At 41.0% G+C, this 576,716-nt stretch overlaps 3 protein-coding genes across 7 annotated transcripts in view; all 3 read right to left on the bottom strand.

The window, feature by feature from the left end:
• Nucleotides 1-1,702, bottom strand: part of SLC16A9 (solute carrier family 16 member 9) — a 39,405-nt gene extending 37,703 nt beyond the window's left edge. For 2 of the 3 annotated variants that reach the window (XM_030571036.1, XM_030571039.1), the window contains exon 1: nt 1,605-1,702. The gene's annotated coding sequence lies outside the window, so the exon portion shown is untranslated. Of the gene's footprint in view, nt 1-1,039; nt 1,309-1,604 lie in introns of those variants that run through there. The other variant, XM_030571037.1, reaches the window with a different exon arrangement.
• Nucleotides 1,703-61,636: 59,934 nt separating this feature from the next.
• Nucleotides 61,637-137,712, bottom strand: CCDC6 (coiled-coil domain containing 6). Of its 2 annotated transcripts, XM_030568733.1 has the most exons (10): nt 137,431-137,518; nt 136,041-136,245; nt 112,974-113,123; nt 94,556-94,684; nt 86,485-86,588; nt 84,235-84,395; nt 75,016-75,172; nt 72,288-72,388; nt 67,904-68,028; nt 61,637-63,025 (listed from the first exon to the last, which is right to left on the bottom strand). In XM_030568733.1, exons 2-10 carry the CDS (start codon nt 136,134-136,136, stop codon nt 62,834-62,836), a joined length of 1,215 nt encoding a protein of 404 aa, XP_030424593.1. In that variant the 5' UTR covers nt 136,137-136,245; nt 137,431-137,518; the 3' UTR covers nt 61,637-62,833. The 2 variants fall into 2 exon arrangements, with proteins under 2 accessions (XP_030424593.1, XP_030424591.1); XM_030568731.1 differs by lacking the exon at nt 136,041-136,245 and having other exon boundaries at nt 137,431-137,712.
• Nucleotides 137,713-170,094: 32,382 nt separating this feature from the next.
• On the bottom strand, nt 170,095-465,592 carry ANK3 (ankyrin 3). 2 transcript variants are annotated; one of them, XM_030568802.1, is made up of 44 exons: nt 465,083-465,592; nt 388,129-388,230; nt 387,581-387,679; nt 387,070-387,168; nt 378,325-378,423; nt 367,026-367,211; nt 365,147-365,245; nt 338,913-339,011; nt 325,570-325,668; nt 319,590-319,787; nt 317,332-317,430; nt 312,125-312,223; nt 310,505-310,603; nt 308,384-308,581; nt 307,426-307,524; nt 306,612-306,710; nt 301,280-301,477; nt 297,114-297,212; nt 282,905-283,003; nt 282,713-282,811; nt 281,791-281,886; nt 272,431-272,503; nt 272,172-272,234; nt 259,184-259,313; nt 256,112-256,217; nt 247,234-247,340; nt 240,216-240,440; nt 236,851-237,005; nt 228,050-228,261; nt 225,786-225,993; nt 225,037-225,133; nt 223,120-223,348; nt 221,521-221,646; nt 219,976-220,098; nt 219,489-219,515; nt 217,633-217,714; nt 205,422-213,152; nt 204,731-204,805; nt 203,599-203,730; nt 201,840-201,983; nt 198,626-198,716; nt 195,024-195,399; nt 175,503-175,588; nt 170,095-171,485 (listed from the first exon to the last, which is right to left on the bottom strand). In XM_030568802.1, exons 1-43 carry the CDS (start codon nt 465,194-465,196, stop codon nt 175,520-175,522), a joined length of 13,059 nt encoding a protein of 4,352 aa, XP_030424662.1. In that variant the 5' UTR covers nt 465,197-465,592; the 3' UTR covers nt 170,095-171,485; nt 175,503-175,519. The 2 variants fall into 2 exon arrangements, with proteins under 2 accessions (XP_030424662.1, XP_030424663.1); XM_030568803.1 differs by lacking the exons at nt 205,422-213,152; nt 219,489-219,515 and having other exon boundaries at nt 198,626-199,310; nt 465,083-465,505.
• Nucleotides 465,593-576,716: the final 111,124 nt, after the last annotated feature.

Here is a 576,716-nt window from a genome sequence, read left to right as displayed (position 1 = left end):
CCTCCCCCAATACAAATCTTCCTCCTTGCTGGTACAGAGAACAAAATTACATAACCTACCCCAAAACCAATTTTGGATGATAAATGTTTACATAAAGAGGCATACACCTAGAGATCATTAAAGCAAGTCTCCCCTCAGATTGCTTAGTTCTCAGATTCTTCTTGTCTACCTGTTCGGGATGTTACATCCCCAGTGTGACATCTTGGAAGAAAATTCTGTTGTTCAGTTCAGTCTGTCCCATACAAGGATAAACAGAAACTAGACACTCCAGGTGCTCTTGGTTCCCCTACACAGGGTGTTGAAAGATATTGAAATGAACTGGATTTTTTGCTGCACAAGTTTTGTTAAACATAATGCTTCCAATTTTCAGCTATCACTCTCCAAGCAGAAGCAACTGTGAAATTGCTAAACACATTATTACTCCAAATCTAACACCAGTGCAAATTCTTTATCACACTGATTTACAGCAGTAACATGTCAGTGTACAGTAAAAATACCATACTATTACTGTACTAATGTGTTACCTAGAAAAAAGAAAATATATAAAAATAGTCTACACTTTTGTAGCTTCTTACATTAGAATGCTTAACAATGCTTCAGAAACTTTAATGAAGCCTCATAATGGCCCATGCAAGGGAGGAATTAAACCTACTTTTATTACAAGTTATGGAAAATCTCTATTGCAGTAGGGCCTGGACTAGGCTGGCCTTTATGCACTATATGCAAGACACTATAAAAACATATCAGAAACGTCAGTCCTATAAGTGGGATAAACTGAGGCACTGCGCTAGGAAATGCTTTACCCAAAGTCAAACAGCAAGCTGGGGGCAGAACCAGCAACAGAATTCAGGAGTCCTGAGTCTAAGTTCCTTCTTCCAACTACTAGGGACTACTACTTTCCCTGTTTAGGGCGCACTTTTACTGCACAAAAGCCCCTCCGATTATACTAGTAAAAGCCAATGGAAGAGAAGTTTAAATCCAATCAACTGCGCAAAGACAGACTCCTTGTGTCTGCATGTAACTCAACCCAGAACTCTACCTCAACAAGCGCTGTAATCGCCTCATTTCAGTCCCCCAAACGCGGGGGGAACCGGAGTTTCGGCTCTTTCTCTTGTCGGCCACCCAGCAGCACTGCGGCTAGTGCCCGTCCGGCTCTGACACTCACATGCTACCCGGGACGAACCGAGCTTGGGGCAGCCGCCTTCAGCCAGCCCTTGCCCTGTAAACGTTGGCAGTACAAGGAGGCGTCACCCAGCAGGGCTCGCCTGGGAAGCGCCCCGGACGCTGGGGCAGACAGGAGAAGTGAGTGCGGCTGGGCTGGGGCATCTCTGTGCCCGCCTGGGCGATCGGGTCTGCAGCTGGTCCCGGCTGGCTCCGAGGCGGGCGTGGGCGCGCGCTCGGCCAGGGGTTGCGGCCCCGACCCGGGACGTGCTGCAGGGACTCGCGGAGCGGACCCGTTACCCGCTCCAGGGGCTGCCCGGGAGCGCAGCGAGGCTCCCGGCGCGCGGCCCGCAGCGAGGCGCTGCAAGCCCCGGGCACTAGGGCAGGGGCGATGCCGCCGTCGCTGCTCCCCCGCCCCCGGGCATCAGCCCCGCCTGCGTTACCTGCGGCTCCGCTGGGTGCAGCCAGCAGCTCATCGGGGACGCGGCGCAGCCCGGCACCAGCTGTGACAGCGGGGCCGCCGCCGCCGCCTATTTATGGCCTTGGGCGAGCAGCTGCCGGTTGGCGCATTCCGGGCGGGGGCCGCTGCTCCGCGCGGGGCAGGGCACTGGGCCGGTCCGAACCGGTTGGAACTAAGGAGGAAGGCAGAGGCGGACGGTAGGGGCGCTGCAGCCGCCGCCGCCGCCCGCCCCGGGGCACGGAGAGCGGCCGGCGGGAGAGCCCTGTGCGGGGCTGAGCTCTCCGGCGAGGTGCGCCCTCCCTGGGCGCGCCTCAGCTGCCCCCTGGCTCCTAGTGCCACTTAGCCCCCACCTGGTGTCCGTCTGCCCCCCCCCGTGTCACTTAGCCCCCGCCTGATGTCCGTCTGCCCCCCCCGTGTCACTTAGGCCCCGCCTGGTGTCCGTCTGCCCCCCCCTGTCACTTAGCCCCCGCCCGGTGTCCGTCTGCCCCCCCGTGTCACTTAGCCCCCGCCTGGTGTCCGTCTGCCCCCCCCCGTGTCACTTAGCCCCCGCCTGGTGTCCGTCTGCCCCCCCGTGTCACTTAGCCCCCGCCTGGGGTCCGTCTGCCCCCCCCGTGTCACTTAGCCCCCGCCTGGTGTCCGTCTGCCCCCCCGTGTCACTTAGCCCCCGCCTGGTGTCCGTCTGCCCCCCACGTGTCACTTAGCCCCCGCCTGATGTCAGTCTGCCCCCCGTGTCACTTATCCCCCGCCTGGTGTCCGTCTGCCCCCCCGTGTCACTTAGCCCCCGCCTGGTGTCCGTCTGCCCCCCCGTGTCACTTAGGCCCCGCCTGGTGTCCGTCTGCCCCCCCCCCGTGTCACTTAGCCCCCGCCTGGTGTCTCGTCTGCCCCCCCGTGTCACTTAGCCCCCGCCTGGTGTCCGTCTGCCCCCCCGTGTCACTTAGCCCCCGCCTGATGTCAGTCTGCCCCCCGTGTCACTTAGCCCCCGCCTGGTGTCGTCTGCCCCCCCGTGTCACTTAGGCCCCGCCTGGTGTCCGTCTGCCCCCCCGTGTCACTTAGCCCCCGCCTGGTGTCCGTCTGCCCCCCCCGTGTCACTTAGCCCCCGCCTGGTGTCAGTCTGCCCCCCGTGTCACTTAGCCCCCGCCTGGTGTCCGTCTGCCCCCCCCGTGTCACTTAGGCCCCGCCTGGTGTCCGTCTGCCCCCCCCGTGTCACTGAGCCCCCGCCTGGTGTCCGTCTGCCCCCCCCGTGTCACTTAGCCCCCGCCTGATGTCAGTCTGCCCCCCGTGTCACTTAGCCCCCGCCTGTGTCCGTCTGCTCCCCCGTGTCACTTAGGCCCCGCCTGGTGTCCGTCTGCCCCCCCGTGTCACTTAGCCCCCGCCTGGTGTCCGTCTGCCCCCCCCCCGTGTCACTTAGCCCCCGCCTGATGTCAGTCTGCCCCCCGTGTCACTTAGCCCCCGCCTGGTGTCCGTCTGCCCCCCCGTGTCACTTAGCCCCCGCCTGGTGTCCGTCTGCCCCCCCGTGTCACTTAGCCCCCGCCTGGTGTCCGTCTGCCCCCCGTGTCACTTAGCCCCCGCCTGGTGTCCGTCTGCTCCCCCGTGTCACTTAGGCCCCGCCTGGTGTCCGTCTGCCCCCCCCGTGTCACTTAGCCCCCGCCTGGTGTCAGTCTGCCCCCCGTGTCACTTAGCCCCGCCTGATGTCAGTCTGCCCCCCCGTGTCACTTAGCCCCCGCCTGGTGTCCGTCTGCCCCCCCCGTGTCACTTAGCCCCGCCTGGTGTCCGTCTGCCCCCCCGTGTCACTTAGGCCCCGCCTGGTGTCCGTCTGCCCCCCCGTGTCACTTAGCCCCCGCCTGATGCCAGTCTGCCCCCATGTCACTTAGCCCCCGCCTGGTGTCCGTCTGCCCCCCCCGTGTCACTTAGCCCCCGCCTGGTGTCCATCACCCGCCCCCCCGTGTCCATCGCCCGCCCTCCCGTGGTCACTTAGCCCCGCCTGGTGTCCGTCTGCCCCCCCATGTCACTTAGCCCCCGCCTGGTGTCAGTCTGCCCCCCCATGTCACTGAGCCCCGCCTGGTGTCCGTCTGCCCCCCATGTCCATCGCCCGCCCCCTGTGTCACTTAGCCCCCACCTGGTGTCTGTCTGCCCCACCTATGTCACTTAGCCCCCGCCTGGTGTCCGTCTGCCCCCCGTGTCCATCGCCTGCCCCCCCGTGTCACTGAGCCCCCGACTGGTATCCGTCTGCCCCCTCCGTGTCACTTAGCCCCCGCCTAGTGTCCGTCTGCTCCCCCCCGTGTCACTGAGCCCCCGCCTGGTGTCCGTCTGCCCCCCCGTGTCACTGAGCCCCTGCCTGGTGTCCGTCTGCCCCCCGTGTCCATCGCCCCCCCCCCGTGTCACTTAGCCCTTCCCTAGTGTCCGTCTCCCCCCCGCAGCGCTAACCACTGCCAAACCCCAGGCAACCGCTCGCTTGGCTGAGGCCGAGGGACGCGCTTCGGGGAGATGCTACTGGATGACTCGGACCCGCTCACCGGGTATTGCTCTTCTTCCCACCCCCGACCCCCACTTACAGGTGGGAAATGACCTCTGAAGAACTCTCCCAGCTGTGAAGCTTCAGGCATTATGAAATTCCTGAATTGTTTCTAACACAACTACAAACACGGAACCCCTGCTTCTCAGGGGGCTGTAGGCTTCTGGGAGGATGACCTGATCTCCACCTATTATCAGGACCACCCCCCACTCTTATCAGCCCTCTCTTATTTATGCAATTAACCCCCCCCCAAAAAAGTCCCTATTTTTCACACTTGGTGTCTGGTTACCCTCGCTCTTAGAACCCCTTACAGCTCACTCCTGCAACAAGAAAAAGATAGTTACTTACCTCTCCTAACTGTTGTTCTTTGAGATATGTTGCTCATCTCCATTCCAATTAGGCTGCGCACCTCGCTTGCACAGACATCAGAAAGTTTTCCTCTTAGCAGCTCCCATCGAGATGGCAGAGGAGCCCTCTAGCGTGGCACCCTTATGGTGCTGTATATAGTACCCTGTTGGCCCCACCCCTCTTCGATTCCTTCTTGCCGTTGACTCCAACAGAGGGGAAGAGGGGCAGGTACTGTAGTGGATGTGAACAACACATCTCGAAGAACAACAGTTAGTTACGAGAGGTAAGTAACCATCTTTTCTTCTTCAAGTGGTTGTTCATGTCCATTCCACTTCCAAGCTGACCGTCAGAAGTGGATAGGAGTCAAGGAATGATTGATTGGAGGACAGCCCTGCCGACCACTGCATCATCTCTGGCCTATTGGTTGATGGCACAGTGGGCTGTGAACGTATGCACTGAAGACCAGGTAGCTGCTTTTCAGATTTCGTGGATGGGTACCTGCACCAGAAAGGCGGTCGAAGACGCTTCCGCTCTCATTGAATGGGCTGTGATTGGTGGAGCTGGGACCTTAGCCGACTCATAGCATGTGTGAATGCAGTCTGTGATCCAGGACGAGATGCTCTGAGAACATACTGGAAAGTCCTTCATTCTATTGACTATGGCCACAAACAGTCAGATTGATTTGCAGAAAGGTCTTGTGCGCTCTATGTAGAATGCTAGGGCTCTTTGAACATCTAGCATGTTCAAGCTCTGCTACTGCAGGCTTGTGTGAGGCTTTGGAAAAAACACAGGCAGACAAATGTCCGGTCCCACGTGGAACTGGGAGACTACCTTGGGAAGGAATCTAGGGTGCAATCTAAGTTGCACCTTGTCCTTATGAAACACCATATAAGGGGGTTTGGAGGTGAGAGCGTTTAGTTCAGACGCTGTCCTCGCAGATGTAATGGCCATCAAGAACATTACCTTCCATGAAAGGTAGAGGAGGGAAAAAGTGTCCAGGGGCTCGAACAGTGGGCTCATGAGTTTGGAGAGGACCAGGTTCAGATTCCAGGTTGGTAGTGATGGTCGAGAGTAAGGGTATACCCTCTCCAATTCCTTGAGGAAATGCACCACCATGGGATTTGAGAACACTCAGAGCCCAGATTCTCCTGGATGGAAAGCTGAGATAGCCATCAGGTGTACTCTGATGGATGAAAGTGATAGACCTTGTTACTTGAGGTGAAGCATGTAGTCCAGAATAACTGGGATAGATACCTGGAGCAGTAACAGACATCTGGGTTCACAACAGCAGGAGAACCTTTTCCACTTGGCTAAGTAAGTTCACCCAATGGAAGGTTTCCTGCTGCTAAGAAGTATTTGGCTCACTGGTTGAGAGCACTGGTTCTCCATCGAGTTTAGCCATGGAACTTCCAAGCCATGAGGTGCAGGGATTGTAGATTCGGGTGGAGGATGTCCTGAGTGATCAAGTCCTGATACAGGGGTAGGGCTATAGGGGCCTCTACTGATAGTTTGAGGAGTGTTGTGTACCAGTGCTGACATGGCCAGGACGGGGCAAACAGGATCACCACTGCTCTGTCCCTGCATATCTTGAGCAGGACCTGGTGGATCAGTGGGATTGGAGGGAAGGCATACTTCAGACCATCATCCCCACTGCATTAAGAACATGTTGGAGATGGAGCCTGGGCTGTGGTTTTGAAATGAGCAGAATCGAGGGAACTGTTTGTGGTCTTTGGTGGTGAATAGATCGACTTGGGGATAACCCTACTTTTGGAAAACTGACTGCAAGACATCTGGTCGGACTAACCACTCATGAGCTTGGTAGGACCTGCTGAGGCCATTGGCCAGCTTGTTCCTCACCCCAGGGAGGTAGGATGCTTCCAGCTGTATGGACTGGGCTATACAGAAGACCCAGAGGAGAAGAGCCTCGCGGAAGAGGGATGAGGAGCAAGTTTGTTTATGTAGAAAATGGTGGTGGATTTGTCTGTCAAGACTGTCATGCTGTGACGTTGCAAAGTGGCGTGAAAGGTTTGACAGGCCAGACAAACTGCTCTGAGCTCTTTCAGGTTTATATGGAGGGGTATCTCATCCTGTGACCTTGTGTTCTCAGATCCCCTAGATGTGCACCCCAATTCAGATCCAATGTGTCTGTTACTAGCGTCAGTGACGATTGGGCTGTGGTGAAGGGGACTCCCGCACAGACTACTGGTTGGTCCAACTACCAACACAGAGACTCTCGGACTTGCCGGGTACCGTTACTATCACATCTAGGCTGTCTTGTGGCAGGCAGTAACATGATGCAAGCCACGTTTGTAGGGGCCTGAGCCTCAGTCTGGCATGCTTGACTATTTAAGTACAGGCTGCCATGTGTCCTATTAACTTCAGGCAACCCCTGACAGTTGTGGTGGGGTATACAATATCGTCCTGACAATTTGTTTTATGGCCTGAAACCTGGGTTCTCGGAGGCTTGCCTTTGCCTGTACTGAGTCCAGGACTGGCCCTATGAATTCTATCCTTTGAGTCAGTATGAGCGACGACTTGCTTATGTAAAAAAGGAGCCTCTGACCAGTGTAACATGGGACTGCACCTGTTCTTTGGAGCATGCTGTCAGCAGCCAATCCTCGAGGTACAGGTACACTCAAACACGTCTTTTGCGCAAAAAAGCTACCGCCACCGCCATGCACTTGGTGGACACACAATGGTGGTAAGGGGGGAGTGCTGTAGAAAGGCCAAATGAGAGCACCATGAACTGGTAATGCTCCCAGTTTATCACAAACCTTAGGAAGCATCTGTGTGCCAGATGGATGGCAATGTGGAAAAAGGTGTCCTTCATGTCAAGGGCAGCAGACCAAACTCCTGTATCCAATGTCGGGATGATAGTGCTTAGGGAGACCATGCGGAACCTGAGCTTGACTATAAATTTGTTGAGTCTGTGAAAGTCTGGAATGGGTTGTAGACCTCCCTTTGCCTTGGGGATTAGGAAATAACAGAAGTAAAATCCCTTTCCCCTTAGCTCCTGGAGAACTTTCTCCACTGCTTCTATAGCAATAGTACCTCCTGTATAAGGAGTTGTTCATGAGAGGGGTCCCTGAAGAGGGATGGAAGGGAGGAGAACTGGAGGGAGTATCCCACCTGTACCATGCGTAGGACCCAGCGGTCCAATATTATATGGGACCATGCACAGTAGAAGTGGGATAGCTGGTTTTAAAACTGTGGGGAGGGATCCTGGGACTGGATTGGTGGGCTGCCCTTATGCATGCTGTAGCAAGGTGGTCACTCCGCTCCTGCCCTGAAGGGCTTAAAACAGCCCTGGGAGAGGGCTGTGGTAGGGAAAAGCTAGGCTGATGGGGAAGGAGTCACAGCTGGGGCCACGCCCCAATCAGGCCACAGCTGGCCCTATAAAAGGGCTGTGAGCCAAGAGCTCAAAAGAGACACTCTCTCTAGTTTCATTGAGAGAGAAGGACCTGGCTGCCTGGGAAGCTGAGAAGGGTACTTGAAATGGAGCAGTGCTAGGGAAGGGTCAGAGGGAGCTGGGGATCTCCAGCCTAGCTAAGCCCCAGGCTGCAGGCTGAGTGGAGGGCCTGCAAAAAGGGTACTAGGGCTGCAGAGAGGCAACTCAGATATAGGCAGAGGCAGCTGGTCCAACCTCTCCTTGCCCATGATGTGTGGTTTATAGGCTGCAGTCTGCCCCAGGGAGCGGGAGCTAGATGGGGACCTTCAGTAGCCACCGAGGCAAGGGGAGGATAGGCCATTTGGAGTTCCCCTGGGAGAGGAGACCAAGAGACAAAGGGGTTACTGCTGGGGGCAGAACCCTGGTATACAAGGGCACTGGGGTGTGGGAGAGACATGGGGGCCAACAGCAGCCGAGGCATCAGCCGGCAGAGGGCACTCCAAAGCTGAAAAAGAGCTAATTCTCTGGACAACCAGCAGGAGGGGCCATGCCAGTGAGTCATTGCCCTGCCACAATGCCTTCAAAACCTTTGCTTGTTTCCTGGCTGGGGCTAATTTGGGCCTTGGTTAGATGAATTGTTCGACAGTCAGCATCTATTATTTCTGCCTCGCCTGTGGTAGGAATCTTGTCTAGGGCGAGGTTGGTATTGCCTCTGCTGTGGAGGTTGAGGCCTGAAGGGCTTCCTCTGGGTTGCTAGTGTATGCATCCCCAGAGATTTCATTGTAGCCCTGGAATCCTTGAGGCTATGCAGCCTGGAGTCCATTTGCTCCTGAAAGAGGCTGGAACCTTCTATGGGGAGGTCTTGAAAAGTGTTTTGGACCTCGAGAGGAAGGTCTGATACCTGTAGCCATGCTGAATGCCTCATAACCACTCCTGATGATATGGTTCTGGCCACAGAGTCAGCCGAACCAAGGGAGACTTGCAGAGAGGTTTTGGCTACTGCTTTTCCTTCCTCAATTAGCACAGAAATCTCTGCATGCGAATCCTGTTGCAGGCGATCCTTAAACTTGGACATAGCATTCCAAGAGTTGAAGTTCTCTGTTAAGAACAGCCTGTTGGTTGGCTATCCTGAGTTGCAGGCCTCCCAACGAGTAGACCTTCCTGCCAAAGAGGTCCAGTCATTTGGCTTCTTTGGATTTTGGTGCCAAGGTCCAATGGCAGTCTTGGCAGTCTGCTCCCAAGAACCTATGCCTAAATCTAGAGCAGGGGTCGGCAATCTTTCAGAAGTGGTGTGCCGAGTCTTCATTTATTCATTCTAATTTAAGGTTTTGCATGCCAGTAATACATTTTAATGGTTTTAGAAGGTCTCTTTCAATAAGTCTATAATATATAACTAAATTATTGTTGTATGTAAAGTAAATAAGGTTTTTAAAATGTTTAAGAAGCTTCATTTAAATTTAAATTAAAATGCAGAGCCCCCGGACTGGTGGCCAGGACCCAGGCAGTGTGAGTGCCACTAAAAATCAACTTGCGTTCCGAAGGCGGCACGTATGCCGTAGGTTGCCTACCCCTGGTCTAGAGCATCTGCATCACAAGGAGAGGCACATAACTGAGCCAATTGTGTTAAGTCCATGCTATTAGCAGAGGGATACATTTGCCAAACACAAGCTAGCCATGCAAAGGCTCTGTCATGGTTCAGTGACTCCAGTCTCTCAGCAATAGCCTTGGCTTGCCGAGGAGTCCACCTTACTACGTTCGTGACCTGCTCTGTTGTGAGAAGATCAGCTCCTGCAACTATGCCTTTAACCTCCCTTGTAGAAACAGGGGCAACATTATACATGTGTGGCCAATTGGGGTTAAATGGATTTTGGGGGACAGCATCAGGGGGTATCTTTATTTTCCCAGGGGGCTCCAAATCACAATCCTCTCTTAGCCTTACACCTGCTACCACCCCCTATGGGCACTAAGTTGGGCACGCAATTTACTAATCTTTGCCTCACACTCCTGATGGTCTGCTGCTGCCTTTGGTACCCTGTTCTGTTCTGCCAAGAAGCGAGTTGCTGCTCTTGCTTCTTCTAACAGAACTTTTGTGTGTGTTAACTCTTTTCTATACTGTTCTGCATTCCTGCTTGCCTTGTCTCCCTCCTCTTGTATATCTCTAAGTATGGTCACCATTCTGAGCTTTTCCTATCAATTCACACCCATCTGTGTCACATTTGTTCAAACGCTGTTGTAACAGGTTTTTCTCAAGCACCAGTTCCTGCCTTCTCTTTACCATTTCAACCATGTCCAGACATGCATAAAATAACGTGGCTTAAAGGTTGTGCAATATTGTTCAAAGCTCAAACTAGCTTCAGTCAAGGGATTCTCACCCTTAAAACACCCCCTTTCCTCTTCTTCATTATCCAGCTCTCTAACCTGTTGGTTTTCTCCTGTCTCAAGTGAACAGCAAAAAGATCTTTTTCAGCCATCTCTTTTTCCTTATTTCACTAATGATCCCCACCAACAGCTCTTTCTAAAACCTTTATTTTTTTTAAAGGCACTACTCTACTTCTTATGCCACAGTTCTACAGGTATTCTAAACACAATTCTTAACAGAAGATTACCAAATAATCTATGAGAGAGAGAAAGACCTTGCTAAAGAAGCATGGTCTGAAAAAGGAAAAGAAAGCTTACTCAGATCCGTGCCTCAGTTTCCCTACTCCACAGCACCTACTCAACAATTACTACATGATTAGGGTCACATACTGCCTGCATCTCTCCACCAATTTGTTACGAGTTTTGCCCGTTACTTTGGGGTATGCTCATTTATTTGTGTTACTCTTCGGGGAAGTGGGGAGGTTCTGTAATTCTATCAATGTACTGCTTGTGTCATGCATGTTTTCATAGGGAGCTCTACTTCTCCCTTCTGCAAGTCCCCTCCCAATGGAACTATCCTGAGGGACCTCGGTTTCCTAGGGCTGGGTTCCTTCAGCCCCAGAACTGGATGAACACACACATACACACATTAACAGAACAAGTCTGAGTGGACTGGGTCAATCAGCACTTTCAAGCTGCCCCGCTTATGTGCCCCTGGGCTCAATGGACTGGGTCAAGCAGCACTTTCAAGCTGCCACCCTTGTGTGTCCCAGATTCAGCATGTCCCTATCCCCACTCTTACATCACAATTGTACTGGTAGTAACCTACTTGATGAGCAAATCCCACAGTATTTTGGGTGCTGCAGGGATCTTTCGCTTAGGTAAAAGAAATCTTGCTGCAGAGTAAATGAGGGAATCTAAAAATACAAAAGAGTAAAGATCAGTAAGAGAGAGAGAAGCAACCAGTTTAACCATAAAAGTTATTTATTGACTAATAGTGATAACTACACAAGGAGGGCTAAACCAACGTTACATACATTATTATAGGTTAATACCTGAGGTAGAAAGGAAAACAGAGTGAGGGCAGGGATCTCACCCACTCCATGAGGCTTGAACTGGTCAGGGTTCCCAGGTGATGGTGGTAACTCAGTGTCCTGAGTGCTGGAGACAGGCAGAGCCCCAGCATGATCAGTCAGGAGAAGATGGAGTCCCAGTGGAACTGATGCATAATTTGGATCTAAGCATCAGAACACTTAGGTGGGCATAGGTAGGGGTTTTTATAGAGGAAAATACAATGGTTCAAGAGAGAACACTAGATTTGTTTATGGGTAAACTCATGACTCAAGAGTTTTCTTTGGGCTAGACAATAGGAGCTGATCACTCTTGGCTATGGGTGGTTTTTTCTTCCAGGGAGCTCACAGTGCAACTAGGCTGCTTCGGTATTTTGGATATCAATCAAGGATTCATTACTAGAATTGGTCTGATAACTGCTGAGCTGGGTGTGGGCAGGCATAGGTTGATTAACATCTGGAGCAGAGATTGCCATGATACAGTGCTTCCCTTCTTCTCTAGTCCCAGAGTTCAGTGCCATTCTCTAGTCTTCATTCTGTATGCTAATCCCTGTCCCATCTTTCATGCAAATGAGGCCAGGGGAGTTGTCTGCTCTCTATTCTGTATTCAAATTGAGATGTCTTAATCTTGTCACCCTTGTCAGGTCTAGGTGTCCCAACGCCCCTCACTGCTCTCTGCAAGCCTTTTCTCTATCCGTCTAGAGACTGGCAGGGAGGAGTGTCCCTCATGAGGGAGACATGCCAGACACTGCACCCTGGTTTCCCCAAAAACACTGAAGTGACTGGTATCAGAGCCTAAATGCAGATTGACAGCTAGTAACCTCCTCCTTTTAATCACCATGTCAATTAGAGCAAGATTGCATCCTTAAAGTACAAGTGGCAAACAATGGTCCATCAGCTGGATGAGTTAAACCTATGTTGGCAAAGATATAAGTACATTTTTTAGAAAACTTCCCTAATATAGCACTGGTGTGTTGTGACCACTGCTCATCATGGTGACTAGTATTGTTTCATTATTTCTCATGCTCATTCATTCATTTGTTCTAGCCACTTGTTGTGTATAGTCTTAGACTGTAAACTCTTCAGGGCAAGGGCCATCTCTTTGTGATATGTTTGTACAGCGGTAGTAGAATGGGGGAAGAGGGAAGTGCAATGGAAGTTTGCACCTCCCTCAATGAAAATAGTGTGGATGCTGATGTGTGTTTCCACCACCATGCATGGTTCTTTAGTGAGTTGTTTCACATGTCAGGCTAGCCCAGTGGTTCCCAAACTGGGGTTTGTGAAGTTCAAGGGGTTCACAAAATGTAACGGGGTTCTCAGGAAAAAAATCCCTAATGGCAGACAGAGCTGTCCACAGGGACTCCGGGCAGCACGGGGCCAGCAGCCTGGAGCCTTGGGAACTTCCAAGAGCTAAGCAGATCCTGTAGATAGCAGCCACAGGCTGCATCCCCTCCAACCTCTCAGTCTACTTTCCTGGGCCACTTCCCCAGGCCATGTCCCCACAGCCCCAGTAGCTTCTCCGCCTTTATCTCCAGGCCTCAGCATGCCAGTCTTAGCAGTCAGCCAGGAGCTCACTCTCATGCCCCAATCCTGTCCAGCACAGCTCTGTCCATGGTGCTGGCTTTCTTCCTCCTGTAAGGCAGGCAACCAGGCCTCTCTCCTCAAGCTCCAGGGAGCAACTGAAGCTGCTCTGCTCTGCAGCCATTCTTATATGGGCCTGTGGGGCCCTGACTGGCTGCTACTCGCAGCCCATCTCTAATTGGTTGCCTTCTGCACAGCCTTCCTAGGGTCCTCTCTAATTGTCTGCTTCCTGCACAGCCCCTCTAGGACTCTATTAACCCATTATGGGCCAGTGTGGGACAGACACCTCATCACAAGCAGGAAATGATAAGGTCCACTGCCATAGACTGTTTTATTGTTTCTTTGCTCAATCTATAGATTGGAGCACAAGAAACCTAACTGAAACTCCTAGTGTGCATACATGAATAATTTCAAAACTACTGATGATGTTGGGTTTTTTTTTAACTTGTTTTGTTTCCCGGATTTCAATAGTTCTACAAAAACAGCCAATTATGAACCAAATTGGTTAAGTCATTGTTGAGTTTTATATATACAAAATTTCTGATTGCAGTTTATTTTTTAAAAAAGGGTTTGCTTTTTGAATTTTGCTGAAGCTTAAAAATAAACCTTCTGAGATAAGACTACACATGAGAAATTTCAGCCTCAAGGAAACTAATAAAGTTATGAGTATCTGAAAAGGGTGAGTTAGAATGGAAGTTGCTCCTGCCTGCATCCCCATGTATAGTTGCCCCACTGATATGAACATGGCAATGTGTAAAGTTCATAAATAGTTCAGGTAAATCTATATCTTCTGAAGAAGATTTATGTAAAAAAGCAGCACAAGAAAGGGAGCTGAAACCAATGTAGTTTTCCCCTCTGTCCCACTTTGATCCCACATCACCAATAATCCAAATCTCTTGGTAGTTCCTCCTCTGCTCCTAGGCTTCTGTTCAGTTCACTAGCATTTTGGCAGCATCAAATTAGCCGCTCTTCCCTCAAATCATTGAGAGCGTCCCCTTCATAAACATATCTCAAGTAGAGGGGTAAATGGTGGGAAGCTAGCATCAGGTAACTATCACAGGAACTGCTTTAGGGGCTCATCTTCACTGCTTAAAAAGGGCCCATTGTCAACTTCAGGATAACTAAGACCTGTGAGCTATCCAAAGGAGAAAAAAACACAGTGAAAATAAGGCACTTTAGTTCTACTGTGAGGTAAACTCTCTGAGGCCAACCTTATATACCCACCTGGGGTTGACCTAGGCAAGTTTACCTCACAGTAAAACTAAAGTGCCTTATCTTCACTGTGGTTTTACCTCAGGATATACCATATGCATTAGTTACCTCAAGATAAAATGCAGCTTTTTAGGAAGTAAAGGCAAACCTTCTTTCTGCCCCATCTGCCATCATCAGAACACCAAGCCCTTGTTGCAAAACAGGAAATGAAGGCAGAGGTGGAAAATTATCCATAAAAATTACAGTTGTTAAAAAACAACCACCCTCAACTGGAATTTCTTCCCAGGAACCTATGTAGTCATGTAGATTGTCACCAAGGACAAAAGTGGTATGACCAGCATTCACCTTGCTTTTGGTGTGGTTATGTGGCTAGGCTTTTGATTCCTGATAACTTACAGTTAAATTAGTGTACAACTGATTTAGGAGTGTTGCTTGTGTTATTTTTTACTCCCACAGAGTATGGGGTGGCAGAAGATCATAGAACTACAACAGTTAATATGAGGAGTGATATAACAATGTCTAGCTACAGGACAGAGCCCCAATTAGAGTGGATCCCCCACACCTATGACACCTGATCATATGTTGGAGACTACGGACTCTCTGAGAAGCAACCCTCACTGTGACGAAAGTGATGCTCTAAAATAGGACACAGTCTGCAGTGGGAAACTCAAGAAGCAGATCTTTGGAGCAACTATCCCCTAATGACCTATCTGATCAGACTAGAGTTAAATATTATCAAAAGATGGCTGCAACCTTTTGCACCTTAAGTTCATGTTCAGGATGTGTATGAGGAAGGATTCTGGAATGAAAATGAGAAGCTAACATGTTCAAAGTTCACTGATTTTCCAGGTGGCATGTTAACTTTCTGGTGAAAACATTCATTAATGATTGGGCAGATAGAAATGATAAAAGCAGTCACTAGATTGGCTAGGATTTTGTTATGTGTTATATCTATGCATGTAGAGTCTAAAGGGCACTGAAACTTCAATCTTATAAGCAGTATTTTAGTAGTTACAATTCAATGCCTCATATGAAATAAAAAGACTGAATCTTGGCAAGTGCTGTTTCATCATAGATGATAATTAAGCAACATTATTGTACATTCTTTCAAATTAATGAGAGGAGATGCCAAATTAGGACACTTACTGTCATAGAGTACCTAGTGCATAGCTACCAGAGCTGATCACTTGCTGTAAGAGATAAAGAGAATATTATGCAAATTATGGGATTATATTATATGTATGTGCTATGGAAACAAATCCAGGAATACAGATAAATAGCCTTGTTACTTTGATAATGCACTCAGCAAAAAGCAGTTAAAATAGCATAGAGAAAAAGCAAGAAACTTCTTCGTACAATAAGACAGGAGATGTGATTAATTGTATCCCAAATTCCAACAACCCTCTGACAAATAGCTAGCCTGTGTTATGCCCAATGTAGATTTATCAATTAGTCTTTTATTATAGTACATTTATGCTGCTATTCGTAAAGCCGTCAGTATTTTTCATTATAACATCTCAGCTGTAACACATTGCTGTTACATGAAACTTGGCATGGAATTCTAACCCCCAATTGAAAGTATTTTTATGCATTTTCAAATAAATCAGTTTGTATATTTTAAATTACATGTGGGTAAAAACAAATATTTAAAGATGCCAAAAAACTTTGTAATGCTTATAAGATAAAAGAGGTTTGGTTGTCATTTTTTTAATTTGAGACATGAGATTTATATTGGCTTTTGTGGTTTAAACATTGACCATATATAGTAGTTAATGTTTGTCAGTTTCTTATGTGATTTGATCACACAAACTCACTGTACATGGTCAGTAGATTGATTAAATGCAAAACATTAATGTGTTGGCAAGTTCCCTGTTTTTTAAAAAAATATATCTGACAAGTAAACTTAAGGGAAGAGAAACTCCTTCCCTGCCACTCTCCCCCACCATTATAGCCAATAGTACAGTGGTTAGAGCTCTCACTGGGGGTATGGGAGACCTAACTTCTGATCCCTGCTCTGCCTGATTTGGAGCGGTGACTTGAACCCTGGCCTCCTGGGTGACAACCCTAAAAATTGGCTTAATAGGGTATTCTGGCATGAGTCTCAATCTCTCTTGTTGGAGCTGTTCAACTTTGTATAAATAATTAAATATTCATTAGACCAGAGAAAGAGCACTGTGGCTGGGCACTTATCTGAGAGGTGGGAGAGTCAGGTTAAAGTCCCTACTCTAAATCAGGCAGAGAAGAGAGTTGAACCTACCTCTCCTACCTCTCAGGTGAGGGCCCTAACTACTGAGCTATTGAGTATACTAGGAACAAGAGCATACACATGCATGCATCCCCAAAATCAAGAATTTCCAACTTGCTCACTCCCAGCTTTCTTTTCTACGGGGCCCATTCAGTACATATGTGGGATCAGGGCCAACTGGTGAGCTAGGTGGGAGAAGGTCTGATCTGAGAATCCTACTGGGGCTTCAGCTTGAATAAGGGCAGCTTGAGCAGCTCGTTAACTATAGGGAGGTGTTAAGGCTTAGCGCATGTTTACACTACCAATGTAGTGCATCTGGTGAAGATGCATTATATTGACAGGAGAGCACTCTCCCGTCAGCAGAATTACTTCACCTTCATGAGAGGCAGAAGCTATGTCGTCGGGAGAGCATCTCCCACCAACATAGCATGGTGTGGACAATGCTTTAAGACTATGTAATTTACATCAATTTAAGCGGTAGTGTAGGCCAGTCCTCAAGTTTCCATTGCAGGGCATATGCAAAGTCACCTAAGTGCCTATGGGTATTTAGACACTTTACATGGTTAGGCAGCAGCTGAACAGTGATTTTGAAAATGTCAGTGATACCTAAATGTTGGAATCTGCCCCTAAGTGACTTTGATTCACTTCATTACACTGAAACAAAACTCACTAGCACAAGTCAACAGCCCATGTTATTTTCTGCATCACTTTTAGGAAATGTAGTCTTTATCACTAAGATAAATGTGATTTACATACTATATGATAGTTACTGGGAAGCACACTAGCTTTACAGGTTAAAGAACCCATAATATGTGGTGTCTTGATGTTTACTTTGGTACTCTCAGAAAAGCAGCAAAAGTTTAATATATTATAAAGGACTGATTTTTCAGCTAAATTTCATATGAACCATCAAAGAAAATTCTGTTACCAAGATATCTTTGTTGTCTCATACTTGACCTGAGACTATGGCCTCAGGCAAAAATTCACCGGTAACTGAGTCAATAATTTCCATGTGAAATAACTGCAATTGTGCATGCAAATGGTGTATTTGTGTATGGAAATGGATAGTTAAAGGCTTAATATGCCATTTTGTTTGAACAAATCTCTGATTTGCATATGTGATTGAGGATTAGGCATGCAGATTAGGCTCACAATTATACTGAGAAATTTTAGTTCTAAGCTAGACAACCAACCTTTGGAAAAATCAGACCAATTATGTTTCTGTGAAAGTTTAAAAGTTTTTGAAGTGTTTATGCCGGGCTAAATATTAGGGATAGATCTCACGTCTCCTCACAGAGGCTGAAAGTAGGCATGCTCATTGTCTGTGAACTTTTCCCATAACACGGGGACCCTTAGCAATCATGCTTCAAGACTTTACAAGGTCCCCAGGAATAAAAACAGTTAAATTAGTAAATTCAGATGATAGTCATGACTTATTTTAACATGACAGATTTTGAGACTTCACTACCCACGATTCATAACACCAGTTAAAAATCTTTTCTGTGGATATAAAATTAAATTTCACAAAAGTGCTTGCTAAAATTAATTAGAAATTTCTTTAGCTTGGCTAAGGGTTGTCTACAGGGGGAAAAAAACTTTAGCCCACCTATGGGCATTTTAGCCACATAAATGAATAATTTTGGAAACAAAGAACTCTGAAGCTCATGAGTATTACTGAGTGTCCTCGAAGGGCCTTCTTTAAAGGTGTATGTATAAATTGTGGTGTTTAAATATTTATTTACTTTTGGTACAAAAGAAAGAACAACCCAATCAGACAATGCAGTTAAGTATTATAACTGAGAGCAGGGCTCATACCAGATAGCTGAAGTCCTGATTTGCGTCAAAATGAAATTCGGGCGTAATCACTTTGTTTGGGCAGAGAGAGACTGACCTGTAAAATTTTGATCTGGATCCAAACTGCACAAAAATTGAAGGTGCTGGGAGTCAACCTGAATGTTCTGGCTGGGGGCCATTTTTACATATAAGCAAGCATACCTGAAGTTTGATGACACTATATTTACCCCCACACCATGATATATTACAGAACTACAGTACAATCTATGGTGTCCCACCAGAAAGGGAGAATGATACATATTGCAACAGGGAAGGATAAGTCTGGGAGGAATTTAAGTAATTTTAAGTGAACAAGATTAAGAGAGGATGAAGAGACAGTGATGGAAAGGTGACCAAAAGACATCCACTCACTCCAAACAAAGCCCACTGGACATAACTCTCCCTGCAGGCAAGACTATGAAATCTAAGATAATTATGTGGGCAGGGAATGTAGTCCGAAATGCAGTATATTTGAGACAGAGCATTTTTTTAAATGTTGCAATATATGCCACTCAAGAATTACCCTCCTTGATAGTAGGTGACGAAGTCTCTCTCCAACATTTGCCAGTCAAGTGCATGACACAGAGAAGACTGTTACTACCCAGATTAGATGCTTCTTAAATTCATGTTACTACCAGATTAGATGCTTCTTAAATCCATGGTATGACTAAAACCATATGCTATGGCGCATTCAGATGTTTTGAGAATGTTCAGTTCCAGTGTATCTAACAGGGTTGAACTCCTTCCTTTGTAAAATGTGTTTAGACGTCTTGTGGGTGAGAATTGTCTTGTGTCCGGAAGGGTAATTAGGCATCCACAGCATATCAGAGGCTAAATATTTCTGTGGGTACAGCCAGCCAGTATATCGTCAGTGATGGAGAAGTTGCCATCTGCTTCTTTCCCGCTGAGCAATTTCTTGTCAGTAGGGATTATTGAATTTTAACAGTGCACATTTGTCAGTGAAAGGCAGGAGAGGAAAGCATTGCTTTCCTGGAGATCTCTGTAGAGTGAGAATACATTTTTCATCTTACTAGACTACCAAGGATTAACAGTTAGCTTTCCTCTCTCTTATTTAACTAAATTATATAGTGAGGAGTGGTGTTGGTTTGTTTATTTTCTGATGATAAAGTGAGGAACTAATGGCAATAGCATTAATCCGATAGCGAGCCAAATTCATCCTTAGAGTAACTACACTTACTTTAGCGCAGATGTTGTCCAGTTTTCTCCATATATTATAGAATTGCAATACAGATCTAGCCTCACCTCTAGTCATAGTTCTCTCTCCAGCATGTTTTCCAGAAGGGTTAACTTCCACTTTCCCAGCCATCGTACACAAGCAGAATGGGCTTTGATACAGAGTGTTAACCACAGAATGATGCCTCTCACAATGACACAGTATTTCTAGCAGTGCTGTAGCATCTTGTTCCAACATAGTAAGGTCAGCATTTTATATCATTCCAAGTCTTAGTGAAGTATGTGATATGTGAACTGATAACACTGGTCTACAATTTTTGAGAAGTCGTCTGCTTCAGAGATAAAATGTGATATTTATTATGTATTTTGATGTGCTGAATTCAAATATGACAATTAAAACAACTGATTGGCTACTGTTTCTAAGATATTTAAATTTTTACATTTTATGTCTATGTATATTGTGTAGATAGTAGAGTTTTAATCATAAATTGTAAACCTAGTTCTTTTCATGTGTTTATGGTTGCTTTACATGATAATATTTCACCTGTCCTGTTTATGTAACACTTTAAAAATCAGCAAAAGGGTTCTATAAATAAAATTTATTATGAAACAAAAGGCAAAAAACTATTATGTACATAGTTTAGTCCTAGTCAGTGTCTACTCGGCACTTCTTGGCTTGTCTCTTGTATTCATTAAATGGAGCATCTCTTGTCACTGTCCAGCAATAGTCTGCAAGCATTGATGAGCTCCATTTGCCCTGATAGCCTGCCAGGAAATTCCACTGCTGTAGTCTGGAGCCCAACAGCTCTGCCTTACTCTTGGGTAGTTCCAAATCCCTGACAAGGTCATTCAGTTCACCTTGTGTTATGAGGTGTGGTTCAGAGGAGGAGGATGGGAGAAAATGTGGGTCCTGTGACATTGATGGTTCAGGACCAGAAGTTTCATCCTCTTCCTCTTCCTCGTCTGACTCAAGTGAGAATGATTCTGGTGCATCAGGAACCGGCAGTCCTTCTCTGTGGAGTACTGGGCGTATAGCTGATGGAATGTTTGGATAATGCACAGTCCACTTTTTCTTCTTTGACACACCTTTCCCAACTGGAGGCACCATGCAGAAGTAACAATTGCTGGTATGATCTGTTGGCTCTCTCCAAATCATTGGCACTGCAAAAGGCATAGATTTCCTTTTCCTGTTCAACCACTGGCCAAGATTTGTTGCACAAGTGTTGCAGCATATGTGTGGGGCCCACCTCTTGTCCTGATCTCCAATTTTGCAGCCAAAATAAAGGTGATAGGCTTTCTTAACCATAGTGGTTATACTGCGCTTTTGTGATGCAAAAGTCACTTCACCACAAACATAGCAGAAGTTATCTGCACTGTTCACACAAGTACGAGGCATCTCTGCTCACTTTGGCTAAACAGAAATGTGTCCCTTTGCAAAATCAAACACTGACAAATAAGAGAGCACGACACTGTATGATTTCTAGAGCTGACATAGGGCAATTTGTTCAGCAGAGTGATGTAAGCTTCATTATGATTGCATCATCCATGACTTCTAGGAATAACATGATGCAATTCATATCATGTATGATGCAATACCAGCTTCAGATTGCATCATTCATTGTTTTGCCTCAAAAGCAAGTACTGTCCAAACCCAGTCATAGATTTATTCATAGATCCAGTCAAAGATGAATTTTAGTCATTTCTGGTTTAAATTGAGATCCCTTCCCTTTATAACTAACGTATCCTCCACCATTCCCAAGTCAAGGGTCGTATATACTGACCCAATAGCATATCTTGAAAACTAGAGCCAATCAACAATTTTAAGCATCATTTTCGTTCTCTGTGACCCAGAATTAGTAAAGTTGGACTACATTTATTTCAGAAGCATTTTGGCTGTAGAGCAGTTTAATCTTTTGACCTGGAGATGTGAATGCTCCCCGTTAAATTATGAGAGCACATATTTTTGGTGATATGCCGCTACCTCGATATAACGCTGTCTTTGGGAGCCAACAAATCTTACCATGTTATAGGTGAAACCGTGTTATATTGAACTTGCTTTGATACACTGGAGTGTGCAGCCACGCCCCCCACCCCGCCCGGAGCACAGCTTTACCGCATTATATCCAAATTCGTGTTGTATCGGGTAGTGTTAATATCGAGGTAGCAGTGTAGCACTTTGCAAAAGATTAAATGCAATTTTTACTGCAGGTTATAATTCACCTGATGGGATTAAGAAGTGGTTACAATTACAAAAATACAATGTAACAGGTGAAACATTTCAGCTGATGCATGTACTGTAAGTAGTGGAGAAGTGATTGGCAGAAATCAGGAGAACATGGGATTAAAATGTACTTACTGTACTCTTGTTCCTGAAAGCAAACCTAGTAGCTCCTTGTTTCGCCAGCGCAGATAGGAATTCAGATGTGGCATGTCTATGGAACAATTTGACACTCATTTGAAATTCTGTCAACACAAAGCCCTTGGACATTTATCCATGGATTAAATGATTAATTGCTTGCTGTTCTGGTTTGTGGCTACCATTTGGTAGAGGCACTCCAGCAATGCCCCTCACAGATAATACACATTATCCAAACAGGCAAGGAGGGACCTCATCTTAAGAGAGAAGTTGTCTTGTGGTCAGCCTCCCTTACCACTCACAATCATATAGCATCCCCGTGGCAACAGCAGCAATTGCTTACATGGAAAAGTCATAGCAGGAAAGCATTAATTAGCCTATCTGAGTGCTATTTACCAGCTGGAATCAGGCAGGAGAGCCAGCACCATGCAAAAGACCCTCTCTCCACATGTCATTGAGTGCTCCCTGAACCATGTGACCACAGTGTAGAAACTTAGTTAAGCCATTTCCTTAAAGGATGGGTAGAAACTTAAATAGTAAGGACACTCCAAATAACTTTTGCAAGAATCAGTCTCAGAATATTTGTAGAGGTCTCCAGAAGATATTGTTACGGTGTAGCTAGGGCCTGCGCTTTCTCAAGGAGAGGTTATTAGCGGACAGAAGTTGCTAGCAGCTGCTGCTTCTAACCGGTTAGAACTGCCTTGTGTGGGAAGTCCCGGTGTTTTGGAGAACTGCAGAAAGTCCCTGGCCCAAGGCCAGGGGAGGCGGCCATTGCTGATGGAAGTCCCCCATTGCATATGTAAAGGCTGCTTTGCATGCTATTAGCATGATGCTATAATTGCTAAGGGTTAGAGCTTGCACGCTGAACTTCGCACCTGACCGAGCTGTTCGGACGTTGGACTCCCCAAGCCAGTGGCAGCAACGCGTGGAGTTCCCGTTGCCAGTGTGTCACTTAACCTTCATTAAAGCCAATTAATTCACCTGTGTGTGTGGGCCTCGTCCTTGCAGAGCATCCAGGCATGCAACAATATTATTTCAAGGTTGTTTGTTTACCAGATAAATACAAATGACTGGCATAAGGCAATTAAAAAACCCATACACTTGATGCTAGAGGAACAAAAACAAGAATTCATCTGAAGTTGCAACAAGAGACTCCTATGAAAGGGACAGAGAGCAGTTTAATCCTTTCCTGGGGGAAAAGAGCTGTCACACACCCTCACGCTACAAATCTATGCCAGCTTGAGAAGGGCAATTTTGAGGCTAAACTCTTCCTGTTCTTTGTGTGATAACCATTCACTGATTAAACAGGATATCCTGGAGGTGTGAATTGAAATGGGTTTTTTGAAAGTTGTGTTGTGCCAAGACCACATATTGCACTATCTTCTCAGAAAGTGAAAGTACTTGCTCAGTCTCCCAAACAGTTCTGGCTGTGACTGCTTACCTTAAATTAATTTAAGGAACACTTTCTTTTTCATTATTGTAATGTTCCCCAAAATAAAAATATAGAGGAGTTTATTCAAATCTTGTTTGTCATTCTGTGAACTACTTTAACTGAGCATTTTAAGACTGTGTCTTTGCTTTAAACTTTTGAACACTGCATTTTATAAGAACCTACTGCAGTACTCCTAGTCACTCCTCATTTCCTCTTCTCCTTGGCCTTCCACATTCTGGTTAAGCTTCTGATCTTCTCCACCAAGATATTGAACAACTTTGCCCCCATTTTCTGCTCTACTCCAATTTCTTCCTTCTCCGCTTTTTGTTCTACCCAAACTCCCCTCCTTGCTAGTACCTTTGTGTTCAATTCTTTAGACAAGTGTTCAGTCTCAAACACACACACACACACACACTTTCAAATGGATACTACTTAGGTTAAGAAGGCAAATAAACACACTACTCACAAGCTGGTTGTGATCTCCATATACTAAGGAGGATTATTGTTTATTAACTTTTTACACTAAAATTATCCGTGATTTTCTACACCAATAACCAGTTAGATAAGATGCATTTTGTCATTTTCAGTGCAGGAATTAAGTGTAGAGCCAACCCTATAATCACACATTGACCCAGGCATATATTTATCAAAAACTCTCCCCAAAAGAGTATACAATACTAAGTAAACCATACACAAATATCAGTGAAACAAACATTTCTAATTTCCTACTCTCAGCATTTATTACCACTTTGTTGCCAGAGGTCACACGCAAAATCTTTACCTCTCTCCAGAACTCTTTCATTGTAACACTGCTCTCAGTGTATAAGAACTTTGAACTCAAGTTAACATATTGAGCTGTATTTACATACAACTTGCTGTTAACACACATTATCAGAAAATCCAAAATTTATACTTAGTTAAAATGTTTTATGGACAAATAGTAATTTAGCAATTCACAATCAGCTAATTTATGATGTAATGTGTCTTCCATTACATAGAGCCTAAATTATTCAGTCTTATTAGACTAAATGACATTACTTTTAGCCCTATTTGGCATTTAAACAGCAATTTGATCTGGCATGTTACTTTCTATTTAAAATTATCATAATTCCCATCCCATTTGAAACCCAGCAAAAGTAAAGGTTCCATACCTAGAACTTTACATTTTAGCTCTTCTCTTAGAATAAAACTGATACATTAAAAAACTCATCTGGGTGGAATATGCACTGGATGATAAAAATGTGAAGTAGAATCTGTAAAACTAGAGAACAGCCATAGATTAAGATATAGAGATGCATATTTTAGTAGGGATATATTAGTGACCACCTAACCAGGATGGTTGATAGTGACTGTGAAATGCTCAGGGGGATTAGAGAGGCTATAAAAATAGAAAAACTCCTAATAATGATGGATTTCAACTATCCCTATATTGACTGGGTACATGTTACCTCAGGACAGGATGCAGAGATGAAGTTTCTTGATACCTTAAATGACTGCTTCTTGGAGCAGCTAGTCCTGGAACCCATAAGAGGAGAAGCAGTTCTTGATTTAGTCTTAAGTGGAGCTCAAGATCTGGTCCAAGAGGTGAATATAGCTAGACTGCTTGGTAATAGTGACCATAATATAACTTAAATTTAACATCCCTGTGGTGGGGAAAACACCACAGTGACCCAACACTGAAGCATTTAATTTCAGAAGGGGGAGTACACTAAAATTATAAAGTTAGTTAAACACAAATTAAAAGGTACAGTGCCAAAAGTGAAATCCTTGCAAACTGCATGTCAACTTTTTAAAGACACATAGTAGAGGCCAACTTAAAAGTATACCCCAAATTAACAACAAAATAAAAGAAGCAGTGAGAGTCAAAAAGGCATCCTTTAAAAGTGAAGTTAAATCCCAGTGAGGAAAACAGGAGCATAAACTCTGGCAAATGAAGTGTAAAAATATAAGTAGGAAGGTCAAAAAAGAATTTGAGGAACAGCTAGCCAAAGACTCAAAAAATAATAGCAATTTTTTTAAAGTATATCAGAAGAAGGAAGCCTGCTAAACAACCAGTGAGGCCATTGGATGATCTAGATGCTAAAGGAGCACTCAAGGACTGTAAGCGAGACTCGCCAGGGCTCAACCCTCCTGGACGAGGAGGGGAGCCACACCGGCATTGACTTGTCCTCTGCGGGTCTCGGTTCTAGGGACTGTCGCCCACCGTGCGGGTAGTCAGTCCCTGTGGATAGGACCGGGCAGCGGCAAAGTCAAAGGGGGCCCAGCCCTTGGTTCGGGCAGGGCACCAAACACAGTTCTAACAGCTCTGGCCTTTGGAGCAGGACAAAGCAGTGGCAAAGTCAAAGGGGGCCCAGCCCTTGGTTCGGGCGGGGCACCAAACACAGTTCTAACAGCTCTGGCCTTTGGAGCAGGGCAGAGCAGTGGCAAAGTCAAAGGGGGAGTCTGCCACCTGGTTACAGGTGGCAGGGGGAACGCAGGCCCTCCCACTCCACTGCGTTCCAGCCCGGGGCCCTAATAGCGGCTGACGCTGCTAGTAGCGGTCAGTGGGGAAGGGAGTCTTGACCGAAACACACTGACATCGGCAAGGTTTGCTCTACAGCCTGGCTGGCGTCAGGCTTCCCCGGGCTACTTCCTGTATCCCCCTCCTAGCCTACCTAGCTTGTGGGATCACCTTCAGGAACGTCTCACCACATCGGCTCCTCACGGCCAGGGCTGGGCGGCAGGTCCGGCAGCTCTTCTGGGAAGTCCAGCCAGGCATGTTCCAGGGGTTCCTCGGGGCCGCAAGAGGGCCGGGGCAGCTCCGGCAGCTCCTCGTCGTAGCAGGCGCGGGGAGGTTCTGGCCAGTCCGGACACCGGCCTGCCGCCTCAGCGGCTTCCCAGTCAGGAGCTCCGGCAGACAGGTCTGCTCCTGACGGTGGCTGGGCTCCAACTGAGGGATGAGAACCGGCTTTTATTCTTCTGGGTCGCCGCTTGACTCTCGGGGGGGCGGGACTTCCGCTTATCATCCTCTGGATGATTGGCGGGGCTCGACCCTCCGGACGAGGAGGGGAGCCACACCGCCTCGTTACACACCACTCCCCTCAAGTCCAGCGCCCGCTCGTCAGTGCTGGACAGTTCCATCTCCTCGAGGCAGGATAGGAAGTCCGCGTTGGCATGATCCTTGCCAGCCCGATGCTGGATGGTGAATGCATAGGGCTGCAAGGCCAAATAGCAGCGCATGATGCGGGCGTTATTGTCCTTCATGCGCATGAGGCATTGAAGAGGGGCATGGTCTGTGATGAGAGTGAAAGGGGCCCTCAGGAGGAAGAACCGAAGGGCCTCGCAGGCCCACTTTACTGCGAGGGCCTCCTTTTCCACCATGGAGTAGTTCCACTCTTGTGGGAACAGCTTTCGGCTCAGGTACAGTACGAGGTGGTCTCCTCCGTCCCCTTCCTGAGACAAGACCGCTCCTAGGCCGACATCAGATGCATCCGTCTGGAGGATAAATGGTTTATCAAAACCCGAACTATACAAGACGGGTTCCTGGCACAAGCAGCTTCGGAGCATTTGAAAGGCCGCCTCACACTCGGAGGTCCATTGTACCTGTCACGGGCTATTCTTAGTCAGCAGCCCAGTCAAGGGGGCAGCAATGGATGCAAATTGCGGGATGAACAGCCAGTAATACCCCACGAGTCCCAGGAAGCGTCATACCTGTCGTTTGGTTGTCGGGGGGGCACTCTGTGAAGGCTTGGACTTTTCCCACTAGGGGTTTGACTTGCCCCTGCTCGACAGTATAGCCAAGGTAGGTGGTCTCCTGCCAGGCTATCCGACATTTCTTGGGGTTCGCCGTTAGCCCCGCCTCCTGCAGGGTTCTGAGGACCGCCATGACCCAGTTTAGATGGTCCTCCCAGCGGCGGCCGTAGACCACGACATCATCTAGGTATGCGGCCGCATACTCTTGATGCGGCTGCAAGAGGTGGTCCATGAGCCGCTGAAAGGTCGCGGGGGCCCCATGGAGGCCAAACGGCATCCGTGTGAATTGATAGAGCCCCGACGGGGTGGCAAAGGCAGTCTTCTCCTTGGAGGTCTCCTCAAGCGGGATTTGCCAGTAGCCCTTGCTAAGGTCCAGCGTGGTGATGAATCGGGCCTCCCCGAGGCGGCCCAGCTGCTCGTCGACCCGGGGCATCGGGTAGGCATCGAAGAGTGATATGGCGTTGACCTTCCGGAAGTCTATGCAGAACCGACGGGAGCCATCTGGCTTGGGCACCAAGACCACCGGACTGCACCACTCGCTTCGAGATGGCTCGACGATCCCCAGAGCCAACATGGCCTGGACCTCCTCTTCAACTTTCTGCCGCATGCGATACGGCACTGGCCGGGTGGTTTCTTGGATGACCTTCCTGGGCTCGGTTTGGATCATGTGGCAGGTTAACGTCGTATAGCCCAGTAGCGCCGTGAAGGTTTGCCGAAATGCTCGCAGGAGGCACTGCGCCTGTTTACGTTGCTCGTCTGTCAGGGAACACCCCAACGGGGGCTCCGTCAGGTCCCTCATTTGGACCACCTCTGGGCCTAGCTCCAAGTCCGGCGGGCGTGGATCGATCAAGAGGCCCTCCCGATCACGCCATGGCTTCAGCAGGTTGACGTGGTATATCTGTTTCTTCTTCCGGCAGCCTGGTTGGTAAATCTCATAATTAACGGGGCCCACCTTTCGAGTTACCTCATAAGGGCCCTGCCAACGGGCCAATAATTTCGATTCTTTGGAGGGTAGGAGCAGCAGAACCCGGTCTCCAGGGGCAAACTCGCATACCTGCGCTTCTTGATTGTAACTCTGCTCCTGCTTCTCTTGGGCTACCTTTAGGTTTTCCCGCGCCAGGGTCCCCGCCTGAGTAAGCTGTTCCCGCAGCCAGAGGACGTACTGAAGGAGGCCCTGGGTTGGGGAGGCCGACTGCTCCCACGTCTCCTTCATTAAATCCAGGAGACCCTGTGGCCTCTGCCCGTACAAGAGCTTGAAGGGGGAAAACTTGGTCGACACCTGCGGAACTTCTCGGATGGCTAGTAGCAGGGGTGGTAGGAGTTGGTCCCAGTGGCATAGCTCGTCCAGTGGGAACCGTTTTAGCATATCCTTAAGGGTCCGATTGAACCGTTCCACCAATCCGTCCATCTGGGGGTGATAGACAGAAGTGTGTAGTTGTTTCACCCCCAGGAGTCGGCAGACCTGTTTCAGTAACCGGGAGGTGAAGTTAGTGCCCTGGTCGATCAGGATTTCTTTAGGCAATCCTACACGGGAAAATACCTTCACCAGCTCGCCGGCAATGGTCCAGGCTGTGATGCTCCTCAGGGGAATAGCCTCCGGGAACCGGGAGGCATAGTCGACCAGGACCAGGATATACTGAAAACCAGCCGCACTTCGGGGCAGTGGGCCTACCAGGTCCATGGCAACGCGTTCGAATGGCATTTCAACCAACGGCATGGGGACCAAGAGGGCCTTGGGCACTCAGGGCGGGACGGCCAACTGACACCCCGGGCAGGAAGTACAGTACTGGTTTACGTCCCCATCAAGCCCCGGCCAGTAGAACCACGTCCGGATTCGGGCCAGGGTCTTCTCGTGCCCCAGTTGTCCCGCGGCCAGCACGTCGTGGGCGAGGCTCATCACAGCGCGTTGGTGGCAGCAGGGCACGAGAAGTTGCATCCCGGGCTCCCGTGTGTGGGGGTCCCGCTCGACTCGATAAAGTCTGTCTCGCCGGAGCTCAAAGTGCAGTCACTGCGTGGCATGGTGAGGGTCGACAACGGATCCATCGACTGCCTCCAGTTGCTCGTAGGCCCGGCTGAGTGTGGGGTTGGCCCGTTGGTCTTGACAGAAGTCCGTGTCAAAGTGAGGTCTGGTGGAGGGAGGTTCCTCCCCCTAGCCTTTGGCCTCCACGTTTCCTGCCCCAACCTTCTCGGCGTCCCCCTCTGTCTCCACCGGGGGCTCCTGGGGCTCGGCCTCAAAGGCCGGTATGGACCGGAGGAGCCCCTCAAAGGCAGGCAGTCGCGTCCCAGGATCACGGGGTAGGCTAGTCGGGGGGCCAAGCCGACTATCAACGACCACGTGAGGCCATTGACCATCAAACAGGCCCGGGCACTCGGGTAGGGTCGGACATCCCCGTGGATGCACTGTAAACGGATGGGCCCCAAACCAGGGTCAACCGGCGGTCCCAGAGCCTGCTGGACCAGCGTTTGCCCGCAGCCCGAGTCCACTAGGGCCGTTGTGGCACGGTCCCCTACAGCCACCAGGACCATGAGTTTGGGGGGTTGGGGCTGTTGGGCTCGGCCTTCCCCTGCACAGACCTGCCCTAACTCACACTCCATCTTGGGACAGTCCCGTTGTAAGTGCCCGGTCTTCCCACATCCGAAGCAGGGTCCAATTTCTGGGCGTCCGCCCCGGGGGCCGGCGGCTTGAGGGCTTCAGGGAGGGCTTCGGCGGGGCCCCGACAGACCTGCGGGAGAAGCTCGCGGGGCCGAGCGCGGGGCAGGACCCGAGCGTGGGGCCCGGAAGGCCGTCACGGGGTCCGGCCTGCGGTTCAGGCACCGCGGTCCGGACGAGGCGGATGCCCTCGTCTCCCCCCGGAGTTGGTCAGGCCCCAGGGTGGGTGGCTGAACGGCAGACTCCATAGAAGCCTCTGCAGTCAGGAAGTCCTCCATCAGGGAGACCGCCGCCTGCAGCGTGGCTGGCCGGTGGCGGAGTACCCAAGCCCTCCCCCGGACAGGTAGAATTTGCACAAATTGTTCTAAGACTACCTGCTCGGTCACCTCCTCTGCCATACGGGTCTCAGGTTGGAGCCAGCGGCGGCAGGCCTCCTTCAAGCCTTGGGCAATCAGCCCGGGCTGGGCGCCTGTCGGGTAGGTCTGGCCCCAAAACCGTTGCCTGAAGGTCTCGGGGCTGACATCCAAGGCGTCCAGGACCGCCGCCTTCACCCGATCATAGTCCTTGGCCTCTTCCGTCGCCAGCCCACGATAGGCAAGCTGGGCTGGTCCGGTTAGGTATGGGGCCAAAAGAGTGGCCCATTGGTCGCGGGCCCACCCTGCGACAAGGGCCACGCACTCGAACGTAACCAAGAAGGCCTCCGGGTCATCCCCCGGGCCTATCTTGGTCAGGCGCAGGGGAACCGGCGGGCGGAAGCCCCCGGCGTCTTCTCCCGTGGCTCCATCGATGGGGCGGGACGCAGGCCCGAGGAGCAGTGGCAGTTGGCCTCCCAGTTGCTGTATCAGCTGCTGCTGGTGCTCCAGCTGAGCGGCATGCTGCTGTTGTTGCTGCTGGAGGTGCATGGCATCTCGCTGCTGCTGCTGTTCGAGATGGGCGGCCTGCAGCTGTTGCTGCTGCAGGAGTTGCGCCGCCTGCTGGCGCTCCTGGCTCTCTGCCAGCAGCTGGAACAGCCGTTCGACATCCATGTCTCTGGCTATGGAGGGTTGGTCGCGCTACCGACCTCCTACCAGCCCCTTCTCACAGGGGCTCGGGTTCAAGCAGTCCCTGGTCAGGTGCCAGTTGTAAGCGAGACTCGCCGGGGCTCGACCCTCCCGGACGAGGAGGAGAGCCACACCAGCCTCAACTTGTCCTCTGTGGGTCTGGGTTCTCGGGACTGTCGCCCACCGCGCGGGTAGTCGGTCCCTGTGGATAGGACCGGGCAATGGCAAAGTCAAAGGGGGCCCAGCTCTTGGTTCAGGCGGGGCACCAAACACAGTTCTAACAGCTCTGGCCTTTGGAGCAGGGCAGAGCAATGGCAAAATCAAAGGGGGCCCAGCCCTTGGTTGGGGCGGGGCACCAAACACAGTTCTAACAGCTCTGGCCTTTGGAGCAGGGCAGAGCAATGGCAAAGTCAAAGGGGGCCCAGCCCTTGGTTCGGGCAGGGCACCAAACACAGTTCTAACAGCTCTGGCCTTTGGAGCAGGGCAGAGCAGTGGCAAAGTCAAAGGGGGAGTCTGCCACCTGGTTACGGGTGGCAGGGAGAACACAGGCCCACCCTCTCCTCTGCGTTCCAGCCCGGGGCCCTAATAGCGGCTGACGCCGCTAGTAGCGGTCAGTGGGGAAGGGAGTCCTGACCGAAACACACTGACATCGGCAAGGTTTGCTCTACAGCCTGGCTGGTGTCAGGCTTCCCCGGGCTACATCCTGTATCCCCCTCCGAGCCTACCTGGCTTGTGGGATCACCTTCAGGGATGTCCCACCACATCGGCTCCTCACAGCCAGGGCTGGGTGGCAGGTCCGGCAGCTCTTCTGGGAAGTCCGGCCAGGCCTGTTCCGGGGGGGTCCTCGGGGCCGCAAGAGGGCCGGGGAGGCTCCGGCCACTCCTCGTCGTAGCAGGCGCGGGGCAGCTCTGGCAGTTCCTCGTCGAAGCAGGTTCAGGGCAGCTCCGGCAGCTCCTCGTCGTAGCAGGCGCGAGGAGGTTCTGGCCAGTTCGGACACCGGCCTGCGGCCTCAGCGGCTTCCCAGTCAGGAACTCCTGCAGACAGGTCTGCTCCTGACAGTGGCTGGGCTCCAACTGAGGGATGAGGGCCGGCTTTTATTCTTCTGGGTCGCCGCTTGACCCTCTGGGGGGCGGGACTTCTGCTTAGAGGCCCCGCCCCTCTGGATGATTGATGGGGCTCGACCCTCCTGGACGAGGAGGGAAGCCACACCACCTCGTTACAGACAATTAGGCCACTGCAGAGAAACTAAATGATTTCTTTGCATTACTTTTCATGGCTGAGGATGTGAGGGAGACTCCCAAACTTGAGCCATTCTTTTTAGGGGACAAATCTGAGGAACTGTCCCAGAGTGAGGTGTCAGAGTAAGTTTTGGAACAAATTGATAAATTAAACAGTAATACGTAACCAGGATTACATGGTGTTCACCCAAGAGTTCTGAAGGAACTCAAATGTGAAATTGCAGAACTAACCACTGTAGTTTGTAACCTATCGTTTAAATCAGCTTCTGTACCAAATGACTAGAGGATAGCCAATTTTAAAAAAGGGTTCCAGAAGTGATCCCAACAATTACAGGCTAGTAAGCCTGACTTCAGTAGCAGGCAAACTGGTTGAAACTATAGTAAAGAACAAAATTGTCAAACAGATAGATGAACTTGATTTGTTCGGGAAGAGTCAACAAGGTTTTTGTAAAGGGAAATCATGCCTCACCAATCTATTAGAATTCTTTGAGGGGGTTGTCATAAACAGATAGCTAAGGGTTAATGTCTCTTTCACCTGAAGCACCTGACCAGAGGACCAATCAGGAAACCGGATTTTTTCAACTTTGGGTGGAGGGAATTTTGTGTCTGAGGTCTTTGTCTATCTGCCTGCTTTCTCTGAGCTTTGGAGAAGTAGTTTCTGCTTTCTAATCTTCTGTTTCTAAGTGTAAGGACAAAGAGATCAGATAGTAAGTTATATGGTTTCTTTTCTTTGGTATTTGCATGAATGTAAGTGCTGGAGTGTTTTGATTTGTATTCTTTTTGAATAAGGCTGTTTATTCATATTTCTTTTAAGCAATTAACCCTGTATTTGTCACCTTTATACAGAGAGACCATTTGTATTTGTATGTATTTTTCTTTCTTTTTTATATAAAGCTTTCTTTTTAAAACCTGTTTAAGTTTTCTTTACTGGGAAATTTCAGGGAAATTGAGTCTGTACTCACCAGGGAATTGGTGGGAGGAAGAAATCAGGGGGAGATCTGTGTGTGTTGGATTTGCTAGCCTGATTTTGCATTCCCTCTGGGTGAAGAGGAAAGTGCTTTTGTTTCCAGGACTGGGAACGGAGAGGGGGAGTCATTCTGTTTGGATTCACAGAGCTTGTGTCTGTGTATCTCTCCAGGAGCACCTGGAGGGGGGAAGGGAAAAAGGATTATTTCCCTTTGTTGTGAGACTCAAGGGATTTGGGTCTTGGGGTCCCCAGGGAAGGTTTTTCAGGGGTACCAAAGTGCCCCAAAACACTCTAATTTTTTGGGTGGTGGCAGCAAGTACCAGGTCCAAGCTGGTAACTAAGCTTGGAGGTTTTCATGCTAACCCCCATATTTTGGACGCTAAGGTCCAAATCTGGGACTAGAGTTATGATAGGGGTCAACAAGCATATGGACAAGGGGGAATCCAGTGGATATACTTAGATTTTAAAAAAGCCTTTGACAAGGTCCCTCACCAAAGGTTCTTAAGCAAAGTAAGCTGTCATGGGATAAGATGGATTGGTAACTGGCTAAAAGATAGGAAACAAAGAGTAGGAATAAATGGTAAATTTTCAGAATGGAGAGAGGTAAATAGTGCTGTCTCCCAGGGGTCTGTAGCGGAAAAAGGGGTAAACAGTGAGGTGGAAAAATTTGCAGATGATACAAAACTACTCAAGATAATTAAGTCCCAAGCAGACTGAGAAGAACTGCAAAAGGATCTCTCAAAACTGGGTGACTGGGCAACAAAATGGCAGATGAAATTCAATGTTGATAAATGCAAAATAATGCACACTGGAAAACATAACCCCAACTATATTAGCTGATACCACTCAAGAAAGAGATCTTGGAGCCATTTTGGATAGTTCTCTGAAAACATCCACTAAATGTGCGGTGGCAGTCAAAAAGGCAAAGAGAATGTTGGGAATCATTAAGAAAGGGATAGATAATAATCCATAGTATATCCACATAGAATCAAAGAACTGGAAGGGACCTCAAGAGGTCATCTAGTCCAGTCTCCTGCACTTACGGCAGGACTAACTATCTACACCATTCCTGACAGGTGTTTGTTTAACTTGCTCTTAAAGTCTCCAGTTATGGAGATTCCACAACCTCTCTAGGCAATTTATTTCAGGGCTTAACCACCCTGATAGTTAGGAAGATTTTTCTAATGTCCAACCTAAACCGCCCTTGCTGCAATTTAAGCACGTTGCTTCTTGTCCTACCCTCAGAGGTTAAGAAAAACAATTTTTCTCCCTCCTCCTTGTGACAACCTTTTACATACTTGAAAACTGTTATGTTCCCTCTCAGTCTTCTCTTTTCCAGACTAAACCCAGTTTTTTCAATCTTCCCTCACAGCTCATGTTTTCTAGACCATTAATCATTTTTGTTGCTTTTCTCTGGACTCTCTCCAATATGTCCACATCCTTCCTGAAATGTGGCGTCCAGAACAGGACACAATACTCCAGTTGAGGCCTAATCAGAACAGAGAGGAAGAATTACTTCTCGTGTCTTGCTTACAACACTCCTGCTAATACATCCCAGAATAATGTTTGCTTTTTTTGCAACAGTGTTACACTGTTGACTCATACTTAGCTTGTGGACCACATCTTGACTGCTGCGTGCAGATGTGGTCGCCCCATCTCAAAAAAGATATATTGGAACTAGAAAAGGTTCAGAAAAGAGCAACAAAAATGAGTAGGAGTATGGAACAGCTTCCATAGCAGGACAGATTAATAAGACTGGGACTTTTCAGGTTAGAAAAGAGATGACTGAGGGGGGTACAATAGAGGTCTATAAAATCATGACTGGTGTGGAGAAAGTAAATAAAGTGTTATTTACTCCTCATAACACAAGAACTAGGGGTCACCAAATGAAATAATAGGCAGCAAGTTTAAAACAAACAAAAGGAAGTCTTTTTTCACACAACACAGTCAACCTGTGGAACTCCTTGCCAGAGGATGTTGTGAAGGCCAAGACTATAACAGGGTTCAAAAAAGAACTAGATAAATTCATGGAGGATAGGTCCATTAATGGCTATTAGCCAGTATAGGCAGGGATGGTGTCCCTAGCCTCTATTTGCCAGAGGCTGGGAATAGGTGATGGGATGGATCACTCGATGATTATCTATTCTGTTCATTCCCTCTGGGGCACTTGGCATTGGTCACTGTCAGGAAACAGTATGTTGGGCTGGATGGGCCTTTGGTCTCACCCAGTATGGCCGTTCTTATGAAATTAGGAACTATGCAGATTCAGAGAAAGGTAACATTGGAAGGGTGGTGGTTTGAACTTTGCACTGTCTTAGTGATTAGGTCTTAGTATTGCAAAATCAAAAACAGGAGTGATTCAAATACAAGACCCATTTCATCCAAAGATCAAGGTGTGGATGAGGAAGGGCGCAGTTGCACGAATGACTGATTTTGTGCTATGGAACACAAGAAAGTCCTAGCAGGATGAATAATAGACTCGCTAAGTGAGATTCATCCCTGACATAAACCCACAAAACTGAATGGGGATTAATTTGGCCAATTAAGAAGTGGTATAATTATGTAGGAGTCAATGATGAACTAACACATATACTATGACAAAAGGCCATAATCCCTTTTTGGTCTGCGACAAACTAAATAAACAAAAATCATTATGTGATCTACCATAGTCAACAATCCTTTGAAGTCAATGCTGGCACTATCCTTTAGTTTGTCCTCTTCTACGTCTTAGGTACAAGTCTTACACTCAAACTAAGAATTTACTTACTGGGAGACTTAATAAAACAAATGAAATATTCATATAAAAATGGGCAGCATTGCTGGTGAAAGATTAATATTCAGAAACTCGAAGTTGACAAACACAAATATTGCTGAAACTTGTGTCTAAAATGATCAGCCAAATTAAAAAAGGTTACATAACCAAATAAATTGTAATAATTACATTTCTGTGTGCATGTATTTGGAGTTAATTTTCTGTACAGATTTAGCTCATTTGTTTCTGTACAGTTTACACTTATATTTGAATTGATCTATGCATACCTATTTATTTCTTAACATAGAAATTATACAAAATAATCTACTCTGCTGATCAATTGATCTAGCCTTCCAAAACTTTGTACATAATTCTGATTCAATGCCCTAAGCCTGATCTATACTACAAAGTTAGGTCAATGTAAGTCACTTTGCGTCAACCTATTTATGAATGTGTCTCCAGTCAGTAGAAACATCCCATTATGGCGATACAGTAAAACTACCTCCACAAACAGTATAGACCCCTGTTCATCCTACTTTGGTGAACATAGTGCAAGTGTGCACATTCTGTGTCAACCCTAATAGTCCTCCAACAACTGTCCCACAATACCTTGTTCCCCTCTCTGTTCACAATTTTAAATGCCACTGCCCGGGGGGGGGGTCACAGAAACTAGAAGGCCACCCACTTTGAAGACCCCATGTTTTTTGGCAATGTCCTTCCCTAGTTGCCCACCTTGGCAAGTTTACCTTTGTTGTTTGTGTCCAACCGACCATGGTTCTACATGCACAGCTACTTGACATGCTTCTGCCCAGAGTAGAGAGGAGGTATTGGATATCCTGGGCCTGCAGTGAGAACAGGCTATGCAAGCACAGCTACAGACCAGCTGTAGGAGCAATGACATTATCAGCAGATTGCATGGGGATGTAGGCAAAGGGGTACAGCAGGGATCAGCAGCAGTGCTGTGTGAAAGTGACAGACCTTCACCAGGAATACCAGAAGGCAAGGAACTGCATGCCATACTTAGCAATGACCCTATAAACACCCCACAGACCATTACGAATACCTCAGAAAAGACCAAGTTGGACACCCTTGCTTTGAAAAGCAAGAAGGAGCAGGAATGGGGTGAAGAAGAGATGTGTGGCAGGGGACTCCAGCCATGCCATGAACCAGGACCTGTTTGAAACTCAGCAAGAGTCTAGCCAGTCCCTCTAGGTGAGTGCAGATGGGCCCATTGATGAAGGGGATAGGAGCTTGGGTAAGTGAGTGAATGGATTTTTCCTTACAATGTTTTATTTTTGCTTTTCTTTCCTCTCTCCTCCCCTGCCCCCATTTAAAATTGGTGCCTGGATCATCCCCAAGTGAATATAGCAATAAGTATTGACTTTTCATTGATTTGCTAGTATATTGTGAGAAAATAAAAAGTTAGGAAGTAAATTTAAAATAAATTCTTAAACAGTACTGTGGCCGTTCAGTTACATGGTCCACATTGATTTGGTGTCCTGTGTGGGGGAAGAGGCTGAACAAACAGTGGTAGAGTCGGCATCTGTTTTTCATTTCCCTGTTGGGGTGGGAGTGGGGCATGTGGAGCACTTTGTTTATGCATGTAGGGATGTCTCTTTTGTCCTCCTGAGAGATCTCAATGAAACTTTCATGGAGATCCTCTGCAATCCTCTCCCGAAGTTCTCTAGAGATGGCAGTCTGATTTCTTCCTCCATGATAGGACACTTTCCCTTGCCACTGTGATGGGTTTGGCTGGCACCATTGCAGCAAACAGGCTAGTGGCATATGGGCCTGGGCAGCTCCAGGACATCAGTAGCAGCTATGTTCTCTGTGCCTTTGTGACTCTCAGGAGTAAGATAGGCAGTGATGCTTTGGACTGGTATGAAAAAGATTGCCAGTATTCACTGCCACTGGCCTATACTTGTACCTATGGAATGGGAGCCAGAATTTTAGAGCTTCATGCAACACAGCCAGGTTCAGATTCCCCTTGAGACATAATGAGTAAGGCTGTAGTGCGCACTCAACCCGACTGAAGTCGGTGGGGCTACTTGGGGAGGAAGATGTTACCCAGCCTGACTAACAACCTAGGGCTGGATTCTGAGACAAATAGTATTTTGTTTGTTTTCATTTATATTATTGATGGAAAAAGAACAAGTACAACACAAGGTAGAATTATACACTAAGCTGAATTTTTCACCTCTCACTTCATATTTAAACAATGCAAATAAATGTCATTTTACATTTCCCCTAGTTTGTTTCTGGTCATCGTTCTGGTACATTCCAACCATTTTAGTTAATTATTCATAAAAACAAAACAATTTCTTGAATTATTTAAGCCAAATTGCTATATAAATGTGGTTTTTGAACATGAAGGGAGAAACTTTAAATCCACTGTCTTCTCCTACTTTGGCTTTGGGGACAATAATCACAATTATGAACTTCAAAGTTCAGAAGGTTAAATGCTGCGGCAGTTTATGCATGTTCTTGCCTGGGCCTACTTGATCTCTTCTAACACTGGAGACATCAAAAGAGATCCATACTCCCTTCTTGTTTTCATTTTGTTTTGCTCTGTACTCCCCACTCCCCGCCCCAAACAAAGGTAGAAGCAAGTCAAAATCAGTTTGCATATTAAATGTGCCTGCTGAGAGCAGCAACCTATATCAGGCTTGTATACCTACAAAGCTGACATTGGGCCACTGCTGAGTTAGAGCTGAGCTGAGCTCACTTTCAAATATACAAGTGCTCGGCCGTCTTTTTCTGAGCCTTTAAAATTGGGTGCAGTGCAGTGGGAGTTTTGCCATTGACTTCAGTAGGCCAGGGTTTCACCTTCAGGTGTCCATGGAACAGGCAATGGCAATAAAGACTGCATGACCTCAACCTGCAATCTTTAGTCACGCAATTTTTCATTATTCATGTATTATCCCCTCAGAAATGAATTTGCAGGATTGAGCCTTTAGCTATCAATCCTGCTCTCACTCACATCAAAGGCAAAACTCCCACTGATTTCAGCAAGAGCAGGGTTCAGTGCATAGTTTGGAAAACAATATAGGTTATATAAAGCTAACGCACACCTTGGAAGAGTAAACAGAGCACTTTCTAAAAGGAAATTTAAAGAGAAGTGTTTAAAAGCAAATATTCATGTCTTTTCCAAATATGAAACAACATGAAAATCCTTAATTGTCTTTAGGAGCTAACACCATTCAAATAGCCCATGATTAAACATTCAGGACAACAGTTGTAATAATCTTTGAGTTGCTTAATAGTTTGAGGAATGCAGTAAGTTTTAACAGATTTAATTCTTTAATATGTTGTCATGGCTAACACTTGTTTTGGAAAGAAAAAGAAAAAATCATTTAAATAAAACTGGTATGACAGTTCTAGCTCATTAAAATCTGCTGGAAAAAAATCTCTGCACAAAACATAAGTGAATGGATGGTTTTAAAATTACACAGGAATGTGTTCTGACAAGTAACATGAAAATATACTCACTAAGAAGTTTGAAAACCTTGGTAATTCTAACTACCTGTCCAAGAAAGCTTGGAGTTCTAATTTAGGTCAAAGAATACTTCTCACTTATGTAATAATTTCCATCTGAGGATTTAAACGCACCACACACATTATGAACATTTTAATTATGGAAGCATCTCTCTGGCTCCTGAGTTAAGGTTGTGTTGAGTTTAAATACCCATAGAAGGTTTAAATTAATATATGAAGCTTCAGAATATCTCTATGAGGTAGGTATTATCCTTATCTTATAGATGGGGGACCTGAGGCATAGAATTATTTGCCCAAGGATGTAGAAATAAATATGTAGGACACTCAAGCATAAAAGAAGTTATGCACATTGTGCAGTAACTGGAGTTCTTGAGAACTGTGTACTTATGGGTGCTCCACTTCCAAGGTGCATGAGTGCCTTTGATCGTAGATTTTTGGTACCAGTGCCTGTTTGGCCCACACATGCGCTTCAGATATCCTTGGGCCCCACCCAGAGGATATAGAGAGCTGAACAGGCAAACTGCCTTTAGTTCCTTCCCTACTGCAAAGTCCCATGAAACTCTGAAACCAAAGGGAAGGTGGATGGGTAGTGGAACACCCAGTTCAAGCATGCAGAGGGGGACACATCTCAAAGAAATCCAGTTACTGCACAAGTTGAGACTGACTGGAATTCTGAGATAGCAGATGAGAAATGCTCAGAAGCTACAATGCCGAACAGGAATGAAGATGAATCAGGTAAGGGTACTAGACTTGCCTTGGCCAACTTGGTGCAATTAGAATGACACAGGCTTTGGTCTTGTTTGATCTTGTTCAATACCCTCAGTCAATGGTGTCAGGGTATATACACAGAAACCCCCCCTCCTCCAAGAAATGAGAAAGGCCAGTCTCCCAAGGATTGATAATTCAGACCATCGCTCAAACAGAATTTCTTGCACTCTCTGTTGGTGGCAATCAAAGATGTCCACTTTCAGAAACCCTCAGGTCAGCAAAATCTGTTTGAGGATTCAAGGGTCCAACTCCCAAAATCCAGGGAGAAATGTCTATTCACATTGTCGGCCCTGGTGCTCTTCCTGCCTGGAATATTAGAGACTAAAATGTGAATGGCTATATACCAGTTCCATAGCTTTATTACTTCAGCACCAAGAAAGGGGGATTTCACCCATCCCAGATGATTTATGTAGAATATGTAGGCCATATTGTCTGTCATGACTTTGATAGAGTGGCCCTTGATTAAGGAAAGGAAGTGGATACAGGTGTAATTTTAGGAGGCTGATATGTAGGAGAGACTCTTAACACAACCATTTGCTTTGGATGGTGTATGTCCCAAGGTGAGCTCCAAATCTCATGAGTGATGTGTACAAGGTTACAGAAATGGTAGATGAAGTTTGGGTGAAACGAACTCCTACATGGACTTTGGATGGGTCCTTCCACCAACTGAGTGAGTCTAGCAGCCAATAAAGGACAGACATCAATTTGTCTAAACCATGCTTATTTTGGATATATACAGTTCTGAACCAACCCTGGAAGCAGCACAGATATAGCTTAGAGTGTTGTGTTACTAAACTACAAGGTATCATATGACCAAGCAGGTGGAGGCAATTTCTTGTCATCTAGGGGGTTATTTGAACCTTGTCAATAAGGCTTATCAGTGTTATAAATCAGTCAACAGGGAAGTAAGCTCTGAATGTTATGGAATCCAGAGAAGCTCCTATAAAGTCCATCTGTTGAACTAGAGTTAGAATGGACTTTTTGATATTACATTCCAATCCTAAGTTGCAGGATAGGGCATGGCTGTCTGTACTGCAGAGAGGACTTAGATGCATGACCTGCCCTTGAATAGCCAGTCATTGAGGCAAGGGAAGATGACTATTCCCCACAGATGAAGGTGAGTGGCTACTATGGCCAGGGCTTTGGAAAATACTCTCGGTGCAGACAAGAGGCCAAAGGGGAGCACTTGATACTGGAAGTGATCCTGGCCATCTGTGAAATGAAGAAACCTCTTGTGAGAGGGGTGAATTGTGCAACACGAAAATGTGTCCTGAAGTTTGAGGGCCATGACCCAATCTCTCCCATCTAATGATGGAATTATAGTTGCAAGAATTACCATCCTGAGTTTCTGTGACTTTATTAAGGTATTTAGAAGTCTGAGCATTAATATTGGTCTCTATTCCCCATTCTTTTTTGGAACTAGAAAACACTTGGAATAAAATCCTTTTCCTGTGCTGGACTGGAACTTGTTCTATGGCTCCTAAGCATAGAAGAGAGATGGTCTCCTGTCTCAGTAAACATTTGTGAGAAGAGTCCCTCAGGAAGGATGAGAAAGAGGGATAGTGGAGTACAGAGGTGAAATGGACGGAATAACCCCATGTTATAACCTCCAAAATCCATTTGTTGGATATAATTTGCTCCCATGAAGGTCAAAAATAGGAAAGGCAGTCTCCACAGGGAGGAGAGGACGTTGGCTGAAGACTCCCAAAGTGGGAATATTATTGATTCTCAAACAGACCATAAAAATTGATGCTTTGTTGATGAGGAAGGTGGTAAGAGTTGCAGCAGAAGGCCTCTTCTGATATCTTGACCTTTTCTTGTGTGGATTGGCTGATCTACAAAAGCCAGAGAATTGGACGAGGCAGGACCTCTGTGCCGTTTCGTTCTACTAAAATTTCTTTTGTTTGCAGGGGTATGTATATGCACACCAGGAGATCTGAAAGTGGCCCTTGAATCCTTTCAGGTGTCCAAGGATTCATCAATGGATTCCCTAAAATGTTCTAGTCCATGAAAAGGAATGTCTTCTATGGTATTTTGGACCTTGGTAGGAAATCCCAACAGCTGCAGTAAAGGTGCTTGATGCATAATGACTGTAATAGAGACTGAATGAGCTGCACTGTTGGTTGCATCTAGGGAAGCTTGCAATGAGGTTCTTGCTAAGAGCTAACCCTTGGTTCTGATGGCTTGAAACTGTTCCCAATGCTGCAGGGGAAGGTGTTTAATTTGCGGAAGCTGGTGTGATCATACTTTGCAATCAGAGCGCGATAATTTGCTTTTCTAAACTGCAGCATTGCCGAAGAGTAGCTTTTATTACCAAAGAGGTTGAGGCAAACCTGGACTTTATTGTATGGCATACATTAAGTATAGTGTTGTCTACCATGCTCATTAATGGCCTCCATAGCTGTAGAGTTAGAATGAGACTGGAAATAAAAACTCAGATTTTTTTGCAGGAATGTAGACTTTTTTTTCTTTTTTAATTGGCTCATTTACAGGTAAGTGGTGCAGTTGCATCTGCCAGATGGTTTTGGCAGCATCAGGTAAAGCCTTATTAGAAAGGCTACTCAACGAGAGGATGTCATGTGGAGTATATCCAAGAGCTTATGTTCTGACTCTTGGACCTCCTTCAATGAAACTGATTTCTGACTTGTTTCAGATTCATCAGGTTCTGAAACTGTTTAAAGTCAGCGGCAAAAGAGAAGGGAGGAGGCATCACAGCCTCATCTGGTCCACACTTGCCTCTTGCTCTTCAAAGGACTCCTCATGAAGTTGGGATTGTTGAATTAATTGATCTTTGACTACTACCAGTAAATATGCCCAATGGCTTGTGACTGGATGTTAAATGGGGTGGGATCTGAGTTACTACAGAGAATTCTTTCCTGGGTGCTGGCTGGTGAGTCTTGCCCACATGCTCAGGGTTTAGCTGATCGCCATGTTTGGAGTTGGGAAGGAATTTTCCTCCAGGGCAGATTGGCAGAGGCCCTGGGGCGTTTTCGCCTTCCTCTGCAGCGTGGGGCATAGGTAACTTGCTGGAAGATTCTCTGCACTTTGAAGTCTTTAAACTATGATGTGGGGACTTCAATAGCTCAGACATAGGTTAGGGGGTTGATACAGGAGTGGGTGGGTGAGATTCTATGGCCTGCATTGTGCAGGAGGTCAGACTAGATGATCATAATGGTCCCTTCTGACCTTAAAAGTCTATGAGGAGGGAGAGATGGAGCAGAAGAGTGCCTTTCACAATGACCCACACAGGAATAACTAGGAACCTCGAATATTGCTGATGGCAGGCTGCCCATGTCATTGTGGAAGACCATATGGCAGATGGGAAGGCATCCAGTGCTGCTTTAAACCAGTGAGAAGGAGCATGAAATTGTTTTGCCCTTGGAGCTTCTCTCTCAGTTAAGGTGCCTGGGAAGATGTCTCTCCATTGGTATGTAGGAGATCCTGGTACAGAGATTTGGAAATCTGAAGAAGGTTGTCAGCATAGTCTAGTGGAAGAGCAGACATTGGAGGCAACGATGGTTGTCTGCCTGGTGCCAACAGTACTGGAGAACCATAGGATACCACAGAAAGATAAGGCCTCAGACTTTGCTGATCTCTGTACTGACAGCCATTTGGTGTATCTATTAATATTGGAGACTCTGGCTCATCAAACACCAACAGGTCCTTGGAAAATTTAAACTCCTATGGTACTGGGTGACTCTGCACCTATATTACGTGGGACTCCAGAGTAACCCATGTTGATAGGTGTTGATAGGTGATACTTCTCTAGCTGATGGTGTTGGTACCAAAGTTGCTAGTCAGAGGTACCAGGATTGCAGTCTGGGTCACCTGTTTGGGTACCAAGGTTGGTAATGAAAAGTCTGATAATGTTACAGACTTTTCTGAGGCAGAATGTTTAGGATCGCTGCTGGAGCAGTCATGTTTGGATGGTACTGCAGACTATTTTGATACTGAGGTATGCACAGTACCATAGACCTCTGAGAGGCTCAAGGTCTTTGACAAGCTTCTAGTAGAGGAGATGCCTGGAGCCCCAGTGGTACCCTTCTTGGGACATAAGGTCTCAGAAATGGTTGACCTGGATGGTGACTGAAGCTATTTTGAAGTATGCTGTCTCTGAGGAGATCCAGAATCCTCTTCCTAGAAGCTTCTAACAGGTAGGGATAGCTCAGTGGTTTGAGCATTGACCTGCTAAACCCAGGGTTGAGAGTTCCATCTTTGAGGGGGCCATTTAGGGATCTAAGGCAAAAATCTGTCTGGGGACTGGTCCTGCTTTGAGCAAAGGATTGGACTAGATGACCTCCTGAGGTCTCTTCCAACCTTGACATTCTGTGATCTTATCTTATGAAGACCTAGATACAAAGGTTGATGGTGGTACTGTACTCACTCAGATGCTGATGTCCAGGGGGTATTTAAGGTTGGTTGGAGAGAGGAATCCATCATGAGGAGCCTAAATTTAATCTCCCAGTTTTTACAAAATTAGCATTGCAAATTTTACACTTAGCTGGGATATGGTGTCGCCCAGATAGCATATACACTGGGAATATTCATCATTAACCAGAAAAGCTTCTCAGCAGGTAAAGACAGCACTTGAATCCTGGGTACCAAGTTGAGAATGACCCCCAGAAGGGGTCAGAACAGAGGGGAAAGAATGGGGGAGTGGATGGAAAACCTAAATGGAACCCTCTGACATATAAATAAAGTAGAATTTTCAAAGAACCAAATAAGCCAAGCTAAAACTATAATTAAAACTTGAGGTTAAGCTAACCAAAGCTGAAGATAGCATGCTGGATGTTCCATCTCAAGTCATCGGGTGGTTGAGAAGGAACTGAGGGTGGTTTCCCCATGCAGCTCTATATCTTCTCGGTGTGCAGGATATCTGCAATTCATCCATGGGCTGAACAGGCATTGCGATTGAAGGTCTCTGATCAAAGGCACATGCACACCTGAAGTGGAGCACCCATAGGGACACCACTCAAAGAATAATCAAAACCTTTTTATGGCCATTCCTGTGCTTAATTCACAAAACAATACTTCCCCCTTTATTTGCATAAGGGTAAATTAAGCTAACTGTAAAAATTTTGTTTATCCTTCCTATTGCCTTTCCTTTATCACTTTCACTATCTGTATACATCTTAAGTTTAGGCCAGATACAGTAGCCATTCAAGTTGATGGTAGCTTTTCTATTGACTTCAATAGGTGTTAGATTGAGTTCTTGGATTATGAACTTTTGTAGGAAGGGAGTAGGGGTGAGATTGTATTCACCCATTAGGGAGTGTCTTCACTCAAATCTAGGTGTGATTGTATCTTGGCAAGGCATACCCATGCTAGTTTTAATCTAGCTGGTATGGTAACAAAAGCAGTGAAGACCTGGCTGCAAGGGCTTCAGCACAGGCTAGCAACCCAAGTACAAATCTACTGGGGACTCTGTATATTATACTTGGGTTGCTAGCCCATGCTAACCCACCATGTGTTCAAGACTACTGTTACTCTTGCTAGCTAGATTAAAGCGAGATAAATATGCCTGCCTGTGATGCAATCACACCTTCTCTTGAAGGGAAGACATTATCAGAGGTACAGCACAGAACTTGCAGCCCATGGGGATGAAGTACTAAGGTGGCTTTAAGGTCCCCAGTGTAATTAAGACAGCTGTGGGAAGAGCCATCCCAGAGCTGCCCTATGGGCCACAGTGATCGCCAGAATGTCTGCAGCACTGCATGCTGCTGACCCTCCTCATCTGAGCATGTCCTATGTGCCCCATTCCTGCCCCTAAGCCAGGGTTTGTTAGGGAATCTTCTGAACGCAGCTTTACATGCTGTCTCCCATGGTGCCTGTGCTGGGAAAATCCTCCCACAACTAGATATGGGGCTTTTAGGGTCCCCTTTATGCTACTCTGGCCCTTTCAACTGGTATCAAGGGACCAGAGTAGGGAGAAGTTCTCCTAGAAAAGACATCTCACATCTCTATCTGTAAAGAGAATAATATAGCTGAATTGCTATTTAAGCAGTAAAGTTATCTCTAGACAATTTGATTTCCATTTAGGATTCTTAAAATGACTATCCAAAAGCACTGACTGCTATAAAGTGGTCAATAAAGATAACAGTAAGAGTAACAGATTACTGGGAAATCTTTATAACCACAGGCTTTGTCTACACTGGGTTTTTAGGTACTGTTGTACCTGCCTGAATGCAAACTCTACCACTGCACCAATGTCAATCACGAAATGTCAACTTATCCCAGTTTCAAACCATAGCTCAGCAAGTACACAATGTTGTTTAGACATTTCACATAAACTTTTTACTGTTTGACCAAAATTATACGTATTAGCAGACATAGGAACATCACACCAACCTAGCACAAATGAGATAAACTCATAAATAACTTATTCTTTAGGCCCCTTTTATGCAGAAGCAATCAGTTCACTTATCCTGGACAACTTTCAGTCTATACAACACAATATGCTTTTGTTTAGTGTCCTTCTCATTCCAAAAGACAGTGAACTGGGTTAAAGTCTTACCTGAGCTGGTACACCAGTTTTTATTAATACTTGATAGTTCTTATGTCTTCCAGAAATTAAAGCTTTTAAAGCTGTTAAGTACCATGAGTTCAGTGAAAAATCAACCAGGAATAAGAAAGATTTTTATTGGGAACAGAAAAAGTTACTAGTCACAATATTTTTTGTTGCAAGTCTCCATCTTCTGGCAGGAGGATAGAATATCCACTATTCACCACTGTTTTGCTGATAGCCAAGAGTGAGGATTCTTGAGCTTCTGAGAGCTCTTAAACTCTCACTAATTGATCATGAAGTAACAGCCAGAGTTGCATCTGATCTGAAATTCCATCTCAATATCACAAAAGGCCACAGTTGTGGTTTTAGCACAGAAATTAGGTTGAGGGCAGAGGACTGAGGACTAATTCATAGCATTGATGTGGGAGAAAAACCAAATTTGGGAGTAAAGAGAAAAGGTGGTACACTGCAAAGCTCTGTCCTCAAAAGTAAGTTCTGCCATGTAAGCTGCCAATATAGGATAGCACTCAGTAGTATGTGCAGGTGTTCAAAATATGAATATCATCTCTGAGCTCCACTAGGTCTTTGAGCATGGCGTGCCATTGGTGGGGCTTGACTATGCCCATAGGCTCTATCAGGCACCTTCCTAAGAGAAAAATGTGGTGGCATCTTCCAAGTGCCTCCTATTGGTGGCACCAAAGTGAAACATCATTCACAGTAAGTTGTGCAGATCTGCGATATCCTTCTCCTTTCTTATGTGAGAAATTAAATAGTTCAGAATGGAAATATTTAAATCATCACCATCGGGCCTCTGAGAAAACCCCTCACTAAAGTGAATGGAGCACTTTGTTCATGCTTTGCAGAGCTACTGTTCCAGGCTCTCTGCATACTCAATTCTGCATTGCTTACAGTTAGTTCACATTATTGAGGTTTTCTTCAAAACCATAGCCAGACACATTTTGTTAAAAAGCTTTAAAAGGGTACAGGTAGGCTGTACCAGTACATACTTGCTCAATTCAAGCCCTTGAGAAAATACCACAGGAAATACTGTTTTTGTGGTGTTTCCCTTCACACTAGGCAATTAAGCCCCAGCCTTAGGTTTCAGGCCCCTGAGTATTATCCACAAATGGCTTTTCTTCCTCTTTGCTTCACACAGGAGATGAGGCAGGGAATAGATACATATCCTCACACTGCCTTTAAAAAAACTGGGGGAAGTCATCTCCCTAGTTCAACTCATTGCCCATGTCAGGGGAGAGAAGAGTGGTAGTCAGTGCATGGGAAGATGAGGAGCAATGCAGTTTGAGAGGGCAGCAGGCAGCAGTGCTGAAAAAAATTCCTGCCAAGGGACCCCATTACTCTCATTTCATTCCCAGCCTTGTTTCTTCCCCGCCCCATTACTTATTTTAGCATCTTCTGCACAAAGGTGAATTAGTGGCCTTAATACATAACCCCAAGCTCTCATTGGAGAACATGGGGCTTACCTGTACAATTTCTTGGTTACTTTGGGAGTGTCTGTTCACTCCCCCCATCTTCTGTCTTGGGAGGAGTGGAAGTGGCTTCAAGGTATGGGGTCACATCCCCAGTGCTCAGCTGAATTCCTTATCTTGCCTACACATGGCACAGATTCTAAATAAACAAAGTGAGTTGGGTTCTGCTTTTATAGACCCTTCTGCTGGTGAGGGCAGAGACTACCTATCAAAAGGTGGAGCAGAGCCTGGATCAGACTCATTAGGAGTCTCTGCTCCCCACACCACTACTCTTCCTCTTCTCCTCAGTGGTTTACTGCATACTTTCCTACCTGAATTTCAGTAATGCTGGAAGAGTGTTTATTGCATGGTTTCCTATGTAGGATGTATAACAGCAGAAGCAGGGTCAGACCCATTTAAAGGGGAGAAAGTGATTAGCTCAATAAAGCTGACTCAATTCGTTTGGATCACTGTAGCGAGGGGGCCCCACTCCCCCGCGATCCTGAGGGACATAGGCCAGAGAAGGTGCGGCCACGGGTGGAGGCCCCGCCACCTGTCCCCGCCCCCTGGAAGTCAGGGGGCGGGACCGGAAGTACAAAAGCCCGGGCCCAGCACTCAGTTAGGAGGAGGCTGCCAGAGAAGGCAGACGCTAGAGCCCGAGCTCCTGCTGGGCCCGGCCTACCCTGTGCCTGGTACCCGGAGGGGTACTGGCCTGACCTCCCCTGGGGCCAGTACTCAGAGGAGCCGACTGAGCAGTCCGACGCTCGGCCTGTGGAGGAGCTGTCTGGACCTCCCGACGCCCGGTACCCCAAGGAGTGGACCAGATCTCTCGATACCCCGATGAGTGGACTGGACCTCCGGACACCCTGAGGAACCCATGATCTGGGACCCCCTGGACTACGTTGGCAGAGAGCAGGTACCCAGTGAGGGGGAGGTTGGAAGTGGCCTGGGGGCAGCTGACCCCAGTCAGGCTGCAGGCTCACCTGAGCCGATGGCAGTGTGTTTCGGTCAGGATCCCCCACTGACCGCTAGCGGTGTTGACCGCTGCTAGGGCCCCGGGCTGGAACGCAGTGGAGTGGGAGGGCCTGTGTTCCCCCTGCCACCCCCCAAGGGTGGCAGACTCCCCCTCGTGTAGACTTATGGGTTATTGTGTTTGCTCAGCCTGCTGACAGGCCTGAGCCTCAACTGCTACTGCCCTGCCCTGCCTAAGGGCCTGAGCTTATATATATATATATATATACTGTTACCTTGTCGCTCAGCCCCGCTGAAAGGCCTGCGCGTAGACTGTGTGGGTTGCCCCGCCCTGCCTAAGGGCCTGGGCTTATATATACTGTTACCTTGTCGCTCAGCCCCGCTGAAGGGCCTGAGCGTAGACTGTGTGGGTTGCCCCGCCCTGCCTAAGGGCTTGGGCCACTTGCTAACTGTTGTGGGTTCACTCCGCCCCGCAGCAAGGGATAAGCCCCGAGTCGACGGAGCACTGTGGGCCGGTGTGGCTCCCCTCCGCCCGCAAGGAGGGTTGAGCCCTGGTGCTGCTGTACTACAATCACATAATGTCATCTTTCCCATATGCCCCTTCCTCCATATTTGTTGCTTTCCTGCAAACATTCAGGACCAGGTTTTGTTCAGACAAATGTCAGAGCAAATATGTGTGTGAGCAAACATTTGCACCAGAACGTCTCATTCACCTATCATATAGATGCATTGGCTATGTTTCAGGCTGAGGGTGTTAAGTAGGAGAGAACAGGACAAAAGAGCTATCTGATCACTCACCATGAAGAGTAGAAGGAAATAAGAAGTCCAGGTACTTGAAGATATCTTACTTAGAGAAATTTTGCACATGTTCCAGGACCACAACATGGGCAAGTCATCTGGAGTGTAGACAGGAAGCAATGAGAATAAACATCACAGGGGGACACCAGCTCAGTGGAACAGCCTCTACATACAGCAGAGGACCAGTCTATGGTCCTGTTGTCAGATAATCTGCAGCCACCACAGTGTATTAGGGTTACAAAAGAGGAGCCGACTGAGCAGTCCGACGCTCAGCCTGTGGAGGAGCTGTCTGGACCTCCTGACGCCCGGTACCCCAAGGAGTGGACCAGACCTCCCGACACCCAATACCCCGATGAGTGGACTGAGGGGGAGGCATTCAGTTTAAAAGGGTACATACATATGAATAAACAGCAGAGCCAGTCAGGGGCAGAGATCACAGGTGCAACATCTGAAGCAACAGTTGTAAGGTAGGTTTGGAAAACACTCTGGTCACTACTGCATTGACCATAAGATGGCATACATCAGGAATGAAATTCACAGTTGGGCAACTACTCTTACTGACTGTAACCACATGCTGGCTAGGACAGGGCAAGTACTTGCAGAAAAATGACGGAGAATGACAAGATGGAGCCCAGCGGAGTCAATCAATATACTTGACAGATACATGGAATATGGGCATACATGAGACATGCCAGTAACCGTGTTCATTGACCACCCAGGCCTGAGAGTTGGCACAAATACAGCAAGACACAGTGAATGCTACTTTCAAAGAATACTGACCATACAGATGCGATTAAGGACTGCACTGAATAGCAGATAAACCACATGAAATAAACTGGAGACTAAAGGATTGATTTCAATGCAGCGTTAGGCATTCCAGTGCTTTTGAAAATCCCACTAGACATCTGCATGCATAAATACCTTTAAAAAGTTGGTCTGAAATCCAATATATGAAACTCTACATTGTATATATGCAATAGAAAGGCCCAGGGAAGCAGAGCAGTCAATGGGAGCAGAGGGAAACCTTCCCATAGTTGGGACCCTCCTTCCAGATGATGCTGGGGTTGCCTCTCGCACTGAGGTTACCTCTCTGGGGGGAGGGAACTCCAGTTGCTAGGAAAAGGCAGGTGTTAGTAATGGGAGATTCGATCATTAGAAACGTAGATAGCTGGATTTGTGATGATCGGGAGAACCCGTATGGTGACTTGTCTGCCTGGTGCAAAGGTTGCGGATCTCTCGAGGCATCTAGACAGACTTATGTGTAGTGCTGGCGAGGAGCTGGTGGTCGTGGTACATGTAAGTACCAATGACATAGGAAAGGGTAGGAGAGATGTCCTGGAAGCCAAATTTAAGCTGCTAGGGAAGAGACTGAAATCCAGGACCTCTATGGTGGCATTCTCAGAAATGCTACCAGTTCCACGCACAGGGCCAGGTAGGCAGGCAGAGCTTCAGAGTCTCAATGCATGGATGAGACAATGGTGTAGAGAGGAGGGGTTTACGTTCATTAGGAACTGGGGAAACTTTTGGGATGTGGGGAGCCTGTACAGGAGAGATGGGCTCCACCTAAACCAAAGTGGAACCAGGCTGCTAGCACTAAACATTAAAAAGGTTGTAGAGCAGTTTTTAAACTAGGAGATGGGGGAAAGCCGACTGCTGCAGAGGAGCATGTGGATCAGACACAGACTTCTCTTAGGGGAGAGTCTGATGATAGAGAATCTCCAGGTTATAGTCAGGAACAAAGGATGGAAAAGGATAATGTAAGGGCCAGATCAGATGATAAACAGTCACATAAAAAAGAATCTGGCACATCAGAAAAGGGCAGACAAATAAACAAGGACAAGTTTTTAAAGTGCTTGTACACAAATGCTAGAAGTCTAAATAATAAGATGGGTGAACTAGAGTGCCTTGTGATAAGGGAGGATATTGATATAATAGGCATCACAGAACCCAATGGATTGAGAGCAATCAATGGGACACAATCATTCCGGGGTACAAAATATATCGGAAGGACAGAACAGGTCCTGCAGGGGGAGGAATGGCACTATATGTGAAAGAAAATGTAAATTCAAATGAAGTAAAAATCTTAAGCGAATCCACATGTTCCATAGAATCGCTATGGATAGAAATTTCATGCTCTAATAAAAATATAACATTAGGGATCTATTATCGACCACCTGACCAGGACAGTAATAGTGATGTTGAAATGCTAAGGGAAATTAGAGAGGCTATCAAAATTAAGAACCCAATAAGAGTGGGGGATTTCAATTATCCCCATATTGACTGGGAACATTTCACTTTAGGACGAAATGCAGAGATGAAATTTCTCAATACTTTAAATGACTGCTTCATGGAGCAGCTAGTATGGGAATCCACAAGGGGAGAGGCAACTCTAGATTTAATCCTGAGTGGAGCGCAGGAGCTGGTCCAAGAGGTAACTATAGCAGGACCGCTTGGAAATAGTGACCATAATACAATAACATTCAACATCCCTGTGGTGGGAAGAAAACCTCAACAGCCCAACACTGTGGCATTTAATTTCAAAAGGGGGAACTATACAAAAGTGAGGGGGTTAGTTAAACAAAAGTTAAAAGGTACAGTGACTAAAGTGAAATCCCTGCAAGTTCATGGGCCCTTTTTAAAGACACCATAATAGAGGCCCAACTTCAATGTATACCCCAAATTAAGAAACATAGTAAAAGAACTAAAAAAAAGCCACCGTGGCTTAACAACTATGTAAAAGAAGCAGTGAGAGATAAAAAGACTTCCTTTAAAAAGTGGAAGTCAAATCCTAGTGAGGCAAATAGAAAGGAGCACAAACACTGCCAGCTTAAGTGCAAGAGTGTAATAAGAAAAGCCAAAAAGGAGTTGCAGAACGGCTAGCCAAAAACTTCAAAGGTAATAAAAAAAAATTTTGTAAGTACATCAGAAGCAGGAAGCCTGCTCAACAACCAGTGGGGCCCCTTGACAATTGAAATACAAAAGGTGCGCTTAAAGACGATAAAGTCCTTGTGGAGAAACTAAATGGATTCTTTGCTTCAGTCTTCACGGCTGAGGATGTTAGGGAGATTCCCAAACCTGAACTGGCTTCTGTAGGTGACAAATATGAGGAACTGTCACAGATTGAAGTGTCACTAGAGGAGGTTTTGGAATTAATTGATAAACTCAACATTAACAAGTCACCGGGACCAGAAGGCATTCACTCAAGAGTTCTGAAAGAACTCAAATATGAAGTTGAGGAACTATTAACTAAGGTTTGTAACCTGTCCTTTAAATCGGCTTAGGTACCCAATGACTGGAAGTTAGTTATGTAACGCCAATATTTAAAAAGGGCTCTAGAGGTGATCCCGGCAATTACAGACCAGTAAGTCTAACGTCGGTACCAGGCAAATTAGTCGAAACAATAGTTAAGAATAAAATTGTCAGACACATAGAAAAACATAAACTGTTGAGCAATAGTCAACATGGTTTCTGTAAAGGGAAATTGTGTCTTACTAATCTATTAGAGTTCTTTGAAGGGGTCAACAAACATATGGACAAGGGGGATCCAGTGGACATACTGTACTTAGATTTCCAGAAAGCCTTTGACAAGGTCCCTTACCAAAGGCTCTTATGTAAATTAAGCTGTCATGGGATAAAAGGGAAGGTCCTTTCATGGATTGAGAACTGGCTAAAAGACAGGGAACAAAGGGTAGGAATTAATGGTAAATTCTCAGAATGGAGAGGGGTAACTAATGGTGTTCCCCAAGGGTCAGTTCTAGGACCAATCTTATTCAATTTATTCATAAATGATCTGGAGAAAGGGATAAACAGTGAGGTGGCAAAGTTTGCAGATGATACTAAACTACTCAAGATCGTTAAGACCAAAGCAGATTGTGAAGAACTTCAAAAAGATCTCACAAAACTAAGTGATTGGGCAACAAAACGGCAAATGAAATTTAATGTGGATAAATGTAAAGTAATGCACATTGGAAAAAATAACCCCAACTATACATACAATATGATAGGGGCTAATTTAGCTACAGCGAGTCAGGAAAAAGATCTTGGAGTCATCGAGGATAGTTCTCTGAAGATGTCCATGCAGTGTGCAGAGGCAGTCAAAAAAGCAAACAAGATGTTAGGAATCATTAAAAAGGGGATAAAGAATAAGACTGAGAATATATTATTGCCCTTATATAAATCCATGGTACGCCCACATCTTGAATACTGTGTACAGATGTGGTCTCCTCACCTCGAAAAAGATATTCTAGCACTAGAAAAGGTTTAGAAAAGAGCAACTAAAATGATTAGAGGTTTGGAGAGGGTCCCATATGAGGAAAGATTAAAGAGGCTAGGCCTCTTCAGCTTGGAAAAGAGGAGACTAAGGGGGGATATGATAGAGGTATATAAAATCATGAGTGATGTAGAGAAAGTGGATAAGGAAAAGTTATTTACTTATTCCCATAATACAAGAACTAGGGGTCACCAAATGAAATGAATAGGTAGCAGGTTTAAAACAAATAAAAGGAAGTTCTTCTTCACACAGCGCACAGTCAACTTGTGGAACTCCTTACCTGAGGAGGTTGTGAAGGCTGCGACTATAACAATGTTTAAAAGGGAACTGGATAAATTCATGGTGGCTAAGTCCATAAATGGTTATTAGCCAGGAAGGGTAAAGAAGGGTGTCCCTAGCCTCTGTTCATCAGAGGATGGAGATGGATGGCAAGAGAGATCTGGTAGACAGATACTGGGCTAGATGGACCTTTGGTCTGATCTGGTACGGCTGTTCTTATGTTAATAGACTATAGATCAGTCTTCCAAAAATTCGTAGCCAGCGGTTTTGCACTCAGACAACTAATGAGCCAGAAAAGTATCTTCTGATAGCACAGACAGCTATGATCATACATTGTGTGAATGAGACCAGAGAAAAACAAAGCATAGAGCAAGTAAAGCTATCTTATTCTCCCTACATAAGAAACGCTATTTTAAAACTAGCACTCCACATATGTAGCCACACAGAATGCCATCTTGTGCAAGAGTAGACAGGAAAAGATTTACAATACCATAACATTTCTGACACTGCTCATTTCCTCCCATCTCCTGATCCTGCTCCTCTACTGAGACACTTCTTCAGATGCCAGTTCCTGTTATAAAAAAAACTTAGGCCATTTAGTAAGAAACAGAAATAATGCCATGTGATTTAGGTAACCAATCACTGCAGTCTGAATATTCCAAGGAGAACACTACTGCAAGCAAAAAACCTCAGTTTCACATATATGCTCGATATATATGATTTGATAAATAAAGAATAAACTCAAATTGGTAAAAGTCATGTTGCAGAACTGTCCAATAGAAAGTGAGACACAAAGTGGGTGAGGTCATCTCTTTTATTAGACCAACTTCTGTTGGTGCGAGAAAAACTTTTGAGCTACTCAGAGTTCCTCTTCAGGTCTGGGAAAGGTACTCAGTGTCACAGCTAAATACAAATTCGAACAGACAGTTTAGCATAAGTAGTTAGTACATATTCTAAGGGACCATTCAGAGTGAAGTGGAATACATGGAATATGGTTGTGAAAAAGGGCTCAATTTGACAAAAATAGTTTACAATCAAGTAGCTCTAGTTAGAATGTTGTTGTATTGCACTTCATGCTTGATTGCGAGAAAGGATTTGAAAGGTGGATAATGGCCAGATACCAGAACCTTTGATGCTACAAAGAAGACAAGGAAACTGCCAATTTTGAACTGCAGAAAGTGTTGTGACCACTTAAGTAACCATCCAAGCAGTATCTGGAAAATGGCTAAAGAAGCCTGGGCAAAAATTTGCCATATGAGGACCTTTTTCATACTGCCTTCTTGTCCTCCAGAATGTAAGCTTTCGTTATTTAAAAGTAAGGCTCCAGCTCTTATGGTTTATGTGAGTACACCCCATTCATTTCAATGAGTTTTAAATCAGATGACAACGAAAGTACTTTAAATGTCAACATGTTAGAAACGAGAAAGTGAGTAGTGTCATGAAGATCTTACTCCTGAAGGCATTCTGTGCCAAAAAATTCAAAATTCGGCATACGGTATTTTAAAATTCTGCAAATTTTATTTGTCAAATAAGTGTGGCAGCACGAACATTGCATTGGGGAGCACAGGCCACTGGCTGCAGAGGTGGGAGATCACTGTGCAGTTCCCCTTGGACACAGACTCAGCAATGAGGCTGCATGAACCCTGACACAGTGCAAGGACTGGGCCTGCTCCAGAAACACCCCAAGGCCCTGCCCCTCCATGCCAGGTGCACCAGGTGTGGGGCAGGCAGGCCCAGCCCAGCAGGATCCAAGTGTGGAGGGGCTTAGTGTGGGGTGATCCAGGTGTGGGTTTAGAAGGTTCTGCATGGGGCAATCTGAGTGTGGGCAGCTGAGTGGGGGATTGAGGTGTGGGGGGATATGGATGCACAGGGGTTTGTTGGTGGTGGGGTGTCTGGGTGCAACAGTAATGTGACTCTGCAGGGGGCGGATCCAGCTGAAGATGTCTGGAGCTCAGCAGGAGATCTGGATCTGGGGTGGCTAGAGTTCAGCAGGGTGGGTCTGAGTGGAGGAGGGAATAGAGCTCAGAATGGGGGGACTGAGTGTGGGGGGCTAGATGCTAAGGGTATAGGGCTCAGTGAAGTTGGGGATCCAAGTGCAGCTGGTTGGGGCTCAGTGAAGACCCAGGTGACTCATGGGGATGGTCCAGATGCAGGGGGAGTGGGGCTTGGAAGGGGGGATTCTGGGTGTGTGGGAGCTCAGCCAGAGGATCTGGGTATGTGGGGGTCTGGCAGATAGGGAAGCAGCTCCCCATACAGTGATGCCCTCCCCCTGCAGCTGAGGAGCAAGGGGTCAGGGTGGGAGGCAGGAGGAGTTTGCAGAGCTTCCTGCAGCTTGGAGAGAAATCTGGGCACAGTGGATCTGACTCAGCACTGGATGCTGTACAGGTGAAGAGGAAGTCCTGTCCTCCCCAGCCCAGCCAGACTAGCAGCTGAGCCTGGCGCAGGCTAGTAGCCACCAACTGGATCTCCTCCAGTCCCACTCCCTACCCCCCAGTGATTTATGTCTCTGCCAGCTGCCATGGGTACCCAAAACATACTGCTGGGGAGGGTTACAGGACTGCTTTTGTGGCTTCCCTTTGCTTCCCTGTCAGAAAATCATTTTTTTACAAGGAGGCAAAGAAATCTGTGGGAAACATGAATTCTGCACATGCATAGAATTCCCTCAGGAGTAAGATCTGCACAGACTACTGTGAATGACCACGTATCACCACAAGCGAGTAAGGCTTGAGAGAGAATCACTATTTGCCCCCACCCCTAAACAGAAGTCAGCTCAAAAGGGTTCCCACACACCTCTGGAACGTAGTTGAACCCTACACAGGGATGGGGATGGCGGAGCCAACCCTAAAGTGTCCACAGAGCATATATGATAAAATTTTCAGCATCTGCATAAAGTACTGAAAGTGGCATCTCATGTGTACACAATTTATTTGTTGATAGAAGTTTGATTACCACTACCACCCTCCAAATCTGACTTCTGGGTGGAAATATCAGATCAGCCCCCACTGGAACTATAAACAGCAAGATGGACAACATGGTAAGCTAGGGCACTCTCCCTCTCTTGGTTTTCTAATTCTTATCTTCCCTTCCCCACTCCCGCATGGACAACGGCCAAAAAGAGTAAAAGGTTGAGAGGACATTTCCAATAGCAGGAGGCACACAAAAAAAAGGAGTGTTTATTGCAAGTCTGAATGAAGGCACAGATGAGTTTGACTATACACATTACAACCCACCCCTTCCCCTGAGAATAAAGACACAAATCAATAGTGCAGCTAATAATATGGGAAGATAAAGTAAACTACTAAAGCAGGGGTAGGCAACCTGCGGCATGCAAGCTGATTTTCAGTGGCATTCACACTGCCTAGGTCCTGGCCACTGGTTGGGGGCGGGGAGGCTCTGCATTTTATTTAACTTTAAATGAAGCTTCTTAAACATTTTAAAAACCTTTTTTACTTTACATACAACAAAAGTTTAGTTATATATTATAGACTTATCAAAAGACCTTCTAAGAACATTGAAATGTATTACTGGCACGCAAAACCTTAAATTAGAGCAAATGAATGAAGACTCGGCAAACCACTTCTGAAAGGTTGCCGCCTACTGCACTAAAGCCTTCCCCAAAGTATATGAGATCTTGTACCTTTCCATTAATGACTGGTAAGCTCCAATCCATGTCAGGAAAAATAGTACTCAGTCATTGCGCCTTGGTTTTTATCCAGCAAATCTGCACTTAGTTTAACAAACCTTCATCTATCTTGGGACTTCTAAGCAGGCTAGCCCACAAACAGCCTCCCTCAGCTGGGGTTAGGAAAACACTGGGGTAATTCAATGAAGGGATCCCAGATACCATGTGGCCTGGAAGCTCCATGTGGAGATGTCTATCTCTTCCAATACAATGGCCAAATCATTCAAGAACTTGACATTAGAACACTGAGGTGCAGAAAGGTTCATTGAGGTCTGTTCCAATTCTGTCTGGGAATTCAGGGAACCTGTGATATTTCTGCAGGGAGGATATGGCTCTAAATCTGCCTGGTGATATTTTCTTCCTCATCAGGAAGCTTGGATTCCATTCTCTGTGGAATGGTTACCATACTGAAGATAGACAGTCACAGACTTGTAGCCTGGATAGTTGAGGTTCCAGTACTAGCATATATACTTGTCTGTTTAAATAAATATTTATATGGCAAGAAAGCTTGCTCACTGCTAGATAGGACAGTTTCCAAAGCTGATATGGAAAGGCTGGTTAAAAAAAAAAAAAAAAAAAAAAAAAACAGGGAGGGGGGTCACAGGGCAGCTTCTTTTGTTATCAAAGATCCCAACGTCAGAAACATGAGTTTAAATCTGTCATGTATATGTAAAAAAAATACATGAATCCAAACAGTTTCTGAGAGAAAAGCTGAAGGGGCAGATCTTTGCTTTCTTTAATAGGTATGGAAATATCTTCCAGGTTATTTCATGCTTTACTGGCAGACAGCTTCTGAAGAAGACTGCTGTAACTTACGTATGAAATCAAAATACAGATTTGCTGCTGACAACAGGGTGATTCAAGCCCAAAAGAGCTGGCTGTGATTTTCATCCTTCTAACAGACCAGTCTTCCTTGGGTATCTTGGACACTACTTCTGTGCTGCTAGCCATGGGTGAAGCAGTGGCTGAACACCACCTTGATTTCCATGAACGAATCCAGATATTTCTTTTTTGTCCTCAGGAATGTACTGGGGACAAAGAGGCAAAAAAGCAAAAACTCTTGGAAATGTACAGGTAGCCTGATAATTGGCAGCTGCAAAACTCACAGCAGAGGGGCATAAAGTCATTTGAACTGCCCAGGGGTCAATTACATTTCCACCTCCATATATCTTATTTGGAAAAATACTAGAAAAATAATTTGAAGACCTTGTATAAGAAACTGGGTTTCCCTGTGACTGAAATAAGAGTCAGAGTGGATTCAGACCTCTTTAGGGAGCTAAAACATTCTTACTTAAGAATTATTCTCTCACTCGTGGAGCTCTATGTCAAAAAGCATGTGCAGCTTTCTGGACAAAGCTGCCAAGAGAATCACACACCACAGTTGTTCCTCTGCCCACCAAGTCTTGCAAGACCATAATGTCACTCAGAAGGAGAGGAAGCAGTCAACACAACCCTATCTAAGGATGAGGTGAAGGAGATGCCTCTGAGAACTGTCTCACCTCCTCCTCCCAAGAGACTGGTTTTATATAATTAAGAACTACTGATCCTATAAACTCAGAGCCAAAAATACCTCCACAGAATAAATCCCAGGTGAGATGAACTCTAGAACTCTCCAAAGGAATATCAGAGACTACTAAGATTTAGCTGCCAAAGAACGGAATGACACTTGCTAATTGGGAGGGGGAAGGGGGGGGAATAAAAAGGAGAGGATGGTTTGGTGACCATTTCTGCCATGGAAAGAGAGCAATTGGTGGATAGTTGAAGGAAAAGGGCTTTTTATACCCTTAACTGCTGAGCTTGAGGGAATTGTGCACACATCCTAAACACCAATTACTACTGAAAAGTGCTTCTGTGGCCTTCTGGTTAGGCATGAGTCCTATGGCAGGGTACTGTCCAAGGAATGTTATGACTAAGAGCTTGTCTACACTGCAACTTTCTTGCTCAGAGGTGTGAAACAACACCCGAGTGCTGGAAGTTTTAGCGCTGTAAAGTGCCAATGTAGACAGTGCACCATCGCCAGGAGCTGCACTCCTAGTGCAGGCAGCTATTCCCCTCATGAAGGTGTTTTTTTAATAGTGCTGGGAGAGCTCTCTCCCAGAGCTATGCTGCGACTACACATTGCTTTAACATTGCTAGTGAATGTGTGCCCTTAGAACAATGCATTTCCTTCAAACATGGTAGCATCTTGGGTTGTCTATTTCACCATGCTACTCAACTAGTGGCCATGCAATGTGTGACTGGCAAATATTACCACTGATGAAGACAGAAGCCCACCTGAATGTATATTGGATAAAATAAGAAACCAAACATGTAAGACTCATGTCAAGTTGGCTCTTATTTTTAAGTGAATTTCTTTAGTCCACAGAAGATTCTGTACTAGCCTGGTAAATCCAGAGCTGCAGAATCATGGAAGACTATAATTCACAAACAAAACTGAAAATCCATTGATGTTTATTAGAAGGATGTACACAATTCCTTATCTTATTCAAAAAATCTACAAATAAAATCTAACGTTTCTGCCTTCAAGAGAATGTTTGTTCAACCTTATTAGCTAGGTAAGGCCACTTCAGTGCCTTGTTACATTTTCAGCGTTTAGTATACATTTGTCAGTTCTTTGCTTTCAACTGGTAACAAATCACACACTAATAAGGGGGAGTTCACTGTGTGATATCTTTTAACAATGCTCAAACCTTGCATTACAGAATTTCAATTTCAGACCAAGCTTCAAATTTAAATTATGCTAGGTTATTTTCACTTTTTTGAAGATATTAAAGCAACACTACCACACACCTCTTATTCTTTAGCCAGCTTTGCTAAAGTACTAGTTTGCACTTATATAGCCCCTTTTGTCCAAGAGTCTCAAAGCACTTTAGAAAGGTGGGCACTGTGTTTTAAATAGTCAGTGATATACATGAGCAGGAATCTTATTTGTAGGAATATATATTTTTTCTATTTGTTATATTTACAAAAACCACAAACAGTGTGAAATCTACATATTGACCCTATTGTGCCACTAGTCCCATCAAGACTATAACTTTTGACTTTCTGTAATTTTTCCAATACAATCCTGCAACTGCTTCAGAAGTTTCACTTAATAAAATGCTCACAACTGAGACTTAGAACAGTGAGCATCTTCTATGTCAGACAATTTGTATACAAGCAGTTTACTGACCGACCTTCATGACTGGAAGGGAGAAGATGGGTTGAAAAGGTGGTTAGAAAAAGAAACAAAGTTGAAAATTTAAAGATGGGCGCATAGGTCAGTTTTTAGGCCTGTCACAACCTTGACAGTGCCATTTTATCAGAAAGTTGCAACCTAACTAGTGGAATTTAATAATGCACTTAATGTCATGTTGGCTTAACAACTGTAACATACTATATATACACACACATTTTTCTAAACTCTTTTTAAGATCTGAAACTACATAGCTATATTGATGAAATTCCACTTTTGCTTTGACCTTAATTGAACATTTTAAAACACTATTTTAACTTGATATTTTGATTGCTATCATTACCATTTTCAGCCTGTAATTCTTACATAGTTGTTGAATTGTACATACATTTTCATATTTGCCAGTGTTAGTAAATATCCAAATTTCTACTTTTTCTTAAGAACATGCTCAATGAAATGTTAGGTGTGCCAAAAAGCTTTTGTAAGCAAATAAGGCACGTAATGTTCTGTTCTCATTAGAACCAAATACATATTCTCAAATACATTTTCTAATTATTTTTTCCATGGCCCATGTATGCTAGTATATGAGGTAAACCACTTAAAAATATCAATATTATATAAACCTAGCCAATAGGAACTTAAAAATAAAACTAGGCACGATGCTAGTATCAAAGAAAAAAGTGACACTTTGTTCCACTGCAAAGTGAAACCAAACAATTTATTTGTGCTAAATGAATTGAAAGAATGTATTCAGAATACATTTCTTTATACATTGTACCGGCTTAGGCTGCTAAATAAGCATTCATTAGTGCCATGTTGTGCTACTTTCTCTGTACTCTGTTCTGTTTCTACCAAGCAATACAACATTTTTGGCTGTTATGCCAATATATTCCTATAATATTCATCTTATACCATATTCTTTAATAGTCTTTTGAACATTTAAAATAGTTGTTCAAACTTTGTTTTAGGGGAAATCACAATTAACATATTTCAACAAGAAAAAAAATCAGCTGTTCTCTACAATCACATTGCCTTCTGCAGCAGAAATCAAAGAGCACACTTTAATCAGCCACCAGTAACTTGTTGGCAGGACCACACTTATAGAAGTTCATTGTGACAGAACACACAGTATGGACAGCTTACAAGTTAACGTAAATGATAAATTAGACAATCAAATCTTAAGGTCGTGACTTGTACATTCCATATACTTTGACAAGTTAAATTCTCCACATTTAACTTCAGACTGCACCATACAATTGAGGCTTTGTTTTTTTGTTTTTTTTTTAAACAGGTATGAATGTGTCATGTGTGCTGAATACTGAACCTGTATTAAGCGTATTTATTAGGTGATACAATAAGAATATAGTCTTGGGCACTGATTAACGTGTCTGACTTTCACTTTTGCACTAAAAGCTGTATCTTCAGATTACTGAAATGTAGTGCTGATTTACCATATGCTTAGTAAACACTGTTAATATTTAGGACTTTATAATATAGCCCATCATGCCTGTAATTTTATGCAAATTGTCATGAAAAGAATATAAAAAGATATCCCTTTAATTTTACAAACCTAAAAGCCAGGAAAATGAAGCTTTGGAGCCAAGCAAAACGACATAATGCCGTATTACCAAAGAGAGTAGCAATGTTCCAGCCAGAGAATGGACATACATGTAGTTCAAGTAAACACTGATGGAAAATTTTGTTAAATTAGTGTTGTAGACCCACAACACTGGCTGCATTTTTAGACAAATGTTTACAACACAATTAACAATGAAGCGTATATAACCTCAGTGCAAGTAAGTCAAATCCAAATATGCCAGGTAAGCCTTTGGCTTTTAGTAAACTGCTCCATGTTATGAGTCCAACTCTGAATACAGACTGCTGAGCACATGCACTAAGGCTGAGAGGAGGGATGCACTGAATGTTGAAAAGTGGCTGACTGCGATGCCGTTGACTGGACTGTAGGCTGCACAGGTGGTGGTGGAGGTGGAGGAGGTGGCTGGACTGGGGTCTGCGTGTTTGGAGAAGGAGGAGGAGTGGGACGTTTAAATTTGTCAGGGCTGTTACTTCTTCGTGGTGAAGGCCTCTGCAGAACAAATATTGAAATCATGTTGAACATGTATACATTTTTAAGACACTTTAGCTGATATCAAGAAGCCCTCTTACAGACTCATCATTAACACATTGTTTAAAGGCAAAATTCTAAATACCACATTAAACTGAAGAATCAAGTTCAAAATATTAAAAAGGATAATACAGATTTAGGTAAATAGTTATCAAGACAAATTCTGAATTTGACCTAACTTTGAAATGCACTAGCATAGCACACTAACCATTTTTGAGATCAAGAAGGTGCCTGCCCACTCCTCTAAGTGAGTAGGGGAGAAATAAAATAGAAATGCAGGATGGGAAGGGATCGCAATGCGTCACCTAATCCAGTCCCCTGCACTGAGGCAGGACCAAGCATTATCCAGATCATTCCTGTCCCGTGTCTGTGTAACCTGTTCTTAAAAAGACTCTGATGATGGATTTGTTCCAGTGTTTAACTATCCTGAACACTAGGAAGTTTCTCCCAATGTCCAACCTAAGCCTCCCTTGCTGCAATTTAAGCCCATTGTTTTTTGTCCTGGCCTCAGTGATTAAGAATAATGTATCACCCTCTACTTTATAACAACATTTTATAACAACTGAAGACTCTTATGTTCCCCCTCAGTCTTCTCCTCTCCAGACTAAACAAATCCATTTTTTTCCCTCTTTCCTCATAGGTCATATTTTCTAGACCTTTAATCATTTTTGTTGCTCTCCTCTGGACTTTCTCCAACTTCTTCACATCTTTTCTGAAGTGTGGTTCCCAGAACTGGGCATAATTCTTCAGTTGAAGCCTGAGTGCCGAGTAGAGGGGAAGAATTACTTGCTTACAACACTTTTGCTAATACATCCCAGAATGATGTTCGCTTTTTTTGCAACAGCATTACACTGTTGGCCCATGTTTAGCTTGTGATCCACTATAAACCCCCGATCCTTGTCTGCACTACTCCTGCCAAGGCAATCTTTTCTCATATTGTATTTGTGTAATTGATTATTCCTTCCTAAGCATAGCCCTGGAAACACTTAATGGCAAACAGATATCTAGAAAAAAGAATAGAGGAAGAAGCACAGCTATAATAACTATCTATGCTTGAACAAAGCATAGCAGCAGGTGCTAATAAGCACAACTTAACATTATCAGCATGTGGAGTTAAAAAGTGATAGTGCATACCTAAACTGGTATAGGAAAATTCCAAATGACTAAAAAGATCATATCTGAAAATGAAGTCATATGGCAGCACAAATCAAGCTGTTCTTCAGGAGGCAAGCATTATAAAAATGGTAAGTACATCCCTTTGGGCTGTTGCAAATAAACAGTGGCTAACAGAACTGTCTCCAAAGAAACTGCAGATTTGTAATAGTTTTCAGCATGCCCTTTCTCAAGTACAAGAAGACGTGAAAATATTCTTCAAGCAAGAAGATCTGACGTCTACTATACTGATATTTTTTTTCAGAGTGGAGGAAGCACTATCGTAAAATTAGCAATACAAAAATGTAAGACAAACCAAAATGTCTTCAAAATTGCAGCAGCTATGACCCAAATAACAAAAATAACAATTGTATATTAAGTCAAATCCTTAAGAACTCCAAAACACCCCTACCCCTGACATAACCAAGCAAGACAAGACAGCCACCCTTTGGGAAAGAAACCTGGAAACAACTCTACAACAGATACACAGCTTAACAATTTGATTGTTTATTAAGGAGGTTCCTTTTCCAACTGAAATGCCTTCCCACATAGGCATAAAATTCTCCAAATTAGAATTCGGCCAGGACACCAAGGGCACCTACTCTGCAGTATAAATGTATACAACAGATTAGACTGACACTGTGTGAAAAAGGCCATAGGATATCTGACCACTAATTGATCTGGACTTCTACTCTGAAAGCACGTCCAGCGTGAGTGAATTTCTAATACCATGGTGGAGCCTTGGTTCAGTACATGTTGAAGGCAGAGAACTATGTGCCTATTAATCAACACCATTTCCTGCAGCATCCAGCGTTTTGTCTAGGAAGTCTTCCCTCCAAGTACTGACAGCTTGGTCCTGATTAGCTTATGGTATAAAAATTTAATACCTTTTTAAAAATCAGTCTCTCTCAAAGTGGGCAGACATTATTATTCCCCATTTTTCAGAGCCTAAAGAGGTTATGCAACTAGCTCACAGTCAGCTGCAGAGCTAGGAACAGAACCCAATTTGACTCCTACTCTGATACCCTATCCACTGGACCATGCTGCCTCCCCCTACGAGATCAGAGCTCCGTGTGGTATGGCTGTAGGCCTTAACGATTGGGGAGTTAATATTAACAGTTAACCTATGAAAGTCCACATATTAGCATATTCTACTGTAATCAGACTCCAGCTAGATTTATGTCATGAAACTTTTTTTTATTAAAGATTTGACAAATCTATTTGTGCCTTTCTATAAAAATCTACTGAAACAAGATTTTGTATCAGAGGACACTGGCATAAAGAAACTTTGCAGGAGATTGTTTGTATACTGTTATACTTATTCAGAATATATTGAATAGCGCTTCCTGTTTGATACATCAGCCACAAGGTATCTTGCCAAAGTGCTAAAGTTTCAGCTTTGTTTGCTTTATAAACTCAATGAGTATTTGGAAAAAAACTAGGGCTGTTAAACGACTAAAATAATTAATCACGATTAATTGCGCAATTTAAAAAAGTAATTGTGATTTATCACAGTTAAACAATGGTATACCATTTATTTAAATATTTTTGGAAGTTTTCTACATTTTCAAATATACTGATTTCAACAACAACACAGAATACAATGTGTACAGTACTCCCTAAATATTTTTTGATTACAAGTATTTGCACTGTTAAAAAAAAGTATTTTTCTACTCACTAATATGAGTACTGTAGTGCAATCTCTATCAAGAAAGTTGAATTTATAAATGTAGAATTATGTATAAAAAACCTGCATTCAAAAATAAAACTGTAAAATTTTAGAGCCTGCAAGTCCACTAAGTCCTACTTCTTGTTTAGCCATTCACTCAGACAAAAGTTTGTTTACAATTGCAGAAGATAATGCTACCCATTTCTTGTTTACAATGTCACCTGAACATGAGAACAGGAATTTGCGTGGCACTTTTGTAGCCGGCACTGCAAGGTATTTACGTGCCAGATGAGCTAAATATTCACATGTCCCTTCATGCTTCAACCACCATTTTAGAATACCTGCATCCATGCTGATGATGGGTTCTGCTCGATAACAATCCAAAGCAGTGCGGACCAAAGCATTTCATTTTCATTATCAGATGGCATCAGCAAAAACCTGATTTTCTTTTTTGATGGTTCGAGTTCTGTAGTTTCCGCATCAGAGTGTTGCTCTTCTAAGACTTCTGAAAGAAAGCTCCACACATCATCCCTCTCAGATTTTGGAAGGCACTTCAGATTCTTAAACCTTGGGTCAAGTGCTGTAGCTATCTTTCGAAATCTCACATTGGTACCTTCTTTGCGTTTTGTGAAATCTGCAGTGAAAATGTTCTTAAAATGAACAACATGTGCTGGGTCATCATACGAGATTGTTATAACAGGAAATATATGGCAGAATGTGGGTAAAAACGGAGCAAGGGACATACAATTCTCCCCCAAGGTGTTCAGTCATAAATTTAATTAATGCTTATATTAACGCATCAGCATGGAAGCATGTCCTCTAGAATGGTGGCCGAAACATGAAGGGACACATGACTGTTTAGCATATCTGGCACGTAAATACGATGCAATGCCTTTGTACATACAAAAGTGCCATGCAAATGCCTGGTGTCACTTTCTGGTGACATTGTAAATAAGAAGAGGGCAGCATTATCTCCTGTAAATATAAACAAACTTGTTTGTCTTAGGGATTGGCTGAACAAGAAGTAGGACCAAGTGGATTTGTAGGCTCTGAAGTTTTACATTGTTTTGTTTTTGAGTGCAGTCATGTACTCCCTCCCGCCAAAACCCCCCCCTACATTTGTAAGTTGCACTTTCATGAAAGAGAGACTGTACTATAGTATGTCTCATACTATAGTACTACTATAGTATTGTATGAGGTGAATTGAAAAATACCATTTCTTTTATCATTTTTACAGTGCAAATATTTGTAAGCAAAAATAATATACATTTTGATTTCAATTACAACACAGAATACAATATATATGAAAAGGTAGAAAACATTCAAAATATTTAATAAATTTCAATTGGTATTCTATTAAACAGTGCAATTAAAACTGCAATAAACTGATTAATTTTTTTAACAGCGATTAATTTTTTTCAGTTAATTGCATGAGTTAACTGTGATTAATCGGCAGCCCTAGGAAAAACCTGAGTAAGTTAAGTACATTAAATTCAATAGAAAAAAAAATGATTCCAGTTGAAAGATGTTGAGTAGTGTCCTAACAAATGTTTAATATATTGCCACTCTCACTGGAAAACAAAACAAAAAATTAAATAATAATTAGCTGCCTGTTACAGTGACACGGTGGTAGCATTATCTTGAAGAAAACCTGAGCTTGGAGCAACCTCAGATGACTCATCCGTCAGATGTGGTGGAGACTAGGAGAAAAATGAAAGTAATGTATTTACTTCCTGTGACACGGGATAGGTTAGAACATCACGTCTCACACCTTGCCTGCAGATCCACAGGGCGATACCTATTACTGTCTTTAAGGGGACAACATGTTCCACTCTTTCAGAAGAAAAGATTTTCCACTAAATCAATTTCTCAAGGTACAGAGGTAATTAGGACTGAAGAAGGCAAACGACCTTTTAGGGCAAGGAAACAAAATCAAACATTTGCATTTTAAAAAATGGGTTAAGACAAATAACTAACATTTTAATTCAAAAGAAAATTTACTAGTTTTTAATACTCACTGAAATTCCATGGGATGGTCCCATATGTTGCACATGAAGGCCTGGGGAGTTGTAATAAGACATTCCGGCTCTAGTCAGTGAAGTTGGTGGTGTAAAACCAACTGTGTGACTTGCATATGATAGACCTACAATTATTAAAGCCAAAGGAACATTAACATTCCTACTGCAAATAATATTGAGTCCTGCAAATAATAGTAAGTACAAAGTTTATTTTAAAACAAAGACAGGGTTAAGAAACTGATAACTGTATAGTTAAGTCAGGAACCCAGAAAAAATATCCACTGCTTTGAAAAAAGAATGTCATTACTTTTAATATTTTCCCTAAGGGTTTGTCTAGATTAGGAAAATATCTTGTGTTTGAAAACATCTAGTAACTCCTTGGTTAACACTGTTTCGTTGCTGATCTATTAGGGAACAAGCTCGTTTAAAGTTGCGCAATGCTCCCTTATAACGTCGTTTAGCAGCTGCCTGCTTTGTCCACTGTTTGCAGGATTCTCTGGAAGAGAAGCCCTTCCTTGTGAGGATTAGAGCCGGGAGGGGTGGGGAGTGGTAACAATCAGCTCCCCTAAATTTCCTGTAAGGTACGTGGCTCCACAGATGTCCAGCAGCAGTTCAGCTGTCCCTCCCCACACAGCCATGCTGCTCCTGCCCTGCACTCTGCTTTGGAGCTGCTCCTTGGAGCCTACTGCTTGCTGGGGGAGGGGGGTGCTCATATCAGGATGGCCCCCTGCTCCCTCCTCCCCCCCCCAGTTCTGTACCCCCTCTCCACAAAGCAGAGGAGGGGGACAGGGCTCAGGGACAGAAAGGAGGGAGCTTGCTGGAGCTGTTGCTTCCTGTCAGAATTGGCAGATCTCCTTAAAAGGGCAATGTACTTGAAGCGGAGTCAGCATACTTAAAGGGGCAATGCAAGTCTCTCTCTCTTTCTCTCACTCTGCACGCACTTGTGAAGCCATGCATGTGTGGTCAGGAGGAGGGAGTGGTGTGCTCCAGCTGGATAGTGTTGGCTCATCATCATGTTCAGTTTTTGCAGGGAAGTGTTTGCAGCTACTGCCCTGCATCTACTGTGTTTCCTCCCTCCTGCCTCAGTCCATGCTGCTTTGTAGAGTGCGAGGCTACATTAACAACTGCGTATTACCCTTGAAGGCTCAACTGAGTGCTAGTTCATCATTTAGCAGCAAAGGCATTCCCTGGGAAATATTTCACCTCTTACTCCACCACCTCGACCAACCCTCACAATCATTCATTGCTGTACACAATATTAAACTGTTTAAAACTGTTTACAAAACTTACACTGTATATGTATATAATGTCTTTTGTCTGGTGAAAAAAATTTCCTGGAACCTAACCACGCCATCTACATTAATTCTTATGGGGAAACTGGATTTGCTTAACATCGTTTCACATAAAGTCGCATTTTTCAGGAACAAAACTACAAAGTTAAGTGAGAAGTTACCATATTAAGTAACATGATTTAAAACATGACTTTTCACCTAGTACAGATCAGGTAAGTCATGTTAAAGTGATTATATTATGGTTGACTGACTGCTAATGTACTTTTAAACATGACTTGCCATGCATACACTAAGTGTCAGTTAAAATACGTTGTTTAAGACATTTCCCAAAGGTCTTGTTTTCCAAGTTTAAATAACCCCCAAGAAAATGGCTTTAAAGAAATATTTAGCTAGTAGTGAAATTAAGTGTCTGATTTTCAGAAGTGCTTTGCACCTATACTAATTGAATTAATAGGAACTGCAGTTGCTCAGTGCTTCTGAAGTTCAGACCTTAAACCTAATGAAAACCGCACTTCTCAAAACAGAGATCTCCTGAAATCTTTAACTCACCCTATTGCTTCCGGACAGATATATCTGTTGGATATGCAACAACTGCTCTCCTCTGTTTAGTATTAGAAGCTAACCACATTTTTTTCCAATGGGCATCTGACAAAAGCTTCCGACTGTCCATTACATTTGTATAACAGCATAAAGAATTTACTCAAACTGAAACAATTATGTCTGTCTGAATTTAACAGGCTCCACACATTTTTGCCTCTATCAACAGAATCCAGCACTAGTGAGTATTACAGACCAGCATATGGGTTTGTCCGTAGCTGATGGTTTACTTTTGTACTAGTGTTTGATAAGAAAATTTGAAGGAAAAAAAAAATCATTCAAGCTTTAGGTAACCAGTACAGCTGCACAGGGAAACCAGCACTATAATTACCATGGCTGTCTTAACTAAGAGTAATTCTGATCTCTCACCAGTCACACATCAGTGGCAACTCCAATAACTTCAGTGGAATTTCTCCTGATTAGATTAGTTTAAGTGATTTACAAGTAACAGCTGATTAAACTGTTTATATTTCCTGCTTAATATTCCATTTACTGATTTGACAGAATAAATCATTTGCACCTAATTTTTTTTTTTTTTTTAAATTATTCTTGTTGAGTACTAGCACAGTTCAGCTCCATTCTAAAACCAGTCTCCCCGGGTGACATTTCAGGCTGTATGTCCAAGAGGTGAAGTCAGAAGGATGAGGGGCAGAGATGGCTTTAAATCAGCTGTGTGTCCTCTTGATTTTGGACTGCTTTGGGGACCAAATTTAAATTGCAGCACTGTGTCCCGCAACCCTGACGCACCTCAGCTTGCAAAGACATTCTTAGAAGTCGGTCTGTGGCTACTTCCTTAGGTCCTGCACCAGAGAAATTCTCTCTTAGCTGGAGCTGGGGATTTTCAAACTTCTGTACATCATTCTGGCCTTATTACCCAGCATACTCACTCAGTAAGTGTAAGGGACTAAGGTGCAAATCCATGAATTTACGGCATTAGATAGTTTCAAACTACTTTTCCGCAAATTCAATTACATTGGTTTCTAAAGGAAACACTCCAAGACATACAGATGTTTTATATCTCCAGATATATTTTGAGTTGGATACACTTGGTTTTGTGTCTTATTACAGTGCCTGTAACATGAAGTTCTCTCAACTGTTTGCTTCATCTCCCATTATATTTTAATGTATTTCACACACACTGAGTTGATTATGTCAGATTTCCCACCTCGTTAGTCCATTAAAAAAAAATGTTGCAAATATTTTTCAGATTTGAAGCTTCAGAATATCAGAGTATTTTGGAATATTAGTTTAATTTACAAGATGAGAAGAACACCAGGACAAGTGAATTATCAAAATGATAGTCTGGAGTATTTGTACATAAAACATACTTTATTAAACCAGGTAGCTCCACTGGAACTAAACACCAGTTAAGGATTTTAGTTTTGTTTTATAGTTAACTTTACCATTGTTTTGCAACATTCCCTGCTGCTGGGACACTTCCTGGTGGGACAGTTAATAGAGTTATCAGTAGTGTCACAGTTCAGATGTGAATGATACACCAGGAAAGCAAATCTGCTCCATCACTTTAAGAACCCAGCTTAGGTGAGAGAATAGCCACAGACCTACCGCTGGTGAGAGAGTCTATGACAAGTCTGTCAGGTGCAGCAGGTGCTGCTATAGCCAATATGACTATGGTAGAGCAGTGGAGTTAAGCTACTGGAGCAAGGGGGTTTTGCTGCCAGGCTATGACAGGTCTTCAGAACAGTATCAAAAGGGACAGGTCAGAATAAGGGAATTTTTGGTATGAGTAGCCTGGCCACTAGCATTCCCTGCTGGCAGTAACACTAGAGTCCTACCCATCCACAGTCCTTGGGTAGGAACAACACATGACTGTGTCATGTGCAAGAAACATGTCTGATGCCGAGTGCTACACATAAGAAAGTCCTCTGTTCCCACCCCTAAAACTCAGCCACTACAGAAGATCATAACTACATTCCACAATGAAAGACATTAGATTATCATGAATGTGTGCACTTGTATGAGTGTGTGAAGCTGGTTGTTCCAGCATAATTATGCTTCTGTAATTGATTTAAAAAATCATAATATATATCAAATTATACATCAAGAAGTGAAACACCTGCAATTTTCCTGGTAATGTGTTTGAAACCACAGAGATGCAAGAAATCTGGACCATTAAGAATCAGAAAACAAGCCCAAAATCACATTGCATAAGAGAATTTGTATACTCACACATTTAGAAAAATACAACTTCAGATGCTAACCACTTACTAACTGACCTTTAATGGACAATTATGGTGTAGTCTGAACATTCTTAAAAACATGTTGCATTAGATCAAAATTTTCTCTAATCAAAATATGTAAAAATATTCAAGTACTTGAAAAGTTTTAAGGCAAAATTACTCTTTCATTTGATTTACTTTTTTTCCAGGTAAGCTTTAATAGGCTATTTAAGCAAATATAATACTATGGCACATTTTTATGTGATGCATACAAAAGTTTACCAGAAACTGGTTTATATATGGTTACATATTTACCAGGTGATATAGGTCTGCTTGAACTTGGTGAAGGTGTATACGGGATTGGACTGGACACAGTTCGAGGTCTTAATCCTTGTGCAGACATCTCATTAAAATATCTAACAGAAGAAGGTAAAGAACAATTAGATTAATTTTTTCAAATCCGGATATGTTTTAAGTGATTTTCTGCAGCATTAATCTCACATTCTAAAATATATAGATTAGGTTAGCATTCAACCAGGCACTTTTGAATAGTTTGGAACTGCCTGGGTTAACATTCACTTTTTACTTCTGAAGAGCTGAGTTCAAATATTGGCTTAATCTGCAACTGAAAATGGCATCCTAGTCAGCAACCTTGTCTTGTCTATGCAGTATCATCAATGGTGCAAAAAGTGTTTTACAGGAGAATGTAAATTTAGTCAACATTTTTGCATGTATCCTTTTCAGATTTTTGATACTATTAGTGCTAAAATTAGTGAGCACTTACTTAAGCAAAAGTTTAATTTTGAAATATTACATGCTTTTTGACCAAACATTGGACAAAGAACTGTTAATATAAATTTGGATTTTGACCAACTAGAAGTGCTACAGTATTTAATCTTTTCCATATAAAATAGTATTTACTCTTTTCCATATAAAAATCACATCTAAGATGAAACCGCATGCCACATTTCTATTTAAACTGAGATATTAACCCATAAAACAGGGATAACAGAAAAGTAGATGCAAACAATTACACACATTACTAGACCATGTGTTTAATTTAGGTTATCTTTTAGAAAAAAGCTCATTGAATCACAATGGTGATACACTTCGTGCTACTGCTAGATGTTGCTTGCTGAATCCGTCTGAAAAAAAATGCAAATATTGCCTTTAATCTTCTAATCTAGTCTTTGAAACAAATATCTAATGTTTTGTTTTATTGTAAGTTATGTGAATGTCATTCAGGTTAGTTATTTTTAATACCAGAATATACAAACTCCCTAAGAAGAACTTCTTTGAGGCTTAGTAGAATTCCAATTTATAATGACCCTGTTTCAGGTGCCCTCATACAGCTAGTATAATGTGAAATAGTGCAATAAAACTATACCAATACAGGAACTCCTCACTTAGAGTTGTCCCAGTTAACATTGCTATGTTAAGTTGCTGATCAATTAGGTAACATGCTCGTTTAAAGTTGTGAAATGCTCCCTTCTAACGGTCGTTTCGCAGCTGCCTGTTTTGTCCGCTGCTTGCAGGAAGGGCAGCCCATTGCAGCTAACTGGTGGTTGGTTGGAACCAGGGTGGACTGGCAGCCCCATCAGCTCCCCACTTCCCTAAGTTCCCTGTGCAGCAGCTGTTCCCCTCCCCCCCCCCCCCACTGCCATGTGCTGCTCCCAGGGACTCCTGCTTGCTATATTGGGTGAGGAGGGAAGAAGGGGGCTAATTTCAAGGCATCTCCCCCTCCCTCGTGCTCCTGCACCCTGCTTACCCCATCTTCCATAGAGCTGGGGGACACACAATGGAGGGAGGGAGCTTCTAGGCAGTAGCTGCGGGCTCATCAGCACAGCAGTGTACTTAAGCCTAGGGTCAGCTACTTAAAGGGGAAATGCGCATTTTTTCCTCTTACACACAGGGTGTCTCTCTCTGTCTGCTCTCCCTCCTTTCCCGCTGCCTTGTAGAGTGTTGTCAGAGTTAACCCTTGAGGGCCCAGTCAATTGCTAATTCATTTAGCAGTAAGGTATTCCCTGGGAAATATCTCACCCTCTGACTCCTCAAACTCAACCAAGCTTCACAATCATCATCACTGTGTACCAGTATTAAATTGTTTGTTTAAAACTTATACTGCACGTGTGTGTATATATAGTCTTTTGTCTGGTGAAAAAAATTTCCCTGGAACCTAACCCTTTCATTTACATTAATTCTTATGGGGAAACTGCGTTCGCTTAACATCGTCTTGCTTAAAGTCACACTTTTCAGGAACATAACTACAACGTTAAGTGAGGAGTTCCTGTAGTGGCATATGGTTGAGCCCAGTAAGAAACTGAAGTATTAGCCTTGGAAGAAAAGACATTTTAGGGCAAGCTTTAATGTTCTGCCATGATATTATTATGCAAGATTGTAGTAAGATATCAACTATTTCTATTTAAGACACAAAACCCAGCCATCTGTAATGTCCGTGCAAGTGATGTAACTTTTTCTTTTAAATAGGAAAAAACCCAAGATCTTATAATTCTGATACCACATATGTACAGCAATAACATCTCAATTAAGAGTTCTCAGGGTGGCTAATCCCTTTTTTGGTATCTAATGTTGCATATATGGTCCTTTGGGGACTGGCAGAACACTAGAACTTTCAACATTATACATCTTACAATTTGCATAGGTTAAGGGTGCTGTAGGCTGTTCAATTCAGGCAAGACCTTGCTTTTGTGAATTTATGTCCAGAACAAAGTTACCATGTAATTAGTCTGTCTCTCAAGTTTACATATTTATATTATTTAAATCTATATGCATATGTTGGTTGTAAATGCCCTCCCTAATCTTCAAGTATAACTATTCTCTGCTCACGGTAAACGTAAACCAGCACTGCAAGAATTAAATCAGACTCCTACAAAGGATATGCTTAGAATATATTCTTTTGAAATTCTTTGCATTATTGTATATGAGCTCATTTTCAGAGTTGATATGTAGAAATATCAATATAAGAGATTGGGCGGTATTTATTTAGTAGAGGACAGAGATCTTAACGTTTGAGAACACAAACCTTTCGTCATCCATTTCTAAGCTGGATTCACTTTCTGACAGTTGTCTGCACAGAGCTTCCCTTCGCTCCATTTCCCTCTGCAGTTTTCTTTGGAGCCTTAAATTCTCTTCTCTCATATGACGTTCCTCCTCTAAATATTGCGCCATCTTCTCTGAATCTGAAATTCCAAATTTGATAGCTCTTAACCAACTCAGTTTAATGTATATGCAAGTATTTTGAATTTTACTTCCTGTGTCCAAACATTTCAAATGCTGAAAGAGAGCATGGCTCAGGGAATTGTTAATTCAATAGCCTTTCATCTCTAAATCACTACTTCAAAGCCTGTTTTTAAGATGGTAGTGATCAAAAGTAGTTACTAACTGATCACTACTTGGTGAACTATGAAATTAAGCTTGCTTGGTCCTTCTTCCCCCCACCCCCATTTTTCTCCTCTTAACTGAGGTGATTTGAAAAATACTGCAAGCTTAAAAAAATAATAAATAAAATCAGACTTGTAGAAGAAACAGAAATTTGCCCTACTGTAAAGTTGAAATTTCATATTTCATATGGACTTACATTCTGCAAATGGAAGGACCTAAAATTTTAGAGCAAGACTTATTTTCTTTTCAAATATTTAATCAATTTTTAAGATTTACTATATTCATTTTAATGTTTAGTTTAATATGAGGATATTCAAAATTTGAACACATATTTTTTTAAAACAGTTTACACTGATCAAATATGATGACAGAAGTAAGTGAAAGGGTTTACTTCTCTAAAAATCACTGTAAATTACTACTCCCCAGGAAGTCTTTCCTTAAAATTATAGAGCAGGTGGAAGGGAAAGATCAGTACACAGCCATACTCTGGAAAAAAACAAACATTTGAACAACTTTCATTAAACTGCTATTTTATGACATTTCCCAGCATGCTTTCAATTAAAGAGATTTTATCCTGGAGATTAACTGGCAGGATGTCTGTCAATATTAAAAGTCACCAAGTGAGTTAGTCTTTACTTCAAATAGCTGCATTTAAGTCAGTGGGCATTTAAGTTTATGTTTTTAAAACTAAGTCAGCTAATGTTAGTGAGGTGTGCTAGCATCACTGAGTATCTTAAATGATTGAATACAAATGATCAAAGCTAAGTGTAAGATAGATTATAAAAATATTTTTGGATGCTCTATTTTAGTAAGAAGGAACATATGACGAAGCCTTCCACTTTGTGGGTATGATATATCATATTTTTCATTACCCTCTAATTTTAAGAGGTGTTCATGTTTATGGGGCACATCTTGATTCTTAAAATATCTGGATTTTTCAGCATTCATAACGATTACTTACGTTTAAGGCTCCTGAGCAGCTTGGGCAGCTTCTGGGCCAGGAGTATCCCAGCAGCAGGAGTTTGGGTGTGAGGGCCTTCAGGGCTAGGGATTGCTGGGGGGAGGGGCGGCGGTCGCCCTCCCTGGAAGGGCGACAGGAACTCCCCTCCCTCAGCTCCTAGATCCACATGCTGTCTTTGCTCACAGGCACTGCCCCCACAGCTCCCATTGGCCGCGATTCACAAACAATGGGAGCTGCAGAACTAGGCTTGGGGTGGAGCAGAGGCAGCAAATGGAGCTAGGACAGAGGTGGACAAACTACGGCCCGCGGGATCTCCTGCCCAGCTCCTGCTCTGGGGGCTAGCACCCGGCTGCACCCCTGCTGTTCCCCCTCCCCCCGTGGCCTCAGCTCTCTCCGTCATCGGCACAATGCTCTGGACTGCAGGGCTGCCAGCTCCTGGGGCAGTGCATCTGCAGAGCTGGGGCCTGACACAGTGCTCTGTACTGCGCAGTGGCGTGGCTGGCACAGCACCCAGCCACCAGTGCACCAGGCAGCGTGGTAAGGGGGCGGGGGGAGGGTTTAGATAGAGGGCAGAGGAGTTCGGGGTGGCAGTCAGGGGGCGGGCATGTGGATAGGGGTTGGGTCAGTCAGAGGGAAGGGAATAAGGAGGTTGAATTGGGCAGGGAACGGGGGGGCTGCCAGGGGAAAGGAGCAGGGGGGCAGAGGGCGGACAGGGGGTGGGGCCGGGCCACACCTGTCTTTTTGGGGAGGCACAGCCTCCACTAACTGGCTCTCCATACAATTTTGGAAACCCAATGCGGCTCTCAGGTCAAAAAGTTTGCCCGCCCCTGAGCTAGGAGCTGAGGTTGCGGCTTCCCAGAAGCCCAGTAGGGAGCCTCACCAACCCCTGCTTTCCCCAGGCCGTGACTTGGCCCCCTCCCCCTGCACACCCACAGCAGTGCACCCCCAGGCCATACCTATCATAACCTAGTCCCAGATTTGGACCTTAGCGTCCAGAATATGGGGGTTAGCATGAAAACCTCCAAGCTTAGTTACCAGCTTGGACCTGGTAAAGCTGCCACCACCCAAAAAGTTAGAGTGTTTTGGGGCACTTTGGTCCCCCAAAAAACCTTCCCTGGGGACCCCAAGACCCAAATTTCTTGAGTCTTACAACAAAGGGGAATAAACCATTTTCCTTCCCTTCTCCCTTCCAGGTATTCCCTCCCTGGGTTCCTGGAGAGATAAACAGAAGCAAACTCTGTGAATTTAAACAGAGGGATTTCACCCTCCCCGTTTCCAGCCTTGGAAAACAGAAGTACCGAGAGCTAATTTCTCTTCCTTCCTCACCCAGAGGGAATGCAAAGTCAGGCTAGTAAATCTAACACACACAGATTTCCCCCTGACTTCTTTCTCCCACCAATTCCCTGGTGAGCACAGACTCAATTCCCTGGAGTTCCCCACTAAAGAAAAACTTCAACAGGTCTTAAAAAGTAAGCTTTATGTAAAAAGAAAGAAAAATACATAAAAATGGTTTCTTTGTATTAAGGTGACAAATACAGGGTCAATTGCTTAAAAGAAATATGAATAAACAGCCTTATTCAAAAAGAATACAATTCAAAACACTCCAGCCACTACACACATGTAAAATACAAAAAAAACATATAAATCACTATCTAATCTTTTGTACTTACAGCTGGGAAACAGAAGATTAGAAAGCAGGAACTAGAGAAATCCTTCCCATAGCTGAGAGGGAGATAGGCAGAAGACAAAGAACCAGACACAAACTTCCCTCCACCGAGACCTGAAAAAGTCTGGTTTCCTGATTGGTCCTCTGGTCAGGTGTTTCAAATTACTTCTTTCCAGGTGAAAGAGACGTTAACCCTTAGCTATCTGTTTATGACACGCCCCCCAAATTGCAGACAATGGGGAAGCTCACTGGCGGCAATTTCTTTCTAGAACTTTAAACTAAACAGATTAATACAACACATGCACTGTTACATATACCACTAAATATATAACTAACAGACTTGTACAGTTTAAGAACAACCTTCTTTCCGCCCACTCTCAAATTTTCACTTCGCTCCAAGGGTATTTGAGAGGCATCTGGGCCTGGAGATCTTTTGGGTGATGGTGGTGTAATGAACTGCACTCGGATGGTGTTCTTTGGACAGTGGGCCTTGATATGTCCCAGTTCATTACACTTTAAGCATCTTCCATCTGATGGGTCACTGGGTCGAGGTGAGTTACTGGAGACTGGTGAGGTGGAAGAATAGTGTGTCTGTGGCTTTACTTGGGTTGTAGGTGGGGTTTTTGGCTGCCCTCGGTTGTAGGGTTTATGGTCGGTGTGCCCTCTAGGGTATTCATTCCCCTTGACAGTAGCTTTTTTGCTTTTTGCCACTTTCATCCATCTGGCTCCAATTTCCCCCGCCTCAGCAAGATTTTTGGGTTTTCCATCTTGTATGTACCGTGTTATGTCCTCAGGAACACCATCCAAGAACTGCTCCATTTGTATGAGGAGGTGCATTTCTTCCAAGGATTTAACATTGTGTCCTGATATCCAGGCCTCATAATTTTTCCCAACGTAGTAGGCGTGTTTGGGAAATGATACATTTGGTTTCCACTTCTGGGTTTTGAAACGCCGACGGGCATGATTCGGGGTTATTTCCATTCTGTATCTGGCCTTGGTTTGAAAAAGTTTATAGTCGTTTATGTTTTCCTTAGGCATTTCATCTGCCACCTTTGCTAAAAGTTCACTGAGCTGTGGCCTCAATTTTACCATGTACTGGTTTTCAGGGATGCTGTACCCAAGACTGGCTTTTTCAAAATTTTTCAAGAAGGCCTCGGTGTTATCACCTGCCTTGTAGGTGGGAAATTTCCTGTGCTGTGGAACCATAATTGGCGAAGGGTTGTTAGGATTGGCTGAAGCCTGTTGCTTAGCCTTTTCTAATTCCAGGGTCTGGCAGTGTGCCTCCCTCTGGAGTTCTATCTGTCTTTTGTGGGCTGCATCTTCTTCTCCTTGTTTCCTTCTGTGTGCCACCTCTTCTTCTTCTAGTTTTCTTTTGTGGGCTGCCTCTTTGGCTGCTTGTTCTCTTTTGTAGGCTGCCAGTTTGATGCTTTCTTCTTTTTCTTTCAGCTCCACCTCTTTTTGTCTCTTTTCCAGTTGTCGCCTGTGTTCAGCTTCTTTGATTTGTTCTTCTGCCTCCCTTTTTTCCTTGGAAGTCATGGTTCCTGTTTTCTTGTGTTGGGGTGCCCTCCGGTGTTTATCTTCTGAACTGCAGGTTCTCTGTTGCCTCCTGGGGTCTGCCTAGCAACAGTGCCTTTTTCCCTTTCTTCCTCTAGCTAAGCTTTTCAATGTAAAGTAAACCAGAAAAACCACTTTATTTGCATGTGTATAGTGCTGGTATTTGACTCCTTATGGGAGTGCTATTGGTGACAAAAGACCCGTAATAGTTATTTAATGGTTGCTTGCTTAATATGCAAGCCAGAAACTGCAAGAGAGAGCAGAGGAAAAAAAAATTCTCTCTGGTTCCTTTTAAAACCAAACTGTTTCTCTCTGCTTAAAAGCCCCTAGCAGAGAAAAGAAAAATATAATATTCCTACTGGCTTCTGGATTCTATCTTTCCCACAAACGCTGCACACCATATCATAACCTTGTCCCAGATTTGGACCTTAGCGTCCAAAATATGGGGGTTAGCATGAAAACCTCCAAGCTTAGTTACCAGCTTGGACCTGGTAAAGCTGCCACCACCCAAAAAATTAGAGTGTTTTGGGGCACTCTGGTCCCCCAAAAAACCTTCCCTGGGGACCCCAAGACCCAAATTTCTTGAGTCTCACAACAAAGGGGAATAAACCATTTTCCTTCCCTTCTCCCTTCCAGGTATTCCCTCCCTGGGTTCCTGGAAAGATAAACAGAAGCAAACTCCGTGAATTTAAACAGAGGGATTCCATCCTCCCCGTTTTCAGCCTTGGAAAACAGAAGTACCAAGAGCTAATTTCTCTTCCCCCTCACCCAGAGGGAATGCAAAGTCAGGCTAGTAAATCTAACACACACAGATTTCCCCCTGACTTCTTCCTCCCACCAATTCCCTGGTGAGCACGGACTCAATTCCCTGGAGTTCCCCACTAAAGAAAAACTCCAACAGGTCTTACAAAGAAAGCTTTATGTAAAAAGAAAGAAAAATACATAAAAATGGTTTCTTTGTATTAAGGTGACAAATACAGGGTCAATTGCTTAAAAGAAATATGAATAAACAGCCTTATTCAAAAAGAATACAATTCAAAACACTCCAGCCACTACACACATGTAAAATACAAAAAACATATAAATCACTATCTGATCTTTTGTACTTACAACTGGGAAACAGAAGATTAGAAAGTAGGAACTAGAGAAATCCTTCCCATAGCCGAGAGGGAGATAGGCAGAAGACAAAGAACTCAGACACAAACTTCTCTCCACCCAGACCTGAAAAAGTCTGGTTTCCTGATTGGTCCTCTGGTCAGGTGTTTCAAATTACTTCTTTCCACGTGAAAGAAACGTTAACCCTTAGCTATCTGTTTATAACAACACCCCCCTCCCCAGCACCCATGGCATCCCCCTGGGCCACACACCCCCACGGCCTCTCCAGCATCCACAGCCGGAGGAGGACTGCAACAAGCGCCTCCTATTATTCCTGCCCCGTCTCTTGGACGACTCCCAACTCAGGGGCCTGGAGTAGAAGTAGGACAGGGGCTGAGGCTTGAATGGCTTTCTCTGAGGTGCAGGAGTGTGGATCCTCAAAGACCTCAGATTCACCCGTGAGTTTTTAAGACTGTGCAAGTAGGAGGCTGTATTTTCAGCAAACAAGCCCGCATAGTGAAAGGGCGGGTCCTGAATGGTGTTCTGGACCTCCGCCGGTATCCCCGACACCTGCAGCCACATGCTATGTCTCATTGTAATGGCAGTGGCCATAGTTCGAGCCGCTGAGCCTAACGCAGGCTAGAGGGAGTTTCTTCACACCACCCTGCTCTCCTCTAGAAGTGAAAGTCAGCCGGGAGCAACTCCTGAAACTTTACCAACATGCTCCAGTAACTGAAAGCACAGTGGCTGAGTACCGCTTGCTGGCTGGCAACTCAAAGCTGGAGCCCTCCCGGGTCGAGTAGACCTTCTGGCCGAAAAGGTCCAGCTTCTTAGTGTCCCATGACTTGTGTGGGACCCAGCTGTCCCTGCCTCGTTTTATGATTTGTTGCATCAAGACTAGAATCTCCGGCTGGAGGTGGGTGAATAGGTATTCATACCCCGTCTGCAGGACAAAGTACCTCGTCTCCATCCCTTTAGCGATGAGTGGTATCGAGGCCAGGGTCTGCCAGAGTACCTTAGTGGTGTTCTGGATAGTTCTCATCAGGGGACAGGCCACCTGAGATGGACCCTCCAGGGCAAGAATGTCCACCATTGGGTCTGAGTCCTCTGTGACTTCCTGCACATGGAGGTTTAGGTTTTGGGCCACCCTCCTAAGAAGATTCTGGCGTGCCCTGGTGTCTGTCACCAAGAAGGTGGTGGTGGTATCTGCCATTGCTTTGTCTGGCAAGGAGGAGGAGGCCCGTGAGACCAAGTCTTCCTGACCCTCTGGCTCCCTACATGCTGGGTCAGGTGGGTCAGTTTGCCCCGGGACTAGAAGTGGCTCCAGCTGCACTGGTGGTGCTGGCTCAGATGCTGCGCCCGGGTATGAAGTCCCAGGATCCTTGTCCCATGGGGGGTCCTCCAGAGCCCTGTGACATCAATGTCGCTGAGGAGGGAGCCTGGGTGAGGATGCCACTGATGTGGCCCTGCAGCCCTGTCCCTGAGCCTGATGACAGGCCCAAGAAGTCCAAAGAGGGCCACTGTACTGGCTGCATCAGGAGACAGAAGACTTGGCCTCCTCTTCGGAAGAGTACTCTGAGCCCGGCCATGGGGGGAGCGGAGTCTGACAGTGCCGGGGAGTGGTACTGGAGTGATGGGAATAGCGCCGTAACATCATGGGCTTGCCTAAGTGGTGAACGGGGGGTGGTGCTGCCATCGGTGCCACAAATAGTGCTGGGGATGGTGTCACATGCTGCGCCGCCACTGGAACTTAAGCCGACATCTGGTTTGGGGCTGGGGACTGTGCAGTCATGGCAATAAGGTCCCACGTTGCCTCAAAAGTATCTGGCATGGAGGGGAGATCAAGGTCTTCTTCCAATTCCTCCTGAATCAGAGAGTCCACCAGCACCAGATTTGACGGACCTTTGGTCGGGGCCAGAGTCAATGGTGGTAGGCTGTAGGTGTCCCGATGTGGGACGCACCCCGTGGGAATCCCCTCACGGCTTCTTGATGGGTGAATGACCCCTGTCTGCCACCTTCTTCCTCCTCTTCTTACACGGCAGTGGGGACTGCTGCCTGCTAGAATTGGCCTTACGAGCTGGGGAGTGGTGCCAATGTTCCTTGGAGGAGTTCTTTCTTGGTACCAGGGCATCCCTTACCGGAGCGCTGTGCACTGATGCTGCCGGTGCCGTTTCCAGTACCAGCTGAGGGCAGAGGCCAACTCCATTAGGAGGAGTTTCAAAGGATAGTCCTGCTCCCTCTCAATCCTGGGTCTAAAGCTCCTTGTCTGTATGATGACCTTCTCCCAGATACTTAAGACAAATAGCATGCGGATCGCCTCTGGGCATAGGTTTCTCACACCTCTTGCATGACAAACCCCTGCGACTGAGGCATGCTCCAGTATCTGGGGAAAACTAGCATGGAGGACCCCCCCCCCCCAAAATAAGCTTAGCTTACTATGAGACTACAAACTACTGTAACTACAACTCTATGAAACTATTTACAACTAAGAAAGGGGGGACCACTAGGTAGGCATTTGTGAATGCAAGAGACTGAGCTGCTCCAACGACCATCACTGGCGGTCAGAAAGAATTGAGCAAGCGGTGGATCGGCAGGGACCTTTATACACTGCCATGAAGGTACAAATTCAGGGGGCTCCACAGCCAACCGAAAAACCTTCAGACGATCATGCACGTGGCACACGCACACCAATTGGAATACACATGAACAATCACTTAAGAAAAATGTAGGTGTTTTTGAACATTTTACTGTAAATCAAAGATACAATAAGGAAAGAAACAGCAAAAATGAAGAGTGCTTCAAGTTTAATTAATCACTCAAATATTTGCACATGAAGTACTCAGTAGTAAAAGCCTTGTTTTCATTGTCAAGTTTGGTAAGTGAAGGCTATATTGGAGAGTTTGGCAAGACTAACGCTCCTTATCTTCTTTATGTGGCATTCAATACTAATATCCCAAACCTGTACACAAAGCCTCTGTCCAAGAGCACCCATCTGTCTGTAAAGAAGACCATTATCTCTGCAAAACGTTATTGCTCCAAAAACAGGACAGCAATATTCCAGTTAGTCTGCCAAGACTAGCACACGGTGGGAGGCAGATGACCGTCAATCCAATTACCAAAAGAAATTATATACCAACAGAGACTGTATGCCTTACTCTAGCTAGTAGAGTCAACATCTTATACAGAGGTACAGGTAACACTTTCCCACTCAGAGTTTATGCCCCAGCATGGTGTTGGAGCAGCTGTGTTGCTGGAATTCCTATCTTTCAAATGAAATGCAAAGTATAGGACTGACTATTCATTGTAAAAAAATCAAATAACATTTTTCACACAGTAAAGGATTTAATCACAATGGCCTAGTTAAACTTCAATCTGAATATTAAGTTTTGTCATCTACCTTTAAATTTTAAATGGATGAGAACAGTAAGTGAAGAGTATCTTCACTGCTCTCACGGTTGGTGCAGTTTAAACAGCAAATAAATTCCAGCACCAACTAAACTAAAAATATGTAGGAATTCCTTTAGGTGCACTTTAGTAAACTGTTAGCTACAAACTCCATTTATAGCCAAAGAGAGTTTACTTACGTTGCAACTGTGCAGCTCTTAGTTGTTTCTTTAACCTCTCTACTTCATTCTTTAAAAATCTGATATGTCGCATCATATTTTCTGGAGAATCTATTTCCATTGATATGTCTCGGGGTGATGGTGGAGCAGAGACTGGTTGGTCTAACTTCTCCTGCAAAATTCTGTATTAAAAATAATTTAGATGTTATCGTATTTCTGAACGTTAGAAGCACATACTTTGAAATAGTAAAATTTTAATAGGTATACATTGCTCCAATTATGTTTTAATAGTATGCTTAAGTTTTATTAATGAAGGTAAAGTTTATTTTGTCAAATGCCACCTGTTAGATCTTTTAAAATTTAAGTGTTCAGATGCTCATACTGTCAAAGTGCTTCTAATAGTAAATGCACACCATTTTGAAAATGTATAGTTTTTGTACACCTCAGTGAAATAACTTTATGAAAGCCTCAACTGTACCCACTATATGCCCAAATTTCAAGAAGTATTTCATTTAAATAACTGTCAAAATAGAGTTAAAAGGGAAACTGAATTTACAGGGGCAGAAACAAGCTATAAACAAGCTATATTTATAGCCTTGTTCCATTATTCATTTAACTACTGTGGATTTATATTAATCCTCTCCTAATTCTCTTAAGTAACTTCTCAGCAAATTCAAGTCCAACTCTTGTGGTACATTTATATTTGTGCTATTGGATAAAGAACTCGTTCCTCAAAGAGGTCAGAGCAGAGCAACATTCATAAAGTGCACATTAACACTTTTTTCCTGCACTACTGATCTATGAATATATACATTCATTGTGTTGTTGAATAAAAGCAAACTAGACACAGCTTCCAAAATAGATATTCTATTTAGTATTTCTGCACAGAAAAGTATTTCATATCATATTTCTATAGCTAGGGTTTCAAATTACAGCAAGCCTAAATTTAAATATCTGGAATCTGTCTTAATTATTAGGGTTTCAGGCACAATTTGCTTTTCGTATAAAGTGAGCTCTGCAATAGAATGATGTGCTACATAAAGGTTCTTGAAGTCAAGGGAGGGAGGAATCTACTAGCATGAAAATATGAAATAGTTCTCTGTTAGACACATACTGGGCAAAGTCAAACAGGAAACTGTGCAGCTGAAGATGAATACAGGTACAAGACAGCATAAGCCCTAAGTAGGGGTCCATTCTTCATGGAGTTTTTGACACTGATATGAGAGAGATGTTTTTTTAGAGCACCACTTCATTTCCCATTAAGTAGGCTACCATTCAACACAGAACTATAAAGACAAATGTAAACTACTTTTAATGGTATTTTTTAAACTCTGGGCTTATTCATTATTACTTGTATTGCAGAACTTCCCAGAGGCCCAACCAGGAATTAAAGGCCTCTTTCAGATGGATGCTATACAGCTGTATAACAGAAGAGTCCCTGTATGCTTAAGTATGCTTAAGTTTTATTAATGAAGGTAAAGTTTATAATCAGAGCTTATAAACTTATGTCCTTTTTTTCTCTTCTGTGATGTACTGAGGGTCTAAAAGATTTTTTGAATTTTTTTTTTTAATCATGAAAATATCAGGAATGTCAAACCTGAGTGTCCCTAGTTTTGCAGAACCACCTCTTGGAGGTTTCAAGGACATTTAATGTGAGCTGTTTAATACCCTTACAGCAGGGAAAGATTGTACAACATTATTTTAAAATAGCCTTTGGTTAAAGATTTGTCACTGAAATTAAAAAGCTGTTAAAAGACAAAAACAAAGTTTAAAAAAATATGATGAAAGATATCTTCTTCCAAATTGCTCAGTTCTCTCTTCATTCTTGTGATGCCACAATTTCACTATCCTTAAGCCAGTCTTCCAGGCTACAAAGGATCTGACTTTCTTATGGGATAAAAAAGCAGAAAAGAAAAAGCAAAACACACTTTCAAAACACACTTTATCACTATGCACGACAAAGCAGGAAAGAAAGGGTACAAGCCCAATTGTTTTCTTTGCAGGTCACCTTTTAACACAGCGTTAAAACCACCCTGTCAGCAAATATTAAGAGAGTAAGTTTGCAAGTTTCTCCCTGGTTTCCCAGTTCCCTGGTTTCTTGTACTACTTTGTTTTAGCAAATTTAAGCAGCCAAGTATGTGATACATTGTAAAACAAGTAACTTTTTAAATGTTGTAACTTCTGCACCTTTGGCAGATCAAACAAGCCTCTTGCAATGAATGAAGTATTAAATAGTGTAATCTTTAATAATGAAAACATGATAAGACAAACCGTTTCTCTGCTTCAAGTTTATCCATCCTCTTCCAGAGCCGATTCACTAGTGCTTCTTGTTCTTGTTCCAATGTATTTTCAAGGTCAATCTTCTCTCGTCTTAGCTGAGGAAAAAAATTGTTTGGTGAAAGAGATGAGAATTGACTTTTCTGTTTAAGATTTTTATTCTGGAAAGTTTAATATTCAGCCTATTGCTAAATTTTGGGAGGAAACTGTAGATTCATTAAAACAAATAGTGGAATAGTATCAAAGTAAATGGAGATCATGGAACCACATCAATACAGGTACGTAAGCTGCCTTTGGTGTACGTTGCCTTTTCTCCCTACATAGATCCTTTCTACACAGAACCTCTCATTCCCAGGTTTGGGTTGCTCTGTCTTTTTCCATACCTGGTCACGGAGCTGCAGTGCGGCCAACAAGTGAAAGGATAGGTCCTAGCAGACAGACACCATCCATTGCATGTGTCATAGTAACTTAAAGTGACAATGTATTCACAAGCTTACACATCTACTGTATATACAATTATTCTTATAGGTAATTAAAAAAAATTAAAGTGGAAAATTAAACAATGAACGTTGACACTACAGAGGTTTATGTTTACTTGACATGAGAGGCAAGTTGTGTGCATCACAGGTAAATACAGCAAGCAATGAAGAAAAGTGGTGTCTCTATTTTTAGATAACTGTTATGGAACCAAATTCTAAAGCCAGCAGAAACAAGGGTTCATAGAGCTTCCAGTTTTCCAATGGCTGTTAAAAGACTAGTAACCATTATTGATTCAAGTATGAGCTACCAGAAAATAGGAAAAATCCTGCACATCAGAATATCCCCAAAGAAGCTGGACAGTAGTCAGTTCTGGATGAGAATGCACTGCAAGTTCAACAAGTACAATTGTAACTGTGAAGACATCAAAGTACAGTAGCTCTGAAGAGAAAAGTAACAATAATGAAATGTACCTAAGCTAAAAGGGTTTAATACTTCGGCCTTCTACACCACTTTCCATCTGTCTATTTCAAACCAACCAGATACTAATACCACACCTGATGGGGAATTAAATGTTCTCATTTTACAAATGGGAAAACTGAGGAACAGAGATTACGATTTGCTCACAGCCATTCTGCTTATTTATGGCTGAGTCAGACACTGAATCCAGATCTCTAGAATCTCAGACCTGTGCTTAGCCCTTACATACAGTGGACCCTTCCTCTAAGACAAGTGAATTGTGATTATTAATAAATTAATCCAGATACCAAAGCAAAATTAGATATTGAATTGGTTCATGAAACAGTTTACCTTCCAAATACAAGTTTTTGGTACATGTACAAGTTTTTTCATCCAAGCTGAGAAAAAATTAGTTACTGCAAATAAAACGACTACTGCACTCAAATCATGACTTTTTTAAAATGACAAATCTCTCTATCAGTTAAAGTAAAAAACTGAAGAACTAATAAGACTTTCCTTTGCATTTGTGTGACAGACTCTTTAATCCAGACAGTTATTTTTTTAATTTTAAAAAGTGCTTTTGAATTGAGATTCTAGATTAATAGTCAAGGAAATGTATACTTAATACAACCAAAAGTCAAGTCCAGAAGCAGTATGTTGCAGTAATCACTCAAGGCATTAGAATGTGGATCCTGACTCTAGCAGAAGCTAGAGAGATATAAAGATAAAGTATTTAGCACGTTGCTCTTTAGTCAATTCATCTCACCAGTGCTTGGAAGAATACAGGATATTCTGAGAATTCACTCCTCCCTACCCCCATACACATTTTTACTACATCATGAAGGTACGTAGAGGGAAGTTTAGATTGGACATTAGGAAAAACTTCCTGTCAGTGTGGTTAAGCACTGGAATAAATTGCCTAGGGAGATTGTTGAATCTCCATCATTGGAGATTTTTAAGATCAGGTTAGACAAACACGTGTCAGGGATGGTCTAGATAATACTTAGTTCTGCCATGAGTACAGGGGAGTGGACCAGATGACCTTTCGAGGTCCCTTCCAATCCTATGATCACCTGATGATAGGGGATGACTACAGATCAGCTGTTGTAGTACAGCGGTCTCTGCATCATTTAATTCATACAATTCAGATTACATTAATCACGTTTGAACTCTTCTTTTAATCACTTTTACATTTCAGGTACAATCTAGCACAACTCAAAAAAGTTTACATGATAAAAACAAAGTAATATAAATTTTCTTCAGTCAATCAACAATTGCCAACAAACTCAGATTCCACCAGACACTAAAAATAAATGAGCCTTTCATCATGCCCTGAAGATCAAGAAACAGGCTCTAATGGACTCCCAAGGAGTGAACTCCAGAAGCAAGGGTCCTCAATCATGGAAGTCCCACTGCCACTACTGCACCTGCAGCAGCACGAAGTGTTCAAATATAGGCACAGAATGCAAATATCTCCTTATTATGTCACTTAAATATGTTGCTTAAATATGTCACTTATTCCTAGCTTCTGGCAAACAGAGGCTAGGGACACCATCCCTGCCCATCCTGGCTAATAGCCATTGATGGACCTATTCTCCACGAACTTATCTAGTTCTCTTTTGGACCCTCTTATAGTCTTGGCCTTCACAACATCCTCACACAAGGAATAACAGATTGACTATGCGTACTGTGAAAAAAATACTTCCTTTTGTTTTAAACCTGCTGCCTACTAATTTCCTTTGGTGACCTGTAGTTCTTGTGTTATGAGGAGGAGTAAACAATACTTCCTTATTTACTTTCTCCACACCAGTCATGATTTTATAGACCTCTATCAAATCCTCCCTTAGTCGTCTCCTTTCCAAGCTGAAAAGTCCCAGTCTTATTAATAACTCCTCGGATGGAAGCCATTTCATACCCCTACTCATTGTTGTTGCCCTTTTCTGAACCTTTTTCAATTCCAATATATATTTTTTTAAATGGAGCAAACACATCTGCACACAGTACTCAAGATGTGGGCATACCATGGATTTATATAGAGGCAATATGATATGTTCTACCTTATTATCTATCCCTTTATTAGTGATTCCCAACATTCTCTTCGCCTTTTTGACTGCCATTGCACATTGAGTGGATGTTTTCAGAGAACTATTTCAGAGAACAATGACTCCAAGATCTCTTTCTTGAGAGGTAACAGCCAATTTAGACCCCATCATTTTATACTATAATTGGGATTATGTTTTCCAATATGCATTACTTTGCATTTATCAACATTGAATTTCATCTGCCATTTTGTTGCCCAGTCACCTAGTTTTGAGAGATCCTTTTGTAGCTCTTTGCAGGCAGCTGTGTTCTGCACTAAGGAGCTTCCAAATGGATTTCAAGCACAGACTAAAGTCAGTGTCTAGACAATGAGTTTGACAGGGACCAGTTACATTTTAAACTAAGGGCAAGAGGCTGTGGCTACACGGTTCAGATCGAACACCACCCTCAGATTAACAGGAACATTCCCACTGATGTCAGTGGAAATTTGCATAGACACAGGTATGGTCCTTCGGTTCTCACCAAACTTAGTTATATTCAGCATTCTATAATGGAAAAATGGTATTTTTAGGACCACAATAATTTATGCACTTTGTTTTTCTTCACCCTCCTTTCTTTGGTTTTCTACTTATATCCCCTTCAAAACTCCATATTTTATGCATATTGCTCTTTCTTCTCCATGCTTTTCCTTTGCCTCAGGACTTGAACTTACTGTTCCCCCAGCATCCCAACTCTACCTCTAGGCTTCATCCATCCCTTTTCCCCTTCACACCATAATATATTGCTGGGCCCAAAGAGTAACCTTCCTTCTTAAGCATCAAAACCTGTTCTCTTTTCTTTCAAGAACTACAGGCTAAAGGGGTGGTTGTAGCACCAGATTCTACTGTTAGCTAAAGTCCTACTTATCTCACCAACTGCATCTCTTCTAGCTGCCCTCTGCTTTGCTCATTAGGGAAGCAGCTGAAAGAAGAAACAGTAAGAGGCCACAACTAGCACTGCAATCACAACAGCAGACAATAGCACTTGAATGGCAAACTGTAACAGCCACCTCATCCTGTATCACTGCATCAACAATGGAGAAGCACATTCAGTTCATTTTAGCTAAAATATCCAGCTAATGAAATTGCCAGAGTTTCAAACTTCGCTGCTATGCTTCAGGGTGTGATGTCTGAACCAGAGTTAAAATCTCTCAGATCTATTGTTTCCAGCTATCTGCCCTCAGACAAAGAACCACATCAGGTAAAATTCAGAAACACAAGGAAAAACAAAAATGAGCTGCAGAAACAGAATTGTCAGAGTAGATTACCCCTGGAGTGGGTTGCCCTGGCCTACTGGCTTTGACACCTCTGCCACAAACCGAGCACACTATAGTACTCAAATCGGGAAGCAATGAAGGCACTGCAAGTTCTGCACTAGAGAGAGTGAACTTAGTCACATGCAATATACGATACCGTGGATCACCGATACTACCTGAGAATCTATGACAGTGTTGGATCCCACAGAACCCCAACACTGCAAGCAATGTAGCCTCCGATGTTAACACATATTGTCTCTCCACAATAGTTGAAACCATTCCTTAAAATTATCCTTCCTCCTCCTCAAGCATAACATCAACATCAAGACAGTCTTATTCAAATATTCAGTCTGCCACACCTATGTAACTGGGGAAATCATTCTCTCTCTCTGCCTTAAAATCCCCACCTGTATAATATTTCCCGTTTCTTGCCTTTTGACTGTTTCTTACTATTTCTTACCACATGCATATACAGGTTGTTGCACAATGAGGTTACAATCTCTATTTGGGTCTCTAGGGCATTAACATAATAGTAACAGATGAGTTAAGTATTATTTCAATAAATCTCAACTTGAAAAAAAAAGAGGGAAGAAAGGGGGTTTAAAGGAACTTGGGATTTATTTTACCATACTAAAAAGAAAAAATTATACAAACAAAACTTTAACACACCAAACTCATAGGAGCAAGGAAATTCAAAGAAAAGATTGGCCACCTATCTTTGACTCAAAACTTTGCACAGACATAAATTTAGTGCATTATGCCAGGTACCTAAGTACACGGAAACCGGAGGACAGCACAGTAAGAACACAGCCCTTTTATCTTTTAACCAAGCTGTCTGCCCAAGATACACAGAAACATCACAAATGCTAATGAATTTACAGAGACAGGATGAGTGAAGTAATGCCTTTTACTGAACCAATGTCTGTTGGCATGAGAGACTAGCTTTTAGGTTTACAAAGAGTTCTGTTTCAGGACCTGAGGAAGAGTTCTGTGTAAGCTTCAAAGCTTGTCTCTCAGCAACAAAAGTTAGCCCAATACTACACATTACCTCACCCACCTTGTCTCTCCAATGATCCTGGGACCAACACAGCTCCAACACACAAGAAATTTACAGACAACTATTTGCACTGATATTTCAAAGGTTGTAAAACAGCATAATATTTCAGTTCAGTTTGCCTGCACTTTAGTTCTAAGTGGCCACCACCACCACCTTGTGGCTAAGAGAGTTATTTCAGTTTAAAGTTTGTTTCCAGATTTTGATTGTCGTGATTTTGTCAGGTACTACATCCGTCTAATTTTCTATTTCTCAGATCCTTCAATAAATCCACATTTAAGCACCAGGCAGAAAAACAGAATATTTAGCATATATAGTATTGACATGTTCAAAGTGCAAAATAAACTAAAGGGGATAAAATCATGGTTAAAATAATTAAAATCAATGTTTAAATTAAAAAATATTTTTTCTTTAAATCTGATTTTTTAATATGAGAATTCTTTACTTTCATCCCATTTTATAATGTTCTGTTTCTAAAGTGGATGTGGGATACTTTCATTAGTTTCCTAGTTACCAGCAGGAAAAAACCCATCTATGTAAAATCTAGAATTCTACTAGTCTCGCATCTGAAATGCTCTTCTATGCTGAAAAAGCCAAGTCTAGGGCCTTGTATTTGCAACCAACATTTCCTTCCAATATGCTCAATTTCCATAATTCAAGAAAGCTGAAATCCTCTGGCCAGGCTAGGCTTCATCAGGGTTTGCCATCTGAAGTCCATGGGACGTGTGCTCATAAGTCACTAGGTGCTTTTGAAAATCCCACAATTAGGTGCCTAAATATGGGGTGGAAAAGTCTGGCCTATCTTTTATAAAAAGTTCACAGTAATTTTGTTAATATACTGAAAGTAGAAATAACTTTTCAGTGTGAAGCTTTTGGTTTTGAAGTGACAGCTTTATGCCACAAGAACAGTTTTAGCTCTCTAATGATGCAATGGTCCATGCTTAATTTTAAACATAGTAGTCCCACTGAAGTACAGTAAATGTGAATCAAGTACACCTGCTTAAGTTTTTGCAAGATCAGGACTTCCATTTGCCGTATTTTGATTTTTGCCTCTAGCAATGTTGTAAAATTCAAAAGATATCCTATCCATAAAAATATTTTTAAAAAAAGTTTATAATTTAATTCATTAAAGTTTTCATCTAAAATTGCGACAGCACACATTTTCCAGTTAGTTTTACAGAGCCTCAATTTAAATAAATTACAAAAAAATCAAATGATTTAAAAATCACTCCATCCCAACATTACAGAGACAACTCCCAACTCATTTGAAATCTTTTCAATCGTATATAACAAAATGCCATAAATTGGATTACTAAAAATCAAAGTGATAATTCTCTATTTACAGTCTATTTATGTTTTGTATTTTGGGTATAATTTCTCCCACTTTGCCAGTTTCGTTATTTAGTATCATGCATGAGGATAATGATATGCCTGCCGTTGCTCTGGAAGTCCTCATGTAGAGTCTTTCCAAGCCACTTTGGGAGTGTACAACTTTTCAGTCTGACTACTTCCCTGAATCCTTGCACAAAGCCAGGATGAAGCAGGAGTTTTCTCCTGCTATACTGCACTATTCCCTGTGTGAAGCAGAGACCCCATTTTCCCTATCCACAGAGCAGGGGTGGGCCATCATGTGTCAGGTGGGGATAGCATATGCACTGTAAGAGATGGTGTCTAATACATGGTGAAGAGCAGCAGCTCATACCAGTCCCATTACCAGCCTGCTTATGAGCCCAGAGGCTAAGTGCTAGACACAGTATTAGCACCTTTAGGTGTGAGTGCTGGCAGAAAGAAGATGATTTTATTGTCATTTATATAGTCTATATTTCAATTGTTATTGCTGTTTTTCTGTTCTTTAAGTTACTTTTTCTAATGTTTCCCTCTAGGATACAGAGATAGGACCATCCAGGTCTGAAGGGAAGACACTCCTCCATTCCAAAGTATTTCAATGTGGCCCTTCAGGTGTGTATCACTCCTACAGGATGGGAAATAAGCAGGGTCATAAAGTGGATGCTGGAGCATTATGTTGTGGTAAATGGATGTGGAAATATGGGGGGTAACTTTCAACAAATTATTTTTTTTCTACGTGGTCTTTCAGTTGCATTGTGTGCAGGAAATACTGCTGAGGTAGTGGACAGACTGATGAGCAAACTTCTCCAGTATAAGAACATACACTGAGAGGAGAGATGTGGTGTTTGAAATGTGGCTGCTGAACAAACATACATCTGTTTTTAAGGTTAAACTATGTGGGACTAAGCTATGTTTTATTCAATTGTCATTTTATCATTTTGTGCTCTTCCTTGCTTCATTGTAAAACACCTGTGTACCGTTTCAAGGACTTGTATGTGGATACAAATGTGTACAGGTGAGCTAATATGCTGTAATGATGGTGGCAACACCAGTATTTCTCAATGTACAAAAGGCCTTGTAACAGCCCTGTGAAACACTATTATACAAACAGGCAGTCTGAAGCATAACATTAAGTAATTTACTATAACCATCACAAAATAAACCTACCATATATTTCCTTTGAATATTCCTGATAACATTTTCCCCCATCTCAAAACAGTAAAAAACTGAACAATGACATCCAGCTAAATTATAGATTAAGAAATGGGTCAAATTTGGAGCCTAGAACATTTATGTATTTTTAAATTACTTTCCCCCCCCGTGAAACAAATCTGAACAGAAGTTGTTCTCTAGGATAAACACTTTATTTCAAAGAATGGGAAATAGATGTTTACCTGCTCTAAAGTGAGCTGCTTAGAAATGGTATCGTTTTCCAGTTTTTTAATTTTCTTCATCAGCTTGTTCACTTGAAACTCCTGTTCCTGCTCTAAATGCTGCTCCAGTTCAGCCTTCTCATGCTGTAGCTAAAAATTCAAGATACATATGAAAATATTTCAATGCATAATTATAAAAGACTACAAAGCAGATTACACAGGACTATAAGTAACACCACATTTTTTCTTTCTGGATATTAAAGTCTTCTCTACTGGCTGTATTCAACTATTAGAAGATCTGAAAATATACAGTACACTTAAGATCAACATTTTAAATTATGTTAAATTTAAAAATATTTAGCAAAGACAAAAATCTTCTCTCTTGCATTAATCTCATCAAATGGAGTCAGTTCTTAGAGTCCTCTCCATCTAAAGTGCTCTGTTCAGTGCCAGTCCTCTACCTCACCACATCTTTCTTTATGACATCCCACAACTTCTTGAGTCAGTCTCTTTTTCCTTCAATCTTCATCTCTTGAACTCTTACCCACACAGTTGTCAGGACGGTACTTGACATGACCAAACCATTTGGCCCTGCACTCCATTTTTTTGTTTATGGATGTTACTGGTACTTTGAACATGTCTAACACACACATTCCTTCGGGGGTCTTTCTTGCTTATCTCATTCATCCACCTCAACATTCACATTTGTCTGGAACAGATCAATCAGTTATGTCTCTTTGTTGCCCACATTAAGCATCATATACTAAAGTTGGATGGACTATTCTTTTATAAACTCTCTCAATTTTACTGGTATCTTCTTGTCACATACCATACGACTTCTCTCTTTCCATTTGAGCCACACATTTATTATCCTAGCTCTAATTTCGTCCTACATTTCCCCAGATTCTGGAAAGCAGATACTTGAAACTTTGCCTTTTTGATACTGTCTGCCCATCTAATTTCAAGGATAAGTCTTCATTGGTCACATTATTAAAATTACATACCGCCTACTCTTTTTCCTATACTTATTTTGAGGCCATGTCTGTCCAACACATCTCCCCTTTTTCCAGATCCTTTTCTAGAGCATCTTTCTCCTCACTGCACAGAACAATATCATCATCTGCAAACATCATGCACCAAGATGCCTCTTTCATTACGTTCCTTGTGAGGGTATCCAGATGAGGATAAACAAGAAAAGGCTAAATGCTGATCCCTGAGGTACTCAAACCTTTACCAATAGTTGCCTTGTTTCACTACTAAAAGTCCTATTGACATCACACCTACATACATGGCTTGAAGAAGCAGCACAAACATTTAATACAATTTTCTTCCTCATTCACCACCAGATCTCTCTTAAAATGCATGCAATTCAAATATTACAAGTTGTATGAAAATTGAGAAATGCTGTTATGTAGCATAACATTGTTAAATCAGAGGTAACTTTCTAAGAAAAAAAACCAATTTGTAATTTCAATATCAAAAGTATACTATTCCCAAGTCTTATACCTTCGTAGACCAAAATTTAAATCCTGCCTCTGATGGTCACATCTTCATGCTCACCTTAAATACCCACCGTACACCACTCCCCAAAATATGGTATGACTAGAATTTTCAGGAGAGAATTAAGACTAACATGAGGGACCCAAGCAATAACAGACATGCACATAAACCTTGCACAGCAGTGCCTCGCTCAAGATAATGCAAGTTTTTCACTTTCATCAATTTAAAATTTGCTCTATTTTTTTTTAAATGGACCCATTCTCTCACGAAAATTAATACCAAAGCCAGCTGCTGATAATCAGGTTAACTTTTAGTTAGTGAATTAATAACTGTACGAAGAGGTACATGACCAAAGTCTTAGGCCAGGTCTACAATGAAATGTTATATTGGCATAATTACTTTATTCAGGATGAGAAAATAAACCCACATCCTTGACCAATGTAGCACTGCTGACAAGCCTGCATCTGCACCATTTGTTATGTCAATGGAAGAGGGCTTCCATGAATATAGCTAACTTCATTTGAGGAGGTGATGTTCCTACACCAACAGAAAATCCTTCTGTTGATATAAAGTGAGTCTACACTATACTGCTGCTTAATGTCAAGTGTGTGATTATGGACTGTTAACATCAGCAGCGAATCAGACAAATAAAACCATAAAGGTTATTCAAAAACTAACTTAATAAATAACATGAACCAGAAACATTTATTATTTAATCAAGTTTAGCTGCAGCTGCATAATCTGGCTCATCACGTCATGGTTGCTAATACTTGGATGTGGAATCTGCATCAGAGGAAATGATGAGGCTCACTCACTTATGCTGTACCTATTGTAGGACCCATTAAATCTGATCTTAGCAGTGCGAGCACACTGCAGCCAAAGCACAAGGTTGTGCTGATCAGAACTCCAGTGGTTCCATCTGATTTTCGGCAAAGCCAAGAGTGCTCCAGCCATAGCAATGCTTTCTTTTCTACTTGACTCAAATGTATGAAGCACATCAGAAAGCTGAGTACCTGAGGAGCACAGAGAAAGCACTGCCCATGTGAGAAAAAATGATAAGGACCTGCCATGCTGGGTTCTGCAGGATTCTGACCCCTTTGGTGGGCTCCAAAACAACTTCCTGGGGCTCTTCTCCTCTTTGTTCTTTTGATTCCACAAGACAAAGTATGGCAGAAAACTAGTGGTGGTACTCTCCTAGACACCAAACTCTCATGACAAAGTGAGATGTCACCCCCAGATTGTGCAGATCATCCCTCTCCTTTCTTACTTGCTTTGATCAGCAGTTAATAATGCTGACATTTCAATCTTTCTTTCCCCCAATAACAGCTGCAGGCTGGCATAGCTAAATCTCTCAGTGACATAAAGAAAACATCCACTTAAGTAAACAGTACATTAAGGGATGGTGGAGTATTTTTCAGACAGACGTGCTTTTAACTATATGTGCAGCGCTTAGGTATCAGTGACAGTTGCTTATAAATACATAGACAGCCGTGATTTGAAGAGAAGGGTAAAAAATATGCACTTGGTAACTGGAAATGTCAGCTACATAACATTGTCTCAAAGATGAAAATACTAAGTGGCGTATGAAATGGGCATTTTAAAAAGGCCACAAGGTAAAAAGATGGGCAGATTTGGGATAAATTTAAGACTGCAAGCAATTTATATGGCCAGACTGCTTAAAAAGAAAGCTGTGCAGTGATAGAAAGCATCAGAAATGCTCCCAAAAGACAGTAGCAAATACAAAATTGATATATGTGTAAATAAAAAGTAGTCGACTGGCAACGCCTTTGGTTTGTGTATTACACTTGGCTGACGATTCAGGGCAAAATTAAGTGAATAAAACTAATTTTTACCCTTTACTGTGATACATTTGACTCCTGTGGAAAAAAATTAGTCTTATTTCCTACTGATGCAGTTCCAAATAAACTGAATAAAATCTAGATTTTTGTAGTCTGTCTAGTGTCTTCAACTACAGATATAATCTATTTGGATTTTAAAAAGATATTTCTGAAACTGAGAAGCTACACAGGCTTTGTTCCCAGATGCCATCAGGTAAATGATACCCATCCATATGCAATGAATCATTTCATTTGCATCTTGGAGTTAACATGACATTTGAATGGGGTCAGCAGCTTGTTTTTACAAGATATATTATTTTCAAAAGGACTGTCAAGAAGAAGAGTCAGATATCAAATCTATTTTTATTGCCCACTTAGTTTACCCGAATACACAAATTATGCCTATTCACTTGATGGTGCCCCCTTTAACATTAACCACAAGTCATAATGTGAGAGATGCACCAAACTTAGAACAAATTGCAAATAGTACAATATTGGTAAAGGATACTGACAAAGCAGAATCTCACTAATTTTTAAATGTAGAGAGTCAAAAGGATAAATGAGTTTGTAAGTTAAAAAAACCCTCAATTATCCCTTTGGGCAGCCTGTTACATGCAAGCTTAATTTTCAAAATATATTCCATGAAATCTCAAAAGGTGTGACAAGTGCATGCAAGGAAAAACTTCCAATAAAAAATCCTATACCAAGCACATCTAATGGAGTTATGCAAAAAAAAAAGTTACCATTAGTCTGTTAATTTTAACAGAGTCCCTGAACCCTATGTTTCCAAACTTTTCAAAGACTTGGCTTGTCAGCAGAATCCGATCAAATAGAAGTCATAAATACAAGACATTTAATTAAAAACAAGGGCTGTAAAAATAGTTATTAGTGAGGTGGCTGTGTCACTAAAAGCTTTTTTTCAGATAATGAAGGATGTACCGTATATACTCCATCATAAACCAGTTCGTTTATAAGTCAACCTCCCAAGAGGGATAAGTAAAAATGGAAAATTTTTATGACCCATTCATAAGCTGACCCTATAATTCAGGGGATGGCAAACTTTGGCTCCTGGGCCATCAGGATAAGCCGTTGGAAGGCTGAGCATCTGCCTCGAGCGTCTGCAGGCACAGAAGTAAAACTTAAGTAAACAACGTGTCTCGGCGCGTTAGCTGCTTACCCTGACGGGCCAGGACAGCAATTAGTGGGGACATTTTTTTGAGGGGGAGAAAAAGGGGAGGGGTGGAAGACGCTGGGGGTCAGGGGAGTAACCCCTGTTACCACCCCCCACATGACCCTATCCCTACCCCAGGACCCCCACACACTCTGGGCAGCCGCAATCTGCCAGCCCCAGAGCTGTAGCTGCTTCAGAGGCTGGGGGGAGTAGTGTGGTCAGAAGTGGAGAGACTCTGGCCACGCCTCTTCCCTTCAGGCTCTGCTGGTTGTGCTGCCTCTCCTTGCTCCCTCTGTTGGGGGGAGGGGCTGTGTCCCACCTCTCCCTCTCTATACCCGTTCATAAGCTGCCGACCTCTGATGTTTCCCTTTTTTACTAAAAAAATTCAGCTTATGAACGAGTATATACGGTGCCTCATTCCAAGATGTCTGATGAGGTGGTATTTTATCTCATTGTGCATATGGAGCATTTCGCCAGCATAACCAAACGCTGTGCTGCATAAAGCTAACTGAAAACAGCGCTTCTGCAAGCCCAATAAATAAGCATACAAGTTTTACTAAAAGCTAATATCAATCATTTTAAAACATACATTAGAAAACCGTGCTATGCCATACTACAGCAGAAAGCACAGTCTAAGGAGGATAGGCATCCTGGGTAAGTTATCTGCTTCTCTTATTGTAAGTGCAAGTGTGTATATATTTACAATCAAGCGAGCAAGTAATAAAAATGTTTCAAAATCAATTTTATAACAGTTGAAAAACTAATGCAATTTTATTGTGTTTTACAACTGCAATGAAAAACAGAATGCTGAACTGGGAAATTCTTACGAAACTACTAATGAGAGAGCTGTAGTTTGTGCTTTGGTAGTCAGCTGTCACATTTAAAACGTAGTAGAAACATTCTAGGAGCTCTTTCCAGATGCCACTCAATGCAGTGTGTAAGTCCCTTCCAACGTGAAAAACAAAGATTAAGCAATGCAACAGTTCAAGTAACATGAAAAAAAACCTACTCTGCCAACTATTCGGCAATTGCATAATGTGGCAGCAATTTTATCTTGGCAGCAGAATGGTGATAGCTTGAAAAAATAAAAGGCCAAGACTTTTACCTGGGTTAGCAGACTATATCACAAGGCCTCCCTGTGACGTCTAAAATTCTTTCGCATACATCAGTTTATCTTAAATTTCTCAATTAACCAAAACTGCTTGGGAACACATTAGCTTTAATTTGAGAAAGTTTCGCTCCAGGTCAGCTCAATGTTGCGATCAGAGAGAACGTTTTTGAGTTTTAACACTCCTATCATTTCAGATTAGGATGGGCACCCAAATTCAGGTGTTTATTCCCAAACAGAGAAAGGAGATACTCTTTTTATGGACTTAATCGGAAGTCTGACAGCCTCCAATGGAAGTCCCATCCAAAATAGGATCATTGTCTGAGACAGGAAGGATTCTGTCTGAAGCACAGAAACCTCATATGGAAGAAGAAAGATGCCAGTTCCCTATTTTTATATCTTCTCATGACAATACCTCTCAGCCACATGTGTGCAGTATCCCTGAACAATTACACGTGACCTTTGTTCCCTTACCTCGCTCTGGAGGTTGCAACAAGCCAAGCCTATTACACTTCATGTAGTGAGAAACTTAAAGCTGCTCTCAAACCAGAGATAGTGCAGTGTAGCTTAAAATAACATGTCTTATTTTTAAGTGTAATGAGCAATGAAGTCAATGACAGCTGGAAACCTGCCTATCAAAATTAACTAAACAAAATTCACTGTTTGTGAACATAATTGTATTAATTTTTCTTATACAGAAAATAGCTTTTTGGCTTCAGGGAGAGTTGCTTGCTGCCCACCACTTTTGAATATCAGACACCAAGGAACCTAATTATGAACACTGTAGGTTCCTATTTTTTTGAAAATCTTGGGCTATGGCAATGCAACATTATGGTTGCACAATTCAAATAAAGATAGAAGTTACTTACCGTAAAACTGGAGGTTCTTCGAGATGTGCAGTCCCTATCTGCATTTCACACATGGGATACACATGTGCATCATGCTCCTACATCTGGAGTGATTTGTAAGCAATGTCCATTGGTCCATACATGCATGTAGCTCTCCTTGTACTCCAAACTGAGGGCATAAAAGGTCTCTCCAGTTTCCCATTCTTAGTGCAATTCAAACAATTCACAGCTGAAGGGACAGAGGATGGGTAGTGGCATACAGATGAGGACGACATGTCTTGAAGAACCTCCAGTTACAGCTAAGTAACCTCCATTTCCTCTGAGTGATTATCGTTATGTGTATTCAACATGTGGGAGATTCACAAGCAATAATCAGACAGGAGGTGGGTGCACAGATACAGAAGTGATAGCTGACTGTAGTACTGCTGTCCTCAGAGCTGTATCCACAGTTGATGACAAGACGAGAGGGTAATGTCTCAATAAGGTATGCAAAAAGCTCCAAGTACTGTGCTACATATCACTAGGAGTGCTATGTCTCTCATCAGTGTAGCTGCAGTAACTTGCCCGCTGGTGTAATGAGCCCTCTCTCTCTCCAGAGTGGGAATATGAGCTAATTGGTAACAAAGGGCAATATAACCTGAGATCCATTCTGCATCAATGTAGCTTGACCCCTCATGATCGCTCTGCTATGGAAACATATAGTTAAGGAGTCTTTCTAACATCCTTCAGTCCTTATAGATAAAAAGCCAAAGCCCTTTGCATGATTTGAGAATGCAACCATCTCTGTTCATCTGAAGCATGTGGTTTTGGAAAAATACTGTTAAGGGGATTTTCTGACTCATACAAAACTTGGAAACTACTTTAGGAACAAATCTAAGATAAGTTTGTACAGACGCTCCTCAGGTTACGCAAAACCCGACTTACACAAATTCAACCTTATGCAAAAAGTTCCATAAGGCATAAATAAAATTTCTGAGTTGTGGAAAATATTGCATAGCATATGAAAATGCAAAGTACTGTAGAGCGGTATGCGGAGGAATACAGCAGTAGCATCTCCTGCAAGGGAAGGCTTTGCGCTCTCACAGCCTCTCAGTCTCATGTTATTTCAGTGATACTGTATTTCTGTTATTTCACTCTATTATTTCATTCAAATCATGCCTGGAAAGTGACCAAGTGATAGCAGGAGTTCATGACCCATTCGTAAGTGAAAGAAGACTGATTTAGAGCAGAAAAAGAAAATAGTGAAAAAGTATGAAGGAGGACAAAGCTTGTCGTCAATTGCTTGTGAACTTGATTTGGCTACCTCAATAGTGAAAAGTATTTTGAATGATAGTGCAGGCATAAAAGAGCATGTGAAATACTCTGCTCCTTTATAATCACAATTCTTGAAAGTGAATAGAGGCATGGCCGAAATGTTGGCCTGTTACAGACAGATATATGAAAAGAAGAAAAAGGCCTCATCTCCACAGCCTTCCACCTCCAAAGCCCCCTCTGATGACCTTGATGATGTAATGCCTGTCTCCTCCTCTCCTTCCTCATTTACAAATTAAGCCCATTGGCATCCACCACCAAAATGCAGCCTTCAGTGTGCCAGGATAACAATAGGATTAAGGTAAATGCAATATTTTGTTGCAATTGTTTTTTATGCCTGCACAAATATACATTTCTGACTTATGTAAAATTAGGGTTATGCAAGGCTTTCTGGAATGGAATGATTGTGTAAGTCGGGGAGCATCTGTAAAGGGACTTTTTCTTTATAGAAGGCAGTATATGGTAGGTCTGCCATGAGTGCTCCAAGCTCACTAACTCTACTGGCTATTATGACTACCAGAAAGGCCACCATTATGGACCGATGGGCCACAGAGCATGTGGTCAGATGTTCAAAGGTGAGTGACGATAAAACAAAAACTGAGGTACTACTTAGATTCAAACTTCCCCATTGATGGAAAGGACTGAGAATCCCGTTCAGAAATCTAGTGGTGACAGGATGACTGAATATAGTACTGTTATTCACCGGAGGATAGAAAGCACTGATTGGTGCTAACTGAAGTCACAGAAAACTGAGTGAGAGACCCAAAGGGTAAGTATATACTCTAAGACAGAAGGGATCCTGGCTGATTCTAGAGACAACTCACACTGTTGAGCCCAAGAGGAGAAACACTTCCATTTTGCTAACTGCTTTTTGTAGTATTTTCTGCTTTGGTTAAGGATGGATTGTACCCTTTCAGAATGTGAACACTCTACTTCTGATGCCCAAATACTAGGCTTTGAGTTGAAGGAGTCCCAGACTGTGCTTGAACCCATGCTTGTGCTGTATTAGAAGCTCCAGTAAAGTGAGGATGTTCATGGGAAACGAGAGAATCAGAAGATCCATAAACATGAACTATCTTTGCCAGTTGGGTGCAATCAGGATGAATAAAGTTCTTTCTTGGTGGATCTTCTGCAGAACTTGTGGCATCAATGGGATGGGAGAAAAGGCATATAACAGGCAACCATTCCACAACACTGAGAGGGCACCTCCCATAAAGCCTTTAACCAGGACTGCTCTGGAGCAGTACCAAGAAAGTTTCCTGTTCTCCCACAAGTTGAAAAGGTCCCAAGCTGTTGTTCCCCATTTGGTCAAGATGTCATTGAGAACCAAACTTTAGATCTCCCATTCATTATTGGCAAAAAAAGGTCCACTTGGGCAGTCAGCTAGGGAGTTTTGTCAACTAGGGAATCCTGCTATACATACTGCTGATAGTTATGCAATGGCTGATGCACCAGTCCCAGGAGGTGACTGCCTCTAGGCACAAAGAGGGAGAGACCCCTCCCCCCCGAGCTTGTTCATAGAAAATATCATTGTCATGTGATTATTTGGACATGTCTGGATCAGAAAAATGGGGGGAGGGAGGTGCTGAAGACATGACATAAACCGCAGGGTGTTCTAGTGAATTGACATGTATTGCGGACTCGCATAGGGTCCAGATGCCTTGTGCTATATGATCACCCATATGAACAACCTAACCCAAGAGAGGTGTCAGGAACCATGCTTGCTTCAGGAGTTGGTGTGAGGAAAGGGATCCCCACACCAATCTTCTCTTATTTTGTACGGCAAATGAGAGAGTTAAACTTTGGCCAGAACTGTCATCTTTCTGTGTACCCATCAGAGAAGGGCAACAAAACAGCGAGATGTCAGGCTCATAGGCTATAAAGATTATGTCTGGGAAACAGCACAATGTGTGCATGAAGCCATGTGGCCAAGGAAAAAGCAAGTTGTGACTGACAACCAGGGTCCTATACTGACCTGATATATGAGAACACTCATGGCCTGAAATCTCTTTAGAGGTAAAAGCAGCAAAGAGTCCTGTGGCACCTTATAGACTAACAGACGTTCTGGAGCATGAGCTTTCGTGGATGAATACCCACTTTGTCGGATGCATGTAGTGGAAATTTCCAGGGGCAGGTATATATAAGCAAGCAAGAAGCAGGCTAGAGATAACGAGGTGAGCTCAATCAGGGAGGATGAGGCCCTCTTCCAGTAGCTGAGGTGTGAAAACCAAGGGACGAGAAACTGGTTTTGTAGCTGGCAAGCCATTCACAGTCTTTGTTTAATCCTGAGCTGATGGTGTTAAATTTGCAGATGAACGGAAGCTCAGCAGTTTCTCTTTGAAGTCTGGTCCTGAAGTTTTTTTGCTGCAGGATGGCCACCTTAAGATCTGCTATTGTGTGTCCAGGGAGGCTGAAGTGTTCTCCTACAGGTTTTTGTATATTGCCATTCCTAATATCTGATTTGTGTCCATTTATCCTTTTCCTTAGAGACTGTCCAGTTTGGCCGATGTACATAGCAGAGGGGCACTGTTGGCATATGGTGGCATATATTACATTGGTGGACGTGCAGGTGAATGAACTGATGATGGTGTGGCTGATCTAGTTAGGTCCTGTGACGGTTTCGCTAGTAGATATGTGGGCAGAGTTGGCATCGAGGTTTGTTGCATGGATTGGTTCCTGAGCTAGAGTTACTATGGTGCGGTGTGCAGTTACTGGTGAGAATATGCTTCAGGTTGTCTGTGGGTGAGGACTGGTCTGCCACTCAAGGCCTGTGAAAGTGTGGGATCATTGTCCAGGATGGGTTGTAGATCCCTGATGATGCGTTGGAGGGGTTTTAGTGGGGACTGTATGTGATGGCCAGTGGAGTCCTGTTGGTTTCTTTCTTGGGTTTGTCTTGCAGTAGGAGGCTTCTGGGTACATGTCTGGCTCTGTTGATCTGTATCCTTACTTCCTTGTGCGGGTATTGTAGTTTTGAGAAGGCTTGGTGGAGATTTTGTAGGTATTGGTCTCGGTCTCTGTCTGACGGGTTAGAGCAGATGTGGTTGTACCTCAGTGCTTGGCTGTGGACAATGGATCATGTGGCGTGCCCAGGATGGAAGCTGGAGGCATGAAGGTAGGCATAGCGGTCGGCAGGTTTTCGGTATAGGGCGGTATTAATGTGATCATCACTTATTTGCACCGTGGGGTCTAGGAAGCGGATCTCTCATGTAGATTGGTCCAGGCTGAGGTTGATGGTGGGGTGAAAGCTGTTGAAATCGTGGTGGAATTTTTCCAGAGTCTCCTGCCCATGGGTCCAGATGATGAAGATGTCATCAATGTAGCATAGGTAGAGAAGGGGCGTGAGTGGACAAGAGCTGAGGAAGCGTTGTTCCAGGTCAACCATAAAAATGTTGGCATATTGTTGGGCCATGTGGGTGCCCACAGCGGTGCCACTGATCTGGAGGTATATATTGTCATCAAATTTGAAATAGTTGTGTGTGAGGATAAAGGCACAGAGCTCAGCAACCAGTTGTGCTGTGGCATCATCAAGGATACTGTTCCTGACAGCTTGTATTCCATCTGTGTGTGGGATGTTTGTGTAGAGAGCCTCTACATTCGTGGCGGCTAGGATGGTGTTTTCTGGAAGGTTACCAATGCATTGTAGTTTCCTCAGGAAATCAGTGGTGTCACGGAGATAGCTGGGAGTGCTGGTGGCACAGGGTCTGAGTAGAGTCCACATATCCAGACAGTCCTTCAGTGAGAGTGCCAATGCCCAAGATGATGGGGCATCCAGGATTTCCAGGTTTGTGGATCTTGGGTAGTAGATAGAATAACCCTGGTTGGAGCTCTAAGGGTATGTTGATTTGTTCCAGTGTTAGTGTAGAGAGTGTCCTGAGTAGATGGTGTAGTTTCTTAGTGTATTCCTCAGTGGGATCTGAGGAAAGTGGCCTGTAGAATTTGGTATTGGAGAGTCGCCTGGCGGCCTCCTTTTGGTAGTCAGACCTGTTCATGATGACAACAGCACCTCCTTTATCAGCCTCTTTGATTATAATGTCAGAGTGGTTTCTGAGGCTGTGGATGGTATTGCGTTCTGCACGACTGAGGTTATGAAGCAAGCAATGTTGTTTTTCCACAATTTCTGCCTGTGCACGTCGGCGGAGGCATTCTATGTATAGGTCCAGACTGTTGTTTCGACCCTCAGGGGAAGTCCATGTGGAGTTTTTCTTCTTGTGCTGTTGGTGGGAGGGTAACTGTATCAGTGGGCTGTTCAGTGTTACCCTGGAAGCATTCTTTGAGTCGGAGACAGCAAAAGTAGGCTTCCAGATCGCCGCAGTAGTGTATCATGTTAGTGGGGGTGGGCAGGGCAGAAAGAGTCCCTGAGACAGGACAAAGTGTATCTGCCTCTTCAGAGGTAGATACACTCTTGCTATAGTTGAGCCCACTATCACACCTATAAAATTTAGGAATCTTGTGGGAAGCAATGTGGACTTTTCATGAATGATGCAGACATCCATGGAAGGCAGAAGGCTGAGCAGGGTACTGGCTGCCCACTGGACTTCTCTGTAGGAACTGCCCGTCAGAAGCCAGTTGCTGAGGTAAAGGAAGACTAAATCCCTGTCTTCTCATCCAAGCTGCCACTACTGAAAAAACCTTCGTGTAAGACCCTGGGTGCTACAGCTAGGCCAAAGGAAAAGACTCTGAAATGGTAATGCTCATAATCAAAGAGGAACCTAAGGAAACTGCTGTGGGCTGGGTGGATATCTGTTAAAATATGCATCTTTCATACTGAGAGCCATAAATCATGTGTCTTCCTCTAACGAGGGAATTATTGATACCAAGGATATCATGTGGAATTTTACTTTTTGAATGAACCCGTTCAGCTGTCTCAGCTCAAGAACTGGCTTTCACCTCCCATTCTTCTTGGGAATCAAGAAGTAAGGGGAATAGAATCCCTTCACTTCTCCGTGGCTTCCCTTAGGAGATCTTGCTGTAGAATTGCCTCATGAAAGTGGTCCCTGAAAAACAACTGGGAAAGGGGGGATTTGTGGAGAGGAGGTACCAGAAACTCATTCAGATAACTGCCATGAATAATCTCCAATATCCATTTGTCTATAGTTAGGACACTCCAGTTTTTGGCAAATAGGATACGTGGGCTCCCAGTGTCAGAGGAGGGGAATAAAGGGACATCAACAAAGGATACAGGTCTCAACAGTCCCATAAAGAGAAACTCTTCATCTGAGAGTTACAGTATGATGTGCCGGTGGACATTGCAGAGGTTGGGTTCCTAGGTCTATAAGCCCTCTGTCTCTTGCACAGTAACTACTGAGGATGGTGGTGGTAAAACCGCTAAGGAGGGCCCTTTACCCCACCTATGGTGTTTTCTCTTAGGAAGAGAAGTATAAATATCCAGCGAGCTAAGCGCTGTACTTGAGACTTTGAGGGAGCGCAGAGACTCATCTGCCTTCTTGTGGAATAGGTTAACAGTATCAAAGGGAAGATCTTGGATGGTACTCTCCCACCTCACTAGGAAATCCTGAGGATTGTGACAACAAGTCTCTCCTTATAACAATGACTATAGCCATCCTCCTTGCCACGTGCACTATCTACTACATCCACCGCAGCTGGGAAGGAAGTTTTGACCACCAATCTGCCCTCGTCCACTAAGGCCTCAAAGTGGCCCCTTCCTCCTCTGGGAGCTTGTCTTTACATTAAAAAAAATTATAACTAGTAACATCATATTTGGTCAAGAGGGCCTGATAATTTGAATCAGAATTCAAACTGGAGGGAGGTGGATAAAAAGACCTCTCTCCTGAAAAGGTCAAGTTGCTTCTGTCCCTTATCAGAGGGAGTTGCCTTTGGGTGTTGTTGCCTGGACCTCTCTGTAGCTGCCTGCACCTCCAAAGAGTAGGGAACAGAGTGTGGATGGAACAAAATAGTGCGTCTCAGCCCTCTTAGGGTTGGGAGCACAAGAATAAGCATGCCAACCCATCTTTGCTGGATCCACGATGGCCTTGTTGATGGGGAGGGCCACTCAACTGGGACTGGAAGGCTGCAGAATGTCTAGTAAACTGTGCTCAGGTTCCTGGACTTCCTCAAGCTGAAGTTGTAGCTCTGCAGCCACCCTGTGCATTAGCTCTTGATATTGTTTAAAGTCGTCTGGTGAAAATTGAGAAGACGGGGTAACCACCATATCCAGTGAAGATGATGCAATCACTCAGGGATCCAACTCACCTTCCCCTTCTGAATATTTCAACAGGTCCAATTGTGAGTGCCTGGGCAATGTCAAACAGGACTCCTACACTGATCCTGGGTGTCTAGGGTTGGGTTTCCATGGTCCCCAATATTGCCAGTAGGATGGATTAATTGGTAGAGGAGGATCCCATGGCACAGGGTACCATCTTTTGACCAACTTTATTTGGTTGGAGGCTGGAACTCTGATCTTCTGGAGGTCCTGTCTCATGCCACCTCTGTACCTCTGTCCGATGCTGCAAAGGCTCCGGGGGGGGGGGGGGGGGGGGCGAAGCCTCAGACTCATTTGAAAAGAAAACCGGATCCCTTATTACCAGTGGAACTGACAGTACCAACGGTTGTGCCCCAAGGTTGGCAGGTGGGATGGGAGAACAACTCTGACACGCTGGGATAGCCTCAGCCATCCCGGAATAAAGACCGACTAAATAGGAGGGATGAATACTGATGAGACGAGCAAATATGTTCTCCGAGATGTTCTAGGAGATTCCAACTCAGACCATGTGGTGGCATGAAAGAACTGCAGAGAACTTTTATGCCTTTGGTTTGCTTTGAAGCACATGTGGGCCAAGAGACAACAGATTGCTTTTATAGCAGCTTAACTTTTGCAATTCTTGGTTCTTCAAGTGATGGTCCCTGTGGGAATACCACGTGGGGTAGGTATGCGTGCCATGTGCCTGTGTCCAGAATATTTTGTAAGCATTAACTTGACCATATTACAGACATTCACTTCTATTCCCATTTCTTCTATTAAATGGAGAATTTGCTTTACAGTACCATAATTTTCTCTTCTCAGAAACAGTCATTCATACATATGAATGCAAACATCCCTTTTCATAAATAGAGGTAGATCAGAGTCATCAGTAACTGACATGCTATTAGCCAAATAATGATCGGCAAACCTCATCAACTTTAAAATTAACTTCAATTCATAACTACCTAAGAAAATTATATACAATTAGTGTATATTTTAGTACTAACTGCCCAAATCCAAGATCACCCTAGAAAAAGGGCAGGGCAAGATATTTCAAAAGAGGAGAACTTTATAATTCTGTAGCATAAGCTCTTCAGGACAGGGACCATTTTCATGTTGTGCCTTATATACTGTTCAGCATAATAATAGTGGTTGGGGAAATGTGCTCCCACACCTTTGTTTTCTCATTCCAGCGTATGACTGGTAGTTCAAATTATATCTGGGATATAATCAAGCCATGACCTGTTCTGGTGAACAGGTTTGTACTAGACGTACAACTAGACATATGAAGTTTTTTGTTTTTTTTTAGGTTAAGCATTATTGCTTTAAAACAGCAAAGAAGTTTCCAAAAAATATTGCGGGAGAACAAAAAGTACAAAATACAATCCTTTGTGAAAGTATAGAGGGAAGAACAAACGACTACTTCACATACTTCCTCTACTGAAGCATGTGCTTTTTCAGCATGAAGAATGCAGTGCATCCAGACTTATGTACCATAATACTTATGGCTGGGTAAGTTTTCTGTGATACAGATAGATCTACATCTTGCATTATACCATGAAAAAGATTATTTTTTCCTCTTTACATTGTGGTTGGTTGGCCAGAAACAATAAATGGGACATCTGGTGGTATTTGTTCTTCATAGGCACAATTTTATCACCATCAACAACAAGGGTAGAATAGATTCTCTCTTTCAGGTCAACTGAGTTGGTAGTAGGAAGGGGAGGATAACACCCTGACTTTGACTGAAATATTCCTGGGAGCTTTAGGACACAGAATCATAGGACTGGAAGGGACCACGAGAGGCCATCCAGTCCAGTCTCCTGCACTCACGGCAGTACTATTATCTAGTCATTAATCTTTTTGGAAAACTACGGTACAATTTTCAGCGAATAAGACAGTAAGCACTAAAATCTTCTGAGCTGACATTATGGTCAATCAGGAATTAATCTAGATTGTCAAAAACTAGAGTGAAACTAATCTCACTGGACTGAACGGGAGTTGGGGCGTGAGGTGTCTGCAAACTAAAATTCAGACTTGAGGCTGAGTACTGGTAAATACAGTGTAGTCTGATTTTTACCTTTTTGGATCTACTTTCTATTACCAAATTAGTTTCCAAAGGGGGCACATGGTGTCAGGGTTCTGTCTGTTTGTTTTTGCTTTTGGTTTTCTTTTTTAAACAATATTGCCCACCATTTGATTTCAGGGAGCTCCGTCCAGAGAGCATTCCCAACACTTTGGCTAGCAGAAAGGCACCGTAGGCACGGTCTATATCAGCTCTATTCCCTGTTATGACTGACCTATTGGGGGAATCCCTAGCTAAGGTTTAGCTAGTTTCTAGTTACACTAGCCACCAGAGCAGCACAAAGAAACAAGAGAACTTAGTCCTAAGCATTCTAGCTTAGGTGGTGAAGTTTACATTTGGTTCACCTTTGAAAGGTTAATCACTGCAGTTTTGTTTTACTGACTCTGCTAGCGATTTTAGCTGCTCCAGCTAGCTCTTCCTTTTGATAAGCAGCAGCAGAAGGAAATTTACAAGAATATTGGTTTCCCTCTGAAGCTGCTAGTTAAAACTATAAGTAACAGTCCGCGCAGTGGAGCAGTTTCCTTTATCTCTGGGTAGTCTGTTAGTCCTCTGACTCAGATGTCCAACACATTTTTCAATATCTGCAGGAGAACATCAGTCCCAAAGGACTCTGACTAAAAATACTGAGGGTATATCTTTAATGGTTTGCTTCTTTTGAATTAAGTTCCTCATTTTGCTAAACTTCTCTTTGGGACAGAATCTTTTTCCCCATGCCAGTGTCTTTCAGGATTCCCAGATGAAAGAAACTGAAAGTGCATGACCGCTCTTTTTGTAGCATATTACCAAATCATGGTTTGCTAGAACACTAACTGTATGTAGTTAACTCTTCTGACTTTCTGGAACATGTAAATATGTTCAGTTTGTGACAGTTGTAGACAGGAAGTTTATTTTAATTTCTGTAATATGCACCTAATGTCACAATGGTTAAGTCTATACAACCTATACACTTTTAAAACAGTCCCTGTCCTTCCTGACAGAGGGATTGAAACACCAATAGAGCAGCTGAACTCTAAGAAACAGAAAGACAAAATTTTTACTTACAAATAAAACAGAGCTATAAATTACATTTGGTACAGTAATTTGGTTGCTAAGGAAATTGTGGAGTCCCATGTGCATCAAGAGATTACATAGGTTTGAAGTCATTTCAGCCAATTAAATCAAGTTATATTTTTCACTTAAGCTATTTTGTATTTCACTTAAGCTATTTTGTATGAGGTTTTATTTTGCTGTAGATGGTGGTGGGTTTGGTTCAAAGCATCTCGGTTTTATATTAGAAATTTAAGTACTCTACTGAGTGAAATAAATGCACTAGCCCTTCATGCTGTTTTCCAGAGCTACTGCACTAAAGATGTTCCAGTGTGTTTAAGGAAAACTACATATTACTTTGACAAGAGGAGAATACTTAATGCCTCTCCTTCCATGCACACTAAAAATGCTACTATATTGTTCATAGAAAAGGATAATTCTGAAAGCTTATATTTGTGAATTAGACTAAATTACTATAAAACAGTGGGAAGAAATAGTATGCCCACAAAATATAGAAAACCTTAACTCCTAACATTTATGTTAATGAATGAGGTAGGGACAACCAATAAGTGGCAGTCACTCATTAATTAGCTCATCTCTCAATACTGAAGGTGCCAGAGGAGATTAGCCATAATATAGTTTACAACAATATATTTCTCACTATCCTATAGAATTAAATATGCCTTAAGGTTATAGTTATAGAATGTTAAAAATGCTTAGAATGTGCAGAAATAAGTTTTGTTAATATACTATTAAATTTCATTTGCAAGTTGCGTTAATGAAATACTAATAAATTACGTATTATAAGTGTTACTAGAAGAAGAGGCCATAAATCACTAAAAATATCAAACATACATATTTTAAAAAATGTGGATAACATTTCCTAGCCAAGACTCCAGTGCTGCTATCCATCTTAACAAAGCATTCTATCTGGGTCACATATGCACAGTTAATTTAAAATCAAGTACTGTAAATAAGATTATTCACCTGCCTTACTAACAAAAGCTTGGAGTATTAGAACTCAAAGATTTTTTAAAATCCAGTTTACTTTTCTATCTCAGTACGGACAATGAAAATCAACATAATTGCTTCACTTTCAATCCAGTTCTCAGTCTACAAAACCTGAGTTGCAAATTGTTTACAAAAAAAAAACAACCCACCTTTCTATTGAGATTTTAAAAAAAGAAAGGAGATTTGTTTTTTCCTCTACAAAGTGTTAGTTTTGAGCTATAGGTAAGCTAGCCACATCCCTTTTACTGAAAATATGGTAACAAGAACAAAGTTTAAACTCGCCTCTTTAAGCTTGTCCTTTGGGGTCTGTGAGGAGAAATACAAGCTGAGAAACCAATTACCTGCATCAGTTTCCTTGAGAGTTCATTAGTGAGAAATTCTTCTTCCTTTTCATAGTTTACTGCAAGTGTCTCTTTCTCCTTCTGCAAAGCTTGAATCTTCTTAAACAGAGTATTACTGATGAACTCCTCTTCCTGTTCTGCCCTTGCTTGCTGTGAAAAAAGACATTGCAAAAAATTGGAAGTTTCCATATTGAAAGCTACAACTATTTCTCTTTGCTCTTAGAATACTGTAAAAAAATTTTAAAAAAATTAGGGTAATCCTTTTCATCTGTCACCCAGACCTCAAAAGTACTGTATATAGCTTACTAAACCGCATTACCTTCACTGAAACTGTGCCGGCATAGTGCCATATGTTCCTTTCTTTGTTTCCTTTGTACCAAGTTTGGAAGCCACGTTATTTTGGATCCAAGCATTTTTTTCTTGGATCACATTAAGAAATGCCCAGCCTACAACAGGCAACAATTAAACTTAAAAAAAACACACACACTATTGGTTGCGGGTGACTATCACCCCAACCTTTCAGCTTCTCTTTCACTTTTTCAACCTTTACTACAAGACAAACAAGATGGGTTTTTTAAAGAGTAATCAAATCATCCAGCAGCACCCCTTCTCCACAGAGTTCCAGAGGACAGAGGTTGGCTGCCACTTATTCCTCCATTCGATGAGCTCGCTCTCTTCAGGAGAGCATCCTTAAATTTATCAGAAGGAAAATGAAGCAGCATTCACGCTCAATCTCTCCCTGGAGGTTAGGTACTGTTCCACTGGAGATCAGCCCCTCATACCCTCCATCTCCTGGGTCCTTTCTGCAGAGTTTAGATCCTCCTAACTCTTCTTTTGTATCTTAGAAGTTCTGCAGAAACATTACAAACCTGCTTGATGCATACTTCTGAAGCCCACATAGGCCACACAGACTATAACACGCATGCAAACTAAAGCTCATAGCTAAATAATGTAACAGCCAAGCTCACACCTCCAAAAATAGATCACACCTAACTAAAACCAACAGAATAAAACAAATTTAGAATTATAGGCCAATGGGTTTTTGTTGTTTTTTTAGGAAATGAGACAATACAGTGTTAAAAAGTTATCAAAAAGTTTAAAATCCTATTTTTTTAGCTAATATCCTTGTCCATTTTGCCCTAACTTATAAACAAACAAAAATCTACCCTGGACTAACATGCAGCATGTAAAGATTTAGGCAGATCAGTTTCAGTTTGGCAGGGGTGAAAAGAGACTGTTAAAAATCCAAGAACCAGAATTATAACAAGGTGTTAGCCTAAAACTTAACTGCACCTCTGTAACAAAAATTCTTCAGGCAAAACCTAATAGTGCACAGCATATATTTTAAGATCAGTAAACGTGCCACAGAAAGCTTCTCAGAACACTTAATACAATAATATGTCATTCCGATCTATATGAAGGAAAGCCATATTCCCCAAAGCAACTATTTTATTAGGAAACAGCTGCTATAGTTACAATCTGCAGTGAAAGTTGTTCAGAGAATCCCCAAACTTCTTTCAAATGCACAGGACTTTCACCATATAAAACATAACAACTTGGCAAAGCAGTCTGGGACAACTGAAATACTCATGTTTCATCTGCAGTGTCACAGATGTGCTATATTCAAACAAGGTCCGGAGCACTTATTAGTAATAACGTAAGGATGTGTCTGAGTGTCACATCAGGAAATTATAAACTCAATGTATAAAGGTCAGCAAGCTCTTGGACAAATGCTACATTAAGTTGTTAGCTTTCATCCAGAAAACGTCTAACATCAGAGACCTAACTGATATTTGAATAAAATAATACTACTACTGACTGTCAAAAGAATCTTTACAAGGGAATTTAAATAGGGCGGGTATTCACAGCCTCAAATCTATAAGCGGGACACAATGAAGTTCAGGATAGAGAACAAATACATACGTTAAAGTCAAACAGTTAGTCTCTATCATCTTTGAGTCCTTCACAGCACAAGCTAGTTCTTAAACCCATTCCCTCCACTCCCAGTGACACACCATTACTGTTGGGGTTTGCTTTTCAATGCCGAAAAGACATTAAAAAGGCTATCCTATATTGTCTGCCTTTAAAAGGTCTAAAATCAAACAAAACCTAGTACTTTGTTCTGAATAAGAGATCAGATAATTAAGTGACTGACACACTTAAGTAAAAGTACTAACAGTAAAAGTTTAACTGATATAATAGTTAATCTTGACACAAGGGAATAAAGATCTTTGTTACTTGAGAATCTGAGTTTAACACATGCCAACTATGAAAACAGGTAAATATGATCTTGTTACTAGAACATGCTATGAGAGGATGCCAGCCCCCCTGCCATACTTTCTAACCTCATGCACTCTTTCTTATAGAAAGCCTCTCTTTTGTCTGTAGACCTGGTCCAAAGTAATACCTGATTTACTTAGTTGTTTTAAAGTATTCATTTATCAGATGTTGATTTCCATTAATTGCTTTAATGTTGACTAAAATACTGGATGAAATCCTAAATGCTATTGTATTTTCACCACCAGCACTCAAACTTAAATACTCATTCCATAATCAAGTTTCTCTTACAGACTGCAGTAACAAGTCTTAATACTTTGTCCACTGGGCCTCAGGTCTAAGCCCAGTCTTTTTGCAGTGTGGACACAGGTCACGCCTGAGTCCCCAGATTCATGTTTGGATATTCTGCCAACACTGTGAAGAACTTCAAAAAGATCTCACAAATAAGTGATTGGGCAACAAAATGGCAAATGAAATTTAATAAATGTAAAGTAATGCACATTGGAAGAAATAACCCCAACTATACATACCATATGATGGGGGGCTAATTTAGCTACAACTAATTAGGAAAGAGATCTTGGAGTCATCATGGATACTTCTCTGAAGACGCAGTGTGCAGTGGTAGTCAAAAAAGCAAACAGGATATTAGGAATCATTAGAAAGGGATAGCAAATAAGATGGAGAATATCTTATCGCCCTTATATAAATCCATGGTACGCCCACATCTTGAACACTGTGTACACATGTGGTCTCCTCATCTCAAAAAAAGATATATTGGCATTAGAAAAGGTTCAGAAAAGGGCAACTAAAATGATTAGGGGTTTGGAATGGGTCCCATAGGAGGAGAGATTAAAGAGGCTAGGACTTTTCAGCATGGAAAAGAGGAGAATATGGGGGATACGATAGAGGTATATAAAATTATGAGAGGTGAGAAGTGAATAAGGAAAAGTTATTTACTTGTTCCCATAAGAACTAGGGGCCACCAAATGAAATTAATGGGCAGCAGGTTTAAAACAAATAAAAGGAAATTGTTCACACTTCACACAGCACACAGCACACAGTCATGGGGGGGGGGGGGGCACAGAATAGTTCAGTGGTTTGAGCATTGGCCTGCTAAACCCAGAGTTGTGAGTTCAATCCTTGAGGGGGTCACTTAGGGATCTGCAGCAAAAATCAGTACTTGATCCTGCTAGTGAAGGCAGGGGGTTGGACTCAATGACCTTTCAAGGTCTCTTCCAGTTCTAGGAGATTGGTGTATCTGCATTTTATTTTTAACCTGTGGAACTCTTTGCCTGAGGAGGTTGTGAAGGCTAGGACTATAACAAGGTTTAAAAGAGAACTAGATAAATTCATGGAGGCTAAGTCCATTAATGGTTATTAGCCACGATGGGTAAGGAATTGTGTGTCTAGCCTCTGTTTGTCAGAGGATGGAGATGGATGGCAGGAGAGAGATCACTTGATCATTACCTGTTAGGTTCACTCTCTCTGGGGCACCTGGCATTGGCCACTGTTGGTAGACAGGATACTGTGCTGGATGGACCTTTGGTCTGACCCAGTATGGCCAGTCTTATGTTCTTACTATCCCACAATCCCCATGAGCCAATGTTTCTCAGCCATTCTATCCCCAAAGTACTCACTCGATTCCTAGGAACTGGAAACAATGTCCTTCCTTCCCACGCTTACTGCTAGATTGGAAACACAGTTAAGCAGTTTCTGTATTACACAAAGCCCTACTCCCAGCACGCTGCCAGCTGACCACAGGAACAGTCATTCTCCCTCTAGATTAATTTTGTATAGGTGTAGGTTTTCTGATCCAGGTTATCTGGTAGGATAGAAACACCTTAAAATTCTTTAAGCTGACATTAAAAAAATGGATATGGAGACTAATGAAGCAACAACAGCTCTCTCTGGCTGATGAAACTAGTAATTGGCCAAAATTACCATTGCTGCCTCTCTCCTGATCTTTTGTAGCATTCTGGTGTGTATAGGAAAAGCGAGGGAAGGCATACGAGTCCCTTTGTACATCTTTGCAACAAGACATCTGTTGCCTTAGCTGTGTGATTCCTTCAGCAAGAGAATAAGACTGAAACCTTGTGATTCAGGTAGGAGGCAAACAGATGATGTCTGAGAGACTAAATTTCTTTACCAGGAGATGAAACACCTCCAGGTGTAGGTCCCATTCTGAATGATCTACTTTTTGCCTAATTTTGAGCCAGTCAACCATACGATTTAGTTTTCCATCATTTTTTTTAATGGATCTGCTGAGATATTTGATGCTGAGATGTACTTTGTAGCCTTCTGTCCCTTCACTTCCCACCCCACCCCACCGAGCATCTGAACAATACAGAATAAGGCCTTGTTTCCTCTGAAGAGAGACAGCTTCAATTGCTCTCATCTGCAGGAGATCTAGGATGACTGTATGCCTGCCCTGATTCCTCCTCTTCATCAAGCAGGAGCCCTTAGGCTATGAGATTTTTTTTTAAAAATAGGTTGAGAGAATCTATACTTGCAATACTGTCCCACCCAATTGGGCACAGTTTGTGGAAACGTGGGAGATGCTTATGGTGTCAGATGACAGTTTTCTTTTGTTTATTTATTCTTGTTGGCCTGATGCTCCCAATAGTTTTTCTGCCCAAAGGAGGAAGCTAAAATTATGCCTGCCTAGACTTGGCTGTCTGTGTAGGGCCTATAGTGGAATGTCTCTCTTTCAGACAAAAGTTTTCCCCAATTAGAAACATGTCCTTTACCACCAGGGAAAAAGGCACACTTATTTTTGGTAGTGACACCACCATAAATTCTGATTGGTGCACACCAAGGAACTCTGGAGGCTAGGGGACATGTAGTACGCAAAGAAAGAAATTGTGGGCCAAGAAGCCACACACTGCCAGCCAGTTCTTCCACATCTGGACTGCTGTCCCAGTCCCTTTTATTACTCCATAGCCATCTAGGGGAAGGTGGTAGAAGTGGTAGTGAGGCATGGCAACATGTAACAGAAGCTGAGAACAATAACCAGGACATTAGGACCTGGAGACTCACAGGTGGGAATGACAGCCCAATAGTTAAGACATGGCCCGGTACTTTCCCAGTCTTTTAGGTGTGGCACAAAAATCTCTCTCCTTCTAGTACACACTCACAGGATGCATGAGAAGGGATATATAGCTATAGCTTGTTTAAGGGATCTGGAATCTTCCATAGCTCTAGTCCACAACATGCAGTATACATCTCCTGAATATTTATTCTCTGAGGTTTGTTTTTGTTTGCCTGTTGTTGGCCTCCCTCCCCCGAACAAGAAATGTCTTTGGGGGATTCTGTGTATGAATGCCTACAGCATGGTCTTTTCTACACTGATTTGCCATGCTGCACTCTGTGAGGGTGAGCACGGAAAGTACTGATAGATTATTCATCATGCTGCATTTCATGAAGGTGGGCAGGGAAAAGCTGCTGCTAACTTGACACCAAAGAGTACCACTGCCAGATGTTCAATGCCAGATGAATTAGCATTTTAATTTTGGCTTTTAATTCAGACATGATTTTAGCAGCTGACATTTATGCTTTATGCTATTTGAAAGCAGGGTGTCAATCTTCAGAATGTCTATGCTTACAGTATTAGTCTCTAACTCCAATGGGTCTCACGATGAGTGTTGGTATCAGGTTTGGAAAAGTCTTATGTGATGTAACGTGCCAAAACTGAAGTTCCGAAGGAACTGCAACAGATGAAGGAAAAGACACGGCAATGTGAAAAGGTATTAAAAACTAGGCAATGGACCCAAACAAAGCGGACTGTAATAAAAAGGTTGACCAATAAACATAAATAAAATGACAAATTTAGATTATGTATGTAATCAGGGATTAATATTACTGCAGGAATATTTTTAAAAAGAGTTTACATTGTACTTTGCATTTGTTTGCATAGACTATGAGCTCTCTCGGGCAGGCCCTATTTCCATCACTTGTATGTACACAATACCTAGCATAGTGGTGCCCTGATCCCCATGAAGAAATAAAAGCTAGAACGATGATAGTTATGAATGCTTTAAGAGTTCAAGAGGTACCAGTATGAGCAACTGGCTTCATATGAAGTGATGATTTTGTTTGTTTTAAGTTAAAATTACTAGCCCACATCAGATCACAAAATTTCACATGGTGTGATAAATTAGCTTCAGTTACAAAAAAAAGTCTTAAGTTCAGAGAAATTCTGTTTTCCCTAAGACAAACATGCTAACTTTAAAAAGTGGTATGACTGTCTGTCTGACACTGGAGACCTTTCCAAGGGCTTGGCTACACTGGAGAGTTGCAGCGCTGGTGAGGGGGTTACAGTGCTGCAACTTAGGATGTGGCCACACTTGCAAAGCACGGCCAGCGCTGCAACTCCCTGGTTGCAGCGCTGGCTGTACACCCGGTCGAGCCTTGGGTATAGGGGATCCAGCGCAGGTCAGCAAGTGTGGACACCCACCAGCGCTTTTATTGACCTCCGTGGTATAAGGAGGTATCCCAGCATACCTTAGAAGCCTCTCTGGTAATCATGCACACTCCACTGCCCTGGGGTCAGCTGACCCCTCCTTTAAATGCCCCAGGAATTTTAAAAATCCCCTTCCTGTTTGCTCAGCCAGGTGTGGAGTGCAATCAATCATTCAATCAATCAGCGACCATGCCTCCACGCCCCAAACGAGCCCCAGCATGGAACAATTCACAGCTGCAGGACCTCATCAGTGTTTGGGGTGAGGAGGCTGTGCAAGCACAGCTGCGCTCCAGAAGGAGAAATTATGATACCTATGGGCAGATATCACAGTCCTTGCTGAGAAGGGGCCATGAACGGGATGCATTGCAGTGCAGGGTCAAAATAAAAGAGCTGAGGAGTGCTTACTGCAAAGCCCGTGAGGGAAATTGCCGCTCAGGAGCTGCCCCCACAACCTGCCGTTTTTACAAGGAGCTGGATGCCATACTTGGGTGTGACCCCACTGCCAATCCGAGGACCACGATGGAGAGTTCAGAGCAGGGAGAAGTGGGGGAGGGTGTAGAGGAAGCCGACAGTGAGGCTACTGGCGTGGAGGGAGACACCCCGGAGTCCCAGGAGGCATGCAGCCAGGAGCTCTTCTCAAGCCAGGAGGAGGCTAGCCAGTCGCAGCAGCAGGAAGTTGCTGGTGAGGAAGAAACTGAGGAGCGTGCTCGGGGTAAGCAGATTTTTATGTTTTGGGAGAGGAGGGTCTGGGTTATGGCTGCCTGCGTGCATGCCTAAACGTGGAGTAGCCTATTGATTTGCTCTATCACGTCTCTGTAATCTGCCTCGGTAATCTCTTGAAAAGTTGCGGCCAGAGCGTGGGCAACTTGCTTTCTCAAGTTTATCGGGAGAGCCACCGTGGTCCTTGTCCCGGTCAGGCTAACTCGTCCGATCCACTGTGCAGCGAGGGGTGGGGGGACCATGGCTGCACACAGGCAAGCTGCATAGGGGCCAGGGCGGAATCCACATTGCTGTAGAAGACCCTCCCTCTCTTCCCAGGTAACACGCAGCAGTGATATATCTGGCAGTAGGAAACCCTGTTGAGAATTTAGGGACACTTGAGTGCAGGGCACCAGGTTCGCGGTCTCCCCCCCCCCCTTCCCAGCACATAGCTAGCCCCGCAGTGCCCTCCGGTCTCCCCTCCCCCTTCCCAGCAGGCATCCAGTCCCACGGTGCGCTCCGGTCTCCCCCCCCCCCCAGCACTTAGCTAGCCCCGCGGTGCGCTCCGGTCTCCCCTCCCCCTTCCCAGCAGGCATCCAGCCCCGCGGTGCGCTCTGGTGTTCCCCCACCCCCCTCCCAGCAGGGATCCAGCCCCGCGGTGCGCTCCGGTGTTCCCCCACCCCCCTCCCAGCAGGGATCCAGCCCCGCGGTGCGCTCCAGTGTTCCCCCACCCTTCCCAGCAGGCAGCCAGCACAGCTGTGCGTTCCCCCCCCTCACCAGCAGGCCGGCATTAACGCGGACCTCCCCCCCCACCAGCAGCTCGCCACCTTCCTGTTCACTACTGTCCCCTGTGCAGGACACCAGCTACCTCCTGTACCCAGTGCTGATAAACCCCAGTGACCCATTGGTCAATTCCCCCTCCCAGGTGCAGTCGGGGCAGAAACACTCACCCCATTACTCGCCATGCCTTCGCTTCCCTGGCCTCTCTGTGTTATGTGAGGTATGTGGGAAGGATGCTACAAAAAGTCTAAAAACTCCTTCACTGTGTGATAATAAACAATGTAGCCTCTGTGTATTACATGTTTCTATCTATGTTTTTTTCAGTGACCTTGAGTAATGCAGCCGGATCACCGGTCTCACGTCGTTTGCAGAACTTGAGAAAAAAAACCCGAAAATCAAAAGAAGAATTGATCAAATCAGTTATGAATCACTACAACAGAGAAAGTAGGAAGACGCAGGAATGGAGAGAGAAAATGTATGAATCCAGAGAGAAAATGAATGAGCGGAGGAAAACAGAAAGCAGGAAAAAGGAAATGACTCTCAAAAAAACCACAAAGCAGATGATAAGCCTCCTGGCTCGCCAAACTGAGTCTTTCGAGTCTATGGTAGCCATGCAGGCAGATCTGTACCGTGGTAACCCACACCCCTCCCAAAGCTCTCTTTCTTGTTCCCCAGTGTTTGCACCAAACACCTTTCTCCAGCAGCCAGTTCCTTATTACACCCAGCTGCCCCCAACACCTGTACGATCACCTACCAGCCCTGATAACTATAATTCTTACCCTGTGCACTCCACTCCAATTACCCTGCAGCATAGTAATCCTGAAGTGCAGCAGACATTGAACAGTAATCAAAACAGAACATATTCAAACCTCTGAATGTACAGTCCACCACCCTAACCCACCTTGCCTTTTATGTACTGTACTTTGAATAAAGGATTTTATGGCTTTTACAGTATATTTTATTATTGCAGGAAGTGGTAAATACTGTACCCCAAGGTAGAACATAGCACAGCAATGGCACCAAACATTACTGTTGGCTCTCAGCATCAAATTGCTCCCTTAAAGCATCCCTAATCCTTGAAGCCCTTTCCTGGGCCTCCCTATTAGCCCTGCTCTCTGGCTGTGCAAATTCAACCTCTAGGCGTCGAACCTCGGAGGTCCATTCCCCACTGAATCTTTCACCCTTCCCTTCACAAATATTATGGAGGGTACAGCACGCGGATATAACAGCGGAGATGCTGCTTTCCCCCAAATCTAGCTTCCCATAAAGACACCTCCAGCGGGCTTTCAAACGGCCAAACGCACACTCCAGTCATTCTGCACCGGCTCAGCCTGTAGTTGAACCGGTCCTTGCTCCTGTCAAGCTTCCCTGTATACGGTTTCATGAGCCATGGCATTAAGGGGTACGCGGGGTCTCCAAGGATCACAGTGGGCATTTCGATGTCCCCTACTGTGATCTTGCGGTCTGGGAAAAAAGTCCTGGCCCTCAGCCTCCTGAACAGAGAACTGTTCTGAAAGATGCGCGCATCGTGCACCTTTCCAGGCCATCCTGAGTAAATGTCAGTGAAACGCCCACGGTGATCCACAAGCGCTTGCAGAACCACGGAGAAATACCCCTTGCGATTAACATACTCTGATGCCAGGTGGGGTGGTGACAGAATAGGAATATGCGTCCCATCTATTTCCCCTCCACAGTTAGGGAAACCCATTTCTGCAAAGCCATCCACAATGTCCTGCACGTTCCCCAGAGTCACAGTTCTTCTTAACAGGGTGCGATTAATGGCTGTGCAAACTTGCATCAGCACCATTCCAACGGTGGACTTTCCCACTCCAAACTGGTTCGCCACCGATCGGTAGCTGTCTGGAGTTGCCAGCTTCCAGATTGCAATAGCCACCCGCTTCTCCACTGGCAGGGCAGCTCTCAATCTCGTGTCCCTGCACCGCAGGGTAGGGGAGAGCTCAGCACACAGTGACATGAAAGTGGCTTTTCTCATCCGAAAGTTCTGCAGCCACTGCTCGTCATCCCAGGCTTGCAGGACGATGTGATCCCAGCACTGAGTGCTGGTTTCCCGAGCCCAAAGGCGCCGTTCCACGGTGCTGAGCACGTCTGTTACTGCCACAAGCAATTGAGTGTCTTCAGCGTCAGGCGTTTCAATATCGTCTGACTCCTCACTGTCACTTTGCAGCTGAAGGAATAGCTCCACTGCCATGCGTGATGTGCTGGCAACATTCATCAGCAAGGTCCTCAGCAGCTCAGGCTCCATTTGTAAGAGAAATCTCAGAAATCACGCTGCAGACTCACAATGCCGCCAAACTGCTCGGAATGTGTAGCAAAGCACCACAGGGCGTTGGGACAGGAAGCGGAAAGACCCGCACACTTCCTTCCCCTTCCCACAAGCCACAGCGCCAAAATGGGACGAGGTGCTCTGTGGGATAGCTGCCCACAATGCACCACTCCCAACAGCGCTGCAAGTGCTGTAAATGTGGCCACACTGCAACGCTGGTAGCTGTCAGTGTGGCCACACTGCAGCGCTGGCCCTACACAGCTGTAACTACCAGCGCTGCAAAACTGTAAGTGTAGATAAGCCCCAAGGGTATAGCACTGATAAATTCTGAGTAGCTCAGAACTAAAGTGAATCTACCTTCTTAGGATTTCTATGAATACTTACAGGTTAGATCCTTTCTAGACAATTACTGAAGGAGAAATTCCATCTATTACTACGGTTTGCAGGGGGGTTCGGGGAACGCGCGAGCAAACTGCGGCGAAGCTGGTCTCCTTCCCCGGTTTGCTCTCGCGTTCCCCGAACCCCCCTTGAAGCCGCCCAACGGCGCTGCAGTGTGGCCACATCTAACACCACTTGCAGCGCTGGTTGCTGTAAGTGTGGCCACTCTGCAGCGCTGGCCCTATACAGCTGTACTAATACAGCTGTAACAACCAGCGCTGCAAAATTGTAGATGTAGACATACCCTAAGTAACTAAAAGTAAAGGGTCAATACTAGCTACATTAGAGTGGGTTTGGTCACTCCCTCCAGTGTTCACCACTCCTATTCTCCACCCATTGTATTGATGTATTAACATTCAAAATGCTGTGTGTGTAGGAGGAGAGGTGACAAGAAAAATCATAGGAGAAAAGAAGAAATTGGAGGTGGGAGGAGTAATACAGAGAAAAGTAGCAGAAGTCTAACTGAAAAAATAATTTTTATAAAAATTAAGTGTACTCTTTGATTATTCTTCAAATTTCAGATAGCAATCCTGGTGACCAATAAGTCACTATATTCACTCACAGTTCATAACACAAAAATTCTTGACTAGAAATACAGCCATTCGACTCAGTCCATCAGAACAGCCTATCTGGCTATTGTAGTTAGATTCAGAAAGACAATTTGTCAACAGAATCCTTCTCCCTTCAGTAATCATCAAACACCTAACTTGGCTATTTCCCCACCCTGTCACCTTTCTGGTTTTGCAGTTTGATATTGCTTAGGCTGACTACGAAGCAATAAAACTCATATCCAATGAGCATTTTCAGAATCCGGTAACAAATTTACTGTAAAGCAGGTTCTTCACCACACGAGTGAAGGAACATTAGCTGCAGAAAAAAATTCAAGGAGCCCACATTCTGAAGTTTTTTGTTGGGCTCTTCTCTATCTAATAGGCCTATTATTAGTTATGTCGGCCACTTTTTTAATGACAGCTCAAAGAATTTCAAGGTATTTCTATCCTACCAGATAACCTGGATCAGAAAACCTGTACCTATACAAAATTAATCTAGAGCAGGGGTTGGCATCCTTTCAGAAGTGGTGTCCCAAGTCTTCATTTATTCACTCTAATTTAAGGTTTTGCGTGCCAGTAATACATTTTAACATTTTTAGAAGGTCTCTTTCTATAAGTCTATAATATATAACTAAAGTATCATCGTATGTAAAGTAAATATGGTTTTTAAAATGTTTAAGAAGGCTCTTTTAAAATTAAATTAAAATGCAGAGCCCCCCCAACCGGTGGCCAGGACCCGGGCAGTGCGAGTGCCACTGAAAAATGAGCTTGCGTGCTGCCTTCGGCACGCGTGCCATAGGTTGCCTACCCCTGATCTAGAGGGAGAATGTCTACGTGGTTTCCTGTACAGTTGCAGGTAAGAACAAGATGACTGCTGCTCATTTGCATGAGTTTCCAATTTACTCTCAGCTTCACAGTTTTCATATGCAAAACTACTGAAGGTATTTGTTTTAAGGCCTGGTCTACACTACAGTTAGGTCGACGTAAGGCAGCTTACTTCGACCTAACCATGTCAGTGTCTACACTACAATGGTGCTCCCACCGATGTAAGTTGCCCACTACATCAACTTAACTCCACCTCTGCAAAAGGTGTAGCACTTAGGTCTATGTAGTTAGGGTGACTAAGTGTCTGTTCAGACACTGCATTACTTACATCCCCTGTTGGCTGACAGCCTGCCAGGGGGCTGACAACCTGGTGGTCCACTGCCGCTTCCCAGTGAGAGATTGCAGGGTAAGGGAGAGAGCCCAAGCCTGGCTGTCACCTGGGCTCAGGCTCTCCTCCCACCCCAGTAATCGATCACCAGGAGGCAGCAACAGGGCTCCAAACTGTCCTTCCTCATAAACCCTCACCGGGAGGCAGCGGCAGAGCTCTGGGCTGCCAGCTTGTCAGCACTCCAGGCTGTCAGCCCCAGCAGCAAGGTTCTCAGCAGTAGCCCCTATTCCTCCCGCCCCACGGATCACAGCCGGAGCATAGGCCAGGGTTCAATTTCATAGGCCAGGGAGCCTACCAGCATTGAAATTGACAGCTGATATAATATCACATTTGGTCTCCAGGCTCCAACCATCACCCCCAGAGCCAGGAAGTTCCAGCCGTTGGGGGGTGGGGATGGTGTGAATCCAGCTGTGAGCCCCATGCAGGCTTACAGCCAGAGCTGGAAAGAAAATGTGAAATAATAGCAGCTGTGAAACTGACAAGAATGTCAGTTTCACTGCTGGTAGGCTCCCTGCTGTGAAACTGAGCCCAGTGCCTGGCTCACAGTTGGGGCCATTAGCCCTGGGTGGGCTCCAACTGTGATCCATGCACAGATGACAGTGCCCACAATGCCCCATTTCAGTCAGCACAATCGCTCCTGGTGAGGACACACACCACCAACAGAAGGAGAGTAGTGTGGCCACCACCAGCCAATTTAAATACTGAGGTGGCTGTAGGTCCACTTAACTTAAGTCAACTAATTTTGTTGTGTAGACAAGCCCTTAGTAAATAAACTTTCAGAGCAAGTTTATCTTCTGGCTGAACGAGTTAACGTTTTAGAGAAAACATACAATATTTTGGAACCTGTAACACTCAGAAGGATGCAGTAAGCTTTCGCTAAATGCAAAGCTCACTTGCTGTTAGGTATTGCACATCTTTATAAGTTTCATATATGACAATAGAATAAGCCTTGATATTTTAAGCAGATGTACTCTAAATTGCATGGTAACCACACACTTACATTTATTACATCTTGTACAAGAAGTTAATTACCATATAGACTCATTCATAAGCCAAATTATTTTAATAAAAAAGGGAAGCATCAGAGAAGGGGTTCGGCTTATGAACGGGTATAGAGAGGGAGAGGTGGGACACAGGCCCTCTCCCCAACAGAAGGGGCAAGGAGAGGCAGCACAACCAGCAGAGCAGGAGGGAAGAGGCAGGGCGAGAGTCTCTCCGCTTCTGACCATGCTGCTCTCCCCACAGCCTCCGAAGCAGCTACAGCTCCGGGGCTGGCAGGCTGCGGCCACGCTGTCCAACCTGCCAGAGCAGCTGCAGCCAGGCCAGAGACATCCTCCACTGGTCCGCTCCAGCTAAGGTGGGAAGGGATGGGATGGGGAGAGGGTGGGGATTCGGGGCTAGCGGAGGGGTCATGTGGGGGGTGGTCACAGGGGTTACTCCCCTAACCCCCAGCTTCTCCCCCACTCCAAAAAAAAAAGAAAAGAAAAGACAAAGAAAAAAAATGAATTTCCCCACCAGTTACCCCAGTCCATTAGGGTAAGAAACTGGTGGGCCATGACAGTTTGTTTACTTAGGTTCACCTCCGTGCCTGCAGACGCTCGAGGTAAACAAACCGTCTCAGCCCACCAGTGGCTTATCCTGATGGCCCAGGAGCCAAAGTTTGCCAATCCCTGAATTATAGGGTCAGCTTATGAATGATCATACGAATTTTCCATTTTTACTTATCCATCTTGCAGGGGTCGGCTTACAAATCAACCAGCTTATAATTGAGTATATATGCATTTAAACACAAATGGTTCCCAAGTATCACCAAGAGAATCCCCAACACTGAACTAGGCTAGGATGCATTTCTGTCAGTTATAAAGACAGAATTGTTGGACTAGAGGGATCCAGAGGGTACACAACAAGGTTACACATTAACTGATTTCTACTGTTCAGACAAGCAGGAGTAAATTGGAGCAGCTTCAAAGAGCTGCAATTATAATGAGAAGATTTGGGTCTGAGTACCCCACTGTGCATTATCAAAGGAAAAAGTACTCGTGTGCCATAAGGTTCCAGTCTACATCATTTTAGTACAGAATTGCGTAGACTATGTCAGCGGCAGGGACACTTGTGATGGGTATTGTCAGTAGTGAGGTGGGATATGACAGCGGTCTGTGGATATAATGATGGGTAGGGAAAAAACATAGGTTTAAGTGGTAACTACGTGCAAGTGTGAAGGGGCTGTTAATTTCACAAGTGTGGTAGGCTCAGTGTTGAGAGTGGGGAAAATGCAGGGAGCCCCAGTCCATTACAGCAAACAGGGAGAATGGGAGCGTGTATGTGTTACGGGCATATTAAGACATCACTCAAAAAGGGAAGATTTAAGGTTACATGGGCATCTACGTTAACTCTGTTTCCTCGTTTTCAGAAGTTGGAGTCACTTTAACAACCCAGCTCCTCAGAACGATGAGACATACAGGTGGCCAAACCAAGATAGGTCTGTTGCATTCACATGGTTGGGAAACCAAACGAACTGCAGCCCAGAGATCCAGTCAAAACAGTAGGGCTGTGTGGTTCGCCCAAAGTGGCAGAAATGAAACCAGGTCTGTCAACTATGTGATATGCTTGAGAGAGACTAAAACAGTTCTAAGGCTCAATTTGCCCTGTAACCTTGACACCAAATATTAGAAACCACAGAAGAACACAGTAATAGAAAAATTTAATGTAACTGAATCCCAAAGTTTTTGAATGATATGAAACTCCAAAACATCTGCATTTAAGTCCCACTGCATACAACATGTTTTCCCTAACCCAAACAAAAGAAATCCCCCTCTATTCAATTCAATTTGGATATAGCAATGCAAAGTACCATACTGATAATACCACCAAGATTGAAGATGTACAGTTTTTTGATTTGTAATCATTTGAATTAAATTCTATATACAACAGAATTTTTTCAAAGTTATATCTGATGAAGTTATTTTCACTGTAAGTCAATAAATATGCTAGGGAGGAAATAATGGCAAAATATTTTCTACCAGTCTATTTCTTATAAATATCTAGTATACTAACTGTCAAAATTCTAAAAGAAACACTGTTACAGTTCTTGAAGTCACCAGGCTTTTCTATTTTATTTCTATAACATAGTCAAACAGTAAAGTGTTATCACAACATCTTGAAAGTATCTTCCTCTGGAAACTTAATGCACTAAAGGCTAGTCAGCACTACTAAATGTAAACAGACAATGCATGCACCCTTTTCTGCCATCTGTGAAAGTTGGCCAACCATGCAAGTAACAATATTACTCTTACCACAACAACCTAAATGCCAAAAAGTTGACAGAGTTCACTATTAAGTTGCCTTTTTCCTCTGGATACTTCTACCTAGGATTCAAGTTCTGTAGACACTTCTTAAACAGAGGCAATTGTAAAAAAAAGAACAAATGAAACCTCTCTCGCATATTTATCCATTTTTTCTGAAAGATCTGATGGACTAGCCAGTTATAGCATGACTGATAATTTACTGCTCAATGATACACAAAGTCTGATATCTGACTCTCAAAAGTGGGTATTAAAAAAATGGGCATTTTCCTAAAATGAACAGATTTTGCTGATTACTTGTGCTAAAGTTTTGCTTCAGCTTTTGCACTCTCTTAGTAATTTCACACCTCAAGTTTCCCCAAATATATTTTTCACCAATTCACCCCACTCTGCAAATATATTCAAGACTTTGTCATGTCTCTAGACACATTACCATTTGAGCCACACTGCAGACAGATAATAAAAAAATTTCAAAAAAAGACTGACTACCGAGCCCTAATGATTGGAACTGTGAACTGTCTATTCTACAGCCAGCAGGAGCCAAACAGAACAAAACCATATGAAAATATTTGGGCTTATGGGTACATTTCAGACTTCTTTAATTTTGTATGTGTAACCTTCATTTTGAAATGAAAATTCAACGAACAGCTTAAGCCTGGGACATAGGGCTCCAAATACTATCCATTTAAAAAAAAAAAAAAAAAAAAGATTAGCCGGTCTCTAAATTGTTTCCCACTTTAGGCTTCATTCTCCACTTGTCCACCTCCAGACACTGACGACTGGTTTCCTTCCTTTTTACCTTCCCCCATCCCCCCCCACATACACTCTACTCACCACTCCTTAAATACCTCCTTTTGATTCTTCCTACCTAGTTCTTCCTTCCCTCCCAAATCTTCATGCACTTAAGGTGTACTGCAAAGGTTTTTTGTTGTTGTTGTTTTTAAACCCTAATGTTTTAAGAGACTCTAGAAGAGAAAAAAAAGTATATTAACTGCATATTTTGCACTGTATTTATAGTAAATTGAAATATTAATTAACTTTGCTAACTTTAACTGTTAGGGCTGAAAGTTTATTTGCCAGGTAACTGTCTTCGATTACATATAAAGTTTCAGTAAGAACTGTTTGAGCATGAGGTTGGAAGAAAATGAGTTGTTTTGCTGATGCCAACTGTTCTGTTGAGAAACTGTAGTATCTCTGTAGTGCCTTTTGCTTTACCCATGAAAATCCATCCAAATTTGCCTAACTTATGAGCCACTGAAAATTTGAACACACTCAGCAGAGGTTTGTTATAGAGGCCAACAGCAAATTTCTCCAAACTGTGTGTCTACTGAGCACCTTCCATCCCAGGGCTGAGCAGCGAGTTTTCCTTCAACAGCTCCTCCCAGCTGCTGGAAGCAACAGTGGCACTGGGCCCTAGAACTGAGAACAAGGAAACTCAATCACCTCCATGCTCCCCCTGTTGGCATCCAGACAACAGAGGAAGCAGCCAAACTCAAATACAGAGGTACGAAGAGCAGAGAAATAACAGGGTAGGAAGGTAAAGAAAGAGAGAAAAAAGAGTCGAACCACCAAAACACATGTCACTCCAGAACCTGAAATAGAATCCAGGATTCCTGAGTCCCAACACTCCACTGTCAGCAAATACCTGTAAAACCCACTGGCAAAGAATGTATCTCATCCCCTTCAAATGACAGGCCACTCAGTATAACTGCCTACTACGAGTTACTCCATTAGCTCATGCAGCAGAGGTCTGTGCTGTGGATCTGACTGTTCCAAACCCATTACTGAAATGTTTGGGCTTTTTCATTTTACCTTTTTTTAAACAAGATGGGAAGTGACATTTATACAATCTATGTCAAAATAAGGTTAAGGTCAAGCACTCAAAAGTTAAGAAATGCCAGAATTAAAATTGCCTATAAGGTATCTTATCTAACAAATTTTAAAAAATTATTATAGTAAAAAAAAAAAAAAGTGAAAAACACAATCCTAATGCTGCAAACACTTAAGCAGGTACATAATTTTACTCACATGAATCGCCCCACTGAAGTCAATGAGACTACTAGTCATACTTAAAGTTAAGCAAGTGCATAAATAGTTGCGGAATCAGGAACTAAAATTATTTTTATCATCATCATTCTGGCATGCAGTCTGTGTCACTATAAAACAAAATTACTGCAGTGTTAATGAAAAGTTTAGGCTTTCAATACATTAACAAAGTTACTGTAAACTTTTCATAGCCAGCCCAAAATTTTCAAAAACAGAAGTCCATATTAGGCACTTAAGGGTAGGAATTTCAAAAGCACTTAACTGACTTAGGAGCACGAGTCCCATTAACTTTACAAGGCAAACCCTGACTGGAAATGCTTTCACATGGCTACTTGCCCCCGCTTTCTTGCTTTACAGAAGTTCAAGCTACAGAAGGTGATGCTGACTGCAAATATAGCACAATTATTTGCTTATCACTTTTTTAGTTGGTGTTGGTCTCACAGTAAGGAAGTTAATGAGGCGCTTGGCATGTCTTTTTAAGTTTAAAACCTCTAGTAGAAAAAAGTTATGTAAAACTGTGCCAATTAGAAAACTAAAAAAAAGTTACAATACAATCATTTAAAAAATGTAACACTATAAAATGTAAAAACACAATCTGATTTAATTTTTTAAAAAGTTTAAATAAAAAAATCAAGATCTAAATTTTTTTAAAAAACCACAGATTTTTAAAGGAGTTATTTTTATCTACCCTGGTACCAGGCACCCAACTTACTGAATGAGGCAAGGATCTTGTGGAAAAAATGGTATGTATTGATGTAATAAAAGACTATCACAATGCATATGCACAAGGGAGTGAAATTAAGGTTAAGCAACTTACTTCTGAAATTTCTTAGTGATTGACTTTGTAACACTGTAACCGTAACATTCTCCTAATGTAAAGTTTTTGTATGTAATCTGATAATACTTCACATCTGTATGGTGCTTTGTTTTTAAAGCACAGCACAAACTTCAGTCATCCCAACAACAGCCTTCAATGTGGTTACACAAGAGTGAGGGCATAATTTCAAGATGAGGCAGTTGCACAAGTACAAGTTATTCTCTATTTGGCGTGCAATCATTGGTGTCAATAAGGAAGAAAATATTTTGTGCCCAAACTTAATTTGCAGGTCTGACAGTCAAAGAAATCTTTGTATTTACATATTTCACCAAATTTGATATGGAATCACTAAACATGCAAACATGAAATCTTGATGCCTTTTTCCCCCAGACTGACTATTCCACGTAGAAACACACTTAAATACAGGCTTTCTGCACAAAATATCCATTTTCAAATTCACCCCTCTGCCACTAAGAAGTTCATACACACACAAACAAAAAAAGGCGAGAGAGTGCACGCCTTTGCTATGCTGCAGCAAGCTTTTAAACAATTCCAAAAGCTGTTCACATTCATGCTGAATTCAGTGATAATGGGGCACATACACAAAGACTAATAAAAGCCAGCCTTATCAGTGGGGGGGAAATAAAGGTTTGTCAAAAAGAAAACAAAAGGAGAAAGTTGTCAACATTTAAAGATGAAACAGCACAGAGAACTAAGTAACTGCAATACAATTTTCAAGTGTCTGCAGTGCTAACAGTGGAGTACAAATCAGTGCGTATTCCAAGGGTCCTTGATAAGAAACCACATGATGGGAAGACTCATATTCATCTATATACTTATGTGTTCATTTAAAACAATTTCATCTTGGTACTTTATTTGTACACAAATGGGCATTCTCCTCCTCAGCTCATCTTTGCCCTGTGACGAAATCAAAGCTGATTTGTAACATCACAGTCATTTCTATAATAGGAAATAAACATGTTACATACATTTACAACTTCTCTACAAGACCAACAAAGAACTTGAGTTGAGTTGTGAGGGGGTAAATACAAAAAGCTATATAGTATTAGTAAAAGGTAGAGTAACTGACAAGCAAAGTAGAACTGTTTTCCCCTACACACCTCCCCAACTAAACATTTATTTACACTTGCTCTCTATCAGATCTCACTTAAACCTTTTCAAAGGCAGAGAAAAGTGGTCTCCAACCATTTTTTATATTGGAGTAATTGGACAATATTTGGAATACAAATGTGTTTATATTAATGATGGTTTAAAGTCCTGACAAGTTATAAATAGAGCCCTACCAAATTCAAGGTCCATTTTGGCCAATTTCATGGTCACGGGATTTTAAAAATAGCAAATTTAATTATTTCTGATATTTAAATCTGAAATTTCACAGTGTTGTAAGTGAAGGGGTCCTAACTCAAAAGGGAGTTGTGGGAGGGTTGCAGGGTTATTGTAGAAGGGGTCACAGTATTGCTACCATTACTTCTGTGCTGCCTTCAGAGATGGGAGCCTTGGCCAGCAGTCACCACTCTCTGGCTGCCTAGCTCTGAAGGCAGAAGCGCAGAAGAAAGGGTGGCATAGAAGGGTATTGCCATCCTTACTTCTGACTACTGCTGGTGAGGTGCTGCCTTCAGAGCCGGGTGCCTTGCCAGCAGCTGCTGCTCTCCGGCCAGCCAGCTCTTAAGGCAGTGCAGAAGTAAGGATGGCAATATCATGACCTCACCCCTACAATAATCAAGCAACACCACCTCCTGCAGCCCCCTTTTGGATCAGGACCTCAGTGTGAGAAATGCTGGTCTCCCCCATGAAAGCTGTGTAGTACAGGGTAAAAATACAAAAGACCAGATTTCATAGGGGAAACCAGGTTTCATGGTCCGTGACACATTTTTCATGGCTATGAATTTAGTAGGGCCCTAGTTATAAAGTTATGTTTTCTGTTGATCCAAGACACTGATTTTATTATTCTATTTAAAAAATACATATACATATTAACTGATCTCTTGCATGTCACCTTTAATACTGATAGGCTAAAAATGTAAAAAGAGCAAGAAGTTGACTTTAGAAAGGGTAAATGACCTATAATTCTAGTTCTGTCGCACTGCCATAAGTTACAAATATATACTCTATATGACAGAGAAATAGTGAACAGTTCTCCAGGGCCACCACTCTCTATTTGCTGATTTTATTTTCCTAATCATCTCTTTTTTCTGTACAAGTAACTGCACTCTAGTTCTCCCCTTTGTGCTCATCAATATGTCACCTAATTCTATTTTCAGAATTCTAAACTACCCGTGCATTACTGACTGAACCATTTATAAGAGCTAACTGTACAGAGATCCTTCTGAAGATGTTAGATTTCCTGGTGTGCCCACAGGTTGCCATAGATATGTTGTACTTCTTTTCTTTATTCTTCTAAGATATTTTAAAATAAATTGCACTACTGGATTTTAGATTTGAACAAAAATAGCACCCGTTTATACATTAACCTCTGATTAATAGTGAATGTATTCAGTCTCCAAAGAAAACCCCAGAGTATAAGTTTTGGAAATGAGTTCAAAAATCTAATGGTTCTCTCTAGAAATTACACACAAACAAGTATATTTTTGAAACCATGCTGAGTATATCATCTCACTGTAAATGGCAAAAAGAAAATCTCTGATAAGATCCCTCACCCTTCATTTCTGGGCCAGAAGATATACTATGCTATTTAATTTAATAAAAATATGGCATATGCCTCTTCTAAAGTAATAACAGAACCGTGCATTTCCCTGATTAGTCAAGGATGACAAATATAGCACCAAAATACTACTGTATTATATTTCATGCACTTTTCCAGCAGACATCCTGCTGGACATTCAAATGGCTATTAGGAGAGAGGTTTCTCTTGATGAGTTCCAGATTTCTTTTCTTAGCCACCAAATCTAACAATCTATATACTCATACCACCAATAGTAAGAAGTAAAATGGGTAGCCAAGTTATTGGTAATATATTTGCAATAAAACTGAGAATTTGCTAGGTCTGAGACACATAAAAGATCAGAAAGGACAGTTACGAGCATTTGCACTCTAAGAGACTCATCCTGCATATCAATGTGTCTAGACCAAATTTCAAGGCACACAAGCATGTAAGGTTATTTATAATGCCACAGAATGTTGCTCATGATTATAAAACAATATGCTTGCATATTAGTTTTCATAATGAAATTCTAACTACCATCATAACCACTATTCACCTAAAAGCACCTGAACACTAAAACAATGGAAAACTAGAACAGCTACATGTTAATCGTATTTACATATTTATTTTACTCAGGATTACCTAATCCCATAATTCATGATGCAGATAGAATTCTAATTATCCTCGTAAGTGTTCATAAATCAATTGCCCTTCCTCACCTAAGCTAAGGCAATGTGTTTCTCTCAGTTTTAAAATGACAAAAAATTTACAATAACTGTGTCCTTCTATCTAGGGCAGAGGTCAGCAACCTTTCAGAAATGGGGTGCTGAGTCTTCATTTACTCACTCTAATTTAAGGTTTTGCATGCCAGTAATACATTTTAACGTTTTCAGAAGGTCTCTTTCTATAAGTCTATAATATATAACTAAACTATTGTTGAATGTAAAGTAAATAAGGTTTTAAAATGTTTAAGAAGCTTCATTTAAAATTAAATTAAAATGCAAAGTCCCCCGGACCGGTGGCCAGGACCCAGGCAGTGTGAGTGACACTGAAAATCGGTTCAACATGCCACCTTTGGCACGTGTGCCATAGGTTGCCTACCCATGATCTAGGGCAATTAAGTTTTACACTTTTTAATACTGTTTCTACATCTGCAACAATGACACTAAACAGTCTTATTTTAAAGACTAGTTTTACAAATCAACTTTTCAAAACTAATTTAAATGAATTTCCATCCAATCTATTCATGTAAAATGGGGCTTGTGCTAAATATATGACTAAAATACTGTTATGGTAACCTGCATATTTTCTTATCACTTGTCTTCTCAGATGAGGAGTGTGAATTGAACGTGCACTGAGTGTATCCATAAATTATATATCCTTAAATGAACTGTCCTCCACCCCACTCAACACCATTCTTTACTCTGAGTGACTTTATGGAATGACTTTATTCTTTCTACACAAATCCCAATACCCTTACTTCTATTTCAATAAACTTGCATTTTAATTATCAATTACCAAATAAAGCCATATAGAGTAGAACCCATCTGTTAGTACAGAAGTAAGCAACAGTGCTTCATTAGCCATGGTGAGGAAATCGGCACGTTTTCTCATCAGGTTGCAAATTTTAGGCCCCCTCCAGAGGACTCTTACACCGGCAGATCCAATGGCAGGATCAGGGCCGTAACCAAGTGCAGTAAGTATTTACAATACTTCAGAAGCACTGTAAAACAAAAGCCAGAAAGTATAGAATCTTAAAGAAGTCTGATTATAGCTCATTCTCATTTTCTACTCTAGTTTCCATACAGTAAGGAATATTAAAAGAAAAATATTTGAAATAAATTAACTCATATGGCACCTGTTCTGAAAGACTTAGCCTGAGCTAATTTTTTCTGCAAGCATTTGAGAAAGAGAGAAAGACGAAAAATGTTCCATTTATGCAAGAACACATTAAGACTTAGCTCTGAATGTGATATGCTTAGATTCATTTTACTTGAAGGGTTTGGCAGAAGAAAACTTGTTTGAGTTGCAACAGCAACAAACCCTACTATTAAAACCCAGTATTTAAACCCAGTTTTGTGCCAACAGACTCAGGTATTGTGGTAGTTCCCTGAGGCCTTTATCAGCATACAGGATGATAAAACTTTACTAAACTATTTCCAATTAAGCCAGACATCTAAGGACCCAACCCAAACAAACTGCAGCACCTCCAACCCTTTTAGACCAGCTGCCAGACAAGGTGCTCTAAATGTTTACTCCTAGGTGAGCCCCTTCTCCCCCTTAGCCACCTTTCCATAAGGAGGTAGCAAACTGCAGCGAAAGCCTGTCAGGGAAGCGCCTGACCCCACTCCTCAGAGTGGGGTGCAGAAACAGTGCCCGCCACCGCCAGGCTCGTGGGCAGAGCCCTTCCTAGTGCAAAGCGCTGGGGGTTTCCGAGGTCACTGGGTCCTCCCCCAACCACTTCCCACCCCAGCGCCTGTGTCGCTTTCCCGTCACCAGCTTACGAACTGCTCCAGCACCTTCTTTCTAGTAATTACACCCCCACCGCCACGGCGGAGAGCGCCTCGGGACCCCGCGCCATGGGCATGCCGGGCAAGGCCACCCACCGAAGGAGGGGATGCCCAGGGCTCGCCACCCGTACCCCAAGGCAAAGCTCCGGGGGAGCCCCACAACCTCACCGCAAGCCGCCCAGAAGCAGGGACCTCCCCCCCACCCCACCCCAGCGGGCAGGTCCCCCCTTCAAAGCGACGCGGGAAACCCGCCCAGCCCAGCGCCGCCTGGAAGCCGGGCACCTCCCTCCCGGGCTGGCGCGGGCAGGCACGGCCCTTCCCACCCCGCCGCGCCGCGCCGCGGCCCCCTCTCCGCACCGGGCTGCCCGGCAGCCCCGCCCCGCTGCCCTGGCACTCACGATGGTGACGCTGGCCTTGCGCAGGTCGCGGTTCTCCTCCTGCAGCGCTTTGCACTTCAGCTTGTAGGTCTCCAGCTCGATCTTCAGCACCTTGTTCTCCTGCTGCAGCGAGGCCAGCCGGTTCGTCAGCTCCTCCAGCCGGAACGGCGAGATCACGATGCCGCCCGCCTTGCCGCCCCCCGCGCCCGGCCCCGCCGCGGAGCCCGCCGGCGCCACGCCGCTGCCCCCCGCGCCGTCTGTGTCGCTCTCGCTGGCGCTGTCCGCCATCGCCGCGGCCGCCGCCTCCCACCCAGCCGCTGCCCGCCTGCCTGCGGAGGGAAGAGGGGAGGGGGCGGGGTCAGCCGAGACGCACCGCCTGGGCCGGGCAGCAGGGCGCAGGCTCCGAGCCGAGCTCGCCCGCCAAGCGGGGAGCTGCCCGCTGCACTGCCAGCCCACAGCGACACCGCCCGCGGCTCGGCGCTACTGCAGCCGCCCCCGAGTGCGGCGCTGCGCGGCAAGGGCGGCGGCGAGCACATCTCGCTCCCTCCTCTGTGCATGCGGCCAGTCCCCGCAACCAGCTACCACCGCCCAGAAACCCCCGCAGCTGCCCAGCCACCCCTCGCTCTGCGACTTCTCTGTCCCGCCACTCTACTCCTGTAACCCTCCTCCAGCTTCGCCCTAGCCCCCCCGCCCCAGTGTCCCACGGTGGCGGCTAGCTCGGGGATCCACACGTCATTAGCGGAAAGGGGGCTACTAACAAAGAATCCTGCGGGGTACCCCAGAGCACGCGTGGCTAGGACAGTGACTCCCTGAGACTGTTTTAGCCAACACAACTCAGCCAGTCAGATACCCCTCCAGGGAGAGCAGCCGTGGGCGCGCTGCAAACATTACCTCATTTTAAAACTCCCACGGAGAGTGGAGGAAAGTGCATTTGCATTATTCCGCCCTCGACTTCCCAACCCCGTTGCCTGTAATTTGCCGCACACCTATGGCGTTCCATGAATAGTACCCTTCCCGACACCGTGGCGTGCTGTGTTGTCAAGCTTGTTTGACCCTGCTAATACTTAAAATCTGAGATCTGGTATTGCTATCATTATTATTACGTCTAATAAACACCATGTCTGTTTACGGAGCTGTATAAAAGGTAACACCAATATATAGAAAATACTGATCCGGGGATTTTCCCATGGTAAGAGAAAGATTTAACTTTTGTGTCCATTAATTATCATAAATTTCTCATCTGATGGCAGGTTGTTGTATAGTTTGTGACAATTTCTGCTCTTTCCTCTCTGGCAGCATTATGTAGTTTTTCTTATTGATAATAACACTGTTTATGTCAAACTTTAGGGTTTTTGAAAACGTTATAAACATTTTTCAGAACATTAATATTTTAATATAAGTAGCAAAATAAGCAATGTAGAGTTTCTCTCCCTTGTTCTTGATGTGAAATGCTTTATTTATGATAATCTGAGGACATTTTTTCTTGTACCTTTCTTGTTTTCCCTATTAGTAGGTAGTAAAGGTTGAGTTTAATAGGAAGTGAGTTGCAATATCTTTGCTCACCTTGGTTATAGCATTTCTCTCTGGAGTCTGATCCTGCATTAAGAAACCTGCAACCACACGACTCACCGACTTCATTGAGGCTCTGCATAGGTGTAAGGATTCCACCCACATGGTTCTCAGTACAGGATAGGGGCTGCAGTTTTTAATGTGTGTGTCACACTTTAAACATCTGGGACACAGGAAATCAGTGGGGCTCCACACAGCTCAGTGGTCCATCCAAGTTGAAAGACCATGGCCTATGTGTAACATTTGTTTGTAGAACTTTAGGTGATGAGTTTCATTCCTACCAGTGTAGTTAGTAGTTACAGTCAAGCTCCAGCCTTCATTTCCTTTAGTGGAATGAATGGTGGAACTGTACTGCTAATTTTAACAGTAGTTTAGTGGTGTATTGTATTTATCCAGTAGGTTTTTTTTTAAAAAAAGGCCCAAAGATTTTTTCTTGTAAACCACTCTGAAATTCCTTGATAGTCCCTTGATGAGATCCATCCATGTATGATGAAGTAGACACAGAGCTAAAATGGAGCAATAACAGAACAATTAAAAAAAATTTAAACAAAACACGTTCCCTTGCTCCCATCCTTTTCAGTAGCAAAATTCCTAACAAATTGAATGTGTGCTTTGGTTTGTTAATTTTTGCATTTATACACCAGCATTCTAGACTGAGCGTCCTGGTATTAGGGCCTGAGGCTGCTAGGGAAGCAACCTGGTATTAAGAACTGGGTTTACAAAAGACTAAGCCCAAAATTTACAAACTTGAGTATACTTAAATTTTAGCACCCCTATTTCTGTTGAGGTACCAGAATAAGAGTGACTTCATTTTTAGAGGTTTTAAGTACTCCAGCTCCTCTTGACTCCTCACATGTGTAAGTACTACTCAATGTGAAGAACAGTGTCCAAATCAGATTCTGAATAAGGATAGGACCCACTGTTGTTCATGATACTGGCAGTGAGTGGGTGGGAGGGGCGGGGAGCATTTTAATAGAGTGAAAAAAAGTCTTCATCCTGCCTTACACTGGTTTAATAATCTCTCAGTGAATGGTAATGCTTTTAAAGTGAGCACTCTGACATACTTAAAAAATATGTAATCAAACAGCTTATGCCCAAACTTTAGGTTTTGTGTAAAATAGAGAAAAAATTACTAACCATGGCTTCAATCCTGCATTGTGGTGGGCACAGGATGAGTGCTGTGCCCACACAGAGCATCCAGCTTCATGCAGGAGTAGCAGTCATCCTGTGCACAATCACAATGAAGGACTGGAGAAGCCCTAATGTTTTACAAAACATTAATATTTACATGCAGTTGAAGCAAGCAGTGATTTGTGTGTGTGTATTCCTCTGCAGTGCTATGAATCGAAATGCAACAGAACTGTTACTGCATGAAAACCAGAAAATGATACAATGAAAAAAAATACAGTGAAACTTAGTGTAATTTGACTGTTCACAAAACCTAAACAAACATGATAGATAGTGAAAATGAGATTTTTACAGTTTCTTTCAGTTATAATAATTTAAGGTAGTAACAAGAATAAGAATCTGATGCGCTTCTATGTTGCATCAATTCTATGCCAAAGTAGCTCCATTGCTTTCACTTGAATAAGACCAGTGTAAAGCTGCTTTAGCAGAATGGAGAATCAGGCCTATTATTTTCATTTTGACTGTCTCATTAAATGATTGTATTATTGTTAAAGCAAAATGAAACCTTGTTCACACAGCCTCACATGGGGTTTCCCATGCTGCCAGTGAACAAAAATGATGTAACTTTTCAGCAAGCTGGCTGCTTCCTATAGGCTGCTCAGAAATATGAACTGCAATTTAGAAACATTTTATCAAATAAATTTCTGCATGGTGAGAAGTGCTTGTAACCTATGAATTTTCAAGCTACTACAAGTCTCAAAATGGGTAAACTTTCCATTTAAAGCATCTGAATAATTATATGGCAAATTATAGGAAATATTGATTTTCTTAAGCTAAGCGCATCTGTAATATCTTTCTTGTCCAGTGTAAATTCTTATCTGGATCAGATAGCAATAGCCAAGCATCTCATTACATTGCATAGGGATTCTGGAAAACCAGTCGTCTAAGTGATGGGAAAGAGTAGGCTAACTAGAAATAAAACCATGTGGAAACAGATATAACAGCATTCCTTCCACTTTATTCATCACTATGCTACAGAGGATCTGGCTTGCCTATATATACATTTACACTGCCCCTTATCACATTATATCTGATGGTTTCCACACACTGCTTTACTGCAGCATGGACATTCTTTCATGGCAGAGCATGAAGCAAGTTGGCTTACTCTTGCTGGCTGTCACTAACTGCCTTGAAAGGGAGCCTCGCTGCAGAGTTAGCATTTTTCCAGTTGCCTGACTCCCTTAAAGGGGCCTGCAAGGCTTCTGGAGAATAAATGTTCATCAGGAATTAGGAAAAAATAGGTGTGCTGATAAGTTGTACCAATATTGAACCTTGCAGTGCATATGTTTGAAGTTTGGAAAGATGCTCACATCATCTTCTTTGCTGATGCAAATGAGATCAAATTTGCAGGTTTTTTTCTACTGTTTTTTATTGTTGTTTCAAAGAAAGTGTGTCTAATTTTCAGCTTCATGTAAAAATGATTTGAGTGAAACCAAACATTGTTGACAACAGGGCTCTGAATATGAATTTAGATTACCGAAATAGAAACCCATTATAAAATCTACAGTATTATAAAAGTACTTATAATTTATTATTTGCTAAAATTTGACAGTATACTCAGCCCTTTACAAGACCTGCCTTGAGGTGGTGCTTACTGTCACATCAGGGCAACTGCACCTGTATTCCGCCTATAGTCAACCCAGAGCACCACTCTCAGGCTTCTGGCTGCCCAGCCATCACATCTCCTGGGAGGAAACATGTCTCTCTCGCTCCTGAGCAGGATATTTCGAGGCTGCAGTTTCCTGCCTGCACCGTGAATTCCCCAGCATCACTCATAGACTCAGACTTTAAGGCCAGAAGGGACCATCATGATCACCTATATGACCTCCTGCATGTTGCAGGCCACAGAACCTCATCCACCCACACCTGTAATAGACCCATAACCACTGACTGAGTTACTGAAGTTCTCAAATCAGGATTTAAAAACTCCAAGTTACAGAGAAATCACCATTTACACTAGTTTAAACCTGCAAGTGACCAGTACCCCTGGCTACACAGGAAGGTGACCTCCCATCCCCAGTCTCTGCCAATCTGACCTTGGGGAACATTCCTTTCCAACCCCAAATATGGCGATCAGTTAGACGCAGAGCATGTGGGCAAAACCCACCAGCCAGACATCTGGGAAAGAATTCTCTGTAATAATTCAGAGCCCTCCCTGTCTAACATCTCATCGCTGGCCATCAGAGATATTTGCTGCTAGCAATTACAGATGGGCTACATCAGGGATGGGCAAACTATCCAGCCAGTCAGGGCTTTGGATCCAGCCCTTGGGATTGCCACTCCCGTGGCGCCATGGGCCCCATGTTGCTCCCAGAAGCGGCCAGCACCATGTCCTTGCAGCCCCCGGGGGGAACAGAGGGCTCCACACGCTGCCCTCGCCTGAAGAAACTGACCCCACAGCTCCCATTGGCCAGGAATGGGGAACCATGGCCAATGGGAGCTTTGGGGGAGGTACCAACAGGTGAGGGCAGTGCACACAGCCCTCTGCCCTCCCCCAGGGGCTGCAGCCTGCCCTGGCCCCGGTGCACACCGTTGCCATCCTGGAGCTGCTCCAGATATGTGGCGCTGGGCCGGAGCCCGCACCCCAACCCCTTGCCCTGAGCCCCCTGCTGCACCCCTCCTGCACCTCAACCCACTGCCCTGAGCCCCCTGCTGCACCCCACACCCCTCCTGCACCCCAACACCCTGCTCTGAGCTCCCTCCCACACCCAAACGCCCTGCCCAACCCTATATTCATGCCCCTGCATGCAATTTCCGCACCCAGATATGGTCCTCGGGCCAAAAAGTTTACCCACCCCTGGGCTACATGCTGTTGTAGACAGTCTCATCATACCATCCTCTCCATAAATTTATCAAACTCAGCTTTAAAGCCAGTTAGGTTTTTTACCTCCACAGCTCCCCTTGGAAGGCTGTTCCAGAACTTCAGTCCATCGATGGTTAGAAACCTTGATCTAATTTCAAGCCTAAACTTGTTGATGGCCAGTTTATATCCATTTGATCTTGTGTCCACATTGGTGCTTAACGTAAATAACTCCTCTCCCTTCCTGGTATTTATCCCTCTGATGTGTTTATAGAGATCATCATATCTCCCTTCAGCCTTCTTCTTCAAGCCAACCTCTTTCAGTCTCATCTCATAAAGTTGTCTTTCCATTCCTCTGATTATACAGGTAGCCCTTCTCTGCATCTGTTCTAGTTTGAATTCATCTTTGTTAAACATGGGAGACCAGAATTGCACATAGCACAAAACAGTTTGTTTTGCCTTCTCCTCAGAGATTATAAATAATGTTGTTGCCACAGTTAAGTTACCACACAGCCATTTCTAAGCAAACATATTTATTCATAAAGTGAAAACATTACAGGGAAAACAATAAAAGAACCTACATGCGTGCTAATAAGCTTACCACTGCTCACCCCAACTCCAAGTGCTCTGGCGAGTGGACAGTCCACCCAACCCCACTGGAGTTTTTTTCTGTAGTCATAAGTTCATAACAGCTGTTAGCTCAAAACAAACCCGCACATGAACATATGATTCATTCTTTTATCCACTTTTGTGTCTTCAATCTACAGAGATCATGAATAAGTAATCAGCTGGACAATGGCTTTCTCCTCAAGGCCTAGCTTCCAAAGGATGGGTCCGTCCTGAGGTAGGTAATTTGCATTCCTGCCCTCCCATGTATTTTCTAGGAAACCCACACAACTAAACATTCAGTCTTGTCTGACCCACTGTTTTAAAAGAGTCCTTTGAAGCTTATAACTCTTCCCAGAGCTTACATTAGTCCTTTTTCCCCCTTAAAGAAGTTATGTACAATCCACAATAACATATAAACGTTTGCATTTTTAATATGGTACTGCCTAAAATACTTAAACTTTATTCAGTAAGGTTTAACATAATACAGTAAGGTTTGTCCAGGATATTGCAGGAAATTGCCATATCTGTCATGCTTACAAATATCACTCATTTGGTGTGAAATACATTTGCCCCATCATCACAGTTTTACTCAGTAGGACACAAGTAGATATCTGAGTCTTCCCTGTAGTTCCTACTCTGGTCAACAGCGCTTGCTGAGTTCCTTCTGCTTCCAGTCATTCTGAATAGAGAACCAGGGGCTCCAGGCTCCTCCTCTTTTGCTCCAGGTCTCTTCTCACCAGCTCTTCCTGGTGGATCTCTTGCTTATGCTGTGCTTCTTAGTACAATACAACACAGCCAGTCTAGGGGAAAGGGAAAGGTGGCTGATAGGGGCCAGCTTTCTCCCCTCGTAACCCTGCTCTCATCAGCTGTCTGAGTTCAATCATGGGGTATAGTTGAGAATCCAGGATAATATATGTGAGGGTTCAGTACTACAGGTTAGTACTTATATTCAAATGTATTCACGATTTCCAATTCTTCTCCAGAGAGTACCTTAGTGGGCATCACTGCAGCATATATATTGGATTCCCACGGTCATTTGCACCATTCTAGCATCCAATGTTAGTGCTCATATTAGCTGGAACTGGATATATTCTGTATAATGTGTTATATATTGCAGAAATAAACCTCCTCTCAGGAGTTAGCTCAGAATATTTTATTCCACTTTGTTATTGATCTTATATTTTGGATCATGACCTCAGAGTTTTTTCCATTTGTCTGCTTTATTGTGAAGCTGGGATTTATATACTGCAGAGTAGCACACTTAACATTTGAAGGAGCTCAAAAAGAGTCAGCAGTGAAGTCTCTTCAGGAATAGAAAAAGATCCCAATCATATCAGATTCCTGCCCAGCTATTTGGCTGACCTACAAGCATTACCAGTCATTTTCTTTGTCTAGATCATATAGTTCACAGTGTCTGAGAAGAGACAAGATAATTCCATACTGCAACAGCTGATTTATATGGATAATTACTCTCTTAATCTATGGAAAGTTGTACTATTTCACTTAAATGCACCTTATGTACATCAGAGAGCATCTCCTCATGGTAGTTAGTAGTCTGATATTAGATATCCTGTTCATTGCGAGCCAGTTAGAATCAGCATTGCAGAGCATGCCACAGCTTGCCCAAGCAATTTTAATAATACAAACCAAAACCGCAGAAAATCCACCCAGGGCCAGTTTGGATTGCAGAGACATTGGATGTCAGTAGCAAGAGGTATCTAATGCAACAGTTACTGTAGCCCTGCCCATGAAGAAACAGTGCCAAAACAGCCTATGAGTCAGAGTGGAGACGGAGAAAAATTAACTTCGCTGTGATCATGTTTTTATGTCTCTTTCACTTGCATCTTTAAAGAGCCTAACTGCATTTTCCAGTTGGAACTGAATTTGTATGCATGCTCTGTTTTCCCAATTGGTTCTGCTCTATTTCCTCATCAAGATGCTCTGTACCTCTTCAATATCAGGTCAGGTCTGTGGAGAATCCATTAGCCTTTTGTGGAACTAGCATACCTTTTGGGAAAGAGATTATGCATCTCACATAAGCTGGAATCAGGGCTGTACTCTAAAACTGACTCTCTGTTGGTTTTTCATGTTACAAATAAATGTGACTTGTATTACATGCATTAGACCAAGGCTGGTGCTATAATGGAAGCAGCTTTACACATTCATAGTCAAAAATCTTTATTTAAAAAGATTTAAGGATGAAAGTGTGTTTCACTGAAGTCCAGCTTCTGTCCAAAACCAATATTAAAACTTTCTTTTCTCAGATATGTTACACTCATAAACACTCCTCCTCCCCACCAGAAATGAACAGTTAAAGGGTTCAGCCAGTTAACCACAATGTGAAAGGTGTGCAGCACTCCCCATAGCCAAGCATGGCTTTGCAGAGGCCAGCCTCAGTTTCCAGCCTGAGGGGCTATCATCCTGCCCAGCACTTCTTGGCCTTCTCTATCTTCTCCGCAGGCCTTTGGAGTCAAGATTCGACATAAAGTTTAATAGATCAAAAGGCCATCAGGCTGAGTTTCAGGTCCCTTCTCCTAAAGTTCAGTGAGGGCAATTAGTGCAAATTCCCAAAGACAAATTACCTGAATAGATTGGAGGTGCTTGTTAACTTCTGTGTCAGAAGGTCATCCATCTGGGGGATTACTGCACCTGGAAGAAATCAACAGTATCTGCCTTGCTCCTGGCAGCAATACCACATAATCAATAACCTATGTTGAAAAAAGGTACAGATTATCACAAATGGCCACTTGACGTTTGGTGGCTTGTCTGCTATTTGTTAAGTAAGCGGGTCATCTGGACTTGGACCTGTTTGTTACAAGATAGAACAATAAATATATAAAGTTTTTCTGTGAGCGGGCAGATAGGCGAAATGCGTATCATGTGCCTTTTCTCTCACACTGGGGAAATGGGTGCCATTAAGTCTCTCTCTCATACTCAGGGTGCAGATGAATGGGCAGGAGAAAGCTAGAGTAATTCTGGTTGCAGTAATGTGGGCAAAACAGACCTGATTTTTAGAGCTAGTCAGAAAGTGTGCCCTCCAACCCCCAGGAAACAAACTTTTCATTCAGTGAAAAATTGAAAACCAAAATACTTCAGCCAAAACTTGAAATAGTTTGATTTGGAAATGCTGTCATGGTGCCTTATGGGAGTTGTGTTTTGGGTGCTTAGAGCTCCATTCTCCTCTCTAGGCCAGCAGACCCAGTTGGACTGCATCTCTCAGGATGCACCATGATTTCCCTTCCTGGTGAGTAGAGGGAGTGCATAACAGAAGAGGTAGCTCCCTCTTCCTTCACTTTGAAACATGAGTCAGTCTTAGGGTTGCCAAGTGTCTGGTTTTCAACTGAAATGCCCAGTTGAAAAGGGACCCTGGCGGCTCTGGACGGCAGTGTGACTGGGCTGTTAAAAGTCCGGTCAGAGGCACATCAGGGGCCCAATGGTAGGGCAGGCTCCTAGGCCTGCCTGCCCTAGGTCTGCGTGGCTCCCAGAAGCATCTGCCAGGTCCTTGCAGCCCCTAGGTGCATGGGCAGCCAGGGAGGCTCTGCCTGCTGCCCCCATCCCTAGTCCCAGTTCTGCAGCTCCCATAGTCCGGGAACAGCAACCAATGGGAGCTGTGGGGGCAGTACCTAAGGGCTGCAGGGACCTGGCAGCTGCTTCCTAGGAGCCACGGTAAGTGTCGCCGGGACCCCAACCCCTCCTCTTACACCCTCAACCCCTGCCAGAGCCTGAAGGCCCCTCCCGCACCCAAACTCCCAGAGCCCATGCCCCCCCAAACACCGAGCCCTGAGCCCCCCTCCTGCATCCCAAACTCCTCATCCCCGGCCCCACTCCAGAGCCCACATCCCCAGCCCTCCTCCAACCCCCTGCCCTCGCCCAGAGCCCTCTCCGGCACTCCAAACCCTGCATCCATACCCCTGCCTCCTCCCCAGAGCCTGCATCCCTAGCCAAAGCCCTCACCCTTCCCGCACTCCAACCCCCTGCCCCAACCTGGGGGAGTGAGTGACAGAGGAAGAGGAGTGGAGTTAGTGGGGGCAGGGCCTTAAAGAAGGGGCGGGCAGGGGCAAGGTGTTCAGTTTTGTGCGATTAGAAAGTTGGTGACCCTCAGTCTCAGTCTGTTCTCTGCTCCCCATCCCCCCTGGAACACCAGGCCTGGGAAGGGAGTGAAGATCTTCTTGCCCCTGCCTTTCTACCCTAGCCCTGGAAAGGAAATGATTCTGCTATAGTGGTCCCCTCTCCTGCCCCAAAAGAGAGGGCGAAGAATCCCTGGAGCTGTAGGAAGAGCAGAGATGGAACTTGTGGGTTGCTAGATGGGCAGATGTGGGAGGCAAACTTGATATAGGGGTTAGGGGAGTACATAATTAATTGCTGAAGTGGGAGGACTTGCCGCTATGGGCTGAATTAATCAGTGAGAAACTTTTGGTTTGGGGAGAAACTGGAAACCTTGCACCATCAGACAGCTAGTGTAACCTTGGGGGCCAGAAGCACCTTACTTTGTACATTTGGGAGAGCTGGCAACACTAGGTCACATGAACCTTGATTGTGGGCAGGGGAAGTTAAAAAAATGCAGAAATAGACCAAAATACATGATATAATTTTGTTTTTAAAAAATCCCATGATTTTTTGAAGTCTGACATGTTTTTCAAACTTAAAATACCAAGCGTGGCAGGTAATGCAGCCATAGAACAAGAGCTACTGCAGTAAGTAGCCCTTTTAAAATTTCTTTTCTCTTGTTACTGTTTAAGAGAGATATTCACAAGAATGTATGTTCAACTTTTGTTCTGTGAAAAGAAAAATAAAGTGTTTCCTCAGGGGAAATGTGTAAGTGTCTAAGGCATAGAAACTGGATGAATTTTTTATTTTATTCAGCTTTAATTGTTCTATTTAAGCTGTATTAATGCACATATCTCATTTTGGCTATGATATTTCATTATAACTGTATACATTAACGTTATATTGTCTTAAGGTTGCAGTTGAAAAAAGGCAGTGGGTTTGAGTGAAATTAAAATGGTTTGTATACTATACTGTTAAATATATGGAATAATGTCATCAACATTATTTCTGAATAAACCATGCGCAAAGCCCGTGTAATTGGTATTCAATTATTTATGAAGTGGGTTTTAGTCTTTTAACAAAGTCATTTGTACGTTGGCAACCTTGTTTTGAGTTAATTAAATCCTTAATATCTCTTAATGTAATACTTTTTTGTTCTCTTCCACATTGAATTTCAGATTTTATTCTTATTTAATGGGTTATAATATAGAAAGGAATTGTATCTGCTGTAATGTATTTATTCTCTTTGTCCTTGTGGGGCTAGAAATGTAATTATTTCATCTTTGGTTTATGAATCACAAGCAATGGCAGTAAGGTGTGTTCCCTCCATTTCAGAGAACAAGTAATGTGATTTTCTTAGAAAGATTAACTGAAGTTGACCTTAAATTTGGTAGCACAACAGAAGAGCTTCATTTGCCATGTGAACAGGGCTCAAGTTGCAGGGGAAATGGTCATACTCTCCCTACCTCCAGCCAGAGACTAAGACTAAAATTAGATGCCACTCACAGTAAATTGTGCAGTTGTCCAAAATATGTTAATGCAGATTCTATTGGGCTTCTCGGGCATAATTTCTTCACAGTGAGTTTTCACAGACTTGTAGATTTTAGGGCCAGAAAGAACCATTAGATCAGCTTGTCTAACCTGTATAAAACAAGCCATAGAACTTCATCCAGTTACCCCTGTACTGAGCCCAATAACCTGTGTTTGATTAAAACATTTCCTTTAGAAAGGCATCCAGCCTTCATCTGAAGACAACAGGAGATGGAACAATTATAAGAAAGAGTTCATAAGGCCCTCAACTCAGGACCCTGGTTCAGAACTCCCAATTTCTAGTCCATAAACTCTGGTGAGGCTGATGTATTAGAGCCTAAAAGAAAAATAACCACCACCTGCTGCAGCCTGCATGACTTCTACTTTCCTCTCCCTTGCCCAGTTTCCTGTTTAAATAGCCCAGCCGTGGGAACAGGCAGGACCTCCTTGATTACACCCCAGGCTGTCCCTTGTAGGATAGTACACTGCTTCACACTTTTCAGAGTAGCAGCCGTGTTAGTCTATATCCGCAAAAAGAACAGGAGTACTTGTGGCACCTTAGAGACTAACAAATTTATTTCAGCATGAGCTTTTGTGAGCTATAGCTCACTTCTTTGGATGCATAGAATGGAACACACAGACAGGAGATGTTTATGCATACAGAGAACATGAAAAGGTGGAAATATGCATATTTCCCTATGTTAAGTTCTCCTCACACCTTCTATGGGTCATCTTAATTATCACTTCAAAAAATTTTTTTCTTCTGCTGACGACAGCTCATCTCAATTGATTAGACTCTTCCTGTTGGTATGCATACTTCCACCTTTTCATGTTCTCTGTATGTATAAATATCTCCTGTCTGTGTGTTCCATTCTATGCATCCAAAGAAGTGAACTATAGCTCACGAAAGCTCATGCTGAAATAAATTTGTTAGTCTCTGAGGTGCCACAAGTACTCCTGCTTCACACTTGTGTTTTTAAATAAGGACTCAGAGACCATATTTTTCTCCTGCATGATCATACAGTGAACTCACTACTTTAGAACCACTATTCACTATCAGCTGCTGTACCAGTTCCTTGGGGATGCTGGCAGCTTCCTTAAGTTAGAGCAGGGCAGGTTATACTCTGGCAAGGTTCATGAGCTGGTAAGCATAAAGGTGACTTAAAGCCACTTTTGTATCCCTTTCCCTGGATAGTGTGGTGCATTTCCTCAACCTTACCTGAGAATCTGGGCCATAATACTGATCTCATGCCATCTGCATTGGAATCATAGAATCATAGAATATCAGGGTTGGAAGGGACCTCAGGAGGTCATCTAGTCCAACCCCCTGCTCAAAGCAGGACCAATCCCCAACTAAATCATCCCAGCCAGGGCTTTGTCAAGCCTGACCTTAAAAACCTCTAAAGAAGGAGATTCCACCACCTCCCTAGGTAAAGTGCTTCACCACCCTCCTAGTGAAAAAGTGTTTCCTAATATCCAACCTAAACTTCCCCCACTGCAACTTGAGACCATTACTCCTTGTTCTGTCATCTGCTACCACTGAGAAGAGTCTAGATCCATCCTCTTTGGAACCCCCTTTCAGGTAGTTGAAAGCAGCTATCAGATCCCCCCTCATTCTTCTCTTCTGCAGACTAAACAATCCCAGTTCCCTCAGTCTCTCCTCATAAGTCATGTGCTCCAGCCCCCTAATCATTTTTGTTGCCCTCCGCTGGACTCTTTCCAGTTTTTCCACATCCTTCTTGTAGTGTGGGGCTCAAAACTGGACACAGCACTCCAGATGAGGCCTAGCCAATGTCGAATAGAGGGGAATGATCACGTCCCTCGATCTGCTGGCAATGCCCCTACTTATACAGCCCAAAATGCCATTAGCCTTCTTGGCAACAAGGGCACACTGTTGACTCATGTCCAGCTTCTCATCCACTGTAACCCGTAGGTCCTTTTCTGCAGAACTGCTGCCTAGCCACTCAGTCCCTAGTCTGTAACAGTGAATGGGATTCTTCAGTCCTAAGTGCAGGACTCTGCACGTGTCCTTGTTGAACCTCATCAGGTTTCTTTTGGCCCAGTCCTCTAATTTGTCTAGGTCCCTCTGTATCCTATCCATACCCTCCAGCATATCTATCACTCCTCCCAGTTTAGTGTCATCTGCAAACTTGCTGAGAGTGCAGTCCACGCCATCCTCCAGATCATTAATGAAGATATTGAAAAAAACTGACTCCAGGACCAACCCTTGGGGCACTCTGCTTGAAACCGGCTGCCAACTAGACATGGAGTCATTGATCACTACCCATTGAACCTGACGATCTAGCCAGCTTTCTATCCACCTTATAGTCCATTCATCCAGCCCATACTTCTTTAACTTGCTGGCAAGAATACTGTGGGACTTTAGCAGAAGCGTTGCTAAAGTCAAGGAATAACACGTCCACTGCTTTCCCCTCATCCACAGACCCAGTTATCTCCTCATAGAAGGCAATTAGGTTAGTTAGGCATGTCTTTCCCATGGTAAATCCATGCTGACTGTTCCTGATCACTTTCCTCTCCTCTTAATGCTTCAGAATTGATTCCTTGAGGACCTGCTCCATGATTTTTCCAGGGACTGAGGTGAAGCTGACTGACCTGTAGTTCCCCAGATCCTCCTCCTTCCCTTTTTTAAAGATGGGCACTACATTAGCCTTTTTCCAGTCATCTGGGACCTCCCCCGTTCGCCATAAGTTTTCAAAGATAATGGCCAATGGCTCTGCAATCACATCCGCCAACTCCTTTAGCACCCTCGGATGCAGCGCATCCGGCCCCATGGACTTGTGCTCGTCCAGTTTGTCTATTTGAATAGAATAGTTTATTTAAATTGGAATAGATTGATGTAATAAAAAGAGACTTATAGCTCTGACCCTGCAACCTTCATACACACTAAACTCCCATTGAAATATGAAGATTGAAGCACTGGAACCTTTGTGAGACTGTATTATAATCTTTCTGAACTACATGGAGGCTAGTTAACAGGGCAAGATTTAGGGGCAGGCGACCCAGGCGACTGCCTGGAGTGCTGGGCCTGGGGGGCACCAGGCTCAGGGTATTGTAAGGTATTCAAAAGTTTAACAAATGGAGGGAAGGAGGCAGTGCCAACGACACTCCTTTCCTAGGGTGCCATTTGGTCTAGGGTTGGCCCTGATGGTTAACTAAAGTCCATGAACAACCTAGTGAGATCGCTTCTGCATTACACTAAATGTCAAAACGGATTTTCTATTGTACAATATGCTGAATAAATCAACCAAGTTTTCAGTAATTAGGGGCCATTGTTCATTTAGTGGCAAGTTTCTCTAACCTTCCAGGTTAACGCTGTCCTATATCTATGTTTTAAGGGTATACTTTTGGTATTAAAATGATGCCCAGAAAAACAGTTACTATATGAGCCTATCTGCTTTCCTCTAAAAATGGATCTTATCATTAACCCTTATCATTTTTATTGCTCTATAGCACATATAACAGAAACTGAAGCTGTGACCTGAGAAAGGGAATTTGCTTCAACAAAATCATGCCTGACTTGTTTTTAGAGTCAAAATATTTAGGAATCAATAGTTTTGATGAGTTATTGCGGTATAATGTAAAACTCTTAAAATGCAAACTACCCTATGAAATAATTTGAATATCTCCCTTGACATAATACTGGACAGAAATTGAATCCTTTCCTGAATAGTTAATAACGGTTCAATAGAAAATATCTGCTTTAATTTGAGGAGTTAGTGTGTTCTTTGAGTTGAAAACAGACATTATATTGTAAAGATGTGTTATCTTCATGTGAAAATTGTTTTGTCCTTCCTAAAAGAACAAGAGATTTCATTTTGATCATTATCTCTAGCAGAGTTGTTGCCACAGAGAAGACAGAATATGAAATATTTCTGGGAATCTGGAAGATATCAGTCCTTGACATGATAGCTCATTAGCTCATTCTTTTCCTTCCAGAGGAAACTTATTTCTTCAAAATGTAATTTGCAGATTAAATCAGTGTTCTCTCTTCATAAAGCTCTATGTGTTAGATTCAACTGGTATTTCAGTGGGTTTCAGTAGGACTACTCATGTGCCTAAGTTCCTTGCTGGCTCACATGCACTTAAACCCTGATTCAGCAAAGCATGTAAATAACTGCTTAAATCTGTCCCTATTCAATAAACCATGTAGTGTGCTTAACTTTAAATTGTGCTTATATCACATTGACTTCAACATTAAGCATGGTCTTAAGTGCTTTGCTGAATTGGGGGCCATAGTCTGCAAGGGAAATGGCAGAAGCCCCTATATCACTTGGGACTTTAAAGCTAGACTGGACAACACACTAGGAAATGTACCGTAGGGAACAGTCCTGCATTGGCAGAAAGCATCAGGAACAGATTACATAATAGGTCTTTCCTTCTCTACTCTCTGTGATCAGAATTAGAGGCAGTCAGGGTCACCTCTAGATTGCATTTCAAATATTTTACCAGTTGCTTCTTTACTCAATTTAAAAGAATAAGTGAATACCAGAAATTTGGGCGATGCCCTATCCTTTGGCCTTGCTCTACTTTTCTGGGAAGCCCAGTTCACAAACCCCCACTCATTCTTTGTGATGAGGACTGTGTCTTTGTATATTTGTACAGTGCTTCTGCACAACAGAATCTCAACTGTGCCTGGGGCATGCTGTAGTAATATTAATATTAAAATAATTATAACAACAGCAACAAAATAATAGCAATAATTTGATGAGATACTCTCTGCAGATGGAAAATGAATTGTAGCACATTATTGTAACTGAGAGCTGTGTTAAAACTAGAAGAGACTGTCTTTCAAAATTATGCTGATAGCAGTAGAAATACAGTAGAACCTCAGCATTATGAACACCAAAGTTATGAACTGACCAGTCGACCACATACCTCATTTGGAACCAGAAGTACACAATCAAGCAGCAGCAGAGACAAAAAAAGCAAATGCAGGACAGTACGTTGTTAAACATAAACTACTAAAAGGAGGGGGGAAAGCAGCATTTTTCTTCTTCATAGTAAAGTTTAGAAGCTGTGTTAAGTCAATGTTCAGTTGTCAACTTTTGAAAGAACAGCCAGGACATTTTGTTCAGAGTTACGAACATTTCAGAGTGACGAACCACCTCCATTCCCGATGTGTTCATAATGCTAAGATTCTACTGTAGTCAAAAGAAGTTTCACCAAATGGTATTTTTCAACTAAATAAAAGTTGAAACTGAAATGTTTTGGGGAAACACGTAGGTTTTGATGGACATTGAGTTGGAAAGTTCTCATGGCGAGGATGGACTTTCCAGTCAGGGATATCTACCCCAGAATAGTCAATACCAACTGGAGAGTACAGGTCTGTCTCATCTTACGCTGGGGTTACGTTCTGCTGTCAGCGCGTAAAGCGAAAACCGCGTGTAGTCAAAATTACATGGAGTTGAATGGCAGGTAGAATCGCCTGCACTACAGGAACAGTATTTAAATTGTTATTTTTCTCTTTTTTTGTGGTTTTTGCCAACCACTTAAAGCTGAATTCGCACATGTTAAATGCGTGTAAGATGCGACAGACCTGTATGTGAAAATCTGAAACTGAGGCCTTCCTACCCTTCCAAAAAGCTCTACCGCCTTGGCCTATGAGCCTCAGCCTTTAAGTGAGTTGCTTCTACCATCCTCTCCCAGCAGCCCATGCCTCCCCTATCCACTCCTTACCTTGCCCCTCCCTGCAGAAGAGCCTTGACCCCAGGTAACGGGTCCGTCCTACTTTCTGGCCAGTGCCCGGAGCTGAAGGGAGCTACTGTGATTTTAGCAACTGGCATGTGAGGGTGCAGCATGCTGCACATAGAGGCTGCTCTAGCTACAGTGGCACAGTGACCTGGTGCACCAGGCCACAATGACACTCACTCAGATTTGTTCGAGCCGTCCTCCTGCCATCATATTGTTTCACTGGCCCTCTCTCAAATTGTCCCTTTGTCATCCCCTCCAACCTCTGGGGGCCAGGCTGGGGTGTGGGTAGGGACAGTCCCAATATTTGGAGCTTTTTCTTATATAGGCTCTTATTACCCCACACCCTCTGTCCTGATTTTTCACACTTGCTGTCTGGTTACCCTAGGTGTAGAAGGCCCATGTTCAAGTCTCCCCTCTGAATCACGCAGAGTAGGGTCTTCAGGATGATCTCCCACATTCCAGGTGAGTGCCCTAACCACCCAGCTACTGACTATTCAGGAGCAAGTCTCTCTCTCTCTGATGTTTTTTCACAAAAAACTTCATTCTGCTGTGAAATTAAAAAAAAATTCTAAACCTTGATTTTTTTTTTCCAAAACAGAATTCTTATTTTCCCACCAGCCCTAATCACCAAGCCCTTTCCCATTGATGTTAGGAAACCATCCTGGGTTTACGGATCATCTATGGATGTTCTAATTTATTATGGGAACAAATAATTTTTAGTTTCCTTTCATTACTTTCTCTCACCCTCTTTATTTTCTTCTCTCGCCTTCTCTGGTCAAAACATTTCTACATTTTGTTAAAAAAAGGAGAAAAACTATTCCTCCACCCCCATTTATTTAACCTGCTTCACAATCTATTAATCCTTGCAGTGCAGCTTTTTTCCTCATACATTATATATAGTATAAGAGGCACACATATAGACGTGCACAAACATGCATGAATAGAGACACACATATACAGTGGTGTGGCATGGTATAAAGATTTGCTTGGACTCGTGTGCTGGCCACATCGCACATACATGGTACAGCTTTACATTTATTTAGCATGTGCATAGCCGTCTAGCCAAGCAATGGCATCTGCAGTGGTATGATGCAGTTCTTCTAGGCTACCGCTGTACCAGGCATTCAGTGACAATGTGCATCATTGGCTGTATTGCGCCACAGCTGCACAAAGGGTTGTCACGAAGGCCCCAGCGATACTTGTTGGCTATAAATGAGCTATAAATGAGTTAGGCCTTTAGCCTAAATAAGTGCCTTTAGTGGTCCCTCACAGTCAGGCTTGGAAGGAGGCCACTCTGCCTTACTGAGTAAGAGAGCAAACAACAGCCAATTGGCAGTCTAGAGGCTCTGGCCATCTGGGCAGGGCCAAGCAACACACAGCCTATAGCCCAAAAGCTTCCTGGCTCGGGAAGACAGCAACTCAGTCTATAGCTTTGGCCCTCTGAGCAGGGCAGAGCAGCAAGCAGTCTTTAGCTCTAGCCTTCAGTCTGGAGCAGACAGTAATCACAGACTAGGGGCCCACAACAAGGCTGAGGCAGGCCACACCAAGGAAGAGAACTTCAGGCCTAGGATGAGTAGGCTTCCACCCCAGGGGTGAGGTTGGTAATGGGGGGTAAGAGGACCCAGGCCCATCTTACTCTACCGGGTCTAACAGTGGCAGGTGGTCCCAACACTGAGTCAGTGGAGATTCCACTGAAATACACTGACTTGCTTTCCAGCAGCACAGCCAGACTAATGTCTGGTTTCCCAGGCTACTTCCTACTGCAGTTAGGGTTGCCAGGTGTCAGCACTGCTGACCGGGCCATTAAAAGTCCAGTCAGCGGTGCTGCGGCTTTAAGGCAGACTAGTCCCTACCTGTCCTGGCACCACGCTGCACCCTGGAAGTAGCCAGCAGGCTTGGGTTCTAGGCAGGTGGTGGGGGATGGGCATGGGGCTCCGTGTGCTGCCCCTGTCCTGAGCATCAGCTCCGCACTCCCATTGGCCCCCGCCGCCTAGGAGCCAGACCTGATGGCCGCTTCTGAGTCGCAGCACAGCGCTAGGACAGGCAGGGAACCTGCACCACTGACCGGGAGCCGCCCAAGGTAAGCCTGTGCCCCCAAGCCCCATCTCTCTGCTCCAGCCCTGATCCCCCCCAACCCAGAGCCCCCTCCACACCCCAAACCCCTCATTCCTGGTCCCCATTCCAGAACTTGCACCCCTAGCCCAGAGACCATACTCCCTCCCACACGCCAACCCCCCTGCTTCAACCCACAGCCCCCTCCCACATTCCAAATCCCTTAGCCCCCACCCCTTAGTCTGGAACCCTCTTGTTCACCCCAAACCCCTCATTCCCACCACGCCCCAGAGCCCGCACCCCCAGCTGGTGCCCTCACCCCTCTCCTGCACCCCAACTCCCTGCTTCAGCCTAGAGCTCTCCTGCATTCTGAACCCCTTATTTCTGGCCACATCCCAAAGCCTGCACCCACAGTTAGAGCCCTTATCCCCTCCCGCACTCCAACCCCCTCACCCAGCTCAGTGAAAGTAGTGAGGGTGGGGAGAGCGCACCACTGAGGGAGGGGGAACGTAGTGAGTGGGGACGGCGGCACCTTGGGGAAGAGGCAGGCCTCAGGGAAGGGAGTGGGGCTAGGGTGTTCGATTTTTGTGAGATTACAAAGTTGGCAGCCCTAATTGCCATCCATTGGCACAGTTCCATTTGTCCTTAGCAGCTTCTGGGTTGATGGCCGATGGTAGTCCCAAGAATGCCTCTTTGTCCTTGGTTACCTCTGGTGGCAGGGCATGGATGGCTAGGGGTCTGGTCCAGAGTCCCACAGAGGGCTTGAGCCATCTGTCTCCTTCCTGGCTCAGCCCCAACTGAGCTGTAAGGCCCTCTCTTTATACTTCCTGTCCTGCCCCGGCACTTCTGGCACTAAGCCTACCAGGGAGAGCGTAGTGGTCAGTCAGGACCAGGCTTAGAGGGATGAGTAGGCTTCTACTGCCTCACTTCAATGCCAATAAAATCTTGCTATATCATCACTCCATCTCATAGAATTGGATTTATCATATATTTTCCAAAAGATACCCCAAACCCTATTTTAGAAATGTTTGACAGGGTATTAACATTTGTATTGGTGCTGTGTTTTTATATCCATTTGTGTGTCAAGTCAGATTGACTAATTACCCTGTGTCTAACTGTAAGGCCTCAGAGGGAGCTAAAAATTATAACTGGGATGTCAAAGGAGCCTAGATGAGCTAGGCGCTGAATTCCTGTTGAAATTGAATAGGAGTTGGCACCTACCTCTCTTAAGCTCCTTTGAAAATCCCAGCCCATATCAAATAGCTTTCAGAAAATGTATGTGTAGGAAACTGGCTGAAAATAGCCGTTCTATAAATCAAATGCTGTGATTTTAAGGTCTGATACCTCCAGAATTGCCTGTGCTTGAAACTAGTGCTGTACCCCTTTGCAAAGGAGGATTCCTATGTTCCCCATTTACATGTTTTGGAGGGGAAGGACATGGAGTGAAGGAAACATTTTCTGATGGTGCAATGGCAGCTATTTGATGCTACCTAGAGACTTGGAATGTTAGAAACAGTCCAGACAATGTGGGTAAGTTAATATCTGTTACTGGACCAACTTCTGCTGGCGAAAGAGACAAGCTGTCAGGCTTACAAGAAAGCTCTTCTTCAGGTAGCCCAGGCTGAGATAGATTAGTGGGTAGAGTGCAGGTGATATAGCCAAAGGGATGAGCTAAATGCAATTTATCCATATATGTATTGCCACAATGTATGTGGTATAAATGACAGCTAGATTAGACAGACTAAGGTCCCAGTCATGCAATTGAATCTGTGGAGGTGAACCATTTTGCTTGTGTGGAGCTCTGTTGAAATCAATGGGGTCCCATGAAGGTGTGAGGTCTAGTCGTGGAAATTTGATAGCAAGATTGGCATCTTAACTGTTGAAATGATAGGTATTTCAGAAATGCCTTAGCAGCTAGGTAGAATCTCTGCAGAATAGGCTATTGTACTGTAGGTACAAAGGAAAAGTAATATGGAAGTGATGTAAGAATTTTCCCACCAAGTCCAGCTCTGTTACTTTATCGCCTTCTCCCATGGTTGGAGCTGCATCATATGCACTGTCCTCAGTCTTTTTTCCTGTGTGCATAATAATGAATGATAACTTGGCATGTCTATAACACCTCCAAGGTCCAAGCTGTGCTGCAACATTATGTAATTAATCCTCACTACTGCCCTGTGAAGCAAGAGAGTATTAGCCTCACTTTACATTTCAGATAAGGTGATATAGCTTGCCCCGTGACATAGCATGAGTCAGGTGAAAGGCAGGATTAACCCTTAGGGGTGCCTGATGCTTGGGCTTGAGACCACACGCTCTCCCTCTACACAGTAAATTGGAAAATAATGTACATAAATTTAATTACAATTTATATCTGAATATTCCAAATAAAGACATTGTGAGAGAAAATGCTATGCTAATTAGTACTGAAGACAATGAAATGTCGTGTTTGGCACATCAGTGAAATATTAACCAGATCAATGAAAAAGTACAAGTATGTGATAAAAGTATAATTAACAAAACTCCTTTTTAAAGACATGAGCCAGCTGCAGAACAAAAATGTCTTCAAGTAGTGAATTTAAATACTCTGCTATCCTACACCTTTTTATCTGCCTGTGAAGCTGAGGGGTAGTAAAAGAAGAGAGTATATGCTATCTTATGTTGCAGGAGGTGGAGGGCAGCATAATCATGAAAAAACTGTGGAAACTGTGTCATGGAACTGCACAGAAGGGAAAGATGGCTGCACAGTATCATTCCCCTTGATCTGTAGGTGTCATGAGCCCCTCTGCAGGAGTTACTACTCTAAACTACAGAAACTTGGTAAGCTACATAGGTGCAAAACACAACGTAGAGAGCTAAACTGGCCACTTGTGGCAGTAAATGGGGCCAAATCCCTGCGTAGACAAGGCCTAATTTACTCCAAAAATGTATAGTGGCAACTAGGATAAGCCTGAATCCATTCACACTCAACTGAATGTGTGCCATCATGGGTGCAGCTGCAGTTGGTGCACTGTCAACTCTGACACCTGTCATTTGTCATCTTTGGCTTTCAGAGCCAACATTTTGCTCCCATCAATGAACATTCTGAGTTTGCCAGCTGAGAGTCCCCTCTTTCCTCCCTCTTGCCCCCGTCACATCTCTGCCAGCAATACCTCCCCAGAAATGCCCACCTGCCCATGGCCAGCAGCATACAGTGCAGCCCTGGAAGGCATCTGTGCAAATATGACTGTAAGTCATCTTTGTGTTTCCCTGTGCTAGGGTGGGTGTGCACTGGTCCAGTTTCCTAGCATATCAGAACTACCTGCAATGGCAACATGTGCTTGGGGCTGTTGAACTTCGGCAGTATAGTGCAAAGAGGCCTGACCACAGTGCAGAACCTGCCCCTGAATTTCATAGCGCCTATGGAACAGGTATCATTATATCCATTTTACAGATGGGTAAACGGAGGCATCAAAATTACGGCTGTGTTCAACATCACACACACACTAGTCATTTGCAGAGCTGGCAAGACAATCCAGGAGTCCTGTGTTTCTGACTTGTGCTTGAGCCACGAGATCCGTGGTTCTCAACCTATTTACCATTGTGGGCCGCATATGCAGCTCTCTCTGTGTTATGTGGGACACATCCACACAATATATGTACTAGCTGTATGGTCCTGAGATGTCACATGGGCCGTAGATGTGTGCTGACTGGGCCACAGCTGTGTGCTGATTGGGTCACAAGTGGCCCGCAAGCCGCAGGTTGAGAACCACTGCACTAGATAAAATACGTATGTGAGTAAAAGAGAGACAGGGTTGCGTATATATTAGTAACAACTAAAAACCAAACAAATGGGCGTATTTTCTTTGTACTTACAGTTTTTCAAATTGTGCTCCCAGGATTTGGGAAAATAGGGCCAGCTCTCTCTCAGCCCTCCAAAAGAACTTGCTTCTACTGTGTTAAGAGAAGTGTTCTTAGAGGAGAAAAAGGTTTGTTCATAATGAGCAACTCCACCATTTAATTTTGATCTGCATGAATACTAACCAAAACATAAACATATGATCAGCTGCACAATTAGCTTAAATATTTTGTTTGGCTAGCCTGCAAAGGCTTTTAAATATCTTCTCTCAGCATCAGGAGATACAAAAGACATAGTACCATCTTTTAAAAAAATGTTTAGTATAACAATATATACAAAAGCGTTCCTATCCAATCAAAGAATCTTAAAATGTCATCCAATACTATGTAATGATAGAGCACAAGTTCATATAAAAAAGGAAGCAATAAAAAGGAATGTATTTCTTGACAGCAACTATCATTACAGGAGATCATGGGCAATTAGAACACAGTTTCATCAATTCACATAATTGATAGCAATATTTTTATAAAACATATTGCTAGTTATTGTGGTTAGAATAGGTATGCTTGAGGGTTTAATAAAATCTTTAATATAATACAGAGGGCCATTAGTCATTTGTAAGAACTAGCATATCATTACAATTATATTAGCATATTTAAATTGTTGAAAGGGAAGAGGAGAGCTGAAGCCAAGGAAAATTCTGTATCCTATTCTGAGACAAAAAAAAAAAAAAAAGAAAACAAGAAAAAAAAAGAAAACATACAAAGGCATATTAAAATCCAATTAATGGAAAAAAATCTTATTTGAGAAATGAACAAACAACATTTAAAAGAAATGTGAGCCAAATGGAATTACCTCACAATAAAGCATTACAATGGGAATATCTATAGCATATATAGATCTTTCTACCGTTAGGGTAATAGCTACTACCTGGGCAAAAGTTTCATTTGAAAAACAGTACTAAGAACAGAGGGAAACCAGTTCAGTAGTATTAGGTGCAAAATTTAGGGCCTAATCCTGCTGCCATTGAATCAACAACTAAAGGTCCATTGCCTTCAGTAATGCAGGATACAATACTTCAGAAAATGAAGCTATGGGCCTATGATAAAACCAGGTGAGAAATACAGAGTTTCTTTCTTACCACCAATCCTAGCAGAGGATTATATAAATAAATAGAAATATCTGTGGAGGACAGTATAATTAATTATGATGTTGTGTTATGGAGCAATAAATGTACACCCTATGTCTTGTTTTTTTCTTTCTTTGTAATTTCCCTACAGAATTTTTTCATTATTTGTAGTAGGTTTGCTTTGTTGTGCTATAATAATATACAGCTTCTGGAAGCTTTCCAAGGAGTGCTGTGCATTTCTGTTTTATAGGTCAAATGGCTTCTCAATAATTCAACATTAGCATGATGGGAAAAGTACCAGTAAACTTTATTATACATTTTTACCTGGCTCCTGGATTTAGGATCAAATAAATAAAGCCATGTACAATTAGCATGCTGTTTGCAGTGCCAGCAATTAGGAAAAGTGTGACATGTACATTTTTCTGAACAACCCACTTTGGCCCCCCCATTACTCATTCCTTTTGCATGCAATAATAGATGACCCTTTATGCAAGGCCCTGTGTACTGTGCAGCAGGCTGGACCTACATTCTATATCCCTCCATCTATGCCAATTTCTGCAGCACTCTGGTATGACAGACTGGAAATTGTACAACAGTTTCCTTTAAATTTAAAATTAGAGATTTGTTCTGAACAAAATATCAACTTGAATAATACATCAGTACAATAAATTCACTGTTATTTATAGCAATATTAAATAGAGTTCATTTTTAGCAGTCAAGGCATAGAATGCATCTTGGTATTGTGGGATATGCATATTAACTGGATGATCTGCTAAAATGATCAACTGTGTAAAAACTGACAATGTTGACATTCAGATTGTCAGCTTTGAGTTTCAGAGTCAGTGATCCATTGACATTAATGGGAAAAGTAGTTATGAAGGTTGTGTATGTCCCCATCTGCCCTCATATTCAGCAAAACAATACTGGTTTACATTTGGTGCATGTTTTTAAGGTTTTCTTTGCAAACATACAAGCTGTGAACAATTTTTTTTTTTTAAAGATGAAAACTCTGAGTCTGGAGAACAAATCTGTCAAGGGGTGGATCTGCAGCAAATTCTGTGGCCTATGTGAGCCTCTGTCTGGCTGGCCTGCAAAACTGAATGTATGGTTCAAATGAAGTACTTGATCCTGTGAGGCGCTGAGTTCCTCCTGGGGATGCTGAGTGTCCTTACCCCTCAGCAATTTTACAGAATTATGTCCTAAGAGAGATTAATGTGTGGTTGCAAATATCTGAGGTATTAGGATGAAAAGAAAATGCTTATTTTGTTCATTCTATTTTGCAGGGTCTCTCCATTGAAGTGAATGGCATTTTTTGGTAAGTATCTGTGCAGTCTCTTTTCATTAGATTGTTTCTTTTTCATGGAGTTGTGTGGCCAAATCTCTGTTGGTGTATCTCCACTGAACTCAATGGAGTTACAGCAGCAGAGAATTTGACACTTTAAAAAAAGAGAGACAATTTATAAGCCCAATTACCATCCATACAGTCCAAAACAAATGAGAACACATTAAATACAAAAACATTGAAGATATTGAATAGAGAGCTGAATATTCCAATACTCCACTGCCAGTTAAAATCATTACCACTCCACTGCATAAATGCACAAATTGGGTCCTGTGTACTTGTCCTTTATTTAATCGGAGAGCCACTGCTGCCAATCATGTGTCCATGGCCAATCCATCATAAAAAAGTCTAAGTACTAAATCTCAGCATAGACTGAGTTACTTAATAATGTCTTTGTATAATTGTACTTGTTCTAAATAGTTGTAATTCATCATTTTTCCTTTTAAGCACTAATGGCAAGAATTCTGGGAATTTTTTATTTATTTTTAATTTTCCACAGTATATTTCCATGTAATTACCTTAAAATGATTGTCTAGAATGACTTTCTATTTCCTGTGAAGCAGTATTGCACAAAAGCACCCCAGCCAGATGCAGGTGTTAGACCTCCAGGAAACCTCTTCAGTTAGCACTAATAAGGATTGTGGTGCAGAACTGCAAACAACTGTAGTTTATCTCACTAATATATCTTCTACTTCAGAGACTATAGTAATTTCTGACATCCAATTACAAATGAAATATAATATGGATTTTTGCAGAAATTGAACAACTAATGTAGAATATTACACAAACAGCCCAAACCGCATTAAACACACACAACCAAAGAATACAGCAATTTGCAATACCATTAATTTGAACAGGAGCATATTCACATGACTTTCAATCTTGCCTGTAAGGCTACTGTTGCACTGGAGAAAAAGTGGGGAAAAAAGAGAAAATTATACTAAAAGAAAATGATCAGGCCAGGGCTGTTTGCATTTCCTTTGCTGTTACTTGAGAAATTTGTGTTTCACTAGGATTTAGCAAATTTCCAGCCCATATTCTCCTTCTGTTTGATGCTAAATAAAAGCATGTCTTAATCTGGCTATCCCCATGCACTCTGAGCTACTGCTTTGCTTGAATATATTCAATGCAAACAACTGTGTCCACACAATAGTTAATTTGCTTGCAGTTTTAAACTCAGGAATTTTAGAATTAAGATTCCCCTGTGAATCTTAATTCTGTCCCCTTGCACAAATATATTATAGGCTAAATTCTGGAAAGCTGCATGCTAGGGATTTTGGAGGTGGCTTGGAGGAAGGAATCAGGCTTCACTATGGCATTATAAGTGCCTCTGCAGCCGCTGCTACAGCCTCATAGGTCAATTGCCTATGCAGCACCACCAGCCTGCCCTGCTCCTCGAACGCTCTTTGCATTCTTGGGAAGTAGGATCCTCTGTGGGCACATAACCTTTAGCATGTTCTGAAGTCAGGCCCTCCCTCTTTCTGCCCCAGAACTGTACTGGTTCCACGCCCTCTGTGGAGGGGCAGGCTAGGGGTGTGCACTAAGAGTATGTCTTTATACCATCACAGATCACCAGGCACTAAGACATGGTAAATGATTTTTCTGTGTGGCAGTACAGATTTCAGACCCCAGCTCTTCTTTCCCAGGTGCACCCTCACAGGAGCAGTGCAGGATTCCTACATAGTGCTCAGGAGAATGCTAGCAGGTCCACAGCCTGCCGAGAGTGCGGTCTCTTGCCTATGGATATGATCGTGCCTTCAGCTAGAAGCACATCCTACCCGGAGACACACATTGCTCCTCTTTGCACCTGGCAGATCATCTACTTTACCCAGCAGAATGGCTCTAGTGCCTAACAGAGATGGTACTAGTTATTACCATCCCTCCCATTCCCACAACACAGTTCATCTCCTCAGGGCAGGGTTTTGTCCACAAAAGCATATTTGCCTTTATCAGAAGGTTCCTATTATTTGTCATTAGGAAATAACACCCTCTGTGCACTGTTAAAACGTATACCCCTGCACACAGTGAGATCAATACCAGTGCATCACACACTAAGGATTGAATAGAAACAGCATTGTAAAGTTTACTGTTAATGTTCAATTTTTACCAGAAAATGTGACAGTTTATCAGCATTTAAGTGGTGGTGTTACTTAATAAAGCCACACATTTTGGTAGAACCAGTCAGAGTATGTCCTCCCCTTCCATATGTTAGTTATCCCAGAGTGTGTAATAAATATTTAGGATGAATTCCTAGATTCATTAAAGTCAGAAGTTTTGTCATTGACTTCACTAAGGCCAGCATTTCACCTTTGGTGTCTAGAACAGATCAGCACCCAGTTTTAACTAATCATGAAATGCAATACCCAGCTAACTTGGGCCTGTCACGTCAGCCCTTCTCTGTGTGATGCTCTCATTCAGGTCACTAGGAGCTCTCCAGGACTTACCATAATGCATGTGTGCAAGTGGGGTTAGAATTAAGACTGTTATGAGAATTTAAACACTGAATTTTCTCTCTTTTCAGGGTTTAAAATCAGGGTGAAATCTTAGCATCATTGAAGTAAATAGCAAAACTTGTATTGACTTTGGGGCGGGGGACGGGAGGGGCAGGATTTTACCCTTGAAACAAAAAGCTGCTTGAATAATGAATGGATTTTAGCATGAGGAAAGACCATAGTGGTTTCTCCTGAAAAATACAAAAGATCTCCTAGTCTCTAACCTGTTAACAACTGTGAAAGAAAAATCCCATTTGCACTCTCTAATATTGCACTTCATGACTCTAGAGAAGGGGCGGCCAATTGCATGCAGCTCTTTTAAATGTAAAGTGCGTCTTGTGGAGCCCCCCCACGCTCCTCCCCGACTCTCCACCAACCAGACTGGGGGAGGAGGTGGGAGCTTGGGACTTCAGCTCTACAGTGGGGTGGTGGGGTGTGCCTTCCAGATTTTGAGGCTTCTTCTCCGCCCTGAGCCCCAGCAGGCATGCCCAGCTCTCAAACTTTTGAAGATTATCGTATGCAGCTCGCAGGGTCAGTAAGTTTGGTCACCACTGCTCTAAAGGTATATTTCACTATATCACAGTCGTGTCCCTTGGACAGAGCAGATTGAATATATTATTCATTTTTTGCAAATTCAGGGGGCAAATGAATTGTTTTGGAACAACATTCAGGGCCAAATCTTGAATCCCTAGGTATAGTTGAAATGACGGGTCTTGCAGGAGATAGCTGTCCATGAAGTAGGGAGGGGAACAGAATCCTTCCCAGCCTCAGGGGCATACAATCATACAAGTGTAGGACTGGAAGGGACCTCAAAAGATCATCTAGTTCAGTCCCCACACTAAAGGCAGGACTAAATAATAACTAGATCATTCCTGGCATCACAGAGCATCAGCAAAGCTGCAATTGCAGCTCAGAAGGTGCTGCATTATCTTAAAAGGCAGTTTTGGCGGTTGAATCTATGTAGTCAGGAATCAACAGCCGGAGCTGTGTTTTCTTTGGCCTATCTCAAATTGGTTGAAAACATTGGGATAGAACATTTTTCGCTGAGATGGTTCAATTTCACCGAAGTTCTGAGATAAACTTGTCTGGTTTCCTGCCGGTTTTCCTTCCGGTGGACCTTCCTGACAGTAGGGACCCATGGGCTTCCAGCTGCAATACTCCATTCCCTTTCCACAAAGAATTTGAAAATATTTGGGTTTTGGTCCAAATTGGAATAAAACCAAATTTCAAAATATCCAAATCCTTTGCAAAAGCGGAATGAGCATTTTTCTGCTCTGCTATAGCATTTATAGAATGTTTTATCTGAGGAAGGACAATCCTGTTTGGTTAAAATAAGAACCTTTCAGCTACAGAGGGGTTTTTGTTTTTGTTTTTTAAGTTTCAGGATAGTTTTGTTAAGGTTCCTCCGTCTCTTTTCTCTAGTGATAGGTAAACTTCACTAGGTTCAGGTAAGCATTGAGATGGTTAGGTACTAATTCAAAGTGTATACCAAATGCCCACAGCGCCTTCCCTACTTGGATCTGATTCTTGTGCCTTCCTAGCTTTGTTCTTCAAAGGAGAAACCCTCCTCCCCTATTCAGGTAGCTCCCCTTCAACAGAGTTGTCCCTGCGCCCTCAAAGAAGATATGGTCCAGCTAAACTTAAAACAACAAAGCTCCAATTTATTGCTTTTCTTTCCACAACTCCACCCTTCGGCCCCCCTCAATTATACGCTGATTTATCTATGGTGATAAATTGAAGTTTGCTGTTCACATAATCTCTAAATTTAGAGTATAAAGATCAAACACTATAAGGGTTGTTTTCATGTAGAACTGTGGATCACTTCCTGATTGGCTGTACTGCATTTTAATACAGTTGAACAGTATATTTCTTTGTGAATGAGCTGATAAGATGACAGGTCAGGTCAGCCTGTTCTCTCATTGTAGAGACCCAGATTAGAGAATGGAACTGGCTTGAAAGGCATGTGAGCCAACAGATGCTAGCGACGCCTAAGAGTTGGCAGGTTGACAGTTCTCTTCTAAATTCTTCTCATTGCATTTGTGTGTCTGCGTGCACGTGCACGCACACACACACACAAAATATTTCCTTTCTGCATGCATATACAGCTCAGAAACCTACTGAACCTGTGACGATTTCCCCAAGTTGCTGTCCCAAAATGGAGCTCTGATTTTCCACAGTCTTGCATCTTTTGTAGACATCAGAATGGCAGCGTTTTCCATTCACTGTGCCCTGGTGTAAATGATTGCACAAGGTGGAGGACAACAGGGAAACAGGGCTGAGGGCTCTGATAAACTCCTGCTCCAGTTCTAACCTTCTTGTAAATCTGTCTTCTTCTTAACTTTGATGTTGTTTCCAGCTTCTCTGTTGTTGGTTTGAGGCCCAGCTAGTTTCACATGTATATTTTCATGTAATTATCTGTCTCAGGAAACAGAACTTCTGTCCACCAAATATAACTAAAGCCCATCAAATAGGAACTCTGAAAGGGCCTCTGCAGAGAAGAATGGATGAAACACAATCCTGATTGCCATTAGTTCTCTTAGCTATCCTAAGAGAGAGAAAGAGGAACTCAAGACTGTAGTACAGTGGTTCTCAGACTCATGATTGCTGGTGATTAGCATGGCTGTCATGTGCTGGCTCTCTTCTTGGTTTCCATCTTGTAAATTTCATTAAAAGATAGCTAGAATGCATACAATACATATTATTTTTCCAAGTAAACAATGATTGTAGTTGTTTCAGGGATGTCACACAATCCTGGATGGGAGGGCAAGTGGTCTGCATGATTCTGAAAGGGAGTGGGAGTGTCTACAAGACAATCTCTTTACAAGGCAGATACGGTTTAAGCTATGATCTATCTACATTATGAACGGGTCTGAGAATCCTTGCTCTAGTGGGTAGATTGCTACTGACTAGTGAAGATGCTATTGGAATAGCACAGAGTCACACAGGACTTGGACCTCAATAATAACTACTTGTGCTTCAACAGATTAAGTGATGGTGGTGATAGTTACCCTTCAAATTCACTGGGGTGATAAGCAGAGGCATTTGAATATTGCAGCAGTAAATGTCATGATCAGGGGCAGCTCCAGGCACCAGTGCAGCAAGTGCGTGCCTGGGGCGGCAAGCCACGGGGTGCGGCATGCTGGTCACCGTGAGGGCGGCAGTCAGGCAGCCTTCGGTGGTATGCCTGCGGGAGGTCCGCCGGTCCCATGGCCTTGGTGGCAATCCTTCGGCGGGTACGCCAAAGGCACGGGACTGGCAGATCACCTGCAGAACCGCCACCGAATCTGCGGGACCAGTGGACGTCCCGCAGGCGTGCCGCCGAAGGCCACCTGACTGCTATGCTTGGGGCGGCAAAAAACATAAGAACCGCCACTAGTCATGATTGGGGTAAAATATGTACCGCAATGTCACACAATGTCTAAGAATTATAAAGAACATTTCATTTATTGCTACAGCTTCTAAAATTTCCAGCCATAACCTTAAAATACTGACAAAGATAATATTTAATGTTAGCACATCAACTTATAAACACGTAAGAACAGATCCTTAGCTGGTGTAAACTGGCAGAACTCCACTGAAGCCAATGGAACTATCCTAATTTATTCCAAGTCAGGCTCTTGCCCAGAATTTGGAAGGATGAAGAAAATGGTGTAATGCATGAAACACCAGTAATGCAAGTTAGTGACAAATATATCTCATTTTTAATACTGCTACACCAGGTAAAAGGGAGTATGTGAATATTGTAAATAGGTCAGTTATTTATGGTAAAATAATTAAGAATGTCACAAACAATAGAGTCAATTGATTGATGGCATGTAACACAGTGTCCAAAAGGATGCACCCAGTATTGAGCAGTGATTGTAGATTCATGGTGGTTTATGCCATCATGCTGGCACTATTATGGTGATCCATAATATATAATGTCCAGGAGGTGTGCGTATGATCTACAGAGGATCAGTGTGATTATGAATGTGTTGAGAATTAAACTGGTTTGTTGGTAGTATTTTTATTGGGAAATGTGAACTAGAGTAAAAGAGGGTACCAGAGTTATGTATGAGAGGAGATTGTCTTTAATTTGTGACATTGGTCAAGTAACACTGGTTTTAACACAGTCCTTTCCTTAGTGTTATTTGTGTTTTATAAATGGAATAATACAACAGGTGTGGGTAGCACGGCTTTGCCTAATTTAGTTGAGGATGTGATGCATGATACATTGTCCCTCTGTGGCCCACTTGGGCAAAGAATGCCAAGTGATGGCCGGGCTCACTGGTGTCATACAAAGCAAACTGAGTGAGACAGAATGAAAAGGGCTGGGATAATTAATGATTGGTATTCTGAAGACATGATTTTAAAAGGTATAATAATACTGCAAAATACACATTATTGAAGAGTTTTAACACAATTTATTTTATGCTTAAATAATCAGCTAGATCATCCAGTGTATGTTGTTTTCATACATATGTAATTAGAGCTATTATCAATGAATGTTGTTGTCATATGAATATAATCAACAAATTAAAGTATTTCACCAAAATCCAAATAAAAATGCCCTTTAAAACACAGCAGCCTTAACAAACTATTATTACACTGCTAGAATGATTACAGATGATTGGCTTACTGAAAGATTCTACATCTTATAGCCAGTACACAATACAGTAATAATTTTACAGCGTGCTGCCAGTCTATTAGCTAATAATTTCCCTTCGGTTCATTTTAAAATATCCCAAACTTGTGCTTTATAAGAGCACCAACCCAATTCTAAAGTTGCAAGCATTACCCCCATTATAAAGCAAGAACAGATAGCAACCCCTCCCCATAATGCAACTACTGTATATGGTATGTTTGTTAGGTCATTTCATTGAAAAATTGGCAACAGCAACAATATTAGATGAAGGGCCTTGTGTTTACAGATAAAATCCTATTTATCATGTTGCAGTATAGTGTTTGCAAAACTGGAAAAGATTTAATCAAAATAAGGTGAAACACATGCATCAAAATATTAGTACTCTGAAGAAAAGTTTTCACAGAACTACAGAATTCCTCATTTTGGGAATCATTTAAATTTGCAGCAGATTTTAAAGATTTTTTTAAAATCAAGCTAGCATTTTTGCATATACAAACATTATAATTGCTAATATACAAGAATCTGTGAAGATACACCCAGAATATCCTTGTAGGTGTAGCCATTTGAGACACCTATTCTGTTCGATGCATTTGCAATATTCTGTTTTTGATCTAAGAGGCAGTGCCTTATCAACATTTATTCTATTTTCTGTTAGAATTTATACAGTGTTATTTATTTACAGCAAAACTATTGATGTTTAAAAAAGAAAGAAATAGTGTTTTATACCCTGACAGTTTGGGTCCAAGAAAAATAAGGCGAGCTGTTGTGGATTTAGTAATTTTAGTGTCTTTCCATGTTTTAGCCATTTCATCTTCTTATGTCCCCTCTGACCACAGGAATTTATTTGTTTTATGATGACATCAAACTGCTTGAAATAAAGCTGTTAACAGCATGGCAATCTTGTCTATACACTGCATTGTTAATTGCACACTCTCCAATCCTGTGAATGAAAGTGAATTTCCATGCTCTGTAAATTGGCTCATGCTAAATTAAATTTTTATTTTATTTATTTATTTTTTTGCATAAAAACCATGCGGTTAATGTGTGGAAGCAGCAAACACACGCACACTTGTATCAGTGAATGTTTAATTCCTGTTGATTTTTCTTCCATAGTGTCTGTCTAGAATACTGGCAGTAAAAGCACACAATCCTGTGAAAAAAAGACAGCACAAAATGGTTTCAGAATATCTCTTCAGAATCGTGTTCATACACTTTTGCCATACAAAAAAAGTCTAATGAATCTTATGATATGCTGTAAAAAAAGGTTAAATAAGGCAGTTTTTGATGAAGTTAGTTGAATTTCCGGGATGAAGGTATAAGTCTGTCAACATATGGTATGCTCCTGATGAAGTGGGTTACAAAATGTTTGGAACACATTACATTTAATTACAAAGAAGAAGTTAACAGCTTCTCAAAAATGTCTGAGAACTATATGCTAGCAGAGATAGCAACATTTCCAGAATGACAGTGCAACTCCAATATCATCACTTTTCTGTGTGTGGCAATCGTCCACATTATGGCCCAGATCCTGAACTCATTGCACATTCAGAACTCCCACTGACTAGGAGAACAAGGCACGCAGAATCAGACTTTATGAGGCTACATGCAATGGAAGTGTGTTTAGACTAGGAATATAATGGACATATCACCTTGTGGCTTAATTTGGTGGATAAGAATCGTATATAGATATGAAGGAAATGCAATTCATGTTCTCTTGCCTATTTGAAAATCGTCATAAAATTCTGCATATATCATCTACCTAAGAAGTTTGTTAAATCTGTCATACAAGAGCAATGGAAGTGCATCACAGCTGATGACAGTGCTGTAATCCCATATTAATGACAGATAAAAATGCAATAAAAACATGCTAACACATCATGAACTGAAAGAAGCCAACCGTTCTTCCTAGCAACTGAATGTAGAAAAGCTTGTTTGTCTTTCTAAGCGCTGTTTAAACACTGACTGTGGGATTCAGAGACTAGCATGTACATGCCTGTTTATTAAATCAGGTCACAGGTCCATGCACATTCCAAAGCAGAGCACTCTCTTTGTCCTTTTATGGTAAAACAATGTGTCCCTACCCATGTATGTTGTCTATATAAATCTACCCCTGGCTCTGAAAGCCCAAGATCTCTGTCTTGCTGGTACAAGCAGATCTCAGTGAAAGTCACAATTTTAATTTCACAGAATTTCACATGAAAGTTTTCAGCATTTAATGTCTATGCATAATTCAAATTTTGCTTTATTTTCAATGTTGAAAAAGCCATTTTTGCCTCAAAAACTTGCAAACAATATACATTTTTGCATATTTTCAGTGTGAAAGCCATCTTTGCTCAAAACCAGTCCCTTTCTTCATCTGTTTTTGCTCAAAGACAGATCCAAATTCCTTGATAACGTACCATCTGTGAAAATGAACCTAGTTTGAGTTCATAATAAAATATTTAAATGTTTGAATTTTCAAGTCTTAACGTTTTATTTTGCTTAATCTGTACTCCTCTTGTTGCAAGCTCTTCATTATGGAACATCAACACAGGGCACAGATCACATCTATAATTCACCTCTGTGTAGAGACCCATTTTCATTTTTTTCTGAATTAGTGGCCAGGTTCTAGCTAGGAACAACTACATACTGGAAATCATGTGGGAAAGCTATAACAGTTCTCAGTAAATGTGAGTGGATTTGTTTTCTGAAGATCTCACTAAGCAGGTCAGGATGGATTAGGCAAGAGTTGCTTTATAGGGTAATACTTTATTTAAAATTGAATACCCGCACCATGCTATGTATTCATCCTATGGCAATGGCATTGCATCACTTACACGCTAATGGGTTCTTGCTGCATCCCATACCACTTAAGGAATATTGGGCGTGATCCTGCACTCCTTCTAAACCTGATATTCCCACTGGTTTCAACAGGGGCAAGGGCATGGTTTTTTAGGTGTATAAGGACAAATGTCATGCAGATCTAATCTGCCTGTTGACAGGGACGATAGATACAGGAAAATCCTAGATCCTAGATAGATATATAGGAGCAGACCTTTCAGCTGGGGCACATTTTCCTACAATCAAGTCCTTCTCTTTGGCTTGCCTTCTACAGAGTTGTAAGTAAGCCAAAACTCCACAAGTGAGAAAGGGTTTCATTAAGAACATTCATTTTCTTTGTACCTAAATATTGTATGAATATGTTCTGCAGACACACTGTGAAGTGGTATTAGTTCTGTTACCATAATTTGGATGTTTCAAAATAAACACGTCAATTCAGAAATGGTGTTAGGCTGACCTGGGGGGCTGGCAGCTGGTTATTAGGCTGCCAAGAAAAAGTGAGTACAGTAGAACCTCAGCGTTATGAACTGGCCAGTCAACTACACACCTCATTTGGACCTGGAAGTACAAAATCAGACAGCAGCAAACACTCCCCACCCCCTCCAAAAAGCAAATACAGTACAGTACTGTGTTAAACATAAACTACACCTCTACCCCGCTATAACGTGACCCGATATAACAGGGGTTTGGATATAGCGCAGTAGCAGCGAGGCTCGGGCAGGGCTTTAAAGGGTCCGGGGCTCCAGCTGCTGTGGGGAGCCCCGAGCCCTTTAAATCACCGCTGGAGCCCTGCTGCTGCTACCCCGGGGCTGCGGCAGTGGGGCTTGGGCCTCGCTTTAAAGGGTCCAGGGCTCCGGCTGCTGCGGGGAGCCCCAGGCTCTTTAAATCACCACTGCAGCCCTGCCACCACTACCCCGATATAATGCAGTTTCACATATAACACGGTAGGGATTTTTAGCTCCCCACAACTGCGTTATACCGGGGTAGAGGTGTACTAAAAAAATAAAGGGAAAGCTGCATTTTTCTTCTTCATAGTAAAGTTTCAAAGATGTATTAAGTCAATGTTCAGTTGTAAACTTTTGAAAGAACAACCATAACGTTCTGTTCAGAGTTACAAATAACCTCCACTCCCGAGGTGTTCGTAACTCTGAGGTTCTACTGCAGTCAGGTTTGAGATGCTTGCTCTTCAGAGGCTGGATCCTGTGAAGTCCTGAGTGCTCTGGCCCTGATCCAGCACTTAAATATGTGATGAACTTTAAGTATGTGTATAGCCCAGTTGAAATCAATGAAACTATTCACATTCTTAAAAATTCAGCACGTGCCCTTCTGAACTGAAGCCAGATTGTCCAGGACCTCACAGGAACAAGGCCCAGAGCTAGTGAACCTCGGGTCGGGTACATTTATAATCATTGCAGAGAACCACTGGCCATGTGGAGATGACTTCATTCTTCCTCTAATTTATCTTCAGAATGACATTGGGATTAGTTTTACAGATGCTATTTATTCTATTCTGTATCTCTACAGTCAATCCTGTATCAGGCTGTGTAGGGAAAGAGACTGCTTGTGGGATGTAGGTTTAAGGATTAAAAATACCCTAAACAAAGCTAAGGAAAATTCAGGGATAAAAATACCCTCATACTGTATATGCATAAAATGGAGGTCTGATTGAATAAAGCTGTGACTAACATCAGCCATTTGATGCAAAACAAAGCACCATACAGAATGTCCTTTTCTTCATTTATAATCAAGTTTGCTACATTTCTAGATAAAATAATCCTGCTGATTTCATAATTAGCAAAGTAATACAGAGGAATTGCAATAATGACCATTTAAATTTGGCATAGGTTTTATTTCAGCAGCATCTACAAATCGTCAGCTGTTTTGTTATAATTGTAAAGGGCGGATCCATAAAATTCATAGGAAACATTTGGTAAGGATTATTTGTTGATGTATGTTTAGACTTTTACTGAATTTTACAAGGACATTGGCTTTCATAACACTCAGATCATGTGTCTGACTGAAAGAAGTGCTTCACTCAAGATATACTATTTACATTTACTTGTATGCAAGTCAGTTACTTCTCACATTCAAATCTGATTTTATTAACAGAAATTTTGTTAATTGTGAACTGTATGTGTCCTAGAACTCAACTCCTACAGATCGTTTTTAAAAATAACATCCACGTATTTTGTTCATATTTGCAGTTGGGGGCCTGATATTGGACTTCGCAGCTTAAAACAGATGCAGAGGTAGAAGAGAGTTCATCGTTTATACAATGTGCTAACTGGTGCACTAGTACTGTATTTGTTCTAGGCCTAAACAATGGAATGATATTTATCAAACTGACCGTTCAGTGTTCTGCTGTTATGAATAACTCTTCTTCTCCACATGTCTGACTTCTCTCTTTGTCTTAACCTTATAACCTTCTCCCTGCTTTAAAGAAAAGGTACACACATTAACACGTATGCAGAAGGCATCTGGAATTATAAAACTTTTCCAAACAGGTCCCATGTAGCTATAATAGGATAAGTAAAAAGCAGTTAAATCACATCAACACTTCATTTCAAAGTTACACACAATTCAGAGTTAACCACTCTGCTGAGCTGCAAAAACAGGCTGGAAATATCATCTAAAAATAGAAATCACAGGTTTAAATTTTCAAAAATAGACACTAATTTTGGATGCCTCCGTTGTTGGTACCAAACTTGAAATACCTAGTGTTGAGCTTCCCATTGACTTTTGTTAGATTTGGGGGTGCTCAGCATCTCCGGAAAAATCAGACCCATAGGCATCCTAGCTGGGCACTCAAAATTAGTGTCCACTTTTGAAAATTTTAACCATAGTTGTTATGATGTCTCATAACAACTGTGCTTTAAAGTGAATAGGTTAGTAAAGGAAGAAAAATAGCCAACAAAAAATCCACCAAAGCAGAGCAGCAGAAAAAGCCAAGGAAACTGACAAGCAGTGCATGTGTCATAAATAAGGCTATGATTTTGTCAAGGGTGTTTTTATTAAAAGTCACGGATAGGACATGGGCAATAGACAATTAATCACGGAAATATATACACAGCAATGCAGTTTTCACTGCATAGGTAGAGAAGCTTTTAAATTGGCTAATAAACTCGAGCTGAAGCCAGAGCCCCACCGCACAGGGCTGAAGCCAAAGCCAGAGCCCCGCTTAGGGTGACCAGACATCCCAATATTAAGGGCTTTGTCTTATATATGCAACTATATCCTCCCACCCTGTGAAAAAAAAAAGTGTCCTGATTTTTTACACTTGCTATCTGGACCCTGCCACCGGGGCCTGAAGCCCAAGCCTGAGCCCACTGCCCAGGGCCCAAGCCCAAGCCCAAGAGGGACTGAAGATTAAGCCAAAGAACTCGCAGACATCTCTTGAAATCACAGAACTGTAGTGTTAGTCACAGATTCTTGCCTTTTAAAACAGCAGACTATTAGCCAATGTCATATATATTTCCAAAAGGCATTGTGTTTAGGTTAAGTTGTAGAACCATGAGCAGAATTCTTTGTACCTATGTTAAGCTTTATTGTGGAAATCTACTAATAGTTACACTGTTCCAGCCTTTGTTCTTTGTATGTGCAGATTCTGTCAGAAGTATGATATATGTTCTGTTAAGGAATGTTATATACGAATTCTGTGTTGGGTGCCATTAGCAGAAAACAGGTCATGACTCTATGGTCTAGCCAGAATATTGACATCCAGAATGTTATTGTGTGCTGGATACAATATGTTAGAGAGGATTTGGACTGATGTCTTTGTAACCTGAAAAACAGGTATGAAGTTAGATAAGAAAAGGGGAATTAAGGTGTGAATCTTCTACTTGCTGTACACAAGGAGACTATATTAAGTCAAATTAAGTTCATACTTTAGGATAGACAGATGAAATGAAGCTGTGATCATTGCAAGCCTGTTCCCCAGAGCTGGTATCTCTGTTTGGGTTGATTTATCTATGTTTAATAAACTGAGTGAGCCAAGTTTTCTGATGTTCTAAACAGTAATGTTTTCTGGTAAGACTAAAAGACTGAAGAGTTTCATCTGGGGAGGAGGGCATGGCTATTATATGTCTTAACTCGGTTCTATTTTCATTTGCTTCTGTTTTACTGTCAGAAGGGAGAAAATAGCAGTGACTCTTATGCCATCTGAGCCAAATCCTAAGTTCTGATTCTGTTGTTATTCAGAGAAAAGCTCCATTAACTTCAATGAGTTTTTCCTGAGTAAAGACTTAGTTCAAGCTGAGGGCTCAATAGCACCTTTAAGGAACAGTCCTGCATTAGGGCTGCATTAAAACAGCCACATTGTCCTGTGCTATTTCTCTTCAGGGATGCAATATACTGCCTTCAGCGCATCCATCCAGCTCTGCTGACCAAGAGAGAGAGAGAGAGAGAGATGGAGAGAATAGGCTTCCCTCCTCCTCATCTCCCCTAGTCACTTTGTGATGACTTGCACCCTACAGGTTACACAGGAAGAGCTGTTCTTATGGTTCAGGGCATACAAGAAGTGAAATTGGAACTGGCTCCTGCATGGGGCTGTAAGGCCAGACAGAAGCTACTTGCACCCCTCTTTTCCTTCTATTCTCCAGAGAGGCTGGCCCTGAGTAAGGATTTCGGGATTTGGCCTGATGTTCTCTTCTCCACACTACCAAAATCCAAACATGTTCATGGCAGGCTGAATCCTGAAATCACTTAGTCACATGAACTGTGCCACTGAAGGATTATTCAGATTAGCATGGGGTTGCAGCATCAGGTCTCCTGTTCACTACAGATAAATCTTTTTTCTGTTTGTGAAGAAATGATACAAAACATATATCAGGTCCAGGATAAAAGTGCTAAAAGACAACGAAAATACACATATGAAACTACTTATTTGGGGGGGGGCAAAGATGAGAATTCAGACACAGTCCTAAATGTAAAACCAAAACCACTGATTGTTTTATACAAACAAACCCCGGTATCTTTGGGCTGGTCTACACTAGTCGGGGAAATCGATCTAAGATACGCAACTTCAGCTACGTGAATAGCGTAGCTAAAGTCGAAGTATCTTAGATAGAGTTACCTACCGTCCTCACGGCACGGGATCGACGTCTGCGGCTCCCCGTCGACTCCGCTACCGCCGTTCACGTTGGTGGAGTTCCGGAGTCGACAGGAGCTTGTTCAGGGATCGATATATTGCATCTAGATGAGACACGATATATCGATCTGCGAGAAATCGTTTGCTACCCGCCGATATGGCCGGTAGTGAAGACGTAGCCTTAGTGTGAAAAAGATTTTTGCTGCTAGCACAATGAACATAGACCTTTCTGACCCTATCAGTAAATATTACAATGGTAAAACCTTGCCCTTCATCCAGATGCACAGCTTGTCAACAATTCAAGCACTTCTCTTTGCCAAGACTTGATGTTAAATTGCAAACCTCCAGCCCTTTAGTAGTGCTTTATAGATAGTCAGCACAACCCTCCTCAACTGTTATTTCTCTGTTGCCCCCTCCATTACCATTTCACCAACTTTTCTCTCATGTGGGATAACAACACGTCTTATTACTTTCCGGGTCACCTGTAGGAAGCAACACATGAAAAGTATCGATTTTCTTTCCTGATTCTAAAAGGAGAAAGCATGGTAAGAGTAGTTACTTGAATACAAAGACTCCAGAACAGTGCAACTGCAATTCATGATTACTTTTCTTGTGATGATGTTGCCTTCTTCATCAGTAAACTGTTCTTCTGTTACTGATTCGCCAGGAATGTTTTTTGCTTCCTCACCCTAAAGAATGTGTTATATGATTAGCAATAGAACCTATATTTCTGCAATGCCCACATATTTGTTTTCACAGCACTCCAAGCAACACACACATGCTAGGTTGGATTTTAAGTAACAAAGTATGTTCAAATGGGTTTATCTCACATGGATAAGGTGAAAGGCTTTCTTATAAATGCTAATAGCTGTATTTTAGTACATGAAAGGTGTCCTTAAAGCATTTACTGAGTTTCTAACTTGTTTCTTTTAAGCACTAAATCATGCATCAAACTCCTTGAGCAACAAGTAATTTTTCTGTAACGTTAGAGCGCTGTTGTCTGATTCATGTTCAATGGAAGCAGGAGTTCACAATGGTATAGTCTCTAAACAGACATCCATTAAGCTACAAATGCCAACCACTTAGGTACAGGAATTCTAAAATCCAAGTACGGAGTGTAAAATTTGAGATTTTAGAAGAAAAAGGCACCTAGCTCACCCAATCAAACAGCCTAAAAGTTCACATGAGAAGAAACATTTCTCACTATTTATAGAATGTACAGAAGTATTTGAAATGAAATCTTGTTGAAATGGAAGCATCTGCCAGCTTGTTGACAAGTGACATACACCTGGTTCATAGTCACTGAAGTCAATGGAACTCCTTCCATTGACTTTATTGGACTTTTGGTGAAGCACATTGCTTGTGAAACCAGCAATACAGAAGACCAATGTAAGTGACTGTTAAAAACAGTTTTCGGTCCTGTTTTAACACTAGCTTAACATCACTGCAAGAAGTATAGGTAAATTTTTCAGTAGCACCTAAGTGACTCAGCAGCCTAAGTCTCTGACTTTTAATGGGACTTAGACATCCACATTAGAAAATTTTGCCTTTCAGGATAACATTTTCAAAAGTGCCTAAGTACCCACACTTGAGTTCCTGAAATAAATAAATATGCATTTTACTTACACAAAATGGGTAAGTGAGCATAAAAATGGTACTCAAGTGCACAGTGTATCTATACAATTTACATTTCTAACATGCAGCAACTCCTAACTCCTGGTCCAATATGAACAATGACTAAAAACAAACAAACTCTGCCTGAAAATACAGCCTGCACTAAAATTAGTACCAACATTCTCCCACAAGCCAGCCCCATGGGACCAAGAACTTTTTCCTTCCTCTCACACATACTCCTCAGAAGGCTAGGGGAAAAACATAAACCTTGAGTAATGCTCTGAAGGTCAGCAAAGTTGGACAAGGGGCACACGTGTGTTCCAAAGCAAAGGCTACTCGCCCTTTCACACTAGCCTTTTCTCACTGATTAAAACTGATGGGCTGTTAACTCTAGCACCTCAGCTGATCTCAACTGCTACAGTATCTTCACACAGAGAAGAGCCATCTCTAAAGTGTGCAGGACACAAACCATTTAGGGATTTATAGGGCCAAATCAACATCTTGAATTGCATGTGGACATGAACTAGAAGTTAGTGCAGGTGTCAGAACCTAATACAATATACTCCCTACACAAAGCTTGGCTAAATAACTAAGCAGTCATTTTCTGCACTGGCAGAAATTTTCAGATGGGCTGCTGGTGGAGCTCCATGCAGAGTGCACTGCAGTAATCCAGTCTCAATGTGACTGTGGTGAAGCTCTAATGAGAAAGAAGAAATCAAAAAACTGGCTTAGGCATAGATTACAAACTGCACATTGAAGTGAGGAATGACAAAATGGGCTCCCTGTGGCATTCTCAAGATGGCAAGTACCCACCTTGGTGGGTCTTTCATTTGCTTTGGTTATCTTTCTTCCCCTGCCCTTCTCAAAGGCAAGATAACTTTTTAGGCAGGATATGCCCATAGCAAGTAACTGTTGCCTGCTGTGTTGGTGGCCATGGGTCTGGGAGGTAGCAAATGGTTTTACAAATACTCTATGAACTGAAATTTGTGGTGTGTTTTCCAACTACTGTGTGAAATATAGGGACAACAATACCCTTAAGTTTCAGAGATGAAGCTGGCTGGGAACTGATGGTAGGATCTATTATGCTGGGCACTTCTGCAACTGTCATTTAGACCAACACATTTTATTTTTTAAATCCATGCCGTCCGTTCCAATGCAAAGTAACTAAAATCCATAACAAAAAGCAATGTGGTCCAGTTACAGGGAAGTAGAGACTTAGGAGACCTAAGATGTATTCTCAACTCTAGTTGTCACTTGCAGGGGCACCACTGGAGGTGGGGGAAAAGGGAAGGTCTCTAGCCCCCCCCCCCCCGAGTTTCCTAGGTGAGGTCCACTCATCCTAGCCCCAGAAGGAGCTCTTAACTGCTACAGCTTGACTGTGATATGTGATGAGTTCTAAAGGTGGGAGCAGCACAGCCTTTGGGGCAGGGAGTTTGTTTATAAACAGAGGCAGGGTGATTAGGATAACAAAAGGCTTATCGTTAAAGTAAATTAAGGATCATTAGACATGGAAACAAAAGGGTAGGAATAAAAGGTGAGAATGGAGAGAGGTTAATAGTGGTGTCCCTCAGGTGTCTGTACTGGGACCAGTCCTATTCAACATATTCAGAAATGATCTGGAAAAAGGGGTACACAGTGAGGTGATAAAATTTGCAGATGATACAAAATTACTCAAGATAGTTAAATCCAAAGCAGACTGTGAAGAGTTACAAAGGGATCTCACAAAACTGGGTGACTGGGCATCACAATGGCAGAAGAAACTCAGGGCTTGTCTACATCACAAAGTTGCAGCGCTGGTGAGGGAGTTACAGCGCTGCAACTTAGGAGGTGTACACATCTGCAGGGCATCACCAGCGCTGCAACTCCCTGTTTGCAGCGCTGGCCGTACTCCCGTTTTGTCTCGGGTGTAGAGGATCCAGCGCTGGTGATCCAGTGCTGGTAATCAAGTGTAGACACTTACCAGCGCTTTTCTTGACCTCCGTGGAATAAGCAGGTATCCCAGCATACCTGAGGAAGCCTCTGGTAATCAAGCAGGTCTCCTTCCCCGGTTTGCTCTCGCGTTCCCCGAACCCCCGAGCAAGCAGGTCTCCTTCCCTGCGGTTTGCTCTCGCGTTCCCCGAACCCCCGTGCAAGCAGGTCTCCTTCCCTGCGGTTTGCAGGGGGGTTCGGGGAACGCGAGAGCAAACCACAGCGAAGCTGGTCTCCTTCCCCGGTGTGCTCTCGCGTTTCCCGAAGCCCCCTTGAAGCCGCCCAACAGCGCTGCAGTGTGGCCACATCTAACACCACTTGCAGCGCTGGTTGCTGTAAGTGTGGCCACTCTGCAGCGCTGGCCCTATACAGCTGTACTAATACAGCTGTAACAACCAGCGCTGCAAAATTGTAGATGTAGACATACCCTGAGTGTTGATAAATGCAAAGTAATGCACTTGGCAAAATATAATCCCAACTATACATACTAAATTAGCTGAGCCTGTCAATAAAGAGAGCTTGGAGTCATTGTGAATAGTTCTCTGAAAACATATGCTCAATGTGCAGTGGCAATTTAAAAAGTTAACAGAAAATTGGGAATCATTAGGAAAGGAATAGATAATAAGAGAAAAATACTGCCTCATATTGCCTCTATATAAATCCACAGTACGCCAACATATTGAATAGAGTGTGCAGATTTGGTCACCCCATCTCAAAAAAGATATACTGGATTTGAAAAAGTTACAGAGAAGGGCAACAAAAATGATATGGGATATAGAGCATGAGGAGGACTTTTCAGCTTGGAAAAGAGATGACTAAGGGGGGATATGACAGAGTATAAAATCATGATTGGTGTGGAAAAACTGAAACAGGAATTGTTATTTATTCCTTCACATAACACAAGAACTAGGGGTCACCAAATGAAATTAATAGGCAGCAGATTTAAAACAAAACAAAAAAAGTATTTCTTCACAGTCAACATGTGGAACTCTTTGCCAGGGGATGTTGTGAAGGCCAAAACTATAACAGGGTTCCAGTAAGAACTAGATAAGCTCATGGAGGATAGGTCCAGCAATGGCTATTAGCCAGGGTGGGCAGGGATCCAACACCATGTTCTGCCTGTCCGTTGCCTCTGTTCGCCAGAAGCTGGGAGTGGGCAACAGGGCAACTTGATGATTGCCTGTTCTGTTCATTCCCTCTGAAGCACCTGGCATTGGCCACTGTTGAAAGACAGGATACTGGGCTAGATGGACCATTGGGGGCCATTCTGATGTTCTTATATAGAACCCAGATGTATCTGCTCCTCACTATAACCCACTAGACCCCGCTTTCCTCCCAGAGCTAGGATAGAACCCAGAAGTCCTGACGGGGTCTTTCTCTCTATGGAGTTAGTAATAAAGTAAGACTATACATTAAAATTTTAAACCTAATCAGTATCCCTTAAGTGACTTGCCACAAGATGTCACAACATGTTGTTATTAGAGCTGAGTGGGTCTAAAATTTATTTAATTTTCTTTCCTTTAAAAAGGAATTAGATACAGGGCTCCTGTCAAAAAACTAGAGTTTTTAAATGCCTAAGTAGCCCCAGGAATCACGGTTAAAGACCATCCCCTCCCCCAAATCTGAAATGGCACTCCAAGTCACTTGCCATATGACCTTGGGCAAGTCACTTCACTTCTCTGACCCTCTATTTTCTCCCCTTCCCCCATGCTTTGTCTGCTCTATTTAGACTGTATGCAGTGTTAATGTAGCTGTGTTAGTCCCAGCATACTAGCAACACAAAGGGGGTGAGGTAATATCTTTTATTGGACCATTGGTGAGAAAGATGAGCTTACACAGAGCTCTCATCTGAAGAAGAAAGCTGGTCTCTGTCATCAACTGAACTTGGTCCAATAAAAGATACTACCTCACCCACCTTGTCTCTCTAGTTAGACTGTAAGCATTTTGCTGCTGGGGGCTGTGTGTGTGTGTGTACAATGCTGAGTTCAATGGGGTCCTGATCTCAGCTAGGGCCTTTAGGCAGTACTGTAATACAAATAACTAATAATAACATCACCATAACTGCCACCATAAAAGTAGGGCTCATAGGAAAGGTAGCTAGCACATGATGCCATGCACATGCCCAGCTGCTCTCAGTCTGCTTTTATATGTGTTTCCCTTTTTACTGCAGAAACAGGTGGGGATTTTGTCTGTATGTTTAGATATTTTTAAATAAATGAGTGACACCTACTGTGATCAACTTTGAAACACAACATATCAGTAAATGGGTAGACATTTACTACAAGATGATTCAGCTTCAAAGGTATCTTGGGCTCTTAATTAGTTACGTGCTCCTTTAAGCACAATTTAATGATAAATGCAGTGAATACTGAGCAAGTCAGTGTTGATGAAATCCAACTCACAGATTTTTCTTGCTTGTGGGTAGTTAAAATAAATTACAGTAGAGTTCACAGTAGGTAGGGAGATAGATCGGATTGCACTGAATTTTCTAACCCGATGTAGTTATTAAGAAGGACATTTACTAGAGAAACTTGCCCACTGGCAGTTTTACTTGCTGTTGTCATGAACATAAAGCAGTGTTGGGTTAGAAAAGCACATTTGATAATCCCACCACAATTGCTGCTTTTTGCCTTGAAAATACAGAACTGGTGCATCCACAGCAGAAGTGAAGAGTAGATTCTTTCTGCTGCAACATGTTTGTATAAAGCTTTGTTTTACCCATGACCATTTTAAATCACTGTCACAACATGAAGAGCTTTAAAAAAGCAGAAAAAAAAACTTCATATAGTACATTCATGATTAATAGAAGCTCAGTTATATCCTGGGGAATTGTATTGAACAAAGCTGTGATCCACGTGCCCCAACTTCAGAGTACAATGAAGGGAATGCTAGCTGGCTTTGCAAACCAGATCTTTGTTTCCATACTAGCGGAGGGCAGTCCCTCCAAAGCCAGCCGACATCCTCTTTGCTGCTCTCCAGGGTAGGAGAACCAGGGAGCAGCATTTTGTTTTCTTTTTAAGTCTTCCAACCAGTCCTAATGATTTTCTGAACTTTTATTTACAGATTGTGTGTGTTCTCAGGGACCTCCAACTAAACGGGGTTATACAGTCAATACTGCAGTAATGTGCCTAAGCTTACTCTTGGTTCTGGAGAGCTCTGATTCTTTTATGTTTGCTTTGTTGTTAGAAGGATAATGGTTCATTTTGTTTTGTTTCTTATTTTATCTGTTGTTTTTAATGGCAGGGAAGAAGGGTGTAGCTGAATCTCTGTGACCCACAAGAGTAAAACGGAGGATAAAAGCAGAAGGAAACAGACGAAGTAAAAAGATCCTTCAAATATTAAATTTTTGCAAAAGGCTGGGGCAGATGACTCAATAGCAGCAGCAGCAGCTCTAAGATGCCTTGAGTCCTGTTCTCCCACTAACCAAACCCATCATCAACACCTAATCCTGCCAGTCTCAAGATTAAGAACATAAGAACAGCCATACTAGGTCCAGGGCCAGCTCTGGCTTTTTTGCCGCCCCAAGCAAAAAAAAAGGAGCAGGGCCCCTGGAGCGGCAAACCTGGGGGAGGGAAACGGGACAAAACAAAAAAACAGCGCAGCTGGAGCGGCAAAGCGGTGGGGGGACAGGACGCAGCTGGAGCGGCAAAGCGGTGGGGGGACAGGGCGTGGCTGGAGAAGCAAAGCGGGGGAACAACACCACAAAAACGGTGTGGCTGGAGCAGCCAAGCGAGGGAACAACACCACAAAAACGAGCAGCAAGTGGGGGGGGGGACAACACAAAAACGGTGCAGCTGAAGCAGCAAAAAGGGGGGAGAAACAACGTCACGGGCGGCAAAACAGGAGAAAATCAAAACAAAAAAACCTACAGGGCAGCAGGAGTGAGGGAGAAGGGGGACTCCCTGTGCTGCAGAGTGCATGCTCGGTCTAGTGTGGGGGAGAAGGGAGCCGGGGGGAGAGAAGTGAGGAGGCTGGCGCTTCAGCAGGGCACTTGCTACGTGGCCTCGACTGCCGTGCCGCCTGCTGGGAGGGCTCTGTGCCACTCCGGTCAGCGGGGAGGGAAGGATGCGGGCTGCCCTGTCGAGTTTGCTGTAGGGTGCTCCCCTCCTCCGCCCCCTACAGGGCGACCAGAGCAGCGAACCAAAAAAAAAAAAAAGCACGGCTGTGCCACCTAGGATTGTGCAGAAGCTGCCCAGTAGAATCTGCCACCCCAAGCACGAGCTTGCTCAGCTGGTGCCTGGCGCCGGCCCTGACTGGGTCAGACCAAAGGTCCATCTAGCCCAGTATCTTGTCTTCCGACAGTGGCCAGTGCCAGGTGCCCCAGAGGGAATGAACAGAGCAGGTAATGAGCAAGTGATCCATCCCGTTGCCCATTTCCAGCTTCTGGCAAACAGAGGCTAGGGACACCATCTCTGTCCATCCTGGCTAATAGCCATTGATGGACCTGTCCTCTATGAACTTAACTAGTTCTTTTTTGAAGGTTCACATTCTTGCAGTTCTTAAGCAGCAGCTGTATCTTGTGATCTCAAGTTTATGCAGCTGTATTGCAAAAAACAAATACCTCATTAAGGTCATTTTCATTGGTGGGTTCTGCCTACTTGGGGAAGCTTCTTTAATCAGATTCTGCAAGTCTGTCACCTATGCTGACTCTTACAATTGCTCACAGATGTACTGCTAAAGCTATAGGAAAGTGACCTGGTAAACTTAAGTGCAGAGCTGAAAAGAAGAAATGCCTCTGTTGGGGGCAGCAAAGTGATTTGAGATTGAGAACTTGATGATGCAGAAAAAGCTCTATCTACCTACAATGTGATTATAATGATAATAAGCAATTTGACCTAACTGTTATGATTTTACTTTTATGTTCTGACTTGTTAAAATAAACCTGTAACTTCAATAGTTTCCAAAACACTGACATTGTCACATCATGGATGAGGCTGGGGTGGGGGAAATTTAGAGCACATAGTTACTTTCTTATTCATATTGGGTGAAAGTCACCCCACTAGAGAGAGCCCTCTCATGGCTGAATGCATAATGTAAGCCCCTGATGCACGGGTTGATGTGGAGCACAGGGCCATGTGCGCTGGGTGAAATTCACCTGTAATTCTTGCCACCTTTAGGTTGGTTATATTTTTACTTTCCATAAATAAATCTCCCCTGAGTGATAAGATCACAAAAGCTGCTGGTTTTAGCTTTGTAATAAGCTGCTGCTCAGATCCTTCTGCCCTGCTGCATTACTGAAGACTAAGACAAACACCCCTTAGAACCAACTACTTGTTTTCTCACTTCACTATCAAGAACAACGGAAGAAAACACAGAACATCCACAACAGTGTCAAGAAGTAAAGGAAATAAAACTTGCAAAATGATGTGAAATTTGAATATCTTGTACAGAAATTAGGGTTTTTTTCATTAAAAAATGGTTGTGAAGTGAAATGCAGATCTTTCACACAACTTTCTGCAAGAAACTGATTCAATAATTTTGTTTCTTTAGAATTGTTAAAAAGCATAAAAATGAGTCACTAATTATTAAATTCATTGGGGTTTGGATCTGCCTTTAAATTTTACATATTACATTATAAATGTTATATATTTTATGGCTAAAGCTTCTATTTTCACCTTGTGTGTTAATTGCCCATACTCCTGCACCTCTTTTGTGAGTCCTAGTCACCAAATGATAAACAGAGAAAGGGAAAGGAAAAAAATTCTCTACAATTTTGAGATTAGTCCATGATCTGGTAATATGGGGAGATGTGTCTTACATATTTTGTCTAAATGTATGGTCAAATCCTGTAAAGTACTACGTACGGGAGTTGAGTTTGAGAATACTCAGCACTTCACAAGATTGTGCCCTTCAATCGTACTATCCTTAGGACAGGGAAATGACTTTCTCCATGTTTTGAACAGAGCACAGAACAATAACTCTACATAGCAAATAATAAGTAATGGCAATAACAACAACATATAAAGGAACAAAACAGAAATAAAGAAATGAGAAAGTCAATAAAGTAATTTAGTCCTAACGTTACCTGTGGAATCATCCAGTGAATTCTTTTTCCACAAGATTGAATTTATCCTTAGTCCAGGGGTGATCAAATTTCACCCCGTGGGATACATAGGAACCTCTATTGCTTTTTATGTAGCAACGAGACAGTAATCAATATAAACTACAATAAAAAATGTCACATGTGCAACCCTCTGCAGCAGCTATTCCATCATGGAGCAGCCAAGCCTGTAATCATCTGCTTTCGTTTGCTATTACTGATATGGATAAATAGGACTGAATCAAGATATGGTCCCAACAATAAGAGCCAAATCCTGAAATCCTTACCCAGTTCTGACTCAAGAAAAACTCCTAATGACTTCAGTGGAGTAAAAAGTAAACAAGCATGTCCAGGGTGTCCCTATTTGAAGATAATGCACTACTTGCTCCAAACAATAATATATCGGATCAGTAGTACAATGGGCCAGGCAAGTAGTCTGAGGCAGCATGATGTAATTGGAAAAGAGAACATTGGCCCCAGTCTCCTATTTCTACCTATGGCCTCTAAAACAGCTAACCAGTGAGAAGTACTGAACAGAACACAAAGCGAGGGAGGGAGGGAGGGGAGGAATTCTTTTCTGTACAATAGCCTTTCAAGCTACTGCAGCAGCGTAAAAGAGCCATTAAGAGCTCAGGATCTGGCCAGGGTAGAATCTTTGTGCAATGCAGCTTACACTGCCCTATGATGCCCTCACAACAACAGACCAGTGTGAAAACAGGAACAACATTCTTATTCCTCTCTGGCTGCATCGAATACTTCAGATTATAATTACTACTGTATCGTAGGGATGTACTGAACAGCTTGGAGATTTTGAAAGACAGCAACAGGCTTCTGTCATAAAGATGACAGAAAGATTTTACTCCCATTGGGCTATATCCAGCCACGCCCCCTGCAAGCCTCCATTGGATTTTAAAGAAGGGAGCATGACTGATAAATTGAAGAAGTGCATAATGTATGTTATTAAAAATACCACTCTGCACTCTCCTCAAGGGCATGCATCTTGGAGAGATCAATACCTCTGGAAAGCAGTGTGTTTGCATATCATAGAGAGGAGGTAGAACTGACCAGTATTAAGAAGACACATACATTCCTCTTTTCCATAAACATACAAATATTAATCTAAAAAGGCAGATTTGAAGTGCCATAAATAGCTGGAATTTATGCTACTAAAGTAACTATTATATCAGGTAAATTCCATCACTGTAGCATAGGTGCTACATAAGCATGACAGCAGCGCTGTCTTTCTGGTTTCATCACTGTTTTTCAATAAAAACTTGTAAGAAAATCCTATAAATAACTGAGTACTAAAATTCATGTTTTAGATACAGAATGTTTTGGTTATGTCTACATTACAAGCTAGGGATGTGATACCCCTACACGCATACAAATACTGGTGCTTGCTCTCATCAAGCTAGCACAAGTATAAATAACAGTGTAGTCGTGGTAACATAGGTAGCAGCAGCAGAAGTATGGCTTAGCCGTGCCAAATACATATCTGTATTTGTATGCCAGCATGGGAATCACAGCCCTAGCTCATAGTGTTGACATAACCTTTGACTATGTATATGTTCGAGGGTAGTGGTTTTCAACCTTTTTTCATTTGCAGACCCCTACAGAATTTGAAATGGAGGTACACACCCCCTTGGAAAGCTTAGACATAGTTTGCAGACCTCCAGGGGTCTGTGGACTATAGGTTGAAAACCACTGTTCTATAGTAACGATAACCTTTTGTGGACCCCTTACACATGGTCTACTGACACCTAGGAGTCCATGGACCACAGGCTGAACACCACTATTCTAGGGCAAGTAACAGCAAGCTATTTGAGTGTATAAGAAAATATACACAACAAATGTATTTATTTACATGACACCCATTATTAATTATTATTATATCTGTGAATACACTCCATCAACATATTATTGTAAAAACATCAAACCAGGATTAATCCAAAACCCACTCAAGACTCTCATTGACTTCAATATATTTTGGATTAGGCCCAAATATCGTCAGGGGAAGGATATTCAAAAGCACCTAAGGAATTTAAGAGCACAAGTCCCATGGAACATCAATATGTCTTATGTTTCTAAATCCTACTGTAAGGAGTTAAAGAATGTGTTTTACTTGTGATTTAGGCAACTGAAAGAAAGATAAACCAAAATACTTTATATCACACATGCCTTGTGTGCATACATTCTGTTCCATACCAGACAGACTTTTAAAGTGGTTATCAACCCTGTAGAGTTTCATTATATCAACCTATGTCCATATACCATTATATCTCACTATACATAGTAACTGTGTTAATGATGCCATGCAGAGCACAATGGCATTAAAAGAGACAAAAATGCAACGCTGTGTGGTTGTTTTCCACCAGAAGACAACCATAAGCCTAGGGATTATGCAAAGAAAGACTACCTAATATTTTAGTTGTAAATACATACCAGAAATGGAAAGCACATTACAAGAGAGTGTCTGATATGACCAACACTGAACATTAGCACAGCAGTCAAGACCAAATCCATGCCAGTGGTACCTCTAGAACTAAAATCACAGGATACCTTCAGAATCACACGCCGGCGATAAACTCTTGTAGTGATTCTCTGTTCCTCATCTGAGCTCGACTCACTCTGAATCTCAATGTCACTGTCACTAAATTCCTGATAAAGGCAGTTTTAGTATATTTTAACAGCACATTTAAAAGACAAAACATTCTGAGCAGGAACACCCAGGAGAAAGAAAAGGTTATCATAGATGTTTATTCATCCTGTATGTACCATGTATGTGGTGTCTGCAATCTTGCCCATTAGTTTATTGTGGGGTCTTTTTTGCTCTTTGTTGTGCTGTAGTTTGATAAATATTCCATTTATGAAGTATCTTAAATGCTTTTAAAGCTTTTTTTATATATGGGACAAATAATGAGATCCCAAAATGCATCTGAACAAATGAATCTCAAGCATCTTACCTTTACAAAATATGGATGTGAGAAAAAAAACAAACAAGCCACAAGTTACAACTTTCTGCAAAATTATGCTCAAGAATTAGCAATTTCAACAAAACCAGTGTTAGAAATCTTGGCCCATAATGTTCTGTTAGAGATTGTTCTATTTCCTGCCTGAGGAAACAAAGCAGTTCATGGTTTCTGAACTACGAGCATGACCAATGCCCACTGATACCTTTCCATTGACTTCTATGAGCACTGGGTAAGGCCCTAAATAGGAAATGGAATTTTAGAAATGAGAGGGGGTGGGGAGAAAGGGATGAAACTGTACTGGATCCATGAGTGTAACAAGTCAGTTACCTCCTGAATGATTAAACAATAAACACCAGTCAAGATCCAGGGAGGAGATAAATAGGTATTTTCCTCTTGTAGAATTTTATTGAGTAAATGGCTTTCCCACTCAAAATTTATCTGTACAAACAGTCTGTATTTATTTTAAAAAACCAATAAAGTAATTTAGAAAGATTAAATTGTGACATTGTCTTGGTACAGTATGATGAGTATTCAGACCCCAATGCCCACTTGCGATCTGAGCATGTGCGCATCTGCCTGTTCTTTGCATACACTAGGATTCATACACTGCCTGTTCTCTGCATACACTAAAGTGTGCACTTCCACAAACCACGACCAATTTTTTAGTGTGCATACAGGTGGCTGTGGCAGTAAAATGAGTGCACATGCTACAGGCACAATGCAGTGGTAGAGACCAGTCTGAAAACTTGGCCAGGTATCAGCCACATTTTTTATGAATCTAGAAATATGGTAATTATCTCTACAATTACTCAGTACGACTAACGTTGAGAGAGAAAAGGAACATTACTTATTAAAATTCTGCTAACTAAATATATTAAACCTCTTCCTTTTTGTCTATCCAGCCCAGCATGTAAAACAAAAGAGTATTTCTCAGAAATGATCTATAAAGCAAAGAAAGCAAGCATGAGAGAGACAGAGAGAGAGAAACAGAAAAGGAATATTCAGAGGAAAGGACTGCAGATAGGTGAACATCTCAAGACAATACAAACCAACTGTAATGTGCCAACCACACTACTGCTGCTATCCAAATAAACAAATCAAATTAGTTTAATTTAATTACGATAATAAAAAGTGATAGGAAACAAAAATGGATTCCCAAAAATCACAACGATGTTGGAGAAAGAGTGCCATTAATTAAAGAGTTAAAGTATCTTCTTTTAGTTATGATGGAATTTAGCCACCATTGTATTTGGAGCGGCCATGATAATGTTACAGCACTCCAACAAGAATAATGTTTAATAGTTCTGCCCCTTTTATTTAAGATAAAATTCATGTGAACCTGATGCTTGTGAAAGGTGCAGCTAGAGCATCTATTCTTTGAACATGGTACAGCTGGGGCAGTGGCAGAAGAGAATTCCCTCACCATGCCAGTAGGTCTCAAAACCATTTTTTGGTGGGTTTTCTGAAGAATCTTTGCCAGTTATAAAGGTGAGAGTTAATGAAACTGTAGTGATGGTTTCTGTAATGTGGAACCTGTTCACGAGGAACTAGGCCATCAACTCATTTCACACAGGCCAGCAAACAGATACCCAACAGTAATGGTTTGATTTACATCCATGAATATTTTGGACCAAAATTTGAAATGGTGGCCATTGCTAACTCCCGAGCGCCTTCTTAATGTCCCTTTCCATCTTCAATGCCAAATGGCTTGTTTTGTGAAGTAACTGAAATTGTGCAGTAATTTTTTCCTGAAGTCCACCTATTTTCCCACTCAGACTATGATTTTTTTTTATTTATAGATCACGTCTGAAGAATACCTCCCAGATATATTATAGTGGAAATTCTCCTTGTCTTTTCAAGTGAGTATATGTGATAGCTCACTTAACTATTGATTACAAATCATTCAGATCAAAGAGATTAGAAAAACCAGAAGAACCCATGTCTTCACTGGTGTATCATAACAGTAGAGTCACTAGTCAATTCTAGCAAACTGTCTGGTAGTCTTACAAGGCTTGAGAGAGACTCAGAAATCACATAACTCTGCAGTATCCAGCTTATTCAAAGGTTCTCCTGGATGCTGCAAGAGAAGTGCTGAAAGCAGTCTTGAAAATATGCACACATTTATTTTTCCCACACTCCAGCACAGAATTTTCAAAACTGAACAGTCTGAGAAAAAAAAGTGGCCAACTGTCTGTTTTCTGACACTTGGGTAACCACCTGGTGGAAACACAAGTAGAATTGAGGGTTTTTACAATATTTCTGTTTAAATTTTTTTAAATATAAGGAGAGGCATTTGGGTCTAGTGCACTAAAAATGAATCTGGGAGTCAACACTCCTGAATTCTGGTGCCTGTTATGCCACTGATTTGATTTGTGGCCTTAGTTAAGTCACTTATGCTGCCTGTCTCAGTATTCCCATTTTTTTAAAATGAGGACAACAACACATTCATAAGTTCTGATGCGAAGTCCACTGAAGTAAGTAGGAATTACCCCATTGATTCAACTAGCTTTGGATCAGGTCTTTACAGGGATGTTGAGAGAATTAATTAGTTAATACCTGTAAAGGACTTTACAGCTTAGATGTGTCACAAACTAATAAATAAGAATAAAATACAATAGTACAACACATAATTGCTAAGAATGATGATGTTACCAGGTATAAAGGGACGCGGGGTGAAACAATTAGGGAGCACTTTAAAATGAACTACATTTAAACTAAGGACTTGGCTACACTCAAAACTTCAAAGCGCTGCCGCGGGAGCGCTGCCACAGCAGCGCTTTGAAGTGTGAGTGTGGTCCCAGCACTAGCACTGGAAGAGAGCTCTCCCAGCACTGCACGTACTCCACCTCCTCATGGGGATTAGCTTGCGGCGCTGGGAGCCGTGCTCCCAGCACTGCGGCACTGTTTACACTGGCGCTTTATAGCGCTGTATCTTGCAGCGCTCGGGGGGGTGTTTTTTTCACACCCCTGAGCGAGAAAGTTGCAGCGCTGTAAAGCGCCAGTGTAGCCAAGGCCTAATTTACTGTATCATGTTATGAAAAAATTTAGTACATACTACAAACAAAAAAGTTACATTGCAAACAAATTCCAAGATATATTTAAATAGATCACTTAATATTTATAATTCCTTAATCTATTGCCCTCAGTAAAATAGAATCCTTGTATAGATGACAAAGGGAGATGGAAGGAACTCCAACGCATCTGCCCTGAGATTTTTCTTAGCTATTTTATAGATCATTAGCTCCCTGGTGGTCTTATTGTTTATCAAATGGCAACCTTCCAGCTGCTGGGCTTCATAGAACAGAATTGTTGTGTTGTAAACAATTATTTGAACAAACTTAATTAGGCTGCAGGAAGGAAATCAGCTGTTGAGAGTTGCACTAAAATTCCATCTTGAGCAGACAACTGGCTGGAAAGATGCTGTGGGTGGAACACCCGCATGCCCAGTAAGTACTTAGTGACATGCAAAGTAGGTAATGTAAGACTGAAGGGGAGGCAGTAGACCACACCTATCACTGGATGGAAGAGCATGTCCTCTCTTAGAGAAGTGCTTTGTACACTGGTAATTCTCTATAGACCTGTGCAAGAACATACAGCTTGGCCTTATGCATTTGCAGTGTGAATGAGTGTGTCAGGGGAACAAAGCACAAATAGGTTAAATTTCAGCAGCTAGATAAGGTATTTTCCTGAAAATGAATGTAGTGAAAAAACAGGCAGGGAAGATTCTCTGCCCTACTCTGCTCGTTTTGATGGCTCAAAGAACAGAAACCATCTGCATCTCTCTTGTAGAAATAGAACCACGGAAGCTAGCTCCTGGCACCACCCTTGACACAGCTACCAGCATAGCAAGCATGTCAGGGATGGGAAGGAGACATGGTCCATGGTGACTGTTGCTAGCTGATGCAGCTCAGAGCAGCCAAGAAGGCAAGGCTGGGTACCAGGCAGAGAATTACAGAGCCATAATTGTCTCCTTGATGCCCCCCAACACTATTTCACCCTTGCCATTTATATGTAAAAACTCGGTGGTTGAACCATTATTTTCCATTATTGTAATTTAGTAAATTAATCATATCAAACTGATGTTAAAAGGTAGAAAAATGAGTTAACAAAACAAATTTCACTATAAGTTTACAAAACTTTATGTCGATTAATATACATTCAACTACATTAATAATTGCAGAACCATACCTTTTGTTCAGACGTTGCTGCTCCCGCCTCTTCCTGGATGTTTGCTCTTGGCTTACTATCTTCAGGCGTTTTCCAGCTCATCTTCTTCATGCTGACAGGCACAGAGGTTTTAGGCTCTTCTGCTGTTGGCTTGCTGGTCTCTTCTAAAGATTTCTGATATGATGTTAATAATGTTTGCTCTTCAGTATGGACAGAGCTTCGTGTTTTTGGCTTCAGAGTTTCCTTGTCACTCTGTTTTCCCACTTTATTCATGGACTCTTGAACATAAGATTTAGTCTTAACTTCTGTTGTTGTTTCTGTGCGGCTTCCATTGGCTTCAACTTTTCCAGTTTCTCCTTTTAGATATGAGGTAATAGAATCCCTACATTGGTCCGGGCTACAAAAGATAAACAACAGACAATCACACAATGTTCAAATCGCTTTCAGAAATGCTAAACAATTATCTTGGTGTTAAGATGCCTGTATTCTCAGTTTGTACTTTTTAAAAACAAAGAAGTAAAGATTTAAATGTAGTATGTGAACATCAAGCTATTGAATATTCCTGTATTGGGTACAGTAGTTTCTGCCTGGGCAGTCTCACTTGCAAAGGCACTGAGAATTTATAGTTCCTACTGAACACTGAAAATCAGGTCACATGTTTTTATTCTAAGCCTTTTCCAATTAGGGGGAAAAAAGGAAAAAAAAAACGAGGAACAAATGAGGTACACCAACATGGCCTTATGAACATATGAGATATATACTCACCTGACACTACTGGTTGATTGCTACTTACTACCCTGAAGTTTCTGCCTGAATTTAGCTGTATACCTCTATATATCACTGATGCTCAAATAATTAGCTCTTTTCTGAGAAAACTACAAAGTTGGTAAAGAAACCGTATCAAGTTGCTAATGAAACAGAATAAACATCCCGCTAACAAGACATAATTACACATTTAAGTATTCTGTCTGTAATTCATTTAATTAGGTACAATATCTCCTGAATTAGGTATATTTCTCAATTAATCCAAATTATCTCTGGATAAATCATACCAATATTAAATCATTCACATTGCCGTATTGAATTTCTCATCACTTAAATCCTACACCCACTGAAGTCAATGGCAAAACTCCCAATGAATTCAATGAGAGGATCTAGCCCTTAATAAGTATTTCAAAATGTTTTAAGACAGATCCTCAGATGGTGTAAATTGGTGTTGCTCCACTGAAGGCAATGGAGCTCTGCTGATTTATACCAGCTGTGGATTTTGTCCCTTAAACTGATATCAGTCATGAAAGGTGCAAATCAAGAACCAAGGATCCATCCTAAATATCAAGTTGAGGGGCTTAGTAGATACAATGGGCAACAGCTACAGTAGCTCTTTCCACCCCACCACCACATATGAACTATCAGACATGGGACTACAAAATCTTTCAAGAAATAGACTATGAATGCCCTTGGTTCAGCAAAGCAATTGATCCTTGGAAAGCAGACAGACAATCTCTTGTGCCCCACTTTTAAAAAGGTGTGGTAGGCTGATGTGACAGAAGTTATTTCATATAAGCATCTTATTTATAAGATTAATTACAATCCTGAAGAATTTGGGATATGGCAAAAATTAACCCCTTGTGGAAAAACAAAGATATACAAGCAAGAGGAATAGAGATTTAGGGAGTAGTGTGGGAATGGAAGTGGAGCAGTGCAGGACTCTGCTTTTACAAAGTGTTTGTTTATTGTTTGTCCATAGTTCATATTATTATTCTGCATAAATCTGTTTAATTGATTTTAAATAAAAATACATTTACTTTTAAAAAAATCAAAATGAAATATCATCAACAACACTGGAAACACCTACCTCTGAAACAGACATATTAACTACCAATCCCAATATATTATTTCAGAGACACTTAAGAGTCAAATCTACTTATTACTTTTGTTGTTATTATTATTATTATTATTATATTTATTCATATTCTGGTAGTATCCACAATGCGGTAAGCGCTGTCCCTGCCCCGAAGAGCTTACTATCTAAGACTTTTTGTGAAGGGGAATTGTTTAAAACGGGATGCAGCATAGCCACGTTCCTACAAATTATGACAATGCAGCAAAGAAAATGACAAACAGGAAGTGAAGACTGGTTGAAGGGAAACTCCAGTAAGTGCACTTGTTGCATGATAGCCAGTGAGCTGTACACTGTTGTTCAGGAAATGAACTACAGATTATCATTTAAGTACTAGAGTAGTTCATACACATGGTAGAATGAATATATTTTACTGGGATTGTGCTCTGAAGTATATTATTGCAGCCTTTATTATTATTTGTGCTTGAGTCTTTCTGTATGGGAGTGGAAATGTCATGAATGTGGTGTTTTCTTCTACGATATTTCTGCATAAATGGCAGGGGGGTTGCCCTCCCATTCCTCAAAATCTGCTGGTCTTTGGAGATCTGAAGCAGGCAGAAGACATTCACATAGAGGCTCCTTTCCTTTGTACAGCTACCCTGGGATACTAACACTGTTGGCCCTAGTTCCACATTATGGAGAGGAAAACAGCACAACTTACTTCTGGCTTAATTGGGTTATAGAAAAGAACCCATGAGAGCAGGGCACAGACACCAATTCATTTGTGGATGTGGAAGAGAATACTGGGTAGGGGCATTAATAAATAAACAATAAGCTAACCATACTTAAGAGTATGTCTACACTGGAGCTGGAGGTCTAATTTCCAGTGTGGGTATACACAGCTGTGTTAGCTGTGATCAAGCCAGTGTGCTAAAATAGCAGTGGAGTGGGTTAACCAGCCAAGTATGATCCTGACTGAAACACAGGTACATACCAGGGCGGTTAACCTATCCTGCTACTTGTGCTACCATGTCACACGGGCATTTTTAGTATCCTAGCTTGATCAGTGCTAGCACAAGTACGTCTACCCAAACTGGGAATTACACCTCCAGCTCCCACATAGACAGAACCTCTGTTAATTACTTTTTTCAGTGTTGTGGTGACATAGACATAGCATTTAAAAGACAATCTATTCTTAAACAGCATAGTTTAGTGAATATTGATTTTTAACTTTTTATTTTCACTGTCTTTTAAATAACTAATGAAGTTCTTGCTTGCTGTGAGGATGGCTAAGCCTGTTGTATACCATCATTTAAGACAGCTATTATATTTTACAAATTATTTGAATGTTGGCTTTAGATATTTAGTTGTCAGAAATTTTTTTTTAAGTTATCCTAATTCTAAAGCTGTCAGTGGAAGAGAAGTATAGTTGCAAGATATGTATTAAGGGTCTAATCAGTTGACCTAAATGACTTTTGGATTGTTTCCACTGGCTTCAATGGGCTTTGGATCAGACCTTTATAGAAAACGTAATCTACATCTAACAGAAGATAAAGCATAGTTATCTGATCCAAATGATGATAGGTATTTAAAAATATATATATATTTTCTTGGACCTTGCTGATAGTGTTCCAGACTTGTGTAAGAAATGCAAATACATTAAAATCAAGCTATGAACTTGAATAACTTCAGAAGGCTTTTTTTAGAAATCTTACATCTGGAAGTGAAAATGACATTGAAAATGATTTGTTTGAAGACAAACATCTATATTCCAGATCCTTACCTATCATCTAGCCGATCTAGTAGTTCACCACTTATTCTGCGCCCAGGCGTTGGTGGTTCAACATGGACACTTGATGCCTCACTCTGCCAACCTGTAATTGAAGACATTTCCTGTTCTGCTTGCTGAACATCTTTTAGAATAGACCACACTTTTTCTTCCGTCATCTCCTCAGACTCAACTCCTTCTTCAAGATGAATGTCCTCAAACAGATATTTAAGCTTTTCTTCTGTCATCTCCTCATCAGTACCAGACTTTTCTCTCTCATGCTGTTCAGTTTTCACTCCTGTTTCACTAGTCTCTTCACTCTGTATTTGTTTTGAGTACTTAGCATCTTTTGATATCCCACCATAACTACCAAGATACCGAGGATAATCATTCAGGTCCACTTCCTCCAAATGGCTCTGGCCTACAGACATATCTTTAGGTGCTCTTTCTTTAGGTACTGAGAAATCAGGTTTGCTGTCTTCCAGTGAAGTATCTTCTTCAATCACCACTGGAGGTCCTGCTTCTGTACCGTCTAGATTTCCCTGTGAAGTCACTAATGCATCACTCAGTCTACTAGGAGTTCTAAGGGGTGACTCTATACTAGAGGTATCACTAAAGAAATCATCTTGATGGAAAGGGGTGGGTGGCACAAAGCGCAACCCAGTGGGAGTTTCCAGTTCCACTTGAATGGTGGGATAACCTAAGGAAGACAGTACATTTGGACTGACTGGAATGAAGTATGGAGCAATACATAAGTATCATGTAAAATGATTGATAAATTACAGAAAATATTAAAATATTAAAATGAGATGTTGTAGCCATTTAAATGTGAATGTAAATTAGATAGATTTATTGGTTTACCCTAAATGGATGCAACACAAATTAGAGTAGCTAAAATGGCTAGTTGCTAAAATCGTGGCAGCTACTGCTCCTGACTTCTTCAGAAATCAACACTCTGTAAAGGTTCTAATGAATGGTTTTGCAGCCACCTTAACATTTTTATAGCTATAGCACACTGACTCATAAGCAAGCAAATGGAATAAATATGGATAGAGTTGGTCGTCCTTTATATCTAACATTGTATTTTGTGGCCAAATTATGTAACACTCTCTCTCTTTGTTTTGATTCATGCAAACTTGATGAATATAATCTAAAGGAAGAATCTGATCATAATGCTGGACAGCCAGGTTGTGTTGTGTGGCATGTATGTGTGTGGGGTGAGTGGGTGGGGGTATTTTTGTTGTTGTTGCAAATATCTATGTCTAAAACAGGTCCACATTTTTAATATCCTAGTTTTAAAAATTACACAATACTTACAATACTATGCACTAGTATATTCCAATTTAATCATTGTGCTACAAAAATATAATTGTTAAGGAACAAAGAATAGAAATGAATCTCAGTGTGGCTAGGAAAGAAGAGCAGATTTTAAAATACAGCAGAATAAAATCTAAAAATAAAAAAGTGTCAGCAAAAGGATTACATAACACAAACACCACAGGGGAAGAATCTATATAAAAATTTCTGGTACAGTAAAATTATATAGATGAGAGGACTGTAGTGAGTAAGGAGATCTTGGTGATCTTGGAGACTGAGGAGATCTTGGTGACATGGGTACAATCAGAAACACTGATCAAATAAAGAGAGAAAAGAAAAGATAAGTAATGAAAACATGGGAAAAATCATTCGCAAGGATTAGACTGAATACACACAAATGAATGACAACGAAATGTAAAATTTACACTCCAGTAAACAAATATTAGGCTGAATATCCTAGGAAAGGAAGACATGTTTGGGGGTTAAGTTGACATCGTGGTGCCTGTTGAAGGAGGTGTATCAACAGGATTTTTTCTGAATCAGCTGAGATAAAGGTAAAGAGCAGTCTGGTCTTGGTGAGGAAAGGAAATTCGAGGAAGGTGAGGAGAAGAGAAGAGGAGAGACAAAAGTAACTGTGGAGAAGCACATTTTCTTTATAATAAACACTGCTGCTATGATTAAAAGGTGCAAGCAACATTTCAAAAGGAACTTTCTTAAAATGTCAACAGAAAATTATTTCTGCAATGCAATGATTCAATGACCAAAGCTGCTGCTTAATAATGGAGCATATTAAATTTATATAGTCTAATAATCAGAAAATCCCAGTATAATGCAGGAAGAAGATTAAGTCATCAATACACATTTGAAGAAAATATATGCAAAAGAAGATGTTTTGTACATAAGACTTGAATTGTATATAAGATTTTAATTGGCAGGGTTTTAAATCAGAGCTGAGGTGACCAGTGCCATCAGTATATTTTAAAGATAATTTCAAAAAAGAAATAGCAGTAATTAGTGGCTCCACAGGACCAATACAAAGTATATGTTTGCTTATTTGCCATTCTCTTGTATAATCAGAACCCCATTTGTCCTGCAATTCTTGACTTACAATATCTGGCTCAAAATTAACCCAAATTACTCTATAATTATCTTGTATAGTTGTAGGGTGAAAACTATTACAAGTTTCCACTTATGTAAAATTGATATTTTCTCATTCAAAAATTAAACACTTGGGTTTATATTGCCATTTTATATTTGGAAAATTATGGTTTAATTTCTGAAAGGTTTCAAGTATAAATTATGAATACATTCATTTTTCTCAAAGCTGTATATTAGTAAATTGCAAATTCTTTTAGTGTACATGTCATTACTAAACACTCATTTCTTTTTAAGAGAAGATTTCCTACTACCTAGTATATGGAGATGAGACTGAAGGATTTTTTTTTTTCCTGGTAATGTGGGGCACAGTATATCACCATCTACATTACAAATACTTTTTAATGCATGAGCAACTAAGTGTATGATTTTTCATTTGACAATTGAAATTGAAAAACACAAAAGTGCCTGATCAATCTACACTGAAATTAGTGGGAACAACTTTATTCATGTGTATATTTTCAGGACTGGACCCTTACCTTTGGAGACACAAGCTGATATAAAATGTAAGTTGAAAATACTATACAAATGTGTATTAGAGTTTTGCATTTCATATTGCATTCATGAACTTTAAAAAAACATAGAGCAATTCTAAGTACCATAATTGTGATTTTGAAGAGAGAAAAAAACTTTAAAATGAAAAGAAATTAATTAGTCCTTCACAATTTACTGTCTTTTGAGAAAAGGTCTGTTTATAATATTTTTCTGTATTATTGGACATATTATTGAAATAATTATGTGCACAGAATTCAATTACCATCAATGGGATCATGAAAAACGTTATTTTCATCTGCAAAACTTCTAGTGCCTGAAATGTTTCCATAATCAAATATTGGTCCTTCCAACAGCGTCACAATATCTATTCGGTTAATTTTTGTCAATACAGAGATTAAGGCATCAGCTGGAAAATATAATAAGGAACATGTTAGAAAAAATTCAGTCATCTTTGAGTTATGTAATTGTTTCCCTCAATCTCAATCATACTGCATTAATTAGAAGATGCTGAGACATGTGTTTCACCTCAATGCTTCTGTTTGGTTCTGGAAAGTTATATTTACTAGCTTGTCTAAAAATCAATCTGTGGTATACTTATATGAGGCATACAATGTCTAGTAAGAGTCTCCTTCACAATGTAATTACATTGTTTTTCATGCCATCATTAGAAGCAACATGACTGAGACTAGAGGGTTCCTAAAGAATATATTTCCTTGCTACTAGAAGAAAATATCCTTCCACTAAGGATGTCATTGTAGACTTTGGAACAACAGGTGACTGCACATGGGCTAATGATCAATAAATGTGATGTGCAGTTTTGTTGTAGCTATGTCAGTCCCAGGGTATTAGAGAGACAAGTTGGGTGAGGTAATCATATCTTTTATTTAGACCAACGTCTGTTGGTCAGAGAGAGGAGCTTTTGGGTAGCTTGAAAGCTTGTCTCTCTCACCAACAGAAGTTGGTCCAGTAAAATATGTTACCTCACCCACCCTGTCTCTCTAATAAAAGTGATGGTATTTAGATGTGGAGAAATCTTGTTGGGCAGATGGTATTTCTGCAAATGACCCTAAGGATGGATCCCTTTCACATTCACCCTTACATTTCAGACTTTTATTTTTGTTACATTATAAGGCCTGTCCCCTAAAGATCTAAAGACAGAAAGGGTCCTCCCCTCATCCCATGACAGAGAAGGATCTGAACAAAGTGAAATCAGGGCAGCTCAGCTGAAACAGGGATAGAGCTGGTGGGGAAGTCCATATAGATCATCTGCAGCTTTTGCAGGGAGCTAGGGGGTGGCTGGTGGAATCACAACTCTCCAGACTCACTGACCAAACCCAAACATCATGGGGGATGGGGAGGGCTCAGCGTGTATAATGGCTGCAATAATGGCAACAGGATGGTTCAGCATCTACTCTGCAATCTCTTATAGGGGATTCTGTCCCACTGACACATGTGGCCCATCCCAGGGTACAACTTGAGTACTTATGAACAGTATACATTCTTCAGTGGTTTTACTGACAAAACTAGTGAAAAAGGACACTCAAAAACTTGAAGAAAAATTATCCTCATTCTTTTTCATATGCCTGGAGAATAATAGGCATTCAGAAGATGGATCAGGCCAGTGACACACATTGGAGCTGATCGGGACAGCTGATCGGAGGTTTAACTCAGCTAAAGCAGGATTGTATGGGTTGGAAGATGGTAGAAGACGCTACTGTCCCATTATGAAGGCCAAGAACTGAAGGTTTAGCATCTCTCTTCCAGTATGCAACAATTCAAATGAAGTAACTACATAAATAGATATGGTAATTACCAAGTGAATACATATTATAATTTCTTGAACTTTGGTAAAAATAGCTAGAGCAGGAAATGTTATTTCATGAGTGCTACTTAGAAAAGCTTTATTATGTTTTCATATTCATTTCCAAATAATCAAGATGATGGGAGCTACACTATTTAGAATATGGCAATATATGAAGTTGTGTATAATTTATAATCAACAATAACAGCTCTGAACTTACTTGTAGCATTTTTCCCATCCCTGGTAACCCATTTTTTTAACAACATGAAACTCTGAGCAATCAGAGAATTGGGGTTTTCTACACGGATTTGATTAATTTCATCCACAGAAAAATTTAGTTCTCTTGCCAGTTCTATAAAGCAAGAAAAAATATACCATTATCATCATGTCAGTCTTATCTTGTCAATTCTGTAAAAGTAACAGCTTTATTAGGTCACGCAGATGAATTAATGTAAACAAATATCTGACACATAGTTTATAATTAATTTACGAGATAATGACAGGAGTATTAAAACTTCCCAGAAAGACATCATGCCAGATCTTGTAATCATATCCCTGGTAGGTATTATCATACCTACATCAAGTACACACCCTGCTCTAAGGTTAAAATTGTGAAAAAAAACCTCCGTAGAGGTTACCTTATTGCTGTTGATTTTTAAAATCTTGTATGCTGTAATACATGATATCCAGATTACTACATCTCTCTCTTCATCTACACTATAATCACTGATACATGGTGACACAGTACAATGAACTGAGTTTATTGGAGGAGTTGATTTGCATTGCTGTACAGTATAGAACTGCAGGACTACTACAATTACTGTTATGGGGCTCATTCTCAGAGGTGGTGAACACCCGTAACTGTTGCTGAAGACATTGGGAGCTTGTGGTGCTCAATGCTTTGAAAAATCAGGACAGTGGAAAATGGGAAAAGCCATACGACCCCAGATAAGTGTCCAGCCAGCAGGTTCCCAACTCTCTCAATCCATTTGTGCCAACTATTCCCAGAACAGGACTTAAGGAGAATAAAATTCTTTCACCATTTTAAATAAAAGTGTTTATTTACTGATCAATGGCAAGACAATTCTGCCATTAGCATTTCCTTGGAGGTTTCTTCTTTTAACTGAAAATCTATTGAAATGTTTAATAGTTTACAACAAACCGATATGGACTCCACTTTTATGAGATGGACAACATTACTGACAATGTGCACAGAACCCTCAATTCTGAGTGACTCCTATGGGAACTGGATATGGTCAAGTCCATAAAGAACTTGTAGTACCTTACTATAAAAGATGATCTGCAAAAATAATTGCTAAATTCCATTTCAGTCTGACAGCATAAAAACATACCTGTCCAGCTAAGTCCCAGATGATCAGCTACAATTGCCATCCTTATGTCTGTTCGTTCACATGGGCTCTGTGGACCTGTGGTTTACAATATCTTGATTAAAAAGATTTTGTAAAGAAACCTGAAATACTGGACAATAGTTTTTAATATTTTAATTTCACCAAGTTGCTGGTGTTCAGATTGTATACTAAAATGATTGTGTCTTAATAACCTACAAAATAATTTCTTTGTCACAGCTTTTATATTTTCACCTGTCTAAAGCTAAATGTCAAAATACATGATGTTGTAGTATAATGAGACCAAACATGCTGACATTCTAGCTACTGGACTATACACAAATTGTTCTATTATTGGTGAAAAACACCAGGGTGGGATTAACATCTATTTTTTCTATTTTGACAGAATGAAATTTGCTGTTACAAAATAAATCTTTAAAAGTCCTGAGTTACATCAATGTCTTCAGCATGCTTCACTAGCTATCTACAATACAGAATTTGTATAAAGGAAGAAAGAAGAGTATAAGACAGCACATACAGATGACAATGACAGAATGAGAACTACAGTAAGTCACTCCACAGGCAATCACAACAGTTCATGCACTAGGATCAACAAGTTGAAAGTTTTACAAACTAGGCTTGATCTCCACGAGGTGAGCCATGACAGCTCCAGAAACCTGACTGCCTTCATTCTCACCAGTCCTTTTACTTCTCCTCCTCTCACTGTCGACCTTTTCAATCTTTGATTTTAAGGATGCTGCCTCTGTTCTCATATCTCTAGCAGACTTCGATGTAATGGAAGGCTGGTAAACTTGAGTAGCTTCTGATAATGATGTATTTCTTGATGAACTGTCTTCTTCATCATCAGACACCTCTGACTGCATCTTTTTCTCTTCATCAGATAGACGATCCACAAGCTTTAATGTCTCACCACTAATTCCCTTAAAATATTCAATAGAATGTTTACATACCTCCCTAAGCTGATTTTTCCTTACTTTAACTGTTGTCATTGTGATAGAGGTAGACCTTACCTTTACTGGTAATTTGGAAGGAAGCTGTTTGATTTTTCCTTTCTCTAACTGCTCTTGCTTTTGCATTATTGGTGTTTTTCTAGATATAGCTAGATTTTTCCTGGGTACATTTTTTACTGGAATCTTAGATCTTACTTCTAGACATGGAGAAGAATTATTTTGTTTTATTTTGTTGGGTTTACTAGCCTGTCTCACTTTACTCGCTATTCTTTTCTGGATATTATTTGGTGGAACGACTTCTTTTACTGAACTGGCCTTTATGGGAAGTTTTGATTTTGCTCTACTCCCTACCAACTCTCTTGACCTTTGCTGCTGTCCTTGTACTTTCGGCTTATCTGTTATTCTGTGTCCTTGTGTTGCCCCTGCCCCTCTTCCTGAAGTGCTTTTCATTTGGTTAGCATTCTGTATGGAACACTTGGGTTCACAATGTTCTTTTAGCTCTACATTACAGGTAATATTATTTGTATGGCTACCAGATGAATCCAAATTATTGTTGTTATTAAAATTATCTTTTTGAAAATCAAGTTTTTCTTTTTGGCTACAGCTTGTCTGGCTAGTAGTTGAACTTGTAATCACTGCTACAGTTTCATTTTCTAATCCCTGACCACTGGGCATCACAGCTTCTATCTTATCTGTCACTTCTCCAGGGCCATCTTTCTTCAGAGTCATCGTGGAAGCAGAAATTCCCATTTTAATAGGTGTGCGCAATTTGGGATCAACTTTAGAAGTGTTAACAGTTGTTGATGATTTCTCCAGAGAATTACTACCAAGTGTGGCTTCCATACAATCTCCATTGGCCTGGATGATAGGCTTATGTTCAACTGCTGCTGTTTCTACTTGTCTCTCTAAGTTTGTTTCTACAATGCTGTCCCCTGACTGTGGCTGTATGATGGCAGTGACTGTACTTTTATCCCCTTTCCCCTTGTCCCCTGACTTCCCTTCAGAAGTATGCTCACCAATCTGAAAAAATTGGAGTCTTTCTTCAACAAAATCCCTCTTGCTCATGTCAATTGCACCACTGCGAGTCATCTCAAACATCTTCCCTTCATGAAATGGGAAGGGGTTGGGCTCACTAGTTGGAGTACTTTCATCTGTTGGAGTTCTGGCTGGAGTTGTATCAGGTGTCGTTGCTTGCGATCTGTCTTCTACTGCCAGACCAAATGGCTTAGCTTCATCATCCCTTGATTTAGTTTCAAACACTTCATCATCTCCTCGATTATTGGACCATGGATCAAAATCCAGACTTTTGGTAGCTACTGTTTTAAAAGGTGTTGCAAATTCTTCATCTACTTTGTAACTGAAATACGAATCAGGAAACACAGTTCTGTCGGGGTGTCTGCCTTCCAAGGTGAAAAATTGTGCACCTGACTTCTGCTCGGTCTTTTCAGAACGTGGACCTTTTGAAAGTGGCTTGTCTTCTTCAGCGCCTACCTTTCCTTCCTCCTCAATAACTTCCAGCTTACTTTGGCTAAAGCAACGATCAGTCTGTTTTAAAATGCCCTCTGTAGTCCATATATCCTTTCTGGTTTCTTCTGCTGGACCTGCAAGTTTAGAATCGCTTTCAGTGAAACCATCGTCTTCATCTTGTAAATCATAACCATCAAGAGAGTCAATTTCAGTTGCATCTGTATCATGAGAGAATTCTGCAGTGGTTGCTATGGAACACTCGGTGATAGACTGGTCATTAGTCCCATTTTGTGCTATGTCATTCTGGGGTGACTCAAGACCAATGTCAAACTCATTAGGTTTTCCAGAACTGGGATACCCTAACTCTTTCTGGTTCGGACTCTTGTCAGAAACTTTGGGTTTTGAGGCTCCTTTCTGGTCATCTTCAACTTCTTTTAATTTAAAAGTATACTTTTTTAATGGAACTGGTTGATAGAGTGATTCATCATCACTAGAGTCACTGACATCTGCTCCCGGTGGCACGGGGGAAGGTGGCTGTACTCTTATGACTGGTTCAGCCAGCTGACATTTGTCTTGTTCATCTTGCAGATTTACTTCTATCATCTCCATTTCACTCTCAGGGGAATAACGATGATTCTTTTCTGACTCAGCTTGATCTGTATCTAATGGTGGAGGAGGTGGGAATTCAATGTAGGCAACTCTGTTACTTTTGGGTCTTTTGTTAGAGTCTTTGTTTATATTATTAGGCAATATTTTGTCAATTTTCAGTGCTTCCACTGCTGTGTGTTTTACAGAGGTTGCCTTAGCCTCTGCTTCCTCTTCTGATTCCTCAGAAACCTCAGGTATGGGACTGGGCTTGCCTGGTATATAAGCTATTAGTGAGTCGGGTGTTTTAGAGGTAAACTCATAACTCACTTCCTCTGAGCTGGGTGTTTCTGGTGTTAAAGGGCTTTTCCCAGAGCTATCTATAAAGGATACTTGTTCTAGTGTGTCATCTTCTGGACTACCTTGTGGAGAAGGTGGTTGTTTTTGCTGTCTAGTTGTATAAAATGTCCCCCTAGTCTCTTGTACTGTCTTACTTTCCTGACTTACAATTTTTTTTACATTTCCTTGTTGCACCTCCTTTTCATACTGCTTTCCTACTTGAACAAAACTGACATAAACTGGCAAAGTCTTTATCTCTTTCACTCCCTCACTATTTACTAAAGGTGCAACTTTATCCAAGTAATCAATGGGACTAGGGTCAAATACCTCACTTGAAGGAGATTCCTTTCCAGGACTAAAGTCTAAAGAATCAGGTGATTTGCTAGGGGATATTTCAGTTTCCTCCACTGGAGGACTTAACACTATGGAACCTTGTTGCTTGGTAACTTTAGTGACTTTTGAATGTTTTATTTTTTCATCTTCTACATAATCAAATTCTCTCTGAACTTGTTCCTTAATCATAGTTGACTGGGACACTCTAGCTGACAGTTCATATGCTGATTTTTTTGACTGATCATAAACACTATCAAGAATGGTAGGAGATGACATTCTTTTCTCCTCAGAAATTCTGACAGGAATGTGGGACACAGTCGATTCATTTCTTTTTGAAGTTTTATCTGTCATTTCATTGGTGTGTTCCTCTTCTCTGACAACAAATTCTCTGTACAGAACCTTTTTTGATGGAGATTTTACAGTCATTTCCTTCACCTCTCTTGAATGAGATCCATGTGTTGGCAATTTGTGTTCACTCTCTGTCACAGTGATAAATTCACTCTTTTTGTTAGTTTTCGTCTCAGCATGGTCAACATGGTTTTCTTTCACCATATCTTGAACAAGTACATGGGAAAGTTTTTCTTTTGGTGTTTTATGGTTAGAAGCTCCAGGACTTTCCCATGTTCGATAGATTTTTTTGTCCCAATGTCCTTTAGCCGGTAAGTCTGAGCTATATGCCAAGTCTTTAGCTTGCTGTTCAGAAGTATATTCTAGCAGACTTTTACTTGATATTTCAGTGCTCTGTTTCTGTACTTCTGAAGCACAAATGTCTTCTATAACTTTACCTTTACCTTGGACATTATCTTCTTTCAGTTTCATAGTAGTATATTCTTTTTGCAGTGATGCATTTCCTTCTGTCAGATCTATTTGCTTTGGGTGCTTTTCTCTTGCATAAAACTGATACACTGGTAGTTTGCTTTCTTGTAATTTCTTTACTGGAATTTTGGATTGACTATCTTGCTTTTTTTCTTCTTGAGCTAGATCTTTAGTCCTTGGACTTATACTTTGTTCAAATTTAAGTCTAATGGAATTAAGCTTGGATTGTTTTAGCTGAAATCCAGTCTGTGAAGCTTCAGTTGTTTTACTCTGCTGAGCATTTCCTTTGTGTTCCACAGTTTGTTTACAGTCCCCCATTTGTTGAGCAAGAATCTTTCTTTCAGGACTGCTGGGCAAACTTGCTGCTTTTCTTTCATCGGCTGTTGGAGAACACTTCCCATCATGCCCATACTGCCGCACTTTACTCCAGTCATCGCTCAATGTCACTATTTCACTGAGCAGTACTTTTTCAGGGCTGCTGCTGGCAGAGCTATGACTAGAATGCATTTCTTTGCCATTTTTTTTATGTTGCTTTTTCTCTGGAGATTGTAGCTCATCATTCAACTTTTCTGTTTTGTCCCGAAAAAACTGTGATACTTCAGTCAGTTTTTCTTCTGCCTCCTTAACAGTCCTGTCCACCCTGTCTTCATATATCATCTTTTCTCTACCTCTGTCTAATCTGTCCTCAGTAAAGCGCATCCACATGGCATGTTTTGGACTACTAACATCTCCAGTATAGTGTAACACTGTCACTTTATCATAATGATCATCTTTAGACATTTTACCTACACCATTTTCAGACACATTTTTATAGATTTTGGAGAGAATTTCTTTTTTGGGGGCAGTGGCTACTTTTTCTCTGCATCGTTTATCAGACCCCTGTAACTCTGAACTAAGGGGTAGAGCATGGTCAGTAACTGACTCCTCAGTATCAGAATGAGACACATCTAGCTTTTCTGAAAGAAGCATTTTCTCAGCAAACCTGTAAGACTCCCCTCTTAATTCTGACAACTCATCATCATGGTATTCTATTGAGTGTTGACTCAAAAGCTTCAGCGTTTTGTAAGAGTCATCAGACATGAGTTGAGCAGAACTAGGGCGACTGTCTTCTTCCTGGGACACAGGAGTGTTTACTCTAGAAGATTCCAGATAAGAAGGAAGTGACTCTTCAGCTGTTAGCTCTTCTTCTTCTTGCTGACCTTGTTCATCAGAACAAGGAAAAGTATCATGTTTTTCCAAACCTTTTATGTTAATATCTCCCCGAGGTAAGTCTTTCTGATATACATACATTTCTTTTTCTGGATGCTTTTTTGTTTCTCTAATAATGACTTCAGTAGGTTCAGCTTGATTACCTTTTTCAATATGGACCTCTATTATACGCTCCAGTTTGGGTTTCATTTTGCTGTCCTTCTCTGCATGTTGTGGTGAAGTTTCAGCAGACTTGCTAACATCTGACGTTACTGATGATTTATGTTCAAACAGACCTGCCAGTTCTTTGGAGGGGTCACGTCCTGATTGAAAAGCTTTCATTATGTCATGAACGGACATTGTTTCCTCAATTCTTTCTGAGGTACTTTCAGTGCATGGAGGTTTATGATAAACCATTCTAGTTGTAGTAGTGATGTGAGTTTCTTCTTTCACCCGGACACCTTTGCTAAGAACACACTTGTGGTCATCTTCTTCACTGTTGCTGGTTTTCATTTGAAATGCTTTAACCTTTTCTTTAATAGACCCAGTGGGTTTTTGTTCCAACTCCATTAAAGTAAGTGCAGGTTTCAATGAAGGTTGCTCCTCTGTTTGCTGCTCTGGAATCTCTTCTGATGATGGTTCATAACTGCGGATAACATGAACTACTTCAGTTCTTGTTTCTGTAATAACAGGAGGGATGGGTGCATCGTGGAAAAGTGGTTTTGGCCCTGTGCTTTCAGCACTTTGTGGGGCTGAAGGTGTTTTTTCACTTCTTGTTTCAAAGCCACTGTCAGACAAAGGACTTTTATCTTGGTCATGTTGAGAAAAATCATCTGGAGATTCTAAAATAGTATCTGTTCCAAAAAAGGGATCTGCAATTTTACATAATTCTTTTTCTGAAGTAGAAGGCCTCATGGAGGCTGGAGGCATTTTGAGTTTATGTTCCTGTAAAGCAATCACTGGTTTTAAAATGCGTTTTTGTCTCTCTTCATCTTTTTTCCCCTCTTCAAACTTGTACTTTATGGTTGCCAGTGAAGTACTACCAATATCATTTGTTAAATAATCAATTACTTTTGTCAAATTGTAATCCTTTTCAGATGCAGCTTTAGCTTTAATTTGCACTTTTTCTGGAACAGGATGGCATGTTATAGCCTGCTGTCTTGCTTCATCAATCTCCTCTGGACTGAACTCTACCCATTCATCTTCAGATAAATGTCCTTTATCGCTTTTTGACACTCTGGTTGACCCTTTATTTTCCAAACACACATCTTTTTTCAGTATCTCACTAACTTTAACCAAGTCTTCTTTTACTTTCTCAACAATTTTAAAGGGCTCTTCATCATCAATTCTACCCTCTTTTGTTAGTTCAGGCTGGAATGGCTTGTCCTCCGTTACATCTGTCTGCAATATTGCAGTCATCCTGATTAGGTCCTCTTTCATTTCAGCAACATCTTTCAATATCTCCTGGCTGGAGGATAAAGAAGATGGAGTAGACAATTTAAGAGCAGAGGGTGCTAAAAACAAGGATGATTTTGTAGAAGACGAAGTTCGAGTAAAGTGAGGCTGTGTACGAGTCTCTGTAGTCAATGTTTTACTAGGTGATAGTAATGCAGCTGCTGATTTTGTAAGTGAAGACTCTGGAAGCTTCTTTAATGCTGGTTCAGATAAAACATTGACTAGAGAATATACTGGAACTGTTATTGTTGATGAAGTTACTGATGAGGTAGTTGCAGATATTGACCCAAAAGATGTATATAGTGCACCTGCAGAAGGAGTTCTTATTGACTGAAAAGCAGATGGTGTTGAAGACACAAATGCCCTGAGTGGAGAAAATGGCATTGTAGTAGTGGTCGGAAACACTTTCTCAACTGTATCAGGGGCTGCATTAGTAGCACAACTTGCAGAACTTGTAGTTGCAGAGATCTTGTCTTGAAACATAGCTGCAGGTTTGGATCCAGTTATTACATTGGCAGAGGATGGATATTTCAGAGGTGACATGGATCCATTAACCAATGCTACATCTGTAGGTCCAGGTATGTGTTTCACAGGTGATGAGAAAGATGAAGTCATCATGACTTTAGATGATGAAACAGCATCAACTTCTAACTTAGCAGGAGATATCACTGACTTTAAAGGTGAAGTTAAAAGTGGTGATGCTGATGTGATGATAGACTTAAATGGTAAACTTGAAGAATACATGTTAATGTTCGATTTGGGGGATGCTGGAGGTGTCATGGTGATGGATGATCTCTCCAAAAGAGACCCTGCTGTAGTCACTGGAGATGTCCGAGAAGGAAATGTTGAAGTGGATGCCATCCCTTTTAAATTAGTGGCTTCTGTTACTGCAGGAGCTCTGATGAAAGAACCAGAAGAAACTTGGATATTATATGGAGGCTGTGATACAACGGTTTTTATTGGTGAAGAGATTGTCCGAAATGATCTAATTGGAGATGCTACGTCATTAACAGATTTAATTGAAGAGGTAGTAGAAGCTCCTAACGTAGATTTGATTGGAGAAGCAGAAGAAACAGACCATATTGATTTTAATGGGGAAGCTGTAGGCGTATTGGAGGAAGAGCTTGATAGGGAAGTGAAGCCTGATTTGGTTTGCCCAGGAACTGTAATTGGAGCTGTTGTCCATGACTGATATGGTCTTGTTGAAAAGAATGGCTTGTATGAATAAGTAGCAGGTAGGGATCTTGTTGCTCCTGCACTCCGTTCAACTGTTTCTTAAAGTTTTAAATCAAAATCAAATGTAAAATCAACAAAAATGATTGAAAAACAGAGAGACCAGAGAAGAAAATTGGTCAGTAAACGTTGTAATATTACAAAGAGTAAGTACATTTTTTTTGTATGAATCAGAATGAAATAGGCAAAAAGAACAATTAAAAAGGAAAAAAAGAGGGATGAGTCATATAATTATGACTGATCCAAAATAAAAAGCAACATAAATTGAAAGACACTAAGCACATTGCAACCAAGTCGCAAACAATGGAAAACAGAAAACACAAAAGGAGGAATCCATAATGGTAAAAATAATAACCACAACCAAAATTCTTCTCTTACTTCCTTATTGACTTTCTGATGTGCTAGTTTTGAAATATTAATCTCAGTTCCATTTTGCCTGTATAGGTACGTCTTAGCTTTGTCTTAGCTATTACAATTATCTTTTTAGTAATTTCTATTGTTCTATTCTGAGCAGTATCATTAAACAACATATATTGTACCTATATAAAACAATATAATCTTGGGTAGAATGACATTAAATAGCTAAAATCCTTTTTGAAAACCACTCAAAACTATTTCATGCAGAACCCAAAATACCTTTAAGTGACAGGCAATTGATGTGCAAACTGTGAAGCAACTGGAATAAATTCAAATCTTTATCTATCCATGCACAATTCGTATATGCTTCACGCTCACAAAGCCAATAAGAGCAAGAACTTTTCTGAGTCAAGAGTTAAAAAAAAATAGAAAAATAAAAAGGAACCTTTTGCATTTTTTTCATGCGCTATTCCTTTTGTTTGGTCAAACTAAAGAAAAACTTGAAATGATTTTAAGTAGCATTTGTCATACATGAAAAATGGAAAATATGATTTATGATAAACGTGAGCAAGCAAAGCAACTCAAACACTTTACTCATGCATAGTATACCATGTCAAAACAAGCAAATGAAGTAATACATTTTATATGCTGTATTATGCACAACATGTAAATAAATATCTTCATAAGAGGCATTAAAAAGAAGAGTACACTTTTTCTACAAGATGTAGTGTTTTGCTCCTTTTGAGGAGATTTCTTGCATCAGCTCAAAGAAAGACCTGTTCAACTTTACATTTCTCAAAATGTAACATTAGATAAGTACTTGAAGAACAATATAGTAAGTAGAGATGATCTGGCCAAGACAAATCTGTTAACTATGAGCATCCCCCAAAAGGCCCAATATATTCACAGGCATCGCAAACCAAATCAGTCAGATTTTGAAGTCACTGGCTGCAGGTACCAATCCAGAAGGCAGTATTTCTGGGAATGACAGTACAGCTTCCATATCCTCTGATACAGCAATGACATTCAGAGAGTTCGTTCACAAATAAATAAAATAACTTTTAGGCACCATTTCTTTACTTGGTGTTAGTAATGGAGCTAAAATATTCCAACTACCTATTCCGCACACCTTTGTCTGAAATTATACTGACAATTTATCAAAGCTGTTTGATCTGTCTTATAGCTAGACAATAATTCACCGTGAAAGAAACACAATAAGACTCGCATTAAGTTACTAAAGTTATCTCACACAAGCTTAGCTAAAAAAGATGTTCAGCATACCATAGGCCCATATCCCAGAATAAGAAACTGTGATGGGCCTACAAATACCCAGCAAAGATGTATAGATGCTTTGACTAGGTAATGCTATTGCAGTATTAGAATATTTAGGTTGTAGAGAGCTTGAATACTGGGCATACTGGCACAGTCTATTCCAGAAGACAGCCATTGAAAGCAAACTAAAGTCTGACCACTCCTTACACTATCATTTCCCCTCTCTGAAAAACTTCATTAAATAAATTCTACCACAGTGATTTATTAGGAGTAGCTGCCAAGATTAAAAAGCAATCACAAATCCAAAAAATAATAAGCCAACACAATAGTGAAGGGCAGTAATGAAATAAAACTAATTTGCTCTACACTTAAATTATCTGTAAATGCCACTAGACTCTTAGTATGTTGTATCACGACAGTATTACCACTACAATTTAGTGAGATAATAAATCCAATAGCAGTCTCTCCTAAATGCAAATATTCTTTTCTCCATTACATCATGTATTTAGATATTTTAAAAATGCCTTGTCTATCCTTCATATTACACTGGAGAAAAAGGACTGGGCCAAGGAAGCAACCTCATTGACAAAGTTAACGGCACATGCAGTTATGAGATAACGGTGTGGTCTAGAAAAAATATGGCTTTATTACTGATTTTTAAAAAATAAAAAACTCAATTTTGTCATTTTCTAAGTGGAATAGCATATTTCAGAGAGAGCAGTTGTTTTACATACCTGCACGTCCTGGGTACTGAATGAATTTGGCCCTTAGTCTCACACTCCACTACGCACAGGACGTGGATACCTCTTACCTAATGTATATCCTATAGTGTGTTATTCCCACTTTCTCACTTGCTACAGGTGAATGGAAATGGTGACTGAGCATATGTAAGACTGCTCAACAGAATGATGCTCTATTCACAATTTACTTGAAGCATATAGCCAGGCTAGAGACCAGATTCTAGTTCACAGGAGTGCTCCCTATTCTGCCTGAAACATCTGTATACGGCAGAGCAGAGTCCCTTAGATCAGTAAGATCAGTACTCTTCTTCCTCCCTGCTTTAAATATTAGTAGAACACCTCAGCAGTGAAATACCATTGTCCCTATCACACAGACTGTGGCAGCAGGGCGGGTAAGAAAAAAAGTCCACTGAAATCAGTGGGAGTTCTGCTGTCAGCTTCATTGAAAGTAGGTGCAGGTCCAGACTGAGTATCTTCTCTTTTTTCAGCAGTCAGAGAGAGGTGAGGAAAGGAGAAACTGGTGCTGCTCGTATCTGACCAGATGTGGGGAGGAGTAAAAGAGAGGGAGAAGGTCCCAAAGACAATATGAAAATGATCCACCCAAGTCCAATGACAACATTTTGGTGGGACGCCACTTTAAACACCCTCTACCAGCTAAGATGGATGGTGGCAAGGTTTAGTGTGCTGGGCCTATCACCAGTTTGTTTTCCTTGGTGCCCTCTGAGACTTCTTAATCTTAAATCAGCTTCTAGCTAGTACGTTTTGTCTCCTCTGGTTATGTGACCTTATGGATTTCTGTCCACTGAGCAGCCTTGATTTTTGAGTTAAGACATTCTTTGGAGGTGAAAATGAAAAAGTGAAGAAATCAAAATAAAAATAACTTTTTTCTTTCCAAACTTCTGGGAAAACATACTTGAGTTAAAAGTCTAGAGTAGATCATCTACCATTCTACAAATCAATAGGAAATTGAATATTAAAAGAACGAAGAGAGACTTTTATAGCTTGATTAAACCCTTCTTCCATTCTTGGATTACAACTTCATTTAAGGTTTTTTTCCCCACCTCTTTTTGCAACTGTGACTTTACTTTTGGTAAATCAATATAAGATTTCTTTTAATTTTGCATGGGGAGCCAGCTGAAAAAGACATATACAAGCTCCAAACTTATTCCAGATACCATAGCCAAACCTTTCCCTCTGTCTCTCTTAATTCCTAACAAATCTTTGATGATATTTTAGAGTCCACTATGAGGTCTCAGCTAGTCTGGTAGTCTCATAAGGCCAGGTGCTGTCATCAGATCTTATATACTTCAGGTCTTCTCAAGTGTCGGAGAAGCACAATGCATTCTGGAGCACCTCAAAACCCCACAAAGCTCACAAGATCTTTAAATAGCAGCTACAGCAGGAATTACCAGACTTGATGAGATTTGTAAATGGATCTTATGAAATTATATCGAAGGGCCATTGGAGTTCAGGGAATGAAGTTTGACTGGCTGCTGCAGGAGAAGAGAAAAACACAAGAATGACCACATTCTGACTTGGGAGGAAAGCAAAGTTTGTCAGAGACATTATTGTACTTAAAGAGAGAAAAGGAAGCAGGGCGATGGGTCAGGTCAAGGAGATGGGGGTAGAAGAGAAAGCTCTGACTGAGTAGGAGAAAAGGCTCTATGGAATATGGGAGAAAATGGGGGGAGAGAGGAAGAAGATATAAAATAGGAAGAAGCTCAAATAAACTGAATAAAAAGTCAAACATTTTATCTGAAAGGAACCTTCCAACCCCACTGAGTTTTGCCCATTCCTATATCTAATGAAATCTAGCTGTATCACAGTGATGTATTAATTAATGTTTTGAAGGGAGGAGGCACAGACTGTCTTTTAGAAAATACTTTTCAATTCAGTTGCCCTTGCTCCAGCCAATAAATTATGTGGCTTTTTTATGATTATTTTTTATTTACTTTAACTGGAGCATGCTGCTTGCCAGTAAGGATTCTCCAAGCTCTCACAATGCAGAGGTCCACAGACCATCCAAAAGTTTAGCTATAGAAAATTTTTCTATTTTTTTTCAAATGACACTAAATGCAACATTTATAGAAAAAATGTCTCTTCTTATTAAAGTAGGTATATACGGCATTAGTAGGTTTGTTATGGAACTCACTCATTCCAGGCTCAGTCAGATAGCTGTAGCGCTTACGTAAAGCAAGAGAGACGAAGCTTTGACGTCGGTCTGTTTTCTCCGTCTGCAACAAAACACATTTCCACTTGGTACCTTTCAAATATTGTGAACAGCTTTATTATGATATCTCAGTATAGTAGGCTAGATCATACTTGGACTAGACACTCACACAAGGGTATAAGAATCCACTCTTACAGCTTGATGAGAGCGCACAGGAGGAAGCAGGGCTATATGGTTGCATTTCCCCCTACATAGCAGATGGTAGGCAATGGGCAAATGCTTGGCTCCATTCCTGCTTGCTGGCTAATGCAGCTAAGCCATTTTTGGGGAGAAAGCTAATAATTAGCTGGAATTATAAACCAGCAGTAAATTACTAATCCTCTGGAGGAGGCAGGGAAGAAATTGTAACTCAGAGGGCTATGTCATCTCCCAGGTATACTTCTGAGGTGGTGCTGTGAACACAGTACATTTAGTTCAGGGCACTGTCTACAGTCACAGTCTAGTCCCATATTACCTAAATACTGTAAAATCCCATTATCTTTTAGTAATCTATTCCATACTACTTAAAATGGCATGATTTATTTTTCTGTATTTTGGCTAGAAACAGAAGAATCAACATAAAAGATTACAGATACAGACATAAAACATTAATAAGAGTATAATTTAGGCAGATCATATACCTCTCCCAACATTAATCTGTCTAGAAAGCACAGAAACCACAATGTACGCTTGCTTTAAAGTGAGTACATTAAGGACAAAAAAGGCATGAAAGGGTATTTTTTTTAATATGCACAGAACACAGAGATGTATATTAGAAAGCAGAATACAATTGCTAACTAGTAAGTTGCATCATAAGTTACTGTGTCTAATGGCATAGCAGTTACTGTGGTATTTTTGCAACTCTATTTATTATTATTAAAAGTTATTCACAGAAACCAGTTAATTTGATTATGTCTCCAAAAATATAGTTTGTTTGGAAAGAAAACTATTGAGATACCTATAAAATAACTCACCAGGCACAAGTCAAATGAAAACCAAATGACATGGTTATCTTTTTGATATATTGACTCTTATTTGATTTTAGCCAGCAGGTGACTAATGTTATTTATTAGCAGTCAGAAACAGGGGGCTACACACAAAGAACTCTTCTTCTGATAAATGGATATGTATCTGATGTTTCTGTACTAGCTTTTCTATTTCTAGTGTCTTAAAACGCACTGTATCCCTTAGTGCATAAAATAAGTTTCATCTCCTGAGACAACTTCATTAAGATTAATAAAGAGAGATATATTCTGTTAAAACCTGTGACAAGGTGTGGATTTTTAAGCTTTGGAGATCTGAAGTTTATTTCAAAATAGATACACTAAAACACTTTGAAATTACTCCTGGTTATTCTACTTTTTAAAAAAAAATAGGGGTTATTTTCAGGAATGAAAATACAATAGGCCAATGTTTAAAGGGTTTACAAAAAATACAGTTTAGGGAAATACTGAATGTTTAGTAACATAAGAGGCCTAATTCACCCTGATGTAGTGTAATTACACTGACTTCAGCTATATGAAGGATGAATTTAGCTTGTAGGCTATAAATTACATAATTTACACTCTAAGCATAAAGTGAGCTGAAGTTCAAAATATTAGCATATACTGCATTTAAATTTATAACATATGATCTTATTTCATCACTTTTATTTCTTGACAACAGAACACAGATGTGTAGTATCTATTGTTAATATTCACTGCTAAAATTAAAAGATACTGTAAGACTTTTCTAGAACATATTTATCTTTCTGCACTAATTCTGAAGAAAATAAAAACAGAAGAGAGTGTTTATATTACCTCATCATCTTGATCTGACTCTGTTTCCTTTTGGTTCCAAGGTGCATTGCAGAGACAAGGAATATTATAATGGACAGCAGGGAAAAGAATATCAGGATATGAAAAGGACCAAGTTGGGAGCACAAAATGCAAGCTGATTTATAAGCCAAAGCAAACCCAAAATGTCAACATAAAAGAAAAAAAATCTTACATCAAGTGCAAATCAACACAACATTACTGAATGCATAAAATCTATGAACTGTAAGCTGAAGCATGAGCTGTAAACAGAGGACCCAATCATAAAAATAACAGGAACTTGACACCACAGTAACAAGAGACTTTAAAATCTTTCTATATACAAAAAACTAATACAACATAAATTTATAACAGCCTTAATCATATTACAAAACATTCCCATTACTAGCATTTCACAGGATTTCTTTATTACTAGCAAAAAGAGTTAAGCTAAAAGTTAAAACAAAACAAAACAGAGTGCTGGCAGAAATACCTTTTTGTGTGCTGGAAGAGTAATATTTAAGTTGCAAACAGCTGTTTGTGGCAGTCCTTTTGTAGTCTTTGGTTCTTTCAAAAATGATAAACGACCACAAGGCTCTTGGCTGGTGTCTCTAATCTAGAAAAATTCATCATACAGTAGTTTGACTTAATTGTTTGAAATTAGGGTGACCAGACAGCAAGTGTGAAAAATCGAGATGGGTGGGGAGTAACAGGCAGGGGTGGCTCCAGACCCCAGCATGCCAAGCGCGTGCTTGGGGTGGCATGCCGTGTGGAGTGCTCCGCCAGTTGCCGGGAGGGCGGCAGACAGGGTGCCTTCAGCAGCATGTCTGCGGAGGGTCCGCTGGTCTCGCGGCTTCAGTGGACCTCCCGCAGGCGTGCCTGCAGAGGGTCCGCTGGTCCCGCAGCTCCACCGAAGCCGTGGGACCAGTGGACCCTCGGGACCGGCAAGCGGCAGAGAGCCCCCTGCGGCATGACGCCGTGCTTGGAGCGGCAAAATGTCTAGAGCCGCCCCTGGTAACAGGAGCCTATGTAAGAAAAAGCCCCAAATATTGGGACTGTCTCTATAAAATTGGGACATCTGGTCACCCTATTTGAAATGTATGTTTTTGCATTACATTTAACATGGTCTGTTTCCCCCACAAAGAACATGTGAGAAGTCAAAGTCCCCGAGGGGACGACTTCTTGCAAAAGGAGTGTTGAGTGTTACTCCCACTGGAGACCATCAGAATTAGTTTGGACAGCTAGAGAAAGCTGTTGGCAGAGTAACAGGTGGTGTTCCCTTCCATCAGAAGCTATCTAGTAACCACATCAACTGAAGACCAAAGGAACGCAGCCAGAAACCAACTTGCAGCTTTTCATGGGAAAGAAAGTTGTAACTACAATTAGACTATTGGGCCAGCCTCGGGTTTTTGTTCCACTGCAAACAAGTTTCCAAAATTGTTTCCAGCACCAGTGCAAGGCACTGTGCTGAGTGGCATCACTCCAGGAGAAATACTCCCGCAGGTAAATTGGATTGAGTTTTCAACCCACCTGCATTTCTCTCTGCCCAGTTTTGTATATGCAATGACTTGCACTCACAAAAGTGTCCATAACTTTCATTTGCACCCACAAAATAGGTGATTACATATGTATGTGCACTCACTTTTGGCAAGCACTATAAACTGCACATGAAAAAACAAGAAGCTAGAGCTGAAAATCTGGATCATGTATTATCTGACTCCTGTCATTTGGGCAGATGATTTACCCCTTGAAATAATGTACCTTGTAGCTAGAAGGCCTAAGAGAACATGTCTAGTCTGAGGCATGGTTCTGGTAAAGGACTGTGAATCAGAATAGCATGTATTCTGATCCCAGTCCTGACAGTGATTCCTTCTATGGTTTCATGAAATCACTTATAAACTCTGTTCCAAATTACCTACCTGCTAAATTATAATAATACTTACTTCTCAGGGGCGGACTATTCATATTAGACAGAACCAATATTACTACATGAGGAAAACATTTCCTCAACTAAGAAATCTATGGGGTTTATTTTTACCTTAATAGAGAATGGCAGTCTATTTTCCTTGAAAGCATAAAAATTAAAAACAAGCTGTTGTCCTCCTTTTGTCAAAGGGGCCAGATTTCCATAGCAATCAACATAAATGGGTTTTCCTTCCAGAACCTATCAAAGAAAAAGACAGAAATTGAAAATGAGTAAAATCTATTTTAATGGTATATGAGCATCGACTTAATACATGTTCAACACTGATCTAATTCAACAGTACTGTGGTACTTATAATATGACACTAAGTGCAGCTGATTAATTAAAACTATTTTTTAAACATTCTAGTTGCTAAAGTTATTTTTTAAAAATATAGCTCCAATTCAATACATATGGATATCTTTATAATTAGCTACAGCATAGGATTCTCTGAGGGAAAAGTGTATATTACATGATTTTTCACAAGAAACACCCTTTGCCTCAAAAATCCCAAACAAATCAGCCTGAGTAACTCAGTTGTGTGCTGGAGATCTCTATGTGGACAAGGAGGGGGGAATTCTAACCCACCAAGCTATGAAGCAGGAATGCAGTTGCCATAGGAACTAGGGGTGCAGGTGAGGGGACGGCATGCTGCAACACCCCCTGACTTGAAGTAGTTTCTATTATATATAGTGTTTACAGTTTAGTTCAATGGCTCTCAGCATCCCTGCTATAAAAATTGTTCCAGCACTCCCGGCAGCTGCTCTACAGCAGCTACTCCAGAGTCCTTTGCATTACCTCCCCACTCCCAATAGGCAGAAGGACTGGAGGACCCACGTAAAGATGGTTTCTCAAGTCCTGTCCCTTTATCCTGCTTCCAAAGAGTTTCTTCACATAATCTTACTGACAGAGGTGAAAAGAAGCTGGTCCGGGCCAGTACGGCATACCAGCAAGAGCTGGTACAGAGCCGACCATAACTGCAGGGGGCAGCTTCCTCAAGCAGGCAATTGAAAAGGGCCCTGGGTCCCGGCAGCAGCTGGAGCCCTGGGCCCTTTAAATCACCACCAGAGCCCTGGGGCTCCCAGTTGCCACAGCAGCTACAGCTACCATGGGGCTCCAGCAGCGATTTTCAAGGTCCTGGGGCTCCCGGCTGCCACTACTGCAGCCCCGGGCCCTTTAAATTGCCATCAGAGCCTCTGGGTAGTGGCAGCAGCTGGAAGTCCCGGGCTCTTTAAATCGCTGCCAGAGCCCTGCTGCTGAAGCACCATGGTAGTGGTAGCTACGGCAGCGGCCGGGAGCCCCAGCCACAGCTACGGCTACCATGGGGCTCCAGCGGTGATTTAAAGGGCCTGGGTCTCCCAGCAATTGCTACCACAGCTGGAGCCCAGGGACCTTTAAATCTCTGGTTTAAAGGGCCTGGGGATTTAAAGGCCCCGCCCCTTCCACCCAAGGGACCCCCTGCTGCCTGCTCAGGACCCCGGCCCTGCGATAAATCCCTTAATTACTTTCACCTCTGCTCGCTGTGAGCCTTCATATAGATGGCTTATAGTGGTTGTGGACCTCTTTTGTGAGATCCTGGCACCCCGCCTGCTCTTGTAGAGTGAACTAGAGCATAGATTCTCTACACCACTGGAGGAAGGGAATAATCTGAGCTGCTGTTAATATGAAATATACCTCGATATCTTTACTTCTTGCAACTTCTTCAAAATTCTCTTGTTGCTCCAAAGTTTTGTCCACTTTATCATCAGTCATGCAGAAGCAACGCAAGTTAGATTCCACGGGGTCATTCATTTTGGCAAATATCACAAACTTGGCCATATAAGGAACACATATTAATTCCCTATAAAGTTGTGTGGCGAGGCCGACAGTTTCTAGTACCTGATGGCAGTCTGCAAGCCAAAATCTGAAAGAGAAACGACAACAGGAGCTTGTCTCACGAAACACTGGCCAAAACTTTATAAAGAAACTCTGTTGCATCAGCAAAGAACAACTGTGGTCTCAGCTAATGGTGACGAGGCAGAATAGAGATTACTTTTCAAGGAAGGCAAAGAGAAATCATTGTGTTCATTGGCTTCCATGATTCCCCAGCCATTCTGGATGAATACAGTTTCTGCAAATTTCCCATTGGCAAAGGCAGAGCTTTCCTATCAGTGCTTTAGATGAGTAAAAGTGAGGTGGTCTGGATTGGTGGAATCTGCATCTTTGGGTGATCCTTTGTTGGTGTCTCCTGGAACTGCTCATTCTGAGTACCCAAACCTGGGTAGATGGTGTGATTTTTGTGGCTAAGTGCCATCTAAATTGTATCTTGCATTGTACTTCTGTGAGGTCCACCAGTACCCATATCTAATCTTCATTAAAATAAACTATCAGCCGTACTCAGAGTGAGATGGGAGGCCATACTGAATAATGTACAGCCAAATCCATGGTCTGCGGTATAGAAAACTCATGGTACATAAATTGCATATGCAAGAAAGGAGGCTTGCTACAGGACAGATATTATATTGCCTCCTTCTCTGATTAAGTTTTGGAGCATGGTGACAATTAGTACACCCACAAGTTAGGGATGTTAGGGGGGCAGAGGAAGACATTCTTCCACAGTATAAAAGAGCTTGTTACGTATGTAACAATCCCTCAAATGAAACACTTTTATATAAACTTGGTTTGCAGTCTTTGGTTTGTATTTGCTGTTTGCTGGCCATCCAAAGGTTGATTGCAGCTCAGCAGTCCGGGAACTTGTGAACCACTGTCACATAAATGTTCAAAATCGGTACAGAGAAAGAGGGATTATTTTCCTTTCCTGACAGATGATTTGTGTGGGAAATTTCCCAGGGTATAGTTCATGCTGTCCCAGAGAGCAAGAAAGGATGTGCAGAAACATTATTTATTATAAGAAGTGTGGCAGTGACTGCTATAGTGAGGATGCATAAGAGTTTCCAGTTCTCCTGAGTTCAGTTGCTCATAATTTTCAAAACCATTCACATTTTGGCCAAAGTTTTCCAGACGTGGTTTCTGGGTGTAGCTAAACATAGCAGTATAATGAGAAATGTACTAAAGGTATGAAGGAGTGTTTGGGAGAGCAGCCATGTACTTTGTAAATGTTATACAAAAAGCCTGTATGGTATTGTATTGTAATTTTAGAGAAACAGTATGTGAGAACTGCCATTAAAGACTGTTTCATAATGCATACGAAGGAGCAGAGCTAAAGTTTCACATGCAGTCTGAACCATGGTGTCCTAAATATGGAATGCTTAGCTGTGCAACATTAATGTCCTATCAAAACAGCTTTTCTTTTCTGAAAAATTATGTACGAACTCCAACAGTTTGCTAAGCCTGTGAACTACCAATAAAAAACAGTGATATGAAGCTATTTTTGCTATTAAAAATAGTACAGCAAGTTATTGGGCCAAATCATCAGCTGGTATAAATCAATACAGTCAATAGAGCTACTCCAATTTTCACCAGCTAAGGATCAGACCTTTTATTTCTTTATAAATCTTATTTAAGAATCATGGAAAGCTGTGGGGAAAACCCTATTTTTCCTATGTAAGGAAACAAATAATTGGGTCTGTTTGGTATTTTGCATTCCCATACCTGGCTGAAACATTGGTTGTGAAAGAAACACAGTCATTTACAAACGTCAATGGAGTGGTTCCTGTGATATCTTCCCACTGAGCAGGTGAAGTCCCCCCTGTGAAAATAAGTCACATGTAAATCATAAATAATTTTATTTTAAAAACCAAACATGTACCATGAATTTTCAAGCTTTTTTTTTTGAACGGATTGCAGAAGAACACTTCCACACTGAGTTCTTTTGCTTCACATGCAAACAGATGTTACTATTGCTCTCATACATCTGAATAGTAATAAATTACATACATATCTGAAACTGATTCTAATGTAGAAAGATACACATTCTGGGTAACATCCTGACCCAAGTGAACTTAGTGGCTAGACTCTCACTGCAATCAATAGGATCCAGACTGCATCCATATTGGATTTTTATCTATATGTATGCAGTTGTCAATGGAAAGATTCTTCATACTGAACACTTAATAAAATGTCATAAAATGTTTGCAAACTTTGTTGCTGTAAAGTTTCCTCTAACGTGGATAATGACACAAGGCCAAAGTCAAGGTCCACTGACTCAGTGGCCGTCTTTCCAATGACTTCCATGGGCTTTACATCAGGCACTTGAGTACTATTTTTAATCCTACTGGTTTCAATACTTGGAACTATCAATGGCTTTCCTCACTGGAAAGCTACATTTGAAATGTATAACAAATGAATGTGAATGTATTATTGTCACAGTAACCTTTGCAAAGAGTAGATTCTTGCCTAACCTGTAATGCTACATAAAAGTCGAAGGCTAGGTGTGGTGTCTCCTTTGTATCCATTGGTCACACCTTCTCCTGAAGGGGGTGGCACAGGAATTGTCATTGTTATAGGTTTATGAAATTTTCTTCTTCTTGGTTCCACAGTGACAATGGGGCTGAAAGTTGCTTTGTTTCCGAGGATTTTTTTGACAATCTCATCTGGAACTGGTTGAGCCTGTCAACATAGAGAAGGAATTTCATATCTTGAGATAAAAATCTGTGTTAGCCCAGCAGAATCCTTCCAAAATGAGAACTCAATTCTTTTTATTTTCTGTTTGTCCCGTTTTACTTATTTCTTGGCCTTCTTAAAATGTGCCTTTCCTGGGGCTCTATCTACACAGTAATCATTAATGCACCAAATTACAGTGAGAAAAGCAACACAAATCTTGCATCACTTCTGAACTAAAGTTCAACCAAAAAGTAGCAGAAATCTCATAAGAAATCTGTTCTTACTCAATTTCAAGTCTAATTTCTAGAACAAATAAGTCAGGATAAATTTTGAATCAGATATTTTGGATGCTTTTATGAATCAAATTGTTTCATTACTTTTCCCGACAGTTTCTCACTGGACAACAAGGCACTGATTTGTCACCCGTTCCATTATCCAACTGCACTATATGGTGATCTGCAAAGATGATGGTTAAAATGTTTCACCAGCACAAGTTCTGAGCAAAGCAATCTAAAACTAAGCTCTTATTTAATGAACCCACCAAATCAACTGGACAAATAATTTTGTTGTGAAAAATGCCAACACCCCCCAATAAATGATAATTAGCAGAAACCAGCATGAAGGAAGGTTTCTCTAGATTCTCTGCTCCACTTTTAAGGAAGCTTTAAATTACCTCTGCAGACTCCCTACAGATGCATATGGGATGCTCTGCAGCCCAGAGCAGATATAGTCTTAAGCACTACAGCCTCTCCCATTCCCAAGCATAGCCCTGTGCTATAGGGGACGGCATAGTGCTATTATACTAGCCATAGGTTGATCTTCTGCCACAGAAATTCTCTCTGGGCCCACTGCAGCTTCCTTACAACTTACATGCAGAGCTCCTGGCTGGGGTGGAGAGTTGGTGATACAAGGATTTAGATTAATAGATTCCAAGGCCAGAAGGGACCATTTTGATCATCTAGTCTGACTTCCTGTATAACACAGGCCATAGAACTGACCGAAAATAATTCCTAGAGCAGATCTTTTAGAAAAACATTTACTCTTGATTTTAAAATTGTCAGTGATGGAGAATCCACCACAATGCTTGGTAAACTGTTCCACTAGTTAATTATGCTCACTGCTGAAAATTTACACCTTATTTCTAGTTTGAATTTGTCTTTCTCTGTTAGAGTGAAAAGCCCGTGATTAAATATTGATTCCCCATGTAGATACTTATAGACTGTGATCAAGTCACTCCTTAACCTTTTCTGTTCACCTAATTAGACTGAGCTCCCTGAATCTATTACTATAAGGCAGGTTTTCTAATCCCTTAATCATTCTCGTGGCTCTTCTCCGAAGGCTCTCCAATTTGTCAACATCCTCCTTGAACTGTGGGCATCAGAATTGGACACAGTATTTTAGAAGTGGTTGCACCAATGCCAAATATAGAGGTAAAATAACCTTTCTACTCTTACTTGAGATTCCTCTTTATGCATCCAAGGATCACTTTAGTCCTGTTGGCCACAGCATTGCACTGGAAGCTCATGTTCAGTGAATATTCATGAACACCCCCAAATCTTTTTCAGAGTCATTGCTTTCAGGACAGAATCCCTCATCATGTAAATATGGCCTACATTCGTTGTTCCTAGATGTATACATGTACATTTAGCTGTATTAACACACAAAAGGGTAGGAAGGATGGATGCTGGTACTACTGGCATTGGGGTATGTGGCTGGTGCTACAAAGACAGATAAACAGCACATGGGAAAAACTTCCTCTGCCACAATGCTGAGCAGTGTGTGGGTGGTGGAGCAGCTCCCAGACTAGGTGGTGAGATACAAGCAGGGCAGGTAGCAGCCCCAGCCCCAGTCCCAGTAGGAGGTGGGGTGCAGGAGCCCTGGGTGGTGGGTTTAGGAGCCCTGTGTCCTACTCACCACAGGCTTTACCAGCTCTCAGTCAGTGATGTCACCTACTAGACATATCCTTGTGACTCATTTTTGAGTTGCACCCCACAGATTAAAAATTGCAGCTCTAGATTTTGCATATCATATTAAAATAACTATTGTAGGTGTGGTTTATTACCTGGAGGCCAACTCGAATTCTTTTGGTTAGAGCACCCTCTGGGAAGGATGCTTGGACACGAGGCACAGTTGTACTGCTCAAAACACCTCCCTCAGGACCAATTTGGTTACTTTCCTGCTTAATTCGTGAAACCACTGCAAAGTACTGAGGAAAATCCTTTGTGATGATTCTACAGATACGCTTCTTCTCTAGTTCCTCAGCGCTATCCAGCTCTGTGGGGAAAAATATATTAAAATATTCACATATAATATATTTGCAAATACTGTACATACATATTTAAGAGTGCACAGCTTTATTCTGTATTGTGGAAAAGCTGAATTCCACACCAGACTCAAAAGTCCAAGAAGGCTTTTTAAAATAGAAAGAACAAATGGATTTTGTTTTATTTTTAACATTTGTGCAAGTTTGATGTTCCTGACAATGAGATCACAAAACTCTTTTTCACTTGTCACTCAGGTGAAGGAAGGCTCAGGGTCTTTCCGGCCAGGCCATCAAAATGCATCCCCTTGCCCTGATATCATAGGCGTGCCCCAACATCAAAAATGCAAAAAGTCATGGTCAGTCCATAACATTGGCCTAATTTCCAATTGTCTAACTTCCAATTCCTCCCCAAACAGCTCTAGAGAGTGACTAGCTATGTAATTTGAGACAGTAACCACCTGGGATAGTCTCCCGGTTGTCATAGCAGCCAATAAATCCTGAGCTGATTCTAACACTTGTTATCCACATAGGCACTGAAGTCACTCTGCACTGACTGCCAGTCTAAGGCCTTGTCTATGCTAAAGGGAAAAGTTGATCTAAACTACGCAATTTGAGTTACATGAATAGCATAACTCAGATCGATGTAGCTTAGATCTACTTACCACGGGGTCCACACTATACGATGTCGACAGGCGATGTTCTCCCATCAACTCCCCTTACTCTTTTTGATACAGTGGAGTACAGGAATCAAGGGAAGAGTGATCAGTGGTTCATTTAGCGGGTCTTCACTAGACCCGCTAAATCGCCTGCTGATGTATCAATTGCCAGAGTGTCAATCCTCCGGTTAGTGGAGCCCTTAGTGCCTCCAGTGACAAGATGAGGAACTTTATCAGCTCATGCAGAGACTTTGCAGTGCTATGGAGTGATTGCCACATTAGAACTAGTCCCAACTAAACGCAAATTCAACACTCACACATTTTAACATAACGTGGGAGAGCACGTTACGCAACATAAGGGAGGAAAAGGAGAAGGGTTCCTGCACTGGTCATCTAACAAATGAGTAGTAAACTTATGAACTTAGAAGGGTTCCTGCACTGGTCATCTAACAAATGAGTAGTAAACTTATGAACTTAGAAATAAGTGTAATTTAAATCACATTGTCAATAGTATACATATATGCTGCAAGATGCATGTGTCTGGGCACTCTCTGGCCAGGCTCTCAACATGCTCTGATGCTGGGAAGAGAATCAGTAGAATCACTTACTGGTCACTTTGGTCAATTTTAAGGCTGCATTGTATTGCTGGAGTAGTGCAAAGCAGCCTCATCGGGAAAAGGATTTGGCCTATAATACCTATCATGTGTGCTGGTGAAATCTCTGTGGTAAGTTGCAGAGTCATGTGCTAAAAGATGCCTGATAAATACAGTTTACCATGTTACCTGCACTCTGCCCATTAATCAATCAGAACAGTTATATTTCAAAAGAAAAACAAGTTACCATATACAGTATTTCTTGCTTTCCCCCAAAATGTAGAATTTCCACCAAAAATTTACTTTGATCTTAGTGGCAGGACAGAAATTATTCAGTCCTGAACCAATGGCAGGTTTAAGGTGCAATAAAAGCCTTACACCACCAGTAGGGGGCTTTTATAGGGTAGTTTATAAGGAGCTATGTTCCTTTTTTGTACCTATAAGAGTGACTATAATTCCAAAATAATTAAAATCTAAATGCTAAAAATGATGTTATTCCTTTTCAAAGATGTATGTGATAATCTGGATAAACTGCACTTTGCATTGCTCTAGAGTATGCCAGGCTAACAGGCAAGGATAACTTTTGTTCCCACTATGCCAGCTTCCATTAATTCTGACTCAGAGATTATATCTGGAGTCCTCTAATGAAACAAGCTTTCTGCCTGCAGCTTCTGGGAATAAAGGCTTGAGTAGGGTGGAGGGACAACCCTAAGCCACTTCTGACTCTCATAAACCAATCACATAAAAATGCAAATCTGGCAAAAGAGATCTAATGAAGTAGGGGAAATCAGTCCTCGAAGAGGTCACATTTCCTAAACACACCTTGATCATGAATTTTGTATGTTAAGATCACCATCACATTAGTTCTGCACATCTAGAAATAGTACCATTTTCCTTAATTAATTAATTTAATTTCTTTTCACTTATGTAATACCCTTCATTCAAAGATCTCAAAACACTTTACTAAAAAGGAAAGTATTATCCCCATTTTACAGAAGAGAAGGGACGTGAAGCAAAACATAGATTTAAGTAATTTTCCTTTGATCACACAGCAAGTCAGTGGTAGAACTGGGAACAGAACCCAGGGGTTCTTGACTCCCAAACTTTTCCATTAACCACTACACCTAAGTATCTCCTATTGCTGTCAATCTTTCTTAAGATACAGACGTGACTAAATCTGTGTACCTTCTTTCGTACAAATTTTCTAAATATAGCACATACCTATTGCAGTTATCTGTCTGCCTTGCTCTGGGAAAAGCAGATAGGAACAAATAATATTGACTCAGAGATACATTTTGACATATCGACTTTAAGTATTCTCCATTTGATCTCTGAATCATAAGCCTGCTCTAAACACAGGTGACCCGTTTCCATCATTTTTCCATTGGCAAACTGCTTTGCCTTTACAACGTATGCTTTTCTATACAGAAAGGTTCTAGGGTAGGTCAGCAGCACTGAAAACTAGGTCAACCTCTCTTTCCTCATCACAGTCATTATTAGGTTATGCTAAGAACAGAGCCTATAAAGCAATTTTTTTCAGAGAAGTCTCTTATCACTCTTCTCTCATTGTCACATGGCATCATTGCACTCATCCACCAGAGTGCTCTGTCTAGTAATGCACTTTTCTCTGTGATCAGTGTTTGTCTCCCTGCTATAGGAGTGGGGTGGGGGTGGGGGATGAGATATGCTGGGAGGGGGAGGCAGGAATTGGGGATCAGCACTGGCCACAGTGGAAATGAGAAACCATTAGTAGCGTTCCTAGAGTATTAGAAGGGGTACTAACAGCGCAAGCCTTTTGGGCCCCAAGCTCTGTGAGGGAAGATTGTCACTCCTGCTGTCAAGGGGACTGGGGAGTTTCTTCCCACTCTGGTTCCAGTGCAAGTGAAAGAGATAGGCTCAGCCTACAGAGCATGCTTGGAATGCAAGGCCCCAAGCAGGAGGTTGATTTCAGTGGGCTAAAGGGGCAGCCCTGAGTACTAAATGTTGCATTTTTTTAAAAAAAAATCTACATGAGGAAGAAACGGCCAAGTGTGAGGAAGGGAAGAAGGGAGAAAAAGAAGAGATAAGAAAAAGGAAACATTAGGGGAAATGGAGTGAGAGAGTCATGGCAATAGCTAAATACAAAAGTGGGGAGAGGATGATGGGAGTGAGAAACAAGACGAAGATGGAGGGGAAAAAGGATGCAAAACCTCCCAGGAAAGCCCTCCCAGAATCAGGGCTGCTACTGGAGTATTACGTGATCGGGAAGGCCCAAATCACCTCTCCCAAGGTAGAAAAAGAGCTCAGATTGACTGGTTCAGAGCCAGGGAGGGAGATTATATCTGGTTTTGCACATGTGAATAACAGCGCTAAGATAGTGTGGATCAAATTAATCCTTGGTCTAACTCCTTTATTTATGTTTACATGGGTTTCCTCTAACTAAAATTAGGATCAGAGAAAAGAAAGCATCATCCTAATGGTTATTGTCCCCAGCTTCAAGGGCTTTTTATGTGTTCCAGTACCCGATTTCCCTCCCCACTGCCCAATGTCATGCATTAATGGGATTTGTACTGCAGCTGTCCATTCATAAATAGAACAGCTTTCAGGTTTTGCATCTCTATTTGTCCAATATAGAGGACCAGCAAATGTGTAGGTTATGGCAAAAGCCATCATGGTGGAAATACAGGGGAGTCAAAGATGAGAAACTACTGACCACCGCTCCTTATTTCAACCATTTACACATTGTGAACCACTCAAAGTGATACAAGTAACTGGGAAATGTCATCTTGAAAATCAACAGGTTTTGTTATGGTTTTGTTGTTTATGTGTATGCAGAATGTCTTTCATTATCAAGCGCAAAAAGAATTTGACAGAAACTATATTATATTTAGATGTTTTCATTTGATTTCCAGGAAACAATGGAAAAATCACTGCAACATGAGCCGTGGTGGTATTTTAAACCTCAGGTAAGGAACTGGATTCACATTGGTTTGATCAGTAGTTTAATAAACCTACATATGAAACACAAAACAAAACAAACAAAAAACCCCAGCAATAAACCAGCCTCCCTTTTCAAAGTATAGTTTAAATTTGCAATTACATTGTAAGCACAAGTATTAACATTTGTGTGCTCATACAAGTGCACGTCAGTTAATTAGCTACCCAAACAAGATTAGTTGTGCCCACAATTTGTTTAGAGACACAAAAATTTTGTAAGTGCAACAAATGTGGGTACAATTTGCACCTGTAAAAAATAGCCCAGCTGAAAAAATTAGCTATCACAACTTCAGCATAGAAATTAAGAGAAAGTAACACTTGTGGCATAAAGGTGAAATCTGACCCATTTCCATTAAGTGTCTTTGTCCACGCGCGAAACCAAAAGCAATATGCTGATTATTATTCAAGTATATGTTTAATATCTCCAAGTATTATCTACTGGTTTTAAATTATTTTGAGCCTGATAGCTAGGTTCCCCAGTAGATGGTGCTATTTCCAGTAAATAATTGAGCACATTTCCATTCACAGCATTAGCAATGGCTAGATAATGACGGAAGATTTCTATCAATCCTGACTAGGTTAACAGCAAAAAGATAAATAGACCATATCTTTAAAAAGACAGTATATTATGGAGTTAGGCATATAATGTGACTTTTCAGTCTTTATTACACAGGTCAGAAGGAACAAGTGAATGGGGGACAACACATACTATCCAGTTACATGATTAACAGAAACATGAACAATTCCAGAGAGTATCTGTCTTTTGAGATGGTTGCAAAACTTCTTTGTAAAGATGATACTGACCTTCTGGAAGTGACAGATCACTTCACTGACACTAATTTCTTTATCATTTACTTTCCATTTTGATTAGAAATGGGCTCTAGCCTCAGAGTTCATACCTGGATCCAAACATCCTCCAAGGGCAGGGGTGTTGAGATTCAGGGGTTTGTTTCAGACAGATCTCTAATTCGGAGGTGTGTTTTTGTTATTAACCAGTAAATTGTTAATATAAATGAAATTATCACTTTTCATACCACTTAGGAGCTTTTATATCACAGATGAGGTACCATTTAACTGTAACAAACCCAGTGTTAACTTCTGAATCGAGAAGAATTAAGCTAGCATGAACAAAACAGCAACAACAAATCAAGGCTCTGGGGGAATGTCTTCAGTATTTTTTTCCCCCTATCTCAGAACTTGATTTTTAAATGTCTTCATTTTTTCTGTGGCTTGGGATTTGAGGTGGCAAAAGATTTTCACTCCAAAGGAATAACACTGCATTTCATTGTACGCTCTGTAATGCCATGCATATGTGTGTGACCCTCTAGTGGCTGAACCTCAGAAAGGGAAAGAGTACTGCAATCACTTACAGTTAAGAAAGATTCTTCCTTGGTTCCAACTGTAGGAGCTTATGTTTTTCTAGCTAAGGAATTAGGGCTGTACTCCCAGATCCCCATAATTTATGCAGAAATTCTCTCTATACTCTGCAACACATCAATTTGTAACATCATGCACTTTCAGGAGAATTTCTATAAATACTATATATGGTGCAATTTGGAGTATTATAGATGCATTTTGCATCCAATTTTACTTTTCCCCTACACTCCAAATGAAGTCAGTGGGAATGTGGGAAGAGCAAAGAATGCAGAATTAAGCTGCTGATCAGTACATTTTCTCTGGACTTCCTACCTATTAAGACCAGAGAAGCACAATGCAAAGGAGTACAACAGAGCTTCTGCTAAATAGTGAATCATTATATACCACATAACATCTCAGGGAGGGGGAGGGAGTTATTGCACTGGGTTCTGCCTTCATTCAATCCCAGTGCATTTCGTACACGTGCTGTATAGTGCTGGGACTGCCTTCATTATTTTTTCAGCTTCACTGAGTTTAAGTACCTTTATATTATGAAATAGGTTACATTTTTGAATTCCAAACCTATTGGCACAGTATTTGCAGTGTGTTTGCCACAATGCCTCAGAAATTCTGATACATTTATTTAAAAATAAACAGTCACAGAAATTGTCTGCATAACACATGGCTCTTTGTTGTGCACTTGGAAAGCAGAAACTCATTTGGCTATTCCTCATCCCCAGTATCCAGGAAACCAGTCAAATTACGCATCCAAAAATCCAGGAAACCAACCACAACACTGTCACATTTTTCTCCTTAATTTCTGCTTTCTTTGTTACTCAAGTTCACCTATTCAACAAAGAAAAGCCTTTACTGAAGCAGAGGCTTCATACAGGTTCATTTGCTGCTGCCCTCTACAGTCTGCTACTACAGTCTCTACAATTATTGTACAATCTGCTACTAATGACTTTAAGCTTTCACCTAACTACAACTGTGCCCAAATAGACTGTGACTTTCTATAAAAAAATTTAAGCGAAAAATTATACACAGAATCATAGGATACTTTACGCATGTTCAGATATGAAAAGCTGTAGCAGCGCAATATCAGCAAAAGATATATAAAAGATTTGATAATATGAAAAGTATAGTTAAAAACCTTACTATGCCCCAGGAAATAATTGAAAATGATTTAAGAAACTTCCTCCTATGGCAAAATTGAGATTGACAAATATTTGGATGTTAAACAGCAATTTCTATCACAGTTAGAGATATTAGCATTAGCACTGCCTGAAAAACTCATGCTTTTTGGTGAAATGTATGAAAAGAAAATTTGTTGAAAGCATTTTCCATCTCTATTGCCATGGAGCCATTCTGTGCTCTTCCCACAAACTCCTGAATGCAGGAAGTTTTAATGTATTTATTTTAGATGCTTTTAAGGAAACAATAACCTAGTCAAGGGACACCCTTCAGCAATAGTTTCTGCATAATCTCAAGAGAATCTTGGACATGTGGATATATCATTTAAGTCTTATGCATACATATGGTGTCACATAGAATATAGTGTTATGAGGGGAAATAATTAAAAACAAAGTACAGCAGTACGTGATAACATACTGAACTACAGACATTTCATTTCTATGTAGATCTGGGTGAATAATTTGTAGTAAATAATTTAGTCACCAAATATAGTGTTTTCCTGTTAACATTTCTGTTAAAATTCTGTCCATCAGTTTAAGATTTTCACTAACTTTTCACTTTTCAGAAGTTATTTACTGAAGACTTCCAGCGAATAATTCTTGGGTCTGTAGATTAGTTGTGAGTAATTCTTTGAAAGTATTCAAGCCCTGAAAGCAGGGGGAGAAGCTGGGTAAGGATATCTTCCTACAGAAACCAGGAAGTCCAGCCACAGATCAACCTCGGGTAACCCAGTGGCACACCCTTATGGGGCCAGGAGGAAATGGGTTACTAAGTTTAAAACCTAATCAATTTTGAGGTTTCAGGCCTTGTGGGTTCCAGCTGTGTAAATACCTGCACATATTGAAAGGACATTGCATAGATACACGGCTGGATTAAGGCACAGACATAACAGGCAAATACCCGAGCCCTGCTCTTGGTGTCACATGATAACTTAAGTATCTGAGCTTTCCTTTTTTAAAAGGTGTGTTTCTAGTCCTCATGATTGTGAGGAGCACCTGACACGGGTGATCTCTGCTTGAAGCTGCAAACATTTGAAATGAGTGTTCTGCGAGGTATGAACTACCTTTTTTCTTTCAATAGGTTTACTCTGCTACCAGCTTCTCAAGAGCCCCCCACCATAACCACGCCAGCTGGCAACTCTGGGTGAGTGGGTCCTCATTGCCAGCACCCCATCATGGCTGTGCTGGAATTGTGTTAGCAGGAGGCCCTTCAAACAGAGTCCTCTGCTGAATTAGGTGCAGGCTGAATAGAGAGTGAGCAATGTCTTGACAGAGCAGGAGGCCCTAGTCTTCCTAAGGAGGTGTGGTGATGCTCAGAAGAGAGTCTGTGTGGGTGCCTCCTGCCAGTGCCATAACAAGTAAAGTTGAGGCCATGGGCACAGGAGTAGGGCCACAGCCAGGGGCAATGCCAGGTACAGTCCCAATTTCGGGTGAGCCTATGCCCTGGATTGCCTTAATTTGACTCTTCTTAATAATGGGACTATTCCTCAATGCAGTCACTATGTTCTTCTGAAGTGTTGTGTTATAGGTAAGTATGTTATTTTATTTTTAAAGTCACAAGGAAGCATGTAAACCTGCAGTGACTTCGTAGAAAAGCTTATTGTTCTGCATTGTGAGGAACCGGGGTCTGGGTGACTGGAGATGAGGGGGTGGGAGTGAGTTAAGGCCAATGCTACAGAATTCCTCCCTACGCTCATTTCATTATTTTATTTTGTAATGCCATGTGTTCTCCAGAAGTGAAATAGCAGAGATTTACATTTTCATATTAGCCCTGCTTTCTGCCTGTTGACGTTAACCCAGTTAAAGCTTTGATGAAATATATTTACCTTCATCCATTCCATTGAGAATTTCATTTAAGTCTTCATGTTTGCTGTCATACTGGTGTTCCTTCCATGTTTCACCATTTTCACTGCGAAGGACAATCAGTTCTCTTTCTTTTCCTCGCATTGATCCAAAATGTGGGATTTCCACTATAACAGGGCTAGACAAAAAAGGAATCCATATTACTTTTTATCACATATGTTTTCCCCATTGATCTTGATTTTCCTGTACATATTAAATCCTTACTAAAACTATGTTCATTTGACAATAATAAGTATCATTATGGTAAAAATAATTTTAAAACTGCCAAAGCTGCAGAATCCTTTGCTACAAAACTGTAAAGTATTATTAATATATAGCTTATGAATCAGATCACATACCATTATGAACATAGGTTTCAAAATAGTTGTTTATATGACAAAAATGGACAGAAACTAAGGTAAAAATGATTTTCTGTATTTATTTATTCTACCATATAGGTGGCATAACTTGGTCCTCAGATATGCACACACAACTCCATGAACTTTAGTGGGAGCTGGGTGGGTATATTTGACTGAGTGTTTAAAGGGACACAGTCAGGCTCAAACACAATTCTGCTGTCATGGTATACACATATACCTGCTGTTGACTAAGACTGAAGTTGTGTGTGTATATGGGCATTAAGACAAACAAATGACAAAACAACTTCATAGTCCTATAATTAATAAAATCTGAAAATTTTAAAAATCCAGTTTTTCATCAATTACTTAGTGCTCTTCGTTCACTCAGATTAGTAATCCTAGATGGATTGTTTCTAGTCTGTTTCACTTTCTGGTTCTCATGTATTAGCCCAAAGTTGCAATGCCGGTGCTGCAAACACTACAGGAGATTGCTTAAATTCTTCCAAAATCACTTTCTTTGGGTTAAATAAAATGAAAAATATATTGGTATTAGCTACCATGAAACGACTTTTTTAAACACTATACCTGCATTACCCTGACAGCGTGCCTTACACGCAGGACTTCAAGTGTGTAATTAAATGATTACTGTGAATAATCAACAGAAACTGCTATTCATTTCATGTGCCATTCTTTAACAAGATAGACATTTTAGCTAAACATTTTATAGACAAGATAAGCATTTTAAAATATGTTAAAATAAACTGACTGCAATCATACAATAGGTGAACCACTATGGATTATGCAGCTTTAAGACATTTAAATAGACAGTATCATTATCTTCCTACAGAGATTGTAAACAACCTCACCTTCTCATAATAACTCCATTAAAAGTAACATTAGAAGATGGGAAAAAATAATACTTGGCACTTAGATAGCACTTTATATCTTCAAAGCGCTGTGCAAACATTAACAAATCAATAAATAATCTGGAAATCATAGATACAGCTGATATTAATAAAAATATAAAATAGTTTTAAGTCTGTCTCTTTACATTAAATATCTAAGGAGTAGGAATTAGACAATAGCAATTTTAATAAAAATAGGAAAAAAGGCAGATTATTTAATAAGCTCTTAGATGCTTTTAAAAATACCCAAAGTCTGTTATTCTGATCTTACGCCTTTGATTGCTGATAGAAATGCAAAGGTTTATCCCACCACCTACAGTAGATGAATGCCAAAAATTCAATTACATTGTTTCTCAAGGTATTTATTTTCCTAAGATACTGTTTACACAAGCTTCTCAAGTTAAAAAGAACTAACCAACTTTTTAATACAATCTTTGCAGGTTAATATATCAGATACTGTCTCTGTAAATATTTAGGAACCACACAATTGTGTGCATGAAGTTTAACAAGAATACTCAGTGAGAAGGTATTAAACAGGTATTCTAAGCAATATATTCTAAGCAATATTTTAAAAACATAATACAATAAATTTCACAATAACGTTCTAATGCAAACAATGAGGCTATTTTCTAACTTTTTTAGAATAAACATTGTAACTTGTTTGACTATTGTACTTGTTTTCCCAAAATGTACCAAAATTCATATTTATTTTTTTCAACCTGATGCCTACTTCAGTTTTAAAAGGTTATCATTTCTTGCCTTATTAAATGAAATCATTTATTCAATTATATTTTTTCCGTACATGCTCATATTTTACAAATAAGTACAACATATGTATCCACATTTGACAGAGTTATTCCTGAAATAGACTGACTCAAACCCTGTAAATACCTTCTCTACCACAAGGTTGAAATTAAAGGGCTGTCGTGTATTAAAATGTATTTGATGAAGTTGAAACAGTTCAAATTTTAAAAAATTACAAAAGCACAGCAAGTTATGAAAGCAGAATGCTTGCAGTGAATTTCACATGCCTAAAGCACAAGATAGTTACAGTAGCAGAGCTATAATAAATCAAGCCACTATGATTTTCTTTCAGTGACGTAAGTCAACTGAAAGCTTTAGAAACTAGAAAAAAATATGGGAATGACAAAAAATTGGAAACAAAAACAAAACAAAAGAAAAGAAAAAAATTGTAGACATTCTGTAATTTTTCTATAAGCATCCTACCCAATAAATTTTGTTCCTTGAGGCCCAAGCTGCAGGATTCGGCTAACCATGCTCTCACCCTCATTTAGAGGGGGAGGATTGGTAGGAAGATGCAGTTTACTGAATAACATCCATGCAGCAGGAAGAGAAACAAGAAGGGGAAATTAGGAACAAACTGTCATTCCCGACAGAACCAGCAGTTTTCACCAGGATGCCACTTATGGTAATGAACAAAATTGATAATTAAAAAAAAACCACATCATAGTGGATTGTTTCTCCTAATTTTAGCTTTGAAAAATGTTAGTTACTAGCATTTGCACTAAATGATGCTCTATATTAAGTTATCTGGAATCATGCACAATGGTCCTTTCCCTACTGGATGTAGGTGTGCAGCTCCCATTAATGTCGGAGGGGGCTATGCACACATGCTGAGTAGAAGATAATGCTCTACATTTGGAAAATGGTACATAATTATACTGAACCTTCTTATGAAAGTCATATTATTCTACTCATTCTACTCTACTGGTATTCTACTCATCACACAGAATGAAAGCTAAATTCTGTGCTTGGATACATATACACGACTCTGACTGACTTCAGAGGGAGTTACGTATGAGTAGTTGAGTGCAGAATTAGGCCTTTTCATAGCTTTATTTACTTTTTGCACAACCTGCAGTTTTTAAACAGGCAAAACTCCCTTTAAATCAGAGATTTTTTTCCTGGGTAAGAATGTCAGAATTTAGTCTGTATACAGTACAGAGGCCTACCTTAAATGTTCAGATTAAGTAGTTTCTACATTTAATTACTTACATCCACAAGATGAAGGAAATGAAAGATGCAATATGGAATGTTAACAGTGGGATTCATAGAACAACTCACCCTAAAAACTGTGCACCTGCAGGCCCCATTTCTACCAGTCTACTGGCTAGTCCTTCTCCTTCAACCATTGGTGGTGGGGTGGCCAGTTTATGCCTCTTTACCAAACGGCAGGTGATGCGAGTGGGTGCTGTACATTTGCGTGGTGGAATAATAATTCTCATTCCATGATGGCGACTGCCCCTCATTGAGCCCCCACGTGCATCAACCATAAAACTAACCAGAAAACTGTAGAGAAAGGGAGAACATGTCATTAAAAGGGTCGGAAATCAAACAAGGAAAACTTCATGTAAATCAGGAAAAGTCTAATAAAATAAAATATTACAATGAAAGCATCAGCGAACATGTTAAGAAACAAACACCTCATATGCCATAACTGTAAGCAGGATTCTTTAAATTTATAATTAAATTTAAACAATAATCAGCAAAACACACATTTCTAATGGTCTAGTAGCATAATGATGGAAGATCCAAGTACTACTAAATATTTAGGAAAAATAAACTAGGATTAGAGAGAGTATGTATACAGCTACTTAAATTATTAGTGTATTATTAGTGCATTAAAATAGTTCTTTATTACTAAATGTTCTGCTACACTCTGTAATTCAAAGTAGTGAGTCCCACATGCACAAGACAACCTGTCAGTAGAGGCTAAGGACAACAGAAATCCATGTTTTTATATTTTGATCTCAGTCTTTCAAAAGTCTTTGGGTAAACCCATTTAAAAGCACACTTTCCTACTTTGCCATGTGAAAACTGACACTGGGGTTGTGATGAACAAGGTTATTAAATGGTTCTGGTGAATATGTATGAATCAGAACATTAAGCATAAAAAATGTTCTATACATTTATACCACTCTAAAATCAATTATTCCACCACTCTTCATATTGACATGGATGTCTGTTGTAAACAGGTTAAGCTAGAGGGAATATTGTGCTTTGTTTCTCTAAACTCTTGTCTCTTCTGTGTTTTTTTCCAGGTTTCTGTAGCTTTGTAAATAATTAAAAGGAAATCAGTTATGTATATCAAAAAATGCAACATAATTTTTTTTAAATGGGAGATATTAAAAGACAATTTATTTTAACATTAAACACAAATGCTAAATGTATTATTTATTTCATTTTATAAAATATTAAATTTATTAATCCTAAATCTCTAAATGCCCTTGACACAAATGGCAAAAACACAAGAAGTAGAAGCTAGTCCCAGAGCAGACAGCAGACCCTGACCTCCTACTAAGCTCCATAAGTAGGTTTTTCAAAGTCAGCTAAGCGATTTTGTTTTTATTATTGTTGTTCAAGACTCCAATTATTTTATTTATAAAGCACCCCATATCTGCATATTATAATTATTATTGGCTATCCATGTTCAATTAGAAATTAATAGAAATTGGGAGTCAAAATCCCTTCTGTGGCTCTGCAATACCATCCCTTCTCTCCAAATATAATACAATGTAATTTCTTGATTACAACTCTATCTTTAAACAGAACTTGCAGTAGTGGATCTACATCTCTGGTGCATGGTTTATAAACTAACTTTCCATACAAATAACGTTTTGTTTTTTTCCTTGTGTGCGATATGCAAACCCTGAAGCAGTAGTTAATTTCATTTAATGATTCCAGCTTTCTCCATGTTGTTGCTAATGCTTCCTGCACTTAAGGATTAAACCTTAAAATAATTAACAGATGAATCCATTCAGCTTTGTATTTCTGGCAATTTAGCTTTCCTCTAGTGAGAACAAGAGCTATAAATTTATTCCACAGAAGGGTAAGAGCCTCTTGAAGCCATGGAGACGGTTGTTCACTAGGAAAGGTCACACAGAGCACTGGGAACTACAGATGATACTGATAATTTCCTTTTGATTACAGACAAAATATCAAAAGTAACAGCAAAACTGTACAGCCCAATCCTGAAAATACTCCATACTCAGAATTCTTAGTGATTTCAGTGGGAGAAGTCTGCACAAAATGGGTGAACGATCAGGCCCTTGTATTTCTTGTTTTATAGAACTTAAATTGACAGGCAAGGAAGAAGCAAATATGTGGAGTAGAAAAACAAAACCGTCATGTGTTATAGGTAAATCAATCACCTTGTTTTCTTCATGCTGAAGAAAAGCGGATTACGTAGGATGGGAAGGTGATGAACTTTCCATAGGTTCATACTACCATTTTACTTATTGTTTCATGAGGTTTGAGGACTTTAATATAGAAGCAAAGTGTGGAATACTGATTCACTATATTTTACATGCTTGTCATATAAGTAGATATAGGCTCAAATCTCCATATCAGATCAGAACCCTGTAACTATGTGGGACTTGAAGTCTGGATCAGAAATTTGCAAGTGGGCTTATCCCTACATACTGTAAAAGCAGTCTACGTTTGTTTGCATGGATTGGGAGATAAAATATATCTGAGAGGGAAAAGTCTTCATAAAATAGCTGATCAAACATTTTCTATAGATTTTAGATCTGCATGTCAATAAAAGTACTTTAGAATTTTAAAATATCTGATATGTAATTTGCAATAATCCTTAATATTGAATATTTAAATTCATTTCCCATTTTTATAATGTTTTGGGTGAAAAACTCTCTTTATAACAAAACCTGCATACTTAAATACACTAAAGTATGTTCCAATGGATCCACCTATTAATCAGTTCTATTTGTGATTCCAATATACAATTATAACAAACATGTTTTATCTTTAGATCCTATATTTTCTCTCTACAATATTTCTTTATCTATTTTTTCTTTACCTACTGTTTTTGACAGTATCAACTAAGTAATGAAAAATTACAATGAAATTAGACTTTTGGGTCAGTGAGTTAACTATTCATCTATTGGCTTTAAACTTACTTGACTTTGTGAGGTTGAAGTCAATAGCAGAATACTATGTATGCTAACATCAGGCTCTAACCAACAAGCTCTGAAGGTGCTAGAGGCTTGCCTTTGGTCATAGAACACTTATATTTTCCACTGTGATTTATCATAAATATCCCATGTCCTGCCCTACATGTTCATGTTGCTTTTGCTTCTTAAGATTGCTCTATTTGGTACAGGGGTTGGCAACCTTTCAGAAGTGGTGTGCCGAGTCTTCATTTATTCACTCTAATTTAAGGTTTCGCATGCCAGTAATACATTTTAACATTTTTAGGTCTCTTTCTATAAATTTATAATATATAACTAAACAATTGTTGTACGTAAAATAAATAAGGTTTTAAAAATGTTTAAGAAGCTTCATTTAAAATTAAATTAAAATGCATAGCCCCCCAGACCGGTGGCCAGGACCCGGGCACTGTGAGTGCCACTGAAAATCAGCTTGCGTGCCATAGGCTGCCTACCCCTGATCTGGTAGATGGCCAACACTACTGATATCAGTAGGATTTCACAGGGCACACTCAGAGAAATGTCCATGGCATGATCTAATGGGCAGTAAGCCAGCTGCTGACAAGCTGCAAAAAGATTTCAGGGAGTATTGCCATTAAAATTTACAACACAAAGTAAAATATTAAGCAAGGGCACATGGACCTTTGTTACAGAGAGGGAAATATTAAGTGGACTCTTTTACGGTTTTGCTTTGTTTGCCTTTTTAGTTTTCCCCGATTTTTGCCAGCCAAAAATGTAGGGCTAATTCAGATTAAATATGTGTACACAGGAAAAAGAGGCAGCCAAGTGGAACACAACCGTTGTCGCTGTTCACCCATAACCTGAGAGACGTACACTTTGTGAATATTCCACTGAGGGAGCTGCTGAAGGACATACTGCAACAGGGATGGACTTTCAAGGGTATTTGCCTGTGAGTTTTGGCAAGGGTGGTCCCTGGCCTGGCTGCTTCATATCTCATACAGGTTATTCCTGCCCTAGTATGTTGCCCCACAGATAGGATAACTGTCCATCGTGTATGCAGATACTTGCATATTTTAGCCCAATTCTTAATTAATAGAACAAAAGATATTCATGTAATCAAACAATCACATATAAAAGGAAAGATTAAGGCAATGTTATTCACCTGGTTAATATGCTACACTTGACAGTGCATTAGTGGCAAACCCAAGCAGGATCAGAAAGAGTACAAGCTACAAGCAGTTACCAAAATACTAAGCCTAAACAGTCCAATCTTTACACATTCCCGGCTATATGGAAAATGGATTTATTGCCAATAACATTTTACTCATTAAATTTTCAAAGTGGTGATTTTCTCTTTTAAAAACATAATTCTCGTGAAAAATATTTTCAAATAATACTTCATGCACTGTTTCTATCGAAAGGATTAGCAGCTGATGTTTATCTCATTTAAGGCCTGTCTAATAAAGTCAGCTAAAGTATGAACTCTGAAATACAAAGCTAAAAGCTAAAGAGTGAACATTTCTACTTTAAAATAAACAAAAGACAGAGGATATAAGAGGATGCACTACAAACATCTATGCACACTTCAACTGTGGACAGAGAGCTGACATAAATAAAACTAAATGAGGATTCACAGAAAGGACATAGTTATCACCTTGAATCATACTGGGGAAGTGGAGAGGAACAGCTGCAAAATAATTTAGAAAGCAAATGGGAAAAATTAATATAAGATAATTAGAAGCAAGCAACAGAAAATGTCAATAATTAGCCAAAGAAAAGCAACCATCAGAAAAATAATGAAAGCAATGCATTTGAGAGCCAACTTTAAAAATGATTTGGCTTCCATTTTATATATACTGTATCACGTTTTGTAATACATAATATGCTGTACGCTGAAAAAAATCTTTTCTAAATGTAGCATTAATTTAAGGGTCATGTCTCCTCTCAGTATTGGCCTATAACTTCTATTAGCATTTCTCGGAGTTGCATGAGTGCTTGGACAACTGAAAAGACTCCGTAAGCTTTTGTGCCTATCAGAGATCAACACAGAATTCAATGTGACATGGGTTCTTTGAATTTATGTCATACTCACAAGTATGCTTCACTGTGTATCTTGGAAAATCAACCATTGTGCTTGCATACAGCAGTTTATTTTCCAAAGTACAGTATAAGAAGATATATATCTGTAAACTTTCAAAAATTCAATTTGAAGAGAAATTTAATGAATGGCTTATGGGAGTTATTTCTCTTCAAATTGAATTTTTGAAAGTTTATAGATATGGGAATGTACTGTGCTTAATCTAACGTATAGTATATTTACAGCCTAGGATCCAAGTCTTCTGTATTTCTTATTAAAATAATGTTAGTGTACTAATTCTTTCACTGAGCCAAGGAAACCAAGGTTTTAAAAGATGCAACATGCAGACATGGGGAAAAGTGAGTATACAGGGTTACACCTGAAAAATTTAGGTCATAAGAACCTATGTTTGTTCCAGCAAATCTGTGCTTAACCCATCTGTAGGTTGAAGGTTTCTTAGCAGATTTCGGAGCAGTGTAATGCTTATTAAGAGAAAGATGCAAAGCACAGACTGGTAGAAAGACTTACCTAAACTCAAAGAACAATATAAAAAAAATACCTTGGCTTAAAATGAGAAAAGCCAGAAGATTATAAATTAATGCCATAATTCCTTCCTTTGCGAATGTTCGGTGATTTGGGGCTAGATCTTCCATTCCTTGCACACCAAAATCTCCACCCCTTTTTTTATGGTGAAATAAGAACATGGGACAAATTTTAGATTGTTTCTTCTGAATATGTGTACATGGGGAAAAGGGATAGGCAAGCAGGAGACGATTGTGCCTTGCTCTCCCTAATCTGGGAACACAAACTTGGCAAGTGCTCTGCAGATGGAGTTTTAGAGGGACATTCTAAGATATGCCTGGGAATTTTAGATATGCAAGGAATGCAGGATAAAGCCCATGCAAAATTGTCCATGATTGTTAGGGTCTGTGCAGGAGGGCAATTTCAGCTAAAATAACAATACTAATAGGTAAATTTTTAATCTTAGAGCTGAATCTCCTTGAAACTCTGACTTCAATGTTAAGCACATGCTTAGGTACTTTGCTGGATCGGGACCTAAAATTCTACCTGTTAGTCCTCATCTTTTATATTGGTACTCTGCTTAGCTACATTCTTAAGTGCTTGGCTGACCTGGGACCTTACCCTTAACTCTGACTCTCTTGGAGCTTGTTGGTTTAAAATGCACTCTTTACATTATAATAAGTGAAGCTAGTCATAAAATGTGTGTGTGTGAGGAGGGAGGGGGCAGAAATCAGTGAAAAGGAATACATAATTTTGTTTCCTGTTCTCGTTGAAAATTTTACTTCAAATATTGATATTAGGTAAGCTCATGTGTGACACAGAATTCCCTTTGGTTATTTATACTTTTTAACTGGAAAATTCTACAATATGCATTTCAAACATCACCCATATCTCAATTACTTGTGGTACCACTGAGAAACACTGCAATAATACTGATGCTTTATTGGTAGTGAATTGTGTAATTAATGTCAAAAGAAAATTTTTGTTGGGGTGGGAAAAGGGAAAGTTTGGTGCAAATAAAAGAAAATTAAATTACGAGCTCTCATTTTTTATGGAAAAGTGAACAGCAAGTGAAGCATTGTATCTCTAATTTCATATTTAGAACAATTTAATACAACATAACTAAAATCATCCTAAGACATTTAAAAGCAAAGCATAAGCAACAGAAAAGGCAAAACAAGCTTATTACAGGAAGTTCCCTGTGGGATTTCAGCTTTTCCTTGCGCCTAGGAAATTAAGCATGAAGGAAAAATTTCATGATGAGATGCAAGACTTGAGCTCACCACTCCTAATAACACTATTGAGAGGCCTTTGATTAAGGCACTGCCTGTCTCAGAAATTCATGCCGACATCTCAGATGAAACCTTCTGGAAGGCTGAAATACAAGTTCTTTCTTTCTATGTAATTCATGATTATCTTTAGACCTGACCCTGTTCTCATTGAAGTCAACAAGAGTTTTGCCATTGGCTTTTTTAACTGGTGTAGGACTGGAACCATTACCAGCAATTTCAGTAGGTTATAATGTCCACATAACAGTACATTTTCACACTTAAAGGAAATCTGTTAAATGACCTACCCAGAATGGATGGGACTTGAGACAAGGTTAACATTGTCCAAGGTGTCTGCAGCCCAGCTATAATGTCTCAGAGAATCAGAATCAAATTCTCTTGGAAATGTCAGGTGCTTCAAAAAGATAAACAAATAGATATTTAAAATCAACACGAAAAAGTCAAACTTTTCTGCCCAGCACATCTCAACTCTGTCATTTTACAGTTAGAATTACTTCCTCTGCACACACTCCTACTGACATTTCTCCGCTCTAGCAGCTGCAAATTACTGACCTAGGAAACACAGAATTCTCAAAGCAGGTGAAATGAATGCTACAGCACGTTAAATTTCCTCTTTTTCTGCTTTTGTTGCATCCCTAATTACAGTTCTCTCTCCCGCACTTTTGTCCAATTTGTATATAAATACAAGGTCAAGAAAAAGCTATGGAAAATTGTTTGCTTGTGCAGAAAACTCCTAGGAAATCCATCTAGGGTTAAGTCTTGTAACCAGGGACAACCCTATGGGGGTGCAGGCCCCAGAACATAGGAGCTGAGTTTCTAAGGCCCAGGCACCATTCCTACTCCACCCCTTCCCCCCAGGTCCCACTGCCACCCTGCCTCTTCCCACCCCCGCCCCTTCCCCGCCCAGTTCTGCCTTCTTCCCTGGGTTCCTCTCCCCCCTCAGCGCCTCCTGAAGCCACAAAACATCTGAGCCGCGGCGGACAGTAGGAGCTGGGGAGTGGGAGGTGCTGACTGGCAGGGCCACTGGTAGGCAGGAGGCACTGGGGGGGAGGAGGTGGTGGTTCTGGGGGCTCCTCCTCTCCCTCCCCTGCCAGCCTGCTTCTCGCTTCCCTGTTTGCCTCCTCAGCCCACTCGCCCGCCTGCCTCCTCACAATTCTATCGAAGCACGGGGCCCCCCAAAGCACAGGGCCCGGAGCGGTCACCCCGATTTGCTTTACCCAACGGACGGCTCTGCTTCTAATCCTTACTTGCGCAAAGTTCCTGTTGACTTAATTGGATGTTTAGCTTGCGCTGGAACTGCAGAATCAGGCTGCCAGTGTGCCAATGTATGGTGGGATGTGGTATTTTTATGGAAGGCTGTTCCCCCTACTCACACACTTAAACACTGTTTAACTCTGCACAGTATTGGCCTCCTATTGTCATAATTAAGGCTATGTTTTAGTCACGAGTGTGCCAACGTATGGCGGGATGTGGTATGTGCCAACGTATGGCGGGATGTGGTATTTTTATGGAAGGCTGTTCCCCCTACTCACACACTTAAACACTGTTTAACTCTGCACAGTATTGGCCTCCTATTGTCATAATTAAGGCTATGTTTTAGTCACGAGTATTTTTAATAAAAATCACGGATAGGTCATGGGCACTAAACAAAAATTCATGGCCCCTGACCTGTCCATGACCTTTACTACACCTCTACCCCGATATAATGTGACCCAATATAACATGAATTCAGGTATAATGCATAAAGCAGTGCTCCGGGGGCAGGGCTGCGCACTCCGGTGGATCAAAGCAAGTTCGATATAACTCAGTTTCATCTATAACGCGGTAAGATTTTTTGGCTCCCGAGGATAGCATTATATCGGGTAGAGGTGTATATACCTCTGACTAAAACTGGGGGGTCATGCTTGGGGGGGAATGGCCTGAGGGGCACCGTGGGTGCTCGGGGAGATGGCTGGGGGGGCACAGATGTTTGGTGAGGACGCGGCCCAGGGGGGCCGCAGGTGCTCAGGGTGTGTGTGTGGGTGCTCGGGGGAGGAGGGGGCGCGCTGCAAGTGCTGGGGGGTATGGCCCGGTGGGTGCCGCAGGTGCTCGAAGGGGGGCGCAGTCTGGGAGCACTGCGGGAAGGGTTGGCAGGGCTGGGGCAAGCTCCCTACCAGACTCCTGAGCTCCACATGATGCCTCCCTAATTGATGTCATGATGCCTCAGACTCCTGAGCTCCACATGATGCCTCCATTCTGCCCCGAGCCCTGGCTCTGCAGCCTCATTGGCTGAGAACTGCGGCCAATGGGAGCTGCAGGGGCGGTGCCTGTGGGCAGAGGCAGCACGTGGCACTAGGAGCTGAAGGAGGGGAGTTCCTGTCACTCTTTCGGGGAGTCCCGCACCCCAACCCCCAGCCCTGAGCCCCGTCCCCCCAAACTCCTGCTGATGGGGGGTGGGGAGAGACTGCCCCAGCAGCAGCCAGTACAACTGGCCCAGGGGCTGCCAAAGCTGCTCAGGTGGCTCCCGGGCCAGTTGCACCAGCTGCTACAGAAGTCATGGAAACCATGACTTCCATGACAAACACAAAGCCCTAGTCATAACTGAATTTCAAATATTGATAAGTCAATCACACTAGAATAACGCTGTCAGACTTTCAGCTGGGTCCCTAAAGTGTTACTGCATCACAGGAGTGAAATTGTTCTTTTTGCAGGAATTAAGTAGAACTCAAAAGAACTTGTTCTTCAGGGCATTAACTCAGTTTTCACCATCCCATATAGAGGCATTTTGGGGACAATGCCATGTTGTGGTTCCATACATTCTTTCGGATTGTGTTGGTGAAGTGCATCATGGCTGAACTTTTTTTTTTAAACCAGTTATACTATTTAAATCATCAAATACTGCATGGGCATATTTTCTGAGAGGAATGCAAGTGACATGAATGCAACTAAAACATGCAGGAAGCACTGTCAGACATCACTCCAAGAAAACAATGTGCTTGTCACTCAGTACCAAAAGCCTGTCTAATGGTTGGGTAGATCACTCTGCTCAAAATTTTAGTGCTTCTCGTAAATAAGATATTTTTGGTTGTACCCAAAACATGAATAAAGATAGCAAGTACTCTCTGACCTTTTATCTTACATTTTTTAGACCTGAATCTCATGAACTGCTTTGAACACAAATTACTCAAATCAAAAATGAGATGGTAAACATTTCTGCATTGGGAATAATGTATTGGTTCCATCTTTATATACTGGTAAATTAAAGGTAATTTAAAAACAAATCCTTTTAAATGGGAATATCAGTTCTAGTCATAAATCCAACAAATACCAGCACAGACATATGAAAGTCCTCCACTGAGAAGGTTTCATAGTTTGTTTTAGGCTAGAACCTGCATCCCTCATTTTACTCATTTTCAATGTTTTTTTCTTTAAATGTTTCTTGAATTTTGGCTTTGTTTTCAAGAAAGTCAATATCCTCACAGCATGTCTAAAAATCTTCAGGGTTCAACTTTGCTCTGTCATCTGTCCAGCTGTACATCAGACATAGTTTTTGATTTTCTCTTCTTTCAGTTAGCTCTTTTATTAGGGTCTGTTTCTTCTGTAAAACACTTACTTCAGACAATCAGGTGCAATGATTCCAGTAAGCAGACAACAATAATTATGGGCATGTAGCATGCTAAAGTAAGGCAAGTGTTGAATACCTACAATATGCTAGCCAGGCCATTATACAAGAATGACAAATTAATTTTTAACGCAGGCAGTTTCTCTAATCCTTTTCAACATGGCATTAGCAATTCTTCCATATTCCACGAAGAGGATAAATTTTCATCAGGATGCCTTAACTTTCAAGTTCATGTGGAAATGCCAATCCCATCAATTTCTATTACCCTGGATTTATGTGACTTCAAAAAAAAATCACATGATGATTTATCATATGGTAGTACAGGTATAAAAGCTAAATTAAGGTAAATCCCAAAAGGTTCATGGTCTGGTTTGAGGTTTAGTTACAAAATTTAGCTAACTCCAATCTGACAGATTATTATTTCAAAATTATGCGAACTGCCAACATTTGTGTATTTAACGTAATGTGTGGGAGGCAACAGGATCAAGGATTTTTTCCACTGTTTTGGGGGAAATGGTGTGAAATTACTGCCCCATCCCAATGGGGAAAAAAATCACTGACCAACTTCCACTGGTGAAAAATAGCAGTCCAAAATTAGGGAGAAAGCGAAGATTTGATGACAAATGCATCAAAAAAGGGGCAGTTAGCAATTTTCCCATTGTTGGCTTAAATACTTGCAGGCACTCAGGGGACCAGTGTCATGGAGCTCTATCCTCCATTACAGCATATATCTTGGAAGATAGGTCCGGCATAAACATTTGTCATAGTAAACTAGCAGATGAGAAAACGCCACAATTCCATCATACTTGTGAAGAAGGGAGCTACACTCACTGCCACTTCTTTTCCCATTACCCTATGCCCTAAGTAAAATCTGCCCCCCAAAATAGCACATTGCCCTGGATGGAGATGCAAGCCTGCCCATCAGAGCTGCTGTAAGACTGCTTGCAAATATATTTAGTGTTTTCTAGTGCTTTGTCCAGTAATCAGCATAGTCTCCAAATAACAAACTCCAGGGAAAGGATCTCTATTGTTTGGTCCATTATTTTCTGAAAAACTGCAGATACCTACAGTAGTTAATCTGTTTCACTCAAAACAGATCTCTTGGAAGTATTTACAGCCACCAATATTTTACATCCTGTGGCCAGGTCTGCCTGCAGATAACTTTGAGAGAGGATCAGGTTGGTATGCTGTCCCTTCTGTTAGTTGGACACAAGGTCTTAGGCAGCAAGCATCTGTTGATCAAACTCTGGTGGGTCATCAAAAATTTGAAATGTCCACAAAGGCAAACAGAACTCTCTGCACCATGGACACAAAATAGTGAACAATACAGATGATGTTACTTCATCTGCAATGTCTGCAATTCACCCAGCTGGTACTAGACTTGCACTCTATACCCTTTTGCAGTTGTAACCTGTCTCTTACCCTTTTCAGTTGACCCTTCCCTGATACAAAGAACAATCACATGCCTTTAACCCCTAAAAAAATCTTTTCCCATTCCCCACATTCAGACAAAGATCTTCATCTCGCCAGGCAATCCCTTCCTCAAAATGCTAGGTTTCTAGCCTCAGGAATAAAGGAGTACATCTCACTCGTCATGGAACTGCACTGACACCATAAAGTCCCCTTAGCCACAATCTCTTATCTGGGAAGACGTTAGTGGAGCTAACAGGCTTCCTGTCTGCAGTTTAAATAGTGTTGGTTCCAATACTGACATATGTTGTTAACCACCACTGGTCATCATCTTGCCATCGAGTGAAATCTGTCTGGATTGCCTGCCTACCTGGGCTCTAGAGTCCTTTTCTAAGTATCTTTGCTTCCCACAATTCTGACAAACTGTACGTACAGCATCCCTAGGAGCTTCATGGCTCACTACACTGGAAACATGTTAGTGTCCATAACCATTTGTGTTTTGCTGTAATCCTGTCTCCAGCACTATTCAGAATTTTTGCTTCTCTTCATCTTGTATTGGGTGGCCTTATCAGCAGCAGGGTTTCAAGAGTGCATTGCCAAAATTTCACTGATTTCTCCTAAAGGCAATAATACTGCTAGTTGCATGACTGCATGGCCTTGTGTGATACGAGAGGTGCAGCAAACTGTGATCCTTTCTCCCAGGAGAGCTTACCCAAACAGGAGAGATTCAGCAACCAACTGTGATATCCTACATAGTGGATAGACTGGTTAATTTAGGCTGTCTACTCCAAAGGCTGATTTGAGTGCCTGCCATTGTGAAGTAAATAATTCTGAAGAGAAAATCATTCAGATTCTAATCGACTTGTCTACATCTGTGGTAGCAAAACAGGACCCTAAAGGAAGAGAGACCTGAACTCTCTCCTTGTATTAGGCTGGCGTTGCACATGGTGCTTTGGACCCATGTCTTTCCTAGTCGATGAAGACTAACAGGGAAGTATTGGGTCCAATATTGGTGGAGATTGTCAAGGCCACCATTGAGAAGGTCCAACTGGTCTTAGAGGGCTTCAGAAACGTCTCTCAAGAAACTAGCACTCAATGCTGAAAATCAGGGCTGCTACATACTGATTTTTAAACTTCCATATCTGGGATGGCTCTTGATTTTCATCTGCTCCCCGATGATCTTAGGAAGAACTCACTATGGTGGCTTTTCTCCATTTGCATCCATCCAAGAGGCCGTGCCCCTCTCTGTCAAGTGCAGACCTTGTTGCAGTAATTCATGCCTTTTTCACTGCACTGCAAAATTATAATATGGTAATGAGCTCTGCATAGGACTACCCTTTACATGCACTCAAACAGAAAGATGCTGCAGAAGAATGTGGCTTTTTGCTAAGTGCTGTATCTCAGCATATGCACATAGCATGAATACTTCAGAATCTGCACTGCCTTTCTGTTGGTTTCCAGGTGGAGCTGAAGTGTAAGTTTGGACCTATAAAACTCTTTGTAGCTTGTATTCCTAAGACACAAAACTTTTGTTCTGCTGCAGCAGAGATTATCTGGAACTCCTTTGGTATATGCCAACTGTTAGTAGGATGTTCTTTTTGTGGGCCCCTTGCCCTCAGAGTAACTTCCTTCCACTGCAGTTAAAATAGCTCAAATACGTTGACTTAAGCCCACTGATTTGGGCAGATGTTGAGGTGGGGCGAGGTTTGAGGGGAGTCAGGTGAAGGTGAGGATTTGTATTTCAGGACTAGAGTTTTGCAGGAACCATGATGGGAAATTCTGATTTTGTTGGAATGACTTCTTTTATACAGATGTTGGTTTGTTACTGCTCTTTTCACCATGACAGGATCATGCTTTTAATCATCTGTCAATGGTGCAAAGAACCTGGAATAGACATTCTTTTTATGTTGTAATTGAAATAGATAGATGTGCAGTTGGAATCAAATGTCTGGTTATCATCAAAGTGATTCACATCCTTCCCAAACTTACAATAATAATCACACTCTGGATCCTTTCCTGATCATAACAAAAGTCCTAAGAGCAATTAAATTTAAATTAAAATAACATTCCATATTTGATTTTCAGGAAGACTCCAGCCTGGCCTCTGTCTTAGAGGGCACAAAATTCTACTTGCAGTGAATTGTATTCGCTATTACAAAATTGAAATCATAAAAATGAAGGTTAGATATGAAAAAGAGCCTTTAGAGCAGTGGCCACCAACTGGTTGCTCACAATCGACTGGTCAATCCTAGATGATCTCCCAGTCGATTATGACCTCCAGTGGTGCAGTGGGGCTGCCACTAAGGCAGACTCCCTGCCTGTCCCAGCCCCATGCCGCTTCCGGAACCGGCCAGCTCCTGCCTCCAAACTCCCTCGCAGAGCCCGCACTCCTCTTGCACCCCAACACTCTGGCTCAGCCCGGAGCTTCCTCCTGCACCCAAACTCCCTCCCAGCGCTTGCACCCCTCACCTCTCCTGCACCCCAACCCTCTGCCCCAGGATCAGCCCAGAGCCCTCTCCCGCACTGCGAACCCCTCGCCCTCAGCCCAGAGCCTGCACCCCCTCCCGAACCCCTACCCCAGCCCAGTGCAAGTGAGTGAGGGTAGGGGACAGTGAGCGATGGAGGGGGGAGGATGGAGTGAGCAGGGCAAGGCTTTGGGGAAGATGCAGGGCCTCAGGGAAGGGGCGAGGTAGATCCTGGGTTGCCCTGAAAATCAAAAAGTGATCTTGGGTGTAAAAAGGTTGGAGATCAATGCTTTACTGTATTGTTCAGTATCAGCATTAATGAGAGCTCCAGATTTGCTGTTGTTTAATCCAAGAACTAAGTCTTGTTGAGATACTCTAAAGCAGGGCTTCTCAAACTGGGCGTCGGGTCTCCTCAGGGGGCCGTGAGGTTATTACCTGGGGGGTTGCAAGCTGTCAGCCTCCATCCCAAACCCTGCTTTGCCTCCAGCATTTATAAAGGTGTTAAATATATAAAAAAGTGTTTTTAATTTATCAAGGGCGGGTCGCACTATGTTGCTATGTGAAATGGATCACCAATACAAAAGTTTGAGAACCACTGCTCTAGAGGAAGTAGAGTCTGTGACAGCATATGCAGAATAGAGTTTGCCTCAAAAGTACAGTTACCCAATATTCTTCACAACAGATCTAAGACACAATTACTGATAAATTATGCTTCATTTTCCAGTTCTCCTTTGTAATACACAGTAGGTTTATGGAGCACAACAACCTTCTTTAATACTTGTTTAACAATCAAAAGTGGGACTTAAGTGGTATATGCTAGTCTTCTGAACAGGGGTCAATTTCACCCTAAGTGCATGAATAAAAATCTACTGGATCAGACCTCACATATTATGAAGATAATTCACAATACAGCTATGCTATCCTTTTACCCCAAAACTGACATGAAATTTTTTATTCAATTTCTGAACAAATCTATAGCTTTTCTGTTAATTTACTAGAATAAATCAGTCAGATTTTAAATTTTTAAAAAGTCTGTCTAGCAAATTCTGAGAACTCATAAAACAAAGCAAACAGCATCTATTTATAACCACTATTAACTTTTATAAGTTCTTTCCCACACTGTAAGCAGCTCTAGATTCAACTTTTGTTGAATTAATCATTATACAAACTTTTAAACTAGGTTAGAAGTTAGTGAAAATAGCTTCATCATAACCACAAGGCCAAATTCTTCCCTTTGGATGCATATGAGGGACATCAAGGGCATCCCACAAGTGCACAAATGAGCACACCTTAGTCCATGGCTTTTATTACTGCATAAAAGGGCTGCAATAACACATGTGAACATAGGGATTAATCCTGCAAGCTGCTGAGTACTTTGGCCCTAATCCTACAAAACATTTAAGGGCATGCCTAACTACACAAGTAGTTTCATTGACTTCAGTGGGACTACTCACATGATTACCATTAATTATGTGCTTACATGCTTTGCTGGATCAGGACCAGAGTGCTCTGCTTCTTGCAAGATCAAGCCCACAATGGAGCAAATCCTTCAGTCCTTATTTCAACCCCTTTCTTCCCCCATTCAGGCTAATGGACATGGTAAGTGGTCTCAGTAAGCAATGTAAAAAGACTGAAGAACATGGCCTTACATAGATAAAACATAAATACTAGCCAGGTGGTACAACATACCGGATCCTTTGATGGTACCAGCAATTCTTCAATCATCATGCTGTCTCGTGCATAGGAACTTCTGTTCAGAGTGTAGGACCTATCCGAACTGAAGGAGCGGAGGCTGCTGTATTTACAATTTACCATAGAACAGGTAGATGACAATGGGATGAACAAAAAAAAAATTAATACATGCAACTTCCAGGGAAATGCAAAAGATGATAAAATATACATAATCGCTGAAGTAGAATAAATGAGACACTAAAAAAATCGAATATTAAATTTTTATAATGTTATTTTCTTTTTGATCATACTCATAACCAATAGTCCCAAGGAATGCTTGCTTATTGCTTTGGTGTTCAGACTGAGATTAAATCTATGCAAAAATATATTCAGATATTTATCCTAGCTCTGAAAAAAGTCCAAAACACTTTTAGGCCCTAATCCTGCAATTGAATCCATGCGGGTGGATCCTGACCTCACGGGGTTCTGTGTATGTGCAGGCTCTGCCCACTCACATCAAACTGCAGGATCAGGGTCTTAAACTGGTTCTATTTCAGAGTTTGTCTCAGCTCTTTGGGGCTGAGCTACTTTTAACTTTATTATGAAAACCCTATTTATTCATTTTCCCCTAAATCAAAATCATAGTAATTTGTAAAAAAGGTTCCTTGTTCACAAGGAAGAGTAAGGAAAGACATTAGTTTTTGGTGTTATTTTGCCGATGTTATACACTTTGGAAATTAAGAATGACAAATCTGAATATGCTGTGACTAAAGAAAATAAATATGGGTGCATATTACATTTGGCCCTGGAAGATACATATAGTATGTGTTAGAAAACATGCTACAAGTTCAGACATGCTTGCTAAGTGACTAAAAAAGAAATTCAAACAAAAAAACAGCATTTAGAAAGATGAATATGATTTTAAACAAGTATCTTTTTTCAATTTAAAGCTCTACAATTTACTACATGCACCTTGTTCTTGTTACTAGAACTTTTCTAAGTTCCTCAAAATATTCATTAAATTTCTCATTACACTACACCCTGCTAATTTTAATGGAATCAGAATTGGAACTTTTATTATTATAAGCATACATTAATCAAACTTTTTAAATTATAAAGGCTGTAAAGAAATCATGTCATATTTGTTATGTCACCATAAAAATAATATTTTCTAATATTAAACACAAAAAGGCATGCCACTGCACAATGCTGAGTAAAATGAAAATGAGCAATGGCAAAGCAGAGAAAAGTCATGAGGGTGTCATGCCTTCTTACCTGACTTTAGGACTATTTAAAGAAATTTATAGGGAAAAGAAACAGGAGAAATAGAAAGCGAGGAATCAGACAGGAAAAAGCAAAATGCTATGGCTGGATGACATATTTAATGTATTTTTTCTTAATGTTACACTCAGAATCAATAATAGGATAAAGTCACAATGTGCTTTTTGCTAAATGTAATAAATTACATGAAAGGCACATAATATTTGTCTCTTCTGAGCATAACATATACGTATGCAGATGTAAGAATGAGTTACACAGAAACAAAGAATAATGGTGCTGTTAAAATCAGAAGTATGAAAGCCTTAGAATTCTCTCAAGCGAAAAAAAAGGAGGTAGAATTCCATTCTTAGATATAGATGATAGATCTCAGCTTGGATATTCTGCTTTCCCACTCGCCTGCATGGAAATTACACAGCTGAGCAGAGCAGAGTAACAGGTGACGTTTATCATGGAGATCTCTGAGCAGAATTTTGTGCATTACCTGCATTCTCTTCGCCTCCACTTCCCCATCTATGTACTTGAACATTTACCACATACTGAAACTACAGCATATTGATGGGCTTTGTCCATAATATAACTTATATTTTAAAATTAAGATTGTTAACTATGTTATTTAACCATATAAAACTATTAGATTTTCCTGTAAAAGTAATTTTGCTTATCTTCTAACTAACACATACACTATTTTTAAGAGTACTTTAAGATCCCTTCTAGATGTATTATAATATAAACATTTATTACATTACCTGAGGATTATAAGCAAAACAAAAGAATACAGAGCATTACTAAATGAGCAAAGTCAAAGTGCATGCTTCAATATCTAATGCAGCCACAACAAACAAGAGTGAAAAATAAACATCAAGCTTTTACCTTATGGGAGATGCCATTCACTGTTAGACAATGAAATAACTTTTTACAACAGATCATTAAACTATAGGAAAAAGTCCTCAGGGCTCTGGTTTGTGAAGTTTAATTATTAGCTTCAAAATAATTCAACTATCAGTAAACACCCTGCTAGTCCACAACTGTGGAAGTAATCTCTGCACATATAGCTTTGTTTGTTTCAAGCAAATTGTACAATGCAATAAGTTTTAGTAAAAATTTTCAACAATCCAAACATCTGTGCTAGAAATACAAGGGTTGAAATCAACAGTGTTCTGTAATATCTGTTTTGAAATATTGACCTATTTTCCTTAAAGAGAAATCTGTTTATTCCCTAGCAAATGAAATAGGGTAATGGATTTAGGTTAACAATAAAAGTGTAAAAAATTAATTTGTTTTTGGAATATTTTTATATTGAATGTTTCTATTTTATTCTTAATTTGCACCTTTAAAGAAACAAATGTATTGATATAGCCAAATGAATCTCATTCATTTTTTCCAGTTTCAGTCTATGATGTTTACATTCCTCTGATAAAGCAGGCACAGTAGGGAATATATAAACATGTGCTAATGACTGAAAGAAGCTTGTTTTTGCTAGATGGTCTGTATTAGCTTTTAGACAGATGTTCTATGTAGGTTACCAGCTGTTTGAAAATAATCACTTTTTATATTTCTAGAGCATGAGTGGATACCAGAAAAAATGAACAATTAATTTTCTGCATCATTGCCACAAGCCAACATGAATTAACAATACAAAACCAAACAGCAATGAATGTATATTTTAAACATAAGTGATTATCAGATTGCTGAAACATGCAACCACCATTTTTTATTTAAAATTGATTTTGGTAACGTGTGAAAAAATGCACTGGATTTGAAACAGAGTGTATTTGTGATGAAGTATGAAAATTTAAAAACATTAAATACAATACCTGGCAGAGCGGGGCTCCCAGACTAAAACCCATGTATCCTTCAGCAGGCAGAGAATCATCTCCCAACTCTTTTAGATCCTGCGGCCCAAGATATTTGTCTGTATCGCCTGTCATTGCATCCTCACCTGCCAGTATAAAAGCAAACTGAAATCAGAAGTTATATGTATCATAAATGTTCATGTGTTTAGTAATTCATAATATACTTGTTGGAAAGCAGTGGAAGGAATCAGTCACATCACATCCCCAGAGGTTTTTTTCCATAGTAGAATGTCAATTATCTACCATCTGCGTAGGTTTGAAAAAAATTCTATACAAGTGGTTAGTATAAGGGACCAAAGTTCTTGATTCTAGAAATCCACTGATTTAAGAGTTATACTGGGAATGAAGTTAGCCAATTATTCTTGCAACCTAAGCCTCTCTCTATGGGTTAAACACCACTTAATGTCTTTGTCCCTTCCTTACAAAAAAAGACATGAAGATGAATGAACGGCAGGTCATTCTATAATATTTAATAGCAGCTTTTAGTCATTATCTGTTTGCAGACTAGCATTGAAGAGTGAAGCATGTTTGAATGGACACTGAATGGAAGGCCAAGACCACCACCTCTTTTGACTTTCTCCCAAACGTTTTACAAACTTGAATTAGTATTAGATTTTTCTTAATACTTTTTACATTAATATATGCTGAGGTTCCTAGCAGTACGATCATTTTATTAAGATAAAGTAAATCATTTGTCAAGAATCTTCATTACTGTATATGATGGGGGAGTGACATCATGACTAATACTAGCATAGATTAGAGCAAAACACATATCTAAATTATTCTTGAATTACTAAGAATCTGAAGTTAAAAATTCACCCCAGTGACTGTGCTAATTTCAACAATGCTAGATATATATGAACTAACAGCTGTCTAGATATTAACTGTGAAGCAAAATCGGTAAATTGAAAAAAGCAAAAAGGAAACTGAAAGTAATAAAAGCTGCTCTTTAAAAAGAACACAGACCCTTTGAAAGGGTTAACTAACTAACTTACTTTCATTAAGTGCATCCGAACACCATTACATCATACTGAAAACTACATTCCAGCAGTGACAGAGCAGGTCTAAAATATGCCCCTTGTCGTTTTAGGATTTTCTTTTCTGTCCTCTGTATAATACAGAGTACAGAGCACTGCAACTAAATTTATTACATTTATAAATTTAAACTCTATCCCTTTTCTTGTTGAACACGTTTTTGAGTACATAAAAGTTGCACAAAAGAGAAAAGAATTCACATGTTGCATTCACAGAGGTGACTGATTCATAAAACTCAGCTATATTTTTCCAATTCCTTCATTCAGTAGAGTTCAGACTTTCCATTCACTTAACTCAGGAAACCACAGACTGAGCTCTGTTTTTAAACTACCAATCAATTCTAAAAATACCATTTCGGCTTCTGTTTGAAAACGACAAAATAAACAGATCAACTTTCTACTGCAGCGCAGCAACAGAGATTATTTTAAGTAACAATTTAAAGGCTAAAATGTTTGTAATATATTATAGAGCATAAAATTCTGAAAAAAAAACATTGAATACTAAATTTAACTTTAAAAGTCTTACTGTTTTGGAAAGCCATTTTCACCAGTCTGGTCTATAAGATTTTTTTTTCCTGCTGTTTCCAAGAATTCCTATTAGTCCTATTAGTCTTTAAGCAGTGATTAGGAGTTAATCTCCAAACCAGCACAAGCAAACTAATCCCTGTGGGTCATATTCACTTTCCACACAACTGAGATCTTCTTAACACCTTGATCTCTTCGTACGTATTTTAAGAAATGTGCATCTTTGTCCTCTCAACTCAGATAAAAAAATCTTTGCAAATATGAAACAAAGTGAAAAATAATGACAACTTATTTGAAGTTAAGATCCTTTTTAATCACTCTACAGACTTCCTTTTAAAGCTTCTTCTGATTGGATTAAAACTTCTTTGGCAAGCCTCTTGAATGGCGACATAAGTGCAAGCACTTGAGTTATTTGTATGTAAATAGGGGTACTGCTAGGGTGTAGCTTTTCTGTAACTTGACACCAAGGGAAGGCTCAGAGGCTAAACATGTAACAGTACTGACTGGGGCTGCCTAAAATCAAGGAAAACGGAGCTAGGCACAGTACTCCGTTGGCCGGGGATTCCAGCTAAACTAGTATTAATGCGACATTACAGACACAGGGCTAAGAGACAAAGGTACATACACTAAAGTGTTGGTTGGACCAGGGAGTGCCACTGAGCTGACAGTGATTTTTCAGATCTCGGCTAAGCAGGCAATGGATACGACAGACGCTTCTTAACAGCTATTCTCAGGTGAAGGGCCGGAAGGGGTTGCCTTTGAGCTCTGTAGCGGACTCGAGGGCTTGGAAGAAAATCTGGCTTCAGCCCTAACCAGAACCTTACAATGCAATCTTTCAGCCCCTGTCAGAGAGCAACAAGACAAGTAGCCAGCGATGGCCGAGATCCTGGCTGGCCTGTCTGCAACACAGAGACCTCTCGTCTCTGGTGGGCGGTGAGAAAGGAGAGGGAATGTCATTCTGCCACCACGAGAGAGCCGCAGGAAACAGGAGATGAGTGGGTGGCTGGGAGTGGAATCTCTGGGTCAGCTGGAAAACTCTCCCCCTTTCTCTTCCCCTCCACCCATTCCACTGTGTGCGTTGTGCTGCTTTGCTGCACCACTCGGGGTGCCTGTGCAGCGGGGTGAAAGGGAGCAACATGGTGATCTCCAAAGGCCTCTGTGTGGGCGCTTTAATCTCTTTCTCTGCGCTGCGAGCATACCCGGAGAAAAGGAGCACAGCGCAGCAGCCTGAGTGGGGGCGAGCCAACATGGGGGGGGGGGGGGGGCTCTGACCCTCCCCCGCTGCAGCCGCAGTCTTGCTGGCAGCAGAATGGCGGAGAACGAGACAGGCGCATTGCAGGCGAAAATCAAACATGAAGAGTTAGATCCCGAAGGCTCCACTCTTATCAAAATGAGAAGCCTTGAAGTGCTAGTTACAGAGCCTCCAAAGGGCTTCATGAGTTGTGGCTAATCCTCAGCGTATAACCACATAGCTACAAGCACTTCCCCAGACCCCAGCCACAGCAAAGCCAATCCGACTGTCAAGCAGTAAAAAGTCTCCCGTGGCCACGTGCTCATGTATAAGCTCACTTACTGAGAAGAGAGATGGCCCCAAGCAAAGGAGTTCGAATCTGGATCCCGATCGGGTACTAAACTTTCCTACACTGATGGGGGATTTGGAACCCATAGTTTGGTTCAACTGCACTATAGAGATAGGTAGGGATAGCCACAAAGTTTGGATCCAGATCTGAATTCTTCCCAAATTCAAAGGTGCTCAGATCCAGAGCTCCATTTCCATATCAGAAGGATTCAGCTGAGAATGATCATAGAGAAAACTGAAATACACACCAGGGGAAAAAAATAGCTGACTGTGAGGAGAAGCAGAGCTGTTACAAGGAATTTTTGTGCAGAGGCAAGGGTCGGCTCCAGGCGCTTTGGCGGCAGGTCCCTGAGTCCCTCTCAGAGAGAAGGACCCACCGCCAAATTGCCACTGCCACTTCACTCATTCTTCGGCGGCAATTTGGCGGTGGGTCCTTCTCTCTGAGAGGGACTCTGGGACCCGCCACTGAAGAATGAATGAAGTGGTGGCGGCAATTCAGCGGCAGGTCCTTCCCTCTGAGACGGACTCAGGGACCCGCTGTCAATTGCTGCCGAAGAAGTGGCAGCGGCACAGCTGCCGTTGAAGGGCCACCAATCACGGTAGAGCTGCGCTCCTCCATTTTGTGCACCAGAGACAAGTGCCTCACTCACCTCACCCTTGTTACGGCACTGAGGAGAAGGTAGTAGGCGAGAGAGGCAGCTCTGAATAATAAGGGGTCAGAGTTGGTTCAAGGAGGTGGCTGATTGCTGGGAGAGTGGAGAGAGCTGGCCACCAGGAAAATGGGAAGGCCCTTACTTGGGGTGACCATATTCCCTATGCTGAGTATGGGACATCTAGTAAAATGACTGATATTCAAGCGAGTTCAATGACAATCAACCAAAACTCTGCAGAACAAACATTCATATGATCAAATTGACTGAGCCCCTGTTAAAAAGAAATACCGCCTTGTTGGATTCTTTTATTACCTTTTAATCTTGAAGGGTTAGGGATTACACGGGGAGGGATGACACATACCCCCCCCACACACACACACAGGGAGAGGTGACGCACACGTACACCTCTCTCACACAGCAGGGTTGACCGACCGACCGAACTCTCCTTGCCATGGTGTTCTTCACCCTCCAAGACTGGCTGGGTCTCTGGGACGGACCTGCCTCTCCTGGTACCTGGCACCACATCTTCTTGAAGCAAGATGTGGCAGGGAGGGGGGGAGAGGGGCACGCAGAGTCACGTCCCCCCCCCAACCCCAGATTTCTGTCAGGGTTCACATCGGAATGTGATCAGCAGCAGCCTTTCAGCACCCTTGGAGGGAAGGGACAAGAGCTGCTTGAACAGCAGGAGGAGAAGGATGACCTGGTCCATGTCTTTGCAGATCTTATCTCTTCTCTTCTCTCCTCTCCCCACCCCTACCCCACCTCACCTGGAAGCAGCTTGTCCCTTCCTGCCCATACTAGCACAGGCAGGAAGGGGTTAAGCCCTAAGGATTAATTGTGCACCAGGGCCCAGGGAACCTGACTGCAGGGGCTTTAGTGAATCCTGCCAAAGAGGTGGCTCAGCACGGAGGGGTGCCTAGGGGATAAAGCAGCCCTGCACTCCCTGCGGGCAGGACGCAGAGGGGGTGAGGGGAGGGAGTGAAAAGGGTGCTAAGCCCCTGCCCTGGGGGCTGCTGTGGAGCCTGCAGGTTCAGAGTGTGAACAGGCTGGAAATTGCTTCCCCCCACACCGCCACTCCAAGAGCTTAGCTGAGGGGTGGAGTGGCTTCCTCCTGTCACCGCTATGCACTGCTTTGGCACATGCAGGGCTTGGCGGGGTCTTGGGCTTTCCCAGGGCACCAGCCTAGCCAGAGTAGGTCAGGGAAGGAAGGAGCCTGTCAGCCAGACTGTTGGTGACCTGAGAGCTCCAACCAGGGACTGGTTCTCCACACCGCACTGGGAGCAGGTCGCTCCACACTGAGGGGATATGGAGGAACAGTGGAGTGGGAGAGGGGGGTGAAGGGTCAACGCAGGGAGAGGACAGCAAGAGGGGAGCTTGTAAAGGGCTGATGGGTGGGCAGCAGAGGTGACATGTAATCACCACCTGGCACCTGCCCACACACACCAGCTACTGCAGCTCACAGTGTGCAGCCAGCACCAGCCAGAAACAGGACAGGGGCTCTGCTGGCTGAGAGCTGGCATGCAGCAGGGGCTGTGCTGACAGACCGGCAGGGGGAACGGATGGCTGTGCGCTGCATCTTTGCCCCACCACCAGCCTTGCACATCCACCCCCGTCATCAGCCACTGGACCTCCCCCCTGCACTCACTGCTGGTGGGCAGGGATCCGCCCAGCAGCAAGACCCACTGGTACTGATGGAGGCGGAGGAAGACAGAAAATATGGGACAATTTGCCCATTTTTAAGAAAAAGTTAGGAAGCCTGCAGGAAGGCTTAAATATGAGAGTGTCCCTTTAAAAACAGGACGACTAGTCACCCTACCCTTACTCTCTAGTTTATAAGCAGAACTTTATTTCTGCTTTGTTATTAGGAAGGTCTATATTTATAAAATTGATTATTTGTAGGGAAAAAAAAAGCCAACATCTATAATCTGCAACTCACACACACAGAGTCTTGATCATAGTCTGATCACATTATACTGTAAAAAAACAGCACCACAAAGTGAACAAATAAGCTCATTTCATTACTGTGGTCCTCAGAATCATCAGAACCATTTCAGGAAAAATCAGCCGCCATCCAAACACACTTCTCGTCACTGGAGAATCTAAAAGTAAGGCAGTGGTGGATTAGAGTTAGTGAGGCCTTGTGCTCAGCTTCATTTTTTGGTCCCCTCCTTAGGACCCAGTCAAGAAAAAGAACATTCTCTCTTATCTCCCTCCTGCCCTCATTTTTTCATTCTTTTTTTTCTTCATCCTCCTCCTATAAGTAATAGAAAGTAAATGAAAATAAAGGGAGGTACCTTGATTGTTTTTGTAGTCTAACTTATTTTTCACAGAGCACTTGAAAAATCGCTGAGGGTCTCGGCGGACCACTTAATGATCTTTCCAAATATTGTTTGTACCATTAGCTACCTATGTAAAGTGCTTTGGATAAGAGCACTTATTTAAAAAAATGTAAAAAATATTGGGGTGTGGGGTCTGGCCAGGACTTAGGGTGCTGGAGGAGGCTCAGGGCTGGGAAGTACAGGGTTTGGGAGGAAGTTATGGTGCAGGAGCAGGCTGGGGGTTGGGGCATAGGCGCAGACTTCTAATGGCGCCAGTGGGTATATATGCCTTTCAGAAAAGAAGAGAAGAGAAGCACCCTGCCACTTCAACAGATGGACAAGAATGTCGAGAGTCAAGACACCATTTGCAGGAGTTGCATGTTAATGGCAAGGGGATTTACAGCTGGGAATGTTGAAATGGCTCTTCTGGCTGAGCTGCAGAAACTGTACTTCAGAGATTATCCTGTATCATTGCTAATCTAATTGTGAGCTGGATTACCTTGATAGAATACTTCCATCAGGCTGTACAGCCATTTTTACATCCAGCAGAATAAAAAAAATATTACATGTTGGACATGGTCATTCCAAAGAATTTTACACACTTCCTTTTAATTCTCTGAGACTCAAGTAAAATGGCTGAAATAAACTCCATGCGGCTGTGTATAATAAAACTAGGTTGAGATGCTGAAACCTAATCTTTTCTGGCTCAGATGACAAGAATACTGTGTTTGAAAGGAATATGAACTCAGAAGAAATACTGAGGATAAAATACATTTTCAGACAAAGTTATATTAGGTGAAGTAACACTAAGAGATGAAGTATCTAATGAAAACTAGTCTGAAGACTGAATCCCTCTGTGCTGTGTTACAACTTGGTATCCTTCATCTCTTCTTTCCTACTACACTACAGATTGAAACTGTGTTTTATGAAGGAAGAAAATGTCATCTTTATTATCCCTGGATAAACACAGATACAAATATTATTTAGCGGTCATTTGATACTACAGATAGCCAGTTTGTTGTATATTTTTTCCCATCATAATCAGTCCAGCTCCATAGGAAAAAGGACAGGTGACAAAGGACAGAGGAGCATATTCTTTTCTATTCAAAGACCTGGCTTCACACAGGTATAAATAAATACGAATATCAAACTCCTTAAACTTTACCCAGCTGTAAAACTATATTGCGTATGGAGCTTGACACCTTCCTTGAGTTCTTAACATTTAAAAACAAAAAACCCCATCGACAACAGACTTTCAGGAATGGCAATGTTTTGGTTTTTCCTTGTTGCATCCTGTTATCCTCCAGATCCTTCCATGTGCCCCAGGGGCCCAACAATATACTCTGATGAACTAGGACGGTGTCTGTCTAGTGCACGAGTGGGCAAACTATGCCCCTTAGGTCACATCTGGCCCACCAGCTGTTTTAATCAGTCCCTTGAGATCCTGCTGGGGAGTGAGGTCTGGGGCTTGCCCCGTTCCAGCACTCCAGATGGTCAGGGTCAGGGGCCGCTACGTGCGGCTCCTGGAAGCAGCAGCATGTCCCCCCCTGGCTCCTATGCATAGGGGCAGCCAGGGGGCTCCGCTCCGCACACTGCCTCCGCCCCAATTACCATCCCTGAAGCTGGAGCAGGGACATGCCTCTGCTTCCGGGAGCCACCTGAGGTAAAACGCCACATGGAGCATGCACCCCTGAGCCACCCACAATGCCTCAACCTCCCGCCCCAGCCCTGATTCCCTTCACACCCTCCAAAGCCCTTGGTCCCAGCCTGTAGCACCCTCCTGTACCCCAAACCCCTCATCCTCAGCCCCACCCAGAGCCTGCAACCCCCACCCCATATGCCTTGTCTCAGCCTGGAGCCCACACCCTGAACTCCTCATTTCTGGAACCTGCATGCCCAGCCCAGAGCCTATACCTCCTCCCACACCCCAACCTCAATTCTGTGAGCATTCATGGCCGGCCATACAATTTCTATACCCAGATGTGACCCTTGGGCCAAAAAGTTTGCCCACTCCTGGTCTAGTGTATGATGGGCTGATCTGTGTGACATCTAGTCACATCAAGATAGGAATCTTCATCATATAGGTTAGATCATCTTTTTGACAGCTTAATTGTTGTTTAAATTGAAAAGTTGTCTTCAACCTACCGAAGTTGTCATAAACGATAGTAAAGGGTTAACAAGTCCGTAAACCTGGCTAACACCTGACCAGAGGACCAATCAGGAGACAAGATACTTTCAAATCTCAGTGGAGGGAAGTCTTTGTTTTGTGCTGTTTCTTTTGTTCTCTGTTCTCTCAGGAATCTAAGAGGGACCAGACAGGTATACAGACTCTCCAATCTTCTGTTCAATTTAGTAAGTACCAGTTAGAAAGGTGGTTTAGTCTTTTTTTTGTTTGTTTTCTTTATTTGCAAATGTGTATTTTGCTGGAAGGATTGTATCTCTGTTGCAACTTGTATTTGTGCTGGGGGGAGGATTCTCCCTGGTATCTATAAGCTGAAAGACCCTGTAACATTTTCCATCTTGATTTTACAGAGACAATTTTTATTTTTTCTTTCTTTTATTAAAAGCTTTTCTTTTAAAAAACCTGACTGATTTCCCCCACCCTTGTTAAGGCTCAAGGGAATTGAGTCTAAACTCACCAGGGAGTGGTGGGCGGAAAGGAGGCAGGGGGGAGGTAAATTAACCTTTGTTTTAGAGTCACAGAGCTTGAATCTGTCTATCTCTCAGGATAGCCCAGGGAGGGAAAGCCTGGGAGAGGACACGGTGGGGGGAAGGGTTTATTTTTCCTTGTGTTGAGATTCAAGGAATTTGGATCTTGTTTTACCAGTGAGTTGGTGAAGCCTCTCCAGATGACCCAGGGAGGGAAAGTCTAAGAAGGAAGGGGGACAGTCAGTTTCTCCTTGTTTTAAGATCCAGAAGGTCTGGGTCTTGGCGTCCCCTGGGAAGGTTTTGGGGGGACCAGAGTGTACCAGGCACTGCAAGTCCTGGTTGGTGGCAGCGCTACAAGATCTAAGCTGGTAATTGAGCTTAGAGGAATTCATGCTGGTACCCCATCTTTTGGACGCTAAGGTTCAGAGTGGGGGTGCATACATGACAGAAGTCCAAAAAGAAAATGAAACTCCAAGGGCCAACATAAAGAAAGAGCTTCATGCAAGTACTGATACTGCATCTCAGTATACCCTCCACTTGCTCCCTCCTCCCTGCTGCAGCTTTAGCTCACTTCCCTTGCATCAACTTTCCTTGCCTGCTGTCAGTTAGCCTTGATATGTCAGCAGCAGCGGGGCTTCTAGTTTACTCCACAAGGTTAAAATCCTGACATGTGCCATGCAGGATGCATTCAATCTGTTGGATGTGGCTGCTCGGGCAGGAGTTACCTAGAGCCCTGAGGCAGACAACAGGTTGTCCTTCAACATCAGTGACTGCCTGGGAATTTGGGTCAAGTCCATCCTGACCTCTGCCAGCTACAGGATCCTAGCCTAGTTCTCCAAGCAACTTCATGGAGCTTGAAACACAAGCCTACATATGGAGATGACAGAAAGCCTTCACAGAAGCAATAATAGCACCAGGGAAAAATCTAGTTCTTATACATTCAGTTTCACTTGTACAGTATCTGAAATTTCTTTAAAAGTAACATTAAAGTTGAGTTTTCACTTGGAATAGAATCTCCTACATTTAAGTAAAATATTTACTTAATGTCCTGCCCCCATAAGACATCTGGAAAGCAACTTAGTGTAATTTTTCCATTAAGACATACCCAGGCGTCTATGACTATGGTCGCTTCTTTTTTTTATAACAAAGCTGTTTACAAGCATTTAATCCATGTTGGGTACAGTTTCTAAAGTAAGCATGTATGACTCAGGCTTGGAACATTTTCAGCTTTGGAAGAAAAAAAAAGAAGAGCGAGAACCTTCCTTGTGATCTGGGTTGCTCCTAAACCAATCTGCCCTCAGTGGAGAAAATGAATTACATGTTTGCCATGTAAATATTAAATTACTGGAAACAAGACATAATTTGGGCAAACAAAGTGACAGTTTCCCCACACATTTGTCAATGCACTTTAGTCCTGCCCCCATAAGACATGCCTAGTGTATCCAAGACTTTTGTCTCTCTAACGTGAAGACTACAAGTTAGGAAGATGGGTGTTGCAATGTGGGTATTTGCACCTTGTGCTCTAGGAGTAAGAGATTCCAAAACTCATTATCATCTGTAGTTAAATATGCGTCTGAGTTGCATCTTGGTTCATGACCCAACTTTAATTAAGTTAGGGATTGTATGGATCTGCAGTATTATTTTGTGCTACTCTCTGCTTTAATTTATTCAATTTGAAACCAGCTCCCAGGAGGTGAGGCTAGTGCACTTCTCAACTGTGGCCCTAGAGCCATTATTTACCTGGGCATTCCAAGTTCTTCGTAGCCGTTTATCTTTGTTACCCTGTATGTATTGATTCTCATGATTTTAAATGGGTGTTTTGCATCTACATCCTTGGCCAGCACTGAAGATTTATAGGGGGAGGGCATCAGAACCCATTATTTATTATTTATTTGTTAACCACCAAAATGTGCTTGATGCTGAACAAGACACAAAATAAAGACAGCTCCTCTCCTGAAGAGTCTGCAATCTAAAAGAAAAAAAGTTGTCTAGAATCCATCATAATCTCTCTCTCTCTCTCACACACACACACTCTCTCTCTCTCTCTCGCACCTTTGAATGCATCATCATGGGTTAATAAAATACCTATTTATTAATCTGAAATCTTATTCACAGAGATAAAGTCTGAAAACTATATGTCTTGAATTCATTATATATCAAACTGATTGCTTCCCCTATCTAAATTGCTTCATAATCTATTTACTATTAGGAGGCATTCATAATATAATTTATATTTTTTAATTGCCTTTTAAAAATAATTAGTAAACTTTTCAGCTTTCCACAGACCTCAAGGCCATTACTCTGAGTCTGTTCAAACTTTGCATCTTGTCTTTGTAGATGCTGCAACACATTAATAAAAGCAACATTTTCCGTCAAATTCTGAGACTATAATTTCATATTTGAACATTTCTCAAATACTGCATCAGTCTTTATTCTAGCAGTGTAATACAGCAAAATATTATTTCTTTCTTAAGTAATACTGATCTTAGGTCAGCTACAATAATTTTGCATTGGAATGTGAAGGAGTACAAATATAAATGATAGTCTAAAGCTTTTATTTTAACCACAAATGGATAACAATGTTGTTATCCACTTGGAGTTATAATAATGAGAACATCTTGGTAGAAATTTAAAAAAAAAAAGCTCCTCAGCACATAAATTAACATTATTTCAACATAGTGACTGGCTAAAATTTTCTATTTCTAAAGTTTAAAGTACTATAAAAGAAGTAAATTATACACATATCACAACACATGGAATCAGAAAAGTCTAAATAAAGAGTCTAAGAGGAAAATTGAGACCACTGCTATAGTAGCTACTATACACTGGAAGAAGTTATAGCTATCCGATGCAAGCTAATGGGAAGCATACAAAATACTGTCATTTCTTTCTTCATAATTTCAGAAACTCTGTTTGATTTTTGATTATGGTCTCTCTGGGGTGCTATGGTATTTGCAGCTTGATGGAAAAATTCATCCAAGCACAAAGAGCAAGAACTCTCTGCACCTATTAACTCTGTGGCGTACAGCTGAGTGAGAAAGCAGGTGAAGAAGCCTCCAGGTGGGCTTCTGAACAGAGGAGAATATTCTTTATTTCTATTCAAAATCTGGCTTCACACAAGTGTGAATAATCAAACTCCTGAACCTTCACCCAGCTGTAAAACTACATGGCTCATGGAGCTAGACAGCTGTCTTCAGTCGGAACATTTAAAAACCAAAAACCCCATCAACAACAGACTTTCAGGAATGGCATGTTTTGGTCCCTCCTGGTTGCATTCTAATGAACACCCTAGAAAATAATCTGGGTACTGTGAATGAACATGAACTGGGTACTGTGAATGAACATGACCATGAACAGGCCCAGAATAGAGGGGGTGATTGGGACCACAAACCACTGGAATGGTTCAGTGGCTCAAAATCCCCACATAGATGGGTTGAAGACCAATGAGCTCCATTCCAGCCCCTATAGAGTTTGATTAATTAGGCCTTCTCTGAGCCACAGTACCTTCTCAGGGCTCTTAGGGTGGCACAGCTATGTGTCTGAGTCTAGCACTGTATTGGCAGTAATGCCCACCATTCTCAATTACTGCCTTGCTGTGGTCCTATCAAAATGAGAGTCGTCTTCTTTTAAGTACAATACAGTACCTTATTCTGTGCAAATGGAACTTTCACTTATGTGACATTACACTAAATGATGAGTGAGATTTTTTACTCTGAATCTCCTTTGATCAGGGTAGGTCTTCACTATCAAATGAATAATCCAGAATTCACTTTATAGTGGAGGGTAGACACTAGAAATGTAAAGGATTATACCCTATCCTTTCAGAAGTTATTTCCTATTGTCAGTTGTTTCTTCCCCAAGAATGTGTATATTTATCTCTTGGCAATGTTTAGTTTTTAAAATAAAATACTAAAACAACTCTCTATTTATGAAGCAGCAGTAGCAGAAAGAATATTCCAGGAAATTAGTGGCAATTTGATTTTAAAATAGTGAAGCAAAAGATCTGAGCAAAATTAGCATGTTAGCAGTAAATCAAACAATTTTCTGATATACTCTGGTCTAACATACTGATTCCTGCTAGTAGGGTAATAAGAAAAGTTAATGAAAAAGAGATTATTTCTAAAGTTAGAAATAAAATGAAAATGTAGAAGTTAAATATCACTGCAATACAAAAATGTACAAATACCTTCTTCAACATCTGACATATATTCACCATCACTGAGAATTTCAGGGGTGTAGGCTTTACGAACTGCATGATTTAAGTAAACAATATAAATATCAATGTTCTACATATTTATGTCAACAAAACAATGTAATGTCATAACTAATAATTTTTTTTTACAACAATGATTATCCAATGGGGCAGGGGGAAGAATTTAACAAACAAACAATCTATGATACAACAAATAGAATTTTAAAAGTAAATAAATTCCTTTTTTGCATACCTTCATCATCAGACATATCAAGAACTTCATTCATAGTTTCTGGTACATTCATTTTATGCTTTTCAGTGACAGTCTGTTAAACATAATAAGATCATTTTAAAGTCCAGACATTTTCATCAGAAAAACACTAATTATTGTTACATTTATAAGTTAAAATACGTGACAGGCCAGATTTATGATCTAAAATTAGCAGAATAAGCCTTTATTTTATTTTCTGCAGTTTCAACATGTAGCTGCATATAATTATGAAGTACAGTAGATTCAAATAATAAAATTACCTAATATTATATCATATATGTAACTATATACAAGCTCATACTGCAGATAGGATGCTCTGAGGACCCAAAAGATGATCGTATCACCTAAAAGAAACAAGTACACTGAAAGAATTTAAGACCAAGATTTTTAAAAAATAGGAGCCTAAAGTAGTACCTTACTCTGTCTACAGTCCCATTTTCTTTAATGGGAGCAAGAGTAGCACAATCTAGCCCTAAACTCTTAAGTCCCTTTCTGCTGAGTGAAGTTTCCTTCTTCCTGCATCGGAAGTATTTTGTGACTTTGGAACTCATTTTCTCTGCAATATTTTTAAATACATACCTTATCTTGAACTGCCTATATCTTCCATAGTGACAACTATAATATTATGGTTATCTATGATACGCATCAGAAAATTTTGCACAGAATGCATTCAGATGGTTGATTTTTACTTCTGTCATTTATTCTCATTCAGGTTCAGGGAACAGTATAAGACGACTTAGATTTGGGGAAAACTGAGTTTGCATGCCTGAAATCTTCATTTAAAGTAGCTATATATGACAAGATACCACAGAGCGGAGCTGCTGGTTTAATAAAAAAAAAGGGGATATTGAAACCCAAAAGGAACCACAAACTTTGAAATAAGAGAGCAGTCAAGCACTAATGATGTTTTGGATCCTACAGAAAAATCTTTACGGGTTTGGTATCGCTATATCCAAACCAGGATGCTCAGTGGAATTCAAATATATGCCCACGTTTGTGTTTCCTCTTATTCTACCACTGTTATTTCCCAGTCATCAGACACAAAGTTTAAAAATGATTAACAAAGTTTTAGGAGGAAAAATGACGGAAAAGATTCTGGTTGTGGTCTTTGATCCAAACTTTTAAGCTTGTCATTCTACTTCTACCTTTATATACTTTATTTTTGTCTGGCTTCATAAATAATTCTGTGGCAAGTTTGTGTCTCTTTGGCTCCTGTCCTCATTTGATATAATGGAACATTTCTTCATGAGCATGGCAGCGTAGAACTTATTAACGACCTTACACTCATTTTGTTCGCGGGGAGAATTATTTAAGAAATTCTAGCACTTTTTAGTTAAACTACCAGCTTTAGAAGGTTCTGTCAATGCACGTTCAAAGATTTTACCTCAGCCATGTCTATATAACTGAATTGAATAGACCAAAATCACACACAGAATTTGTTCAGATCATTATTAGAGTTTTAGTACAGTAGGTAAAATCCAATACAGTAACACATTTGTACTACCTTAAATTGAATATCAGACAGAATAGATTTGGCCAAATATCCTCAAAAGATCTTTAAATTATATGACTACTTGACATGAGACTATAACGCTCTCAGTAATTCAGATTCCATCTCCAAAGTGCCAGAGTCTAAAATGCACCATACAATGTTGGTGACTGATTACCAACATCTTGATTTTAATTAAAACTATTTTCTCAGCTTCTGCAACTAGAGGTGTGTCTTACCTAGAAGGCATTTGGGCTGTACAGTCCTTTTTGTACCTCACATTTCTTGTAGTCTAATTCACAATATGATGTAATGCAACTTTTCTCTACTTATAGCACATATTAAATAATATGCCTTCCTACCTAAGTGACATGAACCCAACTAGTTCATTAGTTGTACAGGCTAAGAATGAGCTTTCTGTATTTGAAGTTCTCAGTGTGCAAACAGTGAATATAGTTGACCTACAATTATCTAAATCTCTACAAGCCTGAGCTTGGGGATAACAAGTTCCTGTTTTTTTGATGGTGTCAGCTGTTCAATAAGCCTGGTTCCTGTTGTGGAAAAATATTCAGAATCTCCCCTAGAGATAAGTAACTTTTAGAGGAAGGTGTGAAGAGAGGTGCCAAAAAGATCTAGAAGCAGTGGTGATTGGTGCTTATTATCCAGCCTAACTAACTGTATTTCTTTGTTTTGAAGTTTATCTTGTTAGCACATTTTAAGACAGAGCAATATAGATTTTATATAAGCTAATGAATTATAGAACACAGCTACGGAAGTGACAAGAGGGAAAGCACATATGAAGTAACAAAGATAAAAGCCAGCTTTTGATCCTGAATGTCTTCTATATATCAACCAGCTGCCTTGCTAACAGGCCACTCACAAGTAAGTTGATGATACCACAATTCTGAGAGGTGAAAGTTAACAGTTTTCTGTCTGCAGTGTGCTCAGAAAACAAGGAGGATGTTTGTTTCCTACTTTGTTTTGCTTTAAAAAAATCAAGAAAAGAATTAGCCAGGTTTTGGAACCAATATTCACTTGCTTTAAATGGTTTTTCTTTGGTGCAGATTGTACCCAGCTAGCATGGTGGCTTACTGGCTCCCCATGTCATGAATAGCAGCATGGGTGTGATCTGCACAAGCCACTACATTCTCCTCCCTGTGAGAGAGAGAGAGGTGGGGTTAGCCAGAACAGAGTGGGGACTCAGCAAAGTTTTGGCTCCCCACATGCTGGACACAAATCAGACATTAGGAATGGCAATATACAAAAACCTGTAGAGAGCACTTCAACTCCCGGGCCACACTATAGCAACCTTAAGGTGGCCATCCTGCAGCAAAAAAAACTTCAAGACCAGACTTCAAAGAGAAACTGCTGAGCTTCAGTTCATCTGCAAATTTGACACCATCAGCTCAGGACTGAACAAAGACTGTGAATGGCTTGCCAATTACAGAACCAGTTTCTCCTCTCTTGGTTTTCACACCTCAACGGCTAGAAACAGGGCCTCATCCGCCCTGATTGAACTGACCTCGTTATCTCTAGCTTGCTTGCTAGCACACATATATATACCTGCCTCTGGATATTTCCATTACATGCATCTGAGGAAGTGGGTATTCACCCACGAAAGCTCATGCTCCAAAACGTCTGTTAGTCTATAAGGTGCCACAGGATTCTTTGCTGCTTTTACAGATCCAGACTAACACGGCTACCCTCTGATACTTGACACCATGCAAGGCACTGCATTTAGCCGTATGGAATGGAAATCCATCAACCTCATGAAGAAACTTGCACAAATACAGACAGATATCATCTTCCTTTCCAAATGCAAACGGATGGACATCATACCAAATGGACTAAAGGTAAAAAATCCACTGCTATCTACAGACTACACAGACCAGAGTGAGAGATTATGTCATACTCTATCAAAAAAACTCAGGAACCACCTGATCAGCATCCTATACAGCAAACAGGAAAACATCAAAAAAGAGCTCTCCAACCTGGAGACTCTCATTAATAACTAAACTTCTATACAAACAGACTTCACTAGAATAAGACAGGAGATCTACATTACTCACTTCACCGCTCTTCAAAGGAAAAAGGACTGTAAGCTGTCTAAACTCCTACCTGCCACATGGGGCCACAACAGTGGTACCCCTAACCCACCCAGCAATGTCGTCAATCTATCCAACTACACACTCAGCCCAGAAGAAAAGTCTGTCCTATCTCGGGGACTCTCTTTCTGCCCTGCCACCCCCACCACATGATACAGTTCTGTGGCGATCTGGAAGCCTACTTTCGCCGTCTCCGACTCAAAGAATACTTCCAGGACAACACTGAACAGTGCACTGATACACGGGTGCCCTCCCACCAACAGCACAAGAAAAAGAACTCCACATGGACTCCTCCTGAGGGTCGAAATGACAGCCTGGACCTATATATTGAATGCTTCCGCGGCGTGCACAGGCAGAAATCGTGGAACAACAACATTGCTTGCCTCACAACCTAAGTCGTGCAGAACGCAATGCCATCCACAGCCTCAGAAACCACCCTGACATTATCATCAAAGAGGCTGATAAAGGAGGTGCCGTTGTCATCATGAACAGGTCTGACTATCAAAAGGAGGCAGCCAGACAACTCTCCAATACCAAATTCTACAGGCCACTTCCCTCAGATCCCACTGAGGAATACACTAAGAAACTACAGCATCTACTCAGGACACTCCCTACACTAACACCAGAAGAAATCAACATACCCCTAGAGCCCCGACCAGGGTTATTCTATCTACTACCCAAGATCCACAAACCCGGAAACCCTGGACGCCCCATCATCTCAGGAATTGGCACTCTCACTGAAGGACTGTCTGGATATATGGACTGTCTACTCAGACCCTATGCCACCAGCACCCCCAGCTATCTCCGCGACACCACTGATTTCCTGAGGAAACTACAATGCATTGGTCACCTCCCAGAAAACACCATCCTAGCCACCATGGATGTAGAGGCTCTCTACACAAACATCCCACACACAGATGGAATACAAGCTGTCAGGAACACTATCCCTGATGATGCCACAGCACAACTGGCTGCTGAGCTCTGTGCCTTTATACTTACACACAACTATTTCAAATTTGATGACAATATATCTCCAGATCAGTGGCACTGCTATGGGCACCCGCATGGCCCCACAATATGCCAATATCTTCATGGCCGACCTGGAACAACGCTTCCTCAGCTCTCGTCCACTCACACCCCTTCTCTATCTACGCTACATTGATGACATCTTCATCATCTGGACCCATGGGAAGGAGACTCTGGAAAAAATTCCACCATGATTTCAACAGCTTCGACCCCCACCATCAACCTCAGCCTGGACCAATCTACACGGGAGGTCCACTTTCTTGACACCACGGTGCAAATAAGTGATGGTCACATTAACACCACCTTATATCGAAAACCCACCGACCGCTATGCCTACCTTCATGCCTCCAGCTTCCATCCCGGGCACATCACACGATCCATTGTCTACAGCCAAGCACTGAGGTACAACCGCATCTGCTCTAACCCCTCAGACAGAGACCAACACCTACAAATCTCCACCAAGCATTCTCAAAACTACAATACCCGCATGAGGAATAAGGAAACAGATCAACAGAGTCAGACGTGTACCCAGAAGGCCTCCTACTGCAAGACAAACCCAAGAGAGAAACCAACAGGACTCCACTGGCCATCACATACAGCCCCCAGCTAAAACCCCTCCAATGCATCATCAAGGATTTACAACCCATCCTGGACAATGATCCCACACTTTCACAGGCCTTGGGTGGCAGGCCAATCCTTGCCCACAGACAACCTGCCAACCTGAAACATATTCTCACCAGTAACTGCACACCACACCATAATAACTCTAGCTCAGGAACCAATCCATGCAACAAACCTCGATGCCAACTCTGCCCACATATCTACACCAGCGACACCATCACAGGACCTAACCAGATCAGCCATACCATCACTGGTTCATTCACCTGCACATCCACCAATGTAATATACGCCATCATATGCCTGCAATGCCCCTCTGCTTTGTACATCGGCCAAACTGGACAGTCTCTACGGAAAAGGATAAATGGACACAAATCAGACATTAGGAATGGCAATATACAAAAAACCTGTAGGAGAGCACTTCAACCTCCCTGGCCACACTATAGCAGACCTTAAGGTGGCCATCCTGCAGCAAAAAAACTTCAGGACCAGACTTCAAAGAGAAACTGCTGAGCTTCAGTTCATCTGCAAATTTGACACCATCAGCTCAGGATTGAACAAAGACTGTGAATGGCTTGCCAATTACAGAACCAGTTTCTCCTCTCTTGGTTTTCACACCTCAACTGCTAGAACAGGGCCTCATCCTCCCTGATTGAACTGACCTCGTTATCTCTAGCTTGCTTGCTAGCACACATATATATACCTGCCTCTGGATATTTCCATTACATGCATCTGAGAAAGTGGGTATTCACCCACGAAAGCTCATGCTCCAAAACGTCTGTTAGTCTATAAGGTGCCACAGGATTCTTTGCTGCTTTTACAGATCCAGACTAACACGGCTACCCTCTGATACTGTGCCAGGTTAAGTTCCTAGAGCAGTTTACTCACTCTCTGGTTGAGCAGAGTCACAATCTACCTTCTGGGCTTCAGAGACAGCACAGCTACACACTTCCACTTACCAAGGCAGATCGTTATCTCATTATCTGACCCTTTGTAGCTACGAAGAAGATTTATGTGATAATTCAAAATATCTTGTGCTGCTTGTGTTTCAACAAATATCTGCACAAGATGTCTCAGTAGCTCTTCTTTTGATAACTTTGTTCAGCAGCCATCAGTAAAGAAAAAACTATGGGAACAATTATCCACTTCCTTTACTAAGACAAAAATAGGAGGGACAAATGAATGTTGGTGTTTATCGTCTCAGCAATATCAATTTATGTAGGTACAGATCCATAGCCAAAAGACAATAAGAGAAGATTGGTTCACAAGGGTCAGTGACTTCGTAAGACAGTGGTCTCCAACCTTTTTATGCCCAAGATAACGTTTTGAATTTAACGGCAACCCATGATCTACCCTGCCCCTTCCCCAAAGCCCCACTCACTCCATCTTCCCCTCTCTCCATTGCTCGCTTTCCCCCACCCTCACTCACTTTCTCTGGGTTGGGGAAGAGGGTTGGGGTTCGGGAGGGGGTGCAGGCTCTGGACTGGAACCAAGGGGTTTGCAGTGTGGTAGGCTCTGGGCTGAGCCTGGGGCAGGGGTTGAGGTGTAGGAGGGGGTGAGGGATGCAAGCTTTAGGAGGGTGTTTGGGTGCAGGAGGGGGCTCTGGGCTGGAGCAGAGTGTTGGGTGCAGGAGGGGGTGCAGGGTGCTGGCTCTGGGAGGGAGGTCAGGACTGGGGAGGGGGGTCAAGGCTGGGGCAGGGACTTGGGGTGCAGAAGGGGGGTCGGGGTGCAGGAGGCGGTATAGAGTGCTGGCTCTTGGAGGGGGCTCAGGGCTGGGATGTGGCCTCCTGCCAGGTGGCACTTACCCCCCAGAAGAGGTCAACGCGGCTCTGCGGCCCCTGGGAGGGGGTCAGGGGGCACGTGGCTCTGCACGCTGCCCCTCTCTTCACGCACCACTCCCAAAGCTCCCATTGGCCACAGTTCCCTGTTCCCGGCCAATGGGAGCTGTGGGGTGGTGCTTGCAGGCAGGAGCAGCACGTGGAGGCCCCTCCCCTCTGGGGCCACAGGAGCATGCTGGTTGCTTCTGGGAGCAGCATGGGGCCACAGCAGGCAAGGAGCGTGCCTTAGCAGCAGCCCCACTACACCATCGGAGATCACAGTCGACTGGGAGAGTCCCCAGGATCGACCAGTCAATTGCGATCAATGGTTTGGTAACCAGTGTCGTAAGATATTGTCATCACACCATTAAGCAGTGCACAATATCAGGAGAACATGCCTGTGACCCAGGAACCTCTTAGTGACAACTGGAAAGGAGCAAAGAGGGAGTGCACAGAGGGTACAGGAATCTCCTGTGTCTAGTGCATGCATTCAAGTTCATCAAAGAATGTCATGTGAGCTCTCAAACAAGACATTGGTCATCATTATTATTGCAGAATGTATGTATGGATGTAGTGCAAGGATTTATGTACATACACTCTAAATTATAAGGTCTGGGTCTAGGAACTGGTCACCAGCAAAAGTGAAAAACGGGTTTCCTGTCAGACAAAATATATTTGAGGCATTAGCATTATTTCTAATGGATTCACCTTACTGATACTGTCAAATTTAGAGATCTCCTCCTTTTGAGGCTGGTGTGCGTAAGCATTTTAAAAATATTCCTTACATATAAGTAAATTCCAGCTTCCCTTAATTTACAACATGAATTTAACAACTATTTGTAGTCAGTGCTAAATTTGGAAAGTTGTAAATTTAACTGGATTAAAGTTGTCAAACAAGTGATCACCTGTTGCTGAGTCAAAAGTGTTTCTAAATTCAAAGGCATTCAAACTGGCTTAATCCGAAATGGCTTACTTGAGAGAATGTCGCATGTGATAATAAATCAGACAATGGCACCACTAGGCCTGTTCATAGAGTGAGCCTTAAGTATCTATTTCAAACATTTTGTGGTTTGTTATAAAATTAATATGTCAGGGCTTTGACTCTGCAAACACTTGTCTATGTGTGTAACTTCACTCATGTGACTATATCCATTTACTTCAGTAGGAATACTGACATGAGTAAAGTTATGCAGATGCATGTTTGCAGGACCAGGGCCTAGATGTCTTCTTTTTAAAAGGACACCATCAACCTGAAATATAGTCAGTTTCAAAATATGAGCTCAATGAGATTTTTATGCCTGCCTCTGAATCCCTTGCCAATTTTTATGCTTTTACAATCAAACTTTCCTCTTATTAAAAATATTTGTCTCTCTCCCTGTTGCTGTACAAAAGACCCACACAAACAACAGGAGAAACTAACTGACTAAAAGAGAAACAGAGAGCCCGATTAAAGATGAAGTGCTGTCAAATGTAACTAAGCTGAAAACAGCTGAGCAATATGTTTCACTCTAATCTTTTTCAGTTATGGTCACTGGCACTGTTACCTGAAACAACAGTAAGATGCTTTCAAACAGAAATAAGATTTTTAAATTGATGGTGTCCCTTTAACATCTAACAGATAATACTGGGACTTAATCTTGTAATTGCCTTCAAGAAGCAGCCCACAATTACAGTACAAACACATCTAGGGGTGTTCCAGCCATTTCTGTCAGTTTGGAAGAACTGCTTTTAAATTAAATACAGTCATGACATTTGCAAGCAGTTATAACAGTATATTTTGTGTGCTACTACTTGAAGGTACTAGTGGGTGAGAGAGCACTGAATGAAGCATTGCAGGTATTCAGAACTGGGTCTCTTAAGAAGAGAGGAGATCTATGTTGCTTTCTACTCCTTTACAAAGTCGTATGAGGAAAGTTACCTCACCGAGGCCCCAAGCTTGCAATTAGATCACCACAGGAAGGATACTTCGCCCACGCAGATCTAGCTGAAGGATTGGGACCCTGGTTATTTATACTGTGTAATTTCAGTTTGGTTTTTGCAATACATTTTGGTGATATTTATTACCTGAATTTTAACACTTTTTTCATAAATTTGCTGTAAATATGATATTCTTTTTTTATATTTGACTGCATATGGATGTCATTTTGCTAACAGTATGTCTAGTCACCTTTACCAATCAGATTGCAGTCTCAGCAGGTATCTATCAACAAAGCTAAATATCATGTTTGTAGAACTTTGTAGAATAGGAAAGAGTCTGACGCTCATTATTGAAATATATTATACTTACAATTGTAGTCATGGTCTCTTCTGTCACAATCTTCAATGTGTCAACAACTGATATGTAGCCAAGTCGTTTAGCAATGGCCAGGGCAGTGTTCCCATTCTGATAATTGAAATATTTATAAAAATGGATATTCATTAACAATGCGTAACTATAAGAACAAGTAATAAATTCAATAAAAATTTACTTCAGAAAATGTTTATAAGTCAACGCAATAAAAAGTTCTGGCAGCAGGACATGTAACAAAAGGCATTTAACTGTTTACATAAATGGCAAGGAGAGAAATAACCAGTATGAGGGAAGGATTAAATTTTTATCAGTAAATGTTGGAAAACATCTATTTCACCACACAGACACAAACAGATGAAAAAAATGTCCATCAATAATAATGAAATCTAAAGAGAGGCAAAGTAAGAAAAATGTCGCCTGAGGACTTCGTAGACTTCAGTTTAAGGATATTTACTTTGTATATTTTGACATGTGATGTTGACAATTTGTATTTTAATGGTTATAAAGCTTTAACATTTTGAATCTCAACATTTACTGTCATTAAATAATTTTCATGGCTGCGACCCCTCTAATTTCTTGTCAAAGTTTAAATTGATTAAAATAGGGAAAAATGCTCAATAATAAAACATCTATATCATCTGCTGAAATAAAAATTGAATTCTGACAAGCCTCACTATATTCTCTTATGAATGCATTTTAAAGTCATTGCTGTTTCAGGAAAAATAGAGCACTAAGGTGGCTATGTCTTATAGCTGAGATAACAGGCTGGCTGTGCTGTTTGATTCACACTCTCCCCCACTCCCCATTCTTCTCCATTTCCATTGTTGAGATGTAGTGGCACAGCACTTTTTACTGTAGGGAAAGCATTGACATGCTAGAAAAAAGGCCACCCACAATATGTTTTTCTGTTGTCCCTTACCACAGTGAGTTCATTGGGCGATGCGCCATTCTGGAGCAAGACGTTAATGATATGGGTGTGTCCCTGCTGAGCAGCCTGGTGTAGAGGGGTGTACCCATTCTGCCAAGGATGGAAAAACAGAAGAGTTTGAGGGGTTCTGAGGAGAGTTTTTTTAAATAAAATAAACCAAGTGAAGGGAAAAGAAAACCTCACCTTTGTTTTAGCATTAACTTTTGCAAAGTGTTGCAGAAGGAAATTAACAATCTTTATGTTTCCATAGTGGCAGCCAACATGCAATGGAGTGTATCCCATCTGGAACATTTTTTAAAAAGAAGAAATATATGAACATAAGCAATTACCATATGTGAACAACTCTATGCATTTACTGACAATGAACTGAACATAAAACTGCAAATCCCCATTATTTATTTATTTATTTGTTTGTTTGTTTGTTTTGGGGGGGGGGACATGTGGAAAAACATCCTGAAAAAAATCTCTTGACAGGTATGTGCTCCCTCCTCCTCTTATCCCTCCCTCCCCACAGAACACACATTTTTCCTTCCCTATTCAAAATGAACCTATAAAGGGAAGCTGAAAGCTGCCTTGCATTTCTTGTGAAGTTGAGCATATTTATTGCTGATTTCACAGAGTTTTCTCATATGCTTAGATTGCAAGATCTTTGGAGCAGGCACTATCCTTTTATTGTGTATGTGTATGTGTACGGCGTCTAGCACAGTGGTGCCTTGATTCCTGACTGGGTCCTGTAGGCACTACTGCAATACAAACAAACAATAAAAATGGATGGAATATACTGCCAACTCCATCCTGACCAGAAGAGCCAAAGTGCAGCCTAGGATCTGAGTGGACTCCAGCAGCACAAAATAGTCCTATGAGAGGCAGAATGCCTGCTGGTGAATGTGAAGTTCTCAGGCATGAAGTCTAGTTTTTTAAGAGCCTACACTGCAATAAAACACCCATGGCTGGCTCATGTCAACTGATTTGAGCTTGCTGAGCTTGGGCTGCGGGGCTATAAAGTTGCAGGGAGGAGAATCCCAGAGTCCGGGCCCAAATGGCTATACCACAATTTTATCGCCTTGTAGCCTGCAGTTGTCGGCAGGCAGGATCCAACCAAGGACCTCTGGAGCTTAGTGCATGAGCCTGTACCTCATGAGCTAAAAGCCAACTGGCTGCAGAGCAGACTCATTTTATCTCTCTCTTTAAGTGGTCTCGGTGCCACTAGATGGGACAGAAGATCACACCCATAAGGTGTGTGGGTTACAGCTGGGTCAGCTGACGGGTGTTTTGTTGCAATGTAGATGTACCCAATGTGCTCTGGGCCTTATGTTTCAGAGACCAGTGGAAGCTGGTGTTTTGTTAGCAGAACACCCTGGCAAACTTTCGCTCTGATGAATATATGGATTTTTCTCCTTGTTATTTTCCTACCTGACTTTCATTATTAATATACAGTTCAGAAATGCCCACCAGAGCTGCAGCAAAATCCAGGAGCTGTCAGGGCATGAGATGCTTAAACAAATAAGGGAAATCAGACTCATGTCCAAAACCTCTTATAAAATTGAACATAGCTAAGCATGTACATTTTTTGGCATGAGTTGTAATTAAGAATTAAAACGTAAGCCTGTCTCTATAAATATACTGCTCAGAAAGAGAATCCTAAATACTACTTAAAAACCTCACTTAAATGTAGCAACAGGGAATCAGAGTGTTCAGTCTGTTTGCTGCTCACCTTAAAAACCATTCAAATTTTAAATAATTTAAATGACGTGTTGAAACATGTAAAGAATCGTAACAAATACTTTCATAAATAGTGAAGTTATATGATAAAATGCAATAAATCAGAGAGAACCAAAGCTGCTGCCCCCCGCCCCATCGCTTCACTCTTTTTCTGTCTTTTACTATAATGAGAATATTGTTAGTTGATCTAAAAGAGCTTGGGATTCTTACAAAGTGATAGAAATGATCAGATTACACCTCCTAAAGCAATTATCTCCTCCTTTCTTATCTGTCTGCATCAAGACATTATCTCTTTTTCCTTAATAAATACGCTTACTTCATTATAATCAGACTGGGGCTGCAATGGACAGTTCAGAAGAGGGGGCAACTAAGAAGAACACTTTTTCAAAGTATCAGGGGGTAGCCGTGTTAGTCTGGATCTGTAAAAAGCAACAAAGAGTCCTGTGGCACCTTACAGACTAACAGACGTATTGGAGCATAAGCTTTCGTGGGTGAATACCCACTTCATCAAACACATGTAAAGTACTTTTTCGAAGTATTTTACAAAGATTAACCCAGTTGACTGTTGGATAGGTGAGGATTATTCTCTCTATTTTACAAAGGAGGAAACTGAGGCACAGAGGTTCAGTGACTTGCCCAGATGCACTGGGAAGGGAATGCCAAAGTCAGGATTGGAATTCAGGAGCTCCTGCTCCCTATCTTATGTTCAGACCACTGAGCCATGACTCTTAAGAAAAAGGAAAATACAGATGTGAATGGCTCTGAATGGTTTACACTGAAAGTATGTTTCAGTAGTTGCTGCATTTAGATTCAGAATTTTCTTCATATAAATTTAAATTAGACTCCAACATGTCCATTTTAAACAAAAGGTGCCCAATGGCCCTATCTTAAAACATCCTGAGGGAAAGTTAGATCTGCCAATTACTGTAAAATACGGTGTATGTATTTACATGCCTTTACTTCAGTGAATCATAAATCAGGTAACATGTAAAGAAACTACTAAGTCTAACTACAAAGTAGACTATTTAATTAAGTACTGCTTTAAAATTACCCACTGCAAGTGGTAAATGTCAAGATTTTAATGGCACCTACTATTGTACCCCCATAAGCTGCTAGGAGAACAATTACCTACACTACTACTTTCTCGCTGGCTTTTCTCACTGCTAACTAGCTAGCAATTTGAATCAGAGACCAGGTACAGGGCTAACTCTGGAAGATTTTCTTTTTGTCCCTTTTGAAGTGTGTGAGGTAAGGGAGAGAACAGAGGGAAGTTTTTGAACTCCGAATGCCCTCTATCCCATTTATTTCCTTTCTACTATTTTCCCCTTGGAGGCCTCAAAGCACAGCTATCTTGTGTCCCAGAAATGACGGCCAAGTACAGCTCTAACTAAAGCCATAAATGTTGCTTTTCCTATCAAGCATAGGGAAGGGAGGTGGGTTCGCTGCAGAGTGACATGAGGCACTCCCTCCCCTCTGGGGTTCAGCATGCTGCCTTGGTGGCAATTTCAGCACCTGCCAGCCTGGGAGGAAAACACTGAACTCTGAATCTGAACTCTGATCCCTATGTGGCAACATATTGTGCCACCACTAGACCACTGGGCTACCCTGGAAGATTTTCTCTTAAGTTTCCAGTACCTTGTGGTCATATTGTGTCATGTCTTATCATGCTCCATGTGCAATACAACGTAGTGCTGCCATCAGCAAAGATAGGATGATGTGACAAGACAACATGGAACATAAATGAATACATTGGACATTTTAGAATGAAGTTTCTTTCCATTAGCAAGCAGCTTTCATAGCAATAGGCAACAATGTCCACAACAACCATGTTGGGTCAAAACACAAAATTAAAACTAATTACCGAGATGCCTACTTAAACCTGAGACCCAACGGGAATATCCTCTGTTTCCCAGTGACAGTATGGACTCCAATACCAAATGGCTTTCAGTTTGGCAGGCATCTAAATTTATATTTATTTCTTGACTTCTTCATTGCAGATGGATATCCTGTTCAGATTTCTGAATCATGCCAACTGGCAGATTCTGTGCTTACACAGCCAAACAAGGAGAGAGAGCAAGAAAACAATTCTCACTGCTACCTGGATTCCCCATTCTGGGTTCTCAGAACATTGTAGATGAGGCTAAACATGTTTGTTTTGTTAACAATTTTTAAACTACAGACACATCATATGCAGATGTGTCTTGATTTTACAGTTAAACCAATATTTACTGGCATAAGCTTCCTGGAACTTAGCAGACTTACCAGTAAATAATATTTTATTCCAGAAAATCAGGATTTTTTTAACGCAGCTCCTAATTTTGTCACCTCATGGTAATCAATTGATTACATTGCTTCTAGTCAGCTTAAGAATGGACAGCAACATGGGGGCTAACAGATGGGGAGTGCTTCTCAAAAGCAGCAAGAATACATGCCAAAAATTAACCCAGAAATATTGGACTTTCAATTCTATATTATGGTATTGAAACATACATCTATTCCTCCTCCTTTTTGGGAGGAGAAAAGTATCAAAAGCCCCACGTACTGGGTATCTTTTCAATATCCTTCATTTGCCCTGGTAGTAACCATAAATCCTAACAGCTTGAATTATTGCATCTCTCTCTTCATGCTGACTCTCAAGCTGCTCTGTTTTTTTCTGCTGCTGCTGTCAGACACTGAAGATAGAGTGAGAGCTAAGAAATGAACAGAGAACGATTGAATAGAGTTTCACTGATGTCTTTGATTAGGCTGAAAACTCCTCTAGATCCAGACACCACAAATCCAATAAGACCTTCATTCAGCAAAGCACACAATCACATCTTTAAGTTTAAGCATGCTTAAGTGCTTTACTAAATCAAGTTTTAACTGCATAAAGCATCTTGCAAAGGCCCACTATTAATGTTATTGGAGGGTTGCAGAGGGAGGGGGAGTTGGGTTGGAAATTTCTAGTGCAATGGTCACTAGACAGTTTAACATGCATCTAAAAACTGTGGCAGTAATTGATAATATGATAGATAATATGCAACAAAGATACATTTAAATAACCGCGATATTTCAAGCACTCTTTCCAACATCCCACTATTTCTCTGTTCCCTTTTCCTTCTAATACTAAAATTGCTTATTATTTTAATTAAAAATAAAATTGTGATTTTTTTTCTTTGTGCTTGTGAAAGGTACTGTAGTGAGGCAGTGTGGCTCCCCTCTGCCCCGAAGAGGGCGGAGCTAGGGAGCTCGGAGCCCGCCCCCAGAGGGTCAGGTGGTGACCCAGAAGTATAAAGGTTAGCCCTCAGAGCTCATTCAGGAGCCAGCCGCCAGGCAGGCCAGACGTCTCCCGCCTAGCCCATGACTGGGAAACCCCTCGCAGCCCAAGGTACACGCCAGGACTGGCCTGACTCGTCCTGCGCCCTCTACCGGACCTGCCCTCCGCCCACTACCCGGAGCAGTTGCTGGGCCTGCTGCTTGCCCACTACCCTGAGGAACCCATGGTCCTGGCCCCCCCCGGAGGACAACACCCTGACCCAGGTACTACCCGAGGGGGAGTCTGGAAGTAGCCTGGGGGCAGCCGACCCTAGTCTGGCTCCAGCACACCCAGAGCCCATGTCAGTGTGTTGTGGCCAGGATCCCCACTGACTAAGCAGCAGGTCTCCTGCCGCTGCTAGGGTCCCGGGCTGGGACGCAGTGGAGTGGGAGGGTCTGCGTCCCCCCTGCCATCCAACTCGTGGGTGGCAGTCTCCTCCTCTCCCAGGCCTTGGAGGCTTGGGCCTGTTGTTAGTGCTCAGCCCTGCCTGAGCCCTTGACTCCGTATTGCCCTGCCCTGACCCAGGGCCTGGGCTTACGGTGTTTATTCCAGTTACCGCAAGGGCCGCCAGGAAAGACTCTGGCGGCCGACTAATTCCCCAAACCTCAGCAGTGTGCAGTGAGCCAGTGTGGTTCCCCTCCGCCCCGGAGAGGGTTGAGCCCCGGCCAGCACCTCTACAGGTACTGAACACTTTTAGTTACCAACAAAAGAGGTATATCGGCAGTACAACTTTCCCCACACTGTCCTGCCTCAGCCCTGACTGGAAGGTCCAATTCAGGGAGTAAGAGAGTAGTTGATCACCACCATTTCTTAATCCTTGATAAGAATACTACCAAGTGTACAATAACTGCTACTTTAGTGTTGGCTTTATTATCCGGATACTTTCCATTCAGGAACTGGACTGAGACAATCAATTTTTGTCACATGGGCCCAACAGCCAGCACACAATAACAATTTTCAATAACTAATGATCTGTGCTTGCGTCAACCAAGCAACACTGAGAGGAAAGCTCCAAATCCCATTACCAATCCCTTGGGCAATCCAGTATCTAGTTTATTTTCTCAGGCTAGCTCTCTAAATTATACATGAAAATAACACTAGCCACTGTGCAACAGCCAATTAATAATGAACTTCACTCTCTTGTCAGTGTTCAGCATTATGGCTGTACTAGGAAAACAAGATTGTATATATATATAAAATCAACACAGTTATTATATATATGGAAATGTAAGTACTGAAGGAAGAACTGTCAAGGCTTAAATCTAGATTTAAGGTCCTAATCCAGCAAGGTTCGTAGGCATGTACCTAACTATAAGCAGGAGTGGTTCAATTGACTTCAGTGGTTACTAAAGTCAGGCACAGGTTCCTTACTGATTCAGGGCCTATATTCCCAGCAATTCAAACACAGAAAAGAAAAGCTGCTGGGGCTGGAAATGAAAAAAATTCTGCTTTTGCTGTGGGATTCCAAAGTTGTCCTCTGTGAATGGTGAGTTGCATCTGAAAGCTCTAACTGTGGCAGGGTCTGGAGCAGATGACATGACGAGTGAGAGAGAGAGAGAGAGAGAGAGTGAGTGTGGGGGGGTGGGGGGGGGGAGGGGGACTGGATCTGCTGGGACTCGTTTTACTCCACTGCCTTCTAAAGAATCACTCCTGATGTACACTGGTGGCTGTGAACTATACAGATCCAAGGTTTTGAAGAAGTTTTGGGTATGTCTACATCTGGAGCTGTTATCTGCAGCTCATACAGACATACCTGTGCTAGCTTTGATTGAACCTAAAAACATAAGTGCAGAAACAGTAGTGCGAGCAGCAGGAGTGGCTAAACACTTGAATATGTACCGAGGGTTTCATGTAGGATTGTACCCATGGTGGCTAGCCTCTCTCACTATTTGCACTGCTGCACCTACACTTCTAATTTTAGCACTAGTGTAGCAGGTATGTCTATTCAAGCTACAAATCTCCATCCAACTCCAGTGTAGGCATATTTTGATGCAGAAAGAAGGGTGAAGAAAAACAAGACAAAGGCGATGGGTGAAAATAGTCTAAACAAGCACATTTTGTTTTTATATATACTATAAAAGGAACCTCATGTTCTGAAGGGTATTTTGAAATGTGTGCTTTACCCGTATTCCATTTTTACATTGCATTACCTTTTAAAGAACAGAATAACAAAAGAATGGCCGTAATGGGTCAGACCAGTGGTCTGTATAACCCAGTATCCTGTCTTCTGACAGTGGCCAATGCCAGAGACTTCAGAGGGAACGAACAGAACAGGGCAATTACTGAGTGATTGATCCCCCGACATCCACTCCCAGCTTCTGGACATTAGAAGCTTAGCACACCCAGGATATGGGCTTGCATCCCTGGCCAACCTGACTAATAGCCATTGCGGGATCTAACCCCCATGAACTTATCTAATTCTTTTGTGAATCCATTGGAGTTTTGGCCACAACATCATCTCCTGGCAATGAGCCCTGCAGGTTGACTGTGTGCTGTGTAAAGCAGTACTTCCTTTTGTTTGTTTTAAACCTGCTGCCTAGATATTTCATTGGATGACTACTGGTTTTTGTGTTATGTGAAGGGGTAAATAACACTTCCTCATTAACTTTCTCCAAACCATTCATGATTCTGTAGCCCTTTATCATATCCCTCCTTAATCATCTCTTTTCCAATAAGAAAAGTTCCAGTGTTTTTTTTTCTCCTTATATGGAAGCTTCTCCATAACCCGAATTATTTTTGTTGCCATTCTGAGTACCTTTTCCAATTCAAATATATCTTTTTTTGAGATGGGCTGACAAGAACTGCACCCAGTATTCAAGGTGCAGGTGTACTATAGATTAATATAGTGGTATTATGATATTTACTGTCTTATTATTTATTCCTTTCCTAATGGTTCCTAACATTCTGTTAGCTTTTTTGATTCTGCTGCATATTTGAGTGGATGTTTTCAGAGAACTATCCACAATGACTCCACTGACACTTCCTTATGTGGTAACAGATAATTTAGACCCCATCATTTTATATGAATAGTTGGGATTATGTTTTCCAATGTGCATTACTTTGCATTTGTCACCACTGAATTTCATCTGCCATTTTGTTGCCCAGTCACCCAATTTTGTGAGATCTCTTTGTAACTCTTCACAGTCTACTTTGGAATTAACTATCTTGAGTAATTTTGTATCACCTGCAAAATTTACCTGTTTTTCCAGATCATTTATGAATATATTCAACTGCACTGGTCCCCAGTATAGATTCTTGGGGGACATCGCTATTTACCTCTCACCATTCTGAAAACTACCATTTATTACTACCCTTTGTTTCCTATCTTATAATGAGTTACTGATCCATGAGAGGACCTTCCCTCTTATCCCATGACTGCTTACTTTGCTTAAGAGCATTTGCTGAGGGACCTTGTCAAAGGCTTTCTGAAAGTCCAAGTACATTATACCCACCGGATGAGCCTTGTCCACATTTGTTGACCTCTCTCAAAGAATTCTAGTAGATTGGTGAGGCACAATTTCCCTTTACAAAAGCTGTGTTGACTCTTCACCAACTAATCATGTTCATTTATATGTCTGATAATTCTGTTCTTTACTATTGTTTCAACCAATTTGCCTGGTACTGAAGTTAGGCTTACTGGCCTGTAATTGCCAGGATCATTTCTGGAACCTCTCTTAAAAACTGGCATCACATTAGCTATCCTCCAGTGATCTGGTACAGAAGTTCATTTAAATGAAAGACTACATACTACAGTTAGTAGTTCTGCAATGTCATATTTGAATTCCTTCAGAATTCTTGGGTGAATATCACCTGTTTTTGGTGACTTGTTACTGTTTATCAATTTGTTCCAAAACCTCCTCTACTGTCATCTAAATCTGGGACAGTTCCTCAGATTTGTCACCTAAAAAGACTAGCTCAGGTGTGGGAATCTCCTTCACACCCTTTGCAGTGAAGACCGATGCAAAGAATTAATATAGCTTCTCCGCAAATGGCCTTGTCTTCCTTGAGTGCCCCTTTAGCACCTCAATCATCCAGTGGCCCCACTGATTATTTGGCAGGCTTCCTGTATCTAATGTTTAATCTTTTAAAAAATGTTGCTGTTAGTTTCTGTGTCTTTACTCTTCAATTTCTTTTTTGGCCTTCCTAATTATACTTCTATACTTGACTTGCCAGAGTTTATACTTCCTTCTATTTTCCTCAGTAGGATCTGATTTCCAATTTTGAAAGGATGCCTTTTTGCCTCTAGCTACTTCTTTTACTCTGTTTAGTCATAGTGAAACTTTTTTGGTCATTACTATTTTTATTTATTTAGAGCATACATTTAATTTGAGCCTCTATTATGGTGTTTTATAAAAGTTTCCATGCACACTGGATGCATTTCACTCTTGTGACTCTATCTTTTAATTTCCATTTAACTAGTTTCCTCATTTCTATGTAGTTCCGCTTTCTGAAGTTAAATGCCACTGTGGTGGGTCTCTTTGGTATTTTCCATCCCACAAGGATGTTAAATTTAATTACATTATAGTCGCTATTACCAAGTGGTTCAGCTATATTTATTTCTTGGACTAGATCCTGTGCTCCACTTACGATTAAATCAAGAATTGCCTCTCCTCTTGTGGGTTCTAGGACTAGTTGTTCCAAGAAGCAGTCATTAATGGTGTCTAGAAAATTTCTCTCTGCATCTCATCCTGAAGTGATATGTACCCAGTCAATATGGAGATAGTTGAAATCCCCCATTATTATTATTGAATTTTCTATTTTTAGAGTCGCTATAATCTCCTGGAGCATTTCATAATCACCATCACCACCCTGGTCAGGTGGTTGGTAGTATACTGATACTGCTATACTGTTGGTAGTATACTGTTATTATTCAAGCATGGAATTGCTATCCATAGAGATTCTATGGGAACTTAAGTAAATACTTTCCCCCCATCTGTCCAGTGGAGCTTGAGTAAACATAGCTATGCTTAAAAAACAGAAAAAGCCAGCTTCCACTAACATCGCTATCTCTTTGTTGTGCCAAATCAGCTTTTGTTTATTCACCAGCATCCTTGAGTGAAGTCATCAGAGCTCTGGGATTAGCATGTGTTTAGCCAACTGTTGCTGGAGAACCAGAAGAGGAACCCCAGAACACTGTCAACATGCAGCCTGCAAAACTAGTGGCTATTTTTCCTTTTCCTATTTTCCTCCAAAATACAATTAAAAAGTCCTAGGAGAAAAAAGCCCTAAGACTTATAGTTGAACTGCATACGATATTTAGGTCTGATAGTACTTCTCAGACTGTTCATAGATCATAGATTTTAGGTCAGACCAGACTACAATCAATTATTCTGACACATAACAAATGCCAGAAAATTTCACTCAGCAAGTCCTGCAGTGGCAAAACTATTCTTCCTTACTATTCCTTTGAAGCAGAAAATGTGTCTCAGCCCAGTCTTCCCTTCCTTTGTAGTCCTCTGAGTATTCCTCACTTATTTGAGCAGTCCCAGTGATCCAAGTGCACAGGTATATAGGTAGGAAGTACTCACAAGAATAAAGATTGCAGCATCAAGCAATATACGTTTGTAAATACTATTTTGGCTTACAGAGCTTTATAAATGATGATTAAAGATGATAATATTTCTGAGCTGGAAAATGATAGCTCAGCTGTGGCTACACATGAAGTAAAATGATATTGATAAAATATTAAGTATTCTTTCTCCTGCTATGGAGACTGCAGTTGAGTGATGATAATAGTATCACTCTGTTTTATGAGTCAATACCCCAGTTACTACCTGGATAGAATATGAAGAGAAAGGGCCAGGTAGTTATTACAGAAGGGGGAAGGGCGAGGGTGTTTCCTACTGCAGCAAAGAGTTTGTCAGGTCTTGCATTATAAACTCAGATCATCAGGGTTTCTCTGAAAACTGCAGTCCATGATAAAATAGAGGATACAGATTCTCACATATCTTCCTACAACAGTGGCTGCAGCAAGTGGTTTTTGGCAGAGTGGTGTCCTCAGATGACCAGAGTCTGGCCTGCTATCCAGAGCCTGGCAATCTGGCCTCCATGTCCGTTTTATGTAACAATTAAGAAATTGTGTCACACACACTTGACTCATTCAGCTCAGATCAAATGCTGGAAGAAAAATAGGTGGAAATGTTCTCCCTAAGGGGCAAATGGTCCCATGCAGTGGAGAGTAAGGCTTAACATGATAGAAGCAGGCCTGGCGCTTCCATTTAGGTGGCCTAGGCAATCGCCTAGGGCGCCACGGTTATTGGGGAGCAGCATTTTGCTGGGGGGGGCAGGTGGGTCCCCTGGTCCCGCGGCTCCAGTGGACCTGCCGCAGGCATTCCTGCAGACGGTCTGCTGCTCCTGCGGCTCTGGTGGACCTCCTGCAGGTATGCCTGCGGCAGCTCCACCGGAGCCGCGGACCAGCAGACCCTCCGCAGGAATGCCTGTGGCAGGTCCACCGGAGCCGCGGGACCAGCGTGTGGGGTAGTGAAATGGCCGTGCACCTAGGGCGCTAAAAACACTAGCGCCGGTTCTGGGTAGAAGGAAGGCTAAGCAGTCCAAGATGCTCCTCATTATGGATAATTGGGCGTCAGCATTAATAATTTAAATTAGCCTTGTGTATGAAATGCTACTCCAAAAATGACTGTTCTGCTTAGATACATGGATAAAAATGCAGAAAGATAAAATGCAGTGCACTGGGACTTCTCTTGGCTGTTGAACATTGAGTTCCTGCCCCAGGCCACACCTGAGGATTTCTCTATCACTGAGGTATGGTCTCCCAGGAATGGTCCCCCTATTCACTACCAGTGAACACAGTTATTAATCTGGATGAATGTTCAATGATTTACTAGTCCTTTGAACATGCTGTGGACCTGTTACAGAAAACATGATTAAATCTTTGGATAAGTAAATGTGATACTAAGTTTTCTTTCCCTTTGGATAATTTTATCTACTGACCAGGTTCATTTTCAGTGCTGCAGTTAAGAATTTCAGGTCTTTCCTGGAGTGACCATTGAACTGGCAGACAGGGATCCCACTGACTGTGCATTACTTAGATTACTTCCTATTTGTAGGACTGTGGGGTGGGGGAATGCAGACATTAATAGGTACGGTTTAGGGGTTAGCGTGCAGTTTAGACATTGCTTTTAATTAAGTGAAGACAGCAGGTCCTACAATGTTACTGACCTACTTCAGGTTACAGAAAGATTCAATACCAATGAGATCCATCTCCAAGAGGACAAAAGTGAGAGCCTTGAGGGATCTGCAGTGAATGACCAGGGAAAGCGAAGCTGCTGCTGGGCATCTCATGGATAATTGAATAGAGTTTCACCTGTGAAGTAGTGGCTGCAGACTGTGGACCTGATTTATCACTGTGTTGCACAAATATAAAGATGGAATAACTTCACTGATTTCAATGGGATTACTCCAGTTTAACATCAGACTAACTACTGTACTGAAATCAGTGGAGTTACCATAGCATAAGATTGAAGTAACACAGTGGAGAATCAGGCCTGAAAAAACTTTTCCCTTTGCCATGACTTATAATCAGTTGCTTCACTATCATATATAGGACCCGCCTATATGCCCCATACGTTACAGGAAATAATGGTTTGGTTCCTCCCCTCCCCCAAAGGATACATCAATAGAATTTGGAGATGATGGCATGCTGATGGTCTGTTGTGGCATCAGGTGTATATAGCTGATTGGATAAGCAGGTTTGAAATCAACTTTGGGGGATTTGAGGAACGGAATTCTGGTCTGAAGACTGAGTGAGTCATGAAATCATGATGGATAAATATTTCTTGTAAAAATTAATTAATATTAGAATACATACATTACTTACTTAGACGGTGCCCCCATTCTAGTGGTGGTCATATCTGGGCAGAATATCTTACAGACAGTGGCATGTTGTCCATGTATGCAATACATGCATTGCATGACCCAGGACTGGCTGTGCTCACAGGCTGATTCCATCTGGCTCCTGCACACACCTGGAGTACACCATTTTGTAGAGATATGTTGGGGGGTATGCAGGGTCAAGTGCCCCCCCCAGCAGCTGCCCAGATAGGGAGCAGAAGGGGTGGAGCCAGGGCCAGGGTCAGAGCCTCTTCCAGCCCTGCTGGTACGCTGCCTGGTACAGTGCAGCAGCTGCTTGGAGAACACCTGACTGCAGCATCGGGCTGCCTCCCACCCAGGCTCAGCTTCCAGGGACAGTGGCCGAGTGAGCCAGAGCCCTCCTCCCACCTCTCCCCCCACCACACAGCATACTTGGAGTCAGCCTCTGTCCCTAGAAGCCAAACCTGGGCAGGGAGTGGGCTGCTGCTGCCACTCCTTCCCAGACAGGCTCGCCCCCAGGTAGCTGGCTATGCTGCACAGAGCAGGAACGGCTCTGTCCTGCTCCCTGCCCAGGCCTGGCTGCAAGGGAGGCTGGCCAAACATGTTGTGGAGGAGCCAGTGCAGCAGGAGGACAGAGCTCCCCACCCCCTGTGCGCATGTAACATGGTGGGGGAGAGTGAGCCTGGGTGCCCTGAGCTGGGCGCAGAGTGGGGAGGAGACACATGGTCATCCTACAGCAGGCCAGTGTTGGTAACACTCAGAGGATAGTTTATGGAAGTTTACATTATTCAGTGTTTAGCTCAGGATAAGCGGAAGATTTTTATTTCATTGGTGACTGTCTATTACTCTTTACAAGAACTCATAATAAGGGACACAACATTTCTAATAATTGGGAGTGCCTAATTTGTTTTTACTTTGTTTATGTTGCTTGAAACACAGCTCTTCTGAAAGAGTCCTTTTACAATGATACTTAAGACACTTTAAAGAACCATTTTGTGATTTTTTCAAATGCCGGTTGGATAGAGGAGTGAGTGCGTACACCAAAGAACACTAATGGGTGCTAAGAGACTATATTACACGGTGAAAAACAAGATAGTGGAAGCTCTGGTGTTCATGCGACTTTGCTTAAATGAAGAATGCAGTCCAATCCTACTGGATGGCTGCTTTCTTCAGACAACACACAACAATATAATGGAACTAAATCAAAACTGATCCAAACATCAGACAAGATTGCAAAAATAAACATACTGCTCACAGACTGTTCTTTCTATGTAAAGGAAAGTTGAATAACATTGAATATATGATCTTATGTGTTCATAAGTATATTTTCTAACTGGTTATTCACAGGGGTTGATTCACCACTGTTACTTCAGTTTCACACCAATGTAAATCCATAGATACCCATTGCAGTTACACTGGTACAAACCAGGAGCATTGTAATGGTGAATTAGACTTATTAAACACCTCCATTAGGTGGGTATAATATATTTTCTCTATTTTTTCTTCAGGTATATTTACACATTAGCTAGTGTTGATTAATCTTACCTTTGTCGGTGCATCAACAACAGCCCCTTGATTAACAAGAACCTCTGCCACGTTGACTTTGTCCTCTTGAGCAGCCAGGTGAAGTGGTGTCAGTCCACTCTGTAAAATTAGGGGCAACAAATGATCATTTTGCAGAGAAGTCATATTAACATTATGAGCCAAATTCTTTTCTCAATAACACTTAGACAAATTCTGCCCCCATTTACAAGCTGCAACCTCATTGAGATCAGTACAACTGTATATCTGTTTACTGTTTAAATGTGTTCAATTACAAGACACTACAATTTAAAAGCATCAACTACACAGCAAGCTAATGTTTTCTATACAAGGTACAGCAATTATACAAGGAACATTATTTTACGTAATATTAAATATGGAGAAATATTATACTAGGGGATTTTAACACAAAAGCTCAAGTTTATTTTCTCCTGGCTATTTCACTCTCCTGATATGAATGAGATTAAAAAACATCAAACAATTGTTTACATTCCTGCCAGTTTTCTAGGAGCAACACTCACTCACTCAGATTTAAATCCTGCTATTTACAGTGTTCTCTTATATATGAAAATGAATGTGTAAGTAGGCTTCTTCTTGTTTCAGTTCCAAGGCACATTGATGTGCTGTTCTGTGGCAGCTGTTATTTCCTTCTCTTTCAGGGCTCATTGACGGGCTTCCACCTCCAGTTGCTTTAGTTCCAGGTTCTCTGTTCTCTCTCTTTTTCTGCTACCTGCAATCGGTACAGCTCTAACTTTGTAACTGCTTCGCTCTCTAATCTTTATGCTTTTTCTGCTCTTATTTCCCTTACCCGAAATAATCAAAACAGAAAATAACAGAAGTGTCATCTTTTCTTGATTGTATTCAGCCACTACACTTAAAGTCTCACTTAAAATCACTACACCAGTATAGGAAGAGCAAATCTCACTCAGTACAACAAGCTGTGCATTTCACCCTGCTCGCTGCGCCAATGTGACATGCCCCAGAGTACAACCTGAACTGGTGTATCGTTGTGCCCCCTTAACTCTCCAGCCTCGTGTGCACTAGGCCCTGCTTTGCTGTGTGAGCTGCCACTCCGCCCAGTCACCCCAGACAAATACCAGAATGCTATGCCCAGCCACTCTTGAATTACATGAAGGGCAACACATGCATATCCCCAGTCCCAGTCTTGCTACCCAGACATGTACTGTTTTGAACTGCTCAGTAACTTATTAAGCAATACAAGCTCATAAATTCTGTCATTTTAGCAAAGAAAATGAATATGCACCAGCCCTTGTTAACCTGAGCAGATTCCCCAAGCCCTTTAGCCAAAAACACACTGGCTTAGATAAAACATCAAAATAAGTTTATTAACTACTGAGACAGATTTTCACTGATTATAACTGGTATAGGCATAAAAGGTCAGAATAGGTTACAAAAAGAAATAAAATGATAAAATTGCAATCTAATTCCTAAACTTTACCAAGCTACGTCAAATGTGAAGCAATAAGGTTTCTCTTACCCAAAAGTCTGTGCTAACCGGAAAGTTTTCCAGTTAGGATCCCTCCCCCTAGTTCAATGATGTTTCTGTCTTCCAAACAATCTTGGTGCCTTCAGAACAGGTGGGGGAAGAGAGGTGGCCAGGGGCCTTTATTCCCCCTTTTTATATCTTGACCCTTTGTATTTGAAAAGTTCTTGCTGTGTCATGGGGTCAGGCAGCCCCACTGCCTATGTGCTCTGCACTCAGTCCTTCATATGAATTGCAAATTCTTGCTTGCACCTTCTGTATATGTGCAGCTTGAGGTGACAGTTCTTTGTTTATAGTTCTTGTTATTTCTAAGGAGCTAGTCTGTGGACATTCCCAAGACTCACATGTTTCAGTAACAAACATGCAGCAAAATCTCTTAACTCCATATTTTACACACGTTAACAGGACAATAATACATAACAGATTATGACTTTTCAAATTATACTTCACAAGGCATACTTTGCACAAAATATATCAAAACCATATAAAAGTGGTGAATATGAGGGTACAAGGTGTTATTTTGAGGTACACTGTGTCACCACATAAAAGCCAGCATCTGCATTTAGGGATAGCCATAATGCTAATGAAGGACCATGAATAGTTTGAAGGTTAGAATAGGAGAAATGAAGCATAGGCTTCCAAGTGTCATATGAAGCACACCCAGAGACTCAGAGGACACTGAGCCATTCCACCTGCCGAGAACAAGGAACGATTTTTGTGAGAGATTTCTCACTCTCACCTTCCTAATTTTGTCAGATAAATTCATACAGAAACCACACTATACAATTACACTGATGGAGATGAGGCCATCTAGGGAATTAGGGATGCACATTTACTGTAGACATTATCACTGAGCAGACTTAACAGCCTGTAAACCCTTTGGCAGATGTATAATCAGAAAATCAGTTCACTTCCTTTCCAATTCCCAAGCGAAAGCATGTGGAAAGTCACAGTGCTATAATGGAATGCCCCGGGAAGTGGAATCACTTACATTAAGAACAAAATCTCAGACAACCATACTGCTGATAGCCCATAAAAATCAGCTTTTCTTTACAAAGTTACGGGCTACCACTGCTTAATAGGAGGCACATGTATAGATCTGATAAAATGGCGGGAGCCAAGCCCACGAATAGCCTAGAGTTAAGAAGAAACTTCCCCAATAGGCATGTTACAATAGAATTGTCTGTTACAGGGAGAAGGGGAAGGTTTACATATTCATATGAAGCATCTGGTACTGAAGAATGTAAAAGATAGAATTCCAGAAAAACGGACAATTGATCTGATCTAATATGGCCGTTACTATGTTCTGTTTTCTACAAGAAGAAATGATGACAAATTCAAACACCTGTGTGCTTTACATAGAATCATAGAAATGTAGGTCTGGAAGGGACCTCGAGTCATATAGTCCAGCCTGCTGCGCTGAGGCAGGATCAAGTCAATTTAGACCACCCATGACAAGTGTTTGTCCAACTTATTCTTCAAAACCCCCAATGATGGGGATTCCACAACCTAGCTTGGTAACCTATTCCACTGCTTAGCCATCCTTATAGTTACAAAGTTTTTCCTAATATCTAATCCAAATGTCCCTTGCAACACATTAAGCCAATTGCTCCTTGTCCTGCCTTCAGTGCACATGGAGAACAATTGCTCACCATCCTCTTTATAACAGCCCTTTATATATTTGAAGACAGTTATCAGTTCCCCCCCAAATCTTTCTTTCTCACGACCAAATACACCCAATTTTTTTAATCTTTCCTCTTAAGGTTGGGTTTTCTAAACATTTTGTCATTTTTGTTGCTCTCTTCTAGACTCTCCACTTAGTCCACACAATTCCTAAAGAGTGGAGCCCAAAACTGGACACAGTACTCCAGCTGAGGCCTCAACAGAGCTGAGTAGAGTGGGACAATTACCTCTTATGTCTTATATATGACACTCCTGCTAATACACCCCAAAATTATATTAGCCTTTTTTGCAACTGCACCAAATTGTTGACTCATATTCAATTTGTGACCCACTATAAACCACCTACCAGTTATTCCCCATTTTGTAGTTGTGCATATGACTTTTTTCTTCCTAAGTGTAGTATTTTGCACATATCTTTACTGAATGTCATTTTGTTGATGACAGCCCAATCCTTCAGTTTATCAAATTCAGGTTTTGAATTTGTTTTGTTCTGTCCTCAAAATCCCTCCCATCCGCAAATTTCATAAGCATACTCTCCACTCTGTTATTTAAGTCACTAATGAAAATATTGAATAATACAAGACCCAGGACAGACCCATGCTGAACCCCATTAGATACATCCCCTCAGTTTGACAGGAAACCATTGATAACTACTCTTTGAGTACTGTCTGTCAACTAGTTTTGTACCCACCTTACAGCAATTTCGTCTAGACTATATTTCCCTAGTTTGCTTCTGAAAATGTCATGTGGACTGTGTCAAAAGCCTCACTAAAACCAAGATGTATCACATATACAGTTCCCCCCATCCACTGAGCTGGTAACATTATCAAAGAAGGTACTTAGAGTGGTTTAACTTGTCAAAGCTTCTAAATTTCAAATATCATAGAATCAGATGATTCAAAATTCACTTGCTAGTCCCTTTTCTTATTAGTTACCATATTTTTTCCTGAGTGCAAAAATAAATAAATAAATGCAAACTTACCTTGTTGCTAAGATTCACATTAGCATTTCTAGTAAGAAGCAATGACACCATGTCCACATGGCCTTCCTGGGATGCAAGATGTACAGGCGCAATACCCTGTCTGGTAATAGCATTAGCATCAGCACCGTATTCAAGCAATGTAGTCGCTATATCCATCTGGTTTTTCTTGGCAGCTATGTGCAGTGGTGTATAGCCATTCTGTCAATATAAAACATTTGATTACAGGCTCATCTGTGAAATACACCTCTACCTCGATATAAGTTTCTGTACAAACTTGATTTTATTATCCTAAATGATCAGTTCTAAAAATTCAGTCCCGACATGAATGAGCTTAAAATTTGACCATATTAAAAAGCGACACATCAGAACTTTTCAATAACTATTTTAAAATAATCTCTGTAAATAAGACAACTGAAAAAAATTTGAATGGTACTTTCTACATGTGGAAAATTTAGCCCCAATATAGAGCAGTGCAATCTAAAACAAAGACTTCATGACCGTTTGAGACACCTTTCATAGTTATTTGCTACTTTTCCTTAAGGGCCTAAGTACATATTAACCCTGTAATGTACAGAAGGGATGGGATTCGCTATTATATACATGTTCATCTTTAGTCACTCAGAACAGCTGTTAGTATTTGTTTTTTTCCCATTTCTTGAAGAAGTATTATATATGAGAACTGGGGTCAGTCTTTCTTGTAACACAAACTTTATTGCAAAGTTTGTCCTATTCTTGTTGGGAGGCAGTTTTAAACACCTATTTTGGGCCAGAAAAGGATATGTCAATATGAACGTCTGGTTTCATATCCCTGAACTCTCTTTCTTTCTAATCCATGCATCCAGGTATTTCTAATAAGTTCATTTCTGAGTATCAAAATGCAATTTCAACTGTACAGAATAATCTTAGAGTTCCAAAAGGAAGGACAGGATTTAGCAAAAAACCTGCAATTTGTTTTACACACAAAGGGCTTGTCTATGTGGCTAGTTATACAGCACACTATGTGGCTGTGAGGACACTACCATGTACTAAAATTTTAGCAGTTTCAAAGCATGTTACCTTTTAGTGCAATGTAACAAGCTCCACACAGGCATTAAGGGTTTGTCTACATAGTAATTAAATATATGCAGCTGGCCTGGGTCAGCTGACTCAGGCTTGCAGGGCTCAGGCTGCACAGCTGTTTAATTGCTGTGTAGATGTTCAGGCCCAGGCTGGAGTCAGAGCATCTACATAGTAATTAAACAGCCCCAGAGCCCAAGCCTGAGTCAGTCGACACGGGTCAGCTGCGGTGTTTCATTGCTGTGTAGACACATACCTTTATTATGTGACAGGCTAGTACACTGTACTTTCATACCCCAGCTTGCTGTGCACTAACTATCCATGAAGACAAGTCCTAAGTTTCTTTAAGCATTTATTAAAATCAATGTGTATGTGAGGCTTTGCCTACACTAGCACTTTTGTCAGCAAAACTTGTGTGTTTTTTCACACCCCTGACCAAGAATAAGTTTCACCGACAAAAGTGAGTGTCTCTCGCTGACTTAGCTACTGCTTGTTGTTTGGAGATATTTAATTATGCTGGTGGGAGAGCTCTCTCCTGCCAGCATAGAGTGGCTACACAGGAGACCATACAGCTGTATGTCTGTAGTGTAGACATAGCCTAAATCAGCTAAACAGATTTAAGAACTATGGGTAACACACTGGTCAGGGGCATGGCCAGCCTTTGGATACTGACTATGATGCTTATTGCATCTGGTCCTGTTAGTCTTCTAGAAATAGTGTGTTAATCTTAATTTTAAAACTACTGGAAAAGAGAGAGAGAGTGTGTGCAGGCACGCTCTTTTAAAGAAGTGGGATTCCAGCTGGATGGAACCATATAGCAAGTACAATATTCCAAACTGAATATTCCAAACTGCCTGGGCCTGAACCCCTAACAGCTTTGGAAACAAACCCAACTTAAAATAGGACCCAACTCTCCTTTTCAGGTAGTGGAAGAACCTTTTCCCCTTAAACAGTGGAAGAACAACTGCCAGAAACTCACTAAATCTACCCTCTCACACAACACAATAGCACCCATGCGTGACTTGTTTCCCCACTCTCACTAGATCTTCTGATCTCATATAATTTCCTTGGGGGGAAGTGATTGAAGGATATACTCAAAGGCGGAAACTGTCCATTGTGTATGGAAATAAGATGCCTTCCTCCCACACCATGATGAAACCCACTTCACTTCCTGGTGTGTGCTGCTGAGGTAACAAAGACAAAAAAAAGATATTTTTAAACTCCTGTATTTTTGCCTGTGTCCCACCTATTTCTCCTTCACAGCTTCAGCTCTTCCTAGAGGCATGAGACTGCCTGTCCTAATGAGAAGGTCAGAGTCCTCTTGTGGCTGAAAACTGCATATCCTCTGGAGGTGAATTCGCTCTTTGAGCTTGTGCCTCCAGGGGTAGATGAGGAGTACTTCACAGTACACAGCTTCACAAATAAGTCCAGCCTCTAACATGTGACGGAAAACCAGTGCATTTTGTACATCTTGCAAAAAGACAGAGTTTACTTTTTTGCAAATGCATTTTTATATGTTTATAACTGTATTTTACTCAGTGAAAGTTGTTGGTTGCCAAGAGTATGCAAACAGAGAGCTGAAAATCCATGTAAAAATTCAGCTCACTCTCAATCTGCATCTTTTCCTCATGATAAGGACCTGACTGTCACAATAAATAGACTTTTAGGAGATGGGAGATGTTCGGGGGAAGTGTTTGATTATTCTGGATGTAACAGGAAAAAATAAGGGATCAGTGTAAGGGTAGACAGATGGCAACTGAAAACTAGAGAACAGAATTAAGAACAATGATTGCAAAATGGATAGTGAACTCAAATTAACTGCTGCTGCCTAAGACCCAGATGAACATTGTAAAAAGAAATAGGCATAGAGCAAAATACAGCAATGTCAGCATTAACTGTCCATCCCAGTTTTCATTTGCACCAGGGGTCTGGGACTACAACTAATTCGCTCTTTCACAGATCACTTTTTGAAGTGAATATTGTAATGCCAGACTGATGGGCCAGTCTAAAGGTCAATATTAAAGAGGTACAGCAGGGCTAAAACAATTGTTGAAGAAGCCGATTGTGGTGCAAATGATGATCTATACGACATTACACTTATTTATCAGAGTGAATTTACAAAAGGAATGGGCGTTCATCTGCCCCATGATCCCATCATCTATTAGTTGACTGCACAGCATGTCGCCTAAGGCCATAAGCATGCTATTGTTAATTTAAGTTAGTATTTATGCTCCACTCAGTGTGTTGCTGTGGTTCACTTGCTGTAAAATACTAACAAATGTTATGTTTTAAAAGCCTTTCAGCTAGCACCAAAACCCACAAGTGGCAGCTGCTAACCCACTTGGTTATAGATGTGTGAATAAGGTGACAGAATATGAGACTCTGGTTATCTTTATGCTGTAATTTTATCATTTTGGTTTGGGCTTCAGAAGCTCTTGGCATTTGGTGAAGCCACAGTCCTTGACCATATGGGAGAGCCATGCTATGACAGTTATGTTTCTTTCAGCAAAAACTAGGTCAGAAACTTCTAGTCACCTGCAGAAGGACGTTTCTTTCACTGCTGCATTTAAAATCACTGTGCTGGGATGGCAAAAATCAGAGATCACCCCAGTTCACTTCCTGAGGCATTGTATTGGCACATCCCTATAAAAGTTATTGATTTTTGGCTTTACCATTGTTTCTCTATTTAACTTCCCTTCCCTCGTGCACTTCACATTATGTGACTGAACAAGGTGGGTTGCCCCTTAAGGGATAGATGGCCAGACAACCCTGGTTACTCAGGAGGAACACTTGAGCAGGGACCAGCTGATTCCCCTATAGAGGGCAGCAGGAAGCTGTAGAGAGGACAGTGTGTTTGTGTGTGTGCTGGTGCTAAGACAGACCAAAATGGAGCAAGCAGGCTCCAGCAGAGAAATCTGGGACTTGCTTTATGTTTTCTTTCTGGTTTGTGTTTCTTGGAAAATAAATAGAATCCTCGCTGAAGGGCCTGCGAAACTGATCTGTTGCGTGCATTACTGAAGAAGCCCATCAAAGATGAAACTGAGGCAGGAGGCTGCTTGCAGGGCGACCCTGAGGCAATGAGGGGGCATGTGGGAGTCTGTCAATGAAATATGATGTATAAGAGACTACATTTCCCTCTGTGATCTGTCTCCTCTTTAGCCATGCAGAAAGGCTGTGTGTTATGTCTGTATTTGGTCCCACTGCAGAGGAAGACAATCAAGAGGTGTAGTTTGTGCATATATGATTTTGGCCTCTCCACACAATCTTCATCTTCAATATTTGTTGTTTGGAATGCTGTTTAGGACTATGCCCATCACCATCGTATCCACCATGCTTCAGGCCTATTTTATTTACTGATGTTGACACACTGGTGATAAATGGTGAAAACTGCATTATCCTGGGCTTTCTGAGCTAAAACTATCCTGGGCTTTTTAAGTCCAGGGGATGCTGTGGGATTTCAGAAGAACCCATCATGGATTCGGGCACATTGGACTTCCCACACCCCTTTTTAAGTTTTATATTCATATATCAATGTTTTTAGGCTCATTCATGCAGATGTTGCTCTCTCTATATCAACCCATGCTCCCCCGGTGCCCCCCACACACACCTGAATTCTTGTGCTGTGTTTTGTTTTGTCCTGTCGACATTAAATTGCAATCTGTTCAAGGCTGTGGCTAAGTTTTTCTGTTTCTAAATACTGTAATGAGATCCATTTGCAGTGCTTCAGAAATGCCTATTAAGAATACTAATGCTCAAACTGACAAATCCCACCCTAACATGTTTTCCTAAAAGGATGCTGTGACAAAGTGCAGGGCTATCACCTGGTGTCTCCTGAACAGGGAGTTAACCCCAGCTCATTTCCCCCCACCTACCTTAGCACAGATGCTAAGGGGAAGGGACATAAAGGTGCTTGCATGTGAGACAGTGCTAGGGAGAATGCCTAGTGGGAGGCAGGATGGGCTCCATAATGAGTGGTCATGGTACCTGACTGAAACCCAAGTTGGCTGGGGGTGGAGATTCTACTGTTAACTAATTCTACCTCTTTATTATAAACACTATCTTTTGGGGGGAAGACCTTGTTGGTTGCCACTCTTTCCCCCTCCACTGAGTCATTCTACCAGCCTACAGATCCCTATGTGGATGAAAGACATTAATGAACAGGGTCAACAGGGTGCACTGTAACTGGAAGCCATAATGAATAATGCTGAGACAGAACAGAGAAAAAACGATATCAAAAGCACGTCTGCTGTTCCCTTGCATTGCCCAACATTTGTACCTTTGCGGATGCATGAGGTGAAGCTCCCTGGTCCAAGAGCAGAAGTGCCACTTTCTGATTATCGTAATGTGCAGCTACATGGAGTGGAGTTAAACCACTCTAAAAACACACGCAGAACAAACAAGCATTGTTATAACTACCATCAGTGAAAATGCAGGAGTGCAAAGAATTAGGTTAAACTAGGTACGGTGAGAACACAGTGATATTATTCATTTCTGTCTCCAAACTCTCCATTAACTTTTGAGATAACACACCTTAGAACAGACAAAAGCTGTTTCTTGTCTGCTCACACACTTATTTAGGGTAAGACTGTGACTTTGCCCCAGGAGCAGACCAGGAAAGGAATTGGGACTTTGAATCACTGCTCCTGTCCTAATTTCCCTTTGCCCAAGGGTGTAAGTAAACCACTACTGATCCATTCCATTTTCCTGTTCACGGTGGCTCAGCACTGTCACGTTGTGAACCTTTGGCTCCTCCAGTTCCCTGCTAACCAGCGTGGGGAATGTGAGAGCAGCGTTCTGTCCCCCTGATCTCTTCCTGTGCTCTGGCTGAGCAGGGGAGTCAGGAAGCGCTTTACACTTTCTTATTTCCCTGGTGGACACATGAAAGAAATGACAGTATTGCCCTAATGATGTTAAAATCCATTTCTCATGGGATTGCTGACCTTACTGGGATATAGCTATACAATGATGAACAGAAGATTTCAATTAAACCCAAAATTGTGGTAGTGGATATTAGCAAGTGCTTGTGTGATAATAAGTAGCTGCTATGGTATTATGTACATGAAAGTGGGCAGTGGCATTTTCTGTCCTACCTTTCCAGCAGCATCTGGAGATGCATTCTTCTGAAGCAGAAGGTTGGCTACTTCAATTTTTCCATATTTTGCAGCTACATGCAGAGGAGTAAACCCTTTCTGTAAGAAAAAAAGGCTACATGATGGTCTTGGACATTCCTCTGCTAGAGGTGTCTGGCAGTTCCAGTCACACAGGTGGCTCTGGCCTATCACGTTACTTCTTGTTTCCTTTCCTTCTCTTACATAGCTGTTAACCATAGTAGGTGCAGCTAGTCTGTCTCTTCTTTGTTTCCAGATGCCTTCGTGAGCCTGGAGGCAGTTCTTTGCAGGGGAAAGCCCAGACACCCATTGAAGCAGCTGGAAACAAGGAGCAGCAGCCAACTAGGTAATCAGAGTAGATTTCCACTGACAACCAGCAAGTGCTTCATTGATCACCAGTAGTCCTGATCCTGGTCCTGGTTTGGGAAGCACCCATATCTGTGCCACTTGGTGAAAATTTCTGTTGTGCACTCCTTTCGCTATGAAATCAATATACATTCAAATGGAATCATTACTATCGTTTGCCTGGAAAAGGGTAGACATTTTGTCATTTGGAAGAGTAGAAATGTTTTTGTCTTATGGTAAACAGCCTAGAAATTAGTATTCCATCAGCTAATGTTCATCACACACAATAGGCATTGCTAGACAAATGTGCTAAGCTTAGTCTTTAAAAATCAGACAAGTCTTCAAAGCAGATTACAGATATCCATGAGAACAACTGATCTGTGACCCCCCCACAAAAATCAATGTTTTTATCACTGGGCTATATTATAAATCAAACATAGAAGTGAAAACATGTTATCTGTATCTTCCCAGATAATATAATGTAGTTAATTCCTATGTCACTTGATAGGCACACATGATTCCTGCACCAAATTCACTGGCAACTAAACCAAAACCTTTTAAAGCATTTGAGCGATCACTTCTACAACTCCCTTACCTTTGTAATTATAGCTAAAGATGCACCATGATCCAAAAGAACAGAGGCTACATCTTCATGTCCCTCTCGAGCAGCAAGATGTAGTGGTGTATACCCAGAAGTAGTGGCTGCATTCGGAGATGCTCCTTCCTGTAACAACTGCTGCACTATATCAGCTTTTCCCAATCGGGCAGAAATGTGTAGTGGTGTTTGGTCATCCTAAATATAAAGATGACAGGAATACAGTACAGTCTGCGTAAGGACATTATTTGCTGAAATGTTCTTGTCATACAATTGTAAATGACTATTAATTCTATCAAGGCTAAAACTACTGAATAGTCCATGCTGTTTTTCCTCCCTGACATATGATTAAAGGATGTAGTGCCTGAAGGTGATTTGTTACAGAATATGTTCCCCACACACAATGTGATCAAGAATAGAAAATAAGGTATTCAAGTATCTCAATCTGTCCCTGCATTACATCATTTTACCATGAAATTATATTGCAGGCCATGTTGCACTACGGGCCTCATCAAAGCTACAGTGGATTTAGATCTGTCCCTTGACTGGATTTATAGAGGTATTTAGGCACTTAGTGGGATTTTCGAAAGCATCTATGCACCTAACACCCAATGAAATCAATGAATTATAGGCTCCTAGCTGCTTTTGAAAACCTCACTATGCACCTAAATACCTGCAATATCTAATCACACCTGAAGGAGTTTGGGATGGAGTGAGAATCCTTGGCACTTAATTTCCTCATTTTACGTATTAAACACATCTTTTATGCTTATTTAAAGCAATTCCGTTCATAATCTCTGTCTCAATAATGGGGAATTCCAGAGAAACTGGTAAAAAGTTTCAAATCTGTTTTAAAAAAAAAAAGTAAGGATGCCCATTATACTTGATTATGTTCACTTATTTTTTTAAAAACAGAATATTACAAATATTATATGTCACTGACAACCATGTTCTTTTATAGAGATTGCAGTGACTCATTTCAGAACTGCAATGTCACTGTACTTAGGCCTAGGAGGTTGCTCTGAGAAGAGCTTCACAGATTATTTTCAGTGAAGAAAAATAAATAGTCACTTGAGTGTAGTTTGTGACCTTGCACCAGGGACCTACCAGATCATTTCACCTTCTTTTATTACTTGTTTCTGTAAATTATGTACTGACATTTTCCTACACTTCCACACTGCACAATCTTGGTTCCAAGCAATCTCAGTTATCTTCAATAAACCATCATACCAGGTCACACCATCTCCCCTTGTTCCTCCCCACAAAGAGACTAGGAATAACCCACATTTACCTAATTCTACATTCTTTGGTGGCAGCACCTTATTCGAATTGAGACATCCTACTTCAATAACCCACTCCTTAATACCTGATCTATTATGGAGAAATTCCTACAGGTAAATTGCTATTGCTTTGAAACCACTATTTTTTTTGTCCGACTGTGACATAGCAGTCCAACCCTCACTGCTTTCTTCTCTGCAAGGCTACTACATCTGACTTTTAGGTGCTCCAGAGATGTCAGCACGGTCTGGAGTCCTTTGTGAAGCACTCTTTCAAAGTACACCTCTACCCCGATATAACACTATCCTCGGGAGCCAAAAAATCTTACCGCGTTATAGATGAAACCACGTTATATCAAACTAGCTTTGATCCATCGGAGTGTGCCCTCCCCCCACTGGGTGCTGCTTTACCGTGTTATATCTGAATTCGTGTTACATCGGGTCATGTTATATCAGGGAAGAGGTGTATATTTATTTTTTGGATGTATACAGAGCAAAGCTTTGTGAGATGATAGCAGATGCCTATGGCACAGGGATGATAGTTATACTGGATGGGGGGAAATAGTTTTTATTATGTGCAAAACTGAGAGGAAAAATGACCATTGGTACCAGCTTGACACCATCTGCCTTATCTATACATTTGTAGTGCACTCACTGTAGTATTGGAGCAATAAACAAACAAAAAAAGATCATTACCACAATATAAAGACCAACACACATGGCTTCACTTCCTTGCTCCTTCCCCAGGGGCTGGGAAGAAAAGGTTTCACTTTAACTGGCAAAACTTCCTGGCTTTGCTAAGTGTACCCTTTATTTATTTATTATACGCGGAATATCACCTTACCTTAGCTTTAGCTTCTACCTGAGCTCCGTTTTGTACTAGGTATCGAACAACTTCTGCTTGGCCAGCTCTGGCAGCCATATGTAGTGCTGTTTCTCCTCTCTAACATGTAGTAGTGAAAGCAAAACATAGTCAAAGATTCAGTAAAAACAAACAAACCATGTTTAATCAGTAAAAAAAACCTCATGATCCAATTTAAAATAATCCCACATGATGATTTTTTTTTTTAAAGGAGTAGTTTGTGAGCAGCCTGTGGAAGCAAATCAATATTTGACCTCTAGCGCTATACCATGGAAAGTAATTTACTCCAGCATCAGTTTGCTAATAGAATAGTACATTAGTGTTCTCTCCTTTTGTTGAAAAGAAAACAAAGCCCTTGTTCACCTGTAGTCTATTTACAATGTTAAAATAATGTCAAATTAAATTGACCACTCAGTTGGTCAAACATTTAGAATGATTACAAATTTTATGTATTCAGATGTGCTGATTTTCCATAACAGATTCCTGTTGTTATGCCCCATGACCCAAATGTCTGTTGTAATCTGACAAGTACTCAGTTGAGTGAACACAAAAAATCATTACTAAGTAATAAATTCAAGGCTTAACAAAAGATGTAAATCCAAGGAAACCAGAATGATTTCAAGAGGGAAATTGTTTTCTTGATTTTTGTACTTCACTGGATCTTTTAATCCAAATGCTGCCTAAGTTACAGATGGTGCTGCATGTGTGCACAATTTAATATTGTTTACAGAACAAACCATCTATGCACTGCTCTCTTCTGATAGTGTCCATCTCTGTTTTGAAGAGAGACTTTCATGCCAAATTGTAAAAGAAGGATTCAAATTTACATCCTTCTTTTTTCCTAAAGCAATGAGTGTAGTTTGTCAAGTACACACCTAAACACCACTTCCCTGGGAGCCTGGGGCATGCAGCACTCCTCCAGTAAAAGTGCACTTGTATGGCTGTATGGACACATGCAATATGTCCTGACAATCTGCTGCAATCTGTTGACAACAACAGAACTTGCCTTAAATGGTAAGGCCTCTGGTGTTCTGGGGAAGCAGCACTCAAGCAGTCAAGTGCACTTCTCAAAAATCAGATGTGCTAAGTTAAGCTATAGTGAGTGAGTTCTCCTTCTTTAGGTTAGCAAATAAGTAGATTAATATATAAGGCCATGTCTACACTAAAACACTATAGCTGCAATGCCACAGCTATGCTGCTGTAGTGCCAGAATGTAGATGCTTCCTACTTTGACGGAAGGGATTTGTCAGTCAATGCAGGTAATCCATCTCCCCAAGCCGTGGAAGCTAGAGCGATGGAAGAATTTTTCTGTTTCCCTACCTGTATCTAGACCAGGGTTAGGTCAGCTTACCCACGGCTCTTAGCATTTAAAAGTGTAGGTCAGGCCTAAAGCAAAACTTTCTCAGGGTCCTGTAAACCCTCTTGAGTGACCCTCGGCTCTCGCAACTCCCACTGACTTCTTGAGGAGCTATGAGTTCTGATCACCTCTCAAGAGGTGGTCAACACCTTACAGTACTGGACCCTTAAATAAATACCAATATCAGAGATTCTAGTTCATTAAAAATGTGTTTCCATGCTACTGAGAAGAAAGCCATTGCTCACCACATTGGTAGCATTGGGTGATGCTCTGTGATGCATCAGCTGTGACACAATATTTACATGTCCCATGAAGGCAGCAACATGGATTGGAGTTAGGCCCGACTAAAAACAAACAAACAAACAAACAAGCAAAATTAACTCGCTAGTTTTACATTATTGTCTTTGAACAAAGCACGGGGACACTGAACAGTTTAAAAATCAATATATCCAAGTGCTTGCTGTTTTAAAATGACTGAACAAGGCCTTGATCTTGGAAAGACTTACACAAATATTTAGCTTTAAGGACATGTGGAATTGGGGCTTTATATGTGCTTAGGATTGAGGGGTATAAATAATAAACATTGTAGTTAGTTCAGCAATACATGATTTCACTAAAATCTACACATTAATGAGGAACGTGAAATTTTGCTTCCACTTAAAATTTTGCTTTTATATTAAACGTAACATTTTTTAAAGAAAAAAGAAATTTTCATTATAAACCAATACTGGACTGGAAAAAAAATGGATACAACTGTTTCTGGTATGAAGATGAAACTTGCTGAAACACAGGGTTAATGCAGGTGGATTTATGGTCGTTCCTCCCCATGACCTTCAATTTTTTTCCTGAGTAAATGAAAATGCTCGTTGATCATATTGGTCAATGTTACCCATCTACTTCCATGAGAGGAGGCGAGTTCAAAACCACTGCAGAGTGCAGAAGAGTGCTAGCTCTGCAGAATGTTTCCTTTCTCCTTGAAACTATGCACACTTCCAGGACTAGAACTCTGTGGGGCTGCCCTACCACAGGATTTGGGGGGATAGACAGGGGATCAACCACTCACCTGGGCACACTCCCTTGCTGACCCCAAAGATTTCACGTCAGAAATCCAATAAATATTTAATAGTTCTCCAAGCAGCATTAGAACCCCAGAGTCCCCTTCACAGCTGCTGCTGCTGCACAGCTGTGGTGGAAATCAGCAAGTGTCTGTATGTTCTCTAATGGAGCTGTGCTGCAAGGGGAAGGATATCCTTTATAAAGAGCTACCGAATCTCTATGGATCTCAAAAGATCTCTTGATTATGGTGACTAAACTCTCACCCCATTTAATCAGAACTGTGAATAGGAAACTGCAGGTTTGTCTCCAAATCTGGAAAAGCCAGCATGAGACAGGATGTGGCCCAAAGGATCTAGTTTGTTACTAACTCTAACTCAGGGCCTGTGGGACGCATGTGGCCCAATTAGCATAGCTGTGTGCGAAAGGCTGCGGGCTCTGGGCTGTCCTACCGCAGGCTACTGCCGGCCCCATGCAGCGGGGCTTGGGGTACGGGCAGCCGGCTGCCATCAGCCATGCACAGTGGGGTTCATAGACCCAGTGGAGTCTGGGTTCTAGATGCCCCCCCGGCGGGTCTCAGTGTCTGGGCAGCAGACTTCCCTGCTGTCCAGCAGGCTCCGGGCTGCCCTGCTGCCTGGCTGGGCTGCCAGTTCCCCAGCCGCAGGGCTCCGGGGTCCAGGCTACCAGCTCCCCTGCCATATGTTAGGGCTCTGGGATGCCCCATACAGCAGGACTTGGGGTCTGGGCAGCTGGCTGCCACCTGGCCGCCCCGCAGCAGGCTACAGGGTAAGAGTCTTGGCTTCCCCCTCAGCAGGCTTCAGGGTTCAAGCAGCCAGCTGTTGCCTGCTCCCCTACAGCGGGCTCCCTGCCCCAATCCCAGCTCCCTGCTCCTGGCCCCACTCTGTAGAGGGGTCTCTTGTCAGAGGGTGCTGAGCATAGGGATTTGTGGGGTGGGGGGGGGTGGGAGGCATAGTGGTTCTCAACCTGAAGCCCAGCTGACATTTTATGGACCCCATATGCAGCCCACAATGGTAAACAGATTGAGAATCACTGCTCTAACTAGTTGTATTATTTACTATCCACCTTCATTTATAACACTTTCCTTCAAAAATTCTTTCCTGTAAAGAATTTTTGAAGGTTTTTTTTTTAAATCAGAAAAATAAATCTGTTATCAGATTTCTTCACAAACATTAACCCATGTGCAAAAAAGGCAAGTTTTCAGTAGAGAAGGGGGGCAAGATGGAGGATCTATAAAAAGGTATGCAATAAACAGTTGTACAATACTGATGACATAAGACAAATCACATTTGGGACCAACTTTTTCTGTTCTACTCTTGACAAAAGGACAGAACCTGTTGGTTTCAGATTTCTCTAGTGAAGAACACTGTGCAGCTGTCTGGCCAATGCACTGATGGCCAAATAAGAGATTAAACCACCTTTGTTCATGACTGCAAATGTAGTGGTTCCAAAATATCCTCTTCTGCAGCTTCACCATCACAGGTCACCATGATATACTAATGGCTCATGACAGAACTGACAGAAGTGGAAGGGAAGACAGAGCAGTAGTGGTGACCAAGTGCATTATAATGTGTTTTTAAAATCCATGTTGTGGTTGTGCAGGACATGAAGAAAGTATTTCTTCTACCATAACACCTGCAATTCTCCTGCTGAAAGAACTGTTTCTGGGTTGTGGATAACCTTGTTAATCTGGGCTGTCTTCACTAGGTAATGGAGTTGAGCATTTTATGCTGTATTTTCTAATCCCTTGTGGATAAGATCACCTAGACTCAGACAACCACTGCACCTGAGCTACATTTTTGGCCAAAAGATTCATAGTTGGGTCAACCCAAACATTGTTTGAATTCATGTCAATTTCAGAAAATGGTTTTGAAATAAAAAAAATGTTTTTTTTCTAAGTTTCAAAATGAACTGTTTCATCATTGAAAATGAAACATTTCCATTTTTCAGGCCACATTCACAAGGGGATTTTAGGTGCCACTCACAAAAAACCCAAATGCCTCCCCTTCTTATACCCAATAGCCCAGATATTAGGACACTCACCTGGGAGTGAGAGATCCAGTTCCAATCCCCACTCTGAAGCAGGGACTTGAACCAGGTTTCCTACCACCAGGCTCTAGGATATTTTGGGGCAGGTTTCTCTCAGTCTTCCCTTCCAAAGCTGTTCCATTTTGTATAAATAATTAAATAGCCATTGGAGCAGGACCAGTATCCAGATGTCTCTCCTCCAAGGTGAGTGCCCTAACACCAGGTTATAGAGTCATTCTTTCTGTTTATTCTATTATTCAAGTATTTTATACAAAGTGGAACAGCTTCACAGTCTGAGAGAGATCCATGCTAGAATGCACCACAGGCTGGCGGTTAGAGCACTCACCTAGGAAAAGAGGAGATCTGAACCTGGGTCTTCCACGTCTCAAATGAGTACCCTAATCACTGTGCTGTTGAGTATAAGAGGGGCACCACCACTTCCTCCTTTTGGTTTGGTTGTTTTTTGGTACCTAGCCCTTCATTTCTTTTGATTTTATTAAAAAGGTGAAAAAAATCCCCCAAATAAAATGTTTTATTGGATCCAAAATGAAACCTTTACTTTTTTTTTTTAACTATGCCCAAAATAAATTTAAAAATTGGTTACAGTTTGCCCTGAACCAAATTTCCCTCCCTATTTTTCTGAACTGCCAGTGAAATGAAAAATCAGTTAATCACACAGCTCTACAAACTGCCTATTTTCACAGTTAGAAAGCCAAAAGTGAGGAGAAGAAAGACAGTGTCTCTCTTGCTTAAGTTTCAGTCTGTGGCTCTCATTCATGTACTGATGGAGCTTCAAGCTATGACCTGAAAGTCAGATTCATGTCTCCTTTAGCTAGTTCAAACCAGTTGGGGCCATTGCTTAAAGCCTCCCTAAGGAAGACCAAGATGTCTGCTTCCTTCAAGGAAGCACTACTTAGATCCTTATTCGAGAAAGTATATCCTCATGCAGAAAAGTTCTCATTTTATCACTCTGTTATCCAGGTAGAGTACTGGTTGATTTTCCATTGAATAATTTAAAAAATTGAAACAAATTCACACTTCAAAGCTCTGAGAGGTAAACTGTTCCCAGGTGTAGCCTGTTTAATTTCCTTAATGGAGCAGCTAATTCTTTTTCTAACTTGACTCCTTGTATAGATATCTCACCTTTATTCAAGTGACCGTTATTCTTAACTTGACAGGGTTCTGCACACAAATAGGACCAAATTTCCAATGGGGTTTCATTCGGCCTCTAAATTTTTGCCAGCAATTGTGTGTGCACAATCATATGAAGCCCTAAGTAATAGCAGACTGATGTCTGTTTGATTTGTAATCACAAATTTCTGTGGATGAACGTCATTTCTATGCAGAGCTATCACAAGGCCTATGAACCACATAACTAGGGCCCTACCAAATTCACGGCCATGAAAAACGCGTCACAGACCGTGAAATCTGGTCCCCCCACTGTGAAGTCTGGTCTTGTGTGTGTTTTTACCCTGTACTATACAGATTTCATGGGGAGAGATCAATGTTTCTTATACTGGGGATCCTGACCCAAAAGGGAGTTGCGGGGGAGGGGGGATCACAAGGTTATTTTAGTGGGGGTCACGGTATTGGCCCCCCTAATTCTGCGCTGCCTTCAGACTGGGTGGGCAGAGACTAGCAGCTGCTGACTGAGGGCTCAGCTCTGCAGGCAGCAGCACAGAAGTAAGGGTGGCAATACCATACCGTGCCATCCTTACTCCTGCACTGCTGCTGGCGGCAACTCTGCCTTCAGAGCTGGGATCCCAACCAACAGCCCGGCTCTCCAGCTGCCCAGCTCTGAAAGCAGTGCCACCACCAGCAGCAGCACAGAAGTAATAGTAGAAGTACCACAATCCCCCCTACAAGAACTTTACACCCCACTTCCCCACCAGCTTCTTTGGATCAGGACTCCTACAATTACAACTGACTTAAATAGCTGAAATCATGAAATTTACAATTTTTAAAATCCTATGACCATGAAATTGACCAAAATGGACCGTGAATTTGGTAGGGCCCTACATATAACCCTTCAAAATAGGGTTTTTGTTGACCTTCTGCTGGGGGTGAATTTCACTCCATGTGTATAAAACTGCAGGCAGAAATATGGAGATCCTTTCTAAAAATCTGCCCCATTTCTGCTGATGACATATCATCTTTGGAATTTAAAAATAAATTCATTATGTAGGTGTTCTGATCCGATAGTGTAACAGTATATTTCTATTTGCATTTGCTAATCTGTTCCTATCCAGTTGAAAATCATTTTTACTTTTAATAGTGTATATTTGTTAAGCAATGCACATGTATCATCTAATTGAACAGAAACCAAGCCATACATGCAAGCAATTCTTCTTACCTCAGTTACAGCTTGGATAGATGCACCATGTTTCAGGAGAAGTTCCATAACCTTAATTCTGTTCTTCTTGCAGGCAATGTGAAGAGGTGTGAAACCATTCTGTTAATGAGAAAGGAAATACTTTCAAACACCACCTATGCCATTACTAAAGTTTGTTTTACTGAATTTTTGTCACTTTTTTCTTTCATTCTTTTTGTGTCAATTAACTTATTTTTAATAAGATCACTTTCTCACATGAAATATATTACTAATACAATATATTCTAAAGAAAAATATTTCTACAACCTGTATAGTGCACTTTTAAAACAACTTCCACCTTATTTTACAAGGCTAGTAATGTGCTGCTTCAATAGTATCTTCAATATTGATACATACATATCAAAAGAGCTTCCACAGAGAAGTTTTAAAAACAGCTTACTGAATTGGGCCTCAGATCTGATGAAAATTAACTATATTAGCTACAGCAGTATAGAATTCCATATGCTTTCATAGACATACAAGGTGGGTGAGGTCATATCTTTTACTGGACCAACTTCTGTTGGTGAAAGAGACAAGCTACATGGAGCTCTTGGCTCTCTCACTAACAGAAGTTGGTCCAATAAAAGATATGACCCCACCCACCTTGTCTCTCTAATACTCTGGGACAAACATGGCTACAATAACCCTAGATACAACACATGCCTTCATAGCATTCAGTCAGTGCAAGTGTATGTTCCATTTAAGTATAAACAGAGCCTCCATTTATCTGGGTCTATTAATACAGGATAATGACCTGGAGAAACTAGTACTAAAGAACTGGAAAATGGGCCAAATGAAGCATAACTGGGACAAAACTGGCCACCAGGAATATCTGGATGTAAAGAGGCTTTTTGGGTGGCATAGAACTACCCAAACAGCTCTGCGTTGTCCCCTGTCTTTTGAGGTCCCCAGCATAGAAGGCACATCATGGAAGTATCAGCAGAAGCAGCAACTTGATCAGAGTGCATTGCATTCTGGTTATTTTTTATTAGTATAAATGGTCCTTAGGAAGCTGCTATAAGACAAGACAACTTAGAACAGCTCTGAGGTTGTTCTGAGGCCCAGAATACAGGAGGTACAATTGAAAATCATTTTAACTTGCTCCCCAATTCTTGTGCTTTAGCTGGAATAGAGAATCTGACCCTGTACGTGAATGAGTTGGGGGTAAGGAGATTTATGGCTATCTGATCCAGACAAGTGATTGGCTGCCATCCAGCAACCCTGCCCAAGATATGTTGACATATTTAATGAGACTTCAGTAATTTCAGAACACAGCCAAAATAAATATTACAGGACTAGAAGCCAAGCAACATTCTGCACCCATCAGAGGGACAGACATAGCACAATAGCCTTCCCTCAAAGCAATAAAGATACGATGAGGGGTTTATATGGAAGAGAGTGGCTGAAAGAGCAAGGAACCTTGTAAATCAGGCCAATTGTAAAAAAGGAATCAAACCAACCCTGATTGTGTAGAGGTTTGTAGTTCTGTACAGAACTCATGTAGTACTTATGAAATCAACAGCCTAACAGCATTGACCTGAGCCCAGTACAACACCAAAGTACAGTACAGTTACTGTAAGAATTCAAATTTTTTTAGGATGATTATTAAAGGTATATTTATACAGACCTATTTCTTTACAAAGTGAGCCATGAGAACACCTTAAAACAATATACACACACATTTGGAAACAGTTTATTTGTATGAAAAGGCAGTTTGTTTTGTTTTTAATGTAGAGAAGTGAGTATAAAGACGCAACTCACTAAGAATATTGTGGATATTTGTTACATTACTTATTCTTGTTTTGCAAATTTCAGAACACTGTGTACTCAAATATCCTCTTTATTTTAAATGTCTCATTCATTTCCTCTTTGCAAATGTTTAGAAAATTAAAATTTCTCCCAGGCTGACAACTGCAGCAGTTAAGATTGCAGTCACTCATTCTGCTTAGAATTAGAGAATCATAATAAATATCAAAATGCAAAAGTGCTTTGGTTACACTAGAAATTACATAAATCACTATTAACTATCCATAAGCAACAGTTACACAGACTGCACAAGAAAAATGTTAATATCAAATTAGAGCTACAGTAACTTTTCTTGAACTCTACAAATACAGCATTAGCCTCACTGAATGTCAGATCCTGTAAAATTTCAGCCAACAGAAAATAACTTTCAGATATTAGACACTGCAACTTTAGAAAACTGTTTAGCTCTGACTATTAACCCACTGCGTACTCACCAGTGCTTTGGCATTAGGATTAGCTTTCTCGTCCAAGAGAACCTTGGCAACTTTGAAGTGGCCACAGTGGGCGGCAACATGCAATGCAGTCAGATAGTCATTAGTGACATCATCAACAGGCACGCTGTGCTGAATCAAAAGCTGAACACAGTTTAAATGATCTCCTTGTGTTGCCATGTGCAATGGAGACAAACCATTCTGTAAATAAAAAGAAACAAATTGAAATGGACAGACATATAAAATTGTATGCTTGTCACTGAAAAGTTTCTTTGTAACAGAGCTTTACAAGCTCCTTTGTTATGAGAAATCCCACACTGCATTATATAGAAACTAAGTGAACTGGGTCAGCTTCTGAGGTCTTTACTCAGGTAAAATTCCCATGGAACTTTGAGTTTGCCTGAGTAAAGAGTAAGGTCAGGTGTACATTAGAAAACGTCTGCTGACATAGCTATACCAGCAAACATCTATCAGCAACCCCTCCTAGCACCGATGCAGCTTATACAGGTTCCCTCAGTGAAATAAGTTATATTGGCCAAAGCACTTTTATGGCAGTATATAAATGTACCTACACTTGGCTTTTAGATAGAAATGTCATAAACCACCATCCCTAACAGTCATTAGTAAAACTGCAAAAGTTTCTAGTGTAGACCTGACCTAAGTAAAAACTCAGAATTTGGCCCAATGAAAAGCACTGAAAAGTCATGCTTTCTATGGAGAAATCTGTTGGACATTCATCTTTATGAACAATAGTTGTGATGAAAATATGTTTTATACTGCTCACAAAACTCAAGCAACAATGTACTTTTACATATACATACACAAAATAGTTGTACGCACAAACCACACAAAGAAATAACTCAGATAGAATTCTGAATTACTGAGTCCATTTCATGGTGTTAGGATTAAAACAAGAAAAAATAGACAGGAACAAAATAGATGTTGTTTAGATGAATGCATATCGGCGCATTAAGCAGATAATGTACTAAAATTACCTTCTTCACTTTGATTTATTTAGTGATTTAAATTTATCAATCAAAAAAGTGAAAAATCTTTAGTAAAGTTTTAATCAGTATTCAATTATATTTTTACAAAACTAATTCCAGTTCAGTTGCTACTACAATAAAAAGTAATGTTGGTGATAATCTAATACAAATGGTTGAAATATGGTTTTTAGATCTAAAATACACCATGCTTACTACCATGAAGAAATCAGAAAACTCTTTTTTACAGATGTGGTGCCCTCATGTGACCATGGTCAGCATGTAACTACTCAGTGGCTGTTCACAGACTTTCTGAAGCTGAGGACTGCTTTTCTCCCCTTTTTTAAGAACAGGACCGTATAATAATAGGAATGACAAAAGTTATAAATAAAGGAGGAAATGCAAAGTAAACATGTTTTTAAAAGCAACGTAGAAGAAGGTGAAAGCAAACAGGCTAGCTGAGTGACATCATTTTAAACTATATTTAATGTATAAAAGCAGGGGTTCTCAGACTGGACCAAATCTTAGAAGTAAGACTATTTTGTGGGCACCTCTCCCAGTATCATGCCACACGTCAGCAGGAATTGTTTACATGGAAAATTGGTATTTGGAAAATATTTAATGTAGAGTTAGTGCAACGAGATTAAGCTTTCTGGGCCACAGCTGAGAATGGCTGGTGTAAAGAATTCCCCTAAGCTATTTGTTTACAGTAAGAGTCACTAAGAGGGTTCAACACAGTTCTGTTAAATAGGAACTTCTTCAAGTGAGAAAAGTGTAGTTTATTATCTTAAAAAGAAGAGTGAATAAATTGCCCTTGTATAAGTTAATAGCAGGGGATGACTTGGAATACACAGAAGGAATTCCAAGTCTCAGAGGCAGCTATAGAGGAGGGAGTGTTGTGGCCATGACAACACAGAATGATGTGGGAGGGGGTCAGTAGAAGATGAAAGAATACAGTGAACAGATATGAGGAGCATAGCCTGAGGAGGAGTAGGGTGGATTATAAAATAGGAGCAGAGATGGCCAAGAAACACATCTAAGTGGAAGAGTTGGCAGGAATCTGGAGAAAAGCTTTGAGAATCACAGAAATGCAGCAGATAGCCAGAAGGAACAGCACAGACCAGGGGTTGGGACTGGATAATAAAGAATCTCAGCAGTAGACAACTAGAGGGATGATGATATAGTTAAAGCACACAACTGGGAACATGCTTTATTCCTGATTCTATTGCTGAATAAATACACTATGTGATTTATTTATTTTTTAGTTGACTAAAGTAACTTTATTGCCTGGACACAATTGAGTGGTGGTGGTGGGGAGGAGGGCACCAAGCCCTCCCCCACATTTCAGTCATTGTTAAACAGTGACAGTGTGGGGCCCGGGGGGGGGGGGGGGGGCGGAAACAGGACATACCCCAGCCAGAGCCGAACAGGCACTATATGATCCCAGGTAAGCCATTTAACATTTCTGTGCCCATATCTTTCCACTTGTAAATGCTTCTCTACCATAGCCACATTGCAAGGCATAATTCACTGATGTTTGTAAAGACCACTTTGGGGTCCTATTGCCAAGGAGTTCAGTAGAAATCCATGAGGGGAAACAGAAACGAAAAGGTTAATGGTCATACTATGTTTGAGAAGAAAAGTAGCAAAAGACCAGAGAGATCATAATATTATAGCAAATCGCTGAGTGGCAAAGACAAATGGGTTTTAGAATCAGCAAAAATAATGACATGTAGCTCATTGCTCATCTTTCATCTGTAGCTGTCAAATTGCTTTACAAAGGGTAGGGGGAGTTTCATTAACTTCATTTAAAAAAAAAAACAAAAACCATGGAAACAGGCAAACAGAGACGAAGTCTCCTGCCCACTGTCTCACATAACAAGTCATCAGCAAACTCAGGACTTGATTTGAGGTCTATTGACTTCTAGTCCCATGTCCTGTCCATTAGGCCATTGTGCCTCCCATATGAATAAAACTAAGGATGTAATAATGTGAAAAGGGCCTACAGTGTACTCAACAATCTTTACTAGGAAATAATAAGAATAAGAACTGAAAGAGTTCTATGAGCCATCTGAAAGCTGTAAAAGTTAAAATTCTTTCCAAAAGATTTGTCATGTTTTAAGGAAGTTCTTATTTGATTAGAAGAGAACTCAGCCAAGTATTTTTTCCAGAGGACAATACCATAGTTCAGTGCCAACTGAATGTCATTCAGTGGTATTCTGCCTCTCAGCTTCCCTCACAAGTTCTGTCAAAATTGACATATCAGAGAGAAAGCCCAAGCAGCAGAACTTCTGTTTTTTTTCTTCACTTTTTCTTATGTGCCTCTATATAATAAGATTTCAGGATTGTCACTGCATACCTGTAGAGTTGGTATGAAGTGATGGAAACAGCTACAAGCATGGTTGAGAGCTCTTTTTGTTAAGAATATCCCCAGATAGAATCATCATATGGTTTCACAGTCTGTTACTTTCTAATTTTTAAGTTTTCAGCCATTTTGACTTTACAAATTATATCTGTGGTATACAGCTACAGTAAGGCATGTATCTATGCCATGCCAAGAGTCCTAGACTATTATGATATCAGAGGTACTCAACAAATCACCACCCTTATTCTACAGCTAATTTCCATGTCCCAATTGAATTATTTGTATAAAGGAGATTACTTGGGCCAACTAGCACATCCATGTGCCCAACGGCCACCCACACAAATCTCCCAGCACAACCCCCCTAACACAAATCAACAAAACCACCCACATAATATAACCAGCATACACAATAACCCCAAATACACACAGCCCCTTATGCCAGCATAACCCCGTCATTCACCACCCACACAAATTAACACAAAATGCTCAATACAACTCCACCTACATGCAGATCAACACAACCATTCACACAACAACATTACCACCACACACAAAACCTCCAAACATCACTCTGAAGTCAAGAATGTCTGTTGAGTCAGTGTGAAATGATGGAAACAACTATAAACATGGTTGAGAGCTCTTTTTATTTAGAATATCATCTGATTAAATCATCACTGTGATTCATGGCCTATTACTGTTAAGTTAAAGTTCTCAGCCGTTTTTGGCTTGTTTACACACATGACTTTATGAATTACACACGTGTGACAGCATAGGCTTTCAGCTACTTGTTTAATACGTAGCTTAGTCTAGGGCTTGTCTAGTATTGTAGTGTGCCACATTGCTGAATACAGTTATTTAATCACTTTGTAGGCCAGTGTCTGCAGCATGTAGCTATATTACTTTAAATCCAGCAACACAACCTCGATTTTTCTGATATGTTCTATTTGATACAAGATAATGAGGTTTAGGGAAGGTTTGTGGTTCTCATCTTTTGAAACCACTACTTCAAGTTTGAAGGACACCCTGGAAAAAGTAAAAGATTTAAGAACTACTGAACTAGCATTCAAAAAGCTAGTTATATTTCAGGATAATGACAAGAACTGGCAATTTATACCACAAAGAAGTGATAAAATTCCCCAGAAGAGTCACCGTATTATTATGATGGAAAAACAAAGCAATGGGGGTATAAAAGTTGTTCGCATTAAACAAATCACAGACACATCAGTGATTGGGAAGAGCCCTTGAAAGATGGGTCAAACTAATCCTGAGGAGAAGAGGCGCTTGGTAGAGGAGAAAAGTGTGTGTAAGGAAAGCTGCATGGCCTTCCCCCAATATAAAGATGTTCCAGGTAAAGCTGCAGAGGGCTCCTTGAAAGCTGGCTGTGTTCCCACCTACTCATGCAGCAGTCCCTACTATAATTAGCAATGGGAGGGACTCCTATATACAGTCCTGGAAGCCTAAGGCTTTGTGAGTCAATGAAAATTTCACATCTAGAGGATGTGCAGGACCTCTCCTCTGCTCAGATTAGCTAGGACAGTACATGTGCAAATGCCTCAGGGAGCAGACAGAAGGTGGCACCACACCCAACCAGGCCATGTACCAGATATATCTCATCGGAAACATAATAGGTGAACAAGAAAAACTTAAATTATTAAAAATAAAAATCAAGGAAACTCCAAACCCCAAAACTTCTACAGGCAAGTAAAAGAGGATGGAGAGAGAATAGGACAGGTTAGGAGAAGACAGAAGCAGTAAATGCTCTGGGGCATGGCATGTAGGGAGAAAGGTTGGTGTATAAGGGATCCTGTGAGAGGGGCTCCAACAAGCCGCATTAGTACATTAGGATTTTTCATAACAAGTTTCTCCACCCAAGTATATCTACTCTAAAAGGAGACGACAAAGGTCTCTCTCCTCCCTGCCCACAAAAGGAGGAGGAGATGTACAGTGGTGTCATTAAAAAATCAGTTACTATGCTTTGACTTAAAATCAGAGATAACTCTGGTGCTTGATTTGCCACTGTATAGCAAGGGTTGGCAAATGCTAACTTTTTAATGGGATCCCCTGCATTTGAAGTAGGCTGCCCACTCCAATGAAGATGATTTGAAATTTCCACGAAAAGCTTTATGGAAGGATAGCCATGTATTTGCTATGCTCTGACAGAGTGTAGAGATAGGAAATGAAAGAATTTGGTAATGAACCAAGAGCTCTGCAAATTACAGCAGCCTCTGCAAAGAGATATTACTACATTTTTATCTTTTATCCCTGTGGTACCTTTGGAACAAGTTAAAGACACAGTCTGTATGTGTGCAGTATAGAACAGTCCCATGGAATCAAATGTTTTCTAGCCATCTGAATTCTGAGAACCAGTATATATATCATATTGCTCTCTTTGCTCAGAAGGAATCTTTTTCCTGTATGCAAAAATCTCTCAATTAAATGTCCATGAACAACACATACTGTTTGATACATGCACATAAGCACACTACAAACAACACTCAGTCTGTCTCCAACAGAGTTACTTTAAATAGTAGTTATGAAGCTGGACCAAGCAAGAAACGTAATCTAAGATATACATAATTACATCCAGAGAATCTTCAAAGATTATTCTAGCCAACGGGTGCACAGTACCATTTACCTTGGTTTTGGATAGAATGGGCGCGCCACGATCAAGTAGCATTTTCACAACCTGTTCATGCCCACTTCTTGCTCCACAGTGAAGAGGTGTCAGCCCATCCTATTGAACACAAGAATCATAAACCATTAATTGCAGATACTGTTCATATTTTAAGTATGCATTATTGCATTGAGTTTGAGTGTTCTTAACAATATGAGAGTAATGCATAATTAATACAACAGATCAAATAACATTTCTTGAATAATTTATTCCACAAATGACATGATATTTTCAAACAGAATATTCTTTATGTTTTCATTATGTATCCAGCTCCTGCATGTATACATCTAGGATGACAGCAGAACTGTATGATCAATTTGTAATTCAGATCCCAGCTATACTACATAAATCTGTGTTCACTGAACTTAATTTCAGCACATGATGGGTTTAAACCAAAGCCCCTGACTGTGATTTTCTAAAACTGCATATACAATTTCACACCTAATTTGAGCACACATTTACCATGATGGCATACACAAACAGCCTTCAACTTCCTAAGACGTGTGTCCAAAAGTGGTAGTTTCACGTACAAATTAGGCATTCCATGCATATGGATTTCTGACATGCACACATTTTAGAAAATCAGGTCCATGATTTGGTCAGTGTGGACCAGGCAAATGTGCGTGATTCCCATTTTGAAAAACACATTATTTAGACTTGAAAATGGTGTTATAGAATGGCATCAATTTGCTTTTGACTCACTGAGCAAAATATCTTAAACCTATGTTGTAAAATTGGGTTTAAACTATCATCTCTCTTTTATAGAGTAGAGAGGAGCCTTGAGGTTATGACTGGTTGCGCAAGTCGGTCTAAACTTGTTCCCTTTTTTGGGACAGTTTTTTTAATTCTATCATACACCATTTGCCCAGCGCTAGTTGTTTTTATTTAAAAATACCTTCCTTAAATAAGATGATGACATCTTCTGAGATTTACAGGGTTTTTACAAATTGATTTGATTATTCCTTGACCTGTACCCTGCTTACAATTTTTAAATAATCTGTCTTGTGCACTGAATACTAGGATGGAACATACTGTACTTGCCTTAAGCAATTAAGAGTAAAGTCATCATTGACTTTTTCAGCACCACATGACATTATGCCTGTTACAAATAATGATGTCATGGCTTCCAGGAAAATAGAAAAGAAAAATAAAGCATTTTCAGTCATATCAAACCTTCTTATTTGATATAACCAAAATAAATCAACAGGAGATGGAGCAGCATAGCATATATACTGTATATGCACTAAATACTTCAATGGAGCTTTTCCCATAACAAAGATATAATTAAATAATCAAAAAAGTAAGAAAATAAGTATTATCATTTTATATACAATAAATGAAGGAAGGAGTCTTTTTTCACTGACTAATAAATACCATTCCAAAATGCATATAGATTGTATTGACTAAAAATGTTGCAAGTGTCATAAAACCGATTATTACCTCAAAGAATTTAACACACAAATGTAAAGGTGCTGTGCTATATACACTGTAGTAAACATCTTAGAACCATTAAGATAAGTAGTTATTGCTTGAAATTTTTTCTCACATGTAATCATTTAATTTCTTCCCGAACATTTCTTAATTTATTTCTCTAAGATAAATCATCAATTTATGATCTGCTCAGCGTAAGTGGCAGCCCAGGAGTTAGTTGTAATTCAGAGAGCCTTACAATCCCTAACTGTCTTGGCTCTTCGTATTTGGCGACAAATTTGAATACTTCAATTTTTCCACAATCCTGCTCCAACCTCTGCTTGCCTTATTTGTGCAAGTGCTTCCATTTAAGTTGATGGATGGAGCTAATTTTGTTCCTGATGAAGTCAATGAGAATTTGTCACTGACAGCCTGGAGGAGGATCCAAAGGACTATTTTCATGTACCAAGGCAACAGAATTTGGCTCAAGATATCCATAGCTTACCATGATTTCAGTAATTTATACCATATACTATCTGCCTTCTTGTGTTATTTAATTCTCTAAAGCAGTTGGGGACACAGTTTGTAAGGAAGATGCCATACAAAATAAAGTTGTATTACACTGTAATGTATGCCCACGGTTATAGGAAAGACATATTAAATAGCCATAAACTGTAACTTTATCATCTACTAGCAAATATTTATAATGTAGCTTTACCAAAATGTTGCTCAGAAGTATCACATCCCTACCATACCAGCAGTTTCACTGGGATAGAACATCATGTATAAAGTAATCAGGCAAGTAACCAATGGTACAAAAGGAGCATCCACTCTAAAACATACAACGAAAGGGAAATGAAATTCACCAACACCAGCTAGCTAAATAGCTGTAAACAAGAACCAAGGAACATGGAATTTAGTTGTCACTTTATCTAGCTGTCTTAGGTATGTATATAGTGCCAATCACCATATTCTCTAGGCATTTCAAGCCCGGCTATTTAAAAGGACACCGAAGCAGTTTAAGCACAAAATGTAACAATGGAACATTTTTTATTTCATGGGGTTGGGAACATCTTCCAGATCATTACTCCACTAGAGCACTGTTGCATTCTAGGACACATCACCAGCCAGAAAACACATTCAAATACAACCACAATGGTATAAGGGAGGGGATCCGGGGTATGTGTGAATACATAGTCAATCAGGCAGAAATATGGAAGGGAAATGGAAGCTGAGTAGCAATGGTGTTGATATTTTAAGGAAGTTAAGTTGCTGTAAGTTAGTTCTTATTCTGGAAATATGTATATTGCATACATTTATTCCTGGAGCCAAGACCTGATTCCTCCTTACACATTAACTTTACTACATGACAATGATCATCCCTAAAAGATAGAAATACACTGTCCATTGAGTTTTAGAGAATTCTATCTTTTTTAAAAAGTATATGAAATACATTTTATTGACGATATGGAGTTCTCAACTGTATGTGAATACATACTCACAATGGGAACACACATCTGAAGGGCTAATATTAACAAAACCTACGCACGATTACTTTGCAATTCTGGAAATTAAATGGCAGAGAACAAAGGCACTGCCTCACAATATGAAATGTAGAAAGTGCATTTAACAACAGTCACACATTGCTCAGTGGTCTCTACAGCAATGACAGAAGGATGAGGCCAGGTAGGTTCCATCTACAGGACGCAGCGCACACTAGGGGGCCCACCTGATAATGCATTATGTCTCCAGAAGAACAAGTTCTGAGAACTAGGGACATGTCAAGACCCCAGGCTGGTTCAGCAGAAAATACTGGCCACAAATAACAGGATGCATACAACATTCATTCCACTGATTTTAATGAAAATTGAATTGGGCCCCAGAAAAGCAGCCAAGTAAGCTGTGGAATCCTGTCCCTTCCCAACAGGATTCCTGTGGAAGAGAAGGCAGCAGGCAGACTGGCTGAATCAGCCAGGGCTTGATTTGGTCCATATTGCATGCATTAGCACAAAATTATATTAGTATGGAAATTAGGCACATGTTTGAGGCAGTGGATCTATAACACTACCGGCTGCAGTAATGCAAATATTGTGAAGAGTTTGTCAGAATTCCCACTGCACACTGAAACTCCATTTGTCAGAGACAGAGTGTGACTACAAAAATGTTTTGTACTGAAAAGGCATCAAGGACTGGGAATGAAAGTTTTTTTTTTAATTGCTATGTTATAAAATAAGTGAATAAAAACACAAAATATGCAGGCTGTTGATTCTAATACGTATGGAGCTTAGATTACGGTTTATGATAAAGTGAGGTAAAAAGTGGCTGTTGTACACTCAACAAGGCTGTATTGCATATGTCACAAGGCTTCTAGTTTTCTTATTTATTGTGTATGCTCAATATCATATGTGAAGCATAAATATATCACATCTATTAGGATGCAAACTCCCGTTGATATGATAGTCTGCAGTGGCTCAGAAAAAAACATTACAAATGATAATGACAATAATCTGCAGATTAAGGACTCTCTAAGTATGCACTGACATGATAAATCATATCATCTGTATTATCTACCCCTCTAAAGAACCTGGAGAGGAACTCCTACAATGCCAGTAGGAGAGCAGGAACAATTGCACTGCGATACAGGATTTCAACAACAGGAACACACACCATCTCAGTGGCTGCTTCTCTTTCTTTAGTCTCTTAAAATTATTTTTATCTATCTATCTATCATAAAAATTAACTGTCTGCAGAAAATAAACTTTAAGTAGGATTTATAACCACAGCACTGGAGCTTCACAGGTCATTTTTAATCTCTATCACTGGGTCAGACTCTGATCTCAATTACACTACTGTTAATCCCACTCCCCCCTAGTCTCCCCCAGACATGCTTCCAGCATCCAGTCTCACCTCCACAGCACCCACTCAATAATCTGATTCCTCTTTTCATAGGCCAGTAAGACCCACCCAAGTGTGGGTACGCCTCCTAAGGGTCGTACTTTTACCTCCTCCATCATCTCCTCCTGGCTAATGTGGGTGTGGGATCACTAGGTGTTGCGGAAGAAGTCAGGGCCTGGGGAATCAGCCAGCTCTTCCTCTTCCCTGCTGGGTGATATATACAGAGGAGGGAGTGGGAAAGGAGGGCTAGGGATTTGGGTGCCCCCTATTGCTGTTGCATGGAATAACTAGCCCCCAGCTAATAATAACTGCTCAGACAACTCAAAAGTAGTCCCCCTTACACCCCTCCTCCCCCAGGGACAGAAACAGCCTTTCTGCTTGTCCTCCTCAGACTATGAGGCATTTAGGGGTGCCTGACTCTCATCTAATATGGAGGAAGACTGAAGAACAGAGCTAGTGTGTCCAGAACTCACTCTGCTTCCCTGGTGCCTCTCTCCCCATCCCAAACTGGGCTGCCCCTGTAACGGCAGGTTCTCTAGCATCTAACAACAACATAGAGCAGACTTAGCTAGACTAACTGACCAGCTGAAGAGCCCCCGTGCATAGCAGAATCTTCTGGTGGCACAGAACTGCTTATTCCAATTCCCCTCAACATAGCCAGAACCCTCCTGTACTCCAGCGCTCCTTGGCTACAAAACCAACTTTGGGGGCTGCAGTTGGGTATATCTTAGAGCAGACCTGAAAGCTGCACTGGGGACCAGCCCCAGCCTCCGATTAACCTCATGAGCAGGGGCATCATGGTGTCTTACAGACACTTTTGCCCCCTACTTGGGTCCTACACCAAACACAGCGTGACACAGTGTGACCAGATGCAAGGGATGGACCTACTTGTTTGTTTTTCGAATCCAGCCATCAGTTAGCACTCAGCATTATACAGCTGAAACATTATGTATTGTACACTATATATGTTGTACAATTATTCTGAGTATGTTTCAAACACAGACAAATCTTAGAACCTGCCTACAACCTTAGTACACGTGCTGTGCATAGGGAAATTCCACTGGAATTGGGGTAGAAGGAATCCTCCCCACAAAGGAACGGCTATGTAGTAGCCACTGCAGCCTCCGGGCCATATTAACCTTCTTGGCTACTTAACTGCCCTCTAAGTATGTGGATTCATGTAGCGGTGTATCCACTGCCCCCTAGGCCCATTCCAACCCTCCTGTATTCTTTATCCCATTGCAAACTTCTGTGCTCTACTGCAAACCACACCATTAGTGCTGCAAAGGAAGGGAGGTGATAAGATTTGCTCCTCTCATATATTCAAATACATATGGTATAACAAATATGTTATTTGTGTTGTTACTGCACACTCTATGTTATTTCTTACGCAGGTTCTATGCAGCAGCTTACATATCATCAGACAGATCTTAAAATGGCATGTACAGTATGTTTTCATTTAGATATGAGTGCTGGCCTTTGATTTAACTGCTTATCAGTTGAATAAAGATTACAAGTACTTATTTGCTAATCCAGGGTAAAATGTGCTTGCTGTGTGCTACATACACAAATTCAGTTTGACACATGCAGTATCAGACAGCCAAAGTCAGTCAAGCTAATTTAATCAACCTCACTAAGTATGCTTTACTTGTTAAAATGTATTCCGGAAGACAGATGGGAGAAAAATCATTAGGGCAATGTTCAATAAATGAGTTACATGAGGTATTCACTAATTTTCATTCACAATGTTATTTACAAACTACGTTGTAAAAGTTGCCCTTGATAGGCATTCGCATAGCAGTGCGTAGGTAGGGCTTAGCATGACAATCATTCTTATTTACTGACAAAGATGCTTGAGAATTCAGCACAAAAATCAGAAACCTGCTGCTGCATGTTACGCAAAAGAGGTGTGGAGAGTAAGAGCAACCATTTAACACAAACAAAAGGATTATAACAGGAGCAACCAAATTAGGGAAATAGGAAAATTATGGTAATGATGAGAAAACCTCAAAACATTCAGAGGTTCATTTTGGATAATGACCCAAAAGTCGGCATGCTTAAATGTTATGTGACCCTCTTGAGTTTTCAATAGTGGAGCAGTTTTTATGGAGTTCCATTAATTCCTACTTCTGATCAGGATGACCAAATCCTGGTTCCACTGAAGTCAATTAAAATTACTTCAGTGGAATCTGGATTTAGCCCTTTCTTACAGTATTTTAGCACAGCGGCTTCTAGTACCATCTAACAGCAGCAAATGAAAGACTCATCGAAATGAATAACAAACGGACAATGTTATCTGAACTTATTCGAACCTCAAGAAAGATTCAGTTCAAATTCTTCTTACGTTGCGGCTGAAGAGTCTTATTTTATCTAAACCGGTTCACATATCTCTAGAAAACAAGTGTATTTTGTGAAACACGAAAGCAGATACTCTGGAATTTACACTTTCTGGGCCACATGCAGTGGATTATGTGCACAGCTCCCAAAATGGCATCCAAATTACTAAATCTGACTGACATAACACTAAGGAGCAAAGCCTGGCCCCATTGATGTCAGTGGGACCGGGATATGGCTAATAATATACACTGTAGTTTCTGCTGCATACAAAGCTGACTTACAAATCTGTTGAAGGGGTAACAAGGACCTGGAATTTGTGCCCGATTTCCAAATATTTATGTATATGTTTAACAAACAAAAACCTTGTTATTTGCCTTTTAAATGGCATTTTGTAGAAACGCTTCTTATGAAATACAATAGGATGCAGTGGCTACTACGGCAAAGGCCAGATTTAACTGAGTCAGAGTAAATAAGTGCACTGAATTCTGCTCAACTATCAGTGTTCCTGGAGAACTGTAATGTGTGTTTATGAAATTTCTGGTATTTTTCTTTGTAGGGTTTCTAATGGTCTGATACTTTTTCTAGTAGCCTCACTCCTCTTCAGCCACAAACCTCCTCAATCACTTAAACATTTCTGCCAGAGAGAAGGAAATATATTCTTTTTAAATTAGTAATATGCAATTGTGACTGTATTCTACATTCTCTCTCCTTCATGAAATATTTGCATAAATGGGTCATGCCAGGAATTCAACTAATATATTAAGCTACAGATCACCTGAAACAATCTTGACCATCCTTTTCCACTCAAACACACAACCTCCAATACTGGGTATATTGTTATACAAAAGAAGACGATGACTGAAGTATTTGTTGACCAACATACTTCTATGGCTGTACCAAACAGAACATTACCAAAGGGTAGCTCCTGGGAAAAAGTAAAGTGACTGTAAGGATGACAGAGATGCATTGAGTTGCAATGTAGTAGGGGGTAGTTGGGAAAGCATTATATCCATAAAATTAGATGTTATTCAGCCTGGGAACTAGGCAGGCATGTTGCTTCTGAACTGGCATTTCCTTCCACCCACGATATATTCCTCTTATCTCCTCTTCTCTTTTTATATTTTCCCAATCTACCTCTATTCTGTGCCTCTCTTATCTCTTCCATTTTTGTCAAATATTTAAATATTATTTTCATAAATTATTTAATATATTATCTTCAGTCTACTGCTCCCCTCTACAGAGCCATACATTTTTCAGACCATGCTAGTTCTTGTCTAGATGAGTCAGTATCTCCAGATGCAAAACGCTCACTCAGTTACTAACTGCCAGAAATTGGGCCACTGGTGAAATAAGCAGCCTGGCACGATCAGGAGAAGCTAAACAAATCCTGCTAATTCCTTTCTTTTTAAGCGTATTGAGGGTATACTGGGAACAGGCAAATTGCACTGGTTAAGCCAAAAATGAAAAATGGGCTCAAACTTCACCCAATTTGGTAGCTCTTTGAAGGTGTGTCTTTACTGCACAGTTAAGCTGGTGACTGGCACCGGGGTAAGCCTAGCCTGGGTGTAACTGTTCCCATAGCAAAGCCTTACCTATGTTATTATGTCCTCACTGTTTCTGCATTGCTGTGCGTCTGGGGCATATCCCATAGCTCTTTGTGCTGGGGTGTTTTTGGATTCTATCCCTAGTAACTGGGTCCTTTGGGGGGAATTGTGGAAAGGCACCGGAGGACTATAAGCACTCAAATAATATTTGCCTGCATCATCACTGCAAAGTAGGTGGACTCCAGCATGAACTAAACCCGTCCCATAATCTCAGCTGGATAATGTAGCCCAACCCCTGCTTCTAAACCCAACTCAGAGGTTTTTCTGTGTGCTAATACAGGGGTTAGGGCCAAAACCCAGGTAAGAGCCCAGGTTAGCTGTGCAGTGTGGACATACTCTGAGACTCAGGAGTGGTTAGGAACAGGAAAAAGGAAAGGGGCAGAGGAAGTTACTATCACACCCCTGGTTGTTAGTTAACTAAATAAATGACCCTAAAAATCTGTCAGTTATTGCTGAAATACAACATGGTACTAGAAGAGAAAGGCATGGGGCACAGGAGAATCTAGGAAAACAATCACCAGGTTTCAAGTGTTTTATGAAAATGATGCTAGCTACAACAAGGAAGAAGGGTCAGATTAAAGTGGCTGCTGACTAGCCTGTGTGACCTCAAAGTGTTAATCTCTCACCATCTTAAAAGTTATGGGGATAGCTGATGAACCCTGGAAAAGGTTTAAATAGCTATTTGAACTGTATGTGAAAGTTAAAGAGGCTATTAAAATACAAGACGAACAGACACAAAAAAGCACTGTTTTTGACACCGACTGGTATAGATGCACTGGATATACGTACAATGCATTTCATTCTAAGAATCAGGAGAAGGGTGAGGAAGAAAGCTCTAAAGAAGGGATGAAAAAGTTGGAGAATCACTGTATTCCTAGAAAAAATGTTACTTATGAAAGTTATATTTTCCAGAGAAGATGAAACAAGAGAGACTGCCACCAAATTAAAATTAAAAACCCAGTCTTGTGACTATGGAATATTAAAAGATGCTCTCATTCAAGCCCAACTCATTTGAGGGTTCAACAATAAAAAGGTGTGAGAAAAGCTACTCAGATGCGTGGATCTGGTGCTTAAAGAAGGCAAGAGTCAGTCATATGCCAAGGAGTGGAATAAAGAGAAATGTAAATAAAAGCCAAGGACAGATGCACAGAACAAATGACTAAGTAATCATTTGTTTAGTAAAAATAGATATACAGAAAAGATATGTCCAGTATTTGGGCAAATGTGGAAACTAGTAAGTCCAACTGCTTTGCAAAAATGTGCGGACAAAACAGGAAAATGTCTGGCGTAAGGCTGAATGTGCAGCTTCCTCAACAGAAGGGGGGAAATTGTTCATAAGCATAGTAAAGAAAGACATTATAAAGGCAAAAGAATGGCTAATAAAAGTAATCAGATGGAGAATGGTTCATAGGAAAGGGGTATCCCCTGGTACACAATACAGTTACCAGACTATGAAGAAAAGATTGTTGTACTTGCCATACAAAGAGAGACCAGAGGAAGGGCTGCCAAACATGACAGTAGATGGCATTATTCACGGAACAGAGGACTTGACAATCTCAGTTCACTCCTCAGTAATTATACAATAAAAAGGGAACACACTCAAATTTTGGGAATGACTCTGAAGCTGAAAACTAGAGTTAAGAGAAAACATTTCCACTTGCTCACAAGGAATGAAATATTTGCTGAGATTTCGGGAGCCAATTTCTTCAGCATATTAGATGCATTTTGGACACAGAAAGCTCCAAGACTTGCACTCACAATCAATGCATCATTTGGCACCTTTCTTGCAATTGCCTTTGACAGTATGTTCAGCACTGGAAATATTTCACTGCACGCAGGAAGGTGTTGGAGGAGAGAAAATCTACACTGATTGCATAACAATCTGGGGCAGAACCATTTATGAGTGTCAGTGATGATTATAGTGACTACTGGAAACTTCAAGAAGTAACCTTAAATTAAACAAGGCCAAGTGTCAATTTCAAATAAACCAGTACTTAGGGAAGGAAATTGACCATAAAAGGTATTGTCCTGGGTGATGATTCTAAGGAACCTACAGAGACCCGAAGATACAAAACGGAATTCAGAGACTGCAAGCTATGCTGACCCATTAGTAAATTCGTAGTCATCTATGTGTTCATCTCTTCCATGAGAAAATACTTTCATAAAGACACAGAATGGTCTGGATGGCAGAGCATGGAAGAGTATCTGAGGCTATGTAGTGACTTCAAAACCAGTTCTGCAATTTTTGACCCACTGAAAGAGATCAACTTCTCACAAATACTTCAGAAGCAGGGCAGGGAGCTAGACTGCTACAGCACTAAGGGAATGAGTAGCTGCTTGCAGTATAAGCTACTAAAACTATGGCAGAGAAAATAAAAGTGATTAAAAAAAATATACATGTGGCTATACAAAAATTAATGATTTTCTCAATGGTCATAGCTTCAGAGGAAAAAAAAGCATTAACTACTGGCTGCAATGCACAAGAAAATATCTCCACGTGATTATTTTTGAGTACAAAAGTATATGACGTGACTCTGGAATTCCAGCAAGGAGGGCACCTCGTAATTGTGATATGCTGTCAAGAGCATATATTCCACTTGTTGACACACAAGCAGAAGGCATGGAACAAGCAGTATCAGTACATGTGAACATGATAAAATCATCCTGTGCCTTATTGCCCAGGAGCTGGAAAAATAGACTGCTAAGGATAAAACACTGCAAACCATAACACAAACTAAAGGTAATTGATGAAGAAATCACACTTCCCACCTGCATTTTCCTAAGCACTCATAGAAGTTTCAAAAAATAATTTCCACAGTGACGAGAAGAAATATTGGAAAGATACATGATGGGCACTTTGCTGTGATGAAGCAAAAAGGAAGTGCTGGAGAAGTAGTATTTTAGCCATAGTTGAACAGTGAGTAACTGTAAGTACTGAGATGCCTACAGTTAGGAAAGAACTTACAATACCAAATGAACAATCCACAGTTCTACGGGATAAAGTACGAAGGAATTTGTTTGCCCTCGAAAAACGTGACCATCTGATCATACAGTGGTGACCTTTGAGGACATCACACTTACAATTATGACTAGATACAGTAAATCTATGTTTGCATGTCATGAATCCAAGTACTGTGACAATGGACTACAGCTCAAGAAAAGGGAATTGTAGGATATTGGTAAAACATGAATTTCAACATATGACATGTGACTCGTCACAAAAAGCTAACAAATAAACAGAATGTGGAGACTGTATAAAGAATAACTTGCTCAAAACAGTAATCATTGCAAGTAAAAATCCATATTTAGTACCCCACACCTAAAAAGCTGCTATGTGAGAAATTACCAGCAAAACTTCTATATAACTGATGTACACACATATTCAATTACCAGGCATGAGATATAACCAAAGGATGATAAATAATTCCTGTGATCTGGGCGAAGAGATTAGATAAAACAGATACACAATTATAACAGAGACACATAACATTTATCACAGTTACAAAAAAAAACCACCCCAACAACTAAGACTCTGGTAGAATATGATGAGATGGACATGAACCAGAACAAGCTATACCAATTAAAGAAATATCACCTCATTCATATTCACTGATCAGAGAGAGTGGAAACATTTTACAAAGAAACAACAAACATCTGCTAACAGTAACTGAGAATACAACTGAGAAAGAAAACAAACATATAGAAAAGAATACTGAAGTGAGAGCAGATATCCAAGAAAAACAAAAACATAATGAATTGATCCTGTTTCTGAATATGTGACAGAATGAACAGTCAGCTAAAGACATGAATGTGCCTAAACACACTTTGCAGTAGATCTGGAAGACTGTTAAAACATACAAAAACTAATTGAAAGCTGTTGATACTGTAATAACTATACAAAAGATGTTCTTAAGTTAAACCACTGTACAGGTTTGAATTTTTTCAGTGAGGAATCAGAGGAATGGTGGACAAGGAAGAGTACAGTTTTCAAACAGCTTGCAGGTCACGCTGTTGCCACACTTCCTGTTCACTCTCAGAGATCCTCTCTCATACACACAAACAAGCAACTGCAGAGAGTGAGGCAGCCAGGCAAGACTGCAGCAGCATCAGTTCTAAGTTTACTTTGTAAATTACTTCTTGCTAGTTGAATAAATAAATTACCCAAGCACCTGCCTCAATCAGTTTTTAAATACAATGATTATCACCGGATCGCTGTTCAGTGGTATATACCTAAATGCTCTGATGTCCTAGATCAGTCTATATCCTTGGTGGACAGGTGTCTACCTCGCGAAAACTACTGCCACTTCTGGCACCCTTGCTGGCAATTTCAGCAAAACAGCTAAACACTGAATGGGACATGAAGACAAACTACCCTATCTATGAGGTAGCCCCTCCAGGGCAGAGGTGAGACAAATGGACAATACTGTGTCTGCACTTTACATGTTCGATAAAAGAAAAATTCCATGCTTCAGGGATGTTAATCTAGCACATTCACCCATGGGGATGAGGGGAGATTTCTATGTAAAGTGTGGGGAGAAGACTTCTATAACCCCCAACAAAGATTTTTGCAGGCAACAGAAGAGATCTGAGAAGTCTCCCTCAAGAGTTCTGCGAGCACAGGGAGAAGCTATGCCGTTGCAGTTATGGGGGGTGGGAAAGTTACAGGAGATGGGGTTCCTCCACCACTCAAATTCTGGGGTGCATCTATAAACTGAATAGAACACGACACTTTCAGAGTTCACTCATTGGTAGGTGTAATTATTCATGCCTCCAAATGATCCACCTAGAAGTAGCCTTCATGAGATACCAGAGATAAGACAGGCATTGCTTTGCCCGCATGGAAGTTAGCTCTGAGCTTTAACGTACAAGGTGTTCAGAATATTATTTGAAGGAGAGGTAAACACTAGTGCCCACTTGCAATGATTGTATAAAAACTAAAGATAATTCTGTACTCTCAAGTTTGCCAAGTAAGTGAATGTTTCGTTTGTTTGCAAACATGCATGCCAAAGGATAAACCTGTAAATAATATCATCCAGAGTTATTCACATTCAATCTTACCCTTGTTTTGGCATCGATTTTAGCTCCTCGATCAAGTAAGAGTTTGACCATATTAGCATTTCCTCTCTTCGACGCAACATGTAACGGAGTGATATCATTCTGTAGGAGATAAAGCATATAAAGTAAACTTTCAGATGATTCTCCTTTATTACCTCAGCATTGCAATTCATTCACAGAATGAACTAAGATTACTTTACAACCACTGCTGAGACAAGTACAGCTTTGTTTCCCTAGGAGGTTAGAAGACTAGAAAAACTATGTATTCATCTATACATATTCACATATTCATCTACACAGGTGAACCACTGTACTAAAGACCCATACTCCACAAAGCTTTTTCTGAGCTTCACTTGGCAAAAAAATGATCATAAGACAAAACAGATTCCTAGCAATCTGCCCTATTTCAAAAGCAACAATGTGCTCGTAAACATTCATTACTGAGCATTACCTGTAAATTCTACAGACAGCTAGGGTTCGACAAGGTACAACCCCATAGCAGTCACCTCTAACCAACCTGCTCTGGTAAATACTGTGATAGTAACACTTCACGTCAGACTGTAAAGTAAATATTTGTATGCATTTTAATTTTTGTTTCTGAATCATGTTTAGCAGAACAATAGTATGCCACTTTGCTACGCATTGAGGACAATTATATAACACATTCACAGACACTTTAAACTACATGCAGCTCAGATGTTTCTTTGTGTTTGGTGGGTTCTCTATATCACAGTCTAGGAAGTCCACATAGTGTGTATATTCAATCAGTTATAGGGCTATAATTTTGTCATGGAAACTGTTAATAAATTTCATGGCAGAGGTGTGAGGAAAAATGATAAGTCAGGGAAAGGGAGGAGGTGGGAGTGGGTAGGAGTCAGACAGCAAGACTGCCCCACACTCAACCTGCAGCAGCAGCTCCACCTCGCAGCTCCCTGCTCCAGGTGTGAAATGGCCCATGTAGTCAGAGTACCAATCACATTGGGGCATCCCCTTCTCTCCATAGACAGAGACTGGGCCAGGTCACGAACACCTGGAGTAGGGACTGGAGCCCAGACCCCCCTATGGGTCATGGACTTTATTTAAACTCCCAATTACTGTGAACACTGATCTCTGTGCCACAATCATAGCCTTAATCATATACACTCAAGTGAACATAAAGAGATTTAATTTGAGAATGTAGCCTCAATAGTAAGATGAATATAATTTTAAAGAATATGATCATCTCTGTTCTGGGGATAACAGCAACAGCTGGCTGTATAAAACCAACTTCCTGATGACTGAGCAAGAACAGTTAAGTTGTACTGAGAGCATCTGTCCCATGGCTTTATATACCAGAGATGCACTCAGTGCATTGAAGAGCTGCGGTATGGTAGATTTGCACAGCCCAGCCAATAGACTGCTCAGTATGTGTTTTCTCAAAATAGCAGGTGAGTGGAATGACTAGAACACCAGCACAAAAACCAATATTTACAGAATGTGACAAGCTAACTTGTACTTGATTAGTATGTTTGAGCTCCTACAACAGCACGCTAGCTTTGACTTACCTAATGCTTCACTGTTAACCTATACCTTGGCTATTTTGGTACCAGAACGATCACATTAACATTAGCACACAGCTAAATTACATTGCTGTACAGTATTATAGATCATTAGAGCATCAAGTCAATTAACCTGCCAGGGCAGAATACAGCTCCCAAGAAAAGAATGTCTCAGATGTTAAATCAATAGTACACTTTGCCTTAGCCTGTAGGCCTAAAAGTAACCATATATAGCACAATGCCAAGGAAATCAATACCTATATTTAAATCAGCTAATTATTATAAGATGCACCCAAACTCAAAAGAATTATTCTGTTATTTATTGGGGATATATAGTGCCATAGACATACATGGTGCTTTATAAAACAGACAAAGATTGAGTCTCTGTCTCAGTAAGTTTAGAATATAAGAGCCTGAGTCTGCAAACACTTAGTACTGGGACTAATCCTTATTGCTGGGCATAGTCTCATTGGGCTGAGTCCTCAGATGTGCTGGGACAGTGCTTGGAGTCATGAAATGGAGAAGGCAAAGGTATGCTTCCTGTCAGCCCCCCAGTCCTGGTTCAGCCACTGTAACTTAGAGCAGCCTCAAGACATTTCTAAATTGCACCAGATTTTAACAACCCTCTAAGGCCACTATGCCAGCAGGGATCACTGGAGTGCAGCATGCTCTGACATACTTCATCCAGCCCCCAGCATGCCCTCTATTTCAGCCAAGAATTTCCCCATGCTGAGGGAATCCTTAACTGCCCATTTAGGACAGTATTAAGTCTCCTTTGTGATGCTGGAATCAATACAAAGGGGGAAGTAGTGAGGTCAAGAATCTATCCATTGGCTTCCATGGTACCATACCTGGTAGTAAGTGCTATGTTTGGTACTGCTGGAAGATTGGGCTCAGCGTTAAGATGAGATCATCCCAAGAAGAATATGGGACAAGGGGAGGGCGTGGGAGGGAAGAGTGAAGACTTAGATGATATAACTGTGTGGTCACTTGTGAAGCTAATGAATGCAACTCAGGGTACATTTTAAAATAATTAATTCATTTATTTTGGAGCTGGGCGTTGAAGACAGTGGATATAATAATGGGTGAATATATCACAATAGCCAACCACTGGAGGGAACTGTTAGCCTTCAGGGGGGAAAGCTGCCTGGCAGAGAGGACAGAGGAAATGAAAGTGTAGGAATCATTAAGATATTCTTCCTCCTTCCCTCCTCTTCCCAAGAGGAAAGATATCAGTGAGGTGAGAGGGACATAAAAAAGAGACCTTCATCTTCCCGTTAAAACTAGCACTTGAGTCTATCAGGCCTGAAGAGAAAATATCCTTCACCTGTCCAGTGAAAGTATAATCCAGGTAATGTGAGGCAATATAAAACCTTTCCCACCTGCTGTGATGAGTGTACTGCCAGGTCAAAAGAAGGAATCTCAATAACCTCCACCCAGTCCAAGTGCTATTAGGACAGAACAATTGACTATACTCATAACATGATTGAACTGGAAGAGAAAACATCTTCTTTATGTATGTGTGAAGAAATCGGGAGAGTATATAAAAAGTCAGGAAAAAAAATAGAATTAAGGGTATGTAAAAGCAGCAAGAGTCCTGTGGTACCTTATAGACTAACAGATGTAACAGAGCATGAGCTTTCGTGGGTGCATCCATGAACGCTCATGCTCCATTACAGCTGTTAGTCTATAAGGTGCCACAGGACTCTTCGCTGCATTTACAGATCCAGACTAACACAGCTACCCCTCTGATACTTGACAAAATTAAGGGTATGAATCTCATTTACCTCAAAGCCACTTAACACCATTCTGGGCAATGGCCTGTAGGTGAATGTAAATGTAACATGTCCAATTTAAGGCCTGATATAGTGCCAGAATAGTGAAAAACATACTTAGAGCCTGATTCTCAGATACACTACAGGAGAGTCTGGGGGATCTGTGAAAACAAAGGTAAAACAATAAATATACAATCTTTTCTCTTTATGGTAAATTATAACTATATTACCTGACAGAGAAGAAAATACTGCATTTAATTCTGATTCTGTTATCAATAAACCCATAGCAGAGCTCTTTGTATTGACAAAATGATCATGATTAACTCAAAAATAAAAGATTTTTTATAAGCCACAGAGTCACATTGAGTCCAATCTTGCACCATCTTTGCCAAACTCCTATTAACTCAAATAGTGCAGGATCAGGTCTAAAATGCATATATGAGAGCTGTGACATAACAAAGGTTACTTTCACTCTGAAATATTTATACATATGTTCCATTTGTTTGCAATAATAGAAAAAGATCATGCTATTGGTCAAAAATGCATCTAGGTCAAATGCCTCAAATTCCTGACCAACAGCATAGAAGATTTTAAAAAGATGATATTGCACATCTGCACTCAAGATAGTGAGGTGAGCAAAACCTAAGGAAACTAAGAGGTCTACTGAAACACACTAGCTTGTGAATGATCTAAGTTCAGTTCCTCTTTCCTGGGCTGGTTCAACTGGAGAAGCAACATGTGCACATCCCCTTTGAGAGTCATTCTCTAGTGACCTATTCAGCCAGTTCATAAACTGGATTAATGAATGCAGATTAGGCAGCTATGTTTAGCTTTCTTTAGTTAGGAGGCAGGTGTAGAGGATATGATGGGAGGTAAGTTAAAAAAAGGAGATGGATGAAGAGTCAGTGATTTCACCTAGGGGAAAAATTTAAAGCAGTTATATCATCTTTCCATTCAGAAATTAAAAGTGCCATTCTGCTATCTGAACTGTTTATTTGTGAGGGAGTAGGTGGATTCCAGGCTCTGCTATCTGTCAGTAGCCTTAGTCCTGATTCCTGAATAGTTTAGGATAATATGTTATTTAAGTCTATTTCAGGAACAGTTTAGGACGTGACCCAATGCTCATTGAAGTCAATGGAATGTCTCCAATTGACTTCAGCTAAGGACTGGGCCAGCAGTGAATAAATCCTGCCCAGCTGTGTCATACTAGTGGCCTCTTCTCCCATCAATAAAATATATTCATGGCAGTTATGAACATGAATTGATGAGAGAATAAAGCTCAAGCAACGTTTTCAGTTATGGTTTCTAGTGACAATACATAATGAGGCAAGAGAAACCTGAGTTGTTTATACTTGACACGAGAATCTGGAGATAAAAATAAAGCCTCATAACATGTGCAGCTTTGCTGTAGTTTATTAATGCTAAAACGCTGGTATCAGCAAACAGCACAGATAGCAAATGAAAGGTTTGAATTCCTTAGTCAACTCACATCAGCTGCTATCTTATCAGTGTATTTTTAGTTGTTTGATCTTCTATAACTTTCTCTCTTTGTTTTTCAGATAGAATAGCAAATCAGGGAACTATTGAAGACATTTGCTTCAGCACAAAATCTAAAACTTTTAAAATGTCCTAAAATAGTGCAGCTCTGCTCTAAAGTGCCTACTGCAGGGTGCCTTGTACCTTCCTCTGAAGCAAGTATTGCCAGAGGTAGGATACTGGGATTATATGAATGACAGGTCTGATTCATTATGGAAATTCCTAGTTCTCAGTGTGACACCATGTCTTATAAGAATATTTTACAGGATGTGACATACACATATCACAATCAGAAAATCAGATCACAATAAGCTAAACAGCTATAAAAGCATATAACATATACATGCCCCTTCTCATTTCTCTTAACAGCCTTTCCTTTGGTGACTTCATTAGCTCACGACTTGAAATACTTTCTATAGGCACGCGGTTAGTCACTGCTCTATAACTTGAAGTATGAGATATTACATCCTTATGATTCTTCTATTTAAATCAATTGTGGATTCCCATTTATACCCCTTACAATTATCCCTTGTTTGTTTCAGACTGCAAGCCTTTTGGGGATGGGGCCGTACTTTCTTTTGTATTTGCACAACACATAGCATATTGTGGGTGATACCAGTAATAGGCTCATAGAAACATAGGGCTGGAAGGGACCTCAGCAGGTCATCTAGTTCAGCCCCTTGCACTGGAGCAGGACCAAGTCATCTAGACCCACCCATGACAAGTGTTTGATCCATCTATTCGTAAAAATTTCCAATGATGGGGATTCCACAACCTACCTTGGTAACCTATTCCACTGCTTAATTATCCTTATAGTTACAAAGCTTTTTCCTAATATCTAACCTAAATCATCCTTGCAACAGATTAAGTAAATTACTTCTTGTCCTTTGGACATGGAGAGCATTGATCACCATCCTCTTTATAACAGCTCTTAATATATTTTAAATTGTTATCAGGTTCCCCCTCAATCTTCTTTTCCAAAGACTAAATAGCCCATTTTTATAAGAAAATATAAAAGATAAAATATAATACTTCAGTAATATATTGTTGCTGTGAGTTCCAAAGGTTGTTCAGCACTGTGTGGAAGAGAATTTCCCACAATCACTTAAATGCACCACTTTTTAACTGCATTTGGGTGTTCCCCACATTTTTGTAGGTTCAGAAGACGGAACTAATATCACCCAGCTGCCCCTCTCTATATTATTCAGCTGGGGATCCGAAATTTGAATTATAGACATTTATATATAAAACAGCCTAAACCTTAAAGTATTCTGGGCCTATCAACTATCTGAATATAAAATCCCAAAATTGTTAGCAAAATGTTCCTGTTTGAAAGGAGATCAGGCCCCTGGTTGACCACATTCTGCCATTCTTTATGGTTCAAGCCAGAAGTCTAAGGTTACCCTTTATTGTTTCAAAGGAATAACACGAACGACTAAGTCAGTCAGCAAATGAGGAGCCAATTTCAAAACACCAGAAAGCAAATTTAGTTAGTTTTATTTCAATATATTTCAAAAAACAAAATATTCCTTCTGGTTTCTGTATCATTTGCATCCTGTAAAATCCCCTAACCAGCCCATCCAAACAGAACCCATGGCTTTGAGAATATATGGAGAAATGGATGCTGCGAGGAGGAAAGGTAAATATTTACATGTCTTCTTTCTATCACACCAAAGATTTATATGTAGCTTCCTAACAAGAAGCAGATTGCTACAATGCTGGTGGGCTAGATTGTTTCAAACACAGACCTGTGTAGGAGACAGTGTGGAGCTGCCCTGCCCCAGCAGGATCACAAGGAGTGAGAGTGATTGTGCTGAGGCTCAGTCTCTCCTAGGGCTGCTTGGTGAATGTGGGCCTCTGCACTATCCATTGGATGGCACAGATTGCTCTCTTCTGGCACACTTGCCATGGTCTATGGCTGATGTTCGAGGGGCAAGGGCCATGGCTTCATGTCCTCTTTGCCCCTTCAGGGTGATTTGCTCCCCAGAGTAGGACTGAGCAGCCCTTCCTCACAGAAACTCTGTTGTAATCAGTTCTTGTGCTTCCCCTTCTCCCACACTCTCATGCAAGAGTTGATCGCAGTCTGGTCATGTACGGTCAATTTACATGGTATCAATCAGTTTATAAAACGACTTTGTTTGACTGGCTGGTTCCAAACACTTATACAGTAATTACTGCCCAAAGTATATATGGTGAAGGGGAGTATAAAGCCTCTTCAAAAAGATCACTGCCTCATCACCACAATGTAATGTACTTCAAAACAAGATTTTACAAACTAGTGTTAGGTCAGCTTTGTGGATTCCCATGGGTTTTTAAATGGCCTGTAACAAATACCTCCACCTCTTGGTTTTGAAATTTTTTTTAGGGTGGTCAATTAATCACAGTTACTCAAAGATCAAAACAATTTAAAACCTTATACCCTACAAGTCCAATCAGTCCTACTTCTTGTTCAACCAATCACTAAAAGAAACAAGTTTGTTTACATTTAAGGGAGATAATGTTGCCCACTTCTTATTTATGATGTTACATTAAAGTGAGAACAGGCATTTGCATGGCGCTTTTTGTAGATGGCATTGCAAGATATTTACAGATATGCTAAATTTACATATGTCTCTTCAGGCTTGGGCCACCATTCATTCCAGAAGACATGCTTCCATGCTGATGCCGCTCGTTAAAAAAAACAATGTGTTAATTAAATTTGTGACTGAACTCCTTGGGAGAGATTGTATGTCTCCTGCTCTGTATTTTACCCATATATTTCATATTACAGCAGTCTCAATGATGATCCAGCACGTTATTCATTTTAAGAACATTTTCACTGCAGATTTTGAAAAATTGCAAAGAAGGTACCGATGTGGATTTCTAAGATAGCTACAGTACTCACCACCAAGGTTTAAGAATCTGAGTGCCTTCCAAAATCTAGAGGGACGAGGTGTGGAACATGCTTTTCAGAAGTCTTAAAAGAGCAACACTTAAGTGCAGAAACTACAGAACCCAAACCACTAAAAAAGAAAATAAGTCCTCTGCTGGTGGCATCTGACTCAGATGATGAAAATGAACATATGTCGCTCTGCTCTGTTATGGATCATTATCGAGCAAACCCCATCATCACATGGAGCATGTCCTCTGGAATGGTGGTCAAAGCATGAAGGAAATATGAATCTTTACCACATATGGCATGTAAATATCTTGCGATGCCGGCTACAGCAATGCCTTGCAAATGCCTGTTCTCATTTTTAGGTAACATTGTAAACAAGAAGTGGCAGCATTATCTCCCACAAATGTAACAACTTGTTTGTCTGAACAATTGGCTGAACAAGAAACTAGGACTGATTGGACTCAGGTCTCTAAAGTTTTACATTATTTTATTTTTGAGTGCAGTTATTTTTTGTACAAAATTCTACATTTGTAAGTTCAACTTTCATGAAGAGATTGCACTACAGTACTTGTACTAGGTGAACTGAAAAATACTATTTCTTTTGCTTTTTACAGTGCAATATTTGTAGTAAAAATAAATATAAAGTGAGTAATGTACACTTTGTATTCTGTGTTGTAACTGAAAAAAAAGTTACTCACCTTTTTTAACTGTTGTTCTTTGAGATGTGTTGCTCATATCCATTCCAATTAGGTGTGCGCGCGCCGTCGGAAAGTTCTTCCCCTAGCAGCATCAGTCGGGTCGGCTATGGAGCCCCCTGGAGAGGCGCCTCCATGGCACTCAATATATGATCCTACTGAGCCAGAGTCCCCTCAATTCCTTCTTGTCAGCTACTCTGACAGAGGGGAATGGGGGCAGGTTTGGAATGGATATGAGCAACACATCTTGAAGAACAACAGTTACAAAAGGTGAATAACTGTTTTTCTTCTTCGAGTGATTGCTCTATCGATTCCAATTAGGTTACTCTCAAGCCTTACCTAGGCAGTGGGGTCAGAGTTAAGCAGTGCTAATCGTAGTCCCGCTCTAACCAAAAGCCACGTCGTCCCTGGCATGCAGGGCGATGGCATAATGTGAGGTGAAGTATGCAACCAGGACCAAAGTCGCCAGCCTGCAGATTTCTTGGATCAGCTTTTGGGCCAGGGACTCTGACGACGAGGCCTGGGCCCTAGTGGAGTGTGGGGTAAGAGCTGGAGTCGGCTCATAGCAAGTGCAGATGCAGGACTTGATCCAGGAGGATATTCTTTTACAGGAGACCGGGAGGCCTTTCATCCAGTCTGCCACTGCTACCAATAGCTGAGTTGATTTCCTGAACGGCTTAGTGTGCTTAATGTAAAAATCTAGGGCTCTGCAGACATCGAGGGAATGCAGCCGCTGCTCTCAGGGACCAGCATGAGGTTTTGGGAAAAAGACAGGCAGGAAAATGTCCTGGCTGGTGTGAAAGCTTGACACCACCTTGGGGAAGAAGACCGGGTGCAGTTTGAGTTGCACATTATCCTGTGGAAGACTGTGGAAGGTGGTTCCAAGGTGAGGGCCTTCAGCTCAGAAACACACTTTGCGGACGTAATAGCAACCAGGAAAGCCATCTTCCAGGAGAGATACAGGAGGAAGCACGTGGCGAGTGGCTCAAACGGGGGCCCCATGAGCCTTGAAAGGACCAGGTTAAGAACCCATGCAGGGATAGGCTGAGGGATCTGAGAGTATAGATGGTCCAAGCCTTTGAGAAAGCGACCAGCCATAGGGTTGGCGAAGACAAAGCAGCCAGACACACCCGGATGGAAGGCCGAGATGGCAGCAAGGTGAACCCTTAAGGAGGACGCCACCAGGCCTTGCTGTTTCAGCTGCAGGAGGTACTCAAAAATGAGGGGTATCGGCGCCTGGACGGGGGGTGGTGCAGTGGCTGGTCACACCAACACAAAATATTTTCCACTTCGCCAGATATGTGGCTCTAGTAGAGGGCTTCCTGCTGCCCTGTACGACCTGTCTTACTTGGTCCGATCACAGAAGCCCGTGCGGTTCAGCCATGTAGCTTCCAAGCTGTGAGGTGGAGGGACTGTAGGTCAGGAGGACAGAGGCGACTGTGGTCCTGAATGAGTAAGTCAGAAGGGAGAGGCAATGTGACCAGTACGTCCACTGAGAGCTCCAGCACCATGGTGTACCAGTGCTGGTGAGGCCATGCTGGAGCTATCAGGATCACCTCTCCCCTCTCCCTGCGGATTTTGAGCAGGACTTTGTGCACGAGAGGGAACAGAGGGAAGGCGTAGACCAGGTGACCTGGCAGTTGCGGGGAGGAACAGGCCCCCCTTTGCTTGTTGATGTAAAACATGGCTATGGTGTCATCTATGGCAGGGCAGCAGGAACATGTCCGTGAAGGAGCCCGGGCTGCGAGCCTGGAAGGAGCAGAACGCTGTTGCATTAGGCGGCAAACAGGTCGACCTGGGGAAACCCCCACCTTTGGAAGATGGGGTGAATGACATCCTGTCAGAGAGACCACTTGTGTGAAGTGATCTGTCAGCGTGTTCTGGATCCCTGGAAGAAAGAATGCTATGAGGTGAATGGAGTGGGCTATGAAGAACTCCCACAGTTGAATGGCTTCCTGGCAGAGGGGGGAGGAATGGGCCCCCCTTTGCTTGTTGATGTAAAATATGGCTGTGGTGCTGTCCATTAGACCTGCCACGCAGCAGTTGGACCCGGAAGGCTTGGCAAGCCAAGAGCACTGCCATTAGCTTCCTGATGTTGATATGGAGGAAGAGCTCATTCTGTGACCACAGGCCTTGGGTCTGGAGGTCCTCCAGATGTGCCCCCAATCCTAGAGCTGACGTGTCCATAACCAGGGAAAAGAAGGGCTGTGGGATGTGGAAGGGGACTTCCCTGCACACTGCTCGGGGGTCGAGTCACCAGCGAAGGGAGGAGAGGATATGTTCCAGTACCATGACCACTGAATTCAAGCTGTCTCACCCAGGACAGTAGGCTGAGGCGAGCCATGCCTACAATGGTCTGAATCAGAACCTGGCATGCTGAGACACTACATGCAAGAAGCCATATGGAGGAGACTCATGCAGCCTCTTGCTGTCAAGGTCAGGAATTGCTGAAGGCCCTGAATGATGCCTGCGATGGCTCGGAAATGGGACTCCGGCAGCAGGGCCCAAGCCTTAACAGAGTCCAGCACTGCCCCAATGAATTCTATTCTTTGAGTCGGTTCTAGGGTTGACTTCTCCATGTTGAGGAGGAGACCCAGCCATTTGAACATACACCTCACCAGGTGGAGCTGGGAGTACACTTGCTCTTTGGTGCAGTCCCAAGGTAGCCAGTCATCGAGGTAGGGATATACTTGCACATGCCATTGATGGAGGAAAGCAGCCATGACCGACATGCACTTGGTGAACACCTGGGAGGCAACTGAAAGGCCGAAGGGAAGGGCCGTAAACTGGTAGTGTTCATGGTTGACCAAGAAGTTCAGAAAGCGCCTGTGCACCAGATGAATTGCTATGTGGAAGTATGCATCCTCAGGGGTGGCTCCAGGCCCCAGCACGCCAAGCGCGTGCTTGGGGCAGCAAGCCATGGGGGGCGCTCTGCCAGCGACACAAGGGCGGCAGGCAGGCTACCTTCGGCGGCTTGCCTGCAGAGGGTCCGCTGGTCCCGCAGCTTCGGCGGAACTCCCGCAGGTGTGTCTGCAGAGGGTCCACTGGTCCTGCAGCTTCAGTGGACCTCCCGCAAGCCGCACAAGGCAGCCTGCCTGCCGTGCTTGGGGCGGCAAAATGCCTAGAGCTGCCCCAATGTGTCCTTCAGATCAAGGGAGGCATACTAGCCTCCAGGATCCAGAGGGGGGATAATAGTGCCTAGGGAGACAATGCAGAACTTCAGCTTTACCATGAAGTTGTTGAGCCCAGGCAGGTCCAGAATGGGCCTGAGGCCCCCTTTAGCCTTGGGGATTAGGAAATAATGGAAGTAGAACTCCTTGCCCCTTGGCTTCCGTGGAACCTCCTCTACTGCTCCCATGGCAAGGAGCCCCTGAACTTCCTGAATAAGGAGTTGCTTGTGAGAGGGGTCCCTGAAGAGGGATGGGGAAGGGAGATGAGACTGGGTAGGAGCGGAACTGGTGCGCGTATCCCATTTCCACCATGCGAAGGACCCAGCGGTCTGAGGTGATTTGGGACCACGCATGGTGGAAGTGGGATAAACGATTCAAAAGGGTGGGGAAGGGATCCAGGGTTGAGTCCGGTATGCTGTCCTCGGGCATCCCTTCGAAAGTCCTGTTTGGAGCCCGACGATGGTTTGGTCAGGGCCTGGCCTTGTCCTGATGGGGGGGTTGGAATGCTTCCTTCTGCCATTCCGTCCCCTCCACCAGTAGAAGTCCTGCCTTAACCGTGGAGGGTAGGAGTGTTGTTGTCGCTGCTGGGGCTTGAAATGCTTCTGCTGGATTGCCAGGGTGTGCATACCCAGGGACTTCATAGTCACCCTTGAATCCTTAAGTCTCTGCAGCCGAGAGTCCGTCTGTTCCACAAACAAGCCCTCCCTGTCAAAGGGCAGGTTCTGCAGTGTCTGCTCTACCTCAAGTGGTAGGCCTGAGGCTTGTAACCATGAGGTGTGCCTCATGGCAATGTCCAAGGACAGGGTATGCACTGCTGAGTCTGCAGCATCCAGTGAGGCCTTCAACGAGGACCGTGCCACCATCTTGCCCTCATCAACAAGAGGCCCAAACTCCTCCCTGGACTCAGGTGGCACAAGTTCCTTGAACCTGAGCATTGAGTTCCAGGAGTTGAAGTTATAACAGCTCAGGAGTGCCTGTTGGTTAGAAATCCTGAGCTGGAGCCGTGCTTGTGGAGGACACCTTGCGGCCCAACAAGTCCAGCCGCTTGGCTTCTTTTGTCTTGAACGCTGGAGCCTGCTGTCCCTGCCTCTCTTTCTCATTCACGGCTGCAACCATCAGTGAGCAGGGTTGTGGGTGCGTGAAGAGATAGTCATACCCCTTTGAGGGCATGAAGTACTTGGATTCAACCCCTTTGGCCATAGGGGGAATGAAGGTCGGGGTCTGCCAGATGGTTTTGGCATTGGCCTGAATGGTCTTGATGAGCGGCAGGGCCACCCTTGACAAATCTTCTGGGGCCAAAATGTCTACCACCGGGTCCAATTCTACCACCTCCTCAGCCTGCAGGCCATTGTCATAACAGATAGCTAAGGGTTAATGTCTCTTTCACCTGAAGCACCTGACCAGAGGACCAATCAGGAAACCGGATTTTTCAACTTTGGGTGGAGGGAATTTTGTGTCTGAGGTCTTGTCTGTCTGCCTGCTTTCTCTGAGCTTTGGAGAAGTAGTTTCTGCTTTCTAATCTTCTGTTCTAAGTGTAAGGACAAAGAGATCAGATAGTAAGTTATATGGTTCTTTTCTTTTGTATTTTCATGAATATAAGTGCTGGAGTGCTTTGATTTGTATTCTTTTTGAATAAGGCTGTTTATTCATGTTTCTTTTAAGCAATCGACCCTGTATTTATCACCTTAATACAGAGAGACCATTTGTATGTAATTTTTTTTCTTTTATATAAAGCTTTCTTTTAAGACCTGTTGGAGTTTTTTTACTGGGAAACTTCAGGGAAGTTGAGTCTGTACTCACCAGGAATTGGTTGGGAGGAAGGAGTCAGAGGGAGATCTGTGTGTGTTGGATTGTTCGCCTGACTTTGCATACCCTCTGGGTTGGGGGGGAAGGGAGATTGACTCGGTGATTCCTGGTTCCAGGACTGGGAACGGAGAGGGGGAGTCCTCTGCTTGGATTCGCAGAGCTTGTGTCTGTGTATCTCTCAGGAGCACCTGGAGGGGGGGAAGGGGAAAAGGATTATTTCCCTTTGTTGTGAGACTCAAGGGATTTGGGTCTTGGGGTCCCCAGGGAAGGTTTTTCAGGGGGACCAGAGTGCCCCAAACACTCTAAATTTTTGGGTGGTGGCAGCAAGTACCAGGTCCAAGCTGGTAACTAAGCTTGGAGGTTTTCATGCTAACCCCCATATTTTGGACGCTAAGGTCCAAATCTGGGACTAAAGTTATGATACCCATGTTGTGCACCACTCTGCGCAGAAGGTCCTGGTGTGCGTGCCTGTTATGGCCTTTCCCCCACATCAGGGTGTCCATGGTCTGAATGGTCCCAGTTCTGCTCCGAATATAGAGACCCCATTTCTGAGTCTGAGGAATGGGATTGGGACTGTGAGGACCAGGGTGGTGCCGTGCAGACCTGCTCTGGCGAGCAGCACTGAGAAGCTGGAGAGCAGCATCGTAAGGCTGCAGAATGGTGCCATGACATGGTGCGCTGCCGGGACCTAGAGTGGTACCACGACCTGGAGCTGTGCCTAGATGGTGAATGGCATAGTGACCGGTACTGAGTTCTGGACCTGCTCTATAAAGGCGATTGTCGTATGGAGCGGTGCCATGATCAGGAGCAATGACATGATTGGGAGCAGTGCCATGAGTGCGACAAGAGCCACAATGGGGACCGATGCCTAGACTTTGAATGGTGCCAAGATTCAACTGATTATACCAATGGTGCAGATGGTCGGATCAATGCGGGCTTGCCTTGAGATAGTGCCACATGCTGAGGCACTAGAGGCTTGGTGTGGAGCAGAGGAGATTCCGGTGCCATCATGGTGATGAGGTCCCTTGCAGCCACAAAGGTGTCTGGAGTGGATGGCATCTGCACTTCCACGATGCTGTGGGTCAGGGAATCCAATGGCACTGGACTCGACAGTTCTCCTTGTGAGGCCGAAGTCGATGGTGCCGCATCCAAAGCCTTAGTGCCCAGGCACTCGTCTCTGGGCCATGCCCTATTGGCTCCCTCCAGGGTGGGTGGGTTTCAGCACAGGAGAACCACTCTTCTCCTGCTTCCGTGCCACTTCATGCCGGGGAGGAGGAGCAATGCTGGGTCAAAGCCACTGATTTCAGTGCTGGGACCGGGAGCCACAGGTCTCGGCCAAAGTCCATCCATAGTGCCACTTCCACCACTGCTGCTGGGGCGCTACGTACAGAAGAACTCTGTGCCAGGTCCTGCTGTGCCGAAGGAGGTTGGTGTCCAAGTGCCACCTCCATAAGGAGCTGCTTAAGACAAAAGTCCTGCACCTTCTTGGTCCTAGGATGAAACCCCTTGCAGATCGTGCACTTTTTGGCTTGGTGAGCCTCCCCAAGACACTTCAGATAAGAGTCATGGGGGTCACCCATTGGCATGGGCTTGAAGCATGATTTGCAGGGTTTGAATCCCAGGGACTTGGGCATGAGAGCCCTCCCAAGGGAAAACAGTCAGGGCGGAGGGAGACCCCCCAAACCAACTGCTACTAACTACAACAAAAACAAAAAAAAACTACAAGAAAGAACAAGAAGAACTACTATGAGAATCAAGCTAGGGAAATGTGGGGAACTTGCTAAGCAAGACACCACAGTTCCAATGACCATCACGGGAGGCGCGACTCCAGGGGGCTCCACAGCCGACCCGACGGATGCTGCTAGGAGAAAAACTTTCTGATGACCATGCATGCAGCATGTGCGCGCACCTAATTGGAATTGATTTGAGCAATCACTCGAAGAAGAATCAATGTATTTGAAAATGTGGAAAACATCCAAAATATTTAAATAAATGGGATATTATTGATTAACCACGATTAATTTTTTTAATTGCTTGACAGCCCTAATTTTTTTTCAAATCCAATTTACTATCAAAATATTAGAATGAGTTTGGATTTTAATAAGACCCTCCTTTTAATTCCGGATTGAGAGCAGGTTCTAAGAAGGGTTTAATATTGCCATTGGAGGGATGCATGAAAGGACAGCTGATGACTGCCAGACTGTCATGCCAGGAATTTGCTATAGAACTAGGAGAAATCCCCTTTCTCCTTGTCACTACAGATACTATGAGAAGTATTACTAAATTTCTAGCTTTTGTGTATTTAAGTTCTCAGCCATAACATTGCACAATATATTTTTTCTGCCAGTGAAATATTTTATTTATCTATACAACTATATCGCTACATATATACACTGTACAATGTCCACTATGAAAATTCAATATTCACTACCCCAGGAATCTTCCTTTGTTTAGAATTTTGAGATGCCACAGTACCACCGTCATTGCGGAGGACTAAATCTTATATTTTTTCATGGCACCCAACATGCATGCACAGACTGCAGTGAGATAGACTGATTCTTTTGAAATGAGAAAATGATACATATTTTCCTCTTCCCCAGGAAGCCTCAAAAGTAGACCAGAATTCTTAAGCTTTTTTCTCAGTTTTATGTAATACCTGGCTTCTTTAAGAATTTTTTTTTTGGTCTCAAAATGCATGAAATAAAAATGTCAGAAGAAAAGGGGAGTACTGCAAAGGACAATTATACAATAGAAAAAACAAATAAGGAAAACAACAGGTTCTCTTGTCATGCTTCTGATACTTAGTTGCAGCCAGCTTCTCACGATGTGTTAATGGTATTCTGCTACTCAGCAGTACGGTTATCAGTATTGCATGTTGCCTATATAACCCACTTCAAAACACTAAACTATGAATGTTTATTTTGAGGACCTATAACGGACCTCAGTTTTCCTTAGATCATTTGCACTGTTTGGAGTCCTGACTGAAACAGCAGAAAAAAAGAGAGTGAAACAGTATGAAACTGCAAATGCACTACATTCCAGTTACAGATGAAGAATTTTTCTTTCGTCATCAAGAATTGCCTCTGCAGATTCCCCATTCTCATAACACTGCTGAGCAATTACAGTCCCTAGTGGACGGCTGAGGATTGCTTTGTTAAAGAAGGCTGATCTCTTGAAAAAAGAATCAGTTATCTCCTAAATTTAGAGCCTTGAGTGAAAGTGTGACTTGAGCTCCATGAGGCAGCTTTATAGAAGTCAGAGGTACAGACATTCATTCCTCAATCACATAAGGAAATCTAACATAGACCTAACGGGATAGGCTCACCTTCTTGGCCACAACAGGACTGAATACAGAGTTTAATCCATTTACACAATCCCTAAACAGAGAATGACTCCCCCATGGACTTGTGTCCGAAATGCTACAAACAACCTTGGAGATTTGTCACTCAGAGTACCCTATTTATATCCAGCTTATGCAGCCTGCCTTCCTCTTCTAAACTCTAATGTTTCAGGAAGGAGACAGGGAGGCTTATACGCTGATTAAGACATGACTAATTTAGAGAGTACATCAGGGAAGAATTTAGGGTGATGGCTCAACATGACTTTATACTAATGGAAGCCTGGGAATTGAGGATGGACTATACGTAGCTGTATTTCACTCACCCTCCTAGGTTATGAAAGAGCTATGAGGAATATCACTTCAAGGGAGATGTTCTAAAGGAAACATTCCCCATGGACTCAAATGAGAGTCTTGTAAGACCCAGAAAGGTGGAGTGGTGACATGGGTCCCCTAAGTAAACTCTTCATTCTCACATGAATTCATTGTCCTTGGGTAGAAGAATCAAACTGCTATGGATGGAAGGTGAATGTTAATAGTAACAGAGCAAATCCTTATTTTCTTAAGAGAGCAAACAGTTCAGAATACAAGGAATTGAAGAAGTTACAAAATAAGTCTCTCTGCATTCAGCCCACATGACAAAGACTCTCTAGTTTAGTATGTGCCCTACTTGTAGAAGTTTTCCTTTACTCCAAGCAAACTTGCCACAGTTTGTCTAAGTATTCAAGATGTGTACCTACCACGGTGCTAAGATTCAGACTGCTAGGAGTGGTGGTTCTGGGACTGGATGAAGACTGACCCTGTTTCTGACATACAAAGTCCACAGATGATGAAAAAAAGAATGATGGTCTGATGCACTGACTAAGATTTGAAAATCAAAACCAGAGAGCCTATGTTGTAACTATGAATCCATGCTTCACCTTTCTGGTGACTCCAGGAAACAGAGGAATCAGTTAGAAGGTACACATCACTCCACTCCATGATGAATGCATCTGTTACAAACCTGCCACTCAATAATTGTACAAAAGACATCTGATATCGTCCTGGAGGCAAACAGATTGAGAGCCTATGATTGTCCCTTTCCAGAATATTGTATTCACCAACAACGTTTTCAAGTGCCACTGATATTTGCTCTGATGACTGAAATTCAGGTAATCTAAAGATAGTTGTTTCTCTCTGCCAAGCAAATGATGAACTATGAAGCAGTCCCAAAGTTAACTTGTCATGGCTACACTGAGGCAGGTGCACAGAGGCCCATGCAATTTAGGGAGCACTGGAAGTTCTAGCTGGGATTCATGGATGCAACTATACTCATAGAAATCAGGCCTAAAATGTTCACTTCTCACATGGGTGAGGGCACTGTGGCATCCCCAAGCCCCATTCCACGTGATGGAATCCACAGAAGCTCCTCTTAGGGCCAGGGATTGCCATGAAACCTTGAGCCAGGGGAAGGGAAAGCTTGGCTGTTCTTTTGGTCCAGCCTGGCGGGGAGCTGCAGTGCAGGAGCGGGAGCCTGTGCCACCACCACTCAGGCAGAAGTACCTGGTCTGTGTACTCCTGCCCACTCCAGGCTGCGATGGCAAACTGCCTCCCGGGTACCCCAGGAGGGGAAGGAGAGCAGGTCTGGATAGGGAGCATAGAGGGGGGGGATGGGGAGGAGGAGTAACTGTGGGGCACATAGAGAGGATCCCTAACCCCTTCCTCCAAGGAAGCTTTGAGACAGCAGGGAAGGCTAAGGTAAGGAGCAGGGCAGGTGAGACATGGACTCCTGGGAGGGGATAGTAGAGGGTCTCCCTCAAGGGCTGAAATCCTGGGAGCAGGCCAGAAAAATGGACCTACAGCAGATAGTTCATGAGTTTACAGAATGAAAGTCTTGCAAAATGTGATTCAAATAGGAGAGGAGAAAATGTCAGAATTATATATTGCACTATACTGTTTCACTGACATTCACATTTTGAGAATTGTTATCAAATGCTGAACAGTTGAATTGGCAGGTGTGGTACTATAAATAAGTGAAACACTCATTAAAATTTGAGGGAGGGGGCCCACTATAAAAACCTGCACAGGGTCCCATTTTCTGTTCTTCCACCACTGCTTGGCTACATAGACGAAGGGAGCAAGCCAGCCTCCTCTCTTTGGCAGTTAAGTAATATTTTGGGGCTTCACAGCCTGGTAGGCTCTTACGCCTTCAGCCTTTCATGTAAGAAAGGAAAATTCTCAATATTTGCTGTATGGCTTGAAGCTCCAGTGAAGTCTGGATTCCCTGAACTTCAACAGGCCACAAGAGTCAAAACTGTCCAGAACATTTCCCCAGTTCAGGTTTTACTCAGGTTATCACTACATATTGACATGGTTGGCAGAATGAAAATCCTCAAAGGACATTGTCAAACAGATGAGAGCTTATAGAATTTGTTGAGTCACAGCCAGCAATGCTAGCAACCTGTCTCCTCCTGAGCTATATCCTGTAAATTGGACAAGGTTGCAAAGGCCTCAGAATGACGAATGAAGTCATAGATAATGAATGCAGGAACTCAGAAAAGATTGAGTAAAGCTCTCTTATTAAAGGGCTAGTCCAGGAACTTTTCTATTGGTATATGAAAGCCTCTCATCAAGTCATTTTCTGCACTGGGTTGAAGGTGGACATTTCTTGGTTGAACCTGAACAATAGCCAGATTATATCCAGGAAAGAAGAACATGGACTGGAAGCCAGGATGAGACAGGAAACCCAGGCAGATATGAACGACTTGATCTCTTAGTTGGACCACCACTATCACCAGGTCTCCAATGGCGGCATGACAGATAATGACTCTCCATATCACCATATAAACTTTTAATCTAGATGGGCTATGTGCTCTACAAACATAAAAGAAGGCACAGTCTCTGCCCTAAAGAGTTAATATTAGCTTTCTTTAGTCTAATACGGCATGGAAATCTTGTGTCTTTAAGACTAGGAAGCACTAGGAATAAAAATCCAGCTGTCCCTGAAAAGGATAGGAAAGGAGCAAAAGGAGGAGGCATGGATAGGAACTGAATGGAATAATCCTTCCATTCTATATTCCGTATGGTGAGGGGCTCTCAAACTTTCAAGCAAAACAGCTGCCTGGTATTGGATGTTGCAGGTGGAGCCATAATTGAGAGAAACTGGTTTCTCTCATTGCTTGCAACACTGTGAAGTTTCACTTATTGTGGATGTCTGGACAGGCCTTTCTGAGGTGCCTGATGTCTCAAGGACTGCCCTAATGTGAGTAGGCAATGTTATCTGAAGGAAGTTTCCTGAAGCAAGACTAAAGAAGATAAGAGGATGGTGCAATTATGTGGTCTCCTTGACTCTCTCAGGAATCCCATCTGTCTTCGGGCATAAAAACTCGTTTGCTTCAAAAGCAGGCCAGACACCTGGCATGAACCCTTTGTGATGGGCCAGAGCTCTAAAACCATCAGCAGCTGTGGAAAATGTGTTTTACCACACATTTGGTCATGGTATCCAGCACTCTGTAGACCACTCAGTGGGAATGCCTGGAGACATCCCAGCCCTCCATCTTGACAGATTTCATTTCACCATATTAATCATCAGATAGATGGCTTAGAAGGCTGAGAAGCATACATCAGCTATAAAAACTGTAGCTGGACATTGATGTTCGAAAACAGGGAATTCAAAGGTCCAGAGTGGCTGATGAATAGGCTTCTGAAAAAAAAAGAAAAAAAAAAAAGAATCTGTACTGATGTAGCATTTGACAAAGATAATCATTTTTCTTAGCCACAGAGAAGGACTGAAGCAGACATGAACCACAGGTCTTTTGGTGGTTCTTCAAATTCTTTACTTCTGTTTCACCACCAAATTTGGAACATCAAAGGCCACTGCCAAATGAGATAATGGGTCTTGGGAATTGTTTACAATCATCAGGAAGAGAAATAGAGATTGCTATCACATGTTCAACTGGCTAAGAAAAGGAAGGAGGATGACTTCTGAGTCCCTCAAAAATATTCTATGTTCTCTTCCTCTTCTTTAGACAGCACAAGATTATCTTCTCAGTTAAACACTGAAGGGAAGCAGGCTGAGGAGATGTGGACTCAATAGTGAAGTACAGTGCACTTGTGTGCAAATATCTTATTTGTAATGGCCCTTAGATAGATGGACATATGATGACTGTTGTTTCATGGGCCAAAGTGCATGAGGTCCATAAGGCTTAGAAGCTTCTGGTGATATTACTGAAGATATTAAGACTACACCTCCCCAGAGTGATCCAGGGAGCTTGCGTCCGAGGTGCCATAAGATCTAGAATGGGCCCTTCTCATCTCAGATTGGCAGGGATCTGAGAATTGCCAAGATGAGCCCCGGGTACTATCTCAGTTTAAATTGAGACTATCTATGGAAACCCCCAGATCTGAGCCTCTGCAACAGAGGCAAAAGGAATCAGATGAGACATGGAATTGATTGTACTAGAAAGTACTCGAGAAAATCTCCCACTGGCCCACAGTGGCTGATGGAATTCCATCTCCCTGAGCCCTAGTCAGGACTGAGGCAACACATAGATATGAGGGAGTTGCTGGAGCTCAAAGTCCAAAGTCACACCTCATCAACCATCAGATTTAAAGAGTCTGGAACTGAAGCAGATTCAGATCCAATTCTCAATTTCCATTGCCCACTCAGAGCCAATAAGTGCCCAGATCTGCAAGGGGCTATAACACCTATAAAAGGCCCTGGATCTATATCTATTCTTCTTAAGTGCAGAGAAAAGTGGGAAGCATAGCTGAGAGGCAGAGAGGTGTTGGCTGGCAAGGGGTGAGGACAGCAGTTGCTGCCTTGCTTCACAAGGGACACTGCTACTGACAGTACAGCAACACTGCTATAGCTACAGAGGTCTTAGCCTTCTATGCACACAACAAAAACTCTTGTCAGGCCCTTACATCATTTTTGCAACTTCCTCTTCTCTGGCCTCCCTAACACCCATGCTGCCTCCCTTCAAGCCATTAAAAACACCACTGCTACAATCCTCTTTCTTGCCCATTATTCAAGCCAAGTCCTCCCCCTTCCTAAAGGCCTCCACTCCCTTTTATTCCACCTCAGATTCAAGCTTCATGCCCTCACCCTCCATGCCCTTCATAGCTCTCCCCCCACCCTTTTTCGTCAGTCTTATTCCACTCCTCCTTGCCACAAAATAGATTAGCTAACCTTGACTGCTCATGTAGCCACTTCTCCCACATCTTCTCTGCACCTTCTGTCACACAGCCCCCTGTTCATAATGACCTCTGAGAATGATTCATAAGGTCACCCCTTATACCTCCAAATACTCTTCAAAAAACTCGCTGCTTCCATAATGCCTACAAGACACTACTAATTATGGCTAGGGTGAAGGACAGCCAGTATAATTGATAATAAGTATATAAAATGGCAAATTTTCAGACGCACAAGGGCATCTAGGCACCCACTTCTCATTGGGTGTCTAACTGCTCTTTCTGCCTTGAAATCTCCATATGATATATAAAAAGCTTGCATGTATTTTGATGGCACCCTCAGTATGTTGCTTGTCTTCTTAGATTGTAAGATCTTCAAGATGGGTCTTTATTTCCTGTATGTGTGGCACCAGAATATTACGGGTGCTATTTGAATAAAAACATAAAAAAAAAGATGCCCATTGCCCAGTAACAGTGAGGCAATTAGTGTGTACAGGTAATTTTGTCACCCTTGAAGTCTGGCAGCGTAGTAGGCAGAGTATCAAGCTAGGGCTACTATTGCCTAGTGCTCAGGTCTGTAAAGTATTCTTCGCATATAACAATTGCTTCATTTGTCTACACATTTACTGCTGTACCAGTACCTACCTCATCTCTCTGTAAAGCATTTTCACTACCCGCAGTATGAAAGTACAAAAAGCAACTCAACTCTAACACTGTTATTTACTCTATGATGGCTTCTGTCACTGCCAAGTTTTCTAGATTTTACAGCCAGACAACAACTACAAAAAGGTGATTAGAGATGTGTCCTGCTGATGCCCCTGCTCAGCTTCATAAGCACAAGAAGCAGTTCAGGGCTCCGAGTCACTCAGTCAGCCCCACTATTCTTCCAGGCAGACATCTGTGTGTCAGCACTTCAGTTAATTGAATAGCGTGCTTGCTTTTGTGCTCATGACAACGGCTGATAGAGGAGAACATGGAACTTCAGAAGACTGAGGGTTTTTTCTTACTGCTTTTGATCTGCTCCTTGATCAGTGCCCCTAATCCAAAACTGATTTGCTGAGGCATAAGATCTATGATTATTTTAATATATTAGGCCTTGTATTAGACTGGTTATCCCTCCCCTGGTTTCTGAAGTAGGACAGGGTTGACCTCAGGCCTCTCCTTCCCTTGCCCCTTTAATTGGCACTTGTCATATATTTGAGACTGAGCTTCATGAAAGCTTTACATTTCCTAATACTACAATTAATTTTAGTAAATTTAGTGGTCATGAAAATAAGAGACCAATATTACTAGTGAAAGCCATGGGTAAAATGGTTAGCAGCTTGCAAGCTTCCAAGAAACCTTTACAAACATACCTTAATCTTAGCCTGTGAACATCCTGTTTTCCATTCTTGGGCCTCTCCTAAGCCGATATTATAAATTACTGTTAATGATGGAATGTTCTAGTGATGTGGAAAACAGTTATGAGGTTGGGCCAGAGACTACTGAGTTCATTCATGACCTGTGTTAGAGTTGACCTTTCACATTTAATACTGCACTATGAGCTTGACTCGGTACCCTTGGGAGTCTATCCACTGATTTCAAGAGGCATTGGATCAGGCCCTAAGATCATGTCTTTCAGCGTCTGGAACTTAAATTATGTAGTAAAATGTTGAACAATACTGCAGTGGATACACTGTAGCTGATAACAGAATCTGAGTGAACTCTTTTCACCTCAATACCTACTGATAGCTTATGGATCAAGGGATGTCTCAAATCATAATTAGAAAGTACTGTACTCTATTCAAACTCTCCATTCATGTCTTGTCACCCTCCCCAAAACTGCTAATGATAATGATGGGATGATATGTGCAAGCAACATAGGTGAGGGCACAAACCAAGAATCTTAAAGTGGTCAGTGTTCAGTTTTTGACTTTCTGTCAAGTCCTTTAGATCAGAAAATAACTATTTTTAAATGAACACAATTATTTTATTTTTCATTGGTTTACCTTATTTATTATAAATCTTTTGTCATAAAAAATCTGTGTTACTTAATAATATGGTAATTGATGTGTTTCAGATTTGCAGCCTATCAAACTAAAGGGGAATTTCTACTCAGAACAATATTACACTTTTTATCTACAGCTCTATGCCCCATGGTGCACACATTCAAAGTGGTAATAGAGTACTTTTGGTTGTAAAGAGTAAATCATCCTGATGTAAATGACAGAAGACTAAAGTTAAAAAAAATAATAATTAAAAAAAGTCTCCTGCCCAGGCCTCCTCAACCCCTATCATTCTCCCAGTTTCCTGCTTCCTCTGCATTTTTTGTCCCTTATGCTTAAGTCTCCTTCCCATTGCATTCTCCCTCCTTACTCTCCATATTATACTGTTCCTGCAGTCTCATTCCCTTCCCACACACAATCCTTTGCCCCTGTATTCTCCCTTCCTTGATACATTTTCTTGATCCACCTACATTTCTCTGAGCCAATCTCGCTCATATTCCTCTGTGTCTAGAGTTCCTCTTGCCCAAGACTCCTTCCTAGTTTTCTTTACATTTCCCAAACATCTAGTCTTATTTCCTACCCGTCCAGATTTTCATGTCCTTTGTTGAGTGCTGGCTGGATCTCTCTCACACAAAGTGAAGATGCAACTGTCATATTCACCAAGGGCATCCTGGTTTCAAGTTCATTAGAAACAACTGGAGATGGCAGCCATTTTCAATAGGGGCAGCCTAATGGCCACCAGAACTGGATGCAGTACTCCAGCTGAGGCCTTATCAGTGCTGAGTAGAGTGGAGGAATTATTTCTTGTGACTTGCTTACAACACTCCTGTTAATACATCCTAGAATGAGGTTTCCTTTTTTTGCAACAGTATTATTCTGTTGACTCATATTTAGTCTGTGATCCACTATAACCCCCAAATCCTTTTCTGCAGTCATTTCCTACTTACTAGGCAGTCATTTATCATTTTGAATTTGTGCAATTCCTAAGTGTAGAACTTTGCATTTGTCCTGATTAGCTTTCATCCTATTTAATTCATACCATTTCTCAATTTTGTCAAGAATATTTTAAATTTTAATCCAGCCCTCCAAAGCACTTGCAACCCCTCCCAGGTTGGTATCATCCTCACACTTTAAAAGTTTATTTTCTATACCGTTATCCAAATAATTTATGAAGATACTGAATAGTACTGGACTTAGGAGAGGTCCTTCGGGATCCCACTCAATATGCCCTTCCAGCTTGACTGTGAATCATTGATAATTAATTACTCTCAGAGTATGGTTTTCGAACCAGTTGTGCATCCACCTTATGGTAAGTTCATCTAAGCTATATTTCCCTAGTTTGTTTATGACAAGGTCATGTGAGACAGTAACAAAAGCCTTACTAAAATTGAGATATATCACATTGACTGATACTCCCCATCCACAATGCTTGTTACTCTGTCAAAGCAAAATAGTAGGTTGCTTTGACATGATTTGTCACCTTATCACCTTATATGTGTTTACAAACTGATTGTTTGATTATTTTCTCCATTATCTTACCGGGTACCGAAGTTAAGCTGACTAGTCTACGATTCCCTGAGTGGTCGTCAATCCCCTTGTTAGAGACAGGTACTATATATTTGTCCTTTCCCAGTTCTCTAGGATCCCTTCCATCCTCCCCTAATACTCAAGATAATCACTAATGGCTTAGACATATCTTCAATCAGTTCCTTAAGTCAGGCTCTGCTGACTTCAAGACATTTAACTTGTCTAAGTAATTCTCAACTTTTTCTTTCCTGGCTTTAGCCTCAGATGCTATCCCATTTACATTGATGTTCACTATGCTAGTTATCCAATCATTGCTTTTTTGGTGAAAACTGAAACAAAAAAGGCATTTAACACTTTGGCCATTGCTGTATTTTCTGTTATTGTCTTTCCATCCTCATTTAGTAATGGGCATACACTGTGCTTGGTCTTCCTCTTGCTTACAATGTATTTATAAAATGTTTTCTTGTTAGCCTCGATGTCCTTAGCTAGTTTCATCTTGTTTGTGCCTTGGTCTTTCTAATTTTGTCCCTACATCCCTGTGTTGTTTATTTATAGGTCATTTGACCTAGTTTCCACTTTTTGTATAACTCTTTTTTGAGTTTCAGATCACTAAAGACCTTCTGGTTAAGCCAGGGTGGTCTCTTGCCATACTCCCTATATTTCCTACACCAATACTGAGACCTACAATTATATCACAACAGTTGGTCGACAGAGTCTACAGCCATGGTAAGAATAATGCATGTGTCCCTATCTCTGAATGGGAATGTTTCAAAAAGTTTCTTATATAAATTGAACATAGCTGTGAGATTTACTCTTACCCTTGCAGTGAAGTCCACAGCAGCACTCCGATTTAATAGCAATGTAGCGACATTAATATTTCCATAGTGAGCCGCTATGTGGAGAGGAGTAAAACCACTCTGGGGGGAAAAAAGAAATTTAATTATATTTTTAATGTCTCCTTGTTCCTGCAATATTTGTGTGACAGGACTGACAAAAACTAGCAAGCATAATATGCAAGTTAATATTCCATTTTGTCCTAGTATTCACTCACTGGCAGGTTACATGAAATCATATCATTAAGCAAAAAAGGGAAAAAATAACAATTATTCTACAAGAACAGGACTAGGATAATCATTCCAGATAAACATCAGAAGACATTTGAATTAAAAAAAATCCTTCTTTTAAGAAGAGAAATTAATTTCTAACCAGAAATATCTATTTGTTATCTATATTATTTTAGCCTTGCAAGTAAAAATTTTCTTAGTGATTCTTTGCAGAAGTTCAGAAGCAAGTCACTTTATGATACTTGCTAACTAGATTTTATAAATTCAAAGGAAATGCTAATTAAAATAACATCAAAGACCATTTTAAATTATTAATGTGGGGTTTTTTTTTCTCCAAGGATTAGTGCTATAAAGATCACTCTCCCACTGTGGGCAATCACACCGGGTTATGTTAAGACACCACAAATTGTTAGCCTAGTTAGAAAATGCCTAGTCGATAACATCATTTCAGCAACTTTTCTTTTTAAATATATTTATGCAATTTTACTTCCTTTTAAAAAAAATGCTAAAACATGCAACAATTCAATCAGTCCCCCAAAGTATGAAACCTTATGGGAACTAGATGCATTTCTAAACTGTTAGCAAGCCTTTTAGCCATGCTAGCTTTCACTGCCTCACCTTGAGAGTTTTGCAGATTTAGTACCACTCTAAGATCATTTTATTTGCTGACACCATCAAGGGTAAGTGTCATGCAGAAGCCTAAAGAATCAGTCCTGGATGCAAAATGTGACAGGGTTGTCTGCAGCTCTTCACACAGATGATAAACATCTACAGTATTAGAACTTCAGAAACCTTCATTTTACTTAATATGACTCTTATTGTGGTAATTAGTTCCAAAGAATGCTTACTCCTACTTTTAAAACCTTAGTTTTAGCTGCAGAAAGCCCTGGTAGCTAAACTACAGTCTTCTCTAGCACATGCTACTTTGTTTAGTCTAAAGCAAGTATCTATCCTATAAAAGGCAACGCAGAGCGGAGGAGAAAGAAATGATGCAGCAGCACTAAGTTATGAAAGAGTGATGATGCATATATATATTTATATATACCTCCGTTGTTCTATTCACCAGCATCTAGGTTAACACATTGGGAAGCAAAGAGGGGAAAAAATGAATGGTTAGTTGACCACTGGTGACATGAATGCAAAAAGCTTCATGATAGCTGTCTGGCAGGGAAGCTATGGTAAAAGCACAATCGGCACAGAAAGGAAGCTAGACTGGATGGAAATTGAACGACCATCTATTTTAAATGTTAATTGTTACACTTCTCTAAGAGGTTTTAAAGTAATAGGATTACACACAATTTTAATCATATGACTATTTTATTAATTACATGTCCCCTACTGCACACTACTGAGACTAGCCTTCATTTCAAATGGAACCAATCATTTTAATAGTATTTTCCTTGGTTTTTTTTTTTCTATTTACATGCTCTCTACTCATGATATTAACCCTGATTTTAAACAGAGGAATAAAAAATACAAATGAAACTGTACTATTTATAATGTGAAATAGAGGGGGGACAAATGTAATTCCTTGAAGCAAACACTTTCTTAAAGGAACTCTTTGCCTAGTATAATCCATGTCATTAGTACATAGCTTTGGGCGTGTCTCAGCCTATTTCTTTTTAGAACTAACCTTTGACTCCACATCTGCATTATGGTCATTCTGCAGCAACAGAGCAGCAGCCTTTGTGTCATCCTTGCGGGCAGCAATGTGGAGAGCAGGAAGACGGACTTTTCCCTTTGTATCATTTTCAAGCAACAGTGAAACCACCTGGTCATGGCCTTGTTGCAAAGCTACTGCCAAAGGTGTGAATCCATCCTGTAAACAAATAATAATGACACTCAAAAGATATTCAAAGACTACCAGAACAAAAAGCAAACTGGTAACATTCACATAAAAAATAATAAAAAACTCAAAATCGGAGGTAGTGTGTAAGGTGTTATGTGGAGTCCTGTCTACTCAAGCTGAGTGTAACAGAGTTACAAGGCCATAAAACTGGAGTAAAGTATCGGTGAATCAGGCCCTAAGAGTTTCAATTAATCTGCGACGTAGAACTGGCATAACATAAAAGGAAACAACAAATAACTGTATGAGGCTGAAAGAACAACAAGACAAGTTACTGAAAGAACCAACATGGAATTATATACAAGAATAAAAACTGAAATTATGTTGAATTATAAATGTTAATTATGTCCTGTAGCAATGTATCTTCCTTCCCTAAAGAGCTGTTTGAAATAAATTATATATTTTTCTGAATAAATTAAGCTCATCTCTATACACTGCATTAATTTTTTAAATATGGGGAATTTAAAATCCACGGAAACTTGCTAAGAATTTAAAAAGTCATCTACTATGTAAATTATTTCATTCCAGGTACAAAGTTCATCTGCCCATTCATGAACATTAATTTGTAAGTGACATTTCATCCTTTCATCAACCATAGAGGGATTATTTTAACATTAGAAGAAATGGTAGACCAAGAAAATGGGGTAAATGGAAGAATTTGAGAAGTGAAAAACAGAATTAAGACAATGGCTTAACAAACCTTACAGTGGGTACCTCTAAATGCAGAAAGATGAGAATATTAGATGCTTGTGGCTGATTTAGATATTTTACCAACAAACAAAACTTTTAGCCAGTAGAGAGCACCATCTTGATGCTGACACTCCAAAAACTAAGTGGGCAGAAACTGTTCATCTTCCATGAAAACTTTCCAAAAGAGATTTAGTTTTTTTGGTCTGAATTTTTTAATAAAAAAGTTTCAAAATTTTGCATTTCAACATTTTTTGCTACATTTTGATGGAAAAAATCTCTTTCATTCCCCACACTGAAAAATTTAGGGGCGAGGAAGTGGGAGGGAGGAAGAGAGAGAGAGAGAGAGAATGTGTAAAGAAGTGTAAAAAAGTGAGAAAAAGTGATGATAGTAGTGGAAACACTTTCTCTTGCTTTTTTTCTCCACTTTAAAAAAAGTTAGTCTTATTTTGCGCTAAATGAGAAAAAAGTGATAACTCTTTAGAAACAAAAGGAATATTTTTAACACTAATGCTTAAAAGTGAAATTCTTACTTTGTCTCATTTTTTTCCCACCAAAAAACCACATAAGCCCCCACTCTCTTTTACCAATAGAAAAAGGGAGAAGAGTAAAAAAAAAAAAAAAAAAGAGAAAACAGGCATCTCCTCACAATTTTGAAATTAAAAAAAAAAAGGAAAATACCCAAAACTGTTTTTACAGTAAAATTTCTTATTTCACTGTTTTACATTAAATAATTCCAAAAAATTCCTTTCTCAAAACCCAATTTTTTTATGACAAAACTTTTTATTGAAAAAAATACACTGGAATAAACGTGGCAACTTCTGGGATTGCATTTCACTGTCTGATAATTCATATTAGCAGAATCTGTGATTGTGGACAGCCAAATGAATTAAAAAACCCAAGAAGTTACCTTAATCTCTGCATACAAATTTAACCAAACTAAACATTTCTGTGATTGAAGACACTATGCGAACGATGGGGATTTTTTTTTTAAATGCTTTCCATCAATCACTTCTTGGATCGGAAAGTACAAGGACCACAATGTCAAAAGGAAGGCAATTTAGGGTATTTCTGACTTGAGCAATACCAGGAAATACCAAGAGTCTTGAAAAATTTCCAGCTCATTTGCAAAACATAACAGTTTTGGATATGTTCTAGATAACGTTTTGAGATCAACCATTAAAATCTGGAGAGCTATCCGAGGTAGAAAGATGGCCCCTCCCACTAACGTAATGCTCTTTGAATAGCGAACATACGTGTAATATCCATGGGCAGGCAAGTTAGCTACCTCAGTTCTGGCCCTTCTCAAAGAGAACACTGGTTAGAAAATATAGACAAGATTCATCTTCAGAAGATGGGGCAGCAAGCTAGGGTGACCAGACAGCAATGTGAAAAATCTGAACAGGGAGTGGAGGGTAATAGGAGCCTATATAAGAAAAAGACCCAAAAATTGGGACTGCCCCTATAAAATAGGGACATCTGGTCACCCTACAGCAAGTGCACAGAATATAACATTTGAGATGTACTAAGTGTGAATGGCAATGGCTTGCAACAGCATGAGGGCAATGGGGCTGGGGAGTACAGAAAGTTATATCACTCCACATTTTTTAACCTCTTGGTAAGGAGGGATGTAGTCAGTACAAAACAGAGAGCTCTGTTTCTTTGGGGTTTTTCTGAGGCAGGAGAAAATGGTTCAGATTGAAGGGAAAGAAATAGAGAAAAGGAAAAGAGGTAAGTGAAGATGAAAAAAATGGTGAGAGGTACCCAGACGGGCCATGGTGAAATCTCATCATTTTTCTGTGTGTGATATCAACACCAATCTATTTAAATACCTACCTACGTAGATTTCTAGCCTATCACCATGGTAACTAGACCCTCGATGTGATGGCTCATAATTTTTCTTTCTTGTACAGTAAATATTACCATTTTGAACTTGAGCTACTGTATGAACACATCCACGGGATCTCCCAAGGTATCCTAATAGCACACTATGAGGTTTAATGCATATAGCAAATTTTCTAAGCAAACAGTGCAGCTAGAGGTTTATCTGATAATCCCCTTAGATTCATTTCTGTGTAAGTCACATACTAAAGATTTTCAGTCAAGTGATGGCACGTTTAGCTGGGCTCCCTGACTCTACAATGAGAAATTCAGGTACAGAAAAGCAACCTTTGTCTTTACATTATATTTTTCACCCAAGTATCTGTATTGTTTGAATTTCTGTGTCTTTTTCCTGTAAGTACAGTACCCCTGAAAAACAGAGAAGCCCCATGTGATCAGAGGCAATGTAGAATAAGATGTCAAATGTCTTTTGATGACAGCATTGTTTTCTAAGAGTGACATATGTCAAAAGGAGGAGTACCTAATGTTTTCAATAATCAGCTGCGCGAGTAGCCAATTGATTCACCTAAAAAAAAAAAAACCACCACAACAAAAAAAAGCAGGTTCTCTAGCAACATGAACTCCTCTGATCAGGCCTTCCCTGCAGTTTATGGTTCCTTTGATTTCTAGTGGCTTCTAAGTGCTAATTAAAAAAAAAGTCACTACGAATACATTTTCTCCTTTCTGCACACAGGGGGATAGAAGGGGGGGGGGTGGCACGATTTGAGCAGCTTCCTATAACCTCAATTTCTGAAGATCTATAAAGGAATGGCCCATCTGTTCTGTATATAAGAAAGTTACTTACCTTATAGCAACTGGAGGTTCTTTGAGATGTGTGGCCCCTATCGGTATTCCACTACGGGTACACATGCACTCCATGTGCCCAGAGCTGGAGAATTTTGAAAGCAGTCTCCGTTGGTCTGCACATGCACTGTGGCTTACCTCAAGCCTCTGACCAGAGAAAGGGCAAGGTGGACCATCTGCCTCTCCAGTTCCTTCTCCACTGCAAGTCAGAGAAGATCTGAAGCAGAGGAGGAGGAGGGTGGGTAGTAGAATACAGACAGGGACTAAGCATTTGGAAGAACCTCCAGTTACCATAAGATTAGTAAGATTCTAGTCTTCTTCTAAAGTGCTGATCCCTATGTGTATTCCACTGTCACTGACTGGCAAGCAGTACTCAAACAGCAGGAAAGTGTGAGGTCATAGATTGCAGAGACCAATTAAGGGCTGCTGTTCCAAAAGATGAATCAGCAGAGGCGCCCTGTACCAAGGCACAGTGTCTAGCAGATGTGTGGACCGACCTCTCTGTAGCTGCCTTACGAATATCAAGTAGAGGCACCAGAAATGTTGCTTGCACTACTCTGGAATGAGTTCTCCCCCCATAAGCAGGGGGAAGATAAGACAGCTGATAGAGCAAAATACAGACTGAGACCCATTTCAAGATTCTTTGACGCCTTCCACAATTGTGACAAATATTCTAGAAGATTTCCTGATTGTTTTCGTTCTCTGCAAATAAAAGGCAAAGGCCCATTGAACATCGAGGGAAATGAGCCTCCTTTCTTCTGAGGACGCATGAGGTTTTGTGAAACACAGATAAGTGGATAGACTGATTCAGAGACTGCTTTGGGGGTGAATTTAGAATCTAAACATAATGAAACCTTGTCCTTATGGAATATCAGGAGGATTCACCATCAATGCCCCAAGCTCACCAACCCTCTTTGCTGAGGTGATAGTTACCAGGAATGTGACCTTCATGGATAGGAGAGACATGGAGCAAGAAGCTAATGGTTCAAAAAGAGGCTTAGTGAGTACTGAGAGAACAAGGTTCAAGTCCCACTGAGGAATAGGATTTTCTTTAATAGGTGGAAAGGTTGTGATTAGGTCTTTGCAGAATCTGCTAGTCAGAGGGTGTGTGAAGATCAAGTAGTCCTGTGAAGGCAGATGATAGGCACTGTTTAACTGCTCAGTGGAAGTATTTGATTGCACCCAGATAAGAGAAATGTTTCCACTTGGCTAGGCAACATTTCCTAGTGGAATCCTTTCTACTATTAAAAAGGGTGTTCTGTATAGCTTCACAACATGATTGCTGTAAGGACAATACCCATCCAAAAACCAGGCTCTGAGATGAAACAGTCATGGGTTGGGATGCCTGATCTTGTCATTCACCTGAGTCAGGAGATTGAGAAACACAGGAATAACTGCCCAAGACAACAACATGTATAGTAGGCTTGGGAACCAAAACTGTTTGGGCCAGTTGGGGGTAATGGGAGCAACTTATGCCCTGTCCTGTGGTATCTTGCACAAAACTTGAGATAGGCCTGATAGTGGAGGGAAGGCATAGGTCAGAGGATCTGACCACAGAAGGCATGGAGTGCTGCACTGTGGTGGCGACCCAGGGCTCCTCTGGAACAGTGTATGCTGTACTTCCCATTTGTTTGGTAGGCAAACAGCTGCTTATGGGGGTCCCTCAAAAAGCAAACTTTTTTTTTTTTTTTTAACCACAGAGTTATGAAGCTCCCACTCATGATCAACTGTAAGGCATCTGCTGAGAGAGTCCTCCAGCATATTCTGGTTTCCTGGGAGGTAGACTGCCAACTGGGTAATCTGACAACCGATGCACCAGTTCCATAGACTGACTGCCTCCACACATGGGGGTGGATCTCACTCCTCCCTGTTTGTTGATGTAAAAGATGGTTTAATGTTGTCTGATGTTACGATGGCATGGTGACCTTGAATGAATGGGAGAAAGGTTTTCCAAGTCCTTCAAACTGCTTATAACTCTAGAACGTTAATATGTATCCTGTGCTCTCAAGATGCTCAGGTGCCTTGTGCTGTATAGTTGTCCATGTGAGCTCCCCAACACAACAGGGATGCACCAGTAATGATCATCCTGTCTGGTGCAAAGGCAAGGAAAGGAAAGTCGATGCAAATCTGACAGAGATTCTTCCTCCATGATACAACTCTGCTGGGACTGTCACTATGGTGTTCAATTTGGCTAGTGCACAGTTTGAAGCCATGCTTGTAGGAAACAAAGATGGAATCTTGTAAAAAACATGATGTAAGTGAATGAGGCCATATGGCCTGGGAGAGAGGTCTTGACAATCACTCTGGGGTTTGTTATAAGTTCATACCCTGAAACCTCTCTCTCAGCAAGTAAGCCTTGTCATAATGGAATTTAAGGATGCGCCAATGGAGTGCAGAGTCTGTGCTGGAGTGAGAATGGATTTTTTGGTGTTTACACTGACCCCTAGAGAACATGAGTTGTAGTATTATCCAAGCTGACGCCTGAGCATCTTGGTGCAAACTGATGACAGAAAGCCAATCCTCGAGGTAGGGGAAGATGAAACCACAGCCCCTGACATAGGCTGCTATGACAGAGAACACCTTGGTAAAGACCCTAGGGGTGACAGCAATGCCGAAAGGGAGTACTCTGTCCTGAAAGTGGTCAGAGCCAACAATGAATCTTAGAAAGCATCAATGAGTGAGATAAATATCCACATGAAAGTAGACCTCCTTCATGTTGAGAGCTGAAAACCACATCTTTTTCCAGGGATGGAATTATAGATGCCACTGTGACCATACAAAACTTGAGTTTGCAAATAAAGATTTTGAGATAGCAGAGGTTCAGAATGACTCTCCAACCACCTTTCTTTTTGGGGATTAGGAAATGTGTTGAGTAAAACCCTTCCCTTGATACTGAACAGGAACTTGCATATTGCTCCCCAGTGTAAGAGAGATTGCATTTCTTGTTTAACAACGTTCTCATGATAGTGGCTGTGTACAGGGGGTGGGTAAAGGGGTTTTGGAGGGGATACGGATGCAAACTCTATCATAAAACCAGAATGGATGACACTGAGCACTCACTTTGTTATTGCACTCCAGACGTTGATAACGCGTGATAGATGATCCCCAAAGAGTGCATGGGAGTCATGAGCTGTTGCATTCAGTGGTTCGCTGCCTTCAGGCTCCCAAAAATAATGTTCAGCTGAGGTCTGGGATTGGCATGAGGAACTTGCTACAGAAGGTGTGGGAAAATGGGCCTTTTGAGCTCTCTGCCTCTTACACCGTGGCTCATAAGGTCTCTGGTGGAAGAACTTTTGAGCAATCAGTCTATGTTTGCATTATTGTAAGGGAAATTCTCTTTGGGGCAGATATATATATTCCCAGTGAATGGAGGGTGGCCCTGGAGTCCTTTAAAGTGTGTAAGGACTCATCTATCTTCTGATTAAACAGATTTGTCTCAAAGGGAAGGACCTCCTTGGGAAACCTGGAAGCATGGAGCCACAAATCCCAGCAAATCACCACTGCAGTAGCCACTGCCCTGGAAGATGTATCAGCCGCATCTACTGCTGATTGGAGAGTGGTCCTGGCAACAAGGAGAGCCTGGAAATGAGCTCTCTCCTGCTGTGGGAGAGATGGTCAATAAAGTCCACAAATTCAGAATAGCTCAGGGACTTGTACTTAGCCAGTAGTGCTTGTTAATTGGCTATCCTGAACTGGAAGCTGGGAAAAGAAAAGATGTTCCTTTTCAACAAGTCGAGATGCTTGCCATCTTTATTAACCAAGGTAGATTGCGGCATTGCTGCCTAGATGTCTTTGTGGCAGCTTAGATCACCATTCTGCCCTCTTGGTTGGGATATAATGCTGTTTCTCTGTCCTTTTAAGGGTAGGAGCACAGGTAGCTGGGGTATGCTAGCCTAGTGAGCTCTAGGATGGGTTTGTTATCCGGGAGCTCAATTCTACTGGACCCAGAGTACTGAAGGATGTTCAGGAGCTTGTGTTAAGGATTGTAAACCTTGTCAAGAAGGATCTGAAGCTCCCCTAAAATTCTGTGAAGAAGTTCCTGGAATTGCTTATAGTCATCAAGGGGGCTGGGGGGGATGAAGACCTGGGAGTCACTTGCCTATCTCTGGCGATGAAGACAGCAATCCTGTCAGATCTGGTCAACCCTCCCAGGTCCGATTTATATCCTTGTGTCCTCCTCCTCAGTAGGATCTGGAAACTGTGCCAGTTGTCACCTCAAAGGGGACAAAGGGGAGACCTCCTAGCCAAACAGAGTAACTCTATGGGATAGTACTGGTCCCATGAGCCCTAGCATGGACAATAGTACAGGTAATAAGATGGATTGAACTGGGGTTGAAGTGGTCCCCAAGATACGGACTGCTAACAGTTCCAAGATGATGAGATGAAGGTTGGTCCCAAGTTGGCTCAGGTCTCTGACCAGGAAGGTGTGTGTTGGAGGAGGAGGGAATAATGGTTCACTGTGTGGTTCAGAATCTCCCAAAGAGGAGAAAGGCTGATTCCGGTTCCAATGGCAGTACCGACAATGGCACTGGAGGGAAATCATAGCCCAAGATGGAATGGGAAACAAAACTGCTTCCAAAGGCTAGCTCCCCTGATGGAGTCAGAACCTTTCTCATAAAGGAAGGGACCTGAAGCAATGGGAGACTCTGGGTCTGGGAGAGTGAAGATGTCTTCAAGAGGAGCATAGGTCCTGGCTCTTCCTGGAGTGAGAGGCATCCAGTGTGCTCGAACCACCAGAGCCACAGAAGAGACCGTCTGAGTCACATCCATTGAAGACAAAGATAGAACTGTGGGTAACTGATGCTCTTGGTGACAGGTTGTCATTGGTGCCAGTGTTTGTGCTTGGGAGGTACTGGAACCACCAGTACCCTTATCATGCCTCTGAGACTTAGGATGTATTAAGTTCTCTTGAGCTGAGCTAGTGCCTGGTTTAGGCATGGCTGGAAAAGACTTCTTCAAAGCTTATTTGGAGGAAGACAGCTTCATGTTTATGAGAATGCTCCTGCTCTCCCAACAAGACCCCACCAAGGAATCTGTGGGAGGGGTAGACTCCTTCACTACTGATTCAGACCTTGTGGCAGGCTGCACACTCCTTGCTGAGTCAGATTGGTGTACAGGGCAGAGGCAGGTGCCCCTGTCTGCGTCTGATTGAGGCCTCATGGCCTTTTCCATCAGGTACTTCCTACGGTAAAGTTCCCACCCTTCCCAGGTAGAACTGGAGAACAAACAGCAGATGCTGCACCTTGCTGCAATGTGGGTTTCCTTGAGATAGTAAAAACAGCGTTGGTGATCGTCACTGACTGAGAAAGATTGCAGGCAGGAAGCAAAAATTTTGAAGCCTGGAATCCTGGGCATAGTTCATTACCCAAACTGGGTACAGTGGGTGGGGGTGCTCTCCAAGTCGAGGAGACTAACAAAACTTCACAAATCTAGAATATAAAAACTATTTACAGATGATATCTAAATATATTTGCCAAAGATAAACAAGCTGAACCTTCGGAAACTGGAGGTCCCAACCCAGACCATGCAGCAGTGAGAAGGAACTGAAGAGGTGGTCAGCCCGCCCCACCCTTTATCTCCTCGGTTGGAGGCACAAGGAGAGCCAAGGCACATTGAGGACCAACAGACACTGTTTTCAAATTCTCTGGCTCTGGGAACATGGAGTGCATGTGCACCATCAGTGGAATACACACAGGGACCGGCACTTGAAGAAAAAGTGATTACTGTAATACTGACAAAACTATGATTGAGAATATTACCATGGACAAGAATGCATTTCCACCATGTGCCATCTGAAGATGTGACCCACAAACTGCAATTACAAGTAACTATCGGTATGTCATCTGTTCAGGAAGTAAGAGCTACACTTTAACAACAACAAAAGTTAAAGAAAAAACAGTTGTCTCTTTTGTCAGTTATTTTAAGATAAAATCAAAACAGTTTAAAGGTTTTATTTGTGATTAACATTTATTATGTGGTAATTCGATACCAAAGAATTGTAACAATATAAGTGACAAAAGAAAATAGATCTATAAAAACCTTAATAAAAACAAAGATGTACATACACCAGTGCTAAAGCTACATTAATCACTTGTGTAATTCCATTAACTTCTCCTGAGGTGAAATTAGCTGGTACTATATAATAAAATTTTCCCCAAATCTATTTGAAACTACACTCACATGGTAAGGTCAAGAAAGCAAGCAGATACATAATAGCTAGAAAGGAATACAGTATATATGTATAATTTTATAGACATATTTTCAAAATGCTGATTTCAAAATGCTGATTTCGCATTTTGTGGAAACGCATTAGTTTCACTGAACATCTGGTGAGACTCTATCTGCGGTCCTGCCAGCTTGCCTCCTGAGCTGCTGGGGAGCTCAAGTTTCTAGGTAGAGGCCAATCAAGACAATTTTCACTATAGGTAAGATTCAGTGTGCAGCCCCCTCCACCCGCATACAACAGTGGCTATACACTGCTGGGGCACTAGATTTTTTTGGGTGGGAGGGGAGTGCTGCAAGCCTTCTGATGGCCAAATTTCAGTGAGTGGCACTGTAACTTGGCACACAGGATCCATCCGCAAAACCAGAGCCTGAAAACCCTGGAGGATCTCAGAACTTTGACACTTCCCACAAAATACAAATTCCAACTTTTGGTCAGCTCTATTTACAGTAGGTAAAAGCTTTAACGTCAACATTTGGGGGTTTTAGTAATCTTATACAAATTTCTGTAAAAAGGAAGTTTGCTGAAATGGGACCTTCGTTATAAACTAATTGCTATTGAATTTTGAAACAATTTCAATCCATTAGCAATTAATTTTGTTTTCCGTAGTGCTGATTTCAGAAGAAACAAAGTGAAAAGTGTTACTTAAATACAGCCCAGACATTAGTACACATTTTCAATACATGCTGGTACAATAAACTAGTTTTACATGGAAGATATTTTTTTACAGTCTTCTAAAACCTAGATTGTTTAAAAAAAAACTATTTCCTGTACAAAATTAAAATTTAACAGGAACAGAATGCATTATGAAATTAGAGAGAGACCAAACATTCAAATTGGCACTCATAACTAAATTTGAGTCATTTGAAAAAAAATTGTTTGTAAAGGAGATTTCAGTGACTTGTATTTAAAGTATATGAATATTTCTGGTGCTGCTACAACTATGAATATTTTACACTTACACAGCACCTTTCCTTTCAGGTACTCATAACGATAACACTAACTATCTCCCTTTTAATGACAGAAAAAAGGACACTGAACGGTTAGGAACTTGCTCATGGTTAAGCAAATCAGATAGAGCACTATTGTTGCCTGATCCCCAACCCTCTGCTCTAATCATTTATCCACTACTATGATTACTATTAAGCTATTAAAAATGCTTTATTCAATGTCATTAGTATAACGTGATTATTTATGTTTATTGTTAAAAACTAAGGCCCAGATTTTTAAAGATAGTTAGGGGTTGCTGCACACAGCATTGCAACACCTAAATACATTTAAAAATCTGGGCCTTAACTACTATAAATGATTAAAAACAATGAAAAATTAATAGCTCAAAATTCATTAATAAGATTCCTAGATGGAGCATTTTATTAGTTTGTAATTCTCTCTGTGAAGGACTGATGCAAAACTCCATCTGCAAAAGGTGGTGATAAATTCCTCTTACGTACATTAAACTTTGTTTATATGAAGCAAAACTTGATCTTTTACCTCAGTAGCAAGGCTCTGACTTGCACCATTGTCAAGAAGAAACTTAACAACTTCCAGGTGATTTTCTTGGGCTGCCATATACAATGGTGTGAAACCATTCTGAAATAGAAAAACATTGTATAAATATTGTCTGTAGGGTTCCAAAACAATATATTCTATTACATACAATTCATAACCAATACCCTCCACAAATATGCCTTGAACACCGAAGATCTGCTGCACTCAGGTCGATGCGTAAGAATAATTCTGCTCCTACTCATAAAGAAGTTAATGGCAAAACCTCCATTGACTTCAGTGGGAGTAGGAGAAGGTCTCAGATGCTACAATACTGTGGACAGGGGACATGATGTAAGCTTTCAACCGGATAGGTCCATCTAAGGGAACTCCTTACAGCCAGCTAGGAATGTTTTCCCTTTCTTTCAAATGTAAACAGACAAGACTAAAATCAAAGTATCCAGGCAAAACCATTCCGGATAGACGGTTTATTAGATCTCACAGACGCAGTGGACAATATGGATATGCCAAAGTGAGCAGGAAAATATGATACACATTTCAAGGGGATCCCGGGGGCAAGGACCCTTTGGAAAATTAGGGCAATTTTTGATCACCTTTCCATTGTTTTTAATTGTCTGTGTCTGTCCCTTTTCTCCTAAATTCTTCAGATTTTCCTATGATTTCATCTCTTCAAACAACTGAAAGAAGGTGGACTGTCCCTGTGCTCAGCCAGTTATCTCTTTATAGACACCATGAGATCTCAGGGCCAGCAAGATTTAGTGATGTGAAATAGGGATTTCCTCAGCATTTCTGAAAAGTTAAAGTTCTTTCTCAGATTACATTTGAGTGTGTGACTTCAATCAATAAAATACCCAGTCTGCATAGTTACTAAGATGAGTGCGTTTCTAACCAACAATTTTTAGGTGAGTGAGTCTCCTCTTACAATCAAGACTTCTGTCACTGCTCCAACAATAAGGAACACAATCTTTCAGGGGGTTGGGGGAGGGGTGGGAGGGTCATTCCATTTAGTACTTTGCTTTGGAGGTTAACATTAAACTCATGTATGATTTTTCTCCAAGTCTCTAACATTACATGGATTTCTGAAATCCATAGCATCAGTAATTCCACTCATAAAAATAAAATGGCCTAATGAGTTTATAAAATAGCTTTGCTGTGCTCAAGCCACCTGTAAAGCAACTTAACAAGCCTGCTGATTTGTGTTTTGAAGTGGCTTAAGTTGAGATGGCCTTGATTATACCGCAAAACAGGAAAGATTTAATCGCTTCAAATTACCTACTAGGTACTCAAAAATGTCATATCCTGCATTTTAATCAACTAACCCTGGGTTATGAAATGAATTCCTATTGCATAAATAAACAGAACAACATAAATAAGATCAACGATCTTTCCTTCCTTCCTCTGTCCTATTATGTGTTTATATATTTCACACTGTCACCATTGTCCTTTGAAATGACCTCAGATGGATTGTGTGTGTCCCATTTCCTCTCAGGTTACCCAGACTTGTAAGTGATATGACGCAGCTCACCCTGTATTACTGTATCTGTTTTCATTTTAATACGAAATGATCTGGAAGGATCATGCACTTTACTGGTAAACGCTGACTCAAACAGGTTCCTGGATTTGGGCCCTCAGAGTGAAGAGGATCATCTCAAAGATGCTTTAAATGTACAATTGCACCACTTCAGTCTGAGACTGGGACTGGAAGCCAGCCAGAAGCAGTAACAAAAAATATACTATCACAAAAATGGTGGGGAGAAGTGACTGACATTACAGAAATACATTACAGACATAAAAGTTATTTGGCTACTGGCTCACATCTGTGTCATTTCACTCTAGCTCTTCATATGACTATTGGATCTGACGAATCATCCTTCTTCTTCTTTGGGCAAATTATAGCTGAGTTACAATTATTTTAAGCAACTCTGATGGCCAAAAATGTCTATGGCAGCCTAAGTACAGTAAAGATTTGAGAGGACCACAACCACTAAGCACAAACAATATTAATAGTAGTGCAAAGTAAATAAAAAGGAGACTTTGAGTGGGCTTTTCAAAATTCCCACCATGTAGTCTAAAATAAAACAAAACTTTATTTGCATTTAAACTGGATACTGACTCAGCCTCTGTCTAGTATTTAACAGGGGTGCACACAGGTCCACACACAGGATCTTTGTTCAGGCTGGGAACGAAGATCTGTGCTTGGGATATGGTTGTCCCCAAACTTCCCTCTCTTCCATGATCTCTTTAGTCCCCACTCTCTCTATGAACTTCCCTGATGCTTCAAGCTCCATCCCACCCTACACACCCACCTCCCAGAGGTAATGATAGCAACGAGTGGGTTCTATCTCTACCAATGGCAACATGTGCAGGTTCTGCATTTGCACTGGAGCTTGGTAGTTCTATTCAAATATTGAATTTAATGTACTCTGGAGAACTTGTAGAAGCAGAGGACACAAAGTGTGAGATAAATTTGGAGGGAGTTGTACTGGACCCACAGAGATCACATATTTTAACATTGCTAGAGAAGATACTTCCCCTCCTGGGACATCAAAGCTGTCTTAGGAGTAGTGTAGGAGTCATGGCATTGGAAGGTCTAAAGGCCTCAGAGGAGTCCCAGGGCAGAAAGGAGCTGGAAGCTTGACGGTCGGTCACTGGGGAGGGAGTTAGAAGCCAGGCCACATGATGGTGATGGGGTGGGGAAGGTGGGGGAAAACCCACAGGAAAGGGAGAGAGGGAGTAGATGTACACACATACTTAGAACTTTAGAACTTGAATGTTATGTGAAGCTGAACGGCAGTCAGGTTCCAAAGAACATTCTGGATAGAAAGATACTAGTGCTAACAAGTGTTTATTATTCATTTCTGTGAACAGACCTAGTGTCTGAAATGAACAGATTTGGAGTTAATTCAGGGATGGGGGACATGAGGAAGGTATATAATAAACACAGTGTTAGGGCCTGATATTGTTTCAACTGAATTCAATGGGATGTTTGCAATTGATTTCAGTGGGAGTAGAAGTAGACTCTTCTTTTGTATCACACTTGTCACGGTATAATTCCCCAATCTGAACCTTAGAGTCCAAAAGTTGGGGTACCAGCATGAATTCCTCTAAGCTTAATTACCTGCTTAGATCTGATACGCTGCCACCACCCAAAAGTATAGTGTTTTGGGGCACTCTGGTCCCCCAAAAAACCTTCCCTGGGGACCCCAAGACCCAAATTACTTGAGTCTTACAACAAAGGGGAATAAACCATTTCCCCTCCTTCTCCTTTCTTCCTCCCAGATCTTTCCCGCCCTGGGTACACTAGGAGATCATCGTGATTCAAACTCCTTAAATCACAACACAGAGAAATTAGGTTTTTTCCCCCTCTTCTCTCCCCCTCCCAGGCATTCCCTCCCTGGGATATCCTGGAGAGATAGACAGATTCAAGCTCCGTGGATCTAAACAAAGGGATTCCCCCTTTCCCCCTCCCTTCTTTCTCCCTGTCTCCCACCACTTTCGCAGTAAGTACAGACTGAATTCCCTTGAGCCTCCACAAGGGGAAAAAATCAAACACGTCTTAAAAAGCAAAACTTTTAATAAAAAGAAAGAAAAAAAAGTAAAAGTTGTCTTTGTAATTTAGATGGTAAAAGTTACAGGGTCTTTCAGCTTATAGACACTAGAGAGAAGCCTCCCCCCAGCAAAAATACAATTTAAAATACTTCCAGCAAAATACACATTTGCAAATACAGAAAACAATCAAAAGACTATAACCGCCTTTCCTACTTAATACTCACTATTCTGAATATATAAGAGACTGTAGCAGGGAGATTGGCAAGAAACCTGGTTGCACGTCTAGTCCCTTTCAGGACCCAGAGAGAACAAAGCAAACCCCAAAAAACACAAACAAAGGCTTCCCTCCACCGAGATTTGAAAGTATCTTGTTTCCAGATTGGTCCTCTGGTCAGGTGTTTTTGGTTCCCTGTTTGTCAACCCTTTACAGGTAAAAGAGACATTAACCCTTAACTATCTGTTTATGACAACACCGTCTTTCATAAAGTCTATATCCCCAAATAGAGTGTTAATTAATAACAGTTATAAAGTGAAAATAAATTATAACAGCCAAGGAAGAGGAAAATTAAGAGATGTAGAAAAATAGAAAAGATAGGTTTCAGCTGGCATTTTTAAATATTAGTAAGGCAATGAAATGGGGAGGTACTGGAAGGCTCTCCTACCTGTCAAGAACTCTAGCAGGAGGACAGCAGCACTGGCAAGATGGTATGAAGGCACAAAGACCAGGAAGAGAGTATGGAGCAGGGAAGGGAGCAAAGAAGGACAAGTCTCTCAACAAGACAAACAAAAACAAGTTCAGGAATTTTTGAGCTGGACCTCACAAATACAGGAAGACAGTAAAGACACTCAGTGGAATTGAGAGTAATGTCGACATTTGTATAAGCAAGTGGGTAGCAAAATTCTGGACTCTGGAGGGCTGGGATTAAGGGAAGACATGTGGAAGGGAATTATAATAGTCATGGTAACAAGAGAGCAGGCATGGATGAAGACTTTTGACCAATGTGGAAAAAAGATTGTGGCCTACGTGGAGCATGTTCAGACAAAGAATATGTGGTGGGGCCAGGAAACTTCACTGTCCAGGATGCAAAGTTTATGGACAATGGAGGCAAATAGGAGGTTGGAGTTAAGGACAGATAAAAGGTGATGGAATGGAACTTGAGGATGTTCCTCTTGCCCAAGAGAAGTATTTGTATCTATGAGACATTTAGCAGAATGAGGTTGAGGTCATGCATAAATTTACAAGGCAAGTGCAATCTGCATAGTCAGTTAATGTTTGGGTATTTTGATCCCATTCAGGAAAGTATCGCTATTAAGGACAGTACGTAAGCAAGTGTTTATATCCTACTGGAGTCAATATTTAAAGTTAAACAGGTACTTCAGTACTTTCCTGAATCAGAGCCTGAGAAATTATTTAGCACACAATTAATTCTGCTTAGCAAAAAGACACAAAAAAGTCCAGAAAAAATTCACCAGGGCAAGTGATATCAAGTTATCACTTATTATTTGGTAGTCTAATTCAAAGTACACAGAGAGGGTGTGCCAATTTTTCTCCTTTCCTTTCAAACAGTAAGTTTATTATTACAACTATTTATTGATTTAGTTCAACCTTAGGAAACTCAAGAACACTGTTGGGTTAGAATGTTTTAAATATGAATTTAAAGTGCAAGCGGAAGCCTGTTCTCCTATTTAGTTAAATAATGAAAGGGCAAAATTGGGCAGACCCAAGTACTATCAGCACTGGAAGGTGAAAGAGAACTCTCCTGCATATCCTCAATTTATCACAATTCTCAGACTGTGCCACAGAGAATCCATAATCTTTTTTTTTTTTTCTAATCTTTAAGTGGCCATTAGGGTCACAGTCTAAAGTTAACTTCTACTCTTCCATGAGTAATAAACACCCCTTGTGAACAAATGAAAAGGACAGACAAAAGTAAATATTTGCCTTTTTTTTTTTAAAAAGAATATGGAGATTTGGTTTACAGAGGCCATACTTTCCTGTGTGCCCAAAAATGACTCTGTCAGCAGCGGACAGCTGTTGCCTTCAGGGAAAGAGGAAGAGCCAAGCTCACAAAAAAGCAGGGTCAGCATCAGGAAAAAACTAATCTTTGAATGTTCATGCCCGAAGGCTGCTAAATTCAGCAGAACATTAAAATCAAGTTGTAGGCAGTATAAACAAATGTGTTACAACTGGTGCTCAAACCCAGGATCAAACATTGGATAGAGGCAAGTTTGTGGCATAGGGCTCTAACAACCACTGGGGCTCGCCAAACACAGGAGCTGAACCCCCACAGGTCATCTATACTCTTGGGTATTTGTGAAGGAACTACACGTCCATTATTCAAAACCACCTTCCCAGGGTAGACTTTGTAGTCTCCCTCCCCAATGCCTGGTTACCACTGAGGACAGCTGAGGTGATAGGGGATGAAATCAAGGAGGCAGAGCATCTCCAGAAAACTAGAGGGGATGCTCTTCCAATTCAGTTGAGAGAACTGAATGGGCTGTCAAGCAACAGAAAGTAAGATGAATTTTGCACCACCCCATCAGTGGCATTTTACACCAACAAAGGTTCTCCGGTGAATCCAAACTACAAAAAAAAAGAGAGTTTTGCTTTGTTTTGTTTTTTGCCATGTGTTAGCTAATACATGGTAACTAGCATGTGGTAAAATCCTAGTGTGTCTGGATAAGGCAGTCATAATTTTAACATGTGTTAGAAGTTCCGAGTACCACCTTTTTTCTGCTAGTGAAAACAAGGCCTTTAAGAAATGTTAGACTTGACCTGTTAAGCACATGTTAAGTGCAGTGCCTACACTATCACTTTTTAAATGTGTTTGTTAGCCTGTGTTAGCTATCACATGTTAACATCACACCTTTAAATCCTAGTCTTGACAAAACCTAAGAGGGAGCCTAGACTATAGTATGACCAGTTCAAATGATCTAAAAGCTGAGGTGGGCAAACTTTTTGACCTGAGGGCCACATCTAGATATGGAAATTGTATGGCGGGCCATGAATGCTCACAAAATTGGGAGTTGGGGTGCAAGAGGGGGTGAGGACTCTGGCTGGGGGTGTGGGCTGAGGATGAGGGGTTGGGGGTGCAGGTGGGTGCTCCAGGCTGGAACCAAGAGGTAGGAGGTCGGGAGAGGGATTAGGGCTGGGGCACGGGTGTTGGGTCACAGAAAGGGGTCGGGGAGTAGGCTCTGGGTGGCGCTTACCTCAAGCAGCGACATGTCCCCCCTGCACCTTCTATGCAGAGGTGTGGCCAGGCAGGTCTGTGCATTGTCCCGTCTGCAGGCGCCATTGGTCATGGTTCCTTGCCAATGGGAGCTGTGGGGATGGTTCTTGGGGCGGGGGCAGTGTGCGGAGCCTCCTGGCTGTCCCTACATGTAAGAGCCAGAGGGGGGACATGCCGCTGCTTCCGGGAGCCATGCGGAGCCGCGGCACACACAGCTGAAGAGCCAGATACGAGCCCCGGACTGAAGTTTGCCCACCTCTGATCTAAAGCTTTCCTATTAATGGGAGTTAAAAGGGCTTTTCAGTCATGCTAAGCTAACTCAATTGAACTAAGAAAACTGCAGAAAGCACCCTTCTTTTGCCGTCAGGGTAAAGCCCTTTGAGGTTCTGATAGGTGCTTGCATCTTTAGATTGTTCCCAGGACTGAACCCACAAAAGGGTGTTATTACCAGGGCCGCCCGGGGGAGGGGGAAGTGGGGCAATTTGCACCAGGCCCCGGGCCCCGCAGGGGCCCCATGAGCCCTGGCCTGGCGGTAGTCCCGGTCTTCGGCAGCGGGGAGCCCTTCAGTGCCGCTAAAGACGCGGAGCAACTAAAGGGACCCCCGCCGCCGAAATGTAGCAGAAGACTGGGACCGCCGCCGGGTGAATACAAGGGCCGCAACTCCCTCAATTTGTCCCAGGCCCCCTGAATCCTCTGGGCAGCCCTGGTTCTTACAGCAAAACATTCTATCTTCAACAGAAGAACCAGTAGATTATTTTTTTAAAGAAAAATTCTTTAAAACAATTTTGTTTTGTTTTGTTTGGATTTAAACACTCTCCTGCATTGTTTAGAAACCAAACACTGCAGCATTTGACTAATGCACAGGAATCAGAAAGTGAAACTATTTTTTTTGTCCAAGCTGAGTGAAATGAACATGGTAAACAAGCAGCACCAATGGAGAAAAGTAAATCAGATTTTTAAAATTCTTTCCTTTTTAATATGCTACAATACACAGGGAACGAAATTGTTTCTTAAAAATATCTGATATTTAACATATCCCTTTAAACAAACACAGTCTTTCTTTTCTCTCAATTTTCTATAGCTGACCTTCACATTAATTCAAAAAAGTGTTTTATTTCTGCATATTCCAATAGTACTTCCTTATAAAAGTTATACAGAAAAAATGAGGTAACCCTTTCAGGCTATAACAGTGGATTACTTTGAAATAGGATATCTTTCCTTGAACCAGGAGTTTTCTACCAACTCTGCTTTTTTCATTATCTGTTCTGGCCAGGTAACAATGCAGTTAGTAGGACACCACTGGAGGGCAGATCTTAAGATGAAGGGTGAAGTGCTTTGCTGTACTCCATATTACATGACACTTTTAAGCACAGTTATAAACAACACTGGATTTCACAATCAAGAGTTTCTCATTCTCATTGATCATCTGCACAGAATGCATAAAGCTTGAAATAGAAAATTATTGTAATTTAATTTCAAAATAGGATTTTCCCAACATTGAACAAAAAATTTAAAAGGCTAAATAAAGTAATCAAAGAATTCAGGAGACACCCTTCTATTCCCCAAATGGTTTTCCTCGAAAGACAGAGATTGGAAAGCACATTAAATCATCTTCCTCATCTTCTGTGTGTTTGGCTAGCCACCAGCAAGAATAGCCTTGGGCCAAGGAGATGGTATGTTTATCCAGGCATTTGCCTGCCATAAAAGACAATAGCTAGGGGTGGGGAAGCTGATTAAAGGAAGAACTGCTCTTATTTTACCTGAATGATTTTGCTCTCTCCTAATTTTCCTTGCTCTATCAATCTCCCACTTCTCCAGAGCCATCATTAATGCCAACAAAGCTGTCTTATACACCGTAATAATGTTACAGTTTAAAAAAGGAGAAAGACACTGACATAATGAACTTTTTTTTTTGTTCAGTAACATTTTTAGTAAAGTTCAGTAATTTTACCTGAGACTGTGCATTGACATTGGCCTTATTCGTAACCAACACTTTAACAACTTCTGTCTGGCCAGCTAGAGACGCTATGTGCAGTGCTGTGTTTCCTTTCTGAAATTAGAGAGCGATGAAATGTGAAAACTGTTTAAAAGTAAATTAGTACAAATTTACAGTTGAAAAGCGGATTAAGCATGTCGACTCCACAGCCCACTCTAAAATATATTTTCAACTACTAATACACTCTTCATACAATATTTCTAGGGTCAAATATATTTTAAAAGATCTCTACAAAACAAAGTAAGACAATGTTCTATAATTTTTGTGATCTAACATCCTCACTAGTAACCTGCGACATTTCTTATAATCTACGAGAGGTGGGCTGAAAAATTCTTGAGAGTCGCATCATCAGGAGAAAATATTTAATTACTTAAACTGCTATAATAATGCCTGCAATCAATTGGTTGACACTTAGCTTACATGGAATCTGTGCAAACAGTAGAACAGCTAGATAGGAACTACTGACCTTTGTTGCTGCATCCACATTGGCACCTCGCTTTATCAGTTCTGAAACAACTTCTACATGACCTTCTTTGGAAGCAAGATGGAGTGCGTTCAACCCATTCTGATAAAAAATGGAAAGAGAAAGACTGATACAGGTTGTTTAGTGCAGCAAACAATCTATCACAAGACCAAAGGATTACATTCCATTCTGATTATCTCCGAAGAAGCTATTTTCAAATGAGCATTTTAACTACTTGGTTATTGGAAGCAATAAGTGTCCAGCTGGACTACAGACAGTTAGCCTCATTAAATATGACACATTGGCACAAACACTAGTGTAATACAAATAGAATGCATAATACAATTGAATACCTTAATCTTATCCCAGTGAAAGTGAAATATAGCTTCTTAAAGGATTTTGTTGTATAGCAAATGCAAACATGCAATAAGATTCAGTTATCAAAACATTAACTGAAAGTTATTACTGATATGAAGTTATAATATATGCCTAGATAAAGCAAGAATAGGGTTTACAGAATGAAGGAAAATTTAATTAAAATATTCTACCACCTGATTGCAAATGTTGATGTCCACTCCAGTTTTTAAGTAGTCAAGAGCCTTTTCCAGGTTGCCAGCTCGAGCAGCTCGTAGGTAACTTGCATTTGTATCAGACTGGGAGGGGGGAAAAGGAAAAAAATTAGTTTGTCATTAGAATAAGATACAGAAATATATTCACTCGGCATCAAATCTATTCATGAGATAAAAATACATTTATTATTTACATACGGTACTAAAGGATCTCAAACTGCTTTACCAAACATGGGCCAAATCTTGCAGTCCCTGCTTAGGGAAAATCTGTTGATACCAGTGGGAATTTTACCTAAGGATGGCAAAAGTTCATTTCATGCGCATTCTGATAGAATGAGGCAGTTCTGCCTGTGGTGCAAGAACAGTTGCCAAGTTGACATCTGGTGCCCAGCACACTCAACAAAAGTATTGGGACTCAGGGTTAGGATACCATGGCAATCATCCTGCTTTTACAAACCGGTTATTAAAGTCTCACATGAAAGATTTCCCTCATCATCCAAACAGCATTGGAAGTTGATATATCTACCTCGGGGGGGATTGAGGCTACTGGAATTCAAAACTGTGGTTCCAGAGTATAGGTATTTAAAATCTGATATTTTGATTATAGACTGCATAATTTTTCTTTAAGTCATCCTTTATTTATTACACTTGAAAATGTTTCAAGAAAATCATCTGGAATCTTTAGTAAACGTTATTTTAACAAGCACAAAGCATCTCAAAACAATAATAGGTGCAGTACAGTTGTCCTACTCTATTGCTTTAATATTGCTTCCCTACTTAGTTTTATGTTTCAGCTGAGACAAGTTTGAATATAACAGAGTCACTGTTTTTATCTGTGGCATGAAACAGCTACAGAGAAAGTCTCTGGTTGAGGAATGGGAGACCAGAATTTTATGGCCAACTCTACCATAGACTTCCTCTGAGACCTTGTGCTAAGACGACATCTTTCTGTGCCTGTTCTCCATTTGTAGTGAAAAGTGCTCTCATATCCCCTCTATGTTGGGGACTAAGAAAAGGCTGATGTAGAGAACCTTAATGCCAGCCCTACCCTGGCTTGAGAGGCTCTCTGTTATGGTTGCCAACTGTCTAATTGCACAAAACCAAATACCATTGCCCTGCCCCCGCCTCACCCACTCCCCAAGGTCCATCGCTGCCCTGCCCCTTCTCCGAGGCTCCGCACTGCCCACACTCACTCTCCCCCACCCTTACTCATTTTCATTGGGCTGAGGTAAGGAGTTAAGGTGCTGGAGGAAAATGCAGGCGCTGGGCTGGGGCTGAGGGGTTCGGAGTGTGGAAAGTGGCTTCAGGCAGGAGTTTGGATGTGGGAGGGGGTGAGGGGTCAGGCTCTGTGAGGGAGTTTGGGTGCAGGCTCTGGGAGGGAGTTTGGGTGCAGGAAGGAGGTGGGAGGGAGATGCTTACCTTGGGTGGCTCCCGAAGGTAACTGGCACATCCCTCTGGCAGCAGCTCCTAGGCAGCGGAGACCAAGGGGTCCCGTGCACTGCCCCTGCCTGCAGGCACCATCCCTGCTGCTCCCATTGCCTGCAGTTTCTGGCCAATGGGAGCTGTGGAGTCTGCACTCAGGGCAGAGGCAGTGCACAGAGACCTCCTGCTCCCCATCCAGGGGCCATAGGGACATGCTGGCCACTTCTGGAGCGGCATGGAGCCAGCACTGGTAGGAAGCCTGCCTTAGCCCTGCTGCACTCCTGGACTGTTTGTGCCTAAAATCTCCTGGTTTGGCTACAGTAGTCTCTGGGAGATAGAGCCTGATTCCAGGAGACTTCCAGTGAAACCAGGAAGGTTGGTAACCCTAACTCCTGCACACGGGATATTCTCAGATGGCCATTTGCACTCCTTGTAAAACTCTTTAAATTTCCAGAATGGTGTAGAGAGCCTTAGAATAACTGAGAATTGGGCCCCCTTTTTGTCTATAAAGTAAGTGGAAATGTTAGTATATTTCCTAAACAGATATACAATATAAAGATTTAAGTCAAATGGTTTCAGAGTTCCACTGGGAATATAACAGGTATGCTGCATTTTTGCAAAGATTAATATTGCTAATCTATTGAAAATGCTGAAGTGAATAATACAAGTATTAATATTAAAATCTTAAGACTTTTTCAAACATATGCCCTGCTATCATGATGTACTTTTCAGAGCAAAGGCTTCCCAGAACTGCACAAAAATGATGTAACACCATTACCTATCACATTATGGAGATCTAAAATCCTCTATTACTTGAATTAGTTGCCTAATTAGGATCTATCAAAACTGAGTTCCATTTACAATTTCTACAGTCTCATACAACGAACTACACTTTTTTGAAAATAGCCACAAACAAAGTAGCAGTAAAGCAATTTCATTTAGTAGACCATTTGAGCTGTACAGCACAGATTATTACGGAAGACAGGTTATATTATTTGTGGTTAGCCACCCCACCACTGGGGTAAAAAACAGATCAGCATTTTATCAGGGTTACCAAAGGTATGAGGATGTACTTAGTAGTTTGGGAGCCCTTTTTGTCATAGTTTAATGGGATGTCTTTTTGGCATAGTCAGCAGGTGGATGATAATTACCATCAGCTGTTTACAGCTGCTTCTTGGGTGAGGGGAGCCTTCAGGGAAGCATGGCATGCAAAATCAGGTCCAGCCAATTGGATTAATTCCAGCCAGACTAGAAACATGGCATTTAAAAAAAAAAAAGTGTTTCAACTGACCATTTCCCACTCATTTTAAATGTTCAGGCAAAAGGAATAGAATAGAGAAGGAGAGCGGAAGGGGGAAAAAAGGTATATATGTTAACATTTGAACCAACAGTATAATGTAGATAGGGTGACATATGTCTTTTCAAAGGCCTCTCCTGAAAATACTGAACCATTAAGTGTCAGAGAAGTAAACCTTTATGCTGAACCCACAACATGATGATCTACAGAAATGCATCCTGTTTGGTTAAAGTTAGTCTAGGTATTGTTGAGATGCATACAAACGAACTGCTTACTGGAACATATAGCAGAAATGTAATGCACATCCCAGCAACCCCCGCTCAAAAAAACTGCTTATCAGATTTTGCTACAGAGTTGTTTGCCCGAAGATTGGGTGTGAGAAAAAGACATTTCCATCTGACTTCATTAGTTAAATCTCATAACACCATTTTGTCCTGTGAGGTTTAGATTAAATCAAGATGGACCCATATACATTTTTCTTCTACATAATCAAGGAATAATTACACGTATTCTTCTGTCTACTTGGGAGGTAACATGAGCGCTTTGTAGTGGGGTATGTGAGCTGTCACTTTCAGTTTTCTTTTTTAATGGCTTCCAGTTACCTCAAGTTACCTGATGTAAACTAGCATGGAGAATTATATGCCATATTTTGGCAGCTAAGAAATAATGTGACTGCATGCAAGGAGAAGAGAAAAAGTGTTTCCCGGGGTCCTTGGCTAATGCTCCCAAGTCCCAAGGCTGTGTTATGAGTCACCTGTTTTGGGGCACAGTGCACTTGAGCAAAGACTTGGGATATTTTCAAGTTCAGGACACTAGCTGTTTACTTGGGGTTGCGCTGTTATACAGCAAGTTCAACAGGACTTCTGACTTTTTCTCCATGTATTTCATCCTGACTTATAAATAGAAGCCACCAATAAAATAAAATAGGGGAAAAAAAAAAAGGCAACCTGTTTGAAAATCGAAGTCCATTCCCAGCTCTCTAGGTGAGCTGTTTTTTAACAATAACCTCCCAGCCAGGGCTTTGGAGCGGAGGCCGAAGCTGGAGGGCAGAGCAGCTCTGGAGCAGTGGAGCTTCAGGTTTTTGCCTGGAGCTGGAGCAGAGCTGGAGCACAGCTCCAAAGCCCTGCTCCCAGCTTGCAGCCACTGGGATTTAGATATTACTCTTGCCTCGCACAAAGGCAGAAAATTGTACTGAGCCCTTTTTACCTTGCAAAGTGACCCAACTAACTTCTCTCCCCTGCTACTTGCAAAGGCCCACAGGCCTTTTCTCTTTAACCAGGCAAACAGTATACCATTGAGTATATCCAACATTTACAAACACTAAGCATAATCAAAGTAAAGGCCTACAAAAAATTACTGAGTCCCTTGACAATAGAGCAATGAAGAGCTCCTGACAATGTGGTCCAGCCCACAGGTGCCAATCTCAGGAAGAACACACCACATCTCTGCATTCCACAGTCATAGGCAGCAAACCAACTTCAGTATGTGGGCTTGTTTAGAGAATGAAAAATCTAAGGTAAAATCCCTTTTTAGCATAGGTTTTCCCATACTACTTCTACTTCTTTCCCATATGACAGTCCCCCCATCCAGCATACTGCCACAAGCTAGTCTTTATTTCCACTATGCCTCTGGCTCTTGAACATTTGATTGTTGTTCCCCTCTGTGGGTGGAGGGATTCTGCACACAATTTTAGAATTACTTTAAGCCATCATACTTCACTATTATTTCAGTTGCACCTATAAGATTCTCTGCACAGAACAGGCATAAATATTTTGTGGCTGATTTAACATGTTTTGCATAAAAAGATGGACCTCCTAGCAATTTTCTCAAGCTGGAAGCAGACTCCATTACATTAACCCCTTCTCCTCATCAGGGAAAACAAGTGAATCTTGCAGCAGCATGTCATTAAGGTCACTAAACGTTGACCAAGATATGTGTGTGTGTTGTACTGCTGGTCCAAATGTTTTTTCAATAGAAAATGTATTTCCCACAAAAGCTAAATCTCTTGCAAGAAAAATTTAAATTTTGTTGGTTTTTTTCCCCACTTTTCCATTGGGAAATTACAAATTAAATATTTCATCCTGGGTTGAGTCAAACCAAATTGAAATATTGTTTTGCTGAACAGAATTGCAACATTTCATGGCTGGACTACATCTCCCATGGTGCACTGCGGTCCCATTGCTGGTTGAATCACCTAGTGAATCATGAGTGATGTAGTTCTAATGGGAACCCAGATCATATAGGAGAATGGGTCCACCATGAGACATCTGAACTACAGCCCCCATGAGATATCAAAGCCATACAGGGGGATACAGATTAATGTGAAGCCAATCCAAAATTAAATGTTTAAATTTGTTTGAAAAAGTTGAAATTAAATGTTTGAATATTTCTTAAACATTTCCTCAAGCTTTCTGTTCTGCAGGAAATACTACTATTTTAAAATTTTCAACCCAGTTCAGATATTTTTGAAATATCGGAGCTTGTCATGGGTTGGAAATTCTGATTTTCAAACAGCTCCAGTGCGCATGTATTGCATATGGACGGAAGTGATGCCAAGTATACCTCCTGAAGAATGTCCCGTCATCACCCCTATTCTGTTGAAATGGGAGGAGAAAGGGAGCTTTTAGTTTGAACAACTTGGGAGACTGCAGTTAGCACAGTATCACCTGGGTAGAGTCACAGTCTCAGGTAGCTGGGACTCAAACTATTTAAAGTTTTATAGATCGGAATCCACACCACAAATTTCACCTGGAAATCACCTCGTAGCCAGTGCACATCCCAGAACACAGATGCAATGTTCTTTCACCAGGTCAATGTGCTTAATGTACATACTTCCACATTTTGGTGGAACTACAGTTTCTAAATAATTTGAAGAGGTAGCTCCATACAGAAATCAGCCTCATAGCATCTTTCATTGACAGATCATTAATAGATCTTTATAAACTTTAATTATTCAGGCCTCAACATTGCTACAAGGAAATCTAGAGTCAAGAAATCTATTTATAGCCATTTTCAGTTGTATCTTTTATTTCCAGTATGAAAATAAAGAAGAAAATTGACTTTTGATTTTCCAGTGTCTTATCAAATGTCAAGAGAATACTAGGTTAAAAACACATATCAAAACATACTGAATTCTAGATGCTTGTGTAGCTGACCACTGGGAATGCAATCACTGTGCTATTGCACAGAACCCTTATTTTTGGGCTATCTCCCGTAAGTCTTAAAATACATATTATTGTGTTCCCCTCTTATACAGACAATTGCACCTCTGCATCTGCATTGAGATTTTGCTACCAGCATCCTGGAAATGGTCTTGCCATACATAGGGTATGTCTACATTGCAATTAAAAAGCAGTGGCTGGACTATGCCAGCTGACTCAGACTTCTGGGGCTTGAGGTGCTGGGTTGTTTAATTGTGGTGTAGACATTTTGTCTCAGGCTGGCAGTTAAATAGCCCGAGCTGGAACGGGCCAGCCACTCGTGTCTAATTCCAGAGTAGACACACCCACAGAGTTAGTAGTTGTGCACAACTAAGTCTTACGGGAGGGAAGAAGGGGAGATTTCTTGAGTTAAAAAAATGAATTAAAAAGAACAGATTCTGATACCCTTACTCCCTTTCATAGTATCTTAGGTCCTGATCTTACAAGACAAACTGCAATATCAAATAAAGGTTGAGGGACTGCCTCCTCAAGTCATCACACTGAAGTAAGATACTACTCAAAGTGAGGAAATATTAGCCAAACGCAAGTTATGCTTTAGTCAAGCCCAAGTTACTGAGCTCTATACAGGGGTAACTCAATGAAATGTCATAGTCTGGGATATATAGGAGGTCAAATTAAATGATCTACTGGTCCATTCTGGTCTTAAACTCTATGAGGTATCAAAATCTGTCTGAAAGTGATTGCTAGTAAACATTGGGTCATTTGTCAACCCAGCTTCTAGTTCTGGAGGTGGCGAGGATCCTACCAGAAAGCTGAGAAATCATTATTCTTTACAAAGGACTGAAAGTGCAAAGCCAACATGTTCACTGTGCTAAGTCTCCATCTGGTATTATTGGTACTTTTAGTATGCTCATTTTGATTTGTTATTAAAAATATGGTCTTTATCATTTTGAGAGCAGGGTTTTGTTTTTCACTCCATCTTTAACAGTAGCTATTGCGAAGGGAAACCATGAGCAGGTTCTTATTGGGCTGGAGTAGGTGACTTAAGCTGGAATGTAGAGAAAGCTGCTGACCATGTCTAACATTTGTTGGGAGTTGGAGAAGAAGAGAGAGAGAGAGAATGACCTAATTTCAATGGATGAATGTATGTTACTTTCATTTGAAATCCCTTCTAACTAAGCCAGTCTTGCAGCAGCATGAGGAAATTTGTGAAAACAAAATTACAGCAGTTGTGCATGTTTTGATGGTGAGGGTATTCCTATTGCTGTAAAAGGCACTTTTCTTAACAATAGGCCAAAACCTTAGAAGAGCTGAAGGTCTACAGCTCCATTCACTTAATTGGAAATTACCGGTGCTCATGTTTACTTATGAATTTCCTTCCAGTAAGCATGTTACACAGCTTTGGTCAGGGTGGAGGGAGCTTTCTTCCAATAATTTGCAATCACTGAATTATGCAGGCCAGTTAACAGCCATGCTTGGACAACAGGAAATATACCATCCATAAGAATTCTGTGGTTTTTCCTGATCAAAACAGGATACCCTGAGGCCAACTGCTATCTTCTGTCCTGCTGCTAACTATCCTTCAAAGAGCTCCTTTTGTGATCCAAACCATAAATGTAACAAAAAAACAAAACAAAAGAAAGATTTTCATTCCTAATATATGCCTGCTTGAGTAGGGAAAGACAGATGTTTTGAATATGATTGCATCATGGTGAAATGTTTTGCCAAGAGTCAAAAAATCCCATAAGACTTTTCCCTGTTGAACAACTCAGTCATGGTCTTTCTACACTGGTCATGTCTCTATAGCTTATATGATAAAGTGATGAAAATATTATGCTCTCATGAGCATGACCCTATTGGCTGCCAAAATTTTTTTATTCTATATAACTGCGATCCATTTCTCACAAATAAATAAATAAAATGCTTTTGGACTCCAGGAGACTCTCCCTCCTGGTTGCAGCTTAATTATACATTTCTTCTGCAATTGCATCTGGATCTATCCTTAATCGTGCTCCTGACATCTGGCTCGCAGCTCTCTGTTGCCTTAGATGATAAATAAATTATCATAAATTTACATACCTTCATGTCAGTGCTACCTGAATCTATAAGCTCAAAGACTAAAACATCTCATAACATTCATTTACAACTAAGCAAACTGAAGAGAATTTTGAAAGAAATATTCCTGCAGCCTTTCAGATTCAGTGTCTCAATTCCAAAAATCCTGTCAAAATGATAATTTGACAAAAATGAATCGTCCAAGTGCATACAGAAATCCCCTTCCTTCCTAGGCCACATTGGCAAATAAGTGTCTAAAGTGCTGACTTTGGATATCTCATTGTCAACATCAGTTGCACTGGCAAACCATTACCCATTTGGTCCATTTTTGACATCCTCAGCATAATACCGATAGTGTGTATTCGCAGATATCACTGAAAATTCTGTACTTTCCAGTAGACTTGAGAACTAGATGGACTCTAAAATGCCATAATTGGTAAATACAAGAAAATTTCAAAACTTGTTACAAAGGCTACTTAATGCTCCTTTTATCATCTTCAGCAGGTTGGAAATCATTGTTTTGCTGTTCTACCTAACACTGCAAACTCTTGCCTGGCTACAATGCATTCTTTTCAAGTTATCCTGTTGTTGAGGTTTTAGAAAGCTGCCTTTTTAAAACAGAATGAAAACCTAGTGAGTCATAGGAGTTATGAGTATTCTGACCCTTTGTCTAATAAAAAGCTTGTATGACAGGTTCTCTCAAAAATGTAAACACAGGTTGGAAATTAAAATTAAAAACAGTTGCTGTTCTTTCAGCTCTGCATCGCAAGAGAAGATTTTCAAATGTATAAATGGCAGTCAGACACCTAACTCCCACTGAAAGTTACTGCCTATCAATGAGAATTTGGCACCTAACCACAATTTCTGCCTTTGAAAATCTCCCTCTAGGCCAGTGGTTTGTGGAATGTAAGGCACTGGGTCATGGTGGCTCTGGTCAGCACTGCTGACTGGGCCATTAAAAGTCCCATTGGTGGTGCTGCCCGGCTAAGGCAAGCTGGTCCCTACCCGTTCTGACACAGCGCAGCACCCTTGAAGCAGCCAGCAGCAGATCTGGCTCCTGGGGGGTGGGGGGCGGCACAGGGCTCTGCATGCTGCCCCCACCCTGAGCACTGACTCCGCACTCCCATTGACCGCTTCCAGCCCTCACCCCTGCACCCTCTGCCGCAGCCCTGAGCCCTCCCACACCCCAAACCCCTCATCCCCAGCTCTGCTGGGATGCGGGCATCAACAATTTTCTTCAACTGGGTCCCCAGAAAAAAAAAAAGTTTGAAAACCACTGCTCTAAGCTATTATCTCTGACAATGGATATTAGGAAACTATCATCAAATAATTAGTTATTTAACTGGAGTTATGTCAAAAACCATATAAATGTGCACCTGACAACACAACGAAGACTGTTCACAATGGTTGGCACCTGAGTTCAGCTGGAAATAACTCTGCATTTGCTTGCATACAGATAACACTGAAGCAGAGAATAGTTTGTTGTGTTAGTTATGAAGTTTGGGAAAATGTCTGCAGCTGTGAACATTGCGTTTTGCTAGGAACAGCTAAAATAATTCCTAATTTCAGAACACTACAAAGTTGATGCATTTCTGAACGACATTCAGTATACAACTTGCTGTATCTACATTACCACTAAATGAGAAAAGTTATTTTTTGTGGAAGGAGAAATCACAGTAGCACAGAGATGATTTGTAGTGCAAACTTACGTAACCATCCTTTCAGAGATCTTTGTGTGAAGAGGCATGGTTCAGTAGTGAGATAATTCAGGGCTAATTCACATTGCACAATGCCATTGACATCAGTTGGATTACTCAAGGAATAAGGTGGTATTACTAAATGTAAGTGTGGCAAAACTGAGCCCTTTATTATGTACTGAGTCAAGGAAAATAGAGTATCATCAATTAAAATTATCTGATACAGAAGGAAGACCATAGACTTGAGCTTCATGTTCCTATGTTCGCAACATGGCATTTCTGAAGTTCATTCTAAACTCCAGGAAGGATATTATCTTGATACAACAGTCTTGACTCTGTCATGATTTTTATGTATAGCTAAAATATTTCCATCATTCACTCCTCAGTATAAAATAATCACTTGCTTTCATTACTGTTACAGCAGTCACAAAGAGATAGACGCAAAAAGGGTCTGCTTAGAGGTGTTTCTTTTGAGGTTTATATTCACCACAAGATAGCAACGCTCTCTAATCTGTTAAACACCAGGGGATGGTACTGATATATTCCCTGCAGTCTCTCTCTCACAAACTGACTACCTGATGAGCTGTAATACAACACAGAGATAATTTCAGTGCAGCCCAAGATCAAACTTCAAGTTATATTCCATCATTTCAGTGTCAAAGTCCCATTCTACAGATCACAGAATCTAGACATGAATTTGATCATCTCCCTGCCAGCGTTCCCTATTCTATGTATCTCATTTCAGAAACAAGAATTAGAGTCTATTTTTGGGGGAGGCGGGGTGTCTCAAAGTTTGTGTCAGCAAAACCTCTGGATGGATTTTTTTTTCCCTCATGTAATTCATAACACTAGGTACAAACATTCCAACTGAATGGGGAAGATGTATAATAAATATTAGCAAGAATCCATAGTATGTTTTAAACAGACACATTTTTATTCATTTAGAATCAGAACTTTCAAACAAATATATAAACGTGCTCCAGATCAGTCTGAATTAAGTGGTAATAAGTATAGTGAACTGAATGTAAATGCAAGCATAATATACATCTGAATTTCCTAAACATATTGCAGTAAGCAAACTATACAAGAGTTTACAATACAGGAGATCATGAAGTCACAGTAGCAACTCTAGTGTTAAAGCTAAAAACAAAGGGGAGTCCTTGTGACACTTTATAGAGACAAATTTATTTGGGCATAAGCTTTCATGAGTTATTACCCACTTCATCAGATGCATGGAGTAATACAGTAAGCATGTATAAATATACAGCACATGAAAAGATGGGAGTTGCCTTACCAAATGGGGGGTCAGTGCTAACAAGGCCAATTCAATTAGGGCGGATGTGGCCCATCCCAGCAGTTGACAAGAAGAGGTGAGTATTAACAGTCTTTATTCAGGCCTAATTTGATGGTGTCAAGTTTGCAAATTAATTCTCGCAGTTTCTCGTTGAAGTCTTTTTTGAAGTTTTTTGTTGAAGAATTGCCACTTTTAAGTCTGTTGTTGAATGTCCAGGGACATTGAAGTGCTCTCCTACTGGTTTTTGAATGTTACAGTTCTTGAGGTCTGATTTGTGTCCATTTATTCTTTGGCGTAGAGACTGTCCGGTTTGGCCAATGTACATGGCAGAGGGGCGTTGCTGGCACATGATGACATATATCACATTTGTAGATGTGCAGGTGAATGAGCCCTTGATGGTGTTGCTGATGTGGTTAGGCCTATGATGGTGTCCCTTGAATAGATATGCAGACAGAGTTGGCACCAGAGTTTCTTGTAAAGGGCTGATTAGTGTTTCTGTTGTGTGGTGTGTAGTTGCAGGTGAGTATTTGCTTCAGGTTGGGGGGCTGTCTGTAAGCGAGGACTGGTCTGTCTCCCAAGGTCTGGGAAAGTGAGGGATCATCCTTCCAGTTAGGTTGTAGATCCTTGATGATGCACTGGAGAGGTTTTAGTTGGGGGCAGTAGGTGATGGCTAGTCAAAAAACAGACTTCAACGAGAAACTGCAGAACTGGAATTAATTTGCAAACTTGACACCATCAAATTAAACCTGAATAAAGACTGGGAGTGGCTGGGTCACTACAAAAAATAGTTTTCCCTCTATTGATACTCACATCTTCTTGTCAACTGTTGGGAATGGGCCACATCCACCCTAATTGAATTGGCCTTGTTAGCACTGACCCGCCACTTGGTCAGGCAACTCCCATCTTTTCATGTGCTGTATATTTATACATACTTACTGTATTACTGCATGCATCTGATGAAGTGGGTTATAACCCATGAAAGCTTATGCCCAAATAAATTTGTTAGTCTCAAAGGTGCTACAAAGCACGTCCCATTGTTTTTACTGATACAGACTAACCTCTGAAAAGTGTTAAAGCTGTTTCTAACTTTCCATTATATGCCTGATTTTGACTCCATTAACTGAACTCTAACTTCATCAATACAAGTAATTCGGCTTGAAAATACTTGTGTGTGGTCTTCTATCAGAAGATAATTGCTTAAGATCATTTGAAGGTAATTGGAGAAAGCATTAATGAGATAGGAGTCTGAAAAAGAAATAGAGGTACTTAGGTTTTTCTGGTTTTTGTTTTTTGTTTTGGTAGGAGTTTCTTTATATTTTCTGGACTATCATGTCTCAAAAACAGCTTAGGCCAAATAATAACAAATAAGGCTGATGAAAAGTGCAATATTGGAGAAAAACACTATTATTATTATCATCCAGTTTATGTCCACAAAAGATTGATGTTGTTGAGGATTTGAGAGACACTTGTATGTTTAATTTTAAAGCTACTGGCTACATTTAAAAAAAATCTTTGATCATACAGCAGAGGAACCTTACAGAATTTATATACTCTATGGGGATCTCAGGGGGAATTTACAAACCCTGCCATGGGCAGGAATCTCCACCTGACCTGGGATTCCTGCATACCTCAGCAAAGAGAGCCTCTACCCTGGGTAACCTGCACAGTTTACATGAGAGATTGATGCTGGTGAAGCCATGGAGCTTATTCACTCCTCAGGACTAGAGAAAGATGCCAAGGCTATGGAAACTGTGGCTCTGATCTGCTCACCAGGCACAGGAAGCACTATCGGGTCCAGTGGCCTCCTCGGGCGATCAGCAGCTCTGTAGCGTCAATTCGGGGGTGGGGGGAGGGGGATGAAATTCTGTGCAGAACATTAATTCTAGGCAAATTCTGCATTGTGAAGTGGTGCAGAATTCTCACAGGAGTAGAAAAAGGAGGAAAACAATAAAAGCTAATTTTTGCCACTGAAGTGAACATCACTGAATGTAAACAACGATATGTTGAGCAACAAGGTGCATTTTCACAGTTGCTTTGCAGTACAGAACTAAATTAAAACTTTCCTGGCTTTCAGAGGTTGCTATACGACCACAACAATTTAGAATGTGGTTTTTACAAGACCCTAAGGAAGTCCCTTAGGAGGCTCTTTTGAATATCTCAGTCTCAATTTTGTATCTGTAAGTGTTTGCAAATTTAACTCTACCTTAATCAGATTTCTTATCTGGAGATTCAACACTGATTTGACGTGTTTCATTCTTATCTGGAAAATACAGGACTGCAATTCTGAATACTAGAATGAAATATATCAACCAATATCTCATCATTTGTTTTTAAGAGAATAAAAATTACTTTTAACGATCAATGTTATCAAATTAAACTAAATAGTGCAACTTCTTTACTTATGTTATAGCACTATACACCAAAGTGGAAAACTAATTTTTTGTTTAATAGTTTGATTGAAGATCAGGTTATTCTACATTTCCAGTAGTGAGCTGTGAATAGCTGACAATGTTACCTATCATCTATATTTCAGTAATTCCCCTTAGCATTTGATGATGTGTACAGGACAAGTCAGCAGTAAAGTAACAATAATCAAAAACATCACTTCTGAATAGCAAATCTAGAAGCTATGGACTAGATCCTATTTTTCTAGTACAACCAAAACATCCATTGCAGCCTATGGGAGATTCAGATGAGTAGGGAATGAGAATCAGAACCTATAATGAAGAACATTTCTAGAAGCAAAATTAAGAAAAAAAAATTACTATACCCTTTCTGAACAGATCTTTTCCATAGTTCAGTCCATCTCAGTTGACTAGGTCTTCTGTTTAAACTATCATACCACATACCAACAGAAAGACTAGTTTCTACTCAGCTGCTAACAAAACATTGGCTAACAACAGTAAATGCCATTCTATTGTGACAATGATCATGCACAGTATGCAGTGGGTCAGCACACTTCCAAAGCCTAGTCACCTACACACATTGCACACAATGTAGCAGGATTGCACCAACTTCTAAAGTATCCATGCTTAGATAGGGTGCTTGCAATGATTCATTGTACTATGAAAAAAGAAACAAGATGGTCTAAACGTGTGCTCTCTTTGTAATTATCAAACCTCACAATAACATTTCATGTGTTTTTTTTTTGCTTTTGAAATCTTATGCGTATTTTGGTAATTGCATTCTGCATTACTGTGTATATTATATACATATTTGTAGTAATGTGGGAACATAAACATGCTAGACATTTTCATCAGTTAATTCACATATAAGTATGTTGCTAACATTTCAACCCAATGTTGGAGTTCCTATGCATAAATAGTATTAATGCAGCAGAAGTGAAGTATTATAGTTTCATACACTTTTTTTCACTTTTAAAATTTGTATTCTATTAGGATTCTCCTTAACACAAGCAAATGTAAAGCAAGAGTGTCCAAACATAGGACGGTAATTAGAAACAGTTTTTAAAAAAAGCAGTTAAGATTATAAATTTGTTTACAGAAGTAAGTTTCCTTCACAAAGGACACTTAAAAGTTGTATATTCTGTTTCTATACTTGAGCTAAATGAGCATGGATTTTTCTTTTTTACTTTTATAAAACAAATTTGCTGGAAAATTAGATCCTAAACATTTCTTGACTTGTCAGTGAGTCTGTCTTCTTGAGAACTCTTAACTTTCCTTCAAAACTTAAGATCGTTTAAATAAATGCTGGGAATCTGACTGCTGTTATTCCACGTAAATTAAATGAATTTCCCAAATTATAACATAAGAATAAGCAAAATGGAAACAAAGGGAGGTGAGCAATTAGCAGGCAGCAGATTCATTCCAGAATGAAGAGGTTTACTAGTACCTAAAATCAATATTAGACCATACAGTATTAAAATGGATGAACAAGGTTTTGACTTGATTATTTCTTCAAAAGAAATTCCTTATCCTAAAGATTTATATTAATGTGTTTAAAAAGGCAGGATGGTAAACAAACTTTCAACCATATTACATATCTGACATTAAAAATATTAGTTTACTATTGCATCATCAACAGATAAAATATCTTAATCTAACCAGATCTCTTCCTATAAGAAACTAATATGAACTTTGTTTTGTTAAAGCAATCTACTTTGTATTTATTGTTTGCACTGAAGGTTGAGTACAAATTTCATCATTAAAAGGAACAAACAGAAAACCAAAAAATCACCATAATTTCTATGAAGATGATTTTTCATAGGGCATGTTGCTGATATTGATCAAGAGTAAAGAAACAAGAAAGTACACATTAAAAGAGCTCAATATAATATTTTTTTTTCAGGGTGTGAATTTTTGCTAATATGCTGGTGATTGCTGAGTTAGAAATTGTTGGAAGTGCTCCCTGTTAAATATTGTTGACCTTCAAGAGATATTTTACTCTTGATTCTACCAGGGCTACCTGAAGGTTAGTCCTACATTCCTTACTATTTGTATGGGATGCCAAATTTTGCTGTAATCTCTTACATTAAAATATTCAAAACAGAGTAGCATGAAATACTGAGATTTTTTTTAGAAATATTGTATTTTACTAAGTAAACAGTAACTCCTGCAATCCTGCAAACAGAACTCTGAGGTCAACGGGACAATTCATGTGAGTAAGGGTTATTTGTGTGGATATAGGTTTGCAGGATGAAGTCGTACATCATTAACAGCCAATCTTTCTAAATTGTACTGTCAAAATACAATTCAGTCAAAAAGGGGTAGTAATAAATACAATCTGAAAAAAATAGAAGCTGGAGTTTGTTTCTTTTAGTTGTACAAATTGCTTGAAGAAAAAAATCAAATAATAAAATGATGGCATGTTAGAAGTAAATATATCCAGGTTATTTTAGGCCTATGGTACAGCATGAAACAGTACAAAACTCCTACTGGAATTGTACTAAGCATCCTCTTCAGAATGTCCTGAGTAGGATATTCTTATAAAATAGAGAAAACAAATTTCTGGATATCATTTGAATACCACATCAGTTGATAGTAAAAAAAAACGTAGATACAAGATACAACAAATAAAACTAAATGTATTTCTTCATCTGTACTTTTTTATTTCATATAGTTAAAGATTTTAATTACTATTATAATAAATTAGATAATCAGATTTTACTTTCATTTCAGAATCTGCAATGGCTTACTTGTTCTGTGAAACATTCTCCCTCTTCCACTGCCATTTTCTGTGGTCAGATATGAAACCTGATGACTCAATTATTTAACACTGGGAACTCTGCATCACAGCTAAAAATAGCTTCCAGCAGGAAGTACAGATCTGTTTTTATTAAAGAACTAAGCATGGTCACTTGTTTGACTTCCCTTAACTATATTAACTGTAGAAGACAAGTGATTGTCAGTGTTGTAAGACTACTAGACTTGCAACAGCCGGTGTCGCAGGATTCCTGGCTGGGTTACCATATTTGTAGGCTCCAATCATTCCCTGTATATGTAACCAGGATGTCTAGAATACCAAAAATAGCTGTAGAATCAGCTGTTAAAAGTACTAGGGTTGCTTGGAATCACTCCTGAAACAAGCTTTTGTCATTTTGCTTATCAGCTCTTTCCTCTGTAATGCAGACTACTTTGAACTATTTCTAAAGGCAACAATAACATTTTGCACTCTGTGTGTTTTGAATACTGCACATGCCTGCCTCCTATTCATGGTAATTTTATATTTATTCTACTTTTGATGACTAATTATAAGAGATTTATGACATTTGTTCTAAGGGTTGTTTTCCTGAACTAAAAGGAAATTTGGTATATACTTCAGCTTCTATAATACATATATTAAAAGTTGCAACAAAACAAAATTGCTTTAGAGAGCTTCAATTAAAACTCTCAGAGTAAAATTCAGACTGGCCTATAGCAGAGATCACTTCCCATGCCATGGGAAGCCATCTAAAATGTCAGGAGTTTTGTGTGTGCTCTCCTGCATTTAATGATCTGGGTTAGATTTAGAACTGTTCACTCTGTTCTGTTCATTTCCACTCTATTGCTCCTTCATCTGATCTCACAAATAAGAGCTGCTGATTGACATGCCAGGCTACAATCAGGCACCTGTGCAGGATAAGAGAAACAGGATCAAAGGGGGAAAGAAAGGGGTAATACTTTTGTCATAAAGACACAGATAATGTCTCCGCTTGCCAAATAAGGAAATCATGGGGCTTAAGGGAATAACTGCAATTTTGTATGCAAAGTGAGAGGCAGTGTGGTCAGTGAATACAGCACTGGATGGGGAATCAGGAGAGCTAACTCTGCTTGTATCCTGCTGTGTCACTTTGGGAAAGTCACTATCTCTGTGTCTCTGTCCACCCTCCTACCCTTTTGTCTATCTTCTTTATCTAGACTGAAAGCTTGTAGGACAAGTATTATCTCTATTACATTTGGACCATGCCTAGCACAATGGTAACCCTCCCCCCGCCCAGCTCCCCACCCCCCGCTGCTACCATAATAAAAATAAAACCTATAATTACATTGTTAACTTTAAAAAGCAGCAAATTTCCAGTCCAAAAACATCAGTTAACAAATACAGTGGGCCAGATCCTTAGCAGATGTAAATGGAAATAACCCCATCAGGCGTGTGCAGCAATATAATGGACATATTTTACACACATACGAAGACCCCAAGTCTGCAACCTACGCTGCCAGCAGAAGTCTTGGTGATCTGCATGTGTACAAGGGTCTGCCCAGGTGAAATCAGTTGTAGGAATATGGCCAAGTCTGTTTAAATGCAGTTATCTTGGTGAGCCCGTATATCATAAGACAGGTTTCAGTACTTTGCCTCTAGGCTACTGTGGCAAATCTGTTTTTTTAAGTGGCCTTAGTGGTACATGCTATCTTTGCAGTGTTCAATATCTCTATATCAGTTCTAACGCAATTTTGAAAAATCTGGTGTTAATGAATATTTTCATGAAAAGGACTTTTTTTTAGGAAAGAAATTGCCATTTAAAAATGGTAACAAGAATCTTCAAACGGTATGTTAAAGCAAGGTGGCAGGTATTTCAAATGTTTTGAAGGCACTTGGGTTTTCCTCATTGTTGAGATGTATTATCTCACAGCAAACCATGACCCTTTGTAATGTAATTCATTGCAATTCAGCAAGATGCTTACACAGGCCGCACTCTAAGCATGTGAGTAGTCCCACTGAATATGGTGGGACAGTACTGCACATGTGCTTAGAGTTTGCCATGACGACCTTGTTCAATCAGGTGGGCTTTAAAAGACAAAGATAAATGAAAAGGGAGATTTTCAAAGACACAAATGGGAGCTGGGTCCCTAAATCTCTTTTCTGCCTTTGAAAATCTGATTATGGGCATGGAGGGATTAGATTTTTATTGGTAAAGGTCAGTCAGGGGTGGCTCTGGGTATTTTGCTGCCCCAAGCACGGCAGGCAGGCTGCCTTTGGCGGCTTGCCTGCAGGAGGTCCCCGGTCCCGCAAATTCGGCGGAAGTCTGTGGGAAGTCCGCCGAAGCTGCGGGACCAGCGGAACCTCCGGAGGCAAGCCGCCAAAGGCAAACTGCTTGTCGCCCTCGTGGCAACCGGCAGAGCGCCCCCAGTGGCTTGCCGCCCCAGGCATGCGCTTGGCTTGCTGGTGCCTGGAGCCGCCCCTGATGTCAGTAAACATATACACTATACACACACACACACAAACTGATGAAAAAATATTTCCATTCATAGATAAGCAAAATAAGAAAAATGCTGTTTGAAAACTTGTAAAAATTTGAGTTAAGGATACTTACTTTGTATATTTTGACATATGTTGACTAACTTTCTGAATTTGTCTGATCTCCCTTTATTGTCCAACCCTTCCCAATAATTTCCCACAACTGTGAAAATTTAAATGGAAAAAAAATAGAAAAAAGCTTAAAATAAATATTGGTATTATCAGTTGAAATAAAAAAAATAAAAATTGAATTCTGCCAAGCTTATATATTTACGTTCTTCCATAGCATGGGATAAAGAGAGATTCTGGATGCTGTCACCAATCAACAGATATGAAAATAAAATGTTACAATTTCATGAAATTGGCAGATATTATGCAGACAGAGGATTCTGTTAAACTGAATTGTAGAACTGTCCCTTTATATTATCATTGCCCTGCTCTCAAGCCAGATGGAGGTCTGATGGTTACTGGCTTAGAAACAAAACATCACATGGCAGAGTTCAGCAGAAAGAAAAACATTTTGCCAAGAGACACAAACAGTTTAAATATCTGCTGAAGATATAGGAAAGGCAACCTGAAACATTTTAAACCATAAGATATGTGGGTATGATTAGCTACTCAGCTGCCAAGAGAGGCAATTTTCATCCTTCTGGAAACTGTTGTTAATGGCATTCAAAACTATCCTGAAATGCAAAGACTGTGCTGAATTCCACTAAGGTAAATTATAAAGCACTTTGTCATACATCGGATACCATTTTTTAGAGCTAAAAGCTGGTAATCTGCATCAATAGAGATTTCCTGAAAATATCTTAAATCTATAACCACCTGGATAATGCAGACCCATGGCTTTGAGTTTTATAGGAAACCGAGAAGAATCTTAACCATCAAAGGCCAGATTCAATGCTCACTGAAATCAGTGGAAAGATTTGCTTTAACTTCAATCAGGCCCTTAAAGTATACCTCCTAATTATAAAACACCAGAAATCATTGGTATCCAAAATAAACAGGAGTTTGCATGTGTTTGTGAACAAGCTATTTGTTTTAATACTGCAAGGCTAATCGTAATGCAAATATTATGCAAGTTTTATACAATAGCCTCTAATGCTGCCAACATAATTCTCTTGCCATTAGAAAACACCCACAGAATTAGAATTCACATGGAATAATAAAATTGAAAATGTATGACAAAGTTAAGAGTGGGAAAAAGAAAAAATATGTTATGTAAAGGTCATCAATCAAACCTGATCAAATGAAGAAAACTTGTCTCATACGCCATCTTCTGAAAGGTCAGCTTTAAGCTCCTCTGAAGCCTATTGTTCCTGGTAAGTTAACGTCTACAAATCTCATAAGTGTATTTTTCTTGACTTTAATTAACATATTACCATTCCAAATAACCCAAAACTTTGCAGAGTAAAAGGATAAATCCCGAATGTATGCTCTGATTTTTGAAAACTCTGGTCTTAACAAATTTCCAGTGAACAAAAGTCTGTGGCCTCAGCCTGAATGCCTCTCCTGTACCTAGGCCCAGACCTGAAACTCCGAAGCACTATTTCCACCTTTAAAGTCTAATCAAGGGGTACGCAACCTATGGCATGTGTGTCGAAGGCGGCATGTGAGCTGATTTTCAGTGACACTCACACTGCCCGGGTCATGGCCACCGGTTCGGGGAGCTCTGCATTTTAACTGAATTTTAAATGAAGCTTCTTAAACATTTAAAAAACCTTATTTACATACAACAAGAGTTTAGTTATATATTATAGACGTATAGAAAGAGACCTTCTAAAAACGTTAAAATGTATTACTGGCACGCCAAACCTTAAATCAGAGTGAATAAATGAAGACTTGGCACACCACTTCTGAAAGGTTGCCGAACCCTGGTCTAATCTAAGATAGCATTGAGAGTCCTAGAATACTTCCAAATGCCATACCTCTCAACCTGCCAAGGCATAAACATGGAATGTAATCCGTGACCAAGATCCAAAATGAGGGAGACACATGCTTGTGCATACACACATACACCAAATTATTCATGCAAAAAAACTTAAAACACTTTGGGATTCATTCCTTCCGGGTAAGTAATGCTTTCTGTTATCTCTGTTTCATGATTTTTTTTATGATGTAAATAATTTTCAACAGTAAAAGTGAGGGGACGTCAAGTTTGTGTCGAATGTAGGTAAGTTTGGGACTAAAATAACTGAGATCTCTCAAAATGAGGGGTATTTGAAAGATATGGCCAGCACATCCCATGCCCAAAGTTTCTGAACTCTCATGTACACTCCAAACCCAAAGTTTTAAAAACCTTGTATTAGTTCTTTAAATTTTCAGATTTATCTGCCTAATTCCATTCTCTTTAACAAATAACCTTGAAACTCCCACAGACTTCAAGAGGGCCAGGATTTTGCTATTCACTATTTGTAAGTTTTCATGACTCAGTTCAATTCATCCCTCAATTTTCCAATGGTCTTGAAGCAAAAACATGAAATTAGCTTTCCTTCTCTCTTGGTATTGGCCTCCCTGGCACCACTCAGGTGGCACAAAAGGGAACAGTGACTAGCAGATAAGCCAAACTCTTTAGCCTCCGGTCCAAAAATGACTTGTGCATTACCGGAGGTACTGCCCAGTGGGATTCCTTTAATGGGAATTTGTCAATCTTCCCCTTCTCTGTACATTAATTCATTACTCTTAGAGTACACCAATCAGTTGGAATCTAGAATATTGTGATTTTGCAAAGCTGGTGCCATACGGTCATAGTTAGAAATCCCACAATTAGCTGATGGGTTGAAATGATGCTCAGCGCTATTACATTGTTAATGGTGATTCACTGCTGTCTCTACCGCTCTTCGTTTCTTCAAACACTTGAGGAGAGAACTAAAGCGCATCAGGGTTTAAATATATCATCAAATGCCTAACAAAAAAGCAACATCAATTATCCCTTGCAGATTAATAAAAGTCAAAATAAACATTGAACATACACACCAGAGTGACTTGGTAAGACTATCACAATGACAAGATGGAATGAGTATTTGAATAACCAGATTGAAAGTGAGAGACTACTGAAATACTTGGATTTATAAATGCTCCTTTCATTCAAAACAATGATCAGTGTAATCCCCAGAAGATACCCTATTCATCAGATCATAAAGACCATAACCACGATGGTCAGGAAGAGGCACAAAATCTTCAGGCTGGGAGAACCTTTTACAAAAATCAGCATTACTAACTGAGAACCCTCCACGTGATCAAAATCTGGGCAAACTTACCCCATCCTTGAAAAAGCAGCATAATCAAAAGCCAATTAGGATGGAGAAAAAAAACCTAAAGCCAAAGACTCTGGACAATTCTAAACTATGTAAAATCATATGCCTTGTATGAACTTACATGGAGCTAGTATGAAACAGATGGAGAGAAAAGAAGACTATAGCTGGAAAGAAACAGGAGATATGATACTATATCATAAAAACATAAGAATGGCTATATTGGGTCAGATCTATGGTCCATCTAGCCTTGTATCCTTCAGACAGGGGCCAGTGCCAGATGCATCAGAGGGAGTGAACAGAACAGGCAATTTATCAAGTTATCCATTCCCTCTCATTCAATCCCCACCTTCTAGCAACACCAAGAGCATGGAATTGCATCTTGGACCATCTTGGCTAACAGCCATTGATAGACTGATCCATCATGAAATTATCTAATTCTTTTTTGAAACCAGTTATATTTTCAGCCTTCACAACATCCCCTGGCAATAAGTTCCACAAGTTGACTGTGAAGTAGTACTTCCTTTTGTTGCTTCATGCTACCTGTTAATTTCAGTGGGTGATCCCTGGTTCGAGCATTATGCGAAAGGGTAAATAACTTTTCCTATTCACTTTCTCCCCACCATTCATGATTTTACAGACTCGTATCATATCCCGCCCTTAGTAGTCTCTTTTCCAAGATAAACGGTCCCAGTCTTTTTAAGCTCTCCTCATATGCAAGCTGTTCCATAGCTGTAATAATTTCTGTTGCCCTTCTCTGTAATTTTTCAAATTCTAATATACCTTTCTTGAGATGGGGCAATGAGAACTGCATGCATTATTACAGGTGTGGGAGTATCATGGATTTATATAGTAGCATTATGATAGTTACTGTCTGATTATCTGTCCCTTCCCTAATAGCTCTAAACATTGTTAGCTTTTTTGACTGCTGCTCCATCATTGAATGGATGTTTTCAGACAACTATCCACAATGAATCCAAGATCTCTTTCTTGAGCAATAGCTAATTTAGACCTATACTACTAATTGCCTAGAACTGGAAGGGACCTTGAAAGGTCATCAAGTCCAGGCCCATACCTTCACTAGCAGGACCAAATACTGATTTTTGCCCCAGATCCCTAAGTGGCCCCCTCAAAGATTGAACTCACAACCCTGGATTTAGCAGGCCAATGCTCAAACCACTGAGCTATCCCTTCCCCTGCCATGACCTCTCTCATTTTGTATGTATAGTCAGGTTTCTATTTTCCAATGTCCATTACTTTGCTTTTATCAACGCTGAATTTCATCTGCCATTTTGTTGCTCAGCCACTCAGTTTTGTGAGATTCCTTTGTAACTTGGACTTAACTAAGTTGAGTAATTTTGTATCGTCTGCAAACTTTGCCATCTCACTATTTACTCATTTTTCCAGTACAGTTCTTTGTGGGACCCTATTTACCTCTCTCAGCTGTGCAAACTGACCCTTTTACCTACCCTTTGTTTCCTATCTTTTAACCAGTTACCGATACATAATTATATATGTAAGCTTTGGAGATATCTAACACCAGCATACAATGCTACGATCTATAGATTTTTGGGATTTGAATAGTGATGGTCATTGTGAAATTAGTGAAGTTGACAGGTTTTTTTTATATATATACCATATTATATATGTCTGAATTCAGAAATATATTCTGAGTCTTCTCAAGTATGTATCCTGTAATTAGTTAAAGGTTTCAGAATAATGCTACCTACAGTGCATTGTCCATTTTTATCAGGCATCCACATGATAGAAAGAATCAGTTTTTCTAGATCTGCATCCTATTTCTGACATACATGTTGGGATTGCCAGGAGCAAGGAGTTAATTTCAAGATTCCTGTTGACAATGAAAAATGTTTCACACAAAAGCTGCAGTGGGCCAAGCACCAGTGACTAACTCTGATGAACAAACCACTCCAAACTTGCAGGTTTATTGCTATTCATCTTTTAGGCTGACATTGAACGGACAGTTGCTCTACCAAGCAACAAAGCTACCAGATGATTTCCAAATGCTCAGACATGGGTCTGACACAAGGCCCATTGGTAGCTCACTACTCAGTGTTAGCAACTCCTATCAGGTCTGACAAACTCACTATACCCAACACATTGGCAGGGCCAGCTCCAGGGGTTTTGCCGCCCCAAGCAGCCAAAAAAAGAGAAAAAAGCCGCGATCGCGATCTGCGGCAATTTAGCGGGAGGTTCTTCACTCCAAGCGGGAGTGAGGGACCCTCCACCGAATTGCCGCCGAGTCCCTGAAAGTGCCGCCCCATTCCCGAGTTGCTGCCTCAAGCACCTGCTTGATAAGCTGGTGCCTGGAACCGGCCCTGCACATTGCTATTATAGTATTTATCCATAAAGAGGGTCTTATAAGTGAAGACTAGGACTATAACAGGGTTTAACAGAGAACTGGATAAATTCATGGAGGTTAAGTCCATTAATGGCTATACCTGGATGGGTAAGGAATGGTGTCCCTAGCCTGTTTGTCAGAGGGTGGAGATGGATGTCAGGAGAGAGATCACTTGATTATTGCCTATGAGGTTCACTCCATCTGGAACACCTGGCATTGGCCACTGTTGGCAGACAGGATGCTGGGCTGGATGGACCCTTGATCTGACCCAGTATGGCCATTCTTATGTTCGTATGTTCTTAAGTATTAAATAAATACTTATATCATACTGGTTATCGTAAACACTGTGAGATGTATGTACAGGTATCATGCAAGAAGTTGTATGTATGCACTAAAAATATGTCTAAACTATATAACCAGGCAGAGTTGCTAAACAAGTTTTTCCCAGGCAAATAAATGTATATTTACTTGTCTACCTAGATCTCTGATGTAAATTAAGCATGATAAACAAAATACAATGGGAGCGCCATTTGCATGCAAGTCAACAGGAAAAGAGCCACATTGACTTGGAGATGTGAAGTCAGCATGGGAAGTGACACAAAGCTCCAACCTTGTCTCAGTGGGTCTCACGCTTCCTGGTGGATTACACTAGCCTCAGAAGCTCACTGTCACCCTCCACATAGCCCCTCTCTTTCTAGAGGCAAGGGTCACAGCCTACTGAGCCATTTTCACCATAAGCCAGCAAGGGAGGTGAGGAGAAGCTATCCTCCTTTGCATAGTCTCTGTTGTTTCCCAGTCTCAGGTGATTAGTTGGGATGGGGAGACCAGGCCCACCCTCTACTCTGGGCTCCAGCCCATGGATCCTGATAGTAGCAGCTCTTGGTAGCTGACTTTTTGGAAACAGGACGAGTACGATTCCCTGAGCCACTTCACCACAGCAGCCACCACTTCCTCAATATCTACATCACCCTTACCTCAGGGCCTCCTTCCTTGTGCCTGATAGAGTTTGTACTGCTCCGTTTCTCCAACAGCATGGGTTCCTTCTATAGTTTCTGACACATGCACCCTCACCTGACTAACTGGGAGGCTTTTAACTAGTTTCAGCAAGCCCCTGATTAGCTTCACGTGTCCCAAACAACCAAGCTGTCTTCCCTGCTTTCTGGAAGGATCTTAATTGTCCCCAGGTGTCTTAATTGACCTGGAGCAACTACCATTTGCTTACCCTGGTAACAGTGATTTGTTTAGCCTAGGGCTAATATATCGGTCTCCCACTACTTTCCTATAGCCATCTGGTCTAGCCTCATCATAGAGGACAATGGAATCTGGACCCCAAAGGTTCATCTTGACTCTAAAAACAAAGATAGTAAGTTCTGGGGAAATATAAGGGAAGCAAAAAGACATTTTGGTTATCCATTTCACTGAGGAAGAGTGAAGGGAGTGATTTATGAAAAATCTGGATCCTGATTTGACTGAAAATCAGCAAACTCTGCAAAAGGACTATAAAGGTGAGAAAACTGCTTTTAGCCAAAGGATTGTAGCTCGCAAAAGTTATGTTTAGTGTCTTAAAAGCATGTTATAAATTTGTTTTATTTGTAACCACTATATTTACTGAATATCACTTAAATCACTATCTTCGTTAATAAATTTCTCTTTGTTTATTCAAAATGTAAATTCTTAGCTGAATTAAATAAGCTGGTGTGTTCACTGTCTCTTTAGAGATAATCAGCTTGGTAATTTCTGAAAGTGCCCAGAGATAGGGGCTGGATACTCCAGGGGAATGCTCTTCCAGGGTGCTCAGGAATTGGGGTGCACTAAGTGTTATCTGCAAGGAAAAGCATGAGCTGGCAGAGGCCTGATAAATTTGTCAGGGGTGGCTAACAGACTGGGGTGACAGAGAGCAGTCACTCAGGCCTTGGCTACACTCACACTTTACAGCGCTGCAACTGGGGTGTGAAAAAACACCCCCCTGAGCGCTGCAAGATACAGCGCTGTAAAGCGTCAGTGTAATCAGGGCAGCAGCGCTGGGAGAGCGGCTCCCAGCGCTGCACGCTACACCCGTAAGGGATGTGGTTTACATGCAGCGCTGGGAGAGCTCTCTCCCAGCGCTGCCGCTCTGACTACACTCACACTTCAAAGCGCTGCCCGAAATTCCAAATGTAGCCATACCCTCAGTTTAGCACCAACAAATCCCCCTCCAATCAAGGTGGGGGGCAGGAACTAGGTGACCTGAAGCTCTGGGACCCCAAGAAAGTGTCATAATGGGCTCCAGTGGAACACAGAAGATGACTCAGGTGATGTGGTAAGTTGCCAACAGCAATACAGCAAGAGAATTGTTTTCCAAGATACTTGTGTGTTAGATTTCATCAAAACACTTTGACAGAAGGACCCATCCAGTATACAATTGCAACATTTGGCTTTTCAGTTTGATCTGCACACAATTACCTTGCTGTCAACCTCTCCTTCTGTAACAAGGAGCATCTTTATGAACAACCCCAGTGAAAACAAGTACACAGGCTTCATTAAATGCAAAGCATCAGGAAGACTGATTAGGTGTATCATCATTTTCACTTAGTCCAGTGTGGGATGCACATTGTATTCGGAAGCAATTACACTCCCCCAGGCTGGATTTGGAATAAGCTTCTGCACCTTGTCACAAGTCCCAACCTGATTTGGCACAAGAGGAGTGCATCACTAAGGTTATGATCAGTGAAACTCAAAGATTCTATAAATTTGTATTCAAACGAGAACAGCAAAGACACTTTTTTTTAAATCAGAAAGTGTTTATATGACTTTCTTTCTCAGCAGCACTTCAACAGCTAAACTTATATTCATGACAGCGGAACCAGTAGTGAATGCTACAGTTAAGTTTGCAAAATTACATTCAGCATAACCTTCTGTTTCCAATCATAACTATCTGAAAAATGTCATGTTCCAGCTGAAGCTTTCTAGGCTTTAAGCAACTGACTTTTGAGGGGCAACTTGAGTGGTCATGATATATTTATATTTTAAGTTATTATATATATACTTACTAATTTGTCTTTATGGAAGATGTGGGACATTATTTGATAAAATAACAACAGAACTTCTGCATTAGCTATGATTAACCCATTAAGTGTCCTGCCCTGAATGACTAGTAAATTCAATGAAGCAGTCATATGACCTTGTTATACAGTGTATGCCATGAGGCTGAACCATGCATGAACTATAATTAACCCTTTAATCACCCCTAGAAATACAGATTACATCCATCAAAGTATTAATTATACAACCCTAAGGATCTATGCTATATGTCTTGCCACTACAGCACATCCTTAGGGAGAAAAAGGGCTGTGTTAAATGGCAATGGCTGTGGGCATGCTAGGATGGCACTCAAGCAATTAATTAGACATTTCAAAAACTGAAAATGATGCATAATTAATTGTTATAATTCTATAGTTAAGACACAATAATAAATAAATCAATATAAATAGAATGGTAGGGCAATAGGACCATTACAATTAAAGATTGGACTAGCTTACTATTAAACAGCTGAGTTTTCTAAGTGCTCTAAAATCCACATACTCAGATTTCTTGAAAACTATTGTGTCCAATAGTGATTTAGTGTGTAGTTAGTGGTCCCAGTCTGAGGTCATTTGAGCAATGGATCTTGAGATAACACCCCTTAAAATTTATGGCATTAATATTTTACCATTTGTATATTTATTTTTTTTGCACACACCTGGGCTCAAACTATGGGTCTGATTCTCCCCAAATAGACACCATCTGGTCAGCACTGATCTCCGCTATAGAGTCTGGTCCTCACTGCCTCTTTGTGGCAGAATTTTAAAAGTTATTGAGAGAAAAAAATGGATCTATAATGTGGCTCAGGCTAAATTGCCAAGCCAGAAAAGGTCATTTGAACATGTGCAGTAGGAGTTGGGTACTGTTGCAAGGCAGAATGTTTGCAGACAGCCTGATGTCAGAGTAACTGGGTGCTTGAGGTGACATGCTGAGACCACTGAATCCAAGCAACACTTCTAGAAAGTGAGTTTGAGTCCTGTCCTTTGTAGCACATTAGTTGTTCTCAGCCTTCTGGAGATTTTGTCCTGAGAGCAAAGTATCTGGTTTAAGAATTGATATTTCAAAATGCTCAAAAACCCACAAGCAGACTCAGATTTTACTTTAGATATAATGTAAAGAAAAATAATATTAATTGAATAGAGGAAAGATTAAAAACTAGCTAGCAACAGCATAAAGTTAAGTACACATGCCACATGGTCCTAACCAGTATCCTGCACAATGAAACTGAGTGTGATATAAGGAAAAGCTGCAACTGTCATCAGTTTCATCATGACCAAAGGGAGCACCCGGAAGTGCACCTCTAAATGAGAGCCCTACAATAAGAACTGGCATAAGATTGGTGTTGACTAATGTGGTGCCAATATTCTTTCACTCAGAACAGTAACTTATATTTATCATAAAAAACCACAAAAATGAATTTCAACTATCTAGAATAGTTCAGTCTACACAAACTGAAGGTTCAGACCCATCAATTTCACCCTTAAAAGTGTTGTAGATTCTGTGAAAAACACATCCAAAAGAGGTCAGACACTAGAAAAAGTTTAGTCATGTATCCCTTTTAAATGTCATAGCAATCCTCAAAAGAGATTCCTCCCTCACCTCACAAACTACTATAACAAGTAAGCAGTATCTAAATTACAATAAACATTCATCAGTATTTCCTGGTTTTCAGAGGTTTAAGTATATGAGCATTCAATGTTCTCGAAGGTTATGAAACACTGGCAGTTAACCTTAACTCGGTCTTAACGTTTTTGGGTAGTGAATACAAGAAACAACAATGATCATCACTGTGCCAAAACATTATATGGGACAATAGCATCTGAACTGTATTAACTTAAATGTTATTGAATATTTGCAGAGATGCATAATGCAAAGGCTCTGAAGAACACTTAATCAGTAGTCTCTAAACCCTACTTAGCATTCAGATTTTAGTGTCAAGAACTGCAAGATGAGCAGAATAATATATTTACCAGTAAAGGCTAAATGTTCCTCAGTTCTTGGATCATGCAGAGGTGCCTTGAACCAGTGGAAAATGGATAAAGAATGCTCTAGATATTAAGGATCATAATTTCTGACCCGCTGCTGGGGGCAGAGGACAGCTGTACAAATTACACTTCAACTAGGGTTTGAATTTGTCAGCACTGATATGTAAAAGTGTCCCTCAGGCTTCATTGTGGTTGCTAGCAGCTCATGGAAGTACAAATACTCTCCCTGAAGTGCTGCTATTGCTTTGAAGCCACTTTATGTATTACACAAGCTAGGATGCTGCAATACCTACCTGCACATCTGAAATAGGGAAGCTTTCTGTAGTTAAATGAAAAGCTAAGAAAGGAGGCGGAAGGGCACCTTCAGGGTATGATACAGAGCTGTTTTTTCCCCAAGTGGTAGAAAATGAGAAATAGGGGGGAACTGTAAGGGTGGAGACTTTGAGGGCTGTTTGTGGGGGTGAGTGTGTGTTAAGCTTTTAGGTTGTCTGGCTCCACTGCATCATGCTTTGCATCTGGCAGTCACTTTACACTTGCATCAAGTAGCAAAATGCTAGCAAGTCAGAATGATAATGTTTTTGCCCTCACTTCACACAGGTGTGAAAGGTTATACAGAGTGCAAGGCAGTAGACAAAAAGGCCCATGAACTTCCTGTACCTGCTTTAATGGCTCTTAAATTAAAGCAGAAGACAAACTAAATACAAAAAGATGCACAAGTGCACCTTGGGATGAATGCATTAGGGCCATAGACTCATCACTACACTACTCAGTTACATTTTATCTTTTTTTCACCTGCTCATGTGGTGTACCAGCTATGTCAAATTGGCAATCCATATATATTAGTCAAGAGATACTATTGCTGTAAAATCATTTATAAAGCCCATGTATGCTGGGCAGACATTAGATGAAATATAGCAGCTCACATAAAATAAAAACTAGCTATAAACCTGCAAGTTGTTCCAGTGCAAATAAATGGATTGCCAATTTGACATAGCTGTACGCCACATGAGCAGGTGAAAAAAAGAGAAAATGTGACTGAGTAGTGTAGTGATGAGGCTATGTCCATAATATAGATATATGGGGTTATTTTTCCTTGAAGGTGGAAATAGATATCACCTATTTCAACCTTCAAGAAAAAATAACCCTACATTTAGGTGCTTAACATCTGCTTCATTCTTAAAGATTTTTGCAACCTATTTTCAGAAACAGTGATACCTCTGTTATTTGCAACTGGCATTTGAAATTCCTCGGGGGGAAAATCCTGGGGCTATTGAAGTGTCTTCTCTTTCTCTCATAAAACTCTCTTTAGGTTTTGCTGATACATCAACTGTTCAGAATCACCATTTTTCATCTTTTGTTTGCACAGCCCAAGAAAATGTTGGCACCTTGCCAAAATAATAGTCAAACGCAAACATTCTAATGATTTGGGTCCTGTGCTGCTACCAAGTGTTAGCAGCAGCACACACTGCACTGAGCATGCCTAGGAACTGTAAAAGCAGCTTTACCAGGGGAGAGTCAGGCTGCGCTCCCTCCAACCACCCCTTAGCCCAGTATGTGGTCCCATCACCCATCCTTGCTAAGTGGAACTACAAGCAGAAGGAGTTCCCTCATCAGGAACAGGGCAGGGCAGCAGGAAATGAGCTGGACCAAGCTCTGCTGACCCAACAACTGGCCCCAAGTCTGTTTCCACCGTCCTGGGATAGCATCTTTCTCTTGCTGCCAGCTAGTGTATTTGGTCCTGTAGCTCAAGCACTATAAGTGTGTGCTGTGGTGTTGAATGTTCAGGTTGAAAGCAGATGATGATGCATAACTGCCAAATTGTTAAATCTGCAGAAGAAAATAATTTGCTTTTTACTCTTTACTTTTTAAAAAAAACCAAGGAAATTACATTAAAAACATTAAAAGAAAATTATTCAAGTTGCAAATTGAAGCACTTGAGAGGATGGCTATCCAATCTTGATTCAGCTCCCTTGTGTGTATATGTTACGATACAGTCTTTTTTAACTACGGTCATAAATATAAAGGGAAGGGTAACAACCTTCCTGTATACAGTACTATAAAATCCCTCCTGGCCAGAGGCACCAAATCCTCTTATCTGTAAAGGGTTAAGAAGCTCAAGTACCTGGCTAGCACCTGACCCAAAGAACCAATAAGGGGACAAGATACTTTCAAATGGGAGGGAGTGGCTTTTGTTCTGCCTGTTCCATGCGGCTTTGGCCAGAGCAAGATCAAAGAATCGAACAATCCAACTCCTACAGAGTTAGTAAGTATTTAGCAAGGAAATGTGTTAGATTTACTTTTATTTTGGCTTGTGCATTTTCTCTGTGCTGAGAGGGAGGGTATTCCTGGTTTTCTTTTTGTAACTTTAAAGTTTTGCCCAGAGGAAAACCTTCTGTGTTTTGAATCTGATTGCCTGTGAGATTATCTTCAATTCTAATTTTACAGAGCTACTCCTTTCACCTTTTTTCTTTAATTAAAATTCTTCTATTAAGAACCTGATTGATTTTTCATTGTTTTAAGATCCAAGAGATTGGATCTGTGTTCACCTGTACCAATTGGTGAGGAAATATTCTCAAGCCTCCCCAGGAAAGGGGGTGTAGGGGTTTGGGGGATTATTCTCAAACCTGCCCAGGAGAAGGGATGTAGGGGCTTTGGAGGGATATTTGGGGAATGTAGGGCTCCAAGTGGCCCTCCCTAAATGTTTGTTTAAATCACTTGGTGATGGCAGCAGGGCTGGCACTTCCATTGAGGCGAACTAGGCAATCGCCTAGGGTGCCAGGATTTTCGGGGGGGCGGCACTTTGCCGGGGGGGGGGGGGGCGGCAGGTGGCTCTGGTGGACCTGCCGCAGTCGTGCCTGCGGACGGTCCGCTGGTCCCGTGCGGCTCTGGTGGACCTCCCGCAGGCACGGCTGCGGCAGCTCCACCGGAGCAGCGGACCAACAGACCCTCCGCAGGCATGCCTGCGGCAGCTCCACCAGAGCTACGGGAGTGGTGCGCGGGAAGGCAAAATGGCCGTGCGCCTAGGGCACGAAAACCTCTAGTGCCAGTCCTGGGTGGCAGCATTACCTAATCCAAGGTACAAGGAAGGATTTGTGCCTTGGGGAGTTTTACCTAAGCTGGTAGAAATAAGCTGGGGGGGGGGAGTCTTTCATGCAGGTCCCCACCTCTGTACCCTAGAGTTCAGAGTGGAGAAGGAACCCTGACAACTACATATTCACATACTATTATTTCCCAAAGGACTCCTGCCTCATTCAGTGCCCCAGATCCATTGTCAACATGTCTTCTCCCCTCTTAATGGAGACATTCTCTTTTTAGATTTGCATATTCACTGCTCCTCTTGTAGTCAAAGGGAACCATGCATACATTTGAGGGCAAAATTTGACAAAAAGTACCATATCTGCTTTGCTATAGAACCTCACCATCTCATTGTGATGACTGGGTAACCCACTGCAAATTCCTTGATTGCCTAAATGTACAATTAAGTGTACAAACTCAATTAAAATAAAAGGAAAAGCATGCATCAAAAATATATTTTGCTTTGTACTTTAATATTCAGATTTCTACTTTAAAGTGGAAACTATTTTCCCCCAGCCTAAATGTGGTTATTTGTCACAAAGGTCAAAAGCTTATGTATTATATTTCTTTAGCAGGATGATCCTGTATCATGGATACACAGTGCTAAACTTTGCCATGTGACATGCTGTAATTGGGCTAGAATGACCTCTGCTCTGCAGCCTGAGAAGAGAATTCCTTTCGAACTTCGATAGCATGGCATATAGGGTAGAATTTGTCCCTAAAAAACTACAGAATTTTACAACATACAAGTAACATTTAACCTTGTGGCAAAAATCTCCTAGAATTTAATAGGGATGAGACCAATAGGGTTTTCAGAAACCCAGCTTTAACTTAGTCTAAACAAAATTAATAGAGTATATCACACCCACAGAACTTTTATACTAGCTTTCAGAATTTAATAGACAACTATATCCCTTCTGTAAAATTCAATAGCTTGGTGTCACTGGGCCAGCCGATTTAGTAAATTAACAAACATTCAAAATAAAGTTTTCAGGTCCATTCAAAAGTCCACACACAACAAAATTTCTCTTCCTCCTCCCAGGCCATCCTGCCTTGGGCCTTTCCTGCTTTGGCAGGCCGCTCTGGGTATGTCTGCAATAAAAGACCCACAGCATGGCTGCACCTGGCCCAGGTCAGCTTACTTGAGCTGGTGGAGCTATGAAATTGTAGTGTAGACACTTGGGCTGGTGCCTGGGCTCTGTGACCACCAGAAGGCAGGGAGAGTGTCTCTGAGTCTGGGCTCGGGCTGGAGCCTGAAGAGCTACATTGCTATTTTTAGCCCCATAGCCTGATTCAGCTCACCTGGGCTCAAACTCAGTGTGGTGGGCTTTTTATGGCAGTGTAGACACAACCTCCAGGACACTACCCGGCCAGACTCCCAGGATGCCACTAAAACCTGCTCACTTCTAGCAGTCTCTACAATTTGAGCATTCCCCCTTTTATTGAAGCCTCCTGCTGCTCTTTATAGTGCAATCACACCAATCTCTCTCTGGTGTGGCTCATTCGGAAATCAGAGTTTGCTAGCCCTAGCTCTCAGCTTGTAAGGGCGAAGTCACCCTATCTTAAAAATCTTTCAGAGAAACATCTTCTGTGTTAAACTGTAGAGGATTTTTTCATAAGGACAAACTCATCTATACATAGCAAATAAACTCAAACCTCGTTTGAACTCTAAACAGACTGGTTCAACATGGAAATACATGTCCTTAATGATCTGTACTGTATTTATCAAAATGAAGGAGGGTGGCGATACATTTATAGTAAAACCATCTTTTAAACATCCACTCTGTGATATCTAAATCAAATCATCAGATCTAAACAAAGAAGGTGAATCACTGCTGATTTCATGGAATTTTAATATTATTCCCACTACTAGCATTTTCTTTTCTAAACATATAAATTGAATGAAATTATCAGCATTTCAGGGTTTTTGTTAGCAACTGCTTCTAACATTTTGATCATTTAATGCTGAAAAAATTCTCTTGAAAAACATACAAAATAATAAGCAAATAATGTGTTGCTGTTTGGCCTTTTGTGACAATGTTGCCATGGCGGATCTGCTGCTTCTGGTGTTTTTGTGATTCTGCTTAATTTAGCCCATCATGCAAATCCATGCTTTATGATAGTATCAGCTGTGATTGTATCAGAAAAATCACTGAACTGTGAGAGAATGTTTGAAGCAAACAAAAAGAGATTGGTCCACTGGGACAAAACATGTAAGCAGGATTGTATCCCTTCCAGTCTTCAACTCTTAGCAAATGTGAGGCTTAAATTATCATTTATTAGCAGAATGATGGAAAGAATACAATTGTGATATAAGGAAACATTGTCTGAAAGCATGGATACAGTATACACCTCTCTCACAGTGTATATTCAAACTCATCAATATTTATGATTAAATATGTTGCTTTATATAAAAAGGTTTTCTTATGTTTTTGGATTCAATTACTTTGTTTCGTCAGTAACAACATTTTTTAGGATGAGGCACAAAACCAAGATCCAAGCCAATTGTGGTCTTTAAAGACCCCAGGGCAATTTTTACAAATACAGAGGTGTAAATTTTGGACTCCTGGCCAAATTCCAATTTGAGTAATTTACATTCTCCCTATCCAAATTCCCTCTGCAATGTCAGCTGGATATGGTATTCTTCTTCACTTCCTGGCATCAGCAGTTATGCAGATTTGTTGTGTTCTCTTAAACAGCTGCTATTTTTCATCCCAAAGTTAGATGAAATGATATTTTACACACGTGGATAAGATATTGGAGCTACACAATATATTGTGCATCAGTTCATTATGTTTCTAAAGAACTCTTATGATCCTTCAAAACATAAGGTATTATGTAAATGCAAGTTATTAATGATAAAATTTAGTGAAATATCAAATAATTATAAAATTACAATGCAAGGTGCATACCAGCAATAAACCAGTGATGCTCTAAGTACATAACTTTGACTCTAACCCACAATCTCTTGCTCTCCGAAGTAGCCTTTAGTCACACATATAATCCTCCTCAGTTTGATAAGTGACTTAAATTACTATTGAATTTACAAGCTACCAAGCCTATGAACATGCATTTCATAGACAGAGCATAACCAGAAACTATACCCGCTTAAGCCTTAGTATGATGATTAGACAGTAGATTTGGGTAATAATCTTAAGTGGTTCTGATTTATAGCAGTGGGGAAAGATATACTTTATAGTTTCTGAGAGACTTTTTACATCTATGTAGTGAATAAATAGAAGCTGCAAGCACGCAGCACCCAACAGGGTCAGGTCCTAAAATTGTATCTCATCTGTTTTTTGGGACTCAGTTTTAATAATCAGGCCTCAGGAACTGCAGTATAAAATACAATTTAGAAAACAGCCTCAACTTCCATATGAGCATTTTGCTGTGAATAACTGAAATTTGGACTTTTTATCTTTTACATATTTACCTAACTTTATTATTTATTTATATATAAAATCCTTTAACACTAAATGAAGACATAATCACTGACACAAAAATCACAGATTTTATTTACAGATAAATGTGGGAGGAATTTTCCACCGAAACATTTTTAATTGGAAAGTATCATTTTGTTGAAACTGAAACTGTTTGCAGGTGAGGTTAGGCTTAGAAGAAAAAGTTTGGGTTTTCTAATCAAAAACAAAATTTTTTTTTCATGAATTTATCCTAGATTTACAAATTGAATTGAAATGTTTTGAAATTATCTAAACTGTTTCAGCTGACCTAATCTGGAACACTTTTGGATTATCAATTAACAAACATTTTCAAGATCCTGTTTCAGGATGGGAAAAATTTCAAAAACTCTCAGCAGAGAGAAAAACTGTTTCTCACCCAGCTTTACACACAGTCCAGTTGCAGAGATGTAAATTTCTGTTATACTGAAGAGTGAACTAATTTTTAGACCATCATGATTTAGAGCAAAATTCTTCCCTAGCCAGAACAGCCATATGATCTCCGCTGAGTGAATTCTACTGGCTGGGTACAATTCCACCAGGAAAACTGAGACACTATGAAGCACAGCTACAGTACTTTGATGCAGCACATAGAAGAAACTGTGCCCTTCATATGAATTGGGCCTGTGTGGCTGAACCCAGAACCTCAATGTGCAGGCCAACACAGCCTACAGTCCCACTTCCTAATGCTTCCCTTACCCCGCAGTCTGTGAGGAGGTATGCAGGTTACTCCATTTTATGGCACACCAAATACTATCATTGCAATAGAGTAGGATCAAGCCCTAAATTTGAAGCTGCTCATGAAATTTACCAATCTAATTTGAAGGAATTAATATTTCTCTGTTAAATGGATTAATGGGTTAATTCATCTTAGGTACAATGTCAAAGGACTTGCTTTGGGAGCACGTGTCTGCCTGACACTTTGCAAGCTGTTTCCTACAAAAAAGAATGCGAAATAAAACCTGTCCAAGTTATGTTTAAAGTATGATAAATATTCTGTTACTTTAGAAAATTTTACAGACTGTCATCCTAGTAATTAAAAAATCTAATTTTATTTTAAAGTACAATGTATAACAATAGTTCTATTGGAGGGTGTGGGTACAGTTATATCCACCCCCTAACTGAGGGTGTTTAGCTACAATTTGTTCTCAAAGTGCACAACCTGGGGGTCTGCTTAGAGTCCCAGATGCTTAATCAAATATTGACAGTGTCTAAGACTGCTTTTCTTTTTATCTATCTCTTTGAAGGAGATTGTACCCTTTTCTCTTGGATGCGGACTCTGCCACCATGATCTGTGGCTTTAATATTGCCTCTAGATTGGATTCTGCCAATGTACAGGCACTCTCTGGGTTATGCAAGACCTGACTTTTGCAAATTCGCACTTATGGAAAAAGTTCCATAAGCCAGAAATAGGATTTTCGAATTGCAGGAATTTTTGTGTAATGTATGAGTATACATTTCCAACTTACACAAAATTCAAGTTATGCAAGGCTTTATGGAATGGAACCATTATGTAAGTCAGGGGGCATCTGTACTCTTCAGGTGACTACTCCTTGCAATAGGTTATTTGCTGAGTATCCTGCTGTTAACACATCAGTTCTCCATATTCTGCTCTAGTTTGCATTATATTGTGTTACCTGGTGCTTTTTATGTGGAGGAGGAAAAGTGCTGCTGGTTTTGGTTGTTCATTACTGTTTAAAGTGTATTCAACTGAGGGCAAGGTCTCCTGGTCCCCTCTAGCTTGCTTCTTGCTTGCATATATATATATACCTGCCCCTGGAAATTTCCACTACATGCATCCGACGAAGTGGGTATTCACCCACGAAAGCTCATGCTCCAAAACGTCTGTTAATCTATAAGGTGCCACAGGATTCTTTGCTGCTTTTACAGATCCAGACTAACACGGCTACCCCTCTGATACTGGACAGGGTGTGTTCGTTTGCATGTGTTCTATAAGTCTACATAAAGATCTTTAAAAATTCTTTCACATATCCATATATACTACCCAAGTAAACATTCCATAGCTCTATAATATGAGAACATGAAACAGTGAGGACCATACAACTTTGGGCTGAAGAGATTTCCAGATAAGAACGTGGGGCACACTGGAGCACAAAGTGCTGAGGGCAGAACAGAGAGACCCAGTGTCAGAAGGTTTGTCTTGAGTAGGATTTAAAAGGGTAACCATGACTTCGGCTCCGCCCAGCCTTCACCTTAGTCAGCTAGCACCCTAAAATCTGCAGTGCCTCGTCCACACAATGTTACATTCTAGCCTAGATGAACTCACTGAAGGAACTGCTTTTCAGTCTACAGTACTAGACAGGGAGTTGTTTTAGCTGAGGATTCTAGAAGTGGAAATGCTAGTGTGTGGTTCTGCTGTTGTTTCTGACATCTTTATTCACAGGACTTGTGCAGATTTTGTGCATAAAAGCAGTCAAGGAAGGGTGGGTGGGGGTGTGTGTGTGTGAGTGAGAGATTCCTCTTCCAAACTGAGGGATAGCTCAGTGGCTTGAGGGGACCACTTAGAGATCTGGGGCAAAATCAGTACTTGGGTCCTGCTAGTGAAGGCAAGAGGCTGGACTTGATGATCTTTTAGGGTCCCTTCCAGTTCTATGAGATATATATATATATATATCTGGAGATATACCTATGTAAGTCTGTTCTCTCCCAAGGGTTGACCCTGACCCCCAGAACATTCTCTTCAAGGTATGGGGGCTCAGGTTCAGTGTTTTAGTGATGGTTGATGTCCTCTTCCAAAATGGGGAAGGCCATACGTACATGGAAGGTCACCTCCATTGTGTGGATCTGGACATAATGATCCAGGCCTAAGATCACAAGTGACATTCCAGACTTCCTGCTGATGGGAATAATTTTACTAAAGTAGCATTACCATTTGTGACAAAGCAGTAAGGAATAGCTTGTAAATGACCCACAATTGGCACTGGGAACCTCCTGACCTGACGGAGGCTGCTCAAGCCCAGCAGAAGTGTCAACAGGGTCAAGTGACTTTAAAACGGCTGCTTTGGAGCAAGTCCTTTCAGAAAATGTGCCTACTGGAATCTATTCTTGTACGTCCTGATTTACACTGTGCAGGTGTAGTGGATTAATAACATCTGTTGCATTCAGCAGGGAGAAGGGCTTGAAAGCCCTGACTATGAAAGGAAACCACTTGTAGCTCCAAGACTGGATTTCTAGAGGCAACATCTTTATGGAGCAGAAGGTGGTTTCTACCAAATTCTGGGATCTTATATGAGGAAGCCCATGTACAGTGAGATGGCGGGAGATAGTTCTTTTCCCCAAGTCTCACACAGGAGAGCCTATCTGGGAATTCTCCCAGAAAAGAGCAGAGCTATAGATCATCAGCTGAACCCTGCCCTAAGGGCAGACAATGGCACAGTGAGATGCAGTCAGACTTTAAGAGGCCTAGATACACACAGTCTGTAGGCTTCTCAGTTTAACAGTAGCTGCTAGAGTCAGTGGAGAATGAGCCCTGTCATGTGACAGGCATATTAACCCTTTTGTAATACTGACCTATTTGTAACACTGGAGGCAGGAAATAAAGAGAGCTCTCTTACCTGCTCTCCTGGATGTCACATGGTTGTGCCCATGTTTATTTTCTGTTACTTGAAGATGGGAGCATGAATATACCATTTATATACATGGTCGAATGGTGTAGTATAAAGGTTTTGTCAGCGTGAGTTTGGAATATAAAATGTGTATACATGCTTGTATTCTCTCTTCCTTCATCTTCCTTCCCACATTAGTTTGCTTCTCTATCTTTTTTTGTTCTTCTTCCCACTCTCCACCTACTCATCTCTCTTCTCCCACTCCTCTGCCTTCCTCTCTGGTTTCATACTCCAACTCCCTACTCATTTGTATTCTCCTCTCTCCCTTTCCTTCATCAATGTCATTCTCCTCTCCAATCTCCATAATCTAACCACCCCACTCCTCTCAGTCATGCACTCTCCCAAACCTCAGCAACTTTTTTCATCAATCCCCACTTTATCTTCCACAGTTTTCTTCCCTTGTCAAAGCCTCATTGTGGTCTTATCCGCTTCCTTCCTCACGCCCTCCTGCAATATTTGTTCTTTCTAACTATTCTATAGCTCTTAGGCCTGGTCTACACTATGAGTTTGTCAAATTTAGCAGCTTTAAATCAAATTAACCCTGCACCCGTCCACACAACGAAGCCATTTTTGTCGACATAAAGGGCTCTTAAAATCGATTGCTGTACTCCTCTCCGATGAGGGGAATAGCGCTGAAATCGACATTGCCATTTCAATTAATGTGGCCGCAATTTGACGCTATTGGCCTCCCGGAGCTATCCCAAAGTGCACCATTGTGACCGCTCTGTACAGCAATCTGAACTCATATGCACTGCCCAGGTAGACAGGAAAAGCCCCACGAACTTTTGAATTTTATTTTCTGTTTGCCCAGCGTGGAGCGCTGATCAGCACAGGTGACCATGCAGACCTCATCAGCACAAGTGACCACGCAGTCTCATAATCAAAAAAGAGCTCCAGCATGGACCATACGGGAGATACTGAATCTGATCTCTGTATGAGATGAATTTGTTCTACCAGAACTCTGTTCCAAAAGATGAAATGCCAAAGCATTTGAAAAAATCTCCAAGGCCATGATGGACAGAGGCCACAACAGGAACTAAACACAGTGCTGCATGAAATTTAAGGAGCTGAGATAAGTGTATCAGAAAGCCAAAGAATCAAATGGATGCTCATGGAGGGAGGGGCGACTGACGACTGTAGCTATCCCACAGTTCCCGCACCCTCGAAAAACCATTTGAATTCTGGTTTGAGCTCCCAATGCCTGAACGGTCAAAAACATTATCACGGGTGGTTCAGGGTATATGTCATCCGCCTCCCCCATGAAAGCAAAGGGAAAAAGAAATCATTTCTTGCCTTTTTTCATTGTCACCATATGTCTACTGGATGCTGCTGGCAGACGTGGTGCTGCAGCGCTACACAGCAGCATCCCCTTGTCTTGTCTTGTCTTGCCTTGCCAACGGTGCTGTATGACTGGTATGCGTCATCATCATCCCGTCGGTGCTCCTGGCTGGCCTCAGTGAGGTCGGTCGGGGGTGCCTGGGCAGACATGGGTGCTCCTGGCCGGCCGTGGTGAGGTTGGTCGGGGGCACCTGAACAAAAATGGGAATGACTCCAGGTCATTCTCTTCTTTAAGATTTGTGTAATGGAGATTCAGTCCTGCCTGGAGTACCATGGCAACTGGAGGCTTCTGCCTCAGGCTGCTCTCCCAGTCGGCAGCACCACACAGTCGCACCTACCCCTTGCTACCAGGGCTCACAATCAGATACCTAGACCTCTACATTGTGCTGCAAATAAAAAAATTAAGCTGCCGTTTAGAACTGTCCCCCAATAAACATCCTGAGACATTTTATATTTTACCAGTATCAACCAAAGGCCCACGCACAAATGGCGATTCAGTCCTGCCTGTGCTTCTATCCTAGTGCTTATCACAGATTCCTATTTTCAGCTATAGGCTGAGCAAGTGCAGAATGGTGGTTCACTCTACTTCACTGTAAGCCAACCGCCCTCCCCTCCCTCCTTTGATCTCTGCTTGCAGAGGCAATAAAGTCAGTGTTGTTTCAAATTCCTGCATTCTTTATTACTTCATCACACAAATGGGGGATAACTGCCACGGTAGCCCGTGAGGGGTGGGGGAGGTGGGAAGCAATGGCTGGGGTTGTTGTAGGGGCACCCCCTAGAATGGCATGCAGCTCATCATTTCTGCGGGATGTCTGGGGCTCCGACTCGGATCGGTCATTTGCCTCTCTGGTTCTTTAGTAGGCTTGCCTGATATTTTAGGCAGGACTGACTCTCCATTAGACAAAACTTAAAGAAGAGAATGACCTGGGAAGTCATTCCCATTTTTGCCCAGGCGCCCCTGACCAACCTCACCGAGGCCGGCCAGGAGCACCCATGACAGCAGCAGATGGTACAGTGTGACTGGTAACCATCTTTGCTAACTTGCAAAGGCAAGGGGATGCTGCTGTGTAGCACTGCAGTACTGCGTCTGTCAGCAGCATCCAGTAGACATACGGTAACAGTAAGAAAAGGCTGAACAGGCTCCATCGTTGCCATGCTGTGGCGTCTGCCCGGGCAATCCAGGGAAAAGGGCACAAAATGATTGTCTGCCATTGCTTTCACGAAGGGAGGATTGACTGACGACACTTACCCATAACCACCTGCGACAAATTTTTAGCTCCATCAGGCATTGGGATCTCAACTCAGAATTCTAATGGGTGGGGGAGACTGCGAGAACTATGGGATAGCTCTGGGATAGCTACCCACTGTGCAACACTCCGGAAGTCGACACTAGCCTAAGTACATGGATGGACACTGTCGAATTAATGTGCTTAGTGTGGCCGCATGCACTCAGCTTTATACAATCGGTTGCCAAAAATCGAAATCTGTAAATTTGGAGTAATCCCGTAGTGTAGACATACTCTTAATGGAGAACCGCAGCTTGGCTGCTGGCTAATTCAGTAATACATAAATTGTTGTGGTTTGAAGTAGGTTAATAGAGCTCTGGCAATAAAAAAAGTGTTAGGTCTGTCCCACTGTGTGTGCCTGAATTCACTTCCCACTACATGGCGCATCCTGCATTTTTTCCCCTGCAGTCACTCACCTCCTATTTTAGTCTCTTATGCACCTCTTTGGTGCCCATACACCTTCCACACTGTCAGTCCCACACTTCCCCGCTACGGATAAAGCTGCTTGGCTTTCTACTCTGTCTATAGCATGTGCAAAGCAACACAGTAAAAGAGAAGAGCAAAACTGACTATATAGGACTAGGAGGCACCACAATGAACTCTGGCTTTGGCGCAACAGACCCTAGTGAAATTCAGGATTATGTCCTGAGCAATGTTAAAAATGATATACAAGTACACAAGAGGGCACATGCCAATTACTAAGCCCAGCCATGTGAACTGTGTAGCACAATAAGACAATTCAGTCATTCTTTAAGACTTCATAGAGTGTCCAACATCTTATTACAGAGACTGTCTTGTTGATGACTGCCTCTCCCCTATGTACATTGCACACACACTCTCCTCTCCCACTGGTGACCATCTCTGTGCTGATTACATTAAATATTATTTTTCCATGTAAGGAATTACTGTATTTCCCACTTCTTTTCATATGAATCGGCAGAAGAAAGGAAGGGAGATAGCTGACTTTAAGTGACCGCTAAATGCTTCCTGGCCCAAGGGTGATCCACACAACACTGAGAATCACTGATTTGGGACCTGATCCCATTCCAAAATTTGGACTTTAAGTTTGTTTGAATTTCTGAAACTGCTCATTCAGTGAAAGCTCACAGCTTGACAAATGCCAACAGCCTGTGCATGCATATCTTAACAGCAAACTGACAGCTTACAAAATGCCATGAGGCCCATACTCTACTTTATATATAGTATGCTAGTATGCTATTCAAACACTCGACTAGTATCCTGTACTGAGTTCTGATTCATTCTCATTCCACTCTCACCAGGTGGAGAGTTGTTTTGAATTGACCAGTATATTGGCAGTGCTACCAACAATGCCAAAGGACACAGGCAAACTGTCAGGGGAAGAGTATTCTTTGTTTTACTTTTTAAAAGAACCTTACAAGGAGCTATTAGCCCATCTTCGGGAACTCAGAACACATAGAAATGTTGCATCCCAAAACTGCTTTTTTTGCAGTGTGTGTGTGAATGGTGTGGTGTGAATACCCAAATACTGAAGAGCTATGAGCTGCTGATTCTGCTCTTTTTACTCCAAGCATTAATGACAATGTATATATTTTAAGATGCTTCTTGTAAGGACGTGGCAGTGCAAAATTACAAAAAATGACATTCACTTCTACATTGTAGATGAATGTGCCCCAGGGCATTTAACTCTGGAAACGAGTTCATGTTCCAAATGTTATGACTAGTGGAATAAATACTTATAATTAAGCTATTTACAGGGCAATTACAGAAATTAGAAATGTTAATATTGTTTAAAAAAATAAAGAAAAGTCAAAATATCGTTTTAAAAAAGCAAATTCTCTCAAATGCTAGCAATTTATGCTGAAAGCTCCCAACAACTGTGCATTCACAGGCAGCATTCAACACATTGTAAGTTTAACATTTTGGTATAGCTTTCAAGTTTTAAGTTACGTGTTCCTAGCCCCTGCCACAGTATGCAATGTGCGGGTGAGGTATTAAATATGAAAGCCTAGCAGCCAGGATATGAAATAGGCTTATAGGAAGAAACATTCCCTTTCATGAGAATATTGCATGTTTTTTGAAACTATTATTGTTGTTGTGCTATGCCTCAAAATGTGTTAAATTACATATAAAATTGTAATATAAAATGTAGAACACTGGCATTTCTTTAGCAGTGCACACTTGATATTTCCTCTCCCCAATAAGCGAGCTCCATGCTCCAGTGAGTTTTCATGAATGATGTAACAGGAGGCATCACACTGAAGTGATCATTGCAAGCCACATGACTGGCACAGCTGTTTGGAGAAGCTGGTGTTGTGCTCCACTATACACCAGTCCTGCATTTTCAACAGCACTACCATTCACACACAAACTAAAAGTTCTAACACAAACAAAACAACACCAAAAAATGAACCCTTTTTTAAAAATTCAATGCAATTAAGTACACTTGATGTCTCTGCATAGAAATGGGAGATTCTTTAGTGATGCTTGAGCAATTACATGCACAGGCCTACATAAGGGTCTACAGTTCTTTTTTGGAGTTATGGACTTACACACACACCCCACCCCTAGAACTAGAGATGGGCCTGAATTAAATACAAATACATCCATCTTTTCAGGGGGTTTCAAACTCATGAACCCTTAAATTAAAAAAAAAAATACTGTAATACTAATAGACTGAACCCATTCCCAGATTTAACCCTCCTCAACTTTGATTTATTAGAAATCCAGATTCAAATTTTGCACTTCAGTCCTCTTACTAAAATTGAAATTTTCTATCGCAAAAATATGGCACAACATAAAAGAAGTGGAGGAGAAAAGGTAGTAAAGGGCAACAGGAAGAGCAGAATATGAGATAAAGGAGAAACAAAAGATTGAAGGAAGGAAGAGCTTATTACAACTATTTCATACCTACGAATGCACAGCATGCAATCATCTCAACAATGGCTGTATGGCATGTTAAAATTTACACCTTTGTGTAAACATGGAGGCAAATCATGGGTAAGAATTAAGCATGGGGCAAAGAGTCTCTGGTCCAACAATTTCTGAGAACCTTCTAAAGGAGTACATCACATAATAAATACATGAGAATCTTTTTAGTTTCTGCTACTCTGAACTCCTCTCCAGCTGTAAGCTATGGCTTCCACTGTTTGAGGGATAAGGATGCAGGGCATATCTACCAGGGCCCTGTTTAGATTTGAAAACGGAAGAAAAAACTTTGCAAATGTTTGGGGTTTGTTGGTTTGTAAAAACAAAAAGGATCTCTGTCTTCATCACAGCTAAAAAAATAACAAGTGTCCAGCCCACGGTGATTGTTACTACTTAAAATTCTTTAATATGCTGCCGGCCATTACTTGGTGACTTATGAAAAATGAGCTTGAGCTCTCAAGCCGGTGTGGAATGGATAGTTTTAACCACAACACAGACACAACCACCATCGTTGTCAATCTTGGTATAGAGGCCAAAGACTGAACCACAAAAAAGACCTGGAACTTGGTCCTCTTTTTTGTTCTTTCATGTGATCCTTATAGGTGAGGAATGAGACAACTGGTGCAGGCAAAGTGGGGACTTACTTTCTCACTGAGAGCGCCCACACTTTATCAGTTTCTGAGTTTCAAACTTTTATTAACACCACCAAAATTTCATTCTAATTTTTAACCTTACAAATCCTCAATCAGAAAATCCTTATAAGAATACTTAAACATATATTGTGGCTATGAGAAAGATAGCCACAGACTGAGTGATAGACTAGGGCCCAAATAAATATTATTAGGGAAATGCAGAATCAAGAGCCTGTAAAATTTTACTGAAACCTCTAATTATTTGAGAAATGTCAAAGAGGTTTTATAGAACTACCAGTCACGTGGCAGGGGTAAAGAATTAGACCCAGGAATGCTGTTCATCACCTTAGATATAATATACAGAAAATTAGAAAAAAGGGGTAGTGTCTATCTTTCCTCTACCCCCTAAATCTGTCAATAAGTAGTAAATAAGTCCCCAGATGTACTAATGGCAGCTGTCCAAGAAGTGCATCTGCTTTGTTTATACTATTTGCAATTGACACACAACTGCCAAATATTGAATTATTCACTTCAGCGCTATCACAGGCTGCTCCATAGAAAAAGCAGAACATACAGGAACAACCCTTAAAAAGACAGCAAAAGAGAGATTGATCAATTGATCTGGTTGGAAGTAAGAGAGAGAGAGAGAGAGAGAGAGAGAGAGAGAGTGTGTGTGTGTGTGAGAGAGAGAGAGAGAGAGAGAGAGAGTAAAAGTTTGAAAAGCTGAAAACTTTTGCCTATCAAAAAGTTTGATTGGAAATGCTGCCTTGGGGCCTGCCTCCATTCTCCTCTATGGACTGATCTCTCTGGCTGGATTACATCTTTCATGATGTGCCATGGTTTCCCATCCTTGTTTAGATACCATGGATATGGTGCTTCATGGCAGATGTAGTCTGACAGGGAAACACTGTTCAAAGAGAAGGAAAAAAATGAGGCACCAGGGCAGCATTCTGAATTAAATTTTTTTATTTATGGATTTATTTTTTTTACAGTTCAAAGTTTTCTGAGGAACGCAGAAATTTTCCACACACCAAATCAGTTTAGCTGAAAACCCAATTTTTCATTGGAAAAAAACACAACAGTTTTACTAGTAATTTTTAAGCTTAGGAAGCATTCAACTCCTATTAGTTAATGATTTTTCAAATTCTTATGCCAATAAGACAGGCACCATTTTAAGGCTTGTGCAAATAATGTACCCTATGTAGCATTCAATGATATTTTTAACAGTTAGAGTAAACCATTAAAATATCTTCAAAGACTAAAAACTAAGGACCTGAACCAAAGGCCATTAAAGCCAATAAATATTCCCATCAATTTAATGTGTTCTGCATCAAGCTCCAACTGAGCAACTCAAGGAATGCACAAGTACATTAAACATGCAGCAGTAATTCTGCAGCTTGTTTACCTCTGTTATCTGAGTATAAAAACAAGAAGGGAATATTCCAAAACCGAGCATATTGTCTTCACGTGATTTCTAGACACATACAGATACGTGAAAAAATTCAGAGAGGAGAAATAAAACTGATGAAGGGACTGAAGAGGCTGACTGACTTACCAGTATGAGGAAAGATAAGACCTAAATATGTGTATGTATTCTTTAGCTAAGAGATAGTTAAGAAGTAGGCAATGATAACAGTGTAGTATGTAAACACTAAGGATGGAGCAGTATTATTTAGGATGGTAAAAGGAAGTGTAACTAGTGGTAATGGAATGAAATCAAGAAAGGGTAAACTTTGACAGAGTTTCAGAACAACACTCTCACATTGAGATCTATTTGACTGTAGAAAAGTCTCCAAAAAGGAAGTGACAGAAATCTCATAATGCATTAAAACTCAGACTGAACCAAACACTAGGAAATGTACTGTAGCAGTCAACACTTATTAGCAGAAAGAGAGAGGAACTGGATGACCACATGAGTTTTTTCCATCTCTAACCCCTGTAGTTCAACAAATTGCAATATTGTATTTGAAAAATACATAAAACTTTAGTCATTAAAGCAATATAAAATTATTTTGGTAGCAGGGAAGTTGCCTGGGTTATGGAACCTTTCACCTCTGTGTCAGAGGTTCAAATCCATTTCAGGTCCATAATTATGTATCTGAAGAGCCTTTGTGGAGTGAATGATAGTCTCAGTCAGTTCCCACTGTATTAAGGTCCACTATAGAATTAGAACTAACTGAAAACTGAATGGACATGGGAACTGTATTACTTTCTGTCCCCTAGAGATAGCCCTTCCAAGACAGGCTAGTACTGATTTGTGGACAGAGTACTTCCATCTGCAGGGTAATGAGACTAACATCTTTAACACACTCTAAATTTAAATACATCAATTTGTGTTTACAAAACAGATTTAAAAAAAAAAAAGTTAAAATCAAAAGAGAAAAATCATCCCATAATGAAAATGAAGAAGCTTATGAGTGGAGTTACTGTTTCTGAGGCTGCCCTCGGCTGTTTTCTACCCCAGAATGTTTGTGGGCCACAATTATGCCTCCTTCAACAGGCATACCATTGGGGCAAGCAAGCATAAAGAAAACTGTTGCAAAGGTATAACATCAGATCTGGTGTTTCAGTTAGTTATACATATGAACAGACATTACATAGCAGTGCTTGGCTTACACATCTCTTTTGCCACTTAAAACTCCATGACAAAATCAAACACATGCCTCCAATATAGTACATGCCTCAAATATGCCTACGCAACACCTACTGACTTCAATGGGAGCTGCACGGGTGTGCTAGAGGATAGAAATGAGCCCTTTGTGTAATCTCAAACACTGGAGCATCTACTAGATGATCTACTTTTTAGTCACACTCTATCTCATGGTCAGCTGGACCAGAATACTGAATAAATTGTGAATTGTTTAATGATGGCAAAATAAAGCAGCAGACTGCGCTCTATGTTTACCAAGATGCTGATTATCTATTTGTTTTTAAAAGGGCAAATAGCACTGCAGGAGGAATTCTAGGAAATGCTAGTAACATATTCAGTAGCCAGCAGTATCGCAGCTATGTAATTTTTTTGCTCTAGTTACATCTGCTCAGTAATTACAGTCAATAAAAAATATTACAAGACAATAACTGGTTGTAATGTATATATTTAATGGGATTTTTAAAATATACCAATGCACATACAAATGGAATTAAGTCACATGCACAAATACAATTTTACACAATTCTCCACATAAACACACAATTGTTGCAAAAAATTTTAAATTTGGACAGTAGTAATTCTGTAATTTTGCCCTAGAATCAAATAACATGACACTGAAAACAGAGTATTACACATCTATTCCACACATTATACTAATTTTAGATATAGAACACTTGTTACATTTGTTCAATAATATGCTATCTCAGGGGTCAGCGACCTTTCAGAAGTGGTGTGCCGAATCTTCATTTATTCACTCTGATTTAAGGTTCCGAGTGCCAGTAATACATTTTAATGTTTTTAGAAGGTCTCTTTCTATAAGTCTATAATATATAACTAAACTATTGTTGTATTTAAAGTAAACAATGTTTTTAAAATGTTTAAGAAGCTTAATTTAAAATTAAATTAAAATGCAGAGCCCCCTGGACCAGTGCCCAGGACCCAGGCCTTCAGCACACGTGCCATAGGTTGCCTACCCGTGCTATCTACTCATCATTAAGGATAAAATTCAACCCTGTGGAGAGAGCTTTAATGTCCTGTGCATCATTTAAATTCTACTGAAGCTCTGTTTTCAGCATTTAGGTGCTGCATACTTCTTGTGCTGAATTCCACCGTAAATCTGTAATTGAGACCTGCTGCCCTGCACAGATCTAGTTCTTGCTCAGTTTCATCTCTCAAAACAAAGGAAAAACAAAACAAAAACTCTCTCCCTCAGCTGAATCCAGTGACTACTCTGGGACAGACCAGGAGCAGAGCTGAATACGTCCTGCTTAGCTGGTGATGGCACTTCATCTTCTGGTTTCTAAGACTTCAGGATTTGCCAATTTGCTAGCCTGCACAGATCTCTCAGATCTTCTTGTATGAAAATGGTGTTTTGTGCCCCATGCTTCCCCTACATTCCTATTTGTGTTTCTAAATGGGACAAAACGGTTACTTCCTTTGTCAAGCATCAAGAAAAGTCAATGTATTCACTCCGCTCAATGTTCTCTCTTGTCATTTTTGAGTAGGTGGGATCCCTATGGCTTTCCCAGCCCCACAGAAGACCATCCCTCCTGTTCCCTGGCTAGGAGTTTAACAAACTAAGATTCCCACTCAGAGCAGTAATCCATCTTTTATAAAATGTTGAGATTTTACTAAGCTTATTCTTCTATTTGTTTTCAAATAGAGCCAAGGACTTATTGCACTCATATCTCTGCATTTTATATTAAGCATGTATATAAACTGCTAATAAAGATTTTGACTGATAAGGGAGAAATGTTGGCTAGTAAACATTATGCAAATTGAGATAATTACTGAATTAATGAGATAAAAATCTGTAGTGAATTATTATTACTACAATTGTCTGCTTTAAGAGATGGCTTGCAAATTAAACCTTTATTCTTCAATAGTAAAAATAATTCATTAATTAATTTAACCAGAGCATAATATTGTGGCCTTGTACATATTGTACGAACTTTAATTCTAGATTGCTTGAATAAATTTTAAATTTTATATTTTAACATTGGTCACTGAGCAAGTTTGTCTGAACAAATTACTCCATCCTCCATCAATATGATACTTTATTGATAAAATACAGTGCCTTGTAATCCATGTACACGATATTGTCTATAGCAGTACCATTTAGCAACATGTAGCTGGTTTCCATCTGATGAGCTGGCTTTCAGTTTATGGTTTTTAATAATAAAACTGAAAATTTTGACAATGAATATTTGTTGAGAAAGTTTTCAAAGCACTTAGAATAACAGAATTAATAATAAAACTATTTGTGAATGTGTACTGCTTCTTCAAGGTTTAACAACATTACTTTCACAGTATGGATTTTGCACTTATGGATTTTACTTGCAACTAGTACACTGCTTAATATTACATGAAGAGGCAATGTGGTCCTGGAATTGTTAGAAGTGGAGCTTAGAAGTGTCTCGAAGTCTTATATGAATCTTAGTATTTAGATATTATTTAAACAAACTCATATCCTATATCCTGAAGTTCCACCTCTGACCTGGAAAAACAGATTCCAATTTTTAACCATGTTCTTAACTGTAAAAAAACCCCGCAAAACTAAAACAATCATACTTTTGACAAAGTTTTTTTAAAATTATCTTTTTATCTTAATTTGTTTATTACTAATTCACACTGAGCGAAATTCACCATCTGCAGAGTCAGCAGAAGACTCACCTGGATTCCTGTTCCCCTCTGACCTTTCTCCCAATTGGCCTAGGCTTCTTGCTTTACTCTTAGCCTCCAAGGAGCATGCAACCAGATAGAATGGTGTATGCACACCGTCACCTCCCTCCAGTCAAAGAATTATATGGTGATCACTGTCACTATTACCATCATTCACTGACATTTTGGAAATGTTCCTTTGGGTCTGCTTGCCACCACTTGTCCCGTATCTTACTCCAGGGCAGAGAGATTCCAGAGTACATTGTGCTGATGGAAAATCCCAGTGGAGAAGCACATAGGTGACCTCCTTCCATTATGGTATGCATACATTTTAAAGTTTCAGTGATGTTCCTGAGGCGTGTGCAGAATTGCTTGCATGGGTTGGGTTGTCTGCCCTCAATAAACAACTGTTAGAAAGATGCACCCTGAGTCTAAAATTTTTGTTCCAAAATCAGTTTGCTATGACAACACTTAGAAATGTTTCCCAAAAAATTATACAGATATTTTCAAAAGTGACTAGTGATTTTTTTGATGCCTAACTAGAGATTCCTTAAATTCAGGTCCCTTTAAAGAAACACTGAGCTCTCACCCTCTGAAAATCAGGCCTCTTTTAGGTGTCACAAGTTGGGCACCCAAAAATCACTTGTCACCTTTGAAAGTCTTGGTCTTGAGTCTTAGAAGAAGTTCTAAGTGGAATTTTGTACATTATTACCCTTTACTGGGCATTCTACCCAGGTAACAAATGCTCTTTGTGTTCAAGCAGAAAAATACCTTCCCAAATAAATCACACAAATAGAAATCTTGATGTTTGCTGTCTGATTTCTCCCCAAACTAGGCTAACAGATTGCTTTCTATTTGTATGTTTGTTGGTGGGACTGAGTGGAGAGCTCTGCACTTTACTTTCTTTGTGAAATATTAAACACTATGAATATGGGGGCTGACTCTGTACTGCCTTGCAACTTGTGTAGTCACTTACACCCGTGCAAACTAGATGAAAGTGGATGTAAAATGTTACCAAAGCAGAATAATCTAACACCTGCTCAGCATGCACTCTGAACAAGCATAGATAATTATGTTAGATTCCAAGATGTAGAGAATCAGGCAGATGGAGTTTTGTTACTTTTTCAGTTATTTTGATAGTAATTATACTGGAATCTCATAGAATTACCTGTGATATTTCAAGGGGGGGATCTATTCCTCAGACAAGATCAAGAAGATCTCAGTCAACTCTTCTAAATATATTTTAATATATTTTAAAACAATTATACAGACTGAAGGACCTTTAAGACAGCATGGCTTCAGTTTAAGTGTCAATCTGCTACTGTAAGCCCTTCTGTGTAATGGTACATCATTCCTAGACATCACGTTCCAGATATGGCCAAATATTGCATAATAAGTGGAACCAAAACATATGGTCAGGATAGAAGTGGGGGAAAAGGAAAGGAAAAATTATTGGTGAAGGTGATCTAGCATGGTGTTCGCTTGGCATTTTCAGGCTTCTGGATCAGGTTCCAAGTTTCTAGGCTGACTTGAGCAGTATTTTGTTCTACTTATATGATGTAACAGCTTGATAAGTAAACAGTTGTGCCTAAATGACCCATAGCTTTTTCCCGAACTCTCATATCTAGCAGTATTTTCCACCTATTCAGTCATCATATTTCTAAGCCTGCCTTTTTCACTTTTCCAAAATACCTCATATTTACCCTTGCAGAGGCTTTGACCTTACTAGTGCTGACTCATGTGGTATGTACACTAAACTTGTCATTCCTTATCAACCAGCCTTTTCCAGTCTCTCTTTAAAAGAAAGGTAATTTATAACGTCATGTATATCAGTTGCTATTAAAATAGGTCATTTAAAAAGATCAGCCTTATTTTTCAAAAAAATTCAACACCAATTTAGGCAAATTCAGTGTCTTTTGCCTATTTCACTGTCATTCCTAGGATTGCTTTCAAAACTATACAAAAATGAAGAAGTTTTGTTCAGTTTATGGCAGTGTAGATACATGGCTTTAATGGTCTTGCTCTTGGGTACTCAATGGTGCAGAAGTACTATAAGTGAACAGCAATGATTCTCGAAGCTAAAAACAAAGTACCAGTACTTTTAAGCAAGGTGAGCCAGAGAGCACTGGGAATCAGTTCCACCTTTTTATTACATCGAAATTTAAGTAGAGGAGGAGTCAAGCAACAGTCAGAAGTCAAATGACTGTCCATTGTAGGAAAAAGGATACCTCTTACCAACAAAGGTAACTACCTGACCAATTTACACACCAATCCTGCCAGCAGCTGTATGCAAGTGAAGCCCCACTGAATTCAGTGGAGGTTCTGCCAATGCTGAGCTGCTTGCAGGATTGGGGCCACAGTTATTCTCTCTCTCTCTCACACACACACACACACACACACACACACACACACACACACACACACACACACACACACACACACACACACACACACACACACACTAACTTTTTCTACAGTAGGTAAGGACAACTATATTGCAATGGGTGAAATATATATTTACTTCTTCTGGTATTTAATATGCCCAATTAAACAAACAATCGTCAGCTAACACTTCGAGTAGTAATTTTCATTAACTTTTTTAAAAAATTTACTAACACCTGCTACTTATTGCCACAGAAACTTAATAAATGGGGAGCGGGAAGAGCATTAAACAGAGCAAAGAAAATGGCCATATCTGAAAATATCTTATTTGTATGTATTATGACAAGCATTTGTATGGTGCCCATCACCAGGAAATCAGAGTGTTCACAAACAATGTGAATTAAGACTCAGCTCTGAAGTTGGAAAGTATTAATATTTCTATTTAACAGATGGGGAACAGAAGTTATGTATTTTGCTCAAGATCACATAGGCAATGGCGGCTCCAGGCACCAGCGCTCCAAGCACATGCCTGGGGCGGCAAGCTGCAGGGGGTGCCGTGCCGGTCCCTGCGAGGGCAGTAGTCAGGTAGCCTTCGGCGGCTTGCCTGCAGAAGGTCTGCCGGTCCTGCAGATTCGGTGGCAATTCGGTGGCGGGTACACCAAAGCTGCGGGACCGGACACGTCCTGCAGGCACGCCGCCGAAGCTGCGGGACCGGGGACCTCCTGCAGGTGCACCGCCGAAGCCACAGGACTGGGGACCTCCTGCAGGCACTCCGCCGAAGCCGCGGGAACGGTGGCTGCCTGACTGCAGTGCTTGGGGCAGTAAAAAAGCTAGAGCCGTCCCTGCATACAGGAAGTCTATGGAAGAGCTGGAACCAAAATCAGATCTTCATAACCACTAGACTGTTCTTCATCCTGTATCTATCCTCATTCTCTGTTGCTTGGAGCAGTCAACATAGTGTAGTTTATAGTATTTTTACAGCTATTCTCTGACTGCCTAAGGAGATATGCATGACAGCTTTGTCTACTAATCTAAACACTTATATCTTGACATGCTGTATCAGGCTCTTCAGTAATCCATGCCATCACATATTAAGTAGATTGTATTACTGACCTAGTATTGCATTCTTCTTCTAAATGTAATAATAATAATGTAATTATTTAACTTTGCCTTAAAAACAATCAGACACCATACAGGAATTAGGTTCTGATCCTGGAAACAACACATTTGAGCATGTGTTTAACTTTATGCAGATGAGTAATCCCATGGAGTTTTTGGCAGATTAGCAGTTAGTGCTTAAATATATTATTTAGTGTTTTACAATCAAATAGTATACAAAGTTAATATGAACTGTACTGGAAAAGAGCACTTGATAAACATGTTAGGAATTTTAAAAGTATCATTTGGACACACAGTCCACCCAAATAGCTCCTGTCCTCCAATTCAGGTGTGTCATCTGATTGAGCTTTTCCAGCTCAAAGAGCTTAAATTTTTTCATCTTTCCTGTATAAAAAATTCAAACAGATTGCTCTCTGACTTAAGAGCTTCTCTGCAAATTACAGTTCACATGTATCTCAAACACATACATTTCCAAAACTATCCATATATTTAAAAAAATCCCAACCTCTTTATAAAAAGGATATATATTTTTTTTGGTTTATACTACTAAGAAATTCCATTTCCTAGCTTCAAATGTGTTGCCCTTTTGGATATTAAATAGCATGAAAAAATAATAAGAGGTTTCTGCCACTATACTGATGGTGAGTATATTTTAGATTTTTTCTTTGGTCTCACTTTGCAGTACATTCAGAGCTCCAAGCAAAGAGAGTGAAGTTAATGATTGTATATGATACAAAATTATCAAACTTTAAATCCAGCCATTGCCTGGTGCTGCACTGCAGTTTCTGATACTAGTCCTCTAATATCCCCAATGACATAAAGATGGCTCAGGGCCTACTTCCTTTTTAAGATGATACAAGCATTTTTTTAAAAAAACAAACATAACCTTGTTCAGAGTATTTTAAAAGGAATTTTAAAAATAAACAACAAAATATGTGATTTTACTTGTTTTATACACACACACACACACACACACACACACACACACACACACACACACACACACACACCCCAAAATGAAGGGAAAATCCTCTATGCAATATGCCTGGAACCCACTGTGAATACAGATGGAATTTCTATGGTTCACCTAGTGCTTGTCTGGTTTAATGAAGACAGTAAATTACATTGCACAGTACCTTCATTTCATACTGCATATGCAGTGTAGCAGCAGCTACATTTCTACAAGGCATCTATGGGTTACAAATATTTCCATTTTCTCCCTGTTTTATTATATTCTCCATGATTTACTCATCATATGGAACAACATGAGGCATAGTCTTCAAGATGAACACATTAGCTGAAGGGAGAAAGAGAAAATGACCAGGGGCAATTCTATCTGCTCACTACACTCAGACACACTGCTGAAAAATAGAAGAATTATTTTTCTGGTTGCCATGAAAACTAAGAGATATAGCCTTACCTCAGAGGAAATGATGTTAGAGATACAGGCTGAATAAGAAATTGGGCTGAACAGAACTACCTCAGCATTACTAGACTGAATTAAACAGATTCTCTCTGAATCCAGATGCGTCTGTGGATTCCAATCAGCCTTGTTTAAAACATATGATCATAGTTAATTGTTCATTAATTCCACCATGTTATTTGTGCACAGATTATACCCTACACAGGATGAATGTTTTGGGGGGGTACTCTCCAGCAGTGGAAATTAAAATAGATAATAACTGTGATTTTAAATCTTCATTATTTTAGGCTTGCATGCATTTGACAAAGCAATTTTAAAGGGCTTCAAAATGGACATATCCACCATTAGAAAAAATATTTGACTGTCATAATGGGTTTTAGACACCATTTAATTTTTAAGTTTAATATAAAATACTAATTGTTCATACAGTATAATATGCATAGTGTATTTCTTGTTTTACAGAAAACATTATATGGTGAATTTTTTATGAAAATGGAGCCTGATATAACTGAAGAAGAACAGGAAATGCAAATGCAAATTGACATGCCCACAGAATCTCTTCTTGTTTAAATAATTACACTAGCTTTAGGCCTGATCCTAACAGCCCTTCTGCACATGGAACTCCCATTGATCTATTTTAATGGGTGAGCTGAATGAGGAGTGTTTGAAAATTCTTGGAATATTTGAGCATGTAATACATCTCTCAAAAAAACAGAGGGAATCTTTTAGCTTGTAATTCAGCTCTTGAAAAGATGAGAGACAGACAGACAAACATAGACATTCCATTTTCAATTAGCCTTATTACTGCACAAAAACATGTGCAAAATATATTAATGAATGAAGAATGTAATGTGTAAAATGACTATTAAAGACAATGGAGACATGGATGTGTTGTACCTATATTTTAGAACTGTATATTATTGAGTTTACATGTCTCATTTTACAAGACAAGACAACGCACATTGTTACAATGTGACAAAGAAAACACTCAACTGAAAACGACAGTAATTATATATTAAGTCTTGAGTCTCCAGAATAAATTATGAGTCAAGATGGACTATGTTTGCTTAACTTCCACCATTGTGGGAGATATTTCATGGGATCTGAGTGTGATGTTACCGCATGTATGAGGTGTAACTGTAGCCGTGCTGGTCCCATGATATTAGGGAGGCAAGGTGGGTGAGGTAATTTTTTTTTTTAATTGGACCAACTTCTGCTGGTGAGAGAGACAAGCTTTCGGGCCACACACAGCTCTTCTTCAGGTCAGGGAAAGGTACCCCCAGCGTCAGAACGAAATGCAAAGTGTAGTAGACTGCTTAGCATAAGTAATTAGCACACATTGTAAAGGCCCATTCAAGATCCATTGACACTGCTGCAGTCATAGGACAAAAAAAGGATCTTAGATTATGTCTACACTACAGTTTACGTCACTCGGGGGTGAATAAATCACCTCCCCCAACCGACATAAGTTACACAGTGAGGCACTATGTCGTGGAAGAGCTTCTCTCTTCAGCATAGCTACTGCCGCCCGTGGGGGCTTGAGTAATTAAGCTGAGGGAAGAGCCCTCTCCCGTCGGCTTAGAGCAACTACGTTAAAGAGTTTACAGCGGCGCAGCTGCACTAGTATAGCTGTGCCCTTAGTGGTTTACAGATTTTTGTAATAAGCCATAAATCCAGTGTCTCTGTTCAGTCCATGATTTTTAGTGTCTAGCAGAAAAATGAATTTAAGCTCCCAGGCTTATCATGTGCAAGTGTTGTTTGGGTGTCCTTTGTAGATGAGGACTGAGGGGTCAGGTATAGAATGATTTCTTTGTGAAAATGGTTCACCCACAGATAGGGTGTTTTTGTCTTTTATCATTCTCCTGTCTGAATTCATTCGAAAACGTAGTGACTGTGATTTCACCCACATGGTTGCTATTAGGGCATTTAGTACACTGGATGAGGTACACCACATGTTGTGGTAGACGTGTAGGATCCAAGGATCTTGAAATGTGTATTTTGGGGGATCATTGAAGCAGGTTTTGCATCTGTTGTTCTGGCAGAGTACTGCACATACTTTAGTACCTAACTATAATTTGAAGAATTATCAATAGTGTTTTTGACTTTACTCTGATTTTTCCTCCTGGTATATTTCCTGTTTTTGTTTACAGGACTTAGTGTTGCACTTGGAAATATTTAGGTTCACAAACAACTGATCCAAATAGACAATAAAGACTTTAAAGTTGTTGCTTCAGACTGAGAGATTAAAATATACGCCTGGGATCTTCTCAGGACATGTTCAGCCTAAAGTCAAGCACTGATTTACACAAGGCTAAATTTGGCTGCATGGTCTTGATGGCTTCAAAAGGGCTGCCAAAAGTGCACCTTGGGAAGATGACAGGCATATTAAGAAAATATAATGAGATCAGATGATTTCCTTAGTCAAATTTTGTAGCAAAAAAAATGCTGCTGGCTTGAAACATTGCATTCCAAGTTTTAAGCGAGTCGGTATAGCAGAACAATACATCTATAATGTAAGTCACCAAATGAATTAATTCCCTCCTTAATAAGAATGCGTAACTCGTTAATGCAAATACAACTATGAGTTCATATCTAAAGAGGAAAGGCATGCTACCCTTAAATCATGGATTTATCACTGTTTTCACCTCCTACATCCCTTGTAATGTCAGTTATGTTTTGGCAACAACAAATGATTCGGTGTACAAGTATTGATAATGTTGACAAATAAAACATAAATGTTGACAGAAAAAACAGTGCCTTAGGCTGAACCTCTCCAAATTTTAGAGATAGGCTCAAACCATGACACTTTCACCCTGATTGATGGTGCTCAGTTCTGGTGATTCTGGTGAACTTCTCAACTAAAAGGGGCATTTTCCTTAGCTACAAAATATGAGATCAGTCCAGCAAGGTGGTGCACATTATTGCCCAAATTCAGCAAATCACTGAGGCGTATGTTCAACTTAAGCATATGAGTACTTCTACTGAGTTCAATGGAAGTACAAACATGCTTAAAGTTAAGCACAAGCTTAAGTGTTTTGCAGGATCAGGTCAGAGTATTTAACAGTTTTGTAATATCAAGTGCCATGACAACAGAGAGAAAGATGTTAGGCAGGGTGCTTAACAATTTAGTGAGTAGTAGAAAAAAGAACAGCATGCATTTTTCTATCTTTATCACTGAAAGCAAATTTTAAAACAGCAGTAATTCTCAAAACAATAAATTGTATTAAACATTGTTCATTTTGATTTCTCATCACACAAGGTGGCATCATTTATTAACCACACTTCAAAAAAAATGTGGAAATATTTCCCTTTATGGAAATTAGAAACATTGAATCTGCTCTCTGTCTTCAACATGTGACAGTCTGTTTACTCCCCTCCCACTTCCAAAAATTTTAAACTGCAGCAACTAATGCAATTTTGTAGTAAGGCTGTTTTAAAATGCAAGCAAGGAACATTGTTTCTTTGGTCTGACACAAAGGAATTTGCTTTTTTTATGAAGATTTAAATTTCTTCTTTGTGAATGCACAGATGCATTCTTCTTATTCTGCAGAGTGAGCCAAATACAGTTCACTTTAATCACACAAGCAGCCTCATTATATTCAATGGGATTACTCAGGTAAGGAAGACAGATTTGGCCCATTATCCAATCCTTTTTATAATACATTTGGAATGACTCTTTAAATCATTTAAAAATCAAACACAGCTTCTTTTTTAACTGAACTAACTTACCCATTTAAAAACAAACAAGTCCCCTAAAATATCATCAGTATGTTACAATTAAAGGGTGGTATGCTGATATCTTTACACTTTCATCCACAAGAAGTCTCACTGACTTTAGAGGAGAAAGCTGCTATTCAATGTGAGTGGTTGCCAGAATCTATCCAACTGTGAAGAAGAGAAGTTGTAGTTTTCTTATTCTGAAAAGAAAAAAAGCAGCCTATCCACCTGCTTTGATTTAGGCCGGGGCTACACTGGGCGGGGGTCGAAGTAAGATATGCAACTTCAGATACACAATTTGCGTAGCTGAAGTCGAAATATCTTAGTTCAACTTACCTGGCTGTCCTCACAGCAGTGAGTCGACTGCCGCAGCTCCCCTGTCAACTCCACTTACTCCTCCTGCCGAGGTGGAGTATGGGCGTCGATTAGCGGATCAATTTTATCACGTCCAGATGAGACGCAATAAATCGATCCCCGATACAGCGAACACTACCTGCCGATCCGGCATGTAGTACAGACGTACCCTTAGAAGTTAAACATTTTTGGTTTCGCAAGTTGCAAAAATTATTGAGTAAAGCCCATTCTGTCATTCTGAGGTTGATATGATCCCAGTGTATTATTTCTGACCCTGTCCTCTACTGCCAGGAGTAGTTCTCCTGAGTAGCCATTAACATTTTACTAGCAGGAGGTATTCAAAGGTAGGTTATCCATTAAGCCTAATCTTCCACAGCTCTAGAGCTCAAACCTACAATTGCCCAAATATATACAGCATAGCTGGACTACATGCATGGAGACATGATACCTAACTATCCACAAAACAAGATCAAGCATCAAGTTAGTCCTCAATTTAATGAGCTTTAATATGTAATATTTTCTTTTGAAATATCAAATTATCCAAAGGAAAAATGATATCACTATAACCTAAATATAAAACACACAAAATGACAGATCTCACATTAAACAAAATCAATGGCAGCTTCTGTAAGAAATTTTTCAAAAAGAGTTTTGCACAAAGAAAATTCATACACAATTATTTCCAGTCAAAAACAGAGTCTATTTCAATATTCCTGTCAAAAGACTGAAAGCTTAGCTAAAAATACTCTCTTAAACAGGGTTTCTCTCTCATTAAAAGCTGGCTTTTGCAAGCAGGTTCAGAGTCACTGTTCTTTATTTATATCCATTCGTACATTTCTTCAATATGTATTTATATCTTTAGACAGCCTTTAGTTTGAATATGACCATTTCTCATTAATTTACTTCTGTTTTGTAATCTCACCTTTCCCTGTCTTTGATAGCAGATTATTTCTAGGAAATGAAGGATGGCCACAAAGACAATATGAGTTCATAAATTTCTCTTTTAAAACTAGGACACATATATTGTATTTGCTAAGTAATTGGACAATATTCAATCTGTGTACATGTAATATGAATGTACATATACAGGAATGTACATTACAAAATGATTTTTTTAATGTTAAAGTTACTAATAATATATATTTCTTAGCACAACAGAGCTTCAAAGGGCAATTTTCATTTTATTGTTTTATATAGCAAAGCAAGAGGGTTAATTGACCGAAATACCTTTTAGGTGATGAGATCTGAAGGTTTATAGTTTGCTCCTTGTATGCGGTCATTAGCAAAGCAATAGGTTATATGTTGATCATATGAACTTGTGCAATCAGGTAATGGATACAAGGTCTCATCTTTTTAAGGACTTAATCAGGATTTAATCTCTTGAATGTCCTTCAGTCAATTAACCCTCTTGCTTTGCTATATAAAGCTTGAGGACTTTATTTTCCCCTCGAGTATAATGCCTAAGCCCCTTCGCCTTACAGGCCAGGACTTCTGCCTAGGGAAGATGGGTTAATGAGGACAACTGCAATCCCACAGCAATAATCCTATCAGAGAATCATAAGCCCAGCAACAGCACTATTGTAATTTGCCTCAACAATACTGCTAACATTTTAAGACAAGAAAACCATCCTCTTTAGCCACAATATAGCATCATATCCTCTTCGCCTTTCAGAAATGCTATATGCACAGTGCTAGGGTGAAAAACTGACCAGCTGAGAGTTTTGCCATTGACCTCAGCTAGGGACAGGATTTCACCCCAGACTCCTAGGAACTGATCGAAAGCCCATTGTTCCAAAGGTCTCTCACTGACTTCAGTGGGACTTTGGATCTGGCCTTTAGCAAATATAGAATTTTATATTCAATTTTGTTTCAATTTCCCCTCCTCTTGCCTCCTTATTACTACTAGCGGAGTCTGTCTAAAGTATTAGAACTCCATCATGATCTGGGGTTAGTTCCACAGCAGCTAGTTCCAAGTAAACCAACAACATACTTGGGACTAGTTAGTCTGAATACATGTTAAAAACTGTTCTTTGGTCAATGCTCACATTTCAATTTCTAGTCACTTTCCAATGTTTTCTTTACTTCTGTCATCGTTATCTTCTTTCAAATTAGTTTTTTAAAAAAACATTAAAGAGTCCTGTGGCACCTTATAGACTAACAGACGTTTTGGAGCATGAGCTTTCATGGGTGAATACCCACTTCGTCAGATGCATGATGAAGTGGGAATTCACTTCTTCGCTGCTTTTACAGATCCAGACTAACACGGCTATCCCTCTGATACTTAAAAAAATATTGCCAGCTTTGATTAGGCTTTTAGTTTTCTTGTTCTGAGGTGAAAGGGGAGGGGCGAGCAGCTCTTTTGGACGCACGTGGCTATTTGATGTTGACTGTAACATTTGAATAGCTCTAATGCAAAGCTTGTTTGGTTACGGCATCTCTGGGTTTTTGACTCAAGGCAGATTGTGCATGTGGCCTTTCAAGCTGAATTTATTGTATCTGTTCAGTGGTTCTTCTAACTGGACCTAAGAAATAGGAGATTCGACCAGAATTCCAAGAGTTTAGCTTCCAGAAGTATAACAGACATATAGGTCAACAATTTGATATGTACAAAATGATTATGAACTGTTGTGCATTTAACTGTCAAATGCATGCAATTCAGATGCCAGGCAGCTGACCATATTACTAATTATAGCTCAAATTTTGTAAGTTAGATAAATAGAAATAATTTTAAAGCATTTAATTTAAAAACTCTTTTACAATTCTGAATATTCCTATTAGGTTTCCCCTGAAATTTAAATAATATGAACACCTATCTTCAAAACAGCCTTTATACATTGGCTAGTTACACCAAACTCAGATGAGTCTAAACAAAAGCAAATTGTATGTACTCTTAATACACAATGCTATAATTACTCTTGATAGCATGCAAGCTCTTTTAATTTAATAAAATAAACGTAAAATAAGATCACCACCACACCACTTTATTTCCACCTGCACTAGGGCAACATGCCAGCAAAATGTTAGTGAGCAATGTAGATGTGGTCAACAGATCACATCTAAATGTACTAGAGAAGCACTGGACAGTTACATAACAGAAAGTATAAATTATGTACATTACTTCTTTTATAATAATAACATAGTAAAACTAAGAATGGAACATAAACTATTTACTGCCTAATACATATTTTACAAATATAACAAGAAAGTAATACTTTGCACCTGTCTTTTTAAGAGGGTCCTAAACTATGCAAGTAGTATCCCTATTTTACAGAGAAGAAACAGAGTTAAGTAACTTGCCAAAGATCAAGGCAGTGGAGAGTCCAGAACAGAACTCCTGACTCCCAGTTTGTTGCTAGATATTGTTTCCTCTCTGTTTTCATATTATTATACCAGCACTGCACACAGTGTGGTAGACATTTATGATGTCCTTTTTTCTTGTAACCAGGCATGCAACTAAGAAGAATGTGGACAGAAAAAGGAAGAACACAAAATTTAAGAATTTTGAACAAAACATACTCTTTCCTAATAATTATAGAAAGCACTGGTTGCTCGTCAGGATGTCCTACTTAGATTCTTTGATTGTGTTCCCGCTGTCATAAGAGATGTTTTCCTCTCAACAGCCTTTTAATCTTTTCAGACTAGTAGAAAAACAGCAGTCTTTAGTTATCAGAATTTTGATGTGTAACAGCTTCAAAGTGCTGGTGGTTTCAAATTAAATCAAGTGATGGGAAAAACTAGGACTTCAGGTTTTCAATGCATTCATGGATTCTCCTTGAAGATGTTTTCTTTGCTTAGGTGGTAAAATATATAAAGGGAAGTCTTTTTCCCCCACTTCTCTTTAATTGGTATTTTGAAGGCATATGCCAATATCCAAATAAGAGATATTTTAACTTTTCAGAGTCCAGTCCAGGAGAGAGCCACCTTCATTGGCCCACAGTGGTTCTCCAGAACACTTTACCTATGCAGCCTGGCCAAAAAGGCTATTCTGAGGGATGTTTACTCAGTAGTACAGCAAAATGCTGTATTTACTTACACATGCACATGCACACACTTATCTTTGGCTTGGTCTACCCAACCATTTTTGTCAGTAAAACTTTTATTGCTCAGGGGTGTGAAAAAACACCCCCTAACCAACATAAGTTTCACCGATGAAAGTGGTAGCGTGGACAGAGGATCTCCTGCTGACATAGATATTGCTGCTCATTGGGGGTAAATTCATTAACGCTGGCTCTCTCCCGCCAGCAAAGAGCGGCTACACCGGCGACCTTACAGGGTTGTATCGTAGGCATAGCCTTAGTTTGGAGAGCCATAAGCTGGCTGGTGCCTGTATTCCTCTCCTCATATATGTGGTTCACTCCGGTGTACACGAACTTCTCTGTGCTACATGGTCTAGCCCAGGGGTCGTCAACCTTTCAGAAGTAGGATGGTGAGTCTTCATTTATTCATTCAAATTTAAGGTTTCGCGTGCCAGTAACACATTTTAACATTTTAGAAGGTCTCTTTCTATAAGTCTATAATATATAACGTAATTATTGTTGTATGTAAAGTAAATAAGGTTTTTAAAATATTTAAGAAGCTTCATTTAAAATTACATTAAAAGGCAGAGCCCCCCGGACCGGTGGCCAGGACCTGGGCAGTGTGAGTGCCACTGAAAATCAGCTCAAATGCTGCCTTTGGCACCCATGCCATAGGTTGCCTACCCCTGGGTCTAGGCAAAAATGTAGTTTTAGATACTTTCCCTATCAACTTTCCTACAACCTAGGAAGAGAAATGTCACCTTCTACACCAGGAGTGAATATATGATTACTTGTATTACCACATAAATCCTCAGATTTACTACACCTGGGCATCAAGAGCACAGTAAGAAGGACATGTCAAATGTTCTGAAACATTAAACATTATCTTACTGACTGAGACTGGGATGTCACTAAAGCTAGAGAAATAGTCATATTAATGCCCCGTAGGAGAGGTGATAAGGCTATAAATAAACAAATAAAAGGCAGACAATGTGGGGTATAAAACAGATGGATAAACATGTCTATGTATAAAACATACCTTAAGCTATAAAATAATTCAAAGGGTCTTAGTATTACAATCAATGAATGACTTACAAATTATACACAATAGGCCACAATCAGCTCAGTGATATCCATGGACTCCCTCCGTTGATATTAGGCCATTATAATTTGACCTCAGTCGGTAGCAAGACTACACCTGGGTCTGCTGCATATAGAACAGCTTCTGTTTGACAGAAGGTTCTCCGAGGGCCTCAGAAATCTTAGTTAAAATGAGAAGTATGGGTACAAAGAAAGAGACACATTGTTAGAGGGATGACTGCCAAGTTAACCAAGAGTGTTTGTATTACCTGAAGGTGGTCAGTGACATAGAGCTAGCCAGTGTCCTGAGGTTAAAAAGTGTCTCAGAGTGAATCAACATGCTGAATAAAGTGAATTTCTATATACCGAATCTCTAACCACCACCACTCCTACCACCAAAAAGTCCATTAAAAGTAAGGCGTTTGTTAAATATAACAGGGGGTGCAGCATAGAGCACGATGTAGTTTTAATGCTGTCTGTAAGGAGAAAAAACTCTTGAACGTTCATTTGTTATACAGACAATGCAGAGAAACTAGACAGAACCTGAACTGTAAGGCTGACGTCAAAAATTGCAGTAACTTGGTTTTTGATGTTCATGATTTTGTGAACTCAAAATGAAATTCAGTCTTAGAAATTTTTGTTCTTGTTATTTGTCATTTAAATAACTTCAACGGGGCAAATGGATGAAGTTTGAAAAAGCACATCTAACTTTTTTGATCTCTTCTATTTTATGACATACTCTTTGAAATCATTTTGATTTAAGAAACAGACAGATGCAAGATATCTTTAGGAACCAATCAGTGACAGAAATAAAAGAGAAAATCACAGCATAAATGACATTAATGAAGAAACAGACTATTCTATAAATAGCCACTCTGTATATCTAAATCCACCACCCACTGAGATCCATGAAATGCAAAGTATTGAAGTTTTGGGGCCAGATTCTTTCTCATGATCCAGCTCTGGCAGCACAATGGGCCAGACGCTAGCTGCATTTGGCTAGTCGACAGCTTTCCCAAGAAAGCAAAGGGAGTGCAATGCCCATTGAGGTAAAGCCAGCATAGCCAATTTCAACAATACTATCATCCCAGTCCTGGCACAAGTCGTGTCCTGGTGTGTGGCTGGAACACCAATAAACTCTGCCAACTCTCTTCAGAGAGTTGAAGACAGCTGCTACCTGGAGAAAGTTAGAGCAGCCTAAGTCAGGACCACAGCTGAAACTATGCAGGACAGACAATCAGGGAGTCATAACCAAAGCCATGAAAGCTGACCCTTTATCTATAGTAAAAATCTTACCATATAAGCGCAAAGCATGAATTTGTAGCATGTGGATGTTCTGGTCTATAAACACTTTACTTTTTCAAGTTATGGATGACTATATCAAAATGGAACTTTTGGTCAATCCAAAGTTAGGGATGCCATACACTTAACTGCCCACAAATGGGCATCATTCCGCAAAGTATGCAAATCCCTGAACTACTACTTGCCATCAGCCTATCAGAGTGCAGGGATCTGCATGATCACTGTAAGCATATTTTAAAAAAATAATTATGCAAGTTCCTCTACTTTTGACTGCAGCCAAAGGATTTCTAGCAGCCAAATTCAGCATTCACAATGCCTCCTCATTTCTGACACCCCTTTCCACTCTGTCACTCCAGCTCAGCTCAGATACCTAATGAAATTTAAGTTAAATGTGGAGGGCACATAGAAAGGGCATTGAGGAGGGCGTAAAGACCTCCCAGTAGCAAAGGATTTACCATATCCAAACAGTGCTTAGAAGAGGAAGAACACACTTCATTAAAAGAACAATCTGAAGTGCTTCCTTTCCACTGTGCTCAGAATTTCCAAACAGCATCTGAAGGACAGATATATTATACCTATCCTCTATTTACATACATATGCTTAAGTGATGTTAGAATAAACAAAGGTGGCATATGTGACTAAAATATGAATTATTGACCTGAGGTTTTCCATCCAATAAGCAGCATAAATTACCACCTCTGGGATTGTCAGAATTTACAAACCTCAAATAGAGGATTGCATGTTTAAGAGCAAGGTCATGTTCAGTATGAGTAAACTGGTGTCTTTTCATGGATTTCAATGGACTAGTACATGGCATCTGCAAGTTCCTCATGTTTTTATTTCATGCAAAGGATGACACACACTTCTTCTGACTATCATATTAGGCTTCATGCACACTACTGGCCCCTACTGGACGAAACATAAGATGTGCATAAGAGCATCCCTGTCTCCATAGTGGAAGGCCTAGAGAAGGCATACTACTACTGAATGAGTCTTCCATGAGCTCAAGGTGATAGGCAGCCTGTATTGGGTGTGGCTGCTGGCAAGTTCCTGGGGGCTTTTTTGAAGCATCACAAACAAAGGCTCTAAATGTAGCTTTTAAATCCACAGTATGGTAGCCATGAGGGAGTGTTTTGCAATCTTCATACTCTTTCTCTTTTTCACACCTATTTATAATCACTCCCCTTTCCACTTCTCCTCTGCTCTTTTGCTGTCTCAAAGAGCCAGTTCAAAATGTCTAAGAGATTCGCAGGAGCAGGGGATATAAAGTGAATTTTAGATCTGTTTAAAAATGGAGAACTCATTATCATACAAACAATAGCTATCTTGTCCACTGTGGCATCACAATTCATATGCTTACCATAGAGTACTAAAATAACCAGGGATCCTATAGTGCAAATGATACATTTTCATTTCCATGACTAAACAAAGTATAATAAAGGGCCAGATTTAGATACCTTTACTCAGAGTGAGTAGTACCTTCTTCTGTGAGTAGTTCCATTAGTTTCAATGGGATAGTTACAGAGTAGGTTATACACTACATTGAGTTAAGGTATTAATCTGGCTCAAAGAATCTTGCTTTGACTGCGGCTGAAATTAGCTTTGAGGAACTATCTATGAACATTGGGTTCCAATTTTAAACAAATCCTTTCTACCTTGACCATCTCTCTTTACTTATGGAGTAATTTTCAATTAAGGATTAAAAAGAATTTTAAATACTAAAAATAAGATTTAAATTTGATACATAACCATTAAGGTATAACAATTAATACAACTGTATCTTTCTACATCCAAATAAACTAAATACATTTGAACAAAAGGTATTGGAAGACCAGCACAACATTTAGCTAAAATAAATTATATAATATAAAACAGACAAAATTAGAATGGTATTGAAATAGTTCTCAAAAATGATTTCCAAAGATTTCTTTGAGTCTACGATGGAATATACTGTGTCAGGTGGTACAATGTATACTGTATCTTCATACAATGACAAGGACAAAAATAAAGAGTTACTCAAGGCACTGAATATCAATTATTTAGGTGCTCATGTACATCTCTATGAACTCAAGGGTCTCCTTGAGTGCATGCAAGAAATATGTGACACTATTAAATTATGTTTGGCAGATATTTTGTACATGCAGAACTAGATTTTTTTATGTGAATTTATTTGTGTGAAATTTTACAGTTTCTGCTATAAACAGGGGTTATAAACACTGGTTTCTAAAGCAGAATTGGTGAACATCTTACTTGGCAAAACTGTGGATTTTTATAAATGCATGTCAGCAAACATTTTCTTTTTAAGCATCAAACAGAGCTTCCAACAAAAAGTTTATTATTTTATTTATTTATTTTATTATTATGACTATATTATTTTTCATTTGAATTAATAAAATACCAAAATAATATATTATTACTCTTTACATTCATTTATGCACATTTCATTTCAAAACACACAGTGATTTCCAGCTATCTATACAGGATAAAAGCAACCTGGAGATTAGCAACTAGCCATCTTCCAAAACATTGATTGGCAGCTTTATGCATTAGAAAGATTTACAGAATTTGCCATGTGATTCTTAATATTCAGGCAAGAACTCTAGGCCTGATTTTCATGATTATTGAACACCTATGACTCCAGCTGAAGTCAATAGGTGTTACTGATGCTCAACACCTATGAAAAGCAGGCCCTCTTTTTTTAAGGTCTCATCCAAGAGACCAGCACACAGTAAACTGGGTCTAATTCAATGTCTTTCTCTTGGATGGATGGAATGCTGTCTTACCTTTAAGCAGGATTTCAGTGTGTGGTTCTAGGGAACGTAGACGTTTCAAGCACAAAGCTTAGACCTCTAAAACAAGTACATTGGAGAAAAAACTATGCAAATACCAAAAAAAATTTGTACATAACCATTTTGGAATCCCACAAAAATGATTGTGTGTCAGTGAGAATTTCTTCATGTTGTTCTCAAAGTCTTGCTCACAACTCAAGAGAACTCACAAACATCTAAGTCTATATACTAAGCATTATTCTGGGGAATTTCTGCAACATCCAATAGGTCACCAACCTTGGGGGCATTCTAAGCCTGATCTGGATCTTTTTGGACCAGTACAACATAACTCTGGACAAAGTGTAGTGATTTAAACCAGGACTATACTCCTAAATCAGAAAGACAGTGTATTACACACACCTTGCACTGGTGTATATGATCATACCAGGTGCAGGACAATGGTGAATCCAGCCCTTTTTTTTTTAATCAGAATTCCCATTTAAATCAATGTAGTGACTGCATTTGGAAGAATTAGGCCTTATGTATCTTTGTGTGGGTTTAAGTTTAATTTAAAAAAAACGATACAAAACCCAACCTTTTAAAAAGCACTTTTCATCAGTAGATCTCAGAGCACTTCGCAATCTGTCTACTGACCTTATAATTCACACTTGATTGTATTATTACATATTTGTATCATTGTAGCACTTAGGAACACCCTAACTAGCTCTCTATTTTCTTTTGTACCCCTTATTTAATTGCCAACTACAGCATGGTTCATGGAGACTTACCAGATCTTCACACCCCACCCAGTGCAATTCACTGTTCACTTCAAAAGTATCTTAAAATACATCCATATCACTCCCATCTCGAAAGCGAGGTAACAATTTGGAGTCTATGCCACCCAGAGAATACAGTCATTATTATTGTTTTCTCCATTCACAAGTTACATTTATCACCACTTAATAGTAAAACTGGCTCTTCAGCTCATTTTAAAATCTGTAAATTTCACAGTTGCTACTCTTTAACAAAAGGTTTGATCAGTTCTGTTGTTGAACAATTTCTAAGGGTTGTAGCAACATAAACTTTAGTGAATGAATGAAACTGCGCCAAAGGAATTTGGTTTATAGAATCATAGGACTGCAAGGAACCTTGAGTGATCATCTAGTCCAGTCCCCTGCACTCATGGCAGGACTAAGTATTATTGTAGCGGGGTAGTCACCTCGCTCCTGCCCTGAAGGGCTTAAAACAGCCCTGAGAAAAGCCAGGGTGATTGGGGGAAGCAGCCACATCTGGGGCCACGCCGCAATCAGGCCACAGCAGGCCCTATAAGAGGGCTGAGGGCCAGAGGCTAAAAGGAGAGAGACACACTCTTTAGCTTCAGAGAGAGAAGGACCTGGCTGCCTGGGAAGTTGAGGAGGGTACCTAGGGTGAAGCCGTGCTGGGGAAAGGCAGAGGGAGCTGGGGAGCTCCAGCCTAGCAAAGCCCCAGGCTGCAGACCTAGTTAAGGGCCCACAAAAGATACTGGGGCTGCAGAGAGGCAGCCCAGAGATAAGCAGAGGCTGCTGGTCTAACTCCACTTGCTGATGAGTGGTTTACAGACTGCCGTCTGCCCCAGTGAGCAGGATTTAAATGGAGACTGGCAGTAGCCACTGAGGGAAGGTGGGGACAGGAGGCTGGGAATTCCCCTGGCAGGGGAGACCCAGAGTGAGGGGGTACCACAGTGGGCAGAAACCCTAGACAAAGGGCATCAGGGTCTGGGAAGGACACAGGGCCAGCAGCAGGCGAGACATCAGCCTGCAGAGGGCACTCTGAAGGCTGGAAAGAGCTGATTCCCTGGACAACCAGCAGGGGGCACCGCAGCAGTGAGTCGTCACCCCACCACAATTATCCTCAAAAGCTTCAAACTTAGGCATTTCATACTATAATACCAGTACTTTACATTTTGGCACATGGCATGACACTTTAAAAGTTATACAAAACTTATTTTAATTTTTTTTCAGTGCTTGTTCAACTATAGCATGTTTTAATTTTGCTTAAAAGAATACTTTGTGACCCAAGTTTTATGGGGAAACAATTTCTCCATGGGGAAAAAAGAAAAGACAAAGGGACAAATTCTCATCTGAGTCAAATCAGTATAGTCTCAATGATTTGGCCCAGAGTGTCATTTTAACAATCTTTCTACAACATGAAGATAATTTATTTCACAGGTCATAAACTTCCCCCTACTGCCAACATGTATAGTATATGTGTACATACACACTGTGTGCAATGTGAGACCACTATTTACATAACAATCAACACATGTGCACAGTGACTCAGACAAGCATTGGGCCTAGGAGTTGAGATGCAAAAGAGCGAAAGGGGAAGAAGTGGATGATTTAAACTTGTAGAGCCCAAGAATGTAAATTCACAAAGCCGGACAAACTCATTTTCTTTGTTTAACAGATGGATGTAGAAGTTAAAATTGACTAGGACAACCTTAATTAATGTAGCTAGCAATGGTGTATTCTTTCAAGGGCTGTCGTGAGTGGAGCAATTGTTCTTATAAGCTGAACTGGAAAAAACAAAACAAAAGCCACACAATAAGAATTCAGCATTACTTATACATACACGTTAAGAGAAAACAAATGAAAATAAGTTTTCCTTTGACAGTCCAGCTGTGCTCAGTTTTGTGGTTGCATAAGTTTAAGCACATGAATAGTCTTGGCGAAATCAACAGGAATCCTCACGTGCTTAAGCACTTTACTGAATCAGGGCCCAATGGGAGGGCACCCAGAGGCCTCCCTCTTACAGCCCGTGAAGGAGATGGGCAAAACTGAGTAACTTACACTCACCTGGACACAAAGGCTGGGCAAGAACAGTGCCACTCCAAAAGGGGACGAACACTAGTCAAGCCCCCTTTACGCCAATCAGTGAGGGGAGTGTTTGCTGAATCCTCTAAAAAGGTGGCACAATGTCTTCCAGAGTTACGTCCAATACAGAACTGTTCCTAGAAACCCAGTAGCCCTCTTAGTTACCTGCCAAGGCCTGTTTCATGCTTCTGACACAGTTTTCCTGAGTGCAGGTGGAGGTCAAAACTAAGGGCACGATCCATATCCCACTGAAGTCTATGGAATGACACACTGATTTCAATGCAAATTTGATTGGACTCTAGATTCACTTTTTCTTTGCCACAAGGCAATTGGTTATATTCACAGATCATCTTCATATTTTGAGCCGCAACATTGATTTTATTTACCCTGACATGTGAGGATGCCAGTATTGTCAATCTCAGATGTTCAAAAATAATGAGACACAAAGTGAGTGAGGTAATATCTTTTATTGAACCAACTTCTGTTGGTGAGAAAGACAAGCTTTCGAGCTTACACAGACCTCTTCTTCAAGTCTGGGAAACTTACTCAGAATTCAGAGTAGCAGCCGTGTTAGTCTGTATCCGCAAAAAGAACAGGAGTACTTGTGGCACCTTAGAGACTAACAAATTTATTTGAGCATAAGCTTTTGTGGGCTACAGCCCACTTCATCGGATGCATAGAATGGAACATATAGTAAGGAGATATATATACACATACAGAGAACATGAAAAGGTGGGAGTTTCCCTACCAACTCTAAGAGGCTAATTAATAGAGTTGGTAGGGCAATTGACACCTCTTCATGTTCTCTGTATGTGTATATATATCTCCTTACTATATGTTCCGTTCTATGCATCCGATGAAGTGGGCTGTAGCCCACGGAAGCTTATGCTCAAATAAATTTGTTAATCTCTAAGGTGCCACAAATACTCCTGTTCTTTTTACTCAGAATGTCACAGCTAAATACAGGATGGAACAGATTGTTTAGCATACAAAAATAAAAAGTCAGATGCTGAAAATCATGATATCATCTTAAAATCAAGTGATTGAAAAAAAATAAAATTCTGATTATGTTTTCTAGTCTTGTGATTTTTTGCCCCTTTAGGCTGTTTTTCAAGCTTTTCTTCACAACCTTTAGGCCTTGTCTTCATGGGGAAGTTGCACCAGTTTAATATAAATCAATTTTTAAACTCATATAATTAAACCAGTGCAAATCCCTGCAAGGGTACTCTTTTCAGTTTAAGAGTGCTTTACTTAAACCTGTTCCCAGCTGATTGAAACTAAACAAAAAAAGCCACTTCCACTGAAATTAAGTGTCCACACAGAGGTTTGCAGTAGTTTAATTACATTTATTTAAATGTATACCTTAGGTTATACCAGTGCAACTTTCTCATATAGACCATTAAATATATATATATACATATTTATGAGAGCTGAGATTCCCTTATGTTCAGGAGCTGGGCTTTAAGTAAACATCAGATATCATGAGACTCATGGTAAAATTGCCAGGATAACATTGGAATCCACAACACGCATGGTGGGATAACATCAGTTTTTAAGGTATCACAAAAGGCAGCACTAGGGCCTTCAGTGTAAACACACTATTATGAGTTCCACTAGAACCAACTAGCTCCTTAATATTATACACAAATGGAAACCGCTTCCACTTCGCTGAATATTGTATAAAACATAAAATATTCAGTATGCACCTAGACTTACATTTTTCTTCTACAATATATTATAATTAAACAAGGGACTTCTGCCTTTATTGAGGGCTGACACTGAAGAGAGCATTTAAATCCTTCCTAGATGCTGGCATATGGGAAACCATTGCTAGTTTTCATAGCCAAAATTGTGCATGACCTAGGGCAACCTTGTCAGAAGCAGAACAGTCAGATAATTAAATCAACTGTTATTCTTAAAAGGTGTTCCAATCTTTTTTGTTAGGGTAAAATTTGCCCTGATGCACTTGGGCTACACCAGTCAGAATTTCTCCCCAAGTTTAAAATACATTTGAACAGAGTAAACAGCGAAATCTGTATATCGGTCAACAGATGCATCTCTCTTATTTTCTGATACCATTTCTTTATTTTGCTATACCATGAATAAGAAACAATTAACAGCTCAATATTCATAAGTGCATACTATAAATTTAGGTGTGCAAATACAAGTGAGAATTCACATGCATGCACACTTATTATGTCTTCAGTCTGTCAGTTAAACTCATGATAGTGTTATACATGTAACCTTCACATTATTCTTATACACAATTTTAAACTCACTTTAGCCATGCTTGCATATCATGGTAATGTGATTAATTTGTATGTGAAATGAGTGCACATCTTATGTATCATCACTGCAATCAACTATGTCTTCATTGCATGCCTAAAATAGACACATGCTAATACGCACACACAGTTTTGAAGATTTGATCCTACAACTTAACGAACTGAATATCACCTAACAAGATATTTGTCTGTATGTTTTTAGAGAAAATCTTGACAGAAATTTCAGTACATGGTAAAGTGCCAAATAATTGAGAAAGCAGTGAAATTTCTTCCTCAGATTACAATCCTAACATTACACACAAATGACTATCAGTATGACGGGGTTTGGCATCACCAGTTTGTAGAGACTTTGTGGTCGCACAGGCCTGACTTTCAAACCATCTCATGCCTCAGTCTCCTTACTGTATAAATTATCTAGGGATATTAGCACTCACTGGTGTTTTAATGCGATTTGAAGTCCCTAGAGGATATTTGCATATATTGCTCAAGTAAAGGGTTAGTGTTGTGCAACATCATTTGACTATAAAAAAACCTGAGTATTGCTTGCTTGTGGGTGGTGTAGAGGTACATAAAGAAGTCACTCAGAACTCATAGTGGAAATAATGGTTATTCTAAATACCCCTCCTTCCCCAAGAACTACAAAACAACGAACAACAACTGGAATGTACAGTAATAGTTTATGCCTGGTGTATGAAAGGCATAATGGTGTCCTTTTTGTGAGTAATACACCAGCACATGCACAAATTTTCTTTCCCACTTTCTATAGTCAGTGACAAGGTTACTGCTTTTTCTGCATTCTCCTAATAAACTTAGTATGTCTTGAATCTGCAAGTCCTAAAAATACTGCTAAGAAAGAATTCCAAATTGATCACCAACCTCCAGCATACTAGGAAAAAAAATTGTTGGTGTGAAACCTCTATGTTCTATTTGTTCTATTCTATGAAGAAACAATATACTGAAAAATCCATGCATTTACAATAAATAGATTGATATTTATCCAGGTCCCACTCTGGTTGCTAAGAGATTTCCCTTCTACAGCATTGTGTTGTATAAACTGTAAAGCATTTTTGTCCACAAAGCAATTGTCTCAGATCTCTGAATCAAGAGGCTATTATTGCCACATCTCTTCCACATTTTGCCAAATAAATATGAATGAGCACAAAGACAAAGACGGCATATATATGGTTGGGTGTGCTATTGTTAAACTTAAGCCTATTTTCTAAATTATGGACAGAGTTAAATGTGATACTATACATTTTAACTCACACCTGAAATGAAAATACATGGTGGTAGGCCATATCCTTTAAATTTGCATTGTTGTGTTCATTTTCAGCTGAAAAATCATAGCTACAATGCTACAGACCTGCATGTTACCATAAAATCAAACAGGAAAAAATGTTACATATGCAGACCAATTTTTGATGTGAAAACTGCTCCAAAGGCAATATCCTAATTTTGTGCTTTCATTTGTACCATAAAAAATACTGAGGAGACCTTTACATGTATATTTAAATGGCAAAGACATCTATAGTTAATATGCTGCAGTACACTCACTGCAGCCATCTAAACACAGCCTTCTAATGTGTTCCCTAGAACAGAAGACAGTGGGTTTCTTAGTGCTTCTCATTAAGTTTAACACTGCCATTTCAGAAGAAACAAGGGGAAAAGGCAGGAAAATGTTGACTGTTTTCCATCCAAAAGCTGCATATATGTTAAAGGAAATCTACATGGCTTTCAAGAAGCACATGCATGGCTGCTTAGAGCACACTAAGACTATCTATCCCTTAGGGAATTTCACAAAGACACACAAAAATTCTATATAACCACACTTCTGTGTTCAGACCATGGGCTTTTGGGCAATTTTTACTAATTGCAATCAATGACTAAGAAATCACTACAGGGCCTTATCTAAATGGACTAGTATACAAAGTGTCATTTTTAAGGACATACCCACACAGAACTCAAAGACATCATCTATCATCATGCCACTATCCTCAACTATTCCGTTTTATACCTTGAAAAAAATAAAAAAAAGACCACTATTTAAATCTTAATTCAACAATCATCAACCTAGTGTACTGAATTTTTCAGGTCTCAGTGTACCATAGATTTCTGCATCCAGGATAATTACACAGCACAGAAAAACAAGGCTCTATGATCACAACATTTTAACCTAACAAAAATCAAGTTGCTAACAACAAATTATTGTGGTTTGATTTTCCATGTAATTTGCCTTTAGGAAAAAGGAAAAACAACAAAGCATTTCAATTCTGTGACATTATTCTCAAAATGGATGTTTTAAGAGCCAAGCATGTGACATAGTCCCAACACAAAGAAAAATCTACCCTCACGCACATTCACAGTAAGTATGCATACATAGGCTAAACTATTTATTCTATCCGTTAAAACCATGACAGTGTTATACATGTAACCTTCACATTACTGGTATACACTATTTTAAAGTGACTTATAGCCATGCTTGCATATCATGGTATTGTGATTGATTTATATGTGAAATGAGTGCACACCTTCTCCATCATCACTGCAATCAACTAACAACCGATTAAAAATTCAATTGCTTTGCAAACCCCACAGTTCTGGTTTGCAATGTTATTTTACAATCTTAACCAATTGTTCACACAGCTACCAAGTTACATACAAGAATGATCTCCGATAGCTCATTTGCAATGTAAGAAAACTGAAACAAAGGAATGCTTGTAAGAATTTGGTACAAATCTATATACCTTTCTCTTCCGATCCCGGGATCTTTTCCTGTGTTTTCTTTTTTTCTCATTTTCTTCATCAGCAACAATTTCTAAATCCCTGTTTTTCTTTAGCTGTGAGGCTGCATGAGCCATAATGCACTAAAAATCCTTTACAACGATTCCTTGTAAAAGGTGATATCCTGAGGCACCTTAAGAAGCCCTTTCAGCAAATATTCCAATGACTGGAAGGATATCTTAGATAAGAGCCAGGAACACATTCAGAATCCAAAGATCTTGTAGAAGCTGGTAGGCACTACAAAAATGCATGTTTGCATATTTTCTTTCTATACCTTTCTGTACCTGAACCTTTATAAAGCAGTGCAGCCATCGTAATGCATTTAACGTAATGAAAAAGACAGCTGGGACAGAGAAAGCTGTATTATGGCTGTATCCCCTGCCACCAGCTGGAAGTGTCTAAGTGATTCCACTGAAAGGGGAATGCTGAAAAGGAGGGTTTTATATTAAAAAAATTCCAGAACAACAACATATGCTGCATTATATACTTTTTTTTACCAATTTTGAAATCTATTATAAAAACCTATCCAAAAAAAGGAAAGTTCATTATCTATTCTTCCCAGCTAGTATTGCATGGTAAGTCACTTAACCTACAGTGAAATGGAGCAGCTCCTACTTTAGGTTAACTGCTGATGGTGACAAAAAATAAAATACAAATTTCATTTTACCATGGAGACCCTGACTGCATTATGTAGAAAACAATGCATGCATTGCCATATCTTTACAGTGTGTCCTTTATGCTGATTTTTCAATCCCACTGCATTTTGTGGGAAAGGATTACTGAAAGCCCTGTTGTCTTTTTTTTTTAAAAACCCATACTTATTACAACACATCATACAGATAGAAAGATGTGATCATGCTAGTGTGTGAAACAGGCATTTAATTCATAGAAGGTTTCCTGGCACCATTCTCTGAATATGGTCAAGAAAAGGGGGATCTGTGTTACAATCACTATCTCCATGTACTGAGAATTGTAGTTTTAAGTTTTATGTCAAGGTTCACTTCAAACCACCTTACAATTTTTGCCACCTGAGTCCTGAATAACTGCAGTTTTTGACTATTCATTCTGGAAGGTAAAATAGCAGTAGCATGAGGGGCCTGCAGGAGGATCTTTTACTAACATGTACACAGAACAAGGTACCCAGTAAATAAGGAACCATATTTTTTCCACTCAAATGTGAACAACAAATAGCTTGCCTAGAAGTTACTATTTTTTACCTTTTAATGGAATATATAATGCCTAATGAATGTTAGCATTAGACTGATTTTTTTTTTTAAGAAATCAAGGTAGAAATTGCCTTACCAAATAAAAATAGATTTTCAGATGACACTGAAATTTTATTTGTAAGAAGAAAAACAGTATTTTATATAAAAGTAAAAAATCACTTGAATTTGCAGTGCAATCAGCTAAATTGCACTGGATTTCCAGAGCTGTGTACAAGGCAGAGTGTCATATGAGGTCTTGTTCCGTCTTCTCTGGAACTAGATAGCTATTCTATGGAGCCCAGGCTGTGAATTCCAATGAATGACATGCATCTAATAAAAATAAAAAATAATAAATAAATGACATGCATCTGCTATACCTCCTATGTCACATGGATAAAAGTAAATCTTTTTAGAATTTTTAAATCTCAAAAATTGTCTGAAAAGCCAACAAGTGGACTTACGCTTGGCTACCATGTACATGCTCATTAATGTAGCAGAAAAGTTGCACGGTAGAAATCTGTAATGGATTTTATGAAGAGATGCTCAGAGATGGGGAGCTCGCAACCTATTATGGATCTTTCTTACTGATTCAATAAAACCATAAAAGCTGCACCCATAAAAGTAAAAAAACTAAAAATAAAAATAAAAGCCATTAAAACCAATCAAAAGCTCATTGCACCGTCACATTGGTACATATGAGTAACTGTCCATCAATGACTGCTAACAGTCACAAAGTTGTTCTTGGGGAATGAAATTTTTTAAATATCTGATTTTGCACTAACAGTGACTGTTCCCCGTTTAAGCATGAGCTATAAACCTTAAATATACTTGCTTCTATTTTTAAATATTCTAAGACTGTACGTGGGAAAGCTGACATCTTGCTGCCCATTAGCTTCCAGGAGACCTACCATCTTGCACTTCCTGAATATACTCAACAGAGCCCATCTACCTTCACTGTCATAGGCTATCTTCAACATTTAAATAACAGGGAGGCTCTGATTATAATGTTCTATAGCCATAAGTGGCACATATCTTTGTTTCCTAAATTCAAATTATGTACTGCAAATGATGGAAGCCTGAACTGGCCACAAGGTTCACTGGAGAAGGAATTTTTTTCCCAATGGTTAACAAGCAGGGGTTATGAAAATCTGGGGAAGTGGGTAGTGGCATTGGAACAATTTTTTATAGCGGAGTTGCTGAAAGCCATTGAACAAAACTGTAAACGCTGTACATGATGGAAACCACTTAAAGTCAAGAGGTGCTGCCACCCTGCCCCCAGCACTTCTAGTTCCAGCACCCCTGGAAGCGGGGGAGCATTAGGGAATCAAACACGTTTGAGATCAAGAAATTAATGGAGATAATGTGGTATTCCATTAGGGTTTTGCTTCTTCTCAGAACTTTTTTAAAGATGTTACATTTGATTCTTTTGGATCAAGAACACACAAGTTTACTTTTAACTGTGCACAAGCACACTGTCTTTCCATTAATATTTTTCAGCAAAACCTCTGTTGCTTCCTAAGCCTTTTCAAATTTACTGGTCCATGATTTATGATTAAATAACCTAGTTAAAGGGAAATAAAAATAATGTATTGCTATATTTTGTATGTTTTAAATACTAGGCATGGTATTTTTACATGTTGGCACAAGAATGATTTGTGCTTACAAAGGTTAAAGATTTAACAGCACCAAAAATCCTTATTCACAGGCTAGATTTCATACATGCAGATGTAGTTCAAGCTTCCACTAATGAGGATAACTCTAATAAGTGAGGATAATAAATGACCTTGGCCATTCACCCAAAACACACAGAAGTGTGAGGATTTCACCTCTCAGCCAAGCCAGTTTAGTCCTGACTATATCTTCAGCCAATTAACCAACTCAAGCAAAACATGTGGCTGTTTTAGTATGTGGATTACAATCACTGCTTGAACTGTGGAGCCCAAACCTGTCGTTGCTGAAGTGGATTTCAGAGAAAGTGTCTTTTAAAGTTAAGATTTCAGAGAAGTGGCGTCTTAGCTAATGAACTGACAGTCAAAAGGGAACTAAACCCTTTAGTTTGGAATAATAATGGGGGGACTTTGTGAAGCCTGCAGCCTGAAGTGATATTGAAGGGAGAAGAAGTTATAGGAAAGACATAAGTGAAAGTCTACTGAAAATAGACAATATATCCAAAATCTTTGCCTTAAGAACATAAGAACAGCCATATTGGGTAAGATCAAAAGTCCATCTAGCCGAGTATCCTGTCTTTCAACAATGGCCAATGCCAGGTGCCCAAAAGGGAATGAACAGAACAGGTAATCATCAAGTGATCCATCCCGTCGCCCATTCCCAACTTCTGGCAAACAGAGGCTTGGGACACCATCCCTGCACATCCTGGCTTATAGCCATTGATGGACCTATCCTCTATGAACTTATCTAGTTATTTTTTGAACCCTGTTATAACCTTGGCCTTCACAACATCTTCTGGCAAGGAGTTCCACAGGCTATCTGTGTGAAAAAATACTTCCTTTGTTTGTTTTAAACCTGCTTCCTATTAATTTTATTTGGTGACCCCTAGTTCTTGTGTTATGAAGAGTGAATAACACTATCTTCTTTACTTTCTCCACACCAGTCATAATTTTATAGACCTCTATCACATCCCCCCTTAGTCATCTCTTTTCCAAGCTGAAAAGTCCTAGTCTTATTAATCTCTCCTCATATGGCAGCTGTTCCATACCCCTAGTCATTGTTGGCGCCCTTTTCTAAACTTTTTCCAAATCCGATATCTCTTTTTTGAGATGGGATGACCATATCTGTGTGCAGTATTCAAGATGTGGGCGTACCATGGATTTATATGGAAGTACTATAAATGTTTTCTGTCTTATTATCTATTATTTATCCTTGGGAATAGGTGAGTTGGCATAACTGTCTGAAGTTGATATGGCATAGGAGGGCTAATATCTGGATGGGGCATGCTTATTGTCATCCGTGTCATAGTTTGCTTCTGGGAGAAATGGCACAGACTCTAGTAAACTTTATTAAATACTTAACTTAAGGCTTTGTTAAAACAAAGTTATTTGGACTTTGTCTACAGTGACAAAATTAAAGAAGTGATAAAGGTAATTTTAGTCAGAATGTACCATACACTATAGACAAGCACCATAACGATAGGTACAATGTAAAATTTACATTTTAAGTTATTGTAAGGATAGTATCTGCAGTTCATAGCATCATGCTATTCACAAAATATGAAGAATGGCTGTAAGGTGTGGTGGGAAAGTAATTTAACAACCCTGCAATAGAAAAGAGTCGTTTGCTTTAGCATAGTACATGCATTAACCTATTATTTCCAACGTTAACACTAGGGCTGTCAATTAATCGCATTTAACTCATGCAATTAACTAAAAAAAATTAATTGTGATTAAAAATTGTGATTTATCACACCTATAACTATAGAATACCAATTGAAATGTATTCAGTATTTTTGGATGATTTTCTACATTTTCAATATTGATTTCAGTTACAACACAGAATACAAAGTGTACAGTGCTCACTTTATATTACTTTTGATTACAAACATATGCACTGTAAAACTGATAAACAAAAGAAATAGTATTTTGCAATTCACCCCATACAAGTACTGAAGTGCAATCTCTTTATAGTGAAAGTATAACTTACAAATGCAGATTTTTTTTTGTTACCTAACTGCACTCAAAAACAAAACAGTGTAAAATTTTAGAGCCTCTAAATCCACTCAGTCCTACGTCTTATTCTGCCAATCACTAAGACAAACAAGTTTGTTTACATTGATGGGAGATACTCCTGCCTGCTTCTTATTTACAATATCACCTGAAAGTGAGAAGAGGCATTCGCATAGCACTTTTGTAGCCACCATTGCAAGCTATTTACATGCCAGATGTGCTAAATATTCGTATGCCCCTTCTATGCTTCAGCCACCATTCCAGAGGACATACTTCCTTGCTGATGATGCTCGTTAAAAAAATAATGCGTCAATTAAATTTGTGATTGTACTCCTTGAGGGTAGAACTATATGTCTCCTGTTCTATTTTACCCGCATTCTGCATATATTTCACGTTATAGCAGTCTTGGATGATGACCCAGCACATGTTAATTTTAAGAACACTTTCACAGAAGATTTGACAAAATGCAAAAAAGGTACCAATGTAAGTTTTCTAAAAATAGCTACAGCACTTGACACCAGATTTAAGAATCCGAAGTGCCGTCCAAAATCTGAGAGGGAGGAAGTGTGGCACATGCTTTTAGAAGTCTTAAAAAGAGCAACACTCTGATATGGAAACTACAGAACCCAATCCACCAAAATAGAAAATGAACCTTCTGACTCAGATGATGAAAAGGAGCATTCGTCAGTCCACACTGCTTTGGATTGTTATCAAGCAGAACCCATCATCAGCATGGAAGCATGTTCTCTGGAATGGTGGTAGAAGCATGAAGGGACATATGAATCCTTAGCACATCTGGCACCTAAATATCTTGCAACACTAGCTGCAACAGTGCCATGTCAATGCCTGTTCCCACTTTCAGGTGACACTGTAAAAAAGAAGAAGGCAGCACTATCTCCTGAAAACTGTGACCAACCTTGTTTGGCTAAATGATTGGCTGACCAAGAAGTAGGACTGAGTGGACTTGTAGGCTCTACAATTTTACATTGTTTTATTTTTGAATGCAGGTTTTTTTGTACATAATTCTACATTTGTAAGTTCAACTTTCATGATAAAAAGATTGCACTACAGTACCTGTATGAGGTGAAATGAAAAATAATTTTTTTTGTTTTTTATAGTGCAAATATTTGTAATAAAAAATAAATATAAAGTGAGCACTGTACACTTTGTATTCTGTGTTGTAATTGAAATTACTATATTCAAAAATGTAGTAAACATCCAAAAATATTTAAAATAATTGGTATTCTATTGTTGTTTAATAGCACAATTAATCGCTGCTAATGTTTTTAATCGCTTGACAGCCCTAGTTAATACTACATTCTAAAGACAGATTGCTGAAATATGTTAGCACACATCACTGTGTCAGATCTTAGAAATCCATAAATAATTAAACTGTATCCTGCACAACTACAGCCATTATTACAATGAAACAAAACAACAAGCAAAAAGGAAACATTTATGACCTGATTTCTGGGTTCAATTCCTCAGTCACCAAATTAAGGAGCAAAGCTGGTACATATACATATATTAAAAATATTGCAATAATGATGCACTGACTAAAATAAAAACAGGAGAAAAATGAAGTGGAAATATTTGGTTCAGAGAAAATTCATTAGTTAGAACACACAAAAACAATAGATTTCTGAAAACTGAAACATTTCTCCTTTAAGCTGTGGTCCCTTTGGGGTGGACAGAACATGATATCAACACGTAATATTTATAACCTTCAAGATACAGAAAACAGATAAGGATGAGAAAGTGTGATGGTGAACCAGGATGCTAGGAAGACCCTAAGGCATCTTTTCAAAAATTCTCATTGGTAAACAAAGCATGTGTTGTAATTTCCCCCACATTAGATTATGAGGCACAGGTAGAACACAAATAGAGAGGAAAGAAAATGGAAATTATTGGAGCATCAAGCCTCAAGACAGACAAAGGAATCCTATTCTTGTTATGATACAGTACTGATCCTTGGTTACCTGACTCCACACAATAGGTTGGAGGGGGTGCAGTCTATTTCACTTCAAGCCATTCCATATTTGCCATAGTTTATAATGTCCCAAGAAACAAGAGAGGTGAAAAGAAGAGAATGAGAGGAAGGAGGAAACAAAGATTAATAGAAAGAGGGAAGAATATTTATTCTCCAAGTTATCACTTGCTTAGGATCTTCGGAAAAGGCTATGTAAATGTAATGGAGGTCCTGATTTAAAAATTATGCTGTGTTAAACTCTGTAAACTCAAAGTAAACCTTCAAATGACACTCACAAAGAAGATTAAGAAACCTCCATTATCTTTAAAATATTACGCTCAATGTACCAAAGAGCAAAGCCAAGAGGTGTAGTTAGCATGTGTGTTACTTATATTTATCCCATCTTATCTTTCATGTATCCTGAAGTTGTGACTAGCTGGCTATTGCACCATTCAATGCCCCTAGCAGTGTCACCACGCTATTCCTCTGGAGAATGGAGCAAGCTAAACATTTTGAAAACTTACACAATAGAATAAAATACACTTAAACCTCCCCCCACCCTCCACAGACCTACTCCAGTGGACTTCAGAATTGGTCATGATGTTACTAGTATATTCTCTGGAGGGGCATGGGGGACATTACATAGGGAGCAGTGAGCAAGCCATGGCTTCAGGAGATCTGAAATCTGTGGAGAAAATGGTAAATTTAAAGTAAATGTTATGCTAAATGTTGCTCTTACCTTTACTCAAAGATATTCAGCATAAAGATCTGAAGTTAATAGAAGTTTCTCAATCCCATTTGTCACATTTTAATTGATTTCATTTGGACTATTTTAGACAGACTTATGGTTGTAGATAGACATTTATTCGTAATGACACACAGATGGTGTAGTTATAATAACCAAACATACCGAGAATACCTTCAGTTAAAGTTGCATAAAGAATTTTAATTCTTCCTTAATTTCCTTATCAAACACTGAGAGTATGCTTAGAACTGTTACAACTTTAGACTGTAACCAAATCATTGACTACAAATAAAAAAATATAATACATTCTACATACATGTCAGCTTCCTTCTTTTCTCAATGGCAAGTAAGTAAGGAACTTACCAAGTTTGGTGAATGGGGTACTCTGAAGTCTGAGACCTACAGTCTGCACACAGTCAACCTGTGGAACTCATTGCCAGAGGATATTGTGAAGGCCAAAAATATAATGGGTTTCAAAAAAGAATTAGGTAAGTTCATGGAGGATAGGTTCACCAATGACTATTAGCCAAAATGGTCATGGATGCAACCCCATGCTCTAGGTGTCTCTAGCCATTGATTGCCAGAGGCTGGGAGTGGATGACAAGGCCAATGGATCACTTGATGATTCTCTGTTCTGTTCATTCCCTCTGAAGCATCTGGCATTGGCCACTGTCAGAAGACAGGATACTGGGCTCGGTCTGACTGAGTACGGCTGTTCTTATGTGGAGCAGACTGGTTAAAGGAAGATGATCTTGCACTGCTGTGAAAAGGTGTAGTTGGGCAGAGTTAATGTTCCAAAAACAACCTTGATTATTAATTTTTTCACATTCAAATATTTTTTTAATTACTACAGCTTGTTAATGCTGTTTTGAATTAATGGATATTCATTTGCAGTGTAAATTCTAGCTCAATAATTCTGTCTGGGCATTAGACTATTTATTTTAAGAATTCTGCCTAGGCATTTTCTTAATTCTCATTTCATGTCTCAGTATAAGCAACGGTAAAACCAAGTTTAACACAACAGACAGCTTTTATCTGTGACAGCTGCACCAAATAGGAGTGACCCTCAAAGACTAAAATGCTTTTTCAGAGAAGAATCTGGGTCATCGTCTCAGTTTACCAGGAACCACAAAAACTCTACATATTTAGAGAGATTTAGAACTGATTTTCCCATATTATTTTCTGTACAAATCCCATTACAGATGAAAGACTGAGATGAGACTCAACTGCACAATATTAGTAACTCTTGGGAATGCTAATAAAGATCACTAGCTCTTAGGAAATGCTAGTGAATAGTACTCAAAGCTGTTAACAATTGAGAGCACAGCTGTGCTCAAGTCTTGTGCTACATCCCCATTAGCAAAACAGCATGATTTAACTAGAGCTTTTTTAAAGTACCTGCAAATATTTTGGTATTGCAAACTTTTGCATTAATTCCTCATGTCTACACAAAATTCATAGTAATTCCCAACATATTTTCCTGTGCCCTTACCACTTCCCTGCTGCCAGCTCAAGGGGATATGGCAAGAAAAAGGGTGAGCAGTCAGGATATTACACTGCACCAACCCTCAGATACAGTTTTGGCCCCTAAAGTTGTTAGCAGCCACTGTTAACTTAAGCCAAGACACCAGAGAACCAGCCCAGCATACAGTGGTAAAGAAAGTTTTGTGCCATCTTTGCACTCATATACATAACCTCTGACTTGTGTTGCGTGCAGTTTGGTTGGACTTCAGAATCTAACATTCTTAGAAAGAAAAAATGCCAGGATTTTATGATTCAGCACAACAAATCTGACCACCAGTGAGTAAAATAATCTCTGTTGTATCTGTTAACTTGGGATCAGACATTATGCAGGCTTAACAAACCCATAGCAGTCCTTACCCCTTATCTGGTGACTGAAATACGTGTGTACCTAGCAACATTATCACAGCTGAGACTCAAACTGGGACCTCTGAAGTACACAACACCATCTCTATCAGGTGAGGTAAAAGAAAACCTCCTGGGGCAACATAATAGTTGCATTATGGTCGCCTCAGATGGAAGCCACTTTTTGATGCTGGTCTTAAAAAATAAAATTAAAAAAAAGTAGTAATAGTAGTAAATGCCTTTGCTATGTTTTAAATTAGTTGGCTTCAAGTTCAGGTCTGCCCTCCCTATTTTGGAACATTAACAGCCTAGTAATAATAAGTGCTAAATAAAAAGCTGTAATGGTGTAGGAGAATCATATCTGCCACAGTATCAGTAAATTAATCCACTTAAGTAAATGGAGCTGCCAAACAGAGAATGGGATGGAGGACAAAAGTCAAACACAGATGTAACACTTGCACCTACTTTGTTTTAAGCTCGCAGACATTATAAATATACAAATTATATGAAAATAAGTAGACTCCTTTCCGTTTTGAATAAAAGAACTCACTGCTCACAACTGCAGCTGAGATGTCTGTCTGTCTTTTTAATCTCACCTCATACGGAAGTTGTTCCATACCCCTAATCATTTTTGTTGCCCTTTTCTGTACCTTTTCCAATTCCAATATCTCTTTTTTGAGATGGGGCAACCAGATCTGCATACAGTATTCAAGATATGGGCATACCATGGATTTCTATAGAGGCATTATGATATTTTCGGTCTTATTATCTATCCCTTTCTTAATGGTTCCTAATATTCTGTTAGCTTTTCTGACTGTGGTGCACACCAAGCAGATGTTTTCAGAGAATTATCCACAATAACTCCAAAAGCTACATAAAATGTTGTTTGATGATCTTAAACATTTTGAATAAAATCAATACTACACAAAGTATTATAGATGAAGTGTAACAAAGTAGATTTTTCTGAACAAAGGGGAAATCTTCATTGCTCTAATATCTACCAAGGTGAGGTTCTTGGGTTACACGTCTGACACAGTTTAAGGGGACTCTAAAAGCCATCTATCTGGCCAGGGGGACACTGTTCTAGTGCAACAACTGAAGGAGAGCTATAAGGCAGCTTTCTGAGATCCTCCTTGCAATCTCTGGTGTATTAGGTGGAACAGGATGGGGAGCTGCATGTCAGAAGCAGGATGCTGCAGCCCAAAGGAAACTGGGGACAGGCTGCCATAGCTTAGATGCCTCTTTTAGATGTCTAAATTATGCTATGAGCACTGAAGCAGCCCAGGGGCAGGGTGGTATGTTTTTAAGGTGACAAATCCACCACAGCCACTCCTCCCCCTGGGCTCTGAGTTCTATGCTGTGCCTCTAAGTGGTGTATCACAGAATCTCACTCCTGGACCCTGCTCCTGCATTCAGATCTGTGTGGACAGATCCTTATTCCCAAGCAGAGTCCCATAAGTTACTGGGGCCCTGTATGAGTGAAAAAGTCCACCTGCCTGTATCCAGCTAGAAGACCGGTAATTTGTAAACACAAATCAAATTATTGGGCCTGCAAAATACAGGCACACAAAACTGTACAAACAAAATGTGGATGTGTAATTTTGGGCAATGCCCACTTTATAGGCCACTATTAAAATCTGGACCAGTATGTTCTTGTATAAGGAAAGCTGAAAAATATGGAGAAACTGTATTTTATTTTATTAACCAAAGTTATTTGCTTTTGTACACAGGGGCGGCACTAGACATTTTGCCACCCCAAGCACGGCAGGCAGGCTGCCTTCGGCGGCTTGCCTGCAGAGGGTCTGCTGGTCCCGCGGCTTCGGCGGACCTCTGAAGCTGTGGGACCAGCAGAGCCTCTGCAGGCATGCCTGTGGAAGGTCCGCCGAAGCCACGGGACCAGTGGACCCTCCTCAGGCAAGCGGCCGAAGGCAGCCTGCCTGCTGCCCTGGCGGCACCGGCAGAGTGCCTCCTGCGGCTTGCCACCCCAAGCACGCGCTTGGCGTGCTGGGGCCTGGAGCCACCCCTGTGTACACAATTTGACATGATGAAGATAATGAACTGAAGATCATCCCTCTTTGGTTCTTTTTTGGAATAATAATAAAATAATAATACTTAGCACATCCACAATACCTTTCTTCCATACATTTCAAAGCACTTTACAATATAGAATAACCATTATTACTCTTGTTTTAAGTTAAGGGCCAAAATGTTCAAACACATAATTTTCCCAGTTTGAGACACCTTTAAGTGACCTAATTTTCAGAGGACATGTGATCAACAAGGTCCTTTTAAAATGTCTCAAGTTGGGCACCCAAACCCATTAGTCATTAGAAAATCTTGTTCAGGGAAACTGAAGTACAAAGGAGATAAGTAACATGCAAAAGATCACACAATTAGTGATTGATGGCACCATGAGCATACACCAGGTGTTTAGAATCCAAGTCCAGTAGACTTTGCTGCCTTCTAGAAAGTGGAAACTTTGCACAAAGAATCAATGTGTTTGTGTACACAAAGATATATGTACATAAAATCAAGAAATACTGTTTGAGTCTCAAATAAATTCCCAAAAGCCTTAAATAAATGTTTGAATAAATTTAAAGCTCTTTTATACTTTGCACTATTTTTCTCTTTACTGGTTTAAAACTTTGAGCTATCACACAGTACCAGTTTACATTGTTTATCATTTACATCCTGCTTAGAGATGGGCAGAAACCAAAATCCAGAACTTGAAGGCTAAAGTCTAAAATATGAACCAAACAATGTTCTTAACTTACACCCCTCTGAAGTCCTGTCTCAGCATAAACATTTCAGAATCTATTTTCTAACTGATAAATGGGCAACTCCCCTCCTTGCATCCATGACATCACTGCATGTGTCATACCCCTTGCATCAAAAGGAGACTAGACTTTTCATCTTCCAGTAGTTTGTACTTAATTGAACATTACAATTACAGCACTTCACTGAATTGAAACAAAATCCTGATTTGTTCCTACTCTGTTGATTCCAGTTTCACATATTTTAAAAGGACAGACGTGTGAGTAATATATTTTCAGTTCCTAATATAGAATCTGTGATCCTCAACAAGCTTTAAATTATCAAAAGCATTTGTTAAAGGCATCTGAGTTCTATCCAAGTAAAAAAAGGCTAGAGAGACTACATTATTGCAATAAGGTTAAAGAGCTAAACATGTACACATTAGCGAAACGGTGCCTGAAAAGGAATATACAAATATCTGGTGGTTAAAAAGAGGGAGGAATTAATTATGGTTCACAAAGGAACTATAACTAGTAAAAATAGAATTAAGTTATTAAAAGAAAAATTTAGATAGAATATCAAAGAAAACTTCTAACACTCAGATACAATGTATTGCAGAACCCCATCCCAAGGGAGGTGGTAGAAGCCCATTCCCTGAGACATTTAAAACTTAATCAGACAAAACACTGATGACTGCACTGTCAGGGTGATGGATGAGATGATCAAACAGGTCTCTTCCATCTCTAATCCTATCATCACACTGTGATTACTTCTGCGAGTGGGACTCCTGTGCACCATTTTTCCCTGTTGCAGAATGACAAAATGTTGTTCTGTTCCATTGCACAAAACCCAGCGTTTTCAAAATAAGAGATATTTTATATGAGCTTGGAGATACATCATTATTTGCATCAAAATTTAAAGGTAGTGGACAAAACCACTGCTGTTCAATGATTTAAAAAAAAAACAGTTAATAATAAATGTTACTCTAACTGTGCATTACACTATTTACAAAAATCAGAGGAAAAACAAAAGGAGATTAATTTGTACTATAAGAGCCTTGTTCTCAATGTTCGTCTTTGTGCCCATAGCAACAGTATTTAGTCCCAAGGATATTCCTAGGCTAATAAATCATAAAGTGCATCCAAGCCATAGCCTTGCACATGTTTTTAAGCATATAGTTTGCTGATTTTGTACTTGAGCAGAGATTGTAGACAAAGGCATCACAAACCACATTTTGACCATATCAAGAGAACAGTGTACTTATGAGCACAGAACGAACAATTTACCTATTATTCTGTAACAAAGATGTACTAATTAAAATCAGCAGGTTCTCATTGGTTTCCAAGACACAGGGTGGATAATTGTCTCATTGTGATAATGGTCTTTATGACAATTGTCTCACAATTGCCACTACACAGATCCAAAATGCTGCTGATGTTACATTGACATGGAGACACGCTCAATCTTTACAATTGAAGAAAATCATAATCTTCGGCCCAAACCTTCAACTATTAATGCAGATGAAATTTAGCCCTGCTAACCTTCATGCTTTATCATTTGCATACAACTGTGGATTCCCTCCACTTCTCTGACTGAAGAACTGCATGCTGCAGTGAGATCTCCTATTATAGTTATTACTACAAAATATATTACAGCAGAGTTGCCACTATACTATGAATTAACAACCAGTTAAGACTAACATACACTTCTCAAAGCACACAAACAAAGTACCAGTTGTGATGAAACTTTATTTTCATTAATTCATGTCTGTTAGCTTACTTGTTAGTTCACAAATTTCAATAATTTGCAACGGGTCTCACAACCCCTTTGTGATAATTAATTTCACCTGCTTAATTTTCCTTTTAACACACTGGAAACTTTGAACCATATGCTTTGGTGTAAAGTAGTGTAACTGCACTATTTGAGCTGTGACAATTTACACAATCTGAGGATTGAGTCCTTGAGTGGAACCTCATGTAAAAGGCTTGATTGTTCCACATGAACCAATACTAGTAATACACAGGCATATAGTAAGAAGCATATAGGGGAAAGAAATCTAGTACTTTATTTTTATTGATTAATAGGCAGGGACAGCACAAAGAAATGCTTAGTTAAAAGATATGTTAGTACAGATCCTGCCACTAGATCCACACATAGCATACCTCTGCCCATGCTAAAAGCGGATTGTGCCATCGGTCTCCATGACACCTACTAAATATGGTTTGTTTATCCCTCTCTCTATCTAGTATGCGGCGTTATATATTTTTTTGAAAAGAGTATCCAATATTTTACTAGTGGAGCTACTGTGAATAACCAAGGTGATATACAAAGATAGCCCGAATGAGTGAACATTGTAACTTGCACCAAATTAAAAATGTAAACCCATATCCTCCACTGATACAAATTTGTGTCAGTGGAATTATGTTGATTTATTCCAGCTGGGGTTCTGGACCAGGAGCTTTCACCTACAGCATGCCCATACTGAATTTAGGCATTAGATACTAAATATCTAATTTATCTCCTTATTTTTCAAACTTTCTTTTCATTGACTGACTTTATGTAAAAAGTAAAAACAAAGGACCTAATCCATTCCAGACAATATATCCACTACCTTGGCATGCTGTGTAATTCCTGGAAGGCTACTGATGCTGGCTCTTTGGAAGGCTGCCCTAACCAAGGGAAAAGTTGGCTATCATGAAAGCTCTAAAACAAAGTACAGCAGCTCCCTGGCAGTGTGTTGTGGTGTTGTCCGGAGTGCTGGCATACCCGCTAATATTTGAAAGATATAAATAGAGAAGGAGGACAATGGGACACACTTTCATCCTGTTTAAAAAATCATTACTGTATGAATTATTTATACATTTGGATGTACATTTTATTTATTTGTATTTTATATGTACATTTTGTTTATGTTCTAAACCTCCCAAATAATATAGCTTTTAAAAATATAAATACGAAAACCCTTTGGAGGGGCAGAGTGGAAAAAATATAGCTATTTTTGGCAAAAAGTAAACAAACAGAAGAAAAGCTGGCTGAGGGAGTTTGCAAGTGTCATACCATGATATCCCAGAAATCCAGACCTTGAGTCTTCTGTCCTCACAGCCAAGGTCATACACCCATAGTTGCAGCAGGCCCAAGGTTGCCCAAGTCAGGGGGCTGATGGCTCCCAGCCTACTCTACAGCAAGAACTTGGTTTTGTTACAGCTACCTTGAGTGATCCACAAATGGGAAAGAGTAATTTAGTTTTCCTGCCATGCCTTCATACTCTGGCTAATTTCCAGAATGGATTAGTTAGTCTGGGAAGATATAGTGATTCAGACTGCAGCTCCTACAATACAGTTCCCCAGATGACCAATTTTCACATAGAAAAACGTCATCCCCTTAGCCATGGAATCTCCTGCATTGTATTCTACAGTCACTGAAAGGTGTGCACTACTTTTTTTGAAGCAAAAAGTAACTTCTGTGGCTGCAGAACCCAAAAGACCCATTCAGGGTTTTTAACCCACAGCCACACAGGCTCAGTATGGCACAATCTCAATCTCAATTGTGGCAAAACCACCAAACTCCAATAACAGTAGACTGTACGATGAATCTGCCAACAACCTACATGCAAGGGAGATACTTTTTACCATGCTACAGCACTGAGATCCTATGATGGAAGGACATGTGTAAGTACAAAGTATTGCTGTCACCTAATAACTACCTCAGCATAATGCTAGACTGAAACCAGGTAAGGGAACAAACAGTTTATCAATTAGGAGTCACAAGAGATCTTCCCCTCTGATAAATTAAGTACTGAAGTGGATAAAGATAGCCTGCTGTGCAACTTCTGAGAACTCTGTGTGAGACGCTTTGACACCTTTGAAACAATTCAAAAAGCGTAATATTTACTATTTGTGTTGAAAAAAAGACCCCATTATACAAAAATGTGCAATGAGAATCTGTAAAAACTGTACTGTGGTGTGTTTTATAGACAGGGGACTGTTTACAGCTCTGAGTATGCTGGCTTCCGGCAGCACGTACCAGAGCCACAGGCCTCCACTGGTGAAGAGTCTGTCTAGAGGAGGATGCAATGATGCAAGATGCCTTCAAGCCCATTTATGGGTGGAGGACTGGATTTGAGTGTGCAGTCAGGACAGTGTGCTGATATGAATTTTGGACACAACTGCTTTTAATTTGCAGCATGGGGTAGTACAGATTGCATCGGCAGGGGTGGATCTGGTCCACTGACACACGCGAACTCTGGTTTGACACCACACATGCGGTGATGATATCCATGTGCTAAGTTGTATTTATCATCTAACCCTCTGTGCCTCATCTACACTATGTTCCTTCAAAGAAATAAGTTTAAAACAAAATAAAAGAAACCACTCGCTGCCAGAATACTTTTATCTTTGTCCCCACTCTCACCCCCCAAAATGTGTTCAACCCCAAAAATTACACTGGAGAACCAGGATGGACAAACTTCAGTCTTGGGACACTGACAGCTTTAGAACCTAATATCTCATGACCCATCAGAGCCAGAGACAGGAGCTTTGCACCATTAACAAGCTGGGGTCATCCCCATCTCTGCATTCCCCTTTCCGATGGTAAAATGCTTATGCTTCTAACCCTGATAACTGTGATCATTTAAAAGTCTTTACAGGGAAATTCTCCAACTTAACTGGGGATCCAAAAGCCTCCTTAACAGGGAATTTTTCCCACTAAATTGAAGAGCCCAGCCTCTGAGGGGTTGTATGTAACCTTGTGAATTTTAGGGTACTTAAAAATGATTATTGTAATTATCTTGGACTCCAAAGGATTACAGCTTTTGATAATCATCTAGAAGTTTGATTATCTGAACCAATACTTCCCATCAGGGCTTGAGCATTTACTTGCACACTCATTTAAAGTGCTTTGTAAGGAAGTGGCTTCCTAGGAAAGTGCCATCCACTACTGCAAAAACTAAACTTTCATTTAAAAAAAGAAAAGAATCTAGCCCTTATGTCTGTCAAGGCAACCTTTCAAGTGTGAATTAAGTCTAAACTGGTGCAGTGAGGTCTTCCCAAGTCTGCAAATAGCTGCAGTGCCTCTGCTCCTCATCATAACTTTTAAAGCTGTAGCATACTGATTGCCAATGCTCTGGTTGGTTGTCTTCATGCTCAGAGTATTACTCAGAGGATAGGAAGCAGAGAAACTGACAAGAATTAGGTCAGTCTCACTGTAATCAAGCTTGAGAAACGTAAAAGCTGAAGCAGAAGCAAGAGCTGGATGGAGCTCCTAATCGGGAAACGAGACTAAAAATATGGAGGAGGGATACAGCAGCAGAGGCTCCATCACCACCATCCTTGCAGCAGCTTGGGGGCTCTTGGTTTTTGGTAGATGGAATAAACACATAATTCACTTCCATCATCCCAAGGGGGTTTGGAGACGTTGGGGAGCATCTTCAAACTAATCAGATATCTACTAGCTAGAGATTACAAAAGATGGAGGCCTCTGAGCAGGATCCAGGGACTCTGCGACGAATCACAGCACTCAGACTTTTTACACAAGATAAAAGGACTTGGCTAATCATCCAGGTGCTGGCCCTGAGAAGTGGACCCCACATTTTAATTTAGTGTTGTGACAATTAGGAGTCTGGTACATTATTTCAAGTCCAGTGTTTGTTTGCAGCATGGGGAGGGCTGTGTGCGTTGGTCAATGGAGTTATAACTGGCATAAGGCTAACCAAAGCAAGCCCAGAGTGTTGTTCCCAGAAACTCTGTAGAAGCCAGAGATAATACTTCTGGAACTGACATCACAGCAGAGAGGATGGGCAAGAGACAGATGCATGACCACTAATTTCAGAACAACTCTGAGCTAGAGTTTCTATAAATGAAGTAACAGAAACTGGTATCATCCTGGCACAGGCATGAATATCAAAATACTCTCCCTTCAAGAAGCTTGCCAGCCACTCCAATTTGGAGCTGGTGCCTGCTTGTATTGTTAAAACTATAATTTAAATAGAATCAAATTGGCAGGGTAACCTCTAAGTTCAAAATGTTTGCTTTCCCAGATCTGGCCAGATGAAACGTATCTAAAGAGTGAGAGTTCAGCATTTCAAAGATAAGTGATAAACTCTGGCCTTTATTCAACACAAAAGATCTATGCGCTTCATGGCAATAAATCTGACTTCTGAGAGATCAAGCATAAAATAATTCTTAATTGCTTCCAAAGAGAGACTTATAAGTGGCTGCGGTTTTATGTTTACGAGAATCTGTATCTTGACCAGCTTCATTCTAAAAAGTTCAAATCTGTCTCTTCAGAACTACATATGTCAGAACTAACTGATACCAACAAAGGCTGGAAGTGGTGGACACATAGCTTGTAAAAAGTGGTGAAAAACTTGAGAGCCAGTGAGAGAAATATTGGAAGAACAGCACAACAGGAGCTGCCTTTCCCATCTTGCCCTAAAACATTGTCTGTATATTACGCAGGATCAAAACTTACATCCATCTTGGCTGGGGTATACCTTTATTACCAAAGAAATTAACAATTTATTTTAAAAGACGTTCAGATCAAACCCTCTCCCCAGGTTCGGTTGCTCTGAAGGTTCCTACCTCACAATTGTTCAGCCCACACCCTAGGTTCACTCTCCAAACCAGTCAGAGTGGCAGTAGTCTGAAACCAGGTACCTCCCTTTTAATTCTCTCCAGTTGGAGGGCTTTAACATCAGCCTCGATATAGCTGGCAGGGATGGGGGTGGGGGAAAACAGCTAGCTTCAGCACCTCAGAACGGACCAGACTATAGTTAGTTTCCACAGGGTCTGTGCACCTTTCACAGTCAGAGAAGAAATAGGAGTTAGTGTCATTGCTGCTAGGCAATAGGATTCCAACTGGTAATTCATCTTACTTCTTAAGGGACCACAACAGTCTGATGGTGTAAATGCAATTTATTTGGTGAAATCAGTCATAATTAAAAACAAAATTGACTCTGATTTGAGAAAATAAATTTCATTAGTAAAACCAGAACATCACTCTGACCCTTGAAGATGGGAAAGGATCTGCCTACTGGAATCTCATTACATAGCAACGCACCACTACAAAACAAGTGCACTGAACCTGAGGCTATTAACCTTGTGCTGAATTTTCTGGCTTCTGAATAGGGTCCTTCTGCTATACCTTGGGCAATATTAAAGGGACATCAACCAGTCAGGATTCAACAAAATACTCAGAACCATAGATTATTTATCAGATTTCATACAAACACCACAAAATAATTTTTCATTAAAAACAAAAACGAAACCTTCAGCTAACATAGCTACAACTGTAGCTCTCGAAGCCTTTTCTATTTGAAGCTCTTCTTAAAAACCGTTTGTCTCATAGAAACTTCCCAATAATTTACATCCTGATTCCACACCTTCTTTGTGGCATGTGATAAAGTAATAGAAGTGTAAGGAGAGATGATGGAAAATGCTTTTTAATAAAATGGGTTCAGTTGCTTGGTTACACACGCTTGTATAATCATGTTCTCATTGATGTTGACTGCATTTGTTCTGTCCTTTTGTGTATTTGCTATCCTTGTAATTTTGAGGTCATCTGTAGATTTCAATTTATACAAAAGACAGATGTGAAGTGCAAAGAGTAGCTTGTTTGAGTTTAGTTGGTCAAGAAAGTCACCCTACAATAAAATAAGCATTCTGATTGAGTTTGGTACTGGGTTATAGTTAGAAGGAAATATCTCTTCTTGAAGATTAATAGACATCTCACCATTGTGACAGCTGCAGCTCTGCTCCACAGATCAGTTTGAACATTCCTGGTCTATAAATCCAAAGCTATGAGGCAAAGAATGGAGTGAATATTTTCCCCCTGATCCTTTGCCCTCCTAAACTCATGAAGCTGAAATCCTCAGAGCCTTCAAGGACTGTGTGTGAAATGAGTACAGAAGGGCATTTCAAGGTCAGGATTAGGGGCTGTTGTCTGTGTGTTTTAGTATGGACCTTCCCCAGCCCCCTACCCGACAAGATCTGTCCCCAGGCACTTTGCCCTCTCCAGTTCTTGGATTATTCATGTTTCGGGCACAAGCAAATTGAACTGGTGCCTGTGAGGGGGTTTCATGAGCCGAGGTCCAATCAAATACAGAAGCTAAACCAACATTGTTTCAGGCCTGTTTTGAGGTGGATAGAGGGATGAGTGGGATTAGAGAACCAGAATCTGGCCCTAAATGCACACTGGCAGAAGATCTACATTAATACATTACAGGCTGATACTGTAAATCACAGAACCAATAAAAAATTCAGCAGTGACATTCCCACAACATTAACTCTGTCCCCCAGGCAGGTAAGTAAGCCCAGTGGTCTGTGATGGGATGTTATATGGGATGGGATCTGAGTTACTATAGAGAATTCTTTCCTGGGTGCTGGCCAGTGAGTCTTGCCCACATGCTCAGGGTTTAACTGATCGCCATATTTGGGGTCGGGAAGGAATTTTCCTCCGGGCCAGATTGGCAGAGGCCCTGGAGGTTTTTCGCCTTCCTCTGCAGCATGGGGCATGGGTCACTTGCTGGAGGATTCTCTGCAGTTAGGGTCTTCAAACCACAATTTGAAGACTTCAATAACTCAGACATAGTTGTTGTTATAGAAGTGGATGAGTAGGATTCTGTGGCCTGCTTTTTGCAGAAGGTCAGACTAGATGATCATAATGGTCCCTTCTGACCTTAAAGTGTATGAGTCTATTCCTTATAAGTTCTCCAACAAAATAATTCATGCACAGATTGCCAGTACATGCTCATCATCAAATAATGTAAGTGCATCAAATAAATACTACTGTACATGATTTCAAAAAGGCATAATAAATAGAGGGTAAATTAAATTATAGTTCTAACAAACTACCTTCTTTCAATATAAATTTCAAGATACCTTTAAGCAAAAATGACTTTTCAGTTTGATGGTACACATTATGACATCTACTGGCACTGACAGATTTAAGTGTCTGCTGCTATTTCCATTAAAAACTCCAGTTTTATGCTTGAATTGCTCAAAAACCTGTTTCTGTTTTAAATCTAGTTTTGGCAGACCAACACTGTACACAAAATGTACCTTAATAGATTTGTCAAACTGAAAAATATACCCGTTTATTAAAATAAATAAGAAAGGAGAAGCTCTGAATAGGCTGACACTTAAACTTCCAATTCTACATAGACCCTTAAAAAAATGTATCTATCGTCCAATCACTGATGGTTCAAAGGGACACAGGTCAACATTTCTGTCTTCCTCTGTCCCACCTGCACATTATTTTTGCTATGGCAGTTCTAGAGGTCAGGATTCCTATAATATTTTTGTTCTAGAAATCCCTGCTCTGCAAGGTTTTGGCTTGTTGGGAGCAGGGTATTGGAGGGAACAATTTAGCATAAGTAGTTTTAAGGGTTTAAAAGAAAAAAAAGAGCTAAACCCAAGCCCTGGAAGCACTGTCGGACCACAGATCTCAGGAGCTTCAGTGTTACCGGGAGTCCAGTGGAGTGATGCTTCAAAAGATCCCAAAGGGAAGAAGCCACTCCTGAGGTGGCTGGGTGGCACCATCCAACACCTTCAGATTCCTAAGGGTAGAATTACACACGTAATTGCCAATTTTTACTTGTTGCTAAAATAAGTCTTAAAGAGTAATACTGAACTTTACAATGCACAACATGTCCAGCGACATGAATGATTAGTGTACTACCATCTTGTGGGCTATTTAGGAAAAACAAGGAATGGAACTTTCCCAGATGACACATTAGTATCATCAGGAGAAAAATTCAAAGTCTGTTTCAAAACAAATGAATCTATGTAAACAGTGCCAGAACTGAGCAGTGTACTTATCAGTTGGTGCTAGAATTTTCTTCATAGTTCAGAACTTATGTTGTACAAAAACACTTCTGATAACTTAGCAACAATTTATGCTAAATAACTGCGCTTTGCAGATAGAAAGCTCTTGGACAAGACTACAAGAATTATTAAATAACTTCTTTGCATTTATTTAGAGCTAGATTCTGGCCGTTGCCAACAAGTAAATGAACTTGTAGAGGGAAGTAGAAGGGCTGCAGTAAAAGATCTCGCAAGATATTCTGGCTGGTGCAGACAAAGCTACTGCAGCAGCAGCTCTATGACCCTTGGCCACGGGTGCAGCATGTTCTTTTTCCCCTAGGCCTGTCCAGCTCTCTTGGCCTAGTGTGGGAGTGAAGCCATGGTCCAATCTTTTATCTTACCCTTTTGCCCAGGCTGGGGATATGAGCATTCTTTTCAAATCCATTAACACACACAAATTGCACACACACAAATTGTAATTAACATGTATTAACCATCACTTAGCAGCTAAGGCAGCTAAGACAGCTGTGTTAAAAAACACGCCGATTAACTGAATTTAATCCTAGTGTTTGCTGGCGACAAGCAGCCATATTTATAGAAGTGTTAGCTGGTCCCATTAACTAAAAACAGCTAACATATTTTCAGGTATAATTCTCTCTGTTTTAAGCACTTAGTTTCCCAGTCTAGACAAACCCTGGGGTAGCCATTGCCACGGGGGCGGGGGCGGGGATTGGAAGTTAGTGTCCACACTCTTCAGCCCAGCTGTGTCCAGCCCCTTCATGGAGTTGCAGGGAGGTGAAGCACTGTGGGCCACTCTGAGCCAGGGATAATGTAGTCCTCAAGAGGCACACAAATAGTGCTCACCAATGTTCCCTCTAATTTTTTCCATGTGCGGAATAAATTTTGGTATGTGCACCAAGATATGTGCAGATGGGCGCCACCAGTAGAAACAAAAAACCTAGATATAATATATATATATATTTAAAAAGTTACCATAGGGATAATTACTCCAGCCAGGACAGGTAAGAACTCACTACTCAAAGAATTAAATTAAGTGTAAGAGAAATAAAAATTATGAAATGCACAAACCAGCCAAAACACTAAAATAACACACTTTGAAAGAATAAAATTACAGAGACTATATGTGCATTGCAGGAAGTACCAAGAAGTGACAAAACAATAATACAAGTATATGTTGGGAGGTGTGTGACACAGAGACTCTGTGTGTGTGCGTGTCAGAGACAGACACAGAGACTGTGTGAGCTGCCTGCTGGGGAAGTTTTAGAAACCACGCACTGTCTCTTTAAGAAAGGCACTCACTCACCATTCAGACCTCAGACTTGAGCCAGGCTGTCCCCTCTCCCCTACTCTAAGGAGATGGGGCACAGGGGTAGGAGGACACCCTGACATCAGCACACCCTCTCCCCTTTCTCTGCACAGCCAGCAGGGGGGTCCCTGAAGCAGCTGCAGGACCAATGTGGCTGCAAAGCAGCAGGAAGAGGGGCATCTGAACACATGCTGTCGGATGGGCATGCTCTGTTAACAAACTTGGCAGCACTTGAATCTCTCCTGGGCAGCTGCCCAACCATACAGCTTACAGGGAACACTCACATACAAGCCAATTAGACACAATAATAGGATGACCAGATGTCCTGATTTTATAGGGACAGTCCCAATTTTGGGGTCTATTACCTCCCATCCCCGTCCCGATTTTTCATACTTGCTGTCTGGTCACCCTACACAACAACAAATGTTTTACAAACAGCTAAAGGGCTGGGAGGACAGAAACTGATCCATTACTTAACTCTGTACCAAGGCATTAGCTATATTCAGCTCTGAAATATCTTTCCAGTCCAAGCTAATCTTTTCTTGCTTTTGAAAATACTCATTCACCTTAATTTACCCCTGCATGTATGTTTTGCCCTGCCAGTTCAGTGCTTGTTACTTGCTTTCCATCTCTGGCACATGTACAGAATTCATCTGGCCACCAATCTGGTATTTTATCATTAGATCTCATGGGATAGATAATTTGGCCAGAGTGTCCTCACTGTAAGTGTGCTAATACTTCTGATTTTACATACCAGGCCAGTATGATCTTCTCACTTGCAAGGCACACTGATAATTCAGAAAACTATTGAGCAGCCACCACAAGTTCATTGTGGTCACATGACCCTGTCTCAGCCAACTCTGGTTTGTTTTAGGTTTTTTGGAAGCAATTCAAAGGTTTCATAAATGAAATAAACTAAATTCCATTTCTCCCCGTGCTAAGAAGTGTTCTACATCCATACTGGAAATTTTTCTCATTTTCAATGTATAATTGTGAAAACTGAAAAGAATTTCCAAGTCCTCATGGATGTGTATACAGTACTGAACGCAGTCATATTACACGTATGTAAGAGCGGTAGGATTTTTTGAAAGAGTATGTCACTTAGATCTATTTAAATAAAAAGTCACTGTCTTCTAAGACCCATTGTGGGCCCATTCCCTCTCCTCCTAAGAATTCCATTCTCAAGCTGAAGAAGTTAATAAATTGTAGAGCTACACTAGCTCCCTTTGCACAGCACAGAGACAGAGAGGCTGTAACACAGTAAGGAGAGAAGGAAACATAGTCCTGATTCTATTGACATAAAAAGAGAGTTGGATGCGGTTTTGGACTCTGGGAGGAGAATCTCTCATTTCTGAATGTTATTATATTGGGCAAAGGGGGAGCTCTTGCCTCACATCAGTGGTGAAAGGACAACCACTCCAACATTGTTAAGATAGTGGGGATTTCCCTTGCCTCTGATTACTGATGAATAATCTTCCTCCCCGCGCCAAATATCATTTTGGAGCTCTAAGAAAAGGGGAGGTCTTCAGGCCACCTCACCTATTTAAGAACCTTCTGTTACCAACTGCAAGCCATGGAAAAACCTGTTCCCTGCTAGGAGAATGGGGGTACATGGAGCATGTACAGTACATACACATCCCCATTCCAAAGAGCCTGACTTCTAAGTCAGGATATGGAGAGGCTTCATGCAAATATCAGATCCTTGGGAAATGTTTTTGATAGAAACTTAAATTTTTTGATAGAAGTGGCAGGATGGGAAGATGGGAGAGCATAAGACACAGCATGGCAAGCAAGTGTGAGTGGTGGTAGGATAAGAGCTATACTGGAGGGGAGAAGCAGGAACAAGGAGAGAGCTATGAAGGGGTGACAGTGATATATATTTTCTTTTACTCTAATCTTCATTGTAATGTGTGCCAGTTTTATGAGAAATGACTGATTTTTATCTGTTTAGACTGTAGCTTTCAATGTGATAGGAAGTTACAAAGTAGAATGCTTATCAGCCACACTAATTCGACAGGTTGTAACCCCAAGGGTGGACTATACTGGCAGGAAGTAGCATTTGACCAAAGCAGGTGTAACATGCTTTGATTCAGTATATACCATCTCTAGCCACTGTCAGCAAGGCTCCTATGGAACTCAGCCATAAACTAAGGGCTTGTCTACACTTACAGTTTTGCAGCGCTGGTAGTTACAGCTGTGTTCGTACAGCTGTGTAGGGCCAGCGCTGCAGTGTGGCCACACTGACAGCTACCAGCGCTGCAGTATGGCCACATTTACAGCACTTGCAGCGCTGTTGGGAGTGGTGCATTGTGGGCAGCTATCCCACAGAGCACCTCGTCCCATTTTGACGCTGTGGCTTGTGGGAAGGGGAAGGAAGTGTGCAGGTCTTTCCGCTTCCTGTTCCAACGCCCCGTGGTGCTTTGCAACACATTCCGAGCAGTTTGGCAGCATTGTGAGTCTGCAGCGCGATTTATGAGATTTCTGTTACAAATGGAGCCTGAGCTGCTGAGGACCTTGCTGATGAATGTTGCCAGCACATCACGCATGGCAGTGGAGCTATTCCTTCAGCTGCAAAGTGACAGTGAGGAGTCAGACGATGATATTGAAACGCCTGATGCTGAAGACACTCAATTGCTTGTGGCAGTAACAGACGTGCTCAGCACCGTGGAACGGCGCCTTTGGGCTCAGAAAACCAGCACTCAGTGGTGGGATCACATCGTCCTGCAAGCCTGGGATGACGAGCAGTGGTTGCAGAACTTTCGGATGAGAAAAGCCACTTTCATGTCACTGTGTGCTGAGCTCTCCCCTACCCTGCGGCGCAGGGACACGAGATTGAGAGCTGCCCTGCCAGTGGAGAAGTGGGTGGCTATTGCAATCTGGAAGCTGGCAACTCCAGATAGCTACCGATCGGTGGCGAACCAGTTTGGAGTGGGAAAGTCCACCGTTGGAATGGTGCTGATGCAAGTTTGCACAGCCATTAATCGCACCCTGCTAAGAAGAACCGTGACTCTGGGGAACGTGCAGGACATTGTGGATGGCTTTGCAGAAATGGGTTTCCCTAACTGTGGAGGGGCAGTAGATGGGACGCATATTCCTATTCTGTCACCACCCCACCTGGCATCAGAGTACGTTAATCGCAAGGGGTATTTCTCCGTGGTTCTGCAAGTGCTTGTGGATCACACTGTGGGCGTTTCACTGACATTTACTCAGGATGGCCTGGAAAGGTGCACGATGCACGCATCTTTCGGAACAGTTCCCTGTTCAGGAGGCTGAGGGCCGGGACTTTTTTCCCAGACCGCAAGATCACAGTCGGTGACGTCGAAATGCCCACTGTGATCCTTGGAGACCCCGCTTACCCCTTAATGCCATGGCTCATGAAACCGTATACAGGGAAGCTTGACAGGAGCAAGGACCGGTTCAACTACAGGCTGAGCCGGTGCAGAATGACTGTGGAGTGTGCGTTTGGCCGTTTGAAAGCCCGCTGGAGGTGTCTTTATGGGAAGCTAGATTTGGGGGAAAGCAGCATCTCCGCTGTTATATCCGCGTGCTGTACCCTCCATAATATTTGTGAAGGGAAGGGTGAAAGATTCAGTGAGGAATGGACCTCCGAGGTTCGACGCCTAGAGGTTGAATTTGCACAGCCAGAGAGCAGGGCTAATAGGGAGGCCCAGGAAAGGGCTTCAAGGATTAGGGATGCTTTAAGGGAGCAATTTGATGCTGAGAGCCAACAGTAATGTTTGGTGCCATTGCTGTGCTATGTTCTACCTTGGGGTACAGTATTTACCACTTCCTGCAATAATAAAATGTATTGTAAAAGCCATAAAATCCTTTATTCCAAATACAGTACATAAAAGGCAAGGTGGGTTAGGGTGGTGGACTGTACATTCAGAGGTTTGAATATGTCCTGTTTTGATTACTGTTCAATGTCTGCTGCACTTCAGGATTACTATGCTGCAGGGTAATGGGGGTGGAGTGCACAGGGTAAGAATTATAGTTTTCAGGGCTGGTAGGTGATCGTACAGGTGTTGGGGGCAGCTGGGTGTAATAAGGAACTGGCTGCTGGAGAAAGGTGTTTGGTGCAAACACTGGGGAACAAGAAAGAGAGCTTTGGGAGGGGTGTGGGTTACCACGGTACAGATCTGCCTGCATGGCTACCATAGACTCGAAAGACTCAGTTTGGCGAGCCAGGAGGCTTATCATCTGCTTTGTGGTTTTTTTGAGAGTCAATTCCTTTTTCCTGCTTTCTGTTTTCCTCCACTCATTCATTTTCTCTCTGGATTAATACATTTTCTCTCTCCATTCCTGCGTCTTCCTACTTTCTCTTTTGTAGTGATTCATAACTGATTTGATCAATTCTTCTTTTGATTTTCGGGTTTTTTTTCTCAAGTTCTGCAAACGACGTGAGACCGGTGATCCGGCTGCATTACTCAAGGTCACTGAAAAAAACATAGATAGAAACATGTAATACACAGAGGCTACATTGTTTATTATCACACAGTGAAGGAGTTTTTAGACTTTTTGTAGCATCCTTCCCACATACCTCACATAACACAGAGAGGCCAAGGAAGCGAAGGCATGGCGAGCAATGGGGTGAGTGTTTCTGCCCCGACTGCACCTGGGAGGGGGAATTGACCGATGGGTCACTGGGGTTTATCAGCACTGGGTACAGGAGGTAGCTGGTGTCCTGCACAGGGGACAGTAGTGAACAGGAAGGTGGCGAGCTGCTGGGGGGGGGGGGGGTCCGTGTTAATGCCGGCCTGCTGGTGAGGGGGGGGGAAACGCACAGCTGCGCTGGCTGCCTGCTGGGAAGGGTGGGGGAACACCGGAGCGCACTGTGGGGCTGGATGCCTGCTGGGAGGGGGATGGGGGAACACCGGAGCGCACCGCGGGGCTGGATCCCTGCTGGGAGGGGGGTGGGGGAACACCGGAGCGCACCGCGGGGCTGGATCCCTGCTGAGAGGGGGGTGGGGGAACACCGGAGCGCACCGCGGGGCTGGATGCCTGCTGGGAGGAGGGGGGGAACACCGGAGCGCACCGCGGGGGTGGATGCCTGCTGGAAATGGGGAGGGGAGACCGGAGCACACCGCGGGGCTAGCTACGTGCTGGGAAGGGGCGGGGGCGAAGACCGGAGTGCACCGCGGGACTGGATGCCTGCTGGGAAGGGGGAGGGGAGACCGCAGGGCACCGCGGGGCTAGCTACGTGCTGGGAAGGGGGGGGGAGACTGGAGCGCACAGCGGGGCTGGGGGGGGGCCGCGAACCTGGCGCCCTGCACTCAAGTATCCCTAAATTCTCAACAGGGTTTCCTACTGCCAGATATATCACTGCTGCGTGTTACCTGGGAAGAGAGGGAGGGTCTTCTACAGCAATGTGGATTCCACCCTGGCCCCTATGCAGCTTGCCTGTGTGCAGCCATGGTCCCCCCACCCCTCGCTGCACAGTGGATCGGACGAGTTAGCCTGACCGGGACAAGGAACACGGTGGCTCTCCCTATAAACTTGCGAAAGCACATTGCCCACACTCTGGCTGCAACTTTTCAAGAGATTACCGAGGCAGATTAGAGACGTGATAGAGCAAATCAATGGGCTATTCCACGTTTAGGCATGCATGCAGGCAGCCATAACCCAAACCCTCCTCTCCCAAAACATAAAAATCTGCTTACCCCGAGCACGCTCCTCAGTTTCTTCCTCACCAGCAACTTCCTGCTGCTGCGACTGGCTAGCCTCCTCCTGGCTTGAGAAGAGCTCCTGGCTGCATGCCTTCTGGGACTCCGGGGTGTCTCCCTCCACGCCAGTAGCCTCACTGTCGGCTTCCTCTACACCCTCCCCCACTTCTCCCTGCTCTGAACTCTCCATCGTGGTCCTCGGATTGGCAGTGGGGTCACACCCAAGTATGGCATCCAGCTCCTTGTAAAAACGGCAGGTTGTGGGGGCAGCTCCTGAGCGGCCATTTCCCTCACGGGCTTTGCAGTAAGCACTCCTCAGCTCTTTTATTTTGACCCTGCACTGCAATGCATCCCGTTCATGGCCCCTTCTCAGCAAGGACTGCGATATCTGCCCATAGGTATCATAATTTCTCCTTCTGGAGCACAGCTGTGCTTGCACAGCCTCCTCACCCCAAACACTGACGAGGTCCTGCAGCTCTGAATTGTTCCATGCTGGGGCTCGTTTGGGGCGTGGAGGCATGGTCGCTGATTGATTGAATGATTGATTGCACTCCACACCTGGCTGGGCAAACAGGAAGGGGATTTTTAAAATTCCTGGGGCATTTCAAGGAGGGGTCAGCTGAGCCCAGGGCAGTGGAATGTGCATGATTACCAGAGAGGCTTCTAAGGTATGCTGGGATACCTCCTTATACCACGGAGGTCAATAAAAGCGCTGGTGGGTGTCCACACTTGCTGACCAGCGGATCCCCTACACCCGAGGCTCGACCGGGTGTACAGCCAGCGCTGCAACCAGGGAGTTGCAGCACTGGCCGTGCTTTGCAAGTGTGGCCACATCCTAAGTTGCAGCACTGTAACCCCCTCACCAGCGCTGCAACTCTCCAGTGTAGCCAAGCCCTAACACTGCTACTCTCTCTTCCTAGAAAAAACCCTAAGAGATGGTGATGGTGGTGCCATCTACCCTTGCTTCCTTCCCTTGGGATAAACCTGTTCTGGGTACATTTCACTTTTGCAAGGAGACATAATTTATACCTCCCACATCAGTTTCAGTCAATTTGGCCTTATTAATGATTAAGAAAGCAGATTCTTATAATTTGGAGCAGATTAACCACTATTTGCAGAACAAACAGAAAATACCACAAACATATTTGACTAACCATCTTAAAATCTGGTTAGAGCCTTCTCTTGTGGTGGATGTGAATTATATTTCCTCCTGATTTCTCTTCATCCATCCATCCTTCTCTCCCCTTTTCAGGCCATTTCTCCAACATATACTCCTGATGTCTTGTCAGTTTAAATTTGAAAGGCCAAAACAGAATCCTATATCCCCTCTGCCCCCCACCCCCCCAAATAACATTCCGAAATTCGAACTTTTCTAGCTGTCCACAATCCTTTAATTTTTGTTCATCCCTCATCATTTTGACTACTATAATCCCATTCCTCTCTGGCCTCCCTAACAACTACATTGTCCTCTTCCAGTTAATAACAAATTCTGCTGTTAAGACCAGCTTCCTTGTCTATCAGTCTGAATACGTCACCATCCCATCTTTGAATCTCTTCATTGGCTCCAGGTTTTCAAGAGCAAAATTAAGCTTCTTGCCTTAATGAATTCTTCCCTGTTCTACAAGATCTCTCCCTGCATATCTTGTGCATAACAATTATGCAGACTTGGAACTCCCATTTTTCCACTTTAGTCTGCACATCTATATTGATCAGATACTAGCGCAGTATCTTTCACATGAACTACATTCTCTATGGTTTGAATCTGTGATATTCTTCCAAGTTCATGAACTATTGAAGTATTGGTGAGTAGCCAATACATACCAGCTGTCTTAAACAGAAGCAGTAATATTCTTCTTCAAAACTGTACTATTTGTTACAGAAAAACAAAACTATTGCACTACTGTATCCATTAAACAGACAGTTGAATCCAAGTAATATGAGTTAAAGGAAAGAGAATCTTGATTAAGAATCTCTAAACAGAGCAGCACCATAAAATATAAGGACAGAACTTTATCAGACAGTCCTTCATTTGGTGTAAATCAATGCAGCTTCACTGAAGTCAATGGACCTATACTATTTTATACCATCTGGGGATCTGGCACTAGATCCTTTTAAACTCTCTAAAAATTTACTAAAGAATCTAGTCTTATTATTGAGAAATTAAAATAATTTAGATAGAGTCAAAGCAAATATGAAAAGAGATGAAAATCTCCAAACAAAGGGCATGCATACGGATACTGCAGCCTGAATTGTACATTTAACTTTATTACTGAAATTAACTCTATTAGAAGTAGGCTTGGCAGAATATGATTCTCATCAATTTAATTTTCACAAACGAAATACTCTTAAATCCAAACATTAGTAAGTTTTCAAGCAACATTTTTCTTACTTTGCCCATCTATAAATTATGATCCGTATCTATTAATTTTTTTTGTCAGTTTGTGTGTGCACAGTGAAATTTAAGTTACTAATAAAAATCTAATCCTTTTAAGCCTAAATAAAAGCTTACTTCTAGGTAGAAAGGACACTTAGTTGATAAGTACAAATAATTTTATTCCAGATGCAGAATCAATATAGAACATAGCAACATTTCCATTGGTATGTACAGTTTTTTCAAGGTTATCATGTGTAGTGTGATTTCTAAGGTAACATATAGTTTATCGAATATTTACAGATGTCAGCAGTGATTATTAGACCATTACTAGAACTACTAAAGTATAAATGTTGCTTTCTATTATTTATTCTGCAAATTTATTAATTTGCAAATATATTAAGGAATTCAATTTTTTTTCTCTGTTAAGGAGATATCCATGGGTATTGGTAAGGGGACACAAAGTCTGACTTCTAAACCACAGGTTCAAGCTAGATAGAGGTCAATAGAAAACAAAAGTAAACAACATCTGTCTGCAGTTGAGTAGCCTATGAGTAGGAATTCACTCCAGTTCTTAGTGAACAAAAGTCCACATCTTAAAAAAGAAAACACCACAAAATCACAGATGTTAGCGATGAAGATTTCTACTAGGTAATCTAGTCAATATACTTTTCCTACAGTCCAGTTTCAAATAACATGTTTATTGGAATCTCATTTATAAAGCCAAGTATTAAATGGACATAAAGAATGAACTATCCAGTAGCCCCCTGGAATATTTTGGGTTCAAACACATTAATGAGTGGAAGCCTACATTGCCATTGTCTGTGCTAGACTGGCTCCAAGGATAAAAAAACAGTGACTTTTCTCCCAGGACAATCAAGTCATAGAACTGGAAGAGACCTCGAGAGGTCATCTACTCAAGTCCCCTGCACTCAAGGTAGGACTCAGTATTATCCCTGACAGGTATTTGTCCAACCTACTCTTAAAAATCCCCAATGATGGAGATTCCACTACCTCGCTAGGCAATTTATTCCAGTGCTTAACCACCCTGACAGTTAGGAAGTTTTTCCTAATGTCCAACCTAAACTGCCCTTGCTGCAATTTAAGCCCATTGCTTCTTGTCCTATCCTCAGAGGTTAAGAAAAACAATTTTTCTCTCTTCTTGTAACAATCTTTTAAGTACTTGAAAACTGTTATGTCTGCTCTCAGTCTTCTCTTTTCCAGACTAAACAAACCCAATTTTTTCAATCTTCCCTCATAGGTCATGTTTTCTAGACCTTAATCATTTTTGTTACTCTTCTCTGGACTTCCTCCAATTTGTCCACATCTTTCCACATTTCAGGACACAATACTCCGGTTGAGGCTTAATCAGTGCAGAGTAGAGCGGAAGAATTACTTCTCGTGTCTTGCTTACAATACTCCTGCTACTACAACCCAGAATGATGTTTGCTTTTTTGCTACAGCGTTACACTGTTGACTCATATTTAGTTTGTGATCCGCTATGACTCCTTCCTAGGCAGTCACTTCCCAGTTTGTATGTGTGCAACTGATTGCTCCTTCCTAAGTGGAGTACTTTGCATTTGTCCTTATTGAATTTCATCCTATTTACTTCAGACCATTTCTCCAGTTTGTCCAGCTAATTTTGAATTTTAATCCTATCTTCCAAAGCACTTGCAACCCCTGCCATCTTGGTAACATCCACAAACTTTATAGGTGTACTCCCTACACCATATCTAAATCATTGATGAAGATATTGAACAGAACCGGACCCAGATGCGACCCTTGTGGGACCCCACTCGTTATGCCCTTCCAGCATGACTGATGTACTATTCTCTTAAAAGTAAATGCACTTGAATAATATAAACACTCAAATAGAATATAACAAGAATGGTAAACATTTCACAGATCCCTCATATGACAGCATAGCTAACACATGATGCCTTGGATTCTCCTCAACAAGAAAGAAAACATTTTACAAATAAAAAGTTGTACTGTTTCTTTAAAAACACCTTTAAAAAATTATTTCCAGTGACAATTGCAGTTCCCTCATCCCCACTCTCTACTAACCTTTGCCTTATGACTTTTTCTGTCTCTTAAGCATTATTGGAAGGGTTGAATTTAATTATGAATATATTAAATATATGAGTGGGGATTTTTTCTTTACATGTTCTTTGCAATGGTGAATACAAGGAATGCCATTTACAAGATCCAACAGCAGCTGAAGATTTCACATGCTAACTGGTCTCAATCTTGTTCATACATATAATAGATGCACACAAAAATATATAAACAGATACCTGTAGATACACATCATATATATGTGAAGTCACAATTAGTGTGATCAGCTGCAAAGTACCAAGGTAGTTTATCAGTCACATAGATCTCCTCACCTGCACTTATTAATACTCTTTTCAAATGTTTCACTTTTCTGAAGGTGTCTTGATATATTAAAAACATGTCTCTGGCAAAAAGAGGTACAAATGGGTGACATTCCGTCTGGAGAATTGACATACTTCTTTTGGAAGTGCTTTTTAAAATGTTACCATTCAAGAATTTAATCAAGAGGTTTTTCATATCATGTAGCCATATCATGAATACCACTCTAATGACATATGATTTAAGGCATATTATACATAACATTTGCACAGTTTAGTTACATATATTTATTGTTATAGATGATAAATATATGTTAATTAAATCAAACATCAGCAATTTGAAGTAAAGTAAAAAAAAATCCAGTTATATAGTCATAAACCAAAAAGTACACAATGGGAACAATTTGAATATGAAAGTTTTGATGCACTTTTAAAATGGTTAGCAAGCTGAAGTCTCACTGGGTTAAACACATGAAATGCTACAGTGCCATTTCGTCAAATGAGCTGGAAATTCTGTATTTAATATTTAAAATATATTCCTGCAGAAATATATTTTATCATTACATACCCGTATATAAACATTGTCATCTCAGCAAAGTTAGACAATGAGTTAAATTGGTTCTCTCTCAGTGATACTACCTATGACTTTTAAAACAAACTTAGTATTTATGGATAACCTAAGCACTATACCCAGATGTACAGACACTCTTTTCTCAATCTGTGTATTATATAATTTTTAACATTACATTAATAATTTTTTTAACCTGCAGCCACCCTTCCTCAAGTTGTGATCTCAACAGTTATCATATGCTATGCAGTATGGTTGCTTGGATGGGAGACCACAAGAGATGACGCTGATACTGCAGGAAATAATGCTGGTGATTCAGTAGATTGTACTTTTTTCCCAAGTCAGTACAGAAGCAATATCAGTATGTTGCTAAGTAGGACATGTTTTTAGGACATGATCACTTGTGGCTGTTAAATATTCCATGGAGTTGTTCACAAGTGTTGACATCTTAAGCATTGGGTTCTAACCCAATGGCTAAAGGGTGGGCCAATTATTGTGTAAAAGCCTAGAAAACTGGCACAGTTAAAACTGCTTTAAATCTGATCAACAGCCTTTAATTTGTTTGCATGGTTGGTTTTTAAAGGTGATCCCATGTTCCACAAGGTGAGATTTTTTTAACCATCAATTTGCAGCCCTGACAAAGTTGAATTTAATTAACTGTTGACTGATAACTAGTATTTCAGTGTGAATGAGTAGTAAAATGATATTATAATAATGAAATTATTGATTATATTGACAAACTCTGAGATTAAGCCAAAGGTTTCAGATATATGCACATAATTCAAATTAGCTTGTTCTGCTAGCTCCAGTGTTGAAATTGCTTATAGCGTATTTGACACACTGTCACATTACATCACTCACACATACAATATTTTATTAATATTATTCCTAACTAGAAGTAGCTTCTCCTTGGCAATAACAGAAAAATAAAAATGTATGACATGACACATTGACAAGCAATGTGACAGCTCTTTTCTAATGAAATGCTATCACTGCGAATAGCAATTATGCAACAAATATCTGACAGAGTTACAGTGGCAGGCTAAGAAATTTATATGAGAACATGCAAGGCTCTAAGAAAATATCTAGCTCTGAATTTCATTTGTAATTTAAAAAAATTAACTAATAATCTACTTCCATCAAAGCATGACTGTTCGGTAACACAAAATCTCTCTCTCTCTCTCTCTCTCTCTCTCTTTAGGAAGCCTCATGACTTCAAACATATCTTTCTTTTGTTGCATATGTGTGATTAGTCACTAGGTGGTGCAGTTGTTCTGTTTGTTAAAAATATTTTAAAATTAGGTACTTTAAAATACATGCTATTTATGATTAAGCAAGCTCAATGATTTTGTTGAGCCAAATATATATTTCATACTTCAATCATATTCAGAAGAATTACAGTTTTATTCAAGTCTTCAGCGTATGTTTTCAAAACAAAATATTCTGGTTTAGACTCAAGCTTATTTCAATATGATTGATAGTATACATTTTTTCAATAATTGACAAAATAGGTATCCTAATAGAGGATCTCCATAAAAATCAGACGTGATTTTTGTCTCAACCATTGGTCCATTGCTGCCTATATGCTCATCTTTAAACTGTTAAGTGAAACTTTATTTCTGGTGATAACCTCAGATTTTATCTGTTTATCTTTCAAAGGATGCCTGTCTGTTTGAGCTACATCTGATTGGATTTAAAATGGGAACTTTGGCTTCAGTTCAGCAAAACATTCCTATCCAGCAAAACACTAAATCCCAGGCTCAGCTTTAAGCATGAGCTTAAATCTGGTGGTTTTAATGCACAAGTACACTCTTCCCCGTACAATATCAACAAACCCAAAATTCTGCAGGTCTTCTCGGTCAAAGGGATGTCAGGGCTGTTAGTGCAGGGGTTCTCAAACTCTAGTACCACAGGTGTCTGTAGAGACATCAGAGGCAGTCATTGGCACCACAGTCTCTGTGCTCACAGGACTGAGCTAGCTCTGGGTGCCTGTAAATGTGGCCACCAGATCTCTGTAGAGGGAGGCAGGCTCCATTCCAACCTCTCCCCAAAGAGAAAGGGATAGGGTGCCTCCTGATCACAGCTCCATCTGCACAAGCTAACCTCTCTCTGTTCCCAAGCACAGGGACCAAGCAGCCATGTTTAACTGCTCCTAAGCTGAGCCAGTAAGAATTGCTTGCCCTTGCAGTGGAAGCCAGGGGCTGGTGGCAGAGTCTGGGGCTGATGCGTACGTGTATATGCTGAGATTATAATACAGGCTGGCTACCACAGTGCCAATACCACAAGGGGAGTAATGATGATGGGTTAAGCTTCCAATCTAATAACTGGGTTAGCCACATATGTGCCCATCCAGTTCTGAAAGCGTTATTCAGTCAGTATTAGCAAGTAATGTACGATAGTGTGGTGGTTACAAATCTAAATAATATAAAGTGATTTTCTTTTTAAAATAAAAGGAACTTCACATGCCAAATTGGTGGCAATAAAATACACTATGGCAAATTTAAATAAATCATAAGGCTTCATGTGGAAGGTCTAAATTCTGATCTGTTGGAAAATGTGCTAAAACAATGCAAAGAATATTTTTCTATCGAATAATTCCTTTATTAGAGCCTGTTTTGGGGTGAAGGCTGTGGAAATTCCATGGCAAAACCACCAGCCAGGGCAGGGTCAAATGGTAGCCCATTCTTATATATTCCTCCTGCCACATATGTTACTTACCTGTCTGCACAGAATGCCAATGTGAGCACCTACCACTGATACCAGAGGCATTTCCAATGGGTATGTTCAGGGAGCTCGTATAATGGCTGAATGTAGGAGTGAGCATATGTTTTTGACTGGCAGATCTTTTCCTTATCTCAGATAGGGAGAAATGTATATAATAGAAACGTATCTCTGCCTTCCTTGGTAATCCCCAGTGGAATAATTCTGTTATTGTTGGCAGGCAGCCATTTGCAATATGTTGGTGACTATCAGGAGACAGGGTTAATATTCAATAACTCAGAGAGCATTCCACAGAAAGACAAGAAATGAATTTTTCAAAAAAACCTTAGTCTCCATGAAAGTCACTGGGACTTACGTAGTTTTGAAAATTTTACGACAGACACTTCTTTGTATGAATAGGACCTAAAATAAGCAACTACAATATGATTGTGAAAAATTAAATGAGTCCCAAGAAAATATTTAGATTACTATCTTCTCACATTTATGAAGTATTCATAAGACATTGTATAGTATAAGAAGTAAGGAAGCCTGCTCAACTATTTAGAAGGTAATTAAAAAAAAAAACAACCTACAATTTGTTGCTACTATTTAGGATCAGGACAATGACATATCAGTAATTTTACACACCTATTAGCATTTGTTTCAGCCCTTGAACTTCCAGACACACTAAATTGCTACACTTAACTGCAGCACTCTCCACCAATCCACTCCAGTTTGGAACATTAAATGAGATACTGTTCTAGTGCAACACAGCCATTTCCAGCTGTCATGCCTTCATAAACAGGTCTCTAGCACCAGGGCACATAGCCGTGCTACTGCAAATAATGAGATTTCAGCACTTCATTGTGTTTCCCCAAAGAACATGGACTTCTCTATACAGAATTACACACACTACTGCAAATGAAATTTACACCTAAAAGAGAAATTAAATGAGACAAAAATTAACCTCTACTTTAGATTTATTTCTATATATCCTTAGGAAAAGATTAACTAAATGTCAATATCAGACAATAAGAACATTTTGGAATTCAAAGCAATTGCTTTGTATCGGGAATTATTGTGATTCTCCATTTTGGTTATCTGCTTTTTCATTTTCTATCACCATTCAAAGGTTCATTTATATTAGCAACAAAGGCCTGTGTAAGTCACTGAGGAAACTGACAATCTACTGAGATGATGAGACAAACCCAGTTAAACGGTAAATACTTGGTTAATGATGCATACATCATACACGGGGGTGTCTTTTCCAGAAAATGTAATTGCTTTTTGATGGTATGATTATGGTGCAAATCTTTGAGCATAGTTGTGAAAAACTTAATTTCTCGCTTTATTTTTGACCCTTTATGTCACTGCATTAACTAATTTCAGCATAACCTATCTGAAAGGATTTTCTTTATTCTAGAAGTGTTATGCACTAATTTCTGTCTCTGAATAAAAACTCTGAGTACTATTAAATATAAAAAGGAGACTGATGACAACATCAAGGTTCTTATTATGCCAAGTAGGCGTACCAGAAAACCAAAAGGAAGATATAAAGCAACTTGTAAGCCTAGAGGGGAAGAGGGAATAGGTGTAGAGTCATTGCTGAGTGAAGAGTGGGATATTGTTACTATGTGGAATCAACTGTCATTAGATGCTGAAGAGAAGGGAGGAGGGGGAACTGTGCACTGTAAGGGGAGATAGACTAGAAATTTCTGGAAGGCAGACAGACATTTGGCAATGTGGTTATATATGAAATTGATGCTTATCTTACTTTTCTAGTGTTCAGAGTTGAATTAACCACTGTAGTGAAAGCTGAAAGCTGCTGATCAATACTGAAAATAGGTGATTAGTAGTGTTAAATGATTACCATTCAGCAGTGTATGAATGCATCTGACTCAACATGTCTCAGGACCAAAGAAGTGGAAGGAAAGAAGAGACTGAATGGACTGAAGTAATGAAGACATAATTCTTCCAAAGTCAAATGTAAATATAGTCATGAATTGCTATTTAGCAAAACAGAAAGGATTCATGCTCCTCTCTAAAGTGTGGAAAATAAGTTTCTTCAGATATTTTTTACGATCAAATCTGACACTGATTGAAAACTTGGCTATTAAAGTGGAAGGGCAAAATATTGAGTTTGATGATTACGAAAGTGAAATTTTTTATGCCTTTATTGCCAACTAAGGGTACAGTTTTAAGACCCTGTGAGGCTTCTGGTGATTCTTAAACATCAGTCTAATTCAGGAGCAGTGTCTGTTCATCTGACACCCCAGCAGTAGTATAGATTCACTGGAGATTATGCCATAAATACAGCTGGAAGGCAGAGACTTGTGGTAACATCATTGCATTTCTAGTCATGGAGGCACTATTCCTGTTACATTTGAGTCAAAAGTCTGCCATTTTCATATGTCATATGAACATTAGCCACACACAACAGCACAAGCTTTAGATTATATGCTGCAAGTTCTCTGTTGTTCACGTTTTCACCCCACAAGTTAAAACCAGAAAGCAGTAGCCAGAAGGTCTGCAGTGACTGCTGGGCTTTCTGGTGTCTGGAGTGGAACAAAGCATAATACAAATAAAAATGGCCTCAACTAAGGTTTGACAACTGAAACAGAAATCTGTCAGTCTTGATGAAAAATAATGAGGTATTCCTATGAACCTTTCATCCATGATTTGTTATCTGACTATTTTAATCCAAAGTGTCTAGAAACACAAACCATTTGCATTCTAATAGCCCAGTGGTTCTGAAACATCATTTTACCCTGACCTCCTTCTGACAACAGAAATTACTACACAACCCCAGGAGAGGGGGGCTGGATCCTGAGTCCTCTCAAGTCCCACTGTCCCAGGTTGGGGAGGTGATGGGATGCGCAAAGCCAAAGCTCAAGGGCTTCAGTCCCGGGTAAGGGGCTTGTAACCTGAGCACTGCCATCCAGAGCTGAAGCCATAGCCTGAACCCTGCTGCCCAGGACAGAAGTCCTTGGGCTTGGGCTTTGGCTTTGGCCCTGGGTGGTGGGGCTCGGGCTTTGGCTTCAGCCCTGGGCCCCAGCAAGTCTAACACCAGTCCTGGCGACCCCATTAAATCGTGGTCACGACCCACTTTGGGGTCCCAACCCACAGTCTGATAACCGCTGTGCCTGATTTTCAGAGGTGAAGAAATTGGAGCATAACTGTTCAGCGTTATATATTTTTATGTGAATACTTAAATACACTTTGATAGGTTATATATAAAATATTATTTATATACTGTCTGTGGGATTTTCATTAGCATTAACATATACAGCTGGTCATGGGTAACTGAATATGTCATCTAAGAGCATTAATCCAGGGATTTAGGCATAATTTAAGCATTTAAATCCATTTTAGGTGTAGTGATAAGTCCAACACTTCTATTTTTTTCTTCTTGCCTGTGGACTAGGGAACCCATAGGCTCCCCTCAGGCTAGACCCTGGTTTGCTCCCTCCTGCAGAGGCAAGAGCAATACAGCTGGTTGGCAAGTTTCCACCAGAATGTTTTCCATCAGAAAATGATGATTCTTTTAAAATGAAACTTTCCATGGGAATATCTCAATTTCGGGTGAAATTCTGTCAGAAACGAGCCAGGTTTCTGGAAGATCCATGACTGCCAGGCAGATTTCATAAGTTCCCTGGCTCCCTGCAAGCTCACCCACCAAGCTCCATCAGGCTATCTGCCAAGCTGCTGGGGAGCCCATGTTTCTAGGGTCGTGTGGCTCCTCAGCAGTCCAAGAGGTGGGCTGATGAGGAGCTGGATGCCTGGAAGCCCAGACAGTCCCAGCTCCCAGGTTCATGTCTTCTTGACAGCTGGAGTTTCCAGTTTCCCAGCTTGTCAGCAGCCTGGACCCCAAGCTACCTGCCTCCCAGAGCAGTTCAGAGAGCCTCAGAAAAATGTAAAAAGGGTCCAAACAAAATGTTGTTTCCACTTTTTCAAAGTGAAATACTGGAATTCCCATTCCATGGGAAATTTCACAATTTCATTTTTTGTTCTGATTTGGAAGTTTTTTTTTTTTTCTAATTTCAGAATTTCTTGCAGAATGGGAATTCTTGTTTCTGGTCAGTTCTGAACTGTATCCACAATTTAGTGTGCACCTTCTAAAGATTTTTCTATCTACAGAATTGCCATTGCAGCTGGAGTTTGTAACCACTGCACTGTCATTAAGGATCTTATTTTACCTTTTCATTCCTTCTTTTTTCCATTAATTAAAATGTACTTAGAAATAAAAAAGCACACTTGATGTACTGTCAGCCGAACTGGAGGTACAATCTGGTGTGACATATTTCTCCCTTAACTTTTCACTTTTTACTTATAGATTGCCCAGAGGCCTCCAGTTTTTTTATTTTCTATTCCTATTAACCCAACTCCTCATCCCAAGACAAATGGAATCTATCACACAGTATGACTCAGTGCTTTACAGTTGTTTTCATGGGGCTGAATTACCTACAAGAATTAAGTGAAAAGAAAATGCTGAAAGGAGAGAATGGCCCAAAGCACTGAGGTTTTTCATGTTTATGGGCTACTGAGATAGCTACTGTTATACAACAGTAAAAGGTCAAGTTTTAACCACTGCGTGAGGGAAACTTTGGGGGGCCTGGATTAGCATTCATGTCGCACTGCCCATCAGTACCCACTAAGGATCCAGCCAACAGACCAAATTGGAGATGAATCCTGGTCACATGCTAAGATGTGTTGCGCATAAACCAAGCAGAAGGGGAACATTGACAACCCTTGATTTTATATGGGCTTACTTTATATTTGACCACACCTAATGACTTTACCCCAAAATGCTATAATGTGTGGCAATTTCTGCTATTCCACGTTGGGTTGTAATCTCATTAGGTTTAATAAACCAATCTACATTGTGCCTGCATAGTATTTCAGTTGGCAACATCCAAGAAAATCTAATTGTTGGTGACTCAGTAGGTGGCGCTTTCCCCTCTGAGTCTGCCAGAGTAAAACGCTAAAGGGTGTTATGTGACAAGGCAGGGGGGAGGATCATAGAAAAAATAGCCTTCTTATTTAAGGTTTGTCTAAAAAACTGCCCTCCAAAAGCGCACCCTCGACATACATTTAAATCAATGCTGAAGATGGGGTTGTATTAGAATAAGAAACAGTATTATCCCTAAGGCAACTCTCTCACTGCTTTAGTATTCAGCTTCTGAGTAGGCCCTCCCCAGCCTCTCTGCCTGGCTTCCTGCTACAGTTTTAAAGAAACTGTATTCATCGTTACTGGAGGTTGCCTACTTTTAGACAAGATGTAAAACTGAGCTGCCGAACTCCCGAACCCTTGCAGACAGTAAGAAAAATTGCACAGTGCTTTTTGCCAGGGCAGAGGAATTATTGCCATGTCTTTGCCAAGTTTCAACCTGGGAAATTGAGAAACTGTCTCTCCCTCCCCAACTTCACTCTCATTCATGGAAACCTCCAGCGGAAGTATTTTTGCCTGTTACCAGAATCCAGACACTTTCCATTGAGTGTGCTTCTGGTATTACTCTTCTTGAGAGTCACTGAGAGCTGCAGTTGGTCATCTTTTGGGGCACAGTGTAAAAGATTTAGGATTCATCCAGCTTTTTGATTAAAAGTATTCAATTAGTCAGGAAATGGACAGTTTTATATGGTATGATTTCACAGTGCCAAACTTTGTGATGGCTCAAGGAGTGTTGCTTTTATTAAAATTTGATGTAATTTGATGAGGGCAAATACTGTAGGTATCAGAGGGGTAGCCGTGTTAGTCTGGATCTGTAAAAGCAGCAAAGAACCCTGTGGCACCGTATAGACTAACAGACATTTTGGAGCATGAGCTTTCGTGGGTGAATACTCACTTCGTCAGATGCATGACGAAGTGGGTAGTCACCCACGAAAGCTCATGCTCCAGAATGTCTGTTAGTCTATACGGTGCCACAGGATTCTTTGCTGCAAATACTGTAAACACTTACCATTAGAAGTTGGGTTTTTGTTTTGTTTGTTTGTTTTTTAGCAAGCCCACTTTGGTTGTATTCGTGCCCTTTTTGTCTTTTTAAATTGTCCAGAACATCAGAAGACTGGCAAAGATGCTTGCAGAGAATTATTTCCCACCCCCTCTGATTCTTTCATTCATCTCCAGATTCTGCAGAGTATTCTTAATATAAGACATTTGACATCCTGGCTCCAGAAGAGTCGCCCTGTCAATTCTAATTAAATAGACACTTTGTTCCAGTACTTTGATTTGGATTTTAATTTCTGCAATCTTTAAAAAAAAAAAAATGCTGAACTGAAGAACATACAGCATGAGGAACGGGAGCACAAACTTCTCTACATTGCCCTGCCAATGAATCTCAGTCCTTAACTCTCCTGAACATGAAAGAATAAATCAGTCTCTCTACTCAGTCAAATCCTTGGTCTCACTACTGAAGCTGCCAACAAGGGTGTCAAACTTTGATTTTTTGTGTGTATATATATCTATATATGAACACTTGTGCACTAGGATCTGTACTGAGATGACCAGCTCACTTCATGTGGCCTACAAAACAGCTGTCATATAAATTTATGCCACTGACTTGGCATAAATCTGAACCAATGACCTAATAGCTCTGTGTTCAAGCACAAAGTCCTTAGGCCATCTAGACCCCTGTTGCAGTGCTGAAATGCACATTTCCCAGCTCAGCTGCAATTACTATTTATACATGGAAGGACTTAAAAGCAGACATACTCTGGATGGAATTTGCAGACCATCATCTCTTGTCAACTTGGGAAATAACTCAGGAGAGGCCCTAAGAAGGTGGAATGATTCAGCAAACCAAAATGCCAGAGGTACACTTTTATTAAAGTAGTAAACAAAACACCCTGGTAAAACAAAAATGTGTGTTAAAGATGTTTTGGTTTTCAGTTTATAGAACTAAAAAAGAACGATTACTCACCTTCTCGTTAGTGTTGTTCTTCGAGATGTGTTGCTTATGTCCATTCCAATTAGGTGTGTGCGTGCCACGTGCACAGTTGTCAGAAAGTTTTTCCCTTAGCAGCACCTGTCAGGTCAGCTGTGAAGCCCCCTGGAGTGGCACCTCCATAGCATTTTATATCTGACCCTGCCTACCTGGCACCTCCTCAGTTCCTTCTTGCCAGCTACTCCGACAGAGGGGAAGGCGGATAGATTTGGAATGGACATGAGCAACACATCTCAAAGAGCAACCGTTACAAAAGGGTGAGTAACCATTCTTTCTTCAAGTGATTGCTCACATCGATTCCAATTAGGTGACTCCCAAGCCTTACCTAGGCAGTGGGGTCAGAGTTATGGAATTGCCAATGGGAGCACCACTCTGCCGAAAGCTGCATCATCTCTGGCATGCTGGACAATGGTGTAATGAGAGGTGAACGTATGCACTGTGGACCAACACATACATTCCTGCAGATTTCTTGGATCGGGACTTGCGCCAGGAATACCGCCAGTGAGGCCTGTGCTGTTGTGGAGTGTGCTGTACGAGTCAGGGCTGGGATTTTGGCCAACTCGTAGCATGTGTGGATGCAAGACATAATCCAGGAATATATACTTTCTGAATGGCTTAGTGCATTAATTGTAGAAAGCTGAACATCCAGAGAGTGCATCTCTGCTCACAGTTACTGGCATGAGGCTTAGGAAGGAAAAAGGGCAAGTATATGTCTTGACTCGTATGAAAATGTGACAACCTTAGGAAGAAAGGCCAGGTGAGTCCTAAGTTGCACCTTTTTCTTGTGGAAGATGTGTAAGGTGGATCAGAGGTGAGGGCCTTCAACTCAGACACCCTCTTTGCTGAGGGAATGGCGAGCAGAAGAGCTATCTTGTGTTATAGACAGAGGAGGGAGCAAGTCACTAACGGTTCGAACAGGGGCTCCATTAGTTTGAAGAGGATCAAGTTTAGGTCCCATGCAGGAACTTGCTGCCTAACCTGAGGATGGAGGTGTTCCAGGCCCTTGAGAGAACATCCCATCATGGGGTTGGCAAATACAGAGCGTCCAGATGCTCCTGGGTGGAAAGCCAAGATAGAAGCGAGGTGCACCTTGATGGACAACGCTACCAGGCCTTGCTGTTTTAGGTGTAGAAGGTACTCTAGGATGAGTGGTGTAGGCACCTGGATTGGAGGTGTGTGATGCTGGGCACACCAGCAAGTAAACCTTTTCCACTTAGCTAGATAAGTGGCCCTGATGGATGGTTCCTTGCTGCCAAGTAGGATCTCCCTTTCAGGTTCCAACCACAGAAGTTCCATGGAGTTTAACCATGAAGCTTCCAAGCCGTGAGATGGAGAGACTTGAGGTCCAGGTGGAGCAGGCAACCATGTTGCTGAGTGATTGGGTCAGGGTGGAATGGCAACACAACTGGGGAGACCATTGACAGTTCCAAGAACATGGTGTACCAGTGTTGTCAAGGCCATGCTGGGGCCACCAGGTTTACCTCCGCTCTTGTCCTGGCAGACCTTGAGAAGAATCTTGTGCACCAGAAGGAACGGGGGGGAGGCGTACAATAGGCAGCCTCCCCAGGGTGGCAGAATTGTGTACGTGACCGAGCCTGGGCTGTGATTCTGGAAGGAGCAGAACATCGGGCACTTTCTGTTGCTGTGGGTGGCAAACAGGAAGACCTAGGGAAACCCCCACTTTTGGAAGATGGAGTGTATGATGTCTGGCTGGATGGACGACTCATGATTGCGGAAGGACCTGCTGAGGTGGTCCACCAGCTCGTTCTGCACTGCTGGGAGATAGGACGCTTCCAGGTGAATGGAGTGGGCTATGCAGAACTCCCAGAGCCTGAGGGCTTCTCGAGACAGGGAGGAGGAACAGGCTTCACTCTGCTTGTTGATGTAAAACATGGCAGTGATGGTGTCCTTCCTCACTGGCACGCACTGGCCTGTTAGCCAGGCCCAAAAAGTTTGGCATGCTAGCCATACCGCCCTGAGATCCTTGATGTTGATATGAAGGGAGAGTTCATCCTGAGACCATAGGCCCTGCGTTTGTAGATGTCCCAAATGTGCACCCCAACTCAGAGCTGACGCATCCGTTACCAGGGACGAGGGCTGTGGGCTGTGGAAGGGGACTCCTTCGCATACCATCCAAGAGTCAAGCCACCATTGGAGGGACTTGAGCATGTGCTCTGGTACTGTCACTACTAAGTCCAGGTTGTCGCATCCCGGGCGATAGGCCAACGCAAGCCATGCCTGCAGGGGTCTGAGCCTCAGACTGGCTTGCCAGACTACTTAAGTGCAAGCTGCCATGTGGCCAAGGAAACGTAGGCAATCCCTTGCAATAGTGGTCAGGAATTGCCAGAGGCCTTGAATGATGTCTGTCATGGCTTCGAATCGTGTCTCCGGCAAAAACACAGTCTTGCCTACATCGAGTCCAGCACTGCTCCGATGAACTCTGTTCTCTGGGTCGGAGATAAGGTTGACTTGTTCACATTGAGGAGGTGGCCCAGTCTCTGTAAAGTGGATCTGGCAAACCAGACCTGAGATTCCATCTGCTCCCTAGTGCGCCCCCGAGCAGCCAGTCGTCAAGGTAGGGGTATACCTGCACCTGTCTCCTGCAAAGGAAGGCTGCAACAACTGACATGCACTTGGAGAAAACTTGGGGGCCTGATGACAGACCAAACAAGAGGACCGTGAACTGATAGTGTTTGTGGTTGACCAAAAACCTTAGAAATTGCCTGTGCACGGGGTGAATGGCTATGTGAAAGTACACATCTTTCATGTCGAGGGTGTGTACCAGTCTCCTGGATCCAGGGAAGGGATAACCGTGCTCAGGGGGACCATACGGAACTTCAACTTCACCATGAAATCGTTGAGTCCTTGCAGGTCTAGAATGGGTTGGAGACTCCCCTTTGCCTTGGGGATTAGGAAATAGCAGGAGTAGAATCCCTTTCCCCTTAGCTCCTGAGGAACCTGCTCCACTGCTTCTATTGTGAGGAGTGACTGCATATGTGTTCCTGGTGGGAACAGCTATCTATAGTGGGAGGCCCAGAAGTGGAGGTGCCCGCCACAGCCTCATCCGGGAAGGAAGACAAGGAGACCAGAGTGGGAACTGGGTCCTCCTGACTTTCCGGTCCTCTGGTACCTCCCGTTCTGCCTCTAATGCAGGGTCAGCCACCCCAGGGTCAGGAATGGGGTGGGTTCTGGGGCAGGTGGTAGGGCTGGTAACTCCACCACACCCCTTGTGCCGCTGCCTCCAGTGCCCTTGCCTTAGCTGCCACTGAATGGAAGCCCCTGGACTGGGTGCCCTGGACCTGGTGATATGCCCAAGAGGTCCAAAATGGCCACTGCTCTGGCCCCTGCCACTGTGCGGGCCATGGTGTCACATCCATCTGGTTTGCCCCGTACCAGCTTGCCTCAGGCCGGCTCCGAAACTTTAGACTCATCTCCAAGCCTGAAGACGTTGACCTAGACTGCAAGGGCCAGGGCAGTGCCAAGTGCTGTTGGACTGGGTAGCAGTGCCATGACCTGGAACGGTGCCAGGACTGGGGTCTGCATAATGACCCTGAACACTGCCATGACGGACTGCGCCAGGACCGGGACCCGTTGTGCGATGACAATTGACACCACAAACAGTAGCGCTGGTGGGACCTGGACTGGTGCTGCAAGTCAAACCGGCGCTGTGAGTCTGATCGGTGCTGTGAGTATGATTGGCACTGGGACTCAAGCAGTATCTTGTCTCAGGTGGCACCGAGTGGTGCAGTATTGCAGGCTTTCCACAGGATGGTGCTGCAAGATGGGCATCGGGGGATTGGCGCAAAGTGCCAGGGACTGCGGTGCCATCATGTCTCTGAGATCTCTCTTAGCCTCAAATGTGTCTGGGGTGGAAGGCTGTTGTACCTCCTCCACCACCTGACACGGTGAGTCCAACTGCACCAGACTCAAATGTCCCCCCTTGCTGGACCGAAGTCAACAGTGTCGGCTCTGAAGTTTTCAGCACTGGGGGCTCCTCTCTGGAATGCGCCCCATTGGCTGGTTCTGCGGGGTTGGGTTCTAAAGTCGGGGAACCACTCCTCCCTTGTTTCTGGTGCCACTTCTGACCCCCAGAATGGGACCAGTGCTGGGTCATCCTCTGCACCGGAGAGAAGTGGTGCCATGGGTCTCGTCCAGAATCCTTCTGTGGTGCCGTCTCCACCACTGCTGGGGCACTACGCACCAATGCACTCGGTGCCAGGTCCTGCCACTGTCACGTGATCTAAGTGCTGCCTCCATGAGGAGCTGCTTCAGTCTAAAGTCCCACTCCTCCTCCATTCTCTGGCGAAAACCTTTGCAAATCCTGCACTTACCTGCCTGATGTGTTTCCCCCAGACACTTTAGGCAAGTGTCATGGGGATCGCCCATTGGCAGAGGCTTGTTGCTAGACTTGCAGGGTTTGAGACCCTGGGATTTAGGTTGGAGGGGAACCCCCACTCCCAACAGTGAACTGTTACACTATACTAACTAATAACTAACTAAGGAAAACAAACACTAAAATAGATAGAAGCTAGGGAAACGTGGAGAGCTTGCTGAGCAAAATGTCATAGCTCCAATGACCATCACTGTCAGTAAGAAGGAATTGAGGTGGCACCAGGTTGGCAGGGTCTGTCATAAACAGATAGTTAAGGGTTAATGTCTCTTTTACCTGTAAAGGGTTAACAAACAGAGAACCAAAAAAACACCTGATCAGAGGACCAATCAGGAAACAAGATACTTTCAAATCTCGGTGGAGAGAAGCCTTTGTTTGTAGTTTTGGGTTTTGCTTTGTTCTCTCTGGGCTCTGAGAGTGATCACACGTACCTACAGGCTCTCTAATCTTCTATTCCAATTTTGTGAGTACAAATGTAGAAAGGCGGTATAGTCTTTTTATTTGTTTTCCTTTACTTGCAATTGTGTAGTTTGCTGGAAGTATTTTAAATTGTATTTCTATTGGAGGGGGCTGTTTCTCCAATTTCTTAAGCTGACAGACCCTGTAACTTTTTACCATCAAAATTGCAGATAGACCTTTTACTTTTTTTTTTCTTTTTATTAAAAGTTTTGCTTTTAAGACCTGTCTGATTTTTTCTCCTTGTTGAGGCTCAAGGGAATTGAGTCTGTACTTAACAGGGAGGGAGGGGAGAAGGGGGAATCCCTTTGTTTTAGATTCACGGAGCTTGAATCTGGATTGCCGTTGGGGGAAGGTATCATTCCTCTCTGTGTGGTGATTCAAGGAGTTGAATCACGGTGATCTCCTAGTGTACCCAGGGCGGGAAAGAGCAGGGAGAAAAAAAGGAGGGGGAAGGGAAATGGTTTATTCCCATTTATTGTGAAACTCAAGGAATTTGGGTCTTGGGGTCCCCAGGGAAGGTTTTGGGGGAGACCAGAGTCTATCAGGCGCTCTACTCTAAGTCCTGATTGGTGGCAGCATTATAGGATCTAAGCTGGTAATTAAGCTTAGGGGAATTCATGCTAGTACCCATATTTTGGATGCTAAGATCCAGATTTGGGAATTATACTATGACAGGGTCATATATAGAGTGCTATGGAAAAGCCACTCCAGGGGGCTCCACAGCGGACCTGATGGGTTCTGCTAGAGGAAAAACTTTCAGACGACTGTGCACGCTGTGCATATGCCCCTAATTGGCATCGATGTGAGCAATCACTCAGATAAGAAACCTTTTCATATTTTTATCATATACATGTAGTTAAAGAAGCATAAATAGGATGGACTGCAATTTGGTTTCTAGTGTGTAAACTTCAGTTAAAACGTTCCTCTACGTGTAATAGACAGCAGTGAGGAAACAACGGGCAATCTGTAGTCATAGCATCACTGGTATAATACAAACGAGAACTACTGATACAGTCATGGATGGCAGAAGAGGCCCAATTTGTGTCCACTCAGCAAAGGCAAACCCAGAGAACTTTTATCCCTAAGTGTAAGCCAGTGACTGTTATCCAGCCATGCAAGAACAGGGTGAGTTAGTAGGCTGATGGTAGGGATAAAATGTAAGTTATGTAATAGTGTGGACCGATTTAAATCACCAAGTGGAAAGCTTCAATTTAAATAAATAATTAAATAATTAACTTTGCCATTTGTACTTAAGATATTTTCTAAAGAAAGATGCATTCTTTCTTGTTCTATATAATCATTAAAACATGTTGATTTAAAACTAAATAGAGCCTTTACTCTATATTTGGTACATCCTTTTGCTACCTAGGAGGGTATACTATAACCATATACATTAATTTCAGCAATTACATAGCTTAATGTTTTCAGATTCTTATTAATTATACATTTTAAATAAGTTAGAAAATGATGAATGATATCTTGCTTATTTATTAGATACTTTACTTTTTGCTCATGACTTGTGTCACATGCATTAGGACGGTAACTGGAATTTAATTAAACACACAACATCTTATAACATTGATTTTTATTAAAACAAAACAAGCCCTTAATACAGTATATGAGCTATTGGGCCGTATTTATAAAGCTTGACCTCAAAAATTAGATTTTCTCCCCTGATTCAATCTGTATATAGAAAAGTAGCCTTTATCTCAAAGTTTGTGATAGAGGTTCAGGTGTTCAGCATATTTATTTTTTAATTAAATGTTTTAAGAGAGTATAATAAATGAAGGCCTTAAGAAATTTTGTATTAAATTCAGATTTCATTTTAAACAGATTTTTTTTTAAAGAAAAGCGTTTTATAAATTAATTTAAATTTTTTTAAAAATCAATTATTTTTTAATCAGAGATTTTCATCCATACTGTTGTAAAGCCACATGACTTCTGTAGGTCACCACAGTGAACAGCTGACACCCCTGGTGGAGACATCTGCACTGATCTGTGAATCATGCTTCTGTACTGGCTGTTGCAAAGGGGCAGCTGAGGATTGTCTCAATGTGGGGAAATCCTTGGTTGGCATACAACTAAAAAAACTGCCTGTCTGCCACTCCCACTCAATCCACCCTCAGAGCACGCTAGGTACCAATGATCCCCATCTGGTGTAACAGCTGCTGGGGGCATTACAAGTTGGTATATTTTGTAGCAGCCTCAGTGATGTTCTATGCTAGGTTGGGGATGGGGGTGGCACTGAATCATCCTGAGAATCAAGAACCCTCAAACAGCTCCTTTTGCAGCTTCCTGCCTCAGCTGTGCCTAATGTTTACTGGGCACAGCTGAAGATTAAGCTCAGTATGTTTCAATACAATACTGAACAATACAGACAACTAATTTTAAATAGAGTTTAAACCACCATTAGAACATGGTAGTCTCTAATTCAGAAATGGTTTGAGTAAATAGCTTATGTTTTTATTCATTTAGTCTCTTTTTAACAAATGGTTTTGTTCACAAATTTATCTAGAAGTCATTATGGAACAAATTCATCTTCTCAATTAGAGCAAGAACATGAAGTCATGCCACATGTTTCCTGTCCACTAGATGGCAAAGATATGTCACACTAAAGGAAATCATCTATATTCATAAACAAATTTTCTCCCTCCTATTTCACTTGCATATTTCTAAGCACAATTTATAAAACAAAGCAGTACTGTATAGTCTCGTTGTGGCATCAAATCAGCATTTCCAATTCATCCTTGGCTCTTGTTTCACATTTACTAATTTGGTATTACACTATCTAATTTTTCTCAAAACAAGCCATGTCAAATGCTCTCTCTTTACTTCTCATATTGCTACTCTGTCTTCCCCTTTTTCCCTTTCATTACTGCAATGTTCACAAGTAAATATCTAACAGCTTTATCTTGCAGCCTAATTTTTAAAGTACTTTACTGCTTCACCAAATAAAACTGTTTACTGAAGGCTTCATTAACCCAACAATCCTATAATACAGCCATGTATGTTTGTGTCTGAAAAGGGGAAGGCAGAGAGAGCTGCAGACAGAACAGTAGAACCTAAACCTCCTGAGTCCCAATGATGTTTCATTGCAAGACTATACTTCCCTCCTCAGGAAAGGAAGTGGAAATAATCTGTGAACCAATTACCTTCTTTTCTCCTCCTCTGGTTGTATGAGTCCTGCCTGCCTAGTTTAACATGATATGGAAGCAGGGATATGAAATTTGTGCTCCTGAGTGTGGTGCATTCAGCAGAACAGCTATTTAACCTGGAGAAGGGGAGTAGGCAAACCCACAACTGTGGAAAAACAATATTAAAAAAAACATGGACACAAAATCCACTTCACTACCGTTAAGAGGCTATTTTTATTATTTATATTCCCAGAGACTATGGCAGTGAGAACTGTTCACTGCCTTACAGCATCACCAACTGCTAAAATGCCCAGATGTAAAAAGCAGCTAGGCAGACTGTAACCAAGAGATCTGCCAAGGTCTTTCGGAAAGGTCCTTTCTTTTGGGTCTAGCATCTGGAGAGCAGTACTGACATTCAGTCATTTATACTGGAGCTGAATCACAGCTTTGTGATAAACCACAAGAAAGGGGCAATTTAATGTTGTGCTGCCTCTGGACAGCTCAGGTAGGAAATTGGGAATCCAAAGCTTCCCTGCTGCTCTACAGAATGTGTAAATTGTACTGGGTTTGTGACCATGGAGATGTATGTTCCCTGGCACACCAATGTAGCTATACTGGCTAGTGCATTGGTGGAACAAGGACAAGGCAAACCTGAGCATGATCAGGTCCAGTATGCAACGTATGAATCAAGAGGGCTAATAAAACAGAGGCCTCTCTTTTAAGGACCCAATCCTGCAAGGCACTGCACACAATAGTGCAGTGCAGCTGGGAGTGAGTCCGTAGCCTGGGTAAACAGAGGGTAAGGCAGGTCTGAGCTCAGGTAGCTATCCCAAGCCTCCATTGGCACGGCAATGTCCACACTACTATTTTTAGTAGGCTAGCTTGAACCCTGCTAGTGCAAGTCTGGCTACCCAGGCTGGAAGGCTCACTGCCAGCTGCTCTGTAGACATACTCACAGCATCCCAGTGAAGTCAGTGGCAGCTGAGGACACAGGATTGGGTGTTAAACATATTCTATACAGCAATATTTACCATTAAAACATGAACAATAATACACTATTTTATTTTAGAATACGATGAAAACATGTAGATGTATTATCTTCATTATCATCTCTCTAACTACAGGGTATACTGTAGCATGCTGTCAATTTACATCACTGTCATTGACAATTTTGGTCAGTAAAAAACATATCTGAAGGCAATAAAACACACTCATGGAAATATTGGTTAGAACAAGTATGTGATCATTCCCCCCAGAGGACTATCTAACAATTATGTTTTCTCGCAACTTCATTTCTTTGAGTGTGGCTAGAAAAAGTTGATTCATATAATAACTTCTCCAGTCAAGTTGAATACAAATAATCTGAACACTATTTATAATTAGCTTCACTAGATCGTGCAATATTTATTTTCAGCATGTTTGTGTACAAAAGCAAACCCACTTATTTAAATATTCTCATCCTGTTTTCATCAAATGTCCATTTTAATGATTAGTAACAATAATACTTAGCACTTGTATAATGTAGTACTTTGCAATTTTAAATCCCAGTACAAAAATAAACCCTCAATCCTCACAACACTGCAGTGCTGTAGGAAACTGATGAAGAGATTAAGAGCCTGTGTCTGTATTCCTTGTGCACCTTAAATGCAATTGATTGAAGTCAAATGGAAGTTTCTGGTAGATAAGGAATGCAACCATTGGGCCCTGTGTGACTTGCACAAACCCAAACAGCGAGTCAGTGACAGCCAAGATTAACATTCCGGAATTTCTGGCTCCCAGTTCAATGTTAATTTTCCAAGACCATGTTACTTCTCAAAAAAAATCTAGAATTGTGGATTATTTCTTCCTGCTATGCAAACACTTACCTTGTATTTATATTAAGTGCTATGTATTCATTGATGTCCTCATCCAGCAATGACTTAAGCATGTGCTTAACTTTATGCACACAAGCAGTCTACTTGAATCAATGGGACTTCTGCATGGGCTTAAGTCTTTTCAGGAGTCAGGCCTAGGATCATTAGTAACAAGTAATGCAAAATTTTTTTTAAAGGTAAAAAAAACTGAGGTCTTTAGCCCATCACATGAAAATATCTTCATAATCTTTTGATTAACTTTATTAAGAGCGGAATTGCCTTGGAATATGTATACTACCTACTTAGGGTGACCAGATGTCCAAATTTTATAGGGACAGTCCCGATTTTGGGGGCTTTTTCTTATATAGGTACCTATTACCCCCAGCCCCGTCCTGATTTTTCACACTTGCTATCTGGACATCTTATACCTAGTAAACTTTAATATATAATTTATATAAACAGCAAATTGGTATTTTAAAATATATAAAAATGAAACTTGCAATTATATGAGAAGTTTTGCACTATATTTGTATAACATACAAATATGAGTTTCCACAATATAAAAAGGTTCATAGTCCAGACAAGTGAAGTAGCAAATTGGTTACTCAAATTCAGTTTTTCACAGTGTCACAACTATGATCACTACAGCAATTGCTATCGCTTAATTAAACAGAAATGTCATTACAGTATTTTAGTTTATTAAAAATAGTCATTGATCAACATTATTTAGTAGATATCTTGTTCGTATAGTTTATGTATAATTTCCAATGCATTATAAGCTTCTATAGCTAAAAACTGTGCGTGCGCACGCACATACTTTATATATAAAGCACATTATTTCATCCTCCTGCAGAAAATACCTATAATGATCAGAGAAATCAGACATCAGTTATGTGCTGTACCCTCAGACTTCTGCAATGGATCTATGTCCTGTTGCCATAATAATTCCCTACTTTTTCAAAAAAGGCATTCTCGTAAGTCAACATGTCCTTTTCTGCAAGAACATTTTGTGACCGAAACATTTTAAAAATAATTTAGCTAAAGTGATTATGTAATTATGGTACAACGATATCACAGTGCATTTGAGTAGCCAGTGTTTGCCAAGCTGTCTTTATAAATTTCTCCTCCTTGGCAAACTGAAGCTGAAGAAATGCAAATCTCTATTACCTGTCATCTTCAACTGCAATGTCATACAACTAGGGTTCAATATGTATTAGTACTATACTATACCGATGATATTGATGGAGAAACCCTACAGCATGCTAGTTGAAATAAAAACATTCAGACAAATCCTACCCTTTCCCAACATGGTTCCCTCCCCTCTGCCTTTGAAAATCAACATGGCAGACCATAAATCTACTAACTTTTGAGCTGCTATTCAGATAAAAATTTCCCAGCATTCTTGTGCTTTCCAATTAGTTGAGCTTCAGAGAATATGGAAACACTTCTGATGCGACAGTGCTAGAACTTCAGAGATTTGAAGTGTGTAGGGAGAATCATTCTACGTCCTCGGACCTCCTTATCAGAGGGTGCCCTGCACTCTGGGAGACAGCTAAAGACATGTTCTAGAATACCAGAAAAGTCCTAGAACCAGCTACTAATCCTCTCTTGCCTCACACTAGATCTTCAAAAACAGAGGGATTTGAGGGCAACATGGTAAGATGTAAGTATAGCGTTCAAAGTGCAGAATTGCAGGCAACTGAAATTAATCCCCATTACATTTTTAAAAGTACTACTGTTTTAAAACCAATCCAAATTACCAATCCTTTTTTCCAGTGCAATAACACTAATTTCAGGAAGCTAAATCTGTATATAATAGACAATCAGAAATGATAACATGTTTTATGGATGCAGAAATTCAAACACAAGCTTAAGGCCACAAAATGTAAGAGTTAGTAATATATAATTAAAAAATTAATTACACTGACAGAAGTAGCATTGGTTCACTGGAAGCTCACAGACTCATAAGTGTGGACCACACAGTATAAGATTACACACTGAGGGACCAGAAGACATATAGGTCTACAGCAACACCATCCATTCTCTCTTGCTGTCAGCAAGTTACCTGGATTTCATCAACGTCCTGTTAATAAACTCAGTTAACACATTCCTAAACCAGACATTACAGCATCTTCTCTCTTTCCATGAGGATTTCCTTGCTCACCCAAAACACAACATTCCCTCTTTCTCTCTCTGTTTAACAGAAGTCTGTGGCTTTGGAGGCTCTCAAAAGGAACCAGCAAGACACACTTAGTACCCCTTTCAGATGGAAGCTTACTTCAGGACTCTCCTGGGCAACAAACACTTCTGGAAACAGCTTCCTTCACTTCACAACCTTATACAACTCCCAGCCAATGACCTGTCTATCTTCATCTCTACCTCCAAATGTCATGCAACCTTTCAGAGTCTTCTAAGGCCCCCGTGACAGAAATTCTCTACTAGATTCTTCTCCTCAGTTTCATTCAACAGGTGGCTCAAAAGCTGGTGGTTCAGATAAATTTAAGAACCAACCCTTTGAAACTTTTCAGATCTGTATCACACAACCCTGTCCAAGTCAAACACATACTTCTTGAATACAAACAAGACTGGGTGACGTGATGTTTCAACAGCCTTGACATGTTGGCTTTGAGTCCAGAAATATATTAACATATAGCAGCTCAATTTTGCTTTTTTTTTTTTTTTTTACAAATTGTAATATGCCCACATGGTTAAAGTGACATAATTTTATTTTGTTTTGATGTGATAAGGTTATTTGCCAATACCTGTACCAGTTGCAATAGTGATTTCTTTGTAAGGATATTTAACAGAGAATTAACATTAAAACAGAATGATTATTGAAAGTAAGTACTGTGCATGCTCAGAAGCTGTTCATCAAACTTACATAGCTCAGCTGCTTCAAAGCTTTGTTCTGAAATAGCAAACTGGCAGAGGAGATAACATATTGTGTTATTTATTTTTTGCTTTAGACTATTTTGGCCTAAACGTTGGCTAGGAAGCATCTGAAAGCCAACTCCGTAGAATGTTTTCTGAAGCACTAGATTTCAAACATAGTTGTACAGATTTAGACTAGGTCTGTTAACAAAAATGGCATCTGAGCAATTTATAAATTAAGTTCAATGCTATAAAATTTGAAACAGCACAACTGAAGCACCAAAATCCTGAACCAGAGCTGAAAAACAACAAAATGTGTTGTCTGCAGACTCTCTCTCAAAAAAGGGAAGTTTTCATTTCAAATATTCTTTTTCCACGGCACTAAAACAAAACACAGGAAAAAAAAAAAACCAAAACTACATCACAGCCATTTTTCATATATGTCAAGATTTCACAGTATCACTCACCCATGACTTCTTATTAAAGTAAGGGTGCCAGGGAAGGGATGCAAACTGATAGTGTCTCAAAGAAAAGAGAGAAGGAACTTTTGAAACAATAGCTTGGTCAGGAAGGTTCTAGTCACAGGTAATAGGGAGAGGGGTAGTTTAAACTCAGACTGTACACTCCATGCATATTCCTATTTCTTATTTGTCCATCTTCCTATGTACCATCTGTGTTCTTATGTATAGAACCAGGTAAATAATTTAAGAATTTTCTGATTATTCTTTTCAGATGTGTCTCTCTCATCTATCAGTAGCTGCTGGTGAGAGTTAGGAGCTGCATGTTAAGAGACATATGCCAAAAACCATTTGTAGATCACAGTAACAACTTTACCAACCTTAACTCATGGAGAGTGCTCTCTATTATCCACCACAGACTTTTCTTCCATAGAACACTTCCATAACATTGTGGTGGCTTATTAAATTCAGGATTTATAGATATTAAGGCTAAGACAATGTTCAACAGCTTCAGAACTTTTGGACATTTCCATTATTTAATACAATTTTTTCTTGATATGGAAACAATTGCCTTCCAGACAATTACTATATAGCCTTGACTTGGTTTACAGACAGCCTTTTTCCAGGACTTAGAGCAAGCAAGAATGGCAGGAATACATTTTGAGAGATTTTGAATAGAGTGACTTGGAAATTTCCTAGAGGAAAGAAATATTTTGATGCTATCCCTTTGACTTTGATTGAGATGGGTAAGGGAATCTAAGTGACAATCATCTATAAGGGGCAGCCTGAAGCAATTATGGAAATTTTAGGTGTAATAAGTAGCACACAAAGACGGCATTGACCATAATTATCTGTCACAGTAGGTACTGTAATTAGTAGTCAGAGAGGGACAAGCCAGGAACATAAACACAAGAGTTGACTTGTGATGCACCAGGGAAAGGTTGAGAGTGCACTAGGACATAGAGTACCCAGAAAGACTGGAGGATCCGGAATGTGAACAGAGGCAAGGAAGCCCAATTTTAACCAGCTAGCAGTCAACTTGCTAGAAGTAGGCAAGCCACAAGGAGTTTGAGGTTTCATGAACCCCAAAGGCCATTTTTTAACATCCAAAGAGAGTTCCAATTTGAAAACCATTTTTTCCAAGAAATTTAAGACATTCCTCTCTCCGCTACCCCCCGGGGTGACTCCATTTTTATTTTTTTTTTAACACAGTGCTAATATTGTGCTATAAATTAGACCTGGGAGAACCACCCTATAAAAACTAGGCAGCTATCAATAGAATTTTGCTCCCCTCCTTGGTGCTCATGGCTGATTTTTGTTTTGTGTCTCATATTTCTCCTCGATCTGTTTCCTCATTCCTCCCTATTTTTCTATTGGATTTGCTGTCTCTTGTTATTTTCACAGATACACCTTTGCAGAGTGAAAGCCTGTAAAGTTTTCAAGCCCATGATGTTTGAGTAATTTCAAAATTAAGCAAAGTAAATTTGCCCTCTCCTAGAAATAACCCCTCACTGTTACATCTGTATATGTTATATCACTGGAAGGTAGGGAGGAAGAACGAAGGTGCATGGAGGGAGAGGCAGGACCTTGTAAGCCCCAGAATAAGGGGAATAAAGAAGGCAAACTGAGGCAGTATCAGCCAGAAACAACATGACACACATTCATGAAAACACTTCTGATGGAAAACAGTGAGCTGCTGGAATGGGAAATTAATCCTGTAAAAGAAAGCAAACTAGAGAAAAGCCTGAAGCAGAAAAGAAGAAAGCTGGCTAGAAACCTGCATCTAGGGGAGTGGAGAAAGAGAGAGAAGAAGGTGGCTTGGGGACTGTTAAACACTATAGGAAGGGGAACAGGGGTAAGATATCTCAGATTTGAAGTAGAGACTGAGAAGTGAGCCTTATGGTGGAGATAAGTCTGGGTGAGGAGTACACTGACAGAAAACATGATCATAAACAAGTGATACAGGAATTATTTTTTAAAAAGATTTCAGTAAACATCTATATTTTTTCTTTCAATAAAAGGAGGTCTGGAAGGAAGGCAGGCAGACGAGGAGAAAAGAATAACGGGAATGTTCAAGCATGAGAAGAAAGAGCCAAGGCCATGCAATATTCAGGCTTTATTCCTTCCTCCACATATACAGTCCTCTCTCATCAAGTGGTTCCTGAAAGCAGAGTTCTCTATGTTCCTAGACGTTATCCTGTACTACACTATTATGCCCCTTATTGGGAAACTATCTTTTGTAAGAGGGAGGAAGAGGTCTTCTGAAAATAATTCTTTCTTTATTACTTGCACCTTTTACTTGGAAAGAGCCCAAAATACTTTCCATTGTATATCACTACAGGAGGTGAAGAGCAGAACCCAATGGCTGAGGAAAAGGAGACACCTGCCCCGCAAGGCTGGGAAGCTCTTGGTCACAGATTTTAAAGAGACACTTGGGATGAGCTGACTGCACACTAAAACAATACTGAATATATAGAGAGAGATAAAAAAATCTAGTTGTGGTGGACACTTAATTACTAAATTAGCCATCAAACACTGAGATGAACTTATTAAACCAATTCCCACACTTTCTATACTCTGATGTTCAGTGGTTCCATTACAATCTCCACAATTTTATTTTTTGCCTTACTAATGTTACCAGGGCATTTATTCATTGAAAACATAGCATATATCGTTAGCGGAATATAATCTGCAAACAGCAATTGTAAAAGATTTTTAAAAGACACAAGTGACTTAAAAGCTATGCATCTCTCTGAAAGTACTTTGCTTATTATTGTTACAAGGAACATAAACAACAAACATAAATGGAAAGGTTAGTGGTGATATATTCAGATAATTTCATTATCAGGTAATATTCAGATAAACGTGATCATTTGTAACTGAGGACTGCATTCATTAAACTATCAACATACATGATTTCCATTCTCACTCCAATCCCGGTTTTCAAGTTAGGCTTAAACCCTGCAAACCTCTGTTTTAACTATTCTCTCCATGTAACAGCCATTATAGCTACTCTGTTTGCTGCCAGTGGTCATTAGAAGTCCGTTTGCTCAAAACGTTATTGTTGGTTGTCAACCAGCTTGCAAATGGAAGGCTTTGAATCGGCCATTAAGGCTTTCCACTGACAACAACGGTACTGCCAGAGCTCCAGAGATCCCCATCAAGGTGTTCATCTACCCCTCCTCCCACACACACACACAAAATAAAACATAAAAGGAACTGCCCCACTGCAAGCAATGAGGAGCTGCTGGAACTACACAGATTTTTCTTTAAAATCTGTGTGGACACTAACAATGTGATGGAACATGTACGCATTTTAGATACAAATGACGATGCACATAAACTAATTTATCATTGCCATAAAATTATCCAATTTACATAAAGTCACTTGAAAGATTAGTTGTTTCTTTAAAAAAAAAAAGACTTTTAATCTCCAAAAACTATTTATTTTATTTCATTTAATGTTTTTAATCCAAAAGACATAATTCAATTTCTTAATTGCTCAGAACTCCGCATTTTTCAACTTTCCATATGCCTGATTACAGAAATTAATATATGTTATTAACCTAAAGGAGAACTCTAAAACCCAAACTTCAGTGGCTAGGAATTCATGGCCCATAACCTGCTCCCATTAAAGTCAAGGGGAAAACATCCACCGACTTTAGTGGAAGAAGAATCAAATCCAAATGAAGGAATAAACAAACATACTACGATTGTTGGATTTAAGAATAAAACGCTTCACGGAATAAATATTTGACTATCAAAATGTAGCTATCAACTATTATAGTCATTTGATAATATTCTTATTTTCAAAAGTTTGTGTTTTTTGTTGAGTATGCCTAATGGGAACAACTAGGTTAGTACCAACTCATGAGACGCAAGAGAGTGCATGCACACATTTACAAGCACACACAAAAGGAGACAGCCATGACTCATTTAACAGTATTTAAGTAAATACAGTAACATTTCCCCTCTATAACAGTAATAGAGGCAGACGTAAATCTGAACCTATTTTAAAAAGGCAAATGTGCCATACTGATAATCATGTTCATTGACTATAATCCTTATCAGCCAAATACATATGGTATGAGCTGAGATGGGACCACTCTCTAGTGCTTGTATATAATTCTGTATTGAAAATAATAATCACATGGTAGCCACGGTTACTCATTGCTGATAAGAGCTGTATTTTCTAACAATGTTAGAAATGTGCATAAATTTGGGTGCTGCATTTGATTTTTTTCCACATCTGCTCATTTATTGTCTGCTTTCCATGTATGTCCTCTGACACAGCTACCCCAATGCAATTTTAGATATTTAAAGACAGATTTTTCTGTGTTTAATTTAAAAAGCAATTTACAATGATCCATGAAACATAAAATAATTGCAAAGCTATTTTCAAAAGCAGAATCTAAAGCTTTTCATTTTTCTAAGCTTTTAAAAAATATTATGCTGAGAATAAGGCTGTTCTATTTAAAGCTCATTCTGCACTTATTTACTGAAAGAACTACAACTGGTAGTATACCAGTTGGCTCAATTCCATGCTGATGCCTTCTTTTGTCTTTAGATTACAACAGTACAGCAAAGATGTCATTATTTTTCCCCCTTGATAAAAGCCTCTGGTTTTCACTTCATCCCTCTGAATGTATCTGCTCCTCAACTTCACCTGTGTATTACTGCCTGCAATGTCTCAAAGTGGGGAAGATAGGACCTAGAATATTGGTGAAAAACTAAAATTCAGACTACCCTAACAATCATTTTTGCCATAACCTCCCCACCTCTTGAGCTTGTCTCTTCCGAGTATCAGATGTAAAATAGTGTTGTCCAAATTGTAGGTATATTGGCAACGGAGGTGGCTTGGCTAGATGAGACTAGGTAGGGCATACACTGAGTTGATGCAGTCTCTCTCTGCAGCTTCCTTCACTGAAGATCCTGTGGAGCTCCCCAATGTACTTAAAGCAACCCTTGCTTTGTGGGACTGGGGCAATAAAAATGCTGCCTCCCCGCAACATCTCAGAATGAACCCCTTTGAGCATGGCAGCTCTGGACACCTCTCTGTTCACAGTTAATATGGCCTCTTCTCTGTAACTGTTCTGGGACCCACAGTGAAGATCAATGGCAAATAAACCTAAAATATTCATAGCAGTGGAGTGTCATTTAGAAGGAATTAGAGTAAGAAAATAAATCCTAATTTAAATCCAAAACAATACAACTTCAACGGATCCTAATCTTGTACACAGTATTCCATCTCTAGCCAGGAAACCAACAGCAACAGAGAACCAGAGCAAGTCCTTATTAAAAAGGGACCAGACCTGAAGTTAGGACTGACTGAATTTGGTATCTGAACTAGAGCTGAGTGACTGACATTGGTGGGAGTTTAAAAAAACAAAACAAACTCAGTGATGTGCAGGAAGAGTAACCTACAAGCCTCTGATATCAGGGTTGTATTAAGATAGGCCAATGGAGAAAGGAAGCCAGTAGCAGTTAATCAGGGTAGGGGATACCAGTTCAGGCCAGTGGAAAATGGGGGGATTTCTGCATTATTTTGTTAAAACGATTATGTGACTGAGTTTACCCATCTACTTCTGTATTGTGGGCTACATGGAGTCAAAGGGTTAACTCTGCCCAGAGCTCTCCATCCAAGAGATCAGGAAAAGAGACAATTATCTGAATTAACTCAACCACCCAATACTTCACCAACCCTTAAAGCAATAGGGACTGTAAAGCAGGGGCGGCTCTAGACATTTCGCCACCCCAAGCATGGCGGCATGCCTCGGGGGGTGCTCTGCCGGTCGCCGGTCCCGCAGCTCCAGTGGACCTCCCACAGGCGTGCCTGCAGAGGGTCTACTGCGGTGGACCTCCCGCAGGTGTGCCTGCAGAGGATCCGCTGGTCCTGCGGCTTTGGCGGACCCTCCGCAGGCACGCCTGTGGGAGGTCCACCGAAGCTGTGGGACCAGCAGACCCTCTGCAGGCAAGCCGCCAAAGGCGGCCGGCCTGCCGCCCTCCCGGCGACCAGCAAAGTGCCCCCCATGGCATGCAGCCCCAAGCACGCGCTTGGCGTGCTGGGGCCTGAAGCCGCCCCTGCTGCAAAGTACCATCTCCAGCCCAGCTAACAGACAACCTCTGCTTGGGATATGGGACGGGGATTCTTGACGTGGGAAAGCTGATACAAAGAAATTTGGCTTGGCTGAAAAGCATCTCTGAAACTGGAAAGGGAGAGACTTTGGGAGAGACTCAAGCAGGGAGTCAGAAGTTGGAGCTGCAGGCATCTGGGCTCTCTTCCCTACCCAAGGCTGAAGGCTGCCTGTGCTAAGCAGAGCCTGATTAACTAAGAAGCGAAAAGGTCAGGTAATATTCACAGGTCTTCTTTGTTATTTTAACCCGTAGCCTCACAAGAGGCTGTGGAGCAATACAAGGCATAGCAAGCTCTGGTGTCCTCCTGGACACAAGGCTTATCCAGGAAAGCTCTTTAAGATATCGATAATTTAAGGCACATGATAATCCTATTGATATAAGGACAGAGACAAAGAAGGCCCATTTCAAAACTGGGCAGGGCAAAAAAAGACAGTGCCTTGATACTAGAGAAATTCCCTTATATTGGAAAGAGAAGAATCATGCTTTATCATGCACCAAGGAAGTCTCTCCAAAAAAGTATCCAGCTTAGCAGATGTTTAGGGACTATCACCAGGACTGTGTCTGATGACCAAGAGACCTGCTAATTAATCATTACGATTTGCCCATGCTGCAGATTGCTTGAAACCTGAAGGTAGTATTTTAAATAATTATAGAATCATATTATAACAGTCTATAACTCACTAACCCTCGGTTTTTATTTGTCCCCCTCCCCCATGACAGAAGAGGTGTTAAAGGGCTACTTCGCCTTAAATGGTCCCTTGAAATGTGTTTACTTATGCTAAACAATCTGTTTCACCCTGTATTTAGCTGTGACATTCTGAGTACATTTCTCAGACCTAAAGAAGAGTTCTGTGTAAGCTTGATCGCTTGTCTCTCTCACCAAAAGAAGTTGGTCCAAGAAAAGATATTACATCACCGCTTGTGTCTCTAATATCCTGAGACCAATATGGCTATAACAACATTATATACATCATGGAATTTTGATGTCAGGTTTTATTAATCAAAATCTACAAATACATTAGTCTCTACCAAATCAAAAAGTAAAGCAGGAATGAGTCATAGTAATGTCAGAAATAATTATCTCTTTTTTTAGAACATACAGATCATCTGGAGATTCTTTTTTGTCCTCAAATTGCATTGCCCACAAAAAGAAGCTGACTATCTGATACCGCACTGGTAACTGGTACTATTGCACAATCAATCCTTTTATCTCAGTGTGTCTGAGTGTGACTAAGTTTGTGTTTCATTATTTTTCTGAATAGGGACCTAAATAATTGGATTTCTCAAGTGAGTAAAGGATCAGGATGTTTCTAGAGACCTGATCTTGCCATCCTCATTCTGGCAAAACTCCTATGGACATCAAGCTTTAAGCTCTAAGACATTCACCGAGGGAAGAGTCAAGATTACTAATGATTGCGTGACTAAATAACAATTTCTACTCACAGATACAAAACAAGATCAGATTAAAATATATATTTTTCCAGTTTTTCACAATGAGAACCAGATACCTGAGACAACTATATGAACATTTCCTATTTCTCCAGGGTGACATTTTACCATGGAAAACTGCATTCCCTGGAAAAATTATCAAGATATACCGGTGATCAAATTCACCACATAAACACACAGAGTTTTATGAAAACAGAACAAAAGATTTGAATGCCTTGCTCTAATCATATGCTGATTCAAAAGCAAGACTGACCTCAACAAGAATTTTGCTCAGCACTAATTGCCTGTTTTCCTCCATTACTGTAAGAAATAAGAAAGATTTTCATATAGTATTGACGGGTGGTTTTTTAAAAATCTTATAAGTAATTGCATAACTTAAGAGGTACAGCTTCTTCTCACCAACCCTACAAAAAAAGCTGTGTATCAGTTATTTAGGTATCCGGTACCACTAGGGAGTCTCATACATCCTAGCTCATGTAGGCCAAGCTCAGTGCACACTTGCATCCCTCCATTCTCCTCCACACAAGCTCCCTGTGTGCCACCCTGCAGTTCCCCCACACCAGCCTCCCCTCAGGACAGGGGCTCTATGTCCACCCACTGGGACCCTCCCTCCTACCCATACCATTATTCCCTATTCTGTCCCCCCATGGCAGGGGCTCTGTATGAGCCCGATTCCCCTTTTCCCCTCTTCGTCCCATCCCCTTCTCTGCCGAGGACTCTGTGAGCACACCATTCCCCTTTTCTCACCTCTGCCACATATCTGGGGTTGTGTCTCCCCACACTGCTTCCTCCTACAACAAGGTCTCTGTGTGCTCCCCATTCCCATCACTATTCCCCCCCCACATCAGGTTCCTACTTCCCTCCCTTCTCCATATCCTTCCTCTGGGTCTCTGCCCCTATCCTCCAGAGTCCTGCTTCTGCCCACCCCTATATCTTCACTCTCCCCTCCCCATCTCCACTCCTGGTCCCTGCTTCCACACCCACCCACCCATTCCCCCCTTCTGGGCCCTGCTTCATAATCACCACTTCCCACACCCCATTCCTTTGTGGGTCTCTGCTTTGTCCCCTACTCACCCACTTCCTCCCCTCTAGGTCCCTGCTTTCCCCACACATACACACACACACCCCATTTGCACCCTAGTCCTCTCCAAGTCCCCGTCTCCACCTCCACTTCCTGCTCTGGGCCCCAGCTGCTCTCTACCCTACTCTAACCCTCTCCCCTTCCTAGACTTCCCCTTAACCCCACCTCCACTATGCTCTCCCCCCAAGTTCCTGTTCACCCCACAAGCCCTTCCTATAAGACTCGTATATTTCTCTTAGACTCCAGGCTACAGACAATCTCCTCACATAGCAAGTTTAACTGCTGCCTCCAATATATTTAGGCAGCACCAGGCAGCAACAAAGCTTCCTTTGCCTGCAGCACCAGGTAGTCTAGTGGTCCTGGTTTTCCTGTGAGGCCAGGTTTCACAGGGCTCTGATTTAAAGCAAAATTGGTAGAGTTGTGCCTAGAAGATTCCTTGAACTTTTGAAATTTATGGGATGCAGTTTTCCAGAGTTACTATGTTACAGATCAACAAAGAAATGCCATTGACTTGAGTGTTAGACCTTGCTTTACTCAGCTAGAGTTTAAAATTCCCTGTCATTCAAAAAATCTTCAATCCTACCTAAATTGTTTTCTCTTCACTGCTCTTTCCCCAAAGCTACAGTGGGATAGATCAGTAAAATATACGAGCAAGTTATTAAATCAAGTTTTGAACTATGTGACTGAAATGCTGTCTATGAGATACTATATCAAGTACATTCAGAGATATATGCTCTGATGCAAATTCAGAAACATATGTTTTTCTTTGCCCCCAAGTTACACATTATTCTTAGGTCAGAAAATGTGATCGTTTAGGGATAATCATCTAATAGTGAAACACACAGTAGCAGGATGAACTGCAGTGGAGTTCATTGGAGCTGTGGGATTCTGCTGTTAAGCATGAGGAGAATCAGACCAAAAGGTGTTCAGATAATTTTCATTTCCAAAGTAATGTGCAATCTGAATCATAAATGATAAAGGGCAAAATCTTGCCCTGAGTGACATAGTAACGAGAAATCTTTACAGTGTCTGGTCCATCATGCAACATAGAGTCCTCAGATGACCAGCAGGATTCTTACTCTCAGAACTACAGAGGACACTTTGCACTCCTCTGATTGGAACAATGTGTGCACGTACCTCCTGGCCAACACTACTGATAGCAGCATATGTACCAGCTAGCTTGTGGAGAGCGAGATACATCAGTGAAAAATAGATCATGCCTGCTTCGGGGACTTGGCATGCAAACAAATGGGCTCTCTCAATATCTTGCCCTACTGCTTTCACAGGAGGAAAGAGATTCTCTCTCTCTTCTTTCTCCCTTTGTAGAGTGATGCACAACAAGGCAGAAGCTTTCTATATGTGCGAAGACAAAGAGTGAAATGCTGGCCCCACTGAAGTCAATGAATTTGACCAGGATTTCACCCAAAATGTTTATTTTCAGGAAAGAGAAAGTGACAGCTAAAACGGAAAGCTGTTCTTTGATGGGGTCATTACTCGTATAATCTTATTTAATTTTCTTGCTTCATAAATTGGAGTACAATATTTCTGTTACCATGTCGTATCAGATAACCATTGCTCTCTCTACATTTGTAAAGAGTTTTGTATTCTCTCTGCATAGCAGTTGATGGGTACTAAACAAGATGTTATGCAACACTTACTAAAAAAATTTAGTTTTAGTCAAAAATTTGAAGAGAAAATGTAATTTGTGTATTTCAGGTTTCTTGAACCTAATGCTGTAGATTATGGTTGAGGTTTAACAGTCATTGTTGGAGGAAAAATCTATTCAACCTACAGAAATTTAGGAGAGCTAGATAGTGTCTAGATCAAGAATCTGTGGATCTATCCACATTGGTGTTTTCTATGTGTGCTTTAATCCAACACACCATAGTGCTTTCCAAGCACGATAGAAAATTAAACCATCTATATGAGAAGTTTACACTGAGAATTCATTCTGATCACATCTGATCAATGATGGCAATAGATGAATCAACTTCAGTTCATATACCTGTTCTAATTGTGCTCTTTTCACATTTTGCACACTGAAGGAGTTTTAAAGAAAGGAAACTACTCTCTCACTGATCTCTATATGGCACTTCTGTTATTCTCTATACAAATAGACAGCATTTAGCATTCACAGTCATCTGTTTTCTCAGATTCTGCTTACTTACTTAGTTCAGGCCAGTATCTGTGGAGTTCTAGAGGGGAACTGCTTCTGTGGAACCTAAGGGTATCAGACCTTTTTGATTTACAACTGCTTTTCTTTTCTAAAATATTATCTGTAAAAACTAAAATTCTAGCTGTTTAGGAGAGAGAAACTTCTAGTGAAGAGACTATTTCTACATGAATATAGATGGCTGTGCAGTTGGCATTTAGATACCATCTGAAAGCATGAAAAAGAATTCTGACCACAGTGTTTGGTAGCAGTAAATTGTTATTGCATTTGTAGGGAAACATGCACAAATGACAGCACAAAGGTCTAAACCGGATAAAACACAGGCACAAATGATTATGTATGGTGATATCTGCTTTCATGTGATTTTAGATACCTAGCAACTTATCTTTAAAATACATTCCTTTAAACATATTTCATCCTACCTCAGACTCCAGGAGAGTTAGAGGAAAAACAAAACAGCAATCTTAAATTATGGATTTACGGCAGGAGCGGGAAGGGTTGGTTAGAGCCAAACACAAGTGGACAATCATCTGTCACTCTGTTAATTCTCTTCAGGACTTTCTGTCTTCAACAGATAAGGTGCTTTTTTAAGCCACTAGGCTCAGGGCATTATGGGGAGTTATGTGTTGTAGTCTAAATTAAGGACAAGACCTCTGACCTGTTGGTAAATTTTAAGAATGGATCATCCCACCCACTTAATTTGTCATGATGAACCAATTGTTTAGGCTGAAAGGTGCAGATAAGAACAGCATAAAACCTCACACTGTGTTGAGAACCATGTTCGGTCATCTTTGGTTCCAGACAGAGAGACAGAAATTCAGAAAGCTGTGTGTATTCTCTGTGTCTCCAAAGTTGTAAAGTAAACATGTCCCACTTAGCTACCACGACAATAAAACCAGAAGATTCACAACTGGCATACCAGAGCTGAAGAGAGAGTATTTTATTTTTGCTGTCTCACAGCAAATGAGCTTGCTTGTCTGATCCTTTGCCAACGAGCAGTTTAATTATACAAATCTGAGAGATGGAGGAGGCCAAATGACTTATTCTGTTCAGAACAATATTCTGCACTGAACATTTGAAAAATATACATATTAAAATTAGGGCTGTCGATTAATTGCAGTTAACTCACGTGATCAACTAAAGAAATTAATTGTGATTAAAGAAATTAATTACGATTAATTGTAGTTTTAATGACACTGTTAAATAACAGAATATCAATTGAAATGTATTTAATATTTTTGGATGTTTTTCTACATTTTCAGATATATTGATTTCAATTACAACACAAAACACAAAGCGTACACTGCTCATTTTATATTATATTTGATTACAAATATTTGTACTGTAAAAATGAAACAAAAGAAACAGTATTTTTCAATTTACCTCATACAAGTACTGTAGTGCAAGCTCTTTATCATGAAAGTACAACCTATAAATGTAGACTTTTTTGTTACATAACTGCACTCAAAAACAAAACAATGTAAAACTTTAGAGCCTACAAGTCCACTCAATCCTACTTCTCATTCAGCCAATTGCTAAGACAAACAAGTTTATTTACATGTACGGGAGATAATGCTGCCCACTTCTTATTTACAACGTCACCAGAAAGTGAGCACAGGCATTCACATGGGACTTCTGTAGCTGGCATTGCAAGGTATTTACGTACCAGATATGCTAAACCTTTGCATGCCCTTCATGCTTTGGCCACCATTCGAGAGGACATGCTTCCATGCTGATGATGCTCATTAAAAAAAAATGCGTTAATTACACTTGTGACTGAACTTCTTGGGGGAAAATTGTATGTCTCTGGTTCTATATTACCTGCGGTGCATTCTGCCATAGATTTCATGTTATAATAGTCTCGGATGATGACTCAGCACGTTCATTTTAAGAACACCTTCACTGCAGATCTGACAAAACACAAAGAAGGTACCAATGTGAGATTTCTAAAGATAGCTACAGCACTTGACCCAAGGTTTAAGTATTTGAAGTGCCTTCCAAAAACTGAGAGGGATGAGGTGTGGAGCTTGCTTTCAGATGTTTTAAAGGAGCAAAACTCAGATGCAGAAACTACAGAACTGGAACCATGAAAAAAGAAAATCAGCCGTCTGTTGGTGGCATCTGACTCATGGTGAAAAAGAACATGCATTGGTCCACACTGCTTTGGATTGTTATTGTGCAGAACCTGTCATTAACATGGACGCATGTCCTCTGAAATGGTGGTTGAAGCATGAAGGGACATGCAAATGAATCTTTAGCGCAACTGGCATGTAAGTATCTTGTGATGCCAGCTACAACAGTGCCACCGAGAACATCTGTTCTCACTTTCAGGTGACATTGTGAACAAGAAGTGGGCAGTATTATCTTCTGCAACTGTAAACAAATTTGTTTGTCTGAGCGATTAGTTGAACAAGAAGTAGGACTGAGTGGACTTGTAGGCTCTAATGTTTTACGTTGTTTTATTTCTCGGTGCAGGTATGTAACAAAAAAAATCTACATTTGTAAGTTCAACTTTCATGATAAAGACATAGCACTACAGTACTTGTATTAGGTGAACTGAAAAATACTATTTCTTTTGTTTTTTACAGTGCAAATATTTGCAATAAAAATAAATATAAAATGAGCACTGTACACTTTGTATTCTGTGTTATAATTGAAATATAAGTTTAATAAATGGCATTCTATTATTGTTTAACAGTGCAGTTAATCGCATGATTAATCAAGATTATTTTTTGTAATCACTTGACAGCCCTAGTTAAAATTAAATACTTGAGATGTGGGGAAGGGTGTTTTTTCTTTTATATTCATTTCTGTGTGGTTTATTGTATATTGAAAAAGTTTGGTCTTGACAACAGATTTTTTCCCCTGTGGATACCTTTAGATCTGTCTCCGGTGAAAACAAGTATGTAGGTTTAGTTCAATAGGTTTAAGAGACATTTTCATATATGCAAAAGGACAGTGAACAGTGACATATTGGACCAGATTCTCAGCTGGTGTAAATCAGCTTAGTTCCATTGACTTCAGATACCAGCTAAGGATCCAGTCCAGACACACCAAACAATTTTCTTCACAATCTACTACACTGCATATCACAAAAAGAAGAGCCCCTTCTCCCCCCCCACCCCGCTGATTCCACCTATTGTGAAGCACAGAAGTATGCAGGTGAGCTCATTTGCTTCTTCCATACACATTCAGTTTGAGAGTTTATTCACATACCCTTTTTCACTTATTCAAAGGAGCAGAGCTCCTCAGCCAGCAAGCTAGAATCTTTAGCCAGGTTCTTTGAATATTAACCTGATCCTGAATAAGTAATATACAATGCAGCATGTTAATATTTTATTGTGTCTTTGTTTTAAGAAAAAGTTTTTAAAAAATAAAAAAAAAAACTTTAAAAAAGTTGACTGTTCTTTCTTTGTGAATGCTTTGCAAATGAAGGATAAACACATGAATACCTCTGCACCCATAATCCCGCAGTAAAAAACCAACAGACCAGATTCTGATCTGAGTTACATGCATTTAAGGCCCTCATTTTGCCACTGACAAGTGGCAGGCAGACTACTGCCTCTTGTTTGGAACCCCACTGAAGTCAGTGAACCCCACAGGCACAGCTCCTGCCTGCATGCTAGCATTTGCAAGATAGGAACCTAAACCTGCAGTAACTCACGCAAGTCAATGGAATTGCTCATATTTACAGAAGTGTAAATGAGATCTGGATCTGCACCCTCTTCCTTTAGTCAGTCAGCTAAGTATTAGGATATGAGAAATTTTTATTGAGTTTTTCTGGTGCAATTCGTTTAAAAATCCTCCTCCCTTTGACTGTCAAAGAGAACATAAAGGCACATTTATCACCACAACCAATTGCTCTTGATCACAACCACCATCCTTCTGACTGAAGAAGATGGAATGAGACTCCCTTTGAAGCCTGTTGACACTTCTCTGTAGTCAGAAGAGATTTTCAGTGAACATCACAAGACACTTGGTGTGTGTGCTCCTAGGAGTTTGGTCCTCTGCCCAGTGATGCTTCCAGCCCATTGTGCAATACTAAATTGCTCTTATGAGAATGGAATGAAATAGCCAATTTATGCAAAAGGGCACATTTTTATTGAAGGCAGGCAACATGTTCTAAATTCTGTTCTCAGTAACACCTGTGCAACAATCAACTGAAGCATGTAGTGTAGCTGAGGTTATAATTTGGCTTTATGAAAACAAAGCTTGACAGTATGCTCTATTTTGTAAAAGTTAGGAACAGGGTTATAGCGCACAATATATCCAAATAATAAATATATGGTATTCAGGTGTCACCAAGAACCTCCATTCTCCTAACAGAACAAACCCTAACCCTTGCTATTAGATCAGAATCCTCTTCAGAATCTCTCAGGGAAGTAGCAATTGGACATCTAACAATGAATGCCAGTGAAAATGAGATATGATCAGAGGCTAAAATAGGGAAAGTTAAAAATTACTTAGACACATTAGATGTTTTCAAGTCACCAGGGTCTGATAAAATACATCCAAGAATACTTATGGAGCTGACTGAGTTGATATCTGAGCCATTGGTGATTATCTTTGAAAAGTCATAGAAGCCGGGTGAGATTCCAGAGTATTGGAAAAAGGTAAATATAGTACCAATCTATAAAAAGGGGAATAAGGACAACCCAGGGAATTACAGACCAGTCATCTTAAAGTCAGAACCCAGAACAATAATGGAGCAAATAATCAAGCAATTTGCAAACACCTAAAAGATAAAAAGGTGATAAGTAACAGTCAGCATTGATTTGCCAAGAATAAATCATCTCAAACCAACCTAATAGCTTTTTTGACAGTGTAATAAGCCTTGTGGATGGAAGGAAGCAGATGATGTGGTGTATTTTGACTTTAGTATGGCTTTTGATAGTGTCTCACATGACCTTCTCATAAACAAAGTAGGGAATTACAACCTGGATGGAGCTACTATAAGGTGGGTGCATAACTTGTTGGAAAACCATTCCCAGAGAGTAGTTGTCATTGGTTCACATTCAAGCTGGAAGGACATATAGAGCGGGATCCCACAGGGATCAGTTCTGGTCTGGTTCCATTCAATATCTTCATCAATTACTTAAATAATGGCATAGAGAGTACCCTTAAAAGTTTGCGCATGATAAAGCTGGGAGGGGTTGCAAGTGCTTTGGAGGATAAATTAAAATTCAAAATGATCTGGACAAACTGGAGAAATGGTCTGAAGTAAACAGGATGAAATTCAATAAGGATAAATGCAAAGTACCCCACTTCGGAAGCAACAATCAGATACACACATACAAAATGGGAAATGACTGCCTAGGAAGCAGCGAAGAATCCTGTGGCACCTTATAGACTAACAGACATTTTGGAGCATGAGCTTTCATGGGTATTCATGCATCTGACGAAGTGGGTATTCACCCACGAAAGCTCATGCTCCAAAACATCTGTTAATCTATAAGGTGCCACAGGATTCTTTGCTGCTTTTACAGATCCATACTAACACAGCTACCCCTCTGATACTTGCCCAGGAAGGAGTACTGCAGAAAGGGAGCTGGAGCTGGTTCGCACTGGTTCACGCGAACTGGTTGTTAAATTTTGAAGCGGTTTTAGAACCGATTGTTAACCCGCTTCCCTGCGAGGAGGGGGCACTGTGGCTTTGATGGGCTCCGGCCAGGAAGTGCATAATTCCTCCTCTGGCCACCGAGAGCACTGCGCTGCAGGAGCCATGTGGGACACCGGCTGGCCCTGTTGCTGCTGCTGCTCCCCTGACCCCTGGCCCTGGGGATCCCACTGCTGCCTGGTGGGTCCCTGGCTGCTCTGCTGGGCCTGGGCTGTGTTCTGCTGCTCGGGCTGCTCCGAGACGCTCTCCCTGTGAGTACCCGCACCCCCTGCCCGCACCAGCCCCACACCCCTTGCCCTGCCTGCAGCCAGCTCTGCACCTCCTGCCCACAGCCAGTCCCTGCTGCACCCTCTGCCGTCTCCAGACAACTCCTGCCTTACCCCCCTGCCCGAAGCCAGCCAGCCCCGCACTCCTCTGTCTCCAGCCCTGCCAAACCCTGCTGCACTCGCCCTGCAGCCCTGCCCGAAGCCAGCCAGCCCTACACCCCCCCCATCTCCAGCCAGCCCCACACTCCCCTGCCCTGCCTGCAGCCAACCTCACACCCCCTTCTCCAACCAACCCCACACACCTCCTGTCTCCAGCCAGCCCTGCACCCCCACCCTGCCCACAGCCAGTCCTGCACCCCCTGCCTCCAGCTAGCCCTGCCCCACACCCCTGTCTGCAGCCGGCCCCACGTCCACTGGTGCCCTGCAGTTCCCAGGTCAGTAACCCTGCACACCTGCTTCATTGGGGGGCAGGAAGCAGCTGGGACCCACACATGTGCACACCTGTGACCAGACAGCAAGTGTGAAAAATCGAGATGGGGGTGGGGGATAATAGGAGTCTATATAAGAAAAAGACCCAGAAATTGGGACTGTCTTTATAAAATCCGGACATCTGGTCACACTAGCACACCCCCAGGGAGTGGCAGGGACCCACACATGTGAAACGGATCTCATTTCTAGTTCAGGCCCATCTTTTTTAAAAAGAACTTTAGGGAGGGTTAACATACATCTGTATTTTCCTGGACATGTCAGGTTTCTTGGTTCTTAAACCACTGTCCGGGAAAATACGGACGTATTTTTTATTGTTAAGTATGACTCCCAATGACTCAGTGCATAGCCACTTCTTATGGAGAAAGGTACAAAAAATACATACTGTGACACATTCCTTAAATTAGAACTTTTTATAGAGAACCGGTTGTTAAGATTTTGGCAGCTCATCACTGGATCTGGGGGTCATAGAGGATCACAAGCTAAATATGAGTTGATGGTCTAGATAATACTTAGTCCTGCCTTGAGTGCATGGGACTGGATTAGATGACCTCTTAAGGTCCCTTCCAGTCCTATGATTCTGATTCTATGATAATATTAGCTTAATGTTTACTCAAATAGCTCCTTTATCATCTTAATACACGTAGGAAGTCTTTGCATTTCAAGTCTAATATGAGTATTTCTATTTGCATCCAGACTAATGAAACATTCACTGGCAGCAATCACAAGGATTCTCAATAGATATTTGCCTTTTTCTAATTTCAGTCAATCAAAAAGTCTTGCTAATGGCACAATAACAAGAATTTAGAGCTTACACTCCAAATGTGAGGAGCAAATTTTTAACAGTGAGAATAATTAATCACTGGAATTGTTTACCAAAGCATGTGGTGGATTCTTTGTCATTTGAAGTCTTTAAATCAAGTCTTGGATGCCTTTCTAAAATACATGCTCCAGCTTAAACAAATGTTAAGCGCTTGAGGTAGCAATCACTAGGTGAAATTGTATGGTCTGTTTTCTGTAAGACATCAGACTGTCACGTCTGGTCTTCAAAAAAATCTATTATATGAATTTATGAACGACAATTGTGCCTAATTTCTGACATCAGACCAGAGTCTTTCATTTTGGGACATTCCCAGATAGTTCTCCTTACTATGGCATTCCTCCCAGAATTCTGCTGTGAACTGTGGCCCACTTCGTTTTGTAGACTTGACATGAAAAGTGCTTGGTCTCTGTCTGAGGGTAAAGCCATATGCTTTATAACAGTTAGCATAGATCCAATTTCTGAACATCATCAGTACTATCTGTATGTGAGATTTTGGTTTAGCCATTTTAAGACATTGGCCTTCCATAAAATTCAGATACAGGTTTGGATTTTGATTGCACCCACCCAACCCTCATCCTCAAGTTTTTTCACATTCAATCTTTTGGCCCCTTATAAAAATAGGGGTACTTTGTAAAATTCAGATCTATATTTGCATTCTGTGTCTCACAATCACTTCTCAACATGAAAGAAAATTTGGATCTAGAGGTCTTGATTCAAACTCATCTCTACTTAGCTCAGTTACACTACATAGAGTTCTTTCTAATCTTGTGTGAGCTTGTTAACAGGTGGCATGCCCACACTGCTCCACATTTTATAGACTTAAGCTTCCTTCCTGCCTTCTATAGGTTTGGCTTTCCTGGTAACTCAAACAACCTAATTCTTTCTGACCAGAAGATTAACCATCTCTTTTAGATCCTAGTGGAGTTAACAAGCCACATTTCCCACAATGAATCAGGAGCATTCCTTCACCAGCTTTTTGCAAGTATACTAACTCTTGCTAATTGGTGAGTCAACAAAAGAGCCCAGCATCACTCAACCTGAAATCCTGTTACATGGAAGGATCTTTGTAGTAACAGTCCTGAAAATAGCAAGGGGATGAGATGATGGTTTAAAGTAACAGATCTTTCGATGCTTTAATTTCTCAGACAGATAATGCTGCAAATGCTTATTTAGTACGGTGTCAAAATAACACTCCAATATTTCAAAACCTTCAAAAGTAGGAAACTATATGATACACCTTCATTTAAAAACAAACAACTGGATTATAATGCATAATTAACATTATTCTGTGAATTACACAGTTTTACTCCTATTTTGGGAACATTGTAAAAGTCAATGACATTCTGGAATTGAATTCTTCTCATAGCGGGAAGTTATGAAAGTATGAAATCGAGAAGCTACAGCAAGAAGAAATAGAAAACAAAAATGGTTGCAGCACGTAGTCAAGCTAATTAAATCAACGCATTGCAAATGTTTTAAAATAAGCTAAAAATCAAGCGAGGTGATGGAGGTGCAATAATGTAGCAACACAAGAACTGTGTTAATTAAACATTAAGGGTGAGGCACAATTCCACAAAAGCAAAGAATTAAGTATGTCCGAGACTGCATTCAAAACAACGAGACAGATGGTCCTCTTCTCTTCCGTAGCCTAGAGAGCACCAAAGGAGCATAAACAGGAAAAGAAAATTTCCCAAACCACTCTAAGGAAAGTATTACAGCTCACTGCTCATGGTTTCTGCTCCAAAGCCTGCAGAAGCCCTTCTGTATGAACACTGTACATTTGTAGCTTTGCAAGTACTCAGAGTTTTGACGCACCGTCTGTGTCATATGCTTCTCAGGTAAGGGAAAGAAATTGTAGCATTAACTCTCCCACTATGACACTAATCCCCAGCCCTCTAGAGAAGGATAGGTGTGCGCCACTGCAGCAGGGGAGCCAATGACAGCATGATTTAGGAGACTGCAGTCATGCAACACTGAGGTGGAGCGTCCTAGAGCCGTGCAGAGGTATTTGAGCTTCATGGGGTCTGGCTGAGGAATTATGAAACTTGGCCCTAAATTTTATACAGATTCCCAGCCTATCCAGCCTCATCCTCAGCCTTTCCGCAGGGCCAGTGACATGAGCTAGCAGAAGAGATGGATGGCAAATGGGGCAGAACAAACCTTATGTATTCTTCCAAGTAAGATTACCCCTTCTGTGTGTTTATCTGAAGAAGGAAATGATAAGGGCTGATATATTATTTCCAGTATGTTATTTATTTATTTATTTTATAATTAAATATGTACAGTAGATAAAATGTATTGTGCATCTCTCAGTACAGTATTAGTATATACTGAGTCATGCAGATCTACATGCACATAGTCAGTTTCCATGTTAGAGTTCAGATGAGCTCAAAAACCATGCAACTAAAACAAATAATTTATCATTATTGTTAGTAGAGCACCAAGAAAGAATTACAGATTAATATAATTTCATAAAATGTTCATCTAAAATGGATTAAGGCTGAATAAGTTTTACATTACAACCTATTTTTTTCAAATGTACATTCATCACTATTTTACAATTAGTTTGAATTAAATGGAAAATATGATGAACAATTAACTAATCATGGTTAGCAAAAGGGTCTGAAAAAAATCAGAGAAACCAAAGAAAATTCTGAAAGGTATGATTTCTGATCAATTTTAACTCAAACTAAGTAAAGACTTATTTACAAATCCCCTGAAAACTCAGTCTTTATTCACAGATTGTGTGTTGTAACTTTGGGAAAGATGCAATATTACTGATGTAAAAGTAAGAGTTAAGTCTACACAGCTAAAACTGCACACAGGCTAGTCTACCCAAGTTAGCTTAAATCCAGTTAGCAGAGGTAACAATGACAGTGAGGACAGGGCAGCATAGGCTTCAGGGCAGGCTAAGTATGTACACAGGGTCTGCACAAGGCTACCCATGTTGATGCTTGCACTGGGCTAGTCATTGCTATCCACACTGGCTAGATTCAAGTTAGCTTGGCTAGGCTAGCCAATGCACAGTTTTTGCTGTGTAGACATACCCTGGGATGTTGAAAAACAATTTAAATTAAAAATTTACCCCAACCTTACTATTCAGGCACTATTGTGCTTCTATAACCCCAGAGATCCCAAAGTGCTTTTGCAGACTGGAATCAGCTCAGCCCATTGAAAAGCAGCCACTTCTAAGGGGGGTACATAGCAGCCATTCCGCACCAACACTTGTAAGTATGGAAATGAAAATGTATACAAACAGAATGTAAATGAGCTTAACTTGAATTTGGCCAGAACATCAAGGAAGACAGCACTTTTTTGCTCTTATAAAAAAATTCCATTGGATTTTTAATTACCAAAAGTGGACAGAACCTCGGCTCGCATACAATCGTTACTTTTTTGGAATGCGTGTATCAAAAGCTCATGTAAGAACTGCTAAATGAACACATAAACCAACAAACAGGTCTGGATGCAAAAGAGAAAGATGGGCATCTAATTTTCAATTGGCAAGTATGCCTAAGTTTGCATTTATGCACAGCATGAAACTATTCGCATGAAAAATAAGGGGATGGGTGTCTCAATATGATTTACATTTTTGTTGTGAAATTGTGTGGGTAGCTTCCATTATGCATGAACTAGTTTAATTAAATTAAAGGCTCAACTAATTATTTAATATTTTATATGTAAAAATTAAACCCAGGAGGACTGCTCTATCATTCATATTACAGCACCTAGGAAGTATCCCAATATTTTTACTAGAAAAAAGATAAATATAAGGATCATAGGGCAGTCTCCACAGAGGGGAAATGCTTCCTATACACACACACACACTCTCTCTTTCTCTCTCCAATTCATTTTAAGAAACGCACAGAAAAACAAGAGTTAGATATCACTTTGATTCATGGTCTATTTTTCAATACTTAAAGGGGATTTGGGAAGTCCAACAAACAGGAGACACAAGCTTCTCCCATGGTAAAAATTGCAATGTCCAGATCTTTTGGAAACAGACCTGTATTAAAGAATAATTTTCAGACACTATTCAAAGGATAATTGTGCAATATATAGTATTAGTTTTGCCTTTGACATTCAGCTGCATTAAAAAAATTCTAGGCAACTGTTTTATTTAGCCTTATTAATATTCTATCAACATTCCCAATTATGGATTTTAACTAGTAAATACATATTTAAGCTATACCTTATAGTGAAAAAGTCATTACAAATTAGAGGGTGACTATAGAGTGATGGGAGAGGGGAGAATGGGGGGGGTACATGTGGTTTTGGAGTGGTATAAAGACTTTATAAGCATGGGCTTGGAATAGTTGTATTACTTGCAGTTATCAAAACCACACGTGAGTTGTGAAGGCTATCCGAGTAAGGCTATACCAAGAAAACTTCAATGTATTAGTATTTCTTTAAATCACCAGTCCCAATGGCTCTAGGAGCTTTTACAATACACAAAAAGTATACAAATAAAAGAAACAAAATGAACTGCTACTAAATGGCAGCCTATTTAATAAAACTCATCCAGAATAATACCCGCACCCACATAGTTCAATTCATCTCCTCACCAAAAGCCCAAGAGAACAGATGAGCTTTGTAATTTGTCCTGACGTAAAACAAAACCCAGGGCCTGGCAGAACAAGCAGTGAGTTCTAGAGCAGAGGAACACTCATGCAAATACTCTGTGACCACCTGCCTCCCTGTTATTCTAGCAGCTGCTTGTTAAAGTAGCTCTGATTGCAAATGTGATAGAGTTTACATGAAAAATGAGACAATTTCTGAAGAAGCTACCTCCAAAACTAGTCAGGACTTTATCAGCCAAAGCCAGAAGCTTGAGCACCAGCTATAAACTAACCAAAATCCAGTGCTGTAAAGCCCTGTTGTAAGATGCTCCCTATGCGATTCACCATTTAGAACGACACCATGTCTAGACTAGGAAAAGAACATGTTAGCAAGCTTATTTTGCTCTCATGATTTTAAACAGGGCTTTGCATCTATTGTAGACAGGGCAAACTGTGTTTAAAATCGTCATCACAGGTCATGATGAATCATAGTGATATGTACCAATGCATGCTACTGAAAGATCCTGAAATGTAGCTCGATCCAGAATGCACTGTAGAGATCTAATCTTAAATGATGACAATACAGAACTCTGTGTAGGAGGACACCTCTTAGACAGCAGACCAATATGTTCTGGGACCTCTCTCTAAGAAAGAATCAAGGTCACTCAAGTTTAGGGAAATACGAGAAATAGTGTAAGCAGTAAGGTAATTATTTATATAAGTAAAACCAGGCAGATTTTCAACAGTCTCAAACTAAAAAAGAGGCCATCCACAATGTACTTCTAACCCAGCATACACAGATTCAGTAGGTGCAAATTATGTGATTGTGACGCAGAGGTTCTGAATCCACAAAGCCTTCTCACATGCACTGTCCAAGTGACAATTCAAAATCCATTATATATTTGTGTCTTTTGAAAAAATCATCTGGTAGCTAACCAAATTCTGTCTTTACATGCCAGGATTTTGTTTCCCTGGATGCCTAGGAGTAACACTCAATAGCATTAGTAGGGGTTACATGAAGACAGCAAGGGGCCAGCAATTCAATTGTTTAGCATTTGTTGCTTTCCCCTCTTATAATCTATCGTATTTTAATTTGATTTCCTGGTACTTTCTGTGAAAGGTGCAAAGATGTTCATATGAAAGTTATGTAGGTAGCTTTTTAACTACTATTTCAAGAAGCATTGTAAGCAGGTTAGCAATATTTCTTCAGCTTATTTGACTATATGTTAAAGTTGATGGAAATATGGTACAAATGATGAGACTCATTCACAAGAAAGAAACCAGAGAATTTTCAGAAGTATATATAAAAGTTCTCTGTGCTTTGAGGTTAGGAAATCAGTCTGGTTCTCTCCAAACCAAGAATTGTGTCATCAGAAAATGTACTGTAGTGAATTAGCTAGCATAATGTTTCTGACAATGCAAATCCCCACTGAATTGTCTGATGATCAAAATACTTAAATAGAGCTTCATTCATTTCATCATTTGGAAAAAAGAGAATGTTCGGAGTGAGAAGTAGTAGTTGACAATGCTCAGAACTTATGGTTTAGAAGGCAAAATCAATCCGAAGTACACAGATCTGGAGCAGGAGGCTTCCATAAGATAGGAAGCAAAGGCCCCAAAATGACTGGAAGTAGAAGAAATACTGCAGTATTCCCTGCTGTTGCACTCATACTCCCCAAGAGAGACAAATGTGGTTAGTGGCAGGTTCACCACTCCTGCCCTCAAACCAGGGCGGCCCGGGGGGGGGGGGGGGATGGAGGCAAGTTAGGCAACTTGCCCCAGGCCCCACAGGGGCCCCCACAAGAATATAGTATTCTATAATATTGCAACATTTTTTTATGGAAGGGACCCCCAAAATTGCTTTGCCCCAGGTCCCCTGAATTCTCTGGGCAGCCCTGCCTCAAACCCAACTAGCACACAGGGACCTCCCCCGCCCCCCACACTCGTTTTGTGCAGGCTCCAGCACGACGAGCATACTCTATGGAAAATTTTGCTTTGGGGATCCTTACAGTTGTGAGAGGAGCTGGGAGAGACAAGGAAAGAGGACAGGAATTGGTCAAAAATATCTTGACTACTTTCAAAATATTTAGGCTTTAAAACAGTTTAGAATGTCTAACTGAAGCCTAGAAACTAAGCTGGACCACGTTTCTAAACAATCCAATGTTATTCTTAAAGCCTCCAAAGATATTTAAGCTAAAATATGGGTTAAGTACAGTTCTGTTAGCTGCCACTATTTATAAGGATTAAAAGGGAAATGTTGAAAGACTTATGTATTGCACTATTAGCAGATGCTGTTACAACAACGAAAATTCTCCTTTACTGACAATAGCACTACCAAGCTACTCCCATATAATGCCAAACTAACTTCCAACCACATGTGGTGGAGCACTGCAGTAAACAAGCAAATTCTTTTACTTTTAATAACAAGTCAAAAATGCCCAAAATTTGTATTTCTGGCCTGATTAAAGCCTCCTCTGAGGTACAAATTAAATAATGTATAACCTCACTGACTAATCTCCAATATGTAAAAAGTAATGCAATTATCTTGCTCAAATTAGATTTAATTGCAAAGCCTACTAGAAGTCTAAAAATATTACATTTCCGGATACCTGTTAAACTGAACATTTCCCCGATTTTGACAGAGTCCATTTGTAATGTATGCTTTTCTGCCTAGCTTGACAGTCCATTCTTAATAACACCACACTAAAGCTTCTCAAACATATATCTGGTTTCCATACTAAATTGCCTAAATCTGAAGTAAAATGCTGAGATGTTTCAAAAGGCACACTGCCAAAAGAATCTTGCAGTCTGGGAAAGAGTCTACAGAAAAATCAATACCCAACAATCTCGCAAAGTGGTTCTCATTTTATTCTCCTTTCAGCAGTGCCAAATAGAGCTGGTTACCAAGAGGACAACATGCTGCTGCTAGATGTTGGCTGTAAATTAGTAAAAATGCTAGCGGTCATGATATATGCTGAGATGGAAAACATGCACTTACCATTTTTCTCAGAATATATATTCCAATAGTGTCCACAGTACCTGCATATCAGTATTTTCCTATTGCCTTTATTGCTTTTATTCCATAAATCGGCATCGGCAATAAGAACCAGAGAAAGTGATAATAATGACGACAGGAATGTTCAGTGCCACATTCACTTACCTGTAAAAGGAAAAGCACAAGGTTTGAGCTCACTAATCACGAAGGTTAACTAATCTTTTTACATGGCTGCTAATTAGCTTAGACTCAAATAAGGATTATGTGATGAAGGAAAAGAAATACATAATCTTGTGGTTTTTAATAGATACCGATAGGTTAACCTAGGCAAAGAAACAAATATTATATTTAACAGGAGATTATGAATATTTCCTGTTCTGTTTGCTGAACAGCAAATGTGACAATAAAACAGGTGGTGGAAATATAAACCTCCTAAAAACTCCAGGGTGTTTTCTCAGGAAGCATCTAATGATTGTCACGAGATCTGTTACAGCTCTCTCTTTACTTCTCTTCAGTATGGTACAAATAGTTGCTGGGATGTTGCCAGTGATCTCCTAGGCAACTGACAGCTCAAAGGAGCCACAAACAGAAGCAGCAAACCCCAATTTCAATCTTCAAACATTTTGCACTTGTACGTTTCATTCTGCAATCAACACACGTCCTACACACGCATGTTCATGATAAAAACATTTATTTCCCTTTCCTAACATAAAACTCTGAAGTAACAATCTTATTTATGTGTTAATAATTGCAAGAAAAGTTTCAATAAAAATCGGTTTTCAGTTTGGTAGATTTTACAAGAAATGTTCAAGTAACAACAACTAGCACTCTCCACATTAAGTCCATTCAGTGATACAAGATGTTCCCTGAGACTCATCTGTCACAAGGAATGAAGAAGAAATAAGACTTTATTTTAAGGACTGAGTAAAATTATTATAAATGGTAACTTATTCCATTAAGCTTTCACTGCTACCTTGAATTTCATTTCATTAACTTAATCTGACTTCCCTCATGTATTTTTATTTACTAATAACGGTATATAGCAAGTGCAAACCTGGAACACTTGAAATTATCTGCTATCAGCTGTTATAAATAACCAAAGTGTACATTATTTCAATAAATCCTCCTCTAACAATGAACAATTCAGCATCTATGCTTGCTCATTAAACAGTCTATTTTCTCCTAATTTTCTTTACAACTCATGACAATTTTTGTACATGAACTGCTTAACATAACTTTACAAACTAAAAGACATGATGTACTAATACACAGTCAGTATTTTTCAAGTTTAAATGCAGTAATTGCAACAGTATTATAACTGTCAATATAACAAGCCCAACCTGCAGTGATATGAACACTTCAGAGTCCAGTTCACAAAACACATTCATTCAATTTTAAAAGCCTAAACTTATTTATATAAAATTTCCACAGAATTCCACCACTTGATATAAATAGCCATAGAGTTCAGATCACAAACAACAGAAGGCATACATTCACTAACAAACAAAATAAAGCTGATTAATCACAATCAAAACAAAAGAAGCGAGATTCTGCTGAATGGTTTCAATGTTAGATAAGACCAAAATTGTAAAGTCATCCTGTCTCTTAGTACTGAAGACATCAAGGAACCTATAAACACATTACTCACACTGATTACCACTATATATTACAAGATTTACATTTATTTTTATAGATAGATACACATACACATGTGCGCACACTAATTTTTGTTCCGTTCTAATTAGGGTGACCAGATGTCCCAATTTTATAGGGACAGTCCTGATTTTTGGATCTTTTTCTTATACAGGCTCCTATTACCCCCACCCCATCCCAATTTTTCACACTTGCTGTTTGGTAACACTAGTTTTAATTAAAAAATCGGAACAGTTTTATATAGCTCCCACTTATATTTGAGTGGTTTCAATAAATGCCAAATCTCATGGTAATTTGGCACAACTGCATGGGCCAACAATGTAGCTCTAATTCTGAGCTGTATTGATTTTTTAATTTTGAAATTAGAATAGTACACTCATCTGACTACAACTGAACAGAAAGATGGTCCAACAAGTTGTGGGGTAGAACAGGTAATTTTAATTGTTGGAGGCCAAACTAAAATTATTTAGTAAAGAGAAACAAGAAGTGGTAGGCCTGCTCTTCTCTTTCTGCCAGCTCAACGGTGTAACTAAGTAATGTTAGTCATACAGGTTTTATTACATATTTTAAGGGACACCAGGATTAAAACCTAGCAAAATAATCACAATTAATAACCATGGCTATGTTATTATTAAGAAAGGAAAAAAACTAAACAAAACAACATAAATGACAGAATAAAGTGATAAATTGGTTAGTCCTGTTACAATCTCTTCCATATGTCTCTTTGGTCTTGTCTACACTACGGGGTAAGTCGATCTAAGTTATGCTACTCCAGCTAAGTGAATAAGAGTTGACGTAGCTTAGCTTAATTTACTGCAATGTCTTCATTGCGCTGTGTGCTCTCCTGTCGACTTACCTTACTCTTCTCAGGGAGCTGAAATACTGGAGTCGACTGGAGAGCACTCTGCTGTCGATTTAGTGGGTCTTCCCTAGACCCGCTAAATCGACCCCTGCTGTCAATCTCCCTGGTAGTGAAGACAAGCCCTTTGTGGAGAGCTTTTAACAGATATTGCACCATTAAGAGTGGATTTCCTCTGGGGGCACTTTTCTCCTGTAAGTTAAGACCAAAACATATTGTTTTTTAAATTATTGTGAATTTAGTTGAATATCTTATTAGATACTTAAACAGTCTATTTATGGGCAAAATAATTGGTTTAAGGGCAAGTGGGTCCTTTTAGTTATTAATAAAAAACCCAGACTGTTTATAATTGGGGGAAGCAAGGAATCTTAACTACATCCTATGAAAATTGAAGAAAATATTGAAATTAGTTACTAAGAAGCCATTTAAGGAGCTGTCTTGAGACAGACCAATTAAGCAATACTAAATCCAATTAAATCCCACTATTTCTCTGTTTCCCAATGTTCAGCCTCTATCTCTTCTCCAGAAATGTGTGTTCTAATCATTGGTGATTAACAGGAGAAATGGTTAGTAATTTGAGTTACAACAGCATGTTCATATCACAGTACAATCATTACAAGGGTGTAAATCTAATCCCTTGGCAGTGTTTTAGGGCAGGTCTACACTACAGCCAGGATTGACACTCTGAGATCGATCCACCGGTGGTCAATTTGGTGGGTCTAGTAAAGACCTGCCAAGCTGACTGCAGATCGCTCTCCAGTCAACCCCTGTACTCTACCCCCAAAGAGAAGAGTAAGGTAGGTCAATGGGAGATCTTCTCCCATCGCCCCCCCATGGGGTAGACCCTGCAATAACTCGATCTAAGGTACGTTGACTCCAGCTACATTATTCACCTAGCTGGAGTTGCATAGCATAGGTTGACTTAACGGGGTAGTGTAGACATAGCCTTAGTTAGCTTTTGCTCACCAAGCTGCATTGAAGTTTTGAGAAGGTTTTCCTTGAGCTTTTCGTCTGGATTCTTCTCTGTTTTTCTTATCTGTCTGTGGTAGCTTATTTGTAGAGGTAGACAGGAGGAATTGCAGAGTGCTTGATGTCTTAGCAGACTAACATGGTGTGTGTGGGGGTGTCTCACTTCAGAGTCTTTTATTCCTTTCCCCTTCCTATTTCCATGAAATTATAGGAACACACACCTCTTTTCAGGATTGTTTAGATTCAAGTTGGTTGCTAGTTCACTGACTTCATGCATTACTGGGTTGTCCTTAGGAGCCTCTTTATTTTATTACTATAATCTATTAGTGAATATGCGAAGTTTCTTTAATTGTCTTTGTTTTTCTTGTGTCAGAAAAGCATCGGATACTTTCAAAGCTAGTTTTAACTCATTTTATTCAGTTCATTCTCTGATATATTCTTTCAATTAAATTAGAATTTTACAACAAATGAAATTCTGTTTTCAAAAAGCCTGAACACTCCTGATTTTTATATCTAAGTTCAGTTCTTGAAACAGTCTTTTAAAATGAAGCAGCAAAGAGTCCTGTGGCACCTTATAGACTAACAGAAGTTTTGGAGCATGAGCTTTCGTGGGTGAATACCCACTTCATCGAAAGCTCATGCTCCAAAACTTCTGTTAGTCTATAAGGTGCCACAGCACTCTCTGCTGCTTTTACAGATCCAGACTAACACGGCTACCCCTCTGATATCTTAAAATGAAATAACTTTTAGAAAGTCTTTATCTTAAGTTGTTGATTCTACATGACAATTTTTGGAAAGATTATTTTTCTTTTCTTCCTGATTTGGGTGAAGGACTGTCTGTGCACTGCAAGTAATTAGTTCAATCCCCATTGATATAAATATTCTATACTTAAGTGGCTTCTTACATTAGTAATTAGTTTACCAAGGCCATTCAATTCCACACCAGTACATAAAGCATTTCATCATTTAGACAGCAATGATATTAGAAGCTTTGCATTTAGCTAAACATATTTGCAGGCATGCATTTGACAAAGTAGTTTGCCATTTGAACATTTAAGAAATAAACAAAAAAGTTTAAAACATTTCCAACTACTCATGTTTTTCCCAGAATTTTAAGAACAAAAGCCTAGATTACTTTTTGAAAAGAGAAGTGGTTGCTATGGCCACTTTACAACCTAGATTTATAGCTCTGATAACACACTCCACATTCCTTTCACAATCAGGTTTCTTCCTAAAACACTGATATTTTATGTTATTTGCCCTCTTGAGTTTCCTTGTCTTTGTGAGATAGAAGAATACTTCTGGAATTTCTTTAATTAGCTTTAACACTTTGTAATGTAACTAGCTAAACATATGTATTGTTACAATTTCAAACATCCTGGCTATGATACTAATAAAATTATTATAATATATTTGTAACTATATATATCTTAATATTCAGGAAAAACTTAAACAAGTTGGTAACAACCTAATTAAAACACATTATAATAATTTTATTAATATCATTCTTGCATCAATACTGAGGTCTCTCTCCTACAAAATCACAAGGAAATCAGATGTTAAAGTGACCTATTAGATCAGAAGTGTCCAAACTTACTGATCCTCTGAGTTGCATAAGACCATCTTTAGAAGTTTGAGAGCCAGGGCATACCTGCCAGAGCTCGGAGCTTCAGCTGGCAGGAGGCGCCTGCCGGGGCTTGGAGCTTCAGCCCTGCTCCTGCTGAAGCCCTCAGCCATGGAAGGCATGGCCTGCAGGGCCGAAGCCCCAAGACCCCACCATCCCCATCCCCACTGGGCAGAAGCCCCTACCCTACCACCCTGTTGCAAGGCAGTGGTCCCAAGCTCCCCCACCCCAAGTCTGGCAAGTGGAGAATGGGGCAGGGGGGGGGGCAGCGTGATGAGCCACATTTTAACTGTAAAAGAGTCACATGTGGCTCATGAGACACAGTTTGGCCACCCCTCTGTTAGATCATCTAGTACAGCCTCTACTGATTTAGGATGTGTAGCCTCTAGTTAAACAGCATATCTGAAATTAAACTATACTGAGCCACCAGGCCAAGAATCAAGCACCTACCACACGTATTGTATCTCAAAATGCTTTCAAACATAAAGTGTTAAACACTGGTAGACAATAAGTATGTGAAAAAATTAATCAAAACTGGGCTTTTAACAATAACCTTCCTAGCATACAACATTAGGAACTAAAACCTATTTTTCTACACAGGAAATTCTTTGGCATGACAACCGCCAGCACTGCCTACATCGGGTCATTCCCTATTCCTTTTCAAAACTGCCATGGGATGTTTAATTCTCATTTGCAGACCCATCAGCGATGGGCCAGAATCTCAATTCAGCTTCTCATCCAAAGAATGGCATCTTTAGTTGTGCAGCATAATTCAGAACGAGCACCAAAAGAGTAAACAGCAAATATGAGGTCAAGTTAAAGTGGGATACTAAAATCAGTAACATTTTGTCCCACATGACATTGTACTAAAAGCATATTCATAAGTAATTTCTTGTGGTTCATTTTGCTAACTATGTCATTGATACATTATGTGTGCGCAAATCAGTCAGTGAAAGTGGCATCATCACAGATATTCCTGCAAGATGATTCATGATATTGAGGGAGCAAAACCTCCTAAACAGGCAAGACCATCCTTCCCCTTGGAGTATATTGCCTACTCTGAAACACTGACAGCAAACACAATTGCTGAAAATTCGTTTAGTGAAGGAAATACACTAAAACAGGAAAAACAAACTCAGACGCCCAGTTTATCTAGGGCCATGTTCTGCCTTATAGATACTGCCCTGAGCTGATGCAGAGCTTCATTGCTCCAGTCCGAGTTCTAGGAGATATTGTGCATTAGTGCTATGCTTCATCACGAGTTGAAACATGTACTTCCCTGTGCATCCAGCCAGGAATAACAGAGAAGAGCCACAGGCCCACCTCCTCCTCCTTTCTGGGGTGTCTCATGACCCAGGGGTTGCTAGGAAGGAATCACAGAGTGCAGAAAAGCACAATGACTGTAATTGTGGTTGGTGCTTTGACAATGTGGGGGAAGAGGGCAATCTTCCTCAGTTATCCTCTCTACCTTGCACACCCTGAGTGTAATGCAGAGAACAAATTAGAAATGTTTCCCATTAAGGAATGTTCTGTCTCTGACATGGGCAATTTTTGCAGCATGTCTTTAGCTTTGTAGAGAAGCACAGCTATCTGAGCAAATTATGGTGCAATACTTTTCCAGGATTTAACATCCAGAGTCAGAAAATGAAAATACTTTTATTTTGCTCTTTACAAACAGAATTATGAAGGGAGGGTGTAGTGTGCTATCAAATTTCTGCCTGTCAGAGGAAACAATGCTGTATATATAAACACAGATATATTACTGCCAAAAGATGTTCACAAAGGTTGGGCAAAATGCATGGGGTTGAGTTCCTGAAGGGATTTATGACTTGCAAATTGCAGACTGCTTCACAGGGATTGGTAATGAGCTGACATTTACAGTTCTGCTGGACTTCTGACTTTGAAGGGAGATGCTATAGCCAGGCCTCCCTAAGTCTCCACACCACAGCCTTTGCCTCTCAGCAAACACCAAGATCCCTCAACAAGTCCCAGCCCCCGTCAGATGACATCTTAAGAAAGTGGGTAAGGGATTCAATAACTTACTGGGCTGGGTGTGAGTAGAGGATATAAGATGGTGGAGGAAGAGTTTTGCCAGCTTCCTGGTGGTGGTGAACCCTGTTCCCCCAACTTCTGCAAGTCTACGCAGGGCATAAATAATATATCCTAGATGTTGAATTCCACAAGCAGCCACACTGCTACATTCTCTGCTAGTTGCAGAAGCCCCGCTAAAAACCTTAGTAAATAGAAATTATAATTATCAACTAGTGTGCTCATGAGGGCATGATTTAACATCACACAGTTGTCATAAGATAAATAAAGGTGTTTCAGGTATGAATTGTGCAGCTGATTTTCTTACAAGTGATGCTTGACCTTCTATGGAAATGGTGTTGTGGTAAATAATACCAAGTTATTAATGTGTTTAAACATGTTCTGTCAAAAAGTGGGAGGAAGAAAGGGCTGATGAGAAATCCAGAATGGTCAGCTGACCCTATTCTAAACCATACCCAGAAAAGGTTAAGAAAATAAGAGGCAAAGGCTACATAACCAATGATAGATTCTCATACTACTGCAAGTAAATCTGCTCAACTCACTCCAGGTGCAAGGAAGAGCCTTAGAAGCAGCAAGAGTGGGAAAAGAAGAAAAAAAAGCAGCTAAGCAGGAGTGTAGGGAATCAAATGGGAGTGAGAGGAAATGAGGCAGAGACAGAACTGTGAAAAGACTTAGAAGTCAGGACAAAGAGTATGAACTTTATGAGGAAGACATGAAGCCAATGAAGAGACATGGGCAAAGAAGCTGCAAAGGGAAATTACTTTATCCGCTGAATGTTGGATGGATTTAAGGGGAAGAGAATAGTCAAAGGAGGCAGGAAAGAATGAGGTTACAGTATGCCAAGCAGGAAGAAGCCATGGCATGAATTAAGTTTATTGCAATACAGGTGGACCGAAAAGGAGAAATTATTGACTATAATTGGTGGTTCTTCGAAATAAGTGGACCTTATCTGTATTCCACTGTGGATTATGCATGTGCACCATGTGCCCGGAGCAGAAGAATTTGAAAGTAGTATTTGTTGGTCCACACATGCACCCTGGCTCACTCCGTGCCTCCCTCTGAGGAGATAAAGGGTGGGATGGACTGACCATCTCTCCAGTTCCTTCTACATCATCAATCAGGGAAGAGCCAAAGCAGAGGGGAAGGTGGACAGGAAGTGGAATACAGATAGGGAGCACACATCTCAAAGAATCTCCAGTTATTTCTATAAGATCCTGTCAATACAGAAGAATTCAAACTTTACTGCTGGTGTTCCTGAAAAGTTCATGAAGTTCTGCTGTCTCATGAGTAAGTAATTAGTCTGAACTGAAGACTCAAGTCAGTGTTTCAGCTGCGGTTCCGGACACTTTGGAAGAACTTTAGATCTATTTTCAGGCACATCAGTGGCTCTCTGAAAAGACCTGTAACTCCTATTTCATAGCTAGTGACAGGGCCAATAGCTTTCATCATTTACATTCAGAGCTGCTCCCCAGATTGCGAGAACCTCTCTCCTATTCTTCTAGTAAGCTGGAGAAAGATGACAGAGCAGGCTAAGCCAGAGTTTTAGTCCCTAGAAGCTGTAAGAATCTTTGATTTGACAAGTTTAACTTTCTGTCGCACAGTGTAGAAGATTATACTATCAGCTGTGGGTGGACTAAGGTCTCTGCACATCAGTCATATTTGACTGGTATGAAAACTGTTGTTACAATAACAAGCAAGCTAGGCAAAGACTTGTGACTCCATGTAGCGTAGCAATCTGCAAGATGATGTGCACCAGACCTTGAAACACTGGCTCTCACCTGCATAAATGTGTCACAGAATCTGCGGATGCTGAACAGAAGGGCAGACTCATTATGCGATTTTTGGTATTATTCTGCTCTGTTATTTGTTGCATTTCTTCCTTCTCATATGCTTTAGGGTCTCCATGTACAGTATAGGACTAATGACAAGCTTCTAGCTTTTACTATCTACAGAGAATGGATATATAATTTGTTATCTCTGAACTTTTTCTTCTTTATAAAAAATCAAATAATAAATACAAATGTTTTGGATGTCATTTATTAATATCTGGGCTCTTGAGACATTAGCAAGTGTAACATAATAGATTACTGTGAGATGTTACAAAGCCAAATTCTTTCTGGCAGCCATGTGCAGTGAATAAAGGATACTTGTATATTTAGAATTCATTCATTTAACAAAAAAAATCACATACAACTGAAACTCACCCCTTATCTGAAACACAACTATGGTAGATATTCACTGAAATCCTACTTATATATTAATATACTAATATATAATTCTACAGTTCACAAGAATATATTCTGTCCAGGTAACAAACCATGGTGGGTGTATATTATGGAAGCACCCAAAGGCCCCAGCTGGGATTTGTTTGATGCTCTATTAAACCACAAAGCAGATCATTCCTACCCTGAAGGGCTGAGATACTTTTCCCACAGGAACCACAGAAAAAAGTCAAATACATCTCTGCCAGCAAAGTGTAAATGAATAAGATCTTACATCATAGTTGAGATTTTTTAGTACCTGCTTGTAGGTATTTTTCTGTGGAAATTTTCAAAGTGATACAGTATGTGACACTGTTTATAATAATATGCATGCCCACAATAGCCAGATAAGATGTACCTACAGTAGTTACAATACATTATAGGATATTCCATTTTTGCTAGGATTGACACTGGACATTCGTATTATGATTTGAAAGGCAATGCTACATTTGTAATTACAAACAATTTTTTTTTTGTTTTTGCAGCTACTCAATCACATTTATCAGCATATGATTTCATTTTTACATGTTGTAGTACTTCTTACATAGCATCAAAACATATTTCAGTGTGTAAAACAAAGTAATGATAAACAGATTTAAGAAGTAATGAAAGAGGTCCAGCCAGATGGGACAACAACGAGAAGAGCAACCTCTAACTGAAGATAATGCGAAAGAGGATGGGAAATAAGCAGATGACCGAGTTTATGGAAGAGTGGAGTGAACCCACAGAGTATTGAAAAAAAAATAAATCAAGTGAACAATTTTGAATTAGATTAGAGATGGGTCTGAACCCATGAAAATGGAGGAGAAGGAGGTTATATAGACACATTCTTCCTCAACCAGTAAAACCCTGTGAAAGCCCTTCTGAACACATAACGAACCAATGTAACTCAAAAAGGACAGTATCAGAGCCACCCAGAAATAACTCTGTCCACCTATGAAACAGTCCACAGGAACATCAGCTGTATCCTGTGATCAAAGGCCACTAGTATTACATTGCTGACTGATCTAAAAGTATCAGCATAGGCACCATCTACAAATGCAACCAGTAATCTCTGTACCATATCCAGGTCTAAACTAGATTAAACATGAGTGTAAGAATTCTGAGAAATCATGATACAGCATTGCCAAAGCTGAATAATGAGAACTTTGCTGATAATCTTCCCCAAAAATGGGGAAGTCAGCTAAAGACTGAAGGGACGCTTATTTTCATAATTTTAATGGATTCCTTACAAAACAGCACACAATACAGCCCCAAACCCTGACAACAGGACCTAATAATTTATAACTCATGCTTTACCATTGTTATTTAAATTCATGAACAAAATTTTCAAAATTTTGACACACCAGCAGACTAAGTAGGGAAATAGCCAATTAAATATTTTATGATCCTTGCTGTGAGCTTGAGTCAAAGCTGGGTTTATTGTATGAAGATATTATATGTACACACAGCAGGTTTGTTAAAGAAGCAACAGTCAAAAAACCAATAAATTAAGGTTCCTCCCCCCAATAACTGACCTATACTATGAATGACAACATATACCTCACATTTCTTTCCCCAGAAAGAAGCTGCTCACTGCCACTGAAAATATGAAGGAGATGAATAATTTATAATTTTCACTATCAAGAGAAGTACATCAGTAGGTACTTTATTTTGACAGTTAAACTTTAAAAATAAGCCAATGTGTTTGTAACTGTTTATTGAGAACAACCTAACTACATAAGAACGGCCATACTCAGTCAGACCAAAGGTCCATCCAGCCCAGTATCCTGTCTACTGACAATACCAGGTGTCCTAGAAGGAGTGAACCTAACAGGTAATGATCAAGTGATCTCTCTCCTGCCATCCATCTCCACCTTCTGACAAACAGAGGCTAGGGACACCATTCCTTATCCATCCTGGCCAATAGCCATTAATGGATTTAGCCTCCATTAATTTATCTAGTTCTCTTTTAAACTCTGTTATAGTCCTAGTCTTCATAACCTCCTCAGGCAAGGAGTTCCACAGATTGCCTGCTGCCTATTAATTTCATTTGGTGGCCCCTAGTTCTTAGATTATGGGAACAAGTAAATAACTTTTCCTTATTCACTTTCTCCTCACCACTCATGATTTTATATATCTCTATCATATCCCCCCTTAGTCTCCTCTTTCCAAGCTGAAAAGTCCTCGCCTCTTTAATCTCTCCTCATATGAGACTCATTCCAAACCTCTAATCATTTTAGTTGCCCTTCTCTGAACCTTTTCTAATACCAGTATATCTTTTTTGAGATGAGACCATATCTGTACACAGTATTCAAGATGCGGGCGTACCATGGATTTATATAAGGGCAATAAGATATTCTCCGTCTTATTCTCTATCCCTTTTTTAATGATTCCTAACATCCTGTTTGCTTTTTTTGGACTGCCACTGCACACTGCGTGGACATCTTCAGAGAACTATCCAAGATGACTACAAGATCACTTTCCTGATTAGTTGCAACTAAATTAGTCCCCATCATATTGTATGTATAGTTGGGGTCATTTTTTTCAATGTGCATTACTTTATATTTATCCACATTAAATTTCATTTGCCATTTTGTTGCCCAGTCACTTAGTTTTGTGAGATCTTTTTGAAGTTCTTCACAGTCTGCTTTGGTCTTAACTATCTTGAGCAGTTTAGTATCGTCTGCAAACTTTGCCACCTCACTGTTTACCCCTTTCTCCAGATCATTTATGAGTGAGTTGACTAGGATTGCTCCTAGGACTGGCCATTGGGGAACACCACTAGTTACCCCTCTCCATTCTGAAAATTTACCATTTATTTCTACCCTTTGTTCCTTGTCTTTTAACCAGTTCTCAATCCATGAAAGGATCTTCCCTCTTATGCCATGACAACTTAATTTACATAAGAGCCTTTGGCGAGGTACCTTGCCAAAGGCTTTCTGGAAATCTAAGTACACTATATCCACTGGATCCCCCTTGTCCACATGTTTGTTGACCCCTTCAAAAAACTCTAATAGATTAGTAAGACATGATTTCCCTTTACAGAAACCATGTTGACTTTTGCTCAACAATTTATGTTCTTCTACGTGTCTGACAATTTTATTCTTTACTATTGTTTCGACTACTTTGCCTGGTACTGACGTTAGACTTACTGGTCTGTAATTGCCGGAATCACCTCTAGAGCCCTTTTTAAATATTGGTGTTACATTGGCTATCTTCCAGTCATTGGGTACAGAAGCTGATTTAAAGTACAGGTTACAAACCATAGTTAATAGTTCCACAATTTCACATTTGAGTTCTTTCAGAACTCTTGGGTGAATGCCATCTGGTCCTGGTGACTTTTTACTGTTAAGTTTATCAATTAATTCCAAAACCTCATCTAGTGACACAGATTTGTCACCTACAAAGGATGGCTCAGGTTTGGGAATCTCCCTAACATCCTCAGCCATGAAGACTGAAGCGAAGAATTCATTTAGTTTCTCCACAATGACTTTATCGTCTTTAAGTGCTCCTTCTGTATCTCAATCATCCAGGGGCCCCACTGGTTGTTTAGCAGGCTTCCTGCTTCTGATGTACTTAAAAAACACTTTATTACTTTTTGAGTTTTTGGCTAGCTATTCTTCAAACTCCTTTTTGGCTTTTCCTATTACATTTTTACACTTAATTTGGCAATGTTTATGCTCGTTTTATTTTCTCACTAGGATTTGACTTCCACTTTTTAAAAGATGCCTTTTTATCTCTCACTGCTTCTTTTACATGGTTGTTAAGCCACGGTGGCTCTTTTTTAGTTCTTTTATTGTGTTTTTTTATTTGGGGTATCCATTTAAGTTGGGCTTCTATTATGGTGTCTTTGAAAAGTGTTCTATTTTATGCATTAACGTAACACTATATATGCCTGTAAATAATTGTGGAATCTTTATTATTTCCTGTACGTAATGTATCAGTTTCATGTTCTCCTACTGATTTACACAGAATAAATAACATTAGCATGCTTGTATCTCTTGAGTCCCAATTAGACTGCTAAATAATCTTAGTCTCTATAGACTGTTTATACTGCTATTGATGCTTACTCTGCAAGAAAGCAGCATACACCTCATTAAACTGAGTTATACAGGCATTCTGCAAGTTCCTTACAAAACCTATGAACTGAGAATCAAGTTACATCTGATGCACATTACGCAAAAATAAAATGTTCTCATTGCATTAGTCATTTGTACAATGGCATGAGAGTACACCTTTGGTCTGTCCAATTAATTCACAAAGTTCTCTGAAGAGTATACCAATCAAGTGAATTCCAATCTGAAGAAACAGACATGCAATATTACCTCCTAAGTGTCATTATTGAAGATCTGCCACAAAGTGTATAAGATCTTGGAAAATGCAGGTCTTTCAACTACTGGTAGCAATGACATTTAGAGAAAAGGCTGAGTCAAGGAGAACTTCTGGGACTTGGGCTGAGTAAACAAAATGGTAGAGCTTGTAAAGATTTAACAAAAAGAGCAGGAAAGAAACAATGATGGAAATGAACTGATAGGAGGTCACTGGGAAGTCACATTGCACCAAAAAGATTATAGCTAGGGAAAAAATGTAAAGGACAGGTCAAAAAGTAAGAAAACAAGATAAAGTAAAAGCTGTCAGGAAAAGATGAACAATATTTACCTTAGGAGTCTTTACACAAGTACTAGCAAAGCTAAGGGAACGTCCACACTACCTGCTGGATCGGCGGGTAGCAATCAATCTAGACACAATAAATCGATCCCCAAATGCACTCCCCGTTGACTCTAGAACTCCACCAAGGTGAGAGGCAGAAGCAGAGTGGATGGGGGAGCTGCATCCGTCGATCTCGCGCTGTGAGGATGGGAGGTAAGTCAATCTAAGATACAACCCCACCCCTCCCCAGTGTAGACCAGGCCGAAGAAGAGGAGCTTTAAGGAAATTACAAGCTTGTTTTGAAATTTAATAAGAAATCATTTGACTAGAAAGGTCATTCTGAAAAATAAAAGTTTATATATAATCTCACTGTTCCCTTATGTCCCCGCCCACTGGTCTGTAGGTTGTAACTACTTTTTGTCTCTTCATGTTACATTTAGCTTGTAGCTCTTTGGAGCAATGACCATCTTTTTATTATGTATTTGTAAAGTGAATAACAAACGGGGTGTTGGATTCTAGTTGCTACCACAATACATATAGATAATAATAGTTTAGATGGTGACAGAAGGGAGATAAAAATAAAAAATTGTGCTTTTCTTCAAAACATTTACCCAAAAGCAAAGAGATAATGAAAGGAGCGGCAACACTGAAGTTTTATGTTGTGACACAAGAGAAAAGAAATAAAGGAAGATTCAGAAGAAAGGTCACTGCAGACTACAAGATCAGAAGGGAATAGCCAAAACAGATACAGGTGTCTCAATGACAGGCATCACACTGAAAAGGTACTTTGCACAGCCTATTGTGGAGAGCAACAGATACAACAAAATACAGGATTACCAAGGACGTTTTCGAATTTTGCTAGAAAATAAGGACAACCAAATGTAAAACAATTCTAGATCTAATGTTAATGGAAGGTTCAAGGACTAGGGATTCTCTCTCTCTCTAAAACTGGTTTTAGGACCAGTATCACAGATCTACTCTTCTCTAGTCCTCAGATATCAAAGAATATTGCAAAAATTGAAATGCAATTATTTATGACTATTAGTGATGCTACAGTTTTATTTGACAGTTCTTTAGCAAAAATCAGGTGCATATGATCTGGCCCGGTTGATTTGTTTACATTTGGATAATGGAGTATTACTTGTTTACATAGATAGATACAGTACTTGGCCAAATAATAAAAGAGATGTGTTTGATGAGCAATCAGAAGCATAGTTTCCAAAAGCAAAAATTACATCAGACAAATCTGTTTCCTGTGGTTCAAGTTTGTCCACGTTTGCCAGGCACAGAATGCAGTGGTCAGATCCAGGTTTCACTAGATTGATACAGGCTGCCATGAGAATCTAATACAAAACTTAGAACAATAATGCTTTGATAAGTACATTGAGCTAAATTATCCTCTAGGTGATTCTGTGGAACCCCACTGGCTTAAGTTGGATTTCACAGTGGGGGCATAAAACTTGGCTGCTTCCTCATGTGACATGGGAGAATTCAGGGTGTGTTTCATCTTGCTGCCAGGCTAATTTGCATATACAGCTTTCTGGCTTCTCTTCTAGATAACCAGGGAAAACTGAAGAAATTCATCTTTCTGACAGGTATAATCATATGTTTCAATGGGGTTCCATTAAGTGCCCAAAGCCGTATCATCCAGAGTTTCACCACCTTCCACCTTCCTGAGCATTGTTAAATGTGCCCTACAATTGCACACATATGAAAGGCTGTGAACTTGTGAGAATTGATGGGAGTTGTTCAATGGGGAAGATAAGCCACCCTTGTCAGGAAGTCAGAGGGACCAGACTGGGCAGTCAGGTCCAAGAAGGTAGAGAGGGAAAAGCCTATGGGGACATTTATTGTGGAGATTCATCTTGGCTCTGGCAAGTGACCCTCTCCTAGCCAAGGGTCTCAGAATTCTCCAGTGAACCAGATGAAACTGTCAGCTGCAGGCTGGAGCTACCAATGGCAACAGTAAACCAGATGCAAGCTGGGAGTTGTGGTCCCAAAAAGACCTGATTAGGGAGGAATAGTTTGGATTGAATCAATGTCAGCAGATCGGCGCACATCCACAATTGAGAGGACAAGCTGATGTGAGCTCCTGTGCTCACTTAACAACACTGGGCTTAGATTGGACTGGTACGTGAGGCCTGAGTGGAGCTTCTGCTTCAAGGCAGAGTTTGAGGGGGCCTCAATCAGCTGTCCAACTTGTTGCTTCTTTGTTTGCTCCTGCTCCTGCAAATAAAATTGGTCATGTTCCCTGGTTTCTAGGGCTCTAGTGCATGCTTGTAAGAGGGTAAAAATACCAGTAAAAGTGACCAAGGTGTTTAGATTTTGCTTTCCTAGAACTAGAAATATGAGTATAGCTCTAGTTGGAGGCTTCAGCAAAACATGTTATTCATTTTAAAAAGGGACCCACACATATCACATTGAACTTAACCCTTGTTACTGATATGGAGATCTAGAAGAAGGATTACTTTTTGGGAGGGGTCTCATTAGGGGTGCCTGCTTTAGTACCCCTTTATAAGTGGAGCCTGGGTCCAGTCTATTAAATTACGAACAAAGACAACTTTGGGAAACTCCACACTGTGTTGAAGTATAGTGATATATATTGAACCCAGCCCTTGTTATGGCTGTTGACACTTGGCAGAAGGCTTGCATACAAATAAGGTCAGCAGTTTAGTGAGAATGGGCATTCTAAGATGACAAGCCACACTACTGAGCATAAAAATCAGAAAAGAAAGCAAAACATTAATCTGCATCTGCACTCTTGTTTTATGAATTTGTCCCCTCTCAATCATCTAATATTTATCAGTTCACTGATCACAGCTTGAAAAATCACTTGTTCTTTTTGTTACTGATAGTAATTACTAATTCTGGATTTATTCAGCTAAATGATGAGGAATAATATGAAAACCATCATAAGAATGTTACTTCAGTAGCAGAGGCTTTCTGTCCCCCTTAACTGAAACTGTGGCATGGAAGATAAAATCTCCCCCCATGGGCTCTGGGAAGCTGAGCAGGACCTCCTGAGGGTGGAGTCAATGCTCAGGAGAAGCAGACACTTAGCAAGAGCAATGGGGCAGGGGAAAGCCCCATCTCCCTGCTGACACCTGGCCCCGGCAGCTTTCTCCTGCTCCAGCTAGGGGAAGCAGACCAGGAAGCAGCCCCCAAGAGCAGCAGGGCCAGGGGAAGCCCAGAGACTCCTGACCCCAGCAGACCATCAACAGCACTTCAATACCAGGGATACCAACAAACTGCTTTAACAATTGAACTCTAGACATTATTTTCTGACTACTGGTTGACTGATTGCTCTGAATTGCTACCTCACTTGTTCCTCTGTCTCTCCACTGTCAACCTCTCCTGGTTCTCTCCAACCTTCCCCACTGCTCACACTCCCTTACTCTTATTTATTTATCCCCTCCTAGCATTCCACCTGGCTCCTCTTCTCTGGCATAAAATAAAATAAATAAATAAACCAAGAAATAAAGAACATGGCACTATCAAGCCATGTGCCCATCTTCAATTTAATCTCTTTGACTATATATTTTACTGACCTCCCCTTTTACCCTTTTAGATTTCAATGTTATTCATGAGTTTCTCTTTGTACAGCACCTAGCACAACAGGGCCCCCATACTGACTAAGGCCTCTCTGTGCTACCACAAAAAAAAAATCAGACTAAATATATTAATAATGCCTTCTTAAACTGGGATTTGTTTACCTAAAAGTTCTTTAATATTAATATTAGATTATTACTCTTCAAACTCCCCACCTAACCTGAACTGAGTCACCGTATCATAACACCACACAAAACTTTCCTCTCAGGATGGAACAGCTTTGAACTGTCCCACAGGCTGCCCTGCATTGATATTAATGATATTTTAATATGTTTTCATGGTTGTTCTGTAAAGGACATTTATGTATGAGATAACCATGATCACAAATTAACAACTTTTGGCTTTCTGAAAGCCACCGGGGGGGATGGGGGGGAGAGAAAAAGGCAACTTCTCTTCCTAGCAAGTGAGAAAGAAAAAAGAAAGATTTACCAAGCTCTAAAAGCTGTCTTGCCCTAAACCAATATATTCTTTTTCTTCCAGTCTAATTATTTATTCAAACACACTCAAAGATGGCTTCTCCACAGCAAAAAGAAAGTTTTTTTTTGTTGGGTTAAAAATTATCTGACATAATGCAAAAGCACTTTGGGTGAATATGAGGTGGTTGGTTTTTGTTTTTGATCCCCCACGCCTCAAATTAAACAGTTTTCAGCTTTGATTGGTGAAAAAAAAATTTGAACTGAATTTTGCTTCTTTAGTGCATGTTCCACTACACTGGCCTGGATATGATAGAAATGGAAGAAGGGGGAATTCCACATCTGTACAGCTCACCAGAGCAGCAAAATCTCTACCCTGAACCAAGTTAAGGAGAATAATGTTTCCGCTCTACCAGGAGTACCTTGAAGAAAGTGGGTTTAACCCCCAAGGCACCATTCTCTCTGTGCCACTTATCACCATTCAGTAAAAATGGAAATTCCTTCAAATTCATCTAAGAGACTATCCTTGGAATTTTTATTTTGAGGGACCAGAGTTTGTCCTTCACACCCAATCCTGCTAACACATCCCAGAATGATGTTTGCTTTTTTTGCAACAGTGTTACACTTTTGACTCATATTTAGCTTGTGATCCACTATGACCCCAGATCCCTTTTCACAGTACTTCTTCCTAGGCAGTCATTTCCCATTTTGCATGTGTGCATTTGTATGTCTTTTGTATTGTTTAAGCACCAAAATACTCACCCTGACAGTGAACCATGTAATACTTTTGGATATAGTTAATAAATCAGGTTTTCCTAACTATGAAGGAAAGGGTGTTTCATGATGTGTTAAAGAATTTATTCAATTCATATGATTCTGAAGAGCAAGAAAGGTGACACCGAAAAAAGGAGAAATGGATGAACTGTTACTGAATAACATATTTTACAGTGTTCATATAATCAACTGTTTCCATCTATATCAAGTTCATGGTTTATAGTCCATTTTGTAAAGACATTCACACTAAATACTCTTCATGTGAAGAGAAAGACTGCATATTTTGATTTAAATCAGACAGAACTGGACCTAATTTGCACTTTACATATCTGATGATAAATCATTTAAAGAGAACAAAACTGGATTGTCATCATCCGAGAGCCCAGTCATTTTTCTAATGCATTCAGAAATGTTGTAGCAAGCCCATGAAACAAAAAATAAATACATATTAGTTAAATTACAACACTGCTGACGCAGGGCCTAATACAGATTCTACCTCACAGATGTAACTCTGTAGACCTCAGTGAATTACTTCTGATTTCTATCAGTGTAACCAAGTTCAGCATCAGGTACAATTTTACTTAAACTCAGTTTCTAATATAAATCTCAGTGACAGATATATTGTAAAGTCATGAAGGGGACAGAGCAAACATCATCTTTTATCAATACTTTCTGATCTTATGGTGTAACTGCATAATCTAGAATTCTTAGCACAAGACTAGGAGACAAAAGGTATGTTTACACTGCAATAAACAGCCCACAGCATGGCTGCACCTGGCCCAGGTCATCTGACTCAGACTCACTGGGCTTGTGAGCTATAAAATTGCAGTGTAGATATTGGGCTCGGGCTGCAGTGTAGCTTCTGAGATTCCACAACAGGGCAGGGTCTCAGAACCTGAGCTTCAGCCAGAGCCTGAATTTTCACTACAATTTTTAGCCCTGCAGCCTTGAGCCCTGAGAGTCAGAGTCAGCTGACCCCGGCTCTGAGAATCTGTATTGCGGGAGTTTATTGCAGTATAGATGTACCTTGGCTTCTTCTCCTGACCCTGATTCCCTCTCTGGCCAGAGATGTTTGTTAATTAGTCAATGCTTGCAAAGCACTTTGAAGAATAAAAGTACAACACAACTGACAAGTATTATAATGTATGCAAGTGATCAGTTTAAAGTCTGTTCACACATATGAATTACACTGAATACAAATTATACCGAAAGGGAAGGAACCTAGAATGCAAGGTGGGAAAGGGTGCATGTAATCAAAAAAGGGACGAATGTTTTACATTTGGTGATTTAGAAAAGACAACAACCCTCTTGTATTAGCAAGTCTTCTTGTGAGGAAGAGAATGAAGAGGAAATAATTGAACATGCCCCAAATCACTCCTAACAGTATGATTGCCTCATTTATATGGTAGTTAGGCTGAGTGTAGACTATATGAGTCAACCAAGAAGATGACAATAGAGATGGACCATACTGTGCAGTACTGGTCAAAGCATTCCACAGTCACAGCAGGGGTGAGTTGGGGAGGAGAAGAAACATTCTGTCAACCTCTTTGAGTACTGATCTTTGGAAACTGGAGGAGAACACATTCATGTTAGGTAGATGTGATGGGTAGGATTTTCAAAAGCACTCTGCACTGGTAAAACAGAGGTATGCCAGAGTGGAGCATTTCTGAAAATCCCACTTTACAAGCTTAAATCTAAAATACAGTATCTACTAGAATACATGAGAGCAAAAATGTAGCCCATTGTGTTCTACTCCATTCCCTGCCTATCCCCCTCTCTCCTTACTAAATATTATTGTTGTCTTTGATCTCTACTACACTTCCACTTACCAAACACAGTCTGTTTAATGCCTTCTTCATAAAATCAAATGCAAGAATCTAAATGGTGACAGTTAAATTACAGGGGGAGTTGCTATTGTTAAAATTATTTTCCCTCTAGACGATGAACATGTTCAATCAATTCCTCTCAGAATATAATTTTAGTTTACTGTAATAAATACTTCAGTTATATATCAATAGAATGGAAAAGTAAAATCTAACACCGTCTCTTTACTTTGAGGCAAGTACAGCATTTGACATACATGTGTGTCAGGATGTTCCCATATGCGTGAATGTGAGGTTTGAAATGCATTATATTACCACTACACTCGACAATACCAGACACTGTCAGAAACCTGAGTCATTTAATGAAAATAATGATTAGTGGTTGTTCATAGTCATACTACATATTAGGGAGTGTAGTTTAGAGGCCATAGTGGGAGACTAGGAGGCAGCGCCCCTGAGTTTTATTTTTGGCTCTGTTAATGGTTCACTAAGAAATAAATACTGATATTATATACTAATATAGCACTTTTATGCATGAAGCTAGAAATATTTTCCTAGGGAAGGTAAATATCATCCCTCCTCCCAAACTTTATGGATGAGAAAACCAAAGCACAGAGAGGTAAAGTAAGTTTCCCAAGACCACACAGTGAGTCAAGGCTGTATCAGGAATAAAAGTCAGATCTCCTGACTTTCCATCCCGTGACCTCATAACTTACAAATGAATCAATTGAAATGCAGGTTCTGTGTAACAGCACTTAATTACTTCACAGGAATGGAGGGGGAGGGTCTACATTAAACACGTTAAAACATAGTTGGAAGTTTAATAATATGGTTGGGTATGCTACGGCATACATGTCAAAAACATTTGCTCCAGGAGACAAATATTTGTTACTTGTCATGTAGAGTTAAACTCAGCTAACTGATATTTATGTCCTACTTACATGAGAACTTACAACAGTAGTAGTTAACATGAATAAAAATTCTAGTGAGTAACGAGTCCCAGTTACTGGTTAGTCCACTATACTAAGAACATAGAATGCCCATACTGGGTGAGATCAATCGTTCATCTAGTCCAGTATCCTGTCTTCTGACAATGGCCAATGCCAGATGCTTCAGAGGTAATGAACAAAACTGGGCAAATTATCAAGTGATTTTTCTCTTGTTGTCCAATCCCAGTTTTTGGCATTATTTTATACTTATCTGTATTAAATTTCATCTGCCATTTTGTTGCCCGGTCACCCAGTTTTGTGAGATCCCTTTGTAACTCTTTGCTTTCAACTTAACTATCTTGAGTAATTTTGTATTGTCTGCAAATTTTGCCACCTCACTGTTCACCCCCTTTTCCAAATCATTTATGAATAATTTGAACAGCACTGTTTCCAGTACAGATCCTTGGGGGACCCCACTATTCACTTCTATCCATTGTAAAAAAATGACCATTTATTCCTCCCTTAGTTTCCTATCTTTTATAGTTACTGATTCATGAGAGGACCTTCGTTCTTATCTCATGACTCCTTACTTTGCTTAAGAGCCTTTGGTGATGGACTTTGTCAAAGTCTTTCTGAAAGTCCAAGTACATTATATTCACTTGCTCACCCCTGTCCACATTTGATGATACACTCAAAGAGCTGTAATAGGTTGGTGAGGCATAATTTCCCTTTACAAAACCATGTTGACTCTTCCTCAGTAAATCGTGTTTATCTGTGTCTGATAATTCTGCTCTTTGTTATAGTTTCAACAAAATTGCCTGATACGAAAAGTTAGGCTTCTGAACCTGTAGTTGCCAGGATCACCTCAGGAGTCTTTTTAAAAGTCAGCATTACATTAGCTGTCCAGTCCTCTGGTACAGAGAATGATTTAAGCAATAATATTCATACCACAGTTAGTAGTTCTGCAATTTCATATTAGTGTTCTTTCAGAATTGTTGGGTGAATACTATCTGGCCCTGGTGACTTAGTACTGTTTAATTTATCCATTTGTTTCAAAATCTCCTCTATTGACACTTCAGTCAGGAACAGTTTCTCAAATCTGTCACCTAAAAAGAATGGCTCAAGTGTAGGAATCTCCCTCACATCCTCAGCCGTGAAGACAGATGCAAAGCATTCATTTAGCTTCTCTGCAATAGCCTTGTCTTCCTTGAATGCTCAATTGTTTTTGGCAGTCTTCTTGCTTCTGATTTACACATTAAAGTTGGTACTATATGAATTAGATAACTATAAAAAATACAAAAAAATCTATAACAGTATCTTTTATATTTGTATATCAGACTGAAGCAGGTCCACCCTTTTACTAGCACATGGTGAGTAACCTAACTCCAAACTGTAGCTACCTTGTTTGCTGAAGAATTTACTGGGACAGACATCCGCTAAGTCAGACAGCAGTGGTAAGGAAAGTGTTGGGGTCCAAAAAATGTATGGGATGCAGAAAAGGAAGGTAGGAATAGAAGGTGAAGAGTCCAAGATGAGATGAGGAAAGAAAGCAATCAGTAAAGTGTGGGGGTTAAGGAATCAGAACAGGTAAGGAATCAAGACAGCAGGAGTGGGAGATTAAGAGAGATTTGGGATTGGCCAAAGTGGGTCAACAATCAAGAGCAATATGACACGTATCCTTCCAATTTGAGAGCACTGTGACTGTCTAGTTTCCATTAGCCCTTAACACACCTGGTCTTGAAATTGGTCCCTTCATGTTCTGGTGCCTTGCCCTACTGCTAGACCTAAGTTATTTTTAATTTCCAAAACAAGGTAGCGGTTGGGTTTTCTAACTAATGTTAGATAATGAGTGTTTTTAAAAAAATAAATATTTGGGTGGCATTCTGAATATGGAAAATAACAGAAATAAAATCACTACAGTTATTAGAAAAGTATTTCATAGAGCAAAGACCTTTAAATTATACAAAAAAAATAATTCTAGTGGAAGATAAATCAATGTATTACAGTACATGCTATTAATCTTTAAACAACTCTGTGGATTTCCTAGAGGGATATATGCCACATTTCCATTTCCCTGTAGCTTGTCAGTTCTACCTGAAAGTACAGTCTTCTGAACACAGAAAATTAGTGCTATTAGATTAAAGAAAGAAAGCTAAATAGTTTGAAATCATAGCTTTAAAACTCAGTGCAATTGTTACAATGATTAACATCTCGTGAAACATGAATAGAAGGTGAAATCTTGATTGGGTATTTTTTTGTTTTGTATTTACCACAACTGAAGAGCTGGACCAGCTTTTTATGTAATGTTATTTCTAGACGATGAAGGAGAAACTCTTTTTCCCCTGTCCCAGCCAGGTATGGCATGTTAATGATGGCTTTAAACTCACAAAAGCAAAATTGTAGTATATCAGAACAAATAGTCAACACGTCTGGTCTTTGGCCATGTGATTCCATTAACATACATGGGGATTAGGCTCCAGTTAAGTCTCCAAGTATCATACTTAAAAACTGCTTCACTGTGCTACAAAATTATTACTTTAAACCTTTCCAAGCCTATAAAATATAGGATTATTACAAGTTAGCTCAAAACAGAAAGGATGTCCTCATATTTGAAGATATTATCACATGATCTTTCATTGGTGGAATCCAGAGACTTAAATTATATCTCACCTTTTAATATTTCCCTTGTCAAATAAAAACCCAGATCCACTGAACTATGTACTCTTCCCCTTAGCACCTACATGGCTGAGTCGCTACCCCAGTCAGACATCAGGGCCAAAATCATCCCTGGTGTTTTAGTGTCTAGTGGATAGAAGAAAGGCACTGAATGCATATGTGATCTTGCTTATAATCTATAAATTGGGGTAAACACTTGTCTACCTCACATAGGTGCTGTGAGCTTAATTCATCTGGCTAAAGTGTTTTGAGATCCTTGAATAAAACAAGCCTTACAAGTACAATATATTATTCATCTAACGCACAGAACAAAAAATGACTATTTTATTTGATTAAGATGTGACTGGTTCATCAGCAAGTGCCCCAATTGCTTTAAGATAACTCCTTATACAATACAGTAGAGGCAATTAAAATATTGATGCAAATTACTGGGACAATCCAGTCAAATGCCAGTTTCCAAAGAGTTAACTCCATACAGAAACTATTGATTGATTGACTGATTTAGGAGGACACTTTCCTTCCTTTCTATTCCTCATGCTGGCTTTCCTCCGAGGAAACAGATTCTCAGATTATATCCTTCCTTCTTTAAACTCACTCAGGCCATCTTTACCAGTCAAGGATCCCTGAACAGACGGATACAGCCTAGCCACACCCTATAATGGCATCATGCTCAGGGTAGACATTCCCTAATCAGTTCTTCCTCCCCTGCAGTCAATTTGATCATCTTTCCTCTGTTAGCTCTGCTCCTTATTCAGTCGAGGCACTCCAGACCAACAACGTGTCAGACTAACAAATCTGCTCTTCCCTCATTATTCTATATTAAGTGGCTTACTCTGTATAGCAATGGAAGTGTACAAAGCGGATATAGATAGATTCATTGCTATCATTACAGCTTGAAATGATACTGTGAAATTTAAAACAGCCTGCTCAAACAGCACAGGGATTGATTGGTTACATGTAATATGTATCCACTTCTGGGATCACAAAAGTTGCTAAAATGGCCCATCCACACAAAGCACACAGTTTAAAAAGATAATTGTTTGCCCATGCACACGTACTTTTAATCATACTTTACAAACATTTTTTAAACAGAAATTTTATCACATGGCTGAGGATTCATATTCTAAGAGACAACTATACCTAAAAGGGAAAAAAGATCCTACATAATCAAGAAGCAGAGAGATACAAAGACCTACATGTTGCCCTCTTATATATTTGTAAGGTGTTCTACAATGACAAACATAACACAAGTATTTCAAAAAACAGAATGGCTAGCCCTTGTATAGCCCTTGCTCTTTCAGACTCACACTTGTAGTCTTGTGTATACCTGTATATGATGAGTAACTTAAATTAATGGAGAATATTTCTTCCAGAACAGGCCAAGATGTAGGATTTCCATTTTGTGAGAAATTGCAACATTTTGAAATATGGTTTCAGTCCAAAGTGGAACACGACCAAATTTTTCAAAATTTCTTGTAACTGGTAATCTTGAAAAATAAATTGTTTCAGAAACACTGACATAGACCTGTAGATGCTGAGTGAAACTGACATTCTTGTTAATAGCAACAGCAGCAGTGAAACTGGTAAAAATGGCCTGAGAATCTAGAAGCTCTGGGGTCCCTGGGCCACTCCACATGGCAGGGCTACCCTTGAGCCACAGACTCTGGAAGCACATCCTAGGACCTCCAGGCTGCCAGCTCTGTGGCCATGAGACTGGAAGCCTTAAGAGCCCCCAGTATTTCTCTGCCACACTGTTGGCTTGAACCAGGTCTTCCCAGGACTTCCAGGGTTGCCAAGCTTGTAGCTACAGGACTGGAGCCTGGGAACCCTGGAAAGCCCTAAAAGGCAGAGCTATAGACCATAGAAACTTGGATACTGATATTGTCACAGCCCTGCTCTAGTTCCTCTTGCTTGAAACACAACAGGCTGCTATGTTTGGACACTGGGCCCATTTTCTTTTAAGCTCTGCTTTTGAGCCGCCTAAACCCTCCAGTACCTTAAGCTTTACCTTTTCCCAGAGCTCCACTCTAGTTTATATTTTACCACTTCATGAACACAAGATAATTGATGCAAACAGACGCAGACTTTGCAAAAGGATTTCCAAAATCTATCAATCACTCTTTACTGTAGACAGCACAAGAGAAATACAGATCTATGCAAAATAAGAAACGGCTGCATGCAATTCCTGCCTCAGTTTCCTCATCACTCTTGCATCCTCTTTGGGATTTGGTCAGAGTCCCCTCCGTTGAACTTCACTCCACCAGCACACATTTCTCTTCCTATTCTGGTCAATCGGAGAGAACTATGCCAAGCAGATCTGGTCCTTTTATAACTTCTAGTCTCCTTTGTCATGTGGCCCTCTGGTCAAACTCAACTCCCACATAAGACCATTACAGTCCACCAAATCAGGTGATCTGTTGCTTGACCACCAAGTCCCGGAAGTCCACACTTGAAAAACTAGTTTGCCCTGGGTAGCTAGCTCTTTATCCAAGGATACTTTCATTTGAATAGAAGACTAACTAAGAATAATAACCATCCATGGTTTACCTGTTGCCAGGTGCAAGAATTTCTCTTCCCACTTTCTGTGAGGTTTGGCTCAATATGGAGACTAAAGAGCTAAGGTGAAAGCACAGAATAGTCTTATCAAAATGGTGTTCGGATTACAAAATGGAGTTTTTAGTTTCATATAGATACATACAGAAAGGTCATGATATCAAATGGATATAAAGTTGTACCTAAACAGTTTCCAAAATGCCAAATACACAGCAAAGAAGCCATTTCTGTTGCCTATGAAAGTTTTTACTTTGATTTCTGCAAGAAAATGTACATATCTTGTCACCAAATAAAATGACTGACACTTTGCTAAATGTAAGCAATCCAAATAATTACAGCAAGCCAATTTGTTCAATAGCTGAGCCAATGCCAGGATGAGCATTAACAAAGAAAATCTACCATGGCTGCAGAAAACGGCAATGTTGCCAGCATACTTTGGGGTAAATTATGTAGTGAAATATAATTCAGTAAGATCTAAGTACTTCATATAGAAGCAAGAAAGGAGCAATGAATTTCAAAATCCATGCAAATAAAATTCCATGGTGTTTCCTTAGCTATCCTATACAAAGCCATACACATTCCACATTTTTATAACCTTCAGGCCAGAACCTCAGCTGCAGCAAAGGAGTGCTCAGAACAACCAGTTGGATGCCATGTTTCCTTTTGCACTCCCCAGTTCAGAAGATGCTCTGCACCCATCTGATTTCCCAGTGCAGGTTAGAGCAGCCATCATGTGCTAATGACCACAAGGGACTGTTTTAGCAGCCAGGATGCAAGCACACCTGATCACATGTCCTTCTGCCTGGCCAAGCCCCCTACATGAGTACCGCTACTCAACGATCCACACACAGAGACAAAATCCTCCAGGAGCGTCTTTTTTAACATTGTTGGTGCAACATTGTCTCTCATTTGAAATAAGAATGAGTGTGTATGACAATTTTAAAGACCACTAAAGGTCAAAGATTTAAAAGTGCAATTACTTTAATATATTCAACCACACCCAGTATATATTGAAAATAGCAACTAATAATGTACGAGTTCCTTTACATTATGCAATGAAGTTGTTACCTCTTGCCAGCAGTCTGTACTCCCTCTGATACACACTCTCACCCCTCTGAAGCAACGGAAGTGTTGGATTTAAGTCAAAAATTTAAATCCTCCACCGGATGAGCCATCAGCTGAGTTCAAAATCATTCTTATTATACATCCTCATATCATGTTCACAGGACATGAAAGGCTCTAGCTGTAATAAACTATTTTGTTCCTGGAAGTTTGCTGGCTAAAAAAGTGATAGTGGCAGCATCACGTTTTTCAGACTTCAGTGTGAAGTTGCTATTAAATGTTATGGCATTTGATAGTTAAAATTTACTATTCCATTGGCAGAATTTCCCAGATTAAGTGTAGTGAATATTTCATATATCATGATATAGTAAAACCCCATGGTTTGGTAAATGTTAAGATTTCTATTGCACCAATAGTAATAGCTATCTTGTACATACATATATTGTATACCGAAAACTGGCAATCCAATATGGTAATATGGATTTGCAGTAGTGAAATAATCTTAGTCAGGTACCTATATATATTGGAAGTAACTAGAGTTTGTCTAAAAAGGCCAGGTTTTCAAAGGGCTCAGCCTCTAATTTTACATCTACAGTTTTGTCCCTTTAGTCACAAATTTGTGGGCACAAATGGTAGAATTCAAAGTCTTGATTCTTCTCTGCTTTGTACATTGTAGTCATTCACATCTATTCAGAGTGAGTTCAAAACAGGGTAAAGTGTTACCACTTGCATAAACATATGGCAAATTTTTATTCAGAAACCATTTAAATCCATTTTACACAAGTATAAATTACTACTATAATTATCTCATCTCAGACCCTACTAAACATCAACCCAGGTTTGATTCATCACAAAGTCAATTGAGCCTTCTTAACTGCTTTGGTACCAGACACGGAATTTGTACTTCAGCAGAATTTCAGTGGCGTTTTAGAGACATACCACTCCATCAACATGGGCAGCCACAAAGCATGACACACATTGCTGAGGACTGCAAAATG

Source organism: Gopherus evgoodei, chromosome 7 (genome assembly GCF_007399415.2).
Source record: "Gopherus evgoodei ecotype Sinaloan lineage chromosome 7, rGopEvg1_v1.p, whole genome shotgun sequence".
NCBI classification, from domain to species: Eukaryota; Metazoa; Chordata; order Testudines; family Testudinidae; genus Gopherus; species Gopherus evgoodei.
Note: the sequence above shows the minus strand (reverse complement) of the source record. Positions and strands in the feature narration are given on the sequence as shown.

What these genes read in the sequence shown, in the direction of transcription:
- CCDC6 (XM_030568731.1), bottom strand. Translation starts at nt 137,697, where the DNA reads ATGGCGGACAGCGCCAGCGAGAGCGACACAGACGGCGCGGGGGGCAGC. An exon ending in AAGAGCTGCACAGTTGCAAC is followed by an intron (nt 75,173 to 84,234) that starts GTAAGTAAACTC and finishes TTGGAATTTCAG; the next exon opens with ATTCAGAGAAGATGGCGCAA. An exon ending in GACCATCCCATGGAATTTCA is followed by an intron (nt 63,026 to 67,903) that starts GTGAGTATTAAA and finishes TTTGTTCTGCAG; the next exon opens with AGGCCTTCACCACGAAGAAG.
- ANK3 (XM_030568802.1), bottom strand. Translation starts at nt 465,196, where the DNA reads ATGGCTCATGCAGCCTCACAGCTAAAGAAAAACAGGGATTTAGAAATT. An exon ending in TATGTCAGATGTTGAAGAAG is followed by an intron (nt 259,314 to 272,171) that starts GTATTTGTACAT and finishes TTATACTGGCAG; the next exon opens with GTGAGGATGCAATGACAGGC. An exon ending in TCTCAATGGAATGGATGAAG is followed by an intron (nt 228,262 to 236,850) that starts GTAAATATATTT and finishes TTTTCCCCACAG; the next exon opens with AGCTGGATAGCGCTGAGGAA.